Source organism: Dromiciops gliroides, chromosome 3, assembly GCF_019393635.1.
Source record: "Dromiciops gliroides isolate mDroGli1 chromosome 3, mDroGli1.pri, whole genome shotgun sequence".
Taxonomy (NCBI): Eukaryota; Metazoa; Chordata; class Mammalia; order Microbiotheria; family Microbiotheriidae; genus Dromiciops; species Dromiciops gliroides.
The window spans coordinates 624,589,074-625,165,789 of record NC_057863.1 but is presented as its reverse complement, the minus strand read 5'-3'; the positions used below and the strand labels follow the sequence as shown (position 1 = coordinate 625,165,789).

The 576,716-nt window shown below is 41.8% G+C and overlaps 8 protein-coding genes across 14 annotated transcripts in view; 7 read left to right on the top strand and 1 right to left on the bottom strand.

Moving 5' to 3' along the window:
• Positions 1 to 35,697: 35,697 nt before the first annotated feature.
• UBE4B (ubiquitination factor E4B) lies at positions 35,698 to 161,252 on the top strand. 4 transcript variants are annotated; one of them, XM_043992123.1, is made up of 29 exons: positions 35,698 to 36,453; positions 61,148 to 61,334; positions 85,931 to 86,066; positions 87,640 to 87,727; positions 99,371 to 99,515; positions 101,786 to 102,014; positions 102,516 to 102,902; positions 103,633 to 103,788; positions 113,538 to 113,679; positions 114,624 to 114,724; positions 116,101 to 116,215; positions 118,618 to 118,701; positions 120,774 to 120,830; positions 121,522 to 121,638; positions 121,738 to 121,836; positions 125,549 to 125,662; positions 126,025 to 126,223; positions 126,611 to 126,749; positions 131,921 to 132,020; positions 134,804 to 134,931; positions 135,490 to 135,588; positions 136,394 to 136,629; positions 139,859 to 139,985; positions 148,507 to 148,651; positions 152,736 to 152,870; positions 153,195 to 153,386; positions 158,103 to 158,277; positions 159,317 to 159,463; positions 159,862 to 161,252. In XM_043992123.1, the coding sequence occupies exons 1-29, from the start codon at positions 36,430 to 36,432 to the stop codon at positions 159,921 to 159,923; spliced, it is 4,065 nt and encodes a 1,354-aa protein (XP_043848058.1). In that variant the 5' UTR covers positions 35,698 to 36,429; the 3' UTR covers positions 159,924 to 161,252. The 4 variants fall into 4 exon arrangements, with proteins under 4 accessions (XP_043848058.1, XP_043848060.1, XP_043848059.1 ...); XM_043992125.1 differs by lacking the exon at positions 103,633 to 103,788 and having other exon boundaries at positions 35,699 to 36,453; positions 102,516 to 102,689; XM_043992124.1 differs by lacking the exon at positions 103,633 to 103,788 and having other exon boundaries at positions 35,699 to 36,453.
• Positions 161,253 to 200,510: 39,258 nt separating this feature from the next.
• On the top strand, positions 200,511 to 400,242 carry KIF1B (kinesin family member 1B). Its single transcript, XM_043993853.1, is given in 57 exon segments — positions 200,511 to 200,844; positions 219,504 to 219,680; positions 256,721 to 256,797; positions 259,102 to 259,281; positions 263,390 to 263,455; positions 267,416 to 267,594; positions 268,205 to 268,316; positions 271,064 to 271,141; positions 272,487 to 272,552; positions 273,418 to 273,435; positions 276,612 to 276,687; positions 277,187 to 277,265; positions 277,891 to 278,033; positions 278,727 to 278,768; positions 281,899 to 282,110; positions 286,770 to 286,849; positions 289,774 to 289,790; positions 289,793 to 289,827; positions 294,252 to 294,272; positions 294,906 to 294,985; positions 295,480 to 295,538; positions 295,541 to 295,585; positions 296,487 to 296,570; positions 298,841 to 299,021; positions 299,374 to 299,446; positions 323,430 to 323,523; positions 325,617 to 325,765; positions 326,525 to 326,703; positions 328,201 to 328,338; positions 329,246 to 329,494; positions 334,621 to 334,739; positions 345,462 to 345,547; positions 346,096 to 346,225; positions 346,397 to 346,559; positions 350,763 to 350,991; positions 356,566 to 356,655; positions 357,994 to 358,112; positions 358,948 to 359,003; positions 361,256 to 361,364; positions 363,629 to 363,695; positions 364,669 to 364,753; positions 367,288 to 367,370; positions 367,372 to 367,394; positions 373,537 to 373,651; positions 375,196 to 375,268; positions 375,271 to 375,328; positions 377,663 to 377,697; positions 377,700 to 377,722; positions 379,301 to 379,378; positions 379,380 to 379,445; positions 382,828 to 383,067; positions 384,043 to 384,114; positions 389,659 to 389,780; positions 391,172 to 391,321; positions 392,657 to 392,849; positions 394,966 to 395,084; positions 395,860 to 400,242. Coding segments are annotated over 56 exon segments (5,664 nt in total). The 5' UTR covers positions 200,511 to 200,844; positions 219,504 to 219,574; the 3' UTR covers positions 395,903 to 400,242.
• Positions 400,243 to 410,312: 10,070 nt separating this feature from the next.
• Positions 410,313 to 431,686, top strand: PGD (phosphogluconate dehydrogenase). The gene is made up of 13 exons (XM_043999215.1): positions 410,313 to 410,456; positions 411,991 to 412,066; positions 412,599 to 412,778; positions 415,825 to 415,890; positions 416,636 to 416,754; positions 420,175 to 420,244; positions 423,036 to 423,170; positions 425,018 to 425,207; positions 428,850 to 428,980; positions 429,619 to 429,752; positions 430,629 to 430,728; positions 430,905 to 431,027; positions 431,159 to 431,686. The coding sequence occupies exons 1-13, from the start codon at positions 410,449 to 410,451 to the stop codon at positions 431,276 to 431,278; spliced, it is 1,452 nt and encodes a 483-aa protein (XP_043855150.1). The 5' UTR covers positions 410,313 to 410,448; the 3' UTR covers positions 431,279 to 431,686.
• A 28,313-nt stretch (positions 431,687 to 459,999) lies between these two features.
• LOC122749657 (tumor necrosis factor receptor superfamily member 14-like) lies at positions 460,000 to 490,281 on the top strand. Of its 3 annotated transcripts, XM_043996121.1 has the most exons (9): positions 460,000 to 460,275; positions 467,395 to 467,493; positions 468,894 to 469,019; positions 475,254 to 475,409; positions 480,892 to 480,970; positions 483,908 to 484,003; positions 484,049 to 484,155; positions 488,550 to 488,569; positions 489,964 to 490,281. In XM_043996121.1, the coding sequence occupies exons 1-9, from the start codon at positions 460,149 to 460,151 to the stop codon at positions 490,252 to 490,254; spliced, it is 1,101 nt and encodes a 366-aa protein (XP_043852056.1). In that variant the 5' UTR covers positions 460,000 to 460,148; the 3' UTR covers positions 490,255 to 490,281. The 3 variants fall into 3 exon arrangements, with proteins under 3 accessions (XP_043852056.1, XP_043852055.1, XP_043852057.1); XM_043996120.1 differs by having other exon boundaries at positions 483,908 to 484,155; XM_043996122.1 differs by having other exon boundaries at positions 460,000 to 460,279; positions 483,908 to 484,155.
• Positions 490,282 to 499,794: 9,513 nt separating this feature from the next.
• CENPS (centromere protein S) lies at positions 499,795 to 514,665 on the top strand. Its single transcript, XM_043996186.1, has 5 exons — positions 499,795 to 499,888; positions 507,044 to 507,167; positions 508,481 to 508,514; positions 512,198 to 512,264; positions 514,231 to 514,665. Exons 1-5 carry the CDS (start codon positions 499,823 to 499,825, stop codon positions 514,366 to 514,368), a joined length of 429 nt encoding a protein of 142 aa, XP_043852121.1. The 5' UTR covers positions 499,795 to 499,822; the 3' UTR covers positions 514,369 to 514,665.
• Positions 514,666 to 518,414: 3,749 nt separating this feature from the next.
• On the top strand, positions 518,415 to 532,218 carry CORT (cortistatin). The gene is made up of 4 exons (XM_043996187.1): positions 518,415 to 518,453; positions 527,820 to 527,943; positions 528,946 to 529,214; positions 531,834 to 532,218. Exons 3-4 carry the CDS (start codon positions 529,077 to 529,079, stop codon positions 532,047 to 532,049), a joined length of 354 nt encoding a protein of 117 aa, XP_043852122.1. The 5' UTR covers positions 518,415 to 518,453; positions 527,820 to 527,943; positions 528,946 to 529,076; the 3' UTR covers positions 532,050 to 532,218.
• A 16,735-nt stretch (positions 532,219 to 548,953) lies between these two features.
• Positions 548,954 to 560,177, bottom strand: DFFA (DNA fragmentation factor subunit alpha). Its single transcript, XM_043990908.1, has 6 exons — positions 559,929 to 560,177; positions 557,993 to 558,154; positions 556,580 to 556,725; positions 554,505 to 554,694; positions 554,104 to 554,231; positions 548,954 to 550,812 (listed from the first exon to the last, which is right to left on the bottom strand). The coding sequence occupies exons 1-6, from the start codon at positions 560,041 to 560,043 to the stop codon at positions 550,612 to 550,614; spliced, it is 942 nt and encodes a 313-aa protein (XP_043846843.1). The 5' UTR covers positions 560,044 to 560,177; the 3' UTR covers positions 548,954 to 550,611.
• Positions 560,178 to 565,161: 4,984 nt separating this feature from the next.
• PEX14 (peroxisomal biogenesis factor 14) overlaps positions 565,162 to 576,716 on the top strand; it is a 152,629-nt gene continuing 141,074 nt past the window's right edge. For both annotated transcript variants that reach the window (XM_043995745.1, XM_043995744.1), the window contains exon 1: positions 565,162 to 565,268. In XM_043995745.1, the coding sequence (XP_043851680.1) occupies positions 565,233 to 565,268 (36 nt within the window). In that variant the 5' untranslated portion in view covers positions 565,162 to 565,232. The remainder of the gene's footprint in view (positions 565,269 to 576,716) is intronic.

The window sequence follows — 576,716 nt, the reverse complement described above, 5'->3', positions numbered from 1 at the left end:
AGGGGAGAGGTAGCTCACATGAAGCAAACAAGAAAAAAGTCTATGGAGGGGAGGGAAAGAGGGGGAAGGAGAGGGGGAGTGAGTGAACCTCACTATCATCAGAATTGGCTCAAAGAGGGAATAACATACATATTCAAGTGGGTATAGTAATATATTTTTGCCCTGAGGAAAAGTGGGAGGAGAAGAAGATGGGGGGAGGGAGAAGAGGGGAAGGAGGGAAGGGAAGTTTGGGGGAGGGAGCTGTAAAAAGCAAAACACTTTTGAGGAAGGTGAAGATGTTCTTCATAACACCATATGTATGACATATATTGAATTGCTTGATTTCATAGGAAGAGTTGAGGAGGGAGGGAGGAAGAAAAATTTAGAAAACAGAATTAGCTTAAAGGCTTTAACCTCATCAGAGTAGGCTCAAGGAGGGAATAACACACACACCCAGTAGGGAAGAGGAATCTATTTAACCTTACCAGAAAGTAGGAGGGGAAGAGGATAAGGAAGGAAGGGTGAATGAAGGGAGGGTAGAGTGGGGGAGGGAGCAGTCAGTAGCAAAATACTTTTGAGGAGGATTAGGGCAAAATAAGATAGACAATAGAATAAATATCATTGGAAGGGAATGGGATGGAGGGAAATAGTTATGATGATTGACTACAATGTCAAAACATATGGTACCTACTCTGCTGGGCTATTGTGAAGAAAATTCTCTGTCAAGTTCAAGGTACTATATAAAAATTATGATGAACAGGATGCTATCAGAAAAACCTGAAAAGACCCACATGAACTGAAGCAGAGAGAAATGTACTGTATACAAAATAATAGCATTAGTGTAAGATTATCTGCTAGGAAGTGTAACGATTGGAATGACGCCACCTGCTGGAGACTTACTGTAGAAGAGTTCCGCCCATGAAGTGAAGGTCTTTGAGGGCAAGACCAGGAGTCTTTTCTTTGGCAGGAGGAAGTGACGCAGACTAGTGGGAGGAGGAAGGAAGAGACTGGCGCTGACTCTGGGGCTCTTTCCTCTGGACTCTGGTGGAGAGGGGAGCTAGAAATGTGCTCTCCCTTTAATAGATAGGAATCTAGGCCTTTTCTTCTCTCTTTACCAAACTCTTATTCTCCTTAATAAATGCTTAAAAGTCTAACTCTTGCTAAAGCTTATAATTTATTGGCAACCACTCATTAGATATTTTAGACAGTTTAGCTAGAATTTTAGCCCTTAACAGAAGCACGTGGTTATTTTCAGCAAAGCAATGATCCAATATAACTCTGAAGAACTTAGGCAAATTGCAGTCCATCTACAGAGAAAGAACTGATGGTATCTGAAAACAGACTGAAACACATTTTTTTTTGGACAGTTCCTTAATCTGAAGTTTTGTTTTTATCTGTTTTCTCTCACAACCTAGATAATGTAGAATTGTTTGCCATGACTACTCATGTATAATTTATGTTGAATTGTTTGAGTTCTTGGGGTGGGGTTGGGAGGGGAGGGAGGAAGAGAAGTTGGAATACAAAGGTTTTTTTTAAATTGATGTCAAAATTTGCTTTTACATGTAATTTGGAAAATAAAAGTCTAAAAAAACAAAAACAACAACAAAAACTAGACAGACATAAAAACATTAATTAGATTTTTTAAAAACCCTCACTTGATCAATCCACACCAGCTAGATATTGTCTCATATCTCACTGATCTTAAGAAGGCTATCTATGATACATGTCTCTACTTTTTCTTCTCTTCTTAACTCTCTGGCTCCTGGCCCCATCATTCATCTGAAATTGTTCTCTTCAAAGTTGTCAGTGGTCTGTTAATTGCCAAATCTAATGGCCTTTTCTCAACCCTCAACCTTCTAGACCTTTCTTGTATCTCTTGACACTGTTGATCACTCTTGCTTTCCTTGACACTATCTTCTAAGTTTCTGGGACACCCTCCCTCCTGGTTCTCCCACCTATCTGAACATTCAGTATCCTTGATTGGATTTTCATCCAGGCCATGATCATCAACCATGGCTGTGCCCTCTTTCTTTCTCCCACTATACTGTTTTACTTGCTGATCTCATCACCTCCCGTGATGGGATTGTCTTTTCTGTGGTGATGATTCTCAAATCTTCTTAACCCTAACTTCTCTGCCTTCCTCCACTCTTGCATCTCCAACTCTCAATTAGACACTTTGAACTGAGATGTCCTGTAGACATCTTAAACTCAATTATGTCTAAAATTGAACCCAATATTTTCCCCCAAACCATCCCACACTTCCAAACTTATCTACTACTCACTATTGCGAGTGACGCCATCCTCCTAGTCACTCAGGTTCACAACCTAGGTATCATTTTCCACTCTCATCCATCATATCCAATCTGTTGCCAAGGTCAGTCGATGTTTTTCTTCATAATATCTCTAGAATATACCCCCTTCTCTCCTCTGACATTGCTACTGTCTTGGTGCAAACCCTCACTATCTATTACCATAGCCTGTGGGTTGGTGTGTGAGCCACAATTCTCTCCCCACTCGAGTACATTTTCTAAACGCCTTTCAGAGTGATTTTCCTTAAGTGCAGTTCTGAGTATGTCTTTTCCCTATCCCAACTCAATACATTTTTGTGATTTCCCTATCATCACCTCCAGGGTCAAATGTAAATCCTATTTGGGGGGCAGCTAGGTGGTACAGTGGATAGAGCACTGGTCCTGGAGTCGGGAGGACCTGAGTTCAAATCTGGCCTCAGACATTTGACACTTACTAGCTGTGTGACCTTGGGCAAGTCACTTAACCCTCATTGCCCAACCAAAAAAAAAAAATCCTATTTGGTGTTCAAAGCCCTACACAAACTCCCACACCCTTTTCCAGGCTTCTTACCCCTTACATACCACCCTACTTCATACTCTTCAATCCAGTGACACTGACCTTTCCATTGCTCTTCAAACATGATACTTCATCTCTCAACTCCTGGCATTTACATTGACTATTCCCTTTGCCACAAATGTTCTCCTTCCTCATCCTGGCTTCCTTCAATCCCACCTAAAATCCCACCTCTAGGAAGCCTTTCCCAACCCCTCTTATTTTGTCTATATCTTGTTTGTATGTAGTTATTTGCATGTTGTCTCCTCTTTAGACTGTGAGTTTCTTGAGGGCAGGGACTGTTTTTTATCTTTCTGTCTACCACTCTGCTTAGCCCAGTGTCTGGCACATGTTTAATACATATTTATTGACAGACTAAGTAAGGGTTCACTGTTCAGAGACGCCTTTCAAATGAGAGATTCTGTGATTTTGTCATAATAGAGAAGTGGCTTCACAATAAAGGATTTTTGAGGTAGTTTATAAGTGATATCATGTTCAGAAAATTCCCTCAGTTTACCCTTTTGTTAAATTTCATTTGCAATGCAAAAAATACCTCTGTTAACTTTAATGTATTATGCTCGCTCTCTCCACTTCTCAACTGAATGGTCTATGATCTCCCACCCCCTTACAGAAAAACAGAAATAAACCCAACTCTCCAAGTGAAAGCAGAACAACTTGGAGAGACCACCACAGCTGGACTGGGGACTTGGCCTGAGATCTGCAGCTTGACAGAGGAGACCTTTGCCCTACTCCATCCACCCACCTGAGTGCTCAGTCCTCTGTGTCTGTCTTGCACTCCTCTTTGCTATCTATTCCTCACCCCCACTCTTTCCTTCCTGTCCTGTCACTGGTCCTCTTCTGTTTGTGTCCATGTCTGGCCTCCACATGTCTGCCTCCATCCCCAAGTGTTCTTCCTCTCAGTTCCAGTCAGGCCCCCACATGTCCTTGAACTTTGTGCAGGCCCCTTCCCTCCACCTTGCTACCCCCTTCCTCCCTTCTCCACTTCTGAGTGCAAATTCCCATTACAGAACAGTCTGCTTTAGCAAAGTGGAAACCATATGTACTTTATTTCTGGGCTTCATTTTCCACTGATGTAAAATGAAGATGTCCTCAGAGGCCCCTTCCGACTCTAGAGCTAGGATCTCACCTCTGGTACCAGCTCTATTGTTCTCATTTTCATGGGTCTCTGGAATTATAACACAACGCTTTTTCTCACAGTTCAAGCAATTCTGCAAACCGTTTTGTCTGAAGGCTCTGGTGGTTGGTGGTTCCCAAAGGAAGTAAATTGTTTTGTATGGTCCAAGGGGGTGCAATAAAGATAACTGGATAAAACTAAGCATAAAAAAATGTAAGCTAAGTAGGCCTGAACATTTAGGAAACCATGGAAGAAGTTCTCCTCAGGGAAGTGGTGAAGCCTCCAACAAGGGATATTAAAACAAGACTACAGAAGCATGGAATAAAATATTTGGGGATTAATCCTTCAATGGTCCCCAGGAGATGGCTTATACAATTGCAGACACTTTTCTTCTTCTTAAATTTTATCATTAAAACCAAAACAATCACAAGCTGTATTATGACTACAAAAAAGAGAAAGGGAAGGGCAGTGTGCCCTTATAAATTTGTTAAAATACTTTTGTTTATCAGTAATGGAAAATCTTAAAAGAAAAATTCTCTAATGTTTGGGACAAACTGCCTCAGTTTACCCAAATAACTCGAGGAGACCACCAAGTCAAGCAGAGACAGATTTATTACATCCTCATGAGGACGGGCAAAACCCAATTACACATTGAAGTCTTGTAAAGATAGGCCCAATCCTCTAGGTTTTTATAGTAATCTTGAAAAGGACTGTCAACACGTACACCTAGGGTAGATGAGCTCACAATCTAATATCCAATCCTGTCTCACCCAAGGTGCGTACTCAGCTCGTGATCCATGTATGGAAACATGTCCAAGAACAAAGGGGAGAAGGGGAAAGGGTACAAGTTTGAGAAATGTCAAAGAAAGGGAGGCAGAAATCACTCCCTTATCTGACTGCAATTAATCCATGACAGGGACTGGGATTCTGACATGTGAGAGGGGAGTTTTTTATTACAGGCCATAAACTAAGGTGTAGCTGGCATGTGGGAACTAAGCAGAAGTAAAGTAAATAGTGCTAATTGGTAGAACTGTGACAAGTAATAAAACTTACTGGGGGACTGTATATCTCCCAGACCCCATCCCCAAAGTTTACGGAACTGTCCCAAGTCCATTATCTCAACAATAAAACTTAAAGGAGACAGTGAGAATTTGACAAGCAATTAACTTTTAGGCAAAGCGAGAGGCTAGCTATTCTTGGGGGGGGGGGGGGCTAGATATCTTTCATACTCCATCCTCAGGGTTTAATCTGACTCAAATCCATAATTGTCCCATACATCTAACAAAAAGAATCAGTTTTAAATTAATAGCTTTAATGGTGCTTTAAAGTTATACAAAATGCTTTACTACGTTATTTCATTCAAACTTCACAACAACCCTGTTATGTAGGTTTTATAGGTATTATTCTACATTAGATAGTTGGTTTTTTTGCAGGACAATGGTGATTAAGTGACTTTCCCAGGGTCACACAGCTAGTAAGTGTCAAGTGTCTGAGGCTAGATTTGAACTCAGGTCCTTCTGAATCCAGGGCCAGTGCTTTATCCACTGTGCCACCCAGCTGCCCCCTCTACATTAGATATTATTCTCCCTGTTTTTATTCATAGGGAAACTGAGGCTCAGAGAAATTGACTTTCTTGAGGTCTCACAGCTAGTCGAGGGTCAGCAGGGAGATTTGAAATTAGGGTTTCTAGACACCATGTTCAGTGTTCTATTTAGGACACAAGTAGCTACTGTTTCAAGGTATGCAAATCCTTAATATATTTATCCTAACAACATTGTAAAATATTGTTATTACCCCCATTTTATAGCTTAGAAAACTGAAGTTGAATGAGGTTAAATGACTTGCCCAGGATCACAAAACTAGTATATGTCTGAATCAGGATTTGAACTAGGGTCTTCCTGGCCCAGCAATCCAGCCACAGCACTATCAAAGTTGCTTCAATGTCAGCTTCCCATGCTTCTTCTCATCAGCCTCCTTAGCTGTACCTGCCCTGGCTATGCCAGTGATTCAGTCAATAAACATAGAACTTTCAGTACCAGAGAAGGAAATGGCTGGCTTTGCTATTCTCCACTAATATCCTGTTTCTCATTGCTCCTTGACTTTTCATCTGGGAACTCTTCTAATTGGACTAGCAACAACTCAGTTTGGTGCATGAAGCTTGGTCCATTAATTCCTCCACATGGTTCACAAGAAAGCCTTCATTATTTCTCCCCTCTATTGTCTGCTCAAATTCCTGTCAGGTCTGAAGCTACAGGACTGTCTGGAGGGCCTGTTGTGACTGCACAGAATTTCTTCTAAGGAGCCTAATGGAGTTTGTGTTCTGAGCTCCCAGAATTCTGTCTTTGAAGACTATAGTCTTTCTCTCTTTTTAAAATATTTAAATTATTTTTAAAATGTTAGATTTAAAATATCTTAAATTTAAAATATTTTAAAATTTAAATATTTAGTTTAAATAAAATCTTTTTTTTAATTTTGAGTTCCAAATTATTTTCCTCCTTCCAGCTGCAACCCCATACATTGAGAAGATAAGCAATATGATATTAATTATGCAAGTGAAATCATGTAAAATATTTTCTATATTAGCCATATTGCAAAAAAAGGAAGAAAAATAAAGAAAATGAATACATATATATACTTCAATTTGCAACAGAGTTCATCAGTTCTCTCTCTGGAGGTGGAAAGCATTTTTCATCATGAGTCCTTTGGAACTGTTGTGGATCATTGAATCAATCAAAGTAGCCAAGTTTTTCACAGTTGATCATCATTACAATATTGCTGTTACTGTATGTGATGACCTCCTGGCTCTGCTCACTTCACTCTGCATCAATTCATATAGATCTTTGCACATTTTTCTGAAACCACCCCCTTTGTCATTTCTTATAGCATAATAGTATTTCATCACAATCATATATTACTCAATTTCTAATTCTTTGTCACCACAAAAAGAGATACTATAAATATTTATGTACAAATAGGTCCTTTTCCTTTTCCTTTGATGTCTTTGGGATACAGAATTAGTAGTGATGTTGTTGGGTCAAAGGGTAGGCACAATTGTACGGCCCTTTGGGTCAGAATGGTTGAGTCAGTTCACAGCACCATCAATAGTGAATTAGCGTCCCTATTTTTCCACCTCCCCTCCAGCATTTGTCATTTTCCTTTTCTGTCATGTTACCCAGAGTATGAAGTGGTTCCTCAGTGTGGTTTTAATTCGTATTTCTCTTATCGATAGTGATTTATAACATTTTTTCATATGATTATAGAGGTTTGATTTTTTTCTTCTTCTGAAAAGTGTTCATATTCCTTGATCAATTAGGGAATGGCTCTTTTTTTATCAATGTGGCTCAGTTCCCTATATATTTGATTTATCAGAGAAACTTGCTGTAAATCTTTTTTGTGGTAAATCTTCATTGTCTATGATACCTTTTGGCAAAATGTAGTTTTCCTGATGATCTCTTTTAATTATGTCTATTTTTGCCTTTGCTTTGTCTGAAATGATGACTGTTGTTCTGCCCTTTATTACCTCAGCTGAAACATAATAGATTCTGCTCCAGCCTCTGTGCATATCTTTCTGTTTCAAGTGTGTTTCTTATAAATAATAACATTTTGTTGGATTCTGACATCTAATCTATTATGCTATTGTCTTCTCTTTTATGGGTGAATTCATCCTATTTACATTCACAGTTATGATTAGTAACTGTGCATTGCATTTCTCTCCATACTATTTTCTTCTGTTATATCTTTCTCTTTTTTAACCTCGCCACTCTTCAAAAGTCTATTTTGCTTCTGACTACTATTTCCTTTAATCCTCCTCCCTTTTATCATTTCCTGCCCCTTTCTCTAGGAACAGTTGGGTTGGAAGTTGGAAGGACCTAAGTTCAAATCTTACCTCAGACACTTGCTAGCTCTGTGATCCTGGGCAAGTCACTTAACCCCAATTGCCTTGAGCATCTAGGGCCATCTCCAGTCATCATGATACATCTTGCCACTGAACCCAGATGGCTCTGGAGGAGAGAGTGAGACTTGTAAGCCTGCCTCACTTAAATCCAATTCAGTGAAAGTCATGACATCACCCCAATGTCATGGTCCTCTTCAAGAATGAAGGACGAGGGAGCAGCTAGATGGCGCAGTGGTTAAAGCACTGGCCCTGGATTCAGGAGGACCCGAGTTCAAATTCAGCCTCAGACACTTAACACTTACTAGCTGTATGACCCTGGGCAAGTCACTTAACCCCCATTGCCCCGCAAAAAAAAAATAATAATGAAGGACAAATCATAACCCCTTTCTCCTAAACACCTTCCTTTCCTACTTCCCTGTTGGGTTAAACAGATTTTTATACCCAACTGAGTGTATATATATTTTCTTCCTTCTTTGAACAAATTCCAATGAGAGTGAGGTTCAAGAATTGGCCTCATCATTTCCCCCTCCCTTGTAAAAGGTTTTCCTTATGTACCTTTTAGGTGAGATAATTTTCCTAATTCATTCTCTTCCTTCTCCCTTCTCCCAGTGCATCACTTTTTCCTCCCTTCATTTTTTTTAGATCATCCCAACATAATTAACTCACACTCATTAATTTCCACTTGTCAAATTCTAATTTTTAAGGAATTATTTTCAAGTGAAGCAGAAACAAAATAATACAAAAGTAGAAGAAAACAAAATACCTCTTCAGAAAAACAACAGACTTGGAAAATATATCCAGGAGGGACATTATCAGAATAATCAGACTACCTGAGGACCATGATCAAAAAAGAGCATAGACAGCATATTTCAGGACATTATCTTTTTTCCTTTTTTTTCCTTTTTTTGGGTGGGGCAATGAGGGTTAAGTGACTTGCCCAGGGTCACACAACTAGTGAGTGTCAAGTGTCTGAGAGCATATTTTAACTCAGGTCCTCCTGAATCCAGAGCCAGTGCTTTATCCATGATGCTACCTAGCTGCTCCATTTCAGAACATTCTCAAGAAGAATTGCCCCAATGTCTTTATAGCTACAAGAAAAATTAGTTATTGAAAGAATCCACTGATCACCTCATGAAAGAGATGCCAAAAGGAAAACTCCAAGGTATATTGTAGCTAAATTCCAGAACTTTCAAGTAAAGGAGAAAATACTGCAAGCAGCCAGAAAGAAAAATTTAAATATCAAAGGAACAGCAATTAGAATTGCACACAACTTGACCACTTCAACATTAAAGGATCTTGGAATATAATATTCCTGAGGGCAAAGGAACCGGGATTACAACCAAGAATGTACTACCCACCAAAATGAAGCATAACATTTCAGGGGAAAAGATGGGCACTCAATGAAATAAGGGACTTGAAAACTTTCCTAGTGAAAAGCCCAGAACTGAACAGAAAATTCAATCTACAAATACAAGAATCAAGGGTCATGTGAAAAGGTAAAAAGGTGGAAAAAACATATTACTCAATAAAGTTAAAATGTTTGCATCCCTACATGGGAAGAAGATACTTGTAACTCTTGAGAACTGTATCTTTATTTTTTTTTATAAAAGTATTTTATTATTTTCCAGTTACATGTAAGGATAGTTTTCAACATTTGTTTTCATAGGATTTTTAGTTCCAAATTTTTCTCCCACCCTCCTTTTCCTCCCCGTCCCCAAGATGGAAAGCAATCTGATATAGGTTATATATGCACAATCACATTAAACATATTTCTGCATTAGTCATATTGTGAAAGAAGAATCAGAGTACAAAGGGAAAACCTCAAAAAAGAAGAGAAAAAACCAACCAAAAAGTAGACACAGTATGGTTCAATCTACATTCAGAATCCACAGTTCTTTTTTCTGGATGTGGAGAACATTTTCTATCCTGAGTTCTTTGAAATTGTTTTGGATCATTGCACTGCTGAGAAGAGCCAAGTCTATCACAGTTGATCATCAGACAATGTTGCTGTTACTGTGTACAATGTTCCGATGGTTCTGCTCCTCTCACTAAGTATCAGTTCATGTAAATCCTCCTGGGTTTCTCTGAAATCCTCCTGTTCATCATTTCTTACAGCACAATAGTATTCCATTACATTCATATACCACAACTTGTTTAGCCATTCCTCAATTAATGGGCATTCCCTCAATTTCCAATTCTATACCACCACAAAGAAAGCTTCTATAAATATTTTTGTACATGTGGGTCCCTTTCCCTCTTCTATGACCTCTTTGGGATAAAGACCTAATAGTGGTATTACTGGGTCAACAGGTATGCATAGTTCCATAACCCTTTGGACATAGCTCCAAATCGCTCTCCAGAATGGTTGGATCAGTTCATAGCTCCACCAACAATGCATTAATGAGAACTATAGGCAGATAGGAGGAGTACACACAGATAAAAGGTGTGGGTATAAGTTGATTCTGATGTGATGATATTAAAAAAAAACTTAAGGGGTGACAAAAAGGATTATGCTGGGAGAAGAGGAAAGGGAAGACAGAATGGGGAAAATCACTTCACATGAAGAGGCACAAAAGATCTATTACAATAGAGGGAAAGAAGGGAGGGGTGAGCACTGTTTTGACCTTACTCTCATCTGATTTGGCTCAGGGGGAATTGCATACAGAATCAATTGGGTAAAGAACTTTATTTTACCCTCTAGTGAAGTAAAAGGCAAAAGGGGAAAAAAAAGGGTGGGGTGGTGATGGAAGTAAAAGGGGAAAGGACAAAAGGGAGGTGGGACTGATAGAAGGGAGGGTAGACTAATGTGTCCAGAAACAAAACACTAGTGAAAAAGGACAGGGGGAAAGGAAAGAGAAAAGTACAAACAAGAGAAAAAATAGGATGCAGGGAAATACACAGTAATCATAACTGTGAATGTGAATGGGATGAACTCTCCTATAAAATGAAAGCAAATAGCAGAGTAGATTAAAAACCAAAATCCTACAATATGTTGTTTACAAGAAACACATCTGAAACAGAGAGATACACACAGAATCAAGGTAAAAAGCTGGAGCAGAATATATTACACTTCAGCTGAAGTAAAAAAAGCAGGGGTAGCAATCCTTATCTCTGACAAAGCAAAAGCAAAAATTGACCTAAGTAAAAGAGATAAGGAAGGAAACTCCATCTTGCTAAAAGGTACCATAGACAATGAAGTAATATCAATACTAAACATGTATGCACCAAGTGGTACAGCATCCCAATTCTTAGAGGAGAAGTTAAATGAGTTACAGGAAAAAATAGCAAAACTTTATTAGTGGGAGACCTCAACCTCTTCCTCTCACAACTAGATAAATCGAACCACAAAATTAATAAGAAAGAAGATAAGGAGGGGAATAGAATTTTAGAAAAATTAAATTTGATAGACCTCTGGAGAAAACTAAATGGGGATAGAAAAGAATATACCTTTTTCTTAGTGGCACATGGCACATACACAAAAACTGACCATATATTAGGGCATAAAAACCTCAGTCAAATGCAGAAAGGCAGAAATAGTAAATGCATCCTTTTCATATTATGATGCAATTAAAATTATTGCCCTTGGAAAGTCACCAAAAATAGAACAAGGTGGTACAATTCCACAATCCATCAGCTTTAGAAGCAGGGGAGCTTATATGATTGGCTAAGGGGGAAAGGTGGAGAAACTCCCATATTTTTTAAGAGAAGGAACACCTATATTTGGTTAAGGGAGATGTTCATTAATCACTACTTTGTCAGTAGCATCCTTGGGCCTTTTATCAGCCATCTGGCCAACTTAGCAGGGGCTTTCCAGGGGTTTGGTCAGCAGTATTCTGGGGTTCAAGAAAACTGTGATGAGGGACCAAGGGAGTTGTAGTTTTCAAGCAAAGATCAACTAGAAGTGGGTGGGGTTAGTGATAGTACAGCAAATTCCTAACATAAGTTAATATAAGTTTTTATAACAGGCTCAACTAATATAACATAAATCTATCCTATAAATCATTCACAAGTAATATAATCATCAATACATGGTAGATTAATTAATCATGACTTTTTTACATCATTAACACAATTTACTCAAACTTAATTCTTGTGATGTTTGAGACATAATTTCTGGGTAATTAATCATTTTTTTAATAATGCTAGCATTTTGTTAAAAAGGGTCAGTGGGGGCAGCTAGGTGGCACAGTGGATAGAGCACTGGCCCTGGAATCAGGAGTACCTGAGTTCAAAGCCGGCCTCAGACACATAACACTTACTAGCTGTGTGACCCTGGGCAAGTCACTTGACCCCAATTGCCTCACTAAAAAAAAAAAAAAAAAAGGTCAGTGACACTTTTGAATGCCAAAGATGCATCATGGTGGTTCACAGTTTATATACCCTTGGAAAGATTGGTATTACTGAGGGTGGCAATCAACTCTGAACCAATAAGAGATAGACTATTCTAATGAAGGGCTGGGAAATAGAACGTTGATTATGTCATTTACTTCTCAATTGCCCAGCCCTGGGCAATCTCATCAAAGAATTTATCCCCATCCAAATCTGTGTAGAGCACAATAGGCTTCCTCACCTTAGATGAAATTATTTGTTGTCTTTAGTTCTTGAAGAGGACCATGACATCAGGAGGTGATGTCATAACTTGCAGTGAGTTGGATTTAAGTGAGGTAGGACTGTGCAAAGTCACCAGCCTCACTCTCTCCTCCAGAACCATCTGGGTCCAGTGGCAAGTTATACATGAGAACAACTGAAGATGGCCCTAGATGTTTGAGGCAATTGGGGTTAAGCAACTTGCCCAGGGTCACACAGCTAGTAAGTGTCTGAGGTGAGATTTGAACTCAGATCCTCCTGACTCCAGGGCCGGTGCTCTATCCACTGTGCCACCTTGATGCCAGATGAGAAGTAGACTGAGGAGAAGGGCAAAGACCAGGCAAATCTCTCCCAATATCTGGAATGCCCTCCTTTTTTGTTTCAACCTTCTAAAATCCCTTATCTTTCTTAAAGGCTCAACAAAGGTACCACATCCTCTATGTAGCTTTCTGTCATGTCTTTTCCTCCCTCATTTTCCTACTGGTCAGAGCACTGGCTCTGGAATTAGGAGGATACAAGTTCAAATCCAGCCTTAGACATTGGATACTTAGTAGCTGTGTGACCCTGGAAAAGTCACTTAAGCCTGATTGCCTCAGACATCCAGGGCCATCTTCAATCTGCCTGATGTGTATCTTGCCACTGGACCCAGATGGCTCTGGAGGAGAGAGTGAAGCTGGTGACTTTGCACAGCCCTGCCTCACTTAAATCCAATGTCATGGTCCTCCTCAAGAATGAAGTTTTAGAATCATCAAAGGAAAGAGATACTTGCTCATGACAAAAGAAGAAAGAGATTAAAAACATATGTGAGGCAGCTGCATCAGCATGGTTATTCCCTCTTTTTTTTCTTTTTACATTTTTCTTTTTTTTGTTGTTGTTGTTACATTTGCAGTACATCCTCTGGAGCTGGATAGCACCTTCCTTCATAGGTCCTTTGTAGCTGATTTGAGTATTTATAATACTCAGAATAACTTAGTCATTCGTATTTATTCTTCAAACAATATTGCTGTTACTATATACAACGTTCTCTTGATTCTGCTCATTTCACTCTTTATTTCATGCAAATCTTTCCATATTTTTCTAAAAATCAACCAGCATGTAATGTCTTACAGCACAGTAGTATTCCATCACAATCATATACCATAACTTGTTCAGCCATTCCCCAATCGAGGGGGAGCCCCTCAATTTCCAGTTCTTTGCCACCACAAAGAGAGCTGCTATGGATGTTCTAGAACACATAGGTTCTTTTCCTTTCCCCCGATCACCTTGGGAAACAGACCTAACAGTGGTATTGACATTTGTTCCCTTTTGACATAGAGTAGCTTCCACCTGTGTGTCTAGGACAATAGACCATGACCTGGGAGGGTAGTGGAAAGTTTCAGAGCATACAAGAGATCTTTGACAAAATCTGTGTTAGTTATGACGTTATGGGCAGATGTCAAAATAACCTCTCTGTAGCTGAATCATTCTAACAACACAGCAGACACCAAACGCATAATGTCAGTCAGTATTATGGGCAGTGCCCCTCTTCCCTCTGGCCAGCCAACATGCCCTGGTAAGGGCCACAAATTCAGCATCCTGGGCACTGATAGGGCACAGTGATGCTATGTCACAGTCAGGAAGAGCAATGGTGCTATCTCTCATCAAAGAAGACCTGTCAATATACAAAACAAAGTCAGGATTTTGCAAAGAGGTGTCAGAAAGGTCATCACAAGGTTTTTCAGCCATGCACAATCGTAACAACTCCCCAGAGACTGGCAAATCAGGGAATGGCATGGAAGGGTTGAGGACTGCACAGCTCTTGACAGTGATGTTTTCTTTACCATGCAAAATCACTTCATGTCTGGCAAGTCTCTTGAGTTTGCTGACAAAGTAGGAGGGCCTCAACTTCACCAGGGTACTATTAAGGGGGCACGGAAAACTAAACCACAAGCCTTCTCTACCAAAAGGGAGGCTCTTCAGGGGCCACAGAATGAAACCGAGCAGAATAACAAACTACTGGGTGTGGAGCAGGTTCGAATATTTGAGTAAGGATACCAGAAAACATTCCCACTTTGTTTCTGCACAAAAAGAGGACTTACTGAAACAGGGGAGGGGGCAGCTAGGTGGCGCAGTAGATGGAGCACTGGCCTTGGATTCAGGAGTGCCTGGGTTCAAATCCGGCCTCAGACACTTGACACTTACTGGCTGTGCGACCCTGGGCAAGTCGCTTAACCCCCATTGCCCCACAAAAAACCAAAACAAAACAAAAAACTGAAACAGGGGAAGTGCAATGCAGGTGCCAAGAACAGGGCTTTTTTTGAGATCTGAGGAGGTGGAAAGGTGTCAATGATCAAGCTGCAAAGGTTCTGGATCAGGGATTTTAATCAGAGAAGTTTAGTTATTTCACCAAATGAAGGAATCTACTACTGTCTGCAATACCTGGCCACTCTGAGGATGGTACACAACTTCTTAGTGGTGTATGCAGTGAGTTGCTGGGTGCACTGAATGCATTCAGGGAGACAGAAAGAGAAGCCAAAACCAATCCCAAATATTCCATACATGGAAGGCACCAATAGACTTTTTTTTTTTTTTTTTTTTTTTTTTTTTAGGGAGGCAATTGGGGTTAAGTGACTTGCCTAGGGTCACACAGCTAGTAAGTGTCAAGTGTCTGAGGCCGGATTTGAACTCAGGTACTCCTGACTCCAGGGCCAGTGCTCTATCCACTGTGCCATCTAGCTGCCCCACCAATAGACTTTTGTTGTTGTTGTTATTTGTTTTTTGGTGAGGCAATTGGGGTTAAGTGACTTGCCCAAGGTCACACAGCTAGTAAGTGTTAAGTGTCTGAGGCTGGATTTGAACTCAGGTCCTCCTGACTCCAGGGCCAGTGCTCTATCCACTGCACCACCTAGCTGCCCCTACCAATAGACTTTCAATGTAGAGACTTCCACTGATGAAGCTGTATCAGATGATGACTATGTTGGCACATTCAGGCCCCCAGGGGCCACTAGCAGGAGGCCACTGACCTATCAGATCAGAGAGGAGCCTTTGAAAGTGATAAGACACTAAATCATGTCGTAAAATTTGAGAGAATAAAATGGGGCTCTCTATACGCCCTTGAATCAGATGAAGCCATATCCACCAGTGTGTTTTTCCAGGTGAAGGCAAACAGTGTGAATGGGGATAGTAAAAAATGCTAAGCACATATCTATTACTACAAAATAGTATGTATACATGCCTGAGATTCAGGAAATAATAGTAGCAGAATTGACTACTGGATGCCCAGGGATAACATAAGTATTAGTGGTGCTCAAATCTTCTATAAAGAAATAAGTAGGCTTGCCATCTAGGCTTGGGTTGGGCTTTTTAACAGGGAGGATCGGCATACAGCAAGGCAATTTGCAAGGCATAATAATACCTTGATCCCTTAAAGATATTATTGATGGGTGAAATTTCCTCAATACCCTGCCTGGTTAAAGGGTATTGTGAAATAGATGGTGGAGAGCCTCCCTTAATTTTGATGGCAAAAAGGATGTCAAATTTCAGGAGTCCTGCATCTGAAGACATAGAGGTCCATAGGGAGTCTACAGTATCCTCTGGGATGCTAAATGTATCTCTGGCTATCTCTGGGTCATTCTGAATGAGATTGGGGAAAATGGGGAATAAAGAAAAGGAGCCCTCGACTATCTGCAAGGACAAAATACCATTAGGAGAATGGGAAATAGAAGCTCTAAGTGTGCCTAGGAGATGTTGCCCTGGTAGATTTACAGAGGATTTGGGCATGAGGAGGAAAGAGTGTTCGACAGACAGGGGCCAACAGATACTGTGTGATAGGACAATCTAAGAACATTCTAAGGTTTTCCCAAGACCCTGACAAAATTTAAAGACCCAGTAGAGGTACAGTTGGAATTAGGTTTACTCATTAGAACTGAATTAGACTGGGGCAGCTAGGTGGCGCAGTGGATAGAGCACCGGCCCTGGAGTTAGGAGTACCTGAGTTCAAATCCGGCCTCAGACGCTTAACACTTACTAGCTGTGTGACCCTGGGCAAGTCACTTAACCCCAATTGCCTCACTAAGAACAAACAAAAAGAACTGAATTAGAGGCTCTGTTTTCTAGTAAGCAATCATAGAGTATGTCACCAACTTTAAGGGTGACATGGGGTTCACCATTTTGAGAAGAATAGACCAGAATAACTGAGGCCAGTTCATCAGATCCAGGAATCCACAATCCCTCTCCCATCTCCATCCTCTGTACCTTCATGCAGCAAAGTTACCTTGGAAACCCCTACAGTTATCTTACCTTCTGTTTCTGAGGTTCCATTGTTTTTGGTTTTTGGTTTTTTTTACAGTCTTGTACAATACGGCCTTTCTTTCTACAGTAAAAACACTTGTGTGATTTGTGTGTTTTGAAAGAGCCTCTGAAACAGCTTATACAATGGTTTCCAAATGGACCATACAGCAGCCTCTAAAATAGCCTAAAGAGGAGTAAGAATGTTTTGTTCTTGTATCTTAGGTTTCATCTTTTCTGTGTTCTTTTCTTCTTTATCCTTTCCTTAACAGACATATAGGGTGATGGTCTTAAGTTGGCTGTCCTGGGCATCTTTTATGGAAATGTTTTTGTATTTCTGGCAGTGATTGATTAGCAAATTGTATGTTAATGATGTGTGCATCTTGTGGGTCAAGTGGCTCTAATATTGCATATTGCTCAGCACTTTTGCACAATATATCATCAAATTAGGGTTTTTTTTCTTTTTGTCCATTACTGTCTCTTGGAACTTACTCCAATTTTCAGATCTGGTGATGATCATGCCTGCAACTAAGGTATCCTTGGCTTGCAACAACCTAATACAATGAACCTGAAGGGTAGGATTCCAATGGGGATCTTGTAGTGGCCAAATGGATCTTAAGGGTCCCCTCAAATTAGGGGCATTTTATTAGTCACCTCTACTATGGCAATGTTTTTCTCCAGGAGAGAGTAGGGTCACCATAAGACCAGCCACATCTCCCCAGGAGGAGTTATACCCTCTAAAAACAGCCTTAAATTGGGAAATAACAGCCCCAGGATCTTCATCAAATTTGGTAGTGTCCTTTCTACAGGTGGAAAGGTCACAGGGACTGAAAGACTGATGGTGCCTATTGGGTCATAACTAAGTCCTGTGAGAATTGCTGGGGGGCAGCTAGGTGGTGCAGTGGATAGAGCACCTGCCCTGGAGTCAGGAGTACCTGAGTTCAAATCCGGCCTCAGACACTTAACACTTACTAGCTGTGTGACCCTGGGCAAGTCACTTAACCCCAATTACCTCACTAAAAAAAAAAAAGAGAGAGAGAATTGCTGGGAGAGACATTGTGAGCTCTGGCCTGAAAAGAAACCATGTGACTTTGGCATCTGGAAGTGAGCATTCTGGGGTTTTGAAGGTCAGATCAGCATCAGGAAGTGATGTCTGCCGCCCATGGGTCCTGTCAATCAGTGTTTTTTTTTAGCTTCTTCTTCTAGAATTTCAGGGCAATTTTCCCTGAGAATATCTTGGAAGATGGTATCTAAGCTCTTTCCTTGATCATGGTTTTCAGGTAGACCAATAATTTTCAAATTATCTCTCCTGGACCTATTTTCCAGATCAGCAGTTTTTCCCAGAAGATATTTCACATTGCCCTCTATTTTTTTCTTTTTCTTTTTCTTTTTTTTTTAGTGAGGCAATTGGGGTTAAGTGACTTGCCCAGGGTCACACAGCTAGTAAGTGTTAAGTGTCTGAGGCCGGATTTGAACTCAAGTATTCCTGACTCCAGGGCCGGTGCTCTGTCCACTGTGCCATCTAGCTGCCCCCTGCCCTCTATTTTTTTATTCATTTGGATTTGCTTTATTGTGTCTTAGTTTCTCATAAAGTCACTGGCTTCCATTTGTTCAATCCTAATTCTTAGGCAATTATTTTCATCAGAGAGCTTTTGTACCTCCTTTTCCATTTGACTTTTCAAGGTGACGTTTTTCTCATGTCTTTCCTGCATCACCCTCATTTCTCTTTCCATTTTTTCCTCTACCTGTCTAAGGTAGATGATCTTCAAAGTCCTTTTTGAGCACCTCTATGGCCTGAGACCAATTTGTATTTTTCTTGGAAGCTTTAGATATGGGGGCCCTGGTGTTGACATCTTCCTCTGACTTTTAGCTCCTTAAAGTAGGGGCACTGTTTCCAGGCTGCAGTATCCCAAGCTTAAGAAGTTCCAGGTGGTATGATTTAAGGAGAATCAGGTTCTTCCCTCGCCAGGCCTGTTCCCTGGTCCTTAGATGACCCCAGACCAACTTGCTGATCAACCAGCTTTGTGTGTTGTGGTTGTCAGCTCCAACGAGCCTGTGCCCCTCCCCGACCTGGGCCACTTCTACTCGAGCCTACCACCTGGTTCTCAGCAAGGGTGTAAAATCCAAGTCCTGTCTTAGCACCAGCAGAGACCCCTGTAGTCTCTCCCCTGCCCAGGGCTCAGCCCACTCACCAGACTGTGAGCTTAGTTCCAGACGATACTGGTGCTTCAGCAGATTCAGAGGCTCTGGGGGTCTCCTTCTCTGGTGAGGCCTTGCTGGGACTGGATCTGTGTCAGGGTGACTGTGGGGTTGGGCCCAACTTCTGTATCAGCACAGCAGCTCCCTCCTTCTGACCTTCCAAGCCATTCTTGGTTAGAAGATGATTTCAGCACATTTTTCTATGAGTTTTGCTGCTCTGGGCATTTTCCTATGACCTTATTTGAATGTTTTTTGGAGCGATTGTGTCATGAGTTGAGGAGCTCACTCCAATCAGTGTTACCAGCCAGTTAGCTTGGAGCTGTGTGTGTGTGTGTGTGTGTGTGTGTGTGTGTGTGTGTGTGTGTGTGTACAGCCCTGTTTCCTGTTTCACGTTTCACAGGAGGCTTCTGGGAGAAGCCGCAGGGGAGCAAGGTCTTTTCGGGTCTGGAGGATGGCTTAGCAGCAGAGGCGGCAGGGACAGGCAGAATAGGAATACTTTATCCACATGTTTCTCTTTACTAACCCCTAATAAACTTTAATAAATACTTAATGCCCAAAGATTGGTGCTATATGTTTTTTAATTTAAGGTGACCACTCATTAGATTGTAGACATCACAGCCTGAATTTTAGGCCCTTACAGTCCTTCTTGGTGAGGGAACATATCTGCAGATTGTTCCTCAGTTTCAGAAGGAACTAACTTTTGAGCTGATGAAGGAGGAGAAGAGGAGGCAGCAGAGGAAGAGGAGGAGAGAGAGGAGGAGCTGGCCAGGAAGGCAAGGCAATAGCAACACAGTAAGAAGTAGCTGAAAGGGAATGAAATATAATGGAATATGTGATTGTTGTCATAAAACACAAAACAGCAGCGATGAAATTCCAAAAAGGAATTAGTATGCACATATGACAGTCCTTTTTCATCCCACTTTGGGGTCTTTTCTTATATATCTTAGGTTATTTCTGCTCTCTATATTTTGGTTATCCATTTGTCTTACTGCAAAGATAGGATTCCCCAATCCCTTCTTGAATGGGAACTCGGGAGTCCCTCCTAAAAGTAGAAAAATTCTTCAAGGGTTTAGTATCCTTTTGGGCTTGAATCAGGAGCCTTCCTTGGAGAGAATAAAAAAACATTCTCCAGGGGTTAGACTTTCTTGAAGGGCTGTTGATAATCCCTCTCAGCATGTACTGAGAGCCCCCCTTGAAAAAAGAAAAATTTCTCCAAGGGTTTTAGTCCCTTGGGGATTCCCCAGGTTTCTTGCCTAATTATTTCCAAACAAACACACTAAACATAGACCAAGACAAACGAGAGTTGCAACTTTTTCTAAGGGGAGGGGGGGCTCACTTTGCTCAGAGAAGTTGAGATCAAGAGGAAAGTTGGGTCTCTACCACAGTTCTCTGTGGAGAAGTTCCCCTTGGTAAAAATTTCACGGAGGGCTCTAGTTGGAAGGTGTAGGGTGGGAGTGTGTGTGTGGAGAGTTTGCCTCAGAGATCATGCTAGCTTTTTCCCCCACTCCTAGCTGGCTCACCAATTTTTGAGATCAAAATTAAGGTAAACTGAGGCACAAAGCTTCAAACATGATCAATTTATTAGTAAAGCATGAATTTACCAATAAATAAGACCTTAGCTTCCTCAGAAAAGCTAAGACCATGAGGTAAGGCGAGCTAATATTTTTATAGTCTTTCTGGAAAGCACAAAACAAAGAACAGGACTTCATAAGTGAGACTTCATAGGCAGGAAACAAATTATGATTAGTTACAAAGCCTAAAGAAAACAATATTATTGGTTACATCATTGATGTGGGGGACAACATAATTGGCTGGAAATAGGGAATGTGGGGCTAATAACCCCTCCTTGTCATTAAGGAATGCTCATTGATTTATAGAGATTATCTGCATCCTGCAGAGCTTATTAAAGGACAGAGATAACTTCTTATCACCCACCTGCCTCTTGCAAGGCTTGTTAGCCAATATAACAGATCCTCTTAATTGTACACAAGACTCATTAGCAAGGTAAGTCTCCTTTAATTGTATGTGGATTTTAATATGTGTAGAGAAAATATATTTCTTTGAATTAAATGATTTATGGGACAACTTAGCTCATAGAGGAAGGATGAACTGAGCCTACAAACTCCTTAACTCCAAAACAAAGAAAGGGACTTAGGTGTTAATGACAAAATACAGAATAAAATCAACTACAAATATAGTTAATTACAAAAATAGAATTGAGTAAGGAATGGAATCAATTTGATTTTCTCAAGTGGAATGGGCTGTCTCAGGAGGTAGTGGGCTTCCTCTCTTTGAAGGTCTTCAAGTAGAAGCTGAATGACCATTTGAGGGGTTTATTTTCAGGTATAGGTCGAATTAAATGTTCCTTGAGTTGCCTTCCAACGCTAATATACTATGACTCCATGATTCTGATTTAGAGTTGGATTGTATCACATCCCATGGAGCATCTAGAGGAATGGGTTATTTTGGAGCATGTGTGGAACAGAGCTGAGCTCACCTGGCCCCATTCAGGGAAAAGTTCGCTGGGAGGCAGCTAGGTGGTGTAGTGGATAAAGCACCGGCCCTGGATTCAGGAGGACCTGAGTTCAAATCCGGCCTCAGATACTTGACACTTACTAGCTGTGTGACCCTGGGCAAGTCACTTAACCCTCATTGCCCTGCAAAAAAACCCCAAACAAAAAAACATTCAAGAAAAGTGCTCTGGCTCAAGTACTGAAGTCCTTCCATGTTCAGATGATGCCATGATTTTTTACTGCTTTATGTGGATCATATCTTTGGGATGAGGAAGCCATCTTTTTATTGGTCTCTTGGTCCTGGTGACAGAATCTGGGGGAGGGAAGGCTGTTGCAAAGAGGATTGATCTTTCAGTAGGAAAGAACTGCTCACTCAGTAGACTTTGGCAAGAGAGACAGCTTCATAATTGCTTTCTTTCTTCTTAGCTATTGAGGTCCTTGGGACTCTTGGGGCAACAAGCATTTACTGCCAGTCAATGAACATTTAATTAAATGCCAACTATACACCAGGCACAATGTTAATACAAAAAAAGAATACAAAGAATGACAAAAGAAATTCCCTGTTCTCAAGAAGCTCACAGCCTAATGGGTCAGGCAATAAGCAAATAAATGTATAGTAACAGGCTATAGACAGGATACATTGGAAATAATCAACAGAGTGAAAGCACATCTATTAGGAAGGGTGGGGGCAGCTAGGTGGCACAGTGGATAAAGCACTGGCCCTGTATTCAGAAGGACCTGAGTTCAAATCCAGCCTCAGACACCTGACACTTATTAGCTGTGTGACCCTGGGCGAGTCACTTAACCCTCATTGCCCCGCCAAAAAAGGGTGGGGAATGACTTCCTATAGGAGGTGTGATTTTAGGTGGGACTTGCAAGAAGTCAGGAAATCTGGAAGGTGAAGATGAGGAGGAAAAGCATTTCAGGCATAGGATACAGTCCCTGAAAATGCCCAGAGTCAAGAGGAATGTCTTGTTCAAATAACAGCAAGGCCAGTGCCACTGAATTGAAGAAGAAGTGGGGTGTAAGACTGGAAGTGCAGTTTACAAAGTGTTTTAAATCCAAACAGTGGACTTTATAGTTGTTCCTAGAAGAGATAGAGACCCACCAGAGTTTGAGTATGGGATATGATCAGATTGGCACGTTAGGAAAATCACTTTGACAGCTGAGTGGAGAATAGATTGAAGTAGGGAGAGACTTGTGGAAGAGAGACCAATACACCTATTGCAGTAGTTTAGGCATGAGGTGATAAGGTCCTGCAGTGAGCTCATGGCAGTGCCTGAGGAGAGAAGGGGGCATACAGCAGAAATGTGATGAAGGTAGAATTATAAGGTCTTGGTAGCAGATTTGATGAAAGGAGGGAAAGAAAGTAAGAAGCTGAGGATGACAACTAGGCTTCAAAGTAACTGGGAGGATGGTGATGCTTTTGACTGTCAGTAATAGGGTAGTTTGGAAAGAGGTAGATTTGGGAAGGAAAATAATGAGTTCAGTTTTGGACGTGTTGAATTTAAGATTTCTACAGGACATTAGTTCTAGTTATGAGACTGGGGTTCAGGAGAGCAATTGGGATAGACAAATAAATCTGAGAATCATCAGCATAGAGATAGTAGTTAAATCTATGGGGGTGTAAGGGCTAAAATTCTAGCTAGTCTGTCTAAAATCTAATGAGTGATCGCCAATAAATTATAAGCTTTATCAAGAGTTAGACTTTTAAGCATTTATTAAGGAGAATAAGAATTTGGTGAAGAGAAAGAGAAAGGCCTAGATTCATCTATCTATTAAAGAGAGAGAGCATTCCTAGCTCCACTCTCCACCAGAGTCCACACGAAAGAGAGCGAGTCAGAGCGCCAGCCTCCCCCTTCTTCCTCCCATAAGCAAACATCACTTCCTGATGCCAAAGAAAAGACGCATGGTCTTGCCCTCAGAAACCTTCAACTCATGGCGGAGCTTTTCTACAGTAAGTCTCCAGCAGGTGGCATCATTCTAATTATTACAGGGAGCAGGTGAAATAGATAGATGGAGAAGAGGGTCCAGGACAGAGCCTCGGGCACAGCCATGGTTAATGGCCATGATCTGGATAAAGATAAAAAGGAAACTGAGAAGGATTGGTCAGATGGATAGGAGGAGATCCAGGAGACAGGGGTGTCCCAAAAACTTAGTGAGAAGAGAGTATTAAGGAGAATAGGGTGCTTAAAAGTGTCAAAAGCTACAGAGGTCAAGAAGGATGAGGATTGCGAAAAGGTGGGGCAGTTAGGTGACATAGTCGATAGAGCACCAGTCCTGCAGTCAGGAGGACCTGAGTTCAAATCCAGAAGTAGTAAATGACACTAGTAATGTAGTGTTTGATAAACCCAAAGACTCCAGCTTCTGGCATAGGAACTCAGTATTTGACAAAAACTGCTGGGAAAACTGGAAGATAGTATGGCAGAAATTAGTCATAGACCAACATCTTACACGTTATACTAAAATAAGGTCAAAATGGATACATGATTTAGACATAAAAGGTAATACCATAGGTAAATTAGGAAAGAGAGGAATAGTATACCTATCAGATCTTTGGAAAAGAAAACAGTTTATGACCAAACAAGAGATAGAGTATATTAGGAAATGCAAAATGGATGATTTTGATTACATTAAATTAAAAAATTTTTGTACAAACAGAAGCAATGCATCCAAAATTGGAAGGGAGGCAGAAAGCTGGGAAACAATTTTTATGGCCAGTACTTCTGATAAAGGCCTCATTTCTAAAATACATAGGGAACTAAATCAAATTTATAAGAATCCAAGTCATTCCCCAATTGAGAAATGGTCAAAGGGTATGAACAGGCAGTTTTCTGATGAAGAAACCAAAGCTATCTATTGACATATGAAAAAAATGCTCTAAATCACTATTGATTAGAGAGATGCAAATTAAAACAACTCTGAGGTACCACCTGACACCTATCAGATTGGCTAATATGACAAAAAAGGAAAATAATAAATGTTGGAGAAGCTGTGGGAAAATTGGAACACTAATGCATTGTTGGTGGAGCTGTGAATTGATCCAAGCATTCTGGAGAGAAATTTGGAATTATGCCCAAAGGGCTATAAAGCTGTGCATACCCTTTGACCCAGCAATACCATTTTTGGGTCTTTTTCCCAAAGAGATCATAAAAAAGGGAAAAGGACCCACATGTACAAAAATATTTATAGCTGCTTTTTGTGGTGGCAAGAAATTGGAAATTGAGCGGATGCCCATCAATTGGGGAATGGCTGAACAAGTTGTGGTATATGAATGTAATGGAATTCTATTGTGCTGTAAGAAATGATGAGCAGGAGTTTAGAGAAACCTGGAAGGACTTGCATTAACTGATGATGAATGAGATGAGCAGAACCAGAAGAATGTTATACACAGTATCACCAACATTATGTGTTGATCAACTGTGATAGACTAGATTCTTCTCACCAACCCAAAGGTACAAGAAAGTTCCAAAGGACTCATGATGGAAAAGGCTCTCCAAATCCAGGAAAAAAAAAAGGAACTGTGGAATATGGATGCTGATTGGACCATACTATTTCTTTTGTTTTTGGTGCTGTTGGTTTTCTGTTTTGAGGTTTTTCCTTTTTGCTCTGATTCTTCTCTTATAACATGACTAATGCAGAAATATGTTTAATGTTATTATGTATATATAACCTTTATCAGATTACCTGCTGTCTAGGGGAGGGAGGGAGAAAAATTTGAAATTGGAAATCTTATATAAACAAATGTTGAAAACTATTTCTACATGTAACTGGAAAATAATAAAATACTTTTTTTTTTAAAAAAAAGATAATTAGGGGGCAGCTAGGTGTCACAGGGGATAAAGCACCAGCCCCGGATTCAGAAGGACCTCAGACACTTGACACTAGCTGTGTGACCCTGGGCAAGTCATTGTCCTTCCTCCCCACCACCCAAAAAAGATAATTAGTCACTCTAGAAAGAGCAGTTTCAGTTGAATGATGGGGTCAGAAGCCAGATTATAGAGAGTTAAGAGAGTGAGAGGAAAGAAATATGTCATTGTTGTTTGGTCCTGTCTAACTTTTCATGACCACATGGACCATGACATCCAGGCCCTTCTCTGTTCCATTATCTTTAGAAGTCAATCCAAGTTCATATTCATTGTTTCCATGATACTATCTAACCATCTTCTGCTGGCCCCTTTTCCTTTTGCTTTCTATCTTTCCCAATAACAGGGTCTTTTCCAATGAGTCCTGTCTTCTCATTATGTGGCCAAAGTATTTAAGCTTTAGTATTTGACCTTCCAGTGAATAGCCGGAATTCATTTCTTCAAGTATTGACTGTTTTTACTTTCTTCTTGTCCAAAGGATTCTCAAAAGTCTTCTCCAGCACCACAATTTGAAAGCATTGATTTTGTGGTACTTGGCTTTCCTTATACTCCGGCTCTCACAGTCATATGTTGCTACTGGAAAAGCCATAGCTTTGACTACATGGACCTTTATCAACCAGGTGAAATCTCTGCTTTTTAGCAGGCTGTCCAGATTTGCCATAGCTTTCCTTTCAAGGTGCAAGCGATTTTTAATTTCATGGCTACGGTCACCATTTGTAATGATCTTTGAGCCTTAGAATGTGAAATCTGACACTGCTTCCATTTCTTCTCCCTTTATTTTTCAAGAAATTATGGGGAAGTCCAATCACCCCCTGGGCCACACTGTAGCATGAACAGTGTGTCCTGGAAGCAGTGCTACACTTTAAGGAGTAAAAAACCAAGAAATAGTAAGCCAGGATGAGTAGGCAGAGAAAGCAGAAGACCATCAAAAACTTCTTTGGGGGAAAGGTAGACCACAATAAATCCTCAGAAGAAGAAGATAATAATAGGGTCAAAGCTCCAACATCCAAAGCTTCCAAGAAAAATATGAACTGGTCTCAGGCCATGGAAGCTCTCAAAAGGGACTTTGAAGAGAAAGTAGGAGAGATAGAATGAAGATGTAGAGAAAGAGGGGAAGGAATGGAAAGAGAAATGAGAGCAATGAAGGAGAGTCATGAGAAAAAAGTCAACAGTTTGAAAAGCCAAATGGAAAAGGAGATTAAAAAACTGTCTGCTGAAAATAATTGCCTAAGAATTAGGATTGAACAAATGGAAGCTAGTGACCTTATGAGAAACCAAGACACAGTAAAGCAAATCCAATTGAATGAAAAAATAGAGGGCAATGTGAAATATCTCCTTGGAAAAACAGCTGACCTAGAAAATAAATCTAGGAGAGATAATTTGAAAATCATTGGACTACCTGAAAACCATGACCAAAACAAGAGCTTAGACACCATCCTCCAAGAGATTGTGAGGGAAAATTACCCTGATATTCTAGAAGCAGATGCTAAAATAGAAATTGAAAGAATCCACCGATCACCTCCTGAAAGAGATCCCAAAAGGAAAACCTTCAGGAATATTATAGCCAAATTCCAGAACTCCCAGGTCAAGGAGAAAATATTGCAAGCAGCTAGAAAAAAAGGAATTTAAATACTGTGGAGCTCCAATAAGGATAAAGCAAGATCTAGTAGCTTCTACATTAAAGGACCAAAGGGCATGGAATAAGATATTCCAGAGGGCAAAGAAACTGGGACTACAGCCAAAAATCACGTATCCAGCAAAACTAAGCATCATCTTTCAGAGGCAAACACGGAATTTCAAGGAGAAAGAAGACTTTCAGGCATTTGTTATGAAAAGACCTGAACTGAATAGAAATTTGACTTTCCAATACAAGACCCTGGAGAAGCATAAAAAGATAAACAGGAAAAAGACTTCATGAGGGATATTAAAAGATCAAACTATTTATATTCCTACATGGGAAGATAATACTTCAAACTCATAAGAACTATCTCAGTAAGGATTTAACAGAGGACACAGGTCTGAACTGAATATGAAGGAATGTTATGTTTTGTTCTTTGTGGGGTGTCTTATGTCTGGGGCCGGATTTGGGCTTGGGGCCTCCTGGGTCCAGGGCTGGTGCATTGTCCACTGTACCACCTAACTAACCCAAAATGACATCCTTAAAATAGGGTTGAAATGTAGGAAAAATAGACTGGGGGAGGGGGAAGGGGAGAAATGGTCTGGGGAGAGGTTGTTCACATGAAGGAAACAAGAAAAAAGCTTATGGAGGGGAGGGGAAGAGGGGGAAGGAATTGGGGGGTGAGTGAACCTTAATATCATCAGAATTGACTCAAAGAAGGACTAACATACATACTCAAGTAGGTATAGTAATATATTTTTGCCCTGAGGGAAGGGAGGGAGATAAGGGGGGAAGAGAGGGGAAGGAGGGAAGGGCAGATTCGGGAAGAGAGTAGAAAAAAGCAAAATACTTTCGAGGAAGGTAAAGATGTTCTGCATAACAGCACAAGTATGACATATTGAATTGCTTGATTTCATAGGGAGGGTTGAGGAGAGAGGGAGGAAGAAAATTTGGAACATAGAATTAGCTCAAAGACTATCAGAGTTGGAGGGAATAACATTCACACCCAGTTGGGAGGAGTAATCTATTTAACCCTACCGGAAAGTATGAGGGGAAGATGATAAGGGAGGAAGAGTGAAAAAAAAGGGAGTGCAGAGTAGGGGAGGGGACAGTCAAAAGTAAAACACTTTTAAGGAGGAATGGTTTAAAAGAAGATAGAAAATAGAGTAAATATCATGGGAAGGGAATAGGATGGAGGGAAATAGTTATGATGATTGAATATAATGGCAAAACATATGGTATCTACTTTGCTGGGCTAATATGAAGAAAATTCTTTGTTAAGTTTAAGGTACCTTATTTAGGTTATGATGAACAGGATACTATCAGAAAAACCTGGAAAGACCTACATGAACTGAAGCAGAGTGAAATGTACTGTATACAAAATAACAGCAATAGTGTAAGATAATCTGCTGGGAAGCATGTGGTTATTTTCAGCAAGGCAATGGTCCAATATAACCCTGAAGGACTTATGAAAATGGCAACCCATCTACAGAGAAAGAAGTGATAGTATCTGAAAATAGATGGAAACACATTTTTTTTTCTTTTCTTTTTTTTTTTTTTTGGTGAGGCAACTGGGGTTGGGTGGCTTGCCCAGGGTCATGAGGCTGGTGGGTATTGGGTGTCTGGGGCCGGATTTGGGCTCGGGTGCTCCTGGTTCCAGGGCCGGTGCTCTGTCCACTGCGCCACCTAGCTGCCCCTGGAAACACATTTTTAAAAAAAATTTTTTTTCTCTTTGACAATTCCTCAGTCTGAAGTTTTGGGAGTTTTTTGACTGTTTTCTCTCACAACCTAGCTAATGTGGGAATGTTTTCCATGACTACTCATGTATAACTTATTTTGAAATGCTTGAGTTGGGGGGGTGGTAATGGAGGAGGAAGAGAAGTTGGAACACAATTTTTTTTTAAAAATTGATGTTAAAATTTGTTTTTACATATATTTTGGAAAATAAAATTCTATTCAATTAAAAAAAAAAAGAAATTATGGGACCAGGGCAGCTAGGTGGCACAGTGGATAGAGCACTGGCCCTGGATTCAGGAGGACCTGAGTTCAAATCCGGCCTCAGACACTTATCACTTACTAGCTGTGTAAGCTGGGCAAGTCACTTAACTCCAACTGCCCTGCAAAAAAAAAAAGAAAGAAAGAAATTATGGGACCATTTGGGACACCTCCCAACTTGAGATGCTAATCTTTCTGCATCATCTCTTGTATCATTTTAATACTATCTATGGTGTTTTCTTGGCAAAGATACTAGAGTGGTTTGCCATTTCCTTCTCCAGTGGATCACTTTTTGTCAGAACTCTCTACCCAACTCTATACCTTTCCATCTTGGATAACCCTGAATGGTATAGCTCATAGAGCTATGAAAACCCTTCTACCACAATAAGACAGTGAAAGGGGAAGAAGTGGGGAGGTGGAAAGGGGTGGGGGACACCAAAAGGTAAGGTTGTTTTTGTTGGGTCATTTCAGTTAGTGTCCAACTCTTTGTGATCCCTTTTTGGGGTTTTCTTGGCAAAGATACTAGGGTGGTTTACCATTTCCTCCTCCAGTGGATCACTTTTTGTCAGAACTCTCTGCCCAATTCTATACCTTTCCATCTTGGATAACCCTGAATGGTATAGCTCATAGAGCTATGAAAACCCTTCTACCACAATAAGACAGTGAAAAGGGCAGAAGTGGGGAGGTGGAGAGGGGTGGGGGACACCAAAAGGTAAAGTTGTTTTTGTTGGGTCGTTTCAGTTAGTGTCCAACTCTTTGTGATCCCTTTTTGGGGTTTTCTTGGCAAAGATACTAGAGTGATTTGTCATTTCCTTCTCCAGCTCATTTTATAGATGAGGAACTGAGGCAAACAGAGTTAAGTTACTTGCCCAAGGTCGCACAGCTAGTAAGTGTCTAAGATGAGTCTTCCTGATTCCAAGCCCTGTGCTCTATTCACTGTACAACCCAACAGCCAAGAGAGGAAGTATAGGCACTTGTAGATGGCCTTTTCAAGGAGTTTAGTCACAAAAAGGAAGAGAGATACGGGACCATAACTGCTGGGGATGGATGGATCAAATGGGGGTTTATTGAGCATGGGGGGAGATGTAGGTATGATGGTGGTTGTTGTTTGTCCTTCATTCTCAAAAAGGACCAAGATTTCAGGAGGTGATGTCATGACTTGCACTGAATTGGATTTAAGTGAGGGAGGGCTCTGCAAGGTCACCAACCTCACTCTCTCCTCCAGAGCCATCTGGGTCCAGTGGTAAGATATAGAGATGGCCTGAGATGTTTAAGGCAATTGGTTATGTTCATGGGCAGTAGGGAAGCACCTTGCAGATAGGGAAAGATCAAAGATAAGTGAAAGAGTAGGCATAACAAAATTTGGGTGGAATGTGATTGTGCATGTAAAGAGATTTTCCTTGTTAAGGAAGAAGGGCCACCTCATTATGTGAGATGGGCAAAGGAGGAGGCAGTGGTAGAAGGCATCACAGCGATGTGAAATGAGAAGGAAGGAAAAGATGGAGAAGTAAATAACCCCCAGGGAGACAATAATATTCATTCATCCAACATTGGTTTAGTAAGTAATTTATTATGTGGCAGGCACTGTACTAAGTACTGGGGATACAAAGAAAAGTAAGACAGTCAAGATCCCAGTCAAATGGGGGAAGACTATATGCAAACAAGATACAGACAGGCTAAACTGCAGATAATCTCAGAGGGAAGGCATTAACATTAAGACAAACTGAGAAAGGCTTCCTTCAAAGGTGAATTTTAGGGACCTTCTCTGATTAATTTTTCTACCATCCCCAAATCATTCTCAAGGGCAGAGGCTATCTTTCTTTTTTATGTTTGTATCCTCCGTGTTTAGCACAGTGCCTGGTATATAGAAGGTGCTCAATAAATGTTTATCGACTAACTTAAAAAAAATAATAACCATTTTTATTTGTAGTTTGGGGCTCCAATTTTTATCCCTCTTTCCCTCCCTCCCCATCCCCCTCTGTGAGGTGGTAAGCAATCAGATATGGGTTATACATGTATGATTATGTAAAACATTACCATATTTGTCATTTTATATTAACTAATTTCTTTTTTTTTAAAAAGGTGAATTTTAGCTGAGACTTAGTTAACTGAGTCAGGAATTGGAAGTAAGGAGAAACAAAATTCCCTGGAAAGACATATGAAATGATGTATTGTGAAGTGAGCAGAACCAAGAGAACATTGTACACAGAGACATCAGTATTGTTTGATGATGAACTGTGAATGACTTGACTATTCTCAACAATACAATGATCCAAGATAAACCCAAAAGACTACTGATGAAAGATACTATCCACCTCCAAAGAAAGAACTGATATTGATGGAACAGACTGAAGCATGCTGTTTTTCACTTTCTTTCATTTTTTTTCTTTTAATCAAGTTTCCTTGTACAAAATGACAAATATGGTAATGCTTTACATAATCGTACATGTATGACCTATATCTGATTGTTTACCACCTCAAGGAGAGGGGAGAGGAGGGAGGGAAAGAGGGATAAAAATTGGAACCCAAAACTATAGATAAAAATGTTTATTATTTTTATTATTTTTTTGGTGTGGCAATGAGGGTTAAGTGACTTGCCCAGGTTCACATAGCAAGTGTCAAGTGTCTGAGTCGGAATTTGAACTCAGGTCCTCCTGAATCCAGGGCCAGTGCTTTATCTACTGTGCCACCTAGCTGTCCTATTATTATTTTTTAATTAAATTAAATTTTTAAAAAAGAAAGAGAAGAAACAAGATTCCAGGCATGGGAGAAAGGCAGTGAAAATGCAGAGTTGTGAGATAGGACTGTCTAGTGCAAGGAATAGCCAGGAGGACAAGAATGGTTGGATCAAGAAGGATGGCTTTCCATCTAATGAGATCAGACATGTAAGAGATCATTGGCACTCTTGGATGGAGAAGTTTCGGTTGAGGTTCTGGAACCTAGCATACTTTGTAGAGAAGGGAGGATTTTAATTTCATAAGCACTATTGTCCTGGAATCTAATATTCTAGGAGAAAAGGGAGATTTCCTGGGCAAGGCCAATTTGGGGTGTTGGGTCAAGAATAACCCCATGTTCAAGACTGCAGAGATTTGCCCTTTTGGAAAAGAAGTATAGAGAATTTACAACTCAAAATTTAAAAAAAAACCCTGAATGTTAAATTATTTTTTAAAAATATAATTATGAAATATTTAAATTTAATATTTAATAATGAAAATATTTTTAAAATAAAAATTAATAAAATTTGGTATTGAAGAAAAAAAGAAAAGAGAAGAAATATAGATCTTGCCCAGAAGGGCTTGCTTTTTGGAACAAGAAGAGCATCATTCATGTGGCCACAGAGTTCAAGAAGCAGCAATGGATAGAAGCCATGATATGGGGGAACAGAGAGACCGTATTCTGTTCTTCATTGTTACTGAGTTATTCAGATAATGTAAGTATGATGGGAAGGAGGAGTGAATATCTAATAATCCCAAACTGCATTTGCCTTCTATGGGGAATCTGAATCATAATGTAGTCCTATGAATCTAGGAAGGATTATGTAGGATGTGAGACTGAGGGATTTGGTCATGGTGTTGCTCCATTGACAGCCCCATGTTCAATTCCCTTCTGAGAGGAGTCTGTGAACTATCTTGAGCATTTTTTTCTGAAATTGTTTAAGGGTTCCTATAGATGCTTTGCACCTTTGTCATTTTCTTCAGGGTGAAATAAAGGTTGTCCTCTACCTAACATGCAATTTTTACCTTGAATGGTTTTTTTTTGTTGTTGTTGTGGTTTGGTTTTTTTACAGGGCAATGAGGGTTAAGTGACTTGCCCAGGGTCACACAGCTAGTGTCAAGTGTCTGAGGTCTGATTTGAACTCAGGTACTCCTGAATCCAAGGCCAGTGCTTTATCCACTGCACCACCTAGCTGCCCTTACCTTGAATGTTAATATAGGATCTGGAGAATCTAGATAGATAGGAATTTATTTGTTGATTTCTTGAACAAACTCTGGGAAAGGGCATAAGTCAAAGAGAAAATATAACCCTTCTGGGGAGGTCCCTAAAATCTGACACACTCCGTGTGAAGCCAGAGCTTGGGGGTTCCTGAACCATAGGCTACTTCAGATTGAAATGAATTGGTTGCATTTGTATTTTATACAAAACTTTGACAATTCAAAGGTGAAAGCTGCTTTCACATAATTACTGGCAATACTCTACTTGACTTAAATAGTTTCCCAGATAATCTCTTCACAAAAGAATTCTTTTCCTGGATTGCAGATACTTTACAAAGCCCCCAGCTGCCTCCTTAACTCACAAATTCCTTAAATATCCAGCAGTCAAGTAACTAAATTTAAGCTTATATGAAGTGAATTTTAACTGTTCCAATTTTGGAACACAGCCTTTAAAATTACAACCAGGTAAGAAATCAAATACTTTCTTTGTATGTGATAAAACTTGGAACTCAATCCTGGCAATAACACTTTGTATTTTCCATATGTCAGCTTGGATACACATGCCTATCAGGAAATGTTGGTACCCTTGTCTGTAGCTCCTGATTTCCATGCTTTTTTACTCATTGTTTTGGGGTGAGGAATAGATTGAACTGTATGTCATGGGATTAAAAACTTTCTATTATTCCATTACTTCAAGTTCCCATACTTAATCATCTTCTGAATGTATTCAAATAGTTCAACCAAGATGTTTTCTTAAAAAGCCAACAAAGTCAAATTAGCTGAAATTCTGCTCATGTTCCATCTTTTCACACTCAGCTATCTCAAAACAGATGGATGAGCTTAGCAGACCAAGAAAAAAAAAAAAGATGAGACTGTGAACAGTGAGACATTTGCTATGAGAATGCCTCTAGAAATGAGATTTTATTTCATTTTGCAGGGTGCGTGTGTGTGTTTGTACAATAAGGTGTATTTGACCTTGTATGGTAAAGTTATTGTGTCTATTGAGGTGTGTTTGTGTTCATGGTGAGGGGGTGTATGGGTATATGGTGAGGAGAGTGTACATGAGGGGGTGTGTTTATGTTTATGGTTAAGTGTATGAGTGTGGTGTATATGTGTTTGTGTGTATGGTGAAGCATATGTGCAATATATTGAGCTGTATTTTTAGCATGTGTAAATGGTGGTCTTAGTGTGTGTGCATGGTGAAGGCTATGCATTTTGTCTATATGGTGAAGGGATGTATTTGTATATGTGGTCTCTGTAAAGTGAAATATATTTGTGTGCATAATAAATTGTGATTATCTACAACGAATTTGTATGTTATGTGGTAGCAGGTGTATATGTATAGTGAGGGGATGTAGATGTAGACGTATAGTGTGGTGATGTGTATTTGGGCATGGTGAAGGCAGTATGGGTATGGTGAGGTATATGATGGTAGCGTGTATATGGTAAAGGGTGTGTGCTTGTGTTTATGGAGATAAGATGTATTTTTGTGTGTCTAGTGATGAGATGTTGGTTGTGTTAGTGTGTTTGTGGGTGGTGTGTACATAATCTGATTTGGAAACCATGTATCTCCACCCTTCAAAGACTGGTGGTCTGTGTGTATGGGAATGAGGGGTAAACTGGTGATGTGTTTACATGATGATTATGGGGACATAGAGCCCCATTCCTAGCTCCAGGTACGCCTTCCCGCCCCAAGTCTTTGGGTGTGTGTATACTGACAAAGCTTATTTTGTGCGTGTGGCTGTTGTGTTCACAATCTGACTGTGAGGACTCGAAGCGCCCCCCTATCCTTCGGAGAGCTCCAGCCCCCCCCCAGGGCCCCCCCCCCGTATGCTATGTGGTGACGAGGCTATTTGTGTGTGTGCGATTGTGCGTAGGTGGGTGGTGTGTACACACTCCTATGAGGACACACAGCTTGGTTCTCCACAGGCTTTCATCAGTCAGTCACATGGGATTAAGCATTTTATATTTTACACATTTTGCCAGGCCTTGCTGTGCGTGTGTCGTACACAATCTGGCCATAAGGACATGCCGTTCAGGGCCCCATTACGTCTCGGGGCGTACGAGTATCTGCATGGAGGCTGTGTGTACAATTTGGTTGCGGACACACAGTCCCTACTGAGAGCACCCCTCCCCCCGCGCCCATCCCCGCCCCCGCACGGGGGGTGTGCAGATGAGGGCTATTCGTGCGTATTCGTGGGCCGCGTGTACCCAGTTTTGCCCCCCGGCTGGGTTCCGCCCCTCCCCTCAGTCCTCGGGGGAGTACACCACCAGAACCGGAGGACGCACAGCTCGGTGTTCCTCAGAATTACACCCTGCCCCCTCCTCCAGGCCTTGGGGTGCGTGCGTGTCGGGGTGCGTACGTAGGCGGTGCGTGCTGCACACTGTCACACGGCGAGGACGCGCAGCCCACCCCCCCGGCCGCGGCCTGTCAGACCCCCTTTGTGTCAGCCTCGGGCCCGGCCTCGGTCTCAGGCTCAGTCTCAGTCTCAGCCTCGTTCTCGTCTCCGTCCCGCCTCCCCCAGTCCACGTCCCCGCGCGCCCTGCCCCCGCCCTCCCCCGCGCGGTTGCCATGGCAGCCATCCGTCCGACTTCCCGCCCCCTTTCCTCGCCCCGCCCGCCTCTCTCCTTCTCCCGCCTCCCGTCTCCCGCCTCCCGCCTCCCGGCGCTGTTGGGGAGCTGGGGAGGGAGGAGGGGAAGGTGGGGAGGAGGAAGAGCGGAGGCCGCGCCGCTCTGAGAAAAGGAACGCCGGCGCGCCGGGGCCCGCGCTCCCATTGGCTGCCTCCTTCAGGGGGCCGAGAGCCCCGCCTCCCTGGCGGGAGTCACGTGATCCCTTTCCAAGATGGCCGCCCTGTTGTTTTGATGAATAATCCTTGGTGGGGCCAGGGGGGCCAGCGGCGGGCGGAGGGGTAGGAGGCTTCGCGCTCGGGCCCGACGCACCCGCACTCCCGGCCCCTTCCCCGGCCCCTGGCGGGGCTCTGGCGCGCAGGCGGGCGGGCGGGCAGACAGGCCGGCAGAGCGGGGCGTGGCGTGGCGTGGCGGCCGGCCTTGCCCGAGGAGGCGGTGGCGGCAGCAGCGGCGGCACGATCAGTGTCTGCCGACGAGGCTCCGGCCCCGCCGCACCTCGGCGCACGTCTCGCCCGCAGCCCAGGGCCGCCAGGGCCCGCAGGGCCGCCAGAGCCGAACCGCGCCCAAGCCAGGCCAGGGGCGCGGGAGAGAGCGAGTGCCCGGGCTGCGGCTGCTGCAGCGACCGCCACGAGGAGCAGCCAGCCCGGCGGGCGGGAGCCGGGCCGGGCCGGGGCCAGGCGCCGCTCTCCCCTAGCGGCGCGGCGGCATCAGGAGGCGGCGCGGGCGGCCTCAGGCTCCGCGGCGACGCGCGTCCAGGCGCAGCCCCCCTGGCCGCCCGGGACGCCTCCGCCGGGGGCCCCCTTCTTCTCCCCTCCCCTCTGACTATGCAATTCTGAGGCCGCCCCGTCGGGGATCGTGCGCGGCCGCCCGCCGCCCCTTGCAGCCGCCGTCGCCGCCCGGAGGAGAGGAGAGACGGACCCCGGCCCGGCCCCCACGCCCCCCTCCCCGACGCCTTTCACCATTAAGAGGAAAGCGATGGAGGAGCTGAGCGCTGACGAGGTGAGGGGGGGCGCCTTGGCTTGAGGCCGAGGGTGGTGGGGGTCTGAGAGAGAGAGAGAGAGAGTTGGTGTGTGATAGTGTTGTGAGTGTTGTGTGTGTGCGGCCGAGGGGGTGGGGGTCTGTGTGTGTGATAACGTTTTAAGTGTGTGATGGTGTTAGTGTGTGATTGTGTTGAGTGTATGTCTGAGTGTGATCGTTGTGTTGTGAGTGTATTGTGTGAGGCTGTGATAGTGAGACTAATAGTGTTGTGAGTGTGAGGCCAAGTGTGGTGGGGTTGTGAATGTGTGAGAATGAGTGTGATAGTGTTATGTGTGTCTGCCTGTGATATAGTGTTGTGTGTATTGTGTGAGGATGTGTGATAGTGAGTGTAAGACTGATGGTGTTGTGAGTGTGTGAGGCCAAGTGTGATGGGGTTGTGAGTGTGAGGCTGAGTGATGGTGTGACTGATAGTGTGAGTGTTTATTGTGTGAGGCTATGTGATGATGTTGTGAGTGTGTGACTGATCGCGTGTCTGAGTGATCGTTGTGCGTTTTGAGTGTATTGTGAGACTGACAGTGTTGTGTGTGAGACTTTGTGATAGAGTATTGTGAGTGTATATCAGTGACAATTAGGTAGAATATTGTGTGTGTGAGTTGGTGTGTGTATGTGTGTGAGACAGACTAAGGGTGAAGGTGTTTGTAATAGAATGTGTGAATCTGAGATTGAGTGTGAGTGAATATATGAGTGAGTGAATGTGTGTGTTTTGATGAGTTTGTGATGTGAGTGTGTGAGATGATGTGTGCTAGAATATGGTGAGTGGGTGTGTATGGGGGGAGGTGGCTGGCATTGAACAAACATGGTTCTTCTGCTCCAGGGCTGCAGCCCCTCTGAAGCTGGGGGCCTGGATTTCCCACAGAGTTGGGGGGATGACTCTAAGAAGGAGAGAAGGAAGGTTCCCAGTGTGTTTTCTCACCCTCCACCTTGAACTTCTTGAACCTTTGGTTAGGCCTTATTTACTTGTAGGGTCTGGGGAAAGAAAGGGCTTCTTGGAGGTGGGGTGGATTTGGATGGGGAAGAGGGACAGTGCAGCCTGAACTCCATGGTTATTTTTATTTTGAAAGTTCCTCACCTCAGGGACCTGAAGTTACCTTCCTTAAAAACACCACCACCACAATGTTCTAATGTAATTTTTTTTTAATGATCCCTTGAAGATGCCCAAGGACTTTGCTTGTCAGTCTCCCGGTATAATTAGCTGGAGCATTTAACCATAGGCATGAGTCTGTCCCTCCTCACTCAGCTAGGGCTTACTGTGTGCTGGGCACCGTGCTAAGGAGCCACATAGTAGGTACTTCATAAATTCAGCTTGCTTGGCTGACAGACTGAGTGATGAGGGAAACATCATCTTTGGCATTTAACAAGGATATGTCCTGGTTAACTACTGGCTGTACAGGAAGCTTTTTCTTTCTTTCTTTCTTTTTTTTTAGTGAGGCAGTTGGGGTTAAGTGACTTGCCCAGGGTCACACAGCTAGTAAGTGTTTAGTGTCTGAGGCTGGATTTGAACTCAGGTCCCCCTGACTCCAGGGCTGTTGCTCTATCCACTGTGCCACCTAGCTGCCCCTGAAGCTTTTTCTTTATGACATGAATCCCACTTTTTCCTTTCCATTGCTGGTCTCTTTCAGACTGGTTTGCATTTCTTGTTGTGGTAGAGGCCATGCAGGAAGCCATTGACTTCAGTAGAAAGAAATTTGGAATACAGAGAGTTTGGGGCTTGAATTGTGACTGAAGGTCTTGGAAACTCAGTTTCTTTATCTGTTAAATGGAGATATTTTGTTTGTTTTTTTGAGGGGCAATGAGGTTTAAATGACTTGCCCAAGGCCACACAGCTAGTGTCAAGTGTCTGAGGCCTGATTTGAACTCAGGACCTCCTGAATCCAGGGCTAGGGCTTTATCCACTTCGCCACCTAGCTGCCCCCTAAATGGAGATATTTTAATATGGTACTTACCTCACTGAGTTGTGGTGTGGATCAAATTAGGTAATAGATATAAAGAACTTGAGAATTTACTTTTCAGTTCTTACTGTTGTATCTAAAAGGAATCACACAGATGTCTTTCTCTCCTTTTTGAAGATTCTTTTCATAAAGCAGGGGTCTGGTAATTCCCTCAGAGTTCCTTCCGATGGTTCGCAAAGAACTATCATAGTGAACCCAAGAAAGTAGTAAATAAATCATCAGGTTAGTTGTGACAAGGCTTTGGTGTGGGGCTGTTTTAACCACTATGGTCAATGTATTCACTTAGGTATTAAACTCCCTTGGGCCAGGGCAGGCTCATTGGTGGGGGGTGGGAGTGGGAAGTTGTGATGGGTTACCTGGCCTTTTTGAAAGCCAGGACTGTCCCCACCCATGCCATTTTGTAGAACAGCATCATACTTCCTGTGAAGCTGAGAAGTGGCATAAGGCCTCAATCAGGGCCCTGCCCAGCTCTCCCGACGTGCGTTCTGTTCCAGCCATGCTGTCCCTGCTGGCTTGTTTGGACAGGGCCCCCTCCCCCATCGGCTGCTCCCTCTGCTGATGAATAGCCTCCCAGTTCTTGAGGACAGACTCAGGCACTGCCTTGAGGATGCTTTTGCTGCCCTTTCTCTCAGTCAAACACGTTCTCTTCTCCAGACCCAAGGGGTGCCGGCCTTTCCTTAGGCTCTTGTGTAAACCTTTGTGGATCCGCTTCACATATGGTAGTTGCCTACTCTGATCAATATGCGGGGGATAACTAACAACAGAACAGTCCTTGCCTTCTTTGGTGCTTCCATTCTTCTGAGAAGAAACAACCCTTGCATATCTTTATACCCTCCCTCACACTGTTAGGTCATCAACTCTTCAAAGTTGTGGTGATCGCCTCTAAGGATGATCCCGCTCTAATTTAAAAACTAACAGAAAGTTGCTTATATCACTTTAAGTAGTGAGGTCATTTTTAAAGTGAAGAAATTGTGTTAATTAGGAAGCTTAAAAGCTTTTTTAAAATTGATATAGGTGTGTATATTTTTTACATCATCATTATTCCTAACATATTCCTGGTCCCTCTCCCCTACCTAGAGAGCTAGCCTTAATAACAGAAGAAACAAGGCAGTGCTTAGCACAGTGCCTGGCATAGAGTGGGCACTTAATAAATGTTTGATTTGATTGAAGACAAGAGAAAAAGAGGAATTTAACCCACCCAGCCCAGTCTGACAGTATCTTCAGTGTTCTACACACCCAAACTGGGGGAGAAGCATTTTCTTATCCCTTATTCAGGGCCAAGATTGCCTGTTCTAATTACACAGCATTCCATTGCAAACCTTTGTTCTTTCCCTTTACACTGTTGAAGTAATTGTGTATGCTCTCTCCCTGGTTCTGCTGACTTAATTTTGTCACAGCTCCTGTAAGATTTCCCAGCCTTCTCTGTATTCCTCCTGTTCAGGGGGGCCGCTCCAAAGCTCTGGCTCTGCCAGCAGAGAACCTGGGTTTGTAGCCTGGCTCTGACATTTGTCGCCTGGGCCAAGTTATTCACCTTCCTCTCCTTCAGTTTCTTTATCTGTAAAATGAAGTTGGACCTGCTGACCTTTGAGGCCCCTTCCACGTCTAGATCTGTGATCTCAAGGTCATTTCTCATGGTGCAGGGATGTGCCATCTCATTCATGTAAGGAGTGGCATTTGGGGACAGTGGATAAAGGGATGGAGGGACCTGGGTTCAAATCCCAGCACACGTACTTAGGAGCTCTGTGACCCTAGACATCCTTTTGTGCCTCCTTTTTCTCATTTGTAAAATGAGGGGATTGAGCTAGATGACCTCTTCAGGTCCCTCCCAGCTCTAGACCTATGACTCAGATTTTGTTCCACAGTGTCAGCCATTCAGTTTATGGGCATATATTTTGTTTTGAGTTCTTTGCTTCTGCAAAAAAAATACTGTTATCAATCAATAAACTCCTAAATGCTGGGGATACAAAAAGACAAGGAAATTATATTCTAACAAGGGAGACAACATGCAAACAGAGGGCAAGCTATAGACAGGATCAATAGGAAATAATTAATGAAGGGTAGGCACTAGAATTAAGAGGGGTTAGGGAAGGCATGCTGGAGAAGAAGAGGTGTTAGTTATAAATATTTTGGTGTCTGTGGGACCTTTCTGCCTTTGACTTTGGTGATATGGATAGAGCTCTGGCCTGGAGTGAGGAAGACCAGAGTTCAAATCCACCCTGGCACATTTATTAGTTGTGTGAACATGGGCACTTAACCTTTGTTTATCTTGGTTTCCTCATCTAGAAAATGGAGATAATAGCACCTCCCTCCTAGGATCCTTGGAAGGATCAGATGATATTTGTAAAGGCCTTAGGATGGCGCCTGGCACACTGTATAATTACTAAAAGCAATTAGCAGAGTGCCCGTCACATAAAAGGTTCTATGTAGCATAATTGCAAATAGCTTTCATATTGGTTGGGACAGTTCACAACTCCACCAACAATGAATTAATGTGCTTGGCTTTCCACAGCTCTTCATACATAGACTGCTTCCACCTTTTGTTAGAAGCAGCTGGGGCTGAGGTATAAAGTCCAGAGAGTAAGGAGTGGGTCTGGCAGAGAAGTGACCATGTCTGGCTTGGCTGCTATCTTTTTTTTTTTCTGGCTACTATCTTTATTTTTTGTTTGTTTTTGTTTTTGATAGGGCAATGAGGGTTAAGTGACTTGCCCAGGGTCACTCAGTAAGTGTCAAGTGTCTGAGGTCGGATTTGAACTCTGGTCCTCCTGAATCCAGGGCCGGTGCTTTATCCACTGTGCCACCTAGCTGCCCCTACTATCTTTACTTTGATAGTCTGATTGCACCCCTTGCTCTTTTGCTTTCCCTTGATGCCCAGTAAATTTTGTTCCAGTTTCTCATTTTCTTTTTGAATCTTTACCTTTCTATTTTAGTGTCTTTACTTCTTATACTTGTTTTTCCTATGCAAGGTATTGTTGGCTTAAATTTTAAAATTAAAATTTAAATTTTTAATTTAATTTAAATTAAATTTTAATTTTATTAAATTTTATTAAATTAAATTTTAAAATTTCTGTCACACTGTTCTCTTATCAGGTTGTTTAGTTCATTCATATTTAAGTTTTAAAATTTCATTTTAATTTTTTTGTTTGGTTTTTTTAGTGAGGCAATTGGGGTTAAGTGACTTGCCCAGGGTCACACAGCTAGTAAGTGTGTGTTAAGTATCTGAGGCCGGACTTGAACTCAGGTACTCCTGACTCCAGGGCCGGTGCTCTATCCTCATTTTAATTTTAATTCTGAACATAAACATAAATTTTAAAAATTCCACAAACGTAATGGAACGGAAGTAGAGGACTGCACACAGAATGTGAATATTATGTACAGCTTGTATTTCCTTTTAAATATATAATTAATTCTCAGAAAGATACTGGAGTGGTTTGCCATTTCCTTCTCCAGCTCCTTTTACAGATTTAGAAACTGAGGCAAACAGGATTAAGTGACTTGCCCCATTGCCACACAGCTACTAAGTCTTTGAGGCCTTATTTGAAATCTGCCTCCCTCCAGGCTTGGCACTCTACCTACTGAGCCACCTGGCTGCCCCAGGTGTGGGGAGTTCCCCACAGTGATACAATTTTATAGGTCTGAACCATAGGGACAAAACAGAGCAACACAGGGGCTAAAATGAATTTTCCTCTTTGATGTCACTTCCTTCCTCAACCTATCGCTTACCTAATGCTTAACCATTTTGGGGTGGGAATGATCTTTGATTTCTTCAGGCTTTTGTTTTTCATTTGATTTCATAGCATTTGTTGGCATTATAACATGTTTTGTGCTTATATGCAGGTCTTACTGCCCTCTTAGATGGTAATCTTTTTGAGGGCAGGGTATGCTTTCTATTCTCTAGCTCCTATCACAATTGAATCAGTAAGCATTTATTAAACACTTACTGTGTGCTTGGCGCTGTGTTATATATACAGGGGACAGAGCAGGTACTCAAGATATGTATCGGTGTTCAAGACTAGCACCTCTGGTAGAAAGGCCTGCCAAACCTTCAGGGCTGCTTATTCACCTTTGGTGTCCATCCTGTCTCCCAACTCTCACCTGGGACTCTGAGAAGCTGTAGTGTGGACAGTGGCCACACCCTAGTAAGCCATCTTGGTAGGTGGGCTAAACCAGGTTGAGGGTAACCAATGGGCCATAAAACCCATTGGTGAGTTGGGTGTCTACTCCAAGCATGTGAAGACTTCCCTTGGTGGAATGGATGAGTGAGAACAATTTATTCCAGTGGTCATGAAGGCTCTATGGTCAGGTCATCCAGTGCATCCCAGGCCATTGCGGATCCTCCTGACTTTTGTCTTGCCACTGGACGTTGACTCTGAGGACTCGATGCAGCTTTGCCTCACCTAGGGGTCAAGACATTACCCCATGATGTCATTGGTCCTCTGAAAATAAGACAAACATCTTTACCAGTTTACTCAGTGGGAAGTGAAACACCATATGATTTTGATTTGCATTTCTCTTAGTGATTTGGAGCAATCTTTCATACATAATCGTTTTGTATCCTTTGTTCTTTCATGTTTTTGGTGGTCTGTCCATCCGTCCATACATCTCATGTGTCAGAGCATTATCAGATATTTAATGCAAGGATTTTTTCCCCCAGTAGGCATTTTTCATCCAGGTTATATCTTATTGTCATCTCTAAACTGTTCTGATTTAGAAGTCTTTGCTTCTTTGATTTTTCAATTAATATTTATTTTAAATCATTACAGGAAAAAAGGAGTGAGTAGTATAGTAATAAATCTGGAATTGGACTGAAGAAAACCTGGTTCAAATTCCACTTCTTTTTTTTAACTCCTAAAAGTGTTTTATTATTTTCCAGTTACATGTAAAAGTAGTTCTCAACATTTGTTTTCATAAGATTTTTAGTTCCAAATTTTTCTCCCTCCCTCCCCAAGACAGAAAGCAATCATATATAGGTTACATATGTACAATCACATTAAACATATTAGTCATATTGTGAAAGAATCAGAGCACAAGGGGAAAACCTCAAAAAAGGGGAAAAAAAAACAGCCAAAAAGTAGAAACAGTCTGGTTCAATCTGCATTCAGAATCCACAGTTCTTTTTTTTGGATGTGGAGAGCATCTTCTGTCATGAGTTCTTTGAAATTGTCTTGTCAGATCCCACTTCTGATTTTGTGACCAGGGACAAGCTACATAATCTCTTTGGGTCATAGTTTCCTGAACCGTAAAAAAACAAAACAGGATAATAATACAGGTAATATGTACCTCCCAGGTAATAGCACCTCATAATAACTAGGAAGTTCAGGGATATTTGTAAGATCTCTGCAGGTTCTAAAGCACAGAATAAGTGTTACCTATTATTAGTTTGTAACAGTTGTCTCTGCAGGGAGATTGTATAAAAAGGAGAGGAAGGAAGGGTAACAAATAAATACATTTTGTAATGATTTGGAGTATTGAAGCAGGATGAAAAATTTAAAATCACAAATATGTTGATAAAAGTTTACCTCTTGGCAAAATATTGAGGAGAAATTGCTTTAGGATTATTTAATATGCAAAACTTAAAAATAACATTTCAAAATTTCTTCTGATTAAAAAAATCTTACATATGATTTTTGGATAGAAGCTTTCTGGAGACTGGGGTCTAGTACCTGGGTCTGAGACATTTTTATTTATAATTTGGGATTCCAATTTTTATCCCTCTTTCCCTCCCTGCCCTCAGGCAGCAAACAATTAGATATGGTTATACATGGATGATTATGTAAAACATGACCATATTTGTCATTTTGTTTGAGAACTTGATTTAAAAAATGAAAGTGAAAACTAGCCTGCTTCAGTCTGTTCCGTCAATATCAGCCTTTTTTTTTTTTTCCTGAGGTGGATAGTATCTTTGATCCTTTGGGATTGTTTTTGATCATTGTATTGTTGAGAATAATCAAGTCTGTGTGAGACATTCTTAAAGGCTTCTGCCATACCATCTATCTGTCTTTCAGTGGAAGCTTGTTGCATCGCAGTCATGGTAGTATTGGGCTTTGCACTGAATCAATAGTGCTACAATTAGTAGTGAATCTTAGATTCTTCCTTCACTGAGGACTTCACGGTACTGTGATGCTTTACAACATCAGGTACAGAAGATAGATGGCAGAAGCAGAGCTATTCCTGTGGAGAAGATGGTGAGAAGCTAGATGGACAGGAGGCCGGAGGTCAGTCCAGAAGGGACTGAATGGTCAGACTCTGAAAGTCCTTGGTGTCAGCTTGTGAGGAGCTCTCTCTTGGAGGTGCCTGGGGTCTGGGCTGTGGCCCTGCTCTTCAGGGGCTCACGTTCGAATAGCGGAGGCAGAGGAAATACCATCTGCAAGTTGGATGGCAAGATCTCATGGTCCTTAGCGGGGAGAGGCAAAGCAGATGGTCATGCCTCTTCTCTAATATCATTTCCACCGGTAACATGGTGATAGCAGGCAGTAAGCATTTATTAAGAGCCTGTTGTTTGCCAATCCCTGTGCTAAAGGGGGATGGAGATACAAAGAAAGACCAGACAGTCCCTGTCCTCAGGGAGTTTACAGTTGAATAGTGGAGGCAACATGCAGATATACAAAGCAAGCTGTGACAGAATGAGTAAATAAAGGAGGGAGAGGGAGCACTAGAGTTAAGAGGGGTTGGGGAGGGCTTCCTGAAGAAGGTGGGATTAAGTCAGAACTTAAGGGAAGAGTTAGGAGTTGAGGAGGGCCTGAGGGACAGCCAGCCAGAGAGAATGCCCAGAGATGGAGATGGAGGCCAGTGTCACTGGATGGAGAGTAACGTGTGAGAAGATTGGGAAGGTAGGAGGGGGTGATGTCAAGCAGCGCTTTGTATTTCCCCCTGGAGAAGATGGGGACCCATTGGAGTTTATTCAGTAAGGGGGCAACAGGGTCAGTCCTGCACTGGAGGAAGATCACTTCAGTGATTTCATGGAGGGAGGCAGACCTGTCAGTTTCTGATGCTGAACCATCTGACAGGGCCAAGAACTTTGGTGGCTTGGACTCTTTTCTGGGTCCTCAGGAGCTGGGACGAGTGTGGCTTCATGGGGGCCGCTTCCCAGGATGATTGTGGATCACGGCTAGAAGCAGCTCTTTTCCCAAGGCTCTTGGGCTCAGGGCCCTGGGCTATCACCATTGTGCTCTGAGAGGACACTGGTCAAGGTGTTGGTGGTGGTTTGACTCAGCTAACAAAGCTCTGGGTTACAGTCACCTATTATAGGTAGCTAAAAGTTCATTGAATGGGGCAGCTAGGTGGCGCAGTGGATAGAGCACTGGCCCTGGAGTCAGGAGGACCTGAGTTCAAATCCGGACTCAGACACTTAACATTTATGATCTGTGTGACCCTAGGCAAGTCACTTAACCCCAATTGCCTTGCTCCCCCCCCAAAAAAAATTCATTGAATGGCTGGTGGGATATAGTGGCCAAGAAAGTGAATGCAAAATCTGAAATCGTGTGATTGTGTCAAGTCCTAATTTAACAAAATCAAAGTGTGAGAATACTGTGGAATATTGAGATGAGGAAGGGCTAGCCAAGTTGTTTGTTTGTTCATTTATTTATTTTTGGTGAGGCAATTGGGGTTAAGTGACTTGTCCAGGGTCACACAGCTAGTAAGTGTTAAGTGTCTGAGGCCGGATTTGAACTCAGATCTGCCTGACTCCAGGGCCTGTGCTCTATCCACTGTGCCACCTAGCTGCCCCGTTTATTTATTTTTTGTGTGGGTCACACAGCTAGTAAGTGTCAAATGTCTAAGGCCGGATCTGAACTTGGGTCCTCCTGAATCCAGGGCCAGCACTTTATCCACTGTGCCACCAGCTGCCTTTGACCATTTAGTTGTAAACATTTTGTGATGGGGCTCCTTCTTGGCACCCAATTCTCACTTTTAAGTTTTCCTGCTTTGTACCTCTGATGCTTTAAGATGAACACCTGATGTCATTCTGTTCATAGAAACGAGAGAGAATGGCTGTGAAAACACTTTGGAAACTGTAGAACACTTTACAGATATAGGGTCTGGTGGAGAGTGTTCACTGTGAAGTAATTTCTGTATAGGACTTGACTAGGGTTGGTCCCGGGTTGTGGGTTTACAGATGAGGAAATTGAGGCCCAGAGAGGGCATGGGAGGGGTTTACGAAAAGTCACACCATTAGCCAAGGGGCAGAGTAGCCCCCAAGCCATTAACCTTCCTCCTTTACCACACTGCCACCCACCCCACGTAGCATCTAAAACATGATGCCTAGAGGTGGTCTGACCACCCGAATCAGGGCCCAGCCTTTGCTAATAATGCAGCTTAACATCATGCTGGTTCTTGGGCTGCTTGACGTATCCCATTGCTGACTCATACTGAATCATAGCCTCTAGCCTTTGAAAGGACTGCCAAGGTCATCCGGTCCCAAACTTACCTGAATAATGAATCTCACCTATGTATGATATTCCCGAAAAGTGATTATGCAGCCTCCCCTTGAAGAGGATGCAGGGATGCCGAGTTCATAGCTTCCTGAAGCAGCCCATTCGGTTTGGGAGGGCTTGAATTGTTAGCAAGTTTGTACTTAAAGGGCCAAAATCTGCCTCAGTCCGTTCGAGCCAAGCAAAACAGCTCTTAATTCCTCTTCCTTTTGATTTTTGAAGCCAGCAGTTCATTTTCCCCCTTAAGACTAGCAAGTTAAATGTCTAATCAGGACAGTGTGCTACAAGACTGTAAACACCGCCCCCCTCTCAAAACTGGGTGGCTACCACCCTGTTCCTAGTTGCCCAAGTTAACAACCTCCTTCTCATCATTGATTCTTCCCTCCCACTTACCCTACATAACCAGTTTGTTGCCAAGTTTTGTTGTTACCATCGAAGTCTCTCTCATATACACCTTTTCTTCTCTGCTCACACAGCAGGTACTCTAATTAATGTAGGCCCTTACTACTTCATACCTGAATAATTGCAGTAACCTGGTAGGTCAGCCTGTCCTAAGTCTCTTCCCCATGCTCAGTCCATCCACTCAGCTGTCAAAGCGATCTTCTTAACATGCAAGTCTGACCAGGTCACCCAGCCCCCTCCCCCCCAGTAAACTCCAGAGGCTCCTTTCAAGATCAAATATGAAATCCCATTTGGCTTTTAAAACCCTTTCGAACCAATTCTCCCTTCTTTTTATAGTCTTCTCGGCAAATCCTAGGGTTTCAACTGCTGCCTTTTGCACATGACTATTCAATTTGGATTTCTAGACCCAACCTCCCTTCTGAGTTCTTTTATGGAGCTCCCACTGCCCTCAGGTCATCTCCACCTGGATATTCTCCTGATTCCTTAGGTTGTCAAAAACCAAAGTCCTTCTCTTCCCTCCTGCCTGCTGTTGTTGCTTCTCCTCACATATTTCTCACCACTCTTCTTTGGTGAGGCAATTGGGGTTAAGTGACTTGCCTAGGGTCACACAGCTAGAGTAAGTGTCAAGTGTCTGAAGCTGGATTTGAACTTAAGTCCTCCTGATTCCAGGGCCGGTGCTCGATCCACTGCACCACCTAGCAGCCCCTTTCTCACCACTCTTCAACCAAGCTCTCCCACATTAATAACCTTGGATTTATCTTGGATCCTCCTTTTTTCCTTAACTCATGTCTAGTCAGTTCCTGATGCCTAAAAGTTGTAGTTCTGAATTATCTTTTGAATCCACTCCCTTCTCTTTGTTTTTCCTGTTGGCTTCTTTAGTATGCCTTTGATAGCAATTGCCTCAACTATTTGCCAGAACCTAATAATCCTAATAATTCTTTACTCTTCTCCCCCTCCTCCATCCTTTATACTGTTGTCAGAATCACTTTTTTTTTAAAAAATAATTTAGAGCTTCATTGGTGTGCTAATTACTTGGGACAAGCAATTTTGAAATGGTTTCATTTTGTGATGGCATTTGTTAAGATGTGTGTGCTCCTGCTGACACTAGGCTGACTTGAACATCTGCTCTTGTTCCAGGTTAAATCTGAAGGAGATGGTTTTCCCACCTTCAGTTAGTTGTCGAGTGCTAGATTTTGTGCCATATACCATGTCCTCCTGGTTTATCTTCTTTCCGACTTTGTGGACTTGTCTAGCGTGGTGTAGTTACTTCCTCATCCCTGGAACGTTCCTGTGCCATTACTGGCTAGCTATGCTGCATTCCCCTTCTAGTTGTTCTTTTAACACTTATGGACTTGGCCACCATTCCCGCTACCCCAGCTTTTTTATCTGTTGACTTCTCTCCTAAGAATGTAAGTTTCTGGATGGCAGGGACTGTCTTTGTAATGCCCCAACTTAGCACAGTGCCTGACATGAGGTAAACATTTAACCAAATGTTTGTTGCCTGCCTGCCCATACACATATTTATTGTTTTGTTTGTTTTTAATACTGTGGTTTTTATTCTCAAGGAAATGTGCAAGGATTATAGCTCTTAAAGCATGACTCTTAGAGAGATTGGAACCACTGTTGCTGTGAGGAAAGATCAGTTTTATCAAAGCACAAAGGAAAGTGTCTTTGAAAACAGAAGAAAACAAACCGACAAGAATTGAGAGTCCATTTGTGCAGAAACTCCTAATTAATCTTCTGAAACAAGCACAAACTTTCAGAAGGACCTGGCAGCTGGAGCAGTTATTACTGATTGCTCTGATGTGTGCTAGGGACTTATTGATGTTGGAACCAAGCAGTAAAAAAAATCCAGTTGCTAACCACCAGTATGAAGGCGAAAGATACTTGATAAATATATTGATATACTGAGTGGGAGAATTTTTTTTTTAAATAAAAGAAATTTCCCAGTGAAGATGGAATATTGTATGTGACTTGGTGCCATGTCACCTCTTATGAAAGGTTAAAGAATTTATCCAAGAGATGGAAATAAACCTGAGGCCTCCCCTGATTTAACCTCCATCGGAAAACTAAGGAGTATAATCATAGCTAAACATGGAAAAATGGACTATTCGTCAAAGCTATGCGTCCCACCCAGTGTGATGTGTGATTTCACGATGAATTAAAGGATACGTCAGCTAAACTCCAGTCCAAATGATCTAAAATAAGTGATTGCTGCAAAAAAGAAGGCATTGCACCTGAACATTTTATGTGGCCCCCTTACAGGTGGGAATAGTGGAGGATTTATGGAGGAGGGGAGGTCTGGCTTGGACTTGAAGGATGGGTAGGAATTTGACAAGGGAAAAAAGGTGGGGGAAGAGTATACTAGGAAAAGGGAATGAAAGCTACTGAGGCAGGCAAGCAAGGTTTTTGTTCCAGGCAAAGAGAATAGCCTGGTTTGGCCAGATCACACAGTAGAGTGAGGGGAGAGGAGCAGCAATTCAATGCAAATATCAGTTGTTAAATTTCCAGTCTATACCATCCTCTAGGATTAGAAAGGCAAATGAAAATCAATCCCCTGCCTTCAGGAAGTTTACCTTCTATCAGGAAGATAACAACATCCACACTGTTAAGTGAAAACTAGAGAAAGTTGGGGCAGAGTGTGAAGGACCTAGAATAGCAAACATAGGAATGCGACAATCTGGGACCCGAGCTTCACGGACTGGGAGAGGGGACATGATTCGATTTTCACTTTAGGGAATATCCCTTGAATAATGGATTGGAGAGGAGACAGGAAGGGTATTGTAAGAGTTCAGTTGAAAGATGGTAAAGACTCTATACTAGGGTGCTGGCCATGTGAGTGGAGAGAAGGGAATCGATGCAGGTGATATTCTAGAGGTAGAATTGGCTCGAGTTGGCACTTGATTTTAAGAAGACTCCAAAGTTGTGAGCCACTCTGGGCCACGTAGAGTTTGAGATGCCTTTCAGACATCTAGGAGATGTCCAGCAGGTGGTTATTGCTGTGAGACTAGAATGCAAGAAAAAGAGGATAGATAAGCTGGTTCCATCCATTTAGGAATTGTCTTCTAAGAGATAATAATGCCAAGAGGAACGAGAGGAGACAACCCAAGGTCCGGGCCTGTGGGATACCCACATGTTGAACACTATTCCAGCAGTGGAGCCAGTGGCTAGGCAGGAGAACCACCAGGATAGAGTAGTATCACTCTTCACAAAATTGGGGGGGGGGTGATGGGGGATTCTACAGTCCCATTTTCAGAAATCTCCCACAGTGCCGAGGCAGTCACATCTGTAAGTTCTTAAAGTTCTCTGGGAATTTATTTCATCTAGCCAAGTTACTAGAAGTTATTGAGGGGAACTGGATCCTGTCTTAGCATCTCCTTACTTGCATTCCCTTGTTAACCTTTTTTTTTTTTTAAGTGAGGCAAGTGGGGTTAAGTGACTTGCCCAGGGTCACACAGCTAGTAAGTGTTAAGTGTCTGAGGCCGGATTTGAACTCAGGTCCTCCTGACTCCAGGGCCAGTGCTCTATCCACTGGGCCACCTAGCTGCCCCCACCATTTTTGTTTTATCCTTCTTACCCAGCCTGAAAGAGAGGGACCAAGCAGAAGATTGGAAAGGACACTAGATTTGGAGCCTGTAAGCCTTTTTGCTGCCTGCTTCTATCTATGTGACCTCAGTCCTTTAAATAGGTCAAGGCTTTATTTGTTAAATTTAGAGGCCCTCTGAGGTACCTTGAGGGAAGCTAGCTGGAGCAGTGGATAGAGTGCCTGGCTTGGAGTCAGCAAGACCTATCTTCCTGAGTTCAAATCTAGCCTCACACACTTCCTATCTGTGTGACCCCACACAAGTCACTTCACCCTGTTTGCCTCAGTTTCCTCATCTGTCAAATGAGCTAAAAAGGAAATGGCAAAACCTGAAAAACAACAAAGGTACCTTGAAGCCCTAAATCTTATGATCCTAGTAGGAGTGAGTGCTTAACTGAAGTTGCGTAATACAGATTTGTAGTGGATCTAATCAGAATGATTGCATGATTATTTCCACCTTTGTTCAGCAGCATGTGTGTAGGTGGTGGATCCAAGGCTGAGGGTTAGGGCACTCACAAGTGAAGAAATAAGGGGACCAGGGACTTGAGGACAGTGTAGAGTTGAATTGGTTCACCAAGGGGTTAGGATAGGGGAAAGAAAAGTGACTAGTGCAGGGAAAATGGCCTGGGAGAAAAATGATGGGTTATGGGATTGAAGGTTATGGTACACATGAAGAGTGGGGTTTAGTAAGGGAAGGCAGGAGACGTGGAAATCAGGGGATTTGGGGATTCTTGAACATGGTGGTGGTCCATTTGTAGGTGATGGCAGCATCAAGTGTATGGTCATCTTTGTGTGTGGTTGAGGTGGGTGGGGGACTAGGTCATGGGAAGTGAGTGGGTTGAAGATTTTTGAGGTTAGAGTTTTTGAGGTTAGACTCCTTTGAGTCAGTGTGTACGTTGAAGTCCCATAGTAAGAAGGCAAGAATTGGAGAATTTCGATTCAATTTTTTAAAAAATATATTTTTAACATTCACTTTTTTTGCGGGGGTGGGGTTGGGGAACAGGGCAATGAGGGTTAAGTGACTTGCTCAGGGTCACACAGCTAGTAAGTGTCAAGTGTCTGAGGTCGGATTTGAACTCAGGTCCTCCTGAATCCAGGGCTGGTGCTTTATCCTCTGGGCCACCTAGCTCCCCCTTCAGTCCAATTTATTAAGCACCTACTATTTGCCAGGCACTGGGGATCCAGATAAGAAAGAAAAACAGTCCCTACCTTCAAGGGGTTTACAAGGAGTGTGCCAGAGGAAAGCACACACAATGAAGCTGAAAGTGTGTGTGTGTGTGTGTGTGTGTGTGTGTGTGTGTGTGTGTGTGTGTGTGTGTGAGAGAGAGAGAGAGAGAGAGAGAGAGAGAGAGAGAGAGAGAGAGAGTGTGAGTAACATGGGGGGGGGGTGTCCCTGGGAGGCAGAGGTGCAGCTGGAAATTGGAGTGGAAAGGGAAGAGAGAAAAGTCATGGGTCTTGAAGTCTTTAGAAAGTAATACTAGTATATTTGGGTGGTGTAGAGATAAATAGTATGAGCCCCACTGGAGACAGGTCACCAAATGATGGAGGAATGAGAATGGGGAATTGACAGTGGGGGACAGAGTATTCCAACTCCTGCCTTGACCAGTAAGCCAAGGAGAATGAGAGAAGGTACCGCCAATATTGGAAGGGCAGCCAGGGAGGTGGTTCATGGGGGAACCAAGTTTCTGTAATAGAGGATGGGAGAGAAGATTTTGTTGCCTCTGAAACAGATATTCTGGAGGGCACAGTGGGAGGACTGAGTGGTGTTTGGCTGGAACTTTGGGGTGGGAGGGTTGAGGGAGTTCAAAATCACTGGGATATGATAGGGTATGATCAGGTGAGAATGTGTATCATTAAATGGAAGGCTCTATGCTGTGGGTTTTTTTGTTTTTGTTTTTTTTAGTGAGGCAATTGGGGTTAAGTGACTTGCCCAGGGTCACACAGCTAGTAAGTGTTAAGTGTCTGAGGCCGGATTTGAACTCAGGTACTCCTGACTCCAGGGCCAGTGTTCTTACCCATTGTGCCACCTAGCTGCCCCTAAATAGTTTAATTTATAGTTTGAAATATTATCCCTTCTTCCCTCCCTCCCCCCCTTGAAGTGGTGGTAAGCCATCAGATATAAGATATACATGTGCAATTATGTGAAACATGACCATATTAGGAATTTTGTACAAGAAAACTCAAATAAAAGGAAAAAAATGAAAGAGTGAAAACTAGCCTGCTCCAGTCTGTGCTCTATTAATGTCATTTCTTTCTTTGGAGGTGGATGTTATGCTTCATCATTAGTCCTTTGGGATGGTCTTGGATCCTTGTATTGCTGAGAATAGTTAAGTCATTCACTGTTCTTCATCAAACAATATTGCTGTCACTGTGCACAACATTCTCTTGGTTCTGCTCACTTCAGTTCAAGTCTTTCCAGGCCTTTCTGAAATCATCCTGCTTGTCCTTTATTATAGCACAATAATATTGCATCACCATCATGTACCACAGCTTGTTTATTCCCCAATCGATGGGCGTCCCTTTGATTTCCAATTCTTAGCCACCACAAAAAGAGCTGCTAGGAATATTTTTGTACAAATAGGTCTTTTTCTCTTTGGGGGGATGTCTTTGGGATATAACCCTAGGGCAGTGCTATTGCTGGATCAAAGTTTTATGCACAGTTTTAAAGCCTTTTGGGCCTGGTTCCAAATTGCTCTCCAGAATGGTTGGATCAGTTCACAACTCCACCAACTATGCATTAGTGTTCCAATTTTCCCACATCTTCTCCAACATTTATCATTTTCCTTTTTTGTCATATTATCCAATTGTATGGGTGGGAGGTGATTCCTCAAATTAGTTTTAATTTGCATTTCTTCAGTCAGTATAACTAGCATTTCTATCCCGCTTCAAGGTTGGCAAAGCCCTTTAGAAACACACAACTCTGAGAGGGAGGTGCTGTTATTATTCCTGTTTTACAGATGAGGAAATTGAAGCAGATGAGCCATGTGACTTGCCCAGAATCACCCAGGGACTACTAAGTATCTGAAGCCAGATTTGAACCCAGGGCTTCTCAGCTCTGGGTCCAATGTTCTATCCACTGTCCCTCCTTGCTGTCTACTAATGATAGCATTTCTCTATTGCTTGAAGGTTTGCAGAGTGCTTTATTAATAGGATCTCTCTGGGCCTCACAACTGTCCCAGGAGATCAGTGCTGTTATCACCACCTACCATACCCACTGCCACCTTCCCTGACTCCTCCTCCTCCCGTCCTCCCAGGCATACGTGCCTTTGGTTCTGTCTTTTATGCCATTTCTCATATTCACCACATCTCTGGGACCTTACACCTTTCCCCCTTGGGGTCCCTTACAGATGATTTTTCAGATACTGTGGTGTTCTGTGACTGAGAGCCATGTAGCTACGCTGGAAAAGTTTTGTTATTAGAAATTTTGTGGTGGCAGACGCCCTGTAATCATTGATGTGCAGGTTCCCAAATGTGATCCAGCCCACTTTCTTCATTTTCCTTTTTGATCCCAGGTCATTTTCTCCTGTCCAGAAGTTGCATGTACTGATGGTGATATGCTGTTCATGTAACTGAATGTTGTCTTCCCCTGAGCCACATTCATTCTTCATCCACATTGGTTTTTTCCCCTGGAGATTCCTAGGCCAGTCTCTTCTGATTGTAGATTCAGTGGCTCAGTGAAGAGTTCTGTGGGCCTAGTGTGATCAGTGTGGTGCTATCTACAAACAGGAGCATTTGGAGGCCTCCTTTTATTTGGACTTTGAAACACATGACAAATTGTGATAAATATAATTTAATATTTGATTCAGTGGATTCTTTGAGATATTACTGTACCTTCCAGAACACCATGTATTGTACTCTGGATATGTGGAAGTGGCAGAGAATCTTAGTTCAAAAGAATAACTCATTTTAGAATAATAGATAATTCTATAACAGTACAACAGCTATGCTTTTTTTTCTGACAAGGGCTAAGAGCTAAGTTAAATAAAAATCACACACCCCTCTATTGATATTTTCTCTAGCGGTGCCACTTTCCATATTTAATAAGTAGAAGCAGGTACAATAGGGGGTTCTGTGGAGCTTTGGATCTTCCGATGTCCTGAAAAAGTTAGTGTAGTATTTCTTTTTATCTCTTTTGGGGGGGGGCAATGAGGGTTAAGTGACTTGCCCAGAGTCACACAGCTAGTAATTGTCAAGTGTCTGAGGCTTGATTGGAATGCAGGGTCTCCTGAATCTGGGCCGGTGCTTTATCCACTGCGCCACCTAGCTTTCCCCTAAAGTATTTCTTTAAAGAAATGTAATTGAAGCAATTTTTGACTGAAGAAAATACTATTAATGAAAAGACTGCTTAAATAAAAGAGTAGAAAAATACTTGTATTAAGGAAACATTTTTCCTGCCACTTTGCCACATCCTGTTTATTTTAATATATATAATTGGATCTCATTTTTAGCAATTAAAATGTTTTAGACAGTGCATCTAAATTGGCTATTGTCTTTGGGATATTCCAGTAGAGTTGACCAATAAAACTTGACAGCCTTTATTGGCTTGTGGTGTATGGAACTTACATGAGTAGGAAGTAGAATTTGGTGACCCATGTTGTGATTTTGTTGGTATGAAAGGCATAAAACTTTGGTTTTATAAAACAACCAGTTTTCTTCCCCAGATCTTACCTCCAGTAACAATTTAATGGATAGTCTTCCCTGGGGATGTTGGCTTTACATGTACTAAATTTAAAGTTAAATTGTGGGTTTTTTGTTTTCTACATAAAAAAAAATTCCAATGATGCTGGTTCCTCTCGTTATTTAATTCAAAAAACCCACTATTTACCTTCTGTGTGTCAAACACTGTACTTGGTGGTGCCTCCCTGCTGAGGAGATACAATAAAACTTCATGTTGGTCGCTGTTTATCTTGAAGAGATAGGGAAAGGCCTAATGTTGGAGATGGTGCCTGAGTTGGGTGCTTTGAATGACGTTACGGATTTTATGTGATGAAAGTGAGGCAAGAGGGTGCATCAGAAATGGGAGCCTTGCGTGCAAAGGTGAGGAGGGAGGAGATGAAGTGTCTTGGGCAGCAGCTATCAAGTCAGTCGGACTAGAACAAGAGTGCAGGAAAGGCAACCATATGCAGTAAGACTAGAAAGGTTGGCAGGCATCAGATTGTTAAATGTTATCCTTCAGGCAAGAGGAAGTTATTGAAGATGTTTCAGTAGGGGATGTGACATAGTCACAATTTGTTTTAGGAGTAGAAATAGAAACACACGTATTTGGCAGGTCTGCATGGAGTAAGTTGGAGAGGGCAAGATCAGTCAGGAGGCTATTGAAATGGTCCAGAGGTGAGGTGCTGAAAACCTCATCTAGGGCAGAAGCTGTGTGAGTGAAGAGATGGGGAATGCCTATGAAATTGACCATTCTGCCCCTCTCCAGACATACCTGTTAGTGGTATCTCTATCCTTTCAGTTGTCCAGGGTCACAGCCTCAGTCATCTTTGCCTTTATCTCCCTTTATCTCCCATGCCTTAGATCCAAACAATTCCCCAGTCCCATTGATTCCACTTCCACTGCTTCTCTTATATCCATCTCCTCTCCACCCACACTGCTACCATTGTGTTTCAGACCATTCATCCATACTTCTTTCAGAATCTTGTAGTTGGTCTCTCTAGGCTCTCCTTTTCTCCTATCTTCCATCCAGCTGCTACAGTAATCTTCCCGAGGCCCGTGGAGATCTGCCCATGTCATTCCTCTGCTCAAAAACTTTTAGTGGCTCCCTGTGGCCTTCATTCAGGCTCTTCTGACTGCTTTAAGGCTCTCTACATCTGGCACTCAACCTTTCATGTGCTGTTTGTCTCATTGCCCTTTAGTGAACTCTAGCTTCTGGCCAGAAGACATTGCTGTCTATTCCTTACTCAGTATTCTCTCTGAACCTGGAGTCAGGAAGAACAGAACTGGAATCCTGTGTGAGCTTGGGCAGATCTGATCATCATGACCTCTTCGTGCCTCAATTTCCTAATTTCCAGAATATCTCCAAATCCATGATCCCAGGACATGCTTCCAGGGTGAATTCATACATGATTTCCCCCATTACTAAAGCCTCTGGCTTTTTCCTTTCTCTGCCTTGATTAATCAACACCTTGATTAGCTGCATGATATAATGGGAAGAGTGGGATGTGGAGACTGGGGGAGAAGTTGGCCTTAGTTTATTTAATGCATCACATAAATGTATTGAATGTGTTCATTTGCCCTCTCTTTGGGGCGGGTGGGAGGTTTCATTGCTGCTTTTATTTATTTTTTACAGACTTAAGGTCAATATGTGCATTACTTTTGATGCTACTTCTACTCTGATTAACCTCATATAGGTTTAACAAGATTTTTTATTTGTCATATATGGTATAATAGTATTCCTTTATGGTTTATGTACTACATTTCAGCCCCTCCTCAATTATTGGACAACATAGGCAGTTTCCAGATTTTTTGCAGTTTAAAATAATACTGTTTATATAAAACATTTTTGAACAAAAAGGTCTTTTTTTAAATTTAGGGACATTATTAAGGTATAATCCTAGTAATAGGATCACTGACATATAAGGGAAAATGAACATTCTTGTCTCATTTGCATGTTAACATTCTTCCTTTTTGAGAAGATTGTACCAATTCACAGCCTCACCAGTACAGTAGTGTAATAGTGGATATATTTATCCACATTAACCATTATGGGGTTTTGTAATTTTAAACTGTATTTGCTAATTTAATGGGTATATAAGGTGCTTTATTTTAGAAGTTTCAACACATTTTCAAGGAGTTATTGATAATTTGTGTTCCTTAGGGACCACCTATTCATATATTTTGTTTTTTAAAAGAATATGCTATCTTCTCCACATTGAAAAAGGTAAAAAAAACCCCAAACATGTATATAGTCAACTGAAACAAATTTTCACATTGTGTCCAAAAAAGTCTCATTCTATACTGTGATGTAAGTAACAGATTTCATCATTAGTCCTTTGGTTGTTTTGCTGAAGATAATTCTGAAGGCTTGTTATTGTGTAAATTTTTTTTTCCCTTGGTCTGCATCAGTTCAGATAGTTTCTTTGAAACTATCCCCTTCCCAATTGAGAAATGGCCAAAGGATATGAACAGGCAGTTTTTAGATGAAGAAATCAAAGCTATCTATTGCCATATGAAAATGTGCTCAAAATTACTATTGATTAGAGAAATGCTAATTAAAACAACTCTGAGGTACCACCTCAAACCTATCAGATTGGCTAATATGACAAAAAAGGAAAATAATGAATGTTGGAGAAGCTGTGGAAAAATTGGTATACTGATGCATTGTTGGTGGAGTTGTGAACTGATCCAACCATTGTGGAGAGTAGTTTGGAATTATGCTGTGGGACTGTGCTATGGGACTGTGTATACCCATTGACTCAGTAATACCACCACTAAGTCTGTATCCCAAAGAGATCTTAAAGGGAAAAGGACCTACATATACAAAAATATTTATAGCAGATCTTTGTGGTGGCAAAGAATTGGAATGCCTATCAATTGGGGAATGGCTGAACAAGTTGTTGTATATGAATGTAATGGAATACTATTGTGCTGAGGCAAACGGGGCTTTTAGTGGCTTGTCCAGGGTCGCATAGCTAGTAAATAGTAGCTGAGGCCAGATTTGAACTCAGGAAGATAAGTCTTCCTGACTACAGGACCAACACTCTCTCTACTCTGCCACCTAGCTGTCCATTTTATATATTTATAAAAAATAGTAGGCAGCATTTATAAAACACTTTAGGGTTTGCAGTGCTCTTTACAAATATGTTTCATTTTATTTTCACAGTAATCCTGGGGGGTGTGGGGGCTATTCTTCCTAGAGATGAAGAAACCAATGCTGAGAGGTTAAATGACTTGCTCAGGGTCATAAAGCTAGTAAGACTCTGAGGCTAGAGCTGAACTCATCTAATTGACTTGAGGTCCAGTGCTTTACACCTCCAGTGGGCCACCTAGCCACCTCAAGGTTTATGACTGTAATTCCATACTTTTGTAGTTTACTGAGATACTATATGCTTAATTTTAACATGGAAAACACCAACATTGTCCCAATGATCTCATTTATGTAGTTGTCAGCATGTGTGCATTTAGAGATAATAAATACACGTTTGGTTTTGTTTTCTTTGTTAAATTCTTCATGTTTGTCATTTTGAGTGTTGCAGTAAAATGTGAATATTCACATATCACAAGATATTCAGCCAATGGGCACATAATTTCCAGCTTTTTACTGTTATGGATCATGCTTCTCTGAGTATTTTTGCACTAATGAAGACCTTTTTTCTTCCCATCTCTATCCTGCTCAGACTATAAGCCTTGTAGTTGGGGTGCTGAGTCAAAGGGAATGACTGGTATTGTATAATTATTGTTTTGAAAAACATTGAGATGAAATGCAACTCCATTACATTGATCAGTATAAACACCTTTGTTCAATGAGGCCAGCTTGCCCACTGGAAGTTCCTTGTTAAGCTTCATGTTACCAATAGCTTACATGCAGAGCACAGCTCCCACATAACTACCTCAGGATGGGAGCTTGGCGGGGAGTCTCTTGGGTAATCTTCTCTTCTTGCTCTAGGTTTGTGATGGCTTCTGTGTAGGGGAAATTCTACCTATGCTTGAGTGACTTGCTTATGGGTTACATGGCTTGTCTACAAGAGATGTCAAAACAGTTCCTCTCTCCACTAGACCAACTCCCTCTCATTAGGTATTTTAAGTTATGCAAATATTAATTGAGGCCCCAGTTGGGTTTCATTCTCTACCAACAGACTAGGCTAGAATTTTAAGTCCAATAGTAAAGCATTTAACTGACAAAATAGCAAAATAAACAACAGAACATGAAGCACCAGAATTGTATACACATGGGTACAATTTCCTACACGTTCCCATGTTGGGGGGTGGGACGGGGGACAGTTTACCCTTCAAAGTGAGGAGGGGTTGTACTTAGCTGGAACACTTCTCGTGTCTTCATCTTCAGTAGCCTGCCTCACTAGCTGGCACTCCAGTTCATCTGAAGATGCTAATTGTGTTTTCTTCATTGATCTGCTTGACATGCCATCTCTTCCTATAGCTCTTCCTTGGAATGAAGAACCTTTTTTGGAGGGGGGTGGTGTGAGTATGGTGAGAATTAATAGGGGCTAATTAACACATTTTAAGCCACAATATAACCAGCTGTAAGAGAAAGTGCGGAGTGGGGTGCTCATGGCAGTTGCATAAGATCTTTGCTACTTCAATCCTAAAATGGTTAGGATGTATTAATTCTTCTCAGTTTATTTCTTTGCCCTGCAAGGAGAAGACATGAAGATTACATTGAAACTACTAAAATAATCCTCAAAGAACAGGGGTAAGGGTAGTTGATGACCTGACACATATGAGGTACTTAATAAATGTTTATTGATTGATAGATTGTGCTTGAAGTTCTGCAGACATGGCCAGTGGTCCCTGACCTCTTATACAGACAAGGATATCATAGGGAGATTTTTCAAGCCTTTTGTCCCCAGCGAAATTATTGGTGTTGTCAAGATGAGTCTGTTTTCTGCTCCATGGAAAATCTAGGCCATATAATGTCACTGTGGCGAGTAAAACTATATGTGGTCGCCCTATAATTTTCCCAAGTGTTAGGGAATTTAGCTGGGATTTAGAATATATTTGTTAGAAATTCGAGGCTGCTGCACCAGTTTGGGGCATTAAGCATTTATTAAAGCATATTAAATATTAGTAAAGAGAGCGCACATGGCTCTGAAAGATAGGAAAGCCTAGCTAGGGAAGAGAAGAGAGAGAAAAGAGAAAACCGGGGATCCCTAGTGGGCTTTGTCTGCTCTCACCAGGTTCCCAGGCCAGAGAGAGATCAGCAAGTGGAAGCTCCCTAAGGGAAGGGACAGAGCCCGCCCTAACACACTGCTTAAACTTAATTAGCTAGCATCATTCAGATCCATTGGCTCACTGGATTTGAGGGTGGTTCAGTGGAGTCACGCTGATGCCCAGAGGACAGATCCTCTGGTGGGAACAAGACTTTGGGGGGGGGGGGTTGAGGAGGTAACTTCCTGACTCTGGGCTGGCCTTAAGAAAGGTCAAGCCAGGCTCTCTCAGCAGGAGCCCCAAACCCCATTATTTTCTCACATCACTTAACCTCCGAGTTTTTCTATTCTTCAAAATAAGGACAGTGATATATACCTTAATTTGTGAAATTTCAAATACTATTTAAAGTGAAGTGATTTTTATTACCTTTAAAATTGTTTTTTATTATTAAAAATCTTTTTTTTTTCTAGATCCGAAGGAGGCGCCTTGCTCGACTTGCTGGTGGACAGACTTCTCAGCCCTCGACCCCACTTACCTCTCCGCAGAGAGAAAACCCACCTGGCCCTCCTGTAGCAGCACCGGCCCCAGGTCCTTCCCATAATCTTGGTCTAAATGTCCACAACATGACCCCAGCTACCTCCCCAATAGGTGCATCAGGTGAGCCTTAGCTTAATTCTGGAAAGGAATTTTTCATTTCGACCATGGTATTTCATTAAATCTGCAAATAGTATGGTTTCTCTGACAGATTCTAGGTAAATGAAGATTAACATCTTGAAATGCTGTGTCCTCGTAATACATTTGTTCTGATACACTTCCATTCACAATGGAATCTTACCACTGTTTTAAAAGTCTCAACCTAATGAATACATTTAACAGTATGACTTTTTAAAGGTACATTATAATCTACCAAATGTATGTTTTTCTTTCTTTTTTTTACTTTTAAAATATTTTATTTCCAATTCCATGTAAAAACACTTTTAACATTAGTTTGTTTTTTTTAATTGAGCTCTACATTCTCTTCATCCTCCTCTTCATTGAGAAGGCAAGCAGTACAACGTTTTTCCAAATTAATTTCTTTTCCTTGAGAAATAGTATTCAAAGAGATACTGTTTTAAAGCTTGAGTTAATGTTTCCATTTTGCATTTGTAAATCAATAGATTTCCATATTCTTTTTCTTTTAGAATTTTTATTTTCCCAAATTACATGTAAAAACAAATTTTGACATCAATTTTTTAAAAAAACCTGTGTTCCAAATTCTCTTCCTCCCCCCTCCCCAACCCACCCCCAACCAAGAACTAAAGCAATTCAATATAAGTTATACATGAGTAATCATGCAAAACATTACCACATTAGCCAGGTTGTAAAAGAAAATGGACAAAAACTTCAGATGAAGGAACTAAAAAAAAAATTATGCTTCAATCTGTATTCAGATATCATCAGTTCTTTGTAGAAGGATTGCATTTTTCATAAGTCTTTCAGAGTTGTCTTGGATCATTGCATTGCTGAAAATAACCAAGTCATTCACAGCAGATCATCTTACAATGTTGCTGCTGTTTTGTATACAGTACATTTCACTATGCATCAGCTCATGGAAGTCTTTCCAGGTTTTTCTGATAGCATCCTGCTCATAGTTTATTTTATAGTAAACTACATTTATATAGTACTTTAAAGAGAGATTTCCTTACAGTAAACTCATGAGGTTGATTATTGCAACAATGGTAATATTTATATAGTACCTTACACCTGACAAAGAGTTGTAAGACATTTCTTTACAGTCATTTAATATGCAGTGTTAGTGGTTAGGTACCCTAGAGAATGCAAAGCTGTTGTAAACATGATTCCTACTCCCAGAGATCACATTTTCTTTTAGTGATTGATATATTATTTATTGATTGCATTCAGCATTCCTGCAGACATAGCCATTGGTCCTTGACTCCTATTATATACACAAGGGAGATTTTTTTTCAAGTGTTTTATTGGTACTGTTAGGATAGATGTTTTCTGCTCCTTGGAAAGTCTAGGTCATATGATGTTTGACAAGTCACTTAACCTCTGAGCTGTTCTGTTCTTCATCTGTAAAATAAGAATAGTAATCCTTAAAAGTTCATATTTTCTTTAGTTGCAGAGCCAATGTAAACATTTAAAAAACAACTAGAAACTGGGGGAAAAGTGATTTTAAGAACACAGTATAATCTCTGAAAAAAGTGCTATAGGATATAAAATAAAGGGCTGATTTTAAACTATGAAGATATATTGGTGAGAGAACCATCCTGTGGTACTTCTGCATGTGTGACACTATTGTATGGGTTAAAGTATTTTTTATAGAAAACCTTGGGATGTTCCTTCTTTACCTAGGCCTGTGATTTTGTTTGTTTTTGCAGGGCAATGAGGGTTAAATGGCTTGCCCAGGGTCACACAGCTAGTAAATGACAAGTGTCTAAGGCCGGATTTGAACTCAGGTCCTCCTGAATCCAGCGCCATCTAGCTGCCCCGGCCTGTGATTTATTATTATTATTATTATTATTTTAATTAAAAGCATTGCCAGAGTAAAGGTTTTATTGAGATTCTTACATTGATGATCAAAGGTGAAAATAAAGTCTTTTTCCCTTCCCACCTCCACCTCTGTGTAAATCTTAATTCGTGCAAGGCTTATTACTGTTAGTTTAGAAGGGTGCAAAGGTGAATAAATTCAGAAATCAAAAAAGACTCTGAGCAGCTACTGTGTGCTAGGTGCTGGAGATACAAAGAGGAAAAATAACATACCTCTTACTCTCAAGAAACTTGTATTCTGTTGGAGGATACAGCACATTAATAGGTGTAATTTAGAGTGTGGTGAAGTAGAAAGGAGAAATCAAAAGTGTGTTGGGGAAATTTGAGGAAGGAGCAAAAACTTCCCCTTGGGGTGATGAGTAAATAAAGAGTTGTAAATCAGGTAACATCTGATCTAGGGATGGAGCCAAGAGAGTAGACGAAAGGGAACATTCTAGCCAAACTCTCCCAACATTCTCCTCTAAATAACTTTAATGTGTGATGTCGATTTCTTTTCTTTTTTTTTTTTCTTTTTTTTTTTTTTTGGTGAGGCAATTAGGGTTAAGTGACTTGCCCAGGGTCACATAGCTAGTAAGTGTTAAGTGTATGAGACCGAATTTGAACTCAGGTCCTCCTGAATCCAGGGCCAGTGCTCTATCCATTGTGCCACCTAGCTGCCCCTATCAAGTCAAATTTTAAAGTAACATAACCAACAAAAAGTCAAGGTGAGACATTTTCCCAACCTAGAACAATTTAGGAGATTAAAAGGAGAGGTCTTTGGCATGAGGACAAAGGCATACTGGGAACACAGTTCAGCACTCTGATGACACCCATTTTGAGGAAGCCCAGGGCAGGGAGGAGTGTTTATGGGTGCAAAGGAGCAGGGGCAATACTTCTAGGTTGCAGTTTCAGGGAGAAGGGTTGTGGTTGGGGGGGGGGGGCCCTACCTGGGTAAGAAGCAGAGCACAGGAAAAAGAAAAAAGGGTCAGCTAGATGGTGCAGTGGGTAGAGCAACATCCCTGGAGGATAACCTGAATTCAAATTTGGCCTCAGACGCTTGATACTTATTAGCTGTGTGACCTGGGACAAGTCACTTAACCTCATTTACCTCACAAAAAGAAAAGGAAAAAAGAACCAGAGTACAGACCAGGAGAATAGTGACCATACCTCACCCCAGATCACACCACTTTTGTTGTTGTTGAGTCATTTCAGTTGTGTCCAACTCTTCAAGACCCCACTTGGGGTTTTCTTGGCAAAGACACTGGAGTGGTTTGCCATTTCCTTCTCCAGTTCATTTTACAGATGAGGAAACTGAGGCAAACAGGGTGAAGTGACATGCCTAGGGTCACAAAACTGGTGTCTGATGATGGATTTGAACTCAGGAAGATGAGTCCTCCTGATTCCAAATCCTGTGCTCTGTCCACTGTGCCACCTAGCTGCCCCCATACCTTTTTCTTAACCACGTATTAGTGTATAAAACTTCACAAATGTAAATTCTCAAGAATAAGTAGGTCAAAGAACAAATCTTTAAAGATAACAGTGAGACAACATACCAGAATTTGTTGGATGCTGCCAGGGCAGTGACCGGGGGAAATTTGTATCTAAAAGAGAGCAGATGAATTGAATTAGCCATGCAACCAAAAAAACTAGAAAAGGAACAAATTTACAATTTCAAATTAAACACCAAAATAGAAGTCCTGACAATCAAGGGACAGATTAATATGATTGAAAGTTTAAAAAAAACCAAAACACCTGTTGAGCCAATACATAAAACAAGGAGCTGGTTTTATGGGAGGGAAGATAATAATAGATGAATCAGTGGGTAATTTGATTAAAGAAAAGAAAACCAAATCACCAGTATCAAAACCAAAAGGGATAAATGTACCAGTATTGAAAATGAAATTAAAGTAATTGTTAAGTGCTATTTTGCCCAGTTGTGTGCCAATAAAACTGACAATCTAAATGAAATGGATGAATATGTTCAAAAATATAAACTACCCAGATTAGCAGAAGAGGGAACAGAATACATACCCCTATTTTAGAAAAAGAAATTGAACAAGTTCCCTAAGAAAAAATCCCCAGGATCAGATGGATTTAAAAGTGAATTTTGCCAAAATTTTTAAAGAACAACAATGCTTTGTAAACCATTTTTAAAAAGGAAAAGGCTGTATCCTACTAAATTCTTTCTATGACACAAATATGGTTTTGATACTTACACCAGGGAGAGCAAAAACAAAACTATAGACCAATGAAATTGATGAAAAATTTTTAAATAAAATAGCAGTAAGGAGATTGCAGCAATTTATTGGAAAGATCACATACTTTGACTATTTGCAATTTATATCAAAGATTCAGGATGGGTTCAATATTATAAAAACTATAAACATAATTATAAAAACAAAAATCATATGATTATAATAGATTCAGAAAAAGCTCTCTCCCCCTCCCCATGAGAGTTAAGTGACTTGCCCAGGGTCACACAGTTAGTAAGTGTCAAGTGTCTGAGGCTGGATTTGAACTCAGGTCCTCCTGAATCCAGGGCCGGTGCTTTATGCACTGGTATCTCTTTAAAACCAGGAATAAGCATTATCTGTAACGGTTACAGACTTAAAGCCTTCCTAAAGATCACCATTGTTACCACTGTACAGTTTTGTACTAGAAATGCTAGCTATAGAAGAAAAAGAAATTGAAGGAATAAGAATAGGCAAGAAGGAAATAAAACTATCTTTCTTAGAAGATGATATAATGGTATATACTTAGAAAATCCTAGAGAGTTTGCTTTAAAAAACCCCAAAATACCCAACCTAGTTGAAATGATACTAAGCTAGTTGATATAATGAACAAGTTTAACAAAGTTGCAGGATATCACAGACCTGCATAAATCAGCATTTCTGAATATTACCATCAAAACCCAGTAGGAAGAATTAGGAAGAGAAATAACATTTAAAATAACTTCAGGCTGTATAAAGTCCTTGGTATTCTAACTACGAATTTAGAACTATGTGAACACCTAGGAACTATATGAAAATGATGATGAAATGCTTCACACAAAGACAGATCTAAACAGGGGGAGACATGTTAATTGCTCGTGGGTAGACTTAGCCAATGTAATACAAATTAATTTACTTATTCAGTGTCATGCAAAACAAACTACCAAAGAATTATTTCATAGAACTAAAAAAAGAACAATTCATCTGGAAGAACAAATGCTTAAGAATATGAAGGAAATTAGTGGGGTGGGGGTGGGGGAAGTGAAGGAAGGTGACCCAGCAGTATTAGATTTCAAACTATATTGTAAAGAGGTAATTATCAAACATTTTGGTGCTGGATAAGAAGTAGAATGATGAATCAGTGGAATAGATTAAACTTAGAATATGTAGAAGTAAATGACCATAGTATTCCAAGGTTTGCTAAACCCATAGGAGGTAAAATAGTTCATTTTGATTACGTGAAAATTAGAAAGGTTTGTTTTGTTTTTCAGAAGCACAATACAACCAAAACTAGAAGGAAGGGAAGAAACTAGGAGTTAGGGGGTTATAGCAACTTCCTCTGATAAAGGTGTCATTTCTCAAACTTAACTCAAAGGGATTGAGTTAAATTTATAAAAATAAAAGCTTTTCCCTAATTGATAAGTGGTCAAAGGATATGAACAGGTAGTTTTCAGAAGAAGCAATCAAAACTATCAATAGTCATGTGAAAAAACATTCAATCACTAACGATTAGAAAAATGTAAATTAAAACATCTCTGAGGTGCCAGATTGGTTAACATGACAGAAAATAGAAATGGCATGCTGGAGGGGAGGCGGGAAAATAGGGACATTGACTGGAGTTGTGAACTCGTTCAACCATTCCAGAGAACAGTTTGGAACTATTGCCCCAAAGGGCTATAAAGCTGCCCACTCTCCACTTCTAGATCTGTTTCCCAAAGTGATCAAAGAAAAGGGAAACTTAGTTCTATAAAAATATTTATAGCAGCTCTTTTCGTAGTGGCAAAGAATTGGAAATTGAGGAAATGTCCATCAATTTGGGGATCACCGAACAAGTTATAATATATGAATGTGAGGAAATATTGTTGTGCTGTAGGAAATGAAGAGGATGGTTTCAGAAAAACCTGGGAAGACGTCCAAGTTATACACAGTATCATCAGTAGTGTAACTGATCACTTGTGAAAGACTTGGCTACTCTGATCAATATAATCTAAAATAATTCCAAAGGACTCATGAGAAATACTGTAAGAACTGATGAACTCTGAGTATAGATTGAAACAACTTTTTTAAAATTAAAAAAAAATTTTCTTGCTTTTTGTGTGTGTGCAACATTTTTAATATGGAAATGTCTTTTCCAGGACTTCGCATGTATGATGGTATCATTGCTTAATGTGTTGGAGAGAGAGAGAGAATTTGGAACTCAAAAAGAACATAAAAGGGACAGCTAGGTGGCACAGTAGATGGATAGAGCACCAGCCCTGAAGTCAGGAGGACCTGAGTTCCAATCTGGCCTCAGATACTTGACACTTACTAGCTATGTGGCCCTGGGCAAGTCACTTAACCCCAATCGCCTCACCAAAAAAAAAAACCCCAAAACATAAAAACATTTAAATATTATAAAAGCAACTGAATTCAGTCTTGAAAGAGTTTTTAAAAGTTGGAGATGAAGGGACAAAATGTCTGTGAAATGACATTAATACATCACAGAATCACAGAATTTGAGAATTGGAAGAAACCTAAATTAGCATCATCTCCAGCTCATGCAGAAGGGAACCATAGTATTACATGCCTGACAAGTAGGGCAACTGGGTAGCACAGTACACAGAGCCCTGGAAGTGGAGACCCAACCCGGGTTGAAATTCTGATTCAGACATTTACTAGCAAGGGCACAAATGGCTTTTAACCTGTGTGCCTCCATTTCCTCTTTGGGGGTAAATAGCACTATGTAAATGTGAGCTATTGTATTTGTTTGTTTGTTTTTGCAGGGCAGTGGGGGCTAAGTGACTTGCCCAGGGTCACACAGCTAGCAAGTGTCAAGTGTCTGAGGCCGGATTTGAACTCAGGTCCTCCTGAATCCAAGGCTTTATCCACTGCGCCACCTAGCTGCCCCCTATCGTATTTATAATAATGCTGTTGATAATGATTCTGTAGCCATCCAGTCTCTGCTTTGGAGATCCTCTCCAAGTTACCATGACTCTCATTGTTAGGAACTTTTTCCTGATATTGAGCCTAAGTTTTAAGCTTTGTATCTTCCCCCTCTTACTCCAGGTTCTGCTCTCTGGGGCCAAACAGAATGAGTCTGAGCCCTGCTTCATGTGACAGCCCTTCACATATGTGAAGACAGCTGTTGTGTCCACCCTGAGGCTTCTTTTTCTAGGATAAACATGCCCAGGTCTTTCAGCCAGTTCCCATGGGGCACAGACCTAGGCCAGACCCTTTACCATACTGCTTGCACTCCTCCTTACTTTCCAGCTTATTAATATACTTAAACTGCAGTGCCCAGAATTGAATACGTTCCTCCTCTTGAGGTCTGACCAGGCCAGAGTGCAATGAGGTTATCGTCTCATTCCTGAAAGCAATGCCTGTCCCAATGGACTGCCTCACAACACTGCTGACTTCTGGAGTCTTCTGAAAGCTTCCGGGTGCTTTTCAGAGCAACTGCTGTCTCTACATGCCTTCTCCCATCTTTTATTTATGAAGTCTACTTTGATACTTTGTACTGCTGTTAGAGGACAACGCCGTCTCCCCACTCCCCCAGGCTCACACCCGAGGAGTCATCGTGTATTCCTACAAACTGGTGTAAAGCCTGTTGATTTCATCTTTGCAACATCTCTTAAATTTTCCTCCTCTTCTCTGACACTGCCCCCTCCCTGGTGTCGACCCTCATCACCTGGACTTTTGCAGTAGCCTCCTGGTGGGTCTGTCTGCTTCCACTCTCTCCCTATTCCAGTCCATACTTCATTCAGCTGTTAAAATGTTTTCCTGAAGCTTAAGCTCGACTGTATCACACTTCAACTCAATAAACTCCAGGGGCTCTCTATTGCTTCTAGGATCAAATAGAAAATCATTTGGTGCTCAGAGCTCTTCACAACCTTAGGTTCATCCTAGCTTCCATTTAGACTATCACTATCCTTCCAGTCACCCAGATTTGTAACCTTGAAGTAATGCTCAGTTCTCGGTCTCTGTTTTAAGTCAGAGCATCTCTTTTATATGTCTCCTTTCAACACACATAGAAAAAGCAGCTCATTTCTAACCTTCAACATCTCGTGCCTGTGCTATTTCTCTCCCTGCTTAGTCACTTCCCTTTCCATTCCATTTTCTCCACAGCTACCAATGGTTTTTCTTCATTCTTTATTTGTTTTCTTTTCCTTTTTCTTTTCTTTCTTTCTTTTTTTTGGCAGGGCAGTGAGGGTTGTGATTTGCCCAGGGTCACACCTAGTAAGTGTCAAGTGTCTAAGGCCAGATTTGAACTCAGGTCCTCATGAATTCAGGGCCAGTGCTTTATCTACTGTGCCACCTAGCTGTCCCCCATTCGTCTTAAAGTTTTTTAGTTATTTCTTTATGGATCTTGGTTGTGCTATAATAGGTTGGCCCATGTGTTTTATGTATTTTTGTTATTTTGAATAAGATGTCCTTTTCAGTTATTTTCTGTTGATTTTTGTTATTGCTATATAGAAATATTCTTGATTTTTGTAGGTTTATTTTAGAACCTGTAGATTTCCTTGAAGCTATTAACCATCTCAGTTTTTCTATTAATTCTCTATAGTTTCCCCTGTAAACCACCATATTGTCAACAAATAGGGATGCTTTTGTCTCTTTATGTATTGTTTTTATTCTTCTATTCTTAGCATTTTATAATTATGTCAAATATTAGGGAGGAAAAGAGGCATACTTACTTTATTCTTCTACTAACTGGGAAAGTCTGTATTGTTTCTTCATTCCATTTAATGTTTTTTTAAAAGTTTTAGACAAATACTTTTTTCCTATTTAAAAAAAGTTCTTTGCCAATGTCTTGTAAAGTTTTTAGCATAAATAGATGTTATGCTGTGTCAGTATTTTTCCTGCAGCTGTTGTTATAATCATATGCTTTTGAATCTTGTTTTTTGTATAACTGTTATCCCTGGCATAAATCCAAGCTGATAATTTTTTAATATGCTGTAGTTTTTCTGTTTGGATTTTATCTAACATTTTTGAAACAATAATTACTAATAACATTGGCCTGTTGTCATTCTTTGTTATTTCCTAGTTTAGGTATTAAGAAAAAGTTTGAGTAATAAAAGGCACTTAGTAGTATTTTCTTTCTCAATTTTTATAATAATTTGTGCTTTATAGCTCTTTTAATGCTTTTTATTTTTACTATTTGCATTTCTATGCCCGTCGCCCTCATAACCATCCCTTATAACAAATATTTTAAAAGGGGAGAAAAAAGGGGGACATGGTAGGTAAAACCAGTCAGAATTAGCAATTATATATAAATTATACATAAAACTTTATGTGGTCCTTTTACAAAAACTGAGCACATATAAAAGCCACAAATGCAGAAAACAAAACATTTACTAATAACAGCTAGCATTTATGTAGCACTCTGAGGATTTTCAAAGCTCTTTAAAAAACAACTTATTTTATCTTCACAATAACTCTGAGAAGTAGGTATCATTATTATCCCCATCTTAGAGATAAGGAGACTGAGGTAGATAAATTTGGTGACCAGCCCTAGGGTCACAGAGCTGAAAAGTTGGTGATGGGAGATATCCTGAGAGGTGAGGCATAAAAGTTTGGTCTACTAGGGTATCTGGAAGAGAAGTAAACATGACCAGAATGAATACTTTCTGAAATGAAAGTTTGGGGCAAAAACCCAAGGACAGGACCACAAGGTGAAGCGGTAGCTGGGTTAGAAGTATAAAATTTCTGGGCCAGAAGTGGAGCTAGCAGAGAATGAGGCATGGCTGCCCTGAACATCTCCTCAAATGGAATGTCCAGGCAGACACTGAGTAATCAGAGGAGAGGGGATACCTGGATATAGAGTTCTCCAGGGTCAGAGTGCCGCTAAGGCTATTGTATAAAGTCCAGAGAGTAAAGAATGGGGCTGGGAGAGAAGTGACTGTGTCTGGTCTGGCCACTATCTTTACTTTGATAGGATGATTGTACCCCTTGCTCTTTTGCTTTCTCTTGATGCCTAGTAAATTTTGTTCCAGCCTCTTTTTCTTTTTGAATCTTTACCTTTCTGTTTCTTTCAGTGTCCTTATTTTTTGTACTTGTTTTTCATATGCAAGAAATTGTTGGCTTTTTAAAAAAAAAACATTCTATCTTCTCTTTTATCAGGTTGTTTAGTTCATTCATATTTAAGTTTTAAAACTTCATTTTAATTTTAATTCTGATCATAAACATAAAATAAAAATTTTTCCACAAACAGAAATAGATTATATATAAAATGTGAATCTGTTACATACAGCTTGTATTTTCTTTTAAATATGTAATTATCTTACTATGTAATTTTCTAAGGTATCCTTGCCTATTTATCTGTGTTTCCTTCTTTCTGTTCTTTTCTTTGCATTTAAAAAATGCTTCAGTGAGTCTCTTTCCATGAGTCATAAGCATCCATTTCAGAATATCTACTCAGCCCTCATCTTTTTATCAAGAATTTTTCAAAAATCAAGGGGGTGGGGGCAGCTAGGTGGCACAGTGGATAAAGCACCAGCCCTGGATTCAGGAGTATCTGAGTTCAAATCAGGCCTCAGACACTTGACACTTACTAGCTGTGTGACCCTGGGCAAGTCACTTAACCCCCATTGCCCTGCAAAAAAAACCCAAAAACCCAAAGGGGTGGAACCAAGGTGGTCGGACTTGCCTGGGCTCTCCCCCAGATCCCTCCAAACAACTTTATATAATGCTTCAAAACATTCTGGAGTTCCAGAACCCACAAAAGGATGGAATGAAACCATTTTGCATCTTAAGACAACTTAGAAGTCAGTAGGAAAGGTCCATTGCACCAGGGTGAGAGGGAGCACAGTCCAGAGCAGGCTGTGCCCCAGGAAACCAGCAGTAGTCCTTAAGGGCAAGTCAGTCAGTGGCAGTGGTAGTTTCTGGAACTTTCAGCCTACACAAGGTAAAGGGGGTCAGACAACTGGTCTAAAGGAGATTATAAGGGTCCCTTTGCTGGCACTGGGGGCAGGATTCTGTTCCATTGCCCATATTTTTATCTGGGGCACAGTCCTGGGTCTTAGTCTTAAGGCAAGGAGGAGGACTAGTACACCAGAGCTTGTGGTTGCAGTGGAGCTAGGACCCTGGTCCCAGTTCCAGAGTGCTTATGGTTGTTAACAGAGCATAGGACAGGAGAGTAGTAAACATACCTCTCCCAAGATCATACCACCTTGGAAGAACCAAAAACTTCCTCAGAATTATCTCTGAAAATCACTACTGCACAAAACCCCCAAAGCTTGGGATGGTGCCTCCTCCACTCCAGAATCAGAGTCCCACTTTAGCATAGAGTTGAAAGTCAAGAAATACGCTAGGAATGAGCAAATAGCAGAAAGAGATCCTGACTATAGAAAGTTACTGTGAGTAAAGGGAAGATGAAAACACAAATTCAGAAGATAAAAGTCAAAACTGCTTTATCCAGAGCCTTCAAGAATAATATGGGGGCAGCTAGGTGGCGCAATGGATAAAGCACCAGTTGGATTCAGGAGTACCTGAATTCAAATCCGGCTTCAGACACTTGACACTTACTAGCTGTGTGACCCTAGGCAAGTCACTTAACCCCCATTGCCCCGCAAAACAAAACAAAAACCAAAAAAAATAATAATAATATGAATTGGTCTTAGGCCATGGAAGAGCCTAAAAAGGATTTTTTAAAAAAGAGTTTTATTTTCCAAATTACATGTAACAACAAATTTTGACACCAATTTTTAAAACTTTGTGTTCCAACTTTCCCCTCCCACCCCCACCCTAAGAACTCAAACAATTCAACATAAATTCTACATGAGTAGTCATGGCAAACAATTCTACTTTATCTAGGTTGTGAGTGGAAACCTAAGGATTTTTAAAATCAGGTAAGAGAGGTAGAGGAAAAATTGGGAAGAGAAATGAGAGTGATCCTAGAAAAACAAAAAAGAGCCAACAGCTTGGTAAAGGAGGCACACAAAAAATTACTGAAGAAAATAGCACATTAAAAAAAACAGGATAGACCAAATGGTACAAAAGGCACAAAAATCCAGTGAAGCAAAGAATGCCTTGAAAAACAGAATTGGCCAAATGGAAAAAAGGCACAGGAATTCATTGAAGAAAAGGACTCCTTAAAAAATAGAATTAACCAAATGGGAAAGGAGGTATAAATACTCACTAAAGAATAATTCCCTAAAAGTTGAAATTGGGCAAGTGGAAGCTAATGACTTTATGAGACATCAAGAAACAACAAAAATCAAAAGAATGAAAAAAAGTGGGGAAAAATGTGAAATATCTCATTGGAAAAACAGATCCAGGAGAGAGAATTTAAGAATTAAAGGAGTGCCTAAAAGTCATGATTTAAAAAAAAAGCATAGACATCATCTTTCAAGAAATTATCAAGGAAAAACTGCTGATACTCTAGAAGCAGAGGGTAAAATAGAAACTGAGAGAATCTACCAATCGCCTCCTGAAAGAGATCCCAAAAGGAAAACTCCCAGAAATGTTATAGCCAAATCCCAGAGTTCCTAGGTCAAGGAGAAAGCGTTGCAAGCAGCCAAAAAGAAGCAATTCAGGTATCATGGAGCATAGTTAGGACAACACAAGGGTTAGCAGTTCCTACATTTTAAAAAATCAGCATTTTATAGTGGGGGGGAAAGGGGGAAGGAGGGAGGGGAGCACATGAACCTTTCAGCAAAATTGGCTCAAAGAGGGTATAATATACACATTCAGTTGGGTATACAAATCTATCTTAGCCTACAGGAAAGTAGATGGGGAAGGGGTTGACAGAAAAGGGAAGTGGGGCAGCTAATGGAAGGGAGGGTGGATTATGGCAGGTCAGAAGCAAAACACTTTTGAGAATGGACAGGGTAGAAAAATGTTACTAAATTCTGTTTAAGAACTAAATTAGGGACAGCTAGGTGGCTCAGAAAAGGACCAATATGTAAAAAAAAAAAAATTATAGCAGCTCTTTTAGTGGTGGTATAGAATTGGAATTTGAAGGGATGACCATCAGTTGGGGAATATCTTAACAAATTGTTACATATGATTATGATGGAATAGTATTGTGCTATAACAAATGATGAGCAGGATGGTTTCAGAAAAAACCTTGAAAGACTTACAAGAACTGATACCAAGTGAAATGAGCAGAACCAAGAGAACATTATATGGAATAATAGCAATATTGTAGAATGACTCAGCAATATGGTGATCCAGGACAGTTCTGAAAGACTTACGATGAAAAATGCCATCTACCTCCAGAGAAAAACCAGATAGATTCTGAATGCAGGTCAAGTATAAAGAAATTGTCTTTATGTTTTCTTAAATGACTGCTAACACAAATGTTTTGCATGACTGCATGTATATAACCTGTATCAAGTTGCTTACCTTCTCATTGAGGGGGGGATTTAAGAGAGGGAGAGAGAGAATTTGAAACTGAAAATTTTTTTTAAAGAATGCTAAATTTTTTCTCATGTAATTGGGCAGAAAATAAAATAATGTTTTTAAAAGTATTTCAAAATCCTCTGTATGTTGAAGGTCATTATTCCCTTATAGTATATAGTATCCCCTTGTAGAGGATAATACTTAGTTTTGTAGCATACATTCTTCTTGGTTATAAGCCACAGTCTTTTGCCATTTGAGATATTTTCTATAATAAGTAACCTTTCTATGATAGTGTTAGTTCCAAAGTCTTGTTTGATCCTGACTGATTCCTTGGTGTTTGAATTCTCTCTTTCTGGTCCTGGTTCTGTTCACTTTACTTTGCATCAGTTCATATAGGTCTTTCCAGGTTTGTCTGTAATCATCTCTTTTGTCATTTCTCAAAGTATTTCCTCTTTCTTTAATCTCTCTGTGGAAATATATAAGCCTACTGGTAGTACCACTGGGTCAGAGGGTAGCAGCAATTTACTAACTTTTGGGGCATAGTTACAAATTGCTTTTCAGAATGGCCAGGCCACTTCATAGCTCTTAATGATAAATATGCCTCCTCTCCCATCCCCTCTCCAACAGTTGCTACTTTCCCTGTTTTTGGTTATACTAGCCCATCTGATGGGGGGGGGGAGTGGCACCAAAGAAGTTGATTGCACCCCACCTAATATGTATGAGGAGGATCCTCTGGGGATAATGTGAATGAAAGAAGAATTCTTTGAGCTGCCCAGTTATCTGCCATCTAGAATATAGTCAGGAAGAGCCTGAGATGCTGTTGTCCCCATTCTGGCACATTTTGCATAACTGTCAGCTGGACATGGATGCCTCCCATAACACTACTTTGGTGTTTTCAGTTATTATAACAAATTTTGAATACCTGTTATAGGCAAGTCAACTGGAGAATACACATCTATCAGTAGGTAGTCTCTGCATACAATGTACTTTTATTCTTCTACGGGACATGAGATTATCAGGTCACTTCTCTAACACCTTTCTCCCCCTTCCCCTTTCATATTAAGTCCCAATTATCCTGCTTAATAGACTTGACCCACTATCATCTGCACCTGGTTTACCTAATTTTTCTAGCAAATATCACTCTGCTTTTCTCATTTTTTTCACTTGATTTCCCCTTTAGTCTTCATGTTTTTCTCCTGAAATCCCCCCCCCCCCAAGGTATCCAACTCCAAACCATCTTTCAGTGCCCAGCTCTAGGCTATAGTGTTTCCTGGTTTCTTCAACTCCTCTAGTACTTAGACTCTACCACACAATTTAATTGCAGAATTACTGTCTTGAACTTTTTAATATATATTCGGGGGAACTTGAGAAGCATGTTAGTGTGTAATCAGCATTGGACTTGGAGGCAAAAAAGACCTAGGGTTGAATCCTGGTTCTGCTCCTCCTTCTTCTTCTTCTTCTTTTTTTAAATTGGGGGGTGGGGCAGGGCAATGAGGGTTAAGTGACTTGCCCAGGGTCACACAGCTAGTGTCTAGTGTCTGAGGCCAGATTTGAACTCAGGTCCTCCTGAATCCAGGGCTGGGGCTTTATCTACTGCTCCACCTAGCTGCCCCCTGTTCTGCTCCTTCTTACTTGAGTCTGGAGCAAACCTTTCAGAGTCTGTACAGTTAGGGGATGATAACATTAGACACAGAAGGGAGGGCTGCTGCCATGACGGAGGAGAGAAGTCTGAGTAGCTAATGATAGGTGTTTTAAAAAAAAAAGAGCATCCATAAAACATTAAAGTATACAGAGAAGGAAACAAAGTTCAGAAGGGGACACGAACAGGGCAGGTTTTGTTACTACTGTATATATATGTAATGTCATAGTTTCATGTATCTTTTAGGGCCTCTTAACTGGTTGGAGGAGGTGAAAGAATGGTCTGGATTAGATTTCATGGTGTCAACTTAGAAGGAAAATTATCCTTATTTTTACTAATTTCTAACAAATTTAGCATCTTTATGAATTATTTAAAAACTTTTTTTAAATTTAAAAACATTTTGCAAAGGGATCCATAGTTCTACCATACTGTCCATGACATGAAAAAGTTGTCTTTGCTGCAACATAATTTTCTTTTGATGATTAAGTACATAAAAACCAAAAAAATGCAAGTTGCAAACTATTCTTTTTTGACCAGTTCCTTCCAGCAGTCAGATAGGTGTGTCTCATCTCCCAGAACACTGGTCTAGCTTCTGCCATAGCCCTCCCAGCCTTTATGTGGTAATGCAGCTCCTGTGAAAAAGGGACCAGCCATGCTACCAGTTGTGATCCTGCTGCCACCACCCACAGGGCGGCAATGCAGCCTGGGTGAGGGAGCCTGGGAGGCAGCATGGACCAGGTCTGTGGAACATGCCCCCACTGTGACAGCCCAGGTTCCTAAGCCCAGAGTCCTGGGAGCGCAGTGCTTTCAGCCCTGTGCCCTCACTCATCATCCTGGGACATCGCCTCTGTGGAGGTCAGTCTACCCATTGCTCCTGGCAACTGCCCTTGCAGGCGCTACAGCTCCAGAGGACCCAGAACAGGGAGCTCTCATCTTGGCTTTGTCAATAACAGGAAGTGACACGAAAGAAGAGGCTTTAACATCTGCTTGGCCGCTGCCCCCTAAGGACCATGGGACCTCGCCATTGGCCCTCTAGCTGAACCCTTCCCCGTCAGAGTGGAAGCCCCTGGGGAAAGGTTGTCTTCCCTTTCTGTGTGTATCCCCAGGGATTTGCTCACAGTCAGGCTTGGGGGTCTTGGATGCACACCTGCTCTCGTTCAGGGCCTTCTAGGCTTTTAGTGAATGCTTACACAGGAAAAGGCCTTGAGACATCTCCTTTCCTCCTGGTTCTTGTCAGTGAGTTATGTCGAGTCAGCCAGCATTTATCAAGCACCTACTGGATGCCAAGCCTTGGGCTAAGCTCCTCCAGGGAATTCAGAGAAGGGCAAAAAACAGGCCCTGCTCTCAAGGAGCTTTTGGCCTCTCTGGTATCCACAGTAAATTGGAGTTGGAGGCTGCTGGGGTGGGGCAGTGGAAAGAGAGTATTGGGCCTGGAGGAAGGGAGACTTCATCTCGGCCCTGATGCCTGCTATGGGCCATGACTGTGCTAAGCTCTTTGTAGCTCTTCCCCCCTTTGATCATCACAGCAACCCTGGCAGGGTGGGACTCCAGGCCTCTATCCACTCTATTCACTATCACCTAGCAGCATCTGAGTGCAAATGTGCCCTCAGACTCTCAGTAGCTGCGTAACCCTGGGCACATCACTGAAACCTCCTCCTCAGTTTCCTCAAAGTTTTCCTTAAAAATGGGAATAACACACTCCCCTCCCCCATCCTGCAAGTTATTGTGAGGATCCAATGAGATAGTTTTCTTTTTTCTTTTCTTTTCTTTTCTTTTCTTTCTTTCTTTTTTTTTTTTTGACAGTTCATTGAGGGTTAAGTGACTTGCCCAGGGTCATACAGCTGGTAAGTGTCAAGTATCTGAGTCTGGATTTGAACTCAGGTCCTCCTGAATCCAGGGCTGGTGCTTTATCCACTGAGCCACCCAGCTGCCCTGATTTTCAATGATATGATATTGAGATATCCTTTTAATATATGATAACCCCTTCCTCTCCTTTTTATATTTTATATTTTACCTCAAGGCCTTTCTAGGAGTTTTAAGTTGAAAGGCATATGACCTGGTGAATAAAAAGCCTTTCTTAGAGTTAGGCTGACATGTTTAAGTCTTGACTGTGACACACATCCATGCTGGATTTTTCAATAGCAAGGACTTAACTGGAAGGGCCCTCAAGATGCCAGCAAGGCAAGGCAGTGAGCATTATTTATTAAGCACTTACTGTGTACTAGACACTATATTAAGCCCTAGCGACATGAATACAAGCAAAATGATAGTTCCTGCCTTCAAAGAGTTCACATTCTTCTGGGAGAAAGTAACGACCATACAAAAGAAGGCTGAAAAGGCGGCGCACAGTGAAGGTGCCTTTGTAGCCAGGGTACCCAAGCCAGGAGGGTGATGAAAGCAAGGCCTGGGAAGTTAAGTGACTTGGGAAAGGCCACACAGGCCTTAGGCAACTTTTGTGGACTCTGTGTCAGCCCGTGAGCTTGTATTAAATTTACGTGAATGTCACATAAGCAGACATAGTCCCTGCCTTCATAGGGAGCTTGTTTTCTATTGGGCAAGAGTAGAGAAATACAAGGTGCGTAGATGAGATGGAGGAAGGTATCATGGCACATGACAGAGCTGTTAATCAGCACAGGCAGAAAAGGGTTCTATTCCCCCTCCCCCACCCAGATGAGTGGACAATTTAGAAGACGAGTACTCACAATGTCATACTGACTTAAGGATGGATCGAACAACTCAGGAATGAGTAAGACACTTTAATTTGTGGCGAGAACAGCAAGTCATTTTCATCCCTGTTTGAATGTGATTAGAATCCTGCAGCATTAAAGCTAGAAGGGACCTGAGAGACCGTCTTGTCCAACCCACTCATTTTAACAGCAGAGGAGGTGGTTAATCCATTTCCTGAAGTGACACACAGTTAGTCACATCCTTGTTTTCCTTTTGGAGCTAGGTAATTTGATATTCTCCCTCTCCCTCCTTCCCTCTCTCCCTCTTCCCTCCCTCCCCCTCTCTCCCTCCCAACACCCCTTCTCTCCTCCTCTTCCCTCCCCCCCACCCCCCATCTACACACAGATACACCAGGTGCTACCAGTGTCGAGAGATTGATGGATCTCTAATCTATCTCTGGTCCCTTTCTATAATCATTGCCTTACTACTGATCGGATCACGGAGTTCATCTAAGCCTGAAGTTGGGGCAGCTAGGTGGTCCAGTAAATAGAGTGGAGTCAGGAAGACTCATCTTCCTGGGTTCAAATCTGGCCACAGACACTAGCTGTATGTTCTTGGGCAAGTCACTTTACCTCTGTTTGCCTCAGTTTCCTCATGTGTAAAAATGAGCTGGAGAAGGAAATAGTAAAGCACTGCAGTATCTTTGCCAAGAAAATTCCACATGGGGTCAGGAAGAGTCAGACACAACTGGAAAAATGACTAAACAATGAACAGGGTCTGAATTTAGATTCAGAGTTCCTGTGTTTGAATCCTAGGCCTGCCGCTTTGCTTCCTTTGTATATTTGGGGAAATCATTTAACATCCTTGGCCCTAAATTACATCATCTGCAAAATGAAGGTGTTGGACAAGGTGACTTCTAAAGTGCTTTCCCATTCTAAATCTGTGATCCTATAGTATAACTCCTTTATTTTGTAGCTCAACCTAGAGAGACTTGCCCAAAGGTCACACAGGTAGGAATAAGGTCAGTTTCCTTAGCAGTTTTTGAGGATTGAGGTTGTTCATAGGTTAGCTCATTTGACTGAGAAAATTTCCAAATAGGCTAGCTTTGAGGGGGGAACTGGCTTATCAGGAATTAAAACTGATGAGAAAATTTGAATTGAAATGGAATAAAATTGATTTTTAAACCACCGAATTAAGTTCTGCTCCTCTCTTTTGACCTGACAGGATGCATGATAAATTGTGTTAATGAACTAGAGAAGGGAAAGATGGCAAGCCAGACAGGAAAGGCCAGCTTATCCATTAGAAACATCTGGATTTCCCAAGATCATTTGCATATGATCATTGGCCAGTTGCACGTGAATATATTAGACTGTAAGGAGAGGCCTTTCTATATTTTAATGTATTTTCTCAGTTGTATTTTTTCCCAAGATATTTAGGAACCTACTGTTTCTCTTGAGGGAAGAAATCTGGTTACTACAGTTGGCAGGTTAGCTGTTAGCATAATGTTGTACCTCTGTGTACTAAGGCATAGAATATATAAATTAGAAACGATTTTGAGGATGGGAGTATGATATGGGCCAAATGAAAATACTGTGATATTTGATATTTACATGATGTAAAGGCTCTTTGAGTCTTTTAAATTCATTACAATCTGTACATAAATCTTCTGTTTCCTGGGTTAATGATGCTCTTGTTTAGGGTTTTCTTCACATCTGAACTGATTTATTTTATTAGCTTTGTTCCGCTATGATAATTGCTCAGGGTATGAAGCTGCCCATGGATGCTCAGAGCCTATGGATGTAAATGGGAAGTTCTGGTCGGTCCCATTGTGGGTCAGATGATAGGTGACATGTGTTAAGGGCTAAAATTCTAGCTAAACTGTCTAAAATATCCAATGAGTGGTCGCCAATAAATTATAAGCTTTAGCAAGAGTTAGACTTTTAAGCATTTATTAAGGAGAATAAGAATTTGGTAAAGAGAGAGAAAGGCCTAGATTCCTATCTATTAAAGGGAGAGCACATTTCTAGCTCTGCTCTCCACCAGAGTCCAGAGGAAAGAGCCCCAGAGGGAGAGTCAGTCTCTTCCTTCCTCCTCCCACTAGCCGCGTCACTTCCTGACGCCAAAGAAAAGACTCCTGGTCTTGCCCTCAAAGACCTTCACTTCATGGGTGGAACTCTTCTACAGTAAGTCTCCAGCAGGTGGCGTCATTCCAATCGTTATACATGTCAATTTCCCAGAAGCCATCTAAAGCTAGATTCAGAGAAGCTCCTGGCCAAGCTCCCTGAAGGAAGGGAGATGAATGTTTCACCCATACATAGTCTCCTAAATTATGGAGGGATTTTGAGATGCATAGGTAGAGGGATTATGTACACTGATCAGATTATATAATGGATTATCAAAAATGAGCTTTTAAAATTAAGGAGAGAATTTGTAAAAAACATCTTAGATTTGAAAAGTCATAATTATGGAAGGTTTTTTGGGGGTTTTTTTGGTGGGGCAATCGGGGTTAAATGACTTGCCCAGGGTCACACAGCTAGTAATTGTTAAATGTCTGAGGCTGGATTTGAACTCAGGTCCTCCTGAATCCAGGGCTGGTGCTCTATCCACTGCACCACCTAGCTGCCCCATGGAAGTATTTTGTCAATGTGCTCATCAATCCTTTTAAAATGTGATTTTGTCACAAGCATAGAACAAGGCTGGCTGGCTGTCATTTGTACTTCAAAATAGGGTTTTGGTCTGATTTTTAAATTTTCACTTAAATCCCAGTTTTATTTAGGAAATACTGAAATAGCAAGAGCAAAACCTGATAGGAATGAAATTTATCATATTGTTTCTTTTAAAGTAGCATTTTTCCCCCATCCATAACATACGGTTTTTCTCTAATGAAATTATTCAGTTTAAGAAGTTTGATTATGCTACACTGCTATTCAGACACTGTAATTTGCATTAAAACACACATAATTTAAATTAACAGTTTGTCAGATAAAACAATTTTTTAATTAAAATTTTTGTTTATATTTTTCATTTTTACATTCTTTTCTTTTACTAATACATACCTCATTTCCCCTTCCAAAGAGCCGCCCCTTATATCAGAGAACAAAAATGAAAAAAGTACATACAGTTCAGCAGAACTAGCCAACCATCAACCAAATCTGACCTTATTGCAAATCTCCCTGCTTATAGTCCTCCACCTTAGTAAAAGGATAACCAACCACTAATATCCTTGTGATGTTGAGATGAAGCAAAGAAGGCTCCTCAGACATTGGGCGGATTCCCTCTGCTAAACCAGTGGGTGGATGTGGGCAAGGATGACATTCAGTCATTTAACAAGATTTTGTGTGTCCCAAGGTTTGCACAAATTGTTGGGGATACAAGGAAAGGCAAAGGCCAGTCTGCCCTCAAGTCGCAGCCATCCTACTGAGATGATATGTAAATAGTGAGATACATATGAAATATGTACCAAGTAGATAGAAAGTAATGTAAAGAGAAGCCTTGTTTGGTAGGGTGAGAGAGGGCCCAGAAAAGGCCTTTTGGGAAGAAAGCGTTTGAGCTAAGACCAGGAGGCCAGGTTAGCTAAGAGGCAGAGGTGAGGAATGGAAATGGAAAACTGAGTGTTGTGTTCCAGGAACTGTGAGTAGGCTCCCCAGCCAAGTATGGCAGAAGGAAGTCAATGCCAAACTGAGGACTGTAGAATGGTTGGGGAGGTGGTAGGGAGCCTCTGGAGCCCATTAAGAAGGGAAGGGTGGCTGCTGGAACTGCGATCTTCATTTGTGTGCCTTGTCCCCAGAGAGCAGAAATCCAGAAAGAGGAGAAATTCTGAGGACTGTGGTGCAGAGGGAAGGAAGGAGAACCACAGCAACTATGGGCAGCAGTGACTTCAGCATTGGCGATCAAACAAACCCTGAAAGGAAGTCATTGTCTTAGCCAGAGATAAGAAAGCACACCTCTGGCTTGAAGGAGGCAGGGCAGACACCATATTTACCAGTCATTCTACAAGTATTTATGAAGTACCTACTATGTGCCAGGCATTGTGCTCAGTACAGGGAATAGAAGTACAAAGACGAAAAGAAGCCCTGTTTTCAGGTGGCTAATGGAGAAAAAATTAAAAAATATGTAAACATATGTACAATTTAGTTAAAAAGTTTACAAATATATAATATTTACTAAGTAGTTTATTTTTTTGTTGTTTTTTTTGTTTTTTGTTTTATTGGTGAGGCAGTTGGGGTTAAGTGACATGCCCAGGGTCACACAGCTAGTGTCAAGTGTCTGAGGCCGGATTTGAACTCAGGTCCTCCTAAATCCAGGGCCGGTGCTCTATCCACTGTGCTACCTAGCTGCCCTATTACTAAGTAGTTTAATGCAAAGTAGTTTGGTATGAGAGGCACCAGCAGCTGAGAAGATCAGGAATAGCTTCATGCAGGAGACTATACTTGAGCAACATCTTAAGGGAAGAGAGGGACTTTGGTTTTTTGTTTGTTTGGTTTTTTTTTGTTTTGTTTTTGTTTTTGCGGGGCAATTGGGGTTAAGTGACTTGCCCAGGGTCACACAGCTAGAAAGTGTTAAGTGTCTGAGGCCGGATTTGAACTCAGGTACTTCTGAATCCAGGGCCGGTGCTTTAACCACTGTGCCATCTAGCTGCCCCCAAGAGAGGGACTTTGTGAGGCAGAGATAAGGAAGGAGGAGGTGTGGCCAGTACAAGGACAGGGAGGTGGGAGATGGAATATTGTACGTGAAGAACAGAGAAGGCCAAATTTTCTGGATCATTCATTCAGTAAACGTGTATTAAGCACCTACTGTGTGCTAGACACTCTGCTAAGCCCTGGGATACAAAAGCCCTCAAGGAGCTTATCATCTAACTGAGAGATAACATGCAAGGAAATATCTACAAAGAAAGCTATATACAAGATAAATTGGAAATAATTAACAGAGGAAAGGAATTGAGAGGTTAAGGAAGACTTCCTGTAGAAGATGGAGTTTAGCAGGGAGCCCCTGGAGTTTATTGAGTTCGGACGGACAGGATCCAACCTGCCCTTTAGGAAAATCACTTTGGCAGCTGAACGAAGGATGGACTGGAATGGGGAGAGACGTGACGCAGGCAGAGCCCCCCAGCAGGTTATTGGTCCAGGGGTGAAGTGACAAGGGTCTGCACCACAGTGGGGGAAGCGTCGGAGGTGGAAAGGGGCATGTTTGAGAGAGGTTGCAAAGATGAAATCAACAGGTCCTGGTAACAGCTTGGATATGGGGGTGGCTGGGCGGGTGGTGTTGTCCTCTACAGTAATAGCAGTGAGGGCAGGGAGTGAGCATTAAGAGGGAAGAGAATGAGTTCTGTTTTGGGCATACTGAGTATAGCATGTCTACCGGACATCCAGTGTTGAGATGTCCGAAAGGTGGTTGGAGATATGAGATTGGAGGTCAGCAGAGTGACTGGGGAAGGACGGGTAGATTGGAGAATCAACATAGAGATGGTAATTAAATTCATGGGAGCTGATGAGATTGCTGAGTGACATAGTATAAACTGAGAAGAGGGCATGATCTTTAGGAGGCTGTATAGCAAAGGAGACTGAGACGGATCGGTGTGATAAGCAGGAGAACCGGAAGAGAGCAAAATCCTGAAAACCTGGAGAGAAGAGAATATCAGGAACAAGGAAGTGATCCACAGGGTCAGAGGCTGCAAAGAGCTCATTAAGAATGAGGATGGGTAAAAGGCCCCTGGATTTGGCAGCTCAGAGATGCTTAGTAACTTTGGAAAGAGCAGCCTGCAGGTGAGTGTGGGTAGTGTCCAGTGAGGCCCAAAAAATAGGTTGGGGCCAACAGTGGAGTCTGTTGAGTAGCAATGTCGGGAGTGGCCTGGGCTAGTGAGAGACTGGAGTCAGGACAACCAGTCAGAAAGTTCTTGTGATAATCTAAGTGAGAGGACCAGAACTAATATTAGCAGAGTAAGTAGAAAAGGGGCCACAAGAGAGAGGTATCCTTGACATGTTTGTACCTCCTTATCTCTAAAATCCTTCCATTTTTTGGAGAGGGTATTGGGAAAATAAGTGATATGCTGATGTGACTGAATATGATTTTAGGCACTAAATAAACATAAGGGTTATATTGTTATATCTGTGGATTTTCTTGGGCAATTGCAATCATGTCACTTCAGTTGACAGAATAATAATTTTTTTTTAATTCTATTAATGCATTTTGGTTTTATATTACTTAAAATTTCTCCTTTACCCCTCTCCCTTCCAGAAAGCCACTACATATTATAAAGAATTTTTTTTAAAGAAAGAAGATAAAGGGGAAGAAAAAAATCATCAAAACTGATTACATTAGGGGCAGCTAGGTGGCACAGTGGATAGAGCAACAGCCCTGGATTCAGGAGGACCTGGGTTCAAATCCAGCCTCAGACCCTTGGCACTTACTAGCTGTGTGACCCTGGGCAAGTCACTTAACCCCCTCACCAAAACAAACAAAGAAAGAGTGAAAAACTGATTACACTAAAAAAAAACCTGACAAGAGTTACTACACCAGTGGCCCCTCCCCCATCGTTCTAGTTGTTCTTTGTGTTTATGTGGTTGTAAGCACTGTATGTGCTGGTTTTTCTCTGGTTCCTCTTTACCCTGCATCAGTTCACGTACATCTTCCCAGGTTTCTGTACTCATCATCTGTCTTCATTTCTTACAGCACAGCCTTCCACCATTACATTCAAGGACTACAATTTGCTTTCCCAACCCCAGTCAGTGAGCATCTGTGGTTCTAGTTCTTTGCTCCCACACAAAATGACAGCAGGAGATTCTTGCTAGAAATGTGTTCGTTGTTGCAGTTTGGGTCACGATAGTGAAGCTCTCTCGTTATTTTAACACTGCCTGCCCAGGAGAATCATCTTTATTTGTCTTCTTTAGGAGTCGCGCATCGAAGCCAGAGCAGTGAAGGGGTCAGTTCCCTCAGCAGCTCACCTTCTAATAGCCTTGAAACACAGTCTCAATCTCTCTCACGGTCCCAGAGCATGGATATCGATAGTGTCTCCTGTGAGAAAAGGTAAAGAGAAGCAGGTTTTCCTGCCGTTATATAATGGGAAGTACCAAGTCATTGCTGTCCTTATAAAGCCATTGCCTTGGAAGGATGGTGAAAGGTCCTGCTCATCATGAGAAAATGTTAATGGATGACTGTTGGACAAAGTCTTTTCTCTTAACAATTGCAGCATATCTTAAGCTTTATACTAACTTGTTTGATTTTTTTAAATTGTGCACGTTGCGGGGCAGCTAGGTGGTGCCAGACGTGGAGCAGCTAGATGGTGCAGTGGATAGAGCACCGGCCCTGAAGTCAGGAGTACCTGAGTTCAAATCCGGCCTCAGACACTTAACACTTACTAGCTGTGTGACCCTGGGCAAGTCACTTAACCCCAACTGCCTCACTAAAAGAAAAAAAAAATTGTGCACGTTGGAATTATTTTTGTGTAATGGAAATGGTGTTTGCAATGGTAATCATTCTGTCAGACTGACTTTTTATATAGTATACTTTTTTCTTATCCGTAGAACTGGTATATCCAGGTAAGCACTGTTATAGGTAGACATAGAAGATTCCAGCTTATCAGAGTCAAGCTAATATATGTCATTCATATATTTGAAGGGATTTGAGATGCAGGATTTCATCACCTGTGGAGTATTCCATGTGGTCTGAGGGCTTCCTGTCTGACCCTTATTGTTTCTCAGATATTATACTGTATGGTACCTGATTAGTTAGATTAACCAGACTTAGTTATTTTGTCCCTGTAGAGCCTGGTCAGATTGATTTTGAGGTGAGTAAAACTGAAGTTAGTTGAGTTCATTAAGATATGCAGAACAGTGGAAATTAATAGGGATATTTTTATACAGGTAAGACCCAATTTCTAAAAAAACTTATATGTTATCTCAATTGATCCTCTCAATAACCCTATGAAGTAGATGTTGCTGCCATCTCCATTTTACAGTTGAGGAAACTGAAACTGAGTGAGTTTAAGTGACTTGCTCAGCTAGGTAACTCAGTGGATAGAGTTCCAGGCCTAGAGTCAGGAAGACTCATTTTCCCAAGTTCAAATCCAGCCTCATTTCAAATCGGTCTCACTAGTTGTGTGACCCTGAGCAAGTCACTTAACCCTATTTGCCTCAGTTCTTCATTTGTAAAATGAACTGGAGAAGGAAATGGCAAACCACCCCAGCATCTTTGCCCAGAAAACCCCAAATGGGGTCAATGAAGAAGCAGATATGACTGAAAAACAACAGAATCACAGACTTAAGTATGAAAATTTGGACTTTCAAAGTTTGGACTCTCTAAGTTTGAATCTAATTCATCAAGAAAATGTCATTTTCCTTAGTTAAAATGCAAAGATGAGTGTTAGCCATTTAAATCGTCTGCTTCCATTTTTGTGTGATATTGAGAACAAGAAATGAAATAAAAATGCCTACTGGCCAGTGTTCTTAATGACCACAGGTCCTTCTCAATCTTCCTGTTCCCCTTTTAGTTCTTTTATCTAAGTAATTTTCTCTGATTTCAAATATCCTTCCAATTAATAATGGTACTAAAATGTTGTCTGGATCTTCTAAGTTTAATTGTTTTTTCTTTCTACCTAAAGCATGTCCCAGGTGGATGTAGATTCAGGAATCGAAAATATGGAGGTTGATGAAAATGATCGCAGAGAAAAAAGGACACTTTCTGATAAGGTTGGTGAGAAACCCAATGCTTTTCTGTACTTTATGCTATGTCTTTTATATACAGTTGGAAAAACACATAACCACAGCTCCTCTGAGTTACTTTTCTGAAAAAAGGTTGGGGTAGCTCAGTATGCTCTGTTAGAAGGGATTTAATACATTTCCCTTCCCAGAACAGGACATTTCAAAAGCTGATGAGCTCCCTATCCCTGGTGGTCTAAAGGCAGCATGGGGATGTGGTGAAGGACATTCATGTTTGAGTTGAAGTTTCTGATATCTGAGGTCCCTTACAGGTCTGGAATTCTGTGCCTCTAGAGTTCAGGCTTTATTTGATTAATCTAAGCTCATTGAATAGTAAATCAGTTCTCTTTTGCAAGCTGACTTTTCTTGGAGCTAAGTAGAGATATCCTTCTGGAGGTATTGCTCAGCTGAACAGACTGATAGATAATCCCATTATCATAATGTGAGGAAGCAGATTGAGAATCAAAGCTAGGTAAACTTAGCAGGCTGGGATTGCAGAATAGAGGAAATGTTCATGTCGTGATACCTGCTGAAGATCCTGAGGAAGATACAGTAGGTAGGGGAAAAACTGAGATGGCCCTTTTATTAGGGAGAGATTTCCTTTTTGGGAGCCCTCTTTGAAAACATGTGTAGTTTGTGTTCAGATAACTAAATCCTTTTTATTTGTGAGAAAAGAAACATTTTTCCCTTTTTTTATTTTAATAGCATTTTATTTTCCAATTACATGTAAAGATAGTTTTCAATATTAATTTTTGTAAGATTTTGAGTTATACATTTTTTTCCCTCCCCCGAACAAAGCAAGCAATCTGATATGTTATACAATACAATCATGTTAAACATATTTCCACATTTTAGTCATGTTGTGAGAGAAGAATGAGAATAAAAGGGAAAACCTTGGATTCAGGAGTTCCTGAGTTCAAATCCGGCCTCAGACACTTGACACTTACTAGCTGTGTGACCCTGGGCAAGTCACTTAACCCTCATTGCCCCCACCGCCACACACACACACACACACACACACACATACACACACACACACAAAGAATGAAAGGGGAAAACCATAAGAAAGAAAAAAACAATAATAAGTGAAAATAGTATACTTCGATCTGCATTGAAACTTTTTCTTTTCCTGTATGTGAACATTTTCCATCATGAGTCTTTTGGGATTGTCTTGGATCATTGCATTGCTGAGAAGAGCTAAGTACATCTTAGTGTCAATGTCATAGTTTCAAATTTTTCTCCCTTCCCCCTCCCCAAGACAGCAAGTAATCTGATATAGGTTATATATGTAGAATCACATTAAACATATTTATGTATTAGTCATGCTGTGAAAGAAGAATCAGAACAAAAAAACCTCAAAAAAGAAAAACAAAAAAAAAGTAGAAACAGTATGATCCAATCTGCATCTAGATTCCACAGTTCTTTTTTTCTGGATTTAGCGAGCATTTTCCATCATGAGTCCTTTGGAATTATCTTGGACCACTGTAATACTGTCAAACCTATCACAGTTGATCATCACATAGTGTTGTTGAAACTGTGTACAATGTTCTCCTGGTTCCACTCACTTCACTTAGCATCAGTTCATGTAAGTCTTTCCAGGTTTTTCTGAAATCTCCCTGCTCATTGTTTCTTACAACACAATAGTGTTCTGTTACATTCATATACCACAACTTGTTTAGCCATTCCCCAATTTATGGGCATTCCCTCAATTTATAGTTCTTTGCTAGAAACATTCCTTTCATTGTTAGTTTTGTGTAATTTAAGATTAAATTAAATGTGGGTTCTAATCTGTTCCCCCAGTTTTGGGGGAAACTGACTAAAATCACTGATAAAACAAGTTTAAGTTTTTAAGGGTTTATTGAAAGAAGGAGAAAGATTGAGAACAGAATTCCAACAGCCTAGCATTCCTATCTTTCCTCAATTTTCCTGTGAAGTCCTCTGCCGCCACCACCACCACCACCACCATGAAGTCAGGAACCAAAAAAAGACATAGAGCTCTCTGCACAGGCCCTCCTTCCTCCTTCCTGTCCCTTCCCAGAAAATTGGAGGCTCCTCAAGTTGATCGGCTGGTAGCCTTGATAGACAGCACCCATGAGCAAACGTCGCTTCCTGACACCAAGGAAAAGCCGCATGGCCTTGCCCTCTGAGGCATTCTCCTCATGGTGGAGCTTTCCTGTAGTAAGTCTCCAATAGGTGGCGTCATTCCAATCATTACAGTTTATACCTGGTAATTATATTCACATAAGCCACCAAATTAAATTATCATGGATAATTTATTATATCTTTCCTTCAGTAACTCTACATAGGACTATGGAAAGTTGCAGTTGAAACACAGGCATTGAGTTTGAAAGGCCTTTATCTGCACAGTCATCCCTCATCCCTCTGTGCTCTCCCTGACTATGTAGCTTTTGATAGGCCATCTCTAGGGAAGGGGCAAGCTCGTCATTCCCACTCTGGTTTGGAATGGCTCTCTGTCTCTCTGCACGTCTTACCCATGTGTTGCTCATTCTCCCCACCGGGGCCAAGAAGGTAATTTCTTTCTTTGTTAATACTAGTATAGGCTTAAATGTAAAGCCTATACACCACATAAATAAATAAATAATAATTAGGAATAAATGTGATTCCTATTACATTTTGTGACTGTGCTTTCTAACCTGTCAGGATCTTTTTTGATCTTTCCTCTTTCACGTAGCCTGTCAGTTAATTTCTCTTAGCCTCATGTCACCTGAAAATTGGACAAGCATGCTGCTTTTTTATGCCTTCTGGTCTTTGAGAAAAATATTAGTAAGCATGGAGTCAGGCCCTCTAAAGACCCACCTATCCATTGACATTGCACCGTTAGTAATGCCTCTTGGGCCCCCAGCCAGCCATCTCAGCTGAACTGTCATCCATCCTCACAAAAACAGCACAAAGTATTTTTAAAAATGCTTTGTAGAAACCAGATAAATTGTCTTCTCCTAACCTCCCCATGTAGGAAGTCTTCCAGAAAAGGCTAGGCTGGGGTGACCTATTCATTGCAAAGCCCTGTTAGCTCTTGGTGTGCTCACCACTTTCTTTTCTTAAGGGTTCACTAATGATCTCCCATAGAAGCCATTGTCCAGTTTTGCTGGGAATCCCATTCACATGCAGCAGCTTGTGGCTCAAATCCTTCTCAGCATTTTTTGAAAATGACAGTGTTGTTTGCCCTTTGCCTGTGCTACTGCTTGACCCCGCTTTAAGCTCTTCTTTGGGATTCGGTACCAGTAGCTCATCCATCAATGCTGTCCACTTCTTGTCATTTTAGGCACGTAGTTCACCTGGGCCCAGGGACTTAAGCTCTTCAACAGCAGTTCAGTGTTCCCTCTTACTGCCACCCTGCTCGGGTGCCTCTTCCCACATTTCCCCTTTCTGTTCCATTCTTTTTCATCCGGAGGTCTTGGTCTTTTTTTTTAAACAGAAACAAAACAAGACTTCCTCATCTCTGATCCCGTTTCACCGTTCATTAGTATTGTACTCTTCATTTTGAAAAGGCGCTCTACATCTTCTTGAATGAATTCCTTTCTTGTCCTTCATTTGGGTCTTCAGCCTCAAACCATTTTGTGTTTTAGTGCTCCTGGCCTGGTTGTTACAGGTTCATTCCGTGTCTTTGTCAGTTGTATGTATGTTGTCCATGGTGCATGGTGAAGGGAAAAGTTAGACTTAAAGTTAGGAAAACTTGGGTTTGGCTAATGCCCCCAGATACTTGCTACCTGGGTGACGCTGGAGACATCATTTCATCTTTTGGATCCTTAATTGTTCTTTCTGTAAAGTGGGGGTGATAGTGATAGCAATTGCCATTATGAGAGTTAGACAAGATAATCTGGGTAAAGCACTTTGCAAATCTGACAGTATTTTTTAAGTACAAGGTGGTTTTATGCTCTATTAGCTGCCCTTGATTCCATATTCTTATGTGTTTTAAAATTTTTTAATTGGCCCATTAGTTTCTCATATGTCTCCACCTTTTTTCTTCATAGGATTTTTTTCTTTTTATCTTCAGGGCTTCGTTCTTGAAAGCCTCCCAGCCCTCCTACTAACTGTGGAATTTTTGTTCGTAAACCATACTAGCCTTTCCCTGCTGTGTTTGAGCTCTGCCTTCTAAAATTCTAGGATCTGCACTGAAGAATTCCTTGCTTTTCTCTCTTCTAAAAAACCAAACCAAACCAACCCAGATAATTAAGGGCTATGTACTACTGAAGAGGGTAAAGAGATTAGAGACATTTATAAAAGACTTCAGTCAACTCCTCAAAAGAGACCAACGAATATTCTTGTACTTGGTGACTTCCATGCAAAGGTGAAAATGGACTAGGAGGGTGAAAAATATGTTGTCTATGTAAAGAATGAGAGAGACCAGAGATGGATTTATTACACAGAACCTCATGCTTTTACCTCCTGCATATTTAATTAAAGAAAATGATTTAAAAGTAGTAGGCATGGAGAATACCAACTACATCCTTTCAAAAGGAAATTGAATATATTCTATAACAGTAAGTCAGTCTACTAGCATTTAGGAAGAGTTTACTATGTGTCAGGCACTGTACTAACTCCTGAGGATACAAAGAAAGGCAAAATTTCATCTCTGCCCTCATGGGGTACTCTAAAGCAGGAGACAACACAGAAGTCACTGTGTAGATTAAAGCCAAGTCTTGGGAAGGGTTTCTTGCAGAACGTGGAATTGGAAGTGACTGACTAAGGATGTGTGAGGCATTTCTGCTGCGTCAGTAGTTTTTGTATCTTCAGACCACTTGAAGAGAAAATTAAAGTTAATTACAAAGCTGGAAGAAAGAATAAAAATGAAAAGTATATGACATACTTTAAAAATAGCGGCACCTGTTTTAAAGAAGTGATTGGTGATGGAAAATGGGATAAGAATGGAAGACAATGTATAATAACTACATTATTATAATTTAAAAATTCAATTGATCACAAGATCAGAAGAACCTAAAAAAAGAACCATAGCCTGCAAACACCTGATTTCCTTTGCCACAAAGAGATCTCTGTGTGTGTGTGTGTGTGTGTGTGTGTGTGTGTGTGTGTGTGTGTGTGTGTGAGAGAGAGAGAGAGAGAGAGAGAGAGAGAGAGATGAGCAGCTTGTCTCATAAAAAAGAAATAATGGAATAGAAAGCCAGTTTGAAGCAAGAGATCCAGCTAAGCTAAATCTTGCCAATAGCATTTCGGAATAAAGCTGGAAGGAAGCTAATATAGAAATGAAAGATTCCCAGATTTTTTTTATAGCAAACTCTTTTCCACCCTTAAGTAACATTGAGCCACCACACTGATTGCAGTGCCACATTCCAGGATGTGCAAAGCATCCATAGGGGAACTCTTTGCTAGAAGCTACATCATTAAGAGATCATTACACATTCAATGGAAGGCTATGCAGTAGACAATGTTCCCTGTGCTCATTGTTTGTTGAGTGTTCGAAAAACAAAAACAAAACATCCTCTTAAAGGACGGCTTCTTTCCCCCCGTTTATACATGAAAATGATGCAAGATGTTTTGAAAGATACAATAACAGAGATAACCTTGTTTGAGGACTCTCTGACCATTAGCATTCCATAAAATAGGGAGATGTGTGTTTGCCGTCTACCACTGTCATGGAAGAGAACTCCCTTATAAGGTCTTATGTTATAGATGGTTGATTTCTTCAGATGCTATTGTAAGGGGCTAAAATTCTAGCTAGTCTATCTGAAATATCTGAGTAGTCGCCAGTCAATTATAAGCTTTAGCAAGAGTTTAGACTTTTAAGCATTTATTAAGGAGAATAAGAATTTGGTGAAGAGAGATTCAGTTGTCTCTCTCAGGGAGTCCACATTTCTGCTCCACTCTCCACGAGAGTCCTGATGAAAGAGAGAGAACCACCCCTTCTTCATCCCACCAGCCTCCTGTGAAGCTGGGAATATCCCATACACACACACACACACACACACACACACACACACACACACACACACACACACAGAGCTCCAAGCTGATTGGCTGGTAGCTTTGATAGACAGCACCCACGAGCAAACGTCACTTCCTGACAAAACAAAGAAAAGCCCCATGGCTTGCCCTCATGGTGCAGTTTTCTTACAGTAACTCTCCAGCAGGTGGCATCACTCCAATCGTTACACTATGATTGTTATAACTCAGTTTTGGTTTATATTAAGCCCTGGAACCTCCTGGATAATATATATTCACTCACTCAAATGATCTTTGCCTTATCTACATAGGGAAAGCCAAGTGAATGAAGAATGCCCATTTTTCATGGTGTGTCAAATAGTTAAAAGAGCAACAGAATGTGTGTGTGTGTGTGTGTGTGTGTGTGTGTGTACATACATATGTACTCAGAAGCAGCACTGCAAATGGGCAGTGAGTTGGGTTTAGAATTAAATAGGGGGCAGCTAGATGGCTCAGTGGATAGAGCACCAGCCCTGGATTCAGGAGTACCTGAGTTCAAATCCAGCCTCAGACACTTAACGCTTACTAGCTGTGTGACCCTGGGCAAGTCGCTTAACCCCAATTGCCTCACTTTAAAAAAAAAAAAAAAAGAATTAAATAGAAGGTGGCGCAGTGGATAAAGCACCAGCCCTGAATTCAGGAGTACCTGAAATTCAAATTCAAATCCGGCCTCAGACATTTGACACTTACTAGCTGTGTGACCCTGGGCAAGTCACTTAACCCCCATTGCCCTGCCCCCCCCCCCAAAAAAAATTAAATAGAAAGAAGAAGACAGGTTGGATTTCCTATGGGAAATTTGCAAAGCTCCATTAATGACCCTGAACTCCTCCCTGAAAAGTGCCCAGGGTCACACAGCTAGTAAGTGTCAAGTGTCCGAGGCTGTATTTGAACTCAGGTCCTCCTTACTTCAGGGCCAGTGCTCTATCCACTGCCCCACTTAGCTGCCCCATGTATGCGTCATTTTTAACTTCTAATCAGTCATCTAAACCTTTAAATTTTTTTTTCCCCATAGACTTTCATTTCCTATGCAAGGGAGTTTTGGGGGCCCTCAGTTCAGAACCTGAAAATTAGTGGGAGGAGCAGCTAGGTGGCGCAGTGAATAAAGCACCAGCCCTAGATTCAGGAGGACCTGGGTTTAAATCTGGCCTCAGACACTTGACACTTACTATCTGTGTGACCCTGGGGAAGTCACTTAGCCCTCATTGCCCCTCAGAAAAAGAAAATTAGTGGGGAAAAATATAATTCCATCAGTTTGATCTCATTGTTTTAGTGTGACTAGCTGTTTTGGGCTTGTGATTTTTGTTTTTGTTGTTTTTTTGTTTTGTTTTTGTTTTGAGGGACAATTGGGGTTAAGTGACTTGCCCAGGGTCAGCTAGTAAGTGTCAAGTGTCTGAGGCCAGATTTGAACTCAGGTACTCCTGAATCCAGGGCCGGTGCTCTATCCACTGCGACATCTAGCTGCCCCCGGGCTTGTGATTTTTGACATCTAATTTCTTAGTTATATCTCTCAGCTTTTTGTCATCCGCATATTTAATGAGCATGCCTTATGTAAATCGTCATCAGTAAAGATGTTGAAGAGGACAGAGCTCTGTGGCACCCTGCTAGAAACTTCTCTCCAGGTTGTCATCAGTCCATTCACCAGTGAATGTCTTTTGGGTGTGGTTATTCAACCAGCTACAGATCTAACTATAGTGTATTCCAGTCCATAAAGATTTGATGAAAGCCTGGGTGGGATTCTCATATCCCCATATCCTTTAGGGGGAGTCAGTCTAGGCAGGATGAGAAACTCTTAAATGAATTTGTCAAGACATAAAGAGAAACTATTTTGAAGAGTAGGTAAGAGGGACTTTGTCTAAAGAGACTGATGTGGATGCAAAGGGTACTCATTGGTCAAGTTAGATTTTCCAAAACATTTATATGTGGAAGCAGTGGTAGACAACAGGACAAATACAAAAATTTATCATTGTCCGTTGAGGGTAGCTTTAAGAGTTGTGAATCTTGAATACAATGGAATACTATTGTGCCATAAGAAATGATGAGCAGGAGGAGTTCAGAGAAACCTGGAGGGTCTTGCATGGACTGATGATGAGTGAGATGAGCAGAACTAGAAGAACATTATACACAGTAACATCAACATTGAGTGTTGATCTACTGTGATGGACTATATTCTTCTCACCAATGCAGTGGCACAGAAGAGTTCCAGGGAACTCATGATGGAAGAGGATCTCCAAATCCAGGGAAAAAAAAGAACTGCGGAGTATAGATGCTAAATGAACCATACTATTTCTTTTGTTTTTGATGCTGTTGTTTTTTTTTCTATTTTGAGGTTTTCCGTCATTGCTCTGATTTTTTTCTCTTATAACATGACTAATGCAGAAATAGGATTAATGTTATTGTGTGTGTGTGTGTGTGTGTGTGTGTGTATACACAGCAGGTAATCTGATATAGGTTTTATATATATATTTTTATATATATATATATATATATATGTATCAGATTACCTGCTGTCTAGGGGAGGGGGGAGGGAGAAAAATCTGAAATTGTAAAGCTTGTATAAACAAAGGTTGAGAACTATCTTTACATGTAACGGAAAAAAAATAAAATACTTTATTAATTTTAAAAAAAAGAGTCGTGAATCTTAGAATGAGTTAAAGCGAGAACAAAAAGCGAAAAACTACAGAAAAGTTCCTTTTACTAGCTCTCTATGCAGGAAGTAGAGGATCAAAGAAGGAATAGGATCATTGCTTAGGGGGATGAGACAAAGCACAAAAGCATCGTCATTTATTTTGCTTCTGTTTACTCTGCTAAGGAGAGAGCTTGGAAGGAATAGGGGAAAATGGCTGGTAGGGAGCTGAAGCCCAAGATAAGTAAAGGAATTAAGAGAAAGCCAAGCTACTTTTGACAGTTCAAATCACTGGGCCCAGAACAACTCCATTGCACAGTACTGAGAGTACTGGCACCTGTGTTAGCTAAGGTACTCTCCTGATCTTTGAAACATTGTAGCGGATGGGAGAGGTGCTGAAGAAGTGTAGAAGGGCAGATGTTGGCCTCTTGCAGAAAGGGAAGATTAGCATCCACACACTCTGGGCTGGCTTTGATTGCTGGCAGAATTCTAGAACATCTCAGAAAAGAAGCAGTGATCCCAAACTTAGCCTGGTTTCACAAAGAATTGGTTGTGCCAGGCTGACTTCATTCCCTTTAGGGTGCAGGGTTCTTAGATTTGTAAATCACAGGAATGGTAGAGAATAGATATTTATCTAGATTTCAGCAAAGCAATGACAGAGTCTCTCATATTATTCTTGTGGATAGGAAGGAGAGATATGAGCTGGGTTTGTGGAAAACCGGCTGACTGACTGAGCCCAAAGAGAAGCAGTTCATTTTCAGCTCGGAAGAAGGTCTCTAATTGATTTCCCCAGAGATCAGTGCTTGGCTTATAGTCTTGAATGAATGCTTTTATTAGTGACTTGGGTAAAGCCATAAATGTATGGGTATCAAATTTGCAGGTGACACAAAGCTAGGAAGAACAGATCATAAGCTGGATAACTGTCAGGAGCAAAAAAGATCTTGACAGGTTAGGCTCTTCGCTTGAATGTAATAAAGTAATAGTAAGGATAAATTTAACGTCTTTCATCTGGATTAAAGAAATCAGCTTTACCAAGCATAAGATGAAAGGGAGTTTGCGGATTTAAAAAAGATCAACTTTCCAAGTCTAAGTGTGACTAGACTACAGCTTTTGTAGCATAATAGAACCTCCACAAAAGCTAGTCTTAGACTTAGTCTTCATGAGGAGAGTCATGGGTCTGGGAAGGAGGGAGGAGATAGTGCTGCTGTACTCTGCCTTGGTCACCCCCTATGTGGAGAGGATTATGTTTGTACCCCATTGATATTGCGCAGGCTGCCCAGAGGACAGAAGGCAGGATGGTCAGTAGTTGGAGGAACTTGGCACCAATAGCCCCGTGAAGAAAAGACTTAGGGATAGGTTGTGTGTGGCAGTCGTGGCAATAGCTCTAAAGCATTTGAACACTGTCATGTGAGAGGGTATAGACTTACTGGGAAAAAATGAAAGTTGCTGAAAGACAGGCTTCATCTTGACAGTAAAGAAAACCTTGCTAATAATAAGAACTGTTCCAAAGTGTAATGAACTGTCTCCTTCCTTCTCTCCCTCCAGTTCTTCATTCAAAGACTGGGTGATTACATCTTGGGGTTGTTAGAGAGGCCATTCCTGGTCAGCCTGAGTTGGAGATGGCCTCCAAAATCCCTTCCAGCTGGGAGATGGTGTTTTTGTCTGATTAGCTGAAATTCAGCTGCCCTGTACTATAGCTTTTCTTGGTTATAACTAAAAAGGTTCAAATTTAACATATGTTCTTTTTGTGGTGGCAAGGAATTGGAAATTGAAGGGATGCCCATCAATTGGGGAATGACTGAACAACTTGTAGTGTATGAATGTAAAGGAATATTATTGTGCTATAGGAAACAATGAGCAGGCAGATTTCAGAAAAACCTGGAAAGATTTAAGTGGACTGATGCTGAGTGAAGTGAGCAGAACCAGGAGAGCATTGTACACAGTATCAACAACATTGTGTGAAGATCAACTGTGATAGGCTTGACTCTTCTCAGTAATTAGACAGTGGTCCAAGATAATTCCAAAAGACTCATGATGGAAAATGCTTGCTAAATCCAGAAAAAAGGAACACTGGAATCTAGATGCAGATTGAACCATACTGTTTCTTCTTTTTTTGTTTTTCTTTTTTGAGGTTTTTCCCTTTTGTTCTGATTCTTCTTTCACAGCATGACTAATGCAGAAATATGTTTAGTGTGATTCTACATATATAACCTATATCAGATTGCTTGTTGTCTTGGGAGGAGGGAGAAGAATTTGAAATTAGAAATCTTATGAAAACATGTTAAACTATCTCTACATGTAACTAGAAAATAATAAAATACTTTAATAATAAAATATATACAGAGCTGGGAAAAAATTCTAATGTTTGATTAGAATTGTTCTCAGTAATCTCTTCTTGGTTATTAATGATCATTTTTTCTGTTATTATTCCTCAAAATCCATGCACTTAAGCAGCCAGGGAAAGGGTTACCTTTTGCTTTTTAGTGGTAAATGGTTTGTGTTCAGAATGCGCATCTGTTTTAGAGAAGAGAAAAATGTCCCTATGTGTGGGTGAATAGGATGTATGGAGCCTTTTTGGGCTTTTTAACTTTAATATTGCCTGATGATGCCATTACCCTTTCATACTCCCCCAGAGAATAGTTTATAAACTGTGGAGCTCTAGATTTTGCACAAGTTCCAAGTTATAGTAATTAACTTCAGGAGATTGTTTCCTTCTATCCTATCAGTGAATTAATATTTTTAGATGATTTCTTTTTGTGCTTTGTTCATGATGTCCTTGAATTTCTGTCAAATTTTCTTCTTTTTTTTTTTTTTCCTTTTGGGTGTGGGGCAGTGAGGGTTAAGTGACTTGCCCAGGGTCACACAGCTAGTACATGTCAAGTGTCTGAGGCCAGATTTGAACTTAGGTCCTTCTGAATCCAGGGCCAGTGCTTTATCCACTGCACCACCTAGCTGCCCAAATTTTATTCTTTATAGAAATGTTTGACTCATGTTTTGCAAACCTTCATTTGAAATTTATGCCCCAAAAATATATCTTTTCTCTTTTCTAAAAGGAACTTTCATCAGGCTCTGAGGTCTCAGAAGAACAGGCCTTACAGCTGGTCTGTAAGATCTTTCGTGTCTCTTGGAAAGACCGGGACAGAGATGTCATCTTCTTGACTTCACTTTCTGCACAATTTAAGCAGAACCCAAAAGAAGGTATGGATTTTTGTCTTGTCATATGATTGTAATAAAGTGAGGCAGGATCTGAGAGTTATTTTCATGCTGGGTTATCTAAATTTACTTCTTAGGGTTTGGACTTTTGTTGTTGGCAGCAAGGACATCTGCTGGTGAGGCCACATTGGCCATTCATTTTCCCCTCTTTCTCCTGGTCTTATTAATAAACTCCATCTTCTGAATAGGACTTTTCTTTCAGAGTGAGGTGCCTGAACTTGTAATCACAGGTTATTGGTTTTTGAAGAACTCCATCTACCAGTGCAGTTTGGCAGCTCTTGAGAAACATGGAGTCATAAAGAGTTGCCAGGGGCACTTCAAGATGAAGGGCCTTCCCCGGAGTCATGTGGCCAGTATGGGGTTGTGTGGCATTGAAGGACATGCTGCTTGCCACTGGGTTATTTATTGTTTTGGTAAAGTTAACAGACTTTCGGGAACAAATTGTAAATAATTTTGAATTTTTTTGTCTTTTAAACTGTTTATTTGAATGGTTTATGGTAGGTATACTTAGGATAAAAAAAGTAAAAAATAAACTGTTTTTTGATTCCCGTGAAAGAAAACTATCTGAATAAATCAGTGGTCTTCATGACCCTCAGTATCTTACTCCTCAGTTCCAGGGATATACCTGGGAGGCCTATCATGTCATGATCAGCTTAAAAGGTTCCATCTGTGTCTTACGGATCTCTTAGGGCACGATTTGGACTTTGGGGTAAACCTATTTCAATATAACTTACTAGTTGAACTGGCAGAATTGAATATTGTGTTACTGGGATTTCAGTTTTTTCCCCCTTGCCATCTCTTCCATCAAAGCAATCCATTTTTCTTTTGACTCTGGGGAGATTCCCATCCTGGACCTGTGTGATTTTACCAGAGTAGGAATGCCTGGTCTAGAAATTTCCTAACATGCAAAATGTAAGTCAGCAACTGCTCTCTGCCTGCCCTAAAGCGTTAGATACTTGGTTACCTGGGTTATGGGAAGGTCAAAGGCTAAGTGACTTACCCATTGGCACCCAGTCAGTTGAACCTTTCTCTCCCTGACTGAAAAGCCTATTCTCTATCATCTAGCCCACGCCAGACCTCCAAATAACCAATTCCAGTTAGCAAAGACTGGCACTTTGAGCTCTCAATATTTTTTCTCCTGCTTGGCTACTTTTAACTAATGACCATATATGATAGGACAGATAGATTATTGGGGAAAAACGTTTTCCTGTGATTTCCAAGCAAATTGTCTTTTCCTTCTTATCTTGCTGCTTTTCCTGGGAAGGGAGACTGGTTTTCTGCCAAGGCAAAAAGAAAAACAATCCTTCTGTCCCCTTTCAGGTATAATTTCTCACATCTAGTCTTTTCTGTTTAGCCTAGACTCCAGTCTTGAGCCCAGCAGCTGTGTATTTTCAGACCTGGTCAGCACAATGCCAGAATATTCCTTATATCACTGCTCACTTGACAAACCCTTGGTAGTTCTGGATCCATATTTTGTTTACAAACACTTAATAATAACCAGATTATAAGTGTATGATTAAGCCAGGTGGTATAGGATAGTATTGTAAGGGGGTAAAATTCTAGCTATACTGTCTAAAATATCCAATGAGTGGTCGTCAGTAAATTATAAGCTTTAGCAAGAGTTTAGACTTTTAAGCATTTATTGGAGAATAAGAATTTGGTGAAGAGAGAGAGAAAGGCCTAGATTCATCTATCTCAGAGAGCTACAGTCTTCCTGCTCCACTCTCTACGAGAGCCAGCCTTGCCCCTTCTTCCTCCCACAAGCAAACATCACTTCCTAATGCCAAAGAAAAGCCACATGGCTTGCCCTCAGACGCCTTCTCCTCATGGCAGAGCTTTCCTACAGTAGCTCTCCAGCAGGTGGCGCCATTCCAATCGTTACAGTGTGAAGACACTGATACTTAAACCAAGGGAAGGAAGGCATTTCAAGTACAAGGCAGATGTGACTTGGGTGAGTATGAAAAAGAGGGAGAAAGAAATTCTCAGTGCATTCTCGGTAAAACTCTTAGGAACTTAAGCCATCTTCACATGTGGTTTGCCTTAGAGGGTAAAGAACACTCCTGGTATTTGTTTTTCTTACACTTCAGTAACCATTGCCTCCACCATTGAAGGGATCAGGCTGAGCCCCTGTTGAAGTCAGAAGCCGGTGCCTGAGACACAGACTTTGAGACCGAGTTCCTGTTGTCTTGGGTTGGGGCCGCAGACGAACCTCTGGGATACAGACCCTAATTTCCTCTGTCCTGCTTTCCCAACAGTGTTCTCCGATTTTAAGGATTTGATTGGCCAGATTTTAATGGAAGTGCTAATGATGTCCACTCAAACTCGAGACGAGAATCCTTTTGCCAGTCTGACAGCGACTTCCCAGCCAATTGCAACCGCAGCCCGGTCACCGGACAGAAACCTGATGCTTAGTACAGGCTCCAACCCAGGAACGAGCCCCATGTTCTGTAACGTGGGTTCCTTCAATGCCGGCTCGCTGTCCAGGTCAGCATGGTTCCATTTGAACAACTCCTTGAACCCAAGTTAGCTAGGAGCGGAGGCACTGCGGGAGTTTCTCCTTTGAGGTTCCTTCGTTAATGACTTTGGATGAGGTGTCACACGTGTAGGGGTGGATTTGGTCACCAGAGCTGCTATTATCTTCTCTCTTGGTATTCTGCTTCCTAGTTAGGTTATTGGAAGCTTACATTTTGGGAAACAGATGTTGTGTCTTATTAGCATAATGAACTTTGGAAGTAGGAATTAGAAATGCTGACTCTAACACTGTCCAGCATTTAGCTCATTACAAATATATGCATGGCAGATGTGTGCCCAAGGGCTCAGGGAAAAAACAGGTGGGGTCCTTGCTTTATGGGCCCAGAGAGGAGGGAAGCACAATGTTGGAAAGCAAGCTTTCCTATATTTTGTATAATCTTTCCTACTTTCTTTCTTCAATTGCCTTTTTCTTCCCCTTTCTCTTCTTTTTTTTCCTTTCAACGATTAATTTAGCCTCTATGACACTAGTCCAACTCCCAATACCCCTTTCTCAAGCTATGTGCCAGTGACGAGCTCCTCTTGTACCTCACCTTCCAATGCAGCCGCTCCGATATCTGTGCCTTCCATTTCGCTCAGTCCTCATATTCCAGGAGAAAGCCCTTCAGGAAGCCAGGCTTCGTCTCCGAGGTATCGCCCTTATACTGTGGCCCCTCCCTGGGGCCTTTCGACTTCTCCCACCCTGCGGTCCTCGAGCCTCTCCGCTTTGTCTAGCTCACCAAGCCCGCCTGCCCTGTCGACCAGCCCTTCCAGACAGAGACCCACAGCCATGGGCCCACCCTTGTTTCCTGCTTCTCCAGGTCCCACGAGCAGGCGCCCCTCTGCCCTAAGGATTCCTTCTAGGTATTTTCTCCAGAAAAGAGTTGTCTGTGTGCAGTGCTGGGGACTGGGCAGTAACAGACTTTGGAGAAATTGGTTTAGCACTAACTTTAGATACAAGCATTTGATTTTTCTGTTTTGAGTTTAATTAATAAATTGTGTGGCTAACTAGTTGGGTAGGCTCTAATCCCTGAACCCATGCTTCTGCCAGCTGTGGATGGAGAATGTCATAGGGTTGAGACCTGCAGAATCATGGTACTCCTTTGCCTTCTAGTTCTCATTCTACTCTCTTCTGCAGAAAGCATAGTTGTTGGCTAATTAACCTCCATAGAAGATCAGTATAGAATTTGAGTGTTGGTGCTCAGCGGATCACTTTCGATGAACTTCTAGAGTATTGATTTGAAGTGCACCTCATTTGTAGAGAAGCTAGTTTCTAGTGTTAGCTACCCTTGAATTACTGTGGCAGGATATCCCTCCCTAAAGTTAGTAAAGATGAGGGCAGAGCAAATGCCAAGGGCTGTTAATCCACGTGTGCTTGCATGCAAATACGCCTTCCTTAATAAGCAGTATCACAGTTCTCCTAACCCAGTCAGTCTCCGTGTGTCTGCTTTATATTTGCACACTTTGGCTGACCTTGGTGTTTGCATGTGGGTGGGGACTGTTCTTGTCCTTCGGAGGGAGAGCTGTTACCGAGCCTTTGGTTACCTGCTTTCCTACGGTCCCTGATGGCACTTCTTTGCTTTTGCTGTGCTAGTCCGTACGACCCTCCTTTCTCCTTCCTCTTCCTCGCACTTTCTGATATGTCTGGGGACAGTAGTGATGAAGAAAACGAAGATGAGGATGGTGACGATGAGGATGAGGATGAAGGTGGTGGTGATGATGACTTGACTTGTGTCCAGTTTGGGTCCAGGTATCAGAGGAGTGGAGCCTTATTGCATGCACAGGCACTTAGGACCAACTAACCTTTCACTTCACAAGCCCTGTTCTAGTGGCTGCTTCGAAGGCATGCTGGTGGAAGAAGTGAGGTGTGTGGAGAACAAAGAACTAGTGCATGTATCTGCAGATAAGAAAGATAGCTGGACACGTGGGGGCTTTCTCTTAGATACATGGGATAGCACAAAGGCATCAGTAGCCACTGATAACAAAGGCAAAAAAGTTTGGCCAGTTATTTGTTAGACTGGGTTTAGATGGTCAGTTGAAGAGTCCTCCATCTCATATATCAGTTACATAGGCCAATGTCGACAGTAGGCAAGAATATTTTTGTAATGTTCTTTAGTGGGCAGCTAGGTGGCGCAATGGATAAAACACTGGCCCTGGATTCAGGAAGACCTGAGTTCAAATCCATCCTCAGACACTTGACACTTACTAGCTGTGTGACCCTGGGCAAGTCACTTAACCCTCACTGCCCTGCAAAAAACCAAAATAAATATAAATAAATATAATATGTAATGATATAAACATAAATAAAATGTTCTTTAAAAGTTCATTTATAGTCAAGTGAGAACCTCTCACATAAGATAAGCCATTTTCTTCAGTAATAGAAATATAAATTAAAATACATTTCATGACTGCATTAGTTATTCTTCCCTGAGAATCCAGAGAGGTTTGTTGTTGTTTTTTAATTTTGTTGGTGACATTATTTAAGAACTTTTTTCCTAGTCATATTGCCCCCTAACTTTGCCCTTTACTGAAGATTTCTTCTGGTCAAAATTAATATTCACTCATCATCCCTGTCTAAAAGTGACTTGAAACTGTAAGTAGAAGACAGAGTCTCAGCAAGAAGGCAGAAGTCAGATATACCCATAGTTAAATCTGGTTGTTCCAAAGAATCATGAAGATGGAATGTGAGGCTATTCTTAAGGTACTTACTGTTTGGGTATATTGTTGGATCTGGATACTTAATTGTATTGGGCTTGATGTTGTCTCACCCATAAATTCATAGATAGCTGGCAGCTTGCTTATGTAAAATCAAAGCCCAGCACAATCAATACAGTTTCCATGGCCTGTTGCATGGTCTCTGTTAAAAGTATTTTTGTGGGGCAGCTAGGTGGCGCAGTTGATAAAGCACTGGCCCTGGATTCAGGAGTACCTGAGTTCAAATCTGGCCTCAGACACTTGACACTTACTAGCTGTGTGACCCTGGGAAAGTCACTTAACCCCCATTGCCCCACCAAAAAAAAAAAAAAGTATTTTTGTTGCTCCAGTTCAGATGAATTATCTTTAGAAACAATACTTCCCCTACCTCATACCTATCAGTTTAACAATCATTCTAACAATGTGTTGGTGATGGGTACTGGGGAGTGCTCTGATTTCATGGTCTTAATTGATGGGAAGAAAAGTATTGAGTCAGGTTAATCATATATTCCCTCCTGATCCCCTAACTCACCTAAACACAAACATATCTTGTATCTTAAATAGAAAAAAAAAATGCTTAAAATCTAAAATCACCCAGCAAAAGAGGAGGACTCACTTTGTTAAGTTTCTTCTTGTTCTGCTAGAACATTTGTTTTCCTTTTTCTTTTTATATATATATATATATATTTTGGAGGGGGGGGGTGAGGCAATTGGAGTTAAGTGACTTGCCCAGGGTCACACAGCTAGAAAGTGTTAAGTGTCTGAGGCCGGATTTGAATTCAGGTCCTCCTGAATCCAGAACTGGTGCTCTATCCACTGCGCCACTTAGCTGCCCCCACTTTTTATAATTTTTATTCCATTTTTTAGATTAACTACTTTTCTTACTCTCTCCTCTACTTTTCTCAGAGTATTCTCTTAAAACTAAGAATTTTTAAAAGAGGGGCAGCTAGGTGTCGCAGTGGATAGAACACCAGCCCTGGATTCAGGAGGACCTGAGTTCAAATCCGGCTTCAGACACTTAACATGTATTAGCTGTGTGACCCTGGGCAAGTCACTTAACTCCAATTGCCTCACCAAAAAAACAAAAAAGAAAGAAAGAAAGAAAAAAATTCCACAAGACATAGTTGTTTTTTTAAAACTTTTTTTTTTAAAGGTGGATGTGATATACAGAGCTCCAGATCTTTGTCCCCCTGCCTCCCCGAAAAATGTCTTTTCCCTTTTTCCCTTGGGTCAGTCTAATTTCAGTCAATTTTGATTGTTTTCTTCTTTCCAGAAGAGGTCACATAGCCAAAAAGGCTTAGCTTTCAAATACCCCCCACCCTCAACCATCATACATAACAGCCATGTGGGCCACCAAACCCCAGGCCACTGGTAAATATTTTTAAAAGATAAATAAAAATGCAATAAAGTAAATAACATTACATTTTAAAACTAATTCAGCATGCCATCTACAGGGCAGACTAGTGACCACCAGTTTCTTTTTGAGTTTAACACCATTGCTCTAGGTAGTTCTTGAGGGCTCTAAGTTACAGAGAGGTGCCAGCCTGCATTGGTAGAGTCTGACAGTTAATTGCATTTGCTGCTAAGTCACCACAGAGAAACTGGACATTGACGTGTTTGGAACATAGTTTGGAGTTTTTCTTCCTTCCTCCTTTTTGTATTGGTATCGTTTTTTGGGTTTTTTTTATATATATCATTGTCATTTCCTATTATATTGTTCCTCCCTTTCCTACACAGAGAGCCTTCCCTTTATAACAGTGAATAAAAAAGACAGGGAAAAAGGCAGTTGTAAGAAATGATGAGCTCTATCATAGAAAAACATCTATAGAAATAATGAAGAGCGAAATGAGAACGTTGTATACAGTAACAGCAGTATGCTTTTAAGAACAACTTTGAGTGACTAAGTCATTTTGACTCTTATAAAAACCCAAATTAACTACAAAGGGCATATGAAGGAAGATAACTATCAGCATCCAGAGAAAGAACTGATAAATAAAAGTATGTATAGAATGTTTTTTATGTGTATTTACATATTTGTGTCTAATGGCAGCCATCTCTAGGGTCTGGGGTGAGGAGGGATGGGGAAAATAAATTGTGTGTGTGTGTGAGTATGTTTATGGAATAGCAAATTGTAGGTTATAGATTTGCAGTTGTGTACGATCACTTTTTCTATTCTATTATGTTATAGAAATGCTTAGTTTATTAAGTTCAGAATAAAATAAATAAAATTTTAAAACCATGTCTGAACAACAACGAAACCACACTCGATAGGTTCCTCAGTTGTTGATTATCTTCTTGGTTTATACCTCTGCCATGAATATTTGGGTGTGCATGGCATTGTTCTTTCTGTTTCCCACCTCTCTGGGCATCTGTGCTCAGCAGTGCAATATGTTGTTAAGAAGATAAGGATATTTTAGGTTGGTGTGATTTCAAGTTGCTTGCCAGAATTCCTAGACCAATACTTAACTCTGCCCGCAGTGTGTTAGGGTATCTGTCCACACACAACCTCAGTTATGCCCATCTTTTCTCACCTTTGCCAATCTGACAGGGATAAGGGAAAACCTCAGTGTTGCCCAGTCATGAATACTCTGTAATTCTTTGGCTAAGTGTTGAGCCTTTGACCACTTAGCCAGTGAAGAGCAATTCTTGTTCTTAGATATATGTGTTAGACTCCTGTATATCTTGGCAACATTTGATGTGAAGACCATTGGCCCTACTTCCAGCCTGACTCCTGCAGCTGTTATGCAGGGGAGCCAGCCATGTAAAGAAGGGGCCAGTTGTTCCCACAAAGTGCTGCTACCAGAGAAAAGGCAAGCCTACGTGACTGAAGAGGCAAGACATCTTGAGGGAGATGCTGGAGGCAACACATTCCATGCCACTGCCTCAACCACTAGTTTCCCTCAGACCCATATAAAATCAGCACCAAACCCTGAGCCAGAGATCCCTGGGAGTAGGAGGACCTCCAGGCTGCTTGCCCTATTTATTTCCCATTCAGTCCCCACAGTTGTCATCTAAGGAGTGTTAATCTTTGTGTAGATACAACCTGACAACTATTTCTATAGATGCTGTTAGTTACAATGTTGACTCCTTAGGAAGATACTGATAATAAACAGAATTTTATTATGAATAAATTGTGGACAGTTATGGGATTCGATCTTCTTTACAGCCTTAGAAAATAAGCCTTTGCCAGCTCTCAAGATTTAGAGAAGGTAGGGGTGAAAGGAATAGCTAGAAATCACACTGATTGTTTTAAAGCAGTATTTGGCAAGATCAATGAAGAAGCCTATTCTTTTCCCCTAGAATTGGCACTTTAAAGATTTAGCTAATGTGAGTCAAGTCACTTGAGCATCTACCTCTTTTTTTTTTTGCTGTTGGTCAGAAAACTAAGTAAATGAAAGAAGATTGGAAGGGACACTATGTTTTGTCTCTACTTCATGGTAGTGATATCATTAGGAATGATTCAAGATCCTAGGTGAGAGGAGCTTTTAGTACAGAGGTGCTCCTTGTCCCAGAAGTTAGATGTAGTGATGTGACAGAACCTTATCTGGAAGAAAATGTGTCCAATTCTTGGTTGGGGAGAAATGGAAATTGACTTAACCCTGCCTAGACCTAGCATAGTGGGAATTTGAATGTCAAATACCATGTTCTTCTTTGAATGGGGAAGTAGAAAAACAGAGTAGGCCTACAGATTGCTGTTCTTCCTCCAGTGGTGATGTTTTGTGTTGTGAGACATGACAATACATCAAGAATATTTTTTCTTTTATAACTTCCATTCATAAAGCTTTTCACCTGTCAAAAAGCGCAAATGGATGTAACTTGTGAACAAAAAATTGATATACAAAATCCAGCCTTCTCAAAAAATAGATATTTTAGAAGGTGATTTCTCACATGAGTTTGTATACTATCACAGAATGTTGGAGTTTGACAGGACCGGCTACTTCAAACTGGATGTGAACAGCAATCCCCTCTAGAGCAAAGCCAGGCACTCGTCGTCCAACCTTTCCTTCACTTACCAAAGGGAATCTATTTAGCTTTTGGATAATGCTCACTGTTAGAACCAGAAGTCAAGACTAAATTTGCTTCTTCACAGCTGTCACCTATAGATTCTGGTTATGCTCGGGTGCCAACCAGAACAAGGCTTCATAATAAAAGCTTTTAAAAATACTTGGTAATAGTTATTATTATCTTCACATTTCCTCTCCTTCCCTTCTTACTCCTCCCTCCTCCCTGTTTGTTTGCATCATTAGTTCTTTTACGTGATCCTGTGATGTGGACATATCCATTTGCCCTCCAGTTTTTCTTGTTTTGGGAACCTGTGCTTCTCTGCATCAAGGTGGTGCAATGGATAGGGTGCCAGGCCTTGAAATCAGGAAGACTTGAGTTCAGACTGGCACTTCTTTGCTCTCTAACCCTGGCCAAGTCACTTCATCCTTTTTGCCTCAGTTTCCTCATCTGTCAAATGAGCTGGAGAAGGAAATGGCAAACCATTCTAGTATCTTTGCCAAGAAAACCCCAAATGGGATCATGAAGAGTCAGACACGACTGAAAAGACTAAACAACAATGACAGAGCTTCTCTATATCATAGACTGTGGACCCAGAAATTTTTCTTGAATTCTTCATAGAACCACAGAATTTGGGAGAGGAGAAGGTGCTGATTGACCATCTACTTCGATTCATTCATGAAAGAGGCCTCCAGTACGGCATGCTGATGAGCAGTAATCCAGCCTTTAGCTTGATCACAGTCCCTCAGAGCCCAGGAATGTTCTCATTGATTCCTGACATGAAGCCCAAGCTTATCTCTTTCTAGCTTCTTCCTGTTGCTCTTGGTTTTGCTCTCTTGTCCAAACAGAACACGGGCAGATTCTCTTCTATGTGAAGATGGCTTGTATGGCCTCTTTAGTCTTCTCCAGCCTAAACATGCCCTCAGCAGATATGCACTCAAGGCTCTTTACCCGCCCCTCTTGCTCTCTGAACTCTTTCCTTCTTCTCAGTGAGCTCATCCAGCTGAGCTTTCCCATCTGAAAAGAATACTCCAATGGCATTAAATATTCCTGGAAGCTCTGCAGCTCTTTATTTAGCACTGGATTGCATTAGATTTTTTTGCTTCCATAACTCAGTAATGGCTAATATGGTGTTTGCCACCCATTAAAAATCTTTTCAGAACAGCTGTTGTCTATCCATGCCTAGCCCTATCTTGTGCTGCTGGTTTGGGTTTTTTTACCCAAATAACAGCTGTCCCCTATCAAATCTCATGTTACTGCATTTGGCCCAGTGCTCTAGCCTTTTTGGATCGTAAATCTAATATTCATTTTATTGTTTTCCTTCCCTTCTTGGGGTTGTCTCCTAATCCAGATCATTAATAAACCTGTACAAGAGCCCAGGGACAAGTGACCAAGCAACTGAAGGCAGCATGCACTTATTAAGCACCCTCTGAGTTCCGGCCACTGTGCTAAAGCACTGGGAATACAAGTGAATACAAGACAGAAACAGTCCCTGCCCTCAAGGAGCTTGCAGTCTCATAGGGAAGACAACATGCAAATGAGAAAGAACACAGAAACTAGACAAAGACAGAATAGGTGGGTGATAAGAACTAGCATTAAGAGGGGCCAGGAGTGGGGCAGCTGGGTGGCGCAGTGGATAGAGCACCAGCCCTGGAGTCAGGAGGACCTGAGTTCAAATCCAGCCTCAGACACTTGACACTAGCTGTGTGACCGTGGGCAAGTCGCTTAACCCCAATTGCCTCAAACCCACCCTCCCCCCCCAAAAAAAAAAAAAGGAACCAGGAAAGACCTTGCAGAAGGTGCCAACTGAGCCAAGACTCAAAGGGAACCAAGACTTAGAGATGAAGAGGGGGAGAATTGGAGGAATGGGAGACAGCGTCTTGTGTGGCCAGTGTCATTGGAGGGGAGTGAGGTATAAAAAGACAGAAAGGGTAGAAGGGAGCCAGGCCATGAAGGGCTTCCTGTTTGCTCCTGGAGGCAGTAGGGAGCTACTGGGGAGGAGTGACGTGGCCGAATTGCAGCACAGACTGGAATGGGGAGAGATTGGAGGCAGAGAGACCAGCTATTGCAGCAGTCTAGGTGTGGGAGGTGATGAGGGCCAGAGGAGAGAAGGGGGCACATAGGAGAAATGTTACAGAGATAGAAAAGCATTGGGGCGTGAGAGTGAGGAGCCAAGGATGACCCCTTGGTCACTGGAACCATGGTGGTGTCCCAGATAGTAACAGGGAAGTTAGGAAGAAATCGGCTGGGGAGGGGGGCTGTCTTGGGGAAAATATGTTCATTTGGGGGCATATTTATTCTGACATGTGTCCAGTTAGTCAGGTGGAGTGCGTGACTGGCAGTCAGGAGAAAGGTTAGGGTTGGCTAGATAAACCTGAGGATCCTGTGTTTGAGGGAAGAATGGATGGAGATGGAGACTGAGAAGGAACAACCACTCAGGTAGCAGCAGATCAAGGAGAGAGCAGTGAATGCGTGATGGTTGCACACAGGCTCCACACACGTCACCAAGGATGAGTGTTAAGAACAGGCCTCAGCACCCATCTATAGGACAGGTGACACAGAACCATTAGCAACAGCTGTGGGAATGTAGCCACCTGATTGCAATACATCTTTCTGTCTTCTCTGCAAGAATTCTTTTTTTTTTTTTTAAGTGAGACAATTGGGGTTAAGTGACTTTCCCAGGGTCACACAGCTAGTAAGTGTTAAGTGTCTGAGGCCGGATTTGAACTCAGGTCCTCCTGATTCCAGGGCCAGTGCTCTATCTACCACACCACCTAGCTGCCCCTTAAGTACTTTTAAAAACTTCAAACATCATTTTGTTGAGGACCTACTTTTAGTTTTTTATTTTATAGGAAGTGAGAAAAGGCATTTCTTTCTCTATCCTGTTGATCACATATTTTCTCTAGGAAAGCCCACTGAACAGTGGTCACCGGGTGTTTTAGTGCAGACAGACGGGCACCCACACTTTTTTTTTTTTTTTTGGTGAGGCAGTTGGGTTAAGTGACTTGCCCAGGATCACACAGCTAGTAAGTGTTAAATGTCTGAGGCCAGATTTGAACTCAGGTCCTCCTGACTCCAGGGCCAGTGCTCTATCCACTGCACCACCTAGCTGCCCCAACCCACACTCTAGTATGAGAGCCCCAGGCTTGCAATAACCTGCTCAGTGACACCCCTCCCCACCCCCTACATTCTGTCTCCCCCTGCTTGTCTCGGTAGGTAGGGGGTTATTCATCTGGTATTTCTTTGCAGTGTGGAGATGTTGGTATCAAACTGCTCAACAGACACACAAGAGTCTGGCAAATTGCACCAAAAATCATTGGCACAAGAACAAAAACAATATCGAGGTCCTTTTCAGGGTTTTCTTTTGTTTTTGTCCTTTCTAGTGAAGAATAAGCCTCTCAGGAAGCCAAATGGTTAGCACACCTTCTCAGTCAATGGAACTGGCCCAGGGTTACCTGCCTGCTTCTTTAGTCTTTCAGTAAAGTTAGTATCTTTTCCAGACATAACTAGAGGTAGAAAACCAGACACAAAACTGGCATTATTGTCATCTTGTTTATTTGGAAATGTCTTCTGATCCTTGTTCCCAGAGAACCAGGTGCAATTTCTGGTCACTTAGTGCAGATATGCACAAGGTCCCTTTTCTGACCTTGTTTCCTTTGCCCAAAATTGCAGCTCAGGAGCTTTTCTCAGATTTCTTGGGATTTTGTCCTTCATGGTTTGGTGACTTGGCAGTTTCTCTTTATTTTATTCTTCCTGGCCTCTTCTGGATCAGCATTAACTTTTGGGCCTTCAATGTGTATCAGTAAATCAATTTATGAATTAAAAATGAGACTTGGTCTGTGCTGCTGATTAATGATCTTGCCTCATTTGCACTTTTCCACACTAACCCGTGATGGATTTTGGATCTCTTTGGAAACTCCTAAAAATAATGCCTTGCATTTTAATAGTACTGCACAATGTATGGAGCACTTTTCTATCCATTTTCCCCCCAATTTTATCTCTTAAAAGCTTTGTGAAGTAAGCAGAGCAGATGTGTCCCTTCCTTCCTTCCCTCGCTCCCTCCCTCCCTCCCTTCTTTCCTCCCTTCCTTTATTCCTTCCTCCTTCCCTCTTTTCCTTCTTCGCTTTTAATAAACTGAAGCATGTCCAAAGACCCTGTATCATCTGGCAGCTAAGTGACCTAGCCTAGTGTACTGCCCATATTTTCTAATTATCCATTGCTCTTTTCACCTTGCTTTATGATGTGTTGATAAGTTTTCAAAAACAGGATACTCTATCAGATGTAAAACTCACAACCTAATGATGAGAAAAAGTTACTAATCTCCAAGCCTGATAAGGAATGAAGAGGATAGGAGTTGAAATTGATGAGACTCTCAGTGCCATGTCTCACCATCCATCCACAATAGCCATGAATGGCTTAATGCCGAACAGAAAAGAGCCTAGGGACTCCAGACTGGGGTTTGAGCATCTAGATGACTGGAAGTTTATCCAGGCCCAGCCTTTGGGTTCCATAAGCATTCCCCCGCCCCCAACAGTGGTGAGGCTGATTCTTGAGATCTAAGGTGTCCATGACTTCTTGTTTCTCCTTGAAGTGGTCTAAACTGCAGCTGCGGGTTTGTTGTGGAACAGACAAAACAAGGTGTCCAGGTGTTGTGGCATGGTGGTTTATGCTTTGTGTGGTCTGCAGGGTATCTAACAGGCTTTCTGCTGTGGAAACAAAATGTGATCAAAAAGAATTAATTCAAGAAGGTGGTATTAAAGAAGGTTCATTTTCTTTTTCTTCTTCTCGCCTTTATTTCCCAAGTTTGGGAGCCTCTGGTGGGGCGAGTACTTCTGATTCCTGCAGTGACCATTTCACCATTGAAACGTGCAAGGAGACAGATATGCTGAACTACCTCATCGAATGTTTTGACAGAGTTGGAATAGAGGAAAGGAAAGCACCAAAGGTAGGCTGGAGTTTGCTGGCAGAAGAGCCAAGCACTGGAGATTTCTGATAGGGAACAAAACATGCTCTTTTGGCGTGGGGGGGGGGGTGTCAAGTGACTTGTCCAGGGTCACACAGCTAGTAAGTGCCAAGTGTCTAAGGCCGGATTTGAACTCAGGTACTCCTGAATCCAGGGCTGGCGCTTTATCCACTGTGCCACCTAGCTGCCCCACAAAACGTGCTCTTCATAAACATTAGGTGGTTGTCCCCACCTCCTTGGGCCCCTCAGATCTAGTGGTTGGCACAGCATGGGGAAAGCTCTCTCCAAGCTAACATGTGGAAGAGTGGTTAGATTGTTTTGTTTCAGCTGGGGGGACCCAGCTCCGGGAAATCAATAGAAGTGATGCTGATAGGAGAGCTGCCCAAGACATCCCTCAGGATGGAGTTTCTCTCCTTGTCTGTTTTATATTGGGGATTCTTGTCCAAGGGTTGGTGAGATTCTTTAAGGGAATTCCCATTTTGGATATGCCTTCTATGCCCCTCCCACTTTTAAATTGCAAAAAAAAAAAATTCGTTGTTGCTACACTGGCTTCATACCCACAGAAGGGCCCAGTGGAATGTGATATCCATGGGTCTGCTCTGTCACAGAGGTCATTTCTAGCTCTACATATGCCCAGGACTGGGGGACGCTAGGTTAAATGACTAGCTCTGCTTTTTATTTCAAGAGCTTTTTAATACCACCTCATGGTTATTAAGAGCACGTTTTGTTCTTGCCCTGGCAATAAGCATCAGAACAGCAAGAAATCCTGTCACCAGAGGAGATTTGATTACAGAATGTTTTCCTTTGACTCTGAATAGGGGAGAGAGAAAATTCCCTTTCTGTGAGCATTTTTCTGGAGACAGTTTTCGGCATAGGAAAGGATTTCCTTTGTCTCTGCCATGACACCCTCCACCTTTCTTTTTCAGATGTGCAGCCAACCGGCGGTCAGCCAGTTACTGAGCAACATCCGCTCACAGTGCATATCCCATGCTGCGTTAGTGTTACAGGGCTCATTAACGCAACCAAGGTATGGAGCATTGGGGAATTCGTGGAGCTTTATCAGGGAGAGAATTATCGCCTTTGAAATTGCATAATTTGCACCGTTTGGGGAATCGATGTGCTGTTGTAACTGTAAGCCCTAGTAAGCCAGCAATCTCACTGAGTTCTAACGTTTTTTCCCTCTGTAAGTGGAAAGCACCTATCCATCTCTAAAATCCTGGGATTCCTGGATTTTATTTTATGGCTTTCCTTTCTTTCCCCTCACCCCCAGGTCCCCTGCCCCCCATGCTTTGTGGCATATGTGAAATAAAGATTGAAATAAATTAAAATTTGTTTTATTTTATTATTTTTGTTTGGTTTTGTGGGGTAGTGAGGGTTGTTAAGTGACTTGCCCAGGGTCACACAGCTAGTAAGTGTCAAGTGTCTGAGGCCGGATTTGAACTCAGGTTCTCCTGAATCCAGAACCAGTGATTTATCCACTGTACCACCTAGCTGCCCCCAATTCATTTTTTTTAATACTCTCTTAAGATAACAGGTCAAGCTTTGTGGAATATATCAGAATCATTGAGTCAATTAAAAAAAACAAACAAACAAAAGCACCAGGGTTTAAAAACAAAACAACCCATCAGGATGAGCATGGATTAAATAGTAATCTGGTAATCAAACCCACAGACTACTTTTTGTGGATGCAGGCTAGATCAGCTTTTGGTTATCAGTAATAGAGAAGAGTGAGGGCCAGAATGGGCCAAAGGATTAAGTTATCTTCAAATTAGTTACACCTGGTTCTGTAATACAGTTGCCGCCGTGCCCCCCCCCCCCCATCACCTACCTATCCTTCTATCTCATATTTTGCTTTAGACTGTGGTTCAAAGTAGCTCACATTCCCTAAGTAACAGTTACAGTAGCAGAAGTTGAAGTGTTATCATCATCTGTCCTGGGAGGGCCTGTAGAGCACACGGTGTCAGGAGGGGTCTTAAAGATTTGCTAAGTGTCTGTTCCCCTCCCCTATTTTCAGATGAGGGTTGAGAGAGTCCATGCTTGCTTTTTGCTAGTAAAACTTTCTTGCCTTCTCCTTTCCTGCATTCCTTTGTTTGGCATTCCTCTTAACTCTTCCTATCAGCCCCTTCCCTTTTTCCCCCCTTCCCTTTCCTGGAGGGAGAGGACACCATGGTTTTGAAAACCCTTGTTATGCTTCACCAAAAAGGCCACAGAGAGGTTTGTAGGTATACAGGTAGGAAATAGGTTTTCCTTCAGCCCTCTTGTAAATGACTAACACAGAATATCCAAATAATTTTAGCACCTAACAACTCAAGTCTGTTGCTTTTAATGTAAGATTCTGTAGTTTTCTTTGGGTTGGATAGTAACGAGTGGCTTTCATTGTTTTTGCTTTCTCTGTAAATAAAGGTCCATGCAGCAGCAGTCTCTCTTGGTACCCTATATGCTGTGTAGGAACCTCCCATTTGGTTTCATCCAAGAGCTGGTGAGAACAACCCACCAGGATGAAGAAGTGTTCAAACAGGTAAGAGGCTTTTGGCCTCTCAGTCACTCAGGCTGCTGAGTGAAGGGATATTGGGAGATGGGGCTTGTGCTGCATTTCCAAATATGCAGTAACTAGTAGTTTCCCTTCATGTGAAGGAGGAAAATCATGTGGTTTTTGTCCAAAAAGAATTTTTACCAGTTATTCCTTCCATTGGGAAGGAAGGACATTTTAATTTTTTTTACATAAACAATAAAACTTAAAGGATATAGAAATATGGATTTCATATAATATTCATTTCATTAAAGATTATTCTTCATTTGCACTTTTTTTCAACTATTTAAAAAATGTAAAAGCCATTCTTAGCTCATGGACAGTAGGAGGATGTATTTGACCCCTAGGATACAGCAAAAGACATTTTCATATTAGATTAGGATTTGGGGGGGCAGGGCAATGAGGGTTAAGTGACTTGCCTAGGGTCACACAGCTAGTAAGTGTCAAGTGTCTGAGGCTGGGTTTGAACTCAGGTCCTCTGAATCCAGGGCCAGTGCTTTATCCACTGCGCCACCTAGCTGCCCCCTAGATTAGGATTTTTAAAATACTCTTCTCCTTTGAGAGGTCTCTTTCTCTCTCCCCAGCTGTGAGGAATCATTCTTTGCTCCTCCTTGTTTGTCCTTATCATGCTCTACCTGTATTTTCTCTTCCCCTTTTAGGTGACAGGTCTCTTTTTCTCCATCTCTCTCTTCCCAGTATCCAGCAGGTGCTTTGTAAATGTTTATTGAATTGTGAGCTTGATTAGGCAGTCCACAAATTTGCTTTGAAAAGTGTCACCTCCCCCAGTCCCACTGAGTGATTCCAAGAAGCATCATGGTAGAATAAAAAGTGCATCTGACAAATGGCTGAGCATTGCCTCACTGTGCCCCTTGGGAGTGGGGACAAGTCACTGAAGATCCCTGGGAATGAGTTTCCTCTTCTGCAAAATGATCTCGAATTCAATAATTCATCCCATACTTATTATTTTGTTTTTTGAAGGACAATGAGCTTTAAGTGACCTGCCCAGGGTCAGACAGCTAGTAAGTGTCGAGTGTCTGAGTCCATATTTGAACTCAGGTCCTCCTAAATCCAGGACCAGTGCTTTATCCACTGCACCACCTAGCTGCCCCCAAGATTTGATTTTTGATTATAAGTATTAGCTCGCCATTTTAGATGATTACAAAAATCTGTTCCTTCTACTCTAGCTGGTTCAATTATAGCTACTGAGCTAAACAGTTCCACTGCAGCTTGTGCTCCATTCATCTCAAAATCACTTAGAGAAAGAGCCAACCAGAGGAGCCTTTGTCAAGCTCTGCTTTTTAAAAGCAGAGGGTGGAGAGTGTTTTCACCAGTCTTTAGGCCTGAGGCTGTGGATCACCACCAATTCAGTTTTAGACCTGAGTCAGTCAATAAGGATTGTTAAAAAAAAAAAAAGTAATCCCAGGGCAGCTAGGTGGCACAGTGTATAAAGCACCGGCCCTGGATTCAGGAGGACCTGAGTTCAAATCTAGCCTCAGACACTTAACACTTACTAGCTGTGTTACAATGGGCAAGTCACTTAACCCTCATTGCCCTGCCAAAAAAAAAAAAAAAAAAAAAGGACCTGAGGGCAAGATGTGATGAACAAACTTTGTAGTGGCCATATGCCCAGAGTATTATAGGGACATATTTTTAAAATTTGTGTAGCCCCCAAAACAGTTATCTGGTGACCGTCTTGATGAAAGCAGGCTGTCTTTTTGTTATGTTTTGTTATGCTGTATATCTCTTTGGACTGGACTGTTTGAACTAATAGAATAGATCTGGTTTTGATTTTGATGTTCCTCTCCCCAAATTGAGTAAGAAATTTTCCCCCCTAAATGCACGAGTCTGAGGACATGTGGAGAAAACAGCTTTGATTTCATCACACATGTCTTAAACAGGGGACCTTCTAGAGAGGAACTTACCAGCTGGCTCTTTGGTGAGGTTGTCAGGGGAGGGAATCTGCCCTCCCCTGGAAGGCCCACTTAAAGGGCATTGAGGCCACAAGGTCTTCCATCCTTCCATTCAACAAACGTATACTTGCCAAGCACCTGGAAGGGTCTGATGAGGTCTGAATTCCACGAGAGTCTGTTGAGCCCCTGGGTCCTTCGGGGACTCAGAGGTTGCTGGGCTATGGTCCCTTCTCAAGGACTTTTGGAGCAAAAGGAATAAAACTAGAGTAAGATACAGAAATTGGCTGGGCCTTGATCCTTCAGTGCTTGCCCTGTCAGAAGAGAGCCTTGAGCATCACTCACGTGGGTGGGCTCCCACATGTATTGCTCCTTATCTGTGTGCTCTAAGGACCATGGCCAGAAAGGGGCTTGATTGAATGCAGCTGCTTCCGAAGTTTGACTTATCCTAACATTGTGCTTTTTTCTTTGTTTTCTTTTCAGATCTTTACCCCGATTTTACAAGGTTTGGCTCTTGCTGCCAAAGAGTGCTCCCTTGACAGTGACTACTTTAAATATCCCCTTATGGTAAAGCTTTATTTTTTAACTCTTTTCCTAGAGATTTTGTTTTCCTAGAGATTATGTTTAGCATTACCAACTCCCTCCTTGTTTTCCTTAGTTTAAAATTATAACTTGAAATGATTCAATATGGGTTTTCAGAATGTCTGGTGTACAGTGAGGTGAATGATGGGGGCATATTAGCAGCCCAGAAGATAGTGCCTTGCTTGTGTCCCCCACCCCCATCTGGAAATGTTTTAAGAGTTGGGAAATTACTTGAAACGTATCTCCTCATAAGAGAAAAATAAGCAACTTAAAATCCTGAAGTCACCTCGTAATGAACATAAGGTTTGGAAGGCAAATTTAGTATTAAAAGCAATTGTAAGCACAAATTAAAGTAAATGATCATTTTAATTAGAGAATATCTCCATTTCGTATTTATATAGTATCTCCTCAGAACAACTCTCTGGGCCACCTTTATTTGTGACTTGACACTGTAACCCTTGTATTCAGACTTTATTTCCGGAGCAGAGAACTTGACCTTTCTACTGTATTTCTGCACAGCTCTTAGAAAGTATTGTGCAACCTGGACAGGGCTGTCAGTGAAGTCCTCATCTACTTCTGTTTGACGATAAGTGGTGGTACTGGAAAGAGGAGAGCCAGATTCCCAGTCTTTGAATTTGTGGAAGAAAAATTCTTTGATATGTGCAATTGAATCTTTTTTGTAATAGACAGATTTGAAAAGATAGAAATATAGAGTCAATATCCTTTACAAACAACTTATTTATTAAAATATTTCAACAGAGGCATTTAATAGAAAAGCTTTGTCTTATATACATAAAAAGGCTTCTTTCCCCGCTTGTTCTGTTGTCCTCTTACTAAATTGTGTCTCATGCTTCTAAAGGAACCCAATGGATCTAGTGGGAAAAGGACTAAATTGGGGGGGGGGTTCAGAAAAGCAGGGTTCAGAGCTTTACTTCCCTATATGTATGGTCTGGGGGAAACCTCTCAGGCCTCAGTTTTCTCCTACAAATTGAGGAGTTAAGATGAAATGCTCTGGGTCTGTGAGACCCCTTCTGGGAAGTAAACAACAGAAATGTCATTTTAAAGACTACAATTTGGACCGGATCATATGATGAGAGAAACTGTCTTTGTGTTAAGGACCACCCCCACTTCCGATGCAGTGTGGTTCTGTCCAATCGCGTTACTTACCATTGGACATGCTGTATCGTTGAGGCTGTTATTGGGGTTAAAGAGTACAAGACAAGGAGTCGTTCATGTCACGTGGAGTTCAGGGTGGAAGTGTCTTTTCATTCCCTTTTAAAAATTACATGAACATTTCCTCCCGAAAAGAGAGCTGTTCTTTTTTTTTTTTCTTTAACTGTTTCATCGATCTAAGCTCACTTGCTGTCTCCAATGAGATTTTTTGGTGTTAAATATCAGCAGAATGTCCTGTCTTGATCAGAAGACAAAAAGCCTCTGTTCCCCAGGGACAATAGTGTGATGAGGTGCCATCATTGATGCCATCATTGACCAGGGGAGGGCATGGCCTTGGCTGGCGTGCAACTTGTGAGGATCATCTTAGTGGTCACTGTGACTGCGTGTGTGCTCTGTTAAGGCTGCTCTGGCCACAACCCCTTAAAGCTTCGACTGGCTTCATTTTCGTCAGCATGGGGACACTGTGACATCAGGACACCTAATATGGCTCAGCTAGCCATGTTAAGTGACCCCTGGAATCCCATAACACAGAGGAAGCAAGCTTCTATGGAAGTACAACTGCAGATTTAAAGCAGAATTTGCTAGTCAGTGTATCTTTTCTTGCCATAACAATGCTTTTGGCAGAATCATGGCTTTATGCAGGTCAAGTACAACTGAGCTTTAGTAGCTCCTTGTACAAATTTTATATACCTTTGTGGAGCAGTCGCCACTCTAACATCTAAACTATGGGGAGGGAATTTATTAGCTAGGATCAATATGCATTACTCCTTAATGCTTGGTAAAGATATAAACAAGGGGAAAGTAACTTGTGTTTTTTGATTGGCAGCTGTTTATGCATGTTAGGTGAACCATATTTGACGAAATCTTTCTTATTTTACTTGTAGGCATTAGGTGAACTCTGTGAAATTAAGTTTGGGAAAACCCACCCCATTTGTAGTTTGGTAAGTGTTGGTTGCTTTTTTTCCCCCAACAACCATAGCACAAATTTAAAACTTTTCTTTAAATAATGATATTGGAAGCATTGGCTACTTAGAAGTAAAGCATTTTACTAAACATTGAACAATGTGAGCTACAGTTATTAAAAACAGCATTTATAAGTAATCTGTTAAAAAACAAAATGCACTTTTTCTTGAGTATTAAATATTCAGAAATTATAAAATTTTTTGTAATAATGCTATGTTACTATGTACTGTGTACCTACTATGTTAGGCATTAGGAATACAAACCAAAAAATGAATCTCTACTCCAAAGAACCTCCGATTCTAATAGGAAAGACAAGCACCTATAGAAGAAATGAGAGAAATACAAATAAATTCAAAGTGGTTATGTTTCAAGGTATTTCAGAATAGAGAACATTCATTAATTATTAATAAGTAGCTTCTGCAGAAGAGAAATTCCTTGAATCTTTTGGCAGAGTGAATTCATTTGATTCAAAATACTTGCTTTGGAATTTGAAAGTTGAAGTCCTGTCCAACAGGGATGAATGAAATCTGGGGCTGAGACGAGAAAACATCCCAGACTTCAGCACAATAGCCTGATGTTTTCCTGAGATAGAAGCCGTTTGGATGCATGTTACCAACACAGGGGACTGGCTGTTGAACATGGGTCCTGCTGACCTCTGTATCTTTGTAGGTCGCCTCTTTGCCTTTGTGGCTGCCGAAGTCCTTAAGCCCGGGTTCTGGGCGGGAGTTGCAAAGACTCTCTTATTTGGGGGCCTTCTTCAGTCTCTCCGTCTTTGCTGAGGATGATGTGAGTACCTGACCGTTGACTCTGAATTTCTCACCTCCACATTGACCTGCTTCTTCAAATGTTACTCTGTGGAGCTTGACTATGTTCTTTCTCTTCTAGGTAAAGGTGGTTGAAAAGTATTTCTCAGGGCCTGCCATTACCCTAGAGAACACTCGAGTGGTCAGCCAGTCACTACAGCATTATTTGGAGTCAGCCAGAGTAAGTTTTCAGCCACGTGAGGTTTTTTTTACAAAAGAGCCACAGTTTCTTTTTTTGTTTTGTTTTAAAATTTATTTTAATTATTTTTCCAATTACATGTAAAGATTTTTTTTTTTGTCTTCCAGATTTTTCTTCCACCCTCCCTCCCCTCTCTCCTTCTGAGGACAGCAAACAATTTGATATAGGTTATACATTATAATCATGTTAAATATATTTCCACATTAGTCATGTTGAAAATCAGAACAAAAGGTGGGGGGAAGCTACAAGAAAGAATAAACAAGAACAATAACCAAAAAGTAACAACAAAAGTGAAAATAGGGGCAACTAGGTGGTGCAGTGGATAGAGCACCGGCCCTGGAGTCAGGAGTACCTGAGTTCAAATCCAGCCTCAGATACTTAACACATACTTACTAGCTGTGTGACCCTGGGCAAGTCACTTAACCCCAATTGCCTCACTAAAAAAAAAAATGAAAATAGTATGCTTCAATCTGCATTCAGACTCGAGTTCTTTTTCTGAATGTGAAGAGCATTTTCTACCATAAGTGTTTTGGCATTGTCTTGGATCATTGCATTGTTGAGAATGTCACACTGTCACACTTGATCATCACACAATGTTGGTGATACTGTGTACGATATTCTCTTGGTTCTGCTCATTTCACTCAGCATCAATTCATGTGTAGGTCTTTCCAAGTTTTTCTGAAATTCATCTGCTTATCATTTCTTATAGCACAATATAGTGTTCCATTACCATCATATACCACCCATATACCACAACTTGTTTAGCCATTCCCCAACTGATGGGCATCCCCTCAATTTCTAATTCTTTGCTACCACAGAAAGAGCAGCTATAAATATTTTTGTACATGTGGGTCGTTTTGCCTTTTTTATGTATGATCTCTTTGGGATATAGACCTATATAGACCTGGTGTTGCTGTAGCAAAGAGCCGTTTGTGAATGATTCATAATGGTTGGATCGCTTCATAGCTCCACCAGCAGTGCACACGGTCTTTCACAAAGTTATTTTGCACATCAATCACTTTGTAGGATATGACAACTGTCTAAGTTCTTCCTTAGTCACAGGAATTTAAGTATGATTTCCTTGATTTTAGAAAGCATTAGTCGGGGCAGCTAGGTGGCACAGTGGATAGAGCACCGGCCCTGGAGTCAGGAGTACCTGAGTTCAAATCCGGCCTCAGATACTTAACACACACTTACTAGCTGTGTGACCCTGGGCAAGTCACTTAACCCCAATTGCCTCACTAAAAAAGAAAAAGAAAAAAGAAAGCATTAGTCTTTTTACCTCCCTTCTCTACCTATTTCAGTATATCCTTCATATCATGCCTAAGTTAGTTTCCCATATGCAAAGATTTTATTTGTCACTCTTCTGCTAAATCTCTTTAATGCCTCTGTATTGTCTACAAAACAAAAGTCCACCTTTTATTTTATTTTTTTTTTAAGTGAGGCAATTGGGGTTAAGTGACTTGCCCAGGGTCACACAGCTAGTAAGTGTTAAGTGTCTGAGGCCAGATTTGAACTCAGGTACTCCTGACTCCAGGGCCAGTGCTCTATCCACTGCGCCACCTAGCTGCCCCAAAAGTCAACCCAAAAAAACCCTTTCTAGCCTTATTTCATCCTCATGTTAATCTTTTTTTTTTTTTTTTTTTTTTTTTTTTGGTGAGGCAATTGGGGTTAAGTGACTTGCCCAGGGTCACACAGCTAGTAAGTGTTAAGCGTCTGAGGCCGGATTTGAACTCAGGTCCTCCTGAATCCAGGGCCGGTGCTCTATCCACTGCGCCACCTAGCTGTCCCGCCTTATTTCATCCTAACCCTTCCTATTTTTATTTTTAATAACCTCCAAGACAGTGGTATAAAAACTCCATTCCACAAATAATGGTTGCCTATTCTATGCGAGATACTATGCTATGCCCTGGGGAAACAATATTCCCTGCCCTCAAAGAGCTGGCATTTTCCTGTGCCCTGCACTGCTTGTACCGATGATCTCTTGGAGGACTTGCAGGAAGAGGTGTCTTCCAGTTTTGAGATGTTTTTGTTGAAACATTCATAATCTCTCACCTAGCCTCATTTATGAATTTAGCACAGTGGTGAAAAATACAGGCCTCTAATATGACAAAAAAGGAAAATCCTGCCTCTGACACTCCTCAGCTGTGACCTTGATTTCCCCGAGTTCCTTCCCTTCTCTCAGGCTCAGTATAATTGCACAGGCAAGGATCTTGTCTTATAATAATAACTAACGCATATGGCAATGTATAGTTTGCAAAGCATTTTACAAATATTATCTCATTTACTCTTTACAACAACCCTGGGAAGTAGGTGCTATTATCATACAGTTGAGGAAACTAAGGCAAACAGAAGTTAAGTGACTTTTCCAGGGTCACACATCTAGTAAGTGTCTTGAGGCTGGATTTGAACTCCAGTCTTCCTGACTCCAGGACCAGGGCTCTATCCCCTGAGCCACCTGGCTGCCTCTCTTCAAGATAACAAGGATGTTAGCTGACATTCGTGTAAAGCCTTAAGGATGACAATTTAGGGTTAAGATTTACAACATATGGAGAAGCTGTGGAAAAATTGGAACACTAATGCATTGTTGGTGGATCTGTGAACTGATCCAACCATTCTGGAGAGCCAAAGGGCTATAAAGCTGTGCATACCCTTTGATCCAGCAATACCACTATTAGGTCTTTTTCCCAAAGAGATCATAAAAAAGGGAAAAGGACCTACATGTACAAAAATATTTAGAGCTGCTCTTTTTCTGGTGGCAAGGAATTGGAAATTGAGGGGTTGCCCATTAATTAGGGAATGGCTGAACAAGTTGTGGTATATGAATGTAATGGAATACTGTTGTGCTGTAAGAAATGATGAGCAGGCAGATTTCAGAGAAACTGGGAAGGACTTGCATGAACTGATGCTGAGTGAGAGTAGCCAGAACCAAGAGAACATTGTATACAGTATCATTAACATTATGTGTTGATCAACTGTGATAAACTTGATTCTTCTCAGCAATACAATGGTACAAGATAGTTCCAAAGGACTCATCATGGAAAATGCTCTTCAAATCCAGAAAAAAAACAAAACTGTGGAATATGGATGCACGTTGAACCCTACTGTTTCTTTTGTTTTTGATGCTGTTCTTTGTCTTTTGAGGTTTTTCCTTTTTGCTCTGATTCTTCTTTCACAGCATGACTGATGCAGAAATATGTTTCATATGATTATACATGTATAACCTATATCAGATTACTTGCTGTCTTGGGGTGGGGGGAGGGAGGGAGAAAAAAAACTATAAATCTTATAAAAACAAATGTTAAACTATCTCTACATGTAACTGGAAAATAATAAAATACTTTTATGGGGGGAAAAAACCCAAAAAACAAAAGTGTAGGCCTCCTCCAAAATCTAGACTGAAGCTTTTAGGGTCAAATAGAGTACTCCCAGCCTTGTCTCCGTACTGGTTTGTGTAGATACTTACTTCTTTGTGGGACCAAGCAGGTCGTACAATAGAAACACTCCTTTGTGTGTCCCTCTTCAAAGCTGATGTGTCTGCATTTTCCCGGGCACCCTTAGAGCTAGTTTTATGATGTAGTTGGAGATGGACAGATGTGAGTGTAACTCTTGATACATTCTTATAAGGATTTTAGGTGGGGAATTGTTCATTCTTCAAGGCAACTGATCTGTTCATTCTTATTCCAAATTGCAGCAAGAATTGTTCAAGATTCTGCATAGTATTTTGCTGAATGGTGAAACTCGTGAGGCAGCTCTTAGTTATATGGCAGCTATCGTCAATGCCAACATGAAGAAAGCGCAAATGCAGGTAAAGACATCTGGGGGCCAACTACTGCCCCCTCCTGCACTGGTGAGAAGTTGACATTTCACTCACAACACAGCACAGAGGTAAAAGTTGAGTGCATGACCAGAGAACTTGACTGAATTCCATCCTATTTTGGGAGGATGGTTTTTCAAACATATATGGGGAATAGGGCAGATAGGTGGCACAGTGGATAAAGCACCGGCCCTGGATTCTGGAGGACCTGAGTTTCAAATCCAGCCTCAGACACTTGACACTAACTAGCTGTGTGACCCTGGGCAAGTCACTTAACCCTCAATGCCCCACCAAAAAAAAGGTATATAGGGAATAGTAATGGGAACCTTGAAGTGTCTCTTCTCGTTTCACAGACAGATGATCGGTTGGTGTCTACAGATGGATTTATGCTGAATTTCCTCTGGGTGCTGCAGCAGTTAAGCACAAAGATCAAGCTAGAGACAATAGACCCCACATATATATTCCATCCACGGTGTCGGATTGTTCTTCCAAGTGATGAGACACGAGTGAAAGCAACAATGGAGGAGGTTACTAGCTGGATGACTGAACTTTGTGAGTGTTGGCCATCATACTGGTTTCTTGCCCCCAAGAGGTTGTTAGAACACTCATCTTCTTCTGGTATCACTGATCACATGGCATTTTAATGCTTATTTAATTTCATTTTCTTAAACTTTTCATATCTTCACATTTTCTTAAAATGTTACTTAATTTTCCATTGCCAGGAATACTTTTTGCTGAGTTGGTACATTATCAATAGTTATTTTTTGGAACTTAGCCTGGCAGGAGAGTCTTTCAGTGAAGGGCTGACTATATGACAGACATTGTCAAATTTTTTTTTTTTATTTCCCCAATAGCAGTGAAATTGTAGAGGAAATGGCCTAAAGTATTTAAATACATTTTCATTTTTTAAACTCTCTCTCCACTTTGATGTTTTCCTAGATGGAGATCAGTCTCCGTTTTCTGAGCCGAAATTCCCTACAGAATGCTTCTTCCTTACGCTGCACGCCCATCACCTCTCTATTTTGCCAAGCTGTCGTCGTTATATACGCAGACTCCGGGCCATCAGGGAGCTTAACAGGTTAGAACTTTGCCTGCCCTGTATATTTGTTTCCTTGAACAATACTTACTCAGTATCCAGATCATGTGGCCCCACAGCCAATCCATGTGCCTAATAGCCTTGCATATAGGAAGAATCCATGTTCCAGTGTACTTGTTGGCCACCTGCCTTCAGACTCCGGTAGGACTAAGGGTGACTTAATCATCAGCCAGTGCATTGTGATGTTCTGACAGTCCAAGTTGTTCATAGGTTTCATATTTCTTCTGTTGAATATCCTTGGTTCTCTTTAGAATTTCTGAAAAGAGTATCCAGTGTGCTTCGCTGAGCTGCAAAGTTTGGAAGATATCCTAGATCAACTGAGTTAATGAACTTTGTCTTTTAGTGACCTGCTTTTGAGTGCGTTCTAATTGGTCGTTTTTTGACTTGGGGAAATCTCTATATGGGTTGTTATAAGTTTCCCCCATAAAAATGATAATAATTTGCTTTTTCTTCATGTAACCAATATACCAGAAATGGGATTTGAAAAATAGCACCTAAAATTAGTAAATTGTTACATAGGGAAATTGTAATTTCAGGTAGTCTGCCATTTTAGACACCACATCTGAATTCTCATTCATTTTAGGATACATAGCAAATAAAAGCTCCAGCTGTTTATTTTAAAAAGCATTGGATGGGGGCGGCTAGGTGGCACAGTGGATAAAGCACTGGCCTTGGATTCAGGAGTACCTGAGTTCAAATCCGGCCTCAGACACTTGACTTACTAGCTGTGTGACCCTGGGCAAGTCACTTAACCCCCATTGCCCAGCAAAAAAAAAAAAAAAGCATTGGATGAAATGTGAAGCAAATTTAAGCCTCACAGTATTTCCTCTACCAAAGTGTTTCCCATATATATGATATCACATAAGCTTTCTTAGTATATAACAAGTCAGAAGACATTTTTTTAAAAAAATGAAGATCCTCCTCTCCTTCCGCCCACGTCACCTCCATTGAGAAGACAATAAACATAAAATTTAGCAAAATGCTTTCCCATATTGGCTATATCCAAAATCATATGTCTCGGTGTGCAGTCTGAGGTCATCACTTCTCCCTCAGGAGGCGTGTAGCATGTTTTATCATGACTCCTCTGGAGCCATGGTTAGTCTTTGTATTGATCTGAGTTCACAAGTCTCTCAAAGTTGTTTTTGCAATATTGTTATTTTATAGATTGAATCGAATCACTTCACTCTGTATCAGTTCATCCAAGGCTTCCTAGGCTTCTCTAAAAATCTAAAATCTCTAAAAATCTAAAATCATCCCCTTCATCATTTCTTTTTTCTTTTTCTTGTGTGTGTGTGTGTGTGCGTGTATATTAAATTTAAAAATTTCTGTACAAACCAGAAGCAATGCATCCAAAATTGGAAGGGAGGCAGAAAGCTGGGAAACAATTTTTGAGGCCAGTACTTCTGATAAAGGCCTCATCTCTAAAATATATAGGGAACTAAATCAAATTTATAAGAATCCAAGTCATTCCCCAGTTGAGAAATGGTCAAAGGATATGAACAGGCAGTTTTCTGATGAAGAAACCAAAGCTATCTATTCCCATATGAAAAAATGCTCTAAATCTCTAATGATTAGAGAGATGCAAATTAAAACAAATCTGAGGTACCACCTGACACCTATCAGATTGGCTAAAATGACAAAAAAGGAAAATAATAAATGTTGGAGAAGCTGTGGGAAAATTGGAACACTAATGCATTGTTGGTGGAGCTGTGAAATGATCCAACCATTCTGGAGAGCAATTTGGAATTATGCCCAAAGGGCGATAAAGCTGTGCATACCCTTTGACCCAGCAATCCCACTTTTGGGTCTTTTTCCCAAAGAGATCATGGAAGGGGGAAAGGGACCCACATGTACAAAAATATTTATAGCTGCTCTTTACGGGGTAGCAAGGAATTGAAAATTGAGGGGGTGTCCATCAATTGGGGAATGGCTGGACAAGCGGTATATGAATACAATGGAATACTATTGTGCTGTAAGAAATGATGAGCAGGAGGAGTTCAGAGAAACCTGGAGGGTCTTACGTGAGCTGATGATGAGTGAGATGAGCAGAACCAGAAGAACATTGTACACAGTATCATCAACATTGAGTGTTGACCTACTGTGATGGACTATATTCTTCTCACCAATGCAATGGTACAGAAGAGTTCCAGGGAACTCATGATAGAAGAGGATCTCCAAATCCAAGGGGAAAAAAAAAAAAGAACTGTGGAGTATAGATGCTGATTGAACCATACTATTTCTTTTGTTTTGGGTGCTATTGTTTTTTTTTTCTATTTTGAGGTTTTGCATTACTGCTCTGATTTTTTCTCTTATAACAGGATTAATGCAGAAATAGGATTAATGTTATTATGTGTATATATGTGTGTATAGATATATATATATATGTATATGTATATAGATATATACATATAACCTATATCAGATTACCTGCTGTCTAGGGGAGGGGGGAGAGAGGGGAGGGAGAAAAATCTGAAATTGTAAAGCTTGTATAAACAAAAGTTGAGAACTATCTTTACATGTAACGGAAAAAATAAAATACCTTATATGTAAAAAAAAAAAAAAGATACCTATTAGCTGTGTGACCCTGGACAAGTCACTTAACCCTCATTGCCTCCAAAAGAAAAAAATAGATGAGGCATTCTTTGACTCAGAAGGCCAGTATGTTGCCTTGCTTTGCTTAATTATATTTTGTCCCAAGGGAGGCTTCTACTTAGGGAACTATTATTTGGTGATTAAAAAAATCAATAAAACATTTTTTAAAAGTTAAAAAAAAAATGTTCAGTTCCTTCATTTTCCTCTGGGATTAAATGAGTACACTCTCCTCACTCTGACATTTAAGACCCTGTAAAGTCTAGCTCTTGACTGACTTTACAGACTCAATTTCCTTCCCTCTCTCCCCACTCTGTGACTTTGCACAAGCCTTGCCCTGAGCCTGGCACATGCTCCTTCCTCACTTTGGGGTTTTCTTCAGGACTCAGCTCAGCAGCCGCCTTCCTGACCCCTTGCTTAGTTCTTAGTGCTCTCCCTCATTTAAAATAGCTTTTTCTATTTATATGGCATATTCCCCTAGTAGAGTAAGCTCCTACATTGCAGGAACTACCTACCACAGGGCCTTTCAGGTAATAGGTGCTTAAGAAATGCTGTGGATGGATCAGGGTTCTTTTTTGGTGAGGCAGTTGGGATTAAGTGAATGGTCCATATGACCATTTTGGAGGGAGATGTCTCTAAATCTGTGCATCTCACATTTCTTTCTTTCTTTCTTTCTTTCTTTTTTTTTTTAGTGAGGCAATTGGGGTTAAGTAACTTGCCCAGGGTCAAGCGTCTGAGGCCAAATTTGAACTCAGGTCCTCCTGAATCCAGGACTAGTGTTCTATCCACTGTGCCACCTAGCTGCCCCTGATCAGGGTTCTTAATGAGGCATAAGGCAGGGGGGTTTTTGTGCCCTGGAAACATTTTCTGTCAGGTAGAGCAGAGGTGTCAGATTCACACCAGATTAATATATCACTAGGAAATATTTAATAAAAATACACTATCATATAGGTAATGTTGATTTGTAGTTTTCTAAGTCAATATGTGGCCACCAGGGATTTGTTTCTTTGTGAGTTTGACACCCTGAAGTGTAGAGTGTTCAGCTCTGAGTCCAAAGGGGAAAAGGATTCCCTCTAGGTGACAGTGATATCATCCCTCCCTGTTCATAGCGAACTTTGATCTTTTTCCAGCCCTCTTAATATTTCCGAATCTTAGTGAGATGTAGAGTAACTCAAGAGTGTGTCTAAGCCCACAGAAGAGAAGCCACATGGGAGACAAAATAACTCAGTCAGTGCAATGACTGATGGGTGAGGAAATAGGCCTCCTTCCTTCCTGTTTGTAGAGAATGGCTCTTTGCAGGTGTCTGATGTTGTCACTCATGGCCAGTGAGTCAGTTTGCTTTGTTCAACCACTCCCTTGTTTGAAAGGAGGGCTTTCTTTGGGGGAAGTTGGTATTATTTGGAACTGACAGTGTTAATTTTTTTAAAGTATCTATAATACATTTTTAAAAAAGGAAAGTAGCACAAGAGGCAAAGACATTTATGACTAGAAAAGATTTGTATCATGCGAGAGCAAGAAATAATTGACGAGATACTGCACATTCTATTGGTTCCACATAATGTTGGGAAATCCAGAGGAATGCTCTGGGATGGTTAGTTCCCCTCCTGAGGCAGCTTGGGGGTTGCACAGGGCTCCCAGTCTACTCCTTGCCAGCAGTTTGCACATCAGTGAGGCCATAGATACATTTAAGTGTTCACATATTTTTCATGATCCCTTAGTTTTTCATTCCTTTTTTGAAAAAAGAGAATTCTCCCTCTTAGCCTCCTGTACTCAGATAAACTGCCCATCTCAGCTCAGAGTGTTTAGAGCTTTTATTTAATAACTAAGGTAATAAAGAAGGAAATAATTCTCTTGAAAACACAGTCTTTTGATTTGGGCAAGTAAATAAGTCGCAGAACCTTAATGTTTGATGAAAGAAATCTTTTCATCCTAAGAAGATAAATAAGGAAATTGAATGCTTGTGGTCCAGAATATCTACCACCTACCCCCCCCACACACACACACACACTCTCTCTCTCTCTCTTTCACACACACACACACACACTCTCTATCTCTCTCTCTCTTTCACACACACACACTCTCTCTCTCTCTCTTTCACACACACACACACACACACACACACACACACTCTCTCTCTCTCTTTCACACACACACACACTCTCTCTATCTCTCTCTCTCTTTCACACACACACACACACACACACTCTCTCTCTCTCTCTTTCACACACACACACACACACACACACACTCTCTCTCTTTCACACACACACACACTCTCTCTCTCTCTTTCACACACACACACACACACACTCTCTATCTCTCTCTCTCTTTCACACACACACACACACACACACACTCTCTCTCTCTCTCTTTCACACACACACACACACACACTCTCTCTCTCTTTCACACACACACACACACACACACACACACACACACACACCATATCACCATAAGAAAAGATAAACTGCCACTTTCTTCCCATACAGTAGTTCAGATTGAATAGATGAAATGAATGCACTTCCCTCTGTTTGATTTTTTTGCTTTTTCTTTGATTACAGAACTGTGGAAGACCTTAAAAACAATGAAAGTCAGTGGAAAGATTCCCCACTGGCAACTAGACATCGGGAAATGTTGAAACGTTGCAAAACTCAGCTCAAGGTTTGAACTATTTAATTGATATGATTCTGCAGTGACATGTTTTTCTTCAGACCAGAGTGTGACCATCACTTTATGATGGTCCTTCTGTAGAGTGGATAGGATTTTTCTTCTGTTTCATCATAGTGAATTTTTAAAATCCACTTTTTCTTGCCCCATATCTTAATGTGGTCAGAGTCCCATGGAGATGTTCCTCTAGAAAGTGAACACACTCTCCCCATATGCATGCAGGCTCCCTGGACAGAGTGGGCGCAACCTTAACCTGCATGTGCTCCCAGCTCCTGGATGCTAGAAGTCATTTCTTCTACTAGTACTACTCCCAAAGTTTGTCTTTGCCATGTGTCTCAGCTCACGGTTGTATATGTTGCCAGCAGCCCCCACGCTCTAGGAGCATTGCTTTTCAAGTTGATGGGAACTCCAGATTGTGTGACCTTTCCACATTCACATGATCATCATCTGGTCAAGGGGAGGCAAGGTAGAGAGAAAATTCTCTCTTCCCCCAAAAGATAAATTCTTCTTCCCTGGAGTCCCTTAGAGCTGTTTTTATACATACCCCCTATGGAGCACAATTCTTTCATTTAGCCAATCACAAGGTATTTCTTTTTGGCTTCTTCTGCTTTCATCTACCACAAACTCCTTGGGTCCTTTCCGAGTTAATTGAGGGCCTATTCACAGGCAACCAAGCCTGTGAGAACTGGTTCCCTTACGCTCTCGCCTTTTGACCCCCTCTGGTAAAGTCAAACTTGCCTAGCCTCAGTAGCTAAGAACATAGACTTAATAAGGCCTGAAGAATGGGGCTTTTGGAAGCCTGTGAAGGTTGCTTCAGGCCCTGGCTTCCGTCTTTCCCTGCCTTCTCTTTAGCCCCCAAGGTCCCTAAGACATCAGAGGACTAAATAACCTGTGTGCTGGGACCTCAACAAAGACAACGGCTCCTATTTCTCATGAGTAGAAACATGCATTTTATTGTAGTCCCAGAGGTGGTCAGGGTGCACAGTTCTGGGGACAAGTCTTTTCTCTGGGGACCTGTGTTCTTGTCAGTAAACCGGCCCTATGTTGTCGTTCTTCCCAGTCTGCAAACAAATGGCTTTTTGCATCCAGGTCCTCTGGAAAGGTGACACATGGGGCCACGCTGGAGAGCTCTATTGGAGGGGAGAACAAAGGTTTTTTTGAGGGCCAGAAGCAAATGTTGGCTAATGTAGAAGGGAACAATCATTGTTAATGAATTGTTCTATTTATAGAGACATACATATATACATGTATGTATGTGGTTTTTTGATTTAGCTATTTGTAGAAGGATTCACCTGAGTCCACAGGCATGTAAATCTCCCCTCTCAATCAGCCCACTGTGCACCCTCTTAATGTAGTTTAATCTGTAACCTGACTTAGTTTACCTACAGAGTCTGTTTATCTGGGTTTGTTTCCATAGGGCATATGATATTACGATTCTTTTAAACCAAGTTTGTTCAACTTTTATGGTCTGAGAGGATATAGGAGATTACAATATGTAAAAGAATTCTCTTTCTCTCTGGGGTAATTCTGTCTCTAAAATACCTCATTTAGCTTCTTATAGCTGGGGAATGTCAAAAATCTGCCCATAAATTTATCACTCCAGGAGTCAGGTTATTAACAGTAAACAGTCAGACAAATACGAGAAATGGCATACGAAAATGTAATAAAAGGAAATGGAAAAATTTCCGTCACAATAAAAAGCTGACAATGGAGCATATAACAAAAGACCTGATCTTTGTGATTGATTCTTTCTCTCTCTCTCTCTCTCTCTCTCTCTCTCTCTCTCTCTCTCTCTCTCTCTCTCTCCACCTCCCTCACTTTCTATCTTTTCTTTCTGTCTCTTCTTTTCTATCTGCCCATCCCTCTCTCTATGTGTGTGTGTGTGTATGTATATGTGTATATATATACACATACACACGTACATATATTTATACATATATACATGTATGTATGTTTTTGTATACTTCCATGTTAAATATTATTTGTATTTATTCACTTTATTTAGCTTATTAATTGTCTGTTTGAACTAAAGCCTGAGTAGTTAACCAGACAGATTTTTTTTTAGACATTTGTTTGAAGATTATGAAGTTGGATAACTGATAAATTTCACAGTCAGACTTCTTTAACTGTCATCATGAAGTGATCATGGTTTTAGCCAGAATGCACACACTGCATAGAAGCAACTCCATTGGCCAGATGTTCAAACCTCCTTCCTTTAGATGGTCTTCCTCCACAAATGCATCCCAGCAGCACGGAGATAATATAGTGAATATTTGTCAGAGCAAGATTTTTAAAAAGGGGTGAAATGTAGGGCTCACAGTTACATAAACAGTTAGACCTTCTGTCATTTTGTAAACTTTTCAGCCGTTTTCAGTCTTGTGCATTTTATACTCCTAAACGGACTAGATGAGGTCACCAGGGCAGATCGCTCATTTATAGACTTAGAATACTGAATCCCCAGAGATTGTGACAGTGGCCAGGGGCATACAGCTTGTTAGTTGGGGGGGGGGGGGTCGGCGTTGAAAGCTGCCCCTCTCCCTCAGTGATCTGTGCCAGTGATGTCCAATTCAAATAGAAATGGACACGGCTTCTTAGTGACTTAGAAAACCACACGTTAACATTCTCTAGGTTGTATTTTTATTTTGTTAAACATCTCCCAGTTCCATTTTACTCTGGTTCAGGCCATGCCTGGTTTGATCTTTGGCCTAAGCCATCCTGTGTCGCCATGTGTATGTGGGCACTGTACTCAATGGGCCGTTTCCTCCTTGTTTCTGCAGAAATTGGTGCGATGCAAAGCCTGTGCTGATGCAGGTTTGCTGGACGAAAACTTCCTGCGGAGATGTCTGAATTTCTATGGCATCGTAATCCAGCTACTGCTGCGCATCCTTGACCCTGCCTATCCTCAGTGAGTCCGCCCTTGTGGCAGATCTCTTTTTGCCCTTTTGTCTTTAGCAGCCTGACTGCCCTGACTTGTTAGTGCTTAGAGACCCTGGAAGTCCATGGCATCAGACCTCCCTTGCTTCACTTAATGTGCCTAGATGAAGGACAGCCCAGGCAGTACATTTAAATACAGTTTCTTTGCTTTGGCGCCTTTATATCCCCTGGAAGCATGTCAAGACACACCCTAAGTTAGCACCCAGAGTGTCCCAAGATGTCGTGTCCTTGCCTGTGTTCTGGACTCCACGACACCTGGCTGATTTGGAGCACAAGACACAGTTGTCCATGACAGTCATCAAACCTGCCGCTCTTAAAGCAGTTGAGTCGACAGCTCCTGGTGCTGAGATGTCAGGGGGAAGAAGGGCATGGGTCCTGGGCAGCTTTCTCGGAGTCACCTCCATGAAGAGTATGACTTTTGTATTAGCAAGACTGTCAAAGCTGACTGCCTGGAAAGTCCGAGCCATTTCCGTCTCTTGGCCTAAGCTATCCATGGTTTGCTTGAAGTTGTGTTTTCTTTCCTTCACAGTATCACACTGCCTTTAAATCCAGATGTCCCTAAGGTGTTTGCAGCATTGCCTGAGTTTTACGTGGAAGATGTTGCTGAATTTTTATTTTTTATTGTACAGTAAGTAAATCCCATTTCTGGCCTTAGTGATGCTCAGATTGTTGTAGCCCTTGTCCATTTGCCAGACGTGCTCCTTAGGGCAGCCTGCTGACCCCAACCACTTTACAGAGCAGTCTTTCCCAGATGACGTATTTGTGCTGGATCCCACAGCGGTGACGGAACAGAAAAGGGGCCCACCTCAGCTCTATTTGCCCAGTCCCATATGGGCCCCAATTGTAACCCATTCCACACCCACAGAATATACAGCATTCAGTGAGCAGTACTGCAGGCTTCAGTTTTGACTCCTCCTTATGCTTAACTGCTGCTGTCTTGAGAGGGACTGGAAACGATTCCAGCCCTGGTGTTAGAGCTGTCTCTAGCAAGGACTCTGAGGGCAGTGACAGGGGCGTGGTTGTATTTGGGAGAAATGGAGTAGATTGGATGAGAGTGAATGTCTAGTCAGGGGTGGGGATGGACAGAGGGTGACAGGGATAAGAAATGCCCTTGGAGCAGAGGCCTGGGAACCAGAAACACTTCAGTCCTTGGTTTTGCGCAATATAGCAGCTTCTCCTTAACAAACCTCCCCACATGTAAAAGGAAAGAGAACGTCTTGTTTTTAATGGTCCTTTTGCCGGTGAGGAGCACCTGGGTCATTCTCTTTACCTAATTTCCTCATAAATTGGCTTTGTTGCCATCATGTTTTGGCAAATAGAATCTTCAGATTTTCAGCTGTCCCATAATACTGCCCCTCCCTCACCTCTGTCTAGCACCGCAGCTGGTCAGCAGTGGCGGCTTCAGTGGCCATCTCTCTTTTCTCTCTGCTAAGATACTCACCTCAGGTGCTGTATGAGCCCTGCACTCAGGATATCGCCATGTTCCTTGTTGTGATGCTCTGCAACCAGAACTACATCCGGAACCCATACCTGGTGGCCAAATTGGTGGAGGTCATGTTCATGACCAACCCTTCTGTCCAGCCGCGGACCCAGAAGTTTTTTGAAATGATAGAGAACCACCCTCTTTCCACCAAGCTGCTAGTCCCCTCCCTGATGAAGTTTTATACAGGTGAGGGGCTCTGGGGTTCTCTAGTGGGGTTACTTGGTGGTGGTCACAGTCAACTTCATCTCGAGTGTTTTTTGTTGCTTTGTGTCTAATAATAGCTAACATTTGTACAGTACCTGCTACGTGCTAGGTACTGTGCTAAGCACAGCTCTGGGATGTAGGTATTATGTTTATCCTTATTTTTACAGGTAAAGAACCTGAGGCAAACAAACAAGATGAAGTAACTTTCCCAGGGTCACATAACTGGTACATGTCTGGGGTTGAATTTGAACTCAGGTCTCCCTGCCTCCAGGCCCAGTGCTCTATCCATTCTCATGCCACCTCGCTGTCCTTCATTTGGGAAAATTTTATCGCTACTTGAAGGGCATTTGTACCATGTTGCTTTTCCAGTCATGACAATGTTTTTGCCCTAAGTAATGCACTGGACTCCCCAATCCTCTTGTAATCCCACCATGCACATTTACAGTCATCTCTCTTCAGTTGGAATCTAGCTTGTGGTTACAGCTGATAGTCTTCTCATAAAACTAACTGGTTTATTTAGGCTTTGAACCTGCAGTGTGGTCTATATTTGTACTGTATCCCAAGGTCATTGAGCCAAATAAGACCAAAGACGTGACAGAGCTAAAACAAAGTCCATGAGAAGAGAGGGCTTGGGAAGTCATTAGGTGATTGGGGTCACATGGGAAACATGGGAGGAGTTAGAAGTTGAGGTTGTAAGCCTGAGTGACCATTCAAAGAAATGGAGGCCAATCCAAAGCATGGTGGGTGTTGGGGAAAGATCGCAGGTTTGGTTTTGGACGTGTTATATTGGTGATTCCTGTAAAACATTCAGGCTGAACGTGTCCAGAAGGCAACAAGTGATGTGGGATTAGATTGCAGGAGCAAGACTCAGCCTAGATAATGATGAAGAGAAGAGGTCCCAGAACAGAGTCCTGGAGTACAGTTCAACCTAAGGGATGGAATATGGATGCCAGCAAGAGAGACTGAGAAGGAAGGGCCAAACATTAGAGAAAATAGAAATACAGAGAGCTGAAGATGCTTTTCCAAGGTGTCATGCGCAGCAAGTTAGTGATTAAGCCATGGTTGGGATGTCTCATCTCTGAGTCCAGTGTTCTTTCCACTGCAATGCGCTTGCGGGCAGCTAGGTGGCTCAGTGGATAGAGCACCGGCCCTGGAGTCCGGAGGGCCTGAGTTCAAATACGGCCTCAGACACTTAATACTTACTGGCTGTGTGACCCTGGGTGAGTCACTTAACCCCAGTTGCCTCACAAAAAAAAACAAACAAACAAAAAAAACCACTACAATGGGCTCATTATAGATAGCAAAATTATATAGATAGCCTGCAATGGGTAGCATGAAACCTGACTCAGTCTTTACTTAGGACATGGCTTAGGTTGGCCAAATAAAATGACGCTTCAAAAATATAATTTAGATCCACATGTACAAAAATATTTTTAGCAGCTTTCTTTGTGGTGGGAAAGAATTGGAAATTCAGGGGATGCCCATCAGTTGGGGAATGGAATGGCAGAACAAGTTATGGTATGTGGATGTGATGGAGTACTGTTGTGCTGTAAGAAATGATGAGCAGAGGAGGGAGGGAGAAAAATCTGAAATTGGAAAGCTTGTATAAACAAAAGTTGAGAACTATCTTTACATGTAATGGGAAAAAATAAAATACTTTATTAAAAAAAATGATGAGCAGACAGATTTCAGAATAAACTGGAACGTCTTAGTGGACTGGTGCTGAGTATAGTGGGCAGAACCTGGAGAACATTGTACATAGTAACAGCAACATTGTTCAATGGTCAACTGTGATAGACTTGGTTCTTCTCAGTAAGACAATGATCCAAAACAATTCCAAGGGACTCATAATGGAAAATGTTCTCCACATCCAGAAAAAAGAACTGTGGAATCTGAATGCAGATTGAACTATACTATTTCTACTTTTTTGATGTTTATTTTTTCTTTTCTGAGGTTTTTCCCTCTTGTTCTGATTCTTCTTTTTCACAACATGACTAATTTAGAAATATGTTAAAGTGATTGTACGTATATAACCTAGATCAGCTTGCTTTCTATCTTAGGGAGGGGGGGGGGGAGAGAGAAAAATTTGGAACTCAAAATCTTATAAAAACAAATGTTCAAAACTGTCTTTACATGCAATTGGAAAAAATATATGGTTTAATTTATCTTAAAATGATAAGTAGTATCTGTCTAAAACCATCAGTAACCATCATCTATAATGGGGATAAGCTAGAAGTGGCCATCTTGATTCTCATGAGTCTTTCTGGTGGAGACTTTGTTGGAGTCCCCAGGCTAGCCCAACCCTTGATAAAGTACATCCATCTGTATCCTTCTTGTAGGTGTTATTTATATAAAAGTACCTTTAGACCTTCATATCAGAGGTATTGATATGTCATTCTGTTTTATGGTTTTTCCTTTCTTTTAAACAGTTTTCCTTAACTCCAGCAGTTATACTTTGTCTTTGTCTTTTCATTTAATTGCTTTCATTTCTGAATATATCCCTCCTTCCCCTACTAAATGAACCATTTCTTTTGTAACAAAGATTTTAAAAGAAAGGTGGGGGAGGGAGGAAAAGGGGCAATTGAGGTCTTACAGTATATGTGATACTTCACACCTGTCATCCTGTTCTCCCCTCCTCCCCTGCAATAAAAGGAATGAGGTATATTTTCACAACTAGTTTTTGGTTTTTCTTTGTATAGCCTCTTAAACATTGTGTGCTCCTATATCACTTCACTGCCTCTTGTGCTCCAGCAATATTTGTGTGCCATGATTGGTTAGGTCATTCCCTCCTTGATTGTCATCTACTTTGCCCAGTTCTGAGCTGCCACCAAAAAGTCACAAGTATGGTATTAAAAAAAAGCCAAGTCATAATCTAATCTCTACTTGAATTGCTTATGTAATTTTTTTAAGAAGGTGCGGGAGTAAGGAAAAAGTTTAGTTTCTAGCTGTTGCTAAGTTATTTTTATCTAGATGAAACCAAATTGTCGTTGTTGTCATTGATTTAATTTTCCTAAGCTGTTCTGATTTGTTTTGTTTTGTTTTGAACAGATATGGGTCTGATGGATAAACTTGCTGGCTATTTCTCCTAAAATAAAGCCAAATTGGGATAGCCTTTTGGCAGATTTGTATCATTCAGGTCTCAAGTGGTAGCAGCCCTAATTTATTTTACAAATATGTGGTCTTGACTGCTCCTTCCCTGTTTCCTCTCTAGATGTTGAGCACACTGGAGCCACCAGCGAGTTCTATGACAAATTCACAATACGATATCATATCAGCACCATTTTTAAAAGTCTTTGGCAAAACATAGCCCACCATGGAACCTTTATGGAAGAGTTCAAGTGAGTATTGGATTTCCAGAATTACAACTTTTACTTTTGTGAAACCTTGGCTAGGAATTCTCTTGGGACTGATCTTCATCTGGCAACACTTGTGGGGCTCTCAGATGATACAGTTTTCTGGGTGTTATTGCTGAATTTGGACTTGATTGTTAGACAACTATAAAGCCATTTGAAATCAGATTTTAAAGTGGTTTCTTTGCATAGAGTTCTTTGGGGTGCTGGGAAGAGGCAGCTTTGATAAGAAAGAGTATCTGGGAGGCAGCTAGCTGGCACAGTGGATAAAGCACTGGCCCTGGATTCAGGAGGACCTGAGTTCAAGTCCAGACTCAGACACTTGACAATTACTAGCTGTGTGACCCTGGGCAAGTCACTTAACTGTCATTGCCCCACCAAAAAAAAGGAAAAGGAAAAGAAAAAAGAAAGTATCTGTTGTCATGGAATATACAGTCTTTGAGGTTTTACCCCATACAAACAGCTATAACAAAGATATTAGAGAGGTATAAAACAAACTAAAATGGGTAGTTTGGGACTCAGAAGATCTGGGAAGATTTACTACAGGGGGAGATCTTTTCATTGGGTTTTAAAGTGTAGGTAGGAATTTAGGAAGTGAATAGAAGTATGGGAGGACAGGACCTTTGAGAGTCAGTGAAGTGCATGAGTCCAGAGAGGCCACAGGAAACCCCTGGGTGTAGTTTATCTGGGGAGTGGGCGCGGTGGAGCTGAGGCAGTAGGGCCAGAAGGGTGCAGCAGGATCAGAATATGGAGCTTCCTGTTAACCAGTCACAGAAATCCTCGTCATCTAAGGGAATGCAATCCGAGAAGTATTTATGAAGGGTCTGCTTCGTGCCAGGCACACAGCAGCTAACACGGTCTGGCGTGCAGGACCGAGGCGATGCTGCTTCTGTTATCTGCCTTTATCAGAACACATGCTTGGTCCCACTTCTGAGGGAAGGCCTCTGTTAAGCTGGAGAACACTCAGAAGACCAAGACCAGCATCCTTTGTGAGGGCCCATGGGAGACTCGGGGAGAACATGACAGATCATTAACCCAGGACAGCTCTAACTTGGTCTTTATGAGTGAAGAAAGAGACCAATGGCTAGATTGCAGAGGCAGCTTTAGGCTGGGTGTCACGAAGAGCTCTCTAGCCATTAAAGCTTATTACAGGGGCAGCTAGGTGGTGCAGTGGATGGAGCACCGGCCCTAGATTCAGGAGGACCTGAGTTCACACTAGCTGTGTGACCCTGAGCAAGTCACTTAACCCTCATTGCCCTGGGCCCACCCCACCCCACCCCCCAAAAAAGCTTATTACAATAGTAGGGTCTTAAGGTAGGAGTGGGATGAGCTTTCATTAGTTGTGTTGTAGCAGGTAATGGGGGGAGGTGGCCTGGTCTAGAGGATCACTCAGGTTCCTTCTCACTGAAATTCTGCACTTGAACTTTATTCAATAGGAATAGTAAACTTATGAAGATTTTGGAGCAGAGAAGTGACGTGATCAGATGTCTTTATAAAATCAGATTGGTCTGGCATCAGTATTCATCCAGTCAGAGTCTACTCTGAGTAGAGGAATGCAAAGTAGCTTAAATCTGCTTCCCATCCTCATGGAGCCTACAATAATCGGGGGATCAAAGCCAAACGCATAGAGGTGTGGTGACCAATATGGGATGGTGCAGTAGACAGTTAAAAAAGTCATTTGTGAGGTCTAAGGGGGAAGGTTCTTCTCAACTGCGGGCATCAGGAAAGGCTTAATGAAGGAAGTGGCTTCTGAAATTTGACAGTCAAAGAAGGGGGGAAATAAATGCCAACTGATATAAAGGCAAAAGAGCACACAATTCTTGGTGAGTGGAGTAACAGAAGATTGTGGAAGATCTTAAATGCCAGGGACGGAAAGAAAGGCTAAAGGGAGCCCTCGAAATTTGGGCACAGAAGTGAAAGTATAAAATCATACCTGGATTTTTCATGGAATTTCTCTTTCTACCAGAAATACAAAAGCCCTTATGTCTTTTTTTTTTTTTTTTTTGGTGAGGCAATTGGGGTTAAGTGACTTTCCCAGGGTCACACAGCTAGTAAGTGCCAAGTGTCTGAGGCTGGATTTGAACTCAGGTCCTCCTGAATCCAGGGCCGATGCTCTATCCACTGCGCCACCTAGGCTACCCCGCTTATGTCTTACCATGATGTGGAAGTGGTTTTACATTTTGAAGACTTTGCCACCAGATTGTAAGCTCTGACAATTTGTACAGAGCTAGAAAAGCCCTGAGTACAGTCCTGATGACTGAATGTTTTATTACAGAACTAGCTCAAAAAGCATCACTAGTAGGTCAAACCACTAGGCTAGAGTTGGCATTGCCATTCCTGAAACATAGAAAAATACAAAATGACCGTCATCCCTGTGCAGTCCTCTTCCACTTCAGTAGTGTTAATTGTGAGTTGGCAATATTGGGACAGAATACTAAGTATTACACAGTTTTTATATTTTTCCCTAACATAAATATTTGAAACCCTCAATGTGAACTATTTGCTGCTTGAAAAACAAGTTGATGCATTATTGAAAGAAATGAACCGTAGATAGATCGATAAATTGCTTGATGGATAGGTAGGTGGATGGATGGGCGGACGGATGGACAGACAAGTTGATATGCTCATCAAAATGGAAGTCATAAGACATAAAGAAGGTATAACCAAATGGAAGAATGACTCAGGTTCTCCTCAGAGTATCAAATAAAGGAGTTGGCAGCGTTGGTTCATTGTGTGCCCTAGAATAAGGAGAATTATTGGTTCATTGTGTGCCCTAGAATAAGGAGAATTATTTGATGGGACACTTGGTCATCCTCCTTTGTAGTGCTCATAATGAGAGTAGGTGGGAGGTCCATCATAAAGATAATGGCAGCAAGCATCTGTTGTTCAGGATGAAGAAGTGGCCAGGAATGTCAGAATGTGTCAATCCAGGATTTTTGCAGGGATCAACAGAGAATGATGGTTCATGATTAAGGAATAAATGATACCTTAGATTTATAGATTATTCAGAAGCCTCCTTCCCATCAATGATGAATGTTTTATTCAAGAAGAGAATTTGGCAACTGGATTGGCATGCACCGAACAAAATCCCTAAGAGGGAATGGACTGTGTATTAGTGGACATGTCTGCATCAGCTGTGCAGTTTGATCATCAGCTGAGTAGTACAGAAACCAAAACTCACCAAACTAGAAGGAAACAAGATGCTGCGTGAAATGACAGAATCTCCAGTCTAGCCTGTTTCAATAAGCTGGCGACTACAAAAAATGGCTAATTGGCCAGTCCTCTCAAAGAAACGACAACGCTACGAGGGGAGGCCAGAAGAGTCCAGAAGCTGCATCATAAGCAGGTTCTCCTGCTAAGCAGAGGATAATAGTGATTGAGACAAGCTCATTTACAAAACACCACAAAGAAGATGATGGAAGAATACAAGTAGAAGTCTATAAAATAATACAAAACTGACAGAGGGAAAATGACACTGCAGAAAGTAAGACGTGGAAGCCAACTAAGCTCTAACATCCTGAGCATTGGCAGATAAAACTGCATATAGGATAGGAAGTAGCTCTGAAATGGAACAAATCTGCCAGCATTTCTAGACTGATCTATTTCCATTGGCAATGACGGTGTCACTACCACATTGGAACACCAAACTCTAGTACCTGTTAGAGTGGACCTGAATACATTTGTAGAAGAAATCTGTTGTGGAGGCAGCACAGTACTCAGATTGCTTTTGAAGCTGTCTTGAAGATTCCAAAAGGATGGAAAGGATTATGGATGATAATATCAAGTTTCCCCAAAAAAATTGTTCTTTAAATCAAAAAGACATTGATAATTTGCGACCTGTATACCTACCTTCTTTATAAAATCTTGTATGCACAGATTAAAATAAAAATAGGAGCAAAGAACAGGCAGGCTTTGTTTGTTCATTTGTTCATTTCTCTTTTGAGACTCAGTTCCTTTCATCCAGGCTGGAAATGCAGTGGCCTCTCACAGCCTGATCCCACTAATTGACATGAGAGCTTTGATCCATTCCATTTCTGACCCAAGTTGGTTCCCCACTCCCAGAAACCCACTTAGGCATCCTGGTGCTACCAGGTGCACCCCCTTCCCAGGAGTTGGCATTGGTGCCAGCTCTGGTGCAGCCTCCCGAGAGCCCACTGCAGTTCAGAACCCTCAAATTTAAAGGATCCGTCAGGCTCAGCCTCCTCTATAACACCTAGCAGCAGGCATTATAGACATATCTAACCATGCCCCCTTGAACAGGCAATCTGTAACAAATCACTATAGCATTCTCAGTCAGCCATTTGATTGATAGAGACAGCAAAAATGAAATCCTAGGATTTATTGTTTTGTTGGTTACAAATGAATATATATATATATGTATATGTATACACATATATATGTGCACAAACATTTAACTTCATTGAGCAAAATGCATTCTTAAAGGCCTTCCTCCAACATTGTGTCTACAAATGTGCCAACTTGAAGATCATGTAAGATTCCTTGATAGATGCAGCAACAGAGATAATTTTGTTCTGCCAGCTTTTGATCATCAGTATATGTGTGCCAAAGGTACTTGGGCTTGTGGAGAGGATGTCCTATGAAAATTCTCAGTGAAAAAGGAATTCCCTTGTGATGAATGGTAAAATTCTCCAGATCATGGGAGAGACCTACCATGTTATTTCTTGGTAGGTAACCTTGTTTTGTTGCATCTAGTCTCACGATAGATATTCTAGGCCTTCAGTGGGTTCCAGTCATTCGAAAGGGAATAATAATACACATAGAAAAAATCCAAAAGGATGAAAGTTCATATTGTCCAGACTGACATGCATTTGGATAGGCAGCCCACAGAATTAATTTTGAACCTGATCTATAGCTGAGTAATAAACTGGACTAAGAATTGAATAGAGTTAGGAGAGTAAGTGCTTTTTTTTTTGGCGGGGCACTGGGGGTTAAGTGACTTTCCCAGGGTCACACAGCTAGTAAGCGTCAAGTGTCTGAGGCTGGATTTGAACTCAGGTACTCCTGAATCCAGGGCCGGCACTTTATCCACTGCGCCACCTAGCCGCCCCAGAGTTGTTAAGTGCTTTTGATCAGCCTGGCCCCCCAGTGCCACTCTTCTAGTGATCTGACATGGCTGTGAGCAAATGAATGAAAAGGCATTCCTTAAAAACAGCATTGAGGAGCAGCTAGGTGGCACTGCAGTGGATAAAGCACCGGCCCTGGATTCAGGAGGACCTGTGTTCAAATGTGGCCTCAGACATTTGACACTTTACTAGCTGTGTGACCCTGGGCAAGTCACTTAACCCTCATTGCTCCACCACCCCACCCCACCCCCAAAAAAGAAAACAGCATTGGGCATACAAAAAGCAAAGACAGTGTCTACATTGGAGGAGATGCCATTCTTTTTTTTTAATTAATAAAGTATTTTATTTTTTTTCCATTACATGTAAAGATAGTTCTCAACCTTTGTTTATACAAGCTTTACAATTTCAGATTTTTCTCCCTCCCTCCCCTCCCTCCCCCCTCCCCTAGACAGCAGGCAATCTGATATAGGTTATATATATATATATATAACATTAATCCTATTTCTGCATTAGTCATGTTATAAGAGAAAAAAATCAGCAATGATGGAAAACCTCAAAATAGAAAAAAAACAACAGCATCAAAAACGAAAGAAATAGTATGGTTCATTTAGCATCTATACTCCTCAGTTCTTTTTTTTTTTTCCCCCTGGATTTGGAGATCCTCTTACATCACAAGTTCCCTGGAACTCTTCTGTGCCATTGCATTGGTGAGAAGAATATAGTCCATCACAGTAGATCAACACTCAATGTTGATGTTACTGTGTACAATGTTCTAGTTCTGCTCAAGGAGATGCCATTCTAATGGAGTCAGCAGCACATGTGGGGGAGCACTGACCAATGTGTGGGGCACTATGTTCAGAAAGTTACAGGGCTTACAAGTGTTGGATCCAGAGGAGAATAGATTTAACAGAAGGAAATTTGAGAAGAATCCAAATAGTAGGTAATCTCGAGAGCATGTTAGGTATGAGTAGCTGACAGTGTATCATCAGCAACGACGTTCAAATGAAGTGGTATAGAATATATCATTAAGGAAATGTATAATTTGAAAAGACCGGTCATGTAATGAGTTTGAAGGGTAATAAATGGACAAACTTAATATTGCACTAATATCCATTGAATCTATTACATGAGGTGAAAGGTCCTAAGTGGTTATGAACTACAATAGTGAATCTCCTCCTGGGGGAGGCCACATGCTTCTAAGCATGCAGGGGAGAATGTTTTGGCAGCAGGATAAAGGCGTAAATGGGCGGAAGAAAGAGTGCTCTGAGACCTGCTAAAAGGGCATTGAAATCGTTTTCATGGGCGGTAAAGCATTGGCACTTGTGAGAATAGATAGAGAAAAAAATGGCTTAAGTAGAATCAACAGGACTTGGGAAGCAATGTGTGATGTAAAAGGTGTCATCTTTGCCTAAGGTGTGGTATGGGTTTGTAAGAGATGAAACAAACCTGAATCATTTTACATTTTACATTTGCGTTTCTATGAGTGTGAGTCGAAGCATTCTTTCATACAGTTGTTGATAGTTTGTATTTCTTCTAGAATCAGCTAGGTGGCGTAGTGGATAGAGGCCAAGTCTGGGAGCCAGGAGGACCAAAGATCAAATCTGGTCTCATTTACTATCTGGGTGACCCATGGCATGTCACTTAACCTCAGTTTCCTCAGCTGTCAAATGAGGATAATAATTGCACCTTCCTTCCAGCACTGTCACCATCAGATAAGAATATTTGTAAAGCACTTAGCACTATGCCTGGCACACAGCCGGTGCTTAATAAATGCTTATTCCTGTCCTTTTCTTTCCCTTCTTAGGATTATCTGTCTTAGGTTTAGAATTCTACCCCTCTCTTTGTGAATTGATTCAGAGTGAAATGAGCAGAAGCAGAAGAGGAGGTTCCCCAGTAAACTGACAGTGGAAATGCAAGGGCACGCTCCAAGTAATTAGAAAAGCCAGTGGTGGTTCTAGAAAACAGACTATGAAACCTTCTTCCAAAACGGATGGGGGCAGTCTCAGGGTAGTACAGCGTAGACGGTGTCAGATACAGTCTCACTCTACTTGTTTTTCCATAACCATTTGTCTTTGTGAAAAGGGAGGGGTCAATAATTCTGCCGTACATTGACTGATTTATAAAAGCAAAAGGCATCAATAAAGCTTGTTTTTTAAAAAGTAATTCTCTCACTTGTCATAAAGCTGTTTGAGGTACTTTTCTTTTTCTATGTGACCTTTTATATTTACCTGAAGTTTGTTGTGGTTGTAATATAAGATATTGATCTAAACAGTTTCTGCCAAACTTCTCTCCACTTTTCCCAGCATTCTTCTCAAATAAGGAGTCCTGAATCTAGTTAGCATGCTTGGGTTTATGAAACACTCTAATGCTGTGTTCACTTGTTAATAGGTCCCGCTCATCTACTTTGTTCTATTGATAAACTTGTTTATTTTCCAGCAAATACCAAATAGTTGAGATGAATACTTCCTTAAGATATAGCATGAGATCTGATAATGCCAATGGTCCTTGCATTCCTGCTATTGTCATTACATCCTTTGGAGTAACTTTTTGTTCCTCCAAATGAATTGTTTTTTCAAGTTATATAAAGCACTTGGCACGTTGATGGAGCACTGAATCTGTAAAATAATATAGACGGAATTACTGTTTTTATTAGATTGTCCTGGCCAAACCACAAGTGAATGTTTCCAATTACTTAAGAGTTTATTTCTGTAGTAAAGTGTATTTGTACTTGTATAACCCCAGAGTGGAAGGTTAATGGTGGATATTTTATGCATTTTTTAGTTATTTAAATGAAATTTCTTTCTGTTCCTCTTTGTTTTTGTTAGCACTGTATAGAGACAGGTGAATTTTGTGTCTTACAACTTCATTGAACCTACTAATCACTTTGGTTGGTTTCTTTGCTGATTATCTAAGGTTTCTATTATCCTGTGTATAACTATTAGTGTGCCCTCATATGTCTTCTCTTCCTTTTGGGCCTCAGTTGAGTCTTTTTTTTTTTTTTTTTTTTTTGTGAGGCAGTTGGGGTTAAGTGACTTGCCCGGGGTCACACAGCTAGTAAGTGTTAAGTGTCTGAGGCCGGATTTGAACTCAAGTACTCCTGAATCCAGGGCTGAGTGCTTTATCCACTGTGCCATCTAGCTGCCCCTTCAGTTGAGTCTTAACATGTCTTCAATCCCAAACTTAAGAGTTATGTCTTCTGCAGCAAGCATTTTGGGTCAGGTGTTAGTTATGTATTTAAGAAAAGGAGGAACAGAGATCTGAGGAAGCAATTGATCTGTGATCTGTGTGAAGAATAACTGATATTATTGATTGTCTAGGTAGTCATTCATGTTCTTCTGGAGGACATCTATTCTGCTTTTGCAAAGCCTTTTTTTTTTTCTTGGGGGTGATACATAAACACGTATGCATTTTGCTTGCTTTTCCAGTTCTGGGAAACAGTTTGTTCGGTACATAAACATGCTGATAAATGACACAACGTTTTTGTTGGATGAGAGTCTGGAGTCCTTGAAGCGGATCCACGAAGTGCAAGAAGAAATGAAGAACAAAGAACAGTGGGACCTGTTGCCCCGGGTGAGGATGTATCCCCAAAGGACCCTGTAGCCTTTCTTTGAACTTGTCTTTTGGAGACCTTGTGGGTCTTCTCTGTGGATGATGCACTGATTTCCCTCATCTAATCATTTGGAAGGTCACCACCTGTTAGTATGAGTCTATTACAGATTAGAAATAGGTTTAGAGGTGAAAAATATTTTCCTATTTGGTGTGTAACTGAGCATAGGCTGATTTGGCTTTTGAAATCTCTCAGAATGCATCCTGAAAACTTTACCCCCATCTTAGTTTTTAAAGAGCTCTACTGGAGAAAAGCTTTTATTGTTTGGTTTATATTTGGTAAGGAAACTTGGATTCTTTTTGCTGGTGAGGAATGTGATGCTTTTTCCGGCTTGTCTCAATGTGTCTAAAATATTCAGTGTTATGGTGGTAATTCAAAATGGATGATGGGTCAGGGGGGCAGCTAGGTGGCGCAGTGGATAGAGCACCGGTCCTGGAGTCAGGAGGACCTGAGTTCAAATCCGGCCTCAGACCCTTGACACTTACTAGCTGTGTGACCTTGGGCAAGTCACTTAACCCCAATTGCCTCACCAAAAAAAAAAAGAAGTCATCAAAATGGATGGGTCTTTGTTTCAGATTAAGGTAATAATGGGAAAGGGCTCTGTTTTCCCACTGCTGTGTAGAAGCCAAATTGATGCAGTGACTCTGTCTCTTCCCAGCATCATGGGCTTCACTTCTTTTGACCTAGGTTTGATTAAGTCACGGAGGTAGTATAATTGTTCTCATGTAATGATCTGAACAAGTGCGCCCCCAAAGCCATTGGGTAGTGGTCCCCATCAAAACCTGAAATTGGGTTCTCAGTGGAATCAAGACTTTTGTCCAGAATTGGACTTCCCTCCTGGTATGAAAGTGGAGACATCTGGTAAATCTTCATCTGTAAAGCTTTCTGTGAATGAAGATGAAGAATTCTACTGTGACAAAGCCAAATTCTGAGAGTTTGTGGCAAAAGGAGACAAGGGTTTTTCAGTCAAAGTTTTGTAGGCATGATGGGATCAGAGTATGTAGTTGGTGTTATTTGAATGTTTCCCCCCAACGGAATGATACCTTTTGAATAATAAGGGAACGGGGAAGCAGCTTAGCATTTTTTGCTTTTGTATGAGTTCCTTTTGAGGTCATCCTCCTTTTTTAGACATAGCTGGACTCTCCCTAGCTGATTTCCCCGCCTCATCACTTTACTTTCTGACTGTCCTCTGTAGTTCTTCCAGTTGCTCTTTTCAACATGTCATTCTCCCACCTAAAACTTTCATTGGCTCCCCATTTCATCTGGGTTAATATACTATAAGCTCATCAGTCTGATTTTTCCAGAGCCTCCGTGACATAGCTCCAGCCTTATCTCCAACCGACTTTCGACAGGTACCTCTAGTCTAGCCTATGGGCACTACTTGCCAGGCATACGTCACACTTTCAGCCTCTATACCTTAGAATGCAACTCTCCTCCTCCTTTCTTCCAGTTAGAACAAATATATGCATTCTCTCACCCACTCCTTCCCTTATCCAAGTCCTCCCTCCCAGACATGCCTCCACAGTGGCTTGCCTCATCACTCCCATTTAGAAGCAGTCTCTCCTTCCTTTGCACTCCTCTAGCATTTCCTTTGGGACAAGCATTTAACACAGATGTAACTTTACTATTATAGATATTTATACATATTGTTAATAGATTGTACATGCTCTGAGAGCAGGGACATTTTCTTGTGTCCCATTCAACAGTAACACAGGAGTATCTTGCACATAGTAAGTGTACAATAAATCCTTGTTGAATGAATGCAAATAATTTAAGCATTTAATTATCTGTGCTGGTGGAAGAAATGATAGTTCTGCTAAGTAAAAGCTATTAGAAATAACACGTATGTCATTTTAGTCGGACACAACCCTAATATGTATAAATCCTTTGGCATTTCCATATCTCTCCCAGTTCAGTTTCTCAGTTATTGTCCTAAAATTTGGATGAATGGGAGGAGAGGGACTTCCATGACCTCAAAGTGAGACTTTTCTTCATTAGTAAAAGGGGAGGGGGTGATGGTAATTTTATTGCCTACCTCCTCTTTTGATGGCTGGAGGGAAGTACTTGGTGAACTTTGCAAGCCCCATACAAATGTGATTAATTGTTTTGATTATGGCGGACAGTGAGAGGCAGAAGAACATCATGGCAGCAGAGCTGGGTGTGAGTTTGGCTTTGTGACCTTTCTGAGCCCCAGGCTCTAAGGCTAGAAACTGAAGATCAGACCTTGGCTTAAGGAAAATGATTTCAGCAGCTACATACTGAAGAATGGAGGCCAAAAGAGGAGATGATTGCAATAGTTCAGGCAAGAATTTATTTGGTTTGAAATGTCTAATTAGCAGTTAGTGATTCAGGAATGACGCTCATAAAGGAAACTGGGCCTGGATATATAGATGGAGGAGTCATCTTCATAGAGATGTGAGCTGATGAGGTCAGCAGAACACAAGTATAGAGAGGACCCCAGAGAGAGCCTTGAGAATACCCAGCATTAAATGAGTGATCTTGATCATGAGCCATCAGAGCACTCTGAGGAGAGCTGGAAGGAAAGCCGGCAGAGAGTAGAGGGAGAAGAGAACCCAGAAGCACGAAGTTTGGAAAAAACAATGGCATCTGACGATGAAGAGATCTCCAGGAACTGTAGAGACAGTATAGCCGAGGCGTGAGCTGGGAAGCCAGCCTGCTGAAGACTGACGTGGGGACAGGAGGAGAGGGTTTGAAGCCTTCCAAGTACAGGCAGCTTTTTCTAAGCTGACAGTGGAAGGGGTCAGAAGAGTCGCGTGAATCTGTGTAAGGCTGGAGAAAGATGTTTGGAACAAGAGCTAAGAAAGCTGTCAGAAGAGAGCGGGTGATTGTATAGGAGAAGCTGTAAGGGAACAGGGCCAAGGAGACGATAGCAAGGAAAAGGACTACCTCCTTATTGCAGCCCCAAGGAAAGGGAGAGAGTATCAGGGAGGGGAAAGGCTCAAGGGCCTTACATCAGCTCACCTCCATTTTCTTGTAAAGGAGGCGGCAGGCCTCAGTTGAGAAAGGACAGGGGAGAGTATGGGAGTCTTGAGGAGAGGGAAAAAGGTTTGTAATCCCTTCTTGGGGAGGAATTAGATGAGAAATCCATTAGGGAGGAGTGGGAGGATTGCTTTGCTACAGGGAGTGCCCAGTCAGAGTCATATACTTTATTCATAGAAAGAACCCTGTCAGTCCCCAGTCAGGGCCTATGTACTCTTTATGCAAAATTCCAAAAAGCCATTACTTCACTCAGAGCAGGCTATGAGGACCAGTTTGGAAAATGCAAGAAGGTTATTCCAGTCAGACACCCTGATGAGATAAGGGAGGGAAAAGAAAAGCCATAGAAAGCAAACATAAAAATTAATGTCCATGTAGAGGGGTGAATGGTCTCTATCCCTGCATCCTGTGTTCTCGCGACTTCATTTTCATATCTGAGACTTAATTTTTGTGAGAAACCCCATTTAAAAACTTCTGGGACTCAGTGTTGGAGAAGTATCAAAGGCCTTTACTCATACATTCGCTCGAGAATGGGCCAGCTCCCTAATGGAAATGGCAGGAAGCTTGGGAGCCTTTTTATCTCAATGGGCTGTCCCCTCCCTTCTTCCTCAGTTACAATTTGTGAGCCAAGACACTGGCGCCAAATGCTAGCCAATTGGAGTGCAGTATAATCAAAGGGGCAGCCCTCTAAACTCCTCCCCATGTGACCAGCCTTGGGTCTCCCTCATCATGTGATCCTGATTGCTGGGGAGGGGAGAGGAAAGGAGCCATTAGTAAGCACCCTTCTCCCAGCTGAAATTCACCTCCCAGACATTCCCCAGACAACTTCAATCAGCTTTTATGGGGGGCCCATATTTTCCCACAATTTTCATAACTAAGTTATTAATGAAAAGTTATATTTTGTTTCATGCTACATCTTCCAAAATGGTTAAAGTAAACTTTTGTCATTTTTGTTATCTGTAAAATGGGTCCTCATTTGCCTTTGGGATTTCGGTGAGTAGCAAAGGGAAGCTGCTTATACTTTGTTTGACATTGGTTGCCTGTTCCTAGGACCAGCAGCAGGCTCGTCAGTCTCAGCTCGCTCAGGACGAGCGTGTTTCTCGCTCGTATCTTGCACTAGCCACAGAAACAGTGGATATGTTTCATATTCTCACCAAGCAAGTCCAGAAGCCTTTCCTCCGACCTGTGAGTGAAGATGCTTTGTTGGCTATGTTCATTTCCCTGTCTGCTCTCTCTGCAGTCACCATTTGATGGTCGTGGTTGGAGGTTTTCTCCACAGTACCCTTGCTACATTCATTGGGAATTGCAAATTGCTTTGTCTCTTTCCAGCTTCCGGGTGGAGTGGGGGAGGGGAAGTAAAGGGATTGAGGGGAATGGGTGCTGTCCTAAGGGTAGTGTAAGAGTAATGTTATTCCTGCTGCATAAATTCAGAAGAGCTCTTTTTTTCTCCCTTGGGTGTCCCATGACTCAGCACTACATCAGTTTCTCTTTTACTTTGTGGTTCTCTAGGAACTTGGACCACGCCTGGCTGCTATGCTGAATTTTAATCTTCAGCAACTCTGTGGCCCCAAGTGCCGTGACCTGAAAGTGGAAAACCCAGAGAAATATGGATTTGAACCAAAGAAGCTCTTGGACCAATTGACAGATATTTACCTGCAGCTAGACTGTGCCCGCTTCGCTAAGGCCATTGCGGATGACCAGGTGAGTGCTGCAGGCTAAAGCCCAGCTCTTGACTCAAGGTTCACCACTTGTTTCTTGGCTGATGATGTATAGATCACTTGTTCTTTTCTGGTGGTTTTCCACCTAAAAATGAGAGAAGCTGGATTTTAAAGTGACATTTTGGCAAAATGGTACCATGTAAATAAATATAATGATGAGTCACACAGACACATAGTCATGGGTTGATTCCCATATATGTTACGGAATGAGTCACAGAATCTTAGAATTTGAAAATACATCAGAGGTCACCTAACCCATCCTCTGCTTTAAAAAGAATCTATTCTACAATTGATCGCTTCTTTTTATAGTTTATGGGATGGAGAAATTCCTCACCGCCTCCTAGAACTGCTTGTTTTGGTAAAAGAATGAGAGAAAAGCCCTGTGACATAGGCATTATGTTAGACTCTTTTTACTTTTTTTCCACAAAAAAAAAAAAATCAGCTAGAAGAGATTGGGGTTTTTCATGTTGTTGCAAGTAAAAGACCTCACAGAAGAAAGACGTGGAATATGGATTCGTTAATACTGTCTGTACCCAAAACTGAAGCAGAGGCGTCATCTCCTCCTTAACCTCTCATTGAGCCTCCTTTTTTCTCCCTTTTGCAATCATTTTCATCATTCCCCACATTTCCACTTTTTGAATCTTCATTTTTACTTCAGAATGAGGTTAGGAGACCTCAGTGGTTGCATAGACCATTCTGTCTAGTAAACAAAAATCCCCCTGATCCTAAACTTTTTGTGTAATAATCCGGTTGAAGCCTACAGTGTTCTCAGAATGTTTTTAAAGGCATAAAATTACAAAAGGAAGTAATTGCATTAAAATCCAGTTATAGACCTCCATATCTTTTGACACAGATTTCCATCACTGGGTTTATACACCATGGAAATGAGATAGACTCAAATGTCTAACATACACTGAAATATTCAAAGTAGTACGCAGTACATTTGTGGTAGTAAAGAATTGGAAATAAACTGCCTGCCCATAATTGGGGGGTGGGGCATGAATGTAATCAAGCATTAAGAGAGTAAGATGATGGGTGTGAGGAATTCAGAGAATGTTCAATTTGTATGAACTCAGGCAGAGGGAGGAAGAGGATCAAGGCAACAATATACACAGTGACTACAATGTAAATGAAAAGATCATTAAAAGCAAATCAAGTTCATATAGAAAAGCCAGTGATGCCAATGAGCAGGTGAGTTTGCAGTGAAGAAACACAGATTGTCCATAAATATATGGGGGGAAAAAAAAATGCTCCAGCTCACTCCACTCTGCATCTGCTGCCCTGCCTGATCTCAGCTCCACAGAACAAGAGACCCCCATGGTCCTCCCTCTGCACCCAACTCCTGTCCTCCTCCTCAGCCCGCCCCCCTCCCCCTATTAGATTGTAAGCTCCTTGAGGGCAAGGACTATTTTCAATAATTGTATCCCCAGTGTCTGGACATAGTAGGAGTTTGCTATGTTTTTATTGGAATTGGAATGATGATAATGGGAGTGTAAATTCAGAGAATTCTCCAGTTCCACTCAGGGTTGTAGGAGAGGACAGATGTACTAGTGTGGTATTGGTGGAACTCTTAATTCATTCTGTGATTCTGTAGAGCACTTTAGGACTGTGCCTCCAAAGGTCACTGGCTGAACTGTTAATGCTCTTTACTCAGTAATAACTCTACTGGGCATATAGTTCTAGAAGATCACGGGGCGGCTGGGTGGCGCAGTGGGTAGAGCACCAGCCCTGACCAGAGTCAGGAGGACCTGAGTTCAAATCCAGCCTCAGACACTTGATGCTTTCTAGCTGTGTGACCCTGGGCAAGTCACTTAACCCCACTTGATTCACACACACACACACAAAAAAAATCAAAGATAAAAGGAAGGGACTTGTGCATATGAAAGTATCTAAACACTATACCTGGCTGAGTTCTTGGATTCATGATCTCTAGAAACTCATCTTCTGCAAGACTAAATTCACTCTGAAACTCACATCCCGTCCATTACCCCAGACCTTGGTCCCTCCCTCTCTCATTGGAGAGGGTAAAGGCTGAGGACACTGGAGAGTTCCTCCAGGGCCGGTGCTCTATCCACTGCGCCACCTAGCTGCCCCCACAATTTAGATTTTAAACATCACAGTTTAAATGCTACCATTTAAAGAGGATGCTGAGGAAATTCACATCATTTCCTACTGGGCTGACCTCTTGGATTTCATGATCTCCAGAAAGTTTTAATTCTGCAAGAATTAAAGAAATTACTTCATTTCCCACCCTAGCTACAGGACTTAATCATGCCCCTATACCCTTTCCTGGCCTATACTATCTTATGTCTTTATTGGCATCTCCAGTGCTTAGCACAGTGCATGGCTCATAGGAGGCATTTAATAGTCAACAAACATTTGTGAAATGACGTTTATTTATACTTTTGAGTTCCAAATTTTATCCCTCCTTCCCTTACCCCCCTCCCTGAGGCAGTAAGCAATCATATGTGGATTATACATGTGCAATTATGTAAAACATTACCATACTAGTCATTTTGTACAAGAAACATGAATAAAAGAAAAAATGAAAAAAATGTGGAAAATAGCATGCTTCATATCAGTTCTTTCTTTGGGATTCATCATTAGTCCTTTGGGATTGTTTTGGATCCTTGTATTGCTGCGAATAATTAAGTCATTCACGGTTTCTTCATCAAACAATGTTGCTGTCACTGCACAACATTCTTTTGATTCTGCTCGCTTCACTATACATCAGTTCATACAGAAGCATCCTACTTGTCATTTCTTATAGCACAATAATATTCCATCACCATCCTATACCACAGCTTGTTTAGCCATTCCCCAATTGATGGGCATCCCTTTGATTTCCAATTCTTAGCCACCACAGAAAGAGCTACTATATATATATATTTTTGTACAAATAGATCTTTTTCTCTCTCGGGGGATGAGATGTAGGTTTTCAAACATGACTAATGTGCATAAATCATTATTGTAGCCCCTACCCACCACTAGGTATGCAGGGAGGTGTCTTCGTCTCTTGGGGGAGGGATGGATGTTTATTCTTTGTAATTTTGTGTTTATTGTTAATTGTCTTGTGGTTCTCCCCTTTTACGTCGTTGTAGCCATTGTTTATATTGTTTCTTTGTATCTGTTCATAAAAGTCTTTCCATACAGTTCTGTATACAGCATATAGAACATACAAATAGAGAAACAGACCATGGGAGGAGAAATGAAATAATTACAGTCACACAACTTTTAAATTGCAGGGATTTCCATGCGTAACTTCTGACCACAGATGCAAGGCTCTTTGAAACTTCCTTTAATTAATAACTTGAATTACTGTGCCAGTCAAACTATTGATGGAATACTTTACAGCACTCAAATTTTAAAATTCATTTGAAGGAACTAATTATCTAGAATATCACAGGAAATAATGGAAAAGGTCAGAATGAAGGGGAAATAATAGCACTTTTTAGGCTTCAAGCCGTCTTAGAAAGAAGTGGTTCTGAAAACCATTTGATACTGATTTTAAAAATAGAAAAGTGGATCAATGGGTGACTAGACACAGACTCCATGGTTCAATAAACCAATGATTTCTTGAGGTCAAAGCCAAAAGCTTCTGAACTTAGATTGTTTTCCCAAAAGTTCATAATAAGAGTTTCACATCTGAGCCTATTTTCAGTTTAAACCCATGGAAGGATTTTAGTTACATTCTTATTAGGTAGCATAAAGAGAAGACAACAAGGAACTGGGCAGTATAAGGTTTTTCAGAAGGAAACTTGGAAAACGGAGCACATGCTGGGGCTCTTAGAAAAGAGATTCAGAGAGCATTTTTAATCCACACTCCCAAGTTTAGTGTCACCACCCTGAAGCTAAGCACGGACTGCTTTTTCTTGAGAATATGCACTATAGTTTGGTTTGCTCCCTTTTATTTATTTATTTCTTGGTCAGGAAAGAAAAAGGAAAATGCTTTTTAAAAAATTGATTTATGCTGCCTTTGGGGACTGCAGAATTTTCTGAGTGGATCTGGCTTCCTGCAATTTGCTGCAGCAAACTGGCTGCTTCCCAACATTCTTCCTGCTGCATGCTTGCTAATTTTGCAGCAAGATGTTTAGCTCCCAGGGGGAGAAACAGATGTATGCCTCCTCCTTCCCACAATAAGGGTGGTGTCATAGGAATAAACAAGTGAGTTGTCACAGAGATTAGTTCATCTCTGCCTGGTGCAGCCACTCTTGCCTGTTAGCCATTGAGTACAGATAGTCTTTTGGTGTAAAGCCATTCTGAATGTCTCAGTGCCATTGCCTGGTTAGATGCCATCTGAAGTGCTTCTCAGGCAGGGTTGCCCTGGCCTTTAAAGCTCCTAAATTTATTACTTTTACCCTTGTAGTCTGATGTCACCAAATTACGGCCTGAATTTTATGTGGTTAAATTAAAGCAATTAACAAAACCAAAAAAGCCAGTGAGTGGTTTTTGATGTGCAGATTTCTTTTGGTTTGTTATTTGTTATTTCCCTCAGCCAGTCCATCTGCCTGATTCGAGCCTTCCCAAATCAAGAGAAACTATATGAGCCAAAGCACCTTCAATAGGAATTGATTGTGAATGGGAAAGAATGGCCCCTTCCAGTATCCGAGCATTTCTTTTTGTGAATACTTCTTGAATCTAGTACCCTACATTGGACTGAATCTGCTTTATCTCTTACTTGAAAACTTTTCCTTTTCAGAGATCATATAGCAAGGAGCTATTTGAAGAGGTAATTTTGAAGATGCGCAAAGCAGGAATAAAGTCCACAATAGCAATAGAGAAGTTTAAGCTGTTGGCAGAGAAGGTGGAGGAAATAGTGGCCAAGAACGCCCGGGCTGAAATTGATTACAGTGATGCTCCAGATGAATTCAGAGGCAAGCTGATTACTTTTCTTTTGAAAGCAAAGTTATTTGTTGTAGAATTGTGTGACCTTTACAAATATTTTATGGTTTTTAATTGCAGTATTTCTCTTTGAAGCATTGCTTCTTTAGCATTAAATGTGTTTTTCCTTTCCTTATGTGCCAGTTTTAAGTTCCTTAGTCTTATTTCACAGACTGACAGTTGAAAGGGACGTGCCTATATCTGAAATGAAACAAACTGTGATCCATGACAAAGGAGCATTCAGCCTTTGCTTAGATACCTTCAGTGAGAGGGGAACCCCACTTCATCCTGAACTCGACCTTTACATATGGGGATAGCCCGAGTTGTTAGGGAGTTGTTCATTCCATCACCTCTAAACTGACCTCTTTCCAACATCCACCAAAGCTCCCTAGTGTTTCACCCTTTGGGTCCAGAGAAAAATTAACTTTAAGATTAACCAAATAGCCTTTATAAAAATTAGAATCCCACTTTTTTGGGGGGAGGGACAAGGCAATGAGGCTTAAGAATCAGTGCTTTATCCACTGAGCCACCTAACTGCCCCCCAGAATCCCACTTTTTAAAAGAAAAATTCTGGGGCAGCTAGGTGGTGCAGTGGATAGAGTACCATCCCTGAATTCAGGAAGACCTGAGTTCAAATGCAGCCTCAGACACTTGACACTTACTAGTGACCTCGGGCAAGTCACTTAACCCTCATTGCCCTGCCCCCCCCCCAAAATTCCAAGAATTCCTAAGATGATGAAGATCCTTTCCTATTATCTTTATTGCAAAGCCTTGGAGAGTCTGACATTGTCTCTTTTCCCTTCTTCCCTGCAGCAGCTGTCAAAAGATTAGTTTTCTTCTCCCAAGAGCCAGGCACATGGCCTGATCCAGTTCTTCTCTTCCTACAAAACTGGATGAATTATCAGAGACTTAGGTTTAAATTGATTTCCTTCTGAAGTTTGTTTTTCCAGTGTCTGAGAAAGAATCTTTGCCTTGCTTATGCCCTGCGCCGCTAGGCACAGGTTTTTAATGGCAGTATCATTATTTTCTCAGACCCATTAATGGACACCCTAATGACTGACCCTGTGAGGTTGCCCTCTGGCACCATCATGGACCGTTCGATCATTCTTCGGCACCTGCTGAATTCTCCCACTGACCCCTTCAATCGACAGATGCTGACAGAGAGCATGCTGGAGCCAGGTACTGCACCGGGCAGTTTGGGGTGTAGAGTTGACACCATGTTGAGCCCCTTCTACCTATTGACTTCAAAAAGATCACCACAGAAGTCCCATCTAAAATACAGATTAATCAGATCTACCAGCTCCACAAACTCTTCAGTGTCTGGTCTCATTAAACCATGCAAAGGACATCAAAATGCCTGTTGTTCTTCTCTGCCACATAATGCCTCTTTCTTCTTTCCTTCCCAGCCCTGTTTTTTCCTCCCTAGTACTTTCACCAAACAGTCCATCAAAAGAATGGCCTCTTCTTCCCAATTTTGAGGGAAGAAAGGCCCATAGGTATATCATTCCTTAAGAGAGAAAATCCTCTCCTTTGGAGCATTAATCCTTCTTTCCTTTTTTTTTTTTTCCCTACTTCAGTGCCAGAATTGAAAGAGCAAATCCAAGCCTGGATGCGAGACAAACAGAACACTGATCACTAGGTTGCCCTGCTTCCCCCAGTGTGAAACAGCCAGGCCTCTTGAGGTAGCAGGAGCAACCTTGGCAGCAGTGATGCTGGTTAATCATTGAAGGATGGAGGTGTGGTGCAGGATGCAGAGGACCCACCAGCAGTAACTTACCGCAGAGATCTGGAAGGACATCAGTGAGAGGAAGCGCCTAATTCTTGTACATATATTTAAGTGAGAAAGATGGTCAATAGCTTGGGGGACATATTAGGAGGTGGCTCATGTTGCAAAACATGTCCTTCAGTGTCACGATTGGGGTTTTTGCAGCTGTAACATTTTTAGCAATGACGAATGGATCTGGGCAGCATCCCTTCAACTTTATTTTTTACAAACAGATATCCGTTGATTTGATTGTGATTAGAACTTTGGACATTTTGCTGCTAAAGAATCTTATTTTCTCCTTTTCCCTGCCCCCCACTTGCACTGCTGTTTGGTTGTTTTTTGTTTTTTTTTTTAAGTGATGCAAAAAAAAAAAAAATGAGAAAATAAACTCCCCTTCCCCCTGGCCCTCTAAACACATATATTCTATGAAATAACTGTGCCTGCAACAAAGTGTTAATCCTGGAATCGTATTTTTATATCATATTCACATATTTGGGTTTTGTTTTGTTTTGTTTTTTTTTAATTGGTGTTAGGTGACATGTGATTTTTAAAAAGGGCAAAATATTTTCAGGATTTGGATTTTTTTTTTTCCTTTTGAAATGTCCCTTTTAAAAATTTTTTTTATCGTGAACTAAATGAAGAGAATGTTGTTGCTCTGGTCCTTTTAACAAGCCCTGAAATGGGAATCTAAGAAAACAGCTGCAGAAAAGGAGATGTTTGAGATATCAGGACTTAAATGACATGTTGTTGGGGTTTTTGTTTTTTTTTTTTAATTTTAAAACTGGTGATGTACTATGCTAAGGGAGAGTTCCTTTCCTATTTACCTCCAGGAAGGGTAAATAAATTCCTCAACTCTTGAGTTTGGGAGCAGGGGTCATTTTTATGTTGAAAATGAGTTTGTGTCCATAGCTTGGCCTTACCAAAGCAGAAAGAGTGTGGGAAATGTTAAAAGCGTGTTTTTCTGAACAGCAACACATGCAAGAAGATTTTGTATTACTGCCCCTGCATACAATACTTGAATTCTTGAATTTCCTTTGGGGGGAAAAAAGGATTTTGAAACCACGAAGTGTTTTAAAGAAATTAAGCCTGTTTAAAAATTTTTGTTTTTCTTTTCCTATTTCTTTTTTTCTCCACTGACAGTGTCCTCTGTTCAATTCCTGACTCTTGAACTACAATAAATGGTGATCTTACATTCACAAGGAACCTTCTTAGAGTCTCCTCTTTTCTTTCAGAAGGGATAAAGGGGCGGGTGAAGAAATTGAACAAGGGCCATCAATTGTTGGTGCAATTGAGAGCTTCTGAATGTAGGATGCTCTCATTTGTGGTCTGTTATAATTTGACCTTTAGTTCTCGTTATTGCCTCGGTCACACAGTGGACTGAAGGGTGAAGAAAAGGCAAGATCAAAAAGAAAAAAAAACAAAACAAAAAAACCCCGAAAAGGCAAGATCCCACTATGTTTTGTTCTCTTGGTTTTTTGATTCAGTAGAGCAAAGTGTGGTGTTAAGACTTACCAAGGTGTTTGCCATATACTTGTTAAATTCTTCACATTCCCTATTAGACGCTACAGTAGAAAGAATTTTGCTTAACAATCCTCCAATTTTTTCTATCTGACAAGGCACAAAACAAGGGAGATGTATTCAGCAGAGTTATTTGCCACCATCTTGAATGATGTCCTACACAGAGTTTAGTTGGAAGAGGGATTCCCAGATTTTCTATTTTTTAGCTGGCATTGTACTGACTGCATCAAGTCCTGGAATACTACAGAGCCTTTCAAATAAGACACACCACCTCTCAAAAGAGTTTAGTCTAATAATCCAGACAGGAAAAACCAAGGAGATGAAGAATGCCTGTGATCCAGACTGATAAGCATCTAGATGGACAATCCTTTGAGCTCATGTATTGTATGTACAGTCCTCCTGATTGACACTACAGATGAACAATGAGCTGGGTTGAGAGACTGGCCTGTATTGCATTTGAGATTTGGCACAATCCTATCTTTGAAAACACCAGTCTTCTCAGGATGAGGCTATCTGGTTCATGGAACACCCTTAACCTTTCAGGAATCAAAATGGTGGATGACCCAGAGAGAAATGGAGAGATGTATGGTAGATGTAAATAGGGGCTGCCATATAGCCAGAAATGGCATAGAGGATATCATCGATGAGCTTTGTGAAAAGAAGGTGGCCTAGACTTGTAATGAGAGCAAGCAGCAGCACTCAAGTCTGCATCATGTTAAGCCAAGCTCCCCTTGAGACCTTAGAGGAGAACATGGACTATAGTCTACACACAGGATGAGATGGTATGGATAGGTTGTCACCTGGTTCTGGTGGAGATTCTAGCCACATCAAAGAGCACAGATGCCAACTACAGTGACAGGAAGCTTGGCTTTCTATCAAGCTCGTTCCTGAAATTGTATGTTCCTTCTTCCTGCTACCTTACCAATATACAAGGAAAACATACATTTATACAGGGTTTTAAGCTTTACCATGCTATTCCTTGCTCTCTTCAAGACACTGTCTTCCGTGGGTTTTTGTGACCACCTAGTGTTCTGCTCCTCCATTTCTTTTTTCTTTTTTTTTTTTTTTTTTTTTTGGTGGGGCAATGAGGGTTAAGTGACTTGCCCAGGGTCACACAGCTAGTAAGTGTCAAGTGTCTGAGGCCAGATTTGAACTCAGATCCTCCTGAATCCAAGACCTGTGCTTTATCTACTGCACCACCTAGCTGCCCTCCTCCATTTCTTTTAGTGGATCATTATCCTTGTCCTGCCTTTTGTGCATGGGTGTACCTAAGCTCTTTATCTTGGGCCATCTTTTTCTTTCCCTTCACACTCATTATCTGTGATTTCATCAGCTCCCATGAGTTAGTATCCCTATTGTGATCTAACCAGGGCAAAATATAGCAGACCATGCCACTTTCTTCTTTGAAGACATTACTGTGACTTAAAACTGTATTAGGTTTTTTCATAGCCATAACACACTCTTGATTTGTTTTGACTTTATAGCCCACAAAAACTTTCATATCTCTTTTACATGAATTGTTTACCCATGTTTTAAACCCCATTATTTACTTGTGGTTGGTTTAAAAAAAATAATAATGTATAGGACTTGACGTTTATCCCCATCATTCTAATCTGTCAATATCTTTTTGGATCCTAAGTCAGGCCACCACCACTTCAGTCGTTTGTCCTTTATTAATCTACTTGTAAGGGCTAAAATTCTAGCTATACTTTCTAAAATATCTAATGAGTGGTCGCCAATAAATTATAAGCTTTAGCAAGAGTTAGACTTTTAAGCATTTATTGAGGAGAATAAGAATTTGGTAAAGACAGAGAGAAAGGCCTAGATTCATTTATCTATTAAAGGGAGAGCGCATTTCTAGCTCCCTTCTCCACCAGAGTCCTCAGGAAAAAGCGAGTCAGAGCGCCAGCCTCCCCCTTCTACCTCCCACCAGCCAAAGTCACTTCCTGATGCCAAAGAAAAGCCACATGGTCCTGCCCTCAGAGGCCCTCTCCTCATGTTGGAGCTTTTCTACAGTAAGTCTCCAGCAGGTGGCATCATTCCAATCATTACATACTTAAATCTGTGCCTTTGATATGTCCCCCCAAAAGGTAAACTTATGGAGGGCAGAAGTTATCTTGGTATTGTCTACATCACCCATTGCCTTATACATAGTGTAGAGGCTACATAAATGTGTTAAATTGAACCACAGAGGGAGTTGAGTTTCTACTTATACTGCTTCTGCAGTTGATGCATTTTTGCTTTAAATTTGAGAGGTATATAACCATATGACAGTTCTCTAAATAACTAATAATTAGAGGGATGCAAATAAGAACAATTCTGAGGTGCCACATTGGCTAAGATGACCAAAAAATGGAAAATGACAGATGCTGAAGGGATGGTAGGAAAACAAGTACACCGAAACCCTGTTGGTGGAGCTGTGATCTATCTGGCCAGCCATTCTGGAGAGCAACTATACCCAAAAAGCTATTAAACTTTGACCCAGCAATACTAAATCCCAAAGAGATCCAAGAAAAAAAGTGGGCGGGGGGGGGATCCATAAGTATAAAAATCTATATAGCTCTTTTGTGGTGGCAAAGAATTGGAAATTATGCAGATGCCCATTAATTGAGGAATGATGGAACAAGTTGTGATATATAAATGTGATGGAATATTATTATCCTGTAAGAAATAATGAATGATATGGTTTCCGGGAAACCTGAGAAGACTTTTGATATGAACTGATATATGAATATGAACTGATGCAAAGTGAAATGAGCAGAACCAGAAGAACAACTTATATACAATAGCAGCACTGTTGTTAAGATAAACAACTTTGACAGACTTAGGAACTCTGAGCAACACAATGACTAACCATGTTCCGCAGGGCTCGTTATGAAACATGGTGCCCACCTCCAAAAAAGAGAACTGTTGGACTCAGTGCAGATTAAAGCATATTTTCTTCTCTTTTTTCTATTTTTTGGACATAGCTAATGCAAGAATGTTTTCATGGATATACATATTTGTAAGGAGTTTTGTTTTTCTTGCCTTCTCAATGGGCAGGAGAGAGGGGGAGGGCTCAGGGAAAGAATTTAGAACTAAAAACAATTGAGTTATTAAATAGAAAAAATTAATTTTTAAGGTATATTGCTGCTCTTTTACTGAATACACTGGTTATTTTGAATCTTTCAAGCAGAGTCATTGCTATATTTTAAAGAAACTTAAGGGTAGACTTTGTCCAAAAGGAGGTTGGTGGATGAAATGAGCAGGAAAATTCTAGAAGCAGATTGAAAACTTACTCTAGAGATTGGCAGGTTAGAGATGAATGATGTCGATGTCAGACCAGGCGTCTTGTTTGTCTTGACTCGTCTTTAGGAGGAGACTTCAAGGGGCAGCTAGGTGGCGCAGTGGATAAAGCACCGGCCTTGGATTCAGGAGAACCTGAGTTCAAATCTGGCCTCAGACACTTGCCTTACTAGTTGTGTGACCCTAGGCAAGTCACTTAACCCCCATTGCCCAGGAAAAAGAAAAAAAAAGGAGGAGACTTCAAAATCTCTATTGGAAATACTGCTTAACTCTTTGTCTCTTATTTCAAAATGTATTACTTTTCTATTTGAAGCATCAAATAGCATGCTTCCGTGTCATTATTGAAGTGTTTGACATAGACTTGCCCCATCTGACTTGGTAAAATAAGACCTAATTATATTCATATGCAAATTAAACCAATTTTATTGTCTGATAAAATATGCAAACTACAGTATCTGTGTGTGAACCAAGAGGTGTAATGTGCCAGTACTGCACTGAAAATAACCATCCTTTACTTGTTAATTAAAACTTTTTTTTTTTTTAACCAGGCTCTGGTGCCTAAAGGATACAAAAACAAAAGCAGTCACTGCCTTCAAGGAACCTACATTCTGTTTAGGGGTAGAAGGTGGGAATGTGACATCCATAACAAAAAGGAAATAACAAAGGCATCTCATGAGGGAGTTAACATCAGGGTAGGCTTCACACAGCTGAGATTTGAAGGCGTATAAAGACTCTAAGAGGCAGAAGTGAGGAATGAGTGTTCCAGGCAGGGGAAGGGGAGAAAGGAAGTAATGTTGCCTTTGGGTGGCATCTTCCAGTTTGCCTAGAACCTGTAGTACAGGAAGGATGGGGGTGGGAGAGAGTCTTGTGAAGCAGGAGTAGAAAGGTCATTGGGGGACCAGATTGTGTAGGGTCTTAAGTGCCCAGATGAATTTGTATTTTGTCCTAGAGCGCATAGGAAAACACTGAAGGTATTTTGTTGGTTTTTAGGGAATTAACTGGGCATACCTATGTATGGAGGATTGCTTACAAGGGAGAAGAGACTAGGAACAGAGCTCTTTGCAGAGATGCAGGCAAGGGGTTGTAAAGGCTTGAGCAGCGGTGGTGCCTGTGGGAATGGGGAGAAGGGGATATTTTCTAGAGTTGCATTGGTAGAATCTACAAGGTTTAGTCATCAATCAGATAATGGCATAGGGTGAGGATGATGGATGATGAGAAAAGGATGCTCACATTGGTGACTGGGGAAGTTTGGAAGAAGAGGGGGGCCCATTGAAGAGGAAAGATAATTTTCATTTTGGATGTGTTGACTTTAAGGTGCCAGTGTGTATTTCTAATAGTGATGTCCATTCAGCAGTTGGCAATATGGAACCACCATTTTAAGAGAGTAGATCTCATGGAGATCTTGGTCAATCAGAAATGCAATAGTTATTTCGCATTTGTTCCAGCCTTCTGTGAGGATGAGCCAAAGGTAAACTGAGACCATGTAATGTGTAGCCACCCTTCTTAAACATCACTAGGTAGAAGCATATAGTTGCATTTTTTAAAAAGTGATGAGATTTTTTCTCGAGAGGTGATCTCTAAGTGAAAGCAGCTGCTTTCCTCCAGGGTCCAGGGTTCCATGGTGGTGCTGTCAAAGAGAGAAATCTTCCCTTCACTGGCAGAGGAAAGAGAAATGAATAGTGATGGTTGGTGACTCCCTACTGAAGATTTCTGAGATGCCCAGTGACAGAAAGGTCTGCTCTCTTCCTGCGGCATGCCATCTATTTCCCATACATCCCTAAGCCACACTGGCTTCCTCCTCCCACCAAAACTCTTGCCCCTGCCACCCTGGGCTCTGATTGGTGAGCTTTCATCTTCTCTGGCTGGGACCCAGGCCCACCGTGTGATTCCCCAGTTACCTCCAAAATATTCTGCCTCCACTCCAGATTCTCCCCATGAGAATTCAGACTCCTGGTCTTAGACCCTGGGCTCTGACTTTATCTTGCCTGGACCTGGGTTCTCCATACTACTTCCTGACCATATCTAGACGTGCTGTTACATTTATATACTCCCATGCGTTCCTTCCTTTCCAAATCTAGAAAGACATGTTGTCTTTTCCTCTTTGTATTGTTTCCAATATCGCAGTGTGTGAAGTATAGTAAATGTTTAATAAGTACATTTTTCATTCATTCATTCTTGTGATCCATGTGGTCACAAACTATGCTACTGAAAAAACCTAGAAAACGTTGCTCAAAGATTACAATCTCAGGCAGGAAATAGGAAAACCTTAGTAGTGCAGGTGGTGCTTCCATCTCTGCAGCCCACGGAAAACAAGGGCTTCTTAAAACAGAGAAATTCGGGGAGTGAACAACTGGTTAAAAAGATGGTACCTGGGAAGAGGCTTTGTATTTCTAGACCATGATTTAAAATAGAGGCAGGAGTGCACCAAAGGATAGCTGGTGAGAATGCGTTTGCTCAGAGACTTGGAAATAAGATTCGAAGGGCTCGAATCTGAAAAAGAAATGAGAAAGGTGAAAATCCCTCAAGTACATGCACCAAGTTAGATAGGCTAAGGAAAAGAACTACGGCATAGAATAAAGAATGACATGCTAGAGGCCTTGAAATGCACAGGAGACCATATCCAAGAGTGGAAGCTGGATAAACGCTCAGGAATGCCTCAGCTGCTGTCAGTATATAAATGTATCATGCATCAGCAGGATGAACTGGGGATCCTAACCCAAGGAGGAAAGTAGACTTAGAGAGACCACCGCCTGCTTCCGAAAGAGCAGGATAGTAGGATGTGTTGGGAAAGCCAACACATGAGTAGCAGTGGGTATTTTTTCATTCTTTGGAGAAAATAACAATAATAATAATAAAAGCCAGTGGGGGGCAGCTAGGTGGCGCAGTGGATAAAGCACCGGCCCTGGATTCAGGAAGACCTGAGTTCAAATCCAGCCTCAGACACTTGACACTGACTAGCTGTGTGACCCTGGGCAAGTCACTTTTAACCCAAATTGCCTCACCAAAAAAAGAAAAAAAAATACATTGTCTTCCCTCTGACATGACTTTCCAGTTTATCGATGTCTACACTTTGTTTGCACATAGCTGTTAGCATGTTGTCTTACCCATTAGAATGTGGACTCCCTGAGGGCAGGGCCTGCTTTGGCCTTTCTTTATATCTGCAGTACTTTAGCATAATACCAGTAACAAATACTTAGTCAGTAAACATTAAGCGCCTTCTATATGCCAGGCACTGTGCTGAGTGCTAGGAATTCAAAATGAGGCAAAAGATGGCCCCTGCCCACAATCAAATGGGGGAGCTATATGCAGGATTAATAGGATACAATCAAAAGAGGGAAGACACTGGAATTAAGAGGGGTCAAGAAAGGCTTCCTATAGAAGGTGGAGTTTTAGTTGGGACTTGAAGGAAGCCAGAGAAGAGAGCAGACATGAGGAATGGGAGCATGCCAGGCAAAGGGGACAGCCAGAAAAAATGTCACGAGCTGAAAAATGTGTTGTTAGATGGACAGCCAGAAGGCCAGTGTCACTGGATCAAAGAATGCATGGGGTGGGGGTGGCGTGAGAGGTATTAGATGGCTGTAAAGATCGGGGGACTTAGGTTATGAAGCACTCTGAAAGCCAAATAAGATTTGGTATTTGATCCTGTAGGTGATAGGGAACCACTGGAGTTTATCGAGTTAGGGGAGTCACAGGAACGTCTGTGTTTTAGGAAAATCACATTGTTGGCTGAAAGAGGATGAATTTGAGTCAGGAGACATGAGGCAGGCAGAAATGTTGATTCACTAAACTCCATCTAGAATCCGTTCTTTTCTATAAAACTCTCTTAAGTGAAAACCTAATGATGTGTTTCCTCACCTTCCCTCAGCCCTAGATGCTAGTGTCCTGTAAATTTATCCTATATCTATTTTGTAGCATCTACTCCCCTGCCCCAAACCCTAGGGTTTAAGTTACTTGGAGGCAGGTAAAGTTTATATTTATGTATTCCCTAGTACTTAGATGTGGCACATAGTAATCCCTTAAATGCTTCTTGATTGTAAAAGGCCAAAGTAGTCATGCTTATCACATTTGCCCAATTACAGAAAATTAGGAGGTATAGTTAACAAGTTGAGAAATAGCCAAGCTTCCCACCTCCCACACCCTCCTCACCCCTAAATCTTGGCTACTAGAAATCAAGGCCAAAGCTAATCAGGTGAAATTTATAATAGAATAGTAAAAAAAATCTTAAAATCCACCTCCCAAGTACAAGATGGTGGGGAAGGGGTGGCCAGACAGGAGCTTCTCCACATAATCACAGAATATAAGAGGGACCTCTACAGCCATCAAATCCATCAACATACTTGAATTGGCTGTAAATTCAGTGTGTCAATAATGTGACAGTATGACATGTCAGACCTCACGTAGCCTGCATGAGGGTTCAGGACTGGAGAGGGGATCGTCCCCCTGTATATATTCTTCCCTGCTCAGAGCCTGCCTACTATCATGTTCACTTCTTGGGTGACATAGTTTAGGGCAGGATCATGAGTAGCTAGAGAGAGTCAAGAGGAGGGTGACCAGCAATGGGCAAGTTCTGGTTGACCATCTGAAGGGACATGGGCTGTTTAACCTGGACATAAGATTTAAGGAAGTGGGAAGGGGGCAACAGGCTGTTTGCATGTACCTGGCATTATTCTGCTTGTCCCCATAGCCAGGGGCACCAAGTGGAATTTGTAAAGAGGTCAATTTCAGCATGACCTAAGGAAGAATATCCTAATGATTAGTTAGTGCTCTCCAGAAATGGAATGGGCTTTCCCCCGCAACAGAGGCCTTCAAGGAAAGGCTCCATAAACCCTTGTAGGTAATGTTAACACTGAGGGTTCTCATTCAGCTCTGGGTTGGATAAGATGACCTCTGAGCCCCTCCCCTGCCCTGAATTCCTTTGATTCACCCTCCCAAGAATTAAGCAAATGCTTTCCCTATATTTCTGTCTTCCTTTCCCCTTCTTGGCTTGTTAAATTCTCACCCGTTTTTAAAAGTTCATCTGAAATTCACCTTCTGGGAAGCCTTCCTAGATCCCATTGATTAGTGGTGACCTTACTCCTCCCAAAATACTTTGTTTTGTATCTCTGAGACACTTGGGACGCAGTATTGCCTCATCAGTCTGTGTTGTACATCTGTGCCATGGGTATAGCCCCTCTACCAGAGTATAAACCACTCAAGGGCAAGAGGAGCAGTGTGTTGTCTATTCTTTGAGCTGCTGAAATGTCTGGTTTTGCTCTTTCCTTTGTCCCACAACAAGAACAGGATTCGGGCATGAGAAATGCTTTCCAGAGAGCCTGCTTCATTTAGTCATAAATCAGATGTGATGAATCGCTAGAATGTTTTTAAAAGCTCTATTCATCATAACTTTGGGAGATGAAATAGAAGGCTCATGAATTACCACAAAAACAACAGCCCAGATATGTTGTAAAACTTTGTTCAGGAGATAGATGCTTTTTTTTTCTTCCAAAAATACTTGTGCATGTTTATTTTGCTTCTGCCCTGTTGCTGCAGTTTCTCTGAAATCAGCAGGAAAGATGTGACTCTCCTGAGAACCAGAGGCGGCTTCTTTCTCCCAGCTCCAGCTCAGCTCTGTTCTGTCCCATCTCAGGCCCCTCTATTTCTTTGTGAAATGGTCAAAGCACATCACCAGTTCTTGTTCCACTCGTTTGTTTTCTTGTGACAGATCCTCATGATCTCTTGGAGAGTTTTGTATTTGAAGGCTGGAGCTTGAGGAATTGCCATTGTTGGTCCTCTGTTGAAATTGACGGAAAATATTTTGTTATGTATGTATGCAAGCACCTCTCACAAGAGGAAGAGATGGGGTAGCAATGGACTTCCTTCAAGGCTTAACTCAGATCCTAGATCCTGAAAGAATTCTTTCTGGATCCTCCCCATTTGTTATACATGTATTTATCTGTGTACCCATTTTTTTCACCCTGATGCTCTGCTCTTTGAGGGCAGGATTATTTTTGTCTTTACATCTCCGGCATCTAATAAATTTGCTGGCAGTCTGTCAACAAGTATGAATTAGTTTATTTATTAAGCACTTAACTATGTGTAAGTCTCTTCTTCCAAGCTCTCACAAAGACTCCACACAGGCAGGCAGGCTTGAGTCAGAAATCCCTCCACCAATTGGGAGAGTGTCCTGCAAAATGCTCCAGGCTTATATAGAATCTTAGGGTTCATCAAATGAACAAACATGAACCACACATCATATACTAAGCACTGAGTACACAAAGACAAGAAATGAAATTGTCCCTCAACGAGCCAATATTCCACTGGGCAGATACACGTGTGCACAAAAAGGCAAAGACAAAATACATATACGGTCCTTGCCAATTAGCTTTGAGAATTGAATGCTGACTGGGGTGGCCAGAAAAGGCCTTGTAAAGGAGTTAGAAGAGCTGAAGATTCTATGAAGTTGAAGTGAGAAAGGGGTGCATTTGAGACATCGAAGACCATTCATGTTAAGAGATAGAAGAAAAAAGGGGGGATGCAGCTAGATGGTGCAGTGGATAAAGCACCAGCCCTGGATTCAGGAGGACATGAGTTCAAATCTGACCTCAGACACTTGACACTTACTAGCTGTGTGACCTTGGGAAAGGCACTTTTTTGTGTGGGGGGGGCAATGGGGGTTAAGTGACTTGCCCAGGGTCACACAGCTAGTAAGTGTCAAATGTCTATGGTCGGATTTGAACTCAGGTCCTCCTGAATCCAGGGCTGGTGCTTTATCCACTGCACCCCCTAGCTGCTCCTGGGCAAGGCACTTAACCCTTATTGCCACACACACACACACACAAGAGATAGAAGAAATGGGAGATGGAATGTCAGCAGGCCATTTTGTCTAGGGATATTTGGGCATATCCCTGATTTCTAGTTTGCTTCCCAAGAAACTTTGGGTAGGTGAGCAAAATAAAATAAGATCTGAAGGATTATGGAAGGTAAATCAAGGAAAGCTATAAGATTGTGAGTACAAGATTGGTGGTGGCATCAGTAGAATTGGGAAGGTTTGGAAGAAGGGCAGTTTTTTGTTTGTTTTTTTGGCGGGGCAATGAGGGTTAAGTGACTTGCCCAAGGTCACACAGCTAATAAGTGTCAAGTATCTGAGATCAGATTTGAACTCAGATCCTACTGAATCTGGGCCGGTGCTTTATCCACTGTGCCATGTAGCTGCCCCAGAACGGCAGTTATAAGTAATAAAGATGATGTTTGCTTGTGTTAGGTTTGGAAACAGATGGAAATATCCAGGAACCAGTTGAAAGTGCCAGATTGGAGTTTAGGAGAGTAATTAAGGCTGGAGATTTGAGAGTCTTTAGCATAGAGAATAATCAGTCAATCAGTAAGCAGTTATTGAGTGCTTTTTTTGTGACAGATACTTTGCTAAACATTGAGGATAAAAGACAAAAAGTAAAATATCCCCTCTCAAAAGAACTTTCATTCTGTTGGGGAAAACAACATGTACACTTATAAGTATGCACATAATAGACGCAAAATGAAGATGAGCTAATATTGGAAAGGAGGGCAAGGCACTAGCAACTCGACGAATCTGGAAAAGCTTTGGGGATAAGCACTGGATCTGAGTTTGGAAGGAAACCAAACCAGCAGCTAAAGAATTGGAAGGCAAAGGAATGCCCATCAGTTGGGGAATGGCTAAACAAGTTGTGGTATATAATGCTGATGGAATATTATTGTACTATAGGAAATGACAAAAAGGATGATTTCAGAAAGACTTACATGAACTGATGCATAGTGAAGTGATCAGAACCAGGAGAACATTGTGCACAGTGACAGCAATATTGTTTGATGAAGAACTATGAAATGACTTTGCTATTCTTAGTAATACAATGATCTAAGACAATCCCAGAGGACTAATGGTGAAGCATACTATCCACCTCTAGAGAAAGAACTGATATTAACTAAACAGACTGAAACATAATATTTTTCACTTTATTTCTTTAATTTTTTTTCACTTAACCGTCATTGCCCCACCCCCACCCCCCCCTCAAAAAAGGGAGCCAGTCAATAGGGACAGGTTTTGAGAGAGAATGTTTAAGCTTTGGAAGGTTCCTGGAGGAGGAGGGTTGGAATTAAGACCACAAGTATAGGGATTAGCCTTGGCAAGGAGAAGAATCACTTCTCCCTTAGAGATTGAAGCCAAGGAGCAGACTGGGTATTGAAGAAGAGTAGTTTTGAGTCAGTGGAGAGCTAGAAAAGGGTTGCTTTCACGGTAGGTGGCCTCCTCCTCAGAAAAGCAGGAGGGAGTTCTTCCTATGTTTCCCATTTGGTAAAATGATCACGTTTCCTTTCAACATCATGGGGGCAGAGGAAGATTAATGAAGTAATGGTTTTTAAAAGCTTGACGTTCTTCGGAAGAAAAACACATTATAAATACTTGGTGCTATTTTAAGTTCTCATAAACACATGGTCAGCTGTTTGAATATACAGACACAAATAAAGGAGCATCTTACTCAGAATTCTTCTCTTTCTTGGAAGGTTCAGCTTTATTTCTTTTCTGTACCAAGATGAACAGTATACATAGTACATAAGGCCATTGGCAATACTGAAAACATTCTCCATTTCCAATTGATTTTTTTAGGACTCTTGGGAAATGTAGATGGAGCAAAGACAGGATCCAAGCCTCTGCTTGGGATTATCTCAATTTTTACTGTCTTGCAATCTGTGAGTCTGGGACAACCTTTCATTTGAAATCCCAAAGGCTCCCATTCTCCAATTATGACTCTTTATCTGTGGTTCTAATTACTGACAATACCTCAGTCTTGGGAAGGAGCCTTGGGGTATAGTGGAGGCAAGTAGGTGGTGTAGGATGGTGGTGTCCAATTCAAACAGAAACAAAGACCATTAAACCATGCATAAGCAGGCAGCTAGGTGGCCCGGCCCTGGATTCAGGAGGACCTGAGTTCAAATTTGGCCTCAGACACTTGACACTTAATAGTTGTGTGACCCTGGGCAAGTCACTTAATCCCTATTGCCTCACCAAAAAACAACAACAACAACAAACAAACATACATAAGGATCCCCACTACTGATTTACTTTTAAAATGTAATACTATCTATGTTTTATTGTATTTTTATTTATTTTGTTAAATACTTCCTGATTGCATTTGAATCTGGTGCACTTGGCAATGTTGTGAGCCATATGCAACCTGCAGGCCGTGTATTTGGCACCTCTGGTGTAGGGGATCCAGTATGGGCCTTGGGGTCCAGAAGACCTGAGTCTCTACCTAACTTCAGACCCTTACCAGCTGTGTAATTTTGGGCAAGTCATTTCATCTCTTATCAGTATCAGTCTCCTTATCTGTAAAATGGGGATAATAATAGCACCTACCTCAGGGTGGATTTGAGGATCAAATGAGATGACAAATGCCAGTTACCAGGGCAACTAGGTGGCACTACAGTGGATAAAGCACTGGCCCTGGATTCAGGAGGACCTGAGTTCAAATCCAGCCTCAGACACTTGACATTTACTAGCTGTGTGACCCTGGGCAAGTCACTTAACCCTCATTGCCCCCCAAAAAATAAAAATAAACTATCAAACTTGGAATCAAAAAATCAGCATCATCAGTACAAGTTGGGGGATGCCCAGCTAGACAGTAGCTCATCCAAAGAGCATATGAGGATTTTGGTGGAACCAAAGAGGATATTTAATTCAGGGCTCCTCTGATTAGATTCTGACTGGAGGGCAGAGATAAGAGCTCTGTCCACTGCACCACTTAGCTGTCTTCCAGTATTAGATTGTAAGTTCCTTGAGGGCAGGGACGATGTTTTGTTTTTAATTTGTATTTGTGTCTCTTAGCACAGCATCTGGCATTTAGAAGGTACTTAATTAATGTTTGGGTCACCTAGATGGTACAATGGATAGAGTGCTGGGCCTGGAGTCAGGAAGACTCCTTTCCGAATTCAAATACAGCCTCAGGCACTTACTAGCTGTGTCACCCTGGACAAGTCACTTCACCCTGTTTTCCTCACTTCCCTCATCTATAAAATGAGCTCAAGAAGGAAATGGCAAACCATTCCAGTATCTCTGACAAGAAAACCCCAAACAAGGTCATGAAATATTGGACACCACTGTAAATGACTGAACAACAATGATAAATGCTTATTGACTTACAATTGATTATAGAGTTCATTTCTAGAAATATCTTATTCTTTTACATCTGGAATATTTTATCCAAGCTTAAAAGATATTGATGAGTGCCCAAGAGGTGAGTAACCAGGATGATAAGCCTTCAGGTCATGCCATATGAAGATTGGTTGAAAAAACCGAAGAGCTTTAACTTGAAAAAGACTTGGCAGACACATAATTGTCAGCAAGTATTTGAAGTATTGTCGTGTGGAAAGGATTAGATTTCTTCTTTTTCATACTAGAAGATGGACCCAAAGGTGAAGTTACAAAGAGTAACGTTCAGTCTTTTTTGATTGTTGTTTTTGTTTTTGTTTGCACTTGATTATAAAATCAAGTACCCATTTGTTATTGTTGTTCAGTTGGGTTCTACTCTTCATGACACCATGGAACTTCTGTCCTCTACTGTCTCTTGAAGAATGTCCAGATTTACATTCCTTGTTTCCATGATACTATCCATCTATCTCATCCTCTTCCTTTTCCTTTTGCCAACATCACCTTTCCCAACAATAGGGTCTTTTCCAGTAAGTCTTTACTTCTCATTATGTGGCCACAGTATTTAAGCTTCATCTTCAGTATTTGGCCTTCCAGTGAATAGTCTAAATCAATGTCTATACCTTGTGACTTTCAAAAATAAATTGGGCCTGGATGTAGAGAAAAGGAGGCAAGAAAACTTTATGAAGATAGAATGTTAGAACTAGAAGATTCCTTGATTATCACTTAGTTTAAGTTCCCTCATTTTATAGATAAGGAAACTAAGGGCCAGGAAGGACAAAGTGACTTGTTAGTGGCACTAGTCAGTGGCAGAACCATTGTCTATGTATCATTGCAGTCAGGGAGGTGACTTATATTATGATCCATTATTTGTCTTTAGGGAAACTGGTCACACCACAAATCAGGAAGGGTCGGGGGTGTAGAACCCAAGACTCATGACTTCATTCTAGTTGTTCATGGCTTGTTTTTCTCTTCCAGATGAGGTATTTTTCTGTTTATTCAGCGACACTGGCCTGCTGGCTGCTTCTCAAATAAGACAATCCATCTGTCTTTTGGCTCCTGGCATTTTTTTCTGGCTGTCTCCCATGCCTGGAACATTCTTGCTCCTCTGCTCTAACTACTGACCGCCCTGGCTTCCTTTAAGCCCCAACTAAAATCCCACTTTCTACAGGAAGCCTTCATCGACCTCTCTTAATTCCAGTGCCTTCCCTCTATTCATTATTTCCTTTTTATATAGCTTGCTTTGTATATATTTATTTGCTCTATTTTCTTCCACTAGGTAATAAACTTATTGAAGGCAGAAACTGTCCTTTTGCCTCTTTTTGTATCCCCAGGGCTTAGCACAGTGCCTGGAACTTAATAAATGTTGATTTATTGATAAAATAGATGTTTTCTCTAATACTTCAAAAATCTGTGACCTCATGGGCGTAGGTACTCCTGTTGGCACAAATCATCATGTGCACATGCACATACAGATACACACATACCCCCTACAATTTGAGAGGTAGCTGAGTCCCTCAATTTTGTAGGCTCTTCCTCTAATAACAAATGTACCAGTCTGGTATTTCCAGAGCCATGTTAAAATCCATTTTGGAACCTGTAAGAGCCTTTAAGTAACCTGGCAACATGGAGCACCACAGAAAGGGTGCTGTATCTGGTGTCAAACACTCAGGATCTGAATCCCAGCTCTGCTAATTCTTTTCCTGAGTCACCTTGGGGCAAGTCACTTATCTACCCTGGATCTTGGTTTCCTCCTCTGAAGAATAAGAGGGTGGGACCAAATCGCTTTTAAGGAGCCTTCTGGTGTTAAATCTATGATCCATATGTGGGGAGGCATATTTGAAAAACAAACCTCATTTTTAGTTTCTCTGGAAATATTAGAAATAATATTATCCATGAAAGCCTTTTCCAGACTCCTGGGAAAAAAGCCCCTTCAAGAGAAAGATGGAGGACATAAAAAAAAAAGTCTTTCATTAGGTGATTAGATTAAAGGGCACTCTCCTTTCTTTGTGCCCTGAAGGGATTAGACTGGGGTGCAACTCCAGGAAGTGCCATCTTCCACTCAGTGGGAGGCTCTGTCTCTCAGCCTTTTATGTCTGCTATTCAATTTAGAATCTTGATATAAATCTCTGGTAGAGACCTTAGAGGGAGTGGTCCAGAAAGAATGGGAGAGTGACTCTTTCTGGAATGTCGACCTAGTCTATATTTAAAACAATTTTTCCTAGTTGAAGATTCCTGTAAATGTTACCTGAAACTTTCCTGCAATTGAGCCATGTCAGAAAGCATGGAGAACTCTACCAGTTTAAACATCTCAAGCTAGAGATGACTTGGATAAGGCTACAGGGAGCAGCTAAGTGGCACACTGGATAAAGCACCAGCCCTAGATTCAAGAGGACCTGAGTTCAAATCTGAACTCAGACACTTGAACTTACTAGTTGTGTGACCCTGGGCAAGTCACTTAACCCTCATTGCCCCCCCCCCAAAAAAAGAATAAGGCTATATTACACAAATCTGTTTCTGGCTGACTGGTGCCTAAATGAAGAATATAGTATTAGTATTAATACTTTTTCTTCAAACTAGGGATTCTTTACCTAAGGTCCATGGATAGATATTAGTGAGTTGATGAACTTGGATGGGAAAAAAATTACATCTCTATTTCTACTAACCCTCAACTGAAATTTATCTTTTCTTTTAGTTATTAATATAGACAACAAACATGATTCTGAGAAGGGGTGCATAGGCTTCACCAGGTTGCCAAAAGGGGACCATGATACCAAAATAGCTAAAAGGCCCAATCTAAACGCTCTATACCAAAATGAAACATTGCAGTGAAATAAAAGTGGAAGTGATGGAAGGAGTGGGGAATGGATAAAGAGGGAAAAAGAGAAAGGAGGAAGTAGAGAAGTAGGTAGATTAATGGAGAGATAGTGATGGGCAGATAGATAGGTAAAATGATAGAAATAATTAAAAAGCATTTATTAAGCACTTACTATGTACCAGGCCCTGGGCTAAGCACTAGGGATACAAAGAAAGGCAAAAGACAATTTTTTTGTTTTTGTTTTTGTAGGGCAATGGGGGTTAAGTGACTTGTCCAGGGTCACACAGCTAGTAAGTGTCTGAGGCTGGGTTTGAACTCAGGTCCTCCTGAATCCAAGGCTAGTGCCTTATCCACTGTGCCACCTAGCTGCCCCCTCAACTTAATGTTAATTAAGCATTCATTTCTTGAGTACCTACTATGTGATGAAATGATGCTAGCCAAAAATTAAATAATCCTTGCCCTTAAAAAGCTTACACTCTGTTGGAACGGGAGGAAAGGAGACAATGCATATGTGAAAATATATTCAAAAATCCAAATGCGGAAAGTATTTGGGGAGGGGACAGGAGAGCCCTCATGGCTGGGGGAATCAGGAAGGGCTTCATCCAGGAAGCGACACATGTGTTGTTTTTCTGAAGGAAAATAGAGATTCTCCAAGGTAGAAATAAGGCCTGGGGGGAACAGCGTGGGTAAAGAGCAGTCCAAAGGCAGACAGTGGGGTGTTGTGTGTTGGGAACAGTAGGTAGAGCCATTTAGCTGAAAGATAGTTTGCATGTTTGATGGGGGGGGGTGGAGGTGGACTAGATTGGGGCTAGGTTATAAAGGGCTTTAAATTTCCAGGTAGAGGGTTTTGTATTTTATCCTGTAAGCAACAGAGAGACACCAAAGCTTCTTGATGAAAGAGGTGATATCAATGAAGGAGCATTTCTTCCCATACTCTATAGGCTCCAGGAATACAAAGACCTGAAAAGTGAAACAACTTATACATGTAACTTGAGCAGAAAGGTAGTAGCAGGAGGGGGTCAGGAAAGTCCTGTAGAGGAGGAGGCATTTGAGCTGAGCTCTGAAGGAAATTCAGGATTCTAAGAGGCAGAAATGAAAAAGGGAATGGGGTGAGGGGAGCAGCTTAGGCAAGGGCACAGAGAAGAGTATCGTAGGCCAGTTTGGCTGAACCACATAGATTGGACCTCAGGGATTGTGAATGGCTTTGAATGCCAAACAGAAAGGTTTGGAGATATGGTCAGACCTGTTCTTTTTTTTTTTTCTTTTTTTCTTTTCAGGGCAATGAGGGTTAAGTGACTTGCCCAGGGTCACATAGCTAGTAAGTGTCAAGTGTCTGAGGCTGGATTTGAACTCAGGTCCTCCTGAGTCCAAGGCCAGTGCTTTATCCACTGCACCACCTAGCTGCCCCAAGACCTGTTCTTTTTTTTTTTTTTTTTTTGGTGAGGCAATTGGAGTTAAATGACTTGCCCAGGGTCACAGAGCTAGTAAGTGTTAAGTGTCTGAGGCCAGATTTCAACTCAGGTACTCCTGACTCTAGGGTCAGTGCTCTATCCACTGCGCCATCTAGCTGCCCCCAGACCTGTTCTTTTTAAAGTCTATATCATATATTTGTTTTAAATATTTTATTGTTCAGTCATTGCGGTCATATCCAACTCTTTGTGACCATATTTGGGTTTTTTTTTTTAAAAGATACTGGAGGGCAGCTAGGTGGCGCAGTGGATAGAGCACCGGCCCTGGATTCAGGAGGACCTGAGTTCAAATCCGGCCTCAGACACTTAACTTAGCTGTGTGACCCTAGGCAAGTCACTTAACCCCAACTGCCTCACCAAAAAAAAAAAAAAAAAAAAGATACTGGAGTGGGGCAGCTAGGTGGCGCAGTGGATAAAGCACTGGCCATGGAGTCAAGAGTACCTGAGTTCAAATCCAGCCTCAGACACTTAACACTTACTAGCTATGTGACCCTGGGCAAGTCACTTAACCCCAACTGCCTCACTAAAAAAAAAAAAAAAGATACTGGAGTGGTTTGTTCTTTCCTTCTCCACCTCATTTTATACATGAGGAAACTGAGGCAAACAGGGTGAAGTGACTTGCCCAGGGTCATACTGAGGCCAGATTTGAACTCAGGAAGACGAGTCTTCCTGACTTGAGGCCCAGCGCTCTATCCACTAAGCCACTGAGCTGCCCTATGTTTTAAATATACATACTCAAAATATACCATGTTAGATATTGTATATATCTAATAAGCAAATATAATCATATTTTTGTTTTAGATTTATATACTCAAGAGCAAATATAATGTCAATACAAAATACAGTCAATCTGTTACTAGAAAGAGCACAAAAGTTTAAAGGTAAATATTGATACATTGATAGGTTCAATGTATCAATATTTACCTTTAGGTTCCCACAACCACCAAAATCTGCAATCTTTTGTCAGAGATTGCTGAAAACACACTTTTTTTTTTTTAGTGAGGCAATGGGGGTTAAGTGACTTGCCCAGGATCACACAGCTAGTAAGTGTTAAGTGTCTGAGGCCAGATGTGAACTCAGGTCCTCCTGACTCCAGGGCCGGTGCTCTATCCATTGCACCACCTAGCTGCCCCGAAAACACACTTTTCTACAAATGGTTCTTTATAACAAAATATCAGTTCTGATAATCTGCACTTTTCATAACACAGTAACTATGAAATAACCTCTAAAATGTAGTACACAAAATAAAATCGATAACGTGCAAAACTTTTCTCACTAGTCATCCTTTAGAATTCTGTAACCTTTTGAGCTAACATCTTTATAATAAACATTTTATTTCAGACCATATTCATTTTCATAACACATGAAATCTAAAGTACCATACTCTACAGCAAATAAAATTCTTAAAACTAAAACATTTTTTAACTAATATATGCTTTATTACTGTAAAACCTTGGGTCAGCTAGGTGGCGCTTCACAAAAAACAAACAAACGAAAAACCTCTTCACCTTGGACACCTTCTGAAAATCGAGGGAGAGGCTGTTGGGTCTTTAGTTGCTGCTGTCAGAAGACTTGGAGTTCTTGACATCACCTCCAGCACTGTTCTTCACAGCTGTTGGATGACATTGGAGATGGTGAAGGACGCACCAGCTTGAAATAACCTGCCAGAGATGTCTGCTTTGTGGGCCAATTGAGATCCTGAAGGATCTCCCAGCCAACAGCAGCTGCAGACATTCCAGCACGAAATTTATCTAACACCTTTATTTTCTCACTAATCCACATTGTTGACTTTGCACACTTGGGCTTAGAGCCCAAAGGACTTGCACTGTGCTTTGGGGGCATAATTGCAACACAAAACTTGAGTTTTTAAAGATGATAATGAAAATAGGCAAGGAATACATGGTGGGGTTGGAGGGGGGCTCTTTACAACAGTGGGGTGAATAAGACCAGTGAAGCACCTAGTAGAATACCAGCCACTCCACAAACTTGTACCCACTGTGTCTCTCATTTTTTCCCCCTCTTCTCCACATACCCATGAATATGCATAGTTGCCAATGGAAAAGTGAAAATAAAGCTAATATAAATAAATAAATTTTAAAAATTATAAAAATAAATTTAAAAATGAAATCATGGGAATGCTTGAAGTCACAAAAGTTAAATGTTGAGGATTGACTATACCCAGCAGGTATCATCAGAAAAGTTGGGTGTTTTAAGTGTCTACCTTAGGCTTGGGTCTTAGAGTTTGGGGAAATGAGAGATGTGGATATTATGTGAAATGTCATTGTGTGGTGGGCCTTGTTCCTTTGCAAATGATTCTTCCCATGCCCTCCATTTTGACTGGAATATTCTTCTTTTACAACCTTGCCTGTTTGCGTCTATCTCCTCCTATGAAGAATGGATGGATGCTTAGTGGCAATTTAGCCTTGTCTGTGGATTTGGGGGTAAGCCTATTTCAAGCACCATCTATCTATCTCCTCCTGCCCATGTATTCTGAAACCATCTGTCACTGATATAGCAATTCCTATAAACAACAATTTGGGTTCTTTAATCATGGTTTTAAGACCCAAGTTAATTGATATGAGGTTGTCCCTAATTAGTGAAAATGCCTGTTACAGAAAGATGATGCATGAGCTGCAGTTCACAGGAGACACAGTGTGCAAAGCCTTCTCATCAGACAAATTACATACCTCCACCACAGCTCAGGAAAGCAGTGGGATGGGGACGCCTGGTCCAAGTGCTGACAGTGCTTAGAAGATGCCATTATTGGAGTCCCAGAATATAAATTAGAGCCAAAATCTGATGCAGATCTTATATTTAGCATTAGATCGTCAACATTTAAAGCTTCTATGGGAAGAAAGTGTGGGAGGTGAAGAGAGAAAGCCAACTGAACCATTTTTGTTATCCTTACAAAAGGGTTCCTACATTTGGCATTTGATTTATGATTTCTGGAGAAAAGGTTTCTCAATGTGTGGTTTCTCCCCAGAGCCAAGTTGATTGAATTGATTGTGCTAATCTAAAGGGTGGTGTGTAGATTAATTGGCAAGAACATATTCATTTAAATATCAATCAACATTGCAGGGGAAGGAAAAAATGACATAAGTGGTGTAAGTTTATTTTCCTGCTGCCTTTGAGGTATTTTAAGAAAATGTGCTCCAAGTAAGAATATATAAATACTTTTTCCACTGAAGTCCTCCTTAATGCCTCATCATAGCATGGAGGTGACCCTGGGCTCTCAAAGGCTCTGCTAAAGAGGCCCAAGGGATCTCTGGCGGGTCCCTCCAAGACGTGAAAGCCTTTGAATTCAGGATTTGCTGCATGTTCATGTAGAAATATATCTTGTACATGGCAGTATTTATTGCATGTACATTTAGAGATATATATTGTACATGGTGTATTTACAAGGTGATGAGATTGAACTTTTTTTTTTTTTATACGAACACAGCAGAACTTGGAAATCCATGTTAGTTGTACCCTGAGTTTAAACTACCTTCGGGCATTTTGGACTTGTTCATTTCTGGAGCTTCTCTGAGGGAAATGCCTTTAAGTTGTATGGCAAAAATTTTAGAACATCCTTAATGGTGGCAAATCTTCATGCTTGTGGAGTTCATCTGCTTTTTGGAAAGAGCCAGAAGTTACTCAGAGCCAAATGGACCTGGACTCCTGTGCATTTATTTCCCGTTGTGACTTGCTGTTATTTCCTGCTGTTCTCTACAACTCCCAACTTTATAATTTCCTGCTTCTAATATTCAAACCAGAGAACCAAGCTTGTTAACATTTCATGTAAAACGAGTGAATAAAGATATGGGGATCTTGGAGAAGAGAAAACAGTGGGGCATGATAAGGATGAAGTGTATAAAGGGTTGTCAAATGGAAGAAGAATCAGGCTTATTCTGCTAGTTTTAGAGGGTAGAATTAGGAGCAAGGAGCAGAAGCTGAAAAGAGGAAGAATGTAGTTTAGATATTAGGAAAAACTTTCTAATAATCAGAGCTAGAATGAAGTGACTGGGGAAGTAGTGAGTCCTCCTTTCCTTGTGGTCTTCAGTCAATTGTTGATTATATTATAGCGGTTATTCATTTTCAGGTGCAAGTTGGACTGACGGCCCTTGAGTTAACTTCTAATTCTGACATTTGGTGATTGTAACTGTGATTGTAACCCTCAACTCCCAAAGAGGAAGTAGTAACATCAACATGCTCCTTTATTCAAAGTGAATGGTGAATAAATGGTGACTGACTGGGTGTAAAGCAAATGATGAGGCTCCAGTTTAAGATAAAGAGTTTCCAGAACACTCCATTATACATTGTTAACTTTTGGAGTATTAGTTATGTTATGTCACAGACAAAGCATAAATTTTAAGTTTCAGACTAAATAATTCATTGCCAAGTTCAGAATTAGCTCATTTTATTTGTGATTTCTGCTAGAGCACTGGAGAGCCTTTCTCAACTTTATAGGATAATAATGATACTTGACGTTATAATTATACATATTATAGCTGAATATTATGTTGTATCTAATACAGAACTAAACTCAGCCCAAACTGTTTGTTTGTTTGCTTTTCTCTTGAACTGGAACTAGATTGTATTTTATTTTGATGTTACTACTGCTACTTAATGTTTGTTTGGAATCGTATAATAACAATAATAAAGATAATAGCTTATATGTACTGTTGTAACAGTTCTCCAATGTGAACCTTCCAGAGAGCATGTGAAGTACAGAGCAGGAAATGCAGTGTTTATATACATGATTCTGATACAAAGCATTCTGCTCAGTTTATTGAGTATGTAGAGGTTTTTACATTTCCCCTTTCCCTTTTATAAGCCTGAGTGGGAAGGTTGTATAACTGGGTTAGATGGGTGGATGGGAATCCACTTCTCATTTCCAGTTAGGAAGATTCTTTGTGCACTTTTTTCACATTTGTCTTAGTAGTGCTGGCCCTTGCCTAGCACTGTGTACTGGAGATTGTGCATGCCTGCCATGCTAATGACCATGGGTTGTTGTATGCACTGTTGGCTCAGGGGCCATTCAGCTGCTCTGATGTTTTCAATGTTTTCCCACATCAGTGCTCCTTTAGAATGGGGATTCCTAATTGGTAGAGAGTCGATCTAATCATGTCTGTGTCAGGGAAATGCAGTAGAATGTCCAGCCATGATTAAAGAATGAAAACTAACCAGTTTTTTTTTTTGTTTGGTTTGTTTTGGTTTGTTTTGTTTTTTTAGTGAGGATGACAGGGATTCAGACTTAGGAAACTAGAGGAAATAGGTTATTTCTCTCCCTGCCTACCTGCTAATTATCAGCTTTGGGAAAAAACAAAGACTCTTATTAAGGCTCCTTTGTATTTTATAACATAGTTTCATGTTCACAGCAGAGAAACCAGAAAACACATGATGGTTTACTCTCCCAAGCAGGGCATAAGTGATTTGGGATCAGGAACCTTATTTTATGCTATTTTTTTTTATAGCCTCCCCAGTACTTAATATGACATTGGGTATATAATATTCTGCCACTACATACGTGTTTTCACAAATTCAGAAATTCCTCATCTTTCTTTTTCCTTAAACGCCATTTTTGTCATATCACCTATCTGTCCCACCCTCTAAACAAAAATTGCTCCCTGCTACCCATTGTAGAGAACCTAAACTTTGATTTGTTTGCAAGGCTTTCCATTATCTGACTTTTCCCTGCTTGTCCCGCCCTATTTCCCACCATTCCCTAGCAGCCTTCATCTGGTCCAAAGATTATGGTCTCTTTTTGTCTCCTGATTATACCACCCTGAATCTCTGCTTTGTTCAGGCTGACAATTACTTCACCTTTTTCCTTCCCTCCCCCTCCCACAAATGCCTTACCATTCAAATCCTCCCTATTCTTCAAGGCCCTGGTCATGTTTATTTCCCACCAGGGATTCTTCCCCACCAACTGGAATCCCCATTGTTCTCTTCCCTATCTGAACACATAGTCAGAGAATCACAGATTTTCTGGAGAAAGGAACTTTCACAGTTCAGCCTGTACCTGAACAGGAATCTTCAGGAAAATATACCTAACAGCTGAGGCACTTAATTCTACTTTTAAATAGCTTTGATGATTAGGAAGTTCTTTCTTTTTGTTTTGTTTTTTTTAGTGAGGCAATTGGGGTTAAGTGACTTGCCCAGGGTCACACAGCTAGTAAGTGTTAAGTGTCTGAGGCTGGATTTGAACTCAGGTCCTCCTGACTCCAAGGCCGGTGCTCTATCCACTGCGCCACCTAGCTGCCCCAGGAAGTTCTTTCTTACTTTGATCTCAGGTAGAAAGTGGTTACAACTTCTACTAACCAGGTTTGATTATCTCCCTTCTTCTCCCCCAGACACTGAAAATGTCCAACCCTCTTCCATATATTAGTTCTTTAAATACTTAGACAGTGATCACTTCCCAAACCCATCTCCCTCTATCCCTCATGCTCCATTTTTTCTCCTGCAGGTTAAACATTCTCCTTTCCCTCAATCATCATATAACATTATATAAATGACACTCACATCTACTTAGCCAGCCTTGATTTCTCTCCTGAATTCATCTTGAATCTCCAAACAGACTTTTAGACATCTTAAAATGAATGTCCCATAGAAATCTTGAATTCAACAAGCCCAAAACAAAAGTCATCATCCTCTTCCTAATTTCCCTCTGACTGTCAAGGCAATATCTACCAGTCACCTGGATTTGCAGCCTTGGTGTCATGCTTAGGCTCTTACTCTTTCTCACTCTCCACATTCAGTCAGTTGTCAAGTCTTGTTGCTACCTCTGTCACATCTCACAGAGCCCTAACCCTAATAACTTTTCCTTCCTCTGACATTGCTACTACCCTGGTGCAGGCTTTCATTGCCTCATGCCTGCTGGTTGGTCTTCCTGCCTCAAGTCTCTCCCCATTCCAGTCCCTTCTCCCACCAGCTGTCAAATGGATCTTCCTAAAGTATGGGTCTGACCATGTCACCCACCTATGCAATAAACTCTAGTGCTCTAAAATCCTTTATTAGGTTTTGAAGGTCCTTCATATCCTGACCCCTTTCTTGCCTTTTCAGTCTTCTAACCCCTTTCATGAACACTGTGACCCAGTCACACTGGGCTCCTTGTTTTTCTTCCATTCAGACACTCCATGTCCTACCACCATGCATTTTCACCAGCTGTTCCCCATGCTTGGAGCACTCCCCCTCCTCATTTATGCTTCCAGGCTTTCCCTGGCTTCCTTCAGGTCTCAGCTAAAATCCTACTTGAATCTTCAGGAAGCCTTTCAAAGGCCTCCTTAATCTTGGTGCCATTCCTCTGTTGATCATCTCCAACTTACTCTGTCTAACCTGTTTGTGCACAGTTGTTTTCATATTCCCTCCCCCCCATTAGACTTTGAGCTTCTTGAGAGCAGTGATCATCTTTTTAACCTTTCTTTCTATTCCCAGACCTTCACACCATGCCTGGTACATGAGAGGTGCTTACCAAGTATTAGTTGACTGACCCTCCTCCAGCTTATCAATATCCTTCTTAAATTGTGGCTCTAGGATGCCATCAGAAAAACCTGGAAAGACTTACATGAACTGATGCAAAGTGAAATGTATTGTATACCAAATAACAGCAATAGTGTAAGATGATCTGCTATGAATGACTTAGTTATTTTCAGCAATGTAATCCAAGACAACTCTGAAGGTCTTATGAAAAAGGCAGTCCATCCTATATTCTTCTCACCAATGCAATGGTACAGAAGAGTTCCAGGGAACTCATGATGGAGGAGGATCTCCAAATCCAGGAAAAAAAAAAACTGTGGAATATAGATGCTGCATGAACCATACTATTTCTTTTGGTTTTGGCGCTGTTGTTTTTCTATTTTGAGGTTTTTCGTCATTGCTCTGATTTTTCTCTTATAACATGACTAATGCAGAAATATGTTTAATGTTTTTATGTGCATGTATATATACATATACATACATACATACACATATATATACATACATACATACATACATATATATATATATATATACATATATATATATATATATATATATATATATATATATATATATATATATATATATAACCTATGTCAGATTGCCTGCTGTCCAGGGGAGGGAGGAGGGAGGGAGAAAAATCTGAAATTGGAAACTTGTATGGACAAAAGTTGAGAACTATCTTTACATGTAACAGGGAAAAAAAATACTTTATTAATTAAAAAAAAAAAGGTAGTCCATCTACAGAGAAAGAACTGATGGTACCTGAATATAGATGGAAGTATATTTTGCTGCTGCTGTTGTTGTTAGTTCCTTTTTCTAAAGTTTTTTATCTTCTATGTTTGTATAACATATTGAATTGCTTGAGTTCTTAAGGAGGGATAGGGAGGAAGGAAGAAAATTTGGAACACGAAGTGGTTTTTTTTTTAGTTTTCAACATTTATTTTTATAAGATTTCCAATTTCCAATTTTTCTCCTTCCCTCTCCTCCCTACTCCCCTCCCCAAGACAGCAGGTAATCTGATATAGGTTATATATGTATAATAACATTAAACATATTTCTGCATTAGTCATGTTATAAGAGAAGAATCAGAGCAAAAAGGAAAAACCTCAACAAAAGAAAAACAACAGCACCCAAACCAAAAGAAATAGTATGGTTCAATCAGCATCCATATTCCACAGTTGTTGTTTTTCTGGCTTTGGAGAGCTTTTTCCATCATGAGTCCTTTGGAACTTTCTTGTACCATTGTACTGGTAAGAAGAATCTAGTCTATCACAGTTGATCAACACATAATGTTGATGATTCTGTGTACAATGTTCTCCTGGTTCTGCTCATCTCACTCATCATCAGTTCATGCAAGTCCTTCCAGATTTCTCTGAATTCTTCCTGCTCATCATTTCTTACAGAACAATAGAATTCCATTACATTCATATACCACAATTTGTTCAGCCATTCCCCAATTGATGGGCAGCCCCTCAATTTCCAATTCCTTGCCACCACAAAAAGAGCAGCTATAAATATTTTTGTACATGTAGGTCCTTTTCCCTTTTTTATGATCTCTTTGGGAAAAAGACCCAAAAGTGGTATTGCTGGGTCAAAGGGTATGCACAGCTTTATAGCCCTTTGGGCATAATTCCAAATTTCTCTCCAGAATGATTGGATCAGTTCACTGCTCCACCAACAATGCATTAGTGTGGAACACAAAGTTTTAAAAATCAATGTTACAATTTGTTTTTACATGTAAGGTGGGGGAAAATTTGAAACAAATAAACAAATGAATGAACTAACAAACGAATAAATAAATAAATTGTGGCTCTCAGAATCCAATGAGATTCTCTCTTCCTCATTCTGGACCTTCCACTTATCCTAAAAGAACCCAAGATCACCTTAGCCTTCTATACTGACATGTCATACTCATAGTGACTTTTTGCTCCTCTAAACCCCATCCCCCGCAAATAATTTTCCCCTAAGTGGTTGTCATCATACATCCTTCATTTTCTTAGTAGATTCCTTAAGCCTAAATAGAGGTTTATACATTCATCCTTGTTGGATCTCCCCCTTCTTGGATTGCACCCATTGTTCAGTCATGTGGAGATTCCTTTGGATCTTGCCTCTGTCATCCAAAATGACAGCCAGCTTTCCAAGCTTTGTGTCATCTGAAAATCTGTCAAGGATGCCATTTATGCCTTCATCCAAATCGCCAGTAAAAAATGATGACCAGCACAAGGCCAAGGATGGATTCCTGAATCTGTTCCAATATAGATCCCTCCCTCCAACTTGATGTTAATCAGCTTATGATGACTCTCTGGACCCAGTCATCCGGCAGTTCTGAATCCATTTATATGGACTCCATTCTAACTTACAAGCCTCCATTTGTCCACAAGGATCCCATGAGATACTTTGCCAAATACCTTGGTGAAATATCTACTGTATCCCCTTGCTCTGCCAATCTAGTGCCTGTCAAAAAAGGCAAATGATATTAGTCTGACATGATTGGTTCTTCATGAGACCATTCTGGCTCTTGATCACCATTATCCTTTCTAAATGCTTAGAAACTGTGCCTTGGATAATATGTTCTTGAATTTTCCAGGAACTGAAGCCAGACTCATTGGCCAAAGTCCAGTACTTAGCACAGAGCCTGGCATGTAGTTAGCAATTAATAAATGCTTATTGATTGATCATTTGGACTATAGTTTAAAGACTTCCCCATCCTACCTTTTTGGAAAATTGAACCTTTTGCCTTTCTCCATATCTGAGGCACCTCCTTTGTTATACATTTTTTGTTGTTGTTGTTTGTTTGTTTGTTTGTTTGTTTGTTTTTGCGGGACAATGAGGGTTAAGTGATTTGCCCAGAGTCACATAGCTAGTAAGTGTCAAGTGACTTAGGCCGGATTTGAACTCAGGTCCTCCTGAATCCACTGTGCTACCTAGCTGCCTCCACCATAGTTTTTATTGTTGGCTCTGATATTCTTTTTTTTTTTAATGCTAAATCAATTCTTCTATGTGGTATTTGACTTGGCAGTTAAGTGGGACAAGTGTTTCCTTCCTTTCCCCCAACATTTTCTGTTTTGAGTCCTTTTGATTGGGTTTACAATACTAAAAGAAAATGTAATTTTTCTTTCTCCCTAGCTAAGAATCCGTCATTCTATCCATTTAAACCTTAGTCTAAATTTATGATTTTCAGATCTCATCTGAGAAGAATGTTGCTTCTTTTCAGATACCATTTCCTTAGTCTGATATTTATTTCTCAAATCTTCATTTCTCTTTATCTCCCTGTCTTTCATTGGCTGAGCTGAGAAAAATATTCCTTTTGCCCCCATGAGTTTCATTTTTTTTTCTTTGGCCTAGGACTTCATAGTTGTTTTTTTTTTTTTTTTTTAGGGAGGCAATTGGGGTTAAGTGACTTGCCCAGGGTCACACAGCTAGCAAGTGTTAAGTGTCTGAGGCCAGATTTGAACTCAGGTACTCCTGACTCTATCCACTGCACCACCTAGCTGCCCCCTTCATAGTTCTTAATAATGTGTTCAAGGTTTCTTTTAGTGTTAGCATTTGTTGTCATGGAAATGGCCAGAAGTAGGTAGAAATTGTCATTTTAAATAGTTCTTGTGAGTGTCTACTATGTGCAAGGAAAAATAAGAGGTTGATCCTGTGGAGGCAACACACTCAAATTCTTTCAGCAAACATTAATCACCTAATATATGTAAGAAAACATGCCAAGCATAGGGATGTAAAGCTAAAAAAGCAACAGACCCTGTCTGCAGAACTTATAATTTAAAAGGGGGTATGAAAAATGCAAAAGTAAATATGATGCAACAGAATATAATCATGGAAAATCCAGAATGCTTTAAGAAATCTAGCAGCGGGAGAAATTGCTTGTACTTGGGGAATGATTCATGGAGGATATGAATCCTGAGCTGGACCCTGAGAGAAAAAAAAAAGATTTCAACTGACAGAAATGAGGGGGGAATGCATGACAGACATAGAATAAATGACTTGTGCAAATGTATGGTAGTAGGAGAAAGCAAAATGAGATATTAGAACAGCTAGGTTCCCTCCCGCTTGGTTGGAACATAGCTAGTATTTAGGGGAATAACGTGAAACAAGTCTGGACACTTTCCAAAGTGTAAGTTGGAGTTAGACTATACAGGACCTTCACTGCCAGGAGATAATTTTTTTTCCTTTAGGTAATAGTTTATTATCAAAGGTTTATGAGTAGGAGAATAACACAGTTGAACTATAAATTAGAGTAACTATTTTGGCAACCTGCAAAAGAGAAGGGAGAGACTGGAGGTAAGATGACCCATTAGGAGGTAATTCAATTCAACAAATATTTATTAAACACCTTCCATATGAAAAAGCACTGGGTTTAGTGCTAAAGAAGGAAACCAACCATATCTTCAAGGACAATGTACAATGTGATTGTACATATATAACTTACATCAGATTGCTTTCTGTCTTGGGGAGGGGGGAGGGAATAGAGGGAGGGAGAAAAATTTGGAACTAAAAATCTTATGAAAACAAATGTTGACGGGGGCAGCTAGGTGGCGTACTGGATAAAGCACTGGCCCTGGATTCAGGAGAATCTGAGTTCAAGTCTGACCTCAGACACTTGATACTTACAAGCTGTGTGACCCTGGGCAAGTCACTTAACCCTCATTGCCCTACCCCCCCCCCCCAAAAAAAAAGTATCAGGAAAACAAGTGTTGAAAACTATTTTGACATGTTACTAGAAAATAATAAAATATTTTTATGATGAAAAAATAAGGGTAGAATTGCATTGTCAATCAATCACCCCAATCCCAACTTGAAGAAACTCCCAAACTATTCTAGCCTTGATACCTTTATCAGGTGAAAACACCTCTATTAAATCAACCAATTAATCAAAGGCACTTAACTAATATATGTCTACATGTTCCATCTTGTGTGTCTTCTATGAAATAGCAAACCAAGTTGGAACCCAGTGTTGGAGCATCCGGCAGGCTAGAGGAAAGATCAGTTCAAGCTAAGCCTGAAAGTAGGAATCACTTTGTAGGGGAGAAGTTGAGCCTCTTTCTCCCCTCCCCACCAGTTTCAGAGGATCGGAGGATTTGGACTTCTCATCAGTATCCTAGAAGCATCCTCAGAACAGCAGCATGACTGGCAGCAGGGAGGACTGGGAGCCAAGAACAAACGTGACACACCAAGGAAAGTTAGCTTTTAGGACTCTACAAAGGGCCCAACTGAAAGCTACAATCGAGCCCAAGGGGAATTTTGTGAAGACTCCATGGAGAGGAGAAAAGTACTTCCCGGAGCTGTAAGTTACTCCCTTTGCCATATTGAGCTTCCTTTTCCCTGGACTTTGTATATACTTGTAAATGTGTCCCTAGGGCAGCTAGGTGGTGCAGTGGATAGAGCACCGGCCCTAGATTCAGGAGGACCTGAGTTCAAATCTGGCATCAGACACTTGACACTTACTAGCTGTGTGACCCTGGGCAAGTCACTTAACCCTCATTGCCTGCCCCGCCCCCAAATGTGTCCCTAGTTGGGGGGAGCAGGAGGAAAGGTACCATACCAGTTGTTCTGACTATACCAACTTAGTAAATACCCCTTTTAAAAAGCTAATTAAATCTGGCTGAGTTAAATGATATTAACTGATAAATGAGAAAACACACTGGTGGGGGCTCATGAGCTATAGTAATAAAAAAACAAGACAGAAAAACAACTCCAAAAGCCTTAAGGATTACCCTCAGAGCTTTGTGGGAGTGGTAGCCAGACACACACTCTGGAGACCTAGCTTTCAAGTACAAGTGGGAGATTGTTTTATTTAAATTATTGGGGGACTAGGCTGGGTTTTTATAAAATATTACTAAATTATATATTAATGGATATTTCATCAGTTTGGGCAGTAAGCATTTATTATTAATTAACATCACATATTATTAAAACATTGACCAAGTGTCTCCCTGACTTCCCCACTAGTCACAGGCTTACAAGCCAAAAAGTTCCTGAACTGAACTTTCCAAAGTAGGGCGGGAGAAAGTGTCCCCCCTAAACCCCATTATTAATAATTGTTTTCCTCACAAAATAGAGGAGTATCTGCAGCCCACATAGTGTAAAAAGAAAGGAATGGAGCTAGGTGGCACAGTGGATAAAGCACTGACCCTGGTGTCAGAGGATCTGAGTTCAAATTTGACTTCTGATACTTACTAGCTGTGTGACCCTGAGCAAATCACTTAACTCCAATTAACACCCCCCTACCCCCCCTCCCCCCAGCCAAAAAAAAGGCATGGAGGTGGTGAAAGTAATACCTTACGTCTCCTAAATCTATTCTCGTCTTACTGTGGCCTTTAATCCTTCCACTACTTGCTACTTTCCCTAGCCATCACTTCTCCTGGTTTCCTAGTCTCAAACCCTTAGTGAACTGGTTCAGTTTTATACTATCCTTTACTCTCAAATCCCTTGTATCCTTGTTCTAGCAGCACTCAGACTTTTCAGAATCCCAAGTGTTGATTGTTTATACATCTCCCTCCTCTTCTGTGCCTCTGGGCAGAGATGAAGATGGTGCTGATTGGCTCCATTACAAATTAGCTATTCCCTCTGGACCCTTGCAATAAAAGTAGAAAGCAATCTTTCTACTGCCTCCTAATTGATTCTCTGTCCTGCTCACCACAGCATCAGTTTTAAACCTTCTCTACTTTCCTCAAGCCTGTGACAGCACCTCCTCCCCTTCTCAGCCAAGAACCTATACTACTCACAATTTGCTTGGGGGTGGAGGGGGAAGGGGGGGCGGGAATGTGTGCCATTTGCTATGATTTCCCTCTTCTCCCTTTCTATTAATTTCACAACCCCTTTATATCATCACCTACTATTGATTCCTTTACTCCAGGCTGATAATGAGGTGGCCTTTCTCTTCACCAAGACCAGCTCCTCTTTATGTACCCTTGATTCATCCTCTTCCATTTTCTTCAGCAGATTACCTATAATTCCGTTCTCCAATCTTGTATCTAGTTACTAGTACAAGTAATAATAAGGGGCAGCTAGGTGGCGCAGTGGATAGAGCACCGGCCCTGGAGTCAGGAGTACCTGGGTTCAAATCCGGCCTCAGACACTTAACACTTACTAGCTGTGTGACCCTGGGCAAGTCACTTAACCCCAATTGCCTCACTAAAAAACAAAACAAAACAAAAAACAAGTAATAATAAATGAGTAACCTAATTTACTAGTTCTTTCCCTGCTGCCTACAAACACATCCACATCTCCCCTATTCTTTTTTTTTTTTTGCAGGGCAATGAGGGTTAAGTGACTTGCTTAGGGTCACACAACTAGTGAGTATCGAGTGTCTGAGGCTGGGTTTGAACTCAGGTCCTCTTGAATTCAGGGCCGGTGCTTTATCAACTGAGCCACCTAGCTGCCCCCTCCCCTATTCTTTTTTTTTTTTTTTAAGTGAGGCAATTGGGGTTAAGTGACTTGCCCAGGGTCACACAGCTAGTAAGTATCAAGTGTCTGAGGCCGGATTTGAACTCAGGTACTCCTGAATCCAGGGCTGGTGCTCTATCCACTGCGCCACCTAGCTGCCCCTCCCCTATTCTTTTTTTTTTTTTTTTTTTTTTGCGGGGCAATGGGGGTTAAGTGACTTGCCCAGGGTCACACAGCTAGTAAGTGTTAAGTGTCTGAGGCCGGATTTGAACTCAGGTACTCCTGAATCCAAGGCCGGTGCTTTAACCACTGCGCCATCTAGCTGCCCCCTCCCCTATTCTTTTAAAAGAAAAAATCTTCACTAGGTTCTGTTATCCCTACTAGATATTATCCTATATCTTTACTCTCTTTCTTCTCCAAACATCTTGGAGAACCCATCTACACTCATTACCTCTACTTTCTATCTTCTCTGTCTTCTAAACTCTTAAATCTGCATAGATCTAACTATCCAGTCCTAGTCTCTTTCTTGGCTCCAGTCCTAAACCACCAATGGCCTATTGTTTGTTTTTTCCCCCAGAGCTTCCAAGCATATTGATTTATTATTTTCATTATTTAAAAATTTTTTAAATATTTTTGGGGCAGCTAGGTGGCACAGTGGATAGAGCACCGGCCCTGGATTCAGGAGGACCTGAGTTCAAATCTGGCTCAAACACTTGACACTTCCTAGCTGTGTGACCCTGGGCAAGTCACTTAACCCTCATTGCCCTGCCTCCCTCCCCAATTTAATATTTTTATTTAAAGCTTTGAGTTCCAAATCCTATCCCTCTCTCCATCCTTCCTATCACCCTCCCTGAGACAGTAAACAAATTCGATATAGGTTATACATATGCAATTACATAAAACATTTCCATATTAGTCATTATGTACAAGAATCGAACGAAAGAAAAAATGAAGGAAAGGGAGAAATAGCATGTTTCATCTGTATTCAGTCAATACCATTTCTCTCTCTGGAGGCAGATAGTATGCTTCATTACTTATTGGCTTTTTAAAACTGGATGTCCCATAAACATCACAAACTCAATGTGTCCAGAACAACTCATCTTTCCTCCCAAACCCTTCTGAATTTCCCTATTTCTATGGAAGCCACCCGCCATCCTTCCAGTTAGCTAGATTACCAACCTTGCTGTCATCCTCAACCACTCATTTTCATTTACTCCATACAAGTCACTTGCTACGCCTTGTTATCACTATCTCCACAACATTCCTTCCATATCTCCCCTTCTTTCCACTTACACAGCCATTTTGGTTCAGGTCCTCATCATCTTCTGCCTGGACTACTATAATAGACCATATTTTGGTCTCCCTCTCTCACCTCTTCCCACTTCAGTCCATGAGGTCCTTTCAACTTGGCTCAACTGCCAAGCATTCTACTGAAGAGAGTGCAATTCTGATGGGCTGGTCACATTGTTCAAATGCCAAACATTCATTTGCCTAAAAGACTATTTTATGGAGAACTCACACAAGGCAAACACTTACATGGAGGTCAGAAGAAGCAGGACAAAGACACTCTCAAGGTCTCTGAAGAACTTTGTTATTGATTGTGAGACATGGGAGGCACTGGCACAGGACCATCAAGCATGGTGTGCCTTTATCATAGAAGGTGCTGTACTCTATGAGCAAAGCAGAATTTCAGTAGCTCAAAAGAAATGTGAGGGGCAGCTAGGTGGCACAGTGGATAGAGCACCGGCCCTGGAGTCAGGAGTACCTGAGTTCAAATCTGGCCTCAGACACTTAACACTTACTAGCTGTGTGACCCTGGGCAAGTCACTTAACCCCAATTGCCTCACTAAAAAAAAAAAAAAAAGAAAGAAAGAAATGTGAGATGCACAGATTTAGAGACATCTCCCTCCAAAATGGTCATATGGACTATTCTTGCCCAACCTGTGGTAGAGTCTTTCAAGCTCTACTCCTGGTAGAGGTAATGAGGGCTGAACTAGAGTGGTAGCCCAGTGAATGAGGAGAAGCAGATAGATGCACAAGATGCGACCGAGGCAAAACCAACCAGATGTGGTGACTGATAGGATTGTTTTTATGGGGAGAGGGAGAGAATGAATCTAAGTTTGCCATAGAGGTGACTTGAAGGATGATGGTTTCATCAACAGAAATGTGGAAGTTTGGAGAAGAAATCTGGATTTTGGAGCCCTGTGACTCCCTAATGAATCATCACTGGCAGCCTCTGGATACTGTTGCTTCTAAAATCCCAAGTAATCCCCAGTAACCTCCAGGAGTAACTCATAACAAATACAAAGTAGTTCTGATCAAAGTGCTATCCAATGACTATATTGGTACTTTGGGGGATGGGTCAGAAGTTACATTTTGTTTTGTTACAGAAGTATACTGGCATTTGCTTGAATATAACTGTTGGGAGGATTGGAGCACAGTGAAGTAATTGGGAATTGCTTCCATAAAAAATAAAGGTACTTAAATAAAAATAAAAAATGGATTTGGGTTTGGAGAAGTTGGAGGAAATAAAAAGAATCCTCTTTTGGATGTTTTGAGGTACATATGCCCACAGCCACCTATGTCCATGGCACATGCAGGTGGTGATTTCTGGAAGATAATTGAGAGTGAAGAGGGGGCAGCTAGGTGGCGAAGTGGATTGAGCACCGGCTCTGGAGTCAGGAGGACCTGAGTTCAAATCCGGCCTCAGACACTTAACACTTACTAGCTGTGTGACCCTGGGCAAGTCACTTAACCCCCATTGCCCTGCAAAAAAAAAAAAGAGAGTGAAGGACTAGAGTTCAGGAGAGCTTTAGAGCAGGATAGAGATCTGGGAGTCATTTACATAGAGATCATTGAATCCATAGGGACTGATGATACCAGCTAAGGGCAGTGGGTCAGGAGAAAAGAGTCCCCTGGATAGATCCAAGGAGGTCTGTCTACACTGAGTTGTCTGGATCAGGTGAGATGCCATGTGGACCTGAACTAAAATGGAAGCAGGATGAATGGAAAGGAGGAGCCAAATTCATGAGAGATTGGAAAGGTAAAATCAGTAGGACTTGGCAACTTATTGAATATGGGTGGAGAGGGAGAAAGAAAAGTGAAAGATGACCAAGGTTTTGAAAGTTCCCTAAATGGGAAGATGAAGGAAGCTGATTTACTATCTTTTTTTTTTTTTTTTGGTGAGGCAGTTGGGGTTAAGTGACTTGCCCAGGGTCACACAGCTAGTAAGTGTCAAGGATCTGAGGTCACATTTGAATTCAGGTCCTCCTGAATCCAGGGCTGGTGCTTTATCCACTGCGCCACCTAGCTGCCCCTTCTGATTTACTATCAATAAAAATACGGTATTTTGGAGGAGGGGGTAGGTTTGAGATGGAAGATGCTATATTAAATTTTGAGTATACTGAGGTGCTGGTGGTATATATTAGTGGAAAGGCGTGGTCTGTAGTTGAAATTGCAGGCCTGGAGTTCCAGGATGAGCAACTGGGGCTGGATTTACAAACTGGGGAGGTGCCTGCCATGGAATGGATGAGATCACTGCAACAGAATGCAGAGGGCTAAGGCCAGAATCTTGAGGGACACCCACACTTCTGGGGCAGGTGGAGGAAGATGAATCAGTGAGGAAGAAGTGGTTAGACAGGTAGGAGAACCAGGAGAGAGCAGTGGCATAGAAACCAAGAAGGGAAAAAGCATCCAGTGGGAGAGCATTGTTATGAGTGTCAAATCCTGCAGTGAGGTCAAGGAGGAGGAGGAGGAGTAATACTGAGAATAGGTCATTATATTTGGCAATTAATTAAGAAAGAAGTTTCAGTATAGTGATTGTGGGAAGCCCATTAACAAGGATTGAAGTGAGTGGTGAAGCAATGAGTAGAGATTTCTCTTTTTTGGAAGTTTAGCAGTGAAGAAGGAGAGAGGGAGAAGGAAAGGGGTGAGGGAAGGGATGGATGGAGAGAGAGACAGAGACAGAGAGAGAACAATGTGTGAGAGTATAGCAGGGTCAAGAGAGTGTCAGTTTGTGGGTTATTATTATTTTTTGGAGGGGGGTTGAGTAGACCTTTGTGTGTTTGTCAGGTGTGGGAAAGGAGGTAGGAGAGGGAGAAGAGGAGGAGGGGATGAAGATAAAAGAGTTCCTGAAGAGATGGGGTCAAGGATACAAGTGAAGGTATCAGCCCTGGCAAAGAGGAGTGCCACCTTATCTTCTAAGATAAGATAGGAGATGATCTAGGGGTAGTTGAGACTATCTGGTATTATTAAATGCTCTGCTCTTTGAGGGAAAGGACCATGTCTTATTTTTGTCTATTTGTTGTATGAAACCATGAATTATATTCTAAATGTTTCTTGTGCATGTCTTATTGATGCAAATAAACAACTCCCCCAAAGACTGAGATTGTGTTTTTTTTTTGTTTGTTTTTGCAGGGCAATGGGGGTTAAGTGACTTGCCCAGGGTCACACAGCTAGTAAGTGTCAAGTGTCTGAGGCTGGATTTGAACTCAGGTCCTCCTGAATCCAGGACCAGTGCTTTATCCACTGTGCCACCTAGCTGCCCCAAGATTGTGTTTTAATATTGCCTTTGTGAGAAAATAATTAATAATAATGGATTTCTTGGGAGACCCAAAGTTCAGTTTCTCAGTCTTCCTCTCCCCCCTCCAGAAAGTCCAGGTCTAGATCTGAAACAAAAGAAATGGAGATAGGGAGCAGAGAAGTTAGGGAGACTAGTAGTCAATCCTTTATTGGTATTATATTAATAAATTAATATGTGCTTACCCAAAACTGATTTAAAAAACACACCTTAGCAACTATTTCAGGACAAACCTATTCATAACCTTTTCCATTTTCTTTACACTTTACAAACTCCAATCCAGTGACACTTGCCTCCTTGTCGTTTCTTTAATAAGGCGCTCCCATCACCAAATACTCTGAATTTCAACTGGTTGTTTCCCATGCCTGGAATTCACTCCCTCATCATCCTTACCTCCCGGCTTCCTTCAAGTCCCAGCTGAAGTTCCACCTTAGACAAGAATCCTTTCCTCGTCCTCCTTAATTCTAGTGTTTTCCCTCTCTTGATTACCTCCAATTTATCCTGCATACAGCTTGTTTGCACATAGTTGTTTGCATGCTGTCTTTCCCAATTAGACTGTGAGCTCCTTGAGAGCTTTTTAAAAAAAACAAAAAAAAAAAAACCCCAAGATCCATTTATTTAGTATTCTCAGAGATTTTAGATTCACTTATTTAAAACAAATTTAAAGAAATCTTAAGGTCCCAAAGTAGGAAACATTATATAATCCAAGGACACCAGGTGATCTTTCAACATTTTGTTTTCATTTCACGAACAGTTTCTACAACAGACCATGAGAAACTCTATACGAACTGAGGTTTGGTAATAAATCCTTTTGCATCCCCACCCCCACCCCGTCCCCTGCTGAGCTAGATTAGCTTCCTTTGCCTTCCTCTGTATCCCCAGGGTTTAGCACTGTGCCTGGCATCTTAAAGGCGCTTAATAGATATTTTATCCACTAACTGGCTTAACGAATATTTTGATTGTTAGATCTGGGTAGGAATGATGGACTTGGAAAAGAGAAAACTTGGGGTTAGGGGACGGCGACAAGAGAACGGTCTGCGGGTCAGGGAAGGGCTGTCCTCCAGGAGAGGGGGGCTAGAGTGGCCGGCCCTCGAGGGCAGAGGTAGGAGCCAAGGATAGAAGAAGTCGCAAAGATGCGGATTTGGGTTGGATGTCCAGCGAAACCAAGCGGCCTCCGGGCCGGGCAGCCGGGACAATAGCCTTCATTACAAGTCTGCAAGCAGACGCGCGCCTACGGGTTAGGCGTGTTAAAGAGGAGGACTCGCGGTAGGGCCTGCAATGGCTCTGGATGTCCTGCCAAGCCCCCGGCCCCGGCTTTGGGAGCCTGATTCCTCTCAGGGCCCCGTGACTCAGGACTGGGAGCCCGCCCTCCCTTCCTCCCTCGCCCTGGAGCAGGGCCTGGCTGCCAACCGGCCACCGAGCGCCCGGGTATTCCAGAGGCCGGCTCGTGGGTCTGACTGCATGGACGAGATGACCTTTAGCAAGGGCCCAACAAATCCCCCTCCCCCTTGGTACCCTCCCCGCCAGCTCGGGCCCCTGGGCCACCAGGGTGCGCTGTGTGGGTGTCCCCGAGAATTCTCGCCCCTTCTCCGGGCCCCCACCCCTCCTCCGGTCCGCCTTTGCTCCCATAGGCTCAGAGTGCCTCGGACTCTGCCTTCTTATTGGCTGGTGGCAGTGCCAGTTTCTCGGGCAGGGAGGCGGGTCCCGTGACGCACCGAGGGGGCGAGGGCGGCGCCTGCGGCTCGAGGGAGCGGGGGCGGGGCGGGGCTTGGGGCGGATCCGCCGCTGTCGCCTTCGCTGCCCGCCGCCGCCGCCGCCGCCTCAGCCGGGCCAGTGTGACCGCGGCCGTCGTGGGAGTCGCAGCCAGCCCCGGAGCCGCGTCCCTGCTTTGCTCGCTTCCCTCATCGCCCCTGGGATGCGGGGCCGCGCCTCGCCATGACGGGCTCGGGGCGTCCCGCTCTCCGGCTCCGGCTCCAGCCCCAGGCGGCGGCTCCTCTCGGGGTGGTGCTGCGGCGCGCCGCCGCTGTCCGACCCGGCGCCTGCTGACTGCGGCTCCCGCTCCTCCTTCTCCTTCTCCTCCGCCGCGCCCACGCCCCGGCTCGGCGCTGGGTCCTGAGGTGAGGCCGGGGAGGAGGGCCCGGAGTGGGGGGGGGCCGTTGGGGGCCGGGGGAGAAGGGAGGGAGGGGCCGCTGCCAAAGGACGCTGCGGGGGGGGGGGCGCTGCTGGCGGGTCGGGGAGGGGGTGGAGGAGAGAGGAGGGGGCGCGCGGCCCCGGGGGAGTGAAGGGAAGAGGAGGGGGCGCGCGGCCGCGGGCAGGCTTGGGGAGAGGGCGGGGAGGAGGGGGAGCGCCGAGAAAGGATTGAGGGCGGGGGAGGGAGGCGGGAGGGCGGGGGACGCATTAGTGGCGATTGACAGGAGAGCGAGGGCCAGGAATTTGGGCGAGCTCTCCCTAACCCCGAGTCTGCCAAACGGCACCCCCCCAGCTCCACCCCTTCCCCCGATTTTTAGGGGATCGGGAGGGAGGCGTGAAACTGGGGAGGTGCCCCCCCCTTGGAGGAGGGGGGGGTGGAATCAGGGAAGCTTCTGGGCATCCTTTCACCTTCTGACAGCTGGTATCGCAGGGCGGATAGCAAATGGACCCTGGTTCCTTCTCCCCCTCTCCCCTTCTCCCCTTCTTCACTCCTCCCTCTCCGCCCCCCTCCCGCCCGTTTTCCCCCTCTCCCTCCTCTTTCCCTTCCCTTCCTCACTCCTTCTCCCTCTCGCCACCCCTCCATGGCCCCCTCTCTCCCTCTCCTTTCTCTGCGCTCTCTTCACCTCCCTCCCCACAGAAGGAAAGGTTTATTATTTCCCCTGATGAGTTGTTGGGCTGCTGCCCCTCCTCATAGTGGTTCTTTGCCTAGGCTAGCAACTTAGGGTTCTGATTGTGGATCTGATCACCTTTCCCTTGTTTCCCCTCCACTTCTTGCAAGACGCCAGGCCAACTGTGTTCTTGCTGCTCCAGCCTCCAAGGTGCTGATGTGTGTTAACCTGATCTCTAGGCAGTTGGATGCCAGGATTCTCCTGGTGGTTCCTTCCAGTGGCTCATGGACAAGCTGGTTAATTTATTTTCAGAGACTGGCGAGGTTCGTTCTGAGCAATGTCGACCCTTTCCATGTATTTCTCTTTTAATTTTCAAGTGTTTGCTGGTGTTCAAGGCTTTCGGTTCAGAATATCATGATTCCCTTTTTTGCGACCGATGAAGTAAGAGACACATAATGGGACTGGAAAAATTGAAGGTTTGAAGGCTAGAAAGAGGATAGAAGCTGAGAAGGTAGGGGCTTATTCCGCGATGTCCAGATGTGGTAAAGGCTGTATGTAGTCACTGTATTCACAGGACAGAATTACCATGGCAGCCATATTGGGAGGATGATCTGACAGTCCTTTAGGAGCCAAGTCCAGGCTGCTGGAAGGTACAGAATGACAGCCCTGGCTGCTTTCAGGGTGACTGGTTGCATTAGAGGCCAAGTTGTGGGGGCTGGGAGGCTGCTAGAGTAGGCTAGTCATTGTTCATAGAAAACAAAACAATACATTCCATTTCTTAAAAGCAGAATTGAGCTTCCAGGTCATATTTTTTCACCGGTGAATTGTAAAATTGGCTTCAAATCTGAACTGCCCTCAAGATTGCTCTTTTCTCTTAGCAGGAGATATGATGTGTTACTGAATTTACCCACAGTGGCCTTGCCTCAAGGTATTATATTATGTATGGGCAAATAGGATTTGTGCTCAGGTTAATCCTGGTAGGTACTTGATTCAGCACATTTCCCATATCTTTAAGAGATCTATAACTGTGAATGTTAAATAAAAAAAAATAATGGAGGCTATGTCCACCTTTATAACTAAGGTCACTGCCTATTTTTATGAAATCTTTAGTAAGACTCACAGATTTAGGTGGCCACTTCACTGATTACACACGACACTTTGTGTCATAGTATGTTTCTGAGTACCTGTCATATCTTTAAATGGAAGTGCAGTGTTTAGCATATGGCAGCCTTTAAGAGATGTATCATCATCGATTTTAGGGAAAGGGTGCCATTTTGTTCCTTTAGCATAATTCTAACTTAAATCTTTTCTCAGCATTACTTCCGATAAACAGAAAAAGCCTGACATGTTTCCTGTTTTAGTTGGAATAATAGTTGATTATCTAAAGAAAATCAGATTGCCAATTGATCATATTGTGGAAGGGCAGTCAGTCTTCACATTATCAGAGTCCTTTATATTATCTCAGTTTAAGTTGAGAACTCAACACCTAGTGTTATCTACAGTCACAGGGTTGGAATGGGATCTTGAGACATCAGCTTCCAGCCTTTGTGTTCTTTATTAGGAAAAAAATTGAAACTTCTTAAAACCAGTTAAATGAACTCAACTTAAAAGTTTATTTTATGAAAATAATAAATACAGCCTTAATAATTTTGGTTTTGAGCCTTCCTTTTAAAGATTTGGAAGTTCCTGTGTAATACTGTAGTTCAAAGCACATTGACACTAAATTGTTTTCAAACTGAATTAAGCTATGACAACTTGAAATTTTCTATATAATTTTGTTTCCCCTAATTACAAAGTTATTAATAAAAATAGATTGGTTTTTTAAAAAACACATGGATTGGAGAATTCTATCTAAATAGGTTTTCAATATTTTTTTTTATGTGAGATCTGATTAACTGAATTGTGAGTCAAATATCTTAGGTATTTGTGAAAGTCTATCCCTTAACAAATACTTTGCTAGAATTTATCCAGTTGATTACAATGTCCAAGTTTTAGAACTGTTTTTTTCCTTTGCAAGACTAGTTATGAATCCAGTTTCTCTTTCCTTTCTTTCATGTTTCCCAGTTTGAATCTATGTAATGAATAAATACCTAAGAATGGTCTGGCAACAAAGTGTTTCCAAGGCAAAGTGGTTCACTCTAGCTTATTTTCCTGGTTGTAGTTTTAACCTATACAAAAATAAAGAATTGGACTTATGTGTTCTCTCTTATATGACCCTTCCCAAGGCTGCTGACTCCAGCAGGTGTTTTTCTGAAAGAAATATATCTTGTTATTTGACATGGTTCATTTTCTGATAGATTTGAAATTAATGACATTTCCAGTCTACATTCTGTAACTGTCTCTTTGAAAAATTAGTCTTGTTTAATGGACGGTAGTGAATTTTTACAATTCTTTTGGGAATGTGAGCAGGGTGAAACAGTTCTTATAGAACCTCTTTTTTTTTTTTTAATTAAGCTGATAGAAAAATTTGAAAAAAGTGATACCAGCATGGTTATCATTCAGAAAGTCTACAAAAATGTGCCCTTGACTTTTTCCTGAAGTAAAATTTCTTATTGTGAACGAGTGATCTTTTTAGTTTTTTCTCTAGAATCATTATTGATTAATATTGGTTGCCTAAATAGAGGCTTCAAGGTGTAACGATTGGAATGACACCACCTGCTGGAGACTTACTGTAGAAATGAGGCGAACATCTCTGAGGGCAAGACCGTGCGTCTTTTCTAGGGGGAGCTGGGCGCTCTGCCTCTCACTCTTTTCCTGGGGATGCTGGTGGAGAAGGGAGCTAGAAATGCTCTCTTCCTTTTAATAGATAGGAATCTAGGCCTTTTCTTTTCTCTTTACCAAATTCTTATTCTCCTTAATAAATGCTAAAAAGCCTAACTCTTGCTAAAGCTTATAATTTATTGGCAACCACTCATTAGATATTTTAGACAGAATAGCTAGAATTTTAGCCCTTAACAAAGGTATTTAGAAACTGCCATTTTGAAGGTATTCTGAAGTGGCCAAAATTACTCTTTTTTATTCTATTTTCTGCAACAACTAAGATTTTTTTTTACCCTTACCACTCCCATCAACCAGCCAAGTGATCCAAATTCCAGTAATATTTGTTACCTATATCTAAGTCTTATCTTCCAACTAGACTGTGAGCCTCTGGAGGATAGGGGGCAGTGTTTTGTACTGTTTCTGTGGCCTCTACAATGCTTAATGATTTAGATTATGCTTCATATTTAAATTAAACATAAAGATATTTAAACTTACAAAAGGTATAAAATATGGAATAGATTTGTTATGTGTTACTTGAAGACCCCCTGTGGAGGATTTATGGGACATCATGACCAACAATCCTGTTGGTAAGAAGTTATAAATGGATTGAAATTTATACCATTGTAGGGAATTTGTGGTTTGTGGTGGTGGTGTTTAATCATGTCTGCTCTCCATGGGGTTTTCTTAGGAAAGATACTAGAGTGGTTTGCCATTTCCTTCTTCTGTGGATTAAGGTAAACAGAGGTTAAGTGACTTGCTTCCAGGAGTGTCAGAGACAGGATTTGAACTCAGATCTTCCTGACACTGGACACAGAGATCTATTCACTGAATCACCTAGCTCCCTTAATATCCATGTGGACTAGATCACAAATTCATTGAAGTATGGAAATGTTTGACTATTTGCCTGTATGGAAGTTTTAGATCCTCTTGGCCATGTGTTCCAATAAATAAGCTCTTTTATTAGTTTGTTTGCTTTGGCATTTTGAATAATTTTCTTTAGCTCCTCAGTTCAAATTAACTTGATGTCTGCAATCCAAGAAGCTTCCACCTCATGCTTAGAAGTGATTTGAGCAGCACTGAATAGAGATTCATCCTGTTGTGCTCTAGAATATTGTGGTTGCTAGAAGCAGAATAGCATCTTAATTAGTTTGTTAAGCTTATCAGACCTTTAACCCAAGGATGGATCTTCAGCAACAAAAAATGAATGACAAAATAGGATGCAACAGAACAATTTGCCTTATAGTCTTTCCCCCCCAGGAATACTTAAAAAAAAAAGTCAGATGTACCTGTAGTTAGGATTTGATAAGAATCTTTTCACAAGAGAATGAAATTACTATGTAGTTGACTCTCTTTTTCATAGCAGTGTTTATTTTGCTAAATCTCTATTATTGTGTAGCCATCCTCATCTTATTCAATGATATTCTTGTCCATAGCCCCCTGGAAATCCTTCATAGGAGCTCCCTCCGTTCTACTGGCAGTGGGAGTGGGTGGGTGAAGCCTTCCTTTTTTACATCTCTTGGTTTGGAGTGCATTTGTTCAAGGGTGCTCCAATGGGACACAGGGCTTTCCCTCCATCAGTTATTCTTTGTGCTGCATGACCAACCAATCCGCTATTCTATTGGTGGTGCTTATGGCTGTAAAGCATAGAATACTACAGTCTCTAAATATTTAAAGTTCTAGGTTACCCAAAGGGTACAGGAGTAGACTAGTATTACTCTTGAACAATTATACAGGATAAACATCATCAATGTTATTAGCAAAGCAGTATAAAATCAGAAAGGAATGTGTCAGTTTTTGTTATTGTTAAATAAAATAAACTTAGAAAAAGGAAAGTGCTTTTCTTTAAGTAAGAGATTTTCTTGCAAAAATTTCTATAATGGACTCTTTTCTTTGGATAGGGGAACTATTTAAAACTGCATTGAATTGTTGATATTTATTTGCCCACATCTCAACCTCTGGCCAGTCTAGTTTACTGCATTTTCTTTTTGGAATTAAAAAGAACATGGTTTTTATTATTATAAATATCATCACAATTATCAATTTAATTGTTAACAAAGACTACATAATAGGGAATAAAATTTTAACACCCTCAGTTAACAAAGTAGAATCAACCAACTGAAATGATAGTGGTGAACAAAAAAAAAAAGCTTTTGCTCCAAATTTCTAAGTCCATCTGAAATTCTGTCTACTTCCTTTGGCTTTGTATTTTTTAAAACATGCTTTTATTGATATAGCAAATAACATTTTTAAGACAAAGAAGAGGGAAAAATCAGCATAATTGGCGAATACATCAAAAAAGTCTGAAAATATGTGCAATGTACATCCCTTGTGGACTTCACATCTCTGAAAAGTAGTAGGGTAGATATAATTTCTCATATTATTTCTTTAGAGCCATGCTTATTCTTCATCATTTTGCAAAGTTCATTTACAAAAAATTTTTGATTCTTTCCATTTACTTTGTTGTAGTCATCGTATAGTTTTCTTGGCAGTTTCATTCTGCATCAGTTCATGTAGACTTTTTCATGGTTCTCTAAATTAAACTCATTCATCATTACTTTTATTTATTTATTTATTTAAAAAAAATTTTTTTGGCGAGGCAATTGGGGTTAAGTGACTTGCCCAGGGTCACACAGCTAGTAAGTGTTAAGTGTCTGAGGCCGCATTTGAACTCAGGTCCTCCTGAATCCAGGGCTGGTGCTTTAGCCACTGCGCCACCTAGCTGCCCCCATCATTACTTTCAACCTTGTAATATTCCATTACACTCATGTGCAACAATTTGCTTAGTCATTCCCCAATTGATGGACTTGTATTTTGTCTCCAGTTCTTTGCAATCACAAAGAAATACTGCTATAAATATTTTGGTGTATATAGGGATTTTATTATTTCTTATTGGCCTCCTTGGGCTTTAAGCTAAGTAATATAATCTCTGGGTCAAAGGGTATAGAGATTTTAGTTACTTTATTTGCATAATTTCAAATTACTTTCCAGAATTATTGTACTGATTTACAGTTCCATCCAACATTTACTATCCCAATCTTTTGTCAGTTTTCTCGTTAGGTGAAACTCAGGGCATTTTGGTTTGCATTTCCCTTACTGACTTGGAGCATTCTGTCATTAACAATTTGCAACTCTTTGGAGAAGTCTGTATGCATATATATAAACAATTAACAGATACACACATATGTACATACATACATACACTAAAAAACCTTTCCTCAGTAGGGAAGTGGGATGTGTGTGTAAATTTGTTAATTGTCTATATATCTTGGGTACTACATCCTTATCAGAGAAATTTGATACAAAGATTGCCCCCCTCCCCATTTTACCACTTTGCTTTATCTTAGGTGAATGAATCTTGTCTGTGCAGGAGCTTTTTAGTTTCATATAATCAAAGTGATCTATTTTATCTTTTGTGATTGACTGTATCCCTTGTTTGATTTAAGAATGCATCTTCTGCTCAAACCTGTGAGAGGTATATGCTATGTTTCTCTTCTAATTTTTTTTTAGTTGTATGATCAAAGGTAGTATAGAGGGCTTTGAGAAAGGAAGATCTGGGTTCAAGTCCTCTTTGATACCTAATAGCTATATGACTATAGGCAAGTAATTTATTATCTGAGACCTATTCACTGGCCTGTATTGGGGAAAAGCAGGAGAGAAATAGATATGGTGCAGTAGAAATAGTGATAGTTGTAGAGTGAGAGGACTTGGGTTTCAACTTGTGACTTTTGTTACTGTATATCCGTTGGTTGTTGTCCTTAGTTCTCAACCTCTTTTTTTTTTTTTTTTTGGTGAGGCAATTGGGGTTAAGTGACTTGCCCAGGGTCACACAGCTAGTAAGTGTTAAGTGTCTGAGGCCGGATTTGAACTCAGGTACTCCTGAATCCAGGGCTGGTGCTTTATCCACTGTGCCATCTAGCTGCCCCCTTAGTTCTCAAAGTGGACCAAAATGACATCACTTTTTGGAGTCAAGTTACAGTGTGTCTGACTGTGGCTGACCAGACCAATATTAACTTGAAATGCTTTACCACAGGTTAGGGACAAATAGTCCAAATGAACATTTGGGATGTATACCATATGTATAACTGTGGGCAAGTCACTTTACCTATCAGGGCCTCCATTGCTTATGATAAGCAAGATGAAAAGAGTGGACTAGATCAGTGATTCTCAATTTTTTGTTCTGTGAACTTTCAACAACAAAAATGTGTTGCGAATTCCCAGAATACCTTAATACACTGCTCATAATTTCTTCATTCCCTAAGTGCTTTTTATAGTTTCAGTGCATTTGCCCCCACTCCAAACTCCAAATTAAAATTTACATTATATGATTCTAATCATAAAATACAAAATTTTATTCTACAGGCCAGCAAAGTGGTAAAGTGAATAGAGTATTGAGCCTAGAGTTAAGAAGGCTCGTCCTTAGATGCTCTTTGTGACCTTGAGCAAGTCACTTAACTGATATTTGCCTCAGTTTCCTCATCTGTAAAATGGGGATAATAGCACCTACCTTCCAGGGTTATTGTGAGGATCATATGAGACAATATTTGTAAAGTGCTTAGCATAGTGTAAGTGCTATATTTTCAGCTATTGTGATTACCATTATAATTATAGTTATATGAACTAAATGTATAATTATAGACTATATAAAATAATTAGGAATATTTAATGTGGGGCATCCAGTAAGACCTTATATGCTCACTATTATCTGTAAATCTTGTTATTAAATTTTGTTATTTTACAAATATTGTTAAATACAAGTAATATTTTAATGAAAAATTACAACTTGGAAAACATTTAATATAAAATAATAATCATATACATTTAATTTCAGTGTTGTCTTTTTTGTTTGAACAAAAGTTTGCCATATTTGGGCCAACATCAAACACAGCCTTGAATATGGTTCACAGGAAAAATATTTTTGTAACATAATTAGGCAATTATTTACTGCTTATGGAGTTAAAGTATTTTTAGCATGAACCCCTTGGACCATAGATAGTCATGACCCACCCACCTCCAGACTAGATAGTCTTTACAGTTTCTTCTAGTTCTAACTCTGTGATCTTGTCTTGTTTGGTTGTCAGTTTCTGTAGGGTTCTAGTTTTTCTGATGTCACTTTCAATTACTTTGAAAAAGTCTCTCTACCTTTCCTTGCATTCTTCATAGGGATAGAGACTAGACCTGTGATGTCCTTGATATAGGCAAGTGAACTCCCTTTACTAGTGCAGGTCAGCACTTTCCCTGCCTTATCAATCAATCACCATTTATTAAGTACCTACTATGTGCTAGGCACTGTGATAAGCCATGGGAATACAAAAAGAGTCAAAATCCAGTCAACAAACTCCCTCAAGGAGTTGAAAATGTAATGAGAGAGGCAACATGCAAAGAAATATATGCAAAACAAGCTATATACAGGATAAATAGGAAATAATGAACAGAGGGGAAGGCATGGGTATTAGGAGGGATTGGAGAAGCCTTCCTGTAGAAGGTGGGAGTTTAGTGGGACTTAAATGAAGTCAGGAAAGACAGTAGTTGGAGTGGAGGAGGGAGAGCATTCCAGACATGGGAGACAGAGAGAATGTCTTAGAGCTGAGGGGGCAGTGTGGAACATCTAGGAGGCCTGTGTCACTGGATTGAAGAGGACATGTCAGGGAGCTAGGTTATGAAGGGCTTTGAATGTCAAACAGAGCATTTTGTATTCGATCCTAGAGGCACTAGGAAGCAACTGGAGTTTATTGAAGTGTGTGTGTTTGGGAGAGAGGGAGGGAGGGAGAGAAAGATAGAGAGAATGAATGATCAGACCCACTTTAGGAAAATCACTTTAGTGCCTGATTGAAGGATGGATTGCAGTGGGGAGAGATTTGAGGCAAGCACATTAGAGATCAAAGTCACTAGGTTTGCTGCCGGTAATACCTCAGCCTGAACTAAATTAAAATGTAATTGGGAAATATTTAACAAAATAAATAAATATGAAATAAAAACTTAGATAACATTTTCAAACTAAGTCATTATACAGTCTGCAGAGATCCTTTTGTATAGATTTGGGACCCTCTCTTTCTATTTGAGTTTAGCCCCACTGCTCTAGAGAGTTGCCTAGAACACTTAGACACGAATTGCCCAGGGTCACAGGAACTTATGCATGGGAAGTAGAACCTGAACCTAGGTTCTGGCTCTGAGGCCTGCTCACTGTTTACTATGTCATGCTACCTTTCATATTTATAATTTTGGTGGCACAAAATGCCATGACCGAGTCAACCTTTTCCCAAACATTACACCTTTCCTATCTATGTTTTAAGGACTCGATAAGTCCAGATCTTTCTGAGACCAAAGGGTCAGAATCAGGGGAGAGGGTAAAAGCTAAAGGATCAGAGGAAGACCCAATGACATTTTGATTTCTTATGGATTCTTATGATATAGGTCAGGAAACTGGTCAAAGTAGCAGTGAACTGAATTGAGAATGCACATGTAGGTGGTGAAATAAGTGGTTATATTGACCATTCCTTTGAAACACTAGGAAATTGTGTGTGCGCATGCACGCACATACTATTATATAGGGATTACTTGTCATTCCATTTGCCTTCCTCAGCTCTTGTGTTGATCTTCTTGCTTAGTTGGATTTGCATCTTTAAGGGTTTTTTGTTTTTGTTTTTCTTTAGGAGCAGGGAGTTTTATGTCTGTAATTCCTGGTCTACTTCTACTCTATCTAGAGAGAGAAACCTTGTAAAACCTTGTAACTTTTCAACTGACTAATATAAATAGTAATTTCTTCAAGTTCTTACCATACTATCTTACCATCAAAGAATAAATAAGTTCTTACTATAGTATCTTATCCCTATATACATTTTTAATACATATTTGAAGATGAGTAATTTCATTATATGTCAGTTAAGTGAAAAAAAATAGTATTAATGATAAATTGGCAAAAATAAATTTGCATTCCTTTAAAAATAATTTAAAGCTCAAGATTTTTCTTACTTGCTATTCCCTGTCCTTTTGATCAGATGGTTCATGTCTCACTTCTCTAGATTTTTATTAGTCCTTTCCAATACCTAAAGTACTTCACATTAATGCCAAGAAACTCTTATATTTGTGCAGTACTTTACAGTTTGTACAACTTCTTTATAATTCATCATGTCATTTGTTCTTTATGTCAACCCTTCCCTTCCAACTCCCATAGAGATGATTATCACTGATTTTGCAAGTTTGAAAATGGATTCAGGGAAGTTGAGCAGTTTGCCTAAAGTCATACATAGATTGATGTAGATATAAATATTGATTAGAAGCCAATTTAGTGTCTTTTCAACTATATCCAACTTGTTAATTGTGAAATAATCTCCATGAAGGTTATGTGGCAAATATATTAGGTTTTAGATATGTTAGCATTAGGATCCAATATTATGAATACGTAGTGTATCTAGATCAGAAACAGGACAGTCAACCTTCCAGTTGTGAAAACTGGAAAACTATCAAAATTACAAAAATAATCAACTATCTAAGACACTATGGGAAATCTAAAATATATACTATATGGACTAGTTTATATTGGGCAGATTAGACTTATGCACAATGAAATTATTATTATTATTTTTTTTTTTTAGTGAGGCAATTGGGGTTAAGTGACTTGCCCAGGGTCACACAGCTAGTAAGTGTTAAATGTCTGAGGCTGGATTTGAACTCAGGTACTCCTGAGTCCAGGGCCGGTGCTCTATCCACTGCGCCACCTAGCTGCCCCCACAATGAAATTATTAAAGGAAAATAAAAGATGGCATAGAGACCAAGCCTTAGACTCCAGAAGTCTTGGGTTCCAGTCTTACTTGTAATACATACAAGCTGGGTGGACTAGGGATTGTGGTATAGTGGAAAGATAGAGACTCTGGAGTCAAAAGACTTGGATTTAAATTATATCTCTGGCGCTTACTACCTGGATGATCTTGAACAAATTACTTAACCTCCCCAGGTTCTCAGTTTCCTCATTTGTAAAGTAAAAGGATTGAATTAGATGGTCTCTTACAACTCCAAATCTGTGATTCTACTTAAAATCTTAGTGTTGTAGGCAACTTTTTTTTTGGCAGGACAATGGGGGTTAAGTGACTTGCCCAGGATCACACAGCTAGTAAGTGTCAAGTGTCTGAGGCTGGATTTGAACTCAGGTACTCCTGAATCCAGGGCCAGTGCTCTATCTACTGCGCCACCTAGCTGCTCCCAAATGGAATGCAAGCTATTTGAAAATAGGGATTGCATTTATTTATTTATTTATTTTGGTGAGGCAATTGGGATTAAGTGACTTGCCCAGGGTCACACAGCTAGTGTTTAGTGTCTGAGGTCAGATTTGAACTCAGGTCCTCCTGACTCCAGAGCTGGTGCTCTATCCATTGTGTCACCTAGCTGTCCCTGTAGGCAACTTTTTTAGATTCTAAGATACAGAAGAGGTATAGACATACACTGGTAGAGGAGATTTCCTTTATCTGGAGATACTCTCACTAAAAATGTGCCCCCAAACAATCTTAAATTCCTTTTAAGTGCCATTTTGGGCCAGATATGTGAGATTGAACTGGATTTGCTTCTTATTTGGGCACATGAATAGATTTTCCCATTAGTTTTTTTATTTCAAGTCTTATTTTTAAAAAATGATTGTGACTATAGATTACAATATTATTTACCCGCTTTGAGAATGCCACAAAAATCCCACTTGTAGGTCTCATTGTGGGATGGAGAAAATATCTGTTCTCAAAGTCAATGCCAATGGAACACAAATTCTGGCAGGTTGTATGTATTTGGCTAAAAATGTTCAGAAGATGGTTTCAGAGATGGCCCTGTATATTTTTTGCCCAGAGACCAACCTGAGGTAAATTTATGGAGGTTCATTGCCAACCTGGTCAAGAGTGGGGAATTCTTTGACAATAGTGATTCCCAAAGCATTTCTACCCATTGAACTCCCCAGAGTAACCATTCTAAACCTTCTCTTGAAGCCTTGTTTACCACCCTTTCCCCCCATTCTTTGTATTTTTTTTTTTTTTTAGTGAGGGAATTGGGGTTAAGTGACTTGCCCAGGGTCACACAGCTAGTAAGTATGTAAAGTGTCTGAGGCCGGGTTTGAACTCAGGTCCTCCTGAATCCAGGGCTGGTGCTCTATCCACTGTGCCACCTAGCTCCCCGCCCCCCCATTCTTTGTTGAAGTTCTCATCTCAGACTTAGAGGCCATTCATCCTAATACCAAATGTTCCCATTCTTTAGTCTGATGAAAATGTGGTTCTTTTTGGCACCAAGGCCTACTCCTTGTTCCCATAGCCTCTGGAAGATTGCCCCCATAATTTTCCTTCCATTTCTCTCTCCATTTCCCCCCATCTATTGATTGGTTCATGCAAAATACAGGGTAAGAGCTCTGGACTTGGAGTCAGGAATATATGTGTTCAAATCCAACCTCAAACACTTACTAGCTCTGTGACCCTAGGCAAGTCACTTAACTTCTTTGTGCCTCAGTTTCCTCATCTGTAAAATGGAGATAATAATAGCACCTATTTCACAGGGTTGCAAGGATAAAATTGAGATAACATAAGGAGAGCACATTGTAAACCTTAAAGGCTACATAAATGCTAGTTTTTATCTTTTTTTTTTTTTGGATACTTATTTACTCATCACTGGGAATCTGGCTTCAGGCTTCATTCCCTAATTGAAACTACAATCAAATGTGAGAGCATCTTTTCTGTCTTATTGATTTTTCTGAAGACTCGGACACTGAAGACCACTGTTTCCTGAATACTTTGTCCTCTCTGGGTTTTTCCTGACTTGGCTAACATAGTACTTTAAGGTTTTGCAAAGCATTTCCCTTGAATAATTTGTTGTGGAGTTTTTCCAGGAATCAAAGTTTACTAGCCTGGAGTTTGAAGACTACCATTTCTCCCTTTTAAAAAAGCAGAGACATTTGCCTTGCTCTCCTATTGACTCCAGTATTTTAAATAATACTGCCTGTGGCTCATCTTCCAGTTCTCCTGGTACCTTGGAATGTAGGTCATCTCTGCCTAATGAATTGAATTTATCAGGAGCAGTTAAGTGTTCTCTCACTTATCTGCTTACTTATTTTGACTTTTAACTCCTTTTTATTTATATTTATATATATATAAATATATATATAAAATTGGGGGGGGGCAGGGGCAATAAGGGTTAAATGACTTGCCCAAGGTCACATAGCTAGTAAGTGTCAAGTGTCTGAGGCCATATTTGAACTCAGGTCCTCCTGAATTCAGGGCTGGCGCTTTATCCAAGGCGCTACCTAGCTGCCCCCTATTAACTTTTTATTAGCTATTTTCATTCTGTCCAAAGTCCATCTTCCTTGGCAGAAAAATTAAAACCTAAATAATATTTAAGCATTTCTACATTCTCACTATCTTTTGTCCTCATTATCCCATCCAACCTCAGCAGTGGGTGGTTTTGCCTCTTTTAAATTCTCTTCTCTCCTGCTTAAACAACAACAACCACAACCACAACAACCACCCAACAAAAAACAAGCACTCAGATCCCTACTTTTTGTTGACTTTAGCTTTCCTCTTAACTCATACTGTTCTTAAGCAGTCGTGACACTGTTCGTTTAGGACCCTGCAGAGTTTCAGATTTATCCTTTATTACCTGATCCTACCTCTGTCTTTTTTTAAAAATTACACATATATATTTCAATCAGTGAGAATTAGCTTCTCTTTCTCTCCTCTATCCTTCCCAATTGAAAATGAAAGAAAAACTAAACTCTTGTTCCAAACATATAGTCAAAGACAACAGATTTCTCTGTTCACCATGTTGAAAAGATATATGTTGCATTCTAAATTGTCAATCCTTCATGTCTTTATCAGGAAGTGGGTTAGCATATTTCATCATTGGTTCTCTGGAATTATAGTTTGTCCTTACTTGAATCCTAGTTCCAAAATCTTGAAGAGGAGGTGAGGGAGAGCCAGCCAGAGAAGAGAGAGAGAGAGAGAGAGAGAGAGAGAGAGAGAGAGAGAGAGAGAGAGAGAGAGAGAGAGAGAGAGAGAGAGAATTTGTGTTTGGGGAGCGGGGTGTAAGTTGTAAGAAGACTGGAAAGGTACTGGTAGCAAGCAATTCCCTTTGCTGTTTCCTTTATCTTCTGAAGACATTATTGGCTGCTTTGCTTTTTTTGTTTTGTTTTGTTTTGGTTTTTTTGTGAGGTAATTGGGGTTAAGTGATTTGCCCAGGGTTACACAACTAGTAAGTGTCAAGGGTCTGAGGCCAGATTTGAACTCAGGTCCTCCTGAATCCAGGGCTGGTGCTCTATCCACTGCTCCACCTAGCTGCCCCCTGTATTATTATTATTATTTCTTTATTTTTTTTAGTGAGGCAGTTGGGGTTAAGTGACTTGCCCAGGGTCAAACAACTAGTAAGTGTCAACGGTCTGAGGCCGGATTTGAACTCAGGTCCTCCTGAATCCAGGGCTGGTGTTCTATCCACTGTGCCACCTAGCTGCCCCGGCTGCTTTGCTTTTTACAGAGAAAGCTTTCCATCATATAGCTAGATCATTGAATACTTTTCTTAGTATCATATTGGGCCTTTGTTCCAGGTTCATTCTCTGGTTCTCTAAATCCTCATCTATTTCTTCTTGTTGTCCATGAGCTCTATAATGTACTTAGTATTGCTTGTTTCTGCCTTTATTGATCATCATATTTCCTCCTCTGTTCCTGGATTTCTTCATATGAATATATCTTCTTAGTATGTAGTGTTGAATGTGCTTACTTCTTTTACCCCCTTTCTTACCCTTTCGTACTAATCCTATTTCTTCTGAATAAGGTATCTGCTTCCAGAGTCATATTTCACATGTGAATCTTATTCCATAAATGTTAGTGAGTGATATCCATAAAGTCAAATTTGCTTCCTCACATTCACATTTCTGCTTTACCATGCTCATTAATTATAAAATATGAATTTTTTTTGCCATTTTCTGCTTAAAATGTGGCATGTGGCTAGGTGGCACAGTGAATAGGCTCAGAATTTGGAGTCAGTAGGATATGAGTTCAAATATGACATCAGACAATTTTTAGCTGTGTGATCCTGGTCAAGTCACTTAATGTCTTTGTGCTTCAGTTATTTAATCTAAATAGTGAGGTTAATAATAGTACTTGCTTCACGAGAGCATTGTGAAGTTCCTTAGCCTACTCACTTCCCATGAGCCATTCCTCTCTACCTTAGCCACACAGAAAGATGCTCATGCTCTTGATCTTGTCATCACCTAGAAATGTACCACCTCTGTGTTCAAGGATTCTGAAGCCCCCGTCCAACCATAACCCATTGGTTTTTCACCTCTCTGCCTTCCTGTACAAAATCCTACTCTTTTGTCCATACTGTGACCTCTAATCCCTTGACCCCTAAATTCTCTCCTAGGCCATCTCCCCTGTACTACCCTTTTTTCTTTTCCCCATCTTGACCCATTGGTGAGCCAATTCAACTCTATATTGTCCTCCTCTCTTGAATCCCTAGCTCATTTATTTTATCATTGATTGTGCTCAGCCATGCTTGAGCCTTAGAGCAGTCTCACCATCACTGCCTATGCTCCTACATGCATACTGCTGAATGAAGATGGAGAAGATCATGCAACAATTCTGACTGGGTCCACTACAAATTTATGTTAACCTCAACTGGGCCCTCATTGCTGTTAGTCAACCCTACTTTTTATCTCCCTCATCAACTCACCGTCCCATTCTCTACATTGGCTCTTCCAAAACTTTTCATCTCTTCAAACTTTCCATGCTTCTTCCCCTATTCTCTCAGCTGACAACCTTGCCTCATGTTTTACAGATAAAATTGAGGCCATTCGCCACGAGCTCCCTCTTCTCCCTTCTTCTTCATCTTCTTTCACTTTTATGCCTTCTGCCACTATTTCTTCCTTCACCCCTGTCTCACATGATGAAGTGGCCTTAACCCTCACCAAGACTAACCTTTCTATTTGTTCAAGTGATTCTATTCAATAGCTTATTCCTTCAGTAGATTACCCTCTCTGCCACCCCCACTTTTTTCATTTAACGTCAGTCATTCCCTCTCAACTGGTTTATTTCCTTCTGCTTTCAACATGCCCCTGTCTTTCCCATACTGAAAAAAGCCCTCATTTGATCCTTCCTTCCCTGCTATCATCCTGTATCTTCTGCCCTTTGTAGCTAAACTCCTTGAAAAGCATCTAAAGTAGGTACCTCCCCTTTCACTCTTCAGACTCTCTTCTTAATTCTGTTATAGTCCAGCTTCCATCTTTATTATTCCACTGAAACTGCTCTCTCCATACTTACAAATGATTTTAGTTGCCAGATCCAATGGCCTTTTCTCTATCCTCATTCTCCTTGAGTTCATTGTAGCCTTTGACACTATTGATCACTCTCTTCTCCTTGATATTCTCTTTCTAGGTTTTGGGGATACCACTCTCTCCTGTTGCTCCTCTGTCTCCTTTCCTCAATCCTCCAGATCACTCCCTCTAACTGCAGGCAACCCTCAGGGTCTATCCTGAGCCCTCTTCTCTCTCCGTTAAGTAATCTCACCAGTTCCTATCCATTTAACTACTATCTCTATGCTGATGATTCTCAGATTTACCTATCCTGCCCTAACCTCTCTGCTGACCTTCAATTTGCCATCTCTAACCGGATATCCTGTAGCATGTTCAACTCAGCATGTCCAAAACTGCACATATAGACATAAGTCTTCTTCCCCATATAATTTCTCTATCAAGGGTAGTGCAATCCTCCCAGTCCCTCAGGCTCACAACCTAGATGATGTCTTTTTCTCCTATCTGTTGTCAAGGCCTGTTGAATTCACCGCTGCAACATCTCTTGAATAAGCCTCCTTTCCTCTGACACTGCCACCACTCTAGTGCAGGCCCTCATCACCTCATGCCTGAATTATTATCATAGCCTGCTGGAAAGCCTCAAGTTTCTCCCTTTTCCAGTCTATACCACCGTGCCTCCCTGTTGCAATGTTCTGGCATTCAAAGTGCTTTATAGCCTAGCCCTCTCTACCTTTCTAGTTGTCTTACATCTAATTCTCCAACATGTACCCTTTGACCCCGTAACATTGGCCCGCTGGCTCTTCCACAAACAAGATATTCAATCTTTTAGCTTGTGGGGACCAATTTTTAATTGGGGAGTGTTAGCTAAGCGGCTCACTCCCCACCACAATATTGGGGTAAGGAAGGAGACCAGCACCCTTCCTCCAAACAGAGCAGGATTTATTTGAACAAGAATGAACTTAAAAAAAAAAACAAACAAACCACAAACAGGATCAGTAGGATTAAGGGAAAGGAAATAAAATGGGGAAAGGGAAATTATACAACCTGAAAAAACACCACTGCCCAGGAATCAGCTGAGAATACACCGCAGCCTCTTCCAGCATCTTCCAGCTTCCAGCTAGAATGCTGGGAAAAAAAAAAACCCTCCCTTCTCCCAGCACCCCCACACAGTCCCCAGTCAATTGGCTGGCCGCTTTGAAAGTCACATGATTGCCCTCACTAGGCTTCCAATCATTATAGTTTTGCCAGACCCATGTAGGCATCCTTGAGTGGTGATGATGTGAGGTGCCAGCGCCATGGCAACAGCTACAACCAGTGGGTGAACACCATGTGGTTTTTCGGAGCCCCAGGCCAGTGTTTGCCTTGTTTTTCTTTTAAATTCTAGCCAAAAGATGGGGGTCATAAAAACCTCAAATAACAATTAATTCTTTATAGGCTCCAGGCATTTCTCTGGCTTCCCTGATGCCTGGAACATTCCCCTTCCTCATCTCTTTTTACTGATTTCCCTGGCTTCTTTTAATTCCCCACTAAAATATTACCCTTTTTATAGTGTAAACCTTTCTCACCCCCTCTAATTTTAGTGTCTTCCCTCTGCTAATTACTTCCTACTTATGTATAGCTTGCTCTGTATATATTTGTTTGCATGTTGTTTCCCCCATTAGATTGTAAGCTTCTAGGGGGCAGGAAATGTCTTTTACCTTTTTTGTATCCTAAGTGCTTAGCATAGCACCTGGAAAATAGGCACTTAATGAATGTTTCTTGATTAATTATTGAAGATCAAATAAGATAAAATAGAGAAAGTAAATGGTAGATCTTTATATGAATGCTAGTTATTCTATGTGGGGGGGAAATTGTATTGACATTTCCAACAATTATTTAAGGTAGGATCATAATCTTTTTACCTTGTCAAAAGCTTTCCCTAGTTCTAAATATCTTCTGGATTTGTTTTTTCTTAAAGGAAATTTGAACATAACTTTGAAAGAAGACTTCTTTCTCAATATTTGAACTACATATAACAAGGCCGTCAGAATGTCAGGAGCCTCAGTGAAGGTGGCTGTTCGGGTCAGGCCCTTCAATTCCCGAGAGACCAGCAAAGAATCCAAATGCATCATTCAGATGCAAGGCAATTCAACCAGTAAGTACCGCATTCTATTTTGTAATTATACAAAATGTATCTTCTCTCTACTTTTGCATCCTTTCCCACGAGCCCCGCCTGCTGTGAGTACTGGTATTCTCTCACTTTGAACAGTCTTTTGAGTTAGCCAATGAGGGACAGGGAGACAACCTGTAGCATGTTTAAATACAAGCCATTTGGAAAAGGCAGGTGGGAAAGTACTTGGCCATCTGGATTAGCCTCACTAGGGTTATTAAAAGATGACTAAAGTGATAAGCAGGCACGGTGTTTGAGTGCTGCAGTTCAGAGAAGATCACCACACACTTCATGAGCCACTTTGCCAGCCCCTCTGCTGGGGTCTGGGGATACAGAAACAAAAGGACGGCAATCCCTGTGCTCTCATGAGGCTTCCATGGTACATATTTTGATTTCCCTGTACAAATTATTTTTCATTTGCACTTTCACATAGCAAAGAGCCTTGGCCTAAGTTTTATCAGCTTTCAGATGTCGATGCTTAAAACTGATTATTCCTCCACAATAGTTTTATGAGTTCAACAGTTCAACTCAACAAACTTTGAAAAGCGTTGAATAGGTCTGTGCTTTCAGGAAGATAATGACATCTAAATAAGAGCAATAGGGGCAAATGACAATGAAGTCATGACGACATGATATCTAAGTTCATTAGAGAAGTATAAAATAAGTGCTTTATGATGTTTGGTGGGGGAAAGGTCATATAGTTATTATTTGTAATAGGCTTCTAAAATTTTACCAGAATTATCAAATTATCTCTACTCGATCTCTCTTCGTCTACTTGTTCCTATCCCGATATCCACGAACTGCATAAGTCTCCCCCATCTTTAAAAAGTCCTCACTAGTTCCTTCCATTCCATTAATTATCGTCTGGTACAGCAGTGTCAAACATGTGGCCTCCAGGAATCCCTGGTCAGCATATTAAAATGTAATTGAGAGGGGTAGCTAGATGGTGTAGTGGATAGAGCACCAGCCCTGGAGTCAGGAGGACCTGAGTTCAAATCCAGCCTTAGACACTTAACACTTACTAGCTGTGTGACTCTGGGCAAGTCACTTAACCCCAATTGCCTCACCAAAAAAAAAAAGTAATTGAGAAAAATTTAACAAAAATACAATAGAATGTTGTTGTTCAGTAATTTTTTCAGTCATGTGTGACTTTTTGTGACCCCATTTGGGGTTTTCTTGGCAGAGATGCTGGTGTGGTTTGCCATTTCTTTCTCTAGCTCATTTTCCAGATGAGGAAACTGAGGCCAACAGGGTGAATGACTTGCCCAGAGTCACACAGCTAGTAACTGTGACTGGATTTGAACTCAGGAAGAGTCTTCCTGACTCCAGGCCTGACTCTCTATCCACTGTGCCACCTAGCCGCCCTTCATAGAAAATGTTAATATCTGACTTTCTAAAGTCAGTATATTGCCTGTGGGGATTTTTGTCTATGGTTAATGTATCCCCCCAAACCTCTCCCCCTTTCTTTTTGAGTTTGTCACCCACTGCTCTGGTATGTATCCTCCCCTTCTCAGCTAAACTCCATGAAAAGGTCATCTACACCCTATGCCTGTACTTCTCTCCTCTCATTCTCCAACCTTCCCCAGTCCAGCTTCTGATTTCATCGTCCACAGAAGCTGTTCTCTCCAATTTTCCCAGTAATCTCTTAATTTTTAAATCTAATAGTCTATTTTTAATCTGAATCCTTTTTGATCTCTGGACCACATTTGATATTGCCTGATCTCATCTTGTTCTCTTCTTATCTCTTTGATCACTCTTCTGTCTTCTTAGTGGGTCTTCATTCAGCTCCTGAATACCCCGAAAAGAAGATTTGTGTCATCAGAGCTCTTGCCACTCTCAAGTGGTTCAACTTCAGAAACAGATAAGATTTTATTAGTGGAAGTGACATTAAAGAAGATGTATTACCATCTGCTTTGTCCCCGGACCCCAAGGAGCATAAGACTTGCCAATTAAATCTCATATTTGTTGTCTTCTCCATTAAAATGTAAGCTCTTTCAGTCATTCTTCAATGGACAGACGCTTTGTTTCCATTTCTTTACTACTTCAAAGAGTGCTGCTATTAATATTTTGTTAACTTACTAAACCCCTTTGGGGCCAGTTTGTGGCAGTAGGGTGTCAAAGAATATGGTCAGTTGAGTCACCTCTTCTCAGAAGAGCTGGTCACTTTGCAGCTTCATCAGTAGAATAGTGTTCCTATCTTCCTATAGTCACGTCAGCACTTGCCTTTTTTTGTTTGGTCATCTTTGCCAATTTGTATTTTGTCATAATTGTTTCAATTTGTATTTTCCCTACTATTATTAATTAGGAAACATTTTTGATATCATTTACAATTAGCAATTCCTATTTTAAACAATTATTTCCTTGGCTTCTTTTCTATTGGGGAAATGGCTTTATGTAGCTCTTTCCAGGATCAATAGCTAGAATTTGGATTAAGGCACATTTTTAACTTTCTAAGTTAAAAAAAAAATCTCCTGGAATGTGCAGTATGGAAATCAATCCTTATTGAAGTTAAAAATTCAAAGTAAACTATTTCAGTCAGGGTTTTATTAATTATTTACAATAGATAGAAAGTTAATTGTATCTACATAGAAGGTCAGTAATAAAGTGAATTCAGTCTTGATCATTTGCATCTTTTTTTATGGACTGGAATTTGAACTCAGTCTCTGATAGTCATAAGCTGTAAAAATGAAACAGGTACATTTTCACATAACTAACAAATAGTTTTAACTAATCTTATACTTTGTTTCTGCTTATTTGAATTAACTTGAAATCTTAGGGTCAGTGACCAAAGCATAATTATCAACATTCTTTTCTTTTACTTTCCTCCCACTTCCATTTTCCCCCTTTCCCCTAATAGCATGCAAAAGAACCTTGGCCAATTTCTTCTAAAAAGCTGTTAATTCCAGAGGTGTCCTGTTGGTCCTTTTACTCATAATTTTCACATAACTGTTTATTCTACCCTTTTCACATTTGGAAATCATGCTTCCTTTCTGAAGATGGACACCAAATAAGAGCTGTGATTCAGCCTTTTATTTTAGAGTGTTGTACAGTCATCCTCAAACAGCAAACCTGTCTGTCCTTTTCTTCTCATTTTTCTTGTCCTGAGCATATCTATTATTTTTTTAAATTTTTTAAAAATTCTTTGAATTTTTTTTTTTTTTGGTGAGGCAATTGGGGTTAAGTGACTTGCCCAGGGTCACACAGCTAGTAAGTGTTAAGTGTCTGAGGCCAGATTTGAACTCAGGTCCTCCCGATTCCAGGGCCAGTACTCTATCCACTGTACCACCTAGCTGGCCCCCTGAGCATATCTTTAAAAGTCTCATTTTTCCTTTTCTCTAGCATCAATATCTAACTTTGAGATCTTTTCAAACCAACCTAATTTTCTTGCCTTCCTTATCTCTGTCAGTAGGATGATCATTATCCAGTTTTCTAGTACTTGAATCTTTGGTTTCATACTCATATCTTCCTCTTGGTTTCGTATTCATATCTTCCTCTTTGGTGTGGTGAAGCAGAAGGAGTGCCTAACTTGGGAAGTTGCAAGACTCGGGTTCTAATTCTGGGCCTGCTCCCTTTTACTTCTGTGATTTTGCACAAATCACTGTGACTTGAGACATCATATAGTCTAGCAACCAAATTTTACCAATGAGGAATGTGTTCTCTTTCTGTTACTCCACTCCTATTTTTAGATATTCTGTTATTAGGCATAAGATGGCTTAGATAGTAAATAAGGTGTATCACCATTACTATTCTTTTTATGAATATATTATTATTTTATGGGGGTCAGGGGCATATAACTCTTATCTCTAATTAAGGTGGCTGTGCCTTTAAATGCTCAACACAACACATGGACTTGAAAAGTCATTAGGAGATGTAGCTGTCAAACACATCTAGTTGGAGAGAAAGCCCAACATGTAGAAAAGAGAAAGAAGAACAGCTTTAGCTAGACCAGGTCTAACCAAAATGTTTTGAATTTTTTCTTTTGTTATCTTTATGAAAACTTCCGTTTCTTTTGTATTTTTTTTAACATTTGATTTTTCTAAAATTTTAGTTACGGGTCCAGTTTATTGATTTGTTCTTTTTGTTGATGAAAGCATTTAGAGATAATGCATTTTCCCCCTGAATACTGCTTTAGCTGCATCCCATAAAATGTCTTGTATATTATCATTGTCTTTGATGAAATTTTCTGTTTCTATAATTTTTCTCATTGATTCACTAATTCTTTTTGTAAAAATTTTTTTTTAGTGAGGCAATTGGGGTTAAGTGACTTGCCCAGGGTCACACAGCTACTAAGTGTGTTAAGTGTCTGAGGCTGGAGTTGAACTCAGGTACTCCTGACTCCAGGGCCAGTATTCTATCCACTGTGCCACCTAGCTGCCCCCACTAATTCTTTAGGATTAATTTATTTAATCCCCAATAATGTTTTAATTATTTTTTTTCAAAAATCCTTTTATGGAATGTAGTTTTAATTATATTCTGTTATCAGGTCCTCAGTTTCTTTTCTTTTTCTGGGGGGGGGGTGGTGAGGCAATTGGGGTTGTGCCTTGCCCAAGGTCACACAGCTAGTAAGTGTCAAGTATCTGAGGCCATATTTGAACTCAGGTCCTCCTGACTCCAGGGCTGGTGCTCTATCCACTGTGCCACCTAGCTGCCCCCTCTTTTTTTTTTTCTTTTAAAATCTTGTTAGATTTGTCTAGATCTGAAAGGAGCACATTGAGGCATCATACTATTATAGTTTTACTATCTATTTCTCCCTGCAACTAGATTATCTTTTTAAAAAAGTATTTAGTGCTTTGCTTTTTGGTGCACATATATTAAATATTGATATTGATTCATTATTTGTGGTGACAAGCATAATGTAGTTTCCCTACCTATCTCTTTTGTATATTTTTAAATGTAGCATTATGTAAATCATGATTGCTGCACTCCCTTTTTTGACTTCACTATAAATAGTTCTGCTTCAGTCTTACATTTTAACTCTTGTGATCTTTCTAAGTATATTTATTTATTTATTTATTTATTTATTTTTTTAAAGTATATTATTTAAAAAACCTGTTGTTCTATAGTTAAATTCCTTTGCTTAATGATTGCTACTAATTAACATATGAACATAAAATATACTGATTAAACATTTTTAAAAGGAATGATTATTTAATAAATGGAGTATGCATTAATCTAATAATTTTAAAAAACTATTGGTGGATTTTACTCTAATCTATTCTGATGCCTTCTGTTTTATGGAGGAGTTCATTCCATTCATATGCACAGTTATGATTGTTAATGTGTATTTATTTCCTTCCATCCTGTCCTTTTGTGTTTTTTTCTTTTTTAGTCCCCACTCTTTACAAAGAAGAAAGTAGTGAAAAAGGAGTTTACCTAACACTTGTGATCTATACATTGCTTGATCTGTTTCTACTTCATCGAATCTTTTCTCTTTCCCTTGCCTTATCCCCAATTCCCCAATCAGAGGTGTGCTCTGCTCTATCTCACTTCTCCCTCCTTCGCCTCTTGTTTTTGTTTAGAACTACTTTCTCACCTAGCCTAGTCTCCCTCTTAAACACTTTTCTCCCTGCCTCTGTTGCTTTTTCTTTCTTTCTTCTTTTTTTGGTGAGGCAATTGGGGTTTAAGTGACTTGCCCAGGGTCACACAGCTAGTAAGTGTTCCACTGCGCCACCTAGCTGCCTCTTTTATTTTTGTTTTTAACATTACTCTGTATGTGAGGTATTTGATTTTAATTCTTCTGGTTCAGATCACAGTGGTATTTGTGGGATATCATTCTTTCTGGCCCTTCTCCCATGTTTGTATATATTTCTCATCTTGTGTACCCTTATTAGGTGGAATCGGATAGTGAGTTCCCCTCCTCCTTCTTTCTTTTCAAGTATATGGTGCTCTCTCTCCCACTTCCTTTTTCTATACCATGGGAATAAACAAAAACATCCTCTGTCCTTTTTCCTATCTTAACTTTTTCAGTCACCCTTCAAAACATTAGAGTTGTGAGAGGATACTTGTTTCTTCTCTTCCTATTAGCATGTAAACAACTGATCCTCTGCCAGTTTATCAACGTTGTGTACCTTTCTATATTTCTCCTAACTCCTGTGTTTTCATTTCCATTTCCATATTCTGTCATTTCTTGCCTTTTTCATCAGGAATGTTTGGAAATCCTTAATTTCGTTTTAAAGGTTGCATTCCACCCACCCTCTATAGGATTATACTTCTTTTTGCCAGCTAGGCTATCTTGGTTACCAGTCTTTACCTTTTGTCTTTTGGAATATTGTATTTCAAACTCTCTTCTTCTTTATAGTGGCAGCTGCTACATATTGTGCTATCCTGGCTGTGGTTTGAGCTCTTTCTTTTTTGGCTGCTTGCAATATATTTTTTTCCTTTGACCAAGAGGCTCTGGATTTTGGTTATGACATTCCTGGGAGTTTTCATTTTGAGGCTTATTTCAAGAGGTGACTGGTGCCTTTTTTCCCCCTCTGGTTAGAAGAAATCTGAGCAGTTTTGCTTTTTTTTTGGTTTTGTTTTTTGTTTTTAATTTTTGCAGGGCAATTGAGAGAGTTAAGTGACTTGCTCACGGTCACACAGCTAGTTAAGTGCAAGTATCTGAGACTGGATTTTAACTCAGGTCTCCTGAATCCAAGGCCAGTGCTTTATCCACTGCGCCACCTAGCTGCCCCCAGTTTGCTTTTAAGATTTCTTGAAATAGCATGTTTAGGCTCTTTTTTATTTTTTTGGCCTTTGCTTTCAGGTCGTCCAATGATTCTTAAATTTTCTCTATTTTCCAGGGTCACAAAATTTTTTAGTCTGAATATGAACTAGAGTCTTCTTGATTCCAGGTCCAGCACTCTAGCAATCTTCATTGCTGAAACCTCAACCTCACTGCTAAAACTTCTCAGAATTTTCTATTTGCATATTTTCTGCCATTCTAGATAACAATTCCTTAGGTTGCTTGGCTAATGGTAAATGGAATACTACTTTTTAAATGGTGGAAGATCTTTGGGTGAATGGGTTTCTATTTTTTAAATGTTGTCTAGTTATAAAAACTGGGTGTTTAGGGATTAGGAAAGTATATATATGAACCTCGAAGGCCAACACAAGTTCCATGCATTAACTGCATTAAGATCTTGCTGTGTTGGCAGGAGGCCTGGGTTGCTTACAGAGATCATAGCTGATTGCAGATGGAATGCAGCTGAGTGTTCTTGCCATTAGGCCTCTTATGAAAAAGGAGATGGGGGTGAAGAGCTCTTTGGGAGAGGTGCCAATGTCTGAAAACTGAGAAGTTGCAAAATTTCATTGAAGCACTTTTTTGGTCTCATAGGGAATATTTTCCATAGCTGTGCTTATGGCAAGGATAAATGGTACACCATGACATTTTGGGTACCAGACAGCATAAAAGTGGCTTTGTTTAATAATATGCCATTGTATCTTAAGTTTCTTCTACTCAGGAAGTATTCCTAATGATCTGGTTATTTTTAAAAGGAAATTGGGGCTAAGTTCTTGGCTTAAATTATCAGGGTAACAAATCCATAAGGAAAATATTGGCTCTGTGACACTGGGCAAGTCCCTTAACCTTTCAGTGTCCTAGGCAACTCTTTTAAGATTATAAATGACATAAGAAGGTGCTGAGCTCAGTTCCTCATCTGGAGTGGATGAATCACAGTTTCCTGGAAGAAGATGAACTGTCTGAAACTGTGACTGAAGTTATGTTAATGAAATATATGCTCCTTTCTATTTGTTTCTGCTTGTTTTGTGACATTTAGTTTGTCTCTTCAAACAAAGCTTAAGTTCTTTTTCCTTTTGATATTTGTGCCCCTTTATTTATCAACTTGACTGCTCTTAGCCTAATGGAGTTAGAATGATTTCCTATCTGTTGTTTATTGCTTATATTTTATTATATTTGCCTAAAAGCTTTGTTTTTTAATTCGTACCCATAAACTTCTCAGTTTTATTTTGACATACTTGAATTGGGGAGGGGAGGATTTCAGGCAATAATGAAAATTGATGTGCATGTCCTATAGGAAATAACAAAGGTGGAAGGATAGAGAGGTAGTGGGCCTTTGAAAAGAGTACATTTGATATATTAAAATGATTGTATATATAACAACTTATTTTGGATTGGTTGCTGTCTTGTTGGGGGGGAAGGGAAGTAGGGAGAAAAATTTGGAAATCAAAATATTATAAAATTGAATGTTGAAAACTATCTTTACATAATTGGAAAAAACACAACCAAGAAAAATAAAATAAATAAACAAATTTTTAAAAGAATACATTTGGCTCATAATGGGGAGGAGAAAGAGGAGTTAATAACAACTGAGCTACCATTTTGGGCTCTTATTAGATATTAGAAGTTCTACTGAACCTGAAGTAAATGATGGAGAGGGGGAAGATTCCAGTTTGGAAGAGGTATAACAGCCTGAGGGGGAGGGTTGTGTATTGATTGAGCCAGGGATTATAGGTGAGTGGGATGGGAAGTACACCCACTGACCCCTGTAATAGAGTTCAAGGAGAAAGGAGGCCAAAGCATTGATTTATTTCTTTCGAAAGAAAGGTGCACCACACTCACTGGGACAACCAGGAGGTGTGACACACCGGGAATTAGGAAACCAAGCAGTTTTTATACTCTTTACAGATATCTAATTTGAGCACAATGTGGTAATTGGTTCAGCAATAAATCATTCTCCTGGAATGTTCAGTGATAAGTCTCTCTCCTGGGTTGTTAGATTACTTTGTAAAATTTTCTGTTTCTGCAACAATGTATCATGTCTACATAATGTCTCATTGCAGACTCTATGAAGCAATTTTTAAGTTGATATGCCTATATTTAGAAAGGGGGATAGTAGCTTCCCATTATTGCTCTCTCTAGAGAAAAAAACAGACGAGAGACATAGGGGGCTCTAAGGGGCTTTAAGACTTTAAGATCAGATCACTAGGCGGGAAGGGGGGTGGACACTTTCCATCTCAGTGGAGGGTCATATCCCCTATGTCCCTCTCATAGGGGAAGATATTTGGGAATGAAAGACCTATGCAGACATGAATATAGGGAGGTGGAAGTGGTGTATTGTTATTAGTAGAGGTTACAGATGCAACCCCCTCTTGACCTAGCTACATGCATGGGAATGGGAGGTGCCGGAAAGGAGTTTCAGTGTAGCAGAGATGTTTTACTCAATTTATAAGGATCCATGGTGTTTGAGCTTGGGTTGGAAGAGGACACTGGGGAAAATGAGGACATGGAGAATTGATCTTGACTGAGCCAGCAGAGAAGAGGGAGGGGACTAGGGGGGTTGAGAAGGACAAGAGAAACATCCTTGATGCTCTACCCCTGCTTCTAGAGCTGTGATGATGAGATGATGAGAGTTGGGAAACTGAACTAGAGAAAATGCTGAGAGCTGATGGGACAGGGCACTGAAGCCTCTGAATTATGCCCAGGGGGCTGGTGAGCCACCATAAAAGGCCACCTGGGCCAGTTTCAGTGTTCCTGTGGAGCATCTCTCTATTTGCTTTTGGTGTTTCAGTCAAGGGAAGCAGGAAGTGGGGAGGGGTAGCCCTACTTGTTCCCTACTTTTCCCATTGTATTATTATAGTCGTTGTATATATTGTTTCCTCAGTTTTGCTTAATTCATTCCACTTCTCCATTTATCAAAGTCTTCCTAAGGCTCTGTTTCCCGTTTCTCACCCTTTTCCACTCAAAGAACATCCCCTTTCATTAAAAACAAACAAACAAAAAACACAACAGAGTGAAGGGGGTAGCTAGAGTGGTGCATTGGATAAAGCACTGGCCCTGGATTCAGGAGGACTAGAGTTCAAATCCAGCCCAGACACTTGATACTTATTAACTCTGTGACCCTGGGCCAAATCACTTAACTCTTATTTCACCCCTCCCAAAAGAGTGAAAACAAAAGCAAGATTAGTAAAGGTAACCAACCTATCAACCAAATGCAACATTTGTTGCAGTGTTCCAAACCCATTAGCCTCATATACCTGATATTGGTTTTTTTTGGGGGGGCAGGGTGGAGCAATGAGGGTTAAGTGACTTGCCCAGGGTCACACAGCTAGCATCAAGTGTCTGAGGCCGGATTTGAACTCAGGTCCTACTGAATCCAGGACCCATGCTTTATGACTGCGCCATCTAGCTGCTCCCCCCCTTTTTTTTAAAGTTCATGACCCTCAGGACACCCTGGCCTAGGATCTTTTTTTTTTTTTTGGTGGGGCAATGAGGGTTAAGTGACTTGCCCAGGGTCACACAGCTAGTAAGTGTCAAGTGTCTCAGGTTGGATTTGAACTCAAGTCCTCCTGAATCCAAGGCTGGTGCTTTATCCACTGCACCACCTAGCTGCCCCCGCCTCATAAACCTGAAAGAAGAATGGGAGCACATTCTCTTATCTCTTTGGGACCAATTATAATAATTATAATTGCAGTGTTTAGTTTTGATTTTTTTTATTGGTGTTCTCATTTACACTATTGTAGTCATTTTGACATGTTATTTTCCTGGTTCTGCTTATTTCATTTCTATCGGTTCATATAAACCTTCCTGTGCTTCTATAATTCTTCATATTTAGCATTTCTTATAATACAATGATCCCGCACTGTATACATTTATCTATTTATCTATTTTAAGTCAATCAACAAGTATTTATTAAGCTTCTACTACTATATGCCAGGTACCACGTTAAGCATTAGGGATTCAGATATTAAGAATGAAGAAACTCCTGCTCTCAAGAAGCTTACATACTATTGGTAGAGTCAAATACTTATGTAAGTAGATAGATAGATAGAAAGAAGATAGATAGATAGATTGAATGTATGTATGTATGTATATGTGTATATATATATATATATATATATATAGACAGAGAGAGAGAGAGAATGAATAAATGCAAAGTGAGGAGAATACTGGCAGTTGGGAAGATCAGGAAGGTTTCATGGAGCAGGATGTTCTTGAATTTCATCTTGAAGGAAGTGAAAGATTCTAGGAGGAGAGAGTGCATTGCAGGTATGTGGGACAGCTACGACAAAGACATGGACATGGACAGTGGAGCCCTGTTTGTGAGGAACAGAGAGAAGGCAACAGGGCTTGGCTGGATCATAGAGTGCAGGGGGTGGAGGGTGTAATATGCAATTGCTGCTCATTTACCACATTTCCAGTTCTTTGAGTTAAAAACTACCTGGTAGTTCTTTTACACTACAAAAAAAAAATCTGCCCATAAATATTTGGGTATTTTTTGCGTTTCTTTCTATCTTTGACTCCTTTGGGTATATGCCAACAGTGAGAATCCCTGGTTTCAAGGATGTGAACGTTAGTCATTTCATAGCATAATTCCACACTTGTTCCAGAGTAGTTGGACTACTTGAAGCTCCGTAAACAGGTGTGTTTGTGCCTCTGTCTTCACCGCTCCTCCTTCATAACTATTCCCATTTTGCCATCTTTGCAATTTATGGGATGTGAAGTAAAATCTAAAGTTGTTTTGATTTCAGTTTTTGGATTTGGGGAACCTTTCATATGACTGTTAATAGTTTGCAATTCTTCTGAGAACTACTTCTATCCTTCCAGTATATAATAAGAATGGCTTTTTGGTTTTAAATATTTGTCAATTTGCTATTTGTCTTGCGGATCAGACTCTACCAAACATACTGATGCAAAGATTTTTTTTGGGCAGTTGACTGCTTCTTTTGTCTTAATTTCAGTGATTTTGTAATATAGAATCTTTCCACTTTTTCTAGATGAGAACTCCATATTACCTGTTTTACCTTCAGTGACCATCTCTGTCCCTTTTTTGGTTAAAAACTATTTAGCCATGGTTGTGAAGGGTACCAGATCTGATTTTCTAGTAATTCTTTTGCTGTATGACCTTTATTATTCTGGTCATATATCCATTTTGAACTTATTGAAGTTCATAGTATAAAAGGTTGGTCTAAATCTAATTTTTATCAAACTACTTTCCATTTTCCCCAGAGATTTTTGGTTCATATGCTTACTGAGCTCAGTTTATTGAGTTCAGTTATTTCTTATTCTTGGGTGTTTCACCGATCTACTTTTTTTTTTTTTTTTTTTAGTGAGGCAATTGGGGTTAAGCGACTTGCCCAGGGTCACACAGCTAGTAAGTGTTAAGTGTCTGAGGCCGGATTTGAACTCAGGTCCTCCTGAATCCAGGGCCGGTGCTCTATCCACTGCGCCACTTAGCTGCCCCTACCGATCTACTTTTATGACCTGGGTGCTTGAAAGGTTATGTTAGTAAATGAAAGTTTTGGAAGATCTGACCAAACTGGAAAGACTTTGAGTAGATAGGCCCAACAGTTAACAATATCACTCAAAGACCAGTCTCGCTAAACAGAGCCATCACCAGATTTGCCATAGCATGGATTTTTCAGCTACAGCTCGTGAAGACCATATATTAAAGCACAGAGAGATTGTGATTTGTGTCTTTGGAAGAAAGTATCCACACTGATGAAGTAATAGATTGTTGAAATATTGTTACTGCTGAGATACTAAAAGAGCATATGCTTTTTAACAGATAACTCCTTGGGCAAAGTCCACTGGCCTACAGGCTCCACAAGCAGCAGCTGCGGAGAGTGTATTTATAGCAACTGAATCTGTTAGAGGCAGCTGAGGGTGATAGGCTTACCATTAGCTCTGTGAAAAAAGTCCTTGGCTTAGATGTTATTCTGCAACCATATTTTCATCCCTTCTGTAGTCATTTTAAAAATTCTACAGAAGTACTACAGAATGCCTGAATTGATCTTTATCTACTCTTTATACCAGTGGTGTCAAACACAATAGGGGGAGTGGGGAGAAGGACCAGACTAAGATATAATCAGAAAATATTTAATAAAAATACAATAAAACATATAACATTACATTTAAAACTTAAGTCTAGGCATCCTTACATATGGATTAGTGGCCCCAGGTTTCTATTTGAGTTTGACGCTACTACTTTTTTTTTTGGTAAAGCATTCAGGGTTAGGTGAGTCAGTGTCAAATGTCTGAGACTGAATTTTAACTAAGGTCCTCCTGACTATAGGGGTGATGCTTTATCCACTGTGCCATCAAGTTGCCCTACACAACTACTTTTTATACCCTAGGGACATCTTAGTGTATCCTTTTTACTCTTTAGCCAATGTATTGTTTTCTTTAAAATATCTATAGATTTTCACCCCCCCCCCTCCACTGGTTCAAACTAGTTCATATATATCTAATTGATATATTTGTAGAAGTTATTGAGTCATCTTCGAGTAGTAGGTATGTGATGCCTCTTGTTAGGAAAAGTTGGATTGGGTTTGCTTCTTTTAAAAAATTATTTATTTATTTATTTTCGGGGCAGTGGGGGTTAAGTGACTTGCCCAGGGTCACACAGCTAATAAGTGTCAAGTGTCTGAGTCTGGATTTGAACTCAGGTACTCCTGAATCCAAGGCCGGTGCTTTATCCACTGCGCCACCTAGCTGCATACTGCCGCCCCCCCCCTTTACTTCTAATAGGAAAGTGGTAAAGCATTTGTGCTAATAATTGTGGATGTTATCTGTCCCTGCCACTTTCCAGTTTTTCAGAGAATCTAATGTTAGTCAACTCCATTGATGTATTGTTCTGCTATTTATTATTTTAATGTTGTTCAGACATTCTATTTCTCCTTTGATCTAACCTTGTATTTTTGTTGTATTGGACTTGCAACAATCCAGATGACCAAAATTTTTCCATATCCTTTATTTTCAGAAGTTCTCTTTTCTTTGCTTCTCATGCCTTATATATGAAGTTGTGGAGTTTTTAAATACTGAATTGTTTTGTTGTTTGCCTTTTATTATTTTAACCACTTTTACTTAATTCTTTTAATTGCTGATTAAAGAAATCTAGACTTTCTGTTAGCCTTTGGTTTTCTGGATCCCATTTTGCCTGATTATTTTTTTGTTTTTAATTGAGTGATAGGGCATTTGAATTTTTTGCTCTGTCTACCCACTAGATGTAGTGTGTTTGGTGAACATCTTCAATCGCCCTCTCATGTCATTTAGGAGATCTGACACCTCTCTTTAATGGTATTATTCCTTCTTTGCACCACCTTTTCTTTATGGTTCTTAGTATGGTAGTGACTGCCAATATACACTGTTGTATGCAGGTCCTGAAATGTTTTTACAGTTTTTGTCAAATATGATGGGAGAATTTGTTTATTCTGATAGTTCTAACAATCCAAGCCTTTGTGAATAACTGTTTTGTAGATTTGTCTGCTAGTTGAATTTAAATGATCAAACTTAAAAAGAACTTTTTGAAATTCCTGTCTAACTATGTCTGTTTCTTTTTCAAAATTATTTGAGGCATTAGTACTGTTTTGTTGACTTTTGTTAGTAGGTATAATCTTTGCAATTTGTGTTAAAAGTGAAGATTTTTCAGTGACCTTAGGTTTTAAACTTTTCTTTCTTATTTTAATAGCTCTTCAATTTCATCTTTTTGTCTAAACCTAGACTTAGGGATGAATTAATTACTCCTTAAGAATTGCTGTCCTTGACAGTACTATTGATAGAAAAAACAGTATGACCTCTGCCTATCTATAGCTGGTATGTTGTTTTCAGTTCTCTTATGATATAGTCCATGTGTATCATGAAAGTACTCTTGTCAAAACATTTCATGTGTACATGTGGTTAGCTCACTTTAATTATTGACTCCATTGGCACCAAAGCATTTCCAGCAGGTAGTATTTTGGTTTTTCTGATTTGGTCTAGTGTCCCTTGCCTTCTTTTGGTATGAAGGAGCACAGCTCTGTTGTCCTCTCCACTGGACTGATCATCATGATTTCGAGTAGTAGCATCCTTCAATATATGCCACTATTTCTTTGACTCTTAGTTAGCAGTTGCATATACTGATGAGTGCTAACCCAATCAGGGATGTTAGCAGAGGTAAATCTGCCAGTGTTTCAGGGTTCTTGGAAGACCTTCTTAAACTACCCTGATGATTTTAGGTCTTTTCATGTTTTTGCTGTACATCATTCTGGCTGTTCCTCATGGCATGGGTAATGGGTTTGGACTTTGGAAAGTTATTATTCTTATTAATGATGTTGTCATCACCACCTCCCTATTCTTATATTTTTCTTTTTAAATTTAGTGTAGATTTATTTTTATATCGTATTCAATGTTAAGTTCAGGTCCATCTATTCTCTCTCCTTCTCTCATCAAGAGAAACCCATCTCTTTTCAGTGAGGGTAAGAGTGAAGTAGTCTTGAGAAAAGTCACTATTCTATTAATATTATTCTTTTATATTTAATATTCTATGGCCTCTTACACAACTGGATAAAATAGCTGCTTTTTGTAGTTGAATAAAAGAATTGGTGTGTGTGTGTGTGTGTGTGTGTGTGTGTGTGTGTGTTTGGGATATATAAGTTCATCTTCTATAAGCTTACTGAAAACTGTGCTAGTGCCAACTAACTCCAGACAGGACAGCAGGATTAGAAATAGACCCTTGTGGAGAGCTGCACATTCTTCGTCTTCTGAGAAAACAGGCAGAGCTATTTCAAGAAGATCATCTGACCTCTGTCAGGACTCTAAAGTGTCTTGGCTACAGTGGCCCAGCAGTACCCTGTGTGTGAATAGTTTGTTTTGAGCACAAGATGGTTAGACAGATTGCCCCAGACCTATTCTCCTGCACAGGATATACCTAACATGAAGAGCAGTCACTTTGCTGAGAAAAGAACACTTTCAGTACTAAGAAGATTTATTTCTCTTGTCATATTAATAAAATTAGCCTTCTGATTTGATGACTTTATTTTTATCATGTTGATGAAGTAGGAAATTTAATTTAAATGGAGTTGCAGTGCAGCATTAGAAGCATGAAATGTCTAAGAAAATGTTACCTGGTGCTTATTTGTTCATGCATGCCTCATATAGTGATAATAGTCTTTGTGGTCTAATATAGTCTGAACCCAATATAAGCCATGCATCTAAAAACTAGATGTTGTCGAAGAGAAAATAATATATGGATGTTGTGAGTGTGGCTGGAAAAAAATACCACTGATCATAGGCCCAATCAGGTTTTAGGGACCCCAGACTAGGAGGGCCACATAGTGCCTGCTTTTTGAACCCATATGAGGAGGCATTGGCAGGGTGTAGTGGATACGAGTGGTTGACATGGGGACCTGCAAGATCTAGTTCAAACATAGCCTCTCATCCATAAAAGCCGGGTCACTCTGGGGAATTGGGGCAGGTCCCAACCTCCTGCTCTCCCACCCAGCCTTTCCTGGCATTCCTATTACATGGACTTAGCCACTACTTGAAGCTCCTCCAACCACTAGTCCCCAAGCGTCTCAACTCTTTGTACATAATACTTCATATATTTATTAAGAATTAATTCCCATAACATAGCATTTTAAAGTCTGTATACATTATCTTATTTGGTCCTCACAATAGCCATATGGAGTAGGTACCACAGATAGTGTCCTCATTTTACCAATGAAGAAGCTGAGGTTCATGAGTTATCCAAAGTCTCCTAGCCAGCAAATATCAGTGGCAGGATTTGAGCATGAATCTTCCTACTAGAATTAATTCTAGCTCTTTGTTAGGACTTTCTGAGTACAGAATCTTCTAAGCTACTCCAGTCTCTCATTCTATCACTCTCTATTTCTTTTTTAAAATTTTTTAAAAATTTGCTCATCTTCAGTCTTCTGTAATATATCTAATTAAATAAGCAAAACCAAAAAAGTCTCCATAATTAATTGATGTTTGCCACTAGTTGTTTCACACTCACATTCTTTTGGAAATCATTTGTTAAGACCTGGAGAGTTCACCTCATTGAAAGTTGCTAGATGCTCTTATTATCTTTTCATTTATCTTAGTGGTCTTTCCTAAGAATGTTTCTTCCTTTTCTATTCAGAAAAATGGTATCTTTTACTAAGGAACAGCTATTCAGAGTCAGGGTTGAAGAAATTCGGCTTTTACTCTCACTCAAAAACTAAAAATCCTATTCAATTCAATTTAAAGAACATTTATCAAATGCTTACTATGTCACAGCTGTAAAATTATATCATTTTCCTAAAGCATTAGGTCTGTCCCCTCCTTGTTCTTGTCCAGAGCAGAGCAAAATCCTTATTTGATTTAATATTTTTATAGGCCTTAGCTCATTCTAAGATTTATCTTCCTTGATGGTTTTCATAACTGAAATAGCATGTTATAGTGGTTAGAGTTCAAGTTTGGGAGTTAAGAAGTCCTGGATTCAAATCAGCTTTTGAGATTTCTCAAATAAATGGTTATGTTTCCTACCTGTAAAAAAACCAGGCATACCTGATTTTATTGAGCTTTGCTTTATTGCACTCTGCATATATTGCATTTATTACAAATTGAAGGTTTGTGGCAACTGTGTATTGAACTACTCTATCAGCGTCATTTTTCCAACAGCATGTGCTCACATTGTATCTCTATGTTACATTTTGGTAATTCTTGCAAAATTGTAAACTTTTTCATTATTATTATACTTGCAAATGTGATCTGTGATCAGTGATATTTGATCTTACTATTATAATTGTTTTGGGATACCACGAACTGCACCCATCTTAATTGTTATATGTTGTGTGTGTGTGTGTGTGTGTGTGTGTGTGTGTGTGTGTGTGTGTGTTCTGACCGGTCGCTCCATCAACCAGCTGTTCTATCTCTCTCCCTCGCTTGCTATTCCCTGAGACCCAATGATATTGAAATTAGGCCAGTTAATAACCCCATAATGGCTTCTAAGTGTTCAAGTGAAAGGAAGAGTCAATCTATGTAGCAGATTTAGCATCAGGAGGCACAAAGCTGTTCTAGGAGTTGATGCATTCAGCACAGGGGTATCTATAAACAAGATCTGTAAGATGGGGCTGTTATTGTGTACAATCTCCACTACAAAGAGTAGAAGTCCTGATAGCTCTTGTAACATTTCCAAAGTTATGTTCCATTATGTGTCCTGGAACCCTCAGGGCATTATTTGGCTGGGGGGAAAATCACCTGTTTTTACCACAGAATGTTGGGAGGTTCCCCTCTGAATTATGACCCATGTGCAAGTCATGTTATTTCATCATATGGATTTCCATATATCCCAATGCCCAGGTTGAGATCTCATCTTTCAGGGGTCTTCATATGTGAGCCTAAAATGGGTGATATCAGGTCTATATATTTATTTTTTCTCCAAATATTTTTGTGGCATATCTGGGTAACCCCAGCTATGTTTTGTGGTCCTAGCTTCTTTCTCCTCAGTTATGCATACACAGACTCTGTCCAGAACTAGAATGAATTCTACTATGGAAGTTCATCCTTTAGAGTTCATGTACTTATCTTGCCCAGATTCCTGTGAATACTAAACCATACATAGCTTGCCTTTTCATTTCTAAGATCTCTAAAAATTCTTGTATCACCTTGATATAATTCAAATCTTTCTCAGACATGATGATATAAAGAACTCTCCAATGACAGAAGAAATTTACCTGTACTCAAGCAGTAGTAACAATAGTAAGATTGGTGATAATAATAACTAATATTTATAAAATGCTTTACATGTTATCACAATTTATCCTTGCAAAAATCATATGAAGGTAGGTGCTATTATTATCCTCATTTTACATATTGGGAAACTGAGGCTAAGAGAGGTTAAGTGACTTCCCCAGGGTTGCACAGATAGTGTCAGGACACTCCTGATACATTCTCCTTCCTTCTACCCACCCATTCAAGAATATACCACCCTTAATAGAAATCATAATAATTGCAGCTGACATTTATATAATATTTTAAAGTTTATAAACTACCTTTACATAGTTTATTTAGCTTGATAACTTGTCAAGATGGGTACTATAGTTATTATTCTCATTTTACTGATAAAGAACAGTCTCAGAGTGCTTAATTTACTCACACAGTCATATAGCCTAATAAGTATCAGGGTTGGGAATTCAGACTCAAGTTTTTGTGACTTTTGTTGTTGGTCAGTCATGTACTACTCTTTGTGATCCCATTTGTGGTTTTCTTGGCAAAGATTCTAGGTTGGCTTGCCATTTCCTTCTCCAGCTCATTTGAGAGATGAGGAACCTGAGGCAAACAGGGTGAAGTGACTTGTCTAGGGTCACATAGCTAGTAAGTGTCTGAGGCCACATTTGAACTCAGGAAGAGGAGTCTTCCTGTCTTCAGGCTGGTATTCTATCTACTGTGCCACCCAGTTGCCCCTCTTTGTGACTTACAAGTCCAGTGTTCTATTGACTATGCCATACTGCCTCACTGGAAACTTTTTCTCATCTTGGGCTTTGGAGAGGAGGTCATATTAATCTCTTGGGCCTAGTTTCAATGCTTGCCCTGCTGTAGCTAGTACATGGACCTAAAGGAAGGGCTATATTGATCAAATACCAACTAATGAAACATTTTGTTCTCACTCTTCCACCTTAAGTCAAGCTACCAAACAGCCTCTGGGCTATGCAAAACAATTCTGTCCAGGTGTGGCTATGAACCTCAATGGGTTGTAGATATCTAAGAGGCAGTTCTCTCCTTTCTTTGGGAATATCTAGCATACTGTATCATTTGTTCCAGTATTCTGTGATCCATGATCTTGTTCTCAGTGGTGGTTCAGCCTCCTTGGGACTGGGGTAAAGCTCCTTAGCTGAAGATGGAGTTCTTCCTCTTGCCATTCATCAGGCTGGCCTCCCAACCCACTAGCTGTCAGTGCTGACCATCCCTTCCACACTTTAAGAATAGCTTTTGGGAGAGAATCCCTCTATTCATCATAGCTAAGTGACTCTCTTCCATTGACCTCCATTCATGCCTTATTATCCTCACATTTTTCAGGTCTGGTAATCCTCCATTTAGTGCTTATGTCTCTAGAATGTTGTTTTAGGACTGTATTACTCTAGTTTCAGTCCACTTGAAAGTTGACCTGTCAGATTCTCCTCTTGACACCTAAAAAAATAGTTTGTACATTCAAGTGATTTGAAATTTCATCTCATATTAGTCTCTCTATTTGTGCTCACCATCCATCCCTGAACTGGCCCAATGAGAATACTGATGAATGAATCCAGAAGGAAGCATCAATCATCTAACACCTGTTCTGCTACTTCGCAGATACAGTGGTCCCAAATTCCTTCCCTCAATAACTGTCATTGCATTTTGGATGCAAGTATCCAAATAATTTGCATGAAATACTTGAATACTTCCTGTTTATATTCTACAATTTGCCAGGCATAGTGGATTCCTCTGTAAAGAATAATATCATATTGAGTGTGTACAAGTGGCATACTTTTTTTCTTTTTTAAAAAATCTTAATAGTATATTTTTTCCAGTTTTATGTAAAGATAGTTTTCAGTCTTTTTGGGGGGGGCAGGGCAATGAGGGTTAAGTGACTTGCCCAGGGTCACACAGCTAGTAAGTGTCAAGTGTCTGAAGCTGGATTTGAACTCAGGTTCTCCTGAATCCAGGACCAGTGCTCTATCCACTATACCACCTAGCTGTCCCCTAGGTCTTCTTTCAGTCTTACTAATTAATTAATTAATTAATTTTGGTGGTAAAGATAGTTTTCAACATTTGTTTTTATAAGATTTTGAGTTCCAAATTTTTCTCCCTCCGTCCTTCCTTTCCCTTCCCCCACCCCAAGACAGCAACAAATCTGATATAGATTATATATGTACAATTATGTTAAAAATATTTCCACTTTAGTCATGTTGTAACAGAAGAATCAGAACAAAAGGGAAAAACTTCCAGAACAAAAAAACCAAAACAAAACAAAAGTGAAAATAGTATGCTTCAATCTATATTCAGATTCCACAGTTATTTTTCTGGATGCATATAGCATTTTCCATAAGTCTTTTGGAGTTGTCTTGGATCATTATATTGCTGAGAAGAGCTAAGTCTATCACAGCTGATCATCACACAATGTTGCTGTTACTGTGTACAGTGTTCTCCTGGTTGTGCCCACTTCACTCAGCATCAGTTCATCTAAGTCTTTTCAGGTTTGTTTTTTTTCTGAGCTCTGCCTGCTCATAATTTCTTACAGTACAATAGTACTCCATTGCATTCATATAAGCACAATTTTTTCAGCCATTGATGGGCATCAAGTTGATGGGCATTGCCTCAGCTTCCAGTTATTTGCCACCACGAAAAGAGCTGCTATAAATACTTTTGTACATGTGGGTCCCTTTTTCCTTTTTTATGATCTCTTTGGGGTATAGACCTAGTAGTGGTATTGCTGGGTCAAAGGGTATACAAAGTCCCATAGCCCTTTGGGTATAGTTCCAAATTGCTCTCCAGAATGGTTGGATCAGTTCACAACAATGCATTAGTATTCCAATTTCCCTAAATCTTCTCCAACATTTATCATTTTCCTCTTTTGTCATATTAGCCCATCTGATAGGTGTAAGGTGGTACCTTAGAGTTGTTTTAATTTGCATTCCTCTAATCAATACTGATTTAGAACATTTTTTCATATGACTATATAGATAGCTTTAATTTCTTCATCTGAAAACTGCTTGTTCATATCCTTTGACCATTTTTCCACTTGGGAATGACTATATATCTTTGAAGTGATAATGCCTTTATCAGAAACACTGACTGTAAAAATAGTTTCCTAGCTTTCTGCTTTCCTTCTAATATTGGTTGTGTTGGTTTTGTTTGTGCAAAAACTTTTTTTTTTTAGTGAGGCAGTTGGGGTTAAGTGACTTGCCCAGGGTCACACAGCTAGTAAGTGTTAAGTGTCTAAGGCCGGATTTGAACTCAGGTACTCCTGAGTCCAGGGCCGGTGCTCTATCCACTGCGCCATCTAGCTGCCCCTTGTGCAAAAACTTTTAATGTAATCAAATTGATACATTTTGCACTTCATAATGTTCTCTGTCTCTTGTTTGGTCATAAATTCTTTCCCTCTTCACGAATCTGAGAGATAAAGTATTCCTTCCTCTCCTAATTTGCCTATGGTATCACCCTTTATGTCTAAATCATGTACCCATTTTGACATTATTTTGCTATATGGTGTAAGATGTTGGTCTATGCCTAGTTTCTGCCATACTCTTTTCTAGTTTTCCCAGTAGTTTTTGTTAAGTAGTGAGTTCTTTTTTTTTTTTTTAAGGTGAGGCAATTGGGGTTAAGTGACTTGCCCAGGGTCACATAGCTAGTAAGTGTTAAGTGTCTGAGGCTGGATTTGAACTCAGGTACTCCTGACTCCAGGGCCGGTGCTCTATCCACTGCGCCATCTAGCTGCCCCAAGTAGTGAGTTCTTATCCCAGAAGCTGGAGTCTTTGGGTTTATCAAACAGTAGATTAACAAGCTGCATACTTGTGAAGGATGTAATGCTCTTCCTTCAACAATTGCAATCCATCCATCATGCCATTAAGAATCCATTTTCAACCTCAAATTTTTAAATTGTTTTAATTCAATTCTCATAAAACCCCTTTTCTATCCAAACTATTACTTTCATGCTTTCACAGCTTAAGGAAAGACACCAGGTTTCCAGTATTTTTTCCCCATATGGTAAGATTCTTCCTATTTAGTTAGTTGCTGGGCTTTTAGAGCCCACTGTATATAACTGTCCCAGTCATAGTTACAACAGTGACATGCCTTATTACTAGTTAACTTTTTTATTCCTTTGATTTCTTATATCCTAAATTCCCAGTGACCTCCATAATCACCTTCAGTGACTTTAAGTCCTTTGCTCACTTAAACTTAAACTTTATGTTCATGCTCTCCACCCTCACTCTCCTCCAAGTCTTACCCAGGACCTGCTCTTTCTAGTATTTTGTCTCAGAGATGCTGAACTTCCATCCATATGTCCCCATAGGGATTTCCCTCGCCATATCCCTTCAAAAATAAGGATTCCAAGTAATCTTCCCCAAAATCTTTCTCAAAGGCAAATGACACATCATTGGGAAGGATACCTCACGTAGTAGATGACAAAGGCAGGATCCAAACGAAGCCTTGACAGGCTAGAATAAGGGTTGACAAAGTGGCCCACAGGCCAAGTGAGATTTCCCTGAATGGATCTTTCACTGTCCCGTTTACTCTTTAAAAGTGTTTATTAAATTAAACATGATTGCAACAAAATTGCCATTTGTATATATCCCCTTCTGACCTTCCTCTGCTCTTTTCTGTATACTTGTTAGTGTTTTGTTAATACTTTTTTCTCTTTTCTAAATATCACTATCATTATTCACCAAGTTCTCCTCGTCTCTGCCCTCATTAGCCTTCTCTGTTCCTACTGACAACCACTTGAAAATGTCCCAATACATGGGACAGGTTCCTAGTAATTTGAAAATGATCTCTGGTACTTTAAGTGTCAGTGGTATAAAAATAACTTCCATTTCAGCCTTCGGTTCGTGCTTTTCTTTGGGTCTCCAACGGCAAGACTAGGGGTATCTTGCATTATGACCAGTTTTCACTGGTATTCCTGCTCCTGTCTCCTGTCCCCTGCTTATAAACACATTTAAATTGCACCCACAGCACTAGGGAATAAAAAATTCCAGAGTAGTCATCTCTAGATCTTAGTTGTCCCATTTCTGTTAAAAGGATAGAATTGGTTCTCCATGAAAAGAGTACAGTCTAAGAACTTTTTTTTTTATTCACTTGTAACTTCATATCCCATTTTAAAATGCTTACTTGGAAGAAATTTGCATGTAGGGTTATATTGTAAGATTTGTATGTTCTCTTTACTCTGCTTACTTCACTTATCATCTATTCTTTGGTGCTTCTCTGTATTCTTCATATTCAACATTTCTTATGGCAAATTATTTTCATTACACTCGTCAGTCAGGTGGTAAACAATGGTTCGGTGCCTACTATGCGCCTGGCACCATGCTAAGTACTGAGAATAAAAAACAATGCAAAAGACAGTCCCTGCCCTTAAGGAGCTCACAGTCCAAAGGAGAAGACAACATACAAACAAATATGTACGAACAAGCTACATAGAGGAGAAATAGGAAATAATTAACAGAAGGACACTAGAATTAAAGGGGGTTGGCGGGGCGGCTATGTGATGCAGTGGATAAAGCACCGGCTCTGGATTCAGGAGTATCTGAGTTCAAATCCCGCTTCAGACACTTGACGCTTACTAGCTGTGTGACCCTGGGCAAGGCAGGTAAGCCTCATTACCCCTCAAAAAAAAAGGGAGGGGGGTTAGGGAAGATTTCCTGAGAAAGGTCAGATTTTAGCTGGGTCTTGAAGGAAGCCAGGGAAAGCAGGAAGTAAAGATGAGAGGGGAGGACTTTCCGAGCATGGGAGACAGAGAAAATGTTCAAAGCTGAGCTATGGAAGCTCTTATTCATGGAACAATGAGGAGGGCAGTGACACTAAATCACAGAGGAAGGGAAATAAAATTTTAAAGATAGGGGCGGGCAGGTTACAAGGGCTTTGAACACTGAAAAGAGGGTTTTGTATTTGATCCTGAAGGTGTTAGGGAGTCACTGGAGTTTATGAGTCCAGGATTGGGGGTGACAGGGTCAGAATTGCACTTAAGGATGATCTTTTTAATTGCTGAGTAGAGGAAGTACTAGAGTGGGGAGAAACTCGTGTCAGGGAAACTAACTAGCAGCTTTGGAGTCGTCTAGGTGTGAGGTGATGGAGGACTGCACCAGGGTCAGGGCAGTGTCAGGAGCAAAGGACGTATATCCTAGAGATACTAGGAAGCTGAAATCTACAGACTTTGGCAACAGACAGGATGGAGGAGTGAGGAGTGGAAGCCGAAACCTCAATTAGAAGCCTTGGGTGACTGGGAGGATGGTAGTATACTTTTAGTAGTAATAAGGAAGAGGACAGGGACTAGAACGAGGGGAAGGTTTTGGGGGCACAGATAATAATGATGACAGCAAACATGGATATAGCACTTACTAAGAACTAGGTATTGTCTTAAGTACTTTGCAATTATTATCTCATATGATCCTGACAACAACCCAGAGGGGGGGGGGGGACGGGAATGCTGTTGTTATCCTCACTTTATAGATAATAACTGAGACAAATGGAGGTTAAGTGACTTGCCCAGGGTGACACAACTAGTAAGTGTCTGAGATCAAGTTTAAATTCACATTTTCTTGACTTCAAGCCCAATACTCTATCTACTGTAGCAACAAGCTGCCCCTGAAAGGTAATGCACCTCAATTTTTTGTTTCCTAATTTTCATGGGGGAGATAGGTGGTGGGGGTCCTCACTCTCTCCACTGTGCCTCTTACTTCCTTAAAATTTAATTTCAGAATATTGAAAAAAATGTCCAGTTTAAAAAAACAACACAACAAACAGGCACTTTGTAGGGTAATGAATATGACACAGAGGAAGCATAGGAAAATGTGCACAGTCATTTCTTAGGAAACAGCAGGGATGTAGGAATAATACAGCCTCCGAAGTCTATTTACCAAAGTGCATAATGTGGATAATAGTGATCCTGATACTACAAGGGTGTTATGTGACTGGTATGTTTGGAGGTGGAATGGTATACTTAACTTTTGTATCAGACACTTCCTCCTGATACAGGGTCCAAGCACACTTTAGGGACTTCTAACCTCTGATACATTCCCTCACCCAAATGGCTGGAAAACTCAGCCACTTTAATATCTGGTCTTCACCTGAGAATAATCACCCTGCTTGTAGTACAAAATACAGATACAGAATTAACCAAACCACAAATTCAAAGATTCTATAAGCCCCAAGAGAGCCCCAAAGCACCTTCAGTGGGATCCTCCCCCCTCCCCTCACTCTTGTACTGTTTCCATGATTTCTAGTCTTAGTCTGGGACAGACCCCCAGGAAGGGGAGAGGTTGCATTGATTCTGCGTCTACACTGCATTGTTCTTTGGCCAGCATCTTTTGGTCACTGCTTCCATTTGGTGCTTTCCTGCTCCTCCATTCAATCCTATTTGTTTATCCCACCTGTGATTTCCTCTGTGTAAGTAGTTTCCCACGAAGACCTCCATCTACTAATATCCCTTCCTTAGTCCTAAGAAAGGTGCCTTGGACCTAGAAAGGTTAAGCGACTCCCCAGGGCCACACAGCTCTCTACCCATTAGGCCACCCTGTCCGCTTCTAGGAATCCTTTTATGCCAGCAGTGCTTAAAACCTGGAGTTTATGGAACCCTAAGGGTTCTATTCAAATAAAAATATTTTGATATAATTCCCTTGTAATCCTATACATTATTCAGAAAAGGGGTCCATTAGCTTCACCACACTTCCTGAGGGTCCATGCCCCACAAGAGGCTTAGAACATCCCCTCCCCCTGCCTTTTGCTTCCCAGTTATCTCTGTCCTACACTGCCATTGCTGCTTCTCTCTTTGTTGATTTCGCTCCTTTACCTTCTCCTGCAGCAGATGGTGCTTGAGAGCTCCTTGCCAGGCCAACAGCTCTGTCAGCTTGAGATTCCCCTGGTGTCTTAGCTAATAGAGCTTTTGTGGCTCTTGAACCTAGTATCTTTCTTTGTTGTTTTTATTTTTAACCTTTGGTGGTTGTTTTAAACCCAGACACCATAGCTCAGTTTCCTCTTTGTGCTGCTCAAATCCCTATTTTCTGTTCTAGGTTGGCTTGTGGGTGAATCAGTCCCATTTGGTCCCTCCCTCCCTTAGTGCCTGGCTCGTGTGTACTTACCTCTTACTGAGTCTTGGAGTTCAGAGGAGTACTCCTATTTTCTTTTTCACTCGTCTTTCTGTATCCCTTCTTCATCCAAGCCAGCTGGGCAGAGTAGGGAACATAGAAGTCCCTCAAACCATCTGGTCCACCTTCCCCCATTATATAGATCAGGAACCTGAGGCCCAGAGAAGTGAAGAGATTTACACAGGGTCCCAAAGCTAGCTAGTCTGAGACCAGATTCAAGCCTAGGTCTCCATGTATCCAGGCCCAGCATCCTATTTACAGGTGCTTGACTCAAAGGGAATGGCAGTGTGTGTGTGTGTGTGTGTGTGTGTGTGTGTGTGTGAGAGAGAGAGAGAGAGAGAGAGAGAGAGAGAGAGAGAGAGAGAGAGAAGCATTTTTATTAAGAAAGGATGTACTGGGACAGCTAGGTGGAGCACTGGCCCTGGAGTCAGGAGGACCTGAGTTCAAATCTGGTTTCAGACACTTAACACATACTAGCTGTGTGACCCTGGGCAAGTCACTTAACTCCAATTGCCTCACCCCCCCCCCCAAAAAAAAAGGAACTGGGGAATATGGATGCTGATTGGACCATACTATTTCTTTTGGTTTTGGTGCTGTTGGTTTTCTGTTTTGAGGTTTTTCCTTTTTGCTCTGATTCTTCTTTTTTAACATGACTAATACAAAAATATGTTTAATGTTATTATGTATATATAACCTATATCAGATTACCTGCTGTGGGGGGGAGGGAGGGAGAAAAATTTGAAATTGGAAATCTTATATAAACAAATATTGAAAACTTTTTACATGTAACTGGAAAATAATAAAATACTTTTATTTTTTTTTTTAAAAAGGATGTACATCACTATATCAACAACATTGTGTTTTGATCAACTGTGATGATATACTTGACTCTTCTCAGCAATACAATGGTCCAAGATAGTTCTAAAAGACTCATGATGGAAAATGCTTTCCATATCCAGAAAAAAGAACTGTGGAATCTAGATGCAGATTGAACCATACTGTTTCTTTTTTTTTTTCTTTTTTGAGGTTTTTCCCTTTTGTTCTGATTCTTCTTTCACAGCATGACTAATGCAGAAATATGTTTGATGTGATTGTTTATATAACCTGTTATCAGTTTGCTTGCTGTCTTGGGGAGGGGGGAGGGAGAAAAATTTGGAACTAGAAATCTTATAAAAACAAATTTTGAAAACTAAAAAAGAAAAAAGAAAGGATGTACATGTATGAATATTTGTGAACTTGAGAGTAGCACTATGGGAAAGGAACATTTGGGTGAAAAAGGGAGGTCTTTGTGTTGGGATGGGGAGAGAAAATTGACCTATCACAGCTCCTTTCTTCTACTCTTCACTCCTCTAGTTGTTAAAATGAGATTCCCTAGATTTTCTTCATTACTCTCGTCACAACTTCTCATTGTTTGCATCCTAGCTCTTCACAACTCCTTCCTCCTCTCCTTCCCCACTCAACAGCTTCTTTCCTACTCCTCACTGAACAGCCACTGCCTGGCCTCTTTACTCCACACTGCTGCTCCTCCTGTTGCATGCTGTGAGCTTCATCCAGGCTAATGCTACTGACACTGAAGGTCAGCATTATTACTGCAAGGGCTGCCTCTGCCATTCCAAGTTTAATACTTATTCCCATGGAGATACCGTTTTTTTCTAATGGTTAGTTTGTATAGTATTTTAGAAAGTGTATTGATAAAGCCTACGACTTGGAGTCAGGAAGACCTGAGTTTAAATCTGCCCTCAGACACTTAGCTGTGTGACCTTGGGAAAGTCATTTAATCTCTCAGCTTCAGTTTCTTCATCCTTAAAATGGGGATAATGATACACCCTACCAGGATTGTTATGCTATGTAAATACTAGCCATTATAATTCTTAAGGGCAGGTAGGTGGCACAGTGGATAGACCCGAGTTCAAATTTGGTCTCAGACATTTACTAGCTATGTCACCTGGGCAAGTCACTTAACCCTGCTTGCCTCAGTTTCCTCTGAGAAATGAGCTGGAGAAGGAAATGGCAAACCACTCCAGTATCTTTGTCAAGAAAACCCCAAATAGGGTCATGAAGAGTTGGACACAAATGAAGTGACTGAACAACAAAATAATTTTTGAATGTCTGGGCTCATAAAGTGGTAATTATTTTTATGTCTTGGTGGCAAAGTGTTGGAGCTTGATGAATTTGCTCAGTCAGTCTACTAGCAAATGTTTACCAAGAGTCTGCTGCATGTCGGGCACATTACTAGGTGCTAAGGATACAAAACAAGTGAGATACTTTTGCAAGGACCCCCTTTATGTTATGTTGTTACAGTGTATGAAGTATTGCAGAATGTCAACATTAGAAGAGACCTCTCAGAAGTTATCCGTTCTCAAAAAGCAGTCATCTCAGCCTGTAAACTTCTTCTTCTTCTTCTTCTTTTTTTTTTTTTTTTTTGCGGGGCAGTGGGGGTTAAGTGACTTGCCCAGGATTGCACAGCTAGTAAGTGTCAAGTGTCCGAGGCTGGATTTGAACTCAGGTACTCCTGAATCCAGGGCTGGTGCTTTATCCACTATGCTATCTAGCCGCCCCCAGCCTGTAAACTTCTAAGGGAGCACATAGCACTTTTCAATAATTCTAGTTGTTAGAAAAGTTTACATTTAAGTGAATTTTGTCTCTCTCCAGCTTCTGCCTTATTTCTAGTTTTACCTTCCAAGGGCAAACAGAGTAAGATCACAGCCTTTCAAAGATACTTGAAATTGCAGAGTGAGGACATGCTGGGTTCCAGTGGAGCTTCTGACACATCCTGGCTCTGTGACTGATCAAGTGTATGGGTTGGGCTCAATGACTGATGAGGTGTCCATTCCAACTCTATGATTCAAGGATTTTGTGAAACTATTGGGAGTAACATATATAACAGAACTGGGAGTTCCATGTGCCAACAAAACCACCAAATCTGGACCAAAAAATAGAAGACGTATCCAAGTTGTATTTATGTGCTATGTATTTACTTTGTGTAATCAATGTGTGCAGTACAGTTATGCCTATGCTATAGAATGTGGGGTAAAATTGTCAGAGGTTTAGACTTGTGTCTTTTGTTTGTTTGATTTGTTTGCTGCTCAATCATTGGTCAGGAAGGCAAACACATGTAATAACATTGCTCTTATAGGAATATTCTTTGTTTCAGTTTTGACACTGCTATGCCACACAATTTTTAGGCACATATTTAGTGTAATGATCCTCAGAAAGTTCTACCTTTTAAAAATTCATCGTGTGTATGTGGGGGGGGGGCAGCTAGGTGGCACAGTGGATAGAGCACTGGCCCTGGATTCAGGAGGACCTGAGTTCAAATCCGGCTTCAGACACTTGACACTTACTAGCTGTGTGACCCTGGGCACGTCACTTAACCCCCATTGCCCTGCAAAAAAAAAAAAAAAAGAAAGAAAGGAAGAAAAAGTTTTGGAAGAGCCAGTGTGGCAAGAGTAGGATGGTGAGTTGATAAGGGAGATAAAAATAGGGTTGACTAGCAGCAATGAGGGCCCAGTTGAGATTAACATAAATTTGTGACTCTGGGCAAGTTACTTAACTCTCATTGCTCTGCCTCCCCCTGCCCCAATTCATTGGTCTTCAAATATAAGAGTTTTTATTTTGTATATATTTTTTCTCATTTGTGGATATACAGGGAGCTTTTGGAAGAAAGATTCTGCTGAAGGTATTGCTATTGAGCTTGCTAATGAAAGGCTAAAAACATTTTCTTAGAAAAGTTAATCTTAAATTACACCATTATCATGCTGATAGACTAATTATAGTTGTCTACAAATTTTTTAGTATTAGTTTGCCAACAACAGTTTAATTGCCACACTGGGACTTTGTTCTCAAAAATAAAAGGGCCTTTAAATGTAAACCCTGTTGTGATTGTCCTCTTCATTTTCTAGGGCTCTATAATCAAAACATTATCTGTGTATGTCTTATAGTGAAGTAGCAGATGAAATGTATGATAGAAGGAGAAAAGTTATTTCTACAAATCTCTGTATGGTTAATTCTGATCCTTGACTGCATGTGCAAGTGGTATCACTATGCATGAGAAGAGAGGACTGCAGTAAAGAAAAATTTAGTGGTAATTGGGTAGTTAAGAGTTAGTGCTATAGGGGCAGCTAGGTGGCGCAATGGATAGAGCACTGGCCCTGGAGTCAGGAGGACCTGAGTTCAAATCCGACCTCAGACACTTAACACTTACTAGCTGTGTGACCTTGGGCAAGTCACTTAACCCCAATTGCCTCACTAAAAAAACCCACAAAAACAAAACAAAAAAAAAGAGTTGGTGGTATAGATAGAACACAAAAAAAGCCACCTTTGAATTGTTTATTGTTCATGGAATGATAGAATGCTAGCACTCAAAGGGATCATTTAGTTTGACCTTCTCATTTTACAAATGAAGAAACTGAGGCCCAGAGAGGAAAAGTGACCTGATCAGGCAGAACCAGGATTTGAATCCATATCTCCTGACTTTTACCTAGTCCAATACTCTTTGAAATGGATCATGTTGCCTTGATTGCCATTGAGGGGTTGGGGAACTATAAATAACTTAGTGTGTTCAAGTATATAAAATCCTAGCTTAAAAAAGATGATGACCAGTTAGCCTCAATTTCCACTGATAACGTGTTATGAGTGATAGACAAAACAGTAAGTATTGTCTGAAAGCATACTAGACATCCTTACAGCTTTATTCTTTCCTACAAAACTTGAACTCTTGTTTTCCCCTAGCTATGACATCAACCTCTGATATTCCCAGTTCTGGCCATTGCTAACTAACCTTACCTTGTTCCTGCGTACATTCATGTTTGACTAGGAAGATGCCACAGGCAGTGTTGCCTTTTTAAAAAAATGTAACTTTTTTTCAAACAACAAAATTGACCTTGTCTTCTTCCTACCCTTCCAACCTATGGTTAAGAACAAAAGACAAGCAAACCTCCTGTTACTCAAGCAAAATTTCTGCATTTGCCATGTCCAAAATAGGATATGTGTATATTTGCATGTACATATATGTGTGTGTGTGTGTGTGTGTGTGTATATATATATATATATGCATGCATAAGTCTCATTCTGCTCTCTAAGCTTTTCACCTCTTTATCAGGAGGTGGGTAGCGTGTTTCATAATTAGTCCTCTGGAATTGTGATTGGTCATTGTGATCAGAGTTCGGGAGTCCAAAGTTGTTTGTCTTTACAATATTGTTATTATCTAAATTCTTGTTCTGTTTATTTTACTCAGCATCAGTTCATGCAGGTCTTTCCAGGTTTCTCTGAACCCATCCCTTTTTTCATTTCTTCTTTTTTTTTTTTTAAATTTTTTTTTTTTAAGTGAGGCAATTGGGGTTAAGTGACTTGCCCAGGGTCACACAGCTAGTAAGTGTCAAGTGTCTGAGGCTGGATTTGAACTCAGGTACTCCTGACTCCAGGGCCGGTGCTCTATCCACTGTGCCACCTAGCTGCCCCATTTCTTTTTTTTTTTTAAATAACTTTTTTATGAATGTCTTCTGTTTATTAGCATCATCACAATTACCCTAAGTATCCCTCCCCTCCCGGAGAGCTATCCCATATAACAATTAGTATTTTTTAAAGAGGAAAAAAAAAAAGAATCACAATGTTTGATACATTGAAAAAGCTGGAAAACATGTACACTGTTTAAGGCTTATGGACCTCCACAAAGGGGTGAGTTGGGGATGTCAGCTATCTTTCTATTGGGGTCCTACTTGATCTTATAATTTCATTTTATTCCATTCACTTTTGATTTTTTTTTTTAGTATGTACTTCTTTCCATTTATGTTGTCTTAGAGGGAGCCACTGTAGATCACTGAGGAATAGAATTAACATAATGAAAATGGTGCTTGAGGAATAGAATTCTATCAGCTTTGTGTAGGATGAATAGGAATAAGAGGAAGTTGGCTACAGAAGAACTGGGACTTCATTTTACAGATAAATCCAGAAGCTTTTGAAATTATTTAGGCATGAATTAATGTGGAGCGGCAGCATTTGTAGTTGTGGAAATGAAAGAAGAATAGAATAGGTTTTGGTGATGAATTGACTCTAGAATGAAAGAGAGGAGAAGCAAAAAATGGGGCTTGGGGTTTTTGAAAGAAGTCATGGTAGCGACGCTAGTGTTTTGCAACACTGGTGGTACTGTTACAAACTGTCCTCGCTTTTATTCTTAATGTTTTTCCAGAAAAATACTGACCATTTTCATATAAGCTGGCAAAGGGAAAGAGAAGTGAGGCATTAATCTTGTATTTTCAGTGAATGAGTAGAGTAACAAGATGAGATGTGACAAGTAACTATATATAGCTTGCAGTAGGACAATTGTGAAGAGTTACTTGTTTGGCAGGGGAAATGAACTCAGCTTCTGACTTCTTCAGTTTCAGGCGTTAGTTGGTACATTCAGTTGGAGACACCTTACAGGGAGTGCTAGATAAGAAACCAGAGAATGTGAATAAAGTCAGGCTTTTCTAAAATATGCCAGGACAGATTTGCCTAATTGTCTAAGCTGTTTTGTTAATTTTGGCTATTGATGTAAACAGTTTAGATTGCATTTTTTCTCTTTTTAATAGTTTTTTCTAATTACATATAAATACAATTTTTAACATTTATTTTTATAAGATTTTGAGTTTCAAATGGTTCTTCCCTCTTTCCTATTCCTCCTCTCTAAGACAGTAAGCAATTTGATAGAGGTTATATAAATGCAGTCATTTAAAACATATTTACATATTAGTTATGTTGTGAAAAAATAAACAGAACAAAAGGAAAAAGACTACCAAAAAAAGGGGGGGGGGAATAGCTTGCTTTTATTTGCATTCAGACTCCATCAGTTCATTCTCTGGATGTGGATAGCATTTTGCATCATGAGTCCTTTGGAATTGTCTTGGAACATTGTATTGTTGAGGAGAGCCAAGTCTATTACAGCCGATCATCACACAATGTTGCTGGTACTGTGTACAATGTTCTTCTGGTTCTGCTCACTTCACTCAGCATCAGTTCACTTAAGTCTTTCCAGATTTTTCTGAAAGCTTCCTGCTCATCATTTCTTATAGCACCATAGTATCCCATTACATTCATGCACCACAACTTGTTCAGTCATACCCCAATTTATGGGCATCCCCATAGTTTCCAATTCTTTGCCACCACAAAAACAGTTGCTATAAATATATTTGTACATGTAAGTCATTTTCTCTTTTTTATGATCTCTTTGGGATACAGATCTAGTAGTGGTATTACTGAGTCAAAGGGCGTAGATAGCATGTAGTTTTCCATTGATGTGGTATAATGAATGTTGTAAATCTCTCTCTGCCCTATTTTGCACTTGGCATGTCTACTGTTTTAGATATTTGAGTGCCAGTATCTTCATATTTATACTAAAGCCACTATCCTTCACAACTTGGTGTCACTTGGCAGGGAGATTTTTAATGAGAGACATGTTCCACCCCCACTTTTTGTGTCTTAACCTCTGAGTATTGGAAAAAGGCGTGTCAGAGAGTTACCAAGTTGAATCGATTAAATGGAATGGGCATAGTACTAGTTATTTTACATTTCTATGAATCAGTGTATAATTCAGAAGATACTGGGAGATATATATATATATATGGGGATTGTGTGAATATACACACAGATAGATTTAGATATCTACATATATTTTGATATACATATACATTTTTTGAGAAGTGAGCCCAATTTAAAATTCCTATTTCTTTGCATTTTCTTTTTTATTATCTTTTTATGGCTTTCATTTTTGCCATGGCTGAGTTGAGATGCTAACTGAGACCTTGGCTTATCATAAAGAATAAATGTCTTATATCTTGCTGCTTTGCTAAAGTTGGTTGAGTTGATCCATTCTGGAGAATGGTTTGGAACTATACTCAAAGGGATATAAAATTGTGCATACTCTTTGACATAGCAATAGCACTATTAGGTCTGTATCACAAAGAAATCAAAGAAAGTGAAAAAAAAATGCCTATTTGTACAAAAATATTTATAGAAGCTTTTTTGTGGTGGCAATTGAAAATTGAGGAGATGTTCACAAGTTCTGACAAATGATTGTGATGGAATATTCTTGTGTTATAAGAAATGATGAGCAGGATTGTTTCAGAAAAACCTGGAAGACTTAAGTGAACTGAAGCAAAGTGAAGTGAGCAGAACCAGCAAGATATTGTACATAATAAGAGCAATATTGGAACAGTGATCACTTGTGAAAGACTTAGCTATTCTGATCAAGACAATGATCCAAATATTATTGGGGTATAAGAAATAATGAGCAGGCAGATTTCAGAAAAACCTGGAAGGACTTAAGTGGACTGATGCTGACTGGAGTGAGCAGAACCAGGAGAACATTGTACACAGAAACAGCAACATTATGCAATGATCAACTGTGATAGACTTAACTCTTCTCAGCAGTACAGTGATCCAAGACAATTCCAAAGGAATCATGATAGAAAATGCTCTCCACATTCAGAAAAAAGAACTGTGAATCTAGATGTAGATTGAACCATACTGTTGCTACTTTTTTTTTCTTTATTCAGGTTCTTCCCTTTTGTTCTGATTCTTCTTTCACAACATGACTAATGCAGAAATATGTTTAATGTGATTGTACATATATAACCTATATAAGATTGCTTTCTGTTTTGGGGAGGTGGGAGGGGAGGGAGAAAAATTAGAAACTCAAAATCTTATAAAAATAAATGTTGAAAACTATCTTTACATGTAATTGGAAAATAATAAAATACTTTTATGATTAAAACAAAAAGACAATGATCCAAGACAATTCCAAAGGGCCATGACAAAAAAATGCTATCCGCCTCCAGAGAGAGAACTGATGAACTCTGAGTACAGATTGAAGCAGACTTTTACAAAATTTCCTTATTTTTCTTGGAGTTTTTTGTTTTCTTTTGTAACATGGCTAATATGGGAATATTTTGTATGACTTCGCATGTATAATCAATATTGCTTGCCTTAAGGGGCAGGGAAAGAGCAGGAGGAAGGGAGAGAATTTGAAGCTATAAATATTAAAAACTGTTTTACATGTAATTAGGAAATATTTAATGAAATAAATAAAAATATTTTTGAAAAAGAATAAATGTCTAGTTATTTTATAGAATCCTTTGTTGCATATATTTTAAATTTTTCAAGAGGGAGTTTTCTGTATATAACATCCAGATCTTCAAGGCACCTAATTAGTGCATAATATATACTTTTGGTATATTTAATTGGTTTGTGGCCAAAGACAGCTTCAAAATATGATGTAGCCTAAATTTCAGAGAGGTGATGAGATGGGCCTTCGAATAATTTTCTTTGCAAAATCCTAAATTCCATGAAAGTTAATTAGTATGCTATTTGTAATGTTAGATAATTTTGTAGTATTTTCCCTTTGGCTGGAAGCATATTTCATTGCTTAGGTTTTCTTTTGTATGAGTATGTTTTGTTGCTAGCTAGATCAAGTGTGACATGACTGTAATGTGAACCATAGTAATCCTTCATTCTGCATATATGTCAGCATTTGAGGTTGGAATGTTAGATTCTGGCAGTATCATACACAGTGGAATCAAGCAGGAGAAGTACAGTAGCAACTGTTGCTATTTGTGTCCCAAGCAGCTGCATATGGTAGACTTTTTCTATCTCCGTCTCTGATAGCCTTGGATTGTGGCCCTGCCTTAGAAATGCAGCATCTGGTTGAGGGGGGATTCCATGACTCCATGTAGTAAAAGTTTCCTCTCTATATAGAATATGTGGATCTGAAACTTTATATGCACAAAAAAAAGAAAAAAGAAGTTAGGCCGCAGCATTCTCATGCTCTCCGTAAAGAATAATATGACTAATTTACATTAGGAATTACTTCTGGTGGCATAAGCTCATTGAGTCAAAGAAGAATTTCCCCCTATGTTTATAGCATGTAAAGATAGTTGATTATTTATAGTGAATAGCATTTCTTTAGTTCTTTGTGGGAAGGGAGTATTGCAAGCCTTTGGAGCATCAGTTATTGGCAGCAGTGAACTTCAGCCAAATATCAAGTGTAGCTTCCAATGGTGAATACCTTTCTGAAGTAAATAAAAAGAGCTGTGATCGTTTTTAGTTTTTGTTAGATGGTGGTCTTAGTTTTGTTTTTATAATTTCAATGTATTACTTTCTGACCTATCTAAAAGTCTCAAGACCTGCAAAGCTTAGTTTTATCCTTAAGAAATAATAACATGACCCATTTCCAACTTTCTGTTACTGGCTTATATTAGGAGGCCAGCTGCTTTAATATATACATATTTTAAGATTTTTTTTTGTTCCATACATTAACAACTTCATAAAAATGTGTTTGTTTTTCCTGACCAAGGTTCCCTATCAAAATTCACTGGTATGGATGTACTGATCTAATTTTACTTTCTATGTAATACAGTATTACAGAATGGTGGGGGTTTTTTAGATTTGATACTGAGTAAATGTTTAACCAAAGAGTTTTAATGACTGAATGACTTAAGTTTTTTTTTTTAATCACCACATTTTTTTTCTTTTAGGTATTGTAAACCCAAAGAACCCAAAGGAAGCGCCAAAGTCCTTCAGCTTTGACTACTCCTATTGGTCTCACACCTCGGTGAGTGTCCTCATGCCCCCAGAATCCTGGCAATAGCCTTTGAATCTCCTTCTTTCCCCTCATCCAACACTGCCTTCATGTTTTGGGGATAACTCTGTTTTAAGGTAGAAATATATTGAAAACTTTCTATGTTTTTTATTTGTAAGTTGCATTGTTATGGATTTTGTTAATAGTTACGTTTGGGTCACTGGCTTGTAAAGATTTGGAATCCAATAAAATATATTGTATATTTAAATAATACCAATCATAAGTTAACTTACGGAAATCTATAAGGCATTTCAGGATCTTGCAGTATCTCAGAACCATCATTCATTTAATAAATATTGAATGTATATTATATACAGGGCACTGTGCTGGGTGCTTTTGGGGTATAAAGAACAACACAATTTTGCCATAGGTAGATGGAAGTACTAATTAACAGAATGTTAAACAACAACAGTTTGTTATATTTGGCAATAAAATTTTGAGGGACAATAAGGAGACAAGGAATATCAGTAGCTAACCATGAAGTTACCTTTCTGTTCCAGTGGAACCAGTAATATTCTTACATTTTAAAAGAACCCAATTGAGGAACATGAGTTTAGATTTAACTAGTAAAAGCACAGATCTTTTAAAGTTTTGGGAAAAGATTGGGGAAAAGATTTGGGGAAGATGGGGGAAAAATGGGGTCAGGGCTCTAGACTTCCCAATATAAAATCAGAAAAAAACTTAGTAGTGTGAGCACATTCTACTCTTCCAAGAATTGTTCTTAAGCCAATTCAAGCTGGTTTTTCATCACTAAATTCTCTTGTGTTTAAGGCGTTTTGTTGGTGGTGATGATGGTGGTGAATAAGAAGTTTCGTTTTCTAGGATTGGTTGAAAAAACCCATTTGCTAGAGTGAGTTGTCTGAAAAGCTTTTGGAAACAGTTGTCACTGATAATTACTTAACCAGGGATACTTGTGCCAGCCAGTACATATTCTTGTTTTAAAGTTCAAAGCAGTGTCTTTGTATGTGATTAATTTTTAATTTTAATTTTTCCTTTCCTATTCCTAACAATTTAAAACTTCCTGGACCTTTCATGCTTTGAAGTAGTGACAGAGTTTAGGGCTGTATGGCAAATTAAAATTAATTCTGTTGAATAGTTTCACAGAAATGTTCACATATTAAACTGAATTTTCAAAAAGCTACATATCCATTAAAAATGTTAGTGGTAGAAGAAAACAGTTTATTTAGTCTAAACCTTGTGTTTTGTGAGGAAACAGACATAACTTGCTGCATGAGATTTATCACTAGACACTAGTGCTTCTTTAGTTGGGTGCCTAATCTCACTTTTCCTTGTTGAGATTTAATAGAAATAAAAGGGGGAAAAATGTGTAGCGCCTCCTATCTCAAAGTTCATGGAGTACTCTTTGGGTTCCCATGTCTAAAACTATAGTTCTTGAGTCTTCAAGGGTGAGCTTCACTCAAGAGTTGGCCAGTAAACTGAATCACAGCAAAGACATTTACTAAAATGGTGTAGTAAGAACAATAGCTACAAAACATCCCCCTCAGAAACCAGGGATAAGAGGAGCAAATACACCCACTATTCTGAGGGAATGATTGCCACAGACATGAGAGTGAGGCAATACATTGCTTCATGCCTCTGGTAAGGCAGGGACTTAATTTTCTTTCTCTCCCCATGGAGACCTCTCTTCAGGTTGACCCTTGATTGCCAGGGCCATGAGGCCTTGAAATCATGGTTGATTCTCTTTTCTTTGGCCAGGGCTTAGGATCTTTGAAGCTGCTTCCAGATTCAACTTGAATAGCTGTCTCTCCTTGTCTCTGCCTCTCTAGAAATTGTGTATCTACATTCCCTTAATTATACCTCAGACTTTAGAACTGACTTTACCCATAAGCTGTTCTATTGTCTTTGGGGTTTGATTTTGTTTTGTTTTGGTGAGGCAATTGGGATTAAGTGACTTGTCTAGGGTCACACAGCTAGTAAGTGTTAAGTGTCTGAGGTCAAATTTGAACTCAGGTCCTCCTGAATCTAGGGCTGGTGCTCTATCCACTGCACCACCTAGCTGCCCCTGTTCTATTGTCTTTTAACGGCCATCAAAGTGTGAACAATTATTTCTTGGCCAATGACATTGGCGCTTCCATTTCAGTCAAGGAGAAATTTGTAAGGATAAATAAACCAAATAAACTTTCTCCTTACTTTCAGTGACTACTTCATTGGGTTTGGAGGGGTTGTGCAAGAATCAGAGACCAACTAGTTGTCTTACACACTTATAAAAGAATGAAGATAAAACATCCTTGATTCTGTCTTTTTTAATCTTTGTAGCCTGAAGATCCTTGTTTTGCATCTCAGAACCGGGTGTACAATGACATTGGAAAAGAAATGCTCTTACATGCCTTTGAAGGCTACAACGTTTGTATTTTTGCCTATGGACAGACTGGTGCTGGAAAATCCTATACGATGATGGGCAAACAGGAAGAAAGTCAGGCAGGCATCATCCCACAGGTAAAATCAAATCCTATGAGAAACTTGGTTTGCAGTTTTATGTAACCTCTTTTTTTTTTTCTAGGACTGTTAATTATATTGTTAGCTCTTCTTAGTTATGAATTACCCAACCTTATAAATTGAACTTTTCCATTGTGATAACAAATAAATGATCTTATTGTTCCCTTGCTAGCTTAAATCACGTGTAGAATTAAAGACAGGTCTACTCCAGACTGTATTTATTGGTTCCTTTGTTCTTTTGTATGGTTGGTGTTTTGAGTTTAGAATTCAAGGTAATTGGGAGGGGATAAAGATGAAGGAAATTTGATTAGGTTGAAAAACCATCATCCAAAATTAGCAGAGAACATTGTTTTCTGACCATAAGAGACAAGGCTTTGGAGAACAGCAGGAAAATTATGGCTTATTAGTCATCAGAAGATGGGGGAGTAGAGGGGGATTCAATGAGTATCTCCCATCATAATCATCACAGACATGACCTACTTTTTTTATTCCACAGGTTTCACACTTTATTTGGTAGTTTTATTCTGATCTAATATTTGACTGTTTTATGGATGTGTAGAGATTTCTATTTTTGAGGTGCTTTCTGACAAATTTAATAAGTATTTTTTTAAAACCCTATATAAAGCACTTTAATAAATACCCAGTTCCTCTACTTAAGAAGCTTATACCTTAGGAGATTAGACCTATCCATAAATAACTATAATACAAAATGTAATTCATGAGAGAATCTCAGATATAAGCATTATGAAAACCCTGAGGAGGGAAAAGTCACATCTGTTGCTTTTTTCACATAATCTCCTTTGAATTTCACCACAGTGCTGTATTTGCACCATTTTGTAAATGAAGAAATTGAGAACCAAAGATTGTCAAAAAATTCCCTAGTCAGTCAGCTGATAGAATTAGAGCCGGAATCAAGATCTCTTGATTTTTAGTCTTTAGTGGTCTTTTTGCTTTACCAGATATTTCCCTATCATAAATCAAGGGCTAGAAGTAGTATTGAAAACAGTTGCTGTCTTAACAGGAGTTGGGAGATAGAGGTCTCACTCTGTGCATGATGAATCTGACTAAATGTCTTTTATTACCTTCTATGAGGAAGAGCAGCTGCTTCCTTGAAAATGCATCATGGTTGGTATACTTAAGGAATCCTCGAGAATCAAGTCAAAAATTACTTGAAACAATTAACAACTTTAGCAAAGTAGCAGGATATAAAATAAATCCACATAAATCATCAGCATTTCTATACATGACCAACAAAGTCCAGCAGCAAGAGATAGAAAGAGAAATTCCATTTAAAGTAACGGTAGATAATATAAAATACTTGGGAGTCTACTTGCCAAGACAAACCCAGGAACTCTATGAACGCAACTACCAAACACTCTTCACACAAATCAAATCAGATCTAAATAATTGGAAAGATATCAATTGCTCATGGATAGGCAGAGCTAATATAGTAAAAATGACAATACTGCCTAAATTAATTTACTTATTCAGTGCCATACCAATCAGACTACCTAAAAATTATTTTATACAGCTAGAAAAAATAATAACAAAATTCATCTGGAAAAACAAAAAATCAAGAATATCCAGGGAAATAATGAAAAAAAATTCACAGGAAGGTGGGTTAGCGGTACCAAATCAGGAGCTTTACTATAAAGCGGCAGTCATCAAAACTATCTGGTACTGGCTAAAAAATAGAGTGGTAGATCAATGGAATAGGCTAGGCTCAGGAAATGCAGTAGTAAATGACACTAGTAATGTAATGTTTGATAAACCCAAAGACTCCAGCTTCTGGGATAGGAACTCAGTATTTGACAAAAACTGCTGGGAAAACTGGAAGATAGTATGGCAGAAATTAGGCATAGACCAACATCTTACACCTTATACTAAAATAAGGTCAAAATGGATACATGATTTAGACATAAGAGGTGATACCATAGGTAAATTAGGAGAGAAAGGAATAGTGTACCTATCAGATCTTTGGAAAGGAAAACAGTTTTTGACCGAAAATGCATCATGGTGGATTTATAAACACATTAAATGTATTGTCAGTGCTATCATATTGTAATCACTTGAAATTTTCCAGAAATTTCTAAAAGGAGAAAATTGTTGTATTACCGAAATAATTAACACTTTGTGACATAGAACGTGTTGCATTGTGATACAAACTTTTCAGAAAATTTCAAGTGATTTTTAATTAGAGTATTTCTCTTGTATTTAAAAATGATTACATTGCAAAACCTAAATCATACTTCTTTAATCATAATTCATCTTTAATTCATAATGAAGAATAGCAGTAGCTGCTAATGCCATATTTATACTTTTCAGAAAGTTTAGGAAAAGGAGAAAGGAATAGTTTCTAGTTTCCTTTTTTTAAAATACTTAGTCCTCAGACAGAGTAGGAATATATCTTAAAAGTGAGGTCCTTGATGAAGACCGAATGTGTCTTTCTTCAGTTGATATTTTTGACCCTAACAACATTGTAAAAGCAATAGGGGAGGGGCAGCTAGGTGGTGCAGTGGATAAAGCACTGGCCTTGGATTCAGGAGGAGCTGAGTTCAAATCCAGCCTCAGCCACTTGACACTTACTAGCTGTGTGACCCTGGGCAAGTCACTTAACCCTTACTGTCCTGTTTAAAAAAAAAAAAAAAGCAATAGGGGAAAAAACTGTCTAGAAGCACTAGCCAGAGAAATCATTTGGGAAATTAGTTAATCTTTGCCAAATAAGGTATAATTGGAGATCCCCAAAGTGCAAAACTGTTAATTAACCTAGTAGTATATAGCGGCCAGTATCTGGAAGTTTTTGTTAACCTTTATTTCAGGAATTGTTCTCTTCCCTTGGCCTTAAATTATCAGGAATGGGAGCAGGGGGTGGGGTTGCAAGAGCCACATAGCTTCAGAGAGAATGTCTTAGCTTTTTTGAAAACTTGTTCGATTTCACTCTTAACAATTAGATATGCTAGTTGATTTGTAAGGCATTTCTTATTTTAAGACTGGGACACTAACTTTGATTTCAGAGTAAGACAGACGAGTAGTTGCTTTCCCCAGTGTAACATTTATCTACAATTTCCAAAACATTTATATTTGGGGAGATTTTGTTAGGTGTTCTTGTCCCTCAGATCTGTGGAACAAATTATTTCTTTCACTAGCATGAAAGTTCTGAATAAGTAACATTAGGACTGATTTGTCTTGATTGTTCCCCATGAATCTAGATTAGCAAAATTAGTGAAATAAGTTTTGAAAATTTTCCATTTTCTATATTTTTCTTGCTTTCAAAGTTGGATTTTTTAGAGGAGGAGGCATATGAGGAACTGTGATATTTAAAAAGGACATCAATTTGGACAAATTCTGTTTACATAATTAGCATTATTATTTATACTCAAAAGTATCCTCATTAATAGTTTCTGATAGTGGCAAGTCAAATTACAAATAATAATCCCATCTTCAAAATGCAGATATTCTTTTTTGTCCTTTAAATTATTATTGCAAATTGTATGTAACTTTGTTTTATCTTTTTTTCTGATAGTTGGCTTGTATTGCTTTCATATTAAATGAGCTTTTCTTCTCTCTTTAAAAACTGTCATCTTGTAGGGTAAACATTAAACCCTACTTAGACTTATTAGTGGTTATTAATATGTGTAACATTAATTTAATATTGGCTTGATTCTAGAAGCATGGCAAATGGGAGACCATTATAATTTGAGGGTTACTTTAACATAAAAAAAACCCACATTGATTTTATTTTTTTGATTTTCCTACAATTCCACCAATATTTATTGTCAGTCACCTAATGTGACTGTTATCAAACATATTGTGTGGAATTCCTTTTTTATATTCCACCTTCCAACAAGCTCTTTCTTTCTGCACCTTAAAATAGTGGTAAGGTGCAGCCTATGAAGGAAACAGAAGACTAAATGGAAGAATGAAGAAGTCTCATGCTTTAAGACTTTCTCCTTCATTTTCTCCAAAGAAAGAGTGGTGTTCCAAGAGTGCTGTTAGTGTCATACATATTTGGGGAAGAAAAAAAGAGATTGAGGTCAGATTGGTTTTTTAAAATTTTGATTAATAATGACTATATTTGACTCATGACTCTTTTCTTCTGCTTCTATAGTTATGTGAGGAACTCTTTGAGAAAATCAATGATAACAGTAATGAAGAAATGTCTTACTCTGTGGAGGTGAGTAGTATTCAGTGGAGAGCAGAGGGAGGGCTTGGCAGTAGCTACATCCCTGAGCATTTGAAATAAAATCCATTTTCTGCCTTTTTATAATAGTGACCCTCTCTCCTCCCTAGGTATTTTAATCAGGACACTTACAGTCACTATGAATTCATCCGATTTGTTTATTATTTATTAGACATAATGTGATACAATGGAAATTTAGTAGGTCATTAGACGCAGGGTTCTAGTCTTAACTCAATTATTATTTCATTCAGCATTTTTTTATGGAATGTTCTGTGGTGTGTACTGGAGATTCAAAGATAGATTCTGATACTAAGTTGTTGTAAGAACTCAGAAGTCAATTAGCCTTTTCTGTTTTTTTCTCTCCATAAAATGATGGTTTTGACTATTGGTGTGGATTTAGATATCTCTAAGGTAAAACTTCTTATGACTCTAAAATTCTCTAGATGGCAATTACTTTCCTTAGATTTCTAGAACAAAGTATGGAATTAAATAATAGGAATTGTGGAAATTTGCCTTGTTCAGACACTTGGGAAATGTTTTTCACTACTGTTTCAGCCAAAATTAAGAAGACAAGGTTTATTCCTAGAAATAAAGATTATAATTCTTCCCTGGTTCAGAACATGTAGAGCATCTTGTGTCTAACCTGCAAAACTCTGACACTTAGAAATGTTATAATTAAGTAAACTTTATGTCCTTTATCATTTTAAATGTCTGGTTAATATCTGTTTCTGAAGCCAGGAGAAAGAGGCTCTGTGGGATTTTCAGTGAGTGACAAAGTTTATCTTAAGTCACCTGCTGCCAGCTCAGAACCTAAAGCTTATTTTCTCTCCTCGTTTTAGTTCTGAGTTGTCAATATATAGCATGCTGGTCTGCCAAATTGTACGTAAATATGTATTGGAAGTCTTGGTTTTATGGCACGAGGCCATATTTTGGCATTTCCCTGGGACTCATTCTCTGTTCTCTGACTGGCCTGTCATTGTGGAGACACTGCTCTTTGCTCCTGAGGGCAGACAGAAGCATAAGTATCTTTTTAGTTATAATGATTTCTCCCTTTTGGCAAATATGGAGTATTCATGAATTAATTGTAGGGGGAGCTAATATGTGTCCTTTTTTAAAAATGTGGTTCCCTATTATTAGGGACAGGGGAAATAAAAATTGAAGAAAGGATGCAAATATTGCTAAATAATAATGGTTTTGAAGTGTTGGTATACCTTTTGTTCACCAGTCTCTTGGTATTGCTCTTCATTTAAACAATATGCCTGTTTTTGTGCTTTTAGAAAAATGTTGTTTAATTCCCATTATTTTATATTTTAATTGAGGAAGTCACTAAAATCAGTATGATAGGATTAACCTGGCACTCTGAGATATTATACCTTTTTTTTTTTTTCCAAATGAATGCTCTCCTTGTTTATTGTACTGTGGTGCGTCTGAAAGCCTTGCCCAAACTATTGTTGACCTCCTTTTAACTACCCTGGACATTTTCCTCTTACCTATTTGAGTTATGGTAACAGTTGTAAATTTTAAAGAATACAGCTACATAATATTGTATCTAGAAAGGAGGTATATGGTTTTCTACAAATATTTTGAGTAAAAAGTCAGCTTCTAAGTAGTCTAACTTTCCTTATAAGGTTAAAATGATATTTTTTTGGGGAAAGAAACTGTGGCAAATTGCATTTTTCATAATTGATCTTCAGGAATCATGGATAAATTCTGTCCACATAATTTATGGACAGAATTGATGGACTAAATATGGAAAATAAAAATACATTTTTTGGACATTCTCAATGTATGAAATTTGTTTTGTTTGGTATTTGTTGCAAGGGCTTTTTTTTCCTTGTCCTTTTTCTTTTTCCAAGTAGGGTAGGGTGGGATAAGTTGGGGAAGGAGTAGAACAGAAAATGCTAATTAATTTTTAAAATTTAAATAAACAAAATAAATAATATGATAGCCATTTGAATTTACAACTTGAAGCAAAATCTAGTTTTTCTTTTATATTGGACCCCAGTGACCACACTGTGTAATTCTGCTTTTTTTTTTTTGAGGCAACTGGGGTTAAGTGACTTGCCCAGAGGTCACACAGTTGGCATCAAGTGTCTGAGGGTCGGATTTGAACTCAGGGTCCTCCTGACTTCAGGGCCAGTGCTCTAATCCATTGCGCCACCTAGCATGACCCCAACACTGTGTAATTCTGAATGAACTATAGGATTGAATCAGATTATATAGTACTTTAACTATGTGTGTTATTTAATACTGGTTGAAGGTTAAAAGCTGAAATAATAAAGAATTGGCTAATATAGATGACTAGGTAATGGATACAAATGAACTTTTTAAAAAATCAGATTCTTAACACATTAACTTAATAACGATATAAGAATAAGAATAATATTGTGACCCTGGGCAAGTCACTTAACCTCTCCCAGCTTCAATTTCCTTATGTACAAAGTGGGGATAATAATAGCACCTACATTGTTTTAAGGTTATTATTTTAAGGAACAACTGAGAAAACATGTAAAGTGTTTTGCTCCCTAAGTGCCGGGTACTACTATGATAGCTGATGTTTATCCAGTGTTTTAAAGTTGCAAAGCATTTTATTTATATTATCTAATTTGATTCTCACAACCACTTTTTTAGATGGGCCTGTAAACTGAATCTCATAGAGGTTAAGTTAATTGTCCAAGATTAGTGAGAATCTGAGGCAGAAATCTAGCCCATGTGGGAAAAGTAGTTGCTTTTACGGGAGAATGTCTTCACCTTCCTGGTGCCTGTGGCAGCAGGACCATGGGCCAAGTGTGCTGGTTTGACTTGGAGTGTCTTTTAGCGCCTGAAGTCAACTGATTGTAGACCAAAAAGCACATCTGTCAAGGCCATCCATTTAGGACATTTTTGTTAGTACTTGGTGGTGATTTAAAAAACCAGCTTGGTGAGATGAAGTAAACTAAATGGAAGAAAGGCTGAAGAAAGAAAAGTAGGGGCAGCTAGGTGGCGCAGTGGTTAGAGCACCAGCTCTGGATTCAGGAGGACCTGAGTTCAAATCCGACCTCAGACACTTAACACTTATTAGCTGTGTGACCCTGGGCAAGTCACTTAACCCCAATTGCCCCCCCCCCCAAAAAAAAAAAAAAAGAAAGAAAGAAAGTAGATGTAGCATTGAGAGTTCCTTTGCAGACCTCCTGCAAACAAACACGTTTACAAGTTACTGGAAATTTGGCATTAAAAATGACTTTGGAATGGGCCAGCTAGGTGGCGCAGTGGATAGAGCACCGGTCCTGGAATCAGGAGGACCTGAGTTCAAATCCAGCCTCAGACACTTAACACTTACTAGCTGTGTGACCCTGGGCAAGTCACTTAACCCCCATTGCCTCCCCCCCCCTCCAACTCCCCCCCCCCCCAAAAAAAAAAAAGCCTTTGAAGGGGCAGCTAGGTGGCACAGTGGATAAAGCACAGGCCCTGCATTCAGGAGGACCTGAATTCAAATTCGGCCTCAGACACTTGATGCTTACTAGCTGTGTGACTCTGGGCAAGTCACTTAACCCTCATTGCCCTGCCCCCCCCCAAAATGCCTTTGGTGCTGAGGGGACCAAATAGTGATTTTCCCACATGCATATTTTGGGTAATTGGACGGCGGCATGAAGGCTAGTTGCTGTCCTTTACCTCTACTTCCAGCTAGCTTTCACACCATCCAGTGCCACTGTTAAGATACATCTCATCTCGGCAGGGAGTCTTTCTTCCCTTTTGGGAGCACACCAGAAAGTAAGGGAGTAGAACCTTTCATACTTTACTTTTCAAAGGGTCCTAGACCTATTCCTAATGTGAACATAATATTCTTCTAAATTCAGGAGAAGACTCTTTTTAAATTAAATTTTACTTTTAGGTCACATCTTCCTTCCACCTCCCCCTGCCCCAGCAATATCTTTCTTTCAAGTCCTCTAATGGATTTCACTTATTTATTCATAGGTGAGTTACATGGAAATTTACTGTGAGAGGGTACGGGATTTGCTCAATCCAAAAAACAAGGGTAATTTGAGAGTCCGAGAGCATCCTCTTCTTGGACCCTATGTGGAAGACTTATCTAAGCTGGCAGTTACTTCTTATACAGATATTGCAGACCTCATGGATGCTGGGAACAAAGCCAGGTATGGGCAAAGAGTAGGGGTGCAATGGGAATCCCTTTGCTCCCTGCTGAAGAACCAAAAATGTATTCTTGGCTCTGAAATTTGCTTTTATTGTGAAATGTTATTAAAATTGTGAACTCTTGGATCTGCTAGAGAAATTCAGTGTGTTAGTTTACCTTTCTTCACATGAGATAATAAGAGTATAAGCACATAGTTTGGTGGTATGTAAATGCTTATTCTCTTCCTTCCTCCTTCCCATTCACTTATGTAACACATCAGTTCTTTGATTGTATGGCCCTCTTGGACATGTTGTGCATCTAACAGCCTACAGTAAATTTTAGCCATCATCTTGCTCTAATATGGTTGGGAGAATAAATTTTTGAATAAACGAACACTTAATAATCAATAAAGATGACTTGAGTGGTTTATAAGGTGGCATCTAGAGTAGATAAAGTGGCTCGGGTATGTTGTCTGGAGTAGAAGACGATTCTTCGAGTTCAGAGAATAAGCAGCTATCCATGCTGGATTCAATTATTTTAGATTGTTGCTGATAGTGTGAACTCTGCTATTCTTTCTTACTTTCCAAGAACTCCACCCAGTGCTAAGTCTACATCTTCATATTTTCGTCTAGGACGGTGGCAGCTACCAACATGAATGAGACCAGTAGCCGTTCCCATGCTGTATTCACCATTGTATTTACTCAGAAGAAACATGATTCTGAAACCGACCTCTCAACAGAGAAGGTAGGAAGAACAGTAGTGAGTGGGTTTTGAGTTGGGGAACAAAGACAAGAACTACAGAAAATGACAAAATGACTCACCATATGTCCAGTGGAAGAGAAAAGGATTACTGTGTTCACTTTTCCTGAAGTATTTCATTTAGTTACTTCGACTTTTCAAGTCATTTTGATCTTTGGTCATTAGTTCTGAGATGAAATTGGAAGATAGTCAGGAAAGAAGAATCATAACTTGTCATCTCAAAGACTATCAGATGACAGAAAGTGAAGCAAATCCTTTTGAAGAGAAATTTATCAGTCTTCTTGCTTGACATTGACTACTTTATTATCACCTCATTAATTGTTTGGTGTTACAGACCTATTTTATTTGGGGTGTCAAAATGCCACCTTTAAATTTATGTGTCTATACACACGTGTACTATATATGCATATTGTATATATTCGCGCGCACACACACACACATATATGTTGCTAGAAAATAAATGGCTATACACTCATATCATCTCGATGTTGTTTAACAAACCTTTAGCGTCTGTGCCTTCTGTTTTCTCCTTTTCTTATTTCCAAGTGAGATGTCCTTAGATGTCTAAACAATTCAAGTCGAATTCTTTGATGCCTCTCAAGTAGTTAGCTTAACTTAATGACATACTTTTCTTTTTTACTAAAAAGAGGCAACATGAAGTTGAATTTATAGATCCTTAGTTTGTGGCATTCACAGTTATAAAGTATGTTTTGCTTTAAAAGCTGAGGTGTTGGCAGTTTTTTTGGGTAGTGATGTCATTTAAACTGTAATGGTGGACTTTTACCTGGTGTAATTTCTTTTTAAGTACAAAAATTTTTTTTTATGAAATCTCTCTCCACCTGAGGTAATAGTCAGTATACATTTATTAAGCATTTTCTAAGTGCAAGTAATACAAAAAAAAGAGGCAAAAATATAAGCCCTGTGTTCCAGGAGCTCACAGTCTAATGGGGGAGAGACAACAAACAACAGGTTAGATTGGAAATAATTAAGAGAGGTTGGGAAAGATTTTCTGTAGAGAGTAGGATTTTAGTTGGGACTTTAAGGAAACCAGGAAAGCCTGTAGATAGAGATGAGAAGGAGAGCAGGCCTGGGAGGTGGTCAGAGATGCAGCCCTGAGCTGAGAGGTGGCAGGTTTTGTTGGTGGAAGAACAAGGAGGCCAGCATCCCTGGAACAGAGACTGCAAAGGGGGAGGGGCCAGACAGGAAGAGTTTATGGAAGGCTATGGTTAGCCGTTCTGGCACAGCTTCTTCACTTCAGCTTTTCCAGACATTAGCAAGGAGAGAGATTAGGAAAGGTTTCTCCTAGAAAGAAGGGGACACTTGGATTGTGCCCTGCAGGTGGCTAGACAGGGCATGTGTGGGGCATGAAAGAAGGGGGCCTCTGTGCCTGAACTGTAGAGGAGAAGAAGGGAAGTCTTAGTAAGACTGAAAAAGTAGGTTGGAGTCAGCTTGTGGAAGGCTCTAAAGTTAGAGTGATTTATATTCTACTCTAGTTGTAATTGTGGTCAGTCCTTTTAAAAAATGACTTCGGGAGCTGTGAGGAAAATGGATAAAAGAGGGAAAGGATGTGAGAGAGGAAAACCAATTAGCCAGGAAGGTACTTCTTTGGTATGGAGAACTGCCAGGTGAGGCTACTCCTACCAATGTAGGTCAGCACCCTCTTTGCAATGTATGTACTTAGGGAGTAGTCTGAGGCACTGGGTCTTGAGTGGCTTGCCCCCCATAGACAGCTAGTATGTGCCTGAGGCAGGACTTAAGCTTCCTCGACTCCAAGACAAGGGCTTGGTAACACTCTACCATGCTGTCTTTTGTATTGCTGATGACATTCCTATTTAACACTGCTTATGATAAATGGCTTTTATAAATCAAGCACTAGCCTTGGATCCCAAAAGCATAAGCTGCAAAGGGGCAAGATGAGGGAGATGTGATTAGCCAGTAATTGGTATGAAAAACAAGCTGGGCTTTTTAGTGGACTGACAGCAACCTCCATGGGAGCTCCCGGACAGCACAGTTTGAGCTGGAAGAGAGCCCTTGCAGCCACTGATTGCCACTCCCTTTTGTAGGTGAGAAAACAACCTCAGATCATTTGAGGGCTGGCTCTAGGTTAGCCTGGATAAGAACGAATGGGAAAGAATTAGCCCACAAAAGAAAGAGTACAATTTTTCTAATACATTCCAACAGATCGACCTCAAAACAGTTCTGTTAAGTTGTAGAGAGGAAGAGTTCAGCTCCGTTTAAGATACATTTCCTAACAGAATGGTTTAAAAGTTGAAGTGGTCTGTTTTGAAAGATAGGGGTGTCTTGATGTCTAGAATTCTTTAACTGGAAACTTGATGACCACTTGCCAAGGATGTTATAGGGAAGATGCCAGCTATGCTTTGGATTATAAGACTTCTGAGATTCCTTCCAACTCAGAGGATCTGCAATGCTGCCAATAAAATTACTATGCCCAATTTACTCAAATGTTTCCTTTTATGTTTCCTAAAAAATGGCCCTTTTGAGGTTTAAGAATTTTATTATTTGGGGATTTGGTGAATAAATCACTATTTTATCCATGACTTTTTTGATCATTTGCCCTTTCAACTTTCAGCTTTATAGATGGAATCATTTCCCCTTTCAAAAATATTTCTTTCTGTGGAATTGCATCCATTCCCTTACCCTTTAAGTTGCCTTTCTGTAGTCCTCCTATGGATCACTTATGTTGCCAGGGATGATCTTTGTTTCCTTACCAGGTCAGCAAGATCAGTTTGGTGGATCTGGCTGGAAGTGAAAGAGCTGACTCAACTGGTGCCAAAGGGACTCGATTAAAGGTAATTCAATTACTTTAGCAGGCATTTATTATTCTTGTAGTGCCAAAATGAGTGGGTTAGACATGTGTCAGAAAAGTTCAGAGACAGTAACAACCACGTGTTAGAATAGTTGGGAGTCTATCTCATGGAAAGAAAGTGGGATTGGCCTGGAAGGATAGAAAGGATTTAGGCAGGTAGAGAAAAGTGGGAGGGCATTCTTAGGCCACAGCAGGAGCAAATCTATGGAAGATGAAATAAGGAAGGAAGGAAGGAAGGAAGGAAGGAAGGAAGGAAGGAGTTAGGTGCTGTTATTATTCCCATTTTACAGTTGAGGAAACTGAGGCAAATCATGTCACACAGATAGTGTCTGAGTCTGAATTTGAACAACAGGTCTTCCTGACTGCAGGTGTGGTTCTCTATCCACTATGCCACCTCTAAGCTGAGCAGAGTTAATTTGAGGAAATGTAGGAAGACTGTTTACCTAGTGAACTAAATTAATAATGAGAGATTCCATTCGACATTTATTTACCTGTTATACGCAGGGCACTTATTTTGGAAGCTACGGATAAGGACAAACCCTCTTGGCCCTCACCTAAAAACCCCAAAAGCCCAGTCCCTGATCTAAATGAGCTTACACTCTACTGGGGGATTCAATATGTACCCAGATGAGTAAATACAAGGGGAATGGTTGAACAGCTACGCATCCTGCATTTGTTTGTAATACTTTGGGACTCTAATGTGGGCATGAAGTCTCAAGAAGTTGATCTTGTTGTAGACTGATTCCTGGCGCCGATTCTGATAAGTTAACAAATGGAGTAGAGAATAAACTAAGAAAATCAAAATGTCACTTGAATTTCTGGTCCTAAATGCAAATGATTCACCAATTAGTAGCTACATGACTGAAGAAGTCATTTCACTTCTGTGGGCCCCTATCACCTCCTTTCAAGATCCCTCTATTTGGTTTTTTTGTTTGTTTGTTTGTTTTGTTTTGTTTTGTTAGGGCAATGAGGGTTAAGTGACTTGCCCAGGGCCACACGGCTAGTAAGTGTCAAGTGTCTGAGGCTGGATTTGAACTCAGGTCTTCCTGAATCCAAGGCCAGAGCTTTATCCACTGCACCACTTAGCTGCCCCCCTCCATTTGCTTTTTGATGATATGTTGTTATTATCCTATTTTTTATTTATGGGAACTAGTTCTATTTAGATTGTTTCTGTACTTTCAAAAATAGTAGCCTTTGGTAGAACAAATAGTGCCATGTTAAAAGAAATGTTTGTAATATATTGTAATCCACTACTGAGAACGTTATGTAGGAATATCTGAAGTTTCTGATCATAACTTCTGATTTGATGTTTATTTTTTTTTTTTTAGGAAGGAGCAAATATCAATAAATCTCTTACAACTCTGGGAAAAGTCATTTCAGCCTTGGCAGAGGTGGTAAGTTGTTCAGTACTATGTTATAAAGGAAGACTCTGTCTCATGTGCCAACATACATGTTGGTAATGTCATAGTGCTAATTAATGATTCAGTCACTTTGAGGTGCTTGTTCTCTGGGTAACACTGACAGTCTCTTAAGCACCACCCAGATAGCAGTCTTAACAGTAAGATTTAGAAGAGGCTTTTGCAGCATGAAAGAAACCGGACAAGGCAGAATCTCAGACACAACTTCTGGGACTAGCTTGACTTGGATTTCCTTTTCACGCCTTGTATGGAGAATCCTAGAGCCGGGGGTGAAATGGGCCTCATGAGGCCCTCTGCTTAAACTGACTGATATTTCATGGGAGGAAACAGAGTGCCACGGAGAGGCAGTGACTGATCCTCAGTCACAGCAGCAGTCAGCCGGAGGAGCAGGTGCTCGGACTGGTTCTGGGCTCTTTCCTTTACAGGTCTTCTGCCTGCTGTCTTCTCCAGTTGTCACGGAGGTTTTTGGCATGGGGTGGCCTAAAGACTCTTTGGGAAGGCCGGCAGTTTTGAGGGCCGGGTAGAAGTGGAAATGTTTAAGAATCCTTTTGTTCTCCCTTCTCCATCCAGTGCCGTGACAGTGAACCAGTAGACCCACAGCACTGTTCTTATCTGTGTATGCAGCATCTAGAATGAAAAACGAAAACAGCATTAAACTCTTGTAGGCCTTGATCCCTTTGAATATTGCTTTTGAGTCTCAAAGAGAATGTCCCTCATTTGTGAACAAAAAGACAATATTCACTGTAAATTCTTTCCAGGCTTCACAATTAAATTGTTTATGATTTTATAGTCAGAAGCTTATTCTGTTCTTTTTCTCTTCTTTGAATGCTTTCGACTTAAGGATAACTGCACCAGCAAGGTATGGCGGGGCTTGTCGGGGATGAACAGATAGTTGTGAAATCAACTGCTGTGATTCCAGATGCTCCGCGAGGGTGTAGGAAGGTGTGAGTTAGGGATGCTGTCACCTTCAAAAATATTTTGGTTAATTGTTTTCTGATGCTTATACTCAGGATCTCCATTAGGAGTGGCCAAAAATAATGAGACTAAACCCTCAAATCTCAAGTACTATGCTGCACTTAATATTCTTTGAGCTAGAGTTAGAATGGGAAATTACAATTAAAGGGAGAGAAATGTGCAAGAAAGTTTTTGCTTTCTAATGATATGACCTTAGAGAGGTATTTTTGATTCCTAGGAGTGGGGTGACATTTAGATGAGTTTTGTACTTTTAATAATAATACCTTTGGGCAGGGTCGACCATAAATAATTTTGATGATATTTTAACCTGTAACTGTAAATGATAGACCTTCAACTATACTTTTTCACAAATACTGCAGATTTAAAATAAAAAAGAAACTAAGCACGTCTTAATAACCTTTTGTTGATTACAAAAAGATTCAGGATATGGACAACATTTATATTGAAATAAACCATTACATTTTGTTGGTTGTTTTGGGGGGGGGTAGTGAGGCAATTGGGGTTAAGTGACTTGCCCAGGGTCACACAGCTAGTAAGTGTTAAGTGTCTGAGGCTGGATTTGAACTCAGGTACTCCTGACTCCAGGGCCAGTGCTCTATCCACTGTGCCACCTAGCTGCCCCACATTTTGAATTACATAAGTTTATTTGCCCTCTCCCTCCTTCTAAAAACTAACTTCATAAAAGCTGCAGCCATCTTTGTGCAGAGACTTGAAAAACATAGACAAATGTGTTTGCTGCTATGTTTTGTACTGCTGTGTGAATATTTTTTTCAAATTTCTAACCCTGTATCCACTAGGGATGGTTCACATTGGTAAGCATTCACTAACGACCTGCTGTAAGTCAGACCTTGTGTTAGACACTGAAGCTACAAACACAGAGTGAGGCATTCCCTGCTTTCTAGGGCTTCTGTCCTCTAGAGAGGTTGCAGTATGTCTACAGATAAGTAAAAAGAATAGAGACAAAACACATATACGGTGATTTGGGGACATGGTACTAATAATCGATTGGAATTTTGAATGGATTCTTGAAGGAAGTGACCTGGGGGGAGGTGGGGAGAGTCTCAGGGTGCTTAGAGGCAGAAGTTAGGAGGAAGAATATTACAGGCTCGGGGGACAGACAGTGCCAAGACATGGGGGCCCTAGATGGAATGTCATATAGAGAGGCTAGTGAGCAGGCCTATTTGTCTGGAATAGTATGTGGGTAAAGGAAAATGATGCAGCCTTAGCCTGGGGAGGAGAGAATCCAATTGTAAAGTGCATTAAATGCCAAATGGAGGCGTTTTTATATTTTACTCTAAAGGCAGTCAGGCTCCACTAAAGCTTCTTGGACAGCCAATTGACATGGTCAGACCATGCTTTAGGAATATCAGTTTGGTGGCTGTGTTGAGGTGGGTGGCGAGAGACTGGATGCTGTGTGCAGCAGTTAAATGACTGATGATGAGGCCATGAAGTCGGCTGCTTATGGTGAGAAGAGAGAAGGGGACAAGCTGGAGAACTGGGCTAGTGGCAGCAGCAAAACATGAAATATCAGAGGGTGGGTAAGTGAGTGAGGAGAAGAGAGGCCTGAAGAACCCAATGCATAAGGGACAGGTCAAGGTTAATGACTCTGCAGAATCTCAGAGTGGTAGGATGAGAACCACCACAGAGCAGCATCATAAAGTAGCCAGAGGGGGCAGCTGGGTGGCACAGTGAATAGAGCACCAGGAGGACCTGAGTTCAAATCTGGCCTCAGACACTTGACACTTACTAGCTGTGTGACCCTGGGCAAGTCACTTAACCCTCATTGCCCTGCCCCCTCCCAAACAAACAAATAAATAAATAAATAAAGTAGCCAGAGCAGGGGAGTGGGCAGGGGCGTCAAATGCTGCAGAGGCCATGCAGTGTGAGGACTGAAGGAAAAAAGGCCTTGAGGCTTAGTGATTAAAAGATCCATTGACTGCAGGATTCTCAGAAGGGCTTGAGAAAGGAGTGCTAGTCAAGAAAATGGTAGCAGTGGGTGTTTGGTTGTAGGAGGAGAGATAGAAGAAGCTGGAAAGGATAGTAGATGCCATTTAAGGTTCTTTTCTCTTTTAAAGATAAGGAAAATCTTGGACATGTTTGAAGGCATCAGGGAAGGAGCCAGTGGATAAAGAGAGAATGGAAATACAAGGGATAAGGGGGCATAATTGAAGGTAGCAATCTGCCAGAGGAAAAGGGTGGGGAGAGCACAAATAGTGGATGGCATTGACATGAAAAATAGACACCTAATTCTCTAAGACTTAGGATGTGTACATGTATGTGTATGCACATATATTGTATATGCATATGTGTGTATTATATATACATATATGTATATGTGTGTACATATGTATGGCCAATACCAGGAACATGTCAGAGTTGGGAGGCTCTACCTATCATATCACACTACCACTTTCACCCAAAACACACTGCATGTTTTAATTCATTTGAACAAATACACTGTTGTGCTCTTTTAAGACGTTTAAGCGGGCAGCTGGGTGGTGCAGTGGATAGCGCGCTGGCCCTGGATTCAGGTGGACCTGAGTTCAAAACTGGCCTCAGACACTTAACACTTACTAGCTGTGTGACCCTGGACAAATCACTTAACCCCAATTGCCTCACTAAAAAAAAAAAAGTTTAACAACTTGAAAAACTTTTGAACTAAACTATTAAATCTACTTCAGATTATTATTATTGATCCAATATTTTCACAGTTTTTGCATGAAGTGGATTGTAGGGTTCTCTAGTTGTTGGGAGGACGGTTCTCTTCCTTTTGGAAAGAGACTTGTTAAAAGTTTCATTTGGTGATTTATTAACAAATAATTATTGAGAACCTCTTCTCCGCAGGGCACTGTCTTGTGCCTATTTTGTGAAGAACATTTTTCAGAGCTTATGTCTAGTCCTATTTGGTGCTAACATTCTGTTTGGTATGTTCTAGGCACTGGTTCTGTGATAGAGTCTATTTAATCATGGGGAAAAGCTAAGCATCTAGCTTGCCCATTTTATAAATCCTTTACTTTTCAGTGGCTTTGTAAGAGTGTGATTCTTTTTTTTTTTTAATAGAGTAAAAAGAAGAAGAAGACAGATTTTATTCCATACAGAGATTCTGTTCTGACTTGGCTCCTTCGAGAGAATCTAGGTAAGGTTCACGTGATCACGTGCAATGATTAGTCACTTCTCTTTGTAATTTGGTGGGCAGAGGATGATTTTGAGAACCTTACTTGAATGCTTTCAATCATTTTCACCTTCACTTTTATCACATTCGTTGGATTTGCACATTATTATTACTTTTCCCCCACCTTCCATTTTTTAATTTATGTTTGGCAGCCATTTAAAAATTTTTTTTAGTTCCAAGTTCTCTCCCTTTTGCTCCTCCTTCATCCATTGAGAAGGCAAGCAGTATTCCCATTATACATGTGACATTATGCAAAATGAATTTCTATATTAGCCATGTTGAAAAAAAATGGGAAAAATAAGAAAGAAAAACAAAATGCTTCAGCCAACATTCAGCACATTGTTACTCCTTTTAATTGTGGCTGAACTACCTGTGGAGTAAAAGATGACAGTGACATTTGAAAAAAATCCTTTGCCTTCCTAGCATGGTGTGATTTCAGGTAATTGATGGTTCATCTTTCCAGGTGGAAACTCTCGGACTGCAATGGTTGCTGCCCTTAGCCCAGCAGATATCAACTATGATGAAACTCTGAGCACTTTAAGGTATACTAATCTGATAACCATGCTTTTCCATAAATCATTTTAAAGCACCAGGAATTTTTATCCTATTGGTCAGGCTATATCTTCTTTTACATATGACATGGCACACCTCTCATGCAGGAAGATTCTGTAGAACACTTCCTTACTCCCTGATATTAGTATTATAATAGGACTTTACTGTATTTGGTTTTCTTCTTCATGATCAATGACTTTGTACTAATCCATAGTCAGAGTAAAGATTTTTATGTAGATTATGTAAATTTGTCAGATGTTGGTAAATAATTCTCTTGAAATGTTCATTTCTTTACCCTCCCCAAAAAGTATCCCTGTTTATTATTTGCTGTTTGTCATGTCAAAAATACCCAAGTAATGGAAGAGAATGCACATAGGAATGTGTAGAGATTAGAAGAAAAAATTCCTGCGGGAATGAATGGAGCATTATTTTTCATGTATCAATAATCTTCCAGCTTAAATTAATTTGGGCCTTTCTGGACTTACTAGTACTGATAAGATATCAGATAGACTATGTAGAATATTTTATTTTGAAAGAATAGGATTATGCACTTGGGAATTTGAGGGTTTGCAGACCTGGTAAGACAAATAAAATGAGTTTTCATTTTGAATATAGATATGCAGATCGTGCAAAACAGATTAAATGCAATGCTGTCATCAATGAGGATCCCAATGCCAAGCTTGTTCGTGAACTGAAGGAGGAGGTCACAAGACTGAAAGACCTCCTTCGTGCTCAAGGGCTGGGAGATATCATTGATAGTAAGTCCATTGAGAATTATCTTGTGGCGTTCACTCCCTGCCTCTTCAGGGCTGGTGTCTCTGAAGGGCATCCAAGGTCCATTGATTAATTTGGTGGCGGGCAAGGTTTTTGCTGAAAAAGAGATCTGGATTAAATAGTCTGAGACAGAGGATTGGTGGATCTCAACATTATTTGAATGCAGAGGATGCACACAGCAATGTTTATTAGCTGTCATTCGTCCTGTTTTAGGTCTCCAATGAAATGATTGGGTTGGATAAACTCATTTTGTCTATACGAAAGACAGATTCTTTTGAACTTTAAGAAATTGTATTCCCTTCAAATTCGCTTTCCCTGGTACCCGGATTAACCTTAGGCTCATTATTGAAGGTTCCCTTAAGCAAGTTAATGGATTCTTCAGATTTGAAGCCCATTGCTTACCTTTATGGTAAATTCTTGTTTGTTTAGGCATAAAGTTATTTCAAGATTACTTTGTTTACTAATGAATTAAAATTATTTGAATTCTATAAGCCCTCTTCATGTTTAGTTGCTCTTATTGATTAGATTTACCCCATGGATGGATAACATTTGTATGATTGGTTTTATAAGAAGTAGTGTGAAATTTTCATTCTAATCAAATACTATTCTGTTCTCTATCTGTCACCACTGAACATAAACTTTATACTTCTCATATTTTCCCTCCTGCTTACCTTCAGTTGATCCATTGGTCGATGATTACTCTGGAAGTGGAGTCAAATGTGTGTATCATGTGTGTTGGTTCTTTCTAGTGCCCTGACTTGCTAGTATCCCTCTGCTGGGTCAGCTTTAAAATTAGCTTTGCATGCCAGCAATCCTAACAAGGAAATCCCAGACAGAGCATTTAATGTAGAATTAGAAATGATCCTTTAAAAAAAAAATAGCCCATCAAACCAATGTTCAGTTAAGTTTAATTTGTGTCTTGTACAAAGTTGAAAAACCTAATAACCTGTCATCACTGGGCTTGTTTCTTCTCTCACGTTATTACATTTTGACATGTAGTTATAAAATCCTGGGTAATGTGAGATTCTTTTTTATTTTTATCTCAGTGCCTTGTTAGTTAATGTGAAAACCCAGTTCAACTTGTGTAGCTCTGACGGTTAAAAGAACTAAATTTAGCTCCTCCAGTCTGCAGGCTATTCATGCTAAAGCATCATTAAGCATGTTGCTGCAGGGCCCTTTGTGTCCACAGTAAGCTGTTTGGCCACTTCACCCTTTGGTGCCTTGAGCACCAGTGTGATGTAGTAAAAAGATTGGGAGTCAGAAGGCTTCACTTTAGATCCCATCTTGGCTCCTTACTGCTTATGGGACTTTGAGCAAGTCCTTTAATCTTTCTGGTTCTCATTTCCTTGTCTTTAAAATGAGAGGGGGTTGGACATGATGATCAGTAAGTTCCCTGTAAATCTATGATCCTGTGATCATTGTATTCCATGGTTAGAGTCGTTTTCCATTTCTTCTCTTTGAAGAAAGAAAACAAACAAACAAAAGCTGGAGCAAGTCTGTTGTAGTCTAGAAAATAAGTTAAAAAATTTGAAGGGGGAGCATTTTAAGACAGCGTGATTCAGTAGGCTTCATTCATTTCTACCCATTTTGAATGTTGTCTTAGCATAGAGGATTTAAGAAACTGAAGCAGACTAAAGGAGATGAGTAAGGTTTGGTCACTTGTATTAAGGCCCCAATGTTGAGTTGGTTTCTGTGATGTGCTTAAATGCTGACTTTCACATGGTACTCTCATTAGAAAATGAGCATTTTGCTTTTGGGTAGAACCTCTCTGTCTGAGATTTCCAAGCTGAATGATACTGGTGTGATTAAGACTTGATCTGGTCCTTGCTTTTGTGCGTAAGGTGCTTGGCCACCCGCTTTTTGTCTAACTCTTTCCTTGGCAGCGATAGCATTTCTGGAAAGCAATGCATGACTCAGTTTTGATTATATAACAACACATGATTGTAAACCCTAGTCAGTTGCAACTATATCATTTTGGTCCACTCCTGTAATTTGATTTTGGGCGTGTGTGCCTCCACCAGACTTGGCAAATCAAGTTCTTCATGTACTTTTCCACCTGCCTGACTGCTCAGTTGCTCTTTTTCTCCCCCGCTACCCTTTTAAATTGCCTCTTGGCTTGTGTTCTTGTGTCCTGTATTTGTAGATGGCGGTTTTCAAACTGACTTGAAGCAACCTCTTTTTCTTGGGCCTCAGAGATGATTTAAGAGTAAATAGACTTCCAGGGGTTGGGGGTAGTGGTGAGCAGAAATCAGGCCCAAGTTATTTTTATTGTCTAGGACTTATCATAATTCACTACTTTGAAGAAACATATCCAGTTATTTTATTTCATTCTAGGAAAGTCACATATTTTATCAGAATAAATACTAACCTAATTCTTATTTTTATATGAGTTCATATGAACTCATACATGTAGCTTTTTATGTCTAAAACTTGGCTGGCTAGTATTCCATGCAGGAAGAACAAAATAACAGATTCATGAACTGTAGTTTTATTTGTCTGTGTAATATTAGAAATAAAAACAAATTTTATTGTAAAACTTAATAAATGAAAATGTTTCATATCCTTAAGTCCTGCATTTCATACTAGGTAACCTGTTAACAAAATACTTTAAAAATAGACATTCATCCAATTATTCAGGAAACACATGCTATTTGGTATCCTCATTAAATTATTAAGTCCCAGGCTATGTCAGCAATCTATACTCTTGTTCTGTGACTTTTTGTGTCAACCTTTAGGCTAGAAAATACTTTATATAAATATAATAGCAATGATTACACACAGAGATAATAAAAATTATGGCAGATCATTACTCCATCCAATAACTCAAGCATTGCTACTGCAAAGCAGCCCAGCATTGCAAGCCAGCAACAGTTTAAGAGCCTAAAATGAAAGTTTGAACTAGGACCACTCATGTTTGCTTATGCTCTGATGGCAAAGAGCTCATGTAAACTAAGAAATAATTGTCTTTTTAAAAATTTCTTCACAGTTACAAAATTAGAGACTAAACTATAATTTTGGAGTTGCTAATTGCTCTTCTCTGCTGTAGACAATAACCAGAATACTGAGCATCTTAACCTTTATGAGGGTTTATAAAACTTTCATTTTTGGAAATACTTCTCCTTTTTATATAAAATTACATCTAGGAGGTTCCACTGGTGAAGAGTGTGGCATGAAAATACTTTTTCATTCTAAAGCTGTAGATTTTTCACTGCTTCTTATATTTCTTGAACCTTTAAAAAAATTCATACTTTTTTTTCCATTCAGAGGAATTGATGATATGCATATTACCATAGAACAAAGACACTGAGTTCATCTTCCTTCAAGCATTGACCAGATGTCAAAAAGGAATTCTAAGCATGAATAAAAATTTCCTCTTTTAGTTCTGTAGGATACTATGAATCCTAACTGTCTGGGCAGGGAACTGTCTCTGGCAAGAGAGTTTCAAAAAATGTTATTGAAGTTTTAGTCTCTTGAGGTTTTTGTTCAGTTTGAAAATAAAAATATGACTAGGTTTTCTTGGATTTCATAAAATACTATGGGCCAAAATTATATCTTTATCCCATTGTTGACTATATCACTTAATGAGCTTTACTAGGAAGTGTTGATTTATCTGAAAGACTAAGATCTTAAACCAAATTATAGTTCTTAACTCCAGAATTTTGGTATTCAAGACAGACCTGTTTCAGAACTGCCATCTAAAATCATTAAACTTGTCTTCGTATTGGCGCTTTAATGCTCTCCTTTCTTACACTGGTGTTCCTTCCTTTTTTTCCTTTTCCTCTGCTCCTTTTCCTCTTTTGTCTCCTTTTCCTATTTCTCTGCCTTCCTTTCTTTCTATCTATCTCTCAGATCTGAAAGATTTTCAGAACAATAAGCATAGGTACTTGCTAGCCTCTGAGAATCAACGCCCTGGCAATTTTTCCACAGCATCCATGGGCTCCCTTACAACATCTCCATCTTCCTGCTCACTAAATAGTCAGGTGGGCTTATCATCTGTGACCAGCATTCAGGAGAGGATCATGTCTACTCCTGGAGGAGAAGAGGCCATTGAACGTCTTAAGGTAGGTGGCACTTTAAACTGAATAGGCTATCTTGAGAGGTAGTGTGGCCTTGAAGTTAGGAGAACCAGTGTTCAAAGCTTGACACTGACACTTCTGACTCTGTGACCCTGGACAAGTCACTTACTATCTCACTGAACCTGTTAACTCTCTGTAGCTCTAAGTTAGAGATACGTTGCCAGGCTGTATTGTTTTATTTATCATTTAGGATCACAGATTCTGACCTTGGGGGGCATTTGGTTCACGTTTTCATTTTATATGTATGGAAATGGAGGCTGAGAGAGGATACATGACTAACCTGGACCTGTCCTGGCAGTGAGGGAGGTCATGTCCTTCCTGGTGAAATGCCATGAGGTTTGTAGGGAAGGACTGGAGTTTAGGAGATCTGGTTTGGGAGATGCAGTTACAGGTTCTTTATAGAACCTCACTTAGGGAGAGTCAGTAAACACATGTATGACTAAGTATGAATTTATGCACCTCAGCCTTTTGTTAGTTGTGTCCTTAGACTCATTCCAGTACATGTGACATAATATCCTTTGGAAAATTCTAATATCATCAGAGAGATTTCCTTTTTGCCTGAATAGTTACTATTGGCATTCAAGAGCCCAAACCGTATCATATCATCTGATGCTGAATTCAGCACATGTCAGCAGATTAACTGAGGGAAATGCCTGTCTCTTGCATCTTGCCTTATTTTTCATCCTGCGCTGACTGTAGCACTTTCCTTTTTAATATTCAGTGTACAGAAAGCAAGAGAGCAACGAATCCTGCTTAGAAATTCTTCTCCCTTAGTTTTTGAGACAAACATAGGAACAGAAAATGAAGCCCCACTGCCTCTAGACTGAGCTGTGCATTTGTCCATCCACTGAGATGCTAAACAAATTCCGTGCTGCTGTAGGGAAAAGGAATTTGCTTCAGTCAGTCTTCTTTCCCCTTCGCGTCCCCAGGAAGAAAGTGTGAGCCAGACCTTGCTGACTGTGTTTAAGAGTCTAAGGGCAATTCAGCGGGTTTGGTGCACTGCTCACCCTCACTCCATTGAAAAATGTTGTCTCCATGGATCTGCATGGAGCAGTCTCTGAACTCCTGTGATACCCGCATACTAAATAAATTCTATAAAGCAGAAGGTTTAATGCCAGGGAGAGGTAGTAAAGTAGTCAGGTAGCACTTGAAGGGAGCTGCTAGTTTTGTTCTGTGTTGAAAGGTAATGGGGACAGTTCTTTTCCTCTTGCAGTTAGTATTTAGAATCCCTGCTTCTCATTAAAGCACAGTTGGGAAATGTTGCACTTTTGATTACTCAATGATTCAAAGTGCTGAGCTTCTCCACAACTAAAAGCAAATGAAGCCTGAGAATTGAACATGTCAAATACTTTGAACACATGGGGGGGGGGCAGGGAAGGGAAGATAATTTCTCCAGAATGGGTAGTTGTTTTTTAAAATTTACATTTAACAAACAAAAGAAGAATTGTAGCTTTAATTCTTCTTTATAATATTTCTATCCTGGTTCCCTTTTATTTGCCCTCTCCAGCCCCCTTTTTATTTTGCATATTTCTCACCCTACAATGAACAGCAACTTCTGAGGAAAAAAATAACTTTGGTTTCTTTAAAGTACAGCAAAGAAAAGTGAGAGAAGGGCACTCATAAAGCTTGGGTAAATTGAAACAGTTTTCTTCTGTTGAAAAAGTTACAAGAATGGATTCTTGTGAATTTGTCAGGGGAGAACACATTTTCCCTTATTAAAAACCACGTATTAAGAGGGGCTCCAATCGTAAAATTACTGGGAGAAGTTGTGTTGCTAGCAAGAAAGAGATGTTTGAGGGGTAATTTTCAAGACATGAAACCTTTTAATCTGATCTTCATTGCAGTAATAAAATTGATAAAATTAAATCCTCAAAATTCTTGACAATGCTGCTTAAGATCCCAGAAGAGCTGTGTTCAGATCCTACCTCTGGCAGTGTGCTAGTCACTTAATCCTTCCTGAACAACCTTGGCTTTCTTATCTGTAAAATGAAAGGTTTGGACTATCTGATCTTGTAATACTGTTGAGCTCAAAGTTCTGTTATTCTGTGATTTATTATTGGAAACTGTCTTTCCTTGGGGGAAAAATGCTACATTTTCAATGTTAGATGTTGATGAAAAAGCCTTTAATGTTCATCTGAAGTCACTTTGTTTGGCCTCTATCTTCGAATACTATCACATGAAATCAAATGAAAGTAATCTATCTGTAAAGCATTATATCTGAGCACACACACACCAAACTACCTTAGAAGTAGATCTTGGGAGCAGCTAGGGGGCCTAGTAGATAGAGCACTGGCCCTGTATTCAGGAGAACCTGAGTTTAAATCCGGCCTCAGACACTTGATACTTACTTGCGCTGTGATCCTGGGCAAGTCACTTACCCCTCATTGTCCCACCAAAAAAACACTAAAACAAAACAAAACAAAACAAAAAAAAGAAGTAGATCTCTAATATCTTAAAGAAAGTTCCTAGTAAATTTTAAAGAAACATTCAGTTCTCTTGGGAAGGGAAGAAAGAGGAGCAAAAGTCAGATTTTTTTGTACCTTCCACCACAGCAAATCTCTGGAGGTTTGAAGTTTTGTTTCTTATAATAGAATTTGATGACAAATGCCAAGTGATCAAATTAATGACAATAGCTTGGCTATGCTGGGATATTTTACAATAAGTGCAGTTCATTTTCTTTATTAGAGACATAAATCATCCTCTTCTTGGAGTAATCTGAATAACTTAAATTATTGAGTCATTACTCTCTTTTCAATTCATCCTTAGGCAAAAAGTAATGACAGTTTTCCATTTTCTCCAGCTTTATTCATGAGAGAAAAGGATTTTGATGTCTCTTTAATGCTCCACTACAGCCAACTGAAGCTTAAGTGTCTTAGTGCTGCTGCTATTTTGTGATTGTTGAGACTTCCTTTGGGAAAGACGTCTCTTCTCTTGTATTTTTTTTTTGTTTGTTTGTTTTTAGTGAGGCATTTGGGGTTAAGTGACTTGCCCAGGGTCACACAGGTAGTAAGTGTTAAGTGTCTGAGGCCAGATTTGAACTCGGGTACTCCTGACTCCAGGGCCGGTGCTCTATCCACTGCACCACCTAGCTGCCCCTTCTCTTGTATTTTAATGTTATGCTTAGGTAACTTTTGGTCTGCCCTATGCAGTGGCTTTCAAATGAAAAGTAAGTTTGAGACTGTTTAGTGATGGAGATTCAAGAAACTATTTTTAAGAGATGACATTTCTGGGCAAACTGAGGGTAATGGAAAACTGCAGTAGGAGAAATTACTAAGTGCCCTCACCACCACTACTACTACCACCACCACCACCACCACCACCTACACACACACACACACACACACACACACACAAACACAAACATTTTCCCTTTGCCTTTATTTGTCTTGGAATTTTTTAAAAAAGCTTAGCATTCCATTGAGTACAGTCATGTGCTGTACAATATTATTTTAGATGGCCTTCTAAGCATGGCTAATATTTAGCCCATTGAATATCCTTTTCTCATCTATATATTGCCTTTGTTAAAGTAAAAAAACAACAAAAAAATCCCTTAGCCTTCTTTGATTACAGGCATGTGTTATATAATGCTATTTTAGGAAGATTTCTAATCACAGCTAGTACTTAGTCCATTCAGAATCCTTTTTTCGTTCCCACATTACTTTACTTCCTATTGGTACCAGCCTTTAATGTAGCCTAAGATGGGTAAGAGACAGTATAGTCTGAGGGAAAGGACTCCGAGTCCGATTCCTGACCTTACCTTGGCCTCATAGCATCTTGAGAAAGTAATTTACTTCCCTTTCCTTTGCTATAACATGAATAGACTGATACTTGCACTACTTATCTCACAGAAAGGTTCTGAGGAATGTTTTGTCAATTAATTGTAAAGAAACATGTGAATGTAAGCTAGAAGATTGATTTAAAATATCTCCTAATAAGAGTTGCCAGCGGAATAGGATTCTCACATAAATGAAGCTTCTTTCACTATAATTTTTGATTTGTGTTTCATTTGTCAGTCTGGCATTCTAACCAGCAGCACTTTCTATTACTTAGGAGCTTAGATCATAAATACTAGCAAACCTCAATTACAGAAATAGGTAAGAATTAATAGGGGCAGCTAGGTGGCGCAGTGGATAGAGCACTGGCCCTGGAGTCAGGAGGACCTGAGTTCAAAATCTGTCTCAGACAGTTGACACAAATTAGCTGTGTGGGCAAGTCACTTAACCCCAATTGCCTCACCAAAAAAAAAAAAAAATTAATAACTTGCCAGGCATCTAAAATGCTCAGTATAACTTAGCCATTGATAATTGAGTTGAGCATGTTATGCATTATATAGAGTAAAACCTTGACTCATAGAATGAGTAATGCTAAATATGTGATTATTCTGAGCAAGGGTTTAACCCTTTTTAAGTCATATAAATTTTATTGTTTTAAATTTTTAATGAAAAAATCAGAAATGTAAAATAAATTTTATTCATCAATTACCATTAAAGGCATTAAAAACCATCTCCACTGTTGCCCTTGAAGTCATCAATGTATGCTGTAAGTGGTCTGTTAACAGGTATGAATCCTCAGTACTCCGGTCGAGGATGCTATCTTTCCCATATAGTTTATTTCTTAATCAGCTGTGGCCTTTCCTCCCCTCAGGAATCTGAGAAGATCATTGCTGAATTGAATGAGACATGGGAAGAGAAGCTTCGTAAAACAGAGGCCATCAGAATGGAGAGGTAAGGAAATCAAAAGCCAGGAGCACTTAAGAGCTGTCCTATGAAACCAGGAAGATTAAACTGTAGAAAGGAAATTACAAAGTTGTGAAGTCAGTAGTTACATAGTAAGCATTTTTTAAAAAAGCTTTTTAGGCATCCATGGAAGACTGCAGATTGGCAAACGAAAAATTTTTCATTTGCAAAGATAGATTGATATTGATAGAGGCTGGAATTTCAAAGGTAGATCTGTTTGCTTATGTCTTTTGACATTTACTTTTTTTCCAGAATCATTTTCATGTGAAGTAAATTAACTTGATTTTTAAAATTTTTTAAAGAGGGCTACATGCAAATGATAGTAATACAGTTGCATGAGATGAATTTTTCATTCTACACAAGGTATGTGTGTGGATTGACAGACCCCTTTTAATTTTTTAAAATTTTGAACTTAAATACAGAAAGACAAAAAAAATTCCACTTCCACAACACAACACAAAGTGAGGATTCGATATGAAGATCATGCATCTCCATTTCACAGTTTAGCATGCTTTGAAAAACTATGTAATAAATACCATACATCATGTTCTTTTTTCTTTCGTTCTTTCTTTCTTTTCTTTTCTTTTCTTTTCTTTTTTTGGTGAGGCATTGGGGTTAAGTGACTTGCCCAGGGGTCACACAGGGCTAGTATTAAGTGTCTGAGGTCATATTTGAACTCAGGTCCTCCTGACTCCAGGGCCAGTGCTCTATCCACTGCGCCACCTAGCTGCCCCACACATCATTTTCAAAACCGCCCTGCTTTTCTGTGCTTCTTCCTGAGTTTTCTTGTGTAAAACCAACACACCACACCCCCCCCCACACACACACACATACACAATCTCTCTCTCTCTCTCTCTCTCTCTCTCCTATTTATCACGTTCTTTTTCTGAAGGTGGAGTAGCATCTTCTTTCATAGGTGCCTTTATAGTTGATTTGAATTGATTGACCTAGAATAACTTAGTTGTTCACGAGTTATTCTTCAAACAGTATTGCTGTTACTGCATGCAATGTTCTCCTGGTTCTGGTCATTTCACTCTTCGTTACGTTTTTGCAAGTCTTAACATGTTTTTTAAAAATCAACTGGCTCTGGGGCAGGCTAGGTGGAGCAGTGGATAGAGCACCGGCCCTGAAGTCAGGAGTTTCCTGAGTTCAAATCCGCCTCAGACACTGAACACTTACTAGCTGTGTGACCCTGGGCAAGTCACTTAACCCCGATTGCCTCACTAAAAAAAAAAAAAAAAAAAAAAAATCAACCGGCTCATCATTTGTTAAGCACAATAGTATTTCATCACAATTATATATCACAGCTTGTTTAATCATTTCCCAATTGACAGACATCCCCCCAGATTGTCAGTTCTTTGCCACCACAAGAGAACTGCTATGTTTTAGAACATATAGGTTCTGGGGGCAGCTTGGTGGCACAGTGGATAAAGCACTGGCCCTGGATTCAGGAGTACCTGAGTTCAAATCTGAACTCAGACACTTGACACTTACTAGCTGTGTGACCCTGGGCAAGTCACTTAACCCGTCATTGGCCCCACCAAAAAAAAAAAAAAGTGCCTGTTCATATCTTTGACCATTTATCAATTGGGGAATGAAAGGTAACTGAATTTCCAAAATTTCATAAGCAATAATTAAGTACTTTTGTTGTTAAATAAGTTTATATTCAGAAGGACATTTTTTCTTTCCTGGAAGCCTTTTGAAATGGTATGACTGATGTATTAATTCAGTATATGAGTTGAACATTACTTAAGTCATACTTCCAAGGGTCACAGTTTCATCAGTGAAGTAATTCCTTCATTGGTGTAGGTCTCATTCTTCCATCCCTTAGTAGGGTCAGTCTTCATGAGGCTGCTGGGACTAAAAATGTATTACCTGGTGATGAACCTCTCTTTCAATTGATTTCAGATGATGGAACTGTTTTTATTTGTTGAAGAAAGACTCTTTTAGCAGAACTTTTCCATGCATAAAGACTCATTGCGAAGACTAAGAGCTATAACTTATTTAGTCAGACATCTCCATAATCATTGTTTCTTTTTTAATAAAACAAAACCAAACCTTATTACAGGGGCCTTAGTGAAGGTTTTCAATATGAAGTAGATTTTTTTCTTTAAAACTGTGTGTGGGGCGGCTAGGTGGCGCAGGTGGATAAAGCACCAGCCCTGGATTCAGTGGTTCCTGAGTTCAAATCCCCTGCAGACACTTGACACTTACTAGCTGTGTGACCTTGGGCAAGTCATTTAACCCCCACTGCTGCCCCGCAAAAAAACCCAAAAACCAAAAACCAAAAAACTGGTGGTAATTGACTTCTGTATTTATTTAAGAAGTAATATCTGACTTGGGGCAATTTGTCCAAATAATTCATTTCTACCTCAATGAACATACTTAAGGAAATAAAACAAACTTCACAGTTAAGGCTTTGGTTGGTGCAGACCAGAAAGAGCTATCAAAAAATTCTTGATGAATATTTTTGTAAATAAAGTTGTGATTTAATTTATCTACTCTTGACCATCAAAGATATGTTTTTCTCAAATTTAGTTTTAGGGTTTTGAAAGAGTTTCATTTTGTATAGTAAGGGTTTATTGTCATATGCTTATTTTTTGTGATGCAGAAGTTTGGAATATCTATTTGGAATATGTACTTTATAGATAATTTTATCAATAAAGATGACTGATAATTTAAAAAAAATATTTAAATTGTAAAAAATTACCTGTTACCGAGGCCACATTCAAGTTTTTCTAGCTTTCTAGAATGCTACACCTTGTATCTTCTTAGTGTGTTCTTTAGGTACCTAGAGTGTTAGCCTCCATACCATGAAACTTATTTTGATTTGTTTACTATATTTCCCAGTTTAGTTTGGTTTCATTGAAGCATCAAAGTGTGTTATTGATGTGCTTCTCTGCTTTTTCTAGAGAGGCGTTATTAGCTGAAATGGAGTCGCCATTCGGGAGGATGGAGGAACTCTAGTGTCTTTCCCAAAAAAAGGTTGGAAAAATTTGTCTTACATGAAAATAGAAAACATCTCCTACTTCATGGGGTTCTCACTTTAGTAATTTAATAACACATGAGACAGTATCCTATGCTATTGAAATCTAACTCATACTTCACTGTTATTTATGCATCATCCCTGCTAAGTTGTTTTCTTAACACCCCTCCCTCGTGCCCCCCCCCCCCCCTCCGCCTTCGCCCCCCGGCCTTGTTGCTTCGGTTGTGGCTCATCTCATGTAGATTTTCCCTCAGAGGCCATCAACCCTGTTTGATGACTCTTTGGGAAGAATTTTCAGCTGACCAGGTTTGTGTAGGAAGTTCTTTTAGGCCAATTAGCTTTGTAGAAACTATCAATTATACCTCTGTCAATCAATATATTAGATAAAGTCCTTTAGGTCCACATTCTCCTAGCCACCTCTCCTCCTTTCTTTGCTTTTCTTTTGTACAGTCTTTGTAGCTATCTTTCTTCCTACCTGCAGTAAACATAGTTACCAAATATAATTATATTTAGCCTGTAGTTGGGATTTTTTATTTTGCCATTACAAAACTTTACAAATAGAAAATGATTGTTTAAACTGTTTAGTCTGTGTGTGTATGTGTGTTTTAATGATAATGATAGACCAGGAGGATTCAGGGTGTAAAATATTAGGGTTAAGGCCTCTTATATGATTGTTCACTCAGTTCAAATGATAGAATTGGCCTTGAAGACTTACTTACCTGTCATCCTCCATTTAAAGGGGTTTCAAGATGGCCTCCTTATATCAGTGTAGAGGAGCATTTCTTGTTTGGTGATAGGGAATTGGTTATTGTTGACTTCCTACCATCTTTTTTTTGTTGTTGTTTGTTTTTGTGGGGTAATGGGGGTTAAGTGACTTGCCCAGGGTCACACAGCCAGCAAGTGTCATGTGTCTGAGGCTGGATTCGAACTCAGGTACTGCCTGAATCCAGGCCAGTGCTTCATCCACTGCGCCACTTACCGCCCCCTCCTACCATCTTTGATTAGGTTTTTCCTTCCAAGCCTTTTTTATTTTCTGCTAATAGGTGGGGTTTGTTTTTTTTAGTGGAACATTGTTTTATATTATCCTGAAAAAATGGAGAGCTCCCCTCTTTCTCATTTCCCATAACTCAGATAAAATCCCTTACTATGTCCTCCTTCACTCCTTTCTTATATAAGAGGTGACCTTTGTTGTCAAGGTAAAGGCGCTTTACATGCACAAATGATCCTGTTCCATCCTGTTTTCTCTAGCAGATTGCTCTGTATCCTCCCCTCTCCCTCAGCAATCTCAGTCTCTCTCCTATTTCCTGGCTTCTCTACCTATAAACCTGCCTATGCCTCCCCACTCTTAATAACCTGTCACTTCATCTGCATCCCTGCTAGCTATCATCCCTCGGCTCTAAAACCCTTTCTCAGTTAAACTCCTTGAAAGGCCATCTACACTAGATACCTTTACTTCCTCTCCTCCCAGTCTTCTTCTAAACCCTCTGCAACCTGCTTTCAACTCATCATTCAACTGAAACTGCTGTCTAATGTTACCAATGATCTCTTCATTGCCAGTCTAATGTCTATTTCAGTCCTTATTCTTCAGAAGCTTTTGACATTGTCAGTTGCCCTCTTGAATACTACCCCCTTGGTTTCATGGCACTGGCCTTCTCTAAGTTTGTTAGCTACCTATCAGACCTATTAGCGAAGGATCATTGTCCCGTTATGGCCACTGACCATAGGAATCCTGAGAGGTCTATCCTGGTCTCTCTTCTCTCTTCCTCTATTCTGTCTCACTTGTGATCTCATGGACTCCTCGTGGGCTTGGTTAGCATCTCTATATAGATAATTCCCAGATCTGTATACCCAGTTCTCCCTCTCTGGCGCTCCAGGCTTGTATCACCAACTGCTTCTTGATATCTAAAACGCAACATGTCCACAATAGAGCTCATTCTCTTCTCCCCCAAATCCTCACTTCTTCCCAAGGGCACTGTCATTTTCATAGTCGCCAATGTTCTCAACCTCAGTGTCATCTTGACTTCTTATTCTACCCACCCAATCTGTCCCCAGGTCTTATTGTCTCTGTCCTCACAAACGTTTCTTGGGGTATGTCCCTTCTCTCCAGTAACACAGCTGCCACCCCCTTTCACCACAGCCTCCACTACATTATTTCTTGGCTTCCTTTCCTAAAGTTTCTCCTCACTTCAGTCCATTCTCAGCTGCCAAGGTGATCTTCCTAGAATGCAGCTCCAACCATATCACCTCCACCTCTCTACTCAAATCAATTCCATTGGCTCCATTTTACCTCTAGAATAAAATCCTTTCTTTGGGTTTTAAAGCCTTTTACAACCTAATTCCTTCCTAAATTTCAAATCTTCTTAATCCAAGAAGCTTCTCATCTTGCTATTCCTTGTACAAGATTGCTCCATCTCTTGACTCACACCTTTTCACTCTATACCTGGATGCTCTTTATCCCCACTTTAGCTTCCTCTGTTGGTTTCCCTGAAGTTCAAATCCCCCCGTCTTAGGGAGGTCTTTCCTCGTCCTTTCCATTCCTCATGCCCATTCCCTCACAGATCATATAACGTTTTCATCATGTGGATCTTTTATATGCATTTTTTGCATATTCTCTCCCTATTAGAATAGGAACTCCTGAAGAATTGAGGCTGGCTTTGTTTGTTTTAAACTGTATATCTCCAGGGTTCAGCACAGTGCCTGGCACATAATAGCACTGAATAAATGCTTTTTAACTGTGGACAGGGACAGAGTTGTGTGGGGTTTTGTTTTCATTTTTTTAATCACCCAGCATGTGGCACACTGCTGCAACACAGAGGAAGCAGTTCATAAATGCATGCCGAAAATATTGTAAAGACTTAGAAACTCATGATGAAGCATGCAGCCCACTTCTCAGTGGAGAGAGGATTGAGGGTGTGTGTGTGTGTGTGTGTGTGTGAGAGAGAGAGAGAGAGAGAGAGAGAGAGAGAGAGAGCGAGAGCGAGCGCTAGAGAGAGAGCGCTATAACATGGCTAATGCAGGAAATTATTTTACTTGACTATATATGTTGATACTAGTTTTCTTTTTCTAGCTTCCTCATGTTGGAGAGAAAGAATTTGGAGCTGAAAATAAGATAAATTCTAGTTTAAATTGTTGACTGACTAAAGTAGATTGGTTTCAAGAAATTTTAGAAACATTTTAAGGATGGGCAAGAAGTCTTTTTGATATATTTATTTAGATTACCAAGTATTGGGCAGCTAGGTGGTGCAGTAGATAAAGCACTAGCCGTGGGTTTCAGGGGAGACCTGAGTTCAAATCTGGACTCAGGCACTTTACACTTATTAGCTGTGTGACCCTGGGCAAGTCACTTAACCCTCATTGCCCTGCAAAAACAAAAACAAAAAAAACCAAAAAACCAGATTACCAAGTGTCCATAGCTTAGATTTCTTCTTAAGTGGAATTTGTTTATTCAGCTATAACAACTTGGGGAGAACTTGCACAAGGCTATTTGATAGAATTTAGATGAAGTCTAAATGGTACCCAGATATTTCCCTATGATCTGGAAAGGGAATTTTTTGTTCTATTTGATTGTTGAAAACAAAATTGCATTTAACAAATTTATAAAACACTAAACTGAAATCCTATCATTTCCTAACTTTCCTTTCATAATTTACTTGAGCTTTCTAACCTTCATGAGAAAGGGAAATGATTGATATCTGTAGAAATGATCAAAACTCAGTTTTGCAAGCTACTTGGTTCCAGTTTCTTGAGTTGATATGTCCTATTTATCAATTTGAGGATATATCTTTTTATTTAAAAGCTCTGCCCAGGGGCAGCTAGGTGGTACAGTGGATGAAGCACCAGTTCAGGAGGACCTGAGTTCAAATCTAGCCTCAGACATTTGACACTTGCTAGCTGTGTGACCCTGGGCAAGTCACTTAACCCTCATTGCCCCACAAAAAAACAATCAAAACTGCTACCTATATAGCTCATGAAATTTCCTAAATGGATAATACTCCTTTAAGCTTCCAGAACAGGACTTTAAAAAAATCTTTTAAATAAGAGATTCTCCAGCACACATTCTACACATGGGATTGTAAAACATGAAAGCAATTGCTCCATTGTTTAATTACTTATTAAATTACATATTAACCATGGTCTTCACTTCCAGGTGTGTTTTGATGATTCTTATGATCAAATCACAATGTTCTATATCTAATTATTCCAATTTCTCTACCTATTGTAGTGTTCGTTTCTGGTGTGGGGGAGGTAGTTTTTGTCATTCTTTGAACCCCCCTCCTCCCTCTATCCTTTTCCCTGATTTGATTTCTTTAACTTCCTCTAACTCTTCTTTGTTCTTCATATCCTGCTGCCTTACCCTGGTTAGATTTTTGCCCCAAGACCATGTGACTTATTTGTGGATTCCAGTGGGGTATTTCACCAAAGAAGGTTGGTTTTTAAAGAGTTTTAGAGACATTGTAGGAATAGGTGGAAAAATCTTCTAAATAAACTTATATGTTTATATTAACAAGTATCATTCTTTGAGGTTTTTTCCTTCTAACTTGAATTATTATACTCAACCTAAACCACAGAATGTACTTGAGGGGAAGTAGAAGAAAGTAGTAGAGAGGAACAAAGGAAGATAATTGGGCATATTTTGTAACCATATGAAAATTGAGTTTCTTTTACCACATTCTGTATTTATATAGTCTTTTGTAGACATTTTCACTTTTTCTTTGAAGAATTGAAACTGTTGGAGTTAGTTTAATCCATGAAATCAACCTGTCTCATGCTTCTTACGCTTTGTCCCTCTCTAGAATTGAGTCTCTGCCTTTATAAAAAAAATTTACATTTGAAAGAAAATTAATTTGAATATGTTGACAAGGCATAACATGGAGAATTTTCCCCTTATTATGGAACTGCCACAGTTTGTTCTAGTGGCAAAGAAAGTTCCTCTTGTACACCAGTGGGAAAAAAAGAGAGAAGCCATTAGTCTCTTGTAGGATCTAGTTAGCTCCAGCTGGCCTTGTAAGGAATGCTTTAACCCTCTTCTGGACTGAGAATGTTTGTAATGTCTTTCAGACACCACATCTTGTTAACCTCAATGAAGATCCGCTCATGTCCGAATGCTTGCTTTACTACATCAAAGATGGTATTACACGGTAAATGTGTTTTTCTTTTTTTCTTTAGGATTTACTTTACTTATTCAATAGCTGATTTAATACCTGGAGTGATACTGTCCTGTGATTTGCTCTTTTCTTTTTGAAGTAACTTATCTGAAACTGTCACTTTAACCCTTCTCAAATTACATAGTGCTCTTTGCTAATGTAGTCTCCATGATGGTTCCTGGTATGGGTAATTTCTCCCCATAAGGCATTAGGCAAGAATATTCTTATAGGCTTTTTCAGTGTTATTAGGAACGCTTAAAGGCTTGTTTGCCTTCATGAAACATTAAACCAGTCACCTTGGTGTCACAAGTCACTTTAATTGAAAATTTTTTGATATAAGGTCTTTATGAGATATTAAAACATAATTTTTAATATGTTCTCCACTCAGCATTTAATTAGGAACTAGGTAACACACTGTGAACATATGGTCTGTTTTCCCTTGTCTCTTGTATCTTATCGCTCCTGGGAAACATTTTCTTTGGGTACAGGGTTGGACAAGCAGATGCCGAACGGCGCCAAGACATGAGTCTTAGTGGGGCTCACATTAAAGAGAGCACTGCATCTTCCGGAGTGAGAGAAATCAGAACGGCGAAGGTGAGGGTCCTGGATTCCAGCTCTACTCTGGCTTGGAAAATCCCCGAGATGGTTTTTTTCCCTAACACTTCCTTTAGAATCTGGATGGTATATTACCAATAGTGAGGGACCTGGTTTCCGTAGCAATGCAGGGCCCATTGTAGCTTTTTACATGAAAATGGCCTCCACAAAGTGGGGCTCTGTTGCCCTACAGCAGCTGAAGAGTGTATAGGCAGCTGTGTAGTGGCCCTGAATAGTAAATGATTTTATAGAAAAGAAGGCAAAGAGCAAATCTCATGGACAAAAGCCTACGGGAACTCCTTCCAGGCGTTAACTCAGTGGACTGGATTTTATTTTATGAGAAAAGGGAAAGAAAGGTCTGATCCTCATTCATCCTGAGCTAAAAAAAAGAATCCTATCAGTACTTTTTTGCTCTCTTCATTCTTCTCAGTCAAAATGTTATAGTCCTAGTTTTCTTCAAGATTTCCTATGTTTCTAATTCTCCCTCTTCAGGCCACCCCCTCTCTGTTTCCTGCTTTCTTGAGAGAATGTTTTTTTAGATGATGATTGAGACTATTTCTTTTTCAATTTTCTTCATTCCCCAAAAAGGAGATTAAAAAAACTTCTCTATCCCAGTATGTTCATTCTGTGTTTTAGCAGTAGTTCACACTGATTTATGTAACTTTAACGGCTACTACTCCTGGCTTTAATCTTGTCACAAAGACTAAATTGATATATAAGTTGTTTTTATACTCTTCGATAGTTCAGTGAATTTGATCTAGCAATGACAAATGGTCCTAGTTTTATTGTGTTGTAAAGGGCCTTTGGGTGAAGGCATTTTGGAATTCATTGAGTTTAGGAATACTTCCAGTACTCAGTGCCATGGGTTTGTAATCCTTATTCCATTTTACCTTTCTTATAGTTATTGTGACTCTAGAACCTTGTGAGCGCTCAGAAACTTATGTGAATGGCAAGAGGGTTGACAGCATGTACAAGCTACGCTCAGGTGAGTGTGGGACAGATTTTCAAAACCTTTAACCCAAATATTATTCTGCATATAGTAACTTGTATGAATAATACTTTGATTTTTGTCTTTAGATTTAAAGCAGTAGGCTAAATTGAGACATTCCTGTTTGTGTATATATAGCCTACTCCGTTCCCTCCTTTAGTAGGCAAAAGGAGGTTGCACATATTAGTTATTTATATTTTAATGGTTTCTTAATCCTAATTTTATTTTTTTGCTCTTTATTTTTTTTTAGTTCCAAATTCTTATCCCTCCCTCGAGTCCCTCCCACACTCACTGAGAAGGCAAGCAGTATGTTATCCATTGTACATGTGAAATCATACAAAACATAATTCTGTATTAATCATATTCAAAAAAAGAGCAAGAAAAATAAAGTGAAAAACAATATGCTTCCATCACTCAGGAGTTCATCAGTTCTCTTTCTTGAGGTGGATAGCATTTTCTTTATTGGTCTTCAGGAACTGTCTTGGATCATTGTATTGATCAGAGTAGCTAAATATTTCACATCTGATCATTGTATGGTATTGCTATTACTGTGTACAGTGTTCTCCTGGTTCTGCTCATTCACTTTACATCAGTTACTTAAGTTTTCCCGGGTTTTTCTGAAACTATCCCCCTCATCATTTCTACAAATAGTTAAACTTAATTAAATATTACTGTAAATATTTTTGTACATATAGGTCCCTTTCTTCTTTCATCTATTTGAGATTCAGAACTAGTAGTGGCATTGCTGGGTCAAAGAGTATGCACAGTTTGGATAGCCTTTTGGTATAGTTCAAGATTGATCTCCAGAATGGTTGAACCAGTTCACAACTCTACCAGTAATGTATTAGTATCCCTATTTTCTTCATTTCCTTCAGTATTTGTCATTTTCCTTTTCTGTTATCTTGGCCAATCTGATAGGTGTGAGGTGGTACCTTTGAGTTGTTTTAATTTGCATTTCTCTAATCAATAGTAATTGAGAGCATTTTTATATGATTATTAATAGCTTTTTGATTTTTTTTCTTCTGAAAACATCCTATTCATATCCTTTGACCATTTATCAATTAGGGAATGGCTTGTATTTTTTTTTCAGGGCAATGAGGGTTAGTGACTTGCCCAGGGTCAAGTAGCTAGTAAGTGTCAGTGGTCCTAGGCCAGATTTACAACACAGGTCCTCCTGAATCCAGGCCTGTGTTTTATCCGTTACACCATCTAGCTGCCCCCTAATGGCTTGTATTTTTACAAATTTATTCCTATGATCCTGTATGTCTCTTATTGGGTCATAGACTCTTCCCCTATCCAAAGATCTGATAGATAATATCTTCCATGTTTCCTTAATTTGCATATGATATCACCCTTTATTTCTAATTCATGTACTCATTTTGAGCTAATCTTGGTAGACAGTGTGAGATGTTGATCTATGTCTAATTTCTGCCAAACTGCTTTCCATTTTTCCTATCTTTTTTTGTCAAATATGAGTTCTTGCCCCACAAAACTTGGTTCTTTTGGTTTATTTAAACACTATATTGGGTAGCTAGGTGGCGCAGTGGATAGAGTACCGGCCCTGGATTCAGAGGACCTGAGTTCAAATCCGGCCTCAGACACTTAACATTACTAGCTGTGTGACCCTGGGCAAGTCACTTAACCCCAACTGCCTGGCCAAAAAAACAAACAAACAAACAAACAAAAAACCCACTATAGTACTATGGTAATTTACTATTGTGTATTGTGGCCTAATCTATTTCCACTAATCAACCACTCTGTTTCTTAGCCATTATCAAATTGTTTTGATGATGCACTGCTTTGCAATAATATAGTTTGAAATAGAAATCTGGTTCTGCAAGGCCACCTTCCTTCATTTTTTCTTTATTGATTCTCTTGATAGTCTTGATCATTTGTTCTTCCAGATGAATTCAATTTAGGTAAAATTATTATTTTTATTATATTGTCTTGGCCTACTACCCATGAGTAATCAATATTTTTTCCACTTGTTTAGATCCATCTTTGAGTGAAGTGTTCTGTCATTTTGTTTATATGATTCCTGGGTGTCTCTTGGCAGGTATACTCCCAAGGATTTATGCTGTCTGCAGTTATTTTAATGGAATTTCTCTTTCTATCACTACCTGTTAGGTTTTGTTGCTAATATATAGAATTGCTGATCATTTTTGTGGATTTATTTTATATTCTGCAACTGTACTAAAGCTGTTGTTTTGAATGGTTTTTCAGTTGATTCTCTAAGGTTCTTTAAATCTCATCTTATTTTATACTAGGAAATCGCATCATCATGGGTAAAAACCATGTTTTTCGTTTCAACCATCCGGAGCAAGCACGGGCTGAGCGCGAAAAGACTCCATCAGCTGAGACACCTTCTGAACCAGTCGATTGGACGTTTGCACAGAGAGAGCTTCTGGAGAAACAAGGCATTGATATGAAGCAGGAGATGGAAAAAAGGTAATGTGTAAATTCCTTATTTTAATTAGTCATCCTGATACTTAGTATGTTAAGATGGTCATGGGAGAAGAGCTGCTTGTGGCCCTGTCTTCGTTTCCTAGGACACACACTTACAAGAAAGGCCTTCTAAAGAGAAATAATTGGAATCATAACATCTTAGAGCTGGAATAGATATCAAGGTTCACCTTGTTTTTGGTTTTTCTGTTATATTAGTTTGTATGAACTAAGTAAAATAACAAAAAATTCTATGTGTAATATGTCAAAAGAAGCAGCTTAATGTAACTCTGTGGAGTTGAGTGCTTTGTAATTTTCTGCCTCCAGTTTGATTCTTTTCCCTTCTGTTGTTTTGTAGGCTCCAGGAAATGGAAATCTTGTATAAGAAAGAGAAAGAGGAAGCTGACCTTTTGTTGGAGCAGCAGAGACTGGTAGGCACCTCCCTCTCCCATTCCACTAAATTAGTAGCCCAGTACCAGCCTTTCTGACATAACTTATGCCACTGATGTATACTGGCTCAGGATGTAACCCCCTGGGCTGTCACTGATAGCATATCATTACACCTTTTCCTTAGTGAGACCAACCCATGTTATTATTAAACTCAACCTGAGAAAATCTGCAGGAAGGTTTGGGCCTCTTTTGAGAGTTTCTTTAAGTCAGCACCAAACCATGTGGGGAAAGCAACGGGACTTTTTTGGGTGGCAAATTGGGCAGAAAAATTTTCTTTAATGTAGTTGAGTTATCTTTGGATTGAATCCTCAGTGGTCTTACAAGTTATAACTGATGTAACTTTTTTACTTGGTGGATGTTTGCCTTGGTTTGTCTTGATCACATGAAAATTACTAATTCTATCCTCTTGGGCTGACTCAGTTATTATTTTCTTGTGCTGGTTTTTTTGTTTTGTTTTGTTTTTTAAAAGAATATTATCGTGTCTGAAAATGTTTGCTGCACAGTTGCATGTTTTAACCTCTTTCCTACCCCTGCATGGAGTCTGAATCCTCTGCCAAGGTCTTAATTGGTTCCTTTATGCATAAAGAACCAAGCAGGAGTGAAGAGCGAAGAGTCTTTTTTTTAAACACCGACAGTTAGAAATATGAAGGAATAGTTAGCTAGATATCCAGTAAAGCAGTAAGTTCCAATTATGTCAAGCAATGGCCTATGAATGTCTGAGACTAGTTAGTTTTTCATGGTGTTACAGAAAACTTGCGCTCTTGAATAAGCTTCATTTTGGACCTTTTTAGTTCAGGAACCTGAAGTCTGATTAGAAGAAGCTTCTGGATTTGTGGATTGATAAATGGAGGGGGGAAAAAATAACAGAAGAACCTCAAGAGACCAGGCATGACTTTTCTAGAAATTTTTAAATTTTAATTTTCTTTAAGGTGAAGGGGAGAATTAAGGAAAGGAGATAATTGTTTACCTTCTTTCTTAACTTTAGACAATAACATTGCCTTTCACATATGTATAACGATGTAACAGTCATATCACCTTCTGAACTTTGTCAGACAAAAGCTCAGAATCCTTGAGCTGTAGCAGCCTTTTCAGTATGGCACAATGACGTCAAAGTCAGTGTGTGATCTTGGCAACTTCAGTCAAGTTAAAAAAGGAATTGAGGGTAAAGGAGAATCACATGGCCTGGGGGAGGAGCAGGTCCAGTAAGTTTAGTTTGTGGAAGTTACTGCAAAGCCCTTCTTCTGGGAGGGGGACAGCATTCTCCATAGTCTAAAATGGTTTATGCCCATGAAAGAAGGCCTTTCTGACTGTAATAACATGATCAGATGAAATTTCTTAAGTGTACTATAGAGATCAAAAATGGGCAGATGTGATAATAGTATTGTTGCAAATGGTATAAAACATCGATTGTCCTTTGGTTCACTAAAATAGAGAAAAAATTCCTGAAGGGTAGAACTTAGTTGTTAAATGTTTAGTTCTCATAAGGCAGCTAGGTGGTGCAGTGGTTAGAGTGCTGGGCCACAAGTCAGGAAGGTCAAAGTTCAGATCATGACTCAGTCATTTACTAGCTATGTGACCATGTACAAGTCACTTTACTTTTGTTTGCCTCATTTCCCTATCTGTAAAATTAAGATGATAGTAATACCTACCCATTAGGGTGTTTTGAGATAAAATAGTTAATACTTTTAAAAGCACTTTGCAAACCTGAAAGCACTATAAAAATGCAAGCTATCCTCCTCATCATTATTCTGATGAATAGTAATAAGTGTTGAATGTTTGCCCACCAATCTTATCAGCTCTTGAGAGCAACTCAGTTAATTATAATACATGAGTTGTCCCCATATCTCTTACTTACAAAATAGGTAGGTGTTTATTATCAGCCTATATACAAATTGTTGTTCCAAATGTTGAAGATATAAGGAAGTATCAAACATGGTCTTAGGGCTTTTTTACCCATAAATGGCTTAATTAAATGTTTATGGAGCATGTATTGCATGTAGTACTTTTAAATAATAATGTAAAAGAAAGATTCAGGTCCCACAGTTTTAACTTGATATATTCTCAAGCTGAACACATTGGTGGGATAGTATCTAATTTTCTGTGGTTTGTACTTGTTGCATTATTGTTCCTGAATTATAAGTAACTCCTCTTCTGCACTGGTTGCTAAGTGGTTTAGACTTTGTCTTGGCATGTCAGGGTCTCTCTGTAATTTGAGATGCACTCATTTTAGTTGTCCCCTCACGTAAGAGCTCTGTCTGGGAGCCTACTATTGTATTTCTACCCAAGGCTGAGTGTTAATGAATCCTGAATCTGTCTCATAGAGGATGTAGCAGGAGGACTAGAGTGATGTTACTTTTGGCATTCTGTTAAACATCCATGAATGTCACAGCTATAGAAGTATGTTTTAAAACATAATAAAGTAAAGCACATAAGTACTTCTTGCCTGAGGTGAACATGGAAATCTCAGCTACTGGCATTGATTATAACCTCTTTTTCTTGGATTGATTTGGATTCTCTTCATTGTTCTGTAGTTTTTGTTTAAAGGCTTTGAATGTATAATTTTTACTCAACCAGGTCATTGATTTAGTAGTGAAAATACTTAACCATTTTCTAAAGTAGTTGATACTCACTTTATCCCTAAATGCTTGTAGGAATATTAGGAAGAAAGAAGTATATAAGGAGGAAGAAAGAAAAACAATTAACATTGTATGTGAAAAATGTAAGATTTTCCTTGTCTTCCCAAAACCAGAGTTTAATTCTAGGCTCTAACATGTATTAGCTCTGTGACCCTAGACAAATCTTCAAGCCTCAGTTTCCTTCTCAGTAAAATGGTGGTAATAATATTTATACTGCCTACTTCCTAGATTGCTGTAATGAAAGTGTTATAAAGCTCAAAATAGTATGTTAGAAAAAGTTATTATAATTAACAATAACATTATTAGAGACTTGGGCTATATGGATGAGTAAGTCATAAGTAAACCCTGCTTCTCTATGTCACCTCAAGAAAAGCAACAAATATACGGGGGAAATCTGTATAGGAAAGCATTGAAAGGAAAAACTAAGAAACTGAAGAAATGGGCAAAAAAAAGACTTTTCCACTCAATACAAGGAATAAATACAGTAAGGTCTGGATTAGTTCAAATAATAAATCCCATAGTGTTTGCATGTATTTGAAGTCATACTTGTCAAATTTATAATTATACTGAATACAGTCATTGGTTTTAGGCCAATGGAAATATGCGGAGCAAATTTGAATAATAAGACTACTTCATGGGATTTGTTATTTGACTTTATTGCGACCTAACTATACTATGGGTATTGTGGGATAAAAGAAAATAAAGAAATTGTTGGAATGAAAAAACAAGACTTCGGAAGCTAGGACCTCTCTCCTCCACACCCCCTCTCCCCCAGAATATGAAGTTACTGCAAGAACTTCCAGAATAATTTAGGATTTCAGTAAGACATATAAAGGAATTTCCAGTATCTATAAAAATAGACCATTAAAGGCAGAATACAATAAGATGACATGAAACTCAAATGAAGAGAAAATATGGTATAAAATCTTAATAAAGCATTGGATTCTGAGGAATAGAATGACCCGAGCAGAACAAAATAAAAATAAAAGAAGAAAACCCACGCAAAACGGAGGGTTGGAAGAACAATTATAAAATTTTTCTAAAGAATCAGGTGGAAAAATATTTCTTATCTCTACAAACCAAAGTGACAGAACTTGATGAGATAAAATGAGAATTGTTGGTCTTCCAGAAAAATATGAGCAAGAAGTCTAAATACCATATTCCAGGGAAAAACTCATCCCAACAAATTGACTAAAAGCTTTGGAAAGAGAGCAGATGTAAATAGAAAGCACAGACTGCATATAGAGACTTAACTTAAATGTGTAAAAAAATTTTATTGATATCTTTGGGTTTTTACACTGTCATAGTTTTTCCCAGTATATCCCCTTTCCAGAGAGTCGTCTGATTTAACAAATTTAGTACTTTAAAAAAATGTTTTATTTCTTCCCCAATTACATGTAAAAACAATTTTTAACATTCTTTTTGTTTGACTTGGAAATTCTATCCCACACTCCCCTCCCCCATTCCTGAGACAGTAAGCAATATGATAGAGGTTATACGTATGCAGTCATGAAAACATCTTCATGTTAGTGATTTTGTGCAAGAAGACTCAAAGGAAGCGGGGGAGGAGAGAGACAGAGACAGAGAAAGCTTCAGTCTGTGTTCAGACAACATCAGTTCTTTCTGTGGTGCTTGATAGCATTTTTTACCACGAGTCTCTTGGGATTGTCTTGGTTCTTTGTATTACTTATAATAGCTAAGTCATTCACAGTTCTTCATCATACAGTATTGGTATTAATATGTAAAATGTTCTTTCTCCTGGTTCTGCTCGCTTCACTTTGCATCAATTCATGTAAGTCTTTTCAGGTTTTTATAAAATCATCCTGCTTGTCATTTCTTATAGCATGGTAATATTCCATTAAAATTATATGCGACAACTTGTTCAGCCATTCCCCAATTGATAGGCATCCCCTCAATGTCCAGTTCTTAGCCTCTTCAAAAAGTTGCTATAAGTATTTTTGTACATATAGATCCTTTTTCTTTTTCCTTGATCTCTTTGGGGTATAGACCTAGCAGTGATATTTTTGGATCAAAGGTTATACACAGTTTTATAGTCGTGTGAGCATAGTTCCAAATTGCTCTCCAGAATGGTTAGAACACTTCACAACCCCACCAACCGTGCCTTAATGACCCAGTTTTCCCACATCTCCTCCATTGTTTATCATGCTCCTTTTTTGTCACATGAACCAATCTGATAGGTGTGAGCTGGTCCCTCAGAGTTTTTTAATTTTCATTTCTTTATTCAATAGTGATTTAGAATAAACTTTTTAAGAGGAAAAGAAAATGGGGAAAAATCAGCACAACCAATTTATACATTGAAAAAGTAACTTAAATTTAATTCATCCAGAAATGTAGTTGTCAAGTTCTTAGGCTTCCTTGTCAGAGAGAATGCTGCAAGCAGTCTGTAGAAAACAATTCACATATCCACAAAAGCCCTATTTCAGCTTCTACAAGATAATTTGGTGATAAGAAATGAACCAAGCAAAGAAAATCATCTTGAACCACAACACGACATGTAGGCAACTTTGCAGTTAACTTTTGCACTTAATGTCTCAGTTCCCCAGTCATTTTCCTGAGACTCTTAAGTTACAAATAAGATGGTGCTTTGTCATAGGGATTTTCCACCCCCAAAATTACCTCCAGTGATGAAATCTTAGGTCTGTATTTAACATCCACAAACCAGAAATCATTAAAAAGTGTGCTCTTCCTTGGAGTGAGTGAAAGGACAGAGGGTATCTCTATGTGAGTTACAAAGGATAAATTATTGGAACCAGATTTAGCTAATAACTTGTGCTATAAACAGGGAGCAAAAGTAATTGAAAAGAATCCAATAGAGGCAAAAGCAAATGTAATATATATGTATATACATACATTTATGTGTTTATGCATATGTGTTTACATATATATGCACACGCGTGTGTGTCTATATCTATGCAAAACCTTAAACTGGACAATAAAATGGCAAGAAAGCTGCAGAGTTAGAAAATAAAACTTAATATACTGTTTTCAACAAATTTACCTAAAACATTATCAAGCCATGTTCATTCAAGGTGAAGGTCTAGAATAAGATTTCTTAACTTAGTTACTATGAATTTAAAAACATTTCTGAGAACTGTATTTGGGCATAATTTGTTTCATTTCTGTTGCTCCGTATTTTATGCATTTAAAATCATAATCTGATAAAGGGTTTATAGGTTTCACTACACTGATTGACCAAAAGGTCACACGCAAAAGGTTAAGAACCCCTAGTCTAGAATAAAACTTGTTATATTTCAGCTGAATCAGAAGTCAGGAGTTGCAGTTATGCTTTCAAATAACACAATTGCAAATATAGATGTTATTAAGGGAAACAAAAACCTATAATATAAATAAACGTGAATAAAATAATATATAAAATGTTTATTCCTGAGTCTTCATTACCATCTGGAATGATATGCTATTTATGCCTGTGAGTAATGGACTAACACAGCTTCTAAAGAACTGAAGTTTAGCACCACCAAAAGGGCCTTGGAAAAGCCTTTGTTGAATGTGAGCAGGCTATGACAAATTACAAATGAGAAATTACACAGGCTAAATGTTGTAAAGGTTACAATAAGAAAACTCTTAAGACTAAGGGGGGGGGGGGGAGACAGGCCAGGAACATTTCAAGAACAATGGCAACCAGATAATCTTCCTGATCCATTGGAATCCATGCACTATTTTAAAAAAAAGAAAGAAAATAACCCTCAGTGTGATGAATGGTCACCCTCTAATAGATTTATATGGATACATGGACAAGCCTCACACAGGCTAAGTAGGCTCACAGTTTTTATTGTTGGAAGAAATATTTGCATTAATGTGGCCGCAGATCTGTTGAATTATCATAGTATGTGCCAAATGATATATCAACCAAATTATTTTTTTTCATAAAAGTATTTTATTATTTACCAGTTATATGTAGAGATAGTTTTCAACATTTGTTTTTATAAGATTTCTAGTTTCAAATTTTTCTTCCTCCCCTCCCTCTCCCTTCCCCAAAACAGCAAACAATCTGATATAGGCTGTACATGTACAATCACATTAAACATATTTCTGCATTAGTCATGTTGTGCAAGAAGAATCAGAGCAAAAAGGAAAAAATCTCAAAAGAGAAAAACAAAAAAAGTAGAAATAGTATGGTTCAATCTGCATCTAGATTCTGGAGTTCTTTTTTTCTGGATTTGGAGAGCATTTTCCAGCTAGGTGGCGCAGTGGATAAAGTGCCGTCCCTGGATTCAGAAAGACCTGAGTTCAAATGGGACCTCAGACACTTATTAGCTGTGTGATCCTGGGCAAGTCACTTAACCCTTACTGCCCTACCAAAAAAAAAAGAAAAAGAAAAGAAAGAAAAATGAGGAATGGGCATACATAGAAAATAGAGAAGAAATAAAGAAACTTCAAAACCCTTGTCTTTAATTCCATGGTAACAAAACTGAAAACTTAAATCTAATTTGAATGTCTAAAAATATGTAATAGAGAAAACATGAATTAGGTAACCTAAGTAACCCAGTCTCAGAGAAATTGAAAAAAGCATAACTGAGGTTCTGTGCAAAAAAAAAAAATCATCAGGACAATGGATTTACAAGCAAATTCTGTCATACATTTAAAGGACAAATAATTGCTGTACCACATAAGCTGTTTTAAGAATTAGAGAAAGAAGGCATTTAACCTAACTTTCCCTATTAGATAAACATGGTCCTGACTCCCAAAATGGAAGGAGAAATCAGGGGGGGAAAAAAAGAGAGAGAGCGCGCTAATATTTTGCAAGTTTTCCACATAACATCTCATTTAATCTTCCCCAGAATCCTCTCCAGTGAGCACTTACTGAAGTTATACTCATTTTACACATCAGGAATTGGGGTTCCCAGAGGTAAATGATAATGAGGACCCTGGGAAAGAAGAGTATCTTTCAGTTAAGTGAATTGCCCGTGGTCACCTAAATAATAAATATTGAAGGCCAGATTTGAACCCAGGTCATCGTAATCCCAAATTTAACATTCTATCCACTACACCAGATTGCTTTCCCTTAGGAGATAACTATAGAATAGTATCAGTAATGTATATTATTTTAAAAATATTAAATAAGCAGCAGGATAACAGTATTATATCATTATGGCTAAGTTGAATTTATGCCATGAATGAAAAGTTGGGTCAACATTAGGAAAGTAGGTAGCATAATAAATTATATTAATAACAAAACCACAAGGTTATATCCATAGATACAGAGGTATCATTCCACAAAATGCAGTGCTCATGTTAAAAACACTGAAAAGCAGGGGCAGCTAGGTGGCGCAGTGGATAAAGCACCGGCCCTGGATTCAGGAGAATCTGAGTTCAAATTCGGTCTCAGACACTTGGCACTTACTAGCTGTGTGACCCTGGGCAAGTCACTTAACCCTCATTGTCCTGGCAAAAAAAACCCCACAAAAAACCCCCAACGCTGAAAAGCATACAAATGAAGGATTTTAATTTGATTAAAAGCATTTATCTACGGCAGGAGGTACAATTATTTGTAATGGAAAAACATGGAAAATCTTTCCAGTAAGTTCAGAAGTGAACTTAGAATGTATACTTTCACAATTATTAGTTGACATTATGAGAAATTCTACCTCTAGTTATAAGTGGATAAATATTGGTGATAAGAAGGAAAAGCATATCTTTCATGGATAATAGAATATTTGATACAAAATAGTCTAAATAATCAGAAAAAATCAATACAATACCTTAAATTTAGTAACAATATAAATTCACAAAAATTTCAATTTTCTGTATTTTAACAAAAGCTAGGAAAAAGACAAATTAGGAGAAATGTTTGTTAGTCACAAATTGCACTAAATGTTGGGGTGTTTACCTACCAAGACATATAGAACTCATATAAACACAGAAGACTTAAATTTGGGGGAAGAGTAATTGTTCATGACTAATCTAGGCAGTATTATAATTATGATAATATCATGCACTTTACTTTAGAGACTTAATGCTATGACAATCACATTGCTAAAGGAATACTTCATAGAATCAGACAATAAGACCACAAAATCAATGTGGAGGAACAAAAGATCAAGAATTAAAAAGGTAAAAGAAAAAAAACTGTAAGGAGTTGCTTTGCCCTTTTCACTTCTCAAATTATATTATAAGGAATTAATTATCAAAACTAAGCAAGACTTAGAAACATATGATTAGTGGTCTAGTCTGAGAAACTCTTAAGTGCACAAAAGAACTACAGGGCAAATTGGCTGGTGTTTTTGTTTTTTGGTGGAAAAAACAGATTGAAAAAAAGCAACATTTCACATTTATATTTATTTTGGTTTGAGCTACACTGGAAAATGTTATAGGGCACATGGCCATGGGCCAAGTGTTTGATACCTCTGGAATAGAGACAATTATAAAAGTCAAAACAGATGAGTTCAGTAGTGTGAAGAGAAAATCAATGTAACTTAGGATAAAAAGAACTTACAGATGTTAAAAAACAACAACCACCCAACAACCATTGCATTAAACATCTGATAAAAACATCATCTAACATTTTGGGGAAGGTTTTATGTAAATCAGTAAGGTTAAGAGCCTTCCCACAATAGAGAAATGATCCAGGATAAGCAGAGTTTTCCAAAGGGAAAAAAACGCATTGTCAATGAGCTGGAAAAGTGCTCCCATTACCAATAATCAGAAAAATGCAAATTAAAACAACTCTTTTAAAAAATCACATCACATTGATTAAATGGACAAATAGGATTTTAAAAAATCATTAATTAATCAAAAATTAATGTAGGTGGAGCATAGGTAAAAGAGGCAGGGTAATTTACTGCTGCCAAAGTTTTGATTTTCTGCTTGGCCCCAGAAAGTAGAACTAGAGGTAGTGGATGGAAGAGTTAAAAAGGTAAATTTAAATTTGACCTAAAGAAAGACTTCCTGATCCTTTGTTCCAGGGTCATGCAACTAAGTGTCTGAGGCTTGATTTAAACTCAGAACTTCTTGACACTAGGCCCTGCACTCTATCCACTCTGTCACCAACCTGCTTCATTGTGGAGGTTATCTACCATTTGATCATTATTTATCTATTTATCTCTTTATTTATCTATCTATCTATCTATCTCTTTCTTTATTTATTTATTTTGGGTGAGGCAATTGGGGTTAAGTGACTTGCCCAGGGTCACACAGCTAGTAAGTGTTAAGTGTCTGAGGCCGGGTTTGAACTCAGGTACTCCTGACTCCAGGGCCGGTGCTCTATCCACTGCGCCACCTAGCTGCCTCTTAATACTTGTTTTAAAGGAGATTATTTTTCACATGTAAGGACATTGCCCCTGAAGTCTTTTCCCACCTTTGTGATTGTGTAATTTCTTCCAGCCATTTTGGGGGAAAAGAAGGAATAGAACTGTGTAAGGAAAGTTAAAAAATTTTTCACACCCCTTGACCCAGTGGTCTCTCTTTTGAATTTATATTCCAGGAAGGCAATTGACACAAAATAAATATATATTAAAAATATTCGTAGCATCGTTATAATAGCAAAAAGTTGGAAACATCATGCGCCCAATGATTGGGAAATGACTAAATTAATTTGAGTATATGTAAGGTAACAATATTATGCCATAAGTGAATATTAAAAATTCAAAGAAATGTAAAAACTTGTATGAAGTTATACAGAATGAAGAAACCAGAACCAAAAGAACAGTATAACCAAATTTACAGTTATACTGAGCTAGACAACTTTAAATAGCGAAACAACTCAAATAAAAAATTACAGAATTCATAATAAAATTGATTACTAAAGTCCACTCCCTTCCTATGACTTGTAATCTTTGAGGGGTAACTTGGTTCGTGGATACAGTGTTGGACTTGGTAATAGCAAGACCTGCTTTTGAATTCTGTTTAAGGAAATCTGTGAGCATAGTAAAGTAACAACCTCTTTTAGCCCATTTCTTCATCTTTAACATATAGACAATAACACCAGTACCTGTAGTACCTATCTCACAGGACTGTTGGGATGTTCCAATTAAATAATGCCTCTAAAGTTTTCTAGCACTTAAAGTGGTGTGTGTCAGCAGTTACTAATATCCATGCTGTTTTGCTTAATCGTTTTCAAGTATTACACATTTTTAGGGAATTGTGTAGTTTTTGTAAGATTTATGGAACAAAGCTATTCATTAAAAATTAATAATATTCCATGAACTTAATGCACATATATTTTCAAGAAAATTATTTTCTAGGAACTGTATACATTTTCAGTTATTTTTTAAAAGTATTCATATATACTCTTGAGTTCATCAAGCAAGTATATATTTTTTTCATTAAAAATCAAAAGGATAGGGGTATGTATAAACACTATAAGCCAGCTATTTAGTGCCACAGTTTCAAATAGACAGCAAAACTTATAGAATATATTCCCTTTAAAAAGACAAGAAATGAAATTTTCTTTTATATATATGTATATATACACATGCACTGATATATTTATATATAAGTATATAGCAAGGAATATACATATAGATATATATGTATATATCTATATGCATATCTGTCCATATATGTACACACACACACACACACACACTTTTGTTTTTTCCGTGGTAAATCACTTACCACTATTAGACAGGTCAATATCTTCAGAAATTATGAACAACGTATTACTATAATTACAATTAAAGATTATCTGCTTTTCCCATAAATATATATAGATGTACATATCCACACATATATGTACATTCATACATACACTGTCTATGTTTAGTCTGGAAAATCAGTCAGCATTGGGTATTTCCAAATTATGATGTTTTTGTCTTATCTTGAAAAGCTCATGGGGCAATCATAACTTAGCTAGAGGAAATGGTTAAAGTGACTTACCCATTTACATTTTTCATTATCCACTTTCATTAAAACTTTTTTACGTTTAAAGAAACTAATTCATTTAATTATTTACAATGCCCAATTTCAAAAAACAAAAATATTTTACTTTCATCTAGGGTACTGTTGATAAGGCTATTTACTTCTAAGTATTTATAGTGACCGAATAAAAAACTTTGCAAATTATTTATTAAGGATGCAAACTGGTGTATTAACTGATGTCCTAAATCATATTAGCTTAAAAAAACAACACTGATTGGAAAGATTACTTTAGAAACAGACAAATAATTTTAAAGTTCTGTTATTTTTAAATTGGCAAATTCTTATCTTTTGTGGTTAGCATGTTGTCAAGCAAGAGCTTGAACTTTTTATGACCCAACACTCTCTCCACTGTGCCACCCAGCTATCTCAACAACTACAAATAGCATAGGTTTCTATATATAAGACTTAGTAAAAACTGAATCTGTTAAAAAAAAAATTAGCTGGAGAACTTGTGAAAAGAAAAGTTAAGCAAAACATTTGATCTGGTAGGGTTTTTTAAATTATCATCTGCTGGGGCAGCTAGATGGCACAGTGGATAGAGCACCGGCCCTGGAGTCAGGAGTACCTGAGTTCAAATCCGGCCTCAGACACTTAACACTTACTAGCTGTGTGACCCTAGGCAAGTCACTTAACCCCAATTGCCTCACCAAAAAAAAAAAAACCAAAAAACAAAAAACAAAAAAAAATTATCATCTGCCACTTTCTAGTATGTTGTGGTGAGGTTTTTTTCTCCTTGTGAATACAATATTGCTTGGCTTAAGCATATGAAGAAAAACCAACATCATTGTGTTTGTTTCTTTTTCCTGTTTGTTCTTTGGACAATAAACTTTATCTCTGAATGTAAATTGTATGCTTACATAATGAATGGCGTGAGAAAGCTGCAAACTGAGAACGTGTTCTTGGGTAGAATAGTTTTTGTAGCTCTACTTTCATTTATCTTGTAGTAAACTTCCATGGTGGATAAACTCTCACACTGAATTCTGTATAAGGGCACTCTGAGCACTTTTAACACCATCCCTGTTGACTGCTTAGTTTCTACTTTCTTATCTTCTAACTTTTTTCTAGGGCTCCTCTCTTTTTAGTAAAGCCAACTCTAAACAACAACCAAAAAAAAATGCCTCAGCATACTACAGCATTACTAACCAATGTTAATCTGGCTACTCGTCACATCTCTGTATGACACCTGTGCTCGCTCATGGGGGAAAGAGTTTCTGGAAGACGCAGCAGCAATAACCAAGGCAAATGTTGGGGAGTGTTTGCATGGTTTTAAAGCATGTCTGGGGTGCAGCTTTTTGTTGTGGTTTTTTAATGATATTTTATATTATAGTTTGGGTGACCAAAAATAATGTTTACTTTATCAGGCATCATGAGAATTTTTAAAGTAGGGATATCATCATTTAAGAAAATGAGGCTAGGGGCTAATGCTTTTTTACTATCTTAATACCAAGCCCTGAAAAAATTTTATATTATTTAGTTTTTTTTTTTTAAGTTTGCTTAAGGTTTTTTGCTTGTTTTTTTTTCTTCAATTTGATTTTCCTTTTTCCATTTTAATTTTGGTTATTCGGGGGCCATTTTTTGATTTTGTTTTTCCAAAGGATGCAGATTCTGATAGCGGGGACGATTCAGACAAGAGGTCGTGTGAGGAGAGCTGGAGGCTGATTACTTCCCTGAGAGAAAAACTACCTCCTAGCAAGTTACAAACCATTGTTAAAAAATGTGGGCTCCCCAGCAGTGGGAAGAAACGAGAGCCAATCAAAATGTACCAGATTCCCCAAAGAAGACGCCTCAGCAAAGACTCCAAATGGGTTACCATCTCAGACCTCAAGATTCAGGCTGTCAAAGAAATCTGCTATGAGGTTGCCCTCAATGATTTCAGACATAGCCGGCAAGAGATTGAGGCCTTAGCCATTGTTAAAATGAAAGAACTTTGTGCCATGTATGGGAAGAAAGACCCCAATGAGCGAGATTCTTGGAGGGCAGTGGCCAGAGATGTCTGGGACACAGTTGGTGTTGGAGATGAGCGAATTGAGGATGTAATGGCCAATGGGAAAGGAGTCACCGATGTAGATGACCTCAAAGTACACATAGATAAACTAGAGGATATTTTACAAGAAGTAAAAAAACAAAACAACATGAAAGATGAAGAGATCAAAGTACTGAGAAACAAAATGTTAAAAATGGAAAAAGTCTTACCACTGATTGGATCACAAGAGCAGAAATCTCAAGGAAACTATAAAAGTAAAGACACAAGCTTTACTGGTGTCTCTAACAAGTCAGACAGTGAGGAACCTGGGAAAGAAGAGCGTGTTTCACAGTTGATGGATGGGGATCCAGCCTTTAGGCGTGGGCGTCTGCGTTGGATAAGGCAAGAACAAATTCGGTTTAAGAACTTGCAACAGCAGGAGATAACTAAGCAGCTCCGCAGACAAAATGTACCACACAGATTTATCCCTCCAGAGAATCGAAAACCTCGATTCCCATTTAAGAGCAATCCCAAACACAGAAACTCTTGGAGTCCAGGAACACATATCATTATAACAGAAGATGAGGTTATAGAGTTAAAAATTCCCAAGGAGGAAGAGGAAAGAAAAGGAAGTGAAGAGAACCAAGAAAAAATTAGTAGAGCAATGTCTAAGGACCCCCAGTTCACATGGGGTCATCAAGGCAATCGAAGCCAAGATTCCATACAAGTTAGCAAGCAGCATCTTAATAATCATCAGCAGCAGCCACCTCCTCAGTTACGATGGAGAAGTAACTCCCTCAATAATGGCCAGCAGAAAAATGCACGTGCTCAATCTGCGTCATCAGAGTCTTTACAGTCCTTCAATGGGCACCAGAACCCTGATCTACAAACTTTCCAGCAGAAGCGCCATATTCATCAGCACCGCCAGCCATACTGTAATTACAACACTGGAGGCCAAATGGAAGGCAATATATCCAGTTTCTACCAGAAGCAGACGGACCGATCTAACCACTATAACCAGTTTGTGACGCCACCTCGAATGAGAAGACAGTTCTCTGCACCTAATCTCAAAACTGGTAGAGAAACCACCGTGTAACGCTCTTGGACAAGCTTGAAATTTTGTAGGGAGAAAGAGAGGAATGGTAATGATGACATGATTAAAAACACTTGAAACGGATCTACCTTTGTGTTCTGTGGCCTCATAGGATTCCTGTTGTGATTTTGATGTTGTATTCCAGCAGAGATTAACTAGTTCTTAATCTTATACCATACACAGAAACACTGGAATTTGAATACATCCCTTTTTGATTGTGCACCATTGATGGGACATTTTCTGGAATTTTGGAAGAACATTTAGATTCCCTGATTTTTCAGAGTGTTGTTTGTGTGTGTGCCTTTGTGTGTGCCAGAATACTGCATTTCATTGCAAGAATTTTTCTGTTTTGATCTAGTGCTACTTTTTAAAAGTTAAAATGGGAGTTTGCTGTCCAGAAAGAACTGCCTCTTAAATTTATGCTGACAGTCAAAAAGGGAATATTTGTCCAGTGTTGAATGTCAAGTTTCTTAAGTGTTGGAAATTGATAAAATGTCATATGGCTACATAGGCACAAGTTTAGATTTCTGTCCAACTTCCATTCCCATTTCCCAAATTGGATTTAACTGTCCACAAACCAAAACTTGATTTTGATTGACATGGAAGTATTATAGAGCTTTGCATCTTCCACAGAGCTCCTCTTTTTCTTCCATGGTTTGCAGGGAAGAGCTGAGTCAATTGTTTTGTAGAATGAGTGAAGAAGGCTGTTTTTCTCTTTCCTAGTTCTGTTAATGTCATTATTTGTATGAAATTTGCCATGACATTGAAACTTGTATCAGATGGCACAGTAATTGAGAGTATGTATATTGTTTGCAGCTTGAATCTTAACCCAATGTTAACAAACTTTACTTTATGTTCTTGTTCCAATTTAAAACTACAGTAACAAAATGCCAATAAAACAATCTAGTCTTTGGGTAGTACTATTTGTAAGAGGATGTAGGGTGGGGTGGGGCAAGGAAATGACACTGTTCTCCTAAACCAGATGATGAAATCATGAAGTTGGTTTGGGCTTAAAGGTGTGGATACAGTGTAACCCTAGGCAAGTCACTTAAATCCAGTTGCCTTGCCAAAAAAAAAAGTGTAGATACAGAAGGTGTTATTTTAGTTAGAAATTGGAAAAAACCTACAAGTTTATGCTTTTACAAATCTTAGTGAGAAGACAAATACTGATAAAAATGTGTTCATATAGATACCTCATTTTTAGTGCATCCTGGCTTCAGCTTGTTTTATTCTTTGGAGATTCTGATGGAAAATGAAAATATTTTTGATGGGAAGAGGATTAGTTTTCTTTTTGACTTCTTTCCCAGTCCTTTGTGCCTTCTCACAGTCTAACCTTAGAAACAATGTGAAGAACAAGAAATTCCTATAATGTTCATATTTTTCAAAATTTACAAAACTACACAACTTAAGGCATCTACTTAATCTTGAACATTCTTAGATGATGGGGAAAATGACAGAGCAGGTAACATTTAAGGAAGCCTTAAGGGTTGTAATTGTGTGTGGGGGGGTTTATTTTGGGGAGGGGTATATTTGTGTGCGTGTGTGTGTGCGTGTGTGCACGCTTAGGCGTAATTGACATGCATTACTATTGTGGGATTTGTTTCTTTGCTTCTGAGAAGACGCTTTCTTAATGTGCTAAAAACATTCATTTGCTTCATATTAGCTCTTGGATTTTTACCTTCAAAAATCAAAATCAAAATCTTTGGGGGACATATTTGCCTTCAGCGTTTGAACCCAATCCTATTCTTAAACTTTTTGTTGGTAATTGAACATGGGAAGAATCAATTAAAATGACAATCTCCTGTCTTGCATCACATGAATGTACTTGGTAGACTACCTCAGGTCACTTCAGTGCATTTGGTGGAGGCCCTCTTTGTCCCTTACCATTCTCTTCTTAGGCAGTTGAAACTAATCTGTTCTTTTATATGTTCTCACTCTTCTACTTCTGCAAAAAAAAAAAAAAAAACCCAAACAGCAAAACAAAAATCCTCAAAGAAAAACCCATACATTTTAGAATCTGAAAGTCAAATTCTTAAGCCTCAACTCTAGGAAATGTTCCTTTTTGTTCTCAACTTCCAATTGTTTTTATATATGGTAGCATATTTAACCTATGTCTTTGCTACCTTTCCCCTTTAGACAGTGGAAATACAAACGAGTTGATGATTGATAAATTGTCAAAAGTGAGAAAAGGTGTATTTGCTTTTATAATTATGGAATATAGCATGCATGATGGTATTCATAGAATTTCATATATGTCTGTCACAGTTGATTATGGAGTTGTGCTCACATTGCTATTATTTTTCACATACTCTCTTGGTAAAAAAAACCAACAACAAAAAACAAACCTCAAACTCTAAAGTAGCCCTTTAGTGCACAAAATTCAGGGAGAAAATCAACCCTGATTTGGTATTTGGAGCTGATGGCATTTATGTCCTCTAGGAACTCATTTCAGAAGAGATCTGTCTTAGTAAATGGCCTAGTATGAATAAACCTATGTCATTCAATCTTCTCTGGATAAAATTATTAAGCCATCTCATACTTTGAAATGTGTCATTATCAATTTAAGCCAGTTTTATAATTCGAATGGCATGTCCTCTTAAGCCTAAATATTGAAGGAGTAGAAAAAGATGATCAGAACTTTATATACTATTATTATGGTAGTGCCAATAGCCACTATTGTGGTAACTGGACAAAAATACAACTCTTAATAGTCTTGGAACTAGATGGTGGTAGGATAGTAATGGGAATCTAGGGCACCCCTGCTAGCTACTGTAACATCCATAAACCAAATGTATTACTAAGAGTAAAATAAGGGTAGGAGGGAAGGATTAATGATATTTTATGAATTTGTTTCAACCAAAGTGTTTTTTTTTTCTTTTAAATGCTTTTACTATTTGTCCTTAGCAATGTAGGCTCTTATTTTACTAGAAAAGGGATTGGGATTTGTTCATTACATTGAAGTGGCTTGAAGTGACCATACTGTTCATACTTTAGATAAGGGTGGTGATGCAGAAATTGTTACACTTATGGGCTTATTGAAACAGGCTCTCAGACTCCAGGAAGTAACGCATTGCAATCTCCCTGTGGTGGAGTGGTGAGGTCTGTTAATGGTCATTTGTTCAGTTGCCTTAATGAATCACATTCAAGACAGGTACAAGGGAGGTTTCTTCTGTCCTCATCTCCCTTAAGGAAGAAGCCTTCTTAGGAGCGAGGCAAACTAGGAAATTTGCCTGATAAAATGAGGGCCTTTTGATAATGGATAATTTGGGTAATGTGTATTTAATGTTGTCATCCCTTATGGATAATAAAATTTGCTTTAGATATTTGTCTTGAACCATTTTAGGGTGTGAAAATCATGTTAATTTTTCTTCCCATTTTATTGTAAAAGGAAGTGTTGAATCTTTCTTCCAATAAAAAAGAAAAATCCTGTGGACTTTTCCATTTGTTTCCATATTTCTTAACCTAAAGGTATCTGAAGACTGTCTGGAGTGCAAGAACTTAACCCCTCTAGAAAAGCAGAGCTAGTTTGTATTGTTACAAGGGTCCTTTAATAAATTCTGAAACTCTCTTAGAAATGAGTGCCTAATCCTGAGTTTGGAATGAGGGGATAGTAAAATAATGTGTGACCTTGTGTGGCCTGACTTGGGAGTCTCCATTTTCTTATCTGGAATTAAAAATGGAATCCTTTCGGATATTCCAGGACAAAACTAATTCACTAAAGCAACTGGCCCTAGACTTTTCTTTTTCCTTTTAGCAGAAGTCTGCCTTAAAAGCGTTCTTAATTAAAAGCTGCCTGAGTACTTTCTCTGTAGAATATTATGGTTAAGAAACAGTTTTCCTGAAGGAAAAAAGATGAAGCTGTCACTTTCTCATTGATCCTTGGGACTATTTTGTTTTCAAGTGCTCATATAGACAAGTTGAACTTGATGGGATAAAAATCTCTTTGCATTGTCTTGTTTTCTTATATTTGAGCCATATTTTTAAACATTTTCTGCTTTGGTAGGAATTTGTTTCACTTTGGCCTTTTCAAACTGTTGATTACAGCCTGCCACTGTAAATGAATAATATTTGCCACTACCAGCTAGCTAGTGGGCCAATTTAACCTCTCCACATTCCATCCATAAAGCCTAAAGATTATTTCACACTTCATTCATTTCCTCCTCCTGTCCATGAGAAAACCAGGCTAATTCAGTTGCTTAAGCAACCAAGTTATGCCAGTTGCTGAAAACTTTTAGTCAACAAGAGGTGTTTTTTCTTTTAAAAAAAAATGGCTAGATAACTATTGCTCAATGGGATTCATTCAGAAAGAACCTACTTTGCTCTTTGATTTCTCAGTTTCTCAGAAGGTAGCTTTCCCTCTAATTTTATTTCTCAGCTCCCCAAAGTTATGCAGAAGGCATAGGTCTGGTACACTAAGAACTGTACCTTTGGAAAGCATCCATTCTGAGGTTGCTCACCTGAGCTAGCTTGGGAAAATGGCTTAGGATCTTTCTTTGTGAACACAAACGGCTGACAGCTAATTGCAGTATACTTTAAAATAGATCTTCTATGATTGTTGTCTTTTTTTCACTCTATGGGGGGGGGGATTCTTAACCTGTGTGTGTGTGTGTGTGTGTGTGTGTGTGTGTGTGTGTGTGTGTGTGTGTGATCAGCCCCCTTGGCAGTATGGGAAAACCTAAGTACTCCTCAAAATAAGGTTTGTGTCCTAGCCCTTGTTTGAGTTAGAGACGAATGAAAACAAAGGTACAATTTTTTCCAAGTTCACAGACATCTTCCACCCCAAAATCGATCTACAGACCCAGGTTAAGAATCCAGAATGAAAAGGCCACCAGTGCCTCCTCCTCCTCCTCATCTTCACGATTTTTTAGCATTTATATAGCAGTTGAAGGTTTGCAAAGCGCTTTACAGAGATCTCATTTGAGGGTCATGTGATCTTCACAGCCCAGTGAGGTAGATACTACTATCTCTATTTTGTGACTGAGGAAAAGGAGGCTCAAGTGAAATGGCTTACCCAGGACCACACAGATAGTCAATGTCTAAGGCTGGATTTGAATTCAGGGTTTTCTGACTGGGGTCCAGTCCAGTTAACCAGTCATGAATTACTTCCTATTCATTTCAGATAAAACCAAATGCTGAGGTTTTCACTGGAGTCACACAGGATAAGCCTTTGGGGAAAGAATGTGCTTTTCTGGTTATGTCACCAAGCTGCTTTCTATTAAAGACAACTTTTCTTCTGTGTTTTAGTCCCATTCGGTTACATTTTAATTAAGTCTCCAAGCAAGTTGGCCGAGGCAGCACGATAGAGTGCTAGGCTTGGACCAGAAATACCTGGGGTTCAACTCTAACCACTAATGCCTCCTGGGTTGTGAGCCTGAGCAAGCCATTTAACCTCTGTGGGTCCCAAACTCCTCCCTAGGGATTTTCTACCAAGGTACATGGAAGTTTGTCCAGCTGTTCCTCTCTTGAGTCATGGAGGCAATTCCAACCACTGGAGTTTTCTACACAGATGAAATCATAGCCCCTGTTAATAAGAAGTGAGTTAGAACATTTTATTGAAGCCTGTCTGGTGATAGCACATCTGCCTCAGCTGTGGCAGCGTGTGGTCCAGAAGACAGAGGTATAGACTCAGGCCAGGAAAGTCTGCAGCCAGCTTTAGGAAGTTTCTAATTGTGGGACCTTGGGCAAGTCATGCTACCTCTCTCCACCTCAGGGCCCTCCTCTGTAAAAGGGGAGCAGTAAGGAAGATCACACGGGGTATGTGTGCATACGTGTACAGTACAGTGGCTGGCATGCTGGTGTTGTTAGTGTCACTTGACCAAGCTCCCTTTGAAAACCTTTCCACGCTTGCTAAACAAACAGGAAAACACCCAAACTCCCTTCCCTAGCTTCACAAGTCCCAGTGTATCAGCTGTAGGCCACAAAGCATTTTAAAGCACTTTGCTATTTACAAAGCCCCCCGCGCATAAACTATAATGTTGTGACCAAAGAACAGCCTTCTTAGGTAGAGTATGTTTTACCCCCAATTTGTAGTCACAGGAATCGAACTTTAAAGAACTTTAAGCAACTTGCTCATGATTACATTGTTTGTCCTTCATTCTCAAAGAATACCATGACATTGCTTGCAATGAATTAAATTTAAGTGAGGGAGGGCTATGCAAGGTCAGCCAACCTCACTCTCTCCTCCAGAGCCATCTGGGTCCAATGGCAAGGTATAGATCAGTATGACTGGAGATGGCCCTAAATGTTTTGTTTTGTTTTCTTTTTTGGTGGTCTTTTTTTTTCAGCCCTAAATGTTTTAAGGCAATTGGGGTTAAGTGACTTTCCCAGGGTCACACAACTAGTAAGTGTCTGAGGTGAGATTTGAACTCTCATCTTCCCAACTTATATGGCCAGTGTTCTATCCACTGGGCCACCTAGCCACCTCCAGGATCATATAGTTAATTAGTGGCAGAGTCTGGCCCCAAACCCAACTCTTCCGGCTTCCTGTTGCTCTTTCTGCTTTATTATACCCCACCACCACCCCGAATTGTCATAAAACAGGTTTTTGTTTGTAAAGCTGTAACCTTGCCTCCAGATAACAGCTGTTTTCACTAATCAAAGGGGAAAAAATATGAACCTCCAGAAATCTCAGTAGCTAGTCATATGTGTTCTTCCCCAGCCCCCTTTTAAAATTGTTTCCTTTTCCACCCACCATTGTCATGAGAAGCCCAGTATGAAATAGCTTGTGAGTCTGCTTTTAGTGGTGGTCTGCAAAACACAATATGTTCTTGTTTGTGGAAACCCAGCTCCCTTCCCTCCCTGCCCCCCAACAGCCCAACCCTGAAATTCTTTGGGCTCTAAAAGAATCTCCAATAATGGACCACACCTATGAAGCCTAAGCCAACAGGAAAGCTATGTGCAGTGTTCTTTGGGAATGCTATTGTTACATTTTTTAGTTCTCAGGAGGGTCTCTTTTATCTAGCCTTCCTCGTTAGATTAATGACTGAAGGTAGTGCTTTTTTTAGACCACCTCAAAATTCTGAAAATAGATGCCTTTTAAAAGGTAATTGGGGGGCAGCTAGATGGCACAGTGGATAAAGCACCGACCCTGGATTCAGGTGTACCTGAGTTCAAATGTGGCCTCAGACACTTAACACTTACTAGCTGTATGACCCTGGGCAAGTCACTTAACCCCAATTGCCTCACCAAAAAAAAAAAAAAAGGTAATTGGGTAAAAATATGTTCTCAATACTAGAAATGAGGTCAATCAACTTAAACAAATCATAGTGTTTCTCATTCTGCCTACTTATTTTAACCCTTCTATTTGAATGCAAATAGTTTTTTTTCAGTAGATTGTTTTTGTTACTTGTTACATATTGTTGAACGGGAATATATTGTGGTTATGAGAAACACACTTAAATAAAAGGATATTATTTCCCATCCAGTCTAGAAAATGATTTATTCTTTACTCAGAATTAGGTGGTAGAACAGGGATTTTTTTTTTTTTGGTATCTCTTCCTTTGGCCATATTTCTTTCTTTTACTCTGGTTGTACCTAAAAATTAATTTTTAACTTTACAAATTAGAATTCCTTGTTGCTTCTTACTGTATTTCACAGAGCAGAATACAGTGTAATCTCTTAATCTCTTTAAAATATTTTTAAGAACAGAGGATCTCAAAATGTATGCTTAGGTAATGTACATCTTAGTAAAACCCTGAAGTACTTTTTGATATCAGTTATTATTAATATTAGTTTTCTTTTTTTAATCTTAATAATTTTTTCCAGTTACATGTAGAGATAGTTTTCAACATTTGTTTTTATAAGATTTCTAGTTCCAAATTTCTCTCCCCACCCCCTCCCCAAGACAGCAAGCAATCTGATATAGGTTATAAATGTACAATCCCATTAAACACATTTCTGCATTAGTCATGTTGTAAAAGAAGAATCAGAACAAAAGGGAAAAACCTCAAAAAACAAAAATGAGTAGAAACAGTTCTTTTTTCTGGATGTGGAGGGCATTTTCCATCATGAGTCCTTTGGAATTGTCTTGGATCTTAATATTAGTTTTCTTTTGAAAAGAGTCAGCTAGGTGGCACAATAGATAGAGCCCCAGACTTGGAATCAGGAATACCCAAGTTCAAATTCAGCTTCAGACATTCACTTTCTGTTTGATTCTGGGCAAATCACTTAACCACTGTCTGCTTCAGTTTTCTCATCTGTAAAATGGGGATAATAGTAGCATTGCACACCCTCTCAGGGTTGTTGTGAGGATGAAATGAGATATTATAAAATCCTTTGCAACCCTTAAAGAGCTATGTAAATGCTAGCTATTATCATTCTGGTGTTTTTAATATATTTAAATAGTACCTTTCTCATAATAAGTATACATCATTTTATTAGTTCTTAAAAATATTCCTGTGGAAATCTAGATACATGAATTCAATACTCATCCAGAGATATAAGCCGTAAAGGTGATCATGCTGTCCTTAAAACATAAAAAGTGGGGCAGCTAGATGGCACAGTAGATAAAGCATTGACCCTGGATTCAGGGCCTTTCTCTCCCTTCAGGATTATGAAAGTAAATTGCAGGCCCTACAGAAGCAGGTTGACACTTATTAGCTGTATGACCCTGGGCAAGTCACTTAACCCTCATTGCCCTGGTGCCCCCCCCAAGAAGCTATTGATGGCTATAACCTTTATTTTTGTTAGATAAGATATGAAATTTAATTATTTTAGTAATAAATAAGGAATTGTAGTGATGTTTCTTCCAGTGCTACTTTATTCTTTGAAAAATACATTACATGGTAATATTTTACATAATAGTACATGTATAACCTATATCTGATTGCTAACTGCCTCAAGGAGTGGGGAGGGGAGGGAGAGAATGGGGGATAAAAATTGGAACCCAAAACCATAAATAAAAATGTTTATTACTTAAAAAAATAAAAATATGTTAGTCAGTTTTAAAGCATCTTAATATTTTGAGGTCATCATTCCTCTCTGCCCACTCTACCAATCTCTCCCGTTACCCCCCAGTTCCATTCCCCTAATTTTAAAATAGTCCTCAGATCTTTGAGAACGCTGAAGGGAACCATATTATGTTTCTTTGGAGTTAACACCAGGAGAATACCCTGTATTGGTTTTTCCCACAGTTTTGCACTTCTTAAGCTTTTTCTCTTCACTTTGCTTTCATCCCCAGTGTGTCCGTCTCTCTTCTCTTTCTCTTTGTTCTCTCTAGACTTCTTACAGCTTCTCTTTTTCTCTGTTCCCATTCTCTGGTTTTCTTTTTCCACCCCCATCCCTTCTCTCTCTCTCTCTCTCTCTCTCTCTCTCTCTCTCTCTCTCTCTCTCTCTCTCTCTCTCTCCTACATGGTATCTCCTTTCTCTCCCTTCAGGATTATGAAAGTAAATTGCAGGCCCTACAGAAGCAGGTTGAGACCCGCTCACTTACTGCCGAAACCACTGAGGAGGAAGAGGAAGAAGAAGAAGGTGAGTTTTTTAGACCAGAAGCTCTCCTGAGTATAAATGTTGACCAGTTTAGTTTACATTGGTTATCACAGCCTCGCTAGGTAGAGAGTGGAAGGTACCTGAGAGGCCATCAAGCCAGTCCCCTAATGATTGATGAAGTCAGTGAGACCGAGAGGAGAGGGGACTTCCCCAGCTTCGCCATCTAGTAAATGTAGGAGGTGTGATTGATGCCCCCTCCACTCTGCTCTGCTGCCTCTCACTAATGGCTTACCCAGTGTTCTCCACAGCCATCCCTGCCTTTATTTGCCATGTCACTGAGCCAGGTAGTGATTTAATGGATCTTCTTCCCTGGAAACTAAGACCGAATTCTTGAGGGAGCCTCTAATTAACACTGGTATTAATCCCAGCTTCCTGGAGTCCCTGAATACTGCCTTTATACATAATTAGCACCATTCATTCATCTCATGGCATGAAAGAGGTAGGAAAGTGGTAGCACTCTTTACATAAGAGTTCTACGAAGTATCTTAAAGTTCATTATGGTAACTGTATGTTAGTCACCAATTAGGGTGACATATCCCCAACCTGGAGATTGGAGTCTACTGATAGATAATAACTCCCATTTACATAGTGCTTTATAGTTTAAAAAGAACTTTTCCCACAGTGACCCCATAACATGCAAATAATCTCTAATGAGAAAACCAAAGTTGAGAGAGTAAATGACTTTCCCCTGGTGACAAGCTGGCAAATGCCCAAGTAAGGGCTTGAATTCAAGTGTATTGATGCCAGACTCAGTGCTTTCCAGGGTAACATGCTGCTGGCTCAGCCTTTCTTTGGGTGGTTCTAGTTAACTAGTTGTGATCCCCTGCTTTTTGCATCCCCTTTGCCCAGGGTCTGCCTGGATTTTTCCCAGCAGGAGAAATAATACAGCTGGCAATGACCAGTGTATTATTCTTTAGGTGTCTGTGGGAATTTTACTTTAGAAACCCTTTTCATCATGGTCTTTATTAGCATTTATCTCTCTTTCCTAATGTGTAGGAATCTCAGGGCTTTAGGAAAGTGAAAACAGACTCTAAGAAAAAAAGTTGTGGGCTGCTATTTTATGTTCAACAGCAAGGTGTTTCAGTGGTAGCATGCTGGGCCTGAAGTCAGGAAGATGAATCTTCCTAAGTTCAAATTTGACCTCTGACATTTACTACCTGTGTGACCCTGGTCAAGTCACTTCACCCTGTTGGTCTCAGTTTCCTTATTTGTAAAATGAGCTGGAAAAGGGAATGGTAAACCACTCAAGGATCTTTGCCAAGAAAACCCCAAATGGGGTCACAAAGAATCAAACGTGACTGAAATGACTGAACAACAAATTTTATGTTCACGTGCATTTTGTAAGTAGTTAAGGGTTACCTTTTGTTAATTCTCACTGTTTTCCTTACTGTTTGGAACACTACAAAGGTTAAGAGGAGTGTGAGAGGGGCAGCTAGATGGCGCAGTGGATAGAGCACCGGCCCTGGACTCAGGAGTACCTGAGTTCAAATCCGACCTCAGACACTTAACATTTACTGGCTGTGTGACCCTGGGCAAGTCACTTAACCCCAATTGCCCAGCAAAAAAAAAAAAAAAGAGTTGAGGAGGTTATGAAAAAAAAAGAAAAAGGAAGAGAGTTCCCCCTGTATAAAAAAAAAAAAAAAGAGGAGTGTGAGAGCATTCTTTTTTTTTTTTTTAGTGAGGCAATTGGGGTTAGGTGACTTGCCCAGGGTCACACAGCTAGTAAGTGTTAAGTGTCTGAGGCCGGATTTGAACTCAGGTACTCCTGAATTCAGGGCCGGTGCTCTATCCACTGCGCCATCTAGCTGCCCCATGAGAGCATTCTTTTTTAGCAGCACATTTAGTTAACATCTAGTTAACTAGTTCTTTACTTGACTATTTTTAAATATTCTTAGTTTATTTAGAATGTAAATACAAATATAAAGACCAATTAGAAAACTCACTGAATTTTATGTAAACAACTTTAAGAAGAAAAGTGTCTAGTTTACTATTTTGATTTCTGATCATCATTAAACTTATTGATTCTGATTTGTTGGTTGGTTTTCTTCTCTCCCTTTCCCCCTCTTTCTCTTAAGTCCCTTGGACCCAACATGAATTTGAGCTGGCACAGTGGGCATTCCGGAAATGGAAATTCCACCAGTTTACCTCATTAAGAGATCTGCTCTGGGGAAATGCAGTTTACCTGAAGGAAGCCAATGCTATCAGTGTAGAGTTGAAGAAGAAGGTATGGAGTCTGTAGGAATCACTCAACAATGTTTCCTAAATCCCAGAAGCTTTCTTTTAGCTTGTAACATGAGTAGTTTTTCAGTCCCTTTTTTGATTCACCTGCTCAGTGCTACAAAATACCTAAATTACCTAAGTTTAATACATAATTTTCAATTCAGAAAGGATCTTACAAGTCATCTGGTCTAGTCACTTCACATTGCAGTTGAGAAAACTGAATTGATCAGCACTTAAGAAATAGAACTCTAGAAAAATCTTTTATTGACCTCCTGTTTCCTACAGATGTATGTGCATACACACACATATTATTCTTTCATTAGTAAATCTCATTAACACAATTCCATCTGTATTCATCTAAAATCTATAACTTGACCTTGTTCTTCTACAGGTTTTTTTCCATCCAAGGTAATATGATACATTTCATTAGTACTGCTGTTCTCATACTTTGAGTTTTGAGAAAACTATACTTGGTTCCAAATTAAGATTTCCAGTGGTTTCTTTCAAAAGAAAGAAAGTTTGTCTTGGAAAACTTGTGTTATTCCCAATGATTAACCTCTAAATTGGAAAAACTGAGACCAGGAAAATTTCTTTTCTAATCACTCATTGATAATTTGAGTACTTATTGTAGCCTCAATCTTTTCCCGTACTAGGAAGTTTTAATTGCCTTACCTCGTGTATATCCTTTCAGAGAACATTTAGAAAACATTAATGAAGACCAATATTGTCCTTAATTTTTAAGTGGTATTTCCTCCCAATTCAGGTGCAGTTCCAGTTTGTTCTGCTGACTGACACACTGTACTCCCCTTTGCCACCTGAGCTGCTGCCTCCTGAGATGGAGAAAACTCAGGATGATCGACCTTTCCCTCGTACAGTTGTGGCTGTGGAAGTACAGGATCTGAAAAATGGAGCAACACATTACTGGTCTTTGGAAAAACTCAAGTATGAAAACCCTATAGAGAGAATATTGTTTTGGAAACTGATAAATTTAGAAATAACAGTAGGAGATACAACTGTTCATACTTTTCCAGTTAGTGCCCTGGAAGCCACTTTGTTTTCTTGGTTCTTTCTTCCCTTCAGAACGTTGTGACTTCCCCTTGCCTTTCTGAATGGTGGCCTATGTTAGAATTACTTTTCAACATGTGTTTCTTTTTTTAAACATCATAACCTCAATTCTCAAAGATCTTTCCATACTTTTTAGTAGACATAATTTAAATTTACCCTCTGAAGAAAAGCTGTTGTTTAAAAAGTCTTTCCATGTTGCATGTCTACCTACAGGATTTCTGTCCTCAGCTGGACTTCATTTTTTTAACCATTCCCACAATCTGACCTTTCACTGAGAAACAGAAAAATCTATACATTTGGTTAAGTTTCTGCATTGGGTTAAGATAAGAAGTTCTGTTTGTATTTCAGAACCACTGTGGTCTCCTATATCATTGGACCACATTTTTTCTATGGATTGTTAAGTCTATGAGGCATGTAACCAGACTGGCTACTGTAGGGCCTTTCTCTACATTTATACATACTTTGGAAAACTGAATAGCCTAGCTTCTGTGCCATTTGCTTTTTATATTGACTCATTTTTTTTAAAATGGTAAGTTAAAGACTTACTGACAATAAAACAGTACATGAACCAAAGTCAAAATATTGTACAAAACCCTTATCCTTAAACAAGACAGAGATATTAAGAAATTAAGAAACAGCGATAACACTTTTCCTTCTGTTGTTCCCTTTCAGGCCTGCACAAAGTTCTGCCATCCTTGTCCCTCCCTCCCACCTTCCCTTCCATAGATAAATTTAGTTGCTGTCAATGTAGAAATCATTCTGGTTCTGCTGATGTCACACAGTATTGCCTCATAAAGAGCTTTCATTATTTTATATGCTTCATTTATTATAGCTTTGCTAATTTTTTTGCTATTACAAATACAGCAGCTATGAGTTTGTTTACATGGATAGGTTCTTCTCACTCTTTTTATGATAATTTTGGATAAATTCTTAAAAATGGAATTGTTAGGTTAAAAAATATGTCAGATTTGTTTGCTCTTATTGAATGTTTCTATATTGCTTTCCAAAATGTTTGCCACAACTCGCATTCACACTCACATTAGAGTACCAATGTGCTAACAGCGTCACAAACATTGGCTATTTTTGTCATTTTATAAGATGTGCTCTTTTAGAAATAGAGGCACTATGTACTAGTAGCAAATTGTCATTACTGTAGCCCAGTTCAACAAGCCTTTTGTTAAGAACCAACTCTATGAAAAGTGCTGGACTGGCATGGGCTAGGCAGGGGAGACACAAAAGATGAAAACAAAAGGCTGTCCCTGGTCTCGAGCTTCAGTTCTAGAGGGGAATAACTAGATCAACAAAAACAGGGTTGTGTGTATTTTAGGAGCAAAAGTGTCACAGTATCTTGTTAATCATTTATCTACTGTGTAGACAAAGGCTGGAACTGATGCGAGAGATGTATGACAGGGCTGGAGAAATGGCTTCCAATGCCCAGGATGATGGAGAGGCGACAATGACTGGCAGTGACCCATTTTATGATCGATTTCATTGGTTCAAACTGGTGGGAAGGTATGTACTTATTGTCCTGGCTCATTGTAGTGATTCGCTCATATGACTTTAGCTTTGACCAGTCTTACATTTATAGCCTTGGGGTGCTATTTGATGCCTTGCTTTCTCTTCATATAGTAGTGTGAGTACTTAACAAAAACAAACTACCTGTTTGTGATCACGAAGGCTTTTTTATGTTTAGAATTTTATTGAGAAACAAGGAAAGATTAACAAATTCTATAGCCTTGAGATTAGTGAATTAATTCTTCATGGTAACTGATTTGCTTTTACCCTTATTCACAATTTGGGTTGTGTTTTAGTAGCACAAATAATGTTTGAAAGGTGTTTTTAAAGGCATGGAAGAGAGATGATGTGCAGCGTCCTCTAGAGGTAAAACGTAACCCCTTTTAATCACTACTCTTACAGTATGATAGAGTTTTAGGAGTTACAAGTTGCCAGACACATTGCCCCTGACCAAGGTCAATGCTTCATCTGGAATACCATTTTATTTTGTTTCCTGACCTGGTATTTTATGAGGTATTGAATGAAGACTAAAAGCCTTTTCGCGTTTTTTACCTTTATTCTGAGCCTCTTCCTTTAGACTGCTTAAGGGATTGGGGGGATAGTGTGAGTCTTTTTTGCATATTGCATCATACAAATGCTTCTTATAGCCCTATAAATAAACCCAGAGTTTATCTGATCCTAGCTGTGTATTCCCTTGCTTTCTCCTAAGAACCACCTTTTGCTTTGCCTTTATCAATTGTCCCTTAACCTAAATTACCTAAAGATTTTTTTTTGTCTTTATGCTGTTTATTTGATTGATTCAACAGCTGGTTCCCTCCTGATGGCACCCATTTCTTTCTGTTTAACCAAATATTCCTCTCTCCCTGGCTGTGTTAATCAACATGTTCCGTTACCTGATGTCTAGCTCCCCCATTTTCCACGGCTGTGTGAATGAGCGCCTTGCCGACCGTACGCCTTCCCCCACTTTTTCCACGGCCGATTCCGACATCACTGAGCTGGCTGATGAGCAGCAAGATGAAATGGAGGACTTTGATGATGAGGCGTTCGTGGATGACACTGGCTCTGACGCAGGGACGGAGGAGGGATCGGATCTCTTCAGTGATGGGCACGACCCGTTTTACGACCGATCCCCTTGGTTCATTTTAGTGGGAAGGTTGGTGAGGTTATTGTAAGAAAGGCAAAAAGGGACCAGCTCTTGCTATATAAGCATCTCTGTGCTACATGAATGAACTCAGAGTTTGCCATTCAAAATCTCTGGATGTCCAGTCCATGAACTCCAAAGTATTAGGCTTTTTTTCTATGTAAACATAGTCCTGGTTGGAGATAGAAATCATTAGACCACAGACGGGATTTCTTTGGAGCCCAGATATTCTTTTTAGCACTGTATGCAATAACTAAGAAAAGTGGGGAAATGCATACATTGTATATTTATCAATAGAGAAGAAAGATACAGTGAAGAGAGAAAGAATTGGACAGTTATAATGGTGTGGGCAGCAACAAGTGGAGTAAATATAAAATATAATTATAATACAAATATAAATATTAAAAACAGGAACAACATTCATTTCCCCCTCAATAGAGAAAACCCAAGATTAAAAGAGTTATCTCCCTTTTGTGATTAAAATCCATCCCCTTTCCTACTGGATCTCTCCTTGAGGAATTAACTATGAATATTCTCTGTGCAAGTCTGAAAAAATGATGATTTATGGGGATGTTGTCTAAGGTCCTTGTTTAGTACAAATGGTTGTCCCTTTTTCCTATGGTCTGTACATACGTTTGTTGTGAAAGAACATTCCCTTTGCATGGACTCCAGGCCTAACATTTTTGTTTGTGTTCTTCCTTTCCATAATGAAGTGATTCCTCTCTAGGCTCAACACTACATCATGTAACAGAAAGCCTAGATTGGCCAGAAAGTATGCTCAGTATTTCTGGGCATTAAAGTGACCGTGTAGTTGCAGTGGAAGCACATTATATCATGCCATTAATTAGTGACATCAGGATGAGATGGGAAAGCACCATGTGGAAAGATACCATCAGACTCTAAGAAAACAGCAGCTGGTATAATGTCATGTGCTTAGTGGAATTTATGAAGTAAATAACTGAGGATAATGATGCAAAATGGGAGAACAGCATTTTGACGGTTAAAAAATCCTCTATTAAAGATTACAGTCTTATCGGGCACATATGAAGAGTGCTGATTCTTGTGCTTGGTTTAACTGTCAAGTGGAAATATTACCAGGAATGCCTGGTTTGTAGGAGAAAGAAAGAACTTTAAAAATTTGTTTCTGAAAATTAACCTATATAGACTAAAGAGGCATTACATGTGTTCCTAGTCACTTGTCATCTTACATGTTGACTCAGAGCCAAAAAAAATAATCTTCAGAATTTCAGAGAAACTTATTGGGGAAGTGGGAAGTAAGCATAAAGAAGGATAAACTGTAAAATCATGTGAAGCCTGCTCTGACATGTAGATGTTCAGGTATCTTAGCTGATTGACAAATTTCATCCTAAAAATACCAGAAGCAGCTGGAAGGAAGTACCTATCTCTGAACTCCTTCATTACAGGGATTCCTGTACACCCCCCACAGCTGCTAACCAGTTGTCCTGTGATCCATGCAGTGAGTCTTGGTTGTGTCTTATGTAGCATGTCATGGTGTAAAGAGCGCTGCCCTGGGAATGGAGATAAAAGTTTTCTCTTCTCCATCACTAAACTGTGTGACCTGGGGCAAATGATGTAACTTATCTGACTTTTAGCTTCCTTGCGAATTAGAGGTCAGACTAGAAGACCTAAAAGCTGCCATTGATCTCTCTCTCTCTCTCTGAGCAGTGGTGGGCCATTTCTCTACTAGTAAGAGTCAAGCTGAAGGCTACTACTTGGCCACACTGGAAAAGGCAGGTTGGGTCACAACCCAACTGAAGGCAGAAATTTATCGAGAGATGTGTATACTGGTTTTTTCTTAGATAAAGCCTGAACTGGTCAGGTGTTTTCTTTCACTTCAATTATGTTCGACTTGAGTAGTTATAAAACGGTTGCTTCTGCTTGATTGGTGTAGCCATTAAGGGAGTTAGTTCTGTCCCTTCCCATTCGGGCAGAGGTCTTGGGCCTCATCTTGGTGGGGCTTAAACCAGCTTTGCTTGAGCTAATTTTGGAGCAACTGTAGAGACCAAAAGTCCAGAGAGAAATCCCAGAAAGCAGTAAAATGAGAGATGTCTTCTCTATGTTTTTGCTGTCTTTGAATAGAAACATAATATATAGATGAGATGTTTTGTCTTGTCTTTAATAATTGCTAAATGCCTTAGAAAAGTAATCATCAGTTTTTTCACAATGTGAAGTCTTCATTGTATACATATCAGAGGAATAGATTCCTTTTGTTCCTTTGTGTTGATTCACAAGATTGTATGTCCCCTTTAAAGATATAACTAAAAATACTATTCAGTAGTAAACATTTTCCAATCTTTTGTGTTATTCCACTAGTAACATTTGATTTTCAGCCTTGGCTGCCTCTTACTGAATCCTTGTATGGAAATGAAAAGAGCTTGTCCCTTTAGCCATCTCTTATCACGTGGGGATATCATGAACCATTCAATAGTATTTGGGACACAGTGTTAAATAATTAATATTTATGGGAAGGGGGAGGTTTAGAGTAAAGGTGGTTATATTCTGATTTCTTTAAAAGCTGGAATAGGTATTCTGTATTTTTATAAAAGTTGCTAGTTATGCTGAATTTTCTTTTTTTTAATGTTGGTAAAATTTTCTGTTAAATTCATTTTCTGTTCTGGTGTGCCTATTCTATTTTAACTTGCCATTATTCCATCTAATATGTGCTTTGCCTCCACTGCACCCCCTCCACTTTCAGTCTGCTTGGCCAAGGTTTAAGGGTACTCCAATATAGGGTGATTGAAAAATTCCCTTCTTTAAAGCATTTGAAAAAACTCAGTCTATAGTTTTCATTTTTCATGAAAGTGTCCCCTGATACCAAAGAGGTTCAGACATCTAGATAATGTGTTTACAGTAACTGCAGCTATAGGAGCTGATATACCTATCCTCAGAGACTGTACTACTATAGATTCACAGTTGTCAGAAGTCAGAAGTCATCTCTGTAAGATCATTGTGAGGCAGATTCATGTGTGTCTAAAAGCCATTTCCATTAGCAGCAACAAACGATGGGTACTAAAGAAGGACCTTACCTTGTGTGAGTTTGTAATCATGTTCATCAGCCTATTTGAAAGATAAACCTTCTTTTTAAAAGGGTGGGGGTTTTTTTGTTTGTTTTGTGGGGCAATGAGGGTTAAGTGGCTTGCACAGGGTCACACAGCTAGTGTCAAGTGTCTGAAGCTGGATTTGAACTTGGGTCCTCCTGAATCCATAGCTGGTGCTTTATCCACTGTGCCACCTAGCTGCCCCTAAAAGGGTGGTTTTTAGATGATAATTTTTTAAGGTTGGAATCCATAATGTTTAAGGTGCCTGCCTTATATCTACAATTATATGTTCTCATATGATTCATAAGGTATGGTTAATCATATAGACTCAGTGTCTTTGTCCTTATGTCAATCATATACTCTCCCAAATTAGATTACTTTAGTTGAAAAGAGGGTGCTCAAATCTGTACGTAATCATTAATGTTCAGATAAAGCTGTCAGGGCAGACTATACCCTTTGGTAGGCATATTTTGTTTTTCACTCTTGTGAAAGTACCCAGTTAAAGCAGATTTCAAATCTCATTAAGCCTTTATCTGCTAGTTTGGTGTGGAATTGCCTTCAAAAGACCTAGGATGTAATCTGACTTTTTCCTGAGATTATTTTAAATTGCATCACACACACACACACACACACACACACAAAATTGTATCATGGAGTTTAATACTCCCTGTTTTAATATTGCCTGTACTTTGGAGCAGACTGAAAAGGAAATAGATTTCATTTTCTATTCTGTTGTAGTTTTATAGTTATTTTGTTGCTTATGTACATTTATGTTTCATTTGTAGTTTTAAAGCTTTAGTAACCTTTTCTTTTTTGTAATACAGTTTGCTTTTAGTATTTTCCTTGTTTAGTTAATTTGCTATTGAAATCTCTATATATCCATTTCATATTATTTGTCCCATTTGTTTCCAGTTTGTATTATTTCAGGGTTAAAATGACAGATTAGAGAAGTATTTTCATATAAAATAATTGTTTAATTTCTTAGATGTTTAATGTTTTTCCTTTTATATATATCAAAGAGACCATGTGTGCCATGTGTAGACAATGGATTTGTAGTAGGCAGAGGCCATTCTTATTTGAGAATCTTACTAATACCTGAAGCTTTGAGTGTGATATCAGTTTTAGTTCACTTTTTTTTAATCTCACCAGTCAAAACTTTTCCTATATAAAAAAAAATTCCTACCAATTAATAGAAAAGGAAAGAAGCCAAATGTGAGAGGACTCTAGTTAATTTGGTGATATTAAAAGTTAGGTCTGTAATTATACATATTTATCCCCAGATGGATTTTTTTATTTATTCCTGATAATGAGTGATGAGGGAAAGAGGTGAGCGTGGTGTGTGTATGTGTGTGTATGTGGTGTACATATACACACATACACACACAACCTTAGGAAGTAGCTTTTTTGTTCTTTCTTGTAATTTTATCTTGATGCTCTTCCAATGTCCCCCAAAACTGTTATATTCAGAAAATTCTGGCTGCATGGGCTTTCTGACCTATGTATCTGTTTCTTCTATATGTCACTTTTCTTTCCTGACAGATGGATAATTCTTTTTCTAATCAAAATCCTTCATCATAATGCTAATAGACATTGTTGTAAATCAGTTCCTTGAGCTGTACCTTGAGTCCCAGCCACATTTCTTTGTCTTTTATGTCTCTGCTTTTTGTTGTAACCATTGCGGGGAAAAAAACCACCAAACCACCTAATTCCATTCCTTGTACATAAAGGGCATTAAGTTCATAAATGGATTTTTTTTTCCTCCTAACAATCTTCATAGAGCTCTTTGTGATCATTTAGGTTTCAATTGTCACTCATCCGCCTATTATAATTGATGTAGAGAGTAACTTGATGCCCTTCATTTGGTCTTTGCCAGTTGTTTTCCCAAGTATTTGATTTTGTTCATATGAGTGGGTATTGTGTCAGAAGCTATTTAGAAGCAACCTAACAGTGCAGTATAGTCTGAGAGGGCACCTTGTTAACAAGGTCAGCAAGAGACTTCATGAAGACTCCATGATTCCAAATGCCAAATTCTCTTTATACTGAAGGCTATAATGTTTGTCTCTTTGCTTCTATCACTAGGGCATTTGTCTACCTGAGCAACTTGTTGTACCCAGTCCCCCTGATTCACAGAGTGGCTGTTGTCAGTGAGAAGGGGGAAGTTCGGGGATTTTTGCGTGTGGCAGTACAGGCTATTGCTGGTAAGTGCCATTTCATAAAACAGCCATATACTTTTTAATTTAATCTCTGACACTTAGCAAAAATGTGTTACACACATGATCCTCACTGTTGTTATTTGTATGAGCTTGTGGATATCTTTGTGTCTTAAAAAAACTTTCTCCATGAAATTTCCAATGCCCCATTATACTTGGGTGTGGACCCTAGGTTTGTGAAGGATATGCAAGTCAAATGCAGTTTCTCCCTCATTGCTGAGAGTACGGTGCCAGGGACAGACCATCTCTGTCTACACGTAATGAGAGAAGACCCTTATCACAAAGTTGGCCCTAGATGCTGGCATCTTTGATCATGATGATTTGTCATACAGAGCAGAAAGCACAAGGGCCCTTGGTCAGAGGATCATGGATTTAGAGCTGAAAGAATGGTCATCGAGAAATGGAGGAGGAGGCAGAGAGGGCTGCCAATTATGCAGTTTTTAGACCACCTATAAATGGTAATTTAATTTTCAGTACCCTGAATGTGAGATCTTTGTCCTACGACCAGTGAGTTGGTACACTACTGACATACCTGAACCATATTACATTAAGATTTTTGTTATGAATGAAACCATAAGACATATAGAAACTGAAGCTAAATAGGATTATCCTTAAAGATGAGTTAATAATGGAGCTTCATCATATGTCTAGATACAGTAAGAATGGTCATTTCATGGGATACTTACCCATCTGACTTGCAGTGCTTCTGGTGAGCACAAGCAAACACACTACCAATGAACAATTGCAGTTTGTATATCAACATTTGTTGTAGAGATGAAAGTGGAGAAAGTATAAGAATTAAATAAAGCCCTCCAAGGTGGTGCAGTGGATGGAGCACTGGGTCTGGAGTCAGGAAGAACTGAGTTCTACTCCAATAACAGACTCCTACTAACTGTGTGACCCTGGGCAAGTCATTTCACCGTTTGCCTTAATTTCCTCATCTGTAAAATGAACTAGAGAAGGAAATGGCAAGTCATTCCATTATCTTTGCCAAGAAAACCCCAAATGGTGTCAGAAAGAGTCAGATACAATTGAAACAACTGAAGAACAACAGAGCCCTCCAAAGCAATTGGCTGTATACTTTAATTCATTTAGATTGGGTAAAACATTGTAAAATGCTACCAAAAAATCATTTGACATTTTGTAAAAAATGAGATATGATAAAGGGTTTGTAGATTATTCAGAAGCCTTGTTCTGAATACTTTTTTCAGTAAGAAAGCTGAAATGGCATTGGATAGTGGAAAACACCTTAAAAACTTCACAAAAATTGAGATTGAATATATCTTGATAGGTAACAACTTGTGACCAATGTGGGGGCCATTTGCAGAATCAACTTTTTGTGTACATTTGGATTTTCAGCTGGTTAAAGCAAAGGTCACCATCAGTACTTGGTTAGAATAAAAGATAAAAATGAGATGATACTGCATACAATTATAATTGTTCCCTCTCGACCACTCTGGAAAATAGGAAACATTTAATAGTAAAGGTAGCTGGGTGGAGGGAATGATTCTGCAGATGGCTTTGAATGAGACCCAATTAAGGCCAACAAGCTGGAAATTATTTCTAGATGTAACTGGAAGGATGACAACAAGTAGACATAAAGTGGAATAGATCTGTCAGATTTATACTGATCTCTTTTCATCACTGATAATAGTGATAATGGACAATTATTCTATACTAGTTTGCTCTACTGCTACCCTTCTATAATATAGTAAAGTAATTAAACCATAGAAATATGTTTGTTTTTTATGAGGAACTGAAAGCAGAATAGCCTTGGGAACCAAAAAACATTGCTGCAGATTATAAAGTTTTCTGAAGGAAAGTAAAGACTTTAAAGATATAGGGGGTGGTGTTTTCTTCATTTACTAATGAGTGAAGAAACAGGCTTCAAAACAGAAAGGCATTAAAAACTGCCCCTCCTCACCCCCCCAAAAGAGAGGGTTTTAGAATGAGCTCTGGATTTCTGGGCCATAGCTTTTTATATGAGAATGACTAGGAAGTTTTTACCTGGAATCTAATCAGAAGGTCCTTAAACTGAAAAGGAAGGAGAAAGAGCCCCACCCCCATCCTGTGTGTGTGCGTGTGTGTGTGTGTGTGTGCGCGCGCGCGCGAACCCGCACATGTCCCTCTTGGAGAATAGCTACAGTAAGCTACTCTACAGCTACTCTCTCCATGCTTCCTCAATGTCCTGTTGAACCTGACAACTGCCCTGCCTCACTAATAGTTTGCTGTCTACTCTCTGTTGGATCCTTATTGCCTTAATTCTTCCCTAATTGAATCTCTTTGCTTTTCCAAACCTTCTCTTCCTTCCTCCAGCCTCCTGCATCACTCCCTCCCCAATTCTCTTCCTGAGGAGCCTGTCTTTTTGTTTTCTAAGACAATAGAGACTTTTCAACTAGGAACTTCCTCTTCTCCCCTATTCTACATCATAAAACCACTTAAAATCATCACTGGTGAAATATGGTTCTTCTTACCAAAGCCAACCCCTCTACTTTTGTACTTGATCCTATTCCTTCCCATTACCTTTGGTCATTTTCCACCCATTATCTTTAAGTTTCAGTCTTCCTATCTAAAGCATACAAACATATCCAGCTCTCCTCTAACAAATTTCATTTCATCCCTACCATTCTTTAGCAACTGATAGTCCATTCAATGAACTTGACTTTGATTCTTGGCACAATTATAAAACCTGTTATTATGCAGTGTTGGTTAATGGATAACTAGGAAAGGAAGGGATGGTCACAAAGAGCCAATAAAGTTGTATTAAAATAGACTGTGCTAGCATAACCTCATTCCCTTTTTTGGCAAAGTCACCAGGCTGGTAAGTCAGGGGACTGAATAGATAGTCATTGTTCAGTCATTTCATTGCCACTGACTCTTCTTTGAAGTTTTCTTGGCAAAGATGCTGGAGCGGTTGGCCATTTCCTTCTCCAGCTGATTTTATAGAAGAGGAAACTGAGGCAAACAGGGCAAAGTGACTCGCCCAAGGTTACATAGCTAGGAAGTATCTGCAGCCAGATTTGAATTCAGAAAGATGAGTCTTCCTGACTCCAGGCCCAGCTCAATCTACCATGCCACTTAGCTGTTCCATATATAGATTTAGTTTATCTAGATTTTAGCAAAATATTTGATCCAATCTCCTAATGCTATTCTTGTGGACAAATTGGAGATAAATGGATTGAATGATAGTGCTATCAGGTAGATCCAGAAGTGGTTTGATAGCTAAATCCAAAGAATTGTCATTAATGATTCTTTGTCACCTTTGGAAATAAGTCTTCAGTGGAATGACCCAGGGATCTGTGCTTGGCCCTCTGCCATTTAACATCTTTTTATGAGTGACTTGGATGAAGGCCTAGAAGGCATCTTGATCAAATTTGTTGTTGATACAAAGCTGTGAAAGGAGCATTAGTACACTGGAGGATGAAGTTATGATGCAAAATTATTTTGATTGGCTGCCATTTAATAGGGATTGGTATGGGGTCTTATACTTGGGTCTCAAAAAAATTAATTTCACAAGCTAAAGATGGGGGAATTATAGCCATGTAGCAATTTGTCTAAAAAAAGATCTGAGAGTTTTGATGGACAACAAATTTATCATGGGTCACGAGTGTGGTATGGCAGCCAAGAAAGCTATGATATGATCTCAGCTGACATTAAAAGAGCCATGATATTCACACTGGATCAAGGAGATGATTGATAGTCTCTTTGTCCTCTGCTCTGATCAGATAACATGAGAAGCATTCAGTTCTTGGAGCCACATTTTAGGAAGGACAATGACAATGACAATCTGGATGATGTCCAAAATGGAGCAACCAGCTGCTGAAATTTCTGACTCGTGAGGATTGAAGGAACTAGAAATATTGAACTAGGTGAAGAGAAGACTTAGTGGAAGGATACGGCTTTCTTTAATTATTTGAAGGGATAAATGGAAGAGGGATTAAATTTGTTCTGCTTAGCTCAAAACATACAATTTGGAGAAATGGGTGAAATTACAGAGACGAATTTAGATTTGATATAAGATAAAGCTTGGTAATTAGGGCTGAGACATAGTAACGCCTTAGACATAGTAAATTCCTACTTTCCAGAGACTTTCAAACAAAAAGTTGAATGATTACTTGTATATGTCATAGAGGGGATTCTCATTAGAGAAAAAACCCTAGAGTTAGACAACCTCTAAGTTCCCTTCTACTTCTTGGATTTTCCTGTTTTGTGAGTAGAAATGGCAGTTAGTTACAAAATGAAATCTGACTGACTCTCGTATATAGCCAACTCAGAATTGATAATGCTACCGTTACCTGGAGGTAAAACCATCTGGGTGAATAATGAATATCATCCAGTCTGTGACAGCCAATTGAATAGCCTCCAAACCGTTTAAATCATGAATCCCATACATTATAGTTTTTGAGTCTCTAGAGGGAAGCATCATCATGCTGGAAAGGGTACCTGCACCGCTATTACTGTGTGTGTCTGGGTCACAGCTCAGCTAGAACTGACATGAAGGACTGATACCTGGACAAAAAGAAAGAGGTTCAGAGTTCCAAGGCATGTGGAGAGACAAAGGTCATGAGTGTTGCGCTATAATGGTTGAAGGGTAGGTATAGTTGTATTGAAGACAGGTTACACAATTGTCTTTTCTTTCCTTTTTTTTTGGTTTTGTTTTGTTTTGTTTTTTTTGCGGGGCAGTGAGGGCTAAGTGACTTGCCCAGGGTCACACAGCTAGTTAAGTGTCAAGCGTCTGAGGTCAGATTCGAACTCAGGTCCTCCTGAATCCAGGGCTGGTGCTTTATCCACTGGGCCACCTAGCTGCCCTCCAGGTCACACAACTGTCTTTCACAGAGAGGAGGGGCTGCAACCCATCTTTCCACCCTCTGACTGATCACTCACCCCTTCCAGTCATGCCATGGCCCCCACTTTATAGACCAATGGAATACACGATCCAGTAAATTCCTCCATACTCAGTATGTATAGGGTCAGTGGATCTCTGGCTGCAAGGAACCCAAGAGAGCATCTAGCTTAGTTTTAAAACCTCAATTTGCAGATGAGGAAACTCATCTGACCAAAGTCAAACAGGTGATAAGTATCCAGCTGTTATTCAGACCACGGGCCTCAGACTTTAAGTTCAGTGTTCCTCCCCATTTTGAGATAGCCTTGCTTTGCAATGAGCTGAGTCTAGAATTTAATAGGTGCAAGAGAAAGGAAAGGGTCTGAGTCACATGTGGGAAATTGCACAGTGTATTGGATCCCAATGTTACTTCCTAGATTTTTAATGTCATTCTGCTAATGATGATATATAGCAGGCACCGAATAAATGTTTATTGAATTGAATCATGGTACAGTACAATCTCAAAAGAATCACAATTTCGGGTGACCCAGAAATCAGTGGAGATATGCAGTGCTTCTTTGTAGCTTGCTGTGTATTACTGATGATGGTAGTATATGCAAAGTGGAGTTAAAAAAATGTCGACGGCATGTATGATTGCATGAGGAGCTGGGCTAAAGTGAGAGATGGGAAACGAGGTTATTGTACTGATCTTCATGAAATGATAAAAGATGTAGAGGAAGGCCTCTAGTAGAGTCCATCAGACAACTCTTCTGTGGACATTTTGGGGGAAAATATGGCAAAAATCACAGAAGATAGGAATATGTAGAAGGGTTGCAATGTGGACAGGTGGTATACACACTCACATTGATGAGATAACAACTACATTAAAATATAAATCGATTCTTTACTGTTTCCTTTCTATCCATTGTTCTTTAAAACTATGAGTTGATTCTGTACAGCTGTATCTGCTGCTGTTTTGGAATAACTGGATAAAGGAATTTCCCTTGACACTATATGGGCCACTGCTATATTGTCCATAGATTTCTTTATGTGTTAAAACATCATCACTCTATGCATTCAGAAATGTTGAATTTTTTTTTATTCCTATATGAGCCACAGTTTCAAGCTTTTCAGCTTATTGGCTACCACTTTGAAAAGAACTAATCAAGGCATAACTATTTGGCATTTTCTCCATAATCCATCCTCCCTAGGGCCTAAGAAATGAGCCAAGACATTTCCTGTAATTTTCTACCTTTGGACCAATATCCTATTTCAAGATTTCTGTATTGTGTTGAGAAGGTAACTTTGCAACCCTTATGCTTATGAGAACCTGTAGAACAGTAAGCTGAGGTTATGGATTTACCTTAGCAAGAGTAAAATTACTGATATAACTTATAGTTGATCTGTATTACAGTAAAATATTGGAGGAAGAAAGTCAGTGACTTCAGAGTTGGGTGATACTTCAGTTTTATCAGTCTCAAGGATGATGTTAGTTTCTTAGTGAAAACTATTTGATCCCTAAGTTCTTAGTGAATTACTCTATTTTATTTACACCTGGATACTTTAAAGAAATTATTTTATATATTAAAAATTCATTAGGAACAAAACAAAAACAAACAAAAATTCATTAGGACTAATTGTCTCTTGGTTGACAGACTTGGCAAAGAGACCAAAATCAAATGGCCTATATGATTCAAGTCTGTTCTGAACTTGATGAATTTCTCAATAATTCATCAATCAGTAGATAGAGCACCTGCCCTGGAGTCAGGAAGATCTGGGTTCAAATCTGTCTTCAGACACTTGCTAGCTGTGTGACCCTGGGCAAGTCACTTAACCCCAATTGCCTCCAAAAAATAATAATAATTTATTGATCTTTTGTAAGCAAATACTATAAGCAAAGTAGCATAAGAGGCCCTGGAATACAGAGATGAAAAATAACACAGTCCTTGCTCTCAAGAAACCCAGGAAGAATTAAAATCCATTCACATCGGGGGCAGCTAGGTGGCCCAGTGGATAAAGCACTGGCCTTGGATTCAGGAGTAGCTGAGTTCAAATCCCACTTCAGACACTTGACACTTACTAGCTGTGTGACCCTGGGCAAATCACTTAACCCTCATTGCCCTGAAAAAAAAAAATCCATTCACATCATTGTATGGGTTAGCCTATGCTGATGTAGCTATAGTAAACAGAAATCACAAATAGGAATGATAAAATTCAGAATGAGTGAGCTGAGGCAAGCAAAGAAAGCTAAGGATGACAAAAACCATTTGGTTTTTTAGTTATAGGGGAGAAGAAGAAAAGCAAAGAAAGTCTGGGACTTTCCTTGAGGGTGAATGAGAAGAAAGTAATAGACACTGGAGAAAATATAGAGCTGTTAAACTATTTGGTTTCTTTTTCCTCTACCTTGGAGAATGGTCTTTGGACTAAAAAAGGGAAGTAAAATAATAGAGTGAACCTAGATGACCTAGAGATGTTCAAATCACTTGGCTCAGTAGTATGGAGAAATGGAAGCTGTCATTTCTGAGCCATTGTCAGTAGTCTTTGAAAGGTCATGGAAAATGTGAGAGAAAAGGAGACTACCGGGTAAGGGATAAATGTCCCAATTTTTTAAAAAGAGAAAAGAATGGAATCTTCCAATTGCAGACCAGTAAATTTGACTTTAATTCCTGAAAAACTTCTAGGGTGTATTCCTTTTTCTTTTGAATTTAGTATTTTTCCCAATTGTGTGAGAAAACAGTTTTCAACATTTGTTTTTTAAAATTGAGTTCCGGGGCAGCTAGGTGGTGCAGTGGATAGAGTACTGGCCCTGTATTCAGGAGGACCTGAGTTCAAATCTTGTCTCAGACACTTGACACTTACTAGCGGTGTGACCCTGGGCAAGTCACTTAATCCCAATTGTCTCACCAAAAAATTAAAAAATCAAGATTCTGCATTTAAAAAAAAAAATTGGGGGCGGCTAGGTGGCGCAGTGGATAAAGCACCGGCCCTGGATTCAGGAGGACCTGAGTTCAAATCCGGCCTCAGACACTTGACACTTACTAGCTGTGTGACCCTGGGCAAGTCACTTAACCCCCATTGCCCTGCAAAAAAAAAAAAAATTTGAGTTCCAAATTCTCTCCCTCCTTCCTCACCCCCCTCATTAAGAAGGCAAGCAGTTTGATACAGGTTATACATGTATAGTCATGTAAAACATATTTCCATATTAGTCATGTTGTAAAATAAATCATAGACCAAAATAAAAACACAAGAAAAATAAAGTAAAACAAGTATGCTTCAATCTGTATTCAGATTCCATAGGATGTATACTTAATGAGTTGGCTGTTGAACATTTGGGGGGGAAAGTGTATAACACAAAAGCCTGTACAGGTTTTTGTTTTATCAAGACTAGCTCAAGCCACGCGAGCCTCATTTCCTTTTTGGACAAGGTGGCTAAACATGTTGGGTGGTGGCCAGAGTGCTGGATTTGGAGTCAGGAAGACCCTATCCACTTCTGCCTCTGCCATGTGCACATTACTAACCGTCTTTGAACTTAAAACAATTCACGAGCTGTTTCTACTGATTGGCTGCTGGTTGTGAGCTGGGCTGCTGTCACCCATCTCTGACACTGACTAAACTGGGATACCAGGGCAATGTTCTCTCTCCGTAGAGTGCACTCACAAGACATTTGATAAAATCACTGGTGTTGATCATGTGGTCTGGATGGAGATTTGTGGGCTAGACAGGACTACAGCAAAGTCTAGTTAATTATTTTGTGTCACCTTGAGGGAGAAGAACTTCAGTGGAATTAAGAATTCTTCCCTTCTATAATTTGTTTTGCTTTGTTTTTATTTGGATGGAAGGACGGGAAGAGTCATAAGAGAAGCAGCACGCTCTAGTGGATAGAGTATAGCTTTGAAGTCACGAAGACCTGGGTTCAAATGCTGCCTCTGTGTGACCTTGGACAAGGTAGCCTCACTTGAGGTTCAGGTTCCTCCTGAGAGAAAGAGAGAGGATTAAAGCAGGGGGGCTTTTAGCTCCCTTCTAATTTAAATCTGTGACACCTATAATGAAAGTTAAAAAGAAGAAAAGAGAATAAATGAAACACTTTTAAAATACAAAGAAGAAAGCAAAGAAAGTTCAGAAGGGGCCACAGGCTGTTTGTCTGACAATGTTATTACCATCACATTAAATTTTATATATTTCTTAAGAAGCTGTATTTATTTGATTCATGACTTCATATACAACCCTCTTTTCTGGCATTCTTATGCATGAAAATATTCATTTTCGTGGGGAATCTTCTAATTAAATTTTTAAGAGAGAGAGAAGAATCCACCCCTCCCCACCTTAGCTATAGCTGTGAAAGGTCCCCAGTCTGATTTAGATCAACATCTTAGATAGCATGCCACAACAATTCAGAATATAGACCCACCCTGAATATAAAAAGGAGTACCATAATCAGATTTGCTGGTTATGTAGTGTTAGACAGGATGGCCCAATATGACTGATATGAGATTCACAAAGTCAAAGAAGATGAGTAATGGGGATCAATGCAAAGTCTTACACAAATTATCATTGAAAGTACAAGATGCAGGAGACATAGTGAGATGGCAGCTGGTCTGGAAAAGATCCAAGGGGTCTTAGTGGACTTATAAACTTCATATGAGTCACTAGTATGATATGTCAGCCAGAAAAATCAATCCCATGTAGGCTGTGCTGGAAAGACTTCCAGAGCCCTAGTCAGGCCATGCTTAGAATACTGTGTGAGCCTGGAGAAGAGCAGGCTAGGAGAAGAGTACCTTCAAGGGCAGAAATATAAATAAGTGGAAATTGTAAAGAGCCACATTTAAACTTTAGATTTCAGGAAAAATTTTGCAGGAATTAGATTTATTCCAAAGTAGAATGAGCTGCCTCAGGAGGTGATGGACCTCCTGTCATGTATGGGGCTATCATGCAAGCTTTATATGGATCTACACCTGTTTATTTCTCTGCTAAGGCATCTTATTTTATTGGCAGTATTTCCAAATCAGACTGTGGGAAAAAATGCTGAAATGTTTGTTATAAGGTGAAACATTTCTATTTTGTATGTTAAAGCAGTTAATTGCTATATGGGAAGTGTTAAGCAGTGTCCTACTGATATACACTAAGGCAACTAGGTGACAGGGTGAATAGAGCACTGGCCCTGGAGTCAAGAGGACGTGAGTTTAAATGTCACCTCACACACTAGCTGTGTGACCCTGGGCAAGTCACTTAATCTCAATTGCCATAGACATTTGGGGTCATCTCCAGTCATCCTAATATATAGCTCTATCTCTGTATCTGTCTATCTGTCTTTCTGTCTATCTATCTCAATCTCTGTCTCTTTCTATCTATCATCTCTTGCCATTGGACCCAGATGGCTCTGGAGTGAAGTTGGTGACTTTGCATGGCCCTCCCTCACTTAAATCCAGTTCACTGCAAGTCACAACATCACCTCCTGATGTCATGGTCCTCTTCAAAAATGAAGAACAAACAACAACTGATAAACACTATTTATTACATCAAGAATCTGTAGTAGGACTGGTTTAAGATTCATAGTTCTTGAGAAATTGGTCTATTATAAGCAAAGGAAAATTCAATATATTTGTATGATTGCATTTTTTGTTTTCGAATCTCATTTGGGTAAATGGATTAAAATGACTTATTTAAGCAGATTCATTGAATTGTCCTACTCTAGTTGTTCCCTCTCTTCACCTCAATAGATAGTCTTCTTTAGTGCTGTCTAGTTTTCAAAATTTCAACTGGCAAGACTGACAGTCTAATAAATACCACTCACTTTTAGCCTGAGTATTCAGTCTTAGTTGAAACCAACTTTGATTTTAGCATTAATTTTTACCATGTTGTTGTTTTTTCCCCTTTTTTTGTCTGAATAGCTGATGAAGAAGCTCCTGATTATGGCTCTGGAATTCGGCAGTCAGGAACAGCTAAAATATCTTTTGATAATGAATATTTTAATCAGGTAAGGCTTGAGATAATATAGGTAGATTATTGAGGGGGGCAGTAGAAGCAACACGTGGAGAGAAAATTTTAGCAGTTAGACCAAAAATTCAGCACTACTAGAAACTGCAAAACAACTTGTATAGTGAATTCTTGGGAAGTTGTCAGCAAGTTTTAACTTAGTATTACCAGCAATTGTTATCAGCTTGGCATTGTTAAGTCAATACTGGTTCCAAACCTGATCATATCCCCCTCAAACAGGGTAGAGCCATTTATCTTTTACTATCATTTTTTATTTATTTTAGACAGCTTTAAATTTATAACTTCCAGGCACTTTTTGAATTTTACATTTTAAAAAGTTATTTGAATATCACAACAAAACTATTCAAATTGAAAACTATATGTAAATAAAAATAAGAACATATAAGTAATACTTCTATGATTTCTTTCTAAGCTCTTTTTTATTATACATTTCTAAATGCCAGTCCTTTATTTAGAGACAGAAGAAAGATTTCAAAGAAACCAGTATGAGAATGCTTGATCTTATGTGACCTCTTGTCTTGTTTTCAGAGTGATTTTTCTTCAGTTGCAATGACCCGCTCTGGATTGTCCCTTGAGGAACTAAGGATTGTGGAAGGGCAGGGTCAGAGTTCTGACATCATTACTCTTCCAGAAGAAGTCATTCGAGGGAATGAACCAGGTAAGTGAACAAAAAATGTGATGGTGGGGAAGGGGTGTTTCTGATTTCTATGAGGAAAGGTAAACAGGCCCAGAAGCTTCTTTTGAGCAGGGTCTGAGGCCCTGACTTTGCCTTCTTAAAGGAAGGTTGTGCCTAATCTCAGCCACACACTTGTCATTTGTTCCTCTCTAGACTTAAAGTCAGGCACTTTACTGGATGGCAAAATGGTGATGGAAGGGTTTCCCGAAGAAGTTGGGGACCATCTGAAGCTGGGCAGTGCATTCACTTTCCGTGTGACAGTACTGCAGGCCAGTGGTATTCTCCCAGAGTATGCGGACATCTTCTGCCAATTCAAGTAAGCAATGCTGTGGGCTTTATTCCTCTCTGCAATTTGTCTGGTGTAGGTGTTCTGCTTTCTTCACCCAGGACAGGGATAAGAACAAGAAATTTAAGGTGAATAAAATAGGATTAAGTTGTTGGTATAATTTTCTTCTTCTTGGAGCGATTTGAATGCATTATCTCTTCAGCATTAATGTCTAGTAGTTTAAAGTCACCCTTTGTCAGAAGCATAGAACTCAACTGAGTAAGAGGTTATATTGTAGTGGGCACTTTCATGCTGAAATGCTCATATATGTTATAAGTCAGTGGAGTCTGAAAGCTGTGAACCATGCTTAGCTGCCATAGGTAGCCATTTATTCCTTTATACTTAATGATAAGTTCTACACGAGACCACTTCTGCAATTTAAAAGAGAGGCTACAGTGCATAAGGAGTGTATCTATCAGTAGTACAGGGAGTGAAGAACAAGAGGGCAGCAGGTTCTCAGTTTCATGATTTCTTCAACAGGAGAGTGGCTCAGAAATAGTTTTTTTTACATCTTACATCACACACTCAGTTCCCCTGAACTCTGCTTAGTGACATTCTTTTATCCGATTATCTTATTCAGTTCACTTCCCCTCTTTCTTTATGGGGGAGGGAAAAAACTCTACAATAAAAAAGCTGTATGGCCCTCCCAAAGCCATTGATGTTATACAAGGTGTCCCAAAACTCTTAGTGCCGAGGCAGCTTGATTGAGTGGCTAGGTAGCTGGACTGGAAACCAAGAAAACCTGGGATCAGATCCTGCCTCTGACACATGCTGGTTGTGTGACCCTGGGCAAATCAGTTAGCCTCTTTGTGATCTGGACAGTTCTCTAAGGCTACAAGATGCAGAGAAGTGGTAGATGGAAGTCATTCTCTTTCCTTCAAAATCCTCCCTTCTTTCTAACTTCCCTAGTATTGTTAAAGGCATCACTATCCTGTCTCCCAGACTTAAAACCTACAGGTCATTCTTGTTTTTGGTTTTGGTTTTTTGGGGTTTTTTGGTGAGGCAATTGGGGTTAAGTGACTTGCCCAAGGTCACACATCTAGTAAGTGTCAAGTGTCTGAGGCTGGATTTGAACTCAGACTCCTGAATCCAGGGCTGGTGCTTTATCCACTGCGCCACCTAGCTGCCCATATGTGTCATTCTTGACACTGCACTCTGTCACCCCCACATGTCTAGTCTGTTGCCATATTTTACAGATTTTACCCTTCTCTCCTATGACACTGCTGCCACTGCCCTGGTGTGAGCCGTCATCCCCTCAGGCCTCTATGATTGCAGCAGCCTGCTGGTTCATCTCCCACCCTTAAGCTTTTCTCCACTGCAGACCTTCTTTTGCTTAGTTGTTCAACTGGTCTTCATAAAACAGGGCTGACCATGTCACTCTCCTTGCCTTCCTCCACCCCATTCAATAAACTCCAGGATTAAAGAGAACATCCTCTGTCTGGCTTTCAAAGCCCCTCCTAAGCTGGCTCCTCCTTACCTTTCCAGTCCCTTCTATGATATTGAGCATTGGCTTTCTTGTTGTTACTCACCCAAGATCCTCCATCTCCCTGACTCCAGGAATTTCCACTTGTGTCCTGGAACTCTCTCTTCTCCTCTCTGCCTCCTGGCTACCTTGGTTTCCTTCAGGTCTCAGCCATGATCCCATCTCCTGCAAGCAGCCTTTCCTAGTCCTTTTTTAATACAGGGCCTTCCCTCTGAGCTTCCCTCCAGTTCTACCTCTGCATATGTTTTCTTTGTGGTTGCTTGCGTATCACCTCCCCCATTAGATTTGAGCTCTTTTAGAGCAGGGACTGTTTTCTTCCTTTTCGTTGCATTCCCTTTTCTCTAGTATCCTCCACTACTAGCAGGGCACTCGTGAGCATAGAAGGCACACTTACACAGTCCGCTCTACCTTATACGCTTGTTGAACTTGGAAGTTCCCTGTCCAGATGAACTCACAGATTCAGTCCCTGTCCTTCAAAAACTTGGAGAGGTAGAATTCAAGAGGTGAATATGTTAAGGCTGACATAGGCATCCTGTAGCTTGTTACTGTTTAGAGCTTAGGCATTGCAAACATTCCACTCCTTCATGAGTTTCTGGTGTCCCTCCTTGGGTGGTCTCTGACTCCAGGACACGTTTGAGAAACTGCTTCTGTCCCATGGTGGGGTCTCAATTTAGTTACTAAACTAAGTTTTAAAGCATAGTATCAGAATACTTAGTAGAGCATATTTATATTGAAATATCTCCTGTTTAGTATCATTCAGCTTTTTAATTTGTATTAATTGCATCACCCAAGCTAGGATGAGGTTGAATGGGACATAAATATCAATCGCTCAGAACTGTCAAGTCTTGTTCAAGTCAGACCAGTGATATATTTGGAAGGAAAGAAAAAAGACCTCTTTATTAGTTGGTGTTTTAGTTATAGCGGTCTTGTCCCTGTTAGCTCTGAAAAAAGGCCAGCATCTAGAATATTAATTCTGAGAAAGAAGTACATAGGAAAGAAATAAGCCTTATAAAGCACTAACTGTGCAAAGCTGTGCCAGTGGGGTTCCAAATACAGGAGATAAGGACGACGGGCCCTGCATCAAGAGCTTACATTCTTTCTTCCCTTTTTTTTTTTTGGCGGGGGGGGGGGGGGGGGGGGGGTGTCTGCTTACACAGACTTGATTTAGGTTCATGGAGTTGGGGAGAGGGAGCTTCCATTCCTAATGGAGAAACAAAAACCTGTAAAAGGGGTATGGGTCAAGATACTGACCAGCAGCAGGAAGAGGGGAGTGGATTATAGTTACGAAGTTCAGATGTTAGGAAAAGGGTTGGGGGGCAAATGGAGGATGGCCTGGGCTCCTCTACAAAGAGAGGCCCTGATAGAGCCCCACAGCATCATAGAGGACAATTCTCCTGCAAGTGAGTGTGACTCTTAAACCTTTTATTAGACGTTTTCACCCTCAAAACTCTTACCTCTTTCTTTCCTCCCCAAGACAGAAGACTACAATAGGTGGTGGGAGGGTGGAGGGAGGGATGTCCGTGATACACATAGATAATCAATGGCTTTGGAGGAACTGTGAGCTGACCACTTGAGAAGAATGAAGTCCTTTTAACAGAGCAGAGAGGTGTCGAAGTGCAGGTTCAGCCTCTGTTTGCCAGAGGTGGAGTTTGTTGGAAGTGTCCAACATGCCCACATGTAACTGAGACTTGGATCCAAAGCAAGAAGGACAGCAGTCGGGCAATATATTCTACCTGTGTGTCTGTTCCCAGTGAGGGGCTTATATTTCTGACCCAGATGAAGGTCCTCTTCAATCAAAACTGATGTTTCTTTAGGCTTTAAGGATTTCAAAGCACTGGCAGGCATGATCCCATTTGAGCCTCAAAACAAACCCAGGGAGACAGGTGCTAGGATTACCCTATTTGCACATGGGGAACCCAGGGCTCAGAGAAATTGAGGAGCTGTCTAGGGTCATACAACTGAGTGAGAATGTAAAGCAGCATTTAAAGACTCCAGAGGCAGGATACTTGCAGGTTGACAGTGGGGTGGGATGGCTGTAGTCCCAGAATAGGGGTCAGGGTTCAAATGAACTTCAGACACCCAAGGTCTTTCTGGTCTATGATTCCCAGTTCACTTTATCTATGAACTGTGGCTATGCAATAATAAGTAATGGGGGCAGTGTCAAGATGGCAGAGTAACAGGAAGAAGTATATTTCCTTATCTTCCACAAGATCTAAAAAAACACATCAGCAAATGGGGGAAATCCAAGTAAAAAGTTACCAGAGACAAGGCGGGGAAAAGAACTAGCTACATGTAGAGCCTCCCAGCACCCAGAGACTGAAAGAAGGTTGAGGACTGGGCACCAGGGCAGAATGAGGTCCATGGGGATGCAGAAGTAGACAGAGTATAGGAATGGGTGCCCAACTGGGACTCATTGCCCCCCTATCGAATCTGGGTCACAGGTCCAAGGCAGACGAAAAGCAGGGGACCTCCATTTAAGGGGTGACAGAGAGGAGCGATCACAGTTGTAGGCTCTAGCTACATAGCAAGTATACAAGTCAACAGGATCAGTGTGGCTATGATCGAGGAGCTGAGCAGGGAATCAGGTCTTGACCGCAGCTCAGGGTAAAGCCCTGCAGAAGAAGAAGGACAGGAGTCCCAGACCAAAGCAGAGCTGGCAGTTCAGTCCCTCTGAACCTGCATAACCACCTAATGGAATAACTGTGGCTGAGCCCAGCAGCACTCTCCAGCACTTCCAATCAGAGACAGCCCAAATGCCCGGACCTGGCTCGAGAACTTCTAGAGCTCAGACCAAAGGGCAGTGAACAGGCTTTACCCCAGATCCACTCCTCCTTGAGGGCCTCAGCTCAAGCTGTGAAAACAACAGAAAAATGTGACAAACTCAGCCCAAACATTCCCCCCAGAAGTGTCTACGGCAGCCTAAAACAAGTCGAGAGTCAAGTAGTAGGCTGGAAGGAGCCAACAATCAAAAAAAGGAATCCTTCCATGAAGAGCTAATATGGTAACATGGATGCTCAAGACACAATTCCAGATAAAGAGCATGACTTAAAAGCGTCTAATGCAAGGCTTCAGAGAAGAATCAGCTTGGGCAGAAGTCCAAGCATAATTCCTGGCAGAAAGAAAGCAAACATTAAAAAAAAGAACTAAAATTGTCTGGGGTGCGGTGGGGTGAGAGCTACATAACACAGATAGAAAAAGAGAATTAACATTGTCAGAACAGTTTGGTGCGGGCAGAAAAACAAGCAAATGAGCACAGAAACCTACTGATTGATAAACCCCCAAATTCCAGCCTATTGAGGCAAGAACACATTATTCAACAAAAACTGTTGGGAAAATTTGAAAGTAGTTTGACAGAAACTACATCTGTACCAACATCTCACATGGTCTATACCAAGATAAAGTCAAAATGAGTTCACAGTTTAGACCAAAAGGGTGACATAACACATCTGTGGATAGGGGGGCAGTTCATGACCAAACAAGAAATGGAGATGTTCCCAAGAGGTCACTGGAACAGTTCTGATTATATAAAATTATTTGCACAGACAAAATTAATGCAGCTAAAATTAGAAAGGAATCAGGAAATTGGGGAAAGGTCAATTCAGTGCCATAAGCATTTATTAAGCACATACAGTGTGCCAGACACTGTGCTAAGGACTGGGGATACAAAAAGTGGCAAAGATGGTCCCTGCTGAGCTGAACCAGAAGAAACATTGTACACAGTATCATCAACATTGAGTGTTGACCTACTGTGATGACTATATTCTTCTCACCAATGCAATGGTACAGAAGAGTTCCAGGGAACTCATGATAGAAGAGGATATCCAAATCCCAAGAAAAAAAAAGAAAGAAAGAAGAATGTGGAGTATAGATGCTGATTGAACATATTATTTCTTTTGTTTTGGGTGCTGTTGGTTTTTTTTTTTCTTTCTATTTGAGGTTTTGCATCACTGCTCTGATTCTTTCTCTTGTAACAGGATTAATGCAGAAATAGGAATACTGTTATTATGTGTATATATATGTGTGTGTATATTTATATATATATATGTATAGAGATATATAGATATAACTTTATCAGATTACCTGCGTCTAGGGGAGAGGGGAGGGAGGGGTGGAGAGGGAGAGAAAATCTGAAATTGTAAAGCATGTATAAGCTGAAGTTGAGAACTATCTTTACATGTGATGGAAAAATTAAAATACCTCATAATTAAAAAAAAAACTGATAATTTTAGTGGATTGCAACCAGTCAAAATCATGACAAGGTGATCCACAAAAAGCTACTACTAATGGTATAAGAGATAGTGTGCAGGAAGAAGGAAATGATTGGCCAGTTGTCTAGGTCCTGGTCAGACTCCATATGAACATGGTATTGAATTTGGAAGGCCACATTTCCGGGAGAACTTTGAGGAAGATTATCAGGCCTGATAAACACAAACAGAATTGAGGATGTTTAGCATACAAAAGAGAGGAAGAGCAATAACAGCTGCTTTCAGGATTGTGGAGAGCTATTATGGGGATTCAAAATGAGCCATATTCTTTCTGGTACAGGAGGATAAGCTATATGAGCAGTAAGTTGCATTAACAGTAAAGGCATACAAGAGAAGACCTGTTCAGACAAGATTGGCCTGTTGGCCTGCTGGAGCCAATGACATCAGGGCCTTTGGCAGAGCCCATGCTTCCATTCTACTGGATGGGGCCCTTCTAAATATATTATATTTGGTGTTTTATTTTTACCCAGTTATATGTAAAAACAATTTTAACATCCATTTCTTACAACTTTGCGTTTCTAAATTCTCTTCCTTCCTCTCTCCACCCCACAACCCCTTTAAGAAGGCAAACGATTTAATATATGTTATTCTTGTGTAGTCATGCAAAACATTTTCATTTTAGTCAGGTTGTGAAAGAAAACAGACAAAAACTCAAGGAAAAATGTTTAAAAAAGTTAAAAAAAAAAAAAAAAAGATGGTCCCTGCCCTCAAGGAGCTTATAATAGGGAACTATGTCAAATTTGCAGATAAAAGAGCATTTCCCAACTGAGAAATGGCCAAAGCATATGTGTCAGAAATAGGAATACTGGACTTCTTTTTTTGGTGACTATATTGAAGGCTTGATTATATTCTTGCAAGAATGGGCACACATATCAAGAAAAGTGGCGTTGCTTTGCCACAACAAATTATTCTTTTTAATTCCCAATCCTATCCCAAAGGTCCTTCCCCTCTTTGCCTCACTGGTTGAGGACTAAGAAGGGTACAGTCTTCCCAGAACGCCTCTACATGTTTCCCCTTAACATGTTCCCCTTTCCATTACATACATCGTATGTTTGAAAATGGTGGCAATCTTCGCCTTTGGAGTGTTGGCAGTTAATATGCATAAGCTAATTAAGCAAGTGCAATACAGACTAGCTCTAACCTTTGGCACATTTGGACTAGCTAGATTACTAGCCTTGAAGTTCTCTTCTAGATCTACCTTTAGGCACCTGCAAGACTGTCTTTTAGCCTTGAGGTCCTCTTTCTGCAATCCTCCTTTCTTACCCCATGTTTATATCACTAATAATTAGAGAAATGCACATTAAAACAACTCTGAGGCACTGCCTCACACTTACCAGACCTGCAAAGTTGACAAAAATGGCACATGCCAAATGCTAAAAGGGATGTCAGAAATGGATATATTAATATACTGTGGGTAGAGCTGTGAGCTAGTCCAGCCACTATGGAAAGCAATTTGGATTTATGCCCTTTAAACCTGCTATGCCACTATTAGGCCTATATCCCAAAGAGATCAGAATAGGCAAAAGGACATGTGGATTTATAAATACTTTTAGTAGCTCTTTTTGTATATCAGCAAAAAGTTAGAACCTGAGAGGTGCCCATCAGCTGAGGAATGGGTCATAAGTTATAGCATATGAATTTGATAGCTTACTGTTGTGCTATAAGAAATGATGAAGGGGATGATTTCTTATATACCTAGGACGACTTGTATGAACTGATGCAGAGGAAAGTGAACAGAATCAGGAGAACAATTTGTACAGTAACTACAATATTTATTTTTTTAATTAATAAGTATTTTTATTTTTTTTCCGTTACATGTAAAGATAGTTCTCAACTTTATGTTTGTACAAGCTTTACAATTTCAGATTTTTCTCCCTCCCTCCCTTCCCTCCCCCCTCCCCTAGACAGCAGATAATCTGATATAGGTTTTTTATATATATATTATTTATATATATATATATATGGTGTGTATATATATATATACATAATTACATTAAACATTATTTCTGTATTAGTCATGTTATAGAGATAAAAATCAGAGCCATGATGAAAAACTTCAAAATGGAAAAAAACACAGCATCAAAACAAAAGAAATAATATGGTTCATTCAGCATCTATACTCTGCAGTTGTTGTTTTTTTTCCCTTGTATTTGGAGATCCTCTTCCATACAAGTTCCCTGGAATCTCTTTTGTGCCACTGCATTGGTGAGAAGAATATAGTCCATCACAGTAGATCAACAATCAGTGTTGATGATACTGTGTACAATGTTCTTCTGGTTATGCTCATCTCACTCATCATCAGTCATGCAAGACCCTCCAGGTTTCTCTGAACTCCTCCCTGCTCATCATTTCTTACAGCTCAATAGTATTCCAAACAACAATATTCTAAAGACAACAGGGGGCAGCTAGGTGGTGAAGTGGATAAAGCACCTGGGCTTGGATTCAGGAGGCCATGAGTTCAAATCCAGCTTCAGTCACTTGACACTTAACTTGCTGTGTGACCCTGGGCAAGTCACTTGCCCAAAAAAACAAAACAAAAACAAAATAAAATAATAGACAAATAGAAGAATTTGAGAACTCTGATCAACATAATGACTAATCATGATTCCTGAGGATTCATGATGAAATATGTTACCTACTTCCTAAGAGACAGGTAATAGAGTCAGAGTAAAGATTGACTTGCCTTTTTTTTTTTTTATAACATGCCTAATGCTAGAATTTGTTTTACTAGTTACAGATGTTTGTATGGGTTTTGTTTTTCTTGCTTTCTAAAGGTGGGAGAGAATTCTGTGGTGAATAATAAAATACATATTGAATTAAAATTAAATAATCTTAATGACCTGCTATATGATCTATGGATCAGTCTCATTACATTTTAATCATCGTGTACTCTGCTGATATTGTGCCTAGCTTGGTTTTTTTTTTGTTTGTTTGGTTTTGGTTTTTGGTTTTTGGTTTTTTTTTTTTTTGCAGGCAATGGGGCTTAAGTGACTTGCCCAATGGTCACACAGCTAGAGTAAGTGTCAAGTGTCTGAGGCCAGATTTGAACTCAGGAACTCCTGAATCAGGGCCGGTGCTTTATCCACTGCGCCACCTAGCCACCCCCAGTGCATGCTTGTTAAAGTGTGGATCACACCCACTGTGGGGTCACGTAACAGAATGTTAGGGTTGCTAAAAATTTGGCAGCAATAATAGGTTATGTATACCTATTTTATTTAAAAAATGTCTTTATGTATTTTATTTTTATGTAAAAATGTCTCAGGCAAAAGGGGTCAAAGTAGAAAATGTTTAAGAAGCAATCGAGAATAACTTTTAACCTTGGGTATTATCAGTGAGACTTCATGATACCCACCACTGGCAATGCAATAAACATTTGTCAAGTGCCTACCATATGCCTGGAACTTTATAAGACATACCCAAGAAGAAGGAAAGAAAGAGAATAAAGGAAGATTAGGGAATAAAAGTGAGAGAAATTGATAGAAAGGTATTTTATGGACAAAAAAAATGATAGTGACACAAATTTCTCAACAGTGTTTTATATCCTTGTGTAGAAAATTACTGCTCTTCTCAAGACCATGGAAACTAATCTGCATAAAAGAAGTTTTTAAATCCCTTCTCCTCTTTGCTTTTTTTGTGTTCTCCTAATGGTTTTATCTGAGATTAGTTCACATTCTGACTACTGTTTTTCTTCTCACTTCTTTTTATTTCAGTTTCCCCCTTTTCATTGTCTGTGAGTGTAAAGAGTCTGAAGTCCTCTCTAATGGATGCTCTATATTAGCTATCCCCAGGCCTTAACAGATGCCATTGACAGGCCTCAGTACATTTTTTGTAGCATCTTAAGCCCTTGCAAACCTATTTTACATGTAAATGATTTCCATAATTATGTAAATTATGACGATGGGACCAGAATAAGGCTATTCAGTTTCTCTTATTTCATCCTAACCCCAACCCTCAATGTCAATCTTTCTGATACACATACTGCTGAGTGACTGAGCCACCTAAAGAATATCTGGAAATTAGTTTTAAAGATACTGAATACTTTTGATATTTATTTCAGTAATATTTTCATTTTATGCTGTCTTTGTTTTCTATATATGTAAATGTGTGGTTGTGTACACATACATAGAGTAATAAATTCGTAAATAGTATCCACCTATGGATTCCCTGTGTTGTTCACATATTATATTTGAAAATGAGGATCTTTGTTACACAGGTCATTGAAAGCTCAATTTGTTTTATTCATTTTTAGCTTCTTACACGTCATGATGAAGCATTCTCTACTGAACCCCTAAAAACAACGGCAGGGGAAGTCCTCTCGGTTTTTATCACTGTTCAGAATGTAAGTGTCTGCATTAATTTCTCTGGAGTTTGGCTAAGACTGGGTATGGTCTCCATTCAGCTTTCCAGACTTAGGGAAGATGTGGTGCTGCTAAAAGGAGAAGTAGCATCTAGAGGAGACAAGAGATGGAGCTGCCTAATGTGGTGATGGTCATCTTCCGTGCTGAGAGTAAGCCTGTCTCTGTGGAAATATAATTAGGCCCCTTAGCAACAGTATGTATATGTTTATATGATGAGTGGTAGCAGGCACTAATGAAATTCTTCGTGAGTTTGGGCTTATTACATCTTTTGTCCATTGCTTTCTTCTTCCCAGAAAAATATGGGTGTGTTAACTAAAGCATGTTATTGTGGTGACCATATTCTCAGTTAAGTCCTGAGCCTTTAACCTCCTGCATCAACTTGACACATTATAAAAAGATTCTAAGGGGCAGCTAGGTGGCTCAGTGGATAGAGACAGCCCTGGAGTCAGGAGAACTGAGTTCAAATATGGCTCAGATACTTAACTAGCTGTGTGACCCTAGGCAAGTCACTTAACCCAATTGCCTCACCAAACAATAAAAATAAAAGTACTCAGCATTATTTTTTTTTAAAAAGTTCTAGCAAACCTTAGGTCTTTTGTGCTTTTTATGTTTGACTAGAATTCAGAGTTCTATTTCCCGATGATATGCTAACTAACCCTGAGACTGGGCAGCACCTGGCTGCACTCTGTTATCTGACTAACTAGAGTAGTAACAAACTCAAACTAGTGGGAATGCCCCTTTGGAGCTCCTCTCCAGTGACTCAGTCACCTAGCAGCCATATCACCTGGGCCACCTGTCCCAGGCCCATCTGGGAGAGCTTGTTGAGCAGAACACAGCCGACGAAGCTGAGTTTTAAAGTGGTTCTTTTGTTGGTGGAGAGGGGTTAGGAAGAAGTGTGTAAGGAAAGTAGTAAAGAGGTAAAGTTGAACACCAAGGGGTGCCACACCTCAAATGCTGCTTCCAAGACCTCTCAGTGGGAGGCAAGCACTAGACTGGCCATCAAAGCCTGAGTTCTAGTCCTGGAATTTTAACTACCCAACTATGTCCTTTAGCAATTTACTTCAGCTCTCTGGCTCACCCTCATTTGTAACAGGAGGAAGGTAAGTGGACCATGTATATAATGTAAATCCTACCACGCACTCACACACATAAAGAAGTCTAGAAGAGAGACTGGAACATTTTTGTGGAGGTACTTGGTACTGTGCTTGCATGGATATTGAACTAAGATTTTGGATTCAAATCTCAGTTAAGAAAAAGCCCTTTTTGTTAGTCTTTTCACTTCTCTCACTTCTGGTTTTTTTTTTCCTTTCCTTTGCTAGATTGCAGTGGAAGTAACTGAATCCTTTGTGGATTACATCAAGACCAAGCCTATAGTATTTGAGGTTTTTGGGCATTACCAGCAACACCCTCTTCATGTTCAGGGACAGGAGCTTCACAGGTTTGGACCAAATGAGTCAAGAGGATTTTTTTTTTTAGTTGTTTTCTTCTCAGGAAAAAATGAGACCCTTATAGGGCTTTAGGACAGATATTATCCTAACCCCACTATGTTTCCTTTATATTCACTGACATTACTAGCTGTACAGAAGCTTTCCCAAAAGCCCACTTTCTGTGTATACTTTAAGGTCGGCTCAGATGGTTTTGTAGAAAGGGGCTTTGCCAGAGATGGGCCACTTGCTATGCTTCAGATTAGTCAAAAGTTAGACAGGGAAAAAATGGAAAATCTATGTAAATGATCCCCTGAAGCATAATCCCTCCAAGACATAATACTGAATACATTTTTTCCCCTTGGGACTTTAAACCAGAGGATAAGGGGAAAAATTCCATAGGAACTGGTATGTGATAGAATGATGATGATGATGGTGACGACAACAGAACAATGCTTTAATCAAGACAAAATTAACTAGAAAATTCTCACTATTCATTTTTAACCAAGACATAAATGAGAATTGGCTAAAAGTATTTTAGTTAGCATTTCAACCTAGAGCAAATGAGGACTGGCATCTACAATACTGAGATGAAAACTCAAAAAATTTGCTTAAAGAGAGATGAAGATGTGGATAGAGCACCGGCCCTGGATTCAGGAGGACCTGAGTTCAAATCCGGCCTCAGACACTTAACACTTACTAGCTGTGTGACCCTGGGCAACCCACTTAACCCCAATTGCCTCACTTTAAAAAAAAAAAAAGAGAGAGAGAGATGAAGATGGTGGTGGTCTAAGTCCCCAAGTGCATTCTCAGTTTGTAGGGGATCTGACTGGCTTCTTTTCTTTACAGTCCTCCTCAACCATCCCGTCGATTCTTCCCTCCACCCATGCCACTCTCCAAACCAGGTGAGAATTTGATCACCTGTGTGTATAAATGTGTCCATCATTGTGAATAGCTTTAAGGGGATAACACATTCTGATTTCCACTCTTCTAAATTAACCTCACTTTAAACTTTCTGGAGAAAGCAGCTATCTCTTCAGCCTCTGAACCAGAACAATAAGTGGGAAGGGATAAGGCTTTATGCCGCAGTCAAGTGCTATCACCCAGCTGAACCACTCTTATTTGCTTCATAAGCCTTTGTCAGATCTTGGTAATCCACCTAGCTCTCCTCCTTATGACTGTCCATTTCCCCACCCCTGCTGCAGTTCCCTGCATGTTTTTAGCATTGAGGTGATTCATAACTGAAGTTATTCTGCATGTTCAATTATCTGTTTTTCTTTTTCTTTTCTTCCTTTTCCCATGCTGTCTATCCCCCTAATTCCTAACCCACTTTGTTTTCCTTCCTCATTCTCTGTACCCTGGTTTTTCATCATCTCGCCAGACCATGAGAGAAAGATTGAACTGATTTGCTATCTCATGTCTGGCTATATGAATGTTCATGTGCTGGATGTATTTTCTGAGCATGCCAATGCCCTTGCATCTTCTGCCGTCGCCAGCTTCCAGGATGAGGCTGACCCGTTCCCGCCTTTTCTCTCTCTGCCTGTCCCTGACTACCAGAACGAGAGGTTGCCTAAAAGAGATGGTTAGTGGCTAAACCATTTCCACCTTAGATGTAGAACCTGTCCTAAGACACTGGGTTTCTGTGGATGAAGTACAGGCTTTTCTGTCCTCTTCAGATGCTGTAAATTTAGCGCACAGTCATCAAATCCTAAAACTGGGCTCTCAGAAAGGTCTTGGAAAGCCTCTTGGTGGCTTGTGGTCACAGAAGGAGAGGCTGCTGGGTTTCTTAGACACCAGGAGCTGTACACTTCAGGACAGTTTTCATTTCAGAGTTCCGTATGTAGAAGAAGTTTTTCTTGTTTTATTTTATTTTTTCCTGATGACAGAGAGAACTGTGAGTTAAGAGTTCTATTTCATTCTTGCTTAGCACCACCAGCTCAAAGAAGCTGAGTTTGGTGAGGGCACAAATGTTTATGAGTAGGAGTAGAATTCCTCCATGGCCTTCTAGAAGAATTTGAAGTCAAAGGTCTTGGTTTGATTTTCTCTGTCACATTCTACCCACATGACCTTGAGGAAGTCATTTCACTTTTCTGGACCAAGTTTTCTCATATGTAAACTGGAAAGGTTGGAAGGATGGCCCACTTAGGCTCTTCCCATTTCTAAGAGTATACTATGGTCTCTTTGGTGCAAGTTTATTTGTAAGATAGTGTTTCAAAATTTTAGCTTTGGGGGAATTGAAATTCTTAGCAAAAAAATAGGATTCTGGGTAATTTATTCATTGAAATATTTCAGAGTTAGTTGAGGTATGAAATTTAAATCTGAAGTAGATATATCCAATAAATCTCAGAATCTTGTATTTGGAGGTAAAGACTACACATAGATTAGGAGAGATCTTTGTATAAATGGAAATTTCAAACTTGAATCATTTTTTTCAGAAACATACAAAAACAGGAACTTTATTGTAATTGGTGCTTTGTGAACCATAAAATATGGTTCTTTATAGCAGGGGTCAGCAAACTACTACTCATGGCCCAATTTGGCTCTCTCCTCTTTTTGTACAGCTCATCAGCTAAGAAATTTTTCTCTTAATTTTAAAGTAAAATTGTATTTTTGAAATGTAAAAACCATTTTTAGCTTTTGGGTCCTACAAAAACAGGTGGAAGGCCCTTTGGTCATACTTTACCAACCCCTGCTCCAGAGTATTTGGTTCTTTGCTGTACTCTTGGTCTCATAAAGATGCTTTTGAAGCAAATGGTAGAAAAGATTTTGTTTCCCACAAAGACATCTAAGAATTTAACCCAGTTTGAGTCACTTTCATCCTGTGATGTCTAGATCTGATTCAAACATGCAAACTGCACTGTTCTGTGTCATTGGCCCTTCTTTTGGGACAAGACTATGTAAGGAATCAAGATACGTACCACAAACATAGTATTCTACCTACCATTTGCACATTTTCCTCATTCTCTAGATTAAGAATGAAAAATTCTATTGTTTCTTTATATTCTCTGGCTTCTCCCTTCTAGTCTCCTATCCCTAAATCACTTCCCTGAACTTAGTGACCTAAGTGTCAAAGACTGCTATTTGAATAACATACATTCCTCTAGGGGGCTTTGAGCAAGCAAAACTTTGATGTTTTCTCATTTTTTTCTGCATAAAGTGCCAGCAACAAAGTTGAACACTATGAGCAAAACCAGCTTGGGCCAGAGTATGAGCAAATATGACCTTCTTGTTTGGTTTGAGATCAGTGAACTGGAACCTACGGGAGAGTAAGTCTATCTTAATACGGTTTTTTTTCGGTGAAAAAAAGGGGCTTAGGAACAAAGAACCATACTATGTGATCTATAAGGCAGCTAGGGGGCGCCACAGTGCACAGAGTGCCAGGCTTGGAGTCAGGAAGCTGTGTGACCCTGGCAAGTCATTTCACCCTTGTCTGCCTCAGTTTCCTCAAAATGAGGCTAATAATAGCACCTCCCTCCCAGGGCTGAGGTAAAGATCACATGAGTTAATATTTGTAAAGCCCTTAGTATAGTGCCTGGTAATAAGCTGTATAGAAATGGTGACCATTGTTATTGTTACCATTATCCTGTGTAACCTTGTTTGTTAGGTTCAGCTTTGTGAATTCCTGTCATCTACAGTTAACGGCTGAACTAGTTATTTCAGCATTGTCTCAGCAGTCAGGCAGGTGCCCTAGCTTCTTTCATTGTTATCAGTTGGCAGAGGGGATTGATGGAACTGACCTGAGAGGCAGCATGGCACAGTGGTTAGGACCTTGGACTTGGAGCCAGAAAGACCTGGCTTCACGTTTCACCTTAGATGTTACTGTCTGTGTGACTCTGGACAAGTCCCTTCACCTTTCTCAGCCTCGATGACCTTGTCTGTAAAATGGAGTGTGGACTCCAGGGTGTCTAAGCCTCTTCTGGTTCTAGAGCGACAGTCCTGGGAAGGTAGCCATCTTGTCCTACTCTCCACCCACTAGGTGGGTTTCATCAGAAGCAAAGAAATAGATTATTCCACAGAAAGTTATCAGGAATTTCAGAGAGTTTCTAAAGGATAGGGTCCTCCCTGGGTCAGGAAGACAAACCCAAGTGACCATACCGCTCTGGGAGCAGTGATGAGTGTGAATTTTGAATAAAGCTGTATCTTAAATGTCTCTGCAAACTAATCGGTCTGTCACACAGAGGATAGCACTCTAATGCCATTGCAAACATCAAAGGGGAATTGTAAATTAAATCAGACCCTGTACTTTTGTGTTTCTTAACCTTTTTGAGCCCCTAATACATTAAGGCAATGGCTTCTATTTCAGATAGAAATAGGGTTACCTCATCTAAAGATCCTGCTGGCACATATTGACTTCTAAAACCACACTTTACATTCTGGAGGGTTTTTGTTCATTTGTTAAGTATTTCCCAATTGCATTTCAGTCTAGATTGGGAGAATCTGATGATGAGGTTCACATAAGAGGCAAATCTGTGATAACTGTTATTGTTTACATTCTTGGGAAAGGGTGCGTTCATTTAAGCAACAAAACAAATAACTCTCCCCTGAATTCTAAAACCAGTGTAGACAAATGCTGTCAAGAGTTCAGGAGGCAACAAGACTCCAAGAGATTTAGAGCCCACCATTTGGGGCTGAATTCAATAAGATGAAACTTCATGGGACATATGTAAAGTCTTATACTTGGATTCAAAACATCTACTTCCTAAGTGCAAGACCAGGGAGAGATGGAAAATGTCTACAACTACTAAATGACCTGGGAATGGTAGTAAACTCTAAGCTCAGTTTGAGTCACCAGTGAGCTACATCAGACAAAAAGCTAATGCCAACTTGGGCTGCATGAAGAGAAATCTCGTGTAATTATGAGGGATGTGTAATAATCTCTTGTCTTCTTCCCGGGTCAGACCACACCCAGAGTATTGTAGTCTTCTGGCCGCCATGTTTGAGGAAGGTCATTGGCAAACTGCAAAGTGTCCATGGGGAGGGCAGCCAAGATGATGACTGTCCTCACATGCCATAAAAGCATGGTCTGGTAGGGCAATGGGAAGAAGAAGAAATGATAGCTGGAGGGGCACGGAAAGGAACAGGGGCTGGTTAGCTCGTAGAAAAGGAAACTTGCGAGGCAGAAGGGTAGCCTTCTTCCCTTATGTGGACGGGGGATGGAATTTCTTCTGCTCGTCCCAGAAGTAGAACTAGGAATAATGTATGGAAGTTTGGAGGCACATGTTGCCTTGGCATTAGGAAAAGCTTTCAAGCTAGCCTCTTGTGAAGTGGGCCGACCCAGGAGGCACCAGCATCACCCTCCCTGCAAGTCTTCAAGGAAATACTAGGTGGCCACTTGTTGAGAGTGTTATAGAGGGAATTCTTTTTCAGGTATGGGTTGGATTAAATGACCTGAGATACTTTTCAACCCTGAGATTCTATGCCTTTTTGTTTATATGTTGGAGTAATCAGTAAGGCCTTGACAAGGTTGGGTTTGTTTAACTCGATTAGAGATCCTCTTTAACTCCACCTTCTTGTGCCATTGTTTATACAGGTATATTCCAGCTGTGGTTGATCACACTGCAGGCCTTCCCTGTCAAGGGACATTTCTGCTTCACCAGGTACTAAGAAAGGAGAAGGGGCATGGGAGAAAGCCTAGAAATTGTTGAGTAAAAGAATTGTATTTGTCTCATGTTTCCTCTCCCCTTCATGACACATTTTTATCTCTTTATAGGGAATGGGGAGGGGGGGTTAAAAATAGGATTCCTGTGACCTTTTTTCCCCCCATAAATTTGATTTTGAATGTTTCCTCTTGATACTTTGCTATACATCCTTGTTATTTTCAAGATAATTTTGAAGAAATTTGCTAATAAGAATCTGTGGGTCTGGTGGATACGACCCTATAGCCCTTGCTGCTGTTGAGCCTGAGGTTGGTTGGGTGGACAATTCAGAAGTTCTGAGCAGCAGTAAGGCTAAAGGCAGTCTGCTGTGCTCATTATATCTGGTGCCAGTATGATGAGCCCCCTCGTAGTAAGGATCACCATTCTGCCTAAGGAAGGATGAGCTGGTCCTCATGGGAAAACAGAACAGGCTAAAGCTTCAGTGCTGATCAGTGTTGAAGTCATGCCTACTGTACTCACAGCCTAAAGAGATAGAGAAACCAAGTCTCAAAAAAAGGTTACACCTTTACATAGGACTGTTAAAGTGTTCACCACACTTAGATATGTTGTATTTTAATAATATATCAAGCAGCTACAGTTCCCACAAGCACACCTAGTTACTTAACATAGTTTGTGCAGCTTTCACGTTGTCATGTGTGCTTGCAGTCCAGATTACATCCATGGAGGAAGAAGTGGGAATGAATATTGCCCAGGTCGAGCGGCTCCTGTGATCCACAACTAGACTTTTCCTATGAGGATGCCCTCAGGCCCATTCTGTGAGGCAGGAAACTCACTTAGAATGGGTCTGTTTGCCAGCTGGTGTCTCATTTATACCTGTTTGCACCTGGCTCAGACAGCAGCCCCATCCCAGTCGATCGCCGGTTCAGGCAAGAGAGGGGCAGGCCCCCGACCCACAACTCTGCTTTCCTCCCAGGGCATCCAGCGTAGGATCACAGTGACCATGATCCACGAGAAAGGCAGTGAGCTCCACTGGAAGGATGTTCGAGAGCTGGTGGTGGGTAAGTGCACCCGTAGAGGGAGAAGAACAAGGGTCACCAAAGAGACTTTTTTTGCTGCACTTCCTAGACCTTGGTGAAGTCTGAACCAGGGAGGATGGATTTATGCAGAGACATCGCACAGGAGCCTTGGGTCTGAAATTACTTTTCCTCTTTCCTTCCTGTTACTGTCACAGTAATCATTCATTGATTCCAACACATTAAGTATTAATTACCTACTGTGTAAAAGCACTCTATTCCAGGGGTGCGGGAGTTAGGAAAGCTCACGAGATTGGTAGGAAAACAGAGATGTACATACTTTGTGCTCTCACTCCTCCATGCCCTCCCTCAGGGTATTGTCTGTGCCTGAAATTTCTTCCCTCTCCCCTCTTTACCTGTTGGATCACAACTCATCACAACCCAACCACTACCTCCTGAAGGAGGTTAGCTCCTTTTGTTGCTGGTCAACAGCCTTTCCCTCCTAACCTCACACAGCCCTTTGCTTTTTAGCTGTCCAATGTGCTTATCATGGAATGCTGTATATTATTGCTGTCTTAGTTGTAATCTATGAGGACAGGGACCTTCTCTTCTCTAAATTTTCTGTCTCCAATATAGCATAACCTCACTGTGGTGCACAGAGTAGACAATGAGTATCTGTTAATTGACCTACCAGTTCATTATTTAATTAGCTAAGTCATTGAGTAAGTGTCCTAGTAACTAGTGTACAGAAGTCTTATAGAAATTTAGGAAAAGTACAGATTAGTGTGAACTGGAGCAGTCAGGAAGAGTGTTGTGGGTATAGTTAGCCGTGCGCCTCAATCATGAATCCAGTTCAATCCAATACTTAAGCACCTACTGTGTGCTTTAGATCATGCTAGGCCCTGAGGTCACCCACATAAAGTTCTTGCCATCTGCTCAGGGGATGTGACATGTACGTAGGTAAGCAAACACCAGAAAATTCAAGGAGGGAGAGATTGCTAACATCTAAGGGAACAGGGAAGGTGACATTTCATCTGAGTGGTTAGGTAGTTGTCGAGGACCAGATTGTATTTATGCCAAGCTTTGGGATTTGGCTGTTATCATGGAGGGAAATGGGATGAGGGTTGAGGGGAGTAAAGGCTCTTGAATAGAGGAGGAATATGAACATTGTACATGGGCATTTAGGGGGAAATAACTTGAGGGGCAGGGTAAGAGGAATTCCCATTCAGGATCCTATTTCAATAGTCCCAGAATGAGGTGATCGTTTCCCACACAGAGCACTCACTCCTCATGTCTGATGAAGAGAATCTCTCGCTTCCTTCAAGAAGCAGTTCAAAGGGGCAGCTAGGTGGCACAGTGGATAGAGCACTGGCCCTGGATTCAGGAGAACCTGAGTTCAAATCCAGCCTCAGATGCTTGACACTTACTAGCTGTGTGACCTTGGGCAAGTCACTTAACCCTCATTGCCCAACCAAAAAACAAAACAAAACAAAACAAAGAAGCAGTTCAGCACCATCTCGCCCAACTGCTAGTAACCCACTCTTCCCTACCAACCTTTTATTTATTTCGTGTTTATTCTAAAATACTTATAGGATGTATTTCTCTACATTCAAGTATAAGCTCCTGAGAACAGAATTGGTTTTCTCTCTTGACTGTTTATCCTCAAGTGACTGCCATAAGCTTTAATGCTTAATTCATTGATTGATTTAAATGTAGATGACAGAAGGGTAAAAAAGAAAAGGGGGTGAGGGGAGAAGAGAATTAATGTAAGCTATTTTAGAGAAAAAATGAGAGAATGTTGTGACTGACTTCATATGGGAGATTTAAATGGAAAGATTTAGTGATGATTTTTGAAATTTTAAAGTCTAGATTCAGCAGAGGAGATTGGTTACCACTGAAGGACATAGGAAAGGAGAGCCTGGCCTGTTGAAGATGATGAGTTTGTCTTGGGACATGAGTTTGCCCTAAAGATAGGCCATATTACATAGAGTTTTTCCTGTGTGTAGTTAGAAGTGCTTTTGAGTGGAAGGTCATAGAATATTAGAGCTGGAAAGACTTAGAGATGAACAGGCCCAGGGCTTTAACTTTTTCCATTCCTAACCGCCTTTTCGCCAAGAAAGTTTTACATGACCCCAGGTAAATAGGTATATAAAATAAGTACACAAATCAAACATTTACTGCCACATTTTTCACAGCTCTCACATTACATGACCCCATATGGGTCCTATTCACCCACAGTTTAAGAAGCTGGGATCTAGGCCCATTCTAAACATAAGGAAATGAGGGCTCAGAGGAGGAATGACCAGCCCCAAGTTCCCATCTGGTAGGGAGCAGAGCCAGCACTCAGACACTCATCATCTCTCCCAGCCCATGAGGGGAATCTGAAAGGAGTCACAGGTGGGAAAAGTGAAGGATCAAGGGCCCCAAGGAAAAGCACGTGGAGAGAAAAGCAGAGGCCCAAGCACTGAGAAGCAGTCAAGCTGATGATCCCTCCTTGGCCCTGAAGCACTAGAATTTGAGTTGAATTACTAATTTGTGATGTAAGAAGTTGACTTTTAACACATCTGCCCTTTTCTCAGGTCGAATCAGGAACAAAGCAGAGGTGGATGATGCTGCTGTTGACGCCATTCTCTCTCTGAACATTATCTCTGCCAAGTATCTGAAAGTCTTCCCACAACTCCAGCAGGTAGGGCCCTGAAGACACTCTTTTGATCAGCCTTGATGAGGACTGATGGGGGGTGCACTGTGTTCCCCACATCACTAAAGGTTCTTGGGGCAGGGCCTCTGATTTACTTCATTCTGTTTTCAGATGTCTCATGCTATCGCAAAATAAACCTCTGTGTGTGGATGTGTTTATAGTCGTGCTCAACATATAGCTGGGAAAAATAATTTTTAAAAAATAAGAGAATAGAAGACAGCTAGGTGGAGCAGTGGATAGAGCACCAGCCCTGGATTCAGGAGGACTTGAGTTCAAATCCAACCTCAAACACTTGACACACATTAGCTGTGTGACCCTGGGCAAGTCACTGAACCTTCATTGCCCCGCAAAATAAATAAAAAAATAAAAATAAAGAGAATAGGGAAGAAGAGAGAGGGGAAAATCCTCAGCATGATACACAGGCTATCGGAATTGAGGTGCTCTTAATGGCAGTGTTCCAACAGAGACACAGCCCCCAACCCCCAGCTCTTTCCACCCCTTCAGTGTTTAATGAAGCCTCTTTTCGGTAGCCATGTCAGCAGCTGACTGCTGCTGCTGCTTGGAGGAAATGGGCAGATTCTGCTCATTGTCTTCCTCTTTTTCTTGATTCACAGTGGTGAAGGTACACACAAATCTCTTTGACCTAGCATGATTTATCTAAAGACCTAAATTCTTTTTGGTTTTGTTTTTAAAGTCTTTTGAATTTAGTTTTCCAGTAATGTTGGTCATTGTAAATGTCTTGATTAAGTGGCCATCTTCTTTCCCTCTCTCAGACTGGGAGGAATTTCAAGGGGTTTTCCTGGGTCTCAGTTTAATAGAAGGGCCTCTCTTTGCCTAGGAAAGAATCAGTGTTTATTGTGGGGAAGACAGAACTTCTTCCTCTCCTCTCTGGTGAGAAATAGCAGAGTCTAGGTGTTCTAATCTGGGCCTTACTATTGGTTTCTGCATAAATAACTTAACTTCCCCCTGTTTGTTTATTCCTGAAAATGTGCTGAAAACAAATGAGCTGTGGGCAGTTAGGTGGTGTAGTGGATAGAGCACCAGCCCTGGAGAGTCAGGAGGACATGAGTTCAAATCTGGCCTCAGACACTTGACACTGACTAGCTGTGTGACCCTGGGCAAGTCACTTAACCCTCATTGTCCTGCCTAAAAGAAAGGAAGGAAGGAAGGAAGGAAGAAAGAAAGAAAGAAAGAAAGAAAGAAAACAAATGAGCCCTTGTGAATTTCTTTTAGATTATTTCCTTTAACATGCTCATATAGGTGTGATTGGGGAGGGTGCTGCCTCTTTCTGTATTCTAAGACCCCTTCCACTTAAATATCTTTTTTATATCGATTTTGACATTTATCAAAGATGAGATTAGTCTATTCACAGATGCCTTAGGAGATAGAGGGAATGAAAGACCCAGGACTATTGCATTTGAAGGGCAAGAGGAGGCAGAAGCTGACTTTGAGCCTACCCAGAACACCCAGGCTGGTAAGCAGCCAAGAGGAGCTGACATCCCTGTCTGTAGGCTGGCCTCCACTGCCAATAACTGGTATTCATTCATCCGGCATTCATCACGTTGTCTCTGGGAATACAATGGTGCCCAACAAAATGCATATAGAAAGAAACTTGAAGTGCTGGTGGAGTTCAAGGGGCCTGTTAGTGTCTGGAGAGCCTTAACAAGATCCAGTGGGGCAGCCATCTTGGCAGGCCATGAGAAAGCTACAGTCGGCAAGAAGGGCTTTATCAAATCCACCTAGTCTGCATTTACTCAGGGTCCCAAGTCAGCTAATGTGTATTTTTAGAGGGGGTTTGTGGATACAGAGAATGGATTGACATCATCAGGACCTAAGCATTCCCTTCTGCCCAGTCCCATAGTTGTCTTTCTTATGTAACATTACAGATCAGATCCCTTACCTCCCTAGAATCCTCATCTTCACCTTCTGTAGGACTCAGGCAGCTCCGAAGAGGACTGGGGGTGGGTGGGGATGAGGAGAGGCCACTCTGGGTCAGGAGTCCTTAAACCAAGCATGGGTTCCACATCTGATCTGGTAGCTCTGGGGAATTCTCTTAGCTGAGTTGTTTTCTAATTATTTTCTCTTTTTTTTATCAGCAGATTTTTTTTCTTTTTTGTTTTTACTTTTCTGCTTTCTTATCTTGTTTTTGGCTACACTAATGAGAGCTTTTTCTATGTTTTTGCAGGCTCTTTCTTGATAAGGATATGCCTAGGTATTTTTTGTTTGCTTCTTATGCACATAAGGTCTTCTTTTTGAGCAGAATGCTCTGCCTTCTAGTGTCACAATTGTACTTTTAGCTCCTAGTGCTTTTCCCCTTTGCAAACCTCTCAGCTCATGCCTTAAGATACAGTATCTGTTGCTCTTTTTCATATATGAGGTAACATTCTCTTTCTCCACTGGAATTCTGTGAATCATGAACACAGTTCAGCATGTGGATGATTTACTGTTTTTTCCTTATGCTAAACTTGGCCCCTTTTTATTTCCTCCTCTCTTTAAGCTATCTTGCTCTTAATTACACAATGGGAAATTTCTGAGTAGATTTCGAACTGCTTCCCATTCTTTATATTTAAAACACAAATTGTTCTCAGTCTTGTTTTAGCCTAGTTCATAATGCCTCCCTCTTTCTTTGATTTTCTTACTTTATCTAAGCCAAAAGCTAGAGAGGTTTGTTGTTTTTTGTTCATTAGATTGTGTGCTATGTGAGGGCAGGGACTGTCTTTTGCCTCTTTTTGAATCCCCAGGGCTTAGGCACAGTGCCTGGCACATAGTAGACCGCTTCATAAATGTTATTGATTGTTCAGTAACTTTAAGTTGTGGGTCACATTGTCCTTTCTTATTTGTCTTATAGCAGAGTCTAGTCTGGCAGTCTTATGTCATATTGGAAACTTTCCATATCTTTGTTCTGAGGGAGCCCAAGTCCCCATTGCTTAAATTGCCAGGTGCTTAGTAATAGGTAAATAATTGGCTTGTCAGGGGCAGCTAGGTGGCGCAGTGGAGAGAGCACCAGCCCTGGAGTCAGGAAGACCTGAGTTCAAATCCGACCTCAGACGCTTAACATTTACTAGCTGTGTGACCCTGGGCAAGTCACTTAACCCCAATTGCCTCAATTTAAAAAAAAAATTATTGGCTTGTCTCCTGTTCAACCTTTGGCATAGGTGAGTAGTTGGATGTACCCTCTTATATGCTCTCAGTTTAGAGTAAGCCTGCCAGCTGTGCCTATAAAGTCAGAGAGCCTAACCTGCAAACTCAAGGGAAGAGGGGTGTTGCTTTCCCTGGGAGGCCAGGTGTTTTCCCAACACTGGCGTGATTAAAAATATCTTCAGGAGAACCCTTGTAAGCTCTCTCTAAAACATTTTTTGTTGTTCCCCTTTTCCTCTTGCCTTCCTCTCCCTTCTCCCTTCTTCCCCTCCTCCTCCAGCAGTCCTGCTTAATTTAACCTGCTAGAAAAAATGCCTACCACTGATTAGAGAGGGAAGAGGCATGTGGGCCCCAATCCCTCATTTTGCCTTTGAGTTCATAGGATCTCTCCAAGAGAAAAGGACCTTCTCTGAGGCATATAGCACTTGCACTCGGGTCTTTTAACATGCCTGAAAACACTTACCCTAGAGGAAGTGTAACAAAAAGAACTTGCTTGGAAAGAACATTTTAAATCATCATTAAGATGCATCCACAAAGCTTGCACAGTTCTTTGTGTGTTTATCCTACTCTTCTGTATACTGATGCCTGAATTATAGAATGCCAAGTAGTAGTTTTTTGTGTGAACTGGAAGTTTTTGCCTCGCTAATCTGGAATCATGTAACCCACCTGGAGTGGCAGCTAGGTGGCGCAGTGGATAGAGCACTGGCCCTGGAGTCAGGAGGACCTGAGTTCAAATGTGACCTCAGACCCTTGACCCTAGCTGTGTGACTCTGGGCAAGTCACTTAACCCCAATTGCTTCACCAAAAAAAAAAAAAAAAAAAACATCATAAAAAAGCCAAAAACATGTAACCCACCTGGTAACACTAAACATCACCAAACTGGACATATCGGAAACAATGTAGCCAGTTTCTGATAGTAATACAAACATTTGCAATGTGAATTCATTGGAGCGATATTCTCTGCTGTGAAATACAGGAAATAAAAGAGAACGCGTGTATCCTGAATTTCTTGGGGACAACTGAAACTTTCATTAAATTTGAGTTATCCTGAATCATGTGAAAGAGCAGAATTTGGCCTGAAACAATGGCTAATTGGGTGAAAAGCTTATTTAAGAGAGACTTTGGTTTCCCTTTGTTAGGCTTTGTCTCTGTCTCTGTCTCTCTCTCTCTCTCATTGCTGTTTCCTGTACTCTTATCCCTTTCCCCCTTTTGTGTTGTCTTTTCATGCATTTTCATTGCCCTGCTTCTCCAAGAGAAAGACAGAGTGTGTTGCCAATGGTCCATAAAGAATTTTAAATGAAGCTGCAATTATAAAATTCAGTCAACAGGCACTACCACACTGCTGTGAGGAGTCTAAAGGCCTCCTTGGCACTCATGTTTAAAGGGGACAAAGGTGTTTCGAGAGTTAGCTAGCAGTGCCAGGGATTATTGCCTCAGAAGGCCTGGCAAAGGTTTCTTCAGTTTTGTTTTCCTAAGTCAGGGAGGAATATGAAGGAATTCTCTAGAAGGATACAACAGTTTACCTTTGTGGAAACCCGTTGCGGGAACCTTATTCTTGAGTCCTGAATCAGATTCCTTCTCTGAGACTTAAACTTTAGCAACTCAAGAAATAGAGGATGACATTGAGGGCTAGTACTGGCATGGCAATAATATTGAGTAAAATGCTACAAGTGAAATTTGGGCAGGACTTGAAGCTAAACATTTGTGTCCAAGTGTGTGAGAGCAAAGGACTCCTTTCCACAGCCCCGAGAAGCTCTCGACACAAACTCCTCTTTCCAAGTCCTTACTGAGAGGTTGGTAAAGACCATCATTTTCCCCCGTGGGAATGGGGAAGAGAATGAGAGAGTGAGTTTCTATTATATTGAAAAAGAGGGGGGAAAGTAGGGCAGCTAGGTGGCAGTGGATAAAGCACCAACCCTGGATTTAAGAGGACCTGAGTTCAAATCTGGCCTCAGACACTTGACACTTGCTAGCTGTGTGACCCTGAGGAAGTCACTTAACCCCAATGGCCTCACTACCAAATAAAAGAATTGCATTTCAGAGTGAATTATTTGGCAGATTACAAATAATGTGCTCTTTCTCTAGTTTTACTAGCAAAGAGTAGCTATACCCTTATATATAAATGAGTGTTAAAAAATATCTTTTTTTTACCTAACTCTAATAGTTTTGTTGGTGTGGGGACCTACTAGAGAAGAATTTCCTTTATTGTATGATTCACATGCAGATCCCTATTTGTTCTGTAGTTGTAGTCCTAGGACACTGAAAGGGTTAAATTGCTTGCCCAGGGTTATACATCCAGTATATGTCAGAGGCAGGACTTGGTCTCAATCTGGCCTAACATTGAGTCCTACTCTCTATCTAGTATCCCATGATGCCTCTTGAAAAAGAATTTCCTGTACTTAAATTATATTGCCCATCTGTACCAACCCTCCAAAATATGGTTGTGATTGGAAAGGCCATTGAATAGAGACCCTTCTTCTGACTTTTCTGAGGCCCAAGAGAACTGGATTGAATATTAGTTGGTTCCCTAGAGATGCAAAGACAAGAGCTTACAAATTGAGTATTTCTGTTAATGGCTGATAGGGCTGCTCATGTATTCTTTTTTCTGTGCTCCCTACACCCCCTCACCCCTCACTCCCACTCCCCACCCCCGTTTTTAGCATTTCCTGTTGACTTCCCTGATCTGTCTGTCTCTCTCATAGGAGGAAGATGGGCTGATTACAGACCAAGATAATAGTTTCATGGGTCTTAATGCTGATCTGGATGTACCTTTTGCTCCTCAGCATTGCTGGGGATTAGGGCCATGCTCTGATGTGTTTGAAGAACCCTTACCTAAATAATAAACTGAAGGTTTTAGGGGACATTTCCCTGGGGCATGTCATAATATCACATCCTTGTAGGTGCACAGTATGTTCTTTGATAATGATGCTTCGGGGTCCTGAGTACTCATAGACTCCATTGGGTCACACTACTGCTTTGTGTTTTACTTCAGGACTTTCTATCGGTTTGAGGCTGTGTGGGACAGCTCTCTGCATAACTCTCTCCTCCTGAACAGAGTGACACCCTACGGAGAGAAGATCTACATGACTCTGTCAGCTTACCTAGAGGTGAGAGGGTCTTGACCTTTTCTGTTTACAGTTAGAACTGAGTTCCTGGAGTTGTATTCACACCTGAGAGTGGGAATATGCTGCATCCGGAGAGCAGAACATGCTGAGAGAAGTGCAGGGTGGTGGACTCATGCCTTTACTTTCCCACCACATTTTAAAGCTCTATCTGGTTGCATTCTGCTATGACTGCTCTGGGTGTAGGAGATTGAGGGAAGTGTGAGGTCCTAGGAGTCAGAAAGACCTGGCTTCCAGTCTTGTCTCTGTGACCTATATTAGCGGTGTGACATGTTGCTCCACCTCTTCAGTCCTGGGATAATTCTCTACAATCATAAGCAGCAGGTCACTTGTCCATTTGCATGGGTATAGCCAGGAGCCCCAGACACGGATAAAACCACATATATGTCTTTAGTTAGCCAAAAGGACAGGACTTTTATTATAGTTTAAACTTTAGCATCCTAATGATCTCACCACTGTTGTTCTTAGAATGTGTGGACTGAGCCTGTACTTGGCAGCAAACTAGTTCCTCTATGGAAGCAGCCTGAAAATAATTTGAAAACAATAACTCATTTGAAAGGTGTAACGCTTTAAAAAAACCATGAAATATCTTTCTTTTGACTTCTTGCAAAGACGAAGCAAAAAGCTTGGCGTGCTGTCGACACCTGAGTCCCCTGTGGTTTCTTCTTGCTCTTTTGGCGATGTTCCCTCTGATTAGGAGGGCCCTTGAGCTGCTTTTCGATTCGTAGTTTTCAGCAAACCATTGAAAGGCAGAACCCACCAGGACCAGGCTGCCATTTTCATGATAAGTATGGCACCCCAATATTGCTAAGTGGAGCCACCTTTCTGTCTTGCCATTTGGGCATATGCGGCACCCAGATTGGAATCGAATGGAAACCTGTCCCCCTGTAGGCAGAGTTGTCCCAAAAGATTGGAGGAGCCAGTAAAGGAGAAATTCCTTTCATCAAAGCTGGCGTCTATTCTGGATTGTTCCCAAATTAACATACGAAGTAAAGGTTGTCTGTTAATCAACTGTAATGTGGCATTATTAATGTAATAAAATGCATTTGAAATCTTTTAAAAAAGAAAAATATAGAAAAGAAAAGAAAAGAAAGAAAGAAAGGTTAATGCGTGAGTCTCATAATACATGTTGCTTAATTGAACGCAATGGCAGCTTGTGATACTGTAGCTAGGCCCAAAGTTTAATGCCTAGTCCCCTGAGGTTATATCTGTCCTGATGTGCTACCTGGAACATTGCTTAGTATTCAAGTCAACAAGCATGTGTTATGCTCCTACTGTGGTGGGCCCAGCATACTGAGCTAAGTGCTGGAGTAGAAAGGGAAAAACTACAAGGAGCTCAGTACAGTCTAGGGGAGACATACCACATAGAATTTAACCATATGTTTGAAGAATCATTGTATATCTTCTTTTGCCTCATAAGGTTAAAATTTCTCTCAATACAACTTTCCTCTATTGTTCTTAGGCCCCACTAATTAATTGTATGTAGCATGCCTGTATTTCACTCCTTAGCATGTTTTGTCCGCTTCCAGCTTGACCATTGCATTCAACCAGCTGTGATCACTAAGGATGTTTGTATGGTCTTCTATTCAAGAGATGCCAAGATCTCCCACCACGTTCTCTTCGCAGCTTGTTTGGGAGTGGCTACTCAAAGTCCCCAGACTCGTAAGTTTTTTATGCATAGTCCAGCCCAAATTTTTCTTGCAATAATGAACTTGAATTCCATTCCATTCTAATATTTCCCTTAATATGGTATTGCAAGGCTAGTGCTAGATAGTTCGCTTTTATCATTGGTAAATTAGTACAATAATTTCTAAGTAGCTTTTGGAAAACCAGATTTACATGCATACTTCCATTTAAAAATTGACCTCGCTAAATGTGGAGAGGTTTCTCACAAGTTCAAAGGCCAGTTTTTTTTTTTACTGTAGTGTACCATGAAACAAACAAAAAAAATACAAAAATTGTCCTAACAGCCCCCCTTTTTTTTTCAGTGACAGTAGAAGAGTGTCAGTAAAGAGTCTTAGAGATAAAAGAAAAGTCTTACACATAGGTATAGAGAATCAACTTAATAAGTACGTTATGGGAGAGAAGTAGATACCAATTTATCTGAAAAAGAACTGGTGGTTTTAGTGAGCTGACTGTAAGTTTAATATGAATCAGTATTGTGATATGACAGGCAAGAAAGCTAATGTAATCTTATTCTTTATTAAAAGATATACAGCATACCAGGAATAAGGAGATGATACACATTTAGAGGAGTCTGTATTTCTGGGTGCCACCAGTATAATTGGACACTGATAGCTGGAGAGCATTCTGAAGAGGACAGCCAGCACAGTGAAAGGACCCTGGTTCTTCCAAATAAGGATCAGTTAAAAAAACTAAGAGTATTTAGCCTGGAGAAGAAAGATTCAGGAAGAGATTCTGGCTGTCTTCAAGAGAGATTAGACTTCTTGTTCTTGGGCCACGAAGGCAGAACCAGAAGGAAATGGGCAGAAGTTGTGGAGGCAAATGTTAGGCCTGAAATAAGGGCAAACTTCCCAAAGAGGAATGGGCTGTCTCAGGTAGTAGCAGGAGAAACCTCCCTAGAAAATCTGCATACAAAAACTGGGCAGACATTTGTCCAGTATGTTCTTGAGTGGATTCTTTTTTAGTTAGGTGTTGGACTCGATGTCTTCTGAGGTCAGTCCAGCTCTTAAATTCTATGACTTTGTAACTCATTGGTTGGCAGAGAAAGCTCTCACACTACTATACCAATAGTGATATTTTAATACTCATAGACTCTCTAAAAATGGTGGTCCTTAGAAGACTGATGGACACAGCCCAGGACTCTGAGCCTAAGAGGCCCAGAAATACCAGTGGCAGCCAGACTATTGACCCTGTTTCCAGCCCAGCCCTGAAGCATTGTCCAAGGAGGATCATTTGTGAAAATGGACCTTTCAACTGCTTCTGCAGGTGCTATAGCCCTGCCTCCTCAGCAGCCACAGCTACTGCAGTCATGGAAAGAAAGTTCTTTCCACTTCAGAATCTTCACCATCATTAAATGGTTTACCGTCAGAAACAGGTTAAGGGTCTATTAATGGAAATATATGGCAGAAAATGCACTACCATCTACTTTGCTGCTGCACCCTAGTGACCATCAGACTTTCCTGACTCACACTTGGTAACTTCCTATGGTCATTGTCTCCCCATTTGAATGTCATTCTGTCAGTAAACATATATTAAGCACTTACTGTGTTCCAGGAACTGTGCTAAGCACTGAGGATACAAAAGAGGCAAAAGAAAGTGCCTGCCTTCAGGAGTTCACAGTCTAATGCAGGAAAGCGCCTTGAGGGTGGGGACTACTTCCTTTTCTATTTGTTGCCCCAGTACTTTGCACAAGAAAGCATTTTAATAAATGATTTCATGTAGCAGTTTGTGACCATCACCTTTTTTTAAAAACTTTTTTAAATTTTTAATTTTTTTGTGAGGCAGTTGGGGTTAAGTGACTTGCCCAGGGTCACACAGCTAGTAAGTGTTAAGTGTCTGAGGCCGGATTTGAACTCAGGTCCACCTGAATCCAGGGCCGGTGCTCTATCTACTATGCCACCTGGCTGCCCTCATCACCTTCTTTTTAAAATGTTCACACTCTCTTGGTAATACATTCTAGTACATTGCACAGGATTCAAAGTCAAGCTCTCTGGTTTCCTTGTAAAATGTAAGACTCCAGCACAGTTGTAGACATGACATTGGACCACTCTGTGCTTCATTTTCTCATCTGTGAAATAGAGATAACAATACTCAAACTATTTACTTCAAATGGTTGTTGGGTAAAATACTTTGTATATCTTAAAATTCTATGCAAACATCATTATTATTTCTAAGGTGTTCATTATCTTTGAAATGGATGGTGATCTTTACAGAGGTGAACTGACATCTTGTGTGAAAAAGAAATGGATTTTTTTTCATATTTCTGTTATGAAAATTGATGGGATTGTTTTGGTTTGTTTTCTCTTTAAACAGAAACCGTGTAACTGGAATTTATGAACTCAGTTTATGCAAATGGCAGACACAGGCAGTCTGGTAAGCAGCTACTATTTCGTGTGTGGTGGTGTACTTACTCATAAGTGCCAACATACATTGTGGGTGAGTTGTAATGTTTCAGAAAGCTAGAAAATGTCCAAATGGTACAAAAGTAAAAATTTTCATAAATAAAAATTGTATTTTGTTATAATGGATCTTCTCTATGAGGGTGATGGCGAGTTTCCTTTTTGTTTTCTTAGGCTGCAATACAATTTTGAAAATTATCCAGACAGCTGATAGGTAGAATGCTGCATATCTTAGAAATTAAAAGTGAATTAAAATAAACTTGCTTTGAAAACTTGGACTCCTCTGGAGATAATTGAGGTATCACAAAACCAAAAAGAATCAGGACCATTAGAAAGACTAAAGTGTCTTTTTAACGTTTATCAAGCTATATTTTGGTATAAGTTGACTGCTCCCATCCCTGTTATCACCAGCCCCTTGGACTGAAGGAAACCTTCACAATCTCTATAAATAGTAATCAGAGAGTGCAAGAAGGGCTTCGTTGAATGAGAACTTTTCAATCCCTAGTAGATTGTCCCCTCTTAGGAAACATGTTTAAAGAAAAACCAGAGTTTCATATGCTTGGTTTGTGCAGAAAAGAAGCAGCCTTTGATTTGAAATTAAGTCTTTATAACAATACTGAATAGGTTTGTAGGGTTTTTTAGTCTCCATTGTATTGAGACTTTTCTGTATCTACTCTCTTCCAGGAGAGCAATCTCTTATAACAAGAATTAAAAAGAGGTAAAGAAAACACTCAACCTATATATCAAAAAAATCTGACAATATATGCAGTACTTCACATACTGAGTCGGCAACTTCTGCAAAGAAATCTGAGGAGGCTCCTCTCCTCTCCCTTCTTTGGGGAGCCTTGGTCATTACAGTTTCCTAGTAGTCAATTTCAATGAGTTCTTTTGTTGTTCTGGCTCTTCCATTAACATTATCACAGTCACTGTGTATCCTTTCCCTGCTTCTTTTTGCTTCACTTTGAATCAGTTCATAGAAGTTCATTCCATATTTCTCTCTTCCTTATAGCATTCCTCATTGCACAGCCATGTTCTATTACCTTTGTGTAGCACAAGTTATTCTGCCATCCCCTAGTCAGGTGGGCATCCACTTGTTTCCACTTCTTTGCTACTTCAAAAAGTTCTGCAAAGCATGAGTATTCGATGTGTTAGTTCTTTTTGCCATTTCCTCCTTGGCCTGACAGTGGAATTTCTGGGCAAAGGATATATTAGGAATATAACTCCAAATTACTTCCCAAGGTGGCCTGAACCAATTCACAGTTCCACCAGCGTTCTCTAGTGGGTCTGCTTTTTCACAACCCACTAGGGGCTAAGTAATCTCTATGAGAATAAAAATTTGAAATAAAAAAACCAGGATTTTCTTTTCCTTTTTTTTTTTTGCTGGGGGGTGGGGTGGGGTGGTAGGAGAATAGAATTTGTAAAGCTCCAAGTCTTAGGAAATCATCAGGTTTGGAGCACAGATTGGTGAGTTAGTGGATCGTTAATGTTTCCATGGACTAGGGAAGATACTAAAAAGTAAAGATGTAAATTTTTCTGTTTTCTCTCATTTTAGGTATGCAAAGGAGGAGAAAAAGTTTTGGACACATCTGTGGACATATGTCCGGGGAGAAGAGACCTAGCAGGCTGGCGAACCCAGAGGAGACAGCCTTATTCTTGAGCATCAGTGGGAACTGGAGAAGCTAGAGCTTCTACATGAGGTATAATAGGATTAGAGTCCCTTTGATATCAGGACTTTCAGAGAATCCTATTTTCAAAGAGAGATCACAGAAGAGCAGCTTAAGAAGTGAGAACTCCCTTACACCCATCATCTCACATTATAAAGAAGTCATGAATTTGTTGTTGTCATGTCTGACTGTGACCTCATGGACTATAGCGCACCAGGCCATACTACCTTGCACTGTCTCCTACAGTCTCTCCAAACTCATGTTCATTTCTTCCATGACACCATCCATCTCATCTTCTGCTATCCTCTTCTCTTTTTGCCTTCAATCTTTCCCAACATCAGGGCCTTTTCCAATGAGTCTTGTCTTCTCAGCATATGGTCAAAAAATTTCAGCTTCGGGAGCAGCTAGGTGGCACAGCAGATAAAGCACCAGCCCTGGATTCAGGAGGACCTGAGTTCAAATCTGGCCTCAGACACTTGACACTTACTAGCTGTGTGACCCTGGGCAAGTCACTTAACCCCCATTGCCCCACAAAAAACCAAACAAAAAATCTGAGTGTAATCAATTGATCAATAAAATTATATTGGAAAAGGATATTGGATTAGAAAGCAGAGAAACTCAACATGGTTTAAAAGAAACATCCTTAAAAAAAATTTCAGCTTTAGTTTTGGTATTTGCCTTTCCAATAAGTAGTCTAAATTAATTTCTTTAAATATTGACTGATTTGTTCACCTTGCTGTCCAAGGGATTCTCAAAAGTCTTTTCTGGCTGGCATCATGATTCAAAAACATTGGTTCTGTGGCACACGGCTCTCCTTTTGGAAAAACCATAACTTTGAGTATATGGACCTTTGGCAAGGTGATGTCTCTGCTCTTTAGTTGGCTGTCCAGATTTGACATCTTTCCTTCTAAGGAGCAGGTGTCTTTTAATTTCATGGCTGCAGTCACTGTTTGCAGTGATCTTTGAGCCCAAGAATATAAAATCTGGCACTGCTTCCATTTCTTCTCTCTCTGTGTGCCAGGAAGTGATGGGATCAGTTGTCAAGATCTTAGTTTGGGTTTTTTTTTTTATGTTAAGCTTCAAGCCATCTTTTACACCCTCTTCAAGATGCCTCTTAATTTTTTTTCCACTTTCTGCTGTCTCAGTGGTATTGTCTGCATATCTGAGATTGTTGATGTTTCTCTCAGCCACCTTAATTCCAGCTTTTGAACCCTCCAGCCTGCCATTTTGCATGATGTATTCAGCATATAAGTTAAATAAATTAGGTGACAATAGTCAGCCTTGTCATATGCCTTTTCCAATCTTAAACCAATCATTTTGGTTCCATGTTAGGTTCTAACTGTTGCTTCTTGGCTCATATACAGGTTCCTCAGAAGACAAGTAAGATGTTCTGGTACTCCCTTCTCTTTGAGGACTTGCCACATTTTATTGTGATCCACACAGTCAAAGGCTTTAGTGTAGTCAATGAAGCAGAAGTAGATGTTTTTCTGGAACTCCCTTGCTTTCTCCATAAACCTGATGGCAATATGGTCTCTGGTTCCTCTGCCTCTTGAAAAACCAGCCTGCACTTCTGGTTATTCTTGGTTCATATACTGCTGAAGCCTAGGTTGCAGAATCTTAAGCATAACTGTGCTGACAAGTGAAATGAGTGCAATTGTTGGGTAATTTGAACATTCTTTGACATTGGCCTTCTTTAGGATTGGGATGTAAATTGATCTTTTCCAATCCAGTGACCACTGTTGAGTTTTCCAAATTTGCAGGCATATTGAATGCAGCACCTTACCAGCATCACTTTTAGGATTTTAAATAGCTCAGCTGGAGTTCCATCACCTCCATTAGCCTTATGATTAGCAATACTTCCTAAGGCCCACTTGACTTCCTTCTCCAGGGGATGTCTGGGCTCTCAATCAGTAACTACACCTTCATCTTTCTTTTATAGTTCTGTTTATTCTTGCTGCCACCTCTTAATCTCTTCTGCTTCTCTTAAGTCCCTCCCACTTTTGTCTTTTATCATGCCCGTTTTTGCATGAAATATTCCCTTGATGTCTCTAATATTCTTGAAGATATCCTTTGTCTTTTCTATACTATTGTCGTCTTCTATTTCTTGGTATTGCTCATGTAAGAAAACCTTATGTTTTCTTGCTATTCTATGGGATTTTGCTTTCAGTTGAATGTATCTTTCCTTTTCTCCTTTCCCTTTCATTCTTTCTTCAGCTCTTTGTAAAGCCTCATGAAGCAGCCATTTTGCTTTCTTGCTCTTTTTTGGGGGGGGGGGCGGGCAGTGTCTGCTGTACAGACAAACCTCTGTCCATAGATCTTCAAGCACCTCCATCCAAATCTATCCTTAATTCTATTCGTCACCATCCACTTCATATTCATAAAGGATGTATATCTCAGGGTCTAATGGTTTTCCCTACTTCAATTTTTTTTTAATTAATTAATTTTTTTTATTTAGTGAGGCAATTGGGGTTAAGTGACTTGCCCAGGGTCACACACCTACTTAAGTGTTAAGTGTCTGAGGCCAGATTTGAACTCAGGTACTCCTGACTCCAGGGCCGGTGCTCTATCCACTGAGCCACCTAGCTGCCCCCCTACTTCAATTTAAGTCTAAATTTTGCAGTACGATGCTCATGATTTGATCCACAGTCAGCTCTAGGTCATATTTTAACTGACTATATAGAGTTTCTCCATCTTTGGCTGTAAAGTATATAATAAATCTGATTTCTATATTGGCCATCTGGTGCTGTCCATGTGTAGAATCACCTTTGGGTTGTGGGAAAAGAGTGTTTGCTATGACCAGCAAGTTGTCTTGACAAAGCTCTATTAGTCTCTGGCCTGCTTCATTTTGTACTCCAAGGCCAAACTTCCCCGTTATTCCAATTATCTTTGGATTTCCTACTTAGCATTTCTGTACCCTATGGTAAACGTGACATCTTTTTATGACTTGATTTCTAGAAGAAATTGTAGGTCTTCATAGACTGAGTGATTTGTGCCCTTTTAGGCATCAGTGGTTGGAGCATAGACTTGTATTACTGTGATGTTGAATGGTGTGCCTTGGTTTTGAACAGATATCACTCTGTCCATGGGGTTTTCTTGGCAAAGATACTAGAGTGATTTGCCATTTTCTTCTCCAGTGGATCACCTTTTATCATAACTCTCTACTATGACTTGTCCATCTTGGGTATCCTTGCATGGCATAGGTCATAGTTTCATTGACCTGCACAAGCCCCTTCACCATGCAAGGCAGTAATCCAGAAGGGGAAAATCATGAATATTCTTCCATTTATCTCTGGTTGCTTTATGTCCACTCTATCCAAATTGGTAGTCAGTCTTAAGTTTTAGATCATAAAAGGCTATACTATGTTTCTTGTCTCTCTGCATTCCCAGTCGTTGACATTTGTGTGAATGTTTTTAGGTAGAGAAGACTCGCCACTTCCTGCTGCTCCGTGAGAAGCTTGGTGACAGCATCCCCAAGTCTCTGAGTGATTCACTGTCTCCCAGCCTCAGCAGTGGCACTCTGAGCACCTCCACCAGCATCTCTTCTCAGATCTCCACCACCACCTTGGAGAGTGCAGTCACACCAAGTGAGAGCAGTGGCTACGACTCAGCTGACATCGAGAGTCTGGTGGATCGGGAGAAAGAGCTGGCTACCAAGGTACCAGCTCAGTCAGACTTGTGAACTGACCTTGTTGGGAACTAGGAAGGAGTGCTCTATCACGGGAGCTGCTCTTTTTACTCCTAACAGTTGGTTTATTGGCTTCTCCTTCCTAAATGTTTTCCTCAGATAATCTTGTTATAGAGCCTGTGAGTCTGTATGCTCCATTTTGTGCAAAATAGGGGATCCTAGGAACTGCTTAAGTGTAACTGATTATTTAGTGTCGATGGTTCTGGATTGTTCTAGTTCCCTGTGGATTTCTTCTCGCTGTGTTTGTTCCCCATTCATTAAATACCTGCTGTGTTTAGTGTACTCTGCAAGGCACTGAGAGACAGACAGAAAAGTGCCACATGGAGTTGGTGGTCTGGCAGGGCAAGCACAACACATAGACCAACATGTGAGCCTGCACAATAACATAAGGGCAAGGGGCAGCTAGGTGGTGCTAGTGGATAGAGCTCTGGACCTTGGATTCAAGAGGACCTGAGTTCAAATCCGGCCTCAGACACTTGACGCTTACTAGCTGTGTGACCCTGGGCAAGTCACTTAACTCCCATTGCCCCACAAAAAACCCCACCCACCCCCACACACACACACAATACAAAATAACACAAGGGCAGAACAGGCTGGGCATGAGGGAAGTAAAGGAAAGAGGGTTTCTGACCAGGGACACATGTCCACATGAAGGCTTCATGGATGATTGGAGGATGTCTGACTTGGGCCTGGGAGGGAGAGCGGGGCATTGCTGGGACCAGTGAGGCATTCCAGGAGCATGGACACTTTTAGTACCTTCTCCTAGTCCATGGCCAAGGTGGAGGGTTGTGTCAGGTGTTTCTCTTCCTGTAATGTTAGTAAATTGGTAACTAATTATTCTGGCTATTTATGAATTCCACTGTGGGCTTCAATAATTTCTACTTTTCGTGTTTCTTGTTATGTGTCTGGGGATCTTCTGAGTTTTGTTTTGTTTCTCTTCTTCAGTGCCTGCAACTTCTCACCCATACTTTCAACCGAGAATTTAACCAGGTGCACAGTAGCATCAGCGACTGTAAGGTGAGTAAATTGCTTAACTCTCAGTCATCATATTAAGACAATAATGACTTTTTTCTCCAGCTCACCTTACCTTTCTGTCTCCCTAATTAGTGAGATCAATCAAGAAATCTGCTCCTTGTATTTATTCCTGCATTTTAGTCCAGGAGCTTTGATTCCTAAACACACAATAGAGACATCAGTGAGGGACTTGGGAAAAGGTGTACCCTATCTCCTTGGTGGACAGAAGTATTTGTCAGCCTTCCACAAAAAGAAGCTGAAAAGGCTTACTCACTTCACAAGCACCTCCTATAGAGTGGTGTAGAGATGCAGAGATGAAAACGAAGCAGTCCCCGCCCTCAGAGAGATTTGTTCTCCTGAGGTGGGCTGGAACTGGGGCTGGGGGGGTAGGGTAAGAACATGCTCACAGATAAGCCAATACTGAGGTCATCCTGAAAACCTTTCATGTAGGATGGGGGAGTCTGAACTCAAGGGTTCTGTGACCTTGTGTTTTAGTCTTTAAATATATTTCAGCATGCTTGGTTTCATTTGTACTTCTATATATATATTATTTTGTGCATTTAGAACTGTGATTCTGAGGAGGACTCTATAGGTTTCCCCAGACACTGCCAAAGGGATGCAGGACAGAAAAAAGGTGAAAGAGCCTGCAGAGCCATACCTTGAAGGAAAATAAAGAGTCCTAAGTGTGAAATCACTATATGAGAAAAATCAGCTTTGGACTCTGTAGAAACAAACGTGTGTGTGTTTGCTGAATCACAAGATCACAGAAGTGGCCCTGGAAAGGCCCGCAGAAGTCACTGAATGATACCCCCTTCTTTTTTTCTTTCTTCTTTTTTTAATGCCAGACTTGAGACCAGAAAAGAGAGTGTGAGTCTTTCCGAGCTGTTTTTCTTTAACATGTCATTGTCCTTGTATAAACTGTAGTCCGGGTTCTGCTCACTTGACCCTGTGTCAGTCCAAGATACTGAGGGCTCTCTGAAATGGTTTCTTTCATTCTTTCTTGGGGCACGACTGTATTCCATCCTATTCCTGTGCCACAGTTTGCTCAGCCATTCCCCCCTTGAGGGGCATTCGCTTACAGTTCTTTGCTTTCATTTTTTTCCTTATAATTCCCACTTCAGGATCAGGAAGTTTGTTTTGCTTCTGATTCTTCCCTCCTAGTATTCACCTCCCTCTTCCCTGCTCTCATCTCCCCCATCACTCTTGTTTCTTCATGGAGTTGGAGGCTGTTTCAGCACCAGGCCCTGTCCAGCCCTCCCTCCCTTGGTTGGTTGTTTCAGAGAGAAGTGAAATTTATCAAGTTTCAGAGAGAAGTGAAATTTATCAACATATTTATATGTTGTTCTCACATATCCCAATCAAGAGAATAGCGAGGGGCAGCTAGATGGCGCAGTGGATAAAGCACTGGCCTTGGATTCAGGAGAACCTGAGTTCAAATCCAGCTTCAGACACTTATCTAGCTGTGTGACCCTGGGCAAGTCACTTAACCCTCATTGCCCTACAAAAACAAAACAAAAAACAACAACAACAAAAAGAGAATAGCAAAGTTCTGCCCCCTCTTCACGTTTTCTAGAGGCAGCCAGGAGGTGCCGCAGGGCACGGAGTGCTTGATATGGATTCAGGAAGACCTGTAGTTCAAGTACCCAACCTCATACACTTACTAGCATGTGTGACTCTGGTACTAGACACTTCACCTCTGTCTTCCTTGGTTTCCTCAGCTATTAAAGGGGATTAAAATAGCACCTGCCATGGGATAGCTAGATTGTACAGGTGAATAGAGCACTGGCCCTGGATTCAGGAGCACCTGAGTTCAAATACCAGCCTCAAAACACTTAACACTACTTGCTGTGTGACTCTGGCAAGTCACTTAACCCCAATTGCCTGCACTAAAAAACAAAACAAAAACAAAAAAAACCAGCACATGCCTCCCAGGTCTTGTTGTGAGGATCACATTAGCCTTTTTGCTACAGCACACTTAGCATAGTGCCTGGCTGCACATAGTAAGTGTTTTGCCAAAATTCGGTTTCCTTGCTTCCTCTGTTATTGATTGCTTCCATTGCTTGTTTATCTAATCTATTACACTCGGTGACTTTTCTATTTTTTAAACAATACCAAATGGTCTGCAACCATAGAGTATGTGAAGGGCGGTGAGGTGTAAAAAGCCCGGTAAGGTAGGAAGGGGTCAGGTTATGAAAAGTTTAAATGTCAACAGAACTTTCTATGAGGTCTACGAAGTAGTAAGGAGCCACTGGAGTTATCAAGTAGGCAGGTGATGTAGTTAGACTTACATTTGATTTTTAAAGTTTTATTGACTTTATTTTCACATTAAAGATATTTCCAGATTACTCCCAGTCCATGAGAACTCTGTTGCAATAAAGTAACACAAATTAAGCAAAATTACCAAAACATAATAATAGCAGACTATGTGCTAGACTCTGTGCCAAGGTCTTTTCAATTATTCTCATTTGATCCACAGTGCAGTGACACCTCGAAATGTGTGCAATATTCCAGATCTGTGTTTTATTTAACAGAAATCTGATTTCTTTCTCATCTATCCTCTACCCCATTAAAGAAAGAGATAAGAAAAACAAATTCTGGGGCAGCTAGGTGGTGCAGTGGATAAAGCACCGGCCCTGGATTCAGGAGTACCTGAGTTCAAATCCAGCCTCAGACACTTGACACTTACTAGCTGTGTGACCCTGGGCTAGTCCCTTAACCCCCATTGCCCCACCAAAAAAAAAAAAATCCTTGTAATAAGTACACATATTCAAGCAAAACAAATTCCCTCATTTGTATTCAAAGATATCTATGTCTAATTATGCAGTCCTAAATCCCCTCTCTGTCAGGAGGAAGGGAGCATGCTTCATCAGTCCTCTAAAATTATGGATGGTTATTGTTTTTAACCATAGTTCTCATAGCCTTCAGAAGTGTCTGTCTTTATTTTCATAATTGTTTGCTTTTGTCATATTGACATTATGGGGTAGCATGTTCTTATTCTGCTTACTTCACCCTCAATCATTTTGTACAAGTCTTCCCTGGTCTCTTTGAAATCATTCCTTTCCTCATTTCTTACAGCACAATAGTACTCCATCATATTTATATACCACGATTTATTTAGCCCTTCCTTCCACAAAAAAAAGAGGTGCTATAAATATTTTTTTTATATATAGGAGGACCTTTTTCATTTCTCTTTTGAATATAGGCCTGGCAATGGCATAGCTAAGTCAGAGGGCCCATAATATTTAGTAACTTTGGGGGTATAATTCCAAGTTGTCTTCCATAATAGTTGTAACCATTCAGCATATTTCCCACAGCCCCTCCAACATTTATCATTTTACTTTTTGTCATCTTTGCCAATCTTGTTAAGTGTGGGGATAGAATCTTAGAATTGCTTTAATTTGCATTTCCCTAATTAGTAGTGATTTGAAACATTTCTTTCACATGGCTGCAGGATAGCCTGGGTTTCTTCCCTTGAGAATTTCCTGTTTGTATCCTTTGGAAAACCATTTTGGCAGCTGAATGGAGGATGGATTGGAGCACAGAGAGTATTGAGAGAGTAATGGCAGCTAGAAGCCCATTGCAATAGTCCAAGCAAGAGGTGCCAAAGCCCTGAATCAGCTTGGTGGCTTTGGTGGTTGGTAGGGGACATAGAATAGAGAGTTGCAAAGGCCAGAGTAGCATAGATTTGGCAATAAACTGGAGATGTGGAGTGCAAGAGGAGTCAAAGATGGAATCTTGCTTCTGACCTCAACACTCAGTTGGACTACTCTTTACCACTGATTTCTTAATTTCCAAACCAGGATCTTTTCTTAGTCCTCATCCTATGACATGTGACACTATTGGCGGTCTTCTCCTGGATACTCTCCCTCTCTGGGATTTCATGACAACATTTTCTCCTACTTCTCTTTTCTCCCCATCCCACCTCTCCCTTTCAGACTCTTTTACCATTCCATGAACTCAAAAGTTCCTTTATTTGATTTATAATCTATTATCATTCCATCTTTCCCTATACCTTCTGACCCTTAACAACACCATTTTGTTTTCCTCTCCATGACCTCCATTTTCTCCACCACTCATTTCTCTCCTAGACCATCATCTTTGACCAGTTACTCTCTCCTCAATATTTCTAAAGCACTTAACATAATGCTGGTTCATAGTAGGCTCTGGTAATAAATGCTATTGCCTGGACAGCTAGGTAGCGCAGTAAAATAGGCATCGGCCCTGGATTCAGGAGGACCTGAGTTCAAATTTGGCCCTCAGACACTCGACACTTAATAGTTGTGTTACCCTGGACAAGTCACTTAACCCTCATGGACAGGCAAAACACACACACATATAAATAAATAAATGCTTATTCCCTTCACTTTCCTTTCCCCCCTTTCCAGTACTCAACATTTCAAGCCAATGAACTGTAAGCATCTCAAATTTAACATGGCCAAAATAGAACTTTACTACTTTTACCCTAAATCCCACTCCTCTTCCAAGCTTCCTTATTTCTGTCAAGGAAACACCATCCTTCCAGTGTCTCCCTTTTGTAACTTTGGCATCATCCTTTATTTCTCATTCTCCCTCATTCCATGTATCTAATCAATTAGCAGCTCTTGTCATTTCTGGCTCCACAGCTTCTCTCACCTCTAACGCTTTTTTTTCCACTCACATCACTTGAATTCAGGCCTTCATCTTTCTTAGATGACTGTGACATATCCCTAACTGAACTCCCTACCTCCAGTCCATCCTACACTCTGCTACCCAAACGATTTTCCTTGAGCACAGATCTGACCCCTGATAAAAACAGGATCTCCTCTGTTTGACCACCTGGCCCAACCTATCTTTCCTGATTTATTGTCCATTAGTATCCCTACTGTGCTCTGCAGTTCAGCCAAACTGGGCTTTTTTTATGTCTAGCTCCCATTTCTCCTTTTTTTTTTTTTTTTTTTTTTGGTGGGGCAGTGAAGATTAAGTGACTTGCCCAGGGTCACACAGCTAGTGTCAAGTGTCTGAAGCCGCATTTGAATTCAGGTCCTCCTGAATCCAAGGCCAGTGCTTTATCCACTGTGCCACCTCGCTGCCCTCTCCATCTCCCATTTCTATGCCTTTGTGCTGGCCCTCTCCTAGGAGTTTCTTTCCTCCTCATGATATTCCTCTTTCTCCAATACACAGCTCCAGCACCTCTTCCCTCTTGGAGCTTCCTAGGGCTTTTTCTCCCTAACTACCTAGTATTTGAGTGCTACATATTTATTTGTATTTATTCTCTCTTCCTCCTCCTTGTCAATAATATGGCTTGTTTTATCTTTATTTTATGCCCAGAAATGGCATGGTGCCTAGCACATTACAGGTGCTAATTAATAAGGTCATATTGATTGTTTGATTGAACAATTTAGTTCTCTTTTTAAAAAAAAATAATTTGCTAATGCATAAGACTTATAAAGGCAAAATTCTTCAAATACTGGCATTTGATGGGGTTTTTAAAACCAACTTTAAATTCCTCCCCAGCTTTCCTGATGTTTTACCATAATCTAATGTATCCTGTTTTGTTTGTGTCTACAGTTGTCTGATATTTCTCCAATTGGACGAGATCCATCAGTGTCCAGTTTCAGCAGTGCCACTCTCACTCCTTCATCTACCTGCCCCTCTCTGGTAGACTCAAGGTGCAGCTCAGGGGATCAGAAGTAGGTACCCCATCTCCACTTGGAGAAGAAGACTTGGGTGTCACATGGCAATGGCTGTTTCTTTCTTACTGCAGCTTGCTGGATTCTTGCCTCAAAGCACCTTTCTTTATCTTCATCTCTTTGTGTTTTCTAAATTAGAATCTTTTTGTGTTTAAAAACAAACAAACACTGGGGCAGTAGGTGGTGCAGTGGATAAAGCGTTGACCTGGATTCAAATGGACCTGAGTTCAAACCAGCCTCAGGACACTTGACACTTACTAGCTGTGTGACCCTGGGCAAGTCACTTAACCCTCATTACCCCCCCCCAAAAAAAAAACACCCAAACTTTTGTACATTGGAAAAAGATATCTTTGGCTAAAATAAATTTTGTATGCTGCATAGAAAAAAAAACACACACAACACACCACACACACACATTACACACACCTATAAAATGAAAAGGGCAGGTAGGCTGGTGCCGTGGATAGTGTGCCAAGCCTGGAGTCGGTTCAGTCAAGACCTGATTTCAAATCCTGCCTCACTCACTCGCTGGGTGACCCTGGGCAAGTCACTTAACCCTGTTCCCCTCTTTTCCTCATCTGTAAAATGAGCCAGGGAAGGAAATGGCCAAACTACTCCAGTATCTCTGCCAAAAAACACCCAGGTGGGTGTCCCAAGACGTTGAACACACTTTACATAACTCAACACCACAACATAAAAATGATATCACAGGATAATACTTGTCCTATTCATGCCAATGTTTGCAAATGAAAGACCTAAATCTACACCACAGTGAGCCCAGATATTATGCTCCTCAGATAACTTCCTTCTGGTTGATGTTTACTTGGATAAGATACTTTAAAAAGACTATTTGGATGTGAAGAGAATGGTTACGAAAGGGAAGACTCCCTTTCAAGACAGCTATTGGGATTCTCCATCTAATTTAAGTGGTTGCAGTCTCTCTTGTGACATTAGTAGATTTGGGAAATTGCTTTTATTTTTAAAACCCCAGCATTGACATGCATTATTTGTAGTACTTTTTGGTCATGAGGATTTGTGGAATAAGATGAGGGGATGACGTTAACATAGAAGTGCTTAAAAGAATACAAATTGATAAGCATATATACTATGGTAATATGGTGGAAGAGTGTCATAGGTCTTCAGTTAGCCTGTCAGTACAGCTTCTGAAAACTCATACTCATTGAATAGGCAATTAAATTGCTCCACAAGAACAAGTTTCCCACTCTCCAAAACTGGAGGACCTCTAAATCATGATATTATACTGAAATAGAGTTTTTCACAGTGTAATATTTTATAAAATAAATTTATAACATTACTTTCAGATTTTCTTACAAAAACAAATAAAGAGTAACTTTAATTTTACTTCTCATTTTCCAATCCCTGTTTTAAAGGACCCCAGAAGCTAACTCCCGGGCCTCTAGTCCCTGCCCAGAATTTGAACAGTTCCAGTTGGTCCCAACAGTGGAGACCCCATACTTGGCTCGAGCTGGGAAAAATGAATTCCTCAACCTCGTCCCAGATATTGAAGAAATTAGACCTGGGTAAGAAGGACTCGTTTTTGGTACAAGGTTGCTAGGGATGAGGATAGAGAAATCATCCATAGACCTTCCTGCTTGCCCTTCAGCAGAGGGTGGTTAGACTCCCAACAGGGTTGCTGTTACTCTGAAAGCTCTCCAGGTAAAGTCACTTAAGCCGTTTACATTTGATGCTTGGGCTGGAGTTTTATGCTTCTGGGTGAGCTGCTTTGGGAGAGATGTCTAAATTCAATTCATCAAAAATGTATTAACCACTACTATGCTGAGAACACGATGGTAAAAACTGGACATGTAATAGAGAAGACAAAACAGACTTTCTCAAGGAGCTGAAAAGACATGTATGCAGATTTCTCTCCTCTAAGAACGGATCTGTCAAGGACAGAGGAACTGTATGACCAGTGTAGGCTTGGGGCGGGGTGGGGGGTGGGGGGCAAGAGGGAGAACTTGAAAAAGAAAGGGGCTTTATCTAGGTCCACCTAGAAAGGGGTGGGATGAAGGTGGGAGGCTGAGGAGTTACCCAGCTTAGCTGGTACCCAGAGTACCATATAGGGGAATACCGTAAAGTGAGAATAAACAAAGAGGTTCTTGACTGGTGAAATAAGAAAGTTAAACTTTGTTTAGTGGGGAAGCATGGAGTAGACAAGTACCTGATGAGAACAGTCCATTAGGAAGATCACATGGAGGGCAAGGTTAAGAATGGTTTGAAGAGGGGAGAGACTGGGGACAGGGGGAGAAGTTAGAAGGTTGTATACGGTAGGGCGATTATGATGAGAGGGAATAGATGGGAAACTGAGAATTTGTGCTGAGCAAGACCAGTGAATCAAAAATTATTCCAAAGCCTTGGATGGTGCCAGAAACAGAAATAAAAAAGTTTTAGGGGAGAAGATGTGTTCTGTTAAGAACTTTTTGAGAGTGGAATCCTGGTTCAGTGTACAGATGGAAATGTGCAGTGAGTGGTCAGAAATTTAGGATTGGAGGGGGCAGCTAGGTGGTTCAGTGGATAAAGCACCGGCCCTGGATTCAGGTTTAGGTTTTAGTCATTTACATAGAGAGGAAAGCCCCAAAGGAGTAGAGAAGACTACCTAAATGACCCATTTGCCTGTTTTTACCATTTCTGGATGAATGAGTGAATGAATGAAAAAACATTTAGTGTTTACTATAGACAAAGCACTGTGCTTTGGGGATATAATTAGAAAATTCAGATAGTCCTGGCTCTCAAGGAATTTGCATTCTAATTGGGTAAGAAAAAGCTTTGAGTCAGGTAAGCCATTTATACCTGTGTAGGTAATCTTGGTTGATGTTCTCTCTCTTGTTAGAAAATTAACTTTTCTTGTCCTTCAGCTCAGTGGTCTCTAAGAAGGGATACCTCCATTTTAAGGAACCATATTCCAGCAATTGGGCTAAACATTTTGTAGTGGTACGACGTCCATATGCATTCATCTACAACAGTGACAAAGATCCAGTAGAGCGAGGGATCATTAACTTATCTACAGCCCAAGTGGAATACAGTGAGGACCAACAGGCTATGGTGAAGGTGAGTTCTAATGTGTCCTGTTTCCACTGCAACACACAAGCAAAACTGTGACCTTATTCTTTGTAGCACAGGAAATTGTTCCTTGATGCTTGTGCCCCTTGTGAAATGATCTGTCTGTGAGCTGATTGTTAATGTGAACCAAGGCATTAGCCAGGGAGACATTTACTCCCTAAAAATGTTGTGGAGGAGAGCTACCCCAGAATCCAGATCCAAGGGGGAGTCCCTATAAATTGAGGTCCTCCAGACACCCCCGTTTGTGAATGACATTATACTGACTCCATCAAGGCCTGAAACAAGGCAGATTTTCCTAAATGAAATATATAATTAGTTAAATTTTAAGTTTGGTCTTAGTACCCACTCAGAAAAAATTAAGAATGCCTGTTATCCAGACTATGTTGTGCAGACGGATGGACAACTTCTAGTATAGCACTCATCCATTAATCTAGACATCTTGCACAGACATTGAAGACAGTGAACTGGACCCAGAACAGAACAGGAAGAGAGCAGGCTGAATTGCCTTTGGGGGATTGGAATAGTGATCCCAAGCTTCTCCCTAAAGAGACCTTTTAATATCAGTAGTCTCTGGGTGACTGCAAGTTATGGAATATTATAGTGTCTGAAAAATTGGAGCTAAGGATCTCCCGAAGGGCAATGGAGAAGCGTGTGATGGTGGGTGTAAGCAGGCTGACAGAAATTAGGCTGGATATAGTGTTGTAAACAATGTAATCAAAGAAATATATGATCACGAAAAGAATGTGGATTGATTACATGGTGAGAGCAAAGCAAAAACTGATGGACAGCTCACACACTCCATTGGTATTCGCTCTTTGTCAAGAGAATTAGAGGAAGCCCCCTATCCTACCAGGATATTAATTGAATCTTCTGTAAAAAACCCATGGGAAGACATGGATGGTCAGGCATGAGTGGATACATGAATGAAAAATCATTAATCAAGCCCTTACTATATGCCTAGCCCATGTCAAATACTGGGGAATACAAATACAAAAGCAAAGACACGACCTGCCCTCTAGGAACTTAGATTCTGGTGGGAGAATCAACACATATAACAGGGCACTCTGGTTTAGAAAGCTGTCGGGATCACAAGTGAGACCATAGAAGAATAAATTGACTTCTCCCCCTTCAAGAGTTATGACAGAGTTGATTTAGTCATGGTTTGTGGTTCCATAACTGGGAAGGGAGTGGGGACGGGAGAGGGCACACATGAGGCCAAGACAAGGCTTGTGGCCAGAATGTGTCCAAACCTTGAAAACATCGGTCTGGGAAAAGTCGTCACCAATCAGGACAGCAGAGGCCCCAAGACAGAATTTTCCCCAGATGAAGCCAAGCAGGGCCAGTGACCAGAGCCTAAGAAGTGAATGGAAGCATGGTAGTGGAGGCTTTGCTGAAATAGTGGCCTGGCAATGACGGTCACTGGGCATGACAGCAGGGCCCTGGGATGGAAGTTTCTCTAGGGCAGCAGCAAGGTGATGGGGAAAGTTGGGCCTGGAGCTGGCTGGACCAAGGGCGTTGATAGCACATGGTTTGCAATATGTAAATCTGCATCAAGAGGGAACTTGGCTCTCTTAGTGAGATCACCAAGCCACTGGAGGGCCAAATGCTTGGAGAAGGGGTCCTGCTGTCCCGCTTTCACCAGATGCTGGTCTGAGTGTGTGCTACTATTTACATAGTGCTGCTTAGCTATAGGGGTCCTTTGGCAAGTCACTTAGCTGTCCTTAGCCCTGGTCCCTTCATCTGTCTTTCTGCTTCACTGGGCTGTTTTGAGACTTGAGAAAACGAATGTAAACTAAATAATAGCCAACACGTTACATGTTACCTTATGATTTTCCAAAGCACTCTGACCCTCACAACCCCAGAGAAGATAGCACAAATATTATTTTAAGTTCACAATTGGGACTTGGAGCTACAAGATAAAATTTTCTTTCTAACTCACTCATCTGTGTCTGAGCTGGCATCTACCACAGGCTCCTGCCAAGACTTCAGTCCCGTTCTAGTTCTGTTTCTGCCGTCTCTTGGTGAAAGTACTTGGTCACAATGTAAAACCCGGGAAGGTGATTTGTCTTGTTATTAACTCTCTTACCTCCTGTGTTTCTCCTAGACATCTAATACCTTTGCTGTATTCACAAAGCACCGTGGTGTCCTTTTGCAAGCTATCAACGATAAAGACATGAATGACTGGTTATATGCCTTTAACCCACTCCTTGCTGGCACAATACGGTAAGAAATGGTACATTCCTGTCTTTCCTTTCTATCGTTTAGTTTTGAGTCCCCTAAGAGCATCATTATTTGTGAGTGGGAAGTGGTTACTGTGAATTGCTCATCAAATTTGACAGAAAAATGAGAAAAAGCATTTAATATTTGAGCCCTGGGTAGATTGTGGCCTGAATAGTCTGAGGCTGAGGTGCCCATACTTCCAAGGAGACATATCCTGTTATATCCTATTCTTATACGTACACCTCAAACCACATTTGCCCCTTCTCTGTCTTCTTTCATTGGTTTCATTCCTGTCTTCAGACTTTTCCCAGGGCATAAGATAGGAGCCAAATTTAAGATTTTTTTTTTAGTTTTGCTATTCCAATGTTTGGGTCACAGCTACAAGTCTGGGAGATAGTGTTGTTCATCCCTGTATTGGAACAGTTCCTAAAAAAACTATTCCAGGGGCAGCTAGGTAGTGCAGTGGATAAAGCACCAGCCCTGGATTCAGGAGGACGTGAGTTAAAATGTGGCCTCAGACACTTGACACTTACTTGTGTGACCCTAGGCAAGTCACTTAACCCTCATTTCCCCCCTAAAAAACAAAACAACCAAAAAAACTATTCCACTAATCATGCAGGAGGAAGTTGTGATAGGCTGGGCTCTCTGTCTAAGAGGCCTGTACTCCTGCCTCTGATCCCTGGGAGAAGAGTCTCCAGGTGTGAGTCACAGAGGAGGGGTGGGGAGGGGAGAGAACTGGAATCCAATCTACTTATATTTTTTTACCTGTTTCTTCTAGGTCAAAACTCTCCCGCAGGCGCACAGGTCCACTGAAGTACTAAGCAGATGCTGCAGAGCCCCCTCCCTCGCCTTCAGACAGAGAGCAAGGGGCACCGCTCATTCTCCTTGTGCTTCTTGATGGTTTTCCCATACGTGCTCCTGCGGCTTAACTACTGCTTCTTCCCCACCCAGTGGTTTTTCTAGCCTCTTGTTCCCCAACCCTTCTTGCTCTGTCCTCTTTTCATTTCTCCTATGCTGAGAATACTACTAGTAGCATGTGGTCAAACAAAAGGAAAAAATGGGAAAAAAGGGGATCCAATGAATCTCCAAATTATTTCTGTTGGGCTAGGGGTGTTCATTTCGGATTATCAGTTAGCTCTTCTGACCACCTTTGGTGTCTGTACTGCTATCTTTGGATATTTTTGTCTGTCTTTGAAAACTGCTTATGACTTTTCTTCCCCTTTCCCAATTTGTGGTGAGGTCACTACAGTTGTCCCTCATGACCTCAAACCTACAAGAAGAAGGGATCCAGCCCCTTTGTGACTTGGAAAAGGGGCCATACCCTGCCAGAAACCACAGTTAGATCACTTTCTCTGTTTTTTTGTTTTCCTTCTTTTTCTGGCTCTGGTTTATCCTTAAGTTTCTTTCCAGACAAAGCGGCTAGAATGAAAATTGGACACTTCACTCTTTCCGAGAACTAATTGGAGCTGCCCTGAAAGGAGATTCTATAATAGTTCAGTTGAAGGTTGGGACTCTTGGGGAGGAAATTATTTCCAGTAGGCTTGAAGCAGTGGCTTTCGCTAGGAAGGTAGCTCTACTGTTGGCACCAGGTGAGGATTGTGAGATGTCAGCTTGCATGTCACTGGGACATTAGGGTCCAAACCATTTGGGGTGAAAATGGGTAGACGAGTTCTACCAAGGCATCGCTCCCTCTCTGTCCCTTGCAGCTGGAAAAACACAATCCCTGTGGGCCATATGACTCTGATTAGGAAGGAAAGTTTATTCACTGGAGTTTGAAACTCATCTCCTTAGCACTAGCAATGTCGCTGGGGCCTCCCCTCTGAACTCCATGCATTGCAGTGTGCGAATTAGCCAGAAGGGCTATAATATTGATGAGGTCATAATCAACCCAGCAAACCTATTATCACAATGAGTGGTAGTCAAGAGTCCCTACCTTTAGTCCCGCTGGCTTTCCTCCACAAGGAGGAAGTATAGTCCCTCTGTACCCCTATATACTTCTAGCTTTATTTTGCATCTCCCTGAGCTGAGGTGGCCAAAACAAAATCTCCTCTGTGTGTGTCTGTGTGTCTGTGAGAGTGAGTGAGTGAGTAAATTTGGGGTCAGGTTTTTCCTTCCCTTGGAGAGAAGCTTTCTTCTTTTACATTCTCTTGTCCCTCATGCTCTCTGCCTTTCTTCTAGAGAGTGAGAGGGTCTTTCTGGTCAGTAGGGAGAGAGAGGAGAAGGCCGCTGAGCAAGGGAGTCCTCGCCTTCAGCCATCTTGATCTGCTTTGGGGGGCCAGTGTACTGTGTTGATGCTGTCAGCCTATCTTTTCTTTTATTGGCCATTGAATTTTACAGAATTGACAGAAGAGAACAAAGGTCTCCAGGTTACCTCGGTTAATTTACTAGATGACTGGAGATGCTTATGCCATCCTCTGCTTCCTTCCAAAGTAGCCACTCACTTCCACCCTAGCCACAGGTGAAGGCCATGCACTGAGATCTCGGCCTTGAGGTTGATGGCATTCCCCAACAGGGCACGGCTGGATTATTATTACGGTGGCAGCCAGAGGAGCTGTTGCTATAGGGGCTGTTAACCCCCTAGTTAGGCCTCATCCCTTCAGCACTAAGTGTCCCAGCGCTGCTTTGCAGTTAGGAGGGTAAGCAAGTGGGAGAGCTTAGTACAAGAGGCTCAGGAAGGCAGAGATCGTAACTGGAAAGACTGAAACCCTCTCTCATGGACTCTTCTACTGCCCCTTCTCGTTTGTTTTATTTACTGTTTGTGGGATTCTTACTGCACTCAGATGTTTCTTTGTTATCTCTGTAATGGACACAACATGCAGTCCTGGCGTGGTACAAACCAGGATCGGCTCATGCTGTGGATGGCTTCCTAGGTCGAAGTTCATCTTGAAAAACAAAGTGGAAATACACTTCGGCATTGCGTGATAAGGCTGAGGCTGTGGTGATGCCTGATACAAGAGGACATATCTGTCACACGTGTGGGTGAAAAAGGCCAAAAGGCAGTGAAATCATGTGGCACACTCAAGTGACTTGGGTTTAGTTTTGGTTTGTTTTGTTTTCGGTTTGTTTTTTAAGTAGAAAAAAACTAGTTGGGAAAGTCTTTGCTTTGGATAAGTCAGATGAGAGCACGTTTAACTGAATTACCTACCCATCTACACTGAACATAGCTAAGAGACCTGTTTGAAAGCCAGAGGAACGGCGCCATCCTGTGGCGGGGACTGGGATGGCCGTGTGGCTTCTTGCCCCCATTGAAGCTTCTTTCCCCCTCCCACCTGGCCCCGAGGCACAGCTTGTGTGTCTCCTTTTCTACAAGGGACCCATTTTGTGTCTGGAAACTGCATTTGATGGACTGTGCTTGCACCACTCCCAGGTCCCCAGGAAGTGGGTCTATGGCAGCGATTGCCACATGATGCTTTGAGTAGACAAATCCAACCGCAGTCACAGAAATGGAAGTGTAGAGTGATTTTGAGTTACTTGCTGTTCAGATTTTCACAAGGCAATCCTGATTAGCCTTAGATCCTTTAAAAAACACCCTGAGAATTAAAGGGTGATGGTTAAAAACCACGTATTTTTTTCTCTCCTTTCCTTGTCCTCTCTCGTCTGCTCACACATCCTTCCCCTTAAGAAAGCAACAAGTCGTGTTCAAAAATACTGCCTGATTTGGTGCAGCCTGCTTGGGAGTCAGCCAGCTCTCAGGGCAGGGACCATGCCAGGGGCCAGCCAACCCACTGATCATGGCTACCAGCACAGAGTAGGCAATGAGGCCAGAACACACAGTTTCAATAATGACCTGGAATTCTTAAAAATTTTTTTAATTGTTTCACTATCTCAAAAAACAATTGTTCCCTAGCCAAGAAACAACCACCCCATGACATTTGGAATTTTTCTGCAGCTATACACAATTTATGAACCACTTACACTTTACATTTTTTTTTCCTATTCTAAGATAAGGGGAAGGAATAAAATCATTGTAAAAGGTCTTTTTCAGACCCCAAAAATAATGTGACTTTCCTGGCACATATTTCAAAGCAAAGACTTTGCTGCCTGCTGCTTATTACCTAATTTACAGGGATATTTAATTTTGTTTTGTAATGTATTGTATATTTACATATCTGTAATGAATTGCACATTAGACTGGAAAAAAGGATTCTCCAGAGGTTGGCACTGATTGGTGTTCTGTGTTTGACTCCTACTGCCTGGCCACCATTCTGTTTCTATTGTTCAGCATCAATTCTTCCAGTTTTTATGGGCCTTTGTCTTTCATTTTAGTTCTGTTCTCTTTTTAAAGGCCAGTTGTTAACCTGCTTCTTAAAAAGAGACTAATGCTGCTGTTCTTGGAAGGTTTGCTGAATGAATGTATTTAAAATCTGACTCTTAACCTGCATTTGTCCACTGTGGCTACTAATGAATTACCCCGTGTTCCGAACTATGACTGTATGTAGTGGGAATGTATTCACCTTGTGCTTCCTTGTTAAATGGAAACATCAGCTGTTCAGTAAGGAGAGAGTTTTGTTGTTCAAAAGGTCATTTACGAGATTTTGGTCCAAGCCCCATGAGAAATTTAGGAAAACCATCAGTTATATAAGAAAAGAAAACTTCTGTAACTGATAATTGAGTTTCTCTCCCAAACCCACAACCCAACAGCTGTGCTCAGATGGAAAGCTAGAGTAATGCTGGTGTCTCACCACACCTTTGCTGCCGTGTTGTTTTCTTATGTCTGGCATTAGTTGACCCACATGGTTCCATCAATACTCATGTGTTTTGTGTATTTTCGATGTTGTTGCTAAAAACGCTGTTCCCCTTCTCCCCATCTCCCATCGCCATCCTCTCACCCCACAACAAAAACCATAAAGCATAAGTGGCCTTCTTGAACCAATACTTTGCAAACTGATCTCTCCCCAGTGAAGGAATCAAGCACATTAGCAATGATGTACATTATTATTAATTTCAGATTTTCATTTCATGTTTTATTTTGTAAATATATCTGATGTTTGGAGCTTCAGTATACAAAATGTAAATAGAGTTCATGTATTTGTACTAATTCTGATTCATTTGCTGTATAGCCTTAGATGTGCAATGCAGACATTAAATAACTGTGTATGGTAACCTTGCACCATGGAACTGTTAGTGAACGAGATAAAATAATAAAGGTACAACCAGTGCATTCTGGCTCCCTCTGTGACTTATTCTGGGATGTCCATGCTAAGGCATTGTCACATTGTCTTGCTTTGATTTCCAAGATCATCCTTTTACTTGGACACCAGTCACCATGCCGTCCTTTATAGCTTTTTTTTTTTTGTCTACAAGATCGAGGGGCCCAGTCTGTAAATCACTATAGCTCAGAAACTGGAGTTTCTTGTTTCTGCCTGAATGTTCTGCTTCTTATTCCTTTTGATTCTTCAGAGACATTTATTTGTTGTTTTGGAAATGGCACTCCTGCAGCTCAATTATGAGAATATCCACTATGTTCAGAACACCAGCCTGGGTGCTTAGAGAACCCAGGGAGTGGCAGGATGAAAGCAGTAACAGAAAGTAATAATTGACACAGTCGATGGAGTGCCAGGCCCTGAGGCAGGAAGATGCATCTTCCTGAGTTCAAATCTGACCTCAGACACTTCCTAGCTGTGTGACCCTGGGCAAGTCGCTTCACCCTGTTTGCCCCCGTTTCCTCATCTGTAAGGAAGTGACAAACGACTGCGGTCTCTTTTCCAAGAAAACCCCAAATGGAGTCACGAAGAGTCAGAAACAGCTGAAACAACTCAACAAAAAACAGTTGCTGCCTGTCAGTCCCCGCTCTCAAGGAATTTATATGTACTTTTGGGGACTAAATCAGGATACCTGTTACCAATCCTCCACAGGCTAGACTCTGTTGAACATAAGTTTTGAATGCTGTTGGTTGTTAGTATCCCTAAATTATGCTTTATGGACTTAAAACAAAGCAATGTCTGGCCGTCTCATAAAGATGGCAAATAGATATTATCCTGTTTCTGAATTTAGCCTGCTGCCCATCCAAAAATTCCCACATTGCTTCAAAAGTATTTGGGTCACCTCATTGCCCCACCAAAAAATAAATAAATGAATAAAAAAGTATTTGGGTCACCTCATCGCCCCATCAAAAAATAAATAAATGAATAAATAAATAAAAAGTATTTGGGTCAGACAGCAGGCTGTAGGGTCACAAGGGTTAGAACTGGAAGGAACCCGAGAGGTCATCTAGTCCAGGGCTTCTTAGACTCTTCCCACTCAGGACTGCTTTTCACCCAAGAAATTTCTATGCGACCCAGGTTATGTAGGTATCTAAAATAGCTGTATATAATCTTTGGTGCCACATTTTTCTCGACCCCCACATTCAGTTATGAGACCCCATCTGGGGTCAAGGCCCACAGTTTAACAAGCTTTGATCTAATCTAATGCCCTTACTGGAAAGATAAGGCACTGTACATCCTCCCAACCAAATCTTTCTCCTTCCTTTGTTTCTAATTTACAAAGTGCTCATAGATGTTGTCTAGCAGCAAGAGGATTATGGCTGCACAGTTGGAAGGGATCTCAGAGCTATTATTTTAATGCCCTCATTTTACAGATAGGGAAACTGAGGACCTGAGAAGTAAAGTGACTTCTCAAGGTCAAACAGGTAACCCAAGTAGTCAGTATCTCAGACATGGCTCAATTCAGCCTTCTTCCCATGAGGTTATTCTAGTCTTTCAGTAATTTTTCTTTTTGGTGGGGGGGGCAAATGAACAGATGTCACTTTTCCTAGAAACCTCTTGCCCTTTACTAAATACCTGATGTTATTTTTCAGCCATTTACTCTGAAGTCATAATAATAGCAAGTTAATGCCAGAGGTGAGAGTCCAACATCTCCCCCCACCCCCACCCTGGGAAAGGAAGATGACAGTGTTGAAGGAGCTGTCAGAAAAGACATATTAATGCATGCTTGGTGGAACTGTGAACTAACCCTATCGTTCTGGAAAGTAATACAATAGAATCCAAATGTTTTAAGCTTGTTATGAGCCTAGCACCCCAGAAATTTTATGGGCTACTTCAAAGAACCTTCTTGAGAAACTGAACCAAAGGACAGACATACCTAAAGAGATAAGTGGCACCTGATCCAGGACCACCACCCTTCATTCCAGTCTCCCCCACCCCTGGGGAGATAAGATTAGGTGTGGCTGCTGCCTTTGTGGCTGGAGGAAGAGGAGAGAGAGATGGCTTGAGAGATGCTAAGCCATGCCTCACCCAACTCCCCCAGCCACCACCAGTGGGGGATGGTTCTCCCCCAATAAGGGAACTAACATAGTCAGATGCTCACTCCCATCAGTCCTCTATAAAAGCATCTGCCTGTCTCCTGCTTGAGGAGACAGGTATCTCAGAGCCACACCTCTGTGCTATGCCTTCTCCCCATGAGAAGTCCAAAGAAGTTCTCTCTTGGTTTCCCTTCCCCAGCCCCTAAATAAACTATTATCTTATCCTATTGGATTTGTGTACAAGAGGGTATAATTCTTTAAAGAGGAATTCCTAAGGACCCCTACCCCAGCCCCTAAATAAACCATTATCTTATCTTATTGGATTTGTGTATAATTTTGGGTATAATTCTTTTTTTTTATTTATTTAAGTGAAGCAATTGGGGTTAAGTGACTTGCCCAGGGTCACACAGCTAGTAAGTGTTAAGTGTCAGAGGTCGGATTTGAACTCAAGTACTCCTGAATCCAGGGCCGGTGCTCTATCCACTGTGCCACCTAGCTGCCCCCTCGGGTATAATTCTTTAAAGAGGAATTCCTAAGGACCCACCCCAACCCCTATCCCTATCCCGAACCCCCACCTAATTTCCCCACAACAAAGCTCCTACTATGTGCTAGGCACTGTGTTAAACACTAGAGATACAAATAAGAAAAAGACAATCCTTGCCCTCAAAGAGTTACAATCCAATTATTATCACAATCTAGCAAATACATATCCATATATTTGTTTCAACCTGCATTCTATTACTGAAGGTAACACACAAAAGTTAGATGGAAAGGGTAGAGAGAGGAGGACTATGCCCAAAAAAGCTATTAAGCTGTGGGTAGCCTTTAATCCAGTGATACTAGGTCTATACCCCATAAATTCACATTTTCCTCAGATAATTTCTTATTTAGGCTTCAGTGGCCCTGGGGATATTTGTACTGTGCCACTGTTTGTTACTTATAAATAAAAAGAATTGTATTGAAATCATGCTTTGAGAGGGATGATGGGTGGGGAAGTATGAGTGTAAGAGTAGGAAAGGCTTTTTTTTTTCTTTTAAACTAACATGGAGACCAAGATCAGGCATCTAGGTATGGGTTGCCTTCTCTCATTTGAGGTGACTAAAAAGCCATTTTCCAAGCCGATGTGCTGTTGCCAGTGTCCCTAATGAAGAGCCCAGGTCTCCCTGCTTGGTTGCTGAGTAGGTTAAGCATTTTAAATAAAACTCATGAACGGTAAAGAAGAAAAATCAGCCACTTGATATGGAATTAAACTATTTCCTGCCCATTCAATGGAAAGGCTAGCCCGTGCTGGTTTAGGTCTTTTTGTATGGTCACGTTGACTCAGCACAAATTGATCTCTTCCCAAACTTCAGACTAGAGCAATCGATCTGCTTCCAGAAACACTGCCCTTTCACTTGGCTCTTCTAGGCCAAGCTGTTAGCACAAGGAAGTGGTTTAAAGGGAAGCCTAGGCCACTTTAAACATTACCACAGATTTCTTCAAGTGAGTTGGTTGTATGAGGAACTTATCAATACTCCACTGCCTCTTCCTGGTTCTCCAAAGGTGGTGTTTAAATCTTCAGCCAGAAGTCACCATGGATTGAAGTAAATGTGTTCCTGGTTCACTGGTACAAACACTGACTTCCACTGGAGGAAAAAAGCGGGTGCTTAATCAATGCTTGCTCCCCTCCCTCCTCTTTATTCACTGAGCCACCTAAATGCTGCTAAGGTCTCTCTTTGATCTTGAGATTAAATAAAACGCTGTTATCTTATTTCTAATAATGATAATAATAGCCAACATTTATATAGGGCTTACTATGTGCCAGACACTGTGCTAAGGCACCTTACAATTATTATTCTACTTGATCCTCACAACAGCCCCGAGAGGGAGGTGCTATTATTATCCCCATTTTACAGATGAGGAAACTGAGACAAACAGAGGTTAGGTGACTTGCCCAGGATCATCTATAAGTTTTGAACTCAGGTCTTCCTGAATGCAGGTGCACCGGTCTGGTTTGTTTGACCCTCATAATACGGATGATTTTATCACCTATAAGTGCTCATTATTGGAGTGGGGGGGGGGGGGGGTTTGGTTGCATTTGTTGACTTGTAAAGAGTGTTGGGGGCTTTCCTGTACTCCTAGTAGGTCTGAGATTCTCTCTTCCCTCATTACCCTCCCACCTTCCTCCAATGTGGTGAAGTTAGTGGAAATCAATATTTGACTTTCAGGTTCTGATACCAGATAAAAACTTGGAGGAAGCCATTATTGGCCTTCCTTGTTCACAGCACCCTAGGAAGTACCCATATGGCTCTCCTCTGGGGCTGGCTTGGTGGGGGTGGGGGTGGGGGTCCTTAATTATAAATAAAGAAGCAATGATATGGGGCAGCTAGATGGTGCAGTGGATAGAGCACCGGCCCTGGAGTTAGGAGTACCTGAGTTCAAATCCAGCCTCAGACACTTAACACTTACTAGCTGTGTGACCCTGGGCAAGTCACTTAACCCCAATTGCCTCACTTAAAAAAAAAAAGAAGCAATGATATAAAACTCTAACCTGACACTTGCTAATCTGCTATCTTCACAATTTTGTTTTGTTTTGTTTTTGTAACCCAGGCTGTGGGTAGCAAGAGGACTGATGTATCCATCTTTGTTTTCAGTTACTCAAGCATTTATTGTTTCCTATGGGCCAGACACTGTGCTAAGCAGAGGGGATACAACGAAAGACAAAAATGGTCTCTGCCCTCAACGACTTTACATTCTAGTAAGGGAGATATCATATAAATAATTAGGTATGTATAAGATATACCCACAGTAGGTTGGGGCAGCTAGGTGGTGCTGCAGTGGATAAAGTTCAAATCTCACCACAGACACTGTAACGATTGGAATAACGCCACCTGCTGGATACTTACTGTAGAAGAGTTCTGCCCACGAAGGGAAGGTCTTTGAGGGCAAGACCAGGAGTCAGGAAGTGACGCGGACTAGTGGGAGGAGGAAGGAAGAGACTGGCGCTCAGTCTCACTCTCTTTCCTCTGGACTCTGGCGGAGAAGGGAGCTAGAAATGTGCTCTCCCTTTAATAGATAGGAATCTAGGCCTTTTTCTCTCTCTTTACCAAATTCTTATTCTCCTTAATAAATGCTTAAAAGTCTAACTCTTGCTAAAGCTTATAATTTATTGGCGACCACTCATTAGATATTTTAGACAGTTTAGCTAGAATTTTAGCCTTAACAACACTTACTAGCACTGTGACCCTGGACAAGTCACTTAACCCCAATTACCTCAAATGTCCAGGGCCATCTCCAGTCATCCTGATGTATAATTTGCCACTGGACCCAGATGACTCTGGAGGAGAGTGAGGTTGGTGACCTTGCACAGCTCTCCTTCACTTAAATCCAATTAAGTGCAAGTCATGACATCACCCCAATATCATGGTCCTCTTTAAGAATGAAGGACCGGGCAGCTAGGTGGCACAGTAGATAAAGCACTGGCCCTGGATTCAGGAGGACCTGAGTTCAAATCTGACCTCAGACACTTGACACTAACTAGCTATGTGACCCTGGGCAAGTCACTTAACCCTCATTGCCCCACAAAAAAAAGAAAAGAAAAAGAATGAAGGACCAACCACAACAACAACAACAGCCCAGAGTAGGTGGAAGGTAATGTCAGAAGGAAAGGCACAACAGCTGAGCAGACAAGGAAGGGCCTCCTGCAAAAGGGGGATTTGAGCTGAGTCCTATAGGAAGCCAAAGAAACTCAGAGGCAGATGTAAGGGGCAGTTCTCCAGTATAACTTTTCACTGGGGTTTAATAGATTAAGGATCGGACCTGGGGGTTACAAGGAGGAAGAGGAGTTTGGGATATTTTTTAGAGAAACCTTATATCAATAGCAATGTTTTAAAATGCTCCAAATCACTAATAATTAGAGAAATGCAAATTAAAGCAATCTTAGATACCAACTTATACCTATCAGAGTAGCAATGGGGGACAAAAGGAAGATGACAGTGCTGAAGGAGCTGTCAGGAAAAGATATATTAATGTACTTTTGGAGCAGCTAGGTGGTGCAGTGGATAAAGCACTCGCCCTGGATTTAGAAGGACCTGAGTTCAAATCTTGCCTCAGACACTTGACACTTACTAGCTGTGTGACCCTGGGCAAGTCACTTAGGCTTCACTGTCCCACCCCACACCCCAAAAAATGCACTCTTGGTAGAACTGTGAACTAATCCTACCATTCTGGAAAGTAATGCAATAGAATCCAAATGTATTAAGCTCCTACTATGTGCTAGACACTGTGTTAAGCACTAGAGATACAAATAAGAAAAAAGGCAATCTTTGTCCTCAAAGAGTTACAGTCTAGTAATGAATAATGACAATATTACAAAGTCATCTTTGAAAGAATCAGGCATTCTGATCAACATAAATGGCCAACCACAGTCTCAAAGGATGCACAATGAAACATGCTATTGATCTCCTGAGAGAGAAGTGATGGACTCAATACAGACTGAGGCATGTATATGTATGTGTGTATATATATATATATATACAGCACCCTGTATATATATATATATATACACAAATATACATACATTATATATACATTTACATACATGGATATGAATTTACATAGAGACAGAGAAAGGGGGAGAGAAACAGAAAGGCGGGGCAGTATACAAATGTGTGTGTATTTGGACATGCCTAATGCAGGAATGTGTTTTGCTTGACATGTTTATAACATGTTTTGTTTTTCTTGTTTTCTCAATAGGTGGTAGAGAGGAAGTTGGAAGAAGAGAATTCAGAGCTCAAAATAAAATTGAATTGGGGGCGGCTAGGTGGCGCGGTAGATAAAGCACCAGCCCTGGATTCAGGAGTACCTGAGTTCAAATCTGGCCTCAGACACTTGACACTTACTAGCTGTGTGACCCTGGGCAAGTCACTTAACCCCCATTGCCCTGCAAAAAAAAAATTTAAAAAAAAATAAAATTGAATTTAAAAAATACCCTGCCCCAGAAATTCCCAAGTGGCACTTTTGTATCCTGTATCTGTGTTGCAAACAAGGAAAAATAATAGTGGGACCTCTACAGTGCTTTAAGAATTGCAAAGCACTTTACATATGTTACCTCATTTCTTAACATCTTCTAAAGAAGTATTTGCCAATTATCCTATTTAGACATTGGTATGTTGAAAAGATATCTTCAGCATGTTGCCATGACCTGGATTTCTTTCTTCCTCTTGAGCAGTTTTTGGCCAAGAGAGTGGGAGGTAGAACTAGTGACTATGATGGGGGGTGGGAGAGTGGGTAGGTGGATAGAAATAATATTTGCCTCCATCCATCCACAATTCCAGTGTTGGTGCTGCAGCACTGTTACCAGAGAAAACCCCTAGAGCCTAGCCTCTTAAACTATGGGTCTCAATTCCATATGGGGTCATGTAACTGAATTTGGGGGGCGGGGGGTGGCAAAAAGTTTGTTAACAGTAAAAGGTTATGTAGACCTATTTTATACACCTATACACCCAGGGGTCAGGTAAAAATTTCTTGGGTGAAAAGGGGTCATGAGTGGAAAAAGTTTAAGAAGCCCTGCCCTACAGGATCATGGGTCTAATGTCTTTTTTTTTTTTCAACTTTATTTTATATATTTTTTTGGTGGGCAGTGGGGGTTAAGTGACCCGCCCAGGGTCACACAGCTAGTAAGTATCAAGTGTCAGAGGCTGGATTTGAACTCAGGTACTCCTGAATCCAGGGCCAGTGCTTTATCTACTGCACGACCTAGCTGCCCCCTAATGTCTTTTTGTTGTTGTTGTTGTTGTATTATTTTTTGTGGGGCAATGAGGGTTAAGTGACCTGCCCAGGGTCACATGGCTAATAAGTGTGAAGTGTCTGAGGTTGGATTTGAACTCAGGTCCTCCTGAATCCAGGGCCAGTGCTTTATCCACTGTGCCACCTAGTGGCTCCCTAATGTCTTTTAAGGAAGACTGCTCATCGAATGGCTGAAGATGCTTTGGCCCCCTCCATTTAATTTCACAATCTGTGTGTAATGCTAGATACAGTTTCTGTCATTTCTTTAGTATCTCCTTTCTTGCTAAGTCCTTTCTACTTAGAGAGATGAACTGGACTGACTTTACAAACTATTTAGCTGTAATCAAAATAACCTTGCAAAAGCTACTCAGAATTATAGGCCTTTGCAGCTCAAAGGAACTTTATAGAGGAACTACAGGCAAATCCCTTATTTAACTAAGAGGAGGACACTGAAGCCTAGAAAGACTGTGTGACTCACCAAGGTAGAACCAGGATATTTCTTGGTTCCCAGACCTCTCAGGCTCCCTCCAGTACAGTAGACTGCTTCCTTTAGAGAGGGCCAGTTCTAATCTTGGCCCTTCCACCACACCTAAGTCAATCAACAGTGCCCTTGGATGGTACTGTGTGTGATTTATAAACAATGGAAAAATATAGTATACGTTGCTGTGGTTCATTCATGTCCCACTCTTTGTGACCCCATGGACCATACAGTATATGTGGTTTTCTTGGCAAAGATACTGGAGTGGTTTGCCATTTTCTTCTCCAGTGGATAAAGGCAAACAGACGTTGTGACTTACCTAGGATCACACAGCTAGTAAGTGTCTGAGGATAGATTTGACCTCCTGTCTCCAGGCCCAGAGCTCTATCCACTGCCCCATATAGTAAGTGAGGACGTATAGGAAAGTCACTGAAAAAAACAATGCCAAATGCACATATACCTCTACTGTAGCAAATCCCCACCCAAGAAAAGTGGGGGGGGGGGAGGGTTACACAAAAGATAAATTAATAGCCCTTCACAATCTGTCCCCTTTCTACCTTAACAATCTTCTTGCACCTCACTCCTCTGCAGCAGGACTCTGTGACTGTGAGAGGCTGGTGTCAGCTGTTCCCCAAAGGAAACCCCATCTTCCTGACTCCAGGCATTTTCTCTGTCTCTACCCCATGCCTGTAATAATCTCCCTCTTCATTTCTGCCTCCTGACTTCCTTTAAATCCCACCTAAAATCCTACCTTCTATAAGAGTTTTCCTAATCCCCCTTAATTCTAATGCCTTCCCTGTATTGAGAACCTCCAATTATCCCTTCTGTATCTTGTTTGTACATGTGTTCTCTCCCATTAGACTGTGAGCTCCTTGAGTAGGGACCGTCTTTTGCTTTTCTTTGTGTCCTCAGTGCCTTGCATACAGTTGGTGCTTAATAAGTGCCTGTTAACCTATAGGATTCCCTTAGTTCTACTTGTTGCATCTTTTTTCAAAGTTTTTTAAAACCACATTTAAATTTACTGCTCAGGAAGTTTCTGCTGAGTAAATCAAGGCGCAACGGGGGTGGAAAGGGACCAAGTGCTGAAGAGCTTGGAAGTAAAAGAAGGCAGCAAGCCAACAAAGTGCCGGGCAGCCCAGGTGTGAGGAATCCCTCCTCCAGGGAGATGCTATCAGTTCCCTGACCCTGGCTCATCATAACACCCGGTGTTTATAGAGTGGTTTGGGCCCTTCTGCTCTGCAGACTTTATCTAGCTCATGCCCACAACATCCCCGTGAGGAGGAGCACTTGGCAGAGTAGGAGGCATGACCCCGGGAGCTTGGGTGACTCACCGAAGTTCACCCTGGGACTAAGTGGGGCAACCTCAACTCGAACGCATTTTTCCCTGCTCCCCGTTCAGGACATTGAAAGTTTCTTTATTCTCAGTGTACACCCCAGGGTTTTCAAGGGATCATCCCTGGACCGGAAAACTGGCTTCTAGCACAATCCACCCACAGCCCAGATTCTCTAGTGTAAGAGGGAGGTACGTGCCCTGCTAGGGGGCCAAAGGGAAGGGACTGAGCTCACACACCCGAGGGTCCCTTTAAACGATCGATATCATCGGCTTTCCACTGATCTGGCTCAGGCACAGGGGCGGGGCCGCTCGCTCTCAGGCGCTCTAGCAGGCGCTAGGGCGAACCAATGGCGAGTAAGCGCCTCCCCAACCCCTGCTCTCTGATTGGTCATCGTGGGAAGGGGCGGGGGCGCAGACGCCAAAGTGAGAGAGCCGAGCCTATGCTGGCTGATTTCGAGGCTGAACCTCGAGCGGGAGTTCGTTCTGTTGCTGCTTCTGCCCTGCCTTGCCCCGCCTGCCCTGCCCAGCCCGGCCCGTCCTGTCCGCCGCCATGGCCCAGTGAGTGCCCGAGCCCAGCCAACCCCGGGGACCTTCCCTTATCCGTCCGTACTGGGGGAGACCCCGGCCCAGCCCCTGACCCTCCCCAGCTCTGAGCCCCTTCCCTCCTCTCTGCCGGGCTGGGGGGCCGCTCCCCACGTGCCCCCCCCTTCCTCGTGGGGGCTGGGGGACAGGGAGCCCCGCCTTCTCCCTCCCCCTCCCCCCTTTCTGCCTCCCTCTCCTTCCTCTTTCCTTCTCCACCTCCATCTTCCCTTCCCACTCCCCTTTTTCTTCTTTCCCCTCCCTCTTCTTTTCCTCTCTCTTTTTCCGCCTCCTTTTCTCCTTTCCCTCCCCCGGCTGGAGGAGGACCCCTCCCCAACTCCCCCACCCTCTCCCCCAAACTGGGAGAGCCTAGGAAGGAGGAGGGAACTGTTCGAACATCTTAGCGGGGAAGGGACCTTAGAGATCACGCTTTTAGTCCCAATCTAACGATGAGGAAGTGGAGGTCCCCCACCTTCCATGATAAGTGACACCGCCACCCCCATTTAGCAGAGGACTAATAATAAGCAATAACTTTACTTCTCCGGGCAGCCCTTTAAGTTCTGCAAAGGCCTTGGGGGTGGACAGCTCTAGCCCATAGGGTTAGAATAGCCCCCAGGGACTGGAAGTCAGGAGATCAGGATCTGAAGTTTGGACCTGACACTCCCCAATGGGTGGTGACCTTGGGTCAGTCAGTCACTTGGCATGCCTGACCCTCAGTTCCTCATCTTTAAAATGGGGGTGATAAGAACACTTATCCCTCACCGGGTTGTTTCCAGAAAATCGCCTTCCAAGCCTTGTTAAAAGCACTACAACTTGTTGGCACCTCTTTACAGTAAAGGAAACTGAGGCTCTGGTTACTTAGCTTGCCCTGTTCACTCAGCTAGTAAAAGTTTTGGACCTGAGACTTGTACTCTGACTGCTCCTAATCAAACACAGACTGAGCCTACTGGGTTCAGGGCCCTGGGCTAGATTAGATAAGACATCTCTGCTCCCTGCCCTGATTCTTTAAGACAAAGCAGGGGAGATAAAATTTAAAAAACCAAAACCAAACCAGAACACCTGCTGAGATTTTCTACCACAAATAACTTAAGTACTTATTAGTTTGGGGCAACCTTGGTTTTGTTCTTTTTGGGGTTTTTTGTGTTTTTTTTTTTAAAGATTAATTGGTTAGATTGAGACTGTAGACTGATGGTAGTGAATGGTTAGTTAAGCAAGGAAGATTCCCTAAAAAACCACTTCATTATGCCCAGTTATGAATGGGAAAGGGAGGAAATTGACCATAAACTAGGAAAACTTAGAGTTGGATATTGACAAGAGGCCCACAGGATGGGCAGAGTAGGTTGGGTTTCCTTCTACCGATGAGGAGAGAATACTCACATTGATTAGCCCTCTGACTCAGTGCCCCTCCTAACAGGGGCCAGAAAATGAGGCTTCCTCAAGTGACAGTGCGTTATCTCTAGTGGCTGAGAGTATTTTGACACACTTCTCTCTGGTCTTTCCCCCCCTTGTCCAGAGCTGATATTGCACTGATTGGATTGGCTGTCATGGGCCAGAACCTGGTTTTAAACATGAATGACCATGGCTTTGTGGTGAGTAGAGTAAATAATGTGTTTTAATTCTGGTGGCTGTTGGGTGTATCCAGGAGCCGGAGGACCAGGGGATTATCTGATACTCAGATATCTTTATATCCTGGTTTGTCCCTTGAAACATTTTCTTAAAAGAAGGAAAACTACCAACACCCTTTCGTAGGAAGACCAGCTCTTTGGAGATAATGAAGAGCTGTAGTTTTGCTGAATGAGTCTTGCAAAGTTTGCACCATGAGCACACTAGTATCTGAGACCTAGGAGAATTTTGGAGTGACAGACTGGGCAGGGCGCTGCTCTAACTCTAGAGGGGCCTCACGGTGCCTGTGGGACTCTGAGAAAAAGAATTCCCAGGTAGCCAAATAGGAAATTGGCTTATGTAAGCCAAGGTGCTAGAAGTAACTGAATCCTGCACTCGGTGGCCTTGGAACTGTAACTCTGTGAAACAGAGTATCTCAGTAAATGTTTGGAACTGGTTTGTAGCCAAATCTGAGCCCTGATTCACAGCAGACCCCAAGGCAAATGTCCTCCCTTGCAGGTGTGTGCTTTTAACAGAACAGTCTCCAAAGTTGATGAGTTCTTGGCCAATGAAGCAAAGGGGACCAAGGTGGTTGGAGCTCACTCTCTGGAGGAAATGGTGTCCAAACTGAAGAAACCCCGTCGCATCATCCTGCTTGTCAAGGCTGGCCAGGCAGTGGATGATTTCATTGTCAAACTGGTGAGGCCTGCTCTCCCCTGCCCTCCCCTGCCCGCCCCATCCCATCCCATCCTTGGTGTTCTGTCTCTTCTGCCTGGGCCCCCAGTCTTTGCTCCAAGGCCCTCCTTGCCTGAGCCGTCCCAATGTTGATTGACATTAACTAAGTCACACCCACACCACGGGAGGTATTCCCTAGAAATACAATTTAGATGACTGAGAAACACCTCATTAACTGTAATGACAGTAACATGAGGCCTCTTTTGTGCCAGCTTTATCTGTGACAGACTCAAAGGAGTTAACAGATGTGCTTATTATCCCTCTTTGGAACCACTGTCCTCCCCACTCGACTTTTTAGACTTAGCACCAAAACTTAAAAACTGGTTCTCAGGGTTCCCTTAAGACAGTAATTCCCAAATAATTACCTGGTGTTATTATTAGTAACAAGAGCCTTCCAGAGGAAGCACTACCAACCCTTGAGTTTGTCAGACACTCAGCAGCTATGTGCCCCTGGGCAGTCACTGTCTCTCAGCCTCAGTTTCCTCCCCTGTAAAGTGGGAATAATAAGAGCACCTACCTCCCAGGGCTATTGGGAGGATCAAATGATAGAACTAATTGGGGTGAAGTGACTTGCTCAGGGTCACACAGCTAGTAAGTGTCAAGTGTCTGAGTCTGGATTTGAACTCAGGCCCTCCTGAATCCAGGGCCGGTGCTCTATCCACTGCACCACCCAGCCGCCCCGAGAGCTTTCATTCTCAAAGAAAGTGTCCTGGATTTGGAGTCAGGGGTGTGGAAATACTGTCTTTGCTGCTCACTGCTCATGTAACCTTGAGTGGGTGGTTCCCTTAGACCCAGCTGAAGAACCCCTGATCCAGAAAGAAATAGTGAGGGTTGAGGGAGAAAGGTAGTGGTTTTGATTTGGGGCACATGGGAGGTTTGCTTTTCTTCCTCAAGCTGTTATCAAGGCCAGTGCTGGCCTCTAGCTCTCACAGGGGTCTGGCTGGGGTTTGTGCCCCTCCTGCCCTTGGCTTAGGGACTGCTCAGGCTCGGAGCTGCAGCTCAGGCACCAGCCCCTCTGACCCCTCAGCCTGGCTGAGATGCAGACCCTGTGCTGGGTGCTGTGGGCAGGCTCGGGGAGGGCAAAGGGACGGAGGGGGAGGAGACACGAGGCTGCTGACATGCTGAGAGGTGCCTGCCTGGAGCTGAGCCCTTCAGGGTGAAGGTTCACGGAAGCTCCGGGCTTGGCTTGAGCATCTCGTCCCACAACACGTGAAGACGGCGTGTGCCCGATCAGGACTTTCTTGTGTTTGGGTGTCCCTTGTATTTGGGATTGCTCCGTGAGGTCGGGAAGGTTCTGCAGCCCCTGTGAGGGAGGCCCACATGTATAGGCTCTTCTCAGATGGACTGAGGGCTATGGGGCTGGGCCCCTTTTGGACACCTGCCTGGGCCTGAGTTATACCAGCCAGTCTGTTCCATTGATAATTGTCCTCAGGAAGGGGACAAGGGAAAGGACGTTTTGGGTTGTTTGGCTCCTTTGCAGGGAACCTCTGTGCCCCAGGCTGCCAAAGATAGGAGTGGGGGACCATGAGGGTTTGGTTGGCTTGGCTGGAAAGGGGTGAGAAAACCGAACAATATTTTTGGACAAAGACACGAGGGTCCTGCGGGTGGTTGGGGCTGGAAGGGGGCCTTCCAGCCTGAGCCTCTTCAGAAACTGGGAGTTGGTGGTCTATTATTGCAGCATTTCCTTCTCCTACCAGCTGAGAGCTTTTAGGTGCTTTGGCTTCCCGGAGATTGACCTCAATGTCTCCCCTTCCTGACCCTCGGGGCCCAGAGGGGATGGTGCCTGTTAGCTGGGGGCTCAGGGAATGCCCTCACTCCCTGTGAGTGCCCCCCACCAGAAAGGCCAGCAGTGGCTCACAGCTTTGGTGCCTCTGGCATCTCCTTCCCCGCTGCCTGAGTGGGAAAGAACCAGGGAGGCAGAGGGGGCATCTGCTCAGATCCCGCTGCTTCCTCCAGGCCTTCCTTGACCCTCTCTTGCCCTCTGTGGTAATGAATGACCAGAATTCTGCCCGGCATCCTTGTTTTGTGACTCTCTATGATAACGTATTTGTTTTGTGATTCTGTGTTGCCTAGTTATCTGTAGGCCTTTTCTTCCCACTAATCTGCAAGATCCATTTGATGTCTCCCTTAGTGTCTAGCATAGTGTTTTGCACATGGTAGGTACTTAAAAAATGGGAGCAAGAAAGGGTGCCGATGGACAATGGGAGGAGCATAATGTTAATCCAGATGTTACATTCAGACCCCTTAGCTGTACATGAGGATCCCTGCAGGCCTCATAACAACTTAGTTTTAAAACGTGCCATTGTCTGTGTTTTGTCTTTTGATTTATTCTGTTCTATTTCCCAGTTGCATTTGAATCTAGTTCAGGCCATGCTCTAGAGGGTGTTTGATGCTTCTGTTTTCAATAATTAATGAGGCAGAACATTGGTGGGGAAAGAATCCTGGCCTGGGAAATCAAAGATTCTGGACCAGGAATTCTTAGCCTGGGCTCTTTGGATAGATTTCAGGGCATTGGTGGGTTTGCTTTTTAAGTTGTAGAAACCAACTTTGGTTTCTCAGTGTCTTGCCCCTCAAATGCACATTGTTCTGGTTGGGTTCTCTTGCTTTGACTTTCTAATAAGCAGCCTTGAATATCACAGGCCACAGAGGGACTTATTTAAGGTTCCAAGCATGGTCTTGGGGGTGGGGGAGGTATTACCCCCAAAGGGGAGAAGAGGGATTCCTGGGACAGAGTCCTGATCGAGCCTTCCCCAGCTGAGTGATTCAGGACCTTACTGGGACTACACCGGTTTGTCCTGGGGCACCGTTCTGATTTTTGTTTTGTTTTTGGGGGGCTTTTGGGGGGGCAGTGAGGGTTAAGTGACTTGCCCAAGGTCACACAGCTAGTAAGTGTCTGAGGCTGGATTTGAACTCGGGACCTCCTGAATCCAGGGCCTGTGCTTTATCCACTGCGCCACCTAGCTTCTCCACACCGTTCTGATTTTTAAGGGTTCCTCACTTCTTGTTGCAGGTGCCTTTACTGGAGGCTGGTGACATCATCATCGATGGGGGGAATTCAGAGTATAGAGATACCACAGTAAGTGCTTTCCTCCCCTCCTCCCCAAAGCCCAAGGTCTGAGAGCGGGACTGAGAACGGTCCAGCGTTCTCATTGGGGGTGGCATCTGGGGCGGAGCTTCCCCGCTCTGACCGAGGTGACTTGTGCCATTGGCCCCGGGGTCCGGATGCGACAGCACTGATGGTCCCTCGCTGGGCTGTTTGGATTTCAGAACTGGTTATGGAGGTTCCTGTTTTTACTTTTGCACACAAATGTCTTTGCAGTAACAATTCAGTTTATTGATACATTTTATGTGTGCACCGTGTTCTCCCCCCCCCCCCCCCCATATGCCCCTCTCCTTTTGAACCTGTTCTTGTGACAGAAAAGTAGTTCAGCAAAAGGATACAGTGGCTCCACCTGGTTGTGTAGCAGCCTCCCTAGCCCAGGATTCCTCCCTTCTCTCCTGAGAGACGGGGCTCGATTTGCACTCTGGTGATCCTGCTTCATCAGTGTGGAGTCCAGTGGGGGAAGCCCCCCTGTACATGTGACATTAGTGTGAGGTAGCCTGGTTTGTGGAACCTCCCTCCCCCATGGGCCCATTCCAAAGCCCGCCTTTCTTTGTGCCTATGCATTTCAAGATCATTTCGTGCCTCTCAGACCCCTTTATGACAGAGATGGGGGGGGGTTGGGAAGGTCCTTATCCCCTCGTCTTCCCTGCCCCTTGTCCCCGGCCTTGTGTATGTATCTATTTGACGTGTGATGGAACTCCTTTTCTCTTCCCTTCAGAGGCGATGCCAGGACCTCAAGGCCAAAGGCATCTTGTTTGTGGGAAGTGGTGTGAGCGGTGGTGAAGAGGGGGCCCGCTATGGGCCATCTCTCATGCCTGGAGGGAACAAAGAAGCCTGGTGAGTCTAGTGATCCCCAGCACATAGTAGGCGCTTAGTCAATGCCCACCAGCTGTGGGGAAGCCCAAACTCCTGGTGTGAATGAGGCAGCATGGAGCTGTTGGGGAGGGGTGAGGATGGAGGGGCTACCCCTCTGCAGCTAGCCGGTTCACTGCTGTATCTGCCTGATTCACATTCCCTCCCTCCATGACGCTAAAATGGAAAATAGACTCAGAAGATACAGCCTGGAGAGTGACCCCTGCCTTTTCAGCCACACTGGGAGAGATTTAGGAAGAAGGAGACATGACAGATTGGCCTTGAAAGGAGTAGGGATCCTCGGAGGACAGGAATCACACTACACCAGAATATCCCCCATCCCCCCCCCAAGCCTTGGTGCTGCTCCACCCGGGAGGCCCCTTCCCTCTGCCCAAGCACCGGCTGACTCTGCAAAGCCAGCGTTAGAGATGCTCATTTCCAAAGAGCCTCCCCGCTATCCCTGCCCACGTGAGCACTGTGGGGGATGCAGCCACTGCCTTCCACCACTCCAGCGTGCCTGTCCTGCCTTATCTCCCCTCCCGGACTGTAAGGTGCCCTAAAGAGAGAGACCAGGGTTCATTCATCTCCTTCTCGCTTTCTCTCTTTCAGTCTCTCGCAAGCATACACACATACACACACACCCTTGGAGCAAGCACAGTACTTGGCATATCACAGATTTTTCTTAATTTTTGTTGAATGAATGAATGGTTTTGGACAAAGGGGGAAAGGGGGAAATCCCTTGGAAAAAAGCTAGTGGAAATGGGGGAAGGGAATGGTTGGGGATAAATCTAAGAAAGGAAATTTGAGCGTCATAGAGCGATGGAAGAAGGTGGAAGAGAAAGGGAAGGGGAGGTCACAACTGAAAATTGCAAATGATTTTATTATATATAAAAATTAGTCTGAGGGAAAACATCATCACTGAGACTCCAGAAAAAAGAGACAGCCAGATACAGGAAGACAGAGACGGAGCAGAGGAGGAGAAAATAGCAAAGGAAGGATCCATTGTGAGGGAGATATAGACAGGTAACCTTGTTCTCTCAGAGTTTGATTCCCCATAGAGGATGGAATGTGCATATTATTGGGGATGAGCAGCCTCTTCTCTAACTGTCCAAGGGTTCAGTGTCTAAAGTGGATAAAGCAGTGGATAAAGCACTGGCCCTGGATTCAAGGGGACCTGAGTTCAAATCCTGCCTTAGACACTTGACACTGACTAGCTGTGTAACCCTGGGAAAGTCACTTAACCCTCATTGCCCCACCCAGGGCGCCACCCCACCCCCCCCCCAAAAAAAAAAAAAAGGTGGGGAAGCCCTTCAGGATGCCGATATCAAGAAGAGGCCAGGGCTGCTTTTCACAACTGTTGGGCCAGGGGGAGTGGGGAGGGTGATCCATACTGAGTGCCCTTCCCTGCTCATGGCCTGCCTCACATTACCTTGTCTCAAACAGTGCTGTGGAGGAAATTGTAGCAAAGACTCACGGGAAACATTTGGGGAGAGTCATTGACGTTCAGAGACAAAGCAGTGTTGACCTTCCCTGTTTACTGTTCATCTCCTGTCAGACTTCATGATTTGCATCAGACCAGGCCCATCCTGCCCTAGGAGGGCAGCGACCATTTTCATTTTTGTTTTTGCATCTCTAGTACCCAGCTGTGTGCTTTGCACAGAGTAGGAGCTTTATATGTTCATTGGCTTGAATTGATGATAACAGGGCCTTCCTTAGGAGTGGCCAGATGGCATCCCCAAGGGGCCCACCATTGGCAGATTGAGAAATTCAAAATGCACTTGTCTCAGAATGCAGACTGTTTTGACCCTCTGGGGAGAGCAGAATAAAGGGATAGTCATCTACATTTTTCTCCCGAATAACAGTGTATTTATCCTTCCCTCAAAAAAATTGGTAAGAGATGGTTTTCTGGGAGAGAGGGGGATGCAGGAGGAAAATCAGGTGATGTAAAAACAAAAGATACCAATACAAATGTATTTTTAAAATACGTACACCTTGAGTTTTTGCATAGTTGGGGCAGCCCTAGCCCTTTCCTTAGCTTCCTGTTGTCGTGTTCTTGTTCAGATTAAAATGCCACCTCAGCTTTGAAGGATTTTAGTCGGGCCACCCCAGAGCAGAGCTTTGAACTGAATTACAAACCAAAGGAATTTGGAATTACTCTTTGCACTTCCAGAAGCCAGGTGAGCACGCTGTGCTGACTGGTTGACAAAAGGGACTTTGAAATTCTTTTGCAAATCTAAGCCAGAGCTTGTTCTTTTGCTAATCAGCTCAGTTCAGCTTATTATGTTTTCATTTTTTTTTTTTTTAGTGAGGCAGTTGGGGTTAAGTGACACAGCTAGTAAGTGTTAAGTGTCTGAGGCTGGATTTGAACTCAGGTACTCTTGACTCCAGGGCCCGTGCTCTATCCACTGTGCCACCTAGCTGCCCCAGCTTATTATGTTTTTAAAATGTTTTCTTACTTTGTTTTTACATCACCTTCATTTCGTAATATATTGATCTCCAGCCCAGGAATCCACTCTAACAACATACAGGACATTCTCAGTCTGGAGACCCCCATTCACAAGGACCAGGCTTGGCCATTATACTTCCTTGGTGCTTCTGTTCTTTCTGTTTACATTGTTGCAGTCATTGTTGTCTGTTGTTTTCCTCACCCTGTTTCCTTTGCTTTGTATCAGTTCATGTATCTTCCCATTCTTTTCTGAATCCTTCATAGTCTTCCTGTCTTAGGGCACACACAGTCCATCTTATTCAGGTGCCCCTATCTCATAAACAGTGCCCTCTGTCAAGCCCTGGGGCTACAAAGACAAACAAAGCCGTCCATACCCTCAAAGAGCTTACACTCTGTTGGGGGAGATGATATAAAGTCAATACAAATTTTGGGGAGTAAAGAAGGGGAAGTACTAACATTTGGGAGGGCCTTCTTCCATTGGGAAGTGCAATTCTTTAGAACAGCTGTTTCCACCCAGGATTCTTGCCTTTAGCTTTGTTATTGTTTTTATTTTTGGCGAGGCAATGGGGGTTAAGTGACATGCCCAGGGTCACACAGCTAGTGCGTGTCAAGTGTCTGAGGCAAGATTTGAACTCAGGTCCTCCTGAATTCAGGGCTGGTGCTTTTATCCCCTGGGTCACCTAGCTGCCCCCGCCTTTAGCTTTTAAAGTGATTCTCTCCCCTACTCTGCCCCTCCCTCTTTTTGACTTATGTCTCTATGGCCCCGGGAGCTGAAGGAGGGACCCGCTTAGCAAATAGCCAGAGAGCATGTTTTGGTTTGTAGAATTGTTCTGGAAATTGTCCCCAAAATGGGGGATTATCTCTCCCCACTGGAAGGAAGAGAGTTTATTCTTGGGATCAGAGTTTTGGGGGAGACCTTCCCCTTCTTCCTGGCTGCTGAGCTGTATTCCTTTCCACAGGCCCCACATCAAGACGATCTTCCAAAGCATTGCTGCCAAAGTGGGCACTGGGGAGCCCTGCTGTGATTGGGCAAGTACTGGCTTGTGCCCTGGAGCGGGGGTTGGAGAGGGTGGGACAGTCAGAGGGGCTGGTGGAGCTGCCTGGAGCCTGGCAAGGGCTTCAGGTCCCAGGGGTCGGCCTCGTGGGGTCTCACATGGTAGCTTGTTGTCCTAGTTCACCTGTGGGTGATCTCAGGAAAAGAGAAGCAGGTTGAACAGGCCACTGTCATCTAGCATGTCCCCGGGGCCTTGGGTGAAGATGGAGAAGCCTAGACCTCCAGTAGCCTGGACTGTCTTTGGTCTGTGGTCAGAAGAAACGGGTGGCTTCGGGCCTTCACCTGACTAGGATCCTAGTAAGGGCCATCTATGTCAAGCTGGAGGGGACCCCAGAGATGGTCTGCAGATAGGGGAGGGGGCTTCAGGACTTTCCCATGGGTCCCCCTTTAAGCAGCACAGCCAGCCTTTGAAACGAGTACCGGGAGTCTGTTTCTGGCTCTCTTTTCCTACTCCACCACAATTAGAGGACCTAGGCCTTTTATATAGATGAGGAGCCTGAGGTCTCAGAGGACCTAGGTGATTTTTCCAAAGTCTCAGGGGCTAATAAATGGCAGGGCCAGCATTTGAACCCAGATCCTCAGCTTCCATGTTAAGTGTTCTTTCCACCACACTTTGGTGCTTCCCTGTGTTCCTGTTAAAATGTGCCTTCACTTCCCCCGAGGCCCCACTCCATGTTCTAGGACGGAGGGCTGGCTTGGTGCCAGCGAGCTGTTGTTGTTAGAGAAGAAACAGGAATCTGGGTATCTGCCTGAGGAGGGTTGGAGGGCAGCCTGCCAGGCCACGACCTGAGCCTCCCCCCTCCTGCTGACCCCACTTGTCTCCTTGCCTTGCAGTAAATCTGCAGCCTGGTGCAGACATGGGGAGAGGCTGGGAGGGACATTCTTGAGCTCTGGATTGCTGTGGAAGCCAGGCAGTGGGCCACTTCTGGAAGCCAGTGGCTGAATACTTTGTCCCGGATTTGGCAGGACCAGAGAAGCTCTCATCACAAGATGGAAGGGACCTCAGAGATGATCTAGTTTGACCCCCTCATTTTACAGACGGGGGAACGGTCCAGAAATCACTAGATCAAGAGTAATGATGGTGCAATGGCTAACATTTCCATAATGCTTTACGGTTTGCACAGCATTTTACAGATACCTCATTCAGTCCTCACAGCAACTCTGGGAGCAGGGTGCTGTTATTACTCTTGTTTTATAGATGAGGAAACTGAGGCAGGCAGGTTAAGTGACTTGCCCAGTGTCACACAGCTAATAGGTGTCTGAGGCCAGATTTGAACCCAGGCCCTCCTGGCTCCAGACCTGCACCACCTAAGATGTTCAAATCCTGGTTCTGTTACGGTGTCGTACAAGCCCCTTATCCTTTCTGGGCATCAGATTCCCCATATGTTTTTATTTTTTAAATTAATTTATTTAAAATTTTTTTGAGTGGGGGGGCCAAGGCAATGAGGGTTAAGTGACTTGCCCAGGGTCACACAGCTAGTGTTAAGGGCTAAAATTCTAGCTAAACTGTCTAAAATATCTAATGAGTGGTCGCCAATAAATTATAAGCTTTAGCAAGAGTTAGACTTTTAAGCATTTATTAAGGAGAATAAGAATTTGGTAAAGAGAGAGAAAAAGGCCTAGATTCCTATCTATTAAAGGGAGAGCACATTTCTAGCTCCCTTCTCCGCCAGAGTCCAGAGGAAAAAGCGCCTGAGACTCCGCGCCAGTCTCTTCCTTCCTCCTCCCACTAGTCCGCATCACTTCCTGATACCAAAGACAAGACTCCTGGTCTTGCCCTCAAAGACCTTCACTTCATGGGCAGAACTCTTCTACAGTTAGTATCCAGCAGGTGGCGTTATTCCAATCGTTACACTAGTAAGTGTCAAGTGTCTGAGGCCAGATTTGAACTCAGGTCCTCCTGATTCCAGGGCTGGTGCTTTATCCATTGTGCCACCTAGCTGCTCCTGTTTTGTTTTTTTTTAAAGGTAGGGGGTTTAACCAGATGACCTCTCAGATCCCTTTCCATTCTCAGTATGATCTTTTCTTTTTTTTTTTTTTTTTTTGGTGGGGCATTGGGGGTTATGTGACTTGCCCAGAGTCACACAGCTAGTAAGTGTCAGGTGTCTGAGGCCGGACTTGAACTCAGGCACTCCTGACTCCAGGGCCAGTGCTCTATCCACTGGGCCACCTAGCTGCCCCATTCTCAGTATGATCTTAAGGGTTTTACCCAAAGCTCCACAAGCAATGTGGCAGAGCCAGGATTTGAACCCTGGCTCTCTGGCTCCCAAAGCCCTTCTCACCAGACTGTGCTGTCTCTGATCATATTGGCTTGTGTTAAATATAAGAGATTTCTTCAGCTCTGACTCATCCAGGAGGGAAGCAACCCCAGGAAAATGGGGGCCTTTTGTGTCACCCGGAGATACATCTTATGAAAGTGTGATGCAAAGGGAAACCCAGGGAGGTCCCAGCAAGCCTGAATTCTGGAGACCTGCCCTGCCGGAATGACCCTTGAGTCACTGTCACTAAGTCAGAAAGGACTAATACTACACTGGATAGAAGCTCTGTGGGATTCGCGTAGTGTGAAACTCACTGGCCCAAGGACAGGGAAGTGGACTCAGCAAGACCCTGGCTTTTTCCTGCTCTCTCTATTTGCTTCAGTTCTGTCCTTAAGGAGCCACGGCCTCCAGGGAAGCTCACTGCTTACAATGTACCCAGCGCTGGCTTGCTCTGGTGCCCCTCCAGCTGCCTCTCTCACGGCCTTCTGACCTTTGCTCTCTCTAATAGGTGGGAGACGAGGGTGCTGGGCACTTTGTCAAGATGGTGCACAATGGGATAGAATATGGAGATATGCAGCTGATCTGTGAGGCCTACCACCTGATGAAAGATGTCCTGGGCATGGAGCATGATGAGATGGCCAAGGTGAGTCTGGAGCCTAGCCCTGTGCTGGCTACCACAAGGCAGGGCCCGTATGAGAGTACGCTGGCTAATGAAAATACATTTCTGCTCATTTCTTCTCTCTCTCTCTCTCTCTCTCTCTCTCTCTCTCTCTCTCTCTCTCTCTCTCTCTCGTGTATTTTCTCCCCCATTAGAATGTGAGCTCCTTGAAAGTAAGAAGTGTCTTTTCTCTTTGTTTTACTAGCATTTAGCACAGTGCTCTGCACACAGTAAGTGCTTTTTCACTCTACTAAAAAACAGTAAATGTTTTACGTGCCTTCATCATGGGAGAGAGACAAGGGAATACTAAGTGAGTGCTGGCTGTGTTGGCTGTTGTGGTCACTCCAGATTTTTTGGTCAATTATTTTTCTTTGTCATGAGAGGTCCCTCTGACGGGGGGTTGGGAGTCCCATAGCCCTCTTTGTCCATTCATCCTCAGTCTCTCTTCCTCTTATGTTTGGTTTGAACTTGTAATGCCACTTCTGAGCCTTTCCTGGGTGAAACCCTCTCTGCTCGTGCACATTGGAAACTCATTTGTAACTTTGCCTGGGACACTAAGAGGTCAAAGGACTGAATCCAGGGTCACCAGGCTAGAATGTGTCAGCTTTAGAATTTGAACCCGGCTCTTCCTGACTCCAAGGCTGGCGCTCTCTCTACTTTTACCATGGCTCTCCTTACCTTCCATCTAACTCCATGTTTATATTGTATATCCTAATTTAGAGGTGTCTGTCATGCCCCCCCCCCTTCCCGATCCTGCCCTTAGAATGTGAGCTCCCTGAGGACAGGGGCCTGTTTGTGTCTTTCTTTGTATTCTAGATGCTTAGCACAGTGCCAGGCACACGGTGCATACTTGGTAACTGCTTGTTGGCTGATTTGCCACAAAGCCTGTCTTACTCTTAAATAAAGAACATTTGGTTTATAAGGACTAAAAACAAAATAAGAAAAAACCTTGGATAAGTTTTTGTGTAGGGGAATACTATAAGCACACAATGGGTTACTTGAAAAATTTCAAAGAAAGGCAGAATATTTTTTGAATCACTAAAATTAAACCATGCTAATATTACCTTTTATTATTTTCAAATTCTAAAGAATTTTCGTTTTAATTTTTAATTAAAAGTTTCTGGGCCCCTCTTTAAAAAAAAAAAGAAAGAACATTTGTTTGGTGCTTGAAGGTTTGCAAGGTGTCTCACAAACATTATCCCATTTGATCCCTAGTTCTATGAGGTCTTGAGTTCTATGAGTTCTATAGATCTCATGCCCACTACATGTGTTTGTTTGTTTGTTTTTTAAGGCTCAGAAAGCAGGTGATCTGTACAGGGTCACACAGCTTAGAAATGTCTGGGGTAGGATTTGTTTTTTATTTTTGTGGGGCAATGAGGGTTAAGTGACTTGCCCAGGGTCACACAGCTAGTGTCAAGTGTTTGAGGCTGGATTTGAACTCAGGTCCTCCTGAATCCAGGGCCAGTGCTTTATCCACTATACCACCTAGCTGCCCCTGAGGCAGGATTTGAACCCAGGTCTGCCCAACTCCCAAAATCTAGTATTCCATCCACTGCCTTGGTGTCTGATCAGTCCATTCTTAGGTTTATTCTTTTTTCACTTTGTATCCTTTCATAAAATCCTTCTCCAGCGTTGTCTTCCTCAGCCTTGCCAGCTCTCTCCTGCCTTTTCCTGGCTGTTGTGGCTGAGAATGCAAGGGAAGTTGTGGGTTTAGCAGGGTCTAAAAATGAAAAAGGGGTGTCTGGCTTGTGGTCAGGGAGACTAGCCACAGGATACCTGTCGATTTCATCCTCGTTTTTATCACGTTGTTTCTTCCCACATCCTGTACATAGGTATTTGAAGAATGGAATAAGACAGAGCTGGACTCCTTCCTAATTGAAATCACAGCCAATATCCTTAAGTTCCATGATACCGATGGCCAGCATCTCCTACCGAAGATCAGGGATAGTGCCGGCCAGAAGGGCACTGGGAAGTGGACGGCCATCTCGGCGCTGGAGTACGGGGTCCCCGTGACCCTCATTGGTAATGCCCAGCACCCTTCCCCTGCCCACTTTCTTTTCCCCCATGTCCCCTCCCCCCCATTCTGACCCTGAGGTCTGTTGAAGGAATGTTAGAAAGTTAGCCAGATTTTTCTTTTTGAGCTTTTGTCTAACGTCTGAGTTTTCTTGCTTTCCTGAACCATAAAACTGAGAAGTTGGACAGGAGGATGTCTTCTTCTTTTTTTCTTTCTTTCTTTTTTTGGGGGGGCCAGGGCAGTGAGGGTTAAGTGACTTGCCCAGGGTCACACAGCTAGTGTCAAGTGTCTGAGACTGGATTTGAACTCAGGTCCTCCTGAATTCAGGGCCAATGCCTTATCCACTGCGCCACCCAGCTGCCCTCAAGGAGGATGTCTTCGAAGGCTTTCCTCCCTTTAAATCTAGACCTACACAATCTATTCCCATTAACTTTTTTGGCAAATGTTTTATTAAGTACTTACTTTGTAAAGAAGTTTTTAAACAGGCATTTGTCCCCTATGGAAAAGAGTGCCAGCCGTGAGCTCTTGGCATATGCCTTAGGCGTCAAAAACTGGGTGGCAATTTAAAAAAAGGGAAAGTCCTTCCATTTCCACAGACACATAACTGTTCGCTGGGGCTGTGGGCTCAGGGTGCTGTCCCCTATCTTGGTTTATCCTTGGAATAAGTGTGTCTCATTTGGCAGGGTGATCGAAGGGGAGGAACACTGACAAGGGAGGATCTGGGTTCAAGTCTGGCCGCTTCAAGCCTGTGTGACCTTGATCACTTCCTTCCATTTTCTGGGCCCGAGTTTCCTTATCTATAAAATGAGGAACTGGAAGAGGCAGCCTCTGAGACCCTGACTAGCTTGGAATTGGTGTGCCTGAGACTAAAAGTCCAGACCTTTCTAATGATCTGGGAAGTTAGGAAGGCATTGGAACAAGAGTTGTAGAGGCGTGCCATTAGGTGAAGGTTAATGATCGGTATTTGTCGTTATAACTTATGCCATTGTTTAAGTAGTTCCAAGTCCTTCCCATGCATTCCTCACTCCTTCAGGAGGCAGACACTTCAAGTGTCATTTTCCAGTTGTATAGATGAAGAGACTGAGGGCCAGAGAGGTGAAGTGATAACCATGGTCACACAGTCAGGCCATACGCATTTATTAAGCTCCTACTATGTGCCGGCCACTGGGGATACACAAAAAGACAAAAACATTTCCAGCCCTCCAGGTGCTTACATTCTAATGGCAAAGACAGCATGTAAATCACTGTGAATGTACAGAACATATACAGTAGGGTAACTGAGAGGGCTACTGAAAGGGGAAGGCACTAGCATCTAGGGGGTCTGGGAAAGGCCCCTTGTAGATGGTCAGATTTGAGCTGAATGTGGAAGTAAGCCAGTGGAACTAAGAGGCAGAGAGAGGCGAGGGCCAGCACGTTGCCAGCGTGGCAGACTGGGTGCAGAGGCAGGCATGTGGGAGATGGTGATGGCCCACAAGGCTCTTGGGAGAGGAGTCATGTGTAAGGAGAGCACAGAGGTGGGAAGGGCTTTGAATGCCACACCCAGGAGTCTGCATTTGATCTTGGAGGTAGTAGGGGGCCACAAGGAGAAGGTGATGTGAATAGACCTGCGCTTTGGCCGCTGTTTGGAGGAGGGGTTGCAACAGGGCCGGGCTGGAGGCCGAGAGTCCTGGTGGGAGGTGATGAGTGCCTGAAGGAGGATGGCATCTTTCCGTGAGGAGAGGAGGGGTCTGTGCCTCCTGTACCAACCACACGAGGGCTCCTTCATTTAGCTGGCCAATGCAAGGGGTGGCATTTGCCTTTTAGAACTGAAAATTGGGTCCTTGTTCAGGTCTGGCCTTCTGAGCCGGAGGATGGATCTGACTTTTCTGTTCCCTCCTCCCCCTCTGAATCATGCCCCCACCCTGCTGGCAGTTTCTTTGTGAGGCAAGAGACCAGGCCTGCCCAGAGGGAAGCTGGCTGCTTCTCAGCCCAACCCCGGGAGATCTGCCAGGGGGAGGAAGGTTCCTGGGAAGCCCTTGGCCCGTCCCAGGTTTGATGCTGAGAGCACCGCTGAGCCTCCAGCTCCCTGAGCAGATGAGGAAGGAAGGGCCCACCCAGCCTGGCCCTTATGTAACCTCGAGGGCGTTGGCTCCTCTGGTCTCATTGCGCCAGGTGTCTTACACATCTCTCCCACAAATGTCAAGTCATCCCACATGGGCAATGGCAGGGGCCCTCGCCTGCTCCTTTGCAGGGTGGGGGCGGGGAGAGTGTCTGTCGGGGAGAGTGTCTGTGGAACCTTGCATGGGTGATTAGATTGGATTTCTTTATGGATTGATCAGTTTCTCTTTTTTCCCTCTTGTTCTCTAAAAAAGAAGTATATTGTCTGGCCCTCTGAGAGGAAAAAACATAGAGAGACCCTTGCACAATGTCAAAAGAAAGAACCCCGGGGGGAAGAGTTCCTGATTAAAGCAGTGTGTGTGTGTGTGTTGGGGGGGGGTTAGAAATCCTTGACTCCCTTCAGGGCTCAGCTCCATGCCCTTCACCATCCCTGGTTCCTCTAATTGTCAGCCCACTCTCCCTCTACTAATTATTGGATAAGCTCCTTGAGGACAGGCCCAGTTTTCCCTTTTCTCTGTGTTTCTCCAGTGCCTAGGCCAGTGTGTGACACATTGGGGGAGGGGGAGAGGTTAGAGTGGATTTAGCTCCGGGGGAGAATTTTGAGACTCTCAGATCTCTCCATTTCATAAATGAGGAAACACTTGATTTTCCCAAATGCTGGCAGAGAATAAAAGATCTGGGGTAAATGATGGAGAAAGCCCTTGGAATTAAAGGGTCACTTAGAGTCCAGCCCAGCATCCTAAAACTGAATAATAGTTTGAGTAGTAGACAGCAAGCCCACCTCCAAGCTAGTTAGACCTGTGTTCGAGTCCTGTCAAAACCTGAACCAGTGTGTATGACCCTGAACCAATCACTTAACCTTGGAATCAACAAACTCAGAAGCAGGGGCTGCTGATTCATCCCTGTGGGCCACACATTGACTTAGCTTCAAAATGTGACATTATCTGCATTCAGTTTTACTTTTGTTTATTTTGTTAAGTATTTCCCAGTTATATTTTAGTCTGGTTGAGGCCACACCCAAGCCACGGGCTGTGGGCTTTGTGATTGATCCTCTAACCTGGGGTCTGTGAACTTAGCTGTTTTTTGGTGTCTTGTTTTTTTTAAATTTCTTGACAACTATTTCAGTATAATTTGTTTCCTCTGTAATTCTGTGCGTGTTATGCATTAAAAACGTTCTTCTGAGAAGAGGCCAGTAGGCTTCACTCCCCTGCTGGAGGGTCCCTGCCACAAACTAGCTGAAGAGCCCCTGATATAAGAGTATCAGTGATGGTGCCGAGAAGGTGCCAGCCTATACTGGCAGAAGGGATTCCCTGTAACAAGTGCAGAGGGTCATGGCTCCTCCATAACTTCCCTTTGTATTCCCTGTTGATCTCCACAGATAATTCCCTGTGCTTGGGTGAGAAAGGAGATTGACTATGACGCTCCAAGTGATCTAAGCTTTCTCCCCTTGGCGGCTCCCAGTACTGGTCCTGGCGCTGTGGGCTGTCCCTCTTCTCTGATTCTGTGTCCCAGGATGGGTCATTCAGTACCTTTCCCTTGCTTCTCCACTCTAGGAGAAGCTGTCTTCGCCCGGTGTCTATCGTCTTTGAAGGACGAACGGATCCAAGCCAGCAAGAAGTTGGCAGGCCCCCCTAAGACCAAGTTTGGGGGTGACAAGAAGTCATTCTTGGAGGACATTCGAAAGGTGGGTCCAAGGTGGGACTGGTGGGTCTTTATCAGGTCCAGGCAGAGAGGATGGAGTAGGAACGAACTGGAGACCAGGGTTCAGCCGGTGCCCAGGATGTGCTGCTCGGTCGAATGGCCCCCGAGTTATAGTGCACAGTCTTCTCTCTTCTGACCATCTGGGAAAGGCCATCGTCCTGACTGGGACTAGGATAGAGCCAGGGGGCCCTTTATAGATGGGGAAACTGAGCCCTAAGAGTGAGGTGATTTGCCCAAAGTCTTGTGTCAAGTGAGAGGCAGGATTCCAACCCAGGTCTCTTGGCCCCTGTGGGCAGTGCTAGATCCATCCACTGTGGAATTCTAGAGTGTTAGAACCTAGGGGAACTTGAGGGGGCATCTTGGTGCAGTGGAAAGGATTCTGGATTTGAGGCTGGGGCTCTGCTACCTGTAGGTCCTTTGGTAGGTGGATTATTCCCTCAGTTTCTCATCAGTAAAAGGAGGGGTCAGAATGGAGTACCTCTAAGGTGCCCTTCAGTGTGAAGCCAGACGGAATCACAGAAATCCCGAGATCTCCTAGCGGCTGTCTGGTCTCACCTGTGTCGGACTTGCGATGTCACCTTTGCTTTAGAGCCCCACCTGAGTCTTTGTGTTTTTTCCCAGGCCCTGTATGCCTCCAAGATCATCTCCTACACCCAGGGCTTTATGCTTCTGCGTCAGGCAGCCAAGGAGTTCGGCTGGACCCTCAATTACGGTGGCATTGCCCTGATGTGGAGGGGAGGCTGCATCATCCGCAGGTGAGAAGGGTTCCTTTGCTTCGTGACAGGTGGCCGCACTAACAATGGGTCAGATCTCTCCGTCTGAGATTGGCGGCAGCTCCTGCTGTTTAGGGTGTTGGTGATGCTGGAGCTAGTGTGCACAAACCTGTGTCTTTGGCTGAGTCTGCAGGTTGGGGCCCTCACTCATCCCCTTGAAGCAGACTTGCCAGGCCCCTGCTCAGCGTTTCTGCCAGGTCTGCCCATCTGTTCATCGTGCTGGGTCCTTAGTCCTTGGCAGCAGCCTCAGAGGTCTGGGGCTCTTCTGAGAAAACAGGATTTTCCCCAAATCACACACAAAAAAATGTTTAAATGGCTACAGATGAATTATAATGTCCAGCCTTGGCCACAGATGAGATGTGGAAATATACCTCCCCACTTTGCGTAGACAGGTGAGGGCCTACAGGTATGAATGGTGCATACATCAATGGTGCAACAGCTGGCCAGTCCTTTGGCTTTGCCTCACTGCCTGCCTTTGTCCCAAGCAAGGTTTCTTTGGAGAGGCACGGGTGCAGGCGTGCCACCGCGTGTGTGTAACAATGGGGAGCTAAAAGAATAACAAACATCAAACTTAAAGAGAGATAGACATAGGTGTTCGCGTCACTGCTAACTTGGTCCTTGGACGACTGTTTGTTCTTTTCGGATCTGAGCACAGCGTCTTGATGGCTGGCATCTCTGCCAGCCTTTCTGGGGCTCTGGAAGCTGAGAAGGGGGCACAGCCAAGCAGCGGCCAGTGGCCCCTTTGTGACCTGGCCATGTGCCCTCCTCCTTCCATGCTCTGGATGGGGGAAAAGTGACTTTGCTCCTCGTGGGCACAGGGCCCTGCTTTATCTGCTGACTTGCCCCTTGTTTTCCCAGCGTCTTCCTAGGGAAGATCAAAGACGCCTTTGACCGGAACCCCCAGCTCCAGAACCTTCTCCTGGATGATTTCTTTAAGACAGCCGTGCAGAAATGCCAGGTGAGTATGCCAACAAGGGGTCGCCTGTGACTTGTACCAGGTGGGGGGTGGCATGCTCTGTGGTCGGCTCTAATTCTCTGGAATCCCCAGGCAGGGCAGGGGAGCAGCCATGGCTTAGCATTGGCCAGATTTTTCTTTTGTTCTGAGCAAACCTTTGCTTCCTGTTTCACGTCCAGGACTCTTGGAGGCGGGCGATCAGCACTGGCGTGCAGGCTGGCATCCCCATGCCCTGCTTCACCACTGCGCTTTCCTTCTATGATGGGTACAGACACGAGATGCTGCCCGCCAACCTTATCCAGGTATGTTCTTGGGGTGTGCGTCTAGCCTGGCCAGGTAGACGGATCCTGGGAGCTTGGACGGCATGAGGCATGGGGTTGGTGTCTGGTACGTGACTGTACACGTGTGCCCAGCAGTTTGTTTTTTTTTCTAGGCCCAAAGGGATTACTTCGGGGCTCACACCTATGAACTCTTAGCCAAACCAGGACAGTTCATCCACACCAACTGGACGGGCCATGGTGGCAGTGTGTCCTCCTCATCCTACAATGCCTAACCGGACTGTGTCTGTCTGCTGTCAGAATTCCATAGACCTGAGACCTTCCTGCCACCCTCTTCTACTTGCACCCCCTCTGCTTCCTGCCTAGGGCTCTCAAAGTCAATTGTCCCCTCCAGGGAGGACAAATAGAGTTGGTACGTGAAGAACCCTCCCCTGCCCTCTGCCCCAGCTTCTTAGGACTGTCTAGAAACTCACACCCACCGTGGGGACAGCAGCTCTGACCAGCGGCCCTGCCCTGGGAGCGGGATCCACAGAGGCAGCGGACTGGCCCCAGGAGGGCGGCAGCACCTACACCAGGGCTGGGAAGGGCTCTGGAACAGTCTGACCAAACTGGAATCCTTGTCTGTCTCACCCAGGGGAATGACCATTATTTTACCTTTTAATAAAAACTCCATTATATTTATAGTTTTGTCTCCAGCCTCTTAAATACTCTCATCACAGGACCACCAGGTCAGAGCAGCTCAGTTGTCATCCAGGCCACCCCACAGAGTTGGGGGGACAGTCCTCCCAACCACACACCCAGTCAGGGGTCCTCCCGCCACCCTGCGCTGGGCTGAACTCCTGCTGCTGCTATGTGTGGCAGCCCTTGCTGTTGGGCCCTTTGTCTTGGGGTCAGAGGATGACAGATCTGGGGCTGGACCTTGAGGCCAGCCAGTCCAGCCTCCTCACTCTACAGAGGAGCAGGTAGGACTAGGGAGATGAAGTAATTTACCCATTATCATACAGGTAGAAAATGACAAGAGTTGGAACTGGAACTGGGATCCTTTGACTCCAAAATTTTGACCAACATCATGATCTGCTGGGTTTTTCTTGGTCTTCTCAAAGTCTTCCTAGGGAAGATCATGGGAGTCCCTTGTTATTCTCACACAGAGAGCCGAGGGTTCTCCAGCTTGGGGCAGGGCATTGCTCACAATCTCTGATTGGTAGTCAGGTTTTCTGACATTCGACCCAATTTTCTTTTTTTTTTTTTTAAGTGAGGCAATTGGGGTTAAGTGATTGCCCAGGGTCACACAGCTAGTAAGTGTCAAGTGTCTGAGGGAAGATTTGAACTCAGGTCCTCCTGAATCCAGGGCTGGTGCTTTATCCACTGCGCCACCTAGCCGCCCCTCAATTTTCTTTTTTTGTTTTTGGCGGGGCAATGGGGGTTAAGTGACTTGCCCAAGGTCACACAGCTAGTAAGTGTCTGAGGCTGGATTTGAACTCAGGTACTCCTGAATCCAGGGCCGGTGCTTTACCACTGCGCCATCTAGCTGCCCCCTCAATTTTCTTTTAATTTGGGTTTTTTCCCCCTTTAAGAAAATACATGGCAATGACCAAGCTTTCCCTAGACCTGCACTAAAATGTCCATAAATTCTCCCTGATTTTGGCCATCTCCTCTATCTCCCAGTTTTGGCATGAGGCGCTCGCCTCCCTGAACCTGAGGATCCCTGGCAGGCTTCTTTCCTCCTTTGCTTCCCAAGCTGGGACCCTGCCGAGTGCTGGGACCACTGCAAGGGTGTTGGCTCTTGGAGGCAGGGAGTGAGCCAGCCTCCCAGCATCCTGAGATGAGTCAGCCCTGCTGGGGCTGTGGAGGCCCTGAGATGTGTCCTAATGAGTCTGCACTGGCGTCCCTCGATCTGACCCCAGAGAGGTGGGCAGTGAGTGCACTGAAATCAGAGGAGGACAGGAGTCTCCAGGCACCAGGCATTCTGGGATTTAGCCACAGCCCACTGGCCTCTGGGATCCCTTCCAGCGCCCCACCTTTGAGATGTGTTGAGTATTCACAGAGGGGGTATGTCTGCTTTAGGGGCATGTGGCCCAGCAGAGGGGGTCATCCTTGGATCAGAAAGACCTGGGTCATATGTTTTACATGATTTCGCATGGATAATTGGTGCTTCTTGTTGTTCAGTCATGTCTGAATGTGACCCCATTTCTTGGAAAAGATTCTGGGGTCATTGATTTGCCGTTTTCTTCTCCAGCTCATTTTATAGATGAGGAAACAGGTAAACAGGGTTAAATTACTCACCCAGGGTCACACAACTAGTAAGTGTCTGAGGTCAGCTTCAAATTCAGGTCTGTCTGACTCCAGGGCCTGCATTCTATCCGCTGTACCATCTAGCATCCCATAATTGATATATTGCTTGCCTTCTCAGTGGATGGGGGAGGAAGTGGGAGGGAAGGAGAGAATTTGGAACTCAAAATTGAAGAAAAGAATGTTTAAAATGAATAATTACATACATGTGTAACCCATATTGGATTGCTTACCACCTCAGGGAGTGTGGAGGGGAGAGAGGGAAAGAGGGATAAAATTGGAACCCCAAACTATAAAAATGTTTATTACTTTAAAAAAAATGAAATGGGGCAGCTAGGTGGTGCAGTGGATAGAGCACCGGCCCTGGATTCAGGAGTACCTGAGTTCAAATCCGACCTCAGACAACTTAACTCTTGCTAGCTGTGTGACCCTGGGCAAGTCACTTAACCCCAATTGCCTCACTGAAAAAAAAAAAGAAATAATTAAAACAACAAAAAGAAAGTCCTGGGTTCAATCCTGCCTCTTGACACAGCCTGTGTGACCCTGGACACATGGAGCCTCTAAAACTCCTTAAGTTGCAGACACGATTGCTGCCCCAATTCTTCTTGGGGCATTCCTACAATGGGCCATGTGAAAATAAGATCATAGATTCAGAAACTAAGGGGGCCTCAGAAGTCATGAAATCCAGCCCCCTCATAGAGGAAGAAACTACAAACATGAAGTGGCTTGTTCAAAGTCACATAGTCAGGCAATGAGCATTTATTAAGTGCTTACTGTCTTCTAAGTATACAGGGAGTTAGAGCAGAGTCCAGGTCCGAATCCAGATCTAGCATTTATACTGCTCTGCTTTCCCTAGAGGGGGAAAGAAATGGAGCCTCCTAATGTTGTTGCCAAAGTGCCCTGTTTTCTTTGGGGTTTTTTTGTTTTTTTGTTTTTGGGAGGCAATTGAGGTTAAGTGACTTACCCAAGGTCACACAGCTAGTAAGTGTCAAGTGTCTGAGGCCGGATTTGAACTCACATCCTCCTGAATCCAGGGCCGGTGCTTTATCCACTGCGCCACCGAGCTGCCCCCAGAGTGCCCTGTTTTCTAAAGACGAGGCCTTGTTATTCTAGCTGCTCTTGGGTGGTGCTTTCACCTTGGAGAGGTGATGGATGGTTCTGCTGCCCCAGCTGTGCTCAGCCCAGGACTGGAGCATGGTGCTCACATGGAGGAAGGACAATGATAGAGCTGCCTCCACTGGAAATCTGCTTTTTCATTAGGGGAATGAAGAGGATTCTGTGCTCCCAAAGGCTGTGTAAGCTAGCCTGGGGACAGTAGCTGCCTCTCCCTGCCAGCACCTCCAAAATAACCTAAGTCTGGAGAGCCTCATGGTGGCCTCTGGATGTGGAACTTCGGTGCCTACGGTAACTCTCAAAAAGAGGCCGTCCTAGATGGAGAAGTGGCATCAGAGCCGGCAAGGCCTGAGTTTGAATCTTTCTTCTGACCCACACTGGCTGACAGTCACTTAAACTCTCTTCACGCAAAGGCTCTCAAGAGTAGTGGTTGCAGGGGCAGCTGGCCCTGGAGTCAGGAGGACCTGAGTTCAAATCCAGCCTCAGACACTTAACGGTTACTAGCTGTGTGACCCTGGGCAAGTCACTTAACCCCAATCGCCTCTTCAAAAAAAAAAAAAAGTAGTGGTTGCAGAGAAGGGCCCCAACTGAGTTGGTGGAGGGAGTTTCACCTGAGACTTCCCCATCCCAACTCCAGTAAAAAATAAAACCTTTCAAAGACCATTTATAGGCCGTACTGAGTCATCTCTTTCTACCACCATCTGAGCTGCTGCTGTTTTGAAACTAGTTTGACAGATCGTAAGGGTCTGGGTGGGGATGGAGAGACAAAAAGGAATCCATCCCTACTGTGATGAAATAATGGGATTTAGCAGATACTCAAAGACCCACCTGGAGATTAATCTAGACTGATTGAATCAAGTGAGAGTGATTGACTGCTGATTAGCCTACTTCAAGTTAACTGGATTGTAATCACACCCTTAAGAAGGTATTTCTCAGGGCAGCTGGGTGGCTCAGTGGATAGAGCACCAGGCCTGGAGTCAGGAGGACCTGAGTTCAAATCCAGCCTCAGACACTTAACACTTAACTAGCTGTGTGACCCTGGGCAAGTCACTTAACCCCAATTGCCTCACCCCCTAAAAACAAACAAAAAAAGGAAGGTATTGTTCTCAGAAGCTAGACTGTGAACTCAACTTGAGAACTCCTTCAAAACCAATGGATTTGGATGATGCCAACCAATCAGCTTGAAGCAGAGTGTAAGGACTGCCTCTGTGCCAGACCTATAAAAAGCTTCCACAGTCAGCTTGCTGGAGAGTTAGTGATTGAAGCAGGTTCCTGGTGGAGGACTTGAGGAAGAACCAGACCAGGCTGGAACTCTATGCAAGATAGGCCTTTTCTTAACTTTCTGAACTCCATGGGAATACCTGTATGCTTTAATAAATGTTCAAGGCCCAAAGACTGGTGCTGAAGCTTCTAATTTAAGGCGATCGCACAATTTAGATTTTAAACATCACACTACCCTAATATTCCACTGGGGCAGATGATACATAGGCATACAGGGCATCCCAAAAACCTTCCAGTAGGTTTAAGTTCATTAAAAGCTTAATAGCCCTTGAAAGCTTATTTAAGGTTCACAAATGTCCCAAACGTTTCACTGCATTTGCAAGTTTATTAAAGGGGGCAGCTATGTGGCACAGTGGATAAAGCCCAGGCACTGGATTCAGGAGGACCTGAGTTCAAATCCAGCCTTAGACACTTGACAGTTACTAGCTGTGTGACTCTGGACAAATCACCTAACCCCAATTACCTCACAAAGAAAGGAAGGAAGGAGGAATTCTAAGAGGAGGAGGGGTAAGGAATTTATTTCAGGCATGGGGCACAGCCTATACAAAGGTAGGGAGGTGGGAGATAGGATTATGAAGTGAGGAATAGCAAAGCAAATAGGGTAGTTTTGGCTGGACCATGATGTTCAGAAAGGGGAGTAAGGCTGGGTAAGGTAGGTTGGGGCCAAGCTGTGAAGAGCTTTAATATACTGAATGAAGGCATTTTCTGTTTTTCTAGAGTCAAGAATGGCACATTTTGAGCAGTAGAATGAGACAGCCAGGCCTTTGAGGTAGCATGGAGCTGTGGAAAGAGCCCTGGCTCTGGGGTCACAGAGGCTGTGGGTTCAAATCCCGCCCATGATGTCTCCAGTCTGTGTGACATTGGACAAGCAGGTTGACCTTCCTAGGCCTCAGTTTCCTCATTGGTAAAATGTAGCAGTTAGAACTGATAATCCTTGAAGATCCTCTCAACTCTAGACCTCGACCAGTGATTTAGGAATTTGGTGTTGGCCAAGAGGATCCTCTTTCCCTAAATAGCTTACATAGCATTTATAGGCTCATAGGTCCAGACCTGGAAGGAACTTCAGAGGCCCAACCTCCTCTTTTTACAGATGAGGCCACTGAGGCCCAGAAAGTTCAGGTGACTTGTTCAAAGTTGGAAGAATTTGGTCCCATAGCCTTTGACTCCATAGTTGGTCTTCTGGTCACTGTACCAAGATGGAGGGCAGGGTGAAGAAGCCCTCCTGTCTACTTCAAAAATCTGGTACCATAGGGCACAGCTAGGTGGCGCAGTGGATAAAGCACCAGCCCTGGAGTCAGGAGGACCTGAGTTCAAATCCCGCTTCAGACACTTGACACTTGCTAGCTGTGTGACCCTGGGCAAGTCACTTAACCCTCATTGCCTCCCCCCCCCCCAAAAAAAATCTGGTACCACAGTCCCTGGCTCTGGCCCAGAGTGGTGGGATTTGAATTCAACATGTTGTTCCCTTGTGCCCCACTCTTTGTGACCCCATTGGGGATTTTCTTGGCAAAGATACCGGATCTCTTTGCCATTTCTTTCTCCAGCTCGTTTCACCAATGAAACTGGTAAAAAGGGTGAAGTGACTTGCCCAGGGTCACACAGCTAGTAAGTGTCAAGTGACTTCATAAGCGTGTGTCTTCCATCTCTGGGCTTCTTTAGGTTGTCTTTCAGATTTACAGATGGTGCGTGAGGCTTATTGCTGCACGGTGTGACGGTGACGCCTAGTGGCCAATTCTCCTATAACTGGGCTAAGAACTAGGCCTCCGTTCTTCAGTGACATCGCTGTCTGGGTGAAGTACAGTGTGTCCGACTGTGGCCTATCAGGCCAATACAGGCTGGCAAGGCTCTGTCACAGGCTGGCCACAAACAGTCCCTGTGAACAATCGGAGCGGGGGCTTTTCTAAATGTTCATAGAGATGTATGAGAGAGCAAGCGAGAGAGAGACAGAGAGACAGAGAGGCAGAGAGACAGAGAGAGACAGAGAGAGAGACAGACAGAGAGACAGAGAGACACAGAGAGAGAGACAGAGAGAGAGAGACAGAGAGACAGAGAGAGACAGAGACAGAGACAGAGAGAGAGACAGAGAGAGAGACAGAGAGACAGAGAGAGGCAGAGAGAGACAGAGAGACAGAGAGAGAGACAGAGAGAGAGACAGAGAGACAGAGACAGAGAGAGACAGAGAGAGAGACAGAGAGACACAGAGAGAGACAGAGACAGAGAGAGAGAGACAGAGAGAGAGAGACAGAGACAGAGAGAGACAGAGACAGAGACATAGAGAGAGACAGAGAGACAGAGACAGAGAGACAGAGAGAGACAGAGACAGAGACAGAGAGACAGAGACAGAGAGAGACAGACAGAGAGAGACAGAGAGACAGAGAGACAGAGAGAGAGACAGAGAGACACAGAGAGAGACAGAGACAGAGACAGAGAGAGACAGACAGACAGAGAGAGACAGAGACAGAGAGAGAGACAGAGACAGAGACAGAGAGAGAGAGACAGACAGAGGACAGAGACAGAGACAGAGAGAGAGACAGAGAGAGACAGAGACAGAGGACAGAGACAGAGACAGAGACAGAGAGAGACAGAGAAAGACAGAGACAGAGAGAGAGACAGAGAGACAGAGAGAGAGACAGAGAGACAGAGACAGAGACAGAGAGACAGAGAGAGACAGAGAAAGACAGAGAGAGAGAGACAGAGAGAGAGAGAGAGAGAGACAGAGACAGAGAGAGACAGAGACACAGAGACAGAGACAGAGACAGAGACACAGAGAGAGAGAGAGATGGAAGGACCCCCAGCATCCATCCTGGCCAGCCCAGACTAGAACAGGAATCTGTTCTCCAGCTCCAACACACCCAACAATTGGTCACCCTCTGCTCAAAGACCCCACCACCTTCCCCAGCAGCTCGTTCTACCTTCACCCGGATACCTCGTTTCCAACACTACCCCAGCTCCATCCCTGTACCTTTTGAACATCATGGGTCTGCCCCTTCTATACCTTTGGCTAGGGAAGGCTGGTGGTGTTAGGGGAGATGGATCAGAGGAAGGGAAGGAGGACCTATTATGTGATGGCTGTGGGCACTTCCAGTGTTGAAGTTCTCTTCACCAAGGCAGATCGGACTACCAGTGCTGATAGTCTTAGGGAGTTCCTCGGGGCACTGAGAGGTTAAGAGCCAGTAGGCAGGGAGCAGCAGTGGATAGAAGACTGGCCTTAGGGGGCAACTAGGTGGCACAGTGGATAGAGCACCGGCCCTGGAGTCAGGAGGACCTGAGTTCAAATCCGGCCTCAGACATTTGACACTTACTAGCTGTGTGACCCTGGGCAAGTCACTTAACCCCAATTGCCTCACCGGAAAAAAAAAAGACCGGCCTTGGATTCAGGAGGACCTGAGTTCAAATCTGGCATTAGAACTTAACACTTACTATCTATGTGATCCTGGGCAAGTCATTTAACCCCAATTGCCTCACCAAAAAAAAAAAAAAGAGTCAGTAGGTGCCAGAGGCTAACTCTTTAGGACTCCAAGCTTGGCTTCCCAGCTACTATGCTGCACTGCCTGGATTCAGAGCTCCAGGATAATTTTCTTGTGGCACTAAAGGGGAAGCATAGTTACCACAACCACCACCACCATTCTGGTCTAGCGGCCAGGTGGCTCAGTGGTTAGAACAGGCCTGGAGTCAGGAAGACATGAGTTTAAAACCAGCCTCAGACACTTAACTAAACTGTGTGACCCTGGGCAAGGTTGGCTCCATTTTCCTTATCTATAAAATGGGGATAATTAACACCACCCATCTGCCAGTTGTTGTGAGGCTGAGATGAGATTATCTTTGCAATCGTAAATCTTTGTAAACATAAATCCCTGCACAAGTGTTGGCTATTATTGAGGCCAAGGCTGTGTTTGCTTTCCTATTGATGCGAATGATCTCTGAGCCTTTAGAACTAGGAGAGACTGAGATCCTCTAACCCGCACCTGAATAAGAATCCCCCTCTTTGTACAAAGTGGGAAACTGAGGCCTAGAGAAGGGAAGAGCCGTCATATACCCTGTGAGTGGCAACCAAGGATTTGGATCCAATTCCTGTGACTCCAGGAGCTGCTGCCCCAGCAAGTGCCTAGCATGCAGTAGGAGTCTAATAAATGCTTGTTGACTTGACTCAGATGAGGCCTGGGCTTCTTGGTGGTGGTGTTCTCCTTATGAGATGCTCCCCCCACCCCACCCCTTCATCTCATTAAACTCATCAAAATTTCATTCCTATCTTGGCTTCCCACATAGAATTATAATCTATTAGGGATACTTCCCATCCTTCCTTTCAAACCTCTGAAACCTGCCCCACCTAGGTGCAGGGCAGACCCTGCCCAGTTCTTCTATCCATTCGCTCTCTCTCTCCCCCTCCTCTACATCTAATCAGTCACCAGATCTTGCCATTTAGGCCTGCCTCTCTCTCCCTCTCTCTTTCTCTCTCTCTCTCTCTCTCTCTCTCTCTCTCTCTCTCTCTCTCTCTCTCTCTCTCTCTCTCTCTCCCTTCCTCTGTCTCTGTCTCTCTCTGTCTCTCTGTCTCTCTCTCTGCAGGGCAATGAGGGTTAGGTGACTTGCCTAGGGTCACACAGCTAGTAAGTGTCAAGTGTCTGAGGCCAGATTAGAACTCAAATTTTCCTGAATTCAGGTCAGGTGCTTTATCCACTGATCCACCTAGCTGCCCCCATAGGCCTCCTTCTCTCTCTCTCTCTCTCTCTCTCTCTCTCTCTCTCTCTCTCTCTCTCTCTCTCTCTCTCTCTCTCTCCTCTCTCTCTTTTTTTTTGTGAGGCAATTGGGGTTAAGTGACTTGCCCAGGGTCACACAGCTAGTAAGTGTTAAGCGTCTTTGTCCGGATTTGAACTCAGGTCCTCCTGACTCCAGGGCCAGTGCTCTATCTACTGAGCCACCTAGCTGCCCCAGCCTCCTTCTCTTCACCCACATAGCCACCACCTCGGGCTCTCATTAATTCTTGCATAGATTATTATAACTATCTCCCAAATGGTTTCCCTTCTTTAAGTCTTTCCCCTCTTCAGACCAACCTACATACTGCTTTTTGTTGCTCAGTAGTTTCCAACTCTTGTTGAGCACATTTGGGGTTTTCTTGGCAGAGATACTGGGGTGGTTTGCTTTTTTCTTCTCCAGCTCATTTTACAGATGAGGAAATGGAGACAAAGTAGAGTGACTAGACCAGGGTCCCTCAAACAGAGAGTAAGTGTAAGTGTCTAAGAGAGTAGGTAATGTATAAGGCTAGATTTGAACCTAGATCTTCCTGACTCCAGGCCTGGTGCCCTATCCACTTTGCTACATAGCTGCTCATATAGCTACTTAAGTGATTTAACTTGAGCTCAGATCTGACCATGCTAATCCCCTTCTCAATAAATTCCAGGGGCTTCCTATTGCCTCTTTGACAAACTAAAGCCTTCTCTCCTTGACTTTTTTTTGTTTTGCAGGGCAATGGGGGTTAAGTGACTTGCCCAGGGTCACACAGCTAGTGTCAAGTTTCTGGGACTGGATTTGAACTCAGGTCCTCCGGAATCCAGGGCTGGTGCTTTATTCACTGCACCACCTAGCTGTCCTCTTCTCCTTAACTTTTGAAGTCCTTCACAACCTGCCCCCAGCCTCACTTTCCAGCCTAATTAGTCATTATTCATTACTCATCCCACACTCTGGATCTAGCCAAACTGACCTTCTCATTGTTCCTCACATTGAGTTTCATTGCTAGTCTGCAAGACTATGCCCTAGTTAGGGCAGCTAGGTGGCGCAGTGGATAAAGCACCAGCCCTAGTTTTAGGAGTATCTGAGTTCAAATCCGGCCTCAGACACTTAACACTTACTAGTTGTGTGACCCTGGGCAAGTCACTTAACCCCAATTGCCTTACCAAAAAAAAAAAAAAAGAAAAAAAAAAGACTCTGTCCTAGTTATCCCCATGCCTGGAATGTACTCTCTCCTCACTCCCACCTTCCCAGAATCCTTCCCTTCCTTCAGAACCCAGTCAGGCATCATCATGCATATGAAAGGTTCCTTTCCTGATCCTTCTAACTGCTAGTAACCTCTTTCCCAAGCTACCTTGTCTTTAACTACTTTGTGTGTGCTCATAAGCATTCTTTTTATATTCATGTTGTATATATACACATAAATGCATGTGTCTGTGCATATATGTATCTATGTATACATATAAGTGCATGTATACATACACATGTGTGTATAAATACACACATGCGTGCATATATGTATGTGTATGTATACATGTGCCTATGTATATACATACACACATATCTCCTGGTTGTCTCCCTCCTTAAGAGTAGGGATCATTCCATACTTTTTATTTCTTTCTCTAATGCCTGCCACAAAGTAGGTACTTAATAAATGCTTGTTGATTGATCACAAAAGTCTAAGATGAAACAGTTCTTGCCTCAAAGGTTCCTACTCTATAAAATCATTCCTACTCTCCAACCACCAGTTTATCCTGACTGGTGACAATCAGGTTTCCTTTGGAAGGGGAGTGTCTTTGAAATGATGCATCCTTGTCTCCTTAACCACTATACCCTAGGGACCATGGGGGACTTTTCTATCTGATCTGTAGACAAATCCTCCTATAAATGTTGTCTACCCAATTATAATGTGAAATCCTGGAGACCAGGGACTGTTTCCACTTTTCTATTCGTAGTGCTTTGGTAAAGCTTCATTCATTCACTCATTCACTGACAATTTTCCCCCAACCCCTTACTTTTCAGACCTTTTGACCTAATTCACAAGACGTTGGATAATTGTGATCCTTTTTTTAAGCATATATCTTCTTTCAGCTTTTATATCACCTTCATTTCCAGATAGATCCCCTTTTCACTTGCTAACCAGTGAAGCATCCCCTACAACATAGGAAAAAGGGGGAAAATCCATTTGACACAATCAGCCTTTGTCCTGATTATCAACAGGGAGCTTTTATTGAGTGTTTACTATGGGCCAGATCCTGGGCCCATAGATCCTGAGGACCCCAAGAAAGGCAAAAACCAGTCCCTGCCCTCAAGGTGCTCACAGTCCGGTTGGAGAGACAACATACAAACAACTAAATATCAAGCTAGGGACAGGATGTATTAGAGATGATAGAAGAAAGGCATAGCAATAAGGGGAACGGGGTAAGGCTTCTTGGAGAAGACGTGAGTTCAGCTTTGCTTGACAAAAGCCGGGAAGCAGAGATAAGGAGGGAGGGTGTTCCAGGCATGGGGCACAGTCTGTGAAAAGGCATGGAGTCAAGAGATGGGTATCTTGTGAGAGGAATAGTAAGGACACCAGAGAAATGAGTGGGAAAGGCAGGAAAGGGAGCAGATTGGGAATGGCTATAAAAGTCAACAGACAATTTTATATTTGATTCTGGGGGCAACCAGGAGATACTGGAGTTTATTGGGTAGGGAAATGACACGGTCAGACCACCACTTTTAAGTAGAGACCACCACACAATTAAGTAGAGAGAGACTTGAGGTAGGGAGACCCATAGGCAGGCTCTTTGCATAGCCCAGGTGTAAGGAATGGGAGCCTGCACCAGGGTGGTGGCAGTGTCAGTGGAGAGAAGGGGGCATATTGGAGAGATGTGGAGGTGGGGTAGATAGTGTTTGGCAACTCATCAGATATGGTAAGTGAGAGTGAGGAGTAGAGAATGATACCTAGGTTATGAACCTGGGTGACTGGGAGAATGGGGGGGGGGTGACCTGAACAGTAATAGGGACATTGGGAAGAGGGGAGATTTTAGGGGGAAAGATAATGACTTTGGATAGCTGTGTGATTTGGGGCAAGTCACTTAATCCTGTTTGCCTCAGTTTCCTCATCTGTAAAGTGAGCTGGAGAAGGAAATGGCAAACCACTCCAGTATCTTTACCAAGAAATCCCAAGTGGGGTCACAAAGAATCAGACATGACAAATGATTTTTCTGAAAAATTATTTCTATTAATGATTATTACCATCACTTCTGAAAGTATAATTGGGATATTTTCAAAAGCCTTGTTGTTTTAAAATGCTTTTATTAGTTTTATTAGGTTTTTTTATGTAAAAGCTCCCCCAAGTTAAATTAACAACTGTTAGTTTGAACCATCTATGTTTGATAAAAACATCTAGGTCAGTCTCTGATTACAACCTCCCTATTGCTCTCTATGTAAAATCTCTGTACTATTCATTCTTTTTTGTTTGTTTGTTTTTTTAGTGAGGCAATTGGGATTAAGTGACTTGCCCAGGGTCACACAGCTAGTAAGTGTGTGTTAAGTTTCTGAGGCTAGATTTGAACTCAGGTCCTCCTGAATCTAGGACTGGTGCTTTATACACTGTACCACCTAGCTGCCCCTGTCCCTGCTTTACTCTTTTTTTTTTTTTTTTTTTTTTAGTGAGGCAACTGGGATTAAGTGACTTGCCCAGGGTCACACAGCTAGTAAGTGTTAAGTGTCTGAGGCTGGATTTGAACTCAGGGACTCCTGACTCCAAGGCCGGTCCTCTATCCACTGCACCACCTAGGTGCCCCCCCTGCTTTACTCTTAATGATTTACTCTCATCCTTTTTCAGCTTTCCAGTCAGTGAATCTGTCCAGTACCTCTTTGTATTCACCTGGAAGGGAACCCAATACAGCCTGAATGAAGGCAAAGAAACAACTGCACATCCTACTTGGAGCTACAAGTTCCTGTGGATGGTATATTCCATCCTTTGGTGAGATTGTTAAACTGTGAACTGCCCTAACAAATGACTCTATTCTAGAACCTCTGCCTCTGCTGTCTGAACATCTGGTGAGAGTGTAAAAGACCTCTCATCTCAGCACCAGCTCTAAGCCTTCCAGAGTATCATAAGCTTTCTTCCTCTTTGCCCAGGAGCAGAAGGTTATGGGATCTGAAGTGCTGGTCTAGTACCTCAGCCCATCCCTTCAGCCCACTGTCTATAGCAGGGTTTCTTAAACTTTTTCCACTTATGACCCCTTTTTCCCAAGAAATTTTATGTGACCCTGGGCATATAAAATAGGTCTGCATAACCTTTTACTATTGCCAAATTCTTCACGACCTCCACATTCAGTTACATGACCCCATATGGGGTTGCTACCCACAGTTTAAGAAGCTTTGGTCTATAACACCTGACACCTGTCAACTAGCTGCTGTCCCCTGGGGAGTATCACCATGCCCTGGAGTCAGAGCAGCTTCTGTTGTCTCTTAGAGGATGAGGTTTGTGGCCTGTTTCTTGGCTCTCAGCAAAGAGAGTGCCCTCATAAGATAGTAAACTTGGACTTGTTAGACATTAGACAATGTTCCCATCAAGAAACAAAGACAGGGGCAGCTAGGTGGCGCAGTGGATAAAGCACCGGCCCTGAATTCAGGAGTTCCTGAGTTCAAATCCGGCCTCACACACTTAACACTTACTAGCTATGTGACCCTGGGCAAGTCACTTAACCCCAATTGCCTAAAAAAAAAAAAAGAAGCAAAGAAAGAAACAAAGACAAGTGTAAAGAAGGAGTAAAGGCCCCTTAGAAGAAGGGCAAAGTGAAACAGGTATCTGGGGTACAGAAGGAACAGGTATGGATCAATGCAACAGAAGCAGGGGATGAATCAGTCACTGGATCTGACTGACAAGCCATGAACTTGAACTGTCCAAGGACTGTGCTGTTACTGCTTAAATACCTGCCTTCCTCTTGTCAATGTGGGCTCCACTCTCTCTGAGAATGGCTCCCATATATGTCTGTCTTCAGGTTTTGCTAAGAGGAATGAATAATAAAAGGGGTGCTTGCATTACTGAGCTGTCCTTCACTCTGTTTCAATATCTAGGGTTGTTTATTTTTTTTTTCAGTTAACCTTTCTATCAATGACTATAACAATGTACCATTTGAAACATCTACATATAATGTTAATATTATCTCATTTTCTATTGCACCTTTGAGCATAACAATGTTTACTTATTTTTCTCTCTTGAGAATTTAAACTAAATTTTATTATTTTACTAAAATTAATTTTACTATTGTCTCAACTGAGATTACTGTTAATACTTTAATTAAATCACCCAAGGGACCAAATCAATTTCTTCTGCTTTTCTAAGGAACCTGATCTTGGCGATGAACTCATCTTCCTACTAATCCTCATGTTTCAGCATCTCCTGCCTTTTCATCCCTCAACTCATCCAGAACCATCTGAGCCAGAAGGCACCCACCTATTTTTCCAGAAGAAAATTTTCTGTAATTTTCTGCCTTGGTAGGGGATTGCCCTCTTTATTGCATTGCCTATAGAGGATTGCCCTTTGTAGAATTATATGTTATGCTTAGCCTGTTGTGATGTTTAAAATATAATGTGTGTCCTTACCTGCCCCCCCCAGTTTTTTTGGGAAACTAACTAAGATTTACTGATAAATTCGGCAACAATTTAGGCTTTTAAGTATTTATTAAAGTGTATTAGAAGTTAGTGAAGGGGACAGCTAGGTGGCGCAGTGGATAAAGCACCAGCCCTGGATTCAGGAGGACCTGAGTTCAAATCCGACCTCAGTCACTTAACACTTACTAGCTGTGTGACCCTGGGCAAGTCACTTAACCCCCATTGCCCCACAAAAAAAAAAAAAAAAGAAGTTAATGAAGAGAGAGAAGGTGTGTGAAGATCTGTCTGCTGCCACACACAGGTTCCAGAATGAAAAGAGAGCAATCCTCAGCGGCTTCCAGTGGAAGTTCCCTGCAGGACCAGAAGAGGAGTAGTCCCCACACAGCTCCAAGCTAATTGGCTGGTCCATTGATTGACATGACTTACAGGTGGTAACTTCTGGACTACAGGCAGCTTCCAAATGCTTAGTCACATCTTTTCTTTTCAGGGGGGCATTGGCCTGGTTCTCACAATATCTTTCTCAGAAGGGGGTGGCAAACCTGGTTCATACACTCCCCCCCTGTGCTTCATGAAGAAACATAATTTCCTTACATGAAACAATAACATTACAGATACAGATGACTAACAAAGTAAAGGGAATGAAAAGAGAGAAAAGAAATTGAGTGACGCATTAACAAAGGCTAAAAGGGGGCACTCCCCTTTCAGGAGGTGGACATTACAAATGGAGAAAAACTAAAGGGGGCACTCCCCTTAGTAAATGGACATTATAAACAGTGTATACATTGGGGAAAAGGAAAACAGGAAAATGTCTATTTAAGTCTTTGGAAGTCTATTCTCAGATAATTCTTGGGATGTCTTCTGGGTGTAGTTGTGGAAAGGAAGTCTTTCAGGTGTGGATGCTGATGATCAACTAACAAGTCTCAGCTGTAGAGTTTCAGGTATGATTGTAAAGTCCCTCAGGTGTTTGAGATACTGGTAATCAGCTAGGAACGTTTCCTACAAAATTCAGCTTTAAATAGCTTTGCCAATAATGAAATCAAACAATGAGAGTTCTCAAAAACATGTCTAAGGGAATTCAGAATCATTTAGAGATTTTACAAATATTATCCAGTTGTTACACATGAAACATATAATAAAAACAAAAATCGAAACATTCTCTAAAAATTAATATTACTACACATCCCCCTGTGGAGAATAAATTGAGAAGACAATTGTGATATTAATTAAGAAAATATATATTTTTTAAATCTTCATTTCATCACTTTTTGCATCATCTGCCTAATTATCCTCATGCCATTATGAGAAATTAAAGGATCTAATATAATTGGTAGCAGATATCAAGGCCAAATCCAACATTGTATTTATCATAACACCTGAGATAATTATGGGGGTTACCATAAAAGAAGAGAGAAATAACTGAGTCAGGCTTAATCAGATGCATAGGATTGAGATGTCCATGACATCCGGCATATAGGAGGGGGAATTGAAGTCAGGTGTCAAATGAGATGGCATAGCCTGGCCACACATTCTATTGCCATGTTAAACCAAGAAAATCCAAACTCAACTCTTGCCAATAGTCATTTTCTCAGCCTTTCCCAAGGCAGTGCAGTATCTGGACTTCGTACATGTCTCCCCTTTTTGTGACAGTTCAATGTCTGCTCTTGTATGTATTCCTCTTGTGATTGGCTGGCATCTTCGCCAACTGGCATTTGGTAACTCAGAATGAAGGCAATTAATGTCTTAAATGATAAGTTCCCATAATCCAAGTCTCAAATGGATTTAAGACTTAAAGATAATGATAGCAAAAAAGTGAATTTGCTTTGACTCAGAATATAGTATACAATTATACAATAATTTCAAGTAATAACTTTTTATTTTTCTTTTTTTACTAAGTATATACAATTACCTTTGTGAAAAATCAGAACATATTTTAATACAAGTTAAAATACAACCTCAAAAGAATAAAAATCTCTATGAAAATAAGCTCATACTGTTGACTTCAAAATGTAGTTGCAATAGCATAAAAAAGAAACCCTTAAGTAACACTTGAACTGACTTTTTTAGTAAGTCTAGAACATTTTTTATTTCAATATCTAAAATCCCCAAATCTCATATTTTGCAAAATATATACCTATTTATGGCAATAATAAATTTGATTACATGAATATGAAAAAACTTTTGCAAATGTTCCCCTTTTTATGCTTATCAAAAATAATACTTCTAGAATTAATTTACACTTGCCATGGCAACCAATTTGCCAGGGAAATGCTTTATAAAATTTGATCAGTTGGAAAAAACCAATTTAGAATATGGGAGCACAATACTCCCAGCATTAATATTGTATTATGAAATAAAAACCATCTTGCATTGGTTCAAAATTGGATAGATAGATGAATATAACAAAATACACATGGAAGAATAAGAGACAAAGAAATTCAATGGTCTACATGTGCTGGTACTGGTTTTATGTGGGAGTAATGTATCCAAGAGTCCTCTCCAATTTTGATGGCAGTTGGAGTTGTCAGCAATACCTGGAAAGGACCTTCCCAAGCTGGCTGGGTCCCACTAATCCACTGAAAATTTTTGATATATACACTGTCTCCTGGTTTCAAATCATGTAAGGAGAATTCCAAGGGGCCAGCCTGTACTGCTGCTCCTGCCTCGAGGAGTTCACATAACCTGACTTTTAATTCCTGTATGTAGAAAGCAACAGAGGTATCTCCCCCCACCAATGTTTGGATAGGGGGATGGCCAAAAAGCATCTCATAAGGTGATATATGTAGTTCTCCTCTTGGTCTGCCATGCAGATAGAACAGTGCCAAGGGTAGAATATCAGGCCACTTCAAATAAGTTTCAGTGCACAATTTGCCAATCATGCTCTTAAGCTCTTTATTCATACATTCTACCTGGCCTGAACTTTGTGGATGGTAGGGTATATGGAACTTTGGAGTTACTCCCAGGAAAGCATAGATTTGGGATAGAACAGAATCAGTAAAATGTGTGCCTTTGTTAGAATCAATGTTGGGGAATGGACCAAAGCTAGGAACAATCTCTTTAAGAAGGGTTTTGGCAACAAAGGCAGCTGTGGTTCAGGAGCTGGGAAATGTCTCCACCCAAGTGAGTTGATCAACTATAACAAAACAAAACTTATAAAGTCCCATCTTAGGCATTGTGATATAATCAATTTGTAGATGCTCAAAAGGTGTATATGTTCATAAGCTTTACCCCTGAAGGCATGTTGATTATAAGTCTGAGACAAGACAAGAGGCACAAACCTTAGAGGTCACATTAGTAACTCCAGTAAATCTGGAAAGGGAAAGTCTTTGGATTCCACTGTCCTTTCCCCTCCCCTACACCGTCAGTTCTCTATATCTCTCTGATCTGTACCCCTTTGAGAGTGTCTGTAACTGTTCTCATTTTGCTCTCTGAAAAGGCCTATAACTGTTTTGACTCTGCCTCTCTGTATCCCCCTGAAAAGATCTATATCTATTTTGATTCTGTCTCTCTGTATCCCCCTGGAAATATCTATATCTATTTTGATTCTGCCTCTCTGTACTCCTCTGAGAGAAAGTATATCTGTTTTGGTTCTGTTCTCTTTGCATGGCCCTACAGTACTACATTAAGTGCTGAAGAAAACCATGGGTTTAATGAGTTTGTTTATGGGATTGTGTTTTTTAAAAGAGGGTTATTGAACCCTATTGCCTGGTTTATCAATGAACATATTGAATATTGAGTCTTGCTGATTGACGTTTTATTTCTTTTTGATAAGATCACTTCAAGTATCTGTTATTGTCATATTAGATAGAGAATTCATATACAAGATGATGCGGTTTACTTGCTGAAAGAAGATTATGTAATAATGTTTAATATTATCAGTCATTTACATTCATTTATCATTTATATGTCATTGTGACTATGTATACTCTGGGTATGGTTTGGAATCATTGTATATATTACAAGTATATCCTCAGTTGCAGCATAACATGCATTTTTACCATCATGTTGTCCTTGGTGAAATTAATATGAGATTTATGAATTATGGAAACTTATCATTTCAGAGACTAATTGCTCTTACAATGAGCTTGATGCAGGCACTGGAGAGAATATATGTACAATGGGAGGAGAGATGAGTATACATAAGTCCATGGTTTGCTTATGATGGCGACTATGTAGACCACAATTGTTGGACATAATCCAGTTTCTTCCTCTCTCCCTCCTAAAATAGCCTGGTGTCATGGAAGCTCCAACACAGGCACCTAGTTTAACTTAACTTGTTTTCTTTTTCTTTCAGTCTGATGGCATGGTCAGAATCCATTCACCTGTGTCCTAGCACAATTGCTGGATGTCTTGGAACCATGAGATGTGGTATGGTAACCTTTCCATAACATTTTCAGGTGTCATGGACACATTACTAAATTTGGCCTTGATCCAGACACATGGTGGTAAGAAGTGTTATAGACTGTATAACTACCTCAACTTTGTATTATATGGGTATAAATCCTCAAAAAGGGGGGAAATGTAATATTATATATATATATACATATATATACATATATATAAAGTTTGAGTATGAGAAGAACTCCCACTGTTTAATTTGATCATTGACAATCTAAGAATTAGTGAAAATCCAGCAGTTCAACAGCTAAAGAAGTGAGTCCAAAGACAACCAGAGTCCAGACCAGAATCCAGTTTTCCTGATGACATCCCACCACTCCAAGAAGACAAGACCTCAAAGACTTTAAATGAACAGTTTTGTTTTGTTGTTTTTCTTTTTCCCTTCTGTTATTATATATACCATTTGTAATATGTATTTCTGCGGAGGCCCTCCCTCTGCAGGCAGTGTCAAAGTACTGGTTCATGAGGGACTGCCCCTCTGGACAAAAATTCCTCTTTATTTTTTTTCTATATTGTTATTTACATATTGTTTGTTAGCATAGGATGTGTTTCATCAAGGAACACCCTGTTCCTCAAAGAAACAAAGAGGGGAATGTGTCAAGATAATGGAATGTGGTAGATGAGAAGATTTAGTAGATACTTAGGGGCCCACCTGGAGATTGATTTAAACTGATTGAATTGGATAAGGCAACTGACTGCTGATTGGCTTACTAGAGGGTACTTAAGAAGGTATTATTCTCAGAAGCTAAAAACTTTGAACTTTCCATGGAGACCACCTTTGGGTCCAGTGAACCAATGAATTTGAATGACGCTAGCCAATCAGCTTGAAGAACCATTCATTTCTGGGAGGGGAACATGAAGGAGGAAGCGGACGCTGGTGAGAGAGTTCTTCGCTCTTTTGGGTGCGAGACATCAAGGTAGTGACAGAGAACTTCAGAAGTGGGAGGTTTAGGAAGGTGAGGATTTCCAGGCTATAAAAAATCTGTTCTCTGATGAGTGAGATGAGCAGAACCAGAAGAACATTGTACACAGTATCATCAACATCATGTGTTGACCTACTGTGGTGGACTATATTCTTCTCACCAATGCAATGGTACAGAAGAGTTCCAGGGAACTCATGATGGAGAAGGATCTCCAAATCCAGAAAAAAAAGAAAAAAAAAGAACTCTAGAATATAGATGCTGAATGAACCATACTATTTCTTTTGTATTTGGTGCTGTTGTTTTTCTATTTTGAGGTTTTTCCTCATTGCTCAGATTTTTCTCATAACATGACTAATGCAGAAATAGGTTTAATGTTATTATATTATTTTATATATATGTATATATATATATATATATATAGAGAGAGAGAGAGAGAGAGAGAGAGAGTGCGATTATCTGCTGTCTAGGGGAGGGGGGAGGGATGGGAGGGAGGGAGGGAGAAAAATCTGAAATTGGAAAGCTTGTATAAACAAAAGTTGAGAACTATCTTTACATGTAACGGAAAAAAAAATAAAAAATAATAATAATTTAAAAAACTAAAAAAAAAGAAATCTGTTCTCAATCTTTCTTTCTTTACTATCTTATATCTTTTAATAAACCCTCAAAAAACCCCCTAAACTCATTTATCAGTGATTTTAGCCAGTTTCCCCCCAAAACTGGAGGGGGACAGATTAGAACCCACATTTAGAATTTTAAATTACACAATACTCATCAAGGAACTTTTGTGCATGTTCCTGAGATAGAAAGAAAGCAACAGGGTCCACGGTTCCAGTTGTGAGTTGTCTTGGCCACATGTGTTCCATATATGTTTGCTTTATTGCCCTGGGGCTTCTGGTGTGTGCCCACTCTCCTCACAGCCACTGTGTGCATCAGTGGGAGACTGGAATTAAAGTTTATGGGTAGAATGCTATTTATGTATTATATGCTTGTTTTGCATTTTTAGTGAATATTTTGGTTATGACTAATCAGCTGATTTATTAATAGGAAACACACCATAGAAAAGTCCCCCATGAACCACCCTAGGATGCTGAGAGAGTAGTAGGCTTGTGGTCAGCTCTCAAGAGGACCACCCTCACTTGCCAAAATGGGCATCAGAAAGGTGAGCAAGCCAGCCCCAGTCCAGGGAGAGAGAGAGACAACCTTGGGAGATCTGAGGCTCAGTGCCCTGCCCAAATACAGAAAGGAACTTGCCCAAGATCTGACAATGGAAGAAATAGAACTAGATACCAGAGTTTCAGGCTCTCTATCCAGGATCTTTTTATGGGAAGAGTTAAAAGAACTCAAGACCTATTGATTATCAATAACCTGCATTTATGTAATCCCTTTTCTTCCCAGGTTTTCTATCCTACTTGTTATAATCACACTTTATGCTTCTCCTTGCCCTATAAAGCAGAGAGAATGGATAGAAAAGTTGTTTGACGTTTTTGCCCTTAGCTAATTAGAGGACTAGCATATGGGTCTACTGACTAGGGTTCAGTCTCTTTCCCCAGTCAGAGACTGCGGGAACCTTGAAAATCCACATCATTTTGATGTGCACAGCATGGGTATCCTAGATGACAGACTAGATGAGATTTGTGGTCTGGTTCTTGGCTCTCAGCACATTATGCTGTGCCCTTGTGAGATAATCAACTTGGACTTGTTAGACATTATAGAATGTTCCCATCAAGAAACTCTTCCTAGGGGCAGCTGGGTGGCACAGTAGATAAAGCACTGGCCCTGGATTCAGGAGGACCTGAGTTCAAATCTGGACCCAGACACTTGACAGTTATTGGCTGTGTGACCCTGGGCAAGTCACTTAACCCTCCTTGCCCCCCCCAAAAAAAAAGAAAAGAAAAGAAACACTTCCCAGGATTCCTAATATCCCTCCATAGCCTGAGGATAGAGTTAGGAGAAGATTCATCTCTATTACCTCTATATCTGGGCCCAAGTCCTGGGGAGTAGTCCTCTGGCTAAGGAGGAATTAGGACATGCATTGTGGGTACAGAGATGGGCAAAAACACAGCCCCTGCCTTCAAGGAGCAGTCTAAAGGAGGAGATGACATGGAAATGACTCTATATAGAAGGTCCATATGGAGTGGATGGAAGTGTTAATATGAATATATGGATCACCTGGATTTGATGGAGGTACCTTATTATCCAAGGGGAGTTTTATGGAAACCCTGGATTAATAGGATTAATAGGAGTGAAATGTCCCAGATAGCCAGCAGATAAAAGACCCTACCTAGTGTCTTCTTTTCCCTCAGGATGGTAAGTCCATATCTTATGGTAACACATGGGCTTCCTCATCCTTGCCAAACCCTTTTTTGGAATCCTGTAGTCTTATCACGATGCTTCTGTATTCTCTCCATACTTGTTATAAGTGAAATTGTTAAATTACCTTTTGCTTCTGGGTTGATTTCTGTATCACACAATTGAAACTGACAACGCCCTATAATCACTGGACTAAAACCACATATACCCTCAGAAATGGGGAGTCCCCCGAACTTCTCTCTTAGGAGGGAAGTCTCCACATGATCATGCTGTGTTATCTTTCTTCTTGGGACAATAAAATATTGAATTGATATGACGTTTTTTCTGTCTGTCTCTGATCTGTTTCATAGGAGGACAGGTATGGATGTCATGTCCTTTCTAGTTAGTAGGAGATATTATAAGATAACTTCTCTGATCTGTTTATTTGTAGAAGAAATTAAACATTATTTTTCTGCTCTGTTTGTAGGAGACAGGCAGATACAAAAGCTATATTTTAATATTCAACAGAAGGTAATCTTAGAGAGGAAGGCTCAAGTTCTAGGGGAACATGACAGGGCGTCCTGCAGAAAGTGCCTTTTGAGCTGAGTCTTGAAGGAAACCAGGGACTCTGGGAGGCAGAGGTGAGGGGGGAGGGCATTCCAAGCATGGGACATAGTCACCGCAAAGGCACTGAAGTGGGAGGTTGTGGCTAGGAACAGGAGGTAAACAATGGAGCCAGTCTAGCTGGAGGGTAGAGTCTCTGGAGGAGCATAAAGTTTAAGGAGACTAGAAAGGGAGGAAGGGGCCAGGTCATATAGAGCTTTCAAAGTCAAACAAGTTGGGCATCTAGGCGGCACAGTGCATATCCTGGAGTCAGGAGGATCTGAGTTTAAATCTGGCCTCAGACACTTACTAGTTGTGTGACCTTGGGCAAGGCACTTAAACCTGATTGCCTCCAAAGGAAAAAGTTAAATGGGGGATTTTCTATTTGACCCTTGAGGTAATAGGGAGTCACTGGAGTTGCTATAAATCCACACAACCCAACACAGAAACACACAATACCGTCATAGAAACACTACATCCAAAAAACATACAATATAGACAAAGAGAAATATACAGCATAGAATAGATACACAAATGGGTCTGACACAATCAAGACACATGTAAATACTCAAAACCCAAACACAGGACAGAGTCACACATAGACACTTATCACAGACACAAGAAGCAGAATATGAACCACAGAGGAGACCTACAGAAACCAACAGGAATACAATGTAGACATTTAGCAATAAAAATACACTGACACCCAAAGACAGACAGCCCTAAATCCTTCTTCCCTCCTTCCCCCTGCCTGACCCTTCCTCTCCTGCAGACATACATGTACTCATGTACATACTTACCCAGAAATGGTTGAAGGTTAGAATCACAAGTTTTAGGTTGAGGAGAGTCAACACCTTAATTTAAGGGCAGCTCTCTAGGTGAAGGAATCTCACCATGAGCACTTAAGGGAGTGTTCATTTCCTGGGAGACCCCAAGTCAGACCTGTCTCTCTTCCTCTAAAATCCCTTCATCAGCGAGTCATAAGGATGATGATTAAAATTTTGAGAGACATGGTTTTGGGCTCATTTAATCATTTTATTTATTAATAAAATTAATAAATTTTGTCAGTAGGTTACTGACAAAAGGGTAGGCATTTGGTTGTCCCTCAAAGACCATCATGGTAGTCAGGCTCACAACTTATATACCCTTGAAACAGTAGTTCTTCAACCAGCAATCACATCTAATTGGTTAAAGTAATTCAAAGTGGCCTCTATTCAAATGAAGGGCTATACCCTATAACTTTAGGCTATCAATTCAAAGAATGTCTACCCCCTTTCGGTGGGTGACTAAGTAACCCTTGGATGGAGAAGCCTTCACTATCTAGACAAAAGGATCTGTCTCCACCCAAGCTTGAGAAGAACACAATGAACTTCCCTGCCAAGATGAAATTCCTTACATGGTTAGGTGGGGAGAGTTAATGCAATCCCATCAGTATGATACCATAAGAAAAAGGGGACTTTTTTTTCACTAAATAATATTTTATCTTTTCCCAATTAGATGTAAAGATACTTTTCAATATTCATTTTGGTAAGATTTTGAGTTCCAAATTTTTCTCCCTCCCTCCCTCCCTTCACTCCCCTCTCCCAAAGACAGAAAGCAATCTGATGTAGGTTATACAGTACAATCACGTTAAACATATTTTCACATTAGTCATGTTGTAAAAAGAGAATCAGAACAAAAAGGAAAAACCAGGAGAAAGAAAAAACACAAAACATATGAAAATAGTATGCCTCAATCTGTAGACTCCATAGCTCTTTTTCAGGATTTGGAGAGCTTTTTCCATTGTGAGTCCTTTGGAATTGTCTTGGAATGGGAATTTTTTTGAAAAGGTGGAATTTAGGAAGTAGAGCCAAAATGGTGGAAAGAAGCCAGGAAGTTGCCTGAACTCTCCCGAGTTTCCCTCAGAAACAACATTAAATCAATCCTCTGAATAGATTCTAGAGCTACAGAACCTACAAAAAGATAGAGAGAGAAAATCGTCCGCCTTGAGATAATTTAGAAAGATTTCAGGAAGATCTCTTTCACTTGGCAAGGGGAGCACAGTGTAGTGCATTTGGACAAGTGAGTGGAAGGTAGAAGAAAAGAAGGGAAAAGAAATGAGAGAAATGACAGTTATGCAAGAAAATTATGAAAAAACAGTCAGTAGTTTAGAAAAGGAAGCACAACATCCCAGTGAAGAAAAGAACTCCTTAAAAAGTAGAATTGGCCAAATGGAAAAGGAGGTGCAAAAGCAAACTGAAGAAAATAATGCCTTAAAAATGAGAATTGGGTAGGTAGAAGCTAATGACTCTGAGACACCAGGAATCAGTCAAACAGAATCAAAAGAATGAAAAAATAGAAGAAAATGTGAAATGCATCATCGAAAAGACAACTGACCTGGAAAATAAATCCAGGAGAGATAATTTAAGAATTATTGGACTACCTGAAAGCCATGATAAAAACAAGAATCTAGACATTATATGCCACAAATGACCATGGAGAACTGCCCTGATATCCTAGAACCAGAGGATACAATAGTCATTGAAAGAATCTACCAATCACATCCTAAAAGAGATCCCCAAATGAAAACTCCAAGGAAAATTGTAGCCAAAGCTTGCAATTATCAGGTGAGGGAGAAAATACTGCAAAGCAGCAAGAAATAAAGAATTTAAATATTTTGGAGCCACAGTCAGGATTACACAGAACCTGGCAGCTTCAACATTAAAAGATTGGAGGGGGGGCGGCTAGGTGGCGCAGTGGATAGAGCACTGGCCCTGGAGTCAGGAGTACCTGAGTTCAAATCCAGCCTCAGACACTTAACACTTACTAGCTGTGTGACCCTGGGCAAGTCACTTAACCCCAATTGCCTCACTAAAAAAAAAAAAAATAGATTGGAGGGCTTGGAGTTCCAGAAGGGAAAGGAGCTTGGATTGCAACCAAGAATCAAGTACCTAGCAAAATTGATCATTATCTTTCAGGGGAAAAGATGGACATTCAATTAAATAGGGGACTTTCAAGCTTTCCTGATGAAAAGACCAGAATTGAACAGAAAATTCAGTCTTCAAATACAAGATTCAAGAGAAGTATAAAAAGGTAAACAGAAAAGAAAAAACCCATATTATTCAATAAGGTTAACCTCTTTACATCCCTACATGGAAAGATACTTGAAACTTTTTTTTTTTAATTTTGATACTTATAACTCTTGAGAACTGTATTTCTATTTGGGCAAATAGAAGGACTATACATAGAGGGTAAAGGTATGAATTGACTTTGTTATGATGATATAAAAAATTAAGGGGTGAATTAGGAGAGGAAGGAATAGTTTACCTTTCAGATCTTTGGAAAGGAGAACAGTTCATGACCAAACAAGAGATAGAGAATATTAAGAAATGCAAAATGGATGATTTTGATTACATTAAATTAAAAAAAGTTTTGTACAAACAGAAGCAATGCATCCAAAATTAGAAGGGAGGGCAGCTAGGTGGCTCAGTGGATAAAGCACCGGCCCTGGATTCAGGAGGATCTGAGTTCAAATCTGGCCTCAGACACTTGACACTCACTAGCTGTGTGACCTTGGGCAAGTCACTTAACCCTCATTTGCCCCCCCCAAAAAAAATTATAAGGGAGGCAGAAAGTTGGGAAAAAATTTTTATGGCCAGTACTTCAGATAAAGGCCTCATTTCTAAAATATATAGGGAACTACATCAAATTTATAAGAATCCAAGTCATTCCCCAATTGAGAAATGGTCAAAGGATATGAAGAGGCAGTTTTCTGATGAAGAAATCAAAGCTATCTATTGCCATATGAAAAAATACTCTAAATCACTATTGATTAGAGAAATGCAAATTAAAACAACTCTGAGGTACCACCTGACACCTATCAGATTGGCTAATATGACAAAAAAGGAAAATAATAAATGTTGGAGAAGCTATGGAAAAATTGGAACACTGATGCATTGTTGGTGGAGCTGAGAACTGGTCTAACCATTCTTGAGAGCAATTTGGAATTATGCCCAAAGGGCTTTAAAGCTGTGCATACCCTTTGACCCAGCAATACCACTTTTGGGTCTTTTTCCCAAAGAGATAATAAAAAAAGGAAAAGGACCCACATGTACAAAAATATTTATAGCTGTTCTTTTTTGTGGTGACAAGGAATTGGAAATTGAGGGGCTGACCATCAATTGGGGAATGGCTGAACAAGTTGTGGTATATGAATGTAATGGAATTCTATTGTGCTGTAAGAAACAATGAGCAGGGACAGATAGATGGTGCAGTGGATAGAGCACTGGCCCTGGATTCAGAAGTACCTGAGTTCAAATCTGGCCTCAGACACTTAACACTTACTAGCTGTGTGACCCTGGGCAAGTCACTTAACCCCAATTGCCTCACTAAGAAAAAAAAAAGAAACAATGAGCAGGAGGAGTTCAGAGAAACCTGGAAGGACTTGTATGAACTGATGAGTGAGATGAGCAGAACCAGAAAAACATTGTACATGGTATCATCAACATTATTTGTTGATCAACTGTGATAGACTTGATTCTTCTCACCAATACAACCGTACAAGAAAATTCCAAAGGACTCATGGTGGAAAATGCTCTCCAAATCCAGAAAAGAAAAAAAAAAGAACTGTGGAATATGGATGTGGATTGAACCATACTATTTCTTTTGGTTTTGGTGTTGTTGTTTTTTCTTTTTTGAGGTTTTTCCTTTTTTGCTGATTCTTCTCTTATAACATGACTAATGCAGAAAAAAAATTAAGGGATGAAAAAAGGAGTATATGGGGAGAAGAGAAATGGGGAGGTGGAATGGTGTAGATTACATCACATGAAGAGGCACAAAAGACCTATTACAATAGAGGGAAAGAAGGGAAGGGTAAGCATTATTTCTACCTTACTCTCATCAGATTTGGCTCAAAAAAGGAATAACATATACACTCATCTGGATAAATAAATTTACCTTACCATATAGAGAAGGGGAAGGGGAAAAGGGAGCGCATTGATAGAAAGAAGCAGAGAAGTAGGAGAGGAAAGGGGAAAGAAAAGGGAGGGGGACGATGAAAGGGGGTGCAGATTGAAGGAGGCAGTGGTCAGAAGCAAAACACTGGTGAGGAGGAACAGGATAAAAGGAAAAAGAAAAATATAAACAAGAGGGAAAAAAGGATGGAGGGATATACACAAGTAATATAACTGTGAATGGGATTATCTCTCCCATAAAGCAGAAGTGACTAGTAGAGTGGGTTATGTTCTTTACAAGAAACAAATTTGAAGCAGAGAGATACACAAAGAATAAAGGTAAAGGTTTGGAGCAGCATATATTATGCTTCACCTGAAGTAAAAAAAAAAAAAAAAGCAGGGGTAGCAATACTGATCTCAAACAAAGCAAAAGCAAAAATAGTTCTAATTAAAAGAGATAAGGGGAAAAAAAGAGATAAGGAAGGAAACTCCATCTTGCTAAAAGGTACCATAGACAATGAAGTAATATTTATATTAAAATGAGGAATTTAGAAAAAGGGGAGAGTCTCTGAATCTCCCTAAGATATTCATTATTAATAATCATTTTCACGGCTCCATCTATTCCTATGTTCTCTAGTGTTTTTTGATAGGAATGGGTACTTAGGTTATAAGTCTTTGTGATTGATGGGGAAGGGATCTGGTTGATGGATAGAGTATTGTGCACTGGCCGCAATCCCCTTCTACCTCAGTGAGATTGACCGTTCCTGTGATGCTGGTAAATTCCGTTGGATAAGAGGGGTCTTTCCTCACTTCCTCTCGGCAACTGAAGTCTTACAAATTCATTATGATTTGCACATTGTGAACATGGCTTGGGCTGGTAACCATCATTCATTTTTGAGCGGGCTTCATTTTGTCTGTCGACATATTGTGATTAAAGAAAAGTTTTATTTTCTTGCTGTCTGAAAATCTTGCTCAAAGAACAGGACAGAATGCGTCATCGCAGGCGCCGCCCAGCGACTATGCTGCTGCTGTTGCTGCGGGCGTGCTGCTCCAGGCGTCACCTTCTCCGGTGCTGGGGATATGGCGATCGACAGAGATGGGAATCAGAATCTCCTTGTTGGTAAGAATCCAAAACTGGGGGCAGCTGGACAGGGATTGCCTGTCCTCCGGCCCCCACCCTGAGATTACTTCTTGCTGCTACTTCCTGTGCCAAAACGGCAGAGGGAGGAAGCAATCCACTGAAACTCTCCCAGATTTCTCCTCCAAACCTACATCTGAATCGTCCCAGGAGCAGGGAAACAACCTACCAGCCCGCAGAAAAAGTCTGTCTTACCTGGGGGAGAGGGAGGTGAGGTCCAGGAGCAGTAGAAGCAGGGGCGTGAAGTGGGGCTCTGAGGCCCCACCCACCTGCAAACCAGCAGCTCCCTGGGCAGGTGAGCAGTCTGGGCAGCATGGCAGGGACCCTCACCAGGCACCCCACAGCTAGCACAGACCACCAGGGAGGCTTTGACCCCACTGCTGACGAGTAGTGAAGCCCTGCCTAAACACACACACACACACACACACACACACACACACACACACATACACAGGCATGTTGGAAAGAAAATTACTCCTCTAGGGCCCTGCTAACAGAGAAACTCAGCAGCAAGGTACCATCCCGGGGCAGTCCAAGAACAAGATCACTCCTCCAGGGCCAGCCACCAGAAAGACTTAACTTTTTTTTTTTTTTAAAGTGAGGCAATTGGGGTTAAGTGACTTGCCCAGGGTCACACAGCTAGTGAGTGTTAAGTGTCTGAGGCCGAATTTGAACTCAGGTACTCCTGACTCCAGGGCCGGTGCTCTATCCACTGCGCCATCTAGCTGCCCAAGACTTAACTTTTAATGCTTGGTAGAATTCACCTGTAAACCCATCTGGCCCTGGGGATTTTTTCTTAGGGAGTTCATTAATGACTTGTTCAATTTCTTTTTCTAATATGGGTTTATTTAAGGATTTTATTTCCTCTCCAGTTAACCTGGGCAGTTTGTATTTTTGTAAATATTTATCCATTTCATTTAGATTGTCAAATTTATAGGCATACAGTTGGGCAAAATAGTTTCTAATTATTGCTTTAATGTCCACTTCATTGGTGGTAAAATCACCCCTTTCATTTTTGATACTGGTAATTTGGTTTTCTTCTTTCTTTTTTTAAAATCAAATTAACCAATTTAATCTATTTTTTGGGTTTTTTTTTTTCATAAAATCAGCTCTTAGTTTTATTGATTAATTCTATAGTTTTCTTGCTTTCAATATTATTACTTTCTCCTTTAATTTTCAGGATTTCTAATTTAGTATTTAATTGGGGATTTCTAATTTGTTCTTTTTCTAGCTTTTTAAGTTGCATGCCCAATTCATTGATCTCCTCTTTCTCTTTTTTATTCATGTAAGCAGTTAGAGCTATAAACTTTCCCCTAAGCACTACTTTGGCTGCATCCCATAGATTTTGGTATGTTGTCTCATTATTGTTATTCTCTTGGATAAAGTTATTGATTGTTTCTATGATTTGTTGTTTGACCCACTCATTCTTTAGAATGAAATTATTTAGTTTCCAATTGATTTTCAGTCTACCTTTCCATGGTTCTTTATTACATGTAATTTTTATTGCATCATGATCTGAGAAGGATGCATTTACTATTTCTGCTTTTCTACATTTGACTATGATGTTTTTGTGCCTAATACATGGTCAATTTTTGAAAATGTGCCATGTACTGCTGAGAAAAAGGTATATTCCTTTCTATCCCCATTCAATTTTCTCCAGACATCTATCATGTCTAACTTTTCTAGTATTCTATTCACCTCTTTCACTTCTTTCTTATTTATTTTGTGGCTAGATTTATCTAATTCTGAGAGGGGAAGATTCAGACCCCCCCACTAGTATAGTATTAGTCTATTTCCTATTGTAACCCATTTAACTTCTCTAAGAATTTGGATGCTATACCACTTGGCGCATACATGTTTAATATTGATATTACTTCATTATCTATAGTACCTTTTAGCAAGATGTAGTTTCCTTCCTTATCTATTTTAATTAGATCTATTTTTGCTTTTGCTTTGTCTGAGATAAGGATTGCTACTCCTGGTCTTTTGACTTTAGCTGAAGCATAATATATTCTGCTCCAGCCTTTTACCTTTACTCTGTGTGTATCTCTCTGCTTCAAATGTGTTTCTTGTAAACAGCATATTGTAGGATTCTGGTTTTTAATCCACTCTGCAATTCGCTTCTGTTTTATAGCAGAGTTCATCCCATTCGCATTCACAGTTATTATTACTGTCTATTCCCCTTCATTCTATTTATCCCCTTTGTACTTACCCCCCTTCTTTCACCCTATTCCTCCTCACCAACGTTTTGCTTCTTACCCCTTCCTCCCCCAATCTGCCCTCCCTTTTTATCACCCCCTCCCTTTTCTTTACCCTTTTCTCCCTTGCTTTTGCCCTCCCTTCTATCAGTCCCCTCCTTTCCCCTTACCCTTTTACTTCCCTAAAGAATAAGATAAGTTTCTTTATCCAAATGAACATATATGTTATTCCCTCTTTGAATCAAATCTAGTGAGAGTAGAGTTGAAACAATGTTCACCCCTCCCTTCTTTCCCTCTATTGTAATAGATTTTTTGCACCTCCTCATATGATGTAATTCACCCCATTCCACCTCCCCTTTCCTCTTCTCCCCATAAACTCCCTTTTAACCCCTTAATTTTCTTTAAAAATTTTTCTTTAAAAAATCACATCAAAAATAGTTTATATTTATACCCTCTGTGTATAATCCTTCTGTCTGCCCAAATACTTTTCAGTTCTCAAGATTATAAGTATTATCTTCCCGTGTAGGGATGTAAACACTTTAACCTTATTGAATAACTTTTTCCCCCGTTTACCTTTTTAAACTTCTCTTGAGTCTTGTATGTTAAGATCGAATTTTCTATTCAGTTCTGGTCTTTTCATCAGGAAACCTTGAAAGTACCCAATTTCATTGAGTGTCCATCTTTTCCCCTGAAAGAGAACAATCAGTTTTGCTGGGTAATAGATTCTTGGCTGCAATCCAAGCTCCTTTGCCTTCCAGAATATCATATTCCAAGCCTTGTGATCCTTTAATGTTGAAGCTGCCAGGTCCTGAGCAATCCTGACTGTGGCTCCATGATATTTAAATTGCTTCTTTCTGGGGGCAGCTAGGTGGCGCAGTGGATAGAGCACCGGTCCTGGATTCAGGAGGACCTGAGTTCAAATCTGGCCTCAGACACTTAATAATTACTAGCTGTGTGACCCTGGGCAAGTCACTTAACCCCAATTGCCTCACCAAAAAAAAAAAAAATTGCTTCTTTCTGGCTGCTTGGAGTATTTTCTCCTTCACCTGATAATTCTGGAATTTGGCTACAATATTCCTTGAAGTTTTCCTTTTGGGATCTCTTTCAGGAGGTGATCAGTGGATTCTTTCAATGATAATTTTATCCTCTGATTCTATAATATCAGGGCAGTTGTCCTTAATAATTTTCTGGAATATGGTGTCTAGACTCTTTTTCTGATCATGGCTTTCAGGCAGTCCAATTATTCTCCTTCTTTTTTTTTGTTTTTGCAGGGCAATGAGGGTTGAGTGACTTGCCCAGGGTCACACAGGTAGTAAGTGTCAAGTGTCTGAGGTCAGATTTGAACTCAGGCCCTCCTGGATCCAAGACTGGTGCTTTATTTACTCTGCCATCTACCTGCCCCTACAGTCCAATGATTCTCAAATTGTCTCTCCTGGATCTGTTTTCCAGGTCAGTTGTCTTTCCAATGAGGTATTTCACATTTTCTTCTATTTTTTCATTCTTTTGATTCTGATTGACTGATTCCTGGTGTCTCATCAAGTCATTATCTTCCAACTGTCCACTTTTAATTTTTAAGGCATTGTTTTCTTCAGTAAGATTATGCACTTTTTTTCCATTTGGCCAAATGAATTTTTTAAGGAATTGTTTTCTTCAGTCAATCTTTGTGCTTCCTTTTCCAAGCTGCTGATTCTTTTTTCATAATTTTCTTGTGTTGCTTTCATTTCTCTCCCCATTTCTCTCAATTGATTTTAATTTAAGTTTATTTTTGCAGGGCAATGAGGGTTAAGTGACTTGCCCAGAGTCACACAGCTAGTAAGTGTCAAGTGTCTGAGGCCGGATTTGAACTCAGGTCCTCCTGAATCCAGGGCCGGTGCTTTATCCACTGCGCCACCTAGCTGCCCCCTCAATTGATTTTTTTTTTAAGTGAGGCAATTGGGGTTAAGTGACTTGCCCAGGGTCACACAACTAGTAAGTGTTAAATGTCTGAGGCCAGATTTGAACTCAGGTACTCCTGACTCCAGGGCCGGTGCTCTATCCACTGCGCCACCTAGCTGCCCCTCAATTGATTTTTAAAATCCTTTTTGAGCTCTTCCAAGAAGGCTTTTTTGTCTTGAGACCAATTCATCTTCCCTCTTGAGGCTTTACATGTAGGCAATTTGAGAGTATTGTCTTCATCTGAGTTTGTGTTTGCCTCTTCCCTGTTGATACAAAAGCTCTCAATGGTGAGAGCCCTTTTTTGTTTCTTACTCATATTGCAGCTTATTTTTTTTTTAAGTTGAGGTCTGCAGGGCACCAGGGTCCCTGTTTCAAGCTTCTTGTGCTGGGGTATAGGGGTTGTGTCAATGGCTTTCTACACTGAGGACTCTATGGCTTGTGGATTTCTCACTGCCCTGGGCTTGCTGGCTGTGCACTGGGATCAGTAGGCCTGGTTGTGCCTGTCCTGTGGGTGGCCCTCCAGCTGGCAACCTGACTTCTCGGCTGGTGCAGGTGGGTTTTGCCACTGGCTTGCTGTGCCACCAACTTGTTGAGCCAGGATCAAGGGTCCTCAGTTGCTCGGCTGTGGCCCACAGCTTCCTGCTGACTTGCCCCGACCCCCTCCGTGCTGCGCCTCCCTTTTCCCCAAGTGAGACCGACCTTTCCTGAAGTCTTCTTCTAAATTATCTCTGGTTGGAAGACTGTGTCTTTCTGTCTCTTTGCAGGTTATGTAGTTTCAGAATCCGTCCAGAGGCTTGATTTAATGTTCTTTTTGAGGGAACAGAAGGAGAGCTCAAGCAACATGCTGGCTATTCTCCGCCATCTTGGCTCCTGACTTTGTTAACTTAGCAACACCAGAAAGTAAGCAGCTAAGCCCTGAAGCCCAGTGAAAACCACCATTAAGACTCAGAGCCTCAGCACAAACCCTGGAACAGTTTAGGAAGAGAGCCCAACTCAAATAAAAATATCAGGGCACAAAAATAGCAAAAAAAACCCCAAAACCAAACCAAACCAAAAAAAAAAATGGGAAGAAGCTTGACTATTGACAGTTACTATGGTGACAGGGAAAATCAAAGCATAAACACAGAGGAGGACAATAGGCCAAGGTCTCCCATTGCATCTGGGGCCATCTCCAGTCTTCCTGATGTATATCTTGCCACTGGACCCAGATGTTCAGGAGGATAGAGTGAGGCTGATGACCTTGCACAGCCCTGCCTCACTTAAATCCAATTCAGTGAATCTCATGACATCACCTCCCGATGTCACAGTCCTCTTCAAGAATGAAGGTACCTTAAAAATATTTATAGGGGGCAGCTAGATGGCACAGTGGTTAAAGCGCTGGCCCTGGATTCAGGAGTACCTGAGTTAAAATCCAGCCTCAGACACTTAACATTTACTAGCTGTGTGACCCTGGGCAAGTCACTTAACCCCCATTGCCCCGCCAAAAAAAAAAAATTATAGCTGCTCTGTACATGGTGGCAAGGAATTGGAAGTTATGGGGATGCCCATCAATTGGGGAATGGCTGGACAAGTTGTGGTATATGAATACAATGGAATACTATTGTGCTGTAAGAAACGATGAGCAGGAGGAGTTCAGAGAAACCTGGAGGGTCTTGCGTGGGCTGATGATTAGTGAGATGACCAGAACCAGAAGAACATTGTACACAGTATCATCAACATTGAGTGTTGATCTACTGTGATGGATTATATTCTTCTCACCAATGCAATGGTACAGAAGAGTTCCAGGGAACTCATGATAGAAGAAGATCTCCAAATCCAGAGGGAAAAAAAAAAGAACTGTGGAGTATAGATGCTGAATGAACTGTACTATTTCTTTTGTTTTTGGTGCTGTTGTTTTTCTATTTTGAGGTTTTTTGTCATTGCTCTGATTTTTCTCTTATAACATGACTAATGCAGAAATATGTTTAATGTTATTATGTGTTATTATATATATATATATAACCTATATCAGATTACCTGCTGTCTAGGGGAGGGGGGGAGGGAGGGGAGGGAGGGAGAAAAATCTGAAATTGGAAAGCTTGTATAAACAAAAGTTGAAAACTATCTTTACATGTAATGGGAAAAAATAAAATACTTTATTAATTAAAATTTTTAAAAAAAGAATGAAGGTACCTTGTACCTTCTTTATGACCTGATTCTGATCAGGCAATCCTACAATATCAGTTGGAGCAGGGCAGAGTGCATGGAGTCCTGTCCCTGGAGTCAGGAAGACCTGAATTTGAATCCTTTCTCATACATTTATTGGGTGAAACTTCCAGCCTTGGTTTCCCTACTTGTAAAACCTCCTTCACAGAGTTGTGGAAAGACTCCATTGATAAGTGTGCAAAGCTCTTTGGAAACCTTGAAAGTGCTACATTAAGTGTGAATTAATCACGATTAAGATTCTATCATATCTGTATCCATGCCCCTCTCTCCTACATCCTCCTACTGTCCATCCTTACTCCTCCTCCCCAGTCTTCCCCAGTTCCTGCTTTTTGAAGTTATAGACTGGTTAAATTCTCTCTTTTAGGGATTAAACCACAGGACCCCAGGTCTAGAGGTAGAAGGGATCTTGGAGGCCTTCAAATCCAATCTCCTTATTTTACAGATAAGGAAACTGAGACCAAGAAAGGTTATATTACTTGTCCAGGATAGCATAGTTAGTAAACGCCTGGGGCAGGATTCCAACTGCAGTCTTCTGGCTCCCATTCCTGTGCTTTCTTCATTGCATTGTAATTACATTCATTACATCTCTCAACCCTCTCATTTTATGGATGGGGAAACTGAGGCCCCAAGAGGGTAAATGGGTGTCCCCAGGTCGTCCAGCCAGTGAGTGACAGGATAAAGATGAGGGCCCAGCCTCCGTGACACCCAGGACCCTGTTCTCTCCTGTGCCCTCATTACTTCCTGTATTCTTTGCCCCAGGTGTCATGATTACTCTCTTCATCCCTGTCAAGTTGGCGCTGGAGTGTGAGACCGGAAAGGATGATGTGAATGGGCGGTGCTGCTCCCCTTGTTCTGCAGGTAGGTAAAAGAGCTGGGACAAATCACTCTTACTCTGGTAAATGCCTGCCTGTTCCAGGCTCTCTTCCTTTCTTCCTGTATCCATTTGAATTCCAGAAAAATAGAATCTCAGAGCTTATAGGGACCATGGAGGGGCATCTGGCCCAATCACTTTCCCAACATAGGAATCTCTTCTTGAATACTTTAGGGAATGGAATGCTCACTACCTTATAAGGCAGCTATTCTTGTTGGACAGGATGAATTTATTCAGTCAGCAGGCTTTAATGGAATGCCTCTTTCAGGGAAACTCTAGAGTTAGGTCATCTAAGGCTTTAAGGGGCAGGACTATCTGGGTTGGAAGGAGGACAACTGGGTGGTCATTGAGGTAAGAGGGGGAAGGAGAGAAGTCCCCCAGGGCATATCCCTTATTTCCTCTGCCTTCTCCATGGGCTTCAGAGCCAGATGGGCACAGGACACTTACTCAGCAAGTACTGATTGCTGGAGAGACCTGTTGTCTTTATCTAGAGCACTCATTCCACTCAACTCATCGTAATCCCCCATTCCTGTCAAGGGCTTATCCCATCATTTGGGGATGTCATATCCATGACATCTTTGACATCCATTCACTTAGAGACACCCTCAATTCTTCCCTCTCCCTTACTCTCCCAGCTCCATAGCTACTCAATCAGTTGCCAAGTCCTGTCCGTGTTATCTCCAACAACACCTTTCATAAAGTGATCCCATACAAGCTCCTTCCTAGTTCAAGGTCTTATTAGTTCTCACCTGGACAAGAGCCTCTGAATTGGTTCCCCTTCACTCCCCACCAATCCACTCTCCCCCTGCCCCTGCCACCTTGTGTTTTCCCAGTTCCTCCCATGGCAGTGACCATCACTTCCCAGATAGGGCCTAATTGGCTGAATGTCTCTTGTCCTAAATTTAGTGCCCGTCACTGTGGGATGGGATCTTAGGGACCAATTTGACTCTTAGCCCTCCCACTCACTACCTGTGTGACCTTAGCCCAGTGATTTAGTTTTCTTATCTATAAAACAAGGGGATAGGACTAGGTGACCTCTAACATTCTGTGTTCTGAAGTTGTCTTCCTAGCTCTGACACTCTCTGTCCTGGAGTTCTTTTAATTCCATCGTTCTAAGTTCTTGTTCTGAGGTCCCTTGCAGTTTAGACAGTCTGGGTCCTATGGCTCCATGGTTTGGGGTGTGGATGTGCACCATCCTAATTCTTATACTAAACCATAGTAAACCATCCTAAGTTTCATAGGTGGCCTTGGTAGCTTCCTGGGTCTGGCCTACGGTGTGTGTATGGTGGCATCAGGGTGGTTCTGGGGGATAGGGGGCTGGAGTGGAAGAGCTTCTGCAGGAAGGGATCTTGTGCATTGTTCTTGATGCTGACTCTGATACCATTAGGTGAGAAGGTGTATGAACCATGCAGTGCAACAAAAAACACCACCTGTTTGCCTTGTGATCCCAGGACCTACACAGCACAGGAGAATGTCCTGAAGAAGTGTCACCAGTGTAAAGTCTGTGACCATGGTAAGCTCTTCAGGGCCTTGGGGTCAGCCAGGATCCTGGATCTAACCCAAAGTCCACCCTCCACTGGGCTCTGACCCAAGTCCTCTAGTTTCCCTGGAAAAGGGGGAGTCGGGTCCAGAGAAAGTCATCAGTCTTGGACCTACCCAGACAAGATGGGGTAAGGGGAAGTCGACAACCCAGGGAGCAGGAGCTGGACTAGGTTAGGAAGAGAGACAGGAGAGTGCTCTGCTAGGTGTTGGGAAACCTGGGTTCCATCTAGGACTTTTCCTTCTGTGACCTTGGACAAATCATGTCCATTCTTTGGACCTCAGTTTGCCTATCTACAACATGATGGGCTTGGGTTAGTTCCTAAGGTTCTGGGGCATGGGATTTCCCACCTAGGAAACCCAAGATAGGGGTTTTTTTTGTTTTGTTTTTTGGGTTTTTTTGGTGAGGCAATTGGGGTTAAATGACTTGCCCAGGGTCACACAGCTAGTAAGTGTCAAGTGTCAGGGCAGCTAGGTGGCATAGTGGATAAAACACCGGCCCTGGATTCAGGAGAACTTGAGTTCAAATCCGGCCTCAGACATTTGACACTTACTGGCTGTGTGACCCTGGGCAAGTCACTTACCCCTCATTGCCCCACCAAAAAAAAAAAAAAGTGTCAAGTGTCTGAGGCCAGATTTGAACTCATGTCCTTCTGAATCCAGGCCCGGTGCTCTATCCACTGTGCCACCTAGCTACCCCAAGATAGTTTATTCATACTCTCTCATACAACCTTAGAACATAGACTATCCAAGCTGGAAGGGACCTTAGAACAGAGTACTTAAAATGTCTAGGATTCTGGGGCAGCTAGGTGGCACAGTGGATAAAGCACCAGCCCTGGATTCAGGAAGACCTGAGTTCAAATCCAGCCTCAGACGCTTGACCCTTACTAGCTGTGTGACCCTGGGCAAGTCACTTAACCCTCATTGCCCTGCCCCCCCAAATAAATGAAATTAAATTAAAATTTTTTAATTGTCTAGGATTCTGAAGAGGATCATCAGCAGAGCTGGTCCTCAGGAACCTGTGAAAGAGGCTGAGGTAGTCCCTAGGGCCCTGCCAGCTCCTTAAATGTGCCCATCTACACCTACTTGATCTCTGGCCATAGGTGTTTCCTCCTGACTGCCCCAAACCTCTCCCTATAACCGCCAGCTAGGCTTGACTTCTCCTGCAGTGTTCTAGCATTTCAAATCACCTCACCATCTTTTTGCTTCCTTTGGATGATTCACCTGCCCTCAGTTGCCTGCCAGGGAGGAATTATGCTAAGCAATTAATCCACACTATATTGTGGATGCCTACTAATGTGCCCTTTCCTAGAGTGTTTAAAAAGGAGGTTCTTGTGTGCATACCCTTTGATCCAGCAATACCACAGCTGGGTTTATACCCCAAAGACATCCCCCTAAAGAGAAAAAGACCTATTTGTACAAAAATTTTTCTAGCAGTTCGTTTTGTGGTGGCTAAGAATTGAACATCAAAGGAATGCCCATCAATTGGGGAGTGACTAAACAACCTGAGGTTACATGACTGTAATGGAATATTATTGTGCTATAAGAAAGGACAAGCAGGGGCAGCTAGGTGGCGCAGTGGATAAAGCACCGGCCCTGGATTCAGGAGGACCTGGGTTCAAATCCGGCCTCAGACACTAGACACTTACCAGCTGTGTGACCCTGGGCAAGTCACTTAACCCCCATTGCCCCGCAAAAAAAAAACAACCAACCCCCCCCCCCCCAAAAAAAAAAGAAAGGACAAGCAGGATGATTTCAAAAAAGCTTGGAAAGACTTGTATCAACTGATGTATAGTGAAGTGAGCAGAACCAGGAGAACGTTGCACACAGAGACAGCAATATTGTTTGATGAAAAATTGTGAATGACTTCTCTATTCTCAGCAATACAAGGATCCAAGAAAATTCCAAAGAACTAATGATAAAACGTATCCACCTCCAAAGAAAGAACTGATATTAATTGAATACAGAATGAAGCGCGTCATTTTTTACTTTCTTTCATTTTCTGTTTCTTTTATTCAAGTTTTCTTATACCAAATGACTAATATGACAATGTTTTATATAATTGCACATGTATAATTTATATCTGATTGCTTACAGCCTTGGGCAGGGGTGAGGGGAGAAAGGAAGAAAGGATAAGATTTGGAAGTCAAAAGTTTAAATTAAAATGTTGATTATTATTGTTATTATTTTTAAGAATTAAGGGGCAGCTAGGTGGCACAGTGGATAGAGCACTGGCCCTGGAGTCCAGAGGACCTGAGTTCAAATCCAGTTTCAGACACTTAACAGTTACTAGCTGTGTGACCCTGGGCAAGTCACTTAACCCCAATTGCCTCACAAAAAAAGAATTAAAAGTAGGTTCTTATTCACCCAAAGGAATGAATTTCTAAAGGTGAATTTTCACCTATAGTGATACTTTTCAAGAACAAAGGGCATGTGTGCTCATGACCCTACCCCACGTTCCCCCTGAAGCCCAGGTGGGTCTACATCAAGCTGGGGAGGGGGTATGTATCCCTCTTTGGGGGGCGGGCTGATGAGGCAGAGGGAAGGCAGGTGAGTGCTGGGTGATGGAGCTGTTTTGCATAACTGGGAAATCTTCTTAAGCAAGTCAGATCTCCCCTTTTCCCTTTCCTTCTACCCCCAGGGACTGTCCACCTGCTCCCCTCAGGGTCTCTCCCCTCCCTAGCCCCTATGGATCGCAAGATAATAAATAGACCCAGAGTTAGGAAGGACCATACAAGTCATCTCATCCAGGACCCTCATTTTACTGAAGAAACTGACCCCAGAGAAGTTGTGACTTGTCCAAGGTCACAAGGCAGCCAATAGCATAGCTTGGCCTTGAACTTGGGTCCTATGACTGCAAGTTATGCACTTGCTCACATCTTTCCCTCCTTCAGTCTCAGACACATCCCTTTTTTTTTTTAGTGAGGCAATCGGGGTTAAGTGACTTGCCCAGGGTCACATAGCTAGTAAGTATTAAGTGTCTGAGGCCGGATTTGAACTCAGGTACTCCTGACTCCAGGGCCGGTGCTCTATCCACTGTGCCACCTAACTGCCCCAGACACATCCCTTTTTAAGAGTTTGAAAAGGTTTTCTTTTTTTCCATTATTTATTTTTAATTTTTTTTGGGGGGGGGTGAGGCAATTGGGGTTAAGTGACTTGCTCAGGGTCACACAGCTAGTAAGTGTCAAGTGTCTGAGGCCAGATTTGAACTCAGGTCCTCCTGAATCCAGGGCCGATGTTTTATCCACTGTGCCACCTAGCTGCCCATGAAAAGGTTTTCACCCTCAATATTGACACCAGGTGATATAGTTGCAAGAGACCTAGACAAGAAGTCAGGGAACCTGAGTTCAAATCCTAGCTCTGCTATTTACTGTTTGTATAATGTTGGGCAAGCCAGTCAATAAATATTCATTAAGTACCTACTATGTGTCAACACCATGCTTAGTGCTGGGGACACCAAGAGAGGACCTTGAGAAGCTCACAGTCTGATGGGGGAGAGAACATGAAACAACTCTGTGTAAACATGATATAGGCAAGATAAACTGGAGATCATCTCAGGGGGAGGCACCAGCATTAAGGAAAATCAGGAGAAGGTAACTAACCTTTTAGGGCTTCCATCTGCTTATGTTTAAAATGAGAGGCTTGGATGCAATAATAAATCGGGTTCCTTCCAGCTCTAAATGTATTCTCAATATACCTGGCTGAGAGATGTAGACTCTAGTAGCTAAGTGATAAAGTGGATAGAGTGCTGGGTCTGGAGTCAGGAAGACCCGAATTCAAATCCAATCTCAGATGCTTCTAGCTGTATGCCCTTGGGCATCACTTACCCTTGGTCTGCCTCAGTTACCTCAATAGCACTTCCCTCCCAGAGTTGTTGTGTAGATCAAATGAGATAATATTTGTAAAGCTCTTAGCACAGTGCTTGGTACCTGGAAGATGGTCATCTACCTGAAAACAAGTGTGGCTTCAGAAAGGGCTTCCCAATGACCCCAGGAGAAATGGTAGAAGCAGAACAGAGATCTGTACGCAAAGTTCATCCATCTGACCAAGGCCTTTGATATTGTCAAAGGAAAATTATGCCGAATTTGGTTGCCTTGAAGAAGTTCATCAATATCATACATCAATTTCTTTCTTTCTTTTTTTTTTTTAGTGAGGCAATTGGGGTTAAGTGACTTGCCCAGGGTCACACAGCTAGTAAGTGTTAAGTGTTTGAGGCTGGATTTGAACTCAGGTACTCCTGACTCCAGGGCCGGTGCTCTATCCACTGCACCATCTAGCTGCCCCATACATCAATTTCACAATACCTGGGTTCTTGCCTGGGTTCTGGATGCTCTCTCATTTTCCCAGTCACCAATGGAGTAAAGCAAGGCTGTGTGCTTTCTCCCATGATTTTTAGCATGATGTTTTCAACATGTTTGCCTTCAACGAGGATGAACATGGCACCAAGGTCAGCTACTACTGAGAGTAGATGAGAGTAAATTATTTAACCTGGAAAGGCTACAAGATGAGACTACTATAGAAGGAGTATTGGTGCATCATTTTTTGTTCCCAGACGATTGTGCACACAGTACAATCTCTGAAGCTGAGATGCAACAAACTGTGGATCAATTCTCTGCTGCTTGTGCTAATTTTGACCTAACAAATAACACCAAGAAAACACAGGTTCTCCACCAGCCAGCACCACACCATCCATGCATGGAACCATTGGTTACAGCAAATGGAGAAATTGTGAATACTGTGATAAGTTCACTTACGTTGGTGGTATACTATCCAGGGATGTTCACATAGATGATGAAGTCGATGCATTCATTGCCAGAGCTAGCTCAGTGTTTGGGGGCCTCCAATGGAAAGAGTGGGAGACAAGAGATATTAGCCCGCCTACCCAACTGAAGGTGTACAGAGCCGTTGTGCTGACCTCATGATTGTATGTCAGTGAAACCTGGAAAGTCTACCAACACCCTGCCAGGAAACTGCATGGCTTCCATTTGAAATGTCTTGGGAAGATTCTGAAGATCTCCTGGCAAGATAAGGTACTAGACATTGAGGTCCTTTTTTGAGCTAAAGTGCGAAGCATTCATGCTCTACTGGAGAAAGCACAACTCTGAGGGGATGGCCACGTTGTAAGAAGGCCAAAAATACTTTTGCCTAAAAGACTATTTTATGAGGAACTCTGGCGAGGTAGGGGCTCACATAGAGATCTGTCTTCACTAAGGGAGAATGATGTATGAGGCTGTGTAGGTAGAGTGTTGGCTGTTCTACCTTTGTAGCTGTCCTCAGCACTGTGCTTTGTACTTTGCTTCTTTTTCTTTTTTGGGGGTGATGGTGGGGACACCCGGCCTGTGATTTTACTTGGCAGGCAAAGAAAACTCCTATCAAGGAATGTGGGCACCTTATATGCAACTCATAGTCTTAGAGTGGCCTGAGTGACCTGTCCAGGATCCCTCAGCCATAAAGGATCTGGGGCAACAGTGGAGCCCACAGCTGGATGGGCAACCTCAGGGTGCCCCCTCACTGGAACTTTCCTAGTACTATGTGACCTTTGGTTGTGAGTGACACAGAAGGCATTCTTGCTTACAAATGAGTCAAACTAGAAGGCCTTTGAGATTTTGCTGCTGCTAGGGGCAGCTAGGTGGCGCTGCAATGGATAAAGCACCGGCCCTGGATTCAGGAGGACCTGAGTTCAAATCTGGCCTCAGACACTTGACACTTAATAGCTGTGTGCCCCTGGGCAAGTCACTTAACCCTCATTGCCCTGCAAAAATAAATAAATAAATAGATAGATAGATAGATAAAAACAAAACAAAAAAGCTAAGTCTATTGCCCTTCCTCTGTTGATGATCTCCAATTTATCCTGCACATACCTTGTTTGTACATACTTGTTTGCATGCTATTGCTCCCATTAGACTATGAGCTCCTTGAAAACAGGGACTATCTTTTTACTTTCTTTGTAATGTGTGCATGGAACCTAGTAGGTTGTGAGTAAATATTTTTGTTGTTGTTGTTGTTGTTGTTTGAGGCAATTGGGGTTAAGTGACTTGCCCAGGGTCACACGGCTAGTAAGTGTCAAGTGTCTGAGGCCGGATTTGAACTCAGGTACTCCTGACTTCAGGGCCAGTGCTCTATTCACTGCTCCACCTAGCTGCCCTGAGTAAATATTTATTGACTAATTAAACTAATGTCTTCTTCTTCCTCTTGCTTTTTCTTTCAGCGCTCGGCTTCGTGACCAGAAAAGAATGTTTACCTATATCCAACACTGTGTGTAACTGTGCTACAGGCTATGTCTGCGCTGCCATGAAAGATGATGACTGTCAGAAGTGTGTGCCTAACCTAGTCTGCAACCCTGGTGAATACTTGAAGTTGGGAGGTGAGCCTGCTCCATCACTATCTCCCCCAGGGACCTAGAACTATTGTTGCTTCAGGTTGCTGCACTGGAAAATTGAGAAATCCCCAGTCCTCCCTCAGTTTTGGCTACTGGAGGCAGCTGTGGTATAGTGGGAAGATGGTTGGATTTGGTTTCAGAGGACTTAGGTTCAAAACTCAGCTTTGTCCTTACTGACTGTGTGATCCTGAGGTTACTTGAGCTCTCTGGTCCTCCCTTTCCTGACCTCTGAGGTTTCTTATAGTTGGAATTTTATGATTTCATGTTAATAAAATCTGGTTTCATGCCCTCTGTCTTATCTTCGTGGACTTCAGACAGTCTGGGGCAAATCTAGAATTAGGCAGAGCTGGAAAGAATCAACCAAGACCTCCCCACTGGGGTCATCCTCCAATGAATGTCCTTTGGTGGCAAAAAATGACTCTGAATCATTGTTTTGTCTTTTTAAAGGAATTTTTTTCATTTTAATAGTTTTATTTAGAATTTTATGTTCCCCCAATTACATGTAAAAATGATTTTAACATCCATTTTTCAAACTCTGTGTTCCAAATTCACTCCCCTCTTAAAAATTCAATATAAGTTATACATGTGTAGTTATGCAAACATTTCCACATTAGGTTGTGAAAGAAAACAGACCAAAATAATTAAGAAAAAGAAATTTTTTTAAAATATGCTTCAATCTGTATTCAGTTCTTTCTGTGGAGATGGATCACATTTTTCATAAGTCCTTCAGAATTGTCTTGGATCATTGCATTGCTGAGAATAGCAAATTCATTCAGAGATGATCATCTTACAATATTGTTGTTACTTTGTATACAGTACATTTCACTTTGCATCAGCTCATGTAAGTCTTTCCAGGTTTTTCTGAGGTCATCCTGCTGGATGGAACAATAGTGTTACATCATAATCTCATCCCACGGTTTGTTCAGCCATTCCCCAGTTGATGGGCACCTCCTCAATCATGGCTTTCAATTCTTTGCACCAGAAAAGGGCTGCCATAAATATTTTTTGTACATATAGGTCCTTTACCTTTTTGGGTTTTATTTCTTTTTGGATACTGACCTAGTAGTGGTATTACTAGGTCAAAGAATATGCATGGTTTTATAACCCTTTGGCCATAGTTCCAAATTGCTCTACAGAATGTTTGAATAAGTTCACTACTTCACCAACAGTGCATCAATGTCTCATTTTCTCCATATCCCCTACAACATTTGTCATTTTCCTCTGCTGTCCTATTATCCAATCCAACAGGTATGAGGTAGTATCCAGGATTGTTTTGACTTGCATATCTCTAATCAATAGTGAATTAGAGCAGTTTTTTCATATGGCTATAGATAGCTTTGATTATTTCATCTGAAAACTCTTCATATCTTTTGATCATTTATCAATTGGGGAAAGGCTCTTATTTTAACACCTTTGAATCAGTTCTCTATGTGTTTGAGAAATGAGGCCTTTGTCAGAAAAACTTGCTTCAAAAGGATCATATTCCAAGTCCTCTGATCCTTTAATGTAGAAGTTGCTAAATCTTCTGTTGTCTTGACTGTGGCTCCACAATACTTGAATTGTTTCTTTCTGGCACCTTGCAATATTTCCTCCTTGACCTGGGAGCTCTGAAATTTGGCTATAATATTCCTGGGAAGTTTCTTTTTAGGTTCCCTTTCAGGAGGTGATTGGTGGATTCTTTCAATTCCTATTTTATCTTCTGGTTCTAGAATATTAGGGCATTTTTCCCTGACTATTTCTTGGAAGATGATGTCTAGGCTCTTTTTTTGTTTTTTGTCTTTTTTAATTTTTGTGGGGCAAGGGGGTTAAGTGACTTGCCCAGGGTCACACAGCTAGTAAGTGTTAAGTGTCTGAGGCCAGATTTGAATTCAGGTCCTCCTGAATCCAGGGCCAGTGCTTTATCTACTGCGCCACCTAGCTGCCCCTAGGCTCTTTTTTTGATCATGGCTTTCAGGTAGTCCAATAATTTTCAAATTATCTCTCCTGGATCTATTTTCCAGGTCAGTGCAACTGTTTTCAGTGATACTTCTAGGAATTTGCAAGTTTTTAGTTCTTCCAAGGTGGTATGATTTAAGGAGAGGTATGTTTACTACTCTCCTGGCCTGTGCTCTGGTCTGCAAGCTACAACACACCTACTTTTCTGCCCTGGAACAATGAAAAGAGTCCTGCTCTACTGTGGCTGCAAGCTCTTGTGTGCTTGTGCTCCTCCCCTACCTGGGACCACTATTGAAGATTGACCTGGATCCAAGTATGGTCAAAACAACAGAGTCCTACCTCAGTACTAACAAAGAGATCCCTGTAATCTCCTTCTGGCCAATTGTTCAACCCCCTTACAGTCTGTGGACTGAGTTCCAGAAGCAGTTGCTGCTGCTGCTAATTCATAGGTTCCCAAGGTCTGCTCCTGGTTTGCTGGGACTGGAGCCAAGTCTCTGTTGGAGCAGCCTGTGCTGGGCTGTGCTTCACTCTCACCCCAGTACAATATACCTTTCCTGCTGACCTAAGTTGTCTTTGGCTGGGAAATTATTTCACCTTGTCTTTTGTGGGTTCTGCTGCTCCAGGAATTGTCTTATGGCATTATTTGAAGGTATTTGGAGGGATCTTGGGGAGAACTCAGGCAAATTACTGCCTTTCCTCCACCATCTGGGCTCCACCCCCGAATAGATTTTTTTTTAGTGAGGCAATTGGGGTTAAGTGACTTGCCCAGGGTCACACAGCTAGTAAGTGTTAAGTGTCTGAGGCCGGATTTGAACTCAGGCACTCCTGACTCCAGGGCCAGTGTTCTATCCACTGTGCCACCTAGCTGCCCCCCCCCCCGAATATTTTTATTTAATTAACAAAAACCTATCTTCTCACCTTTTCAGCTTTCCTCCCCCAATGGAAAAGAAAGAGAAAAAGAAAAACCTTTATAGCAAATTTTATATATAGTCAAACAAAGCACATTCATGCACTGGTCATTCATGCATTCATGAGAATGTGTCTTCATTGTCACCCTGAGTCTATCACCTGTCCGTCAGGAGGTGGGTAGCATGTTTAAAAATGAATTTAGGGGCAGCTAGGTGGCGCAGTGGATAGAGCACTGGCCCCAGAGTCAGGAGTACCTGAGTTCAAATTCTGCCTCAGACACTTAACACTTACTAGCTGTGTGACCCCGGGCAAGTCACTTAACCCCAATTGCCTCACTAAAAAAAAAAAAAAAGAATTTAAACATGGAATTGTAGTTGGTTATTCCATTGATCTGAGTTCTGAAGTTTTTCTAAATTGTTTCTCTTTACAATGTTGTTGTTGTCCTATAAATTGTTCTCATGATTCTCTTCATTTCAGTGGACACACCCCTAGTTTCCAATTCTTTGTCTTCAGAAAAGATAGGTTATGAATATATGTATATATGTATGTATGTGTATGTATATGTGTGTATGTCCTTTTTCTCTTTCTTTGATCACTTTGCGGGTACAGGAATTGCAGTAGCATCAGTGGGCCAAAAGGGATGCACAGTTTAATACCTTATAGGGTGTAATGCCAAATTATTTTTCAGAATGTCTGGACCAAATCATAGCCCCACCAGCACTAAGTACATCAATATGCCTGTTATCCCAAAGTCCCTCCAGCATTTGCCATTTTCCTTTTTTTGTGAGCCTTGTCAATCTGATGGGTATGAGGTGGAACCTCAGAGTACTTCCTTTGAAACTATTTATCTCTATCCTTTGACCATTTATCACTTGGAGAATGGCTCTTATTCTTATACATTTGAATCAGATCAGAGAAACTTGCTGCAAAAATTTCCCACCACCCCCTCCCCAGTTATGTGCTTCCCTTCTAATTTTATCTGTATTGGTTTTGTTTGTGCAAAATCTTATAAATTTTATATAACCCAAACTAAAAATTTTATCTTTTGTGATCATCCCTCTCCCTTGTTTGGTCATAAACTTTTCCCCTACCCACAGATCTGATTGGTAATTTCTTCACTGCTCCTCTTATTGGTTTATGAAGTGCCCCATTGGTTCATGAAGGTGATCCCCAAAGAGTTCAAATTCTGCTGAGCTAGAGGCTTCTAAAAGAGAATCAGGGGTCTGGTTTCTGGAGTTCTGTTTTCTGAGGACCTGCCTAGTTAAGTATAGAGGGACTCAGCCCCAGATAGGCCTCAGGGGATGGATGTTTCAGATACAACTCTGAAGGGCCATCTGCTAAAATAGAGGGGGATCACAACCTCATGGAGAGAGGGGACCCAAGATGCCCAAATTGAAGATTCTTCAGATATTGAAGGAGTAACATGTGTGTCCAAGTAAGTTGCTGGATCTTTCTGAGCCTCAGTTTCCTCTCCTGTAAAATGAATAGGACTCGATCTCCAAGGTCCCTAAAGCCATGATCCAGTAAGTGGGCAAAATCATTTGTATGGTTTCTGATAACTAAAATAATAAGTAAAGAATCATTTACATAGCACTACTATGTGCCTGACACTGGGCTAAGTACTTTACAAATATTACCTGGAAGGCAGGTAATATTTCTATAGTAGGGGAAGCAGGCAATCAGGTTAAGTGACTTGTCCAAGGTCATACAGCTAGTGTCTGAAGCTGGGTTTGAGCTAAAATCTTCCTGACTCCAGACCCAGCGCTCTATCCACTGAGCCACCTAGTGGCTATACCTCATCCTCAATCTCCAGCTTCTTTGTAGAAGTAGGGGGGCTATGGGTATGGAAAAGTCCACATAATGTTATACTTTTTGATATGTTGATTCATTTGCTAGACTTTTTTTTTCCTTTTCAAAAATTCTACATTATAACAGATGTCTCTCTGGGTAAGATAAAGCCATAAGGGGGATCCTGGTCCTGAACTGTTTTGCCATGAGCTGATTGTTAAATTTTCTTTTTCTTTTCTTTCTTTCTTTTTTTTGTGGGACAATGAGGGTTAAGTGACTTATCCAGGGTCACACAGCTAGTAAGTGTCAAGTATCTGAGACCAGATTTGAACTCCTGAATCCAGGGCCGATGCTTTATCCACTGTGCCACCTAGCTGCCCCCAATTGTTAAATTTTCAGTGTGAACTTTGGCACCTCAGAAATGGGGAAACGGTATAAATCAAGGCTTAATTTATTGCTTTGTTAATTGCTTAGACTTCAGAAAGTAATTGGGAAAATTTTAGTAATGTTGGTGAAACATTAAAAATATGCCCTACATTCCTTTATCTTCCCCAAAGAGTTGGTTGTTAATTATTTACTAGTAAGGGGAAAGAAACATTGGGTAATATAGGTGATTCAAAACCAAAGTATATTTTTAAAAAATAAATTCCTTACCACAGGCCTGGAGAGTATATATATATCATAGAGTGTCCCCAATACTCTTTGCTCTGACACAGAGCTTCCTGGGAAGGGACCAACCAACCCAGGGACCCAGTTCTAGCAGCTGTGTTTTGTTCTCATCCTACTGTTGTGCTGAGCACCAAATCTGCCATGTCTCCTTCTGTTTTGGACACAGAGAGAAACACCTGTGAAGAGTGCCCGGCAGGGACTTTTTCTCCCAATGGAACCCTTCAGAACTGTGTGCTGTGGACCAAGTAGGTATAAGATACCCTCTGGGACTTGGTGATTGTTCATTTATAGTGTTTTAGACTAAAATTCTGACCTTAATGAACAGCAAATAAAAAAAAATGTTCCCATACACAAAGCAGAGCAGAAAAGAAAGAAATGTCCACAGGGTGGATGCATGTAAGTATTTAACAACTGGATCCCTGGGAAGTAAACATACACTTAAGTTTATTCTGCATCATCAATATTTTCTTTGCCATTTTCTCAAGTCTAGACACTCAACAAAATGACAAATAAAGGCCAGTTTGTTCTAATTGGATTGTGTGCAAGAATTCTAATTCTTTTTTTTAAGAATTCTAATTCTTAAGTTGTAGTATCTGCCAGTTTCTGAAGCATGAGTTTAACAATTTAACAACTGGCTCACAGCTCGGGCTAGTGCCAGCACACTTCTGAATATACCTGAAACTGTGAATCTCTATTCTATACACTTGTTTGCATTTCCTTTTAGGCATAAAAGAAATTCAGCCTGCAGCTTTCAAACTGTGTTGCTTGTTTATGTTTCCTTCTGGTCTTCCTTCTGTTGAATAGCTCCCATTGTTAAGGTTTTTTTCCCCTTAAAATGGACTAAAATCTGCCTTTCTGTGACTTTTCTCCATCACTGCAGGTTCTGGGGCCAAGATGACTTTACTTCTCTTCTACTTAACATTCCTTTCAGTACTTCGGATAACCTTCTGACTTCATCCTTCCATAGCTCCTCACACATACAACCCTGGTCACTCCAGTACCATGGAAAGGGCTTTGGAATCAAGAGAATCTCAGTTCAGATGCCATGGGAGCTACCCACCTGCTCTTGGCCAGTGAGATAATCTAAGTCAGGGCTTCTTAAACTTTTCCCACTCACGACCCTTTTTCACCCAAGAAATTTTTACGTGACCCTGGGTATATTGGTATATAAAATAGGTATGAAATCAAACATTACTGCCAAATTTTTCACCACCCCACACTCAGTGACATGACCCATATGGGGTTGCGACCCATAGTTTAAGAAGCTTTAATCTAAATTGTACCAAAAGAGAAATCAGAGAGCATATGCATAGGAGAATCTATACTAGATAATACAGAGGAAGGAGCTTTCCCATTGGGAGTGAGATAACCCAGCTCAACCCAGAGAGAGGTCTAGATGTCACCCAAGGGGAAACTCCCACAAGCCTCTAGTGTAGCAAGCTGGGCATGAGGACATGGTGGAAGCTGCTGGCTCCTCTCATGTTTTGCCAGAGTCTTTTCCTTCATCTACCTGATTGGGGTTGGCCTCTTCCATCTTCCCTTTTAAAGCCTGAAGCCAGAAGGAATTTGATGTTTGAAGAGTCCCTGAGAGGAAAATAACTTCTGCTCAATAATTCTCTGGAATTTAGAGGTGATGTGTCAAAGGCTCATTTATTTTTCATTCTGGCGAGAATGGACACTTGCGAACTAGTGCTATAGACAGCAAGTGCAAGTTCAGAGAGCGAGGGCTAGCAGGCCCCTTTTTAATCCTCAGTCCCTAACTCAAAATAGACCCTCCCCTTGTTCATTGCTGGCCAATTACTTAAGGGTTACAATCTCCTGGGGAAAGCTAGCTAACCAGAACACAGTATTCCTAACCCTAATTTCCATAATTATTCTTTGGGTTCTCAGCCAGTGGGGGAGGTGACACAGGGACATTTCTTCAATCTTCCCCTACATGGGCACAGCCCAGAAGAAGATTTCTTTGAGACCAACTCAGGGCTACTTGAACCATGTGATCTGTTTGCCAGAGGGGAGGGAAGGGGGGCTGAGACCTTTGTCCTCAAACTGGTCAGCAGGAGTATAATTTGAATGGCGATGGTTATATCCTTATTGAGAGGAGTCCATTACCCATTTCCTCACAGTCCCCCAAGAAGGGGTGAAGCTTGAGGAGTCCAGAAGAGGGTTGATCAAGGCTGGAGTTCTCCCACCAACTCTGCTTAGCCAGCTCCTGAAGGGCAGGGATTCCTCTCCACCAGTAAGGAGAGAGTCTCTTACCAATGGACATTGAGACAGGGGTTACGACAACAACGACAACGACACCAGCTCTCTCTAGGTATGATTTCATCTGATCCTCATACACACACAGAGAAATGGGTGCTATAATTATCCGCATTTTACAGATGGAGAAACTGAGGCAAACAGGGATTAAGTGACTTGCTCAGGGTCATACAACTAAGACGTGTCTGAAGCAAGATTTGAACTCCCATGAATAGATTCTAGGTCCAGCACTCTGTCCACTCATGTCCACTGGACCACCTAGCTATCTCTGGCTCTCTGTTCTTTTTTGAGTTGCCTTTTTTTAGCCCAATTTAAAGAAGTTGATTTCAGTCCTATTAATTCCCACCTTACTGTTAAGTTAGGCAGTGGGGGATACAAGGCTTGCCTTGGAGTCTGGAAGCCTCCAGTTCTGTCTCTTAGACATAGTAAGCTGTGTTACACAGGTGGGTCCCACCCTCTAAGTGCCCTGGCCAACTATCCAAGGATCTCCATTCCTGACAATTCCTGCAGTAGGGGAAGGCATGTCTACACCACGGAATTTCCCATACTGATGAAGCTGCAATTCTGGGCCCCTCAAAAACAAAACAAAACAGCCTTCTCTCATGGTTCTAATCTGTCTAAATCTTTTTGGATGCTGACTCTGGACACACTGGATTTCTAGTCAATCCAATGTGGGTTCCCTCCCCCCCAGCTTTTTGTGTTATCTCAGAACTTGGGAGGTGTGCACCTCTGCCTTTGTCCAGACTGTTAATAAAGGCACTGCTGGCCCTACTTCACCTCCTCTGTTTGGGGTGCTCTGTCTCTCTTGCTCTAAGCTTCTTTGCTGCTGAGTTGCATGGCTGACTGCACCTGGGGGAGGACTGGGATCACTCAGGTTTGCTGAGCTGATATCCAATGACATGTGTCTTCATTTGTCTTCCTAGTTGTATTGCTCAGGGTTTATCTGAAGAAAAGCCGGGTACCAACACCACCGATGCTTTGTGTTCACTGCCTACTAATACTGAACAAAAACCTATCATCATCATCGGCATCATCGGCATCATCGGCATCATCGGCATCATCGGCATCATCGGCATCATCGGCATCATCGGCATCATCATCGGCATCTGCAGCATTTGTTGTCCGGGTCATTCTTCATTAAGTCCGTGCAGGAGGCAGAACCAAGAGAGAAGTAAGCAAAGACATAATGAGGATGGGGCGGTGGGAACTTTGCCTCAGGGTATTACATTTAGAAGGCTCAGACCAAAATGGGCTTTCAAGCTCAGGAGGAAGAAAAAAAACCGGCGGGCAACAGAGAGCGCAGTTTTCCAATGTCCTCGCGGTAGGAGCTGCGGCTCCCGTATCGGACTGCACAGCCACACGGTGGCCTGTGGCTCTTCAAGGCGCTGATCCATGGTCGTCCGAGACTGGTGGAAGCCCACTAATGACCAAAATCGGAATCCTTTGGGATTGTAGAAACAACAGATCTTAGTACCTCAATCATGCCTTCATTCAGTGACTAGGGAAAAGGCTGCTGGAAGGCAGAGGAAGGCTTCCCCCTGTCCCCAGCCTTCCTTCTCACTCCTCCCTCCTCCTCCCCCCACCCCTGCCTGCCCCATTTAACTGAGGCTTGACCCAGGTTCAGTTTGTGGCACTTGCCACCAGGCCCAGAAATTCCTAGTTATATTAATGCTGCTAATCACTAACCTGTTAAATTCACACAAAGCTAAGTCTAAGTGATATCCCTTATCACCACAATTTCATGAAACAAATTTGGAAAGCATTTCTCTCTTCAAAGGGAGGTAATGATTGTCAGCAGAGATAAGTTCATAGAGTCACAGGGGAATTAGGTGGGGGGGGTCCTTAGTTACCCTTCTTCAAGAATTATAATTTTTGCACACAATCCAATTAGAATAAACTGCTCTTTATTTGGGCACTAGAGAAAGTGACCAAGAGAGAAGTTGAAGGCTTAGAAATATTCTCCTCCCCAAAGGGAGGCCAAAGCTTTTATAGAGGATGAAGGGGGCGACCACCTGACCATGGAAAGTTCCTCTCGGGGGTGGGGTGGGAAAAGATAGTCTCTACCTCTGGAGTTATCTCTGTCTCCCAGCTCAGGCAGTAGCCACGCCCAACCGACTTTCCTGCTAGGGAATTCAGTTTTCCCCTATCTCTTAGGTGTGTCCCTCCTGTATGGAGCAAACTGCCTCAGTTTACCCAAATAACTCGAGGAGACCACCAAGTCAAGCAGAGACAGATTTATTACATTCCCATAGGAATGGGCAAGTTCGATACCTGAACCGCGCCAGCTAATATATGCCTTGACCTTATATAGGAATGTCGGTCAGAGGGGAAGTCCCCACGCACACTAGGTCGAGCTCACAATCTAACATCCAATCCTGTCTCACCCAGGGTGCGTTTAGCTGGTGATCAATGTATGGAGACATGCATATGTGTTCCAGGAACAAGGGGGAAAAGGGGAGGGGGAACAAGGTCAAACCAAAGGAAGAGGAAACAGGGGAGTGACAGTCAGATGTTTCAGATCTCACAGTTCCCACTGACTCCCCTCTCCCAGCCCCTGTCTCTAAAGATATTCAACCTGAATAACAGGAAGAGTCACTCAGGTGCTTCAGCATTGTTCTGTAGTCATGTTAATTCTAGAAGGATGACAGGGTTAAAATTTATCTTCGGTTATGTTGGGAAGAAAAGAATAATCCATTGTTGGGACCCCAGGGCCAAGGGGATTCTGCTCTGAGAAAAAGAGACATGTCACTTAACATCTGGTCCCAACTCAAATGCTGCATCCTGTGCCGAGCCCCGTCCTTTCTTCTTGAGTCCCGAGTATTGAATTGGTGGGCTAACTCCCTGACCCACTGACTGGGGTTCTGACACATGATGGATTGCAGACAAAACTAATATGTAGCTGACAAGTGGGGAGACTGAGCAGAAGTAAAAATACTGTTAATTGGCAATAAAACTTAAAGGAGACAGTGAGAATTTGACAAGCAATAAATGTCTAAACGAACTATACTGGGGCAGGGCTGGGTACCTTCCAGACCCCATCCTCAGAGTTTAATCTGACTCAAATCCATAATCATATCATACACTCCTAGTTGGCCAGTTTAAACTTTAATAGTCCCTTAATTCCTTGATATATCTCAAGCCCCATGTCAGATAGATAGGTAGATAGATGGATTGATAGGTAGATAGATAGATAGATAGATAGATAGATAGATAGATAGATAGATAGATAGATAGATAACAGTAAAGAAATGACCACATGACAGTTATCAGGAGCAGGAGAAAAGCCCCAGACCTATGCTGTCTCTCAGAGAGACAGCATGTGGCCTCAAAAGCAGTTCAGAAAATCTACAAAACCTACACTGTCTTAAGAGTAAATCCACAGAGAGAGAGCCAAGAGAGAAACCCTGTTGAGGCCAAGGGTTTTATCCTCTTTTGATAGAGGCAGGTCATTATACATTGATCAAAGCTAATTGGTTAGCATCATTCAATTCCATTGGTTGACATGATTGGAGAGTGGTTTAAATTAAAAAGAACTCTACAGATGGAAGGATGGATGGATATATAGATAAAAGGATAAATGAATGGGTTGAAAGATCAATAGATGTCTCGATAGATGGAAGGATGGATGGATAGATAGATAAAATGGTGGCTAGATGGATAGTTGAACAAGGGGGATGGATGGATAGATAGAAGGATGGATAGATGGATAAATAGATGATAGATGGTAGATGGGAATATAGATGGATAGACAGATGAATAGATAGGTGATAAAAAGGTCAAGCCTTTACTAAGCACTAACTATATGCCAGAAACTATGCACTTATATATACTACACATGTCAAGTCAACTCAAGTAGCACCAGACACTGTGCTACTCACATATATATAGCCAAAGCAAGTCAATTCAACTACTGAATTTACATCAAGAACCATTTAACAATTGTCTACTATATGCAGAGCATTGTCCTCAGGAGCCATGGGAAATGCAAGGTTCAATTTACTTCAGTAAACATTTATTAAGTTCCTCCTCTGGACGACACTGTACAACAGTAAAACAGGTCCCATTTCAAAGAGCCTACTGGCTGCTGGGGGTGTTGGAATTCAGCATAGCCATAGAGAAGGAGACTGAAGGTACAAGATAAAGACTAAGTCAGGAGGGTGGAAGGAAAACATTAGAATGAGAGGTAAGGGCTCTCCCATTTTTGGTCTTTGTTTCTCTAGTACCTAGCATGGTTCCTGGTATATAGTAGGTGCTTAATAATAAATGTTTTCCCCCATTGATTGATGCAGTCTTTGCCCTCATGGAACCCACAGAAACTTGAGAAATTCCTTCTAGTTTTCAAAAGTCATTACTTTGGTGATTTCAAGTTCAGAAGTAGGGATATCCCTGATTGGTGTGGGTCTTCCAGATGTCAATTATACAAATAAGTTATGTAACACCCAAGCCCTCTGCTGAGGCTGAGCCTGGATGGCACAAAACTATGGGAACCCTGTCCTTGGGAATTGGGCACAAGTACTGAGGAGTAGGGAGAGAGGGGATGGACTGGGGCAAAGGGGCTCTGGTCAGACCTATAGAACAGGGCTCAGCAAATGATTGGTGAGTAACTGAGGGTCTTCTTGTCCTGGCATTACTCAGGGTGGGCAGATAGGTAGAAGTGATGGAAAATCTGAGAAGTGAGCACATTATCCTGAGGGTTGGTGGCTGTGGGACCTCAGACAAGTCACCTCCCCTTCTAGTTTCATAGGATTACAGTGTGGTTGTAGGCTCAAAGATTTAAGCTGGAAAGGGGTGAGAGGTCATTCAGTTAGATCTATTCATTTTACAGAGAAGGAACCTGAGGCCTAGAGTATTAAGTGGCAACTAGGTGGAGCAGTGGAGAGAGTGCCAGGCTTGGAGTAAGGAAGACTCTTCAAGAGTTCAAATCCAGTCACAGACACTTACTAGCTGTGTGACTCTGGGCAAGTCACTCACCCTGTTGGCCTCAATTTCCTCATCTGTAAAATGAGCTGGAGAAGGAAACAGCAAACCACTTCAATATCTCTGCCAAATGGGGTCACAAAAAATTAGGCACGACTGAGAAATTACTAAACAACAACAGAATATGCCAGGGAACATGCTGAATACTGGGGGGTACAAGAACCCTTAGTCCTGCCCTCAAGGAGTTCACATTCTGATGAGGTTCCCGGTTTCGCAGGAGGCTTCTGGGAGGAAGATGGAAGCGTTGGGTCCTTTTTTGTTCCTGACCTCGCTATGGCAGGTCGGATGATGGGGTCTCTTAGAAATAGTTAGATTTTTACCTTTCTCTCTGATCATTAGATCCTAATGCTCTTTAATAAAGGCTTAAAAGTCTAAACTCTTGCTAAAGCTTCTAATTTATTGGCGACCACTCATTAGAATTTTAGACAGACTAGCTAGAATTTACACACAGCAACCATTCAGATGGTGACCGCGAAGTATTCAACTGCACCCTGCATAGATGTGTCTGGAATTCTCTTTATCCATTCATTATATGTCTGAAAAATGTCTCTATCCTACTTCCTGACACTTCTCTTCTTTGCATTTCAGCTAACAATGAGGCAAGACTGGTGAGTAGCTTTTGCCAGACTTATGGACTGATCAATTGGTTTGATTGACCTGGCATCTTCCTGCTAATGTTTCTGCCCTGGGGGGAACCTTGATCTTCTAGCTGAGAATATCACTTCCACACACCTCTGATCCAGGCTAACAAGCCCTGAAAGTATCAGCTTGACTAGGGATTTCTGAATCTATCTTTCCATTAATTTTTTTTTTTTTTTAGTGAGGCAATTGGGGTTAAGTGACTTGCCCAGGGTCACACAGATAGTAAGTGTTAAGTGTCTGAGGCTGGATTTGAACTCAGGTACTCCTGACTTCAGGGCCGGTGCTCTACCCACTGCGCCACCTAGCTGCCCTGTGCCACCTAGCTGCCCCTATCTTTCCATTAAAGAGGAGAGACTTTTCCATTAAAAACACAAGGATTCCAGACACCACATTTTAGGAAGGATGTTGATAAGAGGAAGGTGGCTGGGATGGTGAAGGACCTCAAGTTCCTACCCTATGAGAACTGAATGAAAGCTCTGGGCATGGTTAGCCTGGAGAAGGCAAGGAGTAAAGGGGACACATGGTAGTGGACTTCAGGTTGTTTCTTAGAAGACTCATCTTGTTCTGTTCAGCATGAAAGCTTCAGGTCACAAAGAGAGTCAGCATTTGAGCTGTGGTCAAATGGAAACAGTCGCCCGCTCTTCTTGGCTGCATGTCCTCAAATGAAGGGGAGAATCGAGTATTGGGGAGCTGAGAAAGAAGATTCTTGCTCAGGTGTGGGTTGGGGTAGTTGAGCTCTGCGGTCCCTTCCTGCTCTAAATCTATGGTCCCGTGATAGGGAAAAGTCGCAGAAAATCCCAGAAGTGAGGTGTTTTATGTATGTAAGGTCATTGTCTGATCTTGGATAAATCATTTTCTTTTTCTGAGTTTCAGAATTCTCCAGTGATATGTAAGGGCTGGTTGAGTGATTATGCAGTTAGCCCTTCCATATCACAGGGTTTAGGGGCACAATGCCCCCCATACTATGGAAAAGCCATGTAAAAATTTTTGGCCTTCCCTTAATGCCACAGAAGAAATCTGAATGATTATGGTATTAAAGGATAAAATATTTTGACATATATATTATGCAAGTTTTCAAACTTTTTTTTGTTTCATCTGCTGGCCTTTGCATGTTTTCTGTAGCTTTTGCAAAACTCCCCAGAAATTCCCATTTAATTTCTTATGACACCCTCAATATAGTGACACCATGATGAGGAAAGTCATGATATAGAAGGGATAAGTGTTGTGTGGTGTGTGTGTGTGTGTCTCTCTCTCTCATACACACACACACACACACACACACACAGAAATAAGCTTGACAAATTTGGAACAGCTTCCAACTGGATACTTTCTGCTTCTTCATCTTATTTTCCTGTTTCAGGATGAAGCACCCCACCCTGTAGAGCTCTCTGACTGCCCTGAGGCCAATGGGTCAATCTATTTCTCTTTGGAGGAGATCAGAGAACAAGAAGAATCAGCTCCATCAAGGGAAAGAATGTTCATGATTCAGGACAGTACAGAACCTTGGGAGTACAACGAAACACCAGGGCCAAGCAAAGAAGGGAACAGCTGCGACTTGCCTTTTGAACACTGCCCATTTCTCCAGTCTCCTGGGATTATTGTACCTGATGATCACATTCTTAGAAACCATTTAGTCCTACCAGAATCATAGAATTTCTTGTTGCTATTACTTTTTTTTTGGGGGGGAGGGTAGGGCAATGAGGGTTAAGGGATTTGCCCAGGGTCACACAGCTAGTAAGTATCAAGTGTCTGAGGCTGGATTTGAACTCAGATCCTCCTGAATCCAGGACCAGTGCTTTATTCACTGAGCCACCTAGCTGTCCTTTGTTGCTATTACTTTTTTTTTTTTGGTGAGGCAGTTGGGGTTAAGTGACTTGCCCAGGGTCACACAGCTAGTAAGTGTTAAGTGTCTGAGGTCAAATTTGAACTCAGGTACTACTGAATCCAGGGCCAATGCTCTATCCACTGTGCCACCTAGCTGCCCCTACTTTAAAAAATTTTTTACAATAATACATTTCCTCATTTAAAAAAAAATAATAAATATTTTTATTTATAGTTTTGGGTTCCAATTTTCATCCCTACTTCCCTTCCTCCCCCACCTCCTCCCTGAGGCAGCAAACATTACTGTACTTGAATAAAAGAATACTATGGGAGGGTGCATCTAGGTGGCAGTGGACAAAGCACCAGCCCTGGATTCAGGAGGACCTGAGTTCAAATCTGATCTCAGACACTTGACACTTACTAGCTGTGTGACCCTGGGCAAGTCACTTAACCCTCATTGCCCTGCCCCCCCCAAAAGAATACTATACTTGAATAAAAGAAAAAAAATAAAGCAAGTGAAAAATAGCATGCTTCAGTCTGTTCCATTGATATCAGTTCTTTCTTTGGAGGTGGATAGTATATTTCATCAATAGGACTTTGGGATTGTCTTGGATCATTGTATTGCTCTGAATAGTTAAGTCATTCACAGTTCTTCATCAAACAATATTGCTGTCTCTGTGCACAATGTTCTCTTGGTTCTGCTCATTTCACTATACATTAGTTCATCCAAGTCTTTCCAGGCCTTCCTGAAATCATCCTGTTTGTCATTTCTTAGAGCACAATAATATTCCATCACTATCGTATACCACAGCTTGTTTAGCCATCCCCCTTTGATTACCAATTCTTAGCTACCACAAAAAGAGCTGCTAGAAATAGTTTTGTATTAATAGGTCTTTTTCTCTTTTTGGGGATGTCTTTGGGATATAAACCTAGTAGTGGTATTGCTGGATCAAAGGGTATGCACAGTTCTATAGCCCTTTGGGCATAGTTCCAAATTGCTCTCCAGAATGGTTGGATCTTTTCACAACTCCACCAACAGTGGATTAGGGTCACAGCTTTCCCACATCCCATCCAATATCCAATATTTTCCATTTATGTTATTTTTGCCACTCTTTTTTTTTTTTTTTGGCGGGGCAATGGGGGTTAAGTGACTTGCCCAGGGTCGCACAGCTACTATGTGTCAAGTGTCTGAGGCCAGATTTGAACTCAGGTACTCCTGAATCTAGGGCCAGTGCTTTATCCACTGTGCCACCTAGCTGCCCATTTTTGCCACTCTTGATAGGTATGAGGTGATACCTCAGAGTTGTTTTAATTTGCATTTCTCTGACCAGTAGTGATCTAGAGCATTTTTTCACATGATTATAGATCTTGTTGCTATTATTAAATAAGAGTTCACATTTATGTGGTGCTTCAAGATTTGTGAAACGCTATACATATGTTATCTAATTTAGTCCTTAATGACCATGGGAGGAAAGTGCAATTGTTTTCCCCATTTAATAATAATAATAATATTTATATAGCATTTGTCATATACCAGGGACCCTTTACAATTATAATTTCATTTGACCCTCCAAACTACTGAGTGAAGTACCCACACTACTATTATTTGCATAGTATCTACTACATGCCAGCTACTATGCTAGACACTTTAAAATAACTATATGATCATGCATTACTACTTAAGACACAGTGGGCATGGAAGATACACATCCAGTCTTGGAATCACAAAGACTTAACGCTTACCAACCTGTAACCCCAGGCAAGTCATCTTCCTCTTGCCTGGGCTCCCTTCCTCACCTGTAATGTGAAGGGGTCAGCTCATATACCTCTGAGGTCCCTTCAAGCTCCAGACCTGTGATGTTATTGTTATTAAATAAGATGTGAACTCCCTTATGAAGGCCCTGGATGAGAAGATGGGCCCAGGGAAGAATGAGTTCGGTCTCCTGACTATGACTCCTTCTTCCAGGCTGCCCTCCCCTTCTCTCACAGTTTAGGATCATGGCATTTAAATCTGGAAGGAAATGTAAAGATCATTTAGTCTAAATTCCTCATAATAACTGACATTTATGACACTGCAAAGACCTTAAGATCCATTATCTCATTACACTTAAGAACAGTTCTTTTTTATCATAAAAGTATTTTATTATTTTCCAGTTACATATAAAGATAGTTTTCAACATTTATTATCATAAGATTTTTTTTTTTGCAGGGCAATGATGGTTAAGTGACTTGCCCAGGGTCACACAGCTAGTAAGTGTCAAGTGTCTGAGGCAGGATTTGAACTCAGGTCCTCCTGAATCCAGGGCTGGTGCTTTATCTACTGTGCCACCTAGCTGCCCCCGTAAGATTTTTAGTTCCAAATTTTTCTCCCTCCCTTCCTTTCCTCCCCCCTCCCCAAGACAGAAAGCAATCTGATATAGGTTATCTATGTACAATAACATCAAACATATTTCTGCATGAGTCATATTGTGAAAGAAGAATCAGAACACAAGGGGAAAACCTCAAAAAATAAAAAACAAAAAGTAGAAACAGTATGGTCCAGTCTGAATTCAGATTCCACAGTTCTTTTTTTCTGGATAATGTGAGAAAATAATAGGGTGTTGGGAACACCAAAGGCCCCCCTCAAGGAGATTGATTGGATTAAGATTGATTGGATTGGGGCAGCTAGATGGTGCAGTGGATAGAGTACCGGCTCTGGAGTCAGGAGTACCTGAGTTCAAATCTGGCCTCAGACACTTAACACTTACCAGCTGTGTGACCCTGGGCAAGTCACTTAACCTCAATTGCCTCACAAAAAAAAAAAAAAAGATTGATTGGATTGACTGACTGCTGATTAACTCACTTAAAGTTAATTCAATTAAAACCACATCTGCCTGGTCCTCAAGAGGGTGTGTTCTCAGAGGGTGTGAACTCTGACCTCAACATGGGACCACCCTCAAGTCCAGTAAACCAATAGATTTGCGTGATGCTAGCCAATTAGCTTTGAGCTGTGTAGAAGGGCCACCTCTTTTTCCAGAACCAGCAGGGAGTGAGCTCAGGAACACTCAAACTGTCTAGGAGGTGTTCTTGGTGACAGAGGACTTGGAGGAAGAAGCAGGCCAAGCTGAGCTCTATTTTTCTTCTAGGCTGGAAGGCCAGGCCTTTTCTTAACTTTCAGAGACATGTGCGCTCTCTTTACTAATATTTAAAATACTTTAATAAATGCTTAATGCCCAAAACTGGTGCTAAAGCTTCTAATTTATAAATAACAAATATATTAGAAATCCCAGCTAATTTTCCCCAAACTTGGAACAGAAATAAGGCAACCACATATAGTTTTACTCGCCACAATGTGGAGAATATTTTCTACCATGAGAATAGTTCTTGTTAAAAATTTTTTTGAACATTTTAATTTAGATATGAGTTACAAATTCTAACCCTCTCCTGCAACAATGAGCAATTGGATATGTTATACAAATGCAATTTCTATATTTGTATATTGTATATGCAATTTCTATATTTGCACAAGAACACTGTCACAAATAAAGATACGGGACTTCCCTTTTGGTGAATATATGAAGGTTTTATTACATTCTTGCAAGAATGGGCACAGACTACAAAGAAAAATGGTTAAAAAAGAAAGAAAAAAAATGGTGCCCTTTGACCCAGCAAACTACTCTTTTTGTCCCTAAATCTAATGTTATAGTCCCTCCTCTCTTCGTTTCATTGGTTGAAGACTAAGAGGTATACAATCTTCCCAGAATGCCTCTATGTATTTCCCCTTAACATGTCCCCCCTCCTGTTACATACATCACATGTTTGAAAATGGTGGCACTCTCTGCCTTTGGGGTGTTGGCAGTTAATATGCATAAGCTAATTAAGCAAGCACAGTACAAGCCAGCTTTAACCTTTGGCATACTTTGACTAGCTATACTACTGGCCTTGAGGCCCCTTCTATAATCTACCCCAGCTACCTGCAGTACTCTTTCTCAGCCTTAAGGCCTCCTTTCTGTGATGTTTCTTCCTTACCCAGACTTCCTCCTTGTCTCATTTTTCTGAGATACCAGAATTTTTCTGGTGTGACACTATTTCATTTCTCTCAACACTCAAAATAAAAATGCAATTTCCATATTTATTATTTTGCACAAGAACACTCAAAAATGAAAAAGTAAAAAATGGTATGCTTCAGTATTTATTCAATCAATATCAGTTCTTTCTCTGGAGATAAATAGCATACTTCCTCATTGGTTCTTTGGGACTGTCTGGGATCAAAGAATTGCTGAGAATAGCTAAGTCCTTCACAATTCTTCATTGAATAATGTTGCTGTTACTGTGTACAACATTCTCCTGGTTCTGTTCACTTTGCTATGCATCAGTTTGAAACTGTTAGTGATGAGGGCTTATAGAAAATCCTGGCACAATTTGGTTGCCTGGAGTTCATCAGTATTGTATATCACTTTCATAATGACATGCTTGCCCCAGTTCTGGATAATGGACAATGCTCTCAGACTTTCCCAGTCACCAACAGAGCGAAACAAGGCTGTGTGTTTCCTCCCATGCTTTTTAGCATGGTGTTATCAGCCACATTGTCAGTGCCTTCAATGAGGATGAACATAGTATCAAGGTCAGCTACCTCACTGATGGTAAATTATTTAACTTGTGAAGGCTCCAAACCAAGACTAAAGAGGAGGGATTGTTGGTACATGATTTTTTTGTTCGAAGATGACTGTGCACTCAATGCAGCCTCTGAAGCTGAGATGCAACAAGGTATAGATGGATTCTCTGCTTCTTGTGCTAATTTTCGCCTGACAACACCAAGAAAACAAAGGTTCTCTGACAGCCAGAACTACACCATCCATATGTGAAACCATCAGTTACAGCAAATGGAGAAGTTTTGAATACTGTGGCAGTATGCTTTCTTTTTTTAAAGTATTTTATTATTTTCCAGTTACATATAAGCATAGTTTTCAACATTTGTTTTCAAAGGAATTTTAGTTCCAAATTTTTCTCCTACCCTCCCTTCCCTCCCTCCTCCCCAAGACAGAAAACAGTCTGATACAGGTTATATATGTACAATCACATTAAACATATTTCTATATTAGTCATCTTGTGAAAGAAGAATCAGAGCACAAGGGAAAAACCTCAAAAAGGAAGGGGAAAAAAAGACAGCCCCAAAGTAGACACAGTATGGTTCAATCTGCATTCATAATCCACAGTTCTTTTTTTCTGGATGTTGAGAACATTTTCTATCATGAGTTCTTTGAAACTGTTTTGTATCATTGCACTGCTGAGAAGAGCCAAGTCTATCACTATTGTTCATCACACAATGTTGCTGTTACTGTATACAATGTTCTCCCGGTTCTGCTCCTCTCGGTCAGCATCAGTTCATGTAAGTCCTTCCAGGTTTCTCTGAACTCCTTGCTCATGGTTTCTTACAGCACAATAGTATTCCATTACATTCATAGACCACAATTTGTTTAGCCATCCCCTATTGATGGGCATTCCCTCTATTTCCAATTCTTTGCCACCACAAAGAGAGCTGCTATAAATATTTTTGTACACATGGGTCTTTTTCCCTTTTCTATGGTCTTTTTGGGATATAGACCTAGCAGTGGTACCACTGGGTCAAAGGGTATGAACAGTCCCATAGGCCTTTGGGCATAGTTCCAAATTGCTCTCCAGAATGGTTGGATCAGTTCACAGCTCCACCAACAATGCATTAGTGTTCCAATCTCCAACATTTATTATTTTCCTTTTTTGTCATATGAGCCAATCTGTTAGGTGTGAGGTGAAACCTCAGAGTTGTTTCAATGTGCATTTCTCTAATCAATAGTGATTTAGAGCATTTTTTCATATGGCAATAGAGAGCTTTGATTTTCTTCATCAGAAACTTCCTATTCATATCCTTTGACCATTTCTCAATTGGGGAATGACTTACATTCTTATACATTTTATTTAGTTCCCTATATATTTTAGAAATGAGGCCTTTATCAGAAATACTCACTGTAAAAAGCGCTTCCCAGCTTTCTGCTTTCCTGGTTCTATTTTCTAGGTCATTTGTGTCTCCTTTGAGAAATTAGCAAGGAGATTATAGCAAGTGATCACCAGGATAATACACTGTGACCAGGTGGGATTTATACCAGGAATGCAGGGCTGGTTCAACATTAGAAAAACTACCAACATAATCAACCACAACAATAACAAAACTAACCAAAATCATATGATTATCTCAATAGATGCAGAGAAAGCTTTTGACAAAATACAACACTCATTCCTATTAAAAACACTATAGGGGCAGCTAGGTGGAGAAGTGAATGGAGCACTGGCCCTGGAGTCAGGAGTACCTGACTTCAAATCCAGCCTCAGACACTTAACACTTACTGGCTGTGTGACCCTGGGCAAGTCACTTAACCCCAACTGCCTCACTAAAAAAAAAAAAAACAAACCACTATAGAGAGCATAGGAATAAATAGAGCTTTCCTTAAGACGATAAGCAGTATCTACCTAAAACCATCAGCAAACATTATATGTAATGGGGATAAGTTAGAAGCCTTCCCAATAAGATCAGGGGTGAAACAGGGATGTCCATTATCACCTCTATTATTTAATATTGTACTAAAAATAGCTATAGCAATAAGAGAAGAAAAAGAAGTTAAAGGAATTAGAATAGGCAAGGAGGAACCAAAACTCTCACTCTTTGCAGATGATATGATGGCATACTTAGAAAATCCTAAAGAATCAACTAAAAAACTGCTTGAAACAATTAACAACTTTAGCAAAATTGCAGGATATAAAATAAACCCACATAAATCATCAGTATTTCTATACATGACCAACAAAGCTCAGCAGAAGAGAAAGAGTAATTCCATTTAAAGTAATGGTAGACAATATAAAATACTTGGGAGTCTACCTGCCAAGACAATTATGAACACAATTACAAAACACTTTTCACACAAATAAAATCAGATCTATATAATTGGAAAAATATCAATTGCTCATGGATAGGCCAATCTAATATAATAAAAATGACAATTTTACCTAAATTAATTTACCTATTCAGTGCCATACCAATCAGACTACCTAAAAATTATTTTATAGAGTTAGAAAAAATAACAAAATTCAACTGGAAAAACAAAAAGTCAAGATTATCAAGGGAACTAATGAAAAAATGCACAGGAAGGTAGGCTAGCCGTACCAAATTTAAAGCTATACTATAAAGTGGCAGTCATCAAAATTATTTGCTACTGGCTAAGAAATAGAGTGGTGGATCAATGGAATAGGTTAGGCGCAGGAGATACAGTAGTAAATGACTATAGTAATCAACTGTTTGGGGGTAGCTAGGTGGCACAGTGGATAGAGCACCAGCCCTGGATTCAGGAGGACCTGAGTTCAAATTCGGCCTCAGACACTTAACACTTACTAACTGTGTGACCCTGGGCAAGTCACTTAACCCCAATCGCCTCACACACACACAAAAAAAGTAATCAACTGTTTGATAAACCCAAAGACTCCAGCTTCTGGGATAGGAATTCAGTATTTGACAAAAACTGCTGGGAAAACAGGAAGATAGTATGGCAGAAACTAGGCATAGACCTTACACCTTTTACAAAACTAAGGTCAAAATGGGTTCAAGATTTAGACATAAAGGGTGATACCATAGGTAAATTTGGAGAGTAAGGAATAGTCTACATCTCAGATCTATGGAGAGGAAAACAATTTATGTCCAAATAAGACACAGAGAATATTATGAAATGCAAGATGAAAGACTTTGATTATATTAAATTAAAAAGGTTTTGTACAAATAGAAGCAATGCAGTCAAAATTAGAAGAGAGGCAGAAGTCTGGGAAACAATTTTTACAGAGAGTATTTCTGATAAAGGCCTCATTTCTAAAATATATAGGGAACTAAATCAAATTTATAAGAATGTAAGTAAGTCATTCCCCAATTGAGAAATGGTCAAAGGATATAAACAGGCAGTTTTCTGATGAAGAAATCAAAGCTACCTATTGCCACATGAAAAAATGCTCTAAATCACTATTGATCAGAAAAATGCAAATTAAAACAACTCTGAGGTACTTTTAAAAATATAATAAACATTTTTACTTTTTGGGTTCTAATTTTTATCCCTACTTTCCTCCTTCCCCTTCCCCTTCCCCTTTCCTGAGGCAGCAAGCAATCAGATATGGGTTATACATGTATGATTATGTAAAACATTACCTTGTTTGTCATTTTATACAAGAAAAGACAGTATACTTTCCAGGGATGTACACATTGATGATGAGGTTGACACATGCATTGTGAGAGCTAGCTCAGTGTTTGGGAGGCTCCAAAGGAAAGTATGGGAGATAAGGGATAGTAGACTACCAAATTGAAGGTCTACAGAGCTGTTGTGCTGACCTCATGCTGTATGCCTGTGAAACTTGGACAGTCCTTCAATTTGAATTGTCTTAGGCAGATTCTGAAGATCACCTGGCAGGATAAGGTACCAGACACTGAGGTCCTTTCTTAAGCTGAGAATGCAACTCTGCTGCAGAGAATGCAACTCCAATGGGCTGACCACATTGTTCTAATGCCAAACTTATGCTTGCCTAAAAGACTATTCTATGGAGAACTCACACAGGGCAATCACTCACATGGTGGTCAGAAAAAGCAATTATGGACACTTTCAAGGTCTCTCTGAAGAACTTTGGAATCGATTGCATGACATGGGAGACACTGACACAGGACGACCTCATCAGAGAAGGTTCTATGCTCTATGAGCAAAGCAGAATTGAAGTAGCTCCAAAGAAACGTGAGATGCACAAATTTAGAGAACCCACCCCAAATTTCACATGGTCTTTTGTGTCCAACCTGTGGTAGAGGCTTCTGAGCTTGTATTGGTCTGATCAACCACAGTGGGACAGGCTATAATTTGACTCTAACATAGTGATGTCATTGTGGTTCTCTTTAGAATAAAGGACAAGGACAAGAACCATTTCATTTGGTGATTTCATCCTCTCTCCTGGATTCAACTGTCATCTATGCTCATGAAGAGGGGAAGAGGAGAAGGAAATAAGCATTTAAATAACGCCTTTGATGGGGGAGAGCATATCAATGAAACAGAAGGCCTAGCCCCTCACCTTATAACTTCTTTTCTACTTATTAATTTATCAGTATATCCCCAGGATTCGTGTTTATAGCGTTTTTCTAGAGTGAGTCCCACGTGCACTAGGGGCTATTAGTCAGTTTCTGTTATGCTGGTGCCTCCATTGCCTCTCCCTCAGAACCACCGCTAGAGGGCGCGGCTCGCCAGAGGGAGCACTTCGCTTAGACTCTTTTTGACCCTTTCTGCACCTCATACCAAAGAGTTTCCAAGGCGGGAAAAAAAAAAAAAGTTTCCCGTGGGGAGCGCTCAGCTGTTTCTGCCGCAGTCGCCGCCATGGAGCCAGGGCAGCGAGAGGAAGAGGAGGAGGCGGAGGATCAGCGGCTGCTCACGTCCAACCAGGTACAGGAGCGCGGAGCCCCGGGACTGGCCGACGCCCGTCTTTCTGACCAGGGGCCAGTAGGACCCTAGGATCCCCCTCTAAAGCCCAATGAGGCCTATCCTAGAGCTATTGTCACGGCAGTAACGCCATTGTCGCGGCATTCTAGGCCCCGCCTAGCCCTGACATTCAATGCTCCAAAGCCCCTCCCAGCTCTGACATTTCTGTGCTTTAAGGCCCCTCCCAACCCTGACGGTCTCTGTTCTAAGGGCCCTCCCACCTCCTATTTTCTATGTGCCAAGTTTTCCTTCTGCTCTCACATTCTAGACTTTTATAGGAAAACAATTTAATTATGCATTAATTGGCAAGACACACAACACATGCTGCCTCTGAAATCTTTGTAGAAAGTATTTTTGTATTATCCAGGGATTTCTGGATCAACCATGTCCTGGTCTTCCCCCATCAGTGAAGATCGTGGAAAGGGAGCTATTGATTGATTCATGAGCCATTTTAATAACAAATTAAAAGCCACTTCCTGAACTGAGAGGTGTGGTGAAAAAAGCCGTGGATTTGGAGTGAGGACCTGGGTTCAAATCCAAGCCCTGTTCCATATCTTGGGGCACTTCCCCTCTCTGGGCCTCAGTTTCCTTTTCTGTAACATAAAGAGGTTGGTTTAGACATGTCTATGTACTCTTCCAGCCCCAAATCGTGGGCTCCTACTGTGGCAGAGGCCCTGCACCTGATAGAAAAGTTTAAGCTAGGACCCACCCTCAGGGGCTTATCAAGCAGGGGATGCCTACCCACTTGTGCATGCACAGGTAATAGGCACAAACTAGACCTCCCAGAATCTGAGATTGAAAGCTGGAAGGAGCCCCAGATACTGTATGCTGTCCTGCCCCCTCATTTTACAGAGGGGTTACCTTAATCGACTACAGTCATGGAGTTGAACCCAGATCCTGTGACTCCTGAGAAAAAGGGGGCGCAGTGTTTGGAATTGTGCAGAAAGGTGAGAGGTCACTTTGGTGACAGTTCTGCAGAGTGTGCTTAAGCTGAGATTTCAAAGCAGAGAGAGCGGCAGAAGATGTGGCGTAGGCCTGGCCCCTGGGGAGAGAGCTGGGGATGGGGGAGCGGGGAACTGATGGGGCCAGAGAGCCCACTGAGTTGGGGGCAAGGACTGGGTGGGTTGGCATGCTTGGAACACCAGCTCTCCTGGGAACAAATATCCCCACGTGCCCCAGGCTTGGAATCAGGAAATACTCCTCTTCCTTCATCCGATTTCCTGGGGACACACCTTTCCTGGTTCCTTCTGGGGTTAAGGTCCTGGCTTTTCCCCTGCACAGGAATCATGGGAGGCTGGACTCAATTCGGTTCAGCGAGCCTTCTGTGTTTGTTTCTAGGTGCTCAAGATGGCAAGGGGTTTTTGGGGGGGGTTTTTGGCAGGGTAATGAGAGTTAAGTGACTTGCTCAGGGTCACACAGCTAGTAAGTGTCAAGTGTCTGAGGCCAGATTTGAACTCAGGTCCTCCTGAATCCAGGGCTGGTGCTTTATCCACTGTGCCACCTAGCTGCCCAGGGATGGCAAGTTTTAAAGTGACCACTTCTGCCTTCCCTGGACCTCACCTTCCATCTCCGGAAGCTCAAATCTCCTGGCAGGCCTGAGCCCCTCTGTGCACCTTCACCCATTACTTTTAGCTTTGCCCTGGGGAGCTATGAGAACAATGGTCATGCCCCCTTAAGTCTTCTGTTCTCCAGGCTAACCATCCCCTGTTCCTTCAGAGGCCACTGGGGCCAGAACCCCCACAGAACAAAGAAAAGCTGCCCCTCACCCCCCAAAAGAGGACCATAGAACAGAGTGTCTGAGCTGGGAGGAGACTTAGAACCCATAATGTCAGAGCTTTGGGGGAGGAGGGTTAGAACTTAGAATGTGGGGGGGGAGGCTTAGAACCACAGAATGTTAGACCTGGGAGGGCTCTCAGAACCCAGGATGTCAGAGCTGGGAGGGCCCTTAGAATGAGATTTCTACACTTATTCATGTCTTTAGCAGTTGGGCCCCCTGATCTCCAGATCTAGCCCATCAAAACTTAGAACACAGAGTTCTTATTTCTAGAGAAGGCAGAGCAGGAGGTGACATGTGACCTCTTCCCAGTGTCCCTGGTGGGTGGGTGTTAAAAGTTTTGGGGGTCTCCATGGCTCCCCCACGTTGCTGTATCCACAAACCCAGACCCTCCCAGCTGCTCCGCCCTGTGAGTCCCACAGTTTGAACTCTTTCTCCACCTGAGTCACACCACAAGGGGCAGCCCCACTTTCTCCATCCCAAGCTCCGACATCACTGTTACTTTAGAGAAAGTTCAACAGGACCTAGAACAGCCATCCGTTTGTTCTCTATGTCCGTGCACCTGGCAGGGATCTATGTTGGGGTTTCTCCATTCAGGACTCTCTTTTGTTATATCCCCAAATTCTAGACCTCGCCTAGATGGGGTTGTGTGATCATTGCCGAGCTGGGCATTTTCTCAGTCTTCCTTGTGCGTGGTCATCCATTGATAACAGGCTTCTCCACCAATTAAAGATGAGATTATCCTCAAGGCAAGTGGAGAGATTATTGACTCTTCTGCTTTTGGCCAAGAGAGAGCCCTGGAAGATGTCAGGATAATTGAAGCCCCCTCCTGCCCCCACCTCTTGCTTCTGCCTGTCAGGGCAATTTAAATAGCACTTTAAGGTTTACAAATAGTACCTCATTTTATCCACAAAACAGCCCTGGGAAATAAATCAAGACACCAACCATTTATTTTTTTTTTTTTCCCCAGGGCAATGGGGGTTAAGTGACTTGCCCAGGGTCACACAGCTAGTAAGTGTCAAGTGTCTGAGGCCAGATTTGAACTCAGGTCCTCCTGAATCCAGGGCTAGTGCTTTATCCACTGTGCCACCTAGCTGCCCCTACCAACCATTTATTGAGTACCTACTATGTGTGGGGGGGCCCTGTGCTAAGTGAGGGTCCCTGCCCTCAGGGAGCTCACAGTCTGATATACAGAATGCTATACCTAGACAGGCCAGAGATCAGAGGAATCAGAGACAGTGCCTAGAGGGACGATCAGGAAAGGCTTCTTGCACATGGTGGAGTCTTGTTGTTTGTTCTTCATTCTCTCTCTCTTTTTTTTTTTTTTTGGTGAGGCAATTGGGGTTAAGTGACTTGCCCAGGGTCACACAGCTAGTAAGTGTCAAGGGTCTGAGGCTGGATTTGAACTCAGGTCTTCCTGAATCCAGGGCTGGTGCTCTATCCACTGCACCGCCTAGCTGCCCCCTGTCCTTCATTTTCAAAGAGGATCAAGACATTGGGGGGATGTCATGACTTGCAGCGAATTGGACTGAAGTGAGGGAGGGCTGTGCAAAGTCACCAGCCTCACTCTCTCCTCCAGAGCCATCTGGGTCCAGTGGCAAGACATATATCAGGACCACTGGAGATGGCCCCAGATGTTTGAGGCAATTGGGGTTAAGTGACTTGCCTAGGGTCACACAGCTAGTAAGTATCTGAGGTGAGATTTGAACTCCAGTCCTTTTGACTCCAGGGTCTAGGTTCCATTTAGCTGCCCCTGCACAGGGTGGAGTCTTAGCTGGGATGTGGAGGAAGATGGGGAGGTGAGGGGTGGAGATGTGGAGGGAGAGCATCCAGGCCTGAGAGGAATGGCCCGAGGCTAAAGGCACTGAGTACCTGCAGGGGAGGCTTGATGTCAGGAGATCTTAAAGGTTAGAGACGGCAGGTGATGAAGGACTTTAAAAACTAAACAGAGGGGCAGCTAGGTAACCAGTGGATAAAGCACCGGCCCTGGAGTCAGGAGGACCTGAGTTCAAATCCGGCCTCAGACACTTGACACTTACTAGCTGTGTGACCCTGGGCAAGTCACTTAACCCCAATTGCCTCACTTAAAAAAAAACAAAAAACAAAAAACTAAACAGAGGACTTTACATTGGTGTCCCAACAGCCTCAGTACAACTATAACAGTGAAACCATAAGTTTTATGTTTAATGTAGAAATGTCAGCATGAAAGGGGCAGCTAGGTGGCGCAGTGGATAAAGCACTGGCCCTGGATTCTGGAGAATCTGAGTTCAAATCTGGCCTCAGACACTTGACATTTACTAACTGTATGACCCTGGGCAAGTCACTTAAACCTCATTCTCCCCTCCAAAAAAAAGAAGAAATGTTGGCATGATTTCACATATATGAGGGGTTTTGTATTTCTTGTCTTCTCAATGAGGGGCAGAGAGAGAGAATATGGAACTTAAAATAAAAATAAAATTGAATTAAAAGATAAAATAGGACAAAAAGGTTTTAATAGTTTTATGTAGCTTAAAGCCATTCTTTAAGACACCCCCACACCCTCATTTGGTCCCAGAGGTGTTTGGGTAAGAACTCTTCCTATCCCCATTTTGTGGATGAGGCAGACAGAGGTGAAGGGCTATAGGTCTCGTCTCTAGCCACTGTGCTACCCGGCTGCCCCAGAATAAGACCATCCCTTCTGTTAATGCCTCACACACGTCTGCCTTTGTCACAAATACTACCCCAGGCTGACGTGGGCATCCCCCAGAGCCAGGGTTCTCCTCCTGCCCAGTGTTAGTGATGCCTGGGAGGGTCCGGCAGAGCCGGAGCTGGTTCCTCTGGGCCAGTATGCCCACTGAGTCTCCGCAGCAGCAGGCCCCCCCACCCCCACCCCCCTTCACTGCCCTGGAGCCACCACGTGTGTCAGAAGCTGGGGTCAGAGGGAGCACCCTCAGCGTCTCAGCCCACTGATTCTGGGGCTCACCAGCCCCCGGCTCCAAGCTGTTCTCATGATGCCATGACAACCAGGGCTCTCAGCCCTCAAAGGCCACCTGTGCTTCTCGTGCCGTCCTCTGGGGCCGAGCACAAAAGTCTAAACTGGCTTCCCTGGGGCAGCTCTGCAGACACGAGTCATGTCCCCTGCGTCTTCCTTCTTTAGGACAAATGACCCTACTTCCTTCAGCTGATCCTCATGTGACACCCCAAGAGCCTTCGCTGGTCTGCACATGGGGCACTCTCCAGCCTGTCGACCTTCTCCCTAACATGAGTCTCCCAGGGCTGACCTTGGAGTACAGATGTGTCGTGATCAGGGCAGAAGACCATGATGTGTTGTCGCTTTTCTGGTTCTGCATTCAAGGCCTCTTCCTGGGAATAGCAGAGCCAGCCAGGCCCTTTGGTTTTCAAAGGTCCTCTAAAATTTCATTAGCTCCTCTGGCCTCCATATCATACTGTTGACTTATGGTCCAAATCCAGCCGTACTAGTTGTATGACCCAGGGCAAGTCACTTAACCCCGTTTGCCTCAATTTCCTCATTTGAAAAGTGCGCTGGAGAAAGAAATGGCAAAGCACTCCAGCATCTTTGCCAGAAAACCCCCAAATGGCGCCACAAAGAGTTGGACGGGACTGAACCCACTGAACAACAACAGTACCCCGCGTCCTTCTCAGAAAAGTTTCTGTCTAGCCCAGTAGCTCAGTGGTCAGAGCACTGGGCTTAGAGTCAAGACCGGAGTTGAAATCTGGTCTGTCCAATAGGGATGATGATAGCACCTGCCCCCCAGGATTGTTGTGAAGATGAGACGAGATAATACTTGTGAAGAGCTTCTTTGCAAACCTTAAAGCATGGTGAAAACATCAGCGACGCTAGGCTGTTGTTATCCATACTTTCGCTCTCTTAGACTTGTGAAGTTTATTTTCTGAACCCAAATGTAAGATTTACATTTCCAAATCTCATCTTGGAAGCTGAGGTAGGACTGATCTCAGGTCTTCCTGACTACAGGCCTGCCCTCTATCTGATGCCCCCCATTTCCCCTTGAGGAAAGAGCACCAGAAAACCTGGGCCCTGCTCCGTGTGAGCCGTGTGCCCCAAGCGTTTTTAGCCGAGTGTCTGTGTCACACGTCGGCCCCGGGCCCCTTCTGGCCTCGGCTTCCTCCGCCTGGGCTGGGTGGGGTGAGCTGCATCTGATTCTTGGGGACTGGCTGGGGGCAGAGCCTGCCCCAGATGCCTGATGGTGTGGGGGACCAGCCTGCCCTTTCCTGCCTTCTCTGCTGGCTGCTTCATGGCTAGAAACAGTTGTTAGTGTCTCTGCTCACCTCAGTTCACAAGCAAACCAGCCCTGCATAGGAGGCCCACCCTCGCCACACCTAGCCAGCTGGTCAGTTAGTGGGAGAGCTGGGATTGTCCCTCCTGGCCCTTCTTCCCACACCCCACTGCCTGCTGCTGCTGAGTCCCACAGAAAATGCTGAAAGAAGCATGTTCCTGGAGCAATTAGGTGGTGCAGTAGATAGAGTACCAGCCCTGGAGTCAGGAGGACCTGAGTTCAAATTTGGCCTCAGACGCTTGACACTTACTAGCTGTGTGACCCTGGGCAAGTCACTTAACCCCAATTGCCCTGCAAAAAAAAAAAAAGAAGCATATTGTTCCTGGTATTAGCCCAGCCTCGAGTCTGTTTGGGGACCTCAGAGCATTCAGAACTCTGCTTGCGCTCACCTCCCACAGCTCTCAGCTGCACCTGCACACAGTCTCTGCTCGAATGACCACACTCTGGTGCCTCAACTGTCAGAATGGCCTCCTGCTTGTTCTTCCCACCCCTGTTCTCCCTCTCCCATCCATCCTCTGCACGTCGGACAAAGTCCTGTTTCCGAAGGAAGAGTCAGACCACCATCCCGCTCCCAGTGGCTTCCAGCTCTAGGAGCAGCCCTCCTCCTGCATGAAGTCTTTGCTGTAACGGCCCCCCCCCCCCCCCCAGGGACTGAGCGCCCTTTCTCCGTGAGTGCCTTGTACTGAGCTCTCTTGTGATTGTGTGCGGTCTGCACTCGGGTGCTCACGCAGTCTCTCTGGGGAGACCTGCAGGTTGTGACTGTTTTACTCCTTGTGCATTCACATCCCTAGCATCTGCCTCAGTGCCTGGCACGCAGAAGGAGCTTAATCCATGCTTGTTGGTGGATCGGTGGGCATAGATTTGGCATTTACTTGTCTATCTACCTGTTTCACACAGCAGAGTGTAAGTGTCCTGAGGGCAGGAACTGTTGTTCTTTGTCTCCAGATCCCTAGTGCCTCCCACAGCCCCAAGCACTGGGGAGACACTGAACAAACCCTTTGGAACCAGCTGAATTGAATTCCCCCCCTGGAATTGTGTCTTGTGTTTCAGAAACTGAAGGCAGCCGTCCACTACACGGTGGGCTCGATGTGTCAGGGAGCTGCAGATGCCAAAGGGGTCAAGTTCACCAAGCCAGCCATCGCGGCCATTTCTGAGGTCACCTTTCGGCAGTGTGGTAGGTGGTCCCGGGCCCGCTTCCCTCATGCCCCTTGCTTCAGCTTTCCTTTTAAAAACCTCTCTGCTCCTTTTCTCTCAGCTCTCTCCCTGAATTCCGACCCTACCCCAGCAAGGAAGCCTCCCTCCTGTAAAGAATTAATTGTTGGGTCAGCTAGGTGGCTCAGTGGATAGAGCCCTGGCCCTGGATTCAGGAGTACCTGAGTTCAAAGCTGGCCTCAGACACTTAACACTTGCTAGCTGTGTGACCCTGGGCAAGTCACTTAATCCCAATTGCCTCACCAAAAAAAAAAAAAAAGAAGTAGAGAAAAAGAATTAATTGTTGTACTCCTTTTCATGTTTCTTTTGAAAAATTAATTTCATGGATGCCCTTTGTGTCTACATCACTCTTGTCCACCCTTTCTAGAAGCAAAGAAAGCCAGTTAAGCAAAACCAGCATCTGGGCCATGTGTGACAGGGCATCTCTCCCCTTCTACATCCCTAGTCTTCTCCCCCCAACCCACCTCAGCCAAGAAGGGGCTGCCCTGGAGGGGAGTTACTTCCTTTCTCTTTATTGTACCTACTATTTCTCCTCTGTAAAGGGGCAGAACAGAGTAGACGACTCTGACTTCCCTTCCTGCTCTAACCTTTGGATCTTCACTGCCCTCCTTGCCCCACACCCTTCCCTGATCCTTTCTTTTCATCCCTTCTTTGCTGAACCTATGATTTCACTGGTGCAGGGAACACCCAGCGAGGAAAACCCTTCAGCCAGTGGGTTCTAAGGGTTCTAAGACTTGCCCGGGATCCCACAGCCAGTATGTATCTGAGCTAGGACTTGGACCCAAGTCTTTCAGCTTTTGAGGCTGCCCCTCCCCCCTTTTCAAATTAGTCTTATTGAGGCCCTTTGTTTTTATAACAGTATTATTTAACTAGGCCTCCTCCCCATCCCTGACTGAAAGAAGACACAGTAACCTTGCCTGGAAGCCTCTGCCGGATTCCAATACTGCCCAACTAAGAGGAAGGCTTTGGGCAGTTTGTTTTTCAGTTGTCTGATTAGGGGTGAAGCAACGCTCCATCTTTGGGGTCAGTTCTGAAATGAAAGAATGATTTGGTTTAATTATTAGAAACCAAAGGTACCAAATTAATGGGAGATTTGCAGGGGTAAAAGGTGCTGGAAGAGATGGGGCCGGGATGAATAAGGGCGATGAGCGAAGAGATGAGCACACCTTCTTCACCTCTGAAACGTTGACGACAGACATTAACAACTGACTTTTCATCTCTCTGAAACAAGATTGAGGATAATGGTGGCTAAAATACCTCTCCTTTTTTCTTCAGAACATTTTGCCAAAGACCTTGAGATGTTTGCCAGGTAGGTGTAAGAGATGGCTTTTTTTGAAGTCTTTTTTTTTTTTGTATGCCTTTTGTGATTCTGCAGCTGGTTGGCGCCTGCCGTTGGCGGCTGGGTTTCAAGGGAGCCTTCTGCTCTTCAGTTTGCAGGGCCTAGTGTCTCCATCCATGAAGCCCCGTAATTAGTGTCTGCTTTCCGTCAGAGGATTCAGCCCCGCTTTTGGCGACGTTTTCATGAAGTTGTACAAGTGTCTGTCGCAGAACAGAAGTTACTTAATTGCCGATTCAGTGGATGGGCGTCAGGGTGAGAGGCCTCTATGCCGTGTGCACAAGGACTCTCGGTTCGTGCTTTTCCCTCCCGCTGTTTTCGGCATGAGAGTTTCAAGCATTTTGAAACCTTGTAGGTGGGGAAGGAGAAAGAAAGACACAAAAGGAAATTAGGTGGGACATGGAAAAGCTCTCACATGTGTATGGGGGGTATAATTGCCTGCAGGTGTGGGGGTAAGGACAGCTCAATGCCTGCCGCTAGTCAAAGGCTTTCATTTGCCCCATTTGTTAAGAGTAAAAAACAGCCCTTACAAAGTAAGGGACCCGCTTTCATCCAGAAGAGCGTTAGCTTTTACAGGTGATTTATGCTCATCTCTTCAATTAGTACCTTAGGTAATTGAAAACAATTGCCATGAATTGCTTTTATGAAGCAATTCAGATGACGAAGGCCTGAAAGGGCTCATGCTCTCTCATTTGCCATCGTTCCTGATTTTGTGCCAACCTCTCCCTCACCCGCTCCCTCCTCTTACCTCTTTGTTTCACTTAGGAATATTTTGAATGAATTAAAGCACTGGGTTCCCAGAGGGCAGACTTCAAACAGGGCCCCCTTTCCTCTGTGCATTCATCCTCTCAGAAATGCCCATCGCCTTCAGACTCGGCCATGAGTTCATCCGGCAAACCCTTCTTGAGTACCTACTGTGTGCCAGAGATAGGCAGGAATACAGAGAGGAAAACGGCAGCATCTCTGTTCTAAGAGGGAAGGGAAGGAAAGGGGGGAGCACAAGCAATTATGGTGATGAGGAGAGTAAATGCTGAGCAAAGAGGCTTTGCAATATTGTGGACAGGGGACATAAGGAGAGGGGGAGAGAAAGACAGAGAAGAGAAAGAGAGAGAAGGGGGGGGAGACAGAGACACCAAAGAGAGAGAGACAGAAAGAGATAGAGTCAGGAGGGAGAGAGAGACAGAGAAGGGCAGGACCAAGAGTTAGAAAAAGCTTCCTGGAAGGGTGACCCCTGATTGGGTCCTTGAATGAATGAATGAATGAATGAATGAGAGAGAAAGCACTGTGCCAAGCACCCAAGATACAAACAGAAAGTCCTTCAGGCCCCAGCAGAGATTCTGCAGGAAGCCTTTTCCCCAACCCTGCTTAATTCTGATGTTTCCCTTTGTGGATTATCTCCTGCTTAGCCTTCTACAGCTGGATTGCCCACAGCTGGCTGCCTGTTGTTTCTCCCATTAAACTGAGCTCCTTGAGGACAAGGCTTGTCTTTTGCCTTGCTTTGCAGTGTCTTGCACACAGTAGGTGCTTAATAAATGCTTATTTACTGACTGAGGAAGTAAGACCCTCCCTGTTCTCCAGAGTGCGTGCCTGTTCTAATGGAGGACAAAGTGTATGTGAGATTTCAGCTGAAAGCCCAGGCCCCAGGGAAAGCAGATAGTGTTTCAGCAGAGGGAGGGTGTGTGGAGAAAAGGGAGGAGGCCAGGCCAGACATAGGGGACAGGGTGTTAGGACATGGAGGGCAGGGAGTTGTCCGCTTGTAGAATAGTGGGAGAAAACTCCAAGAGTTGAGGCAGAACCGGCTGGAAGGCCTTGAACGCCAGGACAAGGGCTCTGTGTGCAGGAGGTGCTGTGGAGCCGCTGGAGGATTTGGGGCACCTTCTGGTGTCTTGGATCAGAGCAGTGCAGTAGGAAGGTTAGCAGGGGGAGGGGAAGGGGGCAGGCCAGAGAATTAGCATTTGTGTAGCGCCTACTGTGCACCAGGCCCTGTGCCAAGCACTGTAGTTACTGTCTCATTTCACCCACACAACAGATGAGGAGACTGAGGCAAACAGGTGAAATGACTTGCTCAGGGTCACATGGCTAGGACGTGTCTGAGGCTGGATTTGAACTCAGATGTTCCTGGTTCCAGGCCTATCTTTCTATCCATTAGCGGCCCCCAGTTTGCTGGATTGAAATAGTATTGTTATGGCAGGCCAGGTATGCGATGAATCCTAGACCTTGATCTGCATCACTGTTCTCTTGTAGCCTGGGAACGGGTAAGGAGGTAGAGGAGGTAGGCAGTGGGAGGGACCGGAGGCAGTGGATCTACTTAGAACAGCAGAAGCAAGAACCAGGGTGAGTGACTGGGGGTGCCGTAGGAGTCACAGCTGACTCACCTTAGGGTGAGGCTGGCCAGCAGCTGGGGGGGGGCAGTGATACCCTCACCAGAGAGATAGAGAGAGAGAAGCTAGGGGAAGCAGCAGGAGGTCAATTGGACATCTCAAAGGAATGAGGAATGTGAGAGGGGGCAGCCGGCCCAGCCACCATCCCTGCAGCCAAGGCTGCCCCACCAATTTGTCTTCTACAGTGGGACGAGGTCATGGAAGAGAGAAAGAAGTGTAAATGGCTAAACAGAAAAATAAACAAGGGTGGAGATGTCACAGGCAGCATCATAGTGAAACCAATTATGTTTTTGCTCAGCTAAAGGTCACTTTGTTTGGGGATTAGATAAGATGACTGTAAACAAGCTGGGATGGTATGGGGGGGCTGAGATGAGAACGTCTGCTTGGGTAAAGAATTTTGCTTCCTGCCTGTTTCCCAGGACCCCTGGTCCAGCTCCTGCAGTCCTGGTAAAGCTTCCCTGCTTCTGAAGTCCCTGATTTCTGGGATGCCCCGCTTCAGAAGACTTGGGCAGTCAGGGACCTGAGAGGAGCCTTCTGTAAAATAGATGGAGCTGTGTGGGGTGAGGTGTAGGCAAAGGTGCCGAAGTGGGAAAGGGCACAGAGTGTTTGAACCAGGAGTCCCTTCGTCTGCAGAAGTGCATGTGCTGAGCCAATGTTGAGTGGGGGGCGCTAGGAAGGCACGCTGACTTTGGTGATGGAGCCTGTGCTGCAGATGTTTTGGGGGGCGGGGGGAGGCCTCTGCCCACCTGAGCTGTTGTGAGCTGGCCTGGTCTCTTCACCTGGACCAGAAGGGGCAGGAGGCCAGAGACCAGGTCTGTTTCTTAAGCCGCCTCCTCAAGGCCCAGCCCGGGATTAGCCTGGTCTGTGGCCCGTGTGCTGCGGAAGGAGGTGCCGTGACGAATGGCCAGGCTGTGGCAGACTTTTGTCTCCCCCAGACTCTGTATTTTCTTCCCATCCGGCTCTTCCTGATGTTTATGCCCAGCTTCTGGAAGGGACTCAGCCAACTGCCCCACATGTGTTTAACCATCAGCACAGTGTTGGACCTCAGGCTGCTGGGTCCCTGTTGATCCTCTGATCTTCCTCTGCCTTGGGTCTTGGCAGAGTGGGGAGTACGTCCACTCAGCAGCCATGTCTTGCTGTCCTCTGCTTGGCATTTACCCGTTGGCAGAGGCAGCTGACTCTGCAAGCCCTGATTAGCTGGGAGTCCGTGCAGTGTGGTTGGCAGACTTGTGATCCTGGCAAACATTTGGTGAATGGTTTCTGCCCTTTCCCCAGACACGCCAAAAGAAGCACAATTAACATGGAGGATGTGAAGCTCTTAGCCAGGAGGAGCAGCTCACTGGTGAGAGATGGATTTTCTTCCTTCCTCCCCTTTCCTATGGGAATACATCATTCTCCATGAATCACTGGAAGCCAGGCAGTTATTCCCAGGGCACCTTGCATTAAAAACCAGAGCAGGTGGAGCCTCTCAGACTTGCCTGTAACGAATGGGCCTTTTGTCACAATGACGGATCTCACCCACCCAGCATTTGCTGGTCCTCTGCGCTTAGTAATCCCCACACCCAGACCCCCTTTGCCTTTTTGTTTCCAGTCTGTCTCTAAATGTTGGGCCTTCGTGGCCTGTCTGGCACCCCTGTGGTGTTTGGGGGTGGTGTTGGATTGGGATGGCATCATTATGGTGACCAGAAAACGGACAATAGTCCACCTTTGGTGGATCCTGGAACTTGTTCATTGTGATCCGGGGTCATGTAAAGGAAGAACGAATTTTCTGTGTTCTCATGAACATTGAGAGGGCCCTTTGCTAGCAACCCCCTTGTTGCCCTAAGGAAACTGAGGCCCAGAGAAGTTGCCCACAGACCTAGAGGCACAACCCTGATCCAATCCAACAAGCATTTATTAAACACCTACTGTGTACAAGGTGCTAGGGATCCCGAGAGCAAAGGAAAACCAGCCTCAGTCTTGGAGGAACTTCTCTAAAGCTCATTTACAAAGAGAAGTGAGCACAGGATGATATGGGGAGGGAAGAAGGGAGGGAGTGGGAGCCATCAGGGGTTTGAGGAGGGCCTTTTCCCAGGAAGTAGTGCCTGAATTCTGAGAGGACAGAATGTAGCCTCCACATGAAGGGCAGCCCGGGCCAGAGCTTCCCCATGGAGATGGAGATGGGAAATGGCAAGGAGGGCCATGTGGCTGCCAGAGACTGTATAACCAAGGCTACTATGGCATGAGCCTAGACGGGCCCGCAGCCATCCAGGGAAGGCCTTTCCCTGCCAGACAGACGAGCTGGGACTCCCTGAGCCTGAGGACCAGTGGGCTTCCTGTTCCTCACCCGCCCCTTCCCTTCCCTTTCTTTCTTTGGTGGTGATGAAGCTCCCCCTACCTCACAGATCAGCAAACTATCTTGCAGCCTGTATGTGTCATGGCTCTTGTCATTCCCTTGGTTTCTTCCTTTGCCATTATCTTGGGCGACTCTGAAGGGAGGTCACACACCCAGAATGTGTTAGAGGTGGGAGACTTGAACCCAAGTTTCCATGACTCTGAGTGAGGCTCTCTGCCCACTCTTAGAGTGTCCTGCCTCTTTTGATTCCTTTTCTAAGAAATCTTTTAGACTAGAAGTTCTTTTTTTGGGGGGTGGGGCAATGAGGGTTAAGTGACTTGCCAGGGTCACACAGCTAGTAAGTGTCAAGTGTCTGAGGCTGGATTTGAACTCAGGTCCTCCTGAATCCAGGGCCAGTACTTATCTACTGCACCACCTAGCTGCCCCCCCAGATTAGGCATTCTCAACCTAGGGGTTTGTGAGCTTTGTTTTAAAAAAGGTTTTGACTAATTGTATTTTAGTAGAATTGATTTCTTTTGTAACCCTATGTATGTTATGCATTTAAGAATGCTATTCTAGGGGCAGCTAGGTGGCATAGTAGATAAAGCACAGGCCCTGGATTCAGGAGAACGTGAGTTCAAATCCAGCCTCAGACACTTGACACTTACTAGCTATGTGACCCTGGGCAAGTCACTTAACCCTCATTGCCCCGCAAAAAAAAAAAAAAATGCTATTCTAAGAAAGGGTCTGTGGCCTCTTGATTAGCCTTTTGCCAGACGGGTCTAGAACACAAACAAGGTTAAGAACGCTCCCTGGTTTAGAACCCTATTGATTGAAGCAAAGGCAATGTGTCTTGGATACCCACATGTCAATGCTTTGATGGTGCCCATCAGTCATTCAGTTGATAAGCATGATATGCCCCTCATATAGACTTCTTGTCTTTTGTTCTGATGACAGGCAGTCTCAAAATATTATCCCTAAACTTTATTTTTAGCTGAATTACATCACAGAGAAAAGCGAAGAGATTTCTCAGGCCAACCAGGGACAAAAGGGTAAGAAGAAAAAGAAGGCAGAAGAAGGCAGCAAAAAATCTAATAAACAGGCGGTAACTGAGATGGACATTGACGATTGAGACCGCGGCCACCGCTTGCCACCTCTGCACACTTTCTCCTCCAGCTGCTCTGGGTGGCCCTGGGGCCGACGGTGGACGACAACAGTGACCGCCATCCCACAAGTTCTGTTCTTTAGCAAAGGGATGAGGGGATGAATGGAGAGAAAACAGATGCTGGTGGGAATTTGGAGGCCAAATAGCTGACTAATAATTCTAATACCTGAGAAAGCTGGAAATGCTTAAGTGTGGTATTCTGGTGCCTTTATTGGAACGCTAAGAAAGGAGGGTTGGAGCAGGGTGCATTTAAATTATTATTTCTTTTTTAATTAATAAAATGTTTTGTAGGTGACTGTTTCAGACCTCAAACATGTGTTGTTCTTTTGTCCATTTTCTAGTTCCCTGGGCTAACCAGAAAATAGCAGTGAGTGGGCCGGGGTTGAAGCCTTTTTGCTTGCTTATACTGGATTACTGTGTTTTCTCATGCCAGTGTCATTGTGTGTAAAGTTGGTGGGTTGGGAATGGCTTTCTCCCTTTCCGAAGGGACTGGCTTTATCACAGGGCTCCAATTCTGTCAGCCCGAGTTCTCTGACCTTGTGAAAAATCCCGTGGGAGAGGAAAACCAGCCCTGATGAGTTGCTCTCCTAGGAACTCCAGAGATTTGAGCCCCGGCCCACTTTGTGGACTGTGCTTTCTCAGGACACTCACTTCCTCACTCTTCTCTCCCAGGTTCCTGGAAGACTTAGGGCTGTTTCTTTTCCTTCTTGGTTTGGTGACAGGATGATTGCAGGCTCTGTCTTATTTGGGGGGGAGACACCCCCCAAGCTGAGTCCTTCCCTCCATGGCCACGGAGCAAACAGACCAGCCCACCCAGATTCAGCGTCAGTTGCTTATTGGCCAGGTTCTGCACCTAACTCTTCCTGGGGTCTCATACAACAAATTTTCACCTCCATTTCCTAGCTGTGAAAGAGAAATCAGTCTCCAAGATCATCCCACAAGTTCTCATTAGCAAAGCCAACTTTGAAGGGATGAATGAAGAGAAAGTAGATGCTGGTGGGTGGTTTTGTGGTAATCTCTTCCTACTCTAAATAGTTAGCTAGCAATGTTAATGCATAAGAAAGCTCCACCCAACCTGTGATCATAGAGTGTAAAGCTTTGGGGATCAGGGCTGAGCCCTTTCATTTTTACAGACGAGGGAGCTGAAGCCCAGAGAGCTGGGAGGGCTGGCTCCAGAACAGGAACATAGGCAGGAATGAAGCTGAGATTCGAACCCAGAGCTTTGAACTCCAGAGCCAGGGCTCTTTCTGCCATACGTTCTCTTCGTTAGTCTCTATTTTTTTCACATAAACTCTCACGTGCAACATTTTCCATTCATATTCAAGAAAGATTTTCTTCCATCCTTATAGAGAGCACTGTCAATATGCAGTAAGAGATGCAAAAATAATCAGACGTATGCTCTGATCTATAATTGCATTGTTGGAATATTACCTCCCCCCCAAATGTTACCAAAACAAGCAAACAAAAGAGATCTGTTCAAAGATTTTCATATCAGCATGATATGTAATTAAAAAACAACAACAACCTGGAAACAACTTAAACATTTAAAATTAGAGGAAGGAAGGGGGCAGCTAGGTGGAAAAAGCACCGGCCCTGCATTCAGGAGGACCTGAGTTCAAATCTGGCCTCAGACACTTGACACTTACTAGCTGTATGACTCTAGGCAAATCACTTAGCCCCCATTGTCCCTCGAAAAAAGAAAATTTTTAAAAATAAAATAAAATTAGAGGAAGGGTTACATACTTTGTGGTATATTCCTGTGACAGATTGTTATAAAGCACTCAATAGGCATTAACGAAGACCCTACTATGTGCCAGGTTCTGTATTAGACCCCTGGGGTACGAATACTATAAAGATTGAAATAACATCTGCTTGGGGGCAGCTAGGTGGTGCAGTGGAAAAAGCACCAGCCCTGGATTCAGGAGGACTTGAGTTCAAATCCAGCCTCAGACACTTGACATTTACTAGCTGGGTGACCCTGAGCAACTCCTTCAACCTTGGCTTGCCTCAGTTTCTTGAACTGTAAAATGTGGATGATAATAGCACCTACCTGCCAGGGTTGTTGGGAAGATCAAATGAAATAATGTTTGTAAAGCACTTAGTCCATAGTAGATACTTAATAAATACTTCATTCCCAGCTCCTTTCCTTCCCTAAGATTCTATTCATCTTCTTGACTTCTTTCTTATTTTATGGTTAGATTTATCTAGCTCTGAGAGGGGAAGGTTGAGGTCCCCACGAGTATAATCTTATTTTCTCTTTCCTCCTTTAATTCATTTAGCTTTTCCTTTAAGAATTTGGATGGTATGCCAACTGGTGCCTATATATTTAGTATTGATGTTACTTCTTTGTCTAGGGTTCCTTTTAGCAAGACATGCCCAGTTTACCCCTGTATCAAATCGGGCTGTTTAATTGGGGAGGAATGTAATCGTAAGATTGCAGATTTAGATTTGGGAAAGACCAAATCCAGACAGAAAAATGATAGCTAGCTAGCTAGATGATGATAGAGATTGTATGTGTATGCATAGCTCTTTAAGTGCTTACTATGTGCTAGGCACTGAGCTTGTTATAGTTAAAATGTTAAAATTAAGTGAATACTGACCAAGAAGGTTTACTAGGTTGTAATTGTAAATTGTCAATAAACTGTTCTTTTTCTTTTCTTTTCTTTTTTTTCTTTTGCAGGGCAATGAGGGTTAAATGCCTAGGGTCACACAGCTAGTAAGTGTTAAGTGTCAGGTCCTCCTGAATCTGGGGCCGGTGCTTTATCCACTGCACCACCTAGCTGCCCCAAAATGTTCCTTTAAAAAAAAAAAAAAGAAAAGAAAAAAGATTTTCTCCTTTGGGAGGATCCTTTGATATACCTTAAATCATTTGGTAGAAGTATTGGTATGTAATGTGGTTTTATGGAAATTTCATTTTTAATGCAATTGAAATAAAATTTAATGAAATTTTAATGGTAAATTAAATTCAAATTTCATTTTCTGCATATATTTATAGATGCTGCTTGGCAGTATTTTCATGTGGAGTGGATACAAAGTCCCTAACTGCTATTTGTCTCACCTCTCACCATGGCTGGGTAGCAGGGAGCTAATTCTAGGACAGGATATATTTTCTTCCTAGCCTATGCTGTCTGACTTTGTCATTCAACTGATACTGTTCTCTCCAAAGGTACCAATGATCTCTTCTTTGCCAAGTCCAACGGCCTTTTCTTAGTCTTCATTGTCCTTGACCTCTCTGCAGCCTTGGATGCTGCCGATCACCCTCTTCTCTCCCTAAGTTGTTCTGACATGGCTCTCTCCTCATACTCTGTCTGCCTGTCTGGCTGCTCCTTCTTGGTCTCCTTTGCTGGACCTTCATCCATAGCTGTTCCCCCAGGCCCTGGGCCTTTTTCTCTTCTCCTTCTAGACAGGTTTGCTCAGTGATGTCATCAGCTCCAGTGTCCTTCTCATCTCTGTGCTGATGATTCTCTGTTTATCTATGCCTACCTTGATCTCTGCCCTTGTTGATCACCAACTGATCATCAGACATCTCCAGCTGGATGTCCTGTACGCATCTTTAATTCACTGTATACAAAACTGAAATGGTCTTCTCCCTCCAAGCCTTCCTGACTTCTCTGTTACAGTAAAGAACAACTCTATCCCCTCAGTCCCTCAGCCTCACAACACAGGAGATACCCTGGACTGCTCTCCCTCATCCCCAGCATCCAAGCTGTTGGCAAGGCCTGTCGATTTCACCTCTGCAGCATCTCTCAGATGTGCCCCTGGACAATTTATTCTCTGCCGGCCTCAGTCTCCTCAGTTGTAAAATGAGAATAATTCTTTGCTGGGTTGTTATGTGGATCAAATGAGATAACATTTGAAAAGTGCTGAGCACAGCACCTGGCACTTCTTAGCTGCTTAATAAGTGCGTGTTTCCTTCCTTCCCTCTGAGATTTCCTCCAATTCATCCTGTATGTGGAGTGTTTGTACTGGTTGTGTATTGTCTCCCCCACTAAACTATGAGCTCCTTGAGGGGAAGGACTGCTTTTTGGGCTTTGCACAGTGCCTGGCACATGGTAAGTGCCTAATAAATGCTTGTTGGCTTGACTTTTTATAACCTTGCCTTGCTCTGTGTGTGTGTGTGTGTGTGCATGTGTATATGAATATCTGTATGGAGTGTGCATGAGTCAACATGCAATTGAATTTGTAATCATTTATGGAAGATTAAATAAGATGTATCCACTGGGAAAAGTAGATACAGGGTAGCAAAGGGGACAGGGACACCTGGATTCCCATCCTTCCCCTGAGGCTAAGTGTTCCTGGGCAGGTCACTTAATCTCTGTGTGCCTAAACCAATGAATTCCCTACCACTTATCTATTGGGGTAGCTAGGTGGTGCCATGGACAGAGCACCAGGCCTAGAGTCAGGAAGACCTAAGTTCAAATCCAGCCTCAGACACTAGCTGTGTGACCTTGGGCAAATCACTTCCCCCTTTTGGCCTCAGTTTCCTCCTCTGTAAAATGAGCTGTAGAAGGAAATGGCAAACCACTCCAGTATCTCTGCCAAGAAAACCCCAAGTGGAATCATGAGTAGTCAGACATGAGCAAAACAACTGAACATCCATTAAGTCATGGCTGGGTTGCAGTACATGTTGGTGGAGGAAGTTCCCACACCAAGAGTTCCTCATGTTGATAAAATCACAGACCTTTCCCTGTACTTGGATGAATGATGAAAAAAGTAAAGACAATATGGAATTTAAATTCACTGAGAGCAGTGATTGTTTCACAGAACCATTCCTAGCTGGGGCTCAGACCCCCCTCCCCCAGTCCCGGGCCACCTTTGTTGTTGTTAAGTCATTTTCCAGTTGTGTCCAACTCTCTGTGACCCCATTTGGGGTTTTCTTGGCAGAAATGCTAGGGTGGTTTGTCCTTTCCTTTTCCACCTCATTTTACAGATGAGAAAACTGAGGCATACAGGATGAAGTGACCTGTCCAGGGTCACACAGCCAGTAAGTAAGTGTCTGAGGCCAGATTTGAACCCAGGAAGATGAGTCTTCCTGACTCCAGGCTCAATTCTCTATGCACTATGGCGCCCCCTAGCTGCCCATCCAGGCCACCTAGTCCAACCCATAAAGGAGCAAGAATTCTTGAGGCATCATTCCTGGTAAATGACCACCCAGCCCTGGCTTGAATGTGTCCAGTGAAGGGGGACCCACTCCCTCCCTTCAGCAGCCCACTCTTCTCTGGGATAGTTCTTAATTAAGTGATTTTTTTTTTTTTTAACATCCTAAGCCTACTGGACTTGCTCACTATGTTTAAGTTCTCTCCACTGGGGCCAAGCAGATTAAATTGAAATCCTCTTCCACATTTATCCTTTCCTCGACTCTTAGACAGTTAATATATTACCCTATAAGGCTTTTATTCTCTGGGCGAAACATCCCTAGTTTCTCCAACCAGCCCTTGTATGGTCTGATCTTGAGGCCAGGCCCATCCTGGTCATCCTTCTGTTTGTCATTATTCTTTCTAGAACGCGGTGCCCGGAACTGAACATGGAATACTACCAGTGGGGTCAGATCAGGTTGGAATACAGCAGGCTGCTCCCCTCCCTAGTTTGGGGCACTTCTTAATTCAGTCGGAAATTTCATCCTCTTTTTCACTGTCATAGCGCAAGGTTGACTCACATAGACCTCATCATGCCCTGAAACCTCCAGATTCTTTTCATAGCGTCTTTGTCTTAACTGTGCCTCTCCCACCTTGTACTTGTGAAACTGGTTTTTCAAACTCAAGTGTAAGACTTTACTTTTATCCTTATTGAATATCATCTTAATGGGTCCAACCCAATATTTTAGACTGTTGAGATTTGTTGTGGGCCAGGCCCGATTCAGGTTGCTCCAGTAGTCCAGGCTTGGGATCGCGGTGAAATGAGATATTCATAGACCATCCCACATTTTACAAAAATCAGCTTACTGATTTAGTAGTGGAAAAAAATACCTAATAACAATTATCATTGGTTCATGTAGATGTGGTCCCTCTCCTCTCCAATTGGAAACTTGTGTGGCTATGTTGAATCAGGTGGGTGTGGTGACGCCAAGGCAATAGGATAGCTGTCAGTTCTGAGGGACAATGACTCCACTTGGGCCCAACCTTGTTTTGCCCCATGTGGCTAGAAAGTCACATTCATATCTTCAGCCCTAGTTCCTTGGATCAACCAAATCTCTGAGACAGCTTTCTTCCTTTTTAAGGAAAAATGAGCCTAGCCTACATGACAGGGACCCCATAGATATGTCTCTTGTCACAAAGCCTTCTGGGGTCCTGCATAGTAGATGACCCTCCCAGCTTTGTGTCATTTGGAAATCTGACATTTGTGCCAACCAATACCTACCTTCATATAAGTCATTGACAAAAATATGAAAGAGCAGGATACTCCAGGACAGACCCCTGTGGCATTCCTTGAGAGACCTCCTTCCAAGGTGACAGTAAAAAATTAATGACTGCTTTGGGGGGGGGGGGTCTAGCCAGTTTACCCAAATTCAGCTAATTGTAATTTTTCAGCCCACTGTTCTCTATCTTGTCGGGAATAATAAAGATTTGTTTTAATTAGCCACCTATTTTTATTTGAAGGTTCTTGGGGGCAGGGTGTAGGTGACATTATAAAATGACAGCATTCCAAGAAATAAACATCAATAAAGCATTAATATGAGATGTTGGCAAATGCCCTGCAAAAGTCTAGGTATACATGTAGCCCCAGCATGTAGCCCAGTACCTGGAACATGGCAAGCACTTAATAAAAACTCATTAATTGATAGTTTGGTTGTTTTCTTTGTCTCCTCAGTGCCCAACATAGGGTCTAGATGCTGTTACTTGTAAGGGCTTGTGGAAAATTATGTCAAAATCTGGTTGCCTGGGGGCAGCTAGGTGGCACAGTGGATAGAGCACCGGCCCTGGAGTCAGGAGTACCTGAGTTCAAATCCGGCCTCAGACACTTAACACTTACTAGCTGTGTGACCCTGGGCAAGTCACTTAACCCCAATTGCCTCACTTAAAAAAAAAAAAATCTGGTTGCCTGGAGTTCATTGTATGTCAGTTTCACGACTGCATGCTTGCATGTGTTCTAGATAATTGATGATGCTCTCTTGCTTTCCCAGTAACCAGTTAAGTGAAGCAGGGCTGTGTGCTTACCTCCATGCTTTTTTATATTTTCGTCGATGGTATTGGACACCTTCAATGAGGACAAAAACCAGCATCCAGGTCAGCTACTGCACTGACAATAAAGTATTTAACTCGGAAAAGCTATAAGCCAAGACTAAAGTAAAGGGAGAGTCGGTGCATGACTTATTGTTTACAAACAATTGTACACTCCATGCCTCTGAAGCTGAGATGCAACAAAGTATGGATTCTCTGCTGCTTGTGCTAATTTTGGCCTAAAAACACAAAGAAGATGCAGGTTCTCCACCAGACAGGACCACACCACCCGTTCATGAAACCATCAGTTACAGCAAATGGAAAATTTTTGAAAACTGTGGATAAGTTCACTTACTTTGGCATTATGCTTTCCAGGGATGTACACAGATGATGAGTTTTATGCGTACATTGCCAGAGATAGCTCAGTGTTTGGGAGGCTCCAAAGAAAAGTGTGGAAGAGAAAAGGTGTTAGACTGCCTGTCTACTTGAAGGTCTGCAGGAGTGTTATGCTGACCTCATTGTTGTATGCCTGTGAAACCCAGACAGTCTACCAGTGCCATGCCAGAAAACTGAATCATTTCCATTTGAATTGGCTAAGGAAGATTCTGAAGATCACCTGGCAGGTACCAGACACAGGTCCTTTATTGAGCTGAACTGCCAGACATTCAAACTCTACTGCAGAGAGTGTAACTCCGATGGACTGGCCATGTTGTTTGAATGTCAAACATATATTTGCCTAAAAGACGATTTTATGGAGAACTCATAGAAGGCAAGTGCTCACACAGAGGTTAGAAGAAGTGATACAAGGACATTCTCAAGGTCTCTCTGAAGAACTGTGGAATCAATTGTGTGGCATAGAAGGCACTGGCACAGGACCACCCAGCATGGTGTGCCTACATCAAAGAAGGTGCTGTGCTCTGTGAGCAAAGCAGAATTGCAGCGGCTCAAAAGAAACATGAGATGCACAGATTTTGAACCATCTCCACCCCATGTAGACTATTTGTGCCTGGCCTATGGTAGAGGCTTCTGAGCTCATGTTGGTCTGATCAGCCACAGTCGGATACAGTGTACCTTGATTCCAACATAGTGATGTCATTTTGGTCCTCTTTGAGGATGAAGGACAACCACCAGGCAACCAGCCCAACACAGGGCCTTGTATGTGGTCAGTGTTTAATAAATGTTTACAGTGTGGGGCAGCTAGGGGGCGCAGTGGATAAAGCACTGGCCCTGGATTCAGGAGGACCTGAGTTCAAATTTGGCCCCAGACACTTGACACTAGCTGTGTGACCTTGGGCAAGTCACTTAACCCTCATTGCCCTGCAAAAAAAAATTAAAAATAAATGTTTACAGAGAGGATTCATGGCGTAGTGGGCAGGGTGCTGGATTTAGAGCTAGGAAGATGTGCGTTCAAGTTCTATATCACACCCTTATTAGCTGTGTGGCTTTGGGCAAGTCATTTAACATCTCTGGGCATCAGTTTCCTCACCTGTAAAATGAAGGGGCTGGGCTTGGTGCCCTCTCAGGTCTTTCCCAGATCTAAACTTATGATCCTATGATTATATTCTTCACCAATAGAGCAGCGCAGTTTAATGCACAGAGGTAAGTGGGGCACATCTGCTCGCTTTGCATCCCCACCTTTGAGAGACTCAAATCTTTGACAGCCCCCCCCCAACAGGCCTAATCTGAAAAACTTGAATTCACATGGTGATGTAGAATGCCCCATCTTGGCCATGGAAATGAAAGAGAACTGCAATAGAAGCTGATTAAACAAAGCTCAGAGAGACACAGATTGAGACACAACATTGAGATCCCTCTTAAAATATCACTGCAGATAGTAAGCGCTTGATGCAGTACAGTCAGGCTGACAAAGGGGTCAGCTTGTCTCCTGATTCCACTGTCTTTGAATGGACATTTCCATTGGTATCTGCAGCAAGGTGCAAAGGAAGGAAGAGTGGATCTACCCAGAGGCCCTGTGTTCAAATTTGACTCTTCCCCCCACCCCACCCCCCTCATTTGTGTGATCTTCTGACCCTCAGCTTCCTCCTCTGCAGAATGAGGGGGTTGGGACTAGAAGATGACCACTCCATCTATGATGCTGGGACCTCATGATTGAGGAATAATTAATTCAACCATCCTTCATGGTTGGTTTTTATGAATTTGCTGGAATCCAGACTTCTCTTTTCTCTCTTTATTCCATTTACATTCCCATTTTGTAAGAGTCTTAAAACTTAGGGATTTCAATCACTGAATTTTAGAGATGGAAGGAATCTAATGATGTCTAAACACCATTTGGAACTATTTCCTTAATTTATAGACAGATGAGACTGTGTTTTGCTTCTTTTCGTACCCTCAAGAGCTTAGCACAGTACCTGGCACGTAGTAGATGCTTAATAAATGATGGATAGGGGCAGCTAGATAGCGCAGTGGATAGAGCACTGGCCCTGGAGTCAGGAGGACCTGAGTTCAAATTTGACCTCAGACACTTAATACTTACTAGCTGTGTGACCCTGGGCAAGTCACTTAACCCCAATTGCCTCACCAAAAAAATATAAATAAATTAAAATAAAAAAATAAAATAAATGATGGATTGATTGGTAAATGGAGAAACTGAGGCTCATAAAGTTTAAATGACTTGCCCAAGGTTGCACAAGTAGTCAGTCAGTGGCAGATACGGTATGAGGTCCCATTTCGTCTGACTCTTACACCAAAACCATTTCCACTATGCCAGGCAAGAGATGTCCTCATTCCAAGATGAATAGTTAGTGAACTGTAATTAGAGAAATTTTCACCTGAGGCAAGGGGAGGTAGGGCAGGAAAGCAAGCTTAGCTGGTGAAGAATAAAATGCCTAGGGCACCACAATGAGGAAGCACTTCTGGGAAGGTACCTTCTGTGTTTTTCCCAAATACTCAAAACTCTCCATTTGCCTGGGGCAAAGGCCCAGCTGCCCAGCCCAAGTTACTCCTCTGAGTAGCTGAATCCTTCTTGGGCCCTTTTGAATTCCTCTGCTTTCCACTAGGGTTCTAAGTGGTCCTACCACATTTTTTAGCATATTCAAAGCAAAGTTAAGGCTGTGGTTCCTAGTTAATACATCACCAGAAACCAGCCTGACTGTGGCCTGACTCTTAGAGCCCTCTGTTTCTCACCTTGCTAGAGCCAGACCAAAGAGTAGGGTTTTTTTCATTTAGTTGTTTTTTTGTTTTGTTTTGGTTTGTTTTTTTTGGCAGGGCAATGAGGGTTAAGTGATTTGCCCAGGGTCACACGGCTGGTAAGTGTCAAGTGTCTGAGGCCAGATTTGAACTCAGGTCCTCCTAAATCCAGGGCTGGTGCTTTATCCACTGTGCCACCTAGCTGCCCTTCATTTAGTGTTTTTTTTAAGTGAGGCAGTGAGGGTTAAGTGACTTGCCCAGGGTCACACAGCTAGTAAATGTCAAATGTCTGAGGCCGGATTTGAACTCAGGTCCTCCTGAATCCAGGGCTGGTACTTTATCCACTGTGCCACCTAGCTGCCCCCCATTTAGTGTTTTTAAAAGTAAATTTTATGGATTCCCTTTGCTTTTACCTCATAGCCATTTCTAGAAAAAGCCGTCCCCGCCATCTCCAAATCAAACCCTGCTTTGTAATAAAGAAAAATGATTAGGCAAAATAAATCCCGTGTGATAACTGTATCTGACAAGGTTTATAGCATTCAGCCCTGGTAGTACTCCACCTTGCTGTCAGAAGGAGGGAAGGAGGTTTCATTATCTGTTCTCCTGGGACTAATATTGATATTTAAACTTCCTGTTACTGATCCTTTCATTTATATTGTTGGAGTCACTGAATGAGAGACCACTGTGACGTAGAGCCCCAGCCCAGATCTTATTTCTTGCCTTCTCAGTGGATGGGGGAGGGTTTGGAGGGAGGCAGAGAATTTGGAACTGGAAATAATTTTTTTTTTTTTAAGAAGGGAGGGCTGGCCTCAGACACTTGCACTTACTAGCTGTGTGACCATAGGCAAGTCACTTAACCCTCATTGCCCCGCCAAAAAAAAGGAGAGAGGAGAGAGTGCGAGAAAGCTGTAGCCTCAGCCAGGAAGACCTGGGTTCAAGTTTGCTCTCCCTCCCTCTGAGACATGCTGGCTGGGTGACCCACAACAAGTCACTTAACTGTTAATGCCAATTCTCTGTGACTATAAGGAGCAGACCAGTTGCCAGTGCGTGGGGAGTTTCTTGACCTGGAGTTCCCTATTTCAGTGAAGTCATAAGTCAAGACATCATCCCAGCCTCTACCCCCAAAGCCATCATGAAGATCCTTCTTTTAGTTCTGCCTCCTTCACTCTGCATCAGCTCATATAGACCTTCCCAAGTGGCTCTGAGTTCTCTAGAGCCGAGAGTCATAGTTTCTTACTGAACAACAGCGTTCTATCCCACATGTCCAACTCTCTTCAGCCATGCTCTAATTGGTTGGCTCCCGTTTTGTTTCCAGTCTTCTGCCACCATGGGAAGGGTTGCTAGGGGTATTTTGGTACCACTGGAGCTTGGTCTGCCTTGAACCTCCTGAGAGGTGGCCTTGGATCCAAGGACATGGACAATTTATTCCAGAGTGGTTTGTCCTTCATTTTCAAAGAGGCTCGGTGGCATCACAGGATGCTGTCTGCATCGTGAATTGTATTTAAGTGAGGCAGAGTTGCACTAAGTCATCAGCCTCACTCTCACTTCCTGAGTCATCCAAGTCCAGTGACAAAAGTCAGGACAACTGATGTTAGCATCTGATCAGGCTCTAAGTGCTGCCTTCTTGACTGTTGGGACAAATTGTTTTAAACTGCCTATTCTTCGTGCTTAGAGTAGACATCCCCCTATCTCGCCAATGGGTTTGGGGCCCGTTGGTTACCTTCAATCTGGTTTAGACCGTCTGCCCAGATGGTTTACTGGGATGTGGCCACTACACATGTTATAGCTTCTTGGAACCACAGGTAAAAGTTGGGTGAATCAGGGGGCAGCTAGGTGGTGCAGTGGATAAAGCACCGACTGGCTGGAGATGACCCCAGATGCAGTGAGAGACCTGGGCATTTCTGAGCCCACTGAAGTTCAGAATCAATCCACAGGGGGCAGCTAGGTGGTGCAGTGGCTTGGATTCAGGAGAACCCAAGTTGAAATCCAGCCTCAGACACTTGACACTAGCTGTGTGACCCTGAGCAAGTCATTTAACCCTCATTGCCCTGCAAAAAATGAAAGAAAAGAAAACAAAAAAAAACCCCAGAATCAATCCACTAGTCTCAGCCTCCCCAGTATCAGGGATTACAGACATGTGCTACCATGGCCAGCTTAAAAAAAATTAAAAACCAAATCTTAGTCTTTGAATAACTATGGCCCAGTTTCACACAGCTTGTTCTGTTTAATGAACATTGAACATATAAGTATCTTATGAAACAAACTTCCTTCTTCATTATAGAGAGGTGGGGGATGCCCAGGACAGAATATTGCATACATTTTCAGACACAGTCCCTGAATTGGATGTTCTTGCTTATTGTTTTTCTTTGTCTTTTTTTGGGTGAGGCAGGGCAATGAGGGTTAAGTGACTTTCCCAGAGTCACCCAGCTAGTAAGTGTCAAGCATCTGAGGTCAGATTTGAACTCAGGTCTTCCTGAATCCAGGGCCAGCGCTTTATCCACTGCAGCGCCACTTAGCTGCCCCCTGTTTTTCTTTGTCTTAAAGAATGGTTCAGCCCGAGAAGGGGGAAGAAACAAGCTATGGCGTAAAGACAAAGGGCTTCCATAAAATACACTTAGAATAATACAGATCTCTGGTTTTCCTAATGACGGCAATTGCTGAAGAGGCTTTCCATAAATCAGCCGTGCTCACTTCTAATTACCCACATTAACTGGGGCGCTGGCAATGAGGCTTTCATTCTGTAGACAGAAGGGTAGCTGCTGGGACGGAACAAACCTGATCTATTAAAATCCAGATTTACTAAAAAGGTTAATTGGGGGAAGATTATTCACTTTGCAGAACCATAAAATCCTGCAGCTAGAAGGGTCCTTAGAAGTCATCTAGCGAAGCTTTTTTCCAGCTGCCTTCTCACCAGAGAGAACCTCCTCTGCCGTCCCTGATGGAGCCAGCCACTGCCTCAATGTGTCACGTCCAGCATCTTTCCTCAGCCCTCCTCTCACCCAGATCACTAACCAATGGCTCCTTAATGGCTTGCCCCAAAGGCTGTTTTTCCAGGCCTCATCCTCTTTGAACCTATCACTATTTGACACTTCTTCCCCTTCCTTCCCTCCACAGCTACCCCAAATAATCACAGAACTGGGGCTGGAAGCGATCGGCTAGTCCGAAGCACTTATTTTCTAAATGAGGAAACTAAGGCCCAGAGAGGCTGTGACTCGCTCGAGGTCTCACAGGTGACACTGTATGTAAACTCCTCGTTCTCTTCCTAGTTCTCTGATTGCTCGTTCTCCGTATGCTTCACCAGCTTTCCTTCCTTTCGTTTGTAATAACGACTGACGTGGACAGAGTGCTTTTGAGTTGGTAGGTGCAGTGTCTCATTGGTGCTTCATAACAACCCTGTGAGATGGTTACTATAGAGTAATATCCTTCCCATTTTACAGATGGGTAAACTGAGGCTCAGGGAGATGAAAGGACTTTGTCAGCGGTCACGCAGCTATCGGCAGGAGGAAGATAAGAACTACATGGGTCTTGCTGATCCAAGTTCTGTCCTCTCTCCCGTCCTACCTATATCTGCTATACCCAAAACAGTATCCCCCCCACCCAGAGTTCTGCCTTGGCCTTCTCCTTTGAATTCTTACTTGGGGCTCTAATTCAAGGCCAAGTCTGTGTTTATTTTTTACTCAAGCTTTCCTGCTCCAATGACTAGAATGAACAGGTGAGGAAATAGTTTCTTGTTTTGTGTTTATTTTTTTAAATTAATCCACAGGCATTTATTAAGCTAGGTGCCTGGCACTGCATTTTGGGGAGTGATGGGAGCAAGAAATGTAGAGATAAAAAAAAAAATCAAAGTGTCTGCCCTCAAAAAGCTTCTATTCTCACTGGGGAGATGACATCCAAACAGATAGGAGCATACAAGATAAAGACAGTAGAATTGGTTGGTGATCAAAAAAGGGAGGCACTTTGGGGGGAAGTTAGAGAGGGTACCAGCAATGGGAGGGGGCCAGGAACTCAATGTACCAAATGAACATCCTCCCCCACTCCCCATCAGAAAACCCAGGGCAAGCGAAGGATGCACCTGGAGACTTTAATCCAAGGTTCAACCTAAACCACACAAGCATTGGGGGGGCCTCTAATTGCGCCTTCTCTTCCTGCGTCAATCCTTGAGTAAGGAAAAGGGGGTGGGAGTATTTGGGAGAGAGGAAAAAGACAACAAAACAAACCAGCTTGGAGGTTGTGCTTACAGTTTTAGAAAAAAAAAACCAACACCCACCCCTCCATCGAAACGCCAGGCATTAATTTTGGAGCGGCTGAATCAAGTCAGTAGCAGTAGCAGTGGCAGTGGCGGCAGCAGCAGCAGCAGCAGCAGCAGCAGCAATGAGAACTAAAAAGATGCATCAGTCCATGGGCAGCTGGCAGCTCCCAAGGTCACTTTGCTTTTTCCTTCTGGCCTCCTGGGCTGTGACCGCAGCAGCCCTTCCCCTGGAAGATGGCCTCACCTTGAAAGGCAGCAAGGTAAGTGAGGGTAAATGGGATGCCACTCCTCCCTGTGGCTTTGGTAACTTTGTAACCCCCCCCTTTTTTTTTGGTCCTAATTTCCTTGGATCGGTTTGGTCACAACTGTGGTTTCACCAGCACCCCGATCCTTGACTTTCTGACTTTCACCTTGTGTAAGTCCCCACACCTCCCCGGCCCTCAGTTTCCTCATCTGTAAAGTGAGATGGATGGTCTGGAGTCTAGATTCTAGATGGCTTCCGAGGTCCTGTCCAGATAGCTAGGATCCTCTGCAATCCCACATCTGGATGGTCATCTCTGTGTTCCTTTACACTTTCCCCTCCTGCCTGCTATGAGCATCCTCTTCTTCCCTCGGAGGGTAGGAGAAGTCAGTCGTTCCTCCACTTCCCCTTCTGCCAGCTTCCTGCCAAGACTCCAGTGTCTAGCCTTCCTGGTCCTCAACACCCAGAGGGGCGATGACCTGGAATAGCTTTAGCCAATATGTGCTCCGCCCCAGTGACAGAAGCCTAATCAAAGACAACTGCTTGAGTTACACATCAAGGGCAGGGGTGGGGGTGCTTGGCAGAAGATCCTTAGAGCATCTTCTTCCTCTGAATAATTCTGATGACTCCTTGTTACAGAGGAGAAACTTCCTCATAGGAGCTAGCCAAAAGAGGAACAGGCTACCGAGCAAAAAAGCCAATAACCACTTGTTGGGTTTGTTGTAGGTGTGATTCTTGGTCAGGTACAGGCTGAACTAGAAGGCAATTGATGGATCTTAACAGCTCAAAGCTTCATTAATCATGTGGGGACCCCCCCCTGGAGCTAACTAACCTCAAAAGGGACAAGTCTTCAGGTTTAGTCTCCCCTTATACAAATTCAAGAGCACCCATCCACTGAACCCTCTATGTGGGGGCTCCGAAGTGCTCAATGAGAGTATCCCAGTCTATTCTCAGGCAATCCCGGAGCTGCCGCTGTGTGTATGAATCACACATGTGCTTCGGAAATGTTAATTTATAGAGTAAATGTTCTCTCTGGTAGAAACTGACATCATTAAATTCCCCATTGAGAATCTTAAAATTTACAAGGTGATTTATTTTTCATTTTTCCCCCCTATTTTTCCTTTTTGAAAAAGTTCCAAGAGAGAGTACATAAACTTGGCCATTAAAAATGGATTTTTCTCTAAAATCACAGGCAGAGCTTCAGGCTGCCCATTTATCATCCCAGCGTTCTTTGCCGCCTGGCAGCAAATAGGCTTTTCTAGGGAATCGGGGGGCGGGGGGGGAGCTAGAATTGAATATTGAGAATTCAAGTCATCATAATCAATAGGGGCCATAGAAAATTTAATTTTTTTTTAAATAACAGACTCTCTGAGTAGGAAGAGTCTTCAGAAAACATCTAATCCAACCCAGACCTGACCAAGATTCCCATCTACGGGACAGGGTGGCAAGGGGTCATGCAGGCACCACTTGCAAACTTCCAGGGTACCTTCTTGGCTGGCTCATACCACTTTGGGCTGTTTCTAATTGTTGGAAAGCTTTCCCTTACATTATATTCGGTAATCTGCCTTCTCCAGCTAAAGATTCTCTCACATTCATTCCTTCAAAGTGTTTCTCTTGTATGAATGTTCTAATGTCTATTAAGGTCCCCACAATTCATGATATGCACAGAAAATAATTTTTATTAAAATGTGTTTATTAAAGCTTCCATTGGAAAGTAAGTTTTCATGTTCACTGAATCAGAGAACAACTGTGGCTGTCCCTTAAGTATTGGGTTTTCCCTTCCTTTTCCTGACCCCCGATATGTGTGTGTTCTGATTAGGGACCAAATAAAAATGTTTATTACATTAATTTTTTTAAAGTAATGAGGAAAATCCCACCTGCTGTGTGGTGAGACTTATCATTTTTCCCTTCATTGCTTCCCAGATAGCCTTTATCTTTTTTGTGTGTCCTGGACCTCTTTGGCTAGTCCAGTGGAATCTCTGGACCCCTCCTCAGAATAATGCTTAATGCATAAAATAAAATACAAAGAATTACCAAGGAAATGAATTCTGTTGAAATAGTTATCAAAATCTTTAAACACACACACACACACACACACACACACACACACACACACACACACACACACACACACACACCCAACAAGGTCACAGACCTCAGGTTAAGAATCCCTGCAAGTCTAGACAAAAGCAGTTTCTTGTCTTCATTTCATCATCAGAGGAGCAATTTAAAAGGGCAAGTTTCGTTTCTCACAACTATTTCTCCTGTTTTCAGTGTCCGGTTAAGCTTCTCCCAAGCTCTTCTGTTTCAGAGCATCTTTCTCTAAGGAGGGAGTTGTTGTTTTCTCAGGCTGTCCTGGTTAAGGTTGTTTTATCTTAGACACTAGAGCTGAGATACCCACGGGGTCGGGACCTCCCAGTATGGAAATTCCCTCCACCCATGGAAACCAGCAGCTAGCAACTAACTCAGAGGCTTAGGGAGAGGTCACAGGCAATATTTGTCAGAGGCAGGTCTGGACCCCAGCCCCGTTTTCAAGGCTGGCTCCCTCTCCACTACTCCGGGTTACCCCTCATTGAATTAGATGACTGATTTTCTTTCTTATAATACCAAGTAATGACCGCTTGCCTCTTTTCAAAAGCCCCTGAAGGAAGTGGCGGAAGGCAAGAGCGGCGACCTCCTCACTTTCCTCTCTTCATTGTACGAGTGGACCTCCCGCGGCGCTGAGATGCCTCTGGTGGGGGGCGAGGAGATGGAGTTCTCCAAGCGAGACGGCCGGGCTCTTTCTAACCAAGCTGCGCCTCGGGATAAGACCCCCTGCAAGAATTTCTTCTGGAAGACTTTCTCCTCCTGCTGAGAGAATCCCGCCTGCTCCTGCTCCTGCCCCTGTCCGTGTGCAGCTGCTCCAAGGAGCAGCTGGAATAAAAATGGAATTAATGCGGGGCAGAGACTGCCCCTGTTTGTGAATTGTCCTCTTGTCCTGTGCCGTGTAAGAGTTTGTTTGTCCCCCCTTCCAATAAAGCATATGGACTGAACCTTCCGGTGGCACTTTGTTTCATTTCAAACCCAAAGGGAATGTTTTAAAAAGCTGTCAGGGGTTCTCTAGTGTATTCCTAGACTAAATGCAGTCTTATATAGTACAGGTCACTGGTTGGTAGGGTTACCAGACGTGGGTAACCCGGGTTATTTATGCTTTTGGTTGTCTAGTGGGAAGAGCTCTTGACAGGGAGGCAGGAGGGAGCTGAGATACTGGTCTTCATACATTTACTAGCAGTGGGACGTTGGGCAAGGTACTTTACCTTGAACACCCTCAGTTTCCTAATCTGTAAATTGGAAATAATACTCACAGTGCCTACCTTACTTAAGGTGCATGCTGTAGCATATAGAGAACTGACCATAGTGTTAGAAAGACCTGGGTTCAAGTCCTACCTGTGACACTTACCGACCATGTGATCCTGGGCACTAAATCCCTAAGTTACAATTCAGGCAGAGGGAGTGGCCTTCCTGGGAATTCCCTGTATCAATGAAATCACAGATTCAATCACAGTCTCCCTATCTCACAGAAAACATTTTGGAAACTTTGAATCAACACAAACTTATATCCTATGTATATTAACATATGATATTAATACATAACCATCTGTATATATCTACAGGTATAAATAATATATACCCATATGCATACATGTACATATACTATATATTCCTACATGTAAAATGTATACACCTGTGTGCATGTCTACAAATGTACATATACATACAAACATACACATATCTGTATATATCTTCTTCCGTTTTTCTTTCCTTATCCTTCATCCAACTCCATAACTAGGAGTTGGAAGTTGTTGGGGGGTTATTGCTTAAATGATGGTCTTCCTCTGTTTTAAAGTAGCAAAGGTATACTTATTCAAGATTCCAGAATAAAGCCTCATTTACAAATAACTGGAATTGATTTACTCTCTAGAATATTGCTTTTAATGAGGCACAAATACTCAAAAGTCTGCTTCTTTCATATGCATAGTACCTGAAGGCATCTCCCAACAATTTGCAGGGCAGGTGCCCCAGGGAATTGTTACTGCAGATTTAGGGTACTCTATGAGTCCATGTCTCCCAAAACCATACCTCACAACCCCCCATCAATATGTTTACCTTTAATAGTCAGCCAGAGGGAAGGGGCAGCTAGGTGATACAGTGGATAAAGCACTGGCTCTGGAGTCAGGAGGACCTGAGTTCAAATCCGACCTCAGACACTTGACACTAGCTGTGTGACCCTGGGCAAGTCACTTGACCAAACAAAAAAAAATAGTCAGCCAGAGGGAACAGTTAGCTCTTTTGTGTGTGTGTGTGTGTGTGTGTGTGTGTGTGTGTTTTTAGTGAGGCAATTGGGGTTAAGTGACTTGCCCAGGGTCACTCAGATAGTAAGTGTCAAGTGTCTGAGGCCAAATTTGAACTCAGGTACTCCTGACTCCAGGGCCAGTGCTCTATCCGCTACGCCACCTAGCCATCCCCAGGAACAGTTAGTTCTAAACAAAGGCATTTCATGAAGTGGTACAGTAAGAAATTAAGAAAGGTAGAAACAAGATATTTCCCCCATAAACCTAGGGTGTGCTCTCCCAAAAATACACACCTTGTTGGGAAGGATGGATATAGGAAGATAACACACATACAGGGGAGATGTGAAGCCAGGACACACATGAAGAAGTGTGGGCAGAGGGAAAGTATAGGACCAGAGTGCACACCTGGCTGCTTCAAGGAGCACACATGTAAAGACAATTCCTGCCTTTACTCTCCCTGCTCCCTGCTGTTCTTAAGACTGCCTGTTGGACACTGCTTAGCCACATGTGCTGCTTCCCTGGACACTCCTTTGCCAGCTTGTTATTGCTTCATTAAGGAAACAATTGTTTCTTAACGAAGCACAGGGGGGAATGTGATAAAATAATGGGATTTGACAGACCCCCAGGGGCCCCACCTGAAGACCATCAAAATTGAGACCATACCTGGCTGGCCCTGAGTGGGGTATTGTTCTCAGAGTCAGTGTACTACTGACATCAGCAAGAGACCACTCAACCAATCAGCTTGAAGGACCTCCCCTTTTGGGGAGGGAGACAGGAAGTAAGAAGGTGAGGCTGGCTTGCTGGATCTCTCTCTTTTCATCTGGAACTGGCTTGGTGGCAGCAGAGATGGAGAACAGGAGCCCCTCCCCGCTTTCTGTCCAGGACTTTGGCGTGGTAAGGGACTTCATGCGGACTGCTAGGAAAAGCAAGGGTTTCTCTCTGGCTATACCAACTCTCTCTTCACTAACTTCTAATACACTTTAAAAAATCCTTAAAAGCCTAAACTCTGGCTGAATTTATCAGTGATTTTAGCCAGCTTCCCCACCAAAACTGGGGGCGGGGGCAAGTGAGGACCCACATTAGATTTTAAACGTCACACACTGGTGGGTCCCATAAAATAATAAAAACTTCTAAATTGTCAGAAAGGGGTGATCACTAGCCCCACATTGGTATGCTAGTGCACTTTATTTAAATTAACCAATCATGTCCCCACCCCTACGATGCTGTCTACACTGTAACCAACTATATTGTCTTCTCCACCTACCCAACTCAGTACTTCCCAAAACAGAAGGCTTATGAGCCCCACCTTGGGGTCTTTGGTCATTGAGAGAGGACATTGATGCAATTTATTGGTTACTGCTAGCCTAACTAATAAATTGATCATGTTCAGGCCATTGTGTCTCAGTTTGCCTTAATTTTCAAATGTAGCAGAAGGAAGAGTGAAAGAAGCATGGAAGAGGGGGCAGCTAGGTAGCACAGTGGATAAAGCACCAGCCCTGGATTCAGGAGGACCTGAGTTCAAATATGGCCTCAGACACTTGACACTTACTAGCTGTGTGACCCTGGGCAAGTCACTTAACCCTCATTGCCCTAAAAAAAGAAGAAGAAGCAGCATGGAAGAAATGAAAGGAAGGAGAGAGGGAGGGAGGGAAGGAAGGGAAAAAAGAAGAGAAAGGAAGAGGAGGAAAGGAAGAAAGGTTTTATTAAGTACCTGATATGAGCTCAGTGCTTTACAAATACCTCAGTTGATGCTTACAACAATGCTGGGAGGTAGGTACTATTATTATCTTCATTTTACAGATAGGGAAACTGAGGCTGAGAGAAATGAAGCGATTTCCAAATTATTAATTCATTAGTTTCTTGCTCACTAGGCTCGAATCTTCTATACTAAATGGAATTTTCAGCACCAAGGGTTTGAGCTGACACATTTTAGCAATGAGGGACTTCATAATCCAGAATGATAGCACTTTGCTGAAGGTAAAGTTGAATCCTGGGAAAAGTGGCAAAGGCCGAGGGAGGAGGCAAATCCATTTGATCCAGTCTGCCAGCTACCAAGGGAGCAGACTCACTGAATTGGGCTCTGCTGACCATTCCATTCCATTGGTTTCAGCTGAGCTGAATTTGTACTCTTCTTAATTAGTTACGGAGCTGAACAAAGTTGTAATATGTCTGAAGAGCATTCACGATGCCCACATTTCCAGACCCAGCAAGTTTAGCAGAATAATAATTGGGTCAGCGCACTGGTGGAAGATGCTTACTTGAAAGGACAGCTAACCTTCAGAACTTCCTCATCTGAAGATTTTGCTGTGCTGACGGCCATTATGATGACTGTTGGATGGCAATGGACCATGTGGTCATTAATAGCCTGGAAGGTCATGGACTTTATGATAATAGCCGGAGAGCAGCAGGACTAGTGAGACACCTCCAGGAATCCTCCTTGCAATCCCAGGCCTGTTTGGCATGTGGCACGGGAGACACAGCTAGCTCCTAGCAATAAGGAGGTCATAATCCTTCTTGCCTGAGTTCTGGGCAGACCTGAGTTCAAGTCTGCTCTTAGACACTGCCTAGCTGTGTGACCCTGGGCAAAGCTCTTAACTTCTGCCTGCCTCAGTTTCCTCATTTGTAAAAATGGGGATGATGATAATAATAGCATCTACTACCCAGGACAAAGCACTTAACTTCTGCCTGCCTCAGTTTCCTCATCTGTAAAATGGGGCAGCTAGTATATGAGAGGACACCAAGTCAATGCATGCTGTGAATATTGATGGAAGGAACTAGAGATATTTCATGTGGAGAAGATTTCGGTGGGGCATGATAACTGCCTTTAAATGTTTGAAGGGCTACGGTTTGGAAGGATTGGGCTTGTTCCCTTTGGTCCCAAAGGGGTGGGGAGGGGGAGAATGGCAAATAGGCAGATTTAAGCTTGCTGGCAAGAAGAAATTCCTCCGAATTAGAAGTGTCCAGAAGTGGAACCAGCTTCCCCCAGAGGTTGTCTCTGGTGGGCTTCTTCTCATCAGAGTTCAACAACAATCAATAAGCTCCAATCCATCCATCACTGAGCCATTCAAGTGATTTTCCTAAAACGCAGGTCCAACCACATCATCCCTGCCCTGCCCCCACTCAATAAACTCCAATGGCTCCCAATCACCTTCTTTGTTTGACATTCAAAGCTCTCCGTAACCTAGCCCCTCCTACCTTTCCAGTCTTCTTATACCTTACTCCCTAACATACATCCTTCAGTACAGTGACACTGTCCTCCTGGCTATTCCAGGAACAAGATACTCCATCTCTAGGCTCTGGGCATTCTCTCTGGCTGTCCCCATGCCTGGAATGATCTCCCTCCTCTGCTCTGACAGCTGACCTCCCTGGATTCATTTAAATCCAAACTAAAATCCCACCTTCTACAGGAAACCTTCCCCAACCTCTCTTAATTCCAGTGCCTTCCCTCTGTTATCTTCTATTCATTCTATATGTAGTTTGCATGTGGTCACATCCATTAGATTGTAAGCTCCTTGAGGGCAAGGACTGTTTTTTGCTTCTTTTTGTATCCCCAGTGCTAAGCACAGTGCCTGGCACATAGCAGGTGCTTAGTAAGTATTTATTGATTGGGGGCAGCTAGGTGGCACAGTGGATAAAGCACCAGCCCTGGATTCAGGAGGACCTGAGTTCAAATTTGACTTCAGACACTTGACACTTACTAACTGTGTGACCCTGGGCAAGTCACTTAACCCTCATTGTCCTGCTTAAAAATTTTTTTTAAAAGAATATTTATTGATTCGGGCAGCTAGGTGGCACAGTGGATAGAGCACTGGCCCTGGAATCAGGAGGACCTGAGTTCAAATGTGGCTTCAGACTTAACACTTACTAGCTGTGTGACCCTGGGCAAGTCACTTAACCCCAATTGCCTCACTAGATAGATAGATAGATAGATAGATAGATAGATAGATAGATAGATAGATAGATAGATAGATAGATAGGTAGGTAGGTAGGTAGGTAGGTAGATGATAGATAGATAGATAGATAGATAGATAGATAGATAGATAGATAGATAGATTGATTGATTGATTGATTGATTACTACATGCTAAGCATTGGGGATAGGGAAATGGATATGGACTGAATCTATCATTTCATTCATTTAAGAAATTCCCTCTACCAAGGCAGGTAGACAACTTGTCTGCAGCCTCTTGTCAGGGAGTTGCCTATACCTCTAAAAGGTTAAGTAATCTGCCCAGGTTCACACAGCCAGGATGTGTCAGAGACAGGATTCGAACCCAAGTCATCCTTACTATGAACTATGAACTATGACAAACTGAATATAAAGATATGAAGCATGTAGTCCCTGCCCTCAAGAAGCTTATAATCAAAAGAAAAAGAAGAAGCTTATAATCTATAGGAGGAGATAACACACACAGGATGTAAGTGCTTTCAAAATAAATAAAAGATAATTTTGGGGAAGGGGCATGACCAGCTGGGGTGGGTGGGATCTGAATGAGCCTCACGTAGGAGGGGGTATGGATAAACCCTTGTTGGCCATGTGATAATGAGAATGGTTTTTCAGGTTTGGTTGCATTGGATATTCACTGTGGTCTCCTTCAGCCCAGAAATTCTGTAATTAAAAAAGGCACTTGTATTTGCTACATGTTATGGAATTGATTTAATGAGCAATTCCACTCATTGACTTAAATTCCAGTGTAAAAATAGTTATTTGCAGGGGGCAGCTAGGTATCACAGTGGATAAAGCACCAGCCCTGGATTTAGGAGGACCAGAGTTCAAATCCAGCCTCAGACACTTGACACTTACTAGCTGTGTTACCCTGGGCAAGTCACTTAACCCTCATTGCCCTGCCCCCCCCCCAAAAAGTATTTGCTATTTGGCTTTAAAATCCTCCAATGTGTCTGTCATCTCATCCTTGTGGACATTTCTTCTTCGCAAGACAGATTAAAGCCCATCAGTGCCTTTGGATTCTGTGCGGCTCTCTCTCTACATCCTCCATCAACTCACCTCAGGAGATTTAGTCAGTGTCCTCTGGACCTTCTTCTAATTCTATTGACGTTCCTTGGATACCAACAGAGCCTATGAGCTGTCCATAAATTTATCCCTTCTCAAAACAGTAGAGAAAAAGAAATATACATACATACATACATACATATTTATTTATTTATTTTTTGGTGAGGCAATGGGGGTTAAGTGACTTGCCCAGGGTCACACAGTTAGTAAGTGTCAAGGGTCTGAGGCTGGATTTGAACTCAGGTCCTCTTGAATCCAGGGCCGGTGCTTTATCCATTGCACCACCTAGCCACCCCCAATATATATATATATATATATATATATATATACACATATATATGTATATATATATATGTATATATATATATTTAAATCAATAAAAGGAAATTGAACTCCAATTAACAGGCCATTGGAAGTATAATGGAAACACTGCTGGATTTGGAGACAAAGGGTTTTGGTCCAAATTTCAGCCCTGCAACTAGCTAAAAGTCACTTAACTTTTGGGGGCCTCACTTTCTTCATCTGTAAAAACAAGTTGGCTTTTCTATCTCTAAATCTGTTACCTTCTAATCCAATAATGGAAAATGGATAACAAAACATAAATCCCTCTTCTTGGCAGAGGCCACCAGGACAGAATGTTGTATGCAGTTTCAGACACAATGACTCTAGTAGGTATTTATTTTTTTGTGGGGCAACGAGGGTTAAGTGACTTGCCCAGGGTCACACAGCTGGTAAGTGTCAAGTGTCTGAGGCCGGATTTGAACTCGTGTCCTTCTGAATCCAGGATCAGTGCTTTAAGCAAAGTGCCACCTAGCCGCCCCATTCTAGTAAGTATTTTTGCTTCACTTTTCATTTCTTCTGAAGGAGGGTTTGATTTAATGGAGGAAAAGGAGAGTATTCCCAGAAATAAGATTGTTATATTAAAAACAAAAGACAAGTAAAATTTATTAAAATATATCAAATCTTCCCAACTGGATTACAAAATTAAACTTCTACTTTTTGTTGTTAAAACAAATGTATGGAAATTTTCACCATGAAAAAGATCAAAATTCCATGGACTCATCATACTTAGTAGGGTCTATTGAGATTCATCTCCAGTTCATTTTCTTTCCAATAAAGAAAGTGCTTGGAATGCTGAAGAGCTGTGACGTGGGCATCCAGCAATCATCCCTTCATAATGCCACAGAATCAATCACACAAACTCAATTAAATCTCAGGGTTATGAATGAGCCATTGCGGAATTGTATGTTGGCTGATGAGGGTTTAAGAAAATCACTCCAGTCAAACTGTTGGGTGGAATTTTCTCAAGCACCTGGATTCATCAGAGAGCATTGAAGTGATAAACTAGGGTTTGATAACAGTCACTTCCTCTGTGGATGCAAGAAAGCACGTTTTCATTCTCTGGATCAATTCACTCTAAATTGAGAAATCATTTGAGAATTGAAAAAGCAGGAAAATTCATTTTCCTCCCCAGATTGAATAAACAGGAAGAGGAAGGTGGTACCAGCTGCAGCATGGACAATCCACTCATTCATATTGACCTCTCTGACTCACTTTAATTTATTTCTGCTTTAAGCAGCCCCTAACAACTCAATTTATAACTAAAAGTAATTAAGTGTTTGCAAATTCATGGGCATGTTTTGTTAAAGTTAACTGTTTGGAGAAAAGTATATAAAATGCTAATTTCTTTTTTTCTCAGTGGCTTTTTTTTTTTGATAGTTTGATTGAAATATTCAGTAACCATGTCAGAAATAGTCCTTAATACCTGTGATAGACCCTTCTTTGGGCATTGGCTCACCTCCCAGTGGCTTTAAAACTGATTGTTGGTGGCAGCTAGATGGTGCAGTGGATAGAGCACCGGCCCTGGAGTCAGGAGTACCTGAGTTCAAATCTGGCCTCAGACACTTAACACTTATTAGCTGTGTGACCCTGGGCAAGTCACTTAACCCCAATTGCCTCACTAAAAAAAAAAAAAAAAAACTGACTTGAAATTCTTGCTGGCATAGAAGCCGGTGACCATTCAGTTTCCTATCATAGGTCAAAGTTAATTAGACCCCACGTTAAAATGTACAGTGTGTGCCTTCCAAAAATAAAAGCTATATCTCTCACTCACCTGTGAAAAGTATGCATTAAACGCCGATCACCCAGTTATCTTTTTTTAGGTAGAAAAGAATGAATAAATTGAGTCTTTTGGAGACTAGAAACTTTAATCTAATGTACCAGCCCATTTGGTACCATATTATTCTCCTTCTTTTCCTCTTAGACTAGATGGAGTTCGGATAGAAATGGTCCGGGGACAAGTTGCTTTTCGATTATTATGCTTTTATATTTAACGTTTTCTGGATTATTGCCCAGGTGGATAAAATGATTGCTTTGTCTAAATTGAATAAAAGGAGTAAGATGTAAGCTCATTCTCAGTCAGCTCACTAAAAGCACGCTCAGGACAACTCCAGCCGCAGGAAGGATGAAGGGGATGGATGGCCGGCTGTTTCATTCGATTCCCACACAGTCTGGGGCTCTTCCACCAGGTCTTTATATTTGGAGAGCCCTTCCTTCCACATTATTTGGTGCCTCTGAGTTTTCAGTCCCAGAGCATCTATTAGAAAAGCAGCTTCTACATTTTTGGTGGTCAGTGTTGTCTGTGGGGAACAGTTCTGTCTATAATAACGATGATGCCCAGGCTCAGAAACAGCTGAACTGTTGAGTTCTCAGGGATATTTGGAGGTTCATGCTCGTAGGATTGGGACCTCATTGTGATGTTTTATGAAGGATGTTGAGGCTTGGGCATAGAAATCAGTCTTCTCCATTGTACCTTTCTTCATAGGTTCTTTTTTTTTTTTTTTTTTGTGAGGCAATTGGGGTTAAGTGACTTGCCCAGGGTCACACAGCTAGTAAGTGTCTAAGGCCGGATTTGGACTCAGGTACTCCTGACTCCAGGGCTGGTGCTCTATCCACTGCGCCACCTAGCCGTCCCCTATAGAAGGTTCTTAATGTGTGTGTGTGTCGGGGCGGGGGGGGGGGGCGGGCGGGTTCCAAAGATCCTCCAAGGTTCTGTGGATAGATTTGGGGAGATCTATGAACTCACATGAGAAAAAGACTTACATCTGTATTTTTACTAACTGCTAATAGAAATTTGGACTTGGAAATGGAAGTGGAATGGGGAAAATGGAAATCCAAGCAAATGTAGGCAACAAAAGTGATTCTGAAGGGGTGCCCACAGGCTTCACCCCTTAAAAGGACTGTGACCCACAAACCAAGTTCAGAACCCCTCCTGTCTACCTAGTTGCTAGAAGCTGGACTTTTGTGGCCTGCAATGTGATGCAGGCCATAGCATTTACTGTTTCCTTGCAATATCTAAAACCTGCACTGATCAATAAGTCAGGGTTCTAGAAGAATGAGCCTTCCATAATTTATTATTGTTCTCTGGGACTGTCATGCATCAGTGTAGGGAACTCCAGGGGGAGGAAGCTCCTTCTATCAATACAGGTAGGCTCTGGCCTTTGGGACTAAGAAGGACAAGGCTTCTACTCTCCCGTCTTACACTTCAGTAGCCTGTTATCCAGTGACACTGGCTGCTCTTCCTGGGACACCACATCCCATTTCCCAATTGCTCAGTTTCTCAGTCTGGTCTTCATGCCTAGAATCCTCTCTATTTTTACCCCTGCTTCTTGGCTTCTCTGGCTTTGAATCTCAGCTAAAGGCTCACCCTTTTCAAGAAGTCCTTCCCAATCCTAGCTTAATTCTGGTGGCTTCCTTCCGAGGGGATCACCTCCAGTTTATCCTGTCCAGAGCATGTTTGTACATAGTTACTTATAGGGGCAGCTAGGTGGCGCAGTGGATAAAGCACTGGCCCTGGATTCAGGAAGACCTGAGTTAAAATCCGGTCTCAGACACTTGACATTTACTAGCTGTGTGACCCTGGGCAAGTCACTTAACACTCATTGTCCTGCAAAACAAACAAACAAACACAATAAACATCCAGGGCCATCTCCAGTTGTCCTGATCTATATCTTGCCACTGCACCCAAATGACTCTGGAGGAGAGAGTGAGGTTGGTGACCTTGCACAGCCCTTTCCCACTTAAATCCAAGTCACTGCAAGTTATGACATCACCCTGTTGTCAGGGTCATCTTTGAGAAGGAAGGACAAACATCATCAGAGTTACTTGTATATTGTCTTCCATCCGTTAGACTGTGAGCTCTTGAGGGCAGGACTATCTTTGGCTTTTCTTTGTATGCAGTGCTTAGTACAAAGTAGGTGCCTAATAAATGCTGGTTGGTTGACTGATGAATAACCTTTCAAATACTTAAAAATAATAATAGTTTTACCTTTTCCCTAGTTCCCCCAATGGATCCTTTTATGGCATGAACTAGAGGCCCTTTGTCTCCCTGGTTGCGCTGTCAGCCTCTCTTATAATTAATTGTTTGTCCCCTTTTCATTGGTTTAGGGAACTCCCCTGTGAAAAAACTCCCCCTCCCAAAACAGGTTGGCACCCTCTCTGCATTTTAGCCTTAGAGGCTGGTTAGGGCACTTAGAAATGGAGTGACCTTGTCAAGGGTCACACAGTTGGTAGGTATCAGAGGCAGGACAGGTCAGAGGCCAGGCCTTCCTGATTCAGAGGCTAACTTGGCCACACTATAGCTCTTGTTACCCAGTGATAGGAATATTTCATATCCTACATTCACAAATTTAAAATACCCCCTTCTAAAAAGAAACAGAGGGGGCAACTAGGTGGTGCAGTGGATAAAGCACTGGTCCTGGATTCAGGAGAACCTGAGTTCAAATCTAGACTCAGACACTTGACACTTACTAGACATTTGACCCTGGTCAAGTCACTTAACCCTCATTGCCCTACAAAAAAAAAATTAAATAAAAAGAAGCAGAGACAATCAAAACAAAAACCACATTGCTCATCTCTGAAAATGTTTCCTCCCTTCTCTCCTTCTTTCCTTTTCTTCCTCCTTCCCTCTCTCTTTCTTCCCTCCTTCCTTCTCTCCTCTTTCCTTTCTTCTTTCCTTCCTTTTTTCTTTTCTTCTTCCTTCCCTTTTTCTTTCTTTCTCCCTCCTTCCCTCTTTTATATTCTTTTTTCTTTTTTTGTGAGGCAACTGGGGTTAAGTGACTTGCCTAGGGTCACACAGCTAGTAAGTTGGCAAGTGTCTGAGGCCGGATTTGAACTCAGTTCCTCCTGAATCCAGAGCCGGTGCTCTATCCACTGCGCCACCTAGCTGCCCCTCCTCCTTCCCTCTTTTTCCTTCATCCCTCCCTCCTTTCCTCTCTTTCTTTCCTTCCTTCCTCCTTCCCTCTGTCTTTTTCTTTTTCCTTTCCTTCCTCCTTTCCCTTTTTCTTTCCTCACTCCTTCCCCTTTCCTTCCTTCCTTCCTTTCCTCTCTCCCAAGCTAGCAGTGCAGTGGCTAGGGATAGCTTTGATCCCCCAAATGATTAGCATGAGAGCTTTGACCTGCTCCATTTCTGATGTGGTTTGCCCCTCCTTTGACCATCTGGTGGTCCTCTGCTCCTGGGGCACTTACCATATTAACGTCAAATTCCATGTGGATGTCTGATATAGCCCACTGCAGCTCAGAACTCAGGTGACCCACCAGTCTCAGCTTCCCATGAGCTCATGGGAATGATCACCACTGCCAGCCGCACTGTAATTTTTCATTCTGTATTCTTGGGAGCAGTCACGTCACCATCAGTGTTGGAGCTGTGACTGGTCATTGAATCAATTAGGGTTCTTACATCTTTCCAAGTTCTTTACAGCATTGATAAAGTCCCTTTATCAATTGTTCCCCTAGTTCTGCTCCCTTCCTCAGTGGTCATTTCCAAGGTCACTTTAAGCTGAATACAATAACTTTTTTTTTTTTTGTGGGGCAATGGGGGTTAAGTGACTTGCCCAGGGTCACACAGCTAGTAAGTGTCAAGTGTCTGAGGCCAGATTTGAACTCAGGTCTTCCTGAATCCAGGGCCGGTGCTCTATCCACTGCGCCACCTAGCCACCCCTGAATAAAATAACTTCTTACCATAAAACAGGAGACCACTACCTGTGTTTAGCACCAATGGTTTCTTGACCCTTAAGCGCAATACAGCAATCCAGAGAATTCTCCACTCAAATTATGTTGTCCTTTTTTCTTGATGAAACAAAACGCTTTCATGATAACAACAACAACATCCCATCTCTGACCTTCACTGTGCCCCCTGTCCTGTGATACAACCTTATCTTTGCTTCCAGAATCCCTGGCTCCTTTCAATGGTAGGAGTTACCTCTTACAAGATGTCTCTCCTGATCTTCCCAGTTATGAATGCTCATGGGGGGGGGGGAGCAGCTAGATGGCGCAGTGGATAGAGCACCAGCCCTGAATTCAGGAGGAACTGAGTTCAAATCCACACTCAGACACTTGACACTTACTAGCTGTGTGACCTTGGGCAAGTCACTTAACCCCAATTGCCTTACCCCCCAAAAAAAAGAAAGAAAGAAAGAAAGAAAGAAAGAAAGAAAGAAAGAAAGAAAGAAAGAAAGAAAAATGAATGCTCGTCAGTGCCCTCACCCCCCCCCCCAAATTACTTTGTATTTATTTTATATCAACTTATTTGTGTACTGATTGCCTCTGGTAGTACAATGTAAGCTTCCTGAGGGCAGGAACTGGGGTGTTTAGGTTGCTGTGGTTGTTTTACCTACCACAGCATCTGGCACATAGTCAACACCTAATAAATGATCTTAGAAGTGACTACTGACTCTAAATCACCATAAGAAAACCCCAGGGGCAGTTAGATAGCACAGTGGATAGAGCACTGGCCCTGGATTCAGGAGGACCTGAGTTCAAATCCAGCCTCAGACACTTGACATGTACTAGCTGTGTGACCCTGGGCAAGTCACTTAACCCCCATTGCCTCACCCCCCAAAAGACCCCCCCCCCAAAAAGAAAACCCCAAAGATAGAATAGACAAAAATGAGTTAACACAAAATGAAACTGAACATGTCAATAGTAAAGGTGCATTGATCATTCTCTTTGCTAACCAACATACATGGGTTTTCCCCTACTTCTTGCAATGTTCACATCACTATTTATTTTCTTCCCTTCTCTCCAAAAGATGAAAAATCAATTTGTTTTTTCCTTTTGCTTTTACCCAGAAATGAAAAGCTGGGCTAAGTGGGGATCAGCCCAACTACTGTCAAAAGGCCTAATGGGGCCTGACATTTGAAATGGCTTAGAAGGCAAGAACATGACTGAAGGAAAGCTCATGGGTCCTGCTGAGGTGCTGCCCTCTGCATCCTATTTTTTGTCTCATTATTCAGAAAGTTGATTCCCTTCATAAACTTCCCTCTCCCTAGTGAGGCCTAAAATAATAATAAATAATAATAGCTAACATTTATATAGCACTATGTGCCAGGCACTGTGCTAAGCACTTTACAATTATTACCTCAGTTTATTATAATAATAATAACTAACATTTATACAGTGCTTACTATATCCCAGACACTGCGCTAAATGCCTAACAATTATGCTGTCCGGTTATTTCAGTCGTGTCCGACTCTTTGTGACCCCATTTGAGGTTTTCTTGGCAAAGATCCTGGAGTGCTTTGCCATTTCCTTCTCCAGCTCATTTTATAGATGAGAAAACGGAGGCAAACACGGTCACATGACTTGCCCAGGGTCACATTGCTAGTAAGTATCTGAAGCCAGATTTGAACTCAGGGATATGAGTCTTCCTGACTCGAAGATGACTACAAAGTTGCTAACCGTGAAGGATGGTGGAGCATCCTCCCTTGCTCTAGAAGCCATGTCTTTCTAAATTCACCCTAGAAATATCTTGCGCATTTTTTATTCTACCCCACCTTATTCCACTCCTCAGAATCAATCACCTCAGTAACCATTTCTTAAGTACCTACTATGTGCCAGGCACAAACTATCTCCTTGAGAGCAGATACTATTCTGGTTTTCTTTTTATGTCTCCAGAGCTTGGCCCAGTACTTGGCACATAGTAGGCACTTAATAATTCGTGTTAGATTGGATATTGAGGATTTAGTGGATTTATTTCATATAATAGAGAATACACTATTGATACCAAGAGGCACCATGGCTCAATGGTTAGAGTCAGCCTTGGTGGGGGCAGCTAGGTGTCCCAGTTGATAAAGCACCCGCCCTGGATTCAGGAGGACCTGAGTTCAAATCTGACTTCAGACACTTGACACTTACTAGCTGTATGACCTTGGGCAAGTCACTTAACCTTCATTGCCCCCCCACCCCCCAATACATCCTAGAGTCAGCCTTGGTGCTGGGAAGGACCTTAGCTATGTGAGGGGGAATAATGTGAATTAGATCTGGAAAGATCCATGAGAGGGCAGCCACCTAGGTGGGGCAGTGGATAAAGCACCGGCCCTGGAGTCAGGAGGACCCGAGTTCAAATCCGACCTCAGACACTTGACATTTACTAGCTGTGTGACCCTGGGCAAGTCACTTAACCCCAATTGCCTCACAAAAAAACAAAACAAAACTGTCCTGTGCTGCCAGGTAAGCTGATGGGGCTCTGTCCCTGGGGATCATCAGCAAAAAAGAAAACACCCCTGATGTTCCCTTTAAGGCAGCCTCATTCTGTGGACGACAGGTTTTCTCCAGCTAGACCTGGGCTCCAGGCCAGGAATGAGGGTGAAATGGAATCAATTCTACAAATGCCAGGAAGAGGAAGAAGGACAGAGGTGACCTACAGGACCAAGGGCGTATACAAGGGTAAATACAGGAAAGCCATCGACTGTCTATATCCCCTAACTTCCGTCCCACTACGGAGCAGCTCGCTCAAGGGGGTCAAACACAGAAAGCCTCCATGTATGCCAAAAATATTTCTATTTCTAGTGGCACTTTTGGTCGTAAGGAAAAAAAGCAAAAAAACCAAAGAGGGTGCCTGTCAAATGGAGGAAGGTAGGATGAAGTGGTATGTGAAGGGAATGGGATATTACTGTGGTATATGAAGCAACCAATAGGACGAAAGGATAGGAACACAGGAAGACTTGCATCAACTGATACAGGGAGAAGCAAACCGAACAACACTATGTTGTTGTTGTTGTTGTTGTTTTATTTTCATTAACCTCTAAGTGAAATTTAGCCCTTTCTTAAATTATTGAAAAGCTTTACTCTAAGAAGAGGTTTGTAGACTGCCAGAGGAGGAGGTGGGGGGTGGGGGTGTGGGAGTCTAGAAAACATTCAGGAGCCTTGCTCTGGGAATCAGTGTCCTCTGGACCAGGTGCAAGAAAGTGCTGATTGAATTCCCCAGGAAGCTGCTGTATAGCAATAGTATACGGGGCAGCTAGGTGGCGCAGTGGATAGAGCACCGGCCCTGGATTCAGGAGGACCTGGGTTCAAATCCAGCCTCAGACGCTTGACACTTACTAGCTGTGTGACCCTGGGCAAGGCACTTAACCCCAATTGCCTCACCAAAAAAACCAAAAACCAACCAAACAAAAAGAAACTATCGCAATAGTATAACCCCATAAACCAGATGCTGAAGAATTGTACTGACTGACCTTGGCTCTGAAGAATCAATAATTAAACATGTATTCAACACCTAGTAGGCTATGTGCCAGGGAGAACTGGGTGGCTCAGTGGATAGAGTGCTTGGCCTGAAGTCAGGAAGAACTGAGTTCACATTCAGCCTCAAACACTTACTAGCTTTATGACCCTGGGCAAGTAATTTCATCCTGTTTGCCTCAGTTTCCTCATCTGTAAAACGAACTAGAGAAGGAAATGGCAAATCGTTCCAACATCTTTGCCAAAAAGACCCCCGTGGACAGTATTGGTGTGCTATGGTTCATGGGGTCACAGAGAGTCAGATACGACTGAACAACAAATGCGCCAAGCAAGGCAAAGCACTGGGGATACAAAAAAAGGGTAAAAAACATAGTTCCTGCCCTCAGGGAGCTCACAGTTTATTGAGAAAAAGCACCTCCCTCCTTTCAGTAGAGATGGGGCACTATGGGTACACAGTCAGAAATGGGTTCAGTGTTGGTTCATTTTGAGTGTTTGTTTAGTCAAAAGAGAAAATTCATTTAGGGAGAGGGCAACCATGCATGAATAGATATAAAATCAGAAGACATCAAGAAAAAACTATTTTTAAAAAATAGATTCAATAAGCTTGGCCCCGAAGAGAGAGACAATCCATACCTTTCTTCCTTGAAGGGAGTGGGGAGGGGATAGAGGTGTGGATCACCTCCTGAGAGGTCAGTCTCACCCTCTCCTGGCATGTTAGGGTTTTTTGTGTGTGTTTTTTTTTTTAGTGAGGCAATTGGGGTTAAGTGACTTGCCCAGGGTCACACAGCTAGTAAGTGTTAAGTGTCTGAGGCTGGATTTGAACTCAGGTCCTCCTGAATCCAGGGCTGGTGCTCTATCCACTGCACCACCTAGCTGCCCCTCTGGCATGTTAGTTTTAAGGAAAGACTAAAAACTCTGTGTGTGCACACCCTCATCAGCTCAGTGTTCATCATCTCCCTCCTCTCCATTTTACCCCAATCCAGTGTTGGCTTTATGCTTTCTCCAACATTAAAGAAAACCCAAGGCATGTTATCAGCAGGGTTCTCTCTCTCTAAGGGTGCTTTACTGAAACAAGCATACCGACAACCCCACATCTCCCCCATGGAAAACCACCCTGAGGCCAAAGACCTGAGCAAGCTCAAATCTATCCTTGGCATTCCTTACCATCAAGACAATCCAGATCCATGTTACGTGGAAACAAGCTGGAGAAACACTGAGCTCCCCTACTGATATCAGAAGACTCAGCAGAGGGAGAGGAGGCCCAAATTTCACTGTGATGACACAGCCAATTTCATAATATGTAGTCTTTTATTAATGTATTATATATAGCACAGTGGCAGCTACATAGTACACATATATGTATTATATATAGTATACAGTATACATATGTATGCATAATATATAGCAGTGGCAGCTATATAGTATACTTATATATGCATTATATATATATTATGTTGGTGGCTAGGAACTGGACTTGGAGTATAACCCAAGTTCAAATTCTGCCTCATGCACTTCTTAGCTCTGTCAAATCATCTCACCTGAGCCTTGGTTTTCTCATCTATAAAATGGAGATAACATTAGCACCTGCCTCACAGGGTTGATGTGAGAATGAAATGAAATAATTTATGTAGAACTCTCTCATTTTATTTTTTTTGGCATTTATCTAATTTCAGTGGTGCAGAGAATTCCCAGTGAGAAAACTCCCTCGGGGCAGCTAGGTGGCACAGAGGATAAAGCACTGGCCCTGGATTCAGGATGACCTGAGTTCAAATCCGGCCTCAGACACTTGACACTTACTAGCTGTGTGACCCTGGACAAGTCATTTAATCCCCACTATCCCACCCCAAAAAACCAAACCAAACCAAAACAAAAAAAAAAGAAAGAGAAAACTCCCTCTACCAAGATCACACCCCCCCTTCTCTGCCTGAGGCACGAAGGGGCTAAGCATCTTTTCCAAGGTCACATTGCAAGTAGGTGTCAGAGGTAGGATCTGAACCCAGGTCATCTGGACAACCAAGGCCAGCGGCCTCTCTGAATTAAATATTAGGAGTGAAATACCTAGCCTTCTTCCACCTTAAGCTATTCCTGGCCAGCAGACTTAAAATGCACATAAAGGTTCAAGTGAAAACCCGTTAGTTTGAAAAATAAAAGCTTCCCCTCTCCAACCGAGTAAATTCTACACCCCCTCCCCCACCAGTCTTTTTTGCTGTGGCCACAGGTGGAGGCCAGTGATGGTGACTCTGGGGATATCTCCCTATTTGGAATTCAAAGCAGAAGCCCACAGTTAAGAGTTTGGGAGGTGACAGTCTTGTCTCTGTAGCCCAAAGATTCTGGAAATGACAAGAGTCTCAGTTACCCAGGATGTAAATACATTCCCACGACAGCTTTTCCAAATGGGGTCTGAGGCTCTCAGCCCATGTGTCCAGCTCCCCGTCCCCATCCCTGAGAAGCCCTGAGGCAGGGGGGTGGAGGGCGGCACAGGGAGAATGGCCAACGCCCCTGAGGGAGATCCGACATCCAGCCGCTGCTGGCCATAAGATGAGGTGAGACAGGGGCTCACTTGGCCCGTTTAAGGCTCACGGGCTCTTCGGTCGGAGAATTCTTCCCGGCTGAGATACTGTGGAGAGCATTGAGGCTCTGCACCTGCTGCAGGCGCAGGGTGAGCTGCTGCTGACAGGCCCTTTGGACCGCTTCGGCCTTCTCGAGGTTCCAGCTTAAAGCCTGGGCCAGAGCCTCCGGGTGTTCCTTGATCACCAACTGCAGGACAAGGGGGGAGAAATCGGTGTGGTGAGCCCTTCCCACTGGCTCAGCCGCTCCCAGTTACTGCCCTAAAGATCCCTGACTTACTGGGAGCAACGGCGACTAAGTAAGGAAAAGAAGGGAACAGATAACCTATTGTGTGCCAGGCACTTGGGCATTTCGTCTGATCTTGACTGACTGACTTTACTGACAGGCTTTGACATCTCCCAAGCACTTCCTGGGCATTGTCTCATCACATGAGCCTCACAAGGCGACCCAAGGAGGTGTGTGGTGGGGTTTGGGGAAGCATGAACCCTAACTGTGGAAAGAGTCAGAAGAACTTTTTTCAAGTCCAGGCCTTGGGCAAACCACTTGACTCAATTTTCTCATCTGGAAAATGGATCTGATGGCCTCCAACATCCTTCCCAGCCCTAACGCTATGATCTCATGCGCTACAATTATGCTCTGAAGAAAGTGACTCATCCACAGTAGAAGCAACTGCTGCACACAGCTGGCATGTATCGCTAAGGCTGCTCCACAGGGAATCTGGGGGCATTACTATGCCCTGTTTTACAGATGAGGAAACAGGCTGGGAGAGGGACTTGCCCCAGGTCAGAAACGAGACTCAAGTGAAGGTTATCTGGACAAGCTAAGGCAGCACGTTCTTCCTGGGGCAGGCTGCCTCTCCCTTAGCTGGACAGAATGATGCCCTCAGTGCTTCGATGCTCCAAAGCCGACTAGGGTCTCTCTGCCCCAGGGTTCAGTTCTTACCAAGCCCAGCAGAAAAAGATTCAGACCTGTCCATGGGGCTCACAGGGGAAACAACCACCCTGTTGCCTTTCCTTCCCTTTCATTCACAGGAGGAGACAAATTTTGAGGAGGGACACCCACCCCCCAGAGTACATCTGGTGATGGGGACAAAAGAACACCTCTATGCTTTCGGGGACAGCTAGGGGGTGCCACAGTGCATAAAGTGTAGGGCTTGGAGTCAGGAAGACTCATCTTCCCGAGTTCAAATCCAGCCTCAGACACTAGCCGCCTGACTCTGGGCAAATCATTTACCCTGTTTGCCTCAGTTTCCTCATCTGTAAAACGAGTTAGAGAAGGAAATGGCAAACGACTCTATTAAATTACCAAGAAAACCCCAAATGGGATCATGAAGGGTCAGATGAAAAATGACTAACTGAAAGAGAAGGCTCATTTGAGGAAGGGGATACAGTGTAAAATCAGAATGCATCAAGAAAACTCATTTTTTAAAATAAGAATTCAGTCAGCTTGGTCCCCCAAAAGGGCTCTAAAATCCATACCTCTCTCTTCCTTGAAGGCTGTGGGGAGGGGATAGAGGGCCTCTCATCTCCAGGCCTTTGCAATGGGCTGGCCCACAGGTCTGGAAGGCCCTCCCACCTCCCTTCCACCTTCCAATCCTTTGGTTCCTTCAAACTCTGTCCAAGTGCTGCCTAGTACAGAAAGCCCATCCTGATTCCTTGCTGGCTAGCGCCCCCCACCAAGAATCTTGTGTTTATTTCGTAAATGCTTATTTATTGACATGCATATGCTCTCCCCTAATAGAAAGGAAAATGCCTGAGGAGCAGGGATTCTTTCACTCCTGTCTTTGCTATATCTCCAGAGCCCAGCACACAGTAGGTACTGAACAAACGTAGACGCGATGAATGATGGGATTTGGACAGCTCCCATTCCTCCATCCCTCCATGGTCTGAGCTGTTCTAGTAGAAAACCTCAAACCACTCGCTAATTTGAGGAAGGGGACAAATGCTGATGCTATAGGAACCAGATCTAGAGATAAAAGAGGGACGGAGTGGAGACACAGCTGGTCTCAGAGGCCTGGATTTAAGTCCTGCCTCTGACATTTACTTGTGGTGTGACCTTGGGCAAGTCCCCTCTATTCTCACTCATCATGCTTTTATGAAGTGCCAGCCATGTGCCAGGGACTGAGCTGTCTCACGTCTATACCCTATAGGGCTCTGAGCTCCACATTATCTCCTCCAATCTTTATATCAGCAACCCTGTGACATCAACACTATAGGCATTCTGATCCCCATTTTACAGATGAGGAAAACTAAGGCTCAGAGAGGTGACTTGCTCTAGGCCACACAGCTAGTGTTTGAGATGGGATTAGAACCCAATTCACTACACGACACTGCCTCTCCAGAGAAAACCACCCTGGCAGCACCAGCCTCTGGATTGTCCCAAGGCTCAAATGCAGGGAAAGTATTTTGCTAAAATGTAAAAGTTTATATAGAGGGAAGTCATATAATTGTTGTTGTCTGTTAAAAAGATATGCCTGTGTACAAAAATATTTATAGCTGCTCTTTACGTGGTAGCAAGGAATTGGAAGTTGTGGGGGTGCCCATCAATTGGGGAATGGCTGGACAAGTTGTGGTATATGAATACAATGGAATACTATTGTGCTGTAAGAAATGATGAGCTGGAGGAGTTCAGAGAAACCTGGAGGGTCTTGCGTGGGCTGATGATGAGTGAGGTGAGCAGAACCAGAAGAACATTGCACACAGTATCATCAACATTGAGTGTTGACCTACTGTGATGGACTATATTCTTCTCACCAATGCAATGGTACAGAAGAGTTCCAGGGAACTCATGATGGAACAAGATCTCCAAATCCAAGGGAAAAAAAAAGAACTGTGGAGTATAGATGCTGATTGAACCATACTATTTCTTTTGTTTTGGGTGCTGTTGTTTTTTTTTTCTATTTTGAGGTTTTGCATTACTGTTCTGATTCTTTCTCTTATAACAGGATTAATGCAGAAATAGGATTAATGTTATTATGTGTATATATATATGTGTGTGTATGTGTATGTATATATATATGTATATGTATATGTATATGTATATAGATATATAGATATAACCTATATCAGATTACCTGCTGTCTAGGGGAGGGGGGAGGGAGGGAGAAAAATCTGAAATTGTAAAGCTTGTATAAACAAAAGTTGAGAACTATCTTAACATGTAACGGAAAAAATAAAATACCTTATATGTAAAAAAAAAAAAAAGATATGCCTGGGGCAGCTAGGTGGCACAGTAGATAAAGTACTGGCCTGGGATTCAGGAGGTCCTGAGTTCAAATCTGGCCTCAGACACGTGATACTTACTAGCTGTGTGACCCTGGGCAAGTCACTTAACCCTCACTGCCCCACCAAAAAAAAAAAGATATGCCTACTGCGTTGAATCTCCCACCATGCCGAGGCCAGCCACTGCTAAGGACAATACCCATATTCTTGTGGATGCCAGACCCTGAGTCAAGACATGCCCCCGGATTGGCTCACCTACCTCCAAATCCTGGCTGGACAAGCTCAGCTCTGGGGAGGACTTTTCCTTCAGCACCATTAGGACGTGACTGGAGAGAGTGATGAGGCCGGCCACCCTTGAGTCCACTTCATCCAAAGGAGCCTCAGACTCTGCAAGGCAGCCACAAGACAGCGATTGGCAGCCAGCCCTAGTGCAGGCCCAGCCTGGGACCTATTGGTCTGCCCAGGCCAGGCAGGAGGTCACCACCCCCAGGGAATTCTAACCGAGGGGCAGCTGGGACACCCGTGGTGACTCTGCACTGTTGCTGCCCATTTTGTTTCCTTCCTAAGGGAAGGCCTCTATCTAGAGAGGGCTTCTTTTGGGGGGGGGGAGGGGGGAAGCACACGTGGGACAGAGGCAGGGGAGGCCAATTTTCTCCTTACCTGCCTGCTTGGCCAGGATGCTGCCCTCCTTCTCCAGGGCCTGGAGGTAGAGCTGCAGCAGCTGCTTGGATTGCCGGGCTTCTTCTCTGTGGTCTAGTACCTGCTGGAGTGTGTTCTGGAGATCCTGGGTCTTTGCAGGGCTTTGGGAGAGTTCCTGAGCCAAGTCTGAGCAGGGAACGTCAATGAGCACCTGGCACATGAGAACAGGAGGTAGAAATAAGGAGGCAAATAAAAGTCATAGGAACAGGGTCTTAGCAAATCAATTAGATTTTCTCCGACTTCGGTGAATCGTCTGACCCCTTTCCAGGAGTTAGCAAACTGCCGTGGGAAATGTTCTGGCTAGGTAAGAGACGAAGCGAGAAGATGTGGAATAAGCCAGCGGTACAACGGATTTAATTTTTGTGAGTCTCATGGGGAAAAAGAAAGTCAATAACGCCAGCGAGATGTTAGGTAAGAAATGAAGTGAGAAGATGTTGAATATACCAGTTAATGTTGTTCATTTGTTTCACAGTCATGTATGACTCTTCCTGACCCCATTTAGGGTTTTCTTGTCAAAAATCCTGGAGTGGTTTGCCATCTCCTTCTCCATCTCTCTCTCTCTCTCTCTCTCTCTCTCTCTCTCTTTTTTTGGTGAGGCAATTAGGGTTAAGTGACTTGCCCAGGGTCACACAGCTAGTAAGTGTTAAGTGTCTGAGGCTGGATTTGAACTCTGGTACTCCTGACTCCGGGGCCAGTGCTCTATCCACTGAGCCACCTAGCTGCCCCTCTCCAACTCATTTTACAGATGAGATAACTGAGGCAAACAGGGTGATGTGACTTGCCCAAGGTCACACAGCTAGGAAGTGTCTGAGGCCTTCCTGATTCCAGGCCTGGCCCTCTATCCACTGTATCACCCAGCTGCCCTCAGGCCAGCTATACAATGGATTTAATTTTTCTGTTCCCATTTTCCCTTTGAGGAAAAAAAAAAGAAGAAAAGGGGTGGCTACTAATGCCAGTGAGAGGCAGTGTGGGAGAGCAGATAGAACGGCAGTCTTGGAGGTGGGCAGGCCTGGGTCCAAACCCTGCCTCTGATACAAAGTGGGTGTGTGAGCATGCACATGTCAGGGCAGCTCTGGTGCCTCAGGTGCCTCATTGTAGATAATGAGCCGTAGATCTCAGCTGGCTGTCTTCATGGGCCCAGGTAGTTTCCACAATGGGGGTTTCTCCCTCAGAGGCATGCAAAGGATCACAGGTGTGGAATAAGGAAAGAAAAATGCCATGCAGCAGAGGGGGCAGAAGTTTGTCCTTCAAGTCAGGAAGATGCACTTCTGACACTTGTTTCCACTGGGAGAGGGGGTTGTCACACTGGGAGGTCCCCAAACTAACTTTGGTCTAGCTGAGAATTAAAAAAAAAATCCAGGAACAACACGATTATTCTTCATTAAGGCACAAACCCAGACCTGGAGATACACATATCCATGGATACGCAGGTGCATACAAACACAAAACAAGAACAAGGGGGTGTCTGCTGAATCACCCTCTCGGAAGACTCCAGAATCTGTGAATGGCTCAGCAGTGTGACCTCATTGTCGGGAGATGCCCTTGCAATGAAGGGCAGGGCCCGGGCCACTGTCTCAGAGAGGGGCCCTGGGGGTGTCAGAGGCAGGAGGTGACCCCTCCTGCCGGGCATCTTGGCTCCATATCCAGTTCTCTCACTGCCCTGCCCCCTCCCGCTCCCCCTGCCCCCCATGATCCAGGGGAAGAGTCAGACCCAAGTGCCTTCAGCAGGGCAAACTTCTTCCTACCTATATTCTTAGTCTGCTGAAGGGATAACTAGTTGGCAAGTTTTAAAGTTTGACAGCTGAAAGCAAGCATATTAGTATTCATTTATTCAAATGAGCATTTATTGAGAGTCTAATTAGGTGCTGGGAAAATCGGAGGGTGGTACGAGAGGGTGGTGAGGATGGGAAGGGGAGGGCTGGGTGGTGGCCTCTGGCAAAGGGAGTGGTCTGAAAGGCAGCAAGTGGGAATGAGTGAGATGGGCCCCTGTGAAGATGTGCGGGGATGACGGCGGGCAGGGGATGGAGGACCCTCACCTGGAGGTCTTCCTCTGACAGGAGGATGATGCTGGAGAGATCTCCTTTGAGCTGCTGGGCCAGGTTCTTCCACCGGCACCCCTCCATGCCGTCTGGTTCGTCTTTTGTCTCAAAGGAGTCCTGGGAGAGCCAAGCCGTGCCCCCATCTGATGAAAGGGAGGAGGAAGGGCCAGTCAGAAGTGCCTGGGTGGCTGGGAACCTGGAACCCACTGACCCGGGACAGCCCTGGGATAATCTCTCTGGCTTGAGGCTAGAGCGATGGATGGAAGCCACACAGGGCCAAACGGGGGCTTGATGTTGGGAAAGCTTGGAAGCCGTCCAAAAGCTGGATGGGCTTCCTAGAGAAGGGGCTAAGGGGGCAAGCTTGGCCCCTTGGTGGACATGTCATACACATGTGGGCTGGACAAGGGGGGGACACTCTCAAAGCCCCTCCAGCTGTGAGTTTGGGGGAGGGGTCTTTCCTTTGTGTCACAAGAAACACAGCTTCATGGGGAAACCAGCAAGGAGCTCAACTTGCTGATACATGAAACTACTTTTAAATATCCCGAAGAAAGACGCTACATCCATTAAGGGTTAGGCTAGACTAAGCTCATTACCAGACCTTTCTAGATGCCAGATATTTGTCTCCCACAACCCCCATATCAGAATGGTCTTGAGCTGGAAGAGACCATCCAGTCCAACACCTCTCTACCCCCATTTTACAGATGAGAAAACCGATGCCTAACGAGCTTGAGTGACAGGATCCTAGATCCAGAGCTGGAAGGGCCTAGAGGGCAGGAAGGGGGGACCAGTTCAGCACCCTTGTGATTCAGGCTCTAGAATCTATTCCATAGTCATTATGAGGAGAACTGGAAAACATTTGGGGGTTGTGATCAGAAGGCAGACATAAATTTGGCCTTGGAGTCTTGCAAGGCTTGGGTTGAAATCCTGCCTCTGACACCAACTGGCTGTGTGACCCTGGGCAAGGGGCTCCCTATGCTCCCAAACATCTCTCCTGGTAGAGAGAAATTCTTACACTAACCAGCTCCTACCACCAAGTGGTACTACATATTGTTGTCGTTGTCATCATCAGCATGATGGGTTAGCCTTTCCATTGTACTTGAAGGTGTGCAAAGGGCTTTACATTTGAGCCTCACAAGCAATGTGTCATTGCTATAAGGGTGAAGTGACCCAAGCCTCTTGGGAGCCATCACAGGGAAGGCCTTGCTTCACGGGCCACATAAAACACAGCCACAGGGGCAGCTAGATGGCGCAGTGGATAGAGCACTGGCCCTGGAGTCAGGAGTACCTGAGTTCAAATCCGGCCTCAGACACTTAATACTTAACTAGCTGTGTGACCCTGGGCAAGTCACTTAACCCCAATTGCCTCACTAAAACAAAACAAAACAAAAAAACACAGCCACAGCTCCTCACCTGTATTGCTGTATTTCCACGTCTCGTTGCAAGTGAGGGCCACGAACTTGGTATTGTCTGGTAAACACAGGAAGTAGTCTTCGTCATCCACGATGGTGCCATCTTCTGCCAGGACCAGAGTGATGGGCTCCAGGGACTTATCAATGGCCAGGATATCGCAAGCTAAGAAAGAAAGCACAGGATGATTTAAATATGATGCACAAAGGAAATTAAATGAATCCCTCCACTATTCATAGATACCTATTGGTGGCTCCTCCATGCCCTAGGACAAACCACAAACACCGATGTCACATAACTCTCCTTTGAATACTCCAGCCAGATTGGCCTATTGACTGTGTCCAAACTCAGCTCAAAGTCAGTCTCCAGCCTCCACACATCTGAACATGCTGTCTCCTATTCTTGGTGTGCACAACTCTTCGTGTCACCACTTAAGAGGTCCCGGCTCTTTTCATGCACTCCCTCCTCTGGGAGGGAAGCCTTTTCTTCTGTCCCTCCCTTCTTCCTAGTGCAAATTATCACACATACATTCAGTTGTTTCAGCTGTGACCCCATGTGGGGTTTTCTGGGAAGAGATACCGGGGTGGTTTGCCATTTCCTTCTCCAGCTCATTTTACAGATGAAGAAACTGAGGCCAATAGGGTGAAGTGACTGGCCCAGGGTCCTAAGCTAGAAAGTGTCTGAGTCTGGATTTGAACTTGTCTTTCTGACTCCAGGCATAGCACTCCATCCTGTGCCACCTAGTTGTCCTGATATACAGTACAGGAGCTTAATGAATGTGTTTCCGTGTACACTGGCTTTGCAGGATGTAGTAGCTGCCAACTAAAATGGAAAAGTTCTTTCTCTATAACATCCTCGGTGGTTAGTCTAAATACCACCATCCCCTGTTGCTGAAAATGCAACAGCTTTGAGCACACTGCCCAGAGCCTAGATTCCTTATATTGGAAGTTTTGTCCTCAAGGTAGCATCTCTGTATAAAAAGTTTAACAGAAAGAGGAGGGTTTGGTATTATCAACTCTCACCTCCCTTCTCACTGGGCAAGAGGCTGTCTCCACAGCTACACTCGTGATAAGAAATCCTGGATAAATAAAAGGCAACTTCATCAAGTCTGCCCTTCCACAGCCCAGGGAAAGGCTTAGCAGAGGAAGAGCTGGATGAGACCCGAGGCTCTTGGTGCAGGGGCAAGCCAATGGAACTTAGGGAACCTAATGCCAATCTGCAATTTAACCTGAGTAATGAATGCGCCAGCCACACTGGGGAAGCATGTGTTTATGGGCCCTTCCCTGCTTCCACTGGGCCACACTGAAGGCTGGAACGCAGATGGGGTCAGCTTGTAAGGCGGCCAGGCCGGCAGGGAGATCTTTGGCAAGTACTTGTCACGGAGACCTGAGATCATCTACTCCAAACTGACACTTGGGCACACAAGTGACTGCTCCCAGGTCACAGGGTTCTGCGGTCTGCTGCAGGACCCGGTCCAGCTAGTCTGGGCCCAGGACAGCAAACCCGGCGCAGTTTCGGTTCCCAATGCCCCAGGACGCCGCGTCTATAGAAAGCTTAGGTGCGGCCGTCTAAGACCTTCGGGGATGAAGCCAGCGACGTTTTCGGAGGTATCGGAAGGTGATACCATCTCCTTTCTCACGTCTCTGCCGCACCCCACTCCCCCGCCTCCACCCCTAGGCCCCAAAGACAGCCCTAAAGTTCTCAGCGTGATACAGTGGAAGGAGCGCTAGATCACGAGTGGGAACGGTCCAAGGAGTGACCCCGGCGAGTCCCCTCTCCGGGACTCAGTTTCCTCTTCTGTGACATAAGTGCAGCCGGAATTAGACGTCTAAAAGTCCCTTCCGGCCGCACGCCCCCGGCGCCCCGACCCTCCTCCTCCAGGCCCCCCGACGTGGGCATCGCCTCGCCTCCCGGACCCCCAACCCGTCCCCACGCGTACCTTTGCTCCTCAGCTCCTCCAGGCAGGAGGCCGCCGCGCCGTGATGCTCCCGGCTCCGGTTGCGGCGCAGCAGGCAGGGCTTCAAGGCGCCCGTGGTCTCCTCCGAAAACTCCATCGCTGGCCGCAGGAAGCCACGGTCTGAGTCAGGGGTGGGAAGCACCCGCGGTCGGGGAAGCTAGGAGCTCGCCCTTGGGCACCACCCACGTGCGTAGGCTCGTGCGCGAAGCACACCGGGACTGGTAGTTTTGGGCTGCCTCGGAGCACGCAGGATTGACCCAAAGCATCTTGGGCCTTGTAGTCGCCCCGCCCAAGTGAGATTGCGGATTCCTTCAGAGTCATCTTAAAGGGACAGGAGAGCGAATTAATGCATTTGGATGTTGCTCCCGGCCTTCTGAAATACTCTACTCAGTTTATTAGACGCCTTGAATTTTTATAGTTTTTCCGTTTGCATACCTACATGCATTACAAAACATAGTTGTTTAAAATTTGCATAATACCGGATGCCAGTACACCTTTCAAGGTGACCCACAGAGTTAATTAAAGAAGTTTGTTTATGTTTCTCCTTCACAGGACCAAAAGGTCTTGCAGGGTGGGTGATTCTAGGTAAGGCTCTGGAGTGATCGGGACTTGGGTTCAAATTCCAATTCTGATGCTTAATACTTTTGTGACATTGGGTGTCATTTGGTCTCCCTGAGCCTCAGGTTTCCTGCCTATAATTAATTTCAATTCAATAAACATTTATTAAGCGCCTACTATTCGCCAGGCACTGTGCTAAGCTCTGCTGATACAAAAAGAGACAAGAGACATAAAATGAGGCCGTTGGGTCTCTGGACCCCTTCTAAACCAATATCTATGTCCCTGTGTTGGCTATTAGAGGGCGGTCTTTGGTGACATGCCAGCATGCTCTGCCCTGAATTTCTATGAAGGGCTCAGAGGAAGACATGGATGGCTGCCTAAGAAAATTTTGGATGACCTTAAACTGGGGAGAGGGGATAGCTTAATGCCTGGAATGACAAAATCAGGTTGTAAAAGATATACCAGGGGCGGCTAGGTGGCACAGTGGATAAAGGGCAATGAGGGTTAAGTGACTTGCCCAAGGTCACACAGCTAGCAAATGTTAAGTGTCTGAGGCTGGATTTGAACTCAGGTTCTCCTGAATCCAGGGCTGGTGCACCTAGCTGCCCCCTGTCACTAGAGGTATTCAAGCAAAAGATTCAATGTAACTAATATCCTAAAACCTTGAAAGAGATCACATAAGGCCCTGTGGGAGTGAGGGTGGAAAGAACAGTCAGTCAATGGGCTAGGGGAAATGTTAACACAAAGGAGATATCTTGTCCTCATTATAACATTTTGTAATCATGGGACACTCCCTCCACTAAAGTCCTATTTTGATGCACATCATGGTGTGGACTTGACCTTGAAGACTTCTTGTAGGCTCTCCCAGTGGAACACAAGCCTTGAGAGGCTCTGCCTTGCCGGACCACGCAGGAAGAGCCTCATGATGGGGTGTATGTTTGCCCTGGGTCCGGGAGGCTGTCATCAGCTGGGCCTTTGGGATGGGTCTTCTGGCCATAGCCAAGTGTGAAGACTGTCTACTAAAGGAGGCAAGATGGAAGTAGGAGGAAGGATAAAATATTAAAAAAATATGTTTTAAAAAATCCGTCATTAAGGAATCTTCTAGTACCGTGTGAACACATTGTAGTTGGTTAGTATTACTCCTATTCAGCTAGGATAATTTCCTGTCATTTCTGGTTTCTAAAAACATAGTGGGGGCAGCTAGGTGGCGCTGCAGTGGATAAAGCACAGGCCCTGGATTCAGGAGGACCTGAGTTCAAATCCAGCCTCAGACATTTGACACTTACTAGCTGTGTGACCCTGGGCAAGTCACTTAACCCCCATTGTCCCGCAAAAAAAAAAAAATGGAGAAAAGTACTGTGGAAACATATTAAGAAATAAAAAGAGGCACAGGATAGTTCCTACCCTCAAGGAATGTACAATCTAAGATAGAGATAGGATAAATTGGAAATAATCAACAGAGGGAGGCTATGTGAATTAATAAGGATAGAGCTGAGGGGACTTGGGACTTGGATGGGGGGGGGGCTAGCTCACCCAAAGAATTGGAGGCTCATCACAAATCTTGTAAAATAAAAAGAAATTTATTAGGAGAAAGGGATATATGGCTGATGGCTGTCCCACTGGAGTAAGAGAAGACCTGATCTTTTGTATCTTTACAAAGCAAAGGGGAGAAGGGGCGGCTAGGTGGCACAGTGGAGTCAGGAGGACCGGAATTCAAATCTGGCCTCCGACACTTAACAGTTACTAGCTGTGTGACTCTGAGCAAGTCATTTAACCCCAACTGCCTAACCAAAAACAAACAAACGAAGCAAAGGGGAGGAAGGGTAAGATAACTGTGAGGGCATTTTTGAATAATGGGGGTATTATTAGTAGGATATGCAGCATTCTTCCAGATCCAGCATATCATCTTTTTTGTTGTTGTTGTTATAGCATCCAAATTCTTTCTTTCTTTTTTTAAAGTTTTGAGTTCCAAATTCTATCCCTCTCTCATTCCCTCCCTCCCTCCTTCCCCTCCCCCCTCCCCGAGGTTGCAAGCAATCAGTATAGGTTATACATGCGCAATTATGTAAAACATGACTATATTAGTCATTTTACATAAAAAGACTCAAGTGAAAAAAAAGAGAAAGTACAAAATAGAATGCTTCAGTCTGTGTTCTATCAATATCAGTTCTTTCTCTAGAGGTGGATAGTATGCTTCATCCTTAGTCCTTTGGGATTGTCTTGGATCATTGCACTGCTGAGAGTAGTTAAGTCATTCACAATTGCTCATAGATCAATAATGCTGTCACTGTGCACAATGTTCTCCTGGTTTTGCTCACTTCACCATATATCAGTTCATATGAGTCTTTCCAGGTTTTTCTGAAATCATCCCGCTTGTCATTTTGATGTGGGATGCATTTAGGGTCAAAGTGATCGTGAGTTGTCCCAAAAGAATTACAAGACTCAGTGACTCAGTTTCCCAAGTTTTATTGCAATACTGTGAGTGACCACAGGGAGGGCATCATGGAGGTGTCTCTGGAATAAGGAAAGAAAAGACAGTTCTATTTACAGTATGGATAAATTGATTATCAGTCTCATTATAATAATCTACTCCTTAGGGAGGTACAGGGGAGGGCTTATCCTAATTTGGAGTCCCTGGGAGTTTGAGCCAACCCCCAAAGCGAGTACCTTTTTCTGTGGAGGTGTGTTTTTTGGGGTTTACACATCATAATGTGAATCTGGGGACAAATTTGACCTTTTCATTCCCATGCCTTGTTTCAAAATATTTTCATTTATCAGTTAGAATGTCTATACCCTGTCTGTGTATCATTGTTATAATTAAGGTCTCTATGACCTGCCTCTTTATGTTCTTGTTAGGAGTGGTGATTAATGTGGGTAACAAGAACCTAGGCCCTGACTTGTTTCCCGAGTTTTACTATCCATGAATCCCCTTCAGAGCTGGGGTCTGTAAGTTATAGCCCTTCTTGGAACTTAGATCTAAATTAGAGCTTGGGTCTTAGGTTTTTCTGTTGACCCATTTTTTTGCCTCCCCTACATCAATTTCTAATAGCACAATAATATTCCATTACAATCATATACCACAGCTTTTTCAGTCATTTCCCAATTGATGGACATTCCTTCGATGTCCAATTCTTAGTCACCACAAAGAGTCCTGCATATCATCTTGCAGACCTTTGGACTGCTTATCAGCATAATGGGGTCATGCTCTACCACATGTGATACTCGAGGTGGGAGACAGAGTTGTTTTTCTATTGGCCTAGGGGGTTGGAATATTTTGGATTTCTTGGGGTCCTACCACAGTAGGGAAAGTTGTAGAAGGTAGGATTTGGGGGCAGCTAGGTGGCGCAGTGGATAGAGCACCGGCCCTGGAGTCAGGAGGACCTGAGTTCAAATCCAGCCTCAGACAGTTAACACTTACTAGCTGTGTGACCCTAGGCAAGTCACTTAACCCTAATTGCCTCACCAAAAAAAAAAAAAAAAAAGAAGGTAGGATTTTATTGGGGACTTGAAGGAATCTAGGGAAGCCAGGAGGAGATGCAAAGGTATGGAATTCCAAGTTAAGCATTTCCTTAATCTCTGGGAACACAAATACAAGGAATTTACTTTCTAATAGAGAGCCCCTACACATCAAGGGAAGAGGTGGCCAGTTTTTGTCTTGGGAAGTCAGAAGTGATGATCTACAAAATGCCTCCAAATTTTGCCACAAAGTAGAAAGAAGTTATACTGTATAAATCATTAATAATGGCTTAGGACTGGGGTAGCTGGGTGGCGCAGTGGATAAAGCACTGGCCCTGGATTCAGGAAGACCTGAGTTCAAATCCAGCCTCAGATACTTGACACTTACTAGCTGTGTGACCCTGGGCAAGTCATTTAACCCCAATTGCCTCACCAAAAAACAAACAAAAAAATAATGGCCTAGGACAGGCCAGGGTATAGTGTAGTGAGTGGGCTCTGGAGTCCAAGGGTCTGGATTTCTATCAGGCTGTTATTTACTACCTTTGGGCCCTTGGGAAACCTGTGCTTGGGTTTTTGGCACAGACCATGGGATCGAAGACTGGAAGGGATTTGATGGCCCACCTGTAACCTGAAAAAATGTGGGTGATGATTACTAGATAGGTCCCTTCCAGCTCTAAATTCCAAGATCCTTTGTGTGGTAAGAGTTGAAGGAACATTGACTTGGAGTCCAAGCACTTGAGTTCAAATCCTGACTCTGCCACTTATCTAGCTGGGTGACCTCGGGCAAGTCAGTTCAGCAGTTTGTCTGTCTCAGTTTCGTCTGTAAAATGTAAAATAGACCTCCCCTCTCCCCCCAGGATTGTCGTGAGGGCTGAGATGATTGTAAAGCGTTTAGCACATTGCCCGGCTCTATATGAAGCTTAGTTATTATTATTATTATTATTATTATTATTATTATTGTTAACTGTGTGTCCCTGGGCAAGTCCTTGGTGATGGCAATGGGGATGAAAATGGGGATCAAATGAATGAATATTTGTAAAGCGCTTAGCACAGTAAGCCGGTTACTTTTAGTTCTTAGTCTCAGTGAGAGCGTGGGACGAAGAACTTTTCCACTCCCCTAAGGCTCCGCCCCACCACCCCACCATTGGCCACGCCCACTCCTCCCTATCGATCACTCGGTTCTTGTTTCCTCCTGCCTGTGTCCGCGAGTGAAGGCGTTCAGTTCAGGAGGAGCCTCGCGGGGCGGCGATCGATTAGTCAGGCCTCAGAAAGATGGCGTCCTCGGAGCAGGCAGAGCCGACGAGCCAGGTAAGGGGGAGCCAGGGCTGCTGGGGCCCCGCAGCCGGCACCGGGGCCGGTGGGTGTGTTGGGGTCGGGGGTCGGGGCCTCAAGGGCGGCGGCCCGGGCCGCTGGGCGTGCGGGACCCGGGGGAGGAATGGGTGCCTCCTCGTTGCCCCTCCCCCAATGACCCCTCGTCCAACACCCCCCAACCCCCGCGGCCCCGCGCGCCCACGGCCCCGCCCCCTGCGCCCCCGCACACGCCCCCTCCTTCCCCTCTCTCCACCCGCGCCTTCCCGCGGCCGCGGCGTGACGGGGGCCGGGAAGGGTCAGTCCGCAGCCCTGGGCGGCCATGCGACCCTGGAGCCGGTCCAGAGCTGGCGCGAGCGTCGGCGCGTGGGCTGCCGGGCTAGGGTCTGCGCCGCTTCCCCCCGGGGCCTCTGTCGGGGAGAGGGGCTTCCCGTGGAGCCCTGGGGTCGGGGAGTGCCGCCTCCGCCCTCCCCTCTCTGTAATGGGACAGGTTCGGGCTCCAAGCCTTCCTTCCAACCCCAGATCCTGGGGCCTCTCCGAGCCTCAGTTTCCCTTTCTGCAAAATGAGGAGCTTGGGCCAGAGGAAGCTCCAAATCCCCCGACCTCCCAGGACCTCGGTCGAGTCAGCAAGCATTTATCAAGCATCTCCTGTACCGTGCAGAGCATGTTGTTGGGGATGCCCAGAAAGACCAGCTCGCCCCTGCCCTCGAGGGGAGACAACAGGCGCTCAATTGTGCAGGCGTCATCGAGCCTACTGTATGCCAAACGCCGAGCTGAGCCTGCCCTTCAGGCTTAACGTGCACAACGGTGTCTGAAGGGGATACTGGATAAATCGGGGATGATCGATAAGGTGAAGTTATCAGCAGGAAGCAAGTCAGGAAAGGCTTCCCATAGAAGGTGCGATTTCGCTGGGACTTGAAGGAAGCCGGCAGGGCGGTCCCGGTGTGGGAGGGCAGCCAGAGAGAATGCCCAGAGTCTGCAGTTGGAGGGGCAAGTTTGAGGAGCAGTTTGGAGGCCAGAGTCACTGAATCAAAGCATATAAACAAGATGTAAGATAAGAGGCTCTTCCATCCTTTGGCTCTTCTGTGCTTGGACTGACTGGCCTCCAAGTGTCTCCTGGCTCTGACTCTTGTGGTCCCCAACCTCTGTGGACCTTGGCTTCATAGAGTGTAGATTTGTGATCTCATTTTACAGGTCCTCACCTGTTAGAGTTCTGGGGAGGTCCAGTGATCTGTGGGAGTCCTTTGAGGCAGAGGTGGTTTATTTGAACCCAAGAGCCAGTATTTTTTGCTGGTCTCAAGCTACCATGTTGTCTCCATGTGATCTCTTACTTTTTCCCAGGACCTTAGGGTCTCCCTGCCCTTAAGTATTCCCCCCTGTAAAATGAGGCGGTTGCATTAGCAGACTGCCTCGGTGGTCCCATGGTGTCTCAGGCCTCCAAAGCAGTTGAAGCAGTTGATTGTTATGGGCTCAGAGCTCTGATGTCTCATGACTTTGTGACCCTCCTGGGGAGAGCTCTTTGCCAGGCAGCCTTTTGGGGTCTCTCTTCCTGTCCTCCTGGGGCCACCTGGATAACCAGAGGAGAACTCTAGTACAGGGACAACCTTGGACCTAAGACTGAAGAGTCCCACTTCGTTTTGTGCTGTTGGACAGCCAAAATCACAGCATCCTAGACTAGAGCTGGAAGAGACCTCAGAATTCCTTTAGTTCTGCCTCCAGGGAGGGGAAGAGACTTGTCCAGAGTCACACACATGGCCTCGAACCCTGGTCCTTCAGTGCTAAGCCCAGCTCTCTTATGGTACCAGTCTGATTCCTGCTGATATTGATTCCGAGAGCATCCAATGCAAGGCCCTCATCTTACTAAAGGTCTGAGACGTTGTAGACGCATAGGCTTGAGACATGGGAACTCGAGATTGTGTTGTTCAGTGCCCTTATCTTACGGATGAAGAAACTGAGGCAAAGAGAGGGTGGCTGAGTTGTCCCGGCCCCACAAGGACTTTCTTCCCAATGTTCTAAGACAGGGGTATGCAGACTACAGCTTGAGGACAGCCTCCACCTATTTTTGTACCGAGCTCGGAATGACTTTTACATTTTTAAATAGAATAAAGCTCCATTTAAACACACAAAAACCTTTCTTCTTTCATGGGCCGACCTATTTTGTCAACCCAGTCCTAAGATCCTGTTTCTGCCTCTCAAAACACCAGGTATGGTTATGAGTCTGTTAGAAGTTCATTAAAGAGTAGGCCTGTCCCCTGGAAAAATCACTAATTGCTGCTGTATGTTCAGAAGGGAAGGTGATGGACAGTTTGACAGTGGGAAACAACTGTTTCCTTCTCGCAGTTCCAAGGCTGTTTCTCCAGGAAGCCCTGGAGCTTGAGGGACTGGAGGGAGGGCACTCAGACACCTCACCCTTGGAGTTCTTGGGAGGGCTGAGATTCCTGCAGTCCAGCCCTTCCCAACATCTCTGTCCTTGGAATGCCACAGGCTGGGCCTTCAGGCAGCAATACAGGCGACACTAAGTACCCCGGGAGATACTCTGAAAATCTTGTCACCTGCTTGACTGCCTCCCCTCTCTTTACCACACAAGACTCACGTGGCCTTGATTTACTTTTGTGAAGACCTCAATACCTGCTTCTCCTTTGCCCTTCTTTCCACATGTAGTGGAGGTGGGATTGCATCAGAACAAGCTGGCAGGGGTGGGGGATGGGGAGGGTTGCCAGGTTGGGGTGAGCGTTCTGCTAGGAAAGGTCTGCTCCCATCAGTAAGTCCCAACATTGGAGGCGCAGAGAGAGCTGAAGTGCTCTCTGCAGCCTCTGCCCTCAAGCTGCTCCCCAAAGTCTCTGACTTAGGGTCCTTCCAATCCCCAAGTCATCTACATGCTGTTGAGAAGTGCTGAGCTCTCACTTTTGAAAACCCTAATCTAGGTCTAGAACTCGGGTAGAGGGGCTGTTCTGGAGCATGATCTCCCCAGCTAAAATACCATGGGCTTGTTTGCACCTGTGCTGACCTTTGAATTGCTTCTGGACTTGAGACATTGCCCTGAAAGGTCAGAACAATTGGCAGCCAGGTGGCCTAATGGAGACAGTGGGGCTGAGCCTAGAGCGTGGAATGCATTCCCTTGAATTCTGCCTCAGACCCTTGTTCAGTGAGAGATCCTGTGCAGAGCACTTTAGCTCTCTCCCTGGGTGAGGGTTGAGTGCTATGAAATTTGTCAATCAATCAGTAAACATGTATTAAGCACCTAATATGTACCAGGTACCATGCTAAATTCTGGGAATATGAGGAAAAGATTGTCTGTTCTCAAGGAGGGGAGCTAGGTGGCCCAGTGGATAGAGCTCTGGGCATGGAGTCAGGAAGACTCAACTTCAGACTGAGTTCAACTCCAGGCCTCACATGCGTACTAGCTGTGTGACCCTGGGCAAGTCCCTTCACTCTGTTTGCCTCAGTTTCCTCATCCTGTAAAAGCGACAGAGAAGAAAATGACAAACTGCGCCAGGATCTGTGCCAAGAAAATCCCACAATGGGTCGTGAAGAGTCAGACAGCTGAAATGACTGAATAACCACAAGAATTCCCAAGTTCCCAATGAGATGAGCCGGGAAGGACAATGTACAAACAATGGTGTGCAGTCAAAGTAGATACAGGACAAATGGGGGAAAACTAATGGAGAAGGTGCCCAAATAAGAGGTCTTCATGTAGAAAAGCGTCATGCAGGAGCTAGGGTTAAGCTAAGACTTGACAGAAACCTGGTTAGGGACTGTGAACATTAGAATGCCGTAGAGACGTTGGCTGTTACTATTCATCATTAGCTATTGATTGTCTCATCTAATGCCTTATTTCTGATGGGGACAGTTGAGGAAATGAAGAATTGTCTCTCATGACTGAGGCTAAGGCTCTCGTCTCAATCTTAGGGCTCCTCCCTTTCTAGCACCTCTTTAATAACTAACCAGTTATGGATCTTTTACCCACAAATGGATTAATATTTCTCTGAAGCCTCTTGATGTTTTCTGCTCATAGCACTTCTTGTTGTTCAATCATTTTCAGTGGTTTCCAACTCTTTCTGACCCCATTTGGGGTTTTCTTGGCACAGATACTGCTGCGGTTTGCCATTTCCTTCTCCATCTCTTTTACAGATGAGAAAACTGAAGCAAACAGGGTTAAGTGACTTGCCCAAGGTCACACAGCTACTATGTGTCTGAGGCTGGATTTGAACTCCTGTTTTCCTGACTCCAGGCTTAGTGTTCTCTGTTCGCTCCATTGCACCACCTAGCTCATTCCTCCTAATGTGCTTCTTCCTTTTATGTGTCCTAAAATACCTCTCTTAAGTGATGCTTCTGGGTGTGCACCTCTCTAGTGGTCATTTCCATCCATTGGGCTTTTATAGGCTTCATTTCATTGTTTCTTCTGGACTGAAAAGGCCGAGATCTCTTTGGTCTCTCTTGGAGATAATTTGCTAGAATTATTAAGGGTATTTATTGCTTCAGTGTTTTGTTCTCCCTTTTGGCAGAATTAGAGTCTTTTTCCTCACAAATATCATGGCTCATAGGAAGGAGGAATGTTGTCTTTTCCCCCCAATCACAGGAGAATTTATTTCAGGTCCCAGTGTCTGGGTGGGTCAGTCGGCGGCCAGTGCCTGACGATTGTACCAGCCTCTGTGCTGACGTCCAAAGAAAGGCAGAGATGGTCCTCAAGGAACTCACGTTCAGATGGGGGAGACAATGTGCAAATAATTAGGTACCGGGCATGTTGACGGCATGTTCCTTCAAGGGAAGGGGAATGCCCTAACACTGGGGAGGCCTGGATGAGGCTTCCTGAACTAGGTGGCATTTGAGTTAAATCTCGAAAGAAGCGGGTGAAGCTAAGGAGGGAGGGCATGCCAGGAGTGGGGGACAGCCCATGGCAAGGCAGAGAGGTGGAGATGGTGTGCTCCTTGGAAGGACAGACAGTGAGCTAGCCAGTATAGCTGGATGGCCAAGTGTGTCTGGGATGGGGGGCAAACCTGAGAATCACAGCGAGAACCTTGGTCCTGTCAGCATGGTTGGAACTCGGGCCAAGGGCTTTCACAGCCACCTGGTTGCCTGGGATATTCCAGTCGGCTTAGCCTGCTGGATATTGCTTGGTGGCTTCTGAGCCCAGGTGGCCCAGGAGCAGGAATTCATCCACTGGGGCTCCTAGCAACAAGCGTCCATTCTGTGCCAAGCTCTGCGTTAGCTCTTGGGAATACAAAACTCTGCAGCAGAACTATTCCTGCCCTCGAGGAGGTGACATTCTGATGAGCTCAGGGTGGTAGGAAAACAGGAAGCGATGGCCCAAGGGAGCTGGAGAAACCAGAGGGCTTCCTGGAGGAGGTGGCTGGGCTGGCCTGCCAGTACAGGGGTGGAGAGGTGGCATATGTGGCAGGGCAAGTTTGGAGAAGAACCTGTAGACCAGTTTCCTGGAACTTAGAGGACTTAATGGGAGAAAGGTGAAATCAGTGTGAGAAGGGAAGTGGGAGCTTGGAGTTTGGAGTGGGTCCTAGCGGTTCTAGGGAACCCGTGCAGATCTTTGAGTAGACTAGTGGCATGGTCAGACCTGTGTTTTAGGAAGATTAATTTGGCAGCTGTGTAAAGGATGCCCTGGGAAGGGGTGAGACCCGAGGCTCGGGTACCAATTAGGAAGCTCGCCTTCTATTTTTGTGGTCTGGGGAGCTTGGGGGAGGATTTGAATTGATTGAATTTGCCCTAGGAGTTGACCCTGAAGAGAAGGACTCCTTCATATTCAGTAACTCAGGTGGGCTTTTTGATATGCTGAAATCACCACAGACAATTCCTTGGACGTGTGGAGAATTAGTGGGAGATCAAATGCCCACCTCCTTTTCTTTTCTATGATTGCCCAAGAGCCAGATGCTCATCACCTTCCTTTATTTTGAATACTTATCCACTAACTTTTTCCCATCGTGGTATCCCCAAAGTCCCAGAGATTCTAGGAATTCTCTTGATTTGACATTTGTAGAGTGCCAAAATGCTGGTTACAAATCTGTTTACAAGTCACTGAGTTCAGATTCTTAACAACCGTGGGGTAGGTAGGGTGATGGGGGGGCGGGGCTTGTCCCCAGAGGGTCTGACTGCGGGTGTCATCCCGGGCTCCTGGTTCTTTGTTCAGAATACCCGAGTTAGTCTCCTCATTAACAAGAACAATGACTGTGATTAGAATAAGCTTCCTTGATGCTGGAGCTGCACCCCAGCTTTCTGCCGGTGCTTTGAGGGTGAGCCCTGGGCCGACCAGTGATGACTTGGCTGTGGATTGCAGATTGACAGGGTGCAGACACCGGAAAGGAGCGGAATCCTTGGGGAAATGACATTTCAGCTCAGTCCATTATCCAGACCCCCTAATTTCATTTCCTTTCCATGTGGTGGGTAGTTCTGGTTCCCTCACTGGCTCTCTACACCCAGGCAGTGCAGTATATCACACCCTCAGACCTGCTGCCTCTCCAGTCACCATTGGGACCCACTCCTTGGCTTAGGCATCTTTTTGAGCTGAAGTGAATTTCTGTAGGAGGAAGTGTGGCTCTACTTACTGCATTTATTTCCTAGGTTCTTCCTACAGAGGGGGAATTAAGCCTCTTTTTTCTTGGGAGGGAAAGAATTGCATCGGCACCTCCCTGGCCTGGCTGGTGACCCCAGTGTGTTTTCTTGAGCCCCAAAGATAATTGGCCTTGCCTTCTTACTGCCCCTTAGTAAATGGGCGTCTGCTGGGTGAGGAGGAAAGAGCTTTGACTCTTGCAGTCTGGGGACTGGGTTCCAGTCCTGCTGCTGGTCCTCACCACCTGTGTGGCCATGGGGGTCCCCTCACCTCTCTTGTAAAATGAGGAGGTTGGGGCAGCTAGGTGGTGCAGTGGATAGAGCACCAGCCCTGGATTCAGGAGGACCTGAGTTCAAATCTGGTCTCAGACACTTGATGCTTAACTAGCTGTGTGACCCTGAGCAAGTCACTTAACCCTCATTACCCCACCAAAAAAAAAAAATGAGGTCGGACTGGATGGCCTCGGGCTCCCTCCTAGCACTCCCCTGTCTTGGAGAAATCACTTCCTTTCAGTCTCAGTTTCTGCATCTAGAAAGTGAGGAGAATACGACTTTTACTCCTCGTGGTATTGAGTTGTTGTGAAGAAATTTCCTAAGAAATCTTACTGTACTCCATGTGAACGTGAGTCTGTCACCATGATTTGGGTAATAGAGTTCGACCTGGTGATTGTGTAAGCGTTGGGAGCATTGCGATTGGGAAAATGGAACACATATGTTAGCTATACTGAGCCTCCCTCGACTTGGGGGGAAATGAGAAACAGACACACACACACACACACACACACACTGTTGCTCTGCGTTGTCGGGGTCCTGGAGAAATCTCCTTCCAGCCTCACCAGTTAGAGGCAGGGGTCTAGAACCTGCATCTCCTGCCTTTTTTTTCGTGTCCTGGAACACTGATAAGAGAGACCCACGAGCATTCGTTAAGCACCTAAGATCCTGTTGGCTGGGGGTACACAGACCAAAAGGAAGCTGTCCCTGCCCTCAAGGCTGGACAGGCCTTGTTGGGAGCCACTTAATAGATAGGGAAGAAATAGATTCCAACTTACCCTTGGATGTCAACGTAGCGAATGTGTGGAAAGCTTCGGGAGACAGATTTCAAATCAGTATAAGGCAGAAATTCCTAACAAAGTTACCCAGAAGTGAAATTGGCAGGCTCATGAGGTAATGAGTTTTCTGTCACTGAGGAGCTTCAGAATCGTTTGTTAGGCATTTTGTGGAGGTTTGGCCTTTGAGGTCCCTTTCCCTGCTGAGGCTCAGTGGTTTTATGGTTCTGTTTAGGGAGATGGGGAAGGCCCCTGTTTTCTCAGTGACTTTGGCCACATCCTGTGACTTAAATGGTAGCCCATCTCCTGGCCCCTCCCTGGGGATCACATTGGAGTTTGGTGTTGTGAAAAGAAGCCCCTTTCTGGTTAGCATCAATAATACTTTGAGTAGATGCTGCTAGAAAGAGCTTCATGTTTGCAAGGTGATTTATGGTCACTGGATTGCCTGTTGCTTTTTTAAACAAAGATTGATCACATGTCTCACACAGGTAGGGAGTGGATGGGCCAAGCTGTTTAGGGTCCCACTTGGGCCAGCCCCAGACTGGTCGCTTAGGGAGGTTGGGAGGGGAAGCTGTCCCAGGCTCTGCATTCCCAGACTGCTAGCCAGTGAGTCATATGGTGACCGGTTTTGAGTCTTGGCAGCAGTGCCAGCCAACACTCTGGGTGTGAGGGGGAGAGTGCCCTCCCACTGGGCTAAAAGCGCTTCTCTCTCTTCCATTTTGGTCAGGCCTCTAAGCAGCCATAGGCTTCTTTCCTTGTTTGCTCTTTGTTTTGGTTTGTGTGGCATTGGGCCTGTCTTCTATGCCTCAGGATGAGGACACTCAATTCTTGCTTGTATTAGGGTCCTGCCGTCAGCGCCTCACTTTCCCTTGTCCACAGAGCTGTTTCTGTCTCCCAGCTTCTCTTCCATCTGCCCCCTTCTTCTGCTCACACAGCCCCAGCTCCTTTGCTTCAAGCCCTCATCACTTCTCCCCTAGATTATTGCAACAGCCGCCTAACTGGTCTGCCTGACTCCAGGCTCCAGTCCACTACCTGTTGATATGACTGGGCCACTCCCCTACTCTTAGCCACTCCATCCATTCCCTGTTGCCTCTAAGGGCTGGTAGAAAATCTCCTTTAGTTTTTTGTGGGTCCTCACTTCTTTCCATCCTGTGCTCTGTAATCCAGCCAGACTGGCCTCTTTGTTCCACCTCACACTGGCTGCCTCGCCCGAGACACTCCCTATTCACCTTTGCCTCAGTGTCTTCAAGAGGAAGGAAGCCTTTCCTGATTCCCCCAAAGCACCTGGTTTACTTTTGTAGTTATTCTCTCTCAGTTCATTCTGTAGGTACTCATGTTTGGGTTTGTTTTCTTCCCTATTGGAACTCCTTGTGAGGAGGGGTTGTTTTGTTCTTGGTATGTGTCCCCATTGCTTGGCATACAGTAAGTAGGCGCTTGAGAAATGCTTGTTGATTGCTTGATTGTCTCCACAAGTTCCAGAGCCCTAGATAGGTAGGGTCTGATTAGGAAAGTCTTAGCTATTCATAGATACTGGCTTAGGTGGACCCTGTGAGCCCTGGTGACCAGAGCTTGGTGTTATAGCCAGGAAGCGACCCAATAAGAGCCCTGTAATCTTGGAAGTCCCTTCTAGAGTGTCGTGGCAGGGATTCAGTTTGAGGGAGCAGGTGGGTGAGATCATTGCTCCAAGAGTGCGCCAGCTTACTAGAAACAAGACAACGCTCCACTCCCAGCTGCCATCAGAGGCCCCTGCCTGACCCCAGGTTCGCTTCCGTGCAGAGTTGTTGTCTGTGGGAACATTTCTCCTGTTCTCCTTGAGAGTAGGGATTGTTTCATTCTCTGTGGCCCCAGCCCTAGCACGTTGCCTGGCTCCTAAGAGGCATTTGCTAAATGCTTGTTTATTGAGAATACGGAGATTTTTTAGTTCTTGGAAAAAGAATCACTGGGGATAGAAATGTGTGCACACGCTAGGATGGGGGTGCTCCCTGTTCAGCTTGCCTCAGGGCCTTTCACCTGCTTTGCCAAGGGAGGCCTGTCTGGCCAGTTGCATATTCTCAGGGCTGGCTTCAGTTGCCCTGGGCTCCCTGAAACTTTGGGACCCTGAAGGCTCAGGAAGTCCCTTTGGAGCCCAGAGATTACCCTGTTGTTGAAAGAGCCCCAGGGGTGCTATCTGCCCCTCCTCACTGCTGCTTCTTTGCCCCACTTGGTTCAAATCCTCAATACCTCTTACCTGGACCATTTCAATAGACTCTTTAAAAAATGATTTCTATCTTTGGTTTTTTACATGACTGGAATTGCTGCTACTAGTTGCCTTTCTCCTTCCCTCTCCTAGATATAACTCCCGTATGACAAATGACAAGGGGGAAAAGATAAGCAAAACTGTTCAGTAAATAAAACAGGTTGAAGACGTATGCAGTGAGCTGTGCCTGTGGCCCCACCTCAGCAGGGGCTGGGCGTGTGTCCTCATCTCTTCCTCTGCTGTGCTTGCTCTTTATAATCTTGCAACATTAGGTGGTTGTGTGTGTGGTGGTTCTTGCCATTTCCATTGCCCTGTTCTTCGTGCCTCTGCTTCCTTCACTGTAGGAGATCTTATAAATCTTTCCGCCCAACAAGCTCTTAACTGGACTTCTTGCTTCCAGTCTCTTTACTCTTGCAATAGTTCTTTTTATATACAGATTACTTTGTTCATATTAGCTCTGATCATTGTCACTGTCCCCCATACTCCCTTAGAAAAGTTAAATCCAAACTTCTTAGCCTTGGCATTCAAGGCCCATTCCAAATGGACACTTCCTTACCTCTCCAGCCTCAGTTCCCATTATTCCACTTTATATAATCTGAATCTGCTCAGTGCTATTCCACGTCATTCCATAAGCCCCACACTTCCTATTTTTGGCCCTTTGCTCTTTTGCAGTTCTACTCATCCTTTAAAATTCAGCTCAGTTCTGTCTCCTCCAGGCAAATTTTCCTGTTCTTCCAGAGGCCCTTATCACAGTCTAGCTTCTGTTATCATTATTCATGGAGACACCTTATTTCTCCTGCTAGGCCTAGGGCTCTGCCCCTTTTGTGGGCCGTGCATCTTTTTGGCGTTGTCTGGTAAAACCTTCAGGCTCCTCCTCAGAATGGGGAAAATCAAATACAGAGATCTCAAAGGCAACCATTTATAGGTAACCATCTATGTTCATAGCCCTCCTGAAATTTAACCGAGTGCCCCTCGGGGTGTCCATGGACCGCCGATGCTAGACTATAATGAGCTTCCGGAGGGCAGGGACAGCTCTTCACTACCTAGGCCCCTCCTCCTTTTCCAGTCTTCTTTCACCTTTCTTCCTGACACTCATTTTTCCACCCAGGGACACTGGTCTCTCAGCCTTCCCACAAACAAGACATTCTGTCTCTCAGCTCTCGACATTGTCTCTAATCATCCCCCATGCCTGGAATGCTCTCCCTCTTCCACTCTGATTACTGACCTCTCTGGCTTCTTTTAAGGCCCACCAGAATCCCACTTTTTCCAGGAAACCTTTCCCATCCCTAATTCCAGTACCTTCCATCTGTTAATTATCTCCTTTTTATCCTGTATATATCTTGCTTTGTGGAGAAGCTAGTGGCCCTGAAGTTGGGAGGACCTGAGTTCAAATGTGACCACAGACACTAGCCGTGTGACCCTGGGCAAGTCACTTAACCCCAATTGCCTTAAACATCTGGGGCCATCTCCAGTCATCTGATCCCTATCTTGCAACTGGACCCAGATGGCTCTGGAGGAGTGAATGAAGTTGGTGACCTTCCTCAGCCCTCCCTCCCTTAAATCCAATTCTGTATATGTCATGACATTACCTTCTCTTGGAGAACAAAG

Bases quoted from the DNA above. Each gene is read 5' to 3' on its own strand.
- UBE4B (XM_043992123.1), top strand. From the start codon at position 36,430: ATGGAGGAGCTGAGCGCTGACGAG. The intron at 113,680-114,623 runs GTAGGCTGGAGT...TTTCTTTTTCAG, and splicing joins AGGAAAGGAAAGCACCAAAG to ATGTGCAGCCAACCGGCGGT. The intron at 148,652-152,735 runs GTGAGGATGTAT...GCCTGTTCCTAG, and splicing joins AGTGGGACCTGTTGCCCCGG to GACCAGCAGCAGGCTCGTCA.
- PGD (XM_043999215.1), top strand. The intron at 412,067-412,598 runs GTGAGTAGAGTA...CCTCCCTTGCAG, and splicing joins TGAATGACCATGGCTTTGTG to GTGTGTGCTTTTAACAGAAC. The intron at 420,245-423,035 runs GCAAGTACTGGC...TCTCTCTAATAG, and splicing joins GGGAGCCCTGCTGTGATTGG to GTGGGAGACGAGGGTGCTGG.
- LOC122749657 (XM_043996120.1), top strand. From the start codon at position 460,149: ATGCGTCATCGCAGGCGCCGCCCAGCGACTATGCTGCTGCTGTTGCTG. The intron at 467,494-468,893 runs GTAGGTAAAAGA...TGATACCATTAG, and splicing joins CTGCTCCCCTTGTTCTGCAG to GTGAGAAGGTGTATGAACCA. The intron at 469,020-475,253 runs GTAAGCTCTTCA...TTTTTCTTTCAG, and splicing joins GTGTAAAGTCTGTGACCATG to CGCTCGGCTTCGTGACCAGA.
- CENPS (XM_043996186.1), top strand. From the start codon at position 499,823: ATGGAGCCAGGGCAGCGAGAGGAAGAGGAGGAGGCGGAGGATCAGCGG. The intron at 499,889-507,043 runs GTACAGGAGCGC...CTTGTGTTTCAG, and splicing joins GGCTGCTCACGTCCAACCAG to AAACTGAAGGCAGCCGTCCA. The intron at 512,265-514,230 runs GTGAGAGATGGA...CTTTATTTTTAG, and splicing joins CCAGGAGGAGCAGCTCACTG to CTGAATTACATCACAGAGAA.
- CORT (XM_043996187.1), top strand. From the start codon at position 529,077: ATGAGAACTAAAAAGATGCATCAGTCCATGGGCAGCTGGCAGCTCCCA. The intron at 529,215-531,833 runs GTAAGTGAGGGT...TCTTTTCAAAAG, and splicing joins TCACCTTGAAAGGCAGCAAG to CCCCTGAAGGAAGTGGCGGA.
- DFFA (XM_043990908.1), bottom strand. From the start codon at position 560,043: ATGGAGTTTTCGGAGGAGACCACGGGCGCCTTGAAGCCCTGCCTGCTG. The intron at 554,232-554,504 runs GTAAGGAGAAAA...GCTGCCTTGCAG, and splicing joins CATCCTGGCCAAGCAGGCAG to AGTCTGAGGCTCCTTTGGAT. The intron at 550,813-554,103 runs GTAGGTGAGCCA...CTTGTCCTGCAG, and splicing joins TGTCCAGCCAGGATTTGGAG to TTGGTGATCAAGGAACACCC.